General features: G+C 39.4%; 1 protein-coding gene, 1 long non-coding RNA gene and 1 pseudogene across 51 annotated transcripts; 2 read left to right on the top strand and 1 right to left on the bottom strand.

Annotated features, from left to right (window-relative positions):
- The first annotated feature begins 42,521 nt into the window (after positions 1-42,521).
- TCF4 (transcription factor 4) lies at positions 42,522-456,923 on the top strand. 50 transcript variants are annotated; one of them, XM_078384114.1, is made up of 21 exons: positions 43,905-44,086; positions 45,627-45,718; positions 47,419-47,491; positions 49,533-49,654; positions 166,772-166,833; positions 179,796-179,892; positions 250,296-250,360; positions 291,852-291,981; positions 292,149-292,198; positions 390,095-390,200; positions 398,404-398,537; positions 400,564-400,696; positions 402,898-402,965; positions 405,087-405,165; positions 407,993-408,069; positions 410,933-411,136; positions 437,561-437,696; positions 444,102-444,264; positions 447,880-448,109; positions 448,828-448,971; positions 451,190-453,886. In XM_078384114.1, exons 6-20 carry the CDS (start codon positions 179,826-179,828, stop codon positions 448,962-448,964), a joined length of 1,779 nt encoding a protein of 592 aa, XP_078240240.1. In that variant the 5' UTR covers positions 43,905-44,086; positions 45,627-45,718; positions 47,419-47,491; positions 49,533-49,654; positions 166,772-166,833; positions 179,796-179,825; the 3' UTR covers positions 448,965-448,971; positions 451,190-453,886. The 50 variants fall into 50 exon arrangements, 45 of the variants coding, with proteins under 45 accessions (XP_020655968.1, XP_078240236.1, XP_078240234.1 ...); XR_002301165.3 differs by lacking the exons at positions 43,905-44,086; positions 49,533-49,654 and adding exons at positions 44,438-44,697; positions 455,990-456,923 and having other exon boundaries at positions 451,190-451,548; XR_013540958.1 differs by lacking the exons at positions 43,905-44,086; positions 49,533-49,654 and adding exons at positions 44,438-44,697; positions 455,990-456,923 and having other exon boundaries at positions 444,102-444,252; positions 451,190-451,548.
- LOC144586244 (uncharacterized) lies at positions 186,864-187,185 on the top strand. The gene is made up of 2 exons (XR_013540962.1): positions 186,864-186,987; positions 187,132-187,185. It is a non-coding gene; the product is annotated as an uncharacterized LOC144586244 (long non-coding RNA).
- On the bottom strand, positions 209,957-210,107 carry LOC140705104 (U1 spliceosomal RNA; annotated as a pseudogene).
- Positions 456,924-576,716: the final 119,793 nt, after the last annotated feature.

Below are 576,716 nucleotides of genomic sequence, written 5' to 3' on the forward strand. Positions count from 1 at the left end.
CTTTTGTTTTGCTTGCTTTTTATCTGTTCTGGATTTTTGGATTTTGTCTGATACGCTCACATGGACCAACACAGCTACCCCTTCCAAAGCTACTCACTATATTTGTTTTCAATGGTATGCTCGTGTGTCAGCATTTGTTCCCCTTTGTATGCTCAACCTCTGGAGAGAAGAAAGAATAAAATGGAAACATCCCTGAATAGGCACAGAGTTAGTTTTCGAGACCATGGTCTAATTACAGCTCCTATACATCACACTTTTGGGGTGTGGGGAGAGACTTTAATCCACAAGGTTGGCTACCAATGAGACTTTACCCCTGGACTTTCATGTATTTAAATGTATAATGCTCTGGTGAGGCAATGTAATCTCATGCACATTTGCCACCGAAAACAGGTCCCACAGAGTCTAGTAAAACACATTCCCATGCAATTATGAACAGGGCTGCAGCCTTACAAGAAGAGGGAAGCAGCACTGAGGGGGAGAAATAAGGAAATGCTGAAGCAGTAACTTCCTCCCTCTCAAATCTTTAATTAATCAGTTGCTATTCTTTATGCAGTTGTTGGATGCACTACAATAAATAGCCACCAAATTACCAATCGGATCCAAATGATGTACATCCATCTATAATCTTCCTTAGCTGCTCACTTTCTGTGTGCTTCAGGAATGCCAGCGTGTCCTTCAGTGTAATTCTATATCAATGATTTTTCCCAAATACATCTCGTTGCTGGTTTATATTAATGAACTGTCACAGTTCCCATTGTTTTCCCAGGGTCTTGCAGCTGCATTCTTTCGCAGGTGCTTGGCAAATTAAAAAGATGGTGGTTTGGGGTTTCAGTCTGATATAAAATCACTCCTTCAGCAGATTGTGGGGAATTTACTCATACAAGAGAACACATTGTTGCTTTAACATTTTCTTTCCCTGCTTAGCCAATTGCCGTTCTTTAACATAACCTCTCTGGGGGTTTTCTCTCTCTTCTGTGTATGTTTCCCCCTTACCGATGAAGGAAAACACAAGACTGTATTTTGTACTTATTTTGAAAATAATAGTTTAGTGGCTATAAATACTGAAGAGACATGGAACAGAATTTTCTTCTCCTTTGAACACAGAGTGTCAAGTAGGTTGTATTTAGCTGTAGTCAAGATAACATTATGTTTTGAGAAACCTTAAAGGCAAATACGTTTCTTATGCCATAAGCTTTCACGTACTGGAGCCCATTTCATCAGATGCATGAATTTTCATCCTCAGTTGGCCAGCGCAAATGCACCTGGCACTGACGGGAGGAACTGTAAGTGGCAAAGTCAGAGATAAATGAAATTCAGAAAGGAGAAACTGTGATCATTACTTTGCAGCCTAAATGCAAGTAGAATCATTACACTGACCATTCCCAAGGCCACTTTGATGATAACACAGCTATCTGGTGACAAAATAATGAACACATTTTCTCCCACTAGTTTCCAAATATTGTTCTTTCTGACATCATATTTGTCTCCATTCCTTCCTTCTTCCTGGGGATGAGCCTGTTTGCCCTGCGTGGAATGCGAAAGGCCATGACATGAGGACAATGGCTCTAATTCTATTGTTTAGGATACGAAATTCCATAATTTTTAGTCTGTTCCTAAGTAACAAATAAAAAGTCCCCACTGTGATTCAAGAGGCACACATACACACATCAAGCCAGCTGTTTGGCATATCCATTGAGTGTAGAACAAAAAGAACATCAGGGAATACATGTCATGCAACATGGCAAAACGTGCCTGGGACATTTGTAGTGTATAATCTCCCTCTGTGGAGGTTTTCGAGAAAAAGCTAGACAGGCATTAACAAAGGATACTCTGGGTATACAGAAGAGTTTTTTTTTTTTTTAAAAAGGCTCAATGATAAAGCATATGGTTTGCATGTAGAAACTTTAAAATTCAATCCCTTATGTCTTCAGGTAAGGCTGGTATGGGGTGGGTGGAAATCCATCTCCAAAACCCTGTTGTTAGCACGATGGAGATTGACCAATGCTCTGATCTGGTGCGAGGAAGCCTTCCATATTTAACGTATGACAAACAAACAAAAAGGTGCTCATTTGCCTTATGCTAAACAGAAAAATACCTGGTGGAAAAGCAGATCCCATCTAGCTTTGGAAGGGCGATCCGGAGAGTCCAAGAACCAAAGTTTTGACCCCAGCATCAGTCCTGGAAATGGTGATCGAAATGACCCTTTAAAAATGTAAACAGGACATGCCTAGATTAGCACTGGTTGGCTTTTTTTTCAGTTTGGGTGTGTGTATGTCAGGCTATTATTTCTGCATCCAACAATTTTTTTTTCCAAACTGGGCATACTGAAGTAGTTTTCAAGCGCTGGAAAAAAAATGCCCCCAGGGAGATCACAGACAGTCCATGGACCACAGGGGGCCCCACCTTGATATAGTCCAGTCAAGATGGTGGGCTGAGGGCAAAATTCCAGTCACAAAATGTGACTTTGCAGAAAATAGACATAATGCAGTTGTTCTCTCCCAGAACTGTTTGTGCTCCAGTTTGGAGATCTGCCTCAGGCTACCCTTTATTGTAGATCACTTCAGTAGAGTGGCATCTGTAAAAGATGAAAGCACCGTTGTAAATCAGCAACAAACACATGCATTCTTGAAATCAGCATGCTTTGCAAAAGTGTACTCACTATAAACACAAGCGTTAATCAGTTTGCAACCCAGAAGCACTCAAAAATCCGCCGGTGCATTATGACACCACTCAACCACCGTTTATCCCTTTCCCTGCCTTTCCTCCTCTGGACTTGCATCCTTCCACTTCCTTCAGTTTTTGTGTTCCACACTTCGAGCACTTCCCGACACATGCTTTTACAGTATTTTTAGCTTGCCTCATTCACAAAATGTTACAAAGGTTCAGATGACAAGAATAAAAATTGCAGCCATGCTGTCACCAGTCTAGATTGGAATTACAGCAGGGAACAAAGAATTAAAGCTGCCCCCCTCCCATTAGGGTCCCACTCTGAACTGGTTTCCATGAGCTTAAGCTGATGCAAGAAAGTCATAATTAGCAGCTAAAGTATTGTCTAGTGTTGCAGTATTGTCTAGTCTGACCCTTAGCAAAGGCATTTCACCTAGTGAGAAAAAAACACAGTGCTTTTTAAGGTGATGTTTGTCACCTGTAGTCTTACAAGCACCACTACCAGAGATCTTTTTAAATTTTCCATTAAGCCCAGAAGGGAGGTAAGGGAAAACCTGTTATTCCTCTTCTATGGAATATAGGGATTGATTTTTTAAAAAATCTGATTAATCTTCTAAAAGTTTTAATCATTATTTATCATATCAACACCACCTTCCGGTTGTTTCTAATAAAGTCATAGTGTGGTCTCTTGATTCTTCTTACGTTGATTGTTTTGCATCTATTGGTTTCAGCCTATCAAGCCAATTATCAGTCACACTGACCCTTTCTTCTTGTGACGAGGCAAGAGGACAATGTGTTAAATGAATGAAAATACAATGATGAAATGGTTAAACAGCTGGAAGCCTTCTGGAGGCTTTCACAGTATGCTGAAGAGATAAGCCAGATTTCATTTGAAAAGTCCATCATAAGACTGGGAAGCAGCTTGCCTCTTCCATAGTACAACGGCTGGACTGGAAACATCAAGAAATACTCTGGTTGGAGCAAAACAATCTACATTAAGTAGCTGCTGTGTTCTTCCACCATGTCTGTTTGTTCCCCAGTTCTGTATTATACCTAGAGTTCTATTGATTATAACAGTTTAGTGAAAATCAAGAGATGGGGAGTGGAACAGAGAGAAGAAATTACAGCCATATTATCTTCTGTTGCATCAAGGAATTTAAAAGATCCAGGCTTTGGGAGTAAACATCAGAATCAGTCCAAGTATGTTATGTCCTGTCAAGCTCCTTCTGGTTTATGGCCGTCCTCACAGGGTTTTCCCAGTATGCAAAATGTTCAAGGAGTGGTTTATCATATCCCAGTGAATCTCCATGAAGTGAAGAATCTGAACCCAGACCTGCTAGGATAGTCTAATACCTTATGCATTGGACCACATTGGCTCTCAAAATATATCTTGAGTTTTAAAAATAGTCATCTCCATCCTATATCTTCTTCCCCACCCTTGTCACTGTTTTTGAGCAATAAAACCTTCCAGGTCATGGTTGACAGCCAGTCAGAGGAAAATATGCAGCTGCTTCATACTGGGACAGCCTCTGGTCCATTGGGAACTCTAGGGTTTCAGCAGGATTCTTTTCTAGCCCTATAGAAATTGTACTTTCAAAACATGTGCTCTTCCATTTAGCTATGATCCTGTTCCTCAGTACAACACACATATTTTCTAATATTCTCTTATCCAAGAACTAAGCCAGCTTGCTGCTACTTAGCTTTCAGAATAGATGGAAATGGGCTACTTCAGGGTAGTATTATAGTTGCGTTCACAAATCTTTAGCGCCATAGTAAAAAGTGTCAGGAAAGGGAGGAAGAGGAAGAATAAAAACATCTTTAAGCCTCAAAAAGTGCTATATAGCTACTATTTGAGGCTGACTCGAAAGAAGCTGTCTTGTTAAGAAGTGGAGACCCACTGCAATGTTTTGCCATAGGTTTTGTCTGTTTCTTTAAAATAATTTTGTTCTAGTTTGCAATTATAAATACAGTACATGTAAAAGCAAATTCTTTCTCCTGTTTCGGGAGAGGGCAAGATATGTTCTACTAGTCTTGGCTGAAGTCTTTGCATTTGTAAGAATGATTTTTCTATAAAAGATACAAATTCCATAAAACAATGGCACTTGTTGCCTTCTTGCACAGACTTTTAGAGGCATCACGTTAGTTGTTTATGTCTTTTTGCTCAATCAGTCAGTTCTTCTCTGCTTTTTGGATATGTGTGCTTAGCTTTACAAAGTGAAAGGATGCTTGATCTGTGAGGGTGTTGCTCCTGGTGCCCCGGCAGGCCGTCAGAACCCATCACCTGAGCAGGGTTCTCAGACCAAGCTACCACTGGGTCCCAAGGCTGGTGCAGAACAAGGTCAACCACCCTCGGAGAAGGAGGAGGCTGCAGTGGTTGGAAGACACTAGAGAAGAAAGAGTGGGAGGGGTGGTCTATCAGCTGGGAGCCAGAAAGGAGGCCTTGGTGCAGGCTGGTTGGAGATCCAGAGAAGATGAGGTACACCTGGCACTGTTGAGGAGAAAGATGGAGACTTCAGAGGCAGAGAAGGAAGTCACTTGGGGAATGCCCAGAAGGAACTGGAGGGGATATGACCGGCAAAGTGTCTGGGACTACACATACTGGGAGGACCCTGGACCAGCTCTGAGTGCCTCATGCACCAGGTAAGGAGTACCCAGCCCTCAGCCCTAGTGACATGATTGCTGAGGAGGGCCAGTCAGGCCCAATGCCCACCCAAAGGTGATGCTGGAGATGGAAAAGGCAAAAGGGATGGCAGCAGTGGCTCCAAGCCCATCAGCAGCCCAGTAGCAGCCAACCCTGGCAAGACTCAGGCAGTGACTGGGGTATGATCTTACAAGCCTTCTCTGCTTCAAGAGCACACCTTTGCCCCTCTGCATGGAGGCCCTCCCCAACACACACTGAGGACTCACAGGGCCCAGGGGAGTTGACTAGAGCCTGGACGAGACTGAGTTCCCCCAGGGGCAAGTGCTGATAATTCTGCTCCCAGGGAGACTCCCAGGTGTAAGGCGAACTCCTAAATTTGTTGCAACCCTTTGCCCAGTATTAATAAGCCCATCTGTTGCAGAGCAAGACCATTTGCAGTCTATGGATACGGGAAGGCCAGAGGGTTTGGCTGCCAGCCCTAGACTAGATGGGACACAAGATTTTGTGCAAATGGCAGAAACCTGGAGGGGGGAAATGTTCACATTGTTCTTGCGCTCCAGATTAGGAATCTCCAAGGGAAATTCTTTGTCAAACTGTCTCATCGTGCTGACAGTCTAGACAAGTGATTCGCAACCTTGGGCAACCCAGGTGTTGTTGGACTGCAACTTCCAGAAACCCGGACCAGCACAGCTGGTGATGAATGTTTCTGAGAACTGCAGTCCAAGGATAGCTGGGTTGACCAGGGTTGGGAACCACTATCCTAGACTGTTACAAATAAGAAAGTTGGTGGGTAACAGTTATTTATTAATAACAAAATACTAGCACCTATTGAGGTATAAAGTTGTGTTTCTATGAACAACGACTGGTAAATGTCCCACAGAATGCTTCCATATGGCCTTCGTCAGAAGTAATCCCAATGGGTTCAGGGATTCAGAAGTAATCCCAATGGGTTCTATGGCAAGCGTGCCATAGAATTCCAACTTTAGAGGCCAGGCTAATGTTCAAAGGATTACACAGCACATTAAAGCAGGTCTGCATGAGTTCATGCTTCCTCCCTTTCCTGCATCTTGGAATCTGCCACCTCCTTTCATCCTTTTAAGCTCTTTTCCTGGCTTCTCGCAGGACTCAATTAAAGCACCTTCGGTTTCATCCAGAAAGTCTCTGCTGTTCCTCCACTGGGAAGATGGGAATGTCAGCAACGATTTCAAGCCTTACTCTTTCCATGCCAATTGTAAAACCTCTTATGCTTCACCTTTGTAAAGGAAGCAATGAAAATGTGTGTGCATGCACACACATGTGAGATTATGTAGTTTAACACAAAAGCTGTTGAGTTTGCTATATACGATATATATATATATATATATATATATATATATATATATCATATATATTGAGATGGAAGATCTTAAATGACACTGTACATCAGTTGGAGTCTGTACTGCATAGGAGGCTAATTAAAATACCCCTTTTTATATTACTATAGTGGTTTGGAATCTTTAGCCTTCCAGATGTTGTTGAAATTCACTCCTCATCACCCCCAATTAGGTTGGACAGTGGTTACAAATATTGGTATTGCAAGAACATCTGTGGGTGATAGGTTCATAACCTCTATATTATTTATTTTCAATTTTTGTAGGAATTTCCCTCCTAAAATGTCTTATTAAAAATCATTAGGCAATTATCTGGTGAGCAAGCCCTTCCCACACCCCTCAGTTTAAAGATGCAGAAGATCTATATAGAAGAATACACTCCATAGCTGTATTATAGCTTCATTGCAGAGGTGCAGTTTAGAGCGGTGGTTCCCAACTGTGGGTCCTCATATGTTCTTGGACTACAATCCCCAGAAATCCTAGCCAACACAGCTAGTGGCGAAGGCTTCTGAGAGTTTTAGTGCAAGAACATGTGTGGGCCCAAGGTTGGGAACCATACATATCTGTACACAAAACATTATTTTGCAAACCAGGATGGAATAAAATTTCAGCAGCATTAAAGATAGCTATGTTATTCCATTACAGCAAAAACAACGTTTCTTCCACCATCTGAAAGACTAGCAAATTTTTTTGGCATACACTTTTGTGGACTTCAGGTCAGTTCTCACATTTGAAGAATGTAAGAAGCATCAGAAGAAACATGTTGAGAACTATGAAAGCTTATCTCTACTGAAGCTTGCCAGTCTTTATAGGTGCCACCAGACTCCGAGCTGTTTTCAGCAACTGAAAAGGGACTTGTATAGTTACTCCAGTCATTGCTCAAGGGAACTGTTTTGATAGGCGGAATCACTTGGGGATTCTAGTAGTGTCTGCACATTGGGAACTGAGGATGTAGAACCAAGCTTAGTTGGTAAGAGCTTTGCTTGTGTAAGGCTCCAGATTAAGTCAATGACATCTTTGGCTGTGAAGAGTTTAAATAAGCTAGGGTGGGAAAACATGTTCTGGAGTCCCCAGAATTGGAGTAGATCTTAAATGAATTAGAGTAGAGTCATTGGTTTAGATGGACCTGTTGTTTTACTGAGTGCAAGGCATGGTCCTTTGATGGAAATGAATCATGATTGTAATTAGAACACGTGGCGCCGATGCTACAGCCTTTGATGGGCTCCCCATTTCCTTCTGGACTAAATTCGTGAGGTTGTGGAAGACTTCAAATTGATCATAGCCCAGCCCACATGATTCTATTACCATATTCCACTTTGGAAAGAGAACATCAGCTAGGAATGTTCTTTTGAACATGGAGGGGAACATGTGGCCCTCAATGTGCTGTACTGCAATTCCCATAATCCATCATGTTGACATGACTTGGCTAGAGCAGATGTGAGTTGCAGTCCAACAACATCTGAACAACTACATATACATCTCTGTTTCTGAGATCTCAAAGGCAAGCTGAGAGGCATTCTTGTTTGCTTCCCCTTCATTAAAAGCCCCAATTAATAAATAAATTATTGGATAGGTCTAGTCTAGGATGGCAATAAATCCAAAGTAAAGCAAAAGAGGAAGATTGGGTCCAGAATATTGAGACAAAGAATACAAATTTGGGAATTGGAGGAGGAATTCAAAGCAGGCAGCAGACCTGAGAGAAAGAGGCATCAAAAGGCAAAAAAATATGAGTTATAATCAGCTAGGACAGCAAGTTCACAGAAGTCAGTGGGTACCATAGTAAAGCTCCTAGTCTGACCATGCTCAGACTTCATACAGATTCTAATTGTTCATGTGCTAAGAAAGATGCAAGCCACATGAAGCATCTATACAGCTATGTATCATTACGTTTAGAGAAGTCTGCCATTCTGAAGGAATGAAGCACAGCTGAGACCAATCTGGATGCTTTACCAAAAAAAAAAAAAAAAAAAGGAAAAGAAAAAAGCAAAGGAATAGGAGAGCTCTCTCTAAGGCTATTCAGAGTACACTGCTTTTTGAAGGCTTGATAGCATTCTCTTTGCTCATGGGAACATCCATTAATTCCTTTCTCATCTCACCACTACAGTCTTGGTGAAACACAGCAGAAGGGAGGAGGAAAAATAAGACCAGAGTGTACATAGCTCTGCTATTCTGCACCTGTACAACTCTGCTCTTTTTCGCATACGTGGTCTGAACTTAGAGGATTCGTGTTGCTTAGGAGGCAGGCAAAAGTGTGAACTTGTGGCTTTGCACAAGTCACACAAACAGTAGGCATGGGGATGATTTTCTACAAGGGTAATGTGGCTCTGAGGTTGATGCATTGGGGCACATAGAAAAAATCCCACTTCCAACACCCCAAAATAAATCCACAATGCATTTTCCAATTGGTGAGGAAGTAGGACTCCTCATTCTAGATAACTGTCAGCAATCGTGTGAAATAACCAATATTCCAGGGTCTGTCAAACCAATAGTCTTGGGAATCGGCCACCATTTTTTTTCACTTGCAGTACTACAAAGGCAGCTGGTCAAAGGGACAATGTGCCCTTCAAGTGAATAGGTAAGAATACTCTTTTGAGCTCAACATAGTCAATGAAGAATTAGATGATTCAGAAGAACTTATATGTAAATCCTATTTGCTACTATATAAAACTCAAGACCTGTTATTGCTATTCAGTCTAGGAAAACCACTTGGCTATTCTTCAGTGCCCACCCTGCTGCCAGCATAGTCTTCCTTGTTGCTACCTACTGCCTTGCTGAGACCACATATTATCATCTTGACAATTATCTCAATGCACTGGCAGAAAACATTTCCTCAGTAATCTAGAGGTTTTCACACACCCTTTGGTCCCTGAGCTCTGAGAAGGAAATTATGTTGTTAGCAGGCTTCTCATACAGCAGCATATGCCTTGTAAAATCCAAATTAAAACATGAATCAAAAAATTGACTTTTTAATCAACATGATCACAGCAGTGAAATAGTATTTTGCTAAGACATTTAAGACATTTAACTGTCTCATGACAGTTACACACGCACTGGTAACATCTCGTATTGATTATTGCAATGCGCTCTACGTGGGGCTGCCTTTGAAGACGGTCCGGCGACTGCAACTGGTCCAGAATCGAGCTGCGCGGCTGGTGAATGGTGGGGCCGCCAGAGAGCACATCAAGCCGATTCTGTACAATTTACACTGGTTACCAGTTGCTGTCCGGGCCCAATTCAAAGTGCTTGTTTTGACATATAAAGCCCTAAACAGCTTGGGCCCTGGATACTTGAAGGACCGCCTCCTTCCATATGAGCCTACCCGGCTATTAAGATCTAGCCAGGGGGCCCTTTTGAAAGAGCCATCCCTCAAGGAGGTAAGAGGGATGGCTTGTAGGCAAAGGGCCTTCTCGGCAGCTGCCCCCAGACTATGGAACGCCCTCCCAACTGAAATTTGCCTGGCGCCAACACTGATGATATTTCGGCGCCAGGTCAAAACCTTCCTGTTCCAGAAGGCTTTTAATTGAAATAACATTAACTGTGGGTCTTGATGATGGCAATTTAAATTTTAATTTGTATTTTAATCGTATTTTAATCATTTTATATTTTATTGTGTTGAATTTTAATTGTTGTAAGCCGCCCAGAGACCTTTGGGTAGAGTGGGCGGCATATAAATTAAATAAATAAATAAATAAATAAATAAATAAATAAATAAATAAATAAATAAATAAATAAATAAATAAATAAATAAATAAATAAAGATTATATCATGGCAAATATCACAAAGCCAAGAACTATTAAGATCCACTATATTTCATCTAATATATAACCTAGTAGGTTTGTCCACAAACTTCATACAGTATATGAAACCAACTCTATAAAAATGCCAAAAATCAAGTCATAGTTATATGACAGCAAAGTAGGTGGATGTTAAGTCCTGTTTGTGGCAAATGGGAAATGAAAAAATGCTTTTGAAAGAAATGGAATCTCATAATAGACAGTTAGCCCAATAGTCAGACAGCTAGATTGCATCTCGTGACAGTTAATTGCTGCCCAGTCCTTAAGATTATGCCAGAATAATTACTCTCTGGGAGAAAGGAAAGCTTATTTCACATCTCCTCTTCCAAACCTTGTAGTAAAATTTGAAGCTTTTACCTCTCTGATGCTAGAACTCTGACCTTAGACAGACAGACAGACAGACAGACAGACAGACAGACAGACAGACAGACAGACAGACACACACACACACACACACACACACACACACACACACACACACATATATATATATAGAGAGAGATGTGCTGGGAGTACAGTGGAACCTCTACTTAAGAACATCCCTACTTAAGAACGATCCAACTTAAGAACATGGGAACTAATGCCTCTACTTGCGAACGGCGCCTCTAGATAAGAACGGAAAACAGCCAGAACGGATTAAATGGTTTTCAATGCATTCCTATGGGAATTTTTGCTTCAACTTAATAATGTTTCAGTGTAAGAACACCACTCCAATATGGATTAAGTTTGTAAGTAGAGGTTCCACTGTAGTCCAGGAGAGGTTCATAGTAGAGATGGGGGTATTCGTACACCGACCACCCACCTGTCCACCACTGCCATGGGCTCTGTGCTCCTTCCCATCCTTCCAGAGCTCGCGATGGATTAGCCACTCTTCGACCTGGCAGAGAGGCTGGTCATCCCACCTTCTGCCAGGAGTGGCTAATCCACCGCAAGCTCTGGAGTAATGGGCAGGGATCGCGAATCTCCCCGTGGAGGAATATTCATATTCATACACAAATACAAATACCACCCTCCATAGCCTAGCTCTCTTAGACCTGGATATTATTAGTTATAGAACAAACAGGGAGATTAAAAAAAGAAGCCAAGAACTAAAACAAACAACACACCCTTCTTCTTCTCCCTCAGTTCTGTCATGAACCTTAAATGAGTGTTTGATTGCCGGTAACACAATGGCTGAAATTTAGAAGTAAGTTGCAACGAGAGTAAGCCCACTGAATCAATGGAACTTATAGTGGAGTTGACTTAACAAATCCCCACTTATTCAAATCCCCAGTGTGTGGGCATGAAAGAATCGTTAATTCATTTTTATGAGGCTAAAAGTATAAGTATACATATAAAATTTGTAAGCTAATTGAGTTTTAACTGTTATTTTTCCATGGGAATCAAGAGAAATTAATATTGTATTTGTTATTTTTAAAGTAAATTTAAAGAGAAAAATCTGATTTCTCTTATGAATGATCCATTTTTATCCACACCTTTCAAAGCTAGAAATGAAGATTTGTGGATTGTATGCCCAAAAACAGAACCTGGTGTACAAGTGATGAATAATGTTAAGTTCTTTCAATATCTATTACTTGTGTGGAGACAGTTATTGGTTGAAACCCTATTGTACAACTTACACCATGTAAAGTTGAGAATATCAACATCCAAGGTGATTTTTCAGAAATTAAAAATTTCCAGTTCCCACTCACCAGGTCCCAAGGGATCCCTTTTGTCAGAGGGAAGTGCCATAGGAGAGAGGAAATCTGTAATTTCCAAATAATTGCCACTAATGGCACCCAACCACTTCCCTAAGACAAAAGGGATCTCAAAGGGGCCTTGGGAACTCTGTGGGAGAAGTTTTTCATTTCCAACAAAACCATCACAGCTGATGATATGATCAGCCTTATGCAATGTCGGGCAACAGGACTTCTTTATTTTCATGTCTAATAAACAACAACTACAAGACGATCTAGTCCTTTTTTTAAAAAAAAATCCAAGAATACTGTGTGACTAGTCATAACAAAGCATCCCTCAAAACATATTGCTTTCTCTTAAAATCTGCAGCAGTCTGCAACCTTATCAGATAATAATTCTCAAATGTGCAAGCTGCTTCTAATGAAAATTATTGTGAAAGAAGCAATACAAAAGCTCTCTTGACCGCTATTGAAAACTATTGAACATTCACACTAAGGCTGCTCAGTCATGAGTAGCTCAGGATTTCATGTCTGCCCTAACAACTGGCCCCAATTAGCATCTGGCCCCATGCATGTAATCGAGCACACTAGTGATTTCCATTTCTCTTTGGATAGGCCTGACTGAGGAGGAGTTATGTGTGAGCACGTTGTCAAGATCAGCTCACTCTTTATGATTTCCAAAAAAAGGAGGGGGGCTGAATAGGGCGCAGAGGTGTTGTTTATTCATCAGTAGGATCTTAATCAGTTGCTCCACTAGTTGCAGCTTTGGGCTCATCTTTGGGATGCTGGATTTGTGGAGATGGAAGCATCAGAAGCATGGGAAGAACAGATAAGGTGCTTGCCTTTGCCTTCTATCCTGAGGAAGGCAGATGGATGGAGCCTTTAGCAATGATTTTTCCTCTTGATTTGCATGCTTTCCAATTTGTGTATCATGAAGAGGTAAAGAGGGTGCTTAGACAGATGAGGTCTATCATTTGTCTGTTTGACCTCTACCCTTCCAGACTAATTTAATCAGCTAGGAGAAGACAGAATATGTGGCTAAGAGAAGTAGTCAGTGCCATCTTAAGGGAAGAGCATGTCTCCTCTTCCTCGAAGGAGGATGTCATATTATTTTTTAAATTAAAACTACCCTTGTCTCAGCGGATTTCTGGCCATCATAGTCAAGAGGGTAGTGGCCTCAAAAGTGCAGACATATTTGGATGATACTGATCATTTGGATGATGCTGATTATTTGAGACATGGGGTGGACTGCTTTGATCATCTTGGTGAATGATCTACACCACAAAGGGGATTGGGGGGGGTGTTCTTTCAGGCCTCCTAGTGGCTTTCAATACCACCAACCATGACAATCATCTGGACTGCCTGGTGAGATCTAGGCCATGGGGGTCTTTGTTTTGCAGTTCTTCTTGTCCTTCTTCTCAAGTCACATCAAGTTCCACAGGATCCTGCTCTTTCCCTGTCTTATTGAACAACTATTTATCTAAAACTGTTGCAAGGAATCTGGGATTCGGATGTGATCAACTTACAGTTAACACTTAGCATTGTTATTCTTTATTACTGATTTCAGTGAAGCAGGTTATACCCTTGAATGCCTCTTGTGTCTGATAACAGGCTAGACGAGGTGAAATAAGCTGAGGTTAAATTCAGGGAGGAAGGAGATTCTGTTGATCAGTAGAAAGCCTGCTTTAGTGATATGATGGCTTGGGTCCAGGCTATCTGGAGACCATATCTCCCTTTATTAGCCTACTCAGGTATTAAGATTAGAGATGGGGTATTCATATACAAATACCCCCACACAGGTGGACATAACGAGGGTCCAGCTGGACTGTCCACTCACCTTCTGCTGCTGCTGTGGGCTCCACGCTCCCTTCTTACTGCTCCATAGCACGTGGTCAGCTAGTCACTCCTGGCAGGAGGCAGGACAACGAGCCTCGCTGCCAGGTCAAAGAGTGGCTCGCTGACCAGCCACTGTGGAGCAATAGGAAGGGAGCACGGAGCCCACAGCAGCAGAAGAAGTTGAGTGGACAGTCCCTCATTATGTCCACCTGTGCGGGGTTATTTGTATACAAATACCCCCATTTCTAATTAAGATCATAAGGAGAGACATTTCTCTCAGTCCCACTACCCTCATCCGCACATTTGGTGAGGGCACAGGATTGGGATTCCAACTCAGATCAGACATGCAGCTTGGGAGTACACCTTATGTCCTGGATCTTCAGTTGGCAGCAGTAGTGACATACACATTGATACAATTACATTTAGTATGCCAGCTGCAGCTGTTCCTAAATCAGTCTCTTCTGGCAACCGTTTCCCATATTTTGGTTATATAATGTTTAGATTATTGCAACAAATTCTATATGGTGCTGTCCTCAAACAGTTTCCAGAATCTTCAGTGGGTGAAAAGTGATTGTGTTGCGGGTTAAACCGCAGAAGCCTCTGTGCTGCAAGGTCAGAAGACCAGCTGTCGTAAGATTGAATCCATGCAATGGAGTGAGCTCCCATCGTTTGTCCCAGCTCCCGCCAATCTAGCAGTTCGAAAGCATGCAAATACAAGTAGATAAATAGGTACCACCTCGGTGGGAAGGTAATGGCGTTCTGTGTCTAGTTGCGCTGGCCACATGACCACGGAAGATTGTCTTTGGACAAACGCTAGCTCTATGGGTTGGAAATGGAGATGAGCACCACCCCCTAGAGTCGAACACGACTGGACAAAAATTGTCAAGGGGAACCTTTATCTTGACCTTACTTGCTCACCAGGAGACAATAACATGGCCCCATCACTCCAATACTGAAACATCTTCACAGGTTGCCAGTCGTTTTCACTACTTAGTTTAACTGTTTCAGGTTGATCCTCTTGGGTTATTGGGATCAACCAAGACCGGCCCTGTTGGAAATACTGCCTCTCTCTCAGGAGTCTACTTGCAATGCGTGCAGGAATGTGTTTTCTTCCAGATCTCCTGAAACTTTGGAACATACTCCCTCTGGGACTGATTGGTCTCCACATTCTCATCATTCAGGAAGCAGTCCTGGAAACGACTTCTATAATTTGGTATTCTAAGTTAGTTTTATAGTTTTTAATGTTGCTTTTTTTAAATCCTGAGGTTTTTTTTAAAAAAATTGCATTATTATTTTTGCAATTTTGAATTGTATGTGTGCCACCTTAGTGGGTTTCAGAAAAGCAGGACAGAAGTTTCAAAAATATATCAATAGACAGTCTCTAATGGCCCTTTCACACGCAAATAACTGTTTTGAGTCTATAGTCATGGAATGAATAACATGAGCACATGAACAAGACTGGGTCACCAGGCAGGGCAGTTTGGATATGGATATACCCACACAAATACAAGCACACATGCAAAGGCACTATGATCTCAGCATAATCAAGGAAAACTAAGAGACTGACAAAGCAAGGCACCTAGACGAATTTGGGATTTAAATTTGGCCAGCCTGATTAGAATAAATTTTCTCCCCTATTCTAATATTCCTCCAGAAAACACAATAGTGGGAGGGCATCCAAGGTACTCATTAGCCAAAAGTGTGAGTGTTGGCCAGATGGTTAGCCTTGGTCTTTGAATAGTCAAGAGGCTCAGCCTTGTGATTTATTGTGGGTTCAATCAGGTCTGCATTTACAATAGATTAGTCTGTTGTTGTTTGGTCAGCAATGGCTGCACGTTCACGCTGCTCTTATTTTACAAAATCCAGATGCATCCATAAATCTCCAGGTGAAATGGTGGAAGCACCAGAAGTAGAAACAGCAGTGGCCGGAGCCTGAGGAACAGATTGCCTTGCCGTTCTTTGAACTGCCTCATTGGTCATTTAAATACATCCTGCCAAATTTGATATAGCATTTCCCATTATGTCATTAGCAAGAACAGATATTTTGAATCAAGAATCCAGAAAGTAGCCAAAACATACTTCCTGGAGTAAGGAATTAATTTTGCTAGGTAACTCTCCAAGCATCTTTCCACTGTAAAAGAGAATTCCTTGGGGACATCTCTACTTAATGGAAGACTTCCATTAAGTCTGCTTCAGATTCTGAACACTACTATTTGCCATATATGATTTAGCACTTAACTTCCTGTGATACTGTAAACGGCTTCAGTCTGTTTCCATCGGTTCCCATTAGAGTGCATTTTTCTTGCTGTTGTAAAATAGTAATCTCCCAAATTTCTATCTGAAATGTATAATGCATAAATGTACTTTCTTCTTGGTCTAAGACTCATAAACAGCAGGTGATATAATAAACCTGTACCTGAGTGTACCACTACTAACTGTAGACAAGTAGGCTCATGTAACCATTTCTCCATTTTAAAAAGCAACATTGCCTTCTCCTTCAAACATAAAACTGTGTTAGAGGAATAGGTTATATCCTAGCCTTCTGCTTGGAATGACAGTTTTCTCTGTACATAAGTGCAATTCCGTGAGCCTTGCTGTTATATGCATCAAGTTCTTCTCACTTGTGAGAACCTTATGAACTAATGACCTCCAGAAGGTCCACCATTAATAGCAATGCTCAGAATTTGAAAAGTGAAAGCTGTGGCTTCTATTATTAAGTTAATCAATCTCATGTTTCATCTCCCCTTTTTCCTCCTATCTTCAACTTTACCCACCATTATTGTCTTTTCTAGTGAGCCTTGTTTTTCATGACTTGACAAATGTATGATAATCTAGACATTTTAAACTTCTACAGAGAGTACTGGCTTGATTTGATCTCTCTGCTTTCGTCATTGTCCAGCTTTCACATTTCTGCAAAATAATTGGGAATACTTCAGTAAGTATATAGTATTCTACCATAGTAACATCCTTAATCTTAAAATTATTCTCCACTTCCTTCTTAACAGAACTTCTAAGTCTCAAGTCTTCTTCTGATTTCTTGGCTACAGTATCCATTTAGATAGACAATTGAAATAAGATTTGTAAAATCTTGAACAACTTCAGTCTTGCCGCTGTTAGCATTAAAATTAGGTAATTCTTTTGTAGCCATCTTTTCTTCTCCTGCTTAATGTTCAAATGTAATTCTGCTTTTGTTCTTTGCACTTTCACCTTCACCAGTAATTGCTTAAAGTCATTGCTGCTAACTGTCAGTATTTGTTTGTTTGTTTAAAATATTTTACCCTACTCTATGTTGGAATAATCACTTTGGGCTCCAGCAGCTATAGGTGGAGGCACTTCCACTTGAAGAACAGCAATAGGCACCCTCTGCCTCTGCCCTGTAGATCAGCCCTTCCCAACATTGTGTTGTGTAAGAGAAAGACCTCTGCCTCCTTGCAGAAGGACTGCAAAGATGTGGCCAATCTGGCCTCCTGTAGGAGGGAGTTCTAAAGTCTAGAAACAGCAACACACGAGTCCTTCTTGTGCCCCCACCAAAACTGTCCAGGAAGGTAGTGGGGCCAAGAGAAAGGCCTCCCCTGATGGTCTTAATACCTGGGTAGGCTACCCTGTTTCCCTGAAAATAAGCTCTAGTATGATTTTTCAGGATGCTCGTAATATAAACCCTACCCCCAAAGTAAGCCCCAGTTAAGTGAAACAACCAGAAGAAGGTGACATGACTGTATTTGTCTGAAATAATATTAGCTGTGGGTCTGATGGCAATTTTATATATATTTTAATTGTATTTTAATTGTACATATCTTTATTGTATTTTAAATGCTGTAAGCCGCCCAGAGACCTTTGGGTAGTGTGGGCGGCATATAAATTAAATAAATAAATAAATAAATAAATAAATAAATAAATAAATAAATAAATAAATAAATAAATAAATAAATAAATAAATAAATAAATAAATAAATGAATAAATGAATAAATGAATGAATGAATAAATGAATAAATGAATAAATATTTGAATAAAAATTTGAATAAATGTAGATTGTTGTACATGACAAAAATAAAACATCCCCTGAAAATAAGCCCTACTGCTTTTTGGGGGGCAAAAATTAATATAAGACCCTGACATATTTTCAGGGAAACATGGTAATAAAGGGAGATACGGTCTCCAGATAGCCTGGATCCAAGTCATCACATTACTAAAGCAGTGTGAGGAGCAGAATGTTGGACAAATGACAGCTAGTCATCTCCAAACTGAAAATAACAGATAAAACTGCCATGGAAGTTGAAACAAGCATCAAAGAAGTTCAAATTTCTCCAGTCTTCGTCATGAGGAATGCAGCTTGATGCTGAAGGCAGAATGAAATGGCAATATAGAATAAATTCCAGCCAAAAGCAAAAACATTGATAATCAATGGAAAACTCTCTGCTGTACAATATCTGCCATGAATGTTCTTGCATCTAATAAACATGTCCATCAGAACTGGTTTGAAGAGAATGTTGAGGAAATTGCAACACTTCTTGTACTTCTACATAAAAGATATCAGCTCAAGAATTCAACTGCCTATAATGCTGCTTTCAGCAAAATTCATCATGAGTTACAGTCCAAATGGTGAGAGATGCAGAACTCATGGCTCAGCAGGAAAGCAGAGGATATTCAGGACTTTGCTGATCATGGAGAAACTTACAAAGTCTTTGAAGCAATCAAAACCATCTCTGGCCCTCAACCTGATAGCTCAGTACTCATCACAGAGAAATCACAGATATTGCAGAGATAGACTGAGTATTTTCAAAAGGTGCTGAACAGACCATCTTAAATTAGTTAGGAGGCAATTAGCAGACTACCACAATTGCTGATCAACAATTCCATGGATCTCACCCTGTCTCTGGAAGAAACGCAAGAGGCCATTAAATGACTCTCCAATAGGAAAATCCCAGGGCAGGTGGAATTCCTGCAGAGGTGTATATTAAAAAGCTGGAGATAAACTCTTCCAACAAACAACTTATGCATCTATTTCAAGAATTTCTCAGGACTTCAAAGATGCAACAGCTGTCCACCTTTATAAAAGGAATGTCAACTCTGTGAGAGCCACTGAGGCATCTCACTTCAAAATACTGGTGGGGAAATTCCAACAAGAATCCTTCTGAATCACAGGCCACTTGGAGAGAGACCTCTTGCCAGAAACTCAACGTGGCTTCCAGAAGGAACAACTGACTGTTGACACGTTATTTGCTCTTTAACAGTTGCAAGAAAAGTCTCAAGAGCAGCGTGTTGATCTCTACAAAACATTCATGGATTTGACTAAAGCTTTTGATACAATATATAGAAAAGGTCTATGGAAAATCATGAAGAATTTTGGATGTCATGAGAATTTAACACATATTGTTTGAAAATTCCATGATGATATGCAAACCTGTGTCCTCAATAATGGCATCTTCTCTGATCCATTTCCCATTACAAATGGTGCAAAACAGGACTGTGTTCTTGTTCCAACTCTTTCCAGTCTTATCTTTCCTGTGATGTTCTGGGCTACTTAAAAGGAGGAAAACGCTTGTGTTGACCCTTGATATTGCACTGATAAGAAGCTGTTCCATCTGCGGCATCTGCAGGCCATAACTAAAATCTCATTTTGCACAGTGAGCTTTTATTTGCAAGTGACTGAGCTCTTAATGCAACTGTGCTCCTGGATATATAGAGAAGTCCTAATCTGTTGTCTGCCTGCAACAATTTTGGCCTGGGGATCAGTATTGATAAGATAGTGGTGATGTAAACAATCTGCTACAGGATGGTATGCAGAACCAATTCTGAAGGCATACAAACACCTCCTTAATGCAGCGGATAAATTTATGTATCTCTGCAGTGCTATCTCCCACTGCATTGTCATTGATACAGAAGTGTTCTCACGAATCTCAAAAACTAGCATTGCCTTCAGAAGAATTCTATCCCCTGCATGGAGTCAAAGTGGAATCAATCTTTCGATTACACTCAAGATGCACAAAACTGTTGTTCCATCCACTCTACTTTATGGAGTAGAGATATGGACTACCTACCAAAGCCATACAAGAAAGCACAATCATGACTTTCCTGGCTGGCTATGTCATCAGGATGTCAGATGACTGTCTCCCAAAACGTATCTTCAATGGACAGCTTATTGCTGGTGCTCAATTGCATGGTGGAAAAAAGAAATGATTCAAGGATAAACCTAAGACAACATATTAAAATATTTTAATATTGCCCATGTCAACTGAGAAACATCATCAGCCTTATGCAATGCAAGTTGCACTACTGGATTTCAGCCATTGTGTGATGAAATATGTGAGTTCACTGAGGTCTGCTGGACAATAGATGATCTACTTAGTTTGAAGCAAGGAAAGGATCTCCTAGTTGTAGTTATATGACATGCTTAACAGACTAGATCACCAAATGAGGCACTACTAATGATGAGGTTGTACTAAAAGCTAATTATCAACAAACCCTGCTGAGGCTTTGAGGAAATCAGTCCAGGTATTTAAAATGGGAAATTCACAGTATCCATGCAAAATGCTGTTTCTAGCTGTTCCTGTTTCAGAGATTTTGCCAAACTAAAGAGCCAATATACTTTCAAAAATATTTCTAATATTATTTATTTTAATAGTTGTGTATTATTAAATATGCCTTAGGACTTTGTGAGCTACTGTGATTATAATTTAATTAAAATTCACTACTGGCGGGTATGGTATACCCACTTGCTGAGATGACTTTGAAAAGAGTTTAGAGACTTCACTCCATCCCATGGACCCCAATAGCTTGCTCATGATGAAAAGGGTGCCAAGGGATGTTCAGGACCTTTGGAGGTAATCAGAAATGCTTAATCAGGTAAGATATAATAAAATAATTATTTTTCAAAAGAATTAGATTAGTTCATGGGTCATAGTGGTACTGTGTCTCTGCACAGCAGACATCAGGAACAAACCATATGGAAGGCTAACTTTCACAACCTGCTTGGAAACTATCTAGAAACATCTGATGGGGAATTTTTGCAAACAAAACAGACCATGTGGACTTTTTGGTCAGATCCAACACATTGTGTTTTTATGAGAAGAGGCATGTTCTAGATATGTATTCTAACACTGAAAAGAAGTCCTGGGTTAAATGTTGAGTGATATAACCATGACTCATTGAACAGCTGCTACCAAGGCAATACACAAGTGAGTAACAAAAGCTGCAAGAGAGCATTGAGTAACCACTCTGACTATATCATTGGGTGGCAGGATTGTGTGAGAAGCCTAGATATAAACAGAACTTCAGTAGCCTGGAGTTTTAATGTGAAGAAATGATTAAGATCAATGGTATGGAACTGTGAAATGCACTTCCCAAGAACATTTATATCCAGCTATGCATTAAAGTACACGTCATCCCTAGTCATAGAGGCATCTGAGGGTGATGGACCCAAATAGTCTTTGTTGTGTCTTCTATCATATATTATGGCCTATGTCACTACACCGCAATGTGGTACCACATTCACAGACTGACAGTTGCCTTTCTGTCTCACTTATGAGCTTTGGGGAATAGCTGATTAGCTAAAGTACAGAGAAAAGTATCATGTAATAGAGAGACCAGTGGTTGCCAAAATTTAGCAACATCTGCTTTTTTATATATTTCTGAGAAACCATAACACCAACCATCCTCTTTACCACTCAATCACCTTTTGATAACAACAAAAGTTAGTTTAAATTTTAAAATGAAACACAAAAACTCTGTAAAATATTTCAAATTTAAAATTTAAAATACAATGTTTTTATTTGAAAAGTTAATTGAAATATAATTTATCTTAAACAGTAGAAACAAAACTTTTAAATCTTCTAAAAGAATCTTTACAAAAGATGGCATGGGCCAAGAACCACCGTCTATCTTGGTATTTCTAAGCCAGCTTTCAGTAAATTTTCCTCTTGCCCTGGTAGACAGTGGGTATGCTGTGTATGTGATATATATTGACTTCAGCAAAGCTTTTGACAACCCCTATGATGTCCTGATTAGCAAGCTATTTAGGTGTGAGATAGATAGAATAACTATCTGCTGGTGTGTCTCAAACTGGGAGGAGGTAGCAAGTGGTCAGTCCTGGACCCAGCAAAGCCCCCATTTTCGGCCAGCTGATCAGCGGTTCCAAAATGGCCACCGGAAAAACAAAATGGCCACCCGCTGTGTTGCTTCACTTTAGAGGCACGGAAAATGGACACCTCTATGGAGGATCTTCGCATAAGGTTAGTTTTTAAGCCCATAGGAATGCATTAATGGTATTTTAATGCATTTCTATGGGCTTTTTTGTTCCGTTTAGCGATGAAATCGCTTAGCAATGTTTTTCTGGGAACAGATTAACGTCGCTAAGTGAGGCACCACTGTACTTGGATGAGGTGGTACATGAAATGCTTATCAAATTTGCAGATGACATAAAATTGGGTGAAATAGCTAATACCCTGGAAGACATAAACAAAATTCAAAAAGATCCTGACAGGCTCAAGCACTGGGCTGAAAAGAACAGAGATAAATACAAAGTTATACACCTACAAAATGCACAGTTACAAGATGGGGGACATGTGGCTCAGTAAGACTACATAAGCGAAGAATCTTGGAATTGTTACAGCTCACAAGTTGAATATGAGCCAACAGAATGACGTGGCTGCAAAAAAGGCAAATGCTATTCAGCTCGCATTAACAGAAGTATAGTCTTCAAATCTTGTGAAGAGGTAGTTCCCTTCTATTTGGCACTGGTTAGGCCTCAGTCTTGAGTACTATGTCCAGTTCTGGACGCAGCACTTTGAGAAGGAAGAATGAAAGAACTGTGAGAAAAGAAGGTGGAGAGGAGATATAATAGCACGCTTCAAATGATTGAAAGCTTGTCATAGCAAGGAGGATCTGTAGTCATCCCAGAGTGCAGGACACACAACAATGGGCTCAAGTTACAGGAAGCCAGATTTCAGTTGAATATCAAGAAAATCTTCTTAACCATTAGAGCAGTGTGACAATGGAACCAATGACCTCAGGAGGTGGTGAGAGTTCCAACACTGGAGGTGTTCAAGAGAAAATTGGACAACCATCTATCAGATCTACTTTGATTTGGATCCCTGCATTGAGCAAGGGGTTGGATTCAGTGGCCTTCTAGGCTCCTTCCAGTTCCATTATTGCATGAAATGGGGTCATGTTTGCCCAGCCTTGTGCTACAGTGATTATAGCGCTGGACTATGATTCTCCTTTTCCCCACTTGATCTACTCAGCAGCCTTCACAGGTAGATCAAGCAGGGCGGGGGGTGGGGGAATAGAGAGAATGAGAAATTGAACTGGGCATGTTTGGCCTTGAGAAAAGGAGACCGAGAGCAGATATGATAGCACTTTCCAAATGCTTGAAAGGCTTTCCTACAGAGGAGGGGCAAGTTCTGTTCTTGATCATCCCAGAGTGCAGGACATCTAATAATGGGCTCAAACGGCAAGAAGCCAGATTTAGGCTGAATATCAAACCTCTGAACTGTTAAAGCAGTACAACAATGGAACCAGTTACCTCAGAAGGTGGTGAGAGTTCCAACACTGGAGGTGTTCAAGAGAAAATTGGACAACCATCTATCAGATCTACTTTGATTTGGATCCCTGCATTGAGCAAGGGGTGGACCTGATGGCCTTAAAGGGCCCTTCCAAATCCATTCTTCTATAATTCTACGACAGTTTGAAAGTGAAACCACCTGCTTTGTAAAAACTGTGAAGTTAGCCATTATGACAACAGTAATAATGTCTTCTGCCTCACATTTCTCTTTGCTACTGTTGCAGAGGAATAAAGAGGATTCTTGCTTAAAATTGCATGGCCTGTCTCACATAATTACAAACAGTAGCTATTTAACTTTTCAGAAAAAAATATTTGTCTTTCACTGTAACCATATCATCCCCACTTAACTGGCATACAAGGATTTTATGTTATCATTTTTAAACCACTCAGTCATACAACAGCTGTCTGATTTTCTTCAGTCAGAAGCAGCAATGTGTATGCATAGTTTCCTAATTTTTGCAGCCTAACTCACAAATACAGCATGTTAACAGTGGCCAAATTTGGCATACTTTTTTAATCATAAAATTAAAGTGCAATTTAACTATTATCCAGAGGGGTGTGGGTCATATAGTGCAACATCATAGGCCAGGTTTCAGTGTGCAATTCATTCTGTTTAATCCTGAGCAGGGCTTTGTATTTAAGCAGACTCTCCTACACCAAATGTTATATCACTTCTGTAGTGAAAGGTAGCTTCATTACTGTTCACAATTGCTGGTGATACAAGACAGAGGTCAGCTTTTAACTGAAAAAAGTGGAAAATATTTGTTTTCCATTAATTTCTTCTCAAAATACCTACACATGCATTTACAATTTTCAAAAGATCACTTTATCTAATATATATAATAAAACATAATATGTTAGATGTTTGTGATCTTTTTGACTTAAATGTTTCCTTGACTTTACATCTTACACTATTACACTCTTTTAACTAAATTAACATTTTGAAATTTCTACATTTAGAAAAAGATGCTAAGCAAGATATTGAATTAATAGTGAATTTAAAAACCTGTGACAGCAATATGAATTGAGGAAAAAAATCACAGCTGCATTAATCTACAGAAACTTTAAATTTTATTGCCACAGGGGTGACTGTGATAGTCAGCTACAGCAAAAGCCACAAGGAATCTTATGGCACATTTTATTATGCATACGCTTTTGTGAACTCTCATTGACTTCCTCAGACCACACTTTAATGCTAGACAGCTAATGTATCTTCCAAGACTATGAGAAGACAGAAAATGAAATAAGCTTACTTGAACAAAACATTATCATCCAGTTTATGGAATGACAGATCTCAGGACAATGTTTAATTATTACTGATACTGTTGTGATAGAACCTTATAGTAAATGTTAAATATTTGAAAACATTAGAAGTAAAAGGGGAAAAAATCCACTGGGAATATCCAAGCCCATAAAGGGGGTCTCTGGATCCTATCCATGCTTCATAGAATTAAAAGAGATTCAGCATTTTCACTTTATTATTTCTTTCACTTTTATGGTTGTTGTTTTTAAAAAGCAAATTTTGAAAGATAGACTGACAAACAAACAAACAAACAAACAAACAAACAGATTTTGCCTGTTGAAAAGCATGATGGACTCAGACATAAGTGGCTCTCAAGTATTCCTGTCTGACACACAGAGTACAATGCCTATACAATAAGACCGCTCAATGGAGGACATAATGGAACAAATAAAATAAAATTTAAAAACTCTTTAGCTAAAATGTACAGAGGTTCTGTTCACTTCTTCAGATTACTACAACACTTGTGCAACCTGACTAAACACTGGCTACACAGATGGCCAGACTATCATAAAACTTTACCTATGGAAAGAATGGGACTGGTTCCAGTTAATGAACACTAAATTAAAGTGCACTTAGTTTTTAACATGGTGTGCAGTTAAATGTCAAGCAGGGGCCACATTATTGGTCATCCCCCCCCCCCAATTTGTAGTCAGTTTTGCACTCTGACAACAGATGATTTAATTTGGCAATTACACAACCTATCTTTTGGCAGCATCCTCAGATCGCCCACAGGTTTTCAGTTGGCAAATGCAAATAAAATATGGCACAGAAAATGGTCATTTGGCAAATGAAATAAAAAACCAGAGTAGATCATGCTTTTAAGTAAGTGTGAAGCATTTTACTCTGGACTGGGATGAAAACACAAAGTTACATTAAACTTAAGTCTCACCATCATCAACTCACAGTCTGCATTTCCTTTTTTTTTAATTTACCTTCCTCATGTTGGTATGAAAAGTAACCAAGCTGAGCTGTAATGATGAGCCTTGATGGAACCCAGATAACACTACAATTCAAACACATGGTGCCCCCATAGAAAAACCGTATTATTTATACCTGCCTACCTAATTTTGCTTAAATCAAAGGTAGGCAAATTCCAAGTATCTGGGAACCACACATACCCATCCATGGACCTTAGGGGACTGCACACATGCTCATGACTCTCAGTGCAATTTTCCTTACAACTTTTTTGAACTAAAAAAATCCTTTGCATTCTCTAATAGCCAATACATCTTCTCCTTCTTATCTCCCTTCATGCCAACAAACTGGAGCAAGTTCAAAGGAGGGCAACAAGGATGATCAAGGGACTGGAAACCAAGCCGTATGAGGAAAGACTGAAATAACTGGGCATGTTTCGCCTTGAGAAAAAGATTGAGAGGAGATATGATGGTACTTTTCAAATACTTGAAAGATTGTCATACAGAGGAGGTACAGGATATGTTCTCAATCATCCCAGAGTGCAAGACACATAATAATGAGTTCAAGCTACAGGAAGCCAGATTTAAGCTGAATAACCGGAAACACTTCTTAACGGAGATCAGTACGACAATGGAACCAATGACCTCAGGAGGTAGTGAGCACTCCAACACTGGAGACATTCAAAAGAAAATTGGACAACCATCTATCAGATCTACTTTGATTTGGATTCCTGCATTGAGCAAAGAGTTGGATCTGCTGGCCTTATAGGCCCCTTCCAACTCAGCTATTCTATGATTCTTCATCTTTCTCTCTCACAGAAGAACTGAGCTTCTCTTCTTTAAAAAAATAGCCAGATGTGGAAATTGAGGAAGGATAATCTTGTTACATCTTAAGGCAGTTCTTTTTAACCAAGCCCCCTACAGGATTGCAATAGAGCTGCAAACAACGCTTTTCTCCTGTCTATCCATGTGGCTGCTTAAATTGAACAGATCTGAATTCCCAGGTGCAACTTCACAGTGAATGAAGGAACATTTCCCTTGCTTTGTAGTCACACCCACAGTGCTGTCTAACAGATGTTGAAAAAGATAGGGAACAAATCCTGTGGCATCCCTGGGGCAAAAGCTAGAAACCAAAAACATCACATGGTGAGACCTTTCATCCAGGAAGGTCTGGTGCCACAATAACATTGTGATTCTTAAACCGAAGGCAGCTAAAAGATACAGAGTGAAATTTTGGTTGAGATGTTATTAAAAGTCACTGAGATGTCCAAGAGAAGTAACAGAATCCACTTTCCACATCCATTCTTTAGCCATTCTTTGGCACCAGAATAAGCAAGTCTGCTTCTATTCTAAAACCATGCCTGAAACTGGGGTGGATTCAGGGTGGATCTGGAAGTTGAGTCATGGCAACTGGACTTCTTTCTTATTAGGCTGAAACCAATGTGGAGGATCTCCTCCTACCAACTCTCCTCAGACTGAAGAAGCTACTTGGATGAGTAGTGAAACGTTTCAGTCTAATAAGAAAGAAGTCCAGTTGCCATGACTCAACTTCCAGATAACCTCACGTGGATGACTGAGAATCTTCAGAGATATTCAGGGTGGATGTTTCACCTTAAAATGGTGAAGCAAAGAAGTGCCCCTGCTTACATAATGATTCCCAATACTTGTAGCAGCTTGGATCATAATCAGCACCGTCGAACATTGTGGGGAGGTAAGAATCCATAGGATTCAGTACTCTATATTCAGTAATATTTTTAGAATGATAGGTGCTGCCTTTATTAGAACTAATTAAAACAGAAGTAGTGTTAGGGTTTTAAAATAAATCTTCTGCTCTCTGCTTGCTTTTATGTTTTCACTGCTATGCTATAATCTTGGTTAAGCTTACAGTACATCCAGTAGTGAACAAGTTCCATGGAAATCTAAGTAAGCATGCTTAGGATTGTGTTATCCTTTACTTGTGGTTCAGGTATCTAGCTGTAGAGCTAAAGGTTGAGGGTTCAATTCCTCATTGTGCCTCCTTGCCAGGGACTGGACTCAGGGATCCAAAGGGTGCCTTTCCAGCTCTGCAGTTCTAAGATGATGATGATGATGATGATGATTCATTTTTGGCCCAAATTTGATCATTTAGGGCATGGTCACACTATGAAATGAATTAGAAGATGGATCGGGGGTTTTGAAGTTGCTTTAAAGTCATGTGGTAGTCATATCATTTTTTGGTTGATGCATGCATACTCTTGGTAAAACTTTTAATCCATTTTAAAAATGTGTTGTACATTGGTTGAGGGGGCTACATGGGCTTTTATTGTCTCTGAGGCTTTGTTCTGCACCTGCCTATCCTCATGCAGGCTGCCTCTGACATCTATTAGTGGCTGCTGCTTTGCTCTTATTTTTATCTGGCATAGTGCTAGCTCACCATGACAGAGGGGGAGAAATTAAACAGGTTTCCCTGCAGCCAAACATACATGCAGGGAGACAGACAGACAGACAGACAGACAGACAGACAGACAGACAGACAGACAGACAGACAGACAGAGGCACAGGGGATGTAGAGAAGGAGAGAGAGCAAGAGTTGAAACTGACATTGGCTAGACTTATGAAGACAGACACAGAGGACGTGGAGAAAGAGAAGGAGCCCTGAACCACGAGCCAGGGCTGGCGGAAGATAAGGCACACCAGTGAGTGGCAAACCACACATACACAATTTACACTGACAAAGGTGTTCACATATGCCAAAATGATTAAAAATATACTGATTTTATAAGCGATTGAAGATAAATGACCCGCTTGCAGCTGAGAAAAATATCTCTCTTTCTAATCAAAATAAATAAATAAATCTGTGCTTCCATGTACTTTTGGTAGTCACTTTCTTAAGAACTGGTTTCAAACATGTCAACACCAGTTCAAATGTATGTTTTTTTCTTTGTGTAACCGTGATCATAATTCACTGAAGACTGTCTTCCTGTATATTCTGGTTAGAAGCTGGATTGATTCCATCTACCATAGAGAAATGTTGCATGAGAGAGCTGTAAAATAAAATGTGAAAAAAAGTTTAATAATATGTAAAAATCTATTTTAAAAGCAAAAAAGAAAAGAAAACACAATACAGCTTGAGACTTCATTAAACGATGTGCAATAAATGTGGATTCAGACCATTTTGAATCTCAGTTTTCATTAGAAACAAAAATTACTTTCTAGTACTTACTGCGCTAGACTCGGCAAGAGGTGGGAAAATGTGATCAGCTCTCCAAGTGGTTTCTTATATATTAAAGCCGCTGTGGGAGCAATTGGATCAGAACAGTGGAAGGAACACTAGGGAGCAGTGAGGGGAAAGTTAATGTTTTATCTGCGTCATTTTCTGCTCTAACCTCTCTCTGCCCATTTAGTTAACTATATGTTTCCTTCAGCAGCACCGAATTAGCTCTATGTAGTCACACATTTAGATTGTAAAAATGACAGTGGAAAAGATGTTTGGAGCGTTGAGCACCTCCAGTACTTACCATTTGCTACACTGCCTCGGGCAACAAAATGGCTTGAGCTAGCTCTGCTTCCCTTTGAGAACAAATGGAGGGGACCATTAGAAAAACATCTCCAAAAGGCTAAAGAGACCTACATGCAGCATAAGCCAATAGAACAAGGCACAGGAAACCTCCTTCTTGACTTCTGTTTCTCCTTCCTAGGCTATATCTCACTTTATTATTATAAAGATTAAATTACCAAACCACTTTCTTCTTATTTTTCCCCTCTTTCCAGATATTGGTACTTCAGGAAATATTAAAGATGTCTTGATGAAATTTTTAGAAGTGAGTGCTTTGTTGTGCATTTTGCACTCCTAGTCAAGCTGTCATCACCACCTATAGTTTTGGTAATGACCTACACATGTCTATATACCAAGGAGGCAAAAAAAAAAAAAAAAAAAAAAAAAGGGAAGCTGTTATCTTAGTTTCCATTTGATTCAGATGAGAAGGATTTTTGTTCCTGTTCTTTCAGTCTGACAAAATTCAGCAGCCAAAATGCAAAACACATGGAAACACGGTCTTAAAGAAGAAACATGATACAGAAGGCTTCAGAAAGAATTGTAATATTCAGATACTACCACAGCAAAGGGACTTGATCTCAGAAAGTGTGCTGTGCCCATTCATCTCTCCATTGATCTACCATTCCTATTTACCTCTTCATTCAGCACTATAATGACACTACAAACCAAACATCAGTGCACAGAATGGAGCTGACTGGTAAATGTTATACTGCTGGTGAAGAAGATGGAATATATCACATTTTACCTTGAAAACAGGCGACCAGTGGCATCTCTCAATGAACTGATCAATGAGGTGCAATGTGGGAAACAACATTGTGTAATCTAACAAAAGAAGCATTTTTGACAGAATCCCTCCAGAAATGAGTTTCTATTGATGAGGTGAAGCACAACTCTACTCTATACTTACAGGACATTGTCCAAGCATAGTGCTTTCCTCCCTAATCTGCTGGAGGAGCATGTATCCATTAAGACTACACAGTGTGTCAAGAAACCAGAAAAAAATAGGGGATCATGGTTTCAGATGCCCGTTTGAAATACAGGCCCGTTAGATTATGCCTGGGATGAGCAGGCCAGGAGAGTTGGGAGAAAATGCCCATTAATTGGGAGGCCTTATCATCTGTGCCCTATTGCTGTGAGGAGGGAATCTCCATGGTTGTACCTCACTCCTTGGTACAGAGATACCAAAGCATGGTTTCAGTAAATGAAGAGCAAAGAAGATAATCTTGAGAAATTGCTCTCTTCTTGAGTAGTTTCAGGACAATTTGACTCCTGATTGAAGCATTCCCTTAAAGAGTCTTGAAAGTGGAAGGATGGGTATAAAAGTGAGTGAGAAATTACTTAGTTTTAGCCTAGTGTCTCTAAGGAGATTGCTATGCTCAGCTGTTGCCTTGCTGCCTAATTTATACTCTGTGTGTGCTGCAGAACCATGCTGACATACTGTATTAGCTTAGGATAGCTAGCTTTCTCATTGCCTTGTGGGAACTATTCTGGAAGTGTTCTTGTCTCAACCTCCTTTTAAATGTTTACTTGCCCCACAGCGTATGATTGTTTTGTGATCTTTTGAAACTGTTTGGAAACCTTTTAACTTTCAATATCTTTAATAGAACATACTTTTTTTACAGCTGCTTGTAACCCTCAAACTCTCCTTTCAGAAAGAAGGGTTGTTTGTACTGACCTTGCCTTGATCATCTACTGGGTGTTGTTATATTTTATGGTTATTTTGGTATTTCTACCTTGCAGGGGGTGGCATTAAGGTTAAAAGCACTTAATTTTCTGCTTTTAACCTTTACAATTTTGTTGGTGACTCCCTGGAACTCTTGAGTAGTCAGAGTGACTCTAGGTGTTGGGAGAACATAAGAACGTAAGAAGAGAGGGCACATCTAGTCCAGCTTCCTATATTTCACAGTGACCCCGCCAGAGTACATGAGACAACTAGATATTGTCTCCTGATGTCCCTCCCCTGCATCTGGCATTTTGAGGTACTTTCCTTTTAAACCTGGAGATTATACATCCCCATCATGGCTTGTAACCTGCAATGGACTTTTCCTCAGGAATCTGTCCAATCCCCTTTTAAAGGCCTCTAGGCCAGATGCCATCATCACATTCTGTGGCAAGGAGTTCTACAGACTAACAACATGCTGGGGAAAGAAATATTTTCTTTTGTCTGTTCTCACTCTCCCAACACTCAGTTTGAGTAGATGTCCCCTGGTTCTGGTATTGCATAAGAGGAAAAAGAGTTTCCCTCTTTCCTCTTTATCCATCCCCATCTCAATCATGTTCCCCCTCAGGTGCCTTTTCTTTAGACTAAAGAGCCCCAAATGATGTAGCCTTTCCTCAAAGGAAGGTAACAGGAGGGAGGATTTCTCTCAGCCATCAGCACATCTGGCCTTCTTGGAAGTTATCTACACCAGGAAATCATGGGCAGGGGTGTTGAGTGGTTAACAAGGTCCTCTCTGACCCTGCTTAATCTTGACACACTGCATCCTAAAATGCTGGTATTTAATTTTTAATCTGATATCAAACATACAGTTCCATGTGGGAGCAGAACAGTAAGCTAGGTTTTGCTGTGTACTGGATGGTCTCTTTTGGGACCCAGCTCTGGGATGTATCATGTGAAGATCCGTTCTACAAAAGGTAGCATTGCATAATTGTACCAGTGCTATACCAACTACTACAATGATTGTCCTTTCGGATCCCGTCTATTTAGAACAAAGGTTCCCAACACTGGGTCCTCAGATTTTCTTGGACTAAAAAACCTCAAAGCTTTCACCACTAGCTGTGCTGACCAGAATTTCTGGGAGTTTTAGTTCAAGAACATCTGGGGACCCAAGGTTGGAAAGCACTGATTTAGAGGTACACCTTGATACATATGAACCTGCTGAGATGTTAAGAATGTCCTCAGAAACTTTTCTTGTAACCCCACTATTATGACCTATCAGAATGGCAAGAACTAGTGAAAGAACCAGAAACAAGTCTTAATATTCTTGTGACAGACGAAGTTTACCTGGCACACATTTTATTGCCAATCCTAATACTTGCTAATTCAAGGAATTAACAGATCAATACTTCAATTCTTGTTTTAATTAACAACTGACACATTGTTTATCACTACATTAGCTATCTCACCCCTCTGCATCCTCATGTGGCCATAGCATAAGTATAAATGCAGAGGCTATGTATTTGCATTCCCTGTATCTGAAGAAGTGGATTTTGATCCACAAAAGTTAAGAGTAAAATAAATAAGTTAAGTACCAGAATATTGTGCTTATTTCTTACTCTCCTTTTTTCTTTTTTTTCTTTCTTTTTTTTTGCCGTTCTCATTTCTCCTTTAATTTTGCCAACAGGCTGAGACAGATGAAAGTGGCTGCTGCTTTGAATAGTGACCCACAAGAAGTACATATATTCATTTAAAGTAGGCTTAATCCTTAGAACCCTTTTATTTGAAACTTAACCTTTTGCTAAAAATGCTATACAGCTGTTTTTAAGATTTTAATGGGAATCTTTTAAACACCGTTTCATATTTTTTTAAAAAAAACATGTTTGTACATTGAGCAGTAGCACATACTGTATATTTTTAGCAGTTTTCCTATTTCCATCAGGGACCCTGCCTTTTGTAATGTTAAAAGGTCTCTCAGGGCTAGGCCAGGCCAGACCAAAATACTTTGTGCTGCAACAGGGATCACTCCCATCAATACACTACCCTCCCTCCAAATTTTTGTGAAGACTGGAGCAAAGCTCAGGAAGAACAGAAAACTTTGAGGTGGGATGGCAGACTGCATAATCGTTCCTGCTTATCAAAATATGCAGGTGCTTCAATCTGATGGGCCCTGGTTCCATTACACTATTGGTAACAGTGTCTGAAACCCACCTCCACTGCCAAAGCATCCTAGAAGTTCTATTATGTACCATCTGAAATTTCCAAACTACCTTTGGAACCCCAGATAGAAACCACCACATTAGTATAGTCGGAATGGAATCAGAGCAAGTGTAATTCAGGCAAAGTCTGTTTTCTCCAGAAAATATATAACTTATGAACTACTACAGATTAGTGTACCATTTTAAATTTTGTTAACACCTTTAGCTAGGTTTGATGTTTGGTGATTTTGTTCTATTATTTTCATAGAATGGTGGTAAAGAAAGGTAACAAAGACAAATATTACAAGATACAGATGTCTGTTTTTCCACCCCTCAGCAAAGCTATCTCTAAAAGCACCCACAAGCAGTGAAACCGATCTTTAAGGGGGAGTAGAGCTCCATCTATAACACGCCTTGGCAACAAACCGAATAAGTAGACAAAGAAGAGGGAGGAATGAAATATAAAGCCAAGGATTTGTCACCAGGGCGGATGGTGGAGATGTTGATAGTAACGGAGGAAAGTGTGGATTGGGAAGGAAAATATGAGTTCAGTCTTCAGCATATTGAGTCTGAGTTGGCAACAAGACCTTCAAGGAGAAATATGAGACAAGAGACTGAGGGGCAGCACCGCATCAAAGGGGAACTGTTTGAGGTGGAAAGATGAAAAACTGGGAATGAAATCACAAAGGGAGGCACATGGCAAGAGAAAGAACAGAAAGGGGTTATAACTGTCAGAAAAGATGCAGTATGGGAAGGAGCACTTTCTGAGGCCAGCTGGTCATCCATCAGCAGAAACAAGGACAGAAAAGCAAAACAAGAAGTGAAATAAACGGTATAATCTTGTGCATGTTTTCTTAGAGGTAAGCTCTTCCAGCTCAGTGAGATATATGATATGGCAAGTGTACACAGGAATTTTGACCAAAAAGAATAGGAATAGTAAATGAAATATAGAGATATCGGGCAAAACCAAAATAAAAATAAATAGGAATTTTAAAAAAAAACACCTTAAAGACTGTTATATTTTAATGTGTCCTTTTGTGGATAAAATCCACTTCCCCAATCATAAGAGTGAGATGACATGGAATTTTTTAAAAGATGTATACATGGCATCAAAATATAGAGACAGTGGTTGGTTGGCTAGTAAGTTGCAAATTGTTTGAATCAATATGGTAGTTCATAATGAGTGATATTTTTTATTCGATATTCAAATCTCTTCCACTGAAGCCTTGTACTGTAAAAGGGTGACATTGAGATATTGGAGGAGCAGCTAAAACTTATTTCATTCTTCATTTCCTTATGAAATCTGTTCCTTGCCTTTCTACCAAACATTGATATTTCAAAACATTTCTATGACAACTATATAAAACTATTTGCTACACCTGTTTTAGGATTTCAATTATTCTTGTTTACTATCACACTGCAGAGCCTAATGCGAAAACCCCAGTCTTCAGGCCAAAAGAAAATGGAGCCCATGCTAGCTACTTACCTTTTTGCAACTCATGATGACCCAAGACATTGAGGTCCCTGAGACAGAACAGGAGATGGTCTCTTCTTTCCTAAGTTAAAATGGACCAATTGGGGAGGGGTTCATTCCAAATTCCTGGGTTGGAGCTCCTCCCCATCACAAGTTACTTATGCATTGTATCTATATATTGTCAGGATATATATCCTGCTTTGTCCTGAGAGCGAAAGTATTATAATAAATTAGTATTTGTTACTATTTTGTGATGTCCCTAATCAGTTGTTTGAGGTGTCTTGATGTCTAGTAGTAGCACCAACCCTGCTTGACACTGCTGAAAGAAACAGAACTTCCCAGTAACTCTGGGTCATGCTACCGAGTATCAACATAATAATAAATATTAATTAGACTTTGTTTCTGGTTTAGCAATAATGGAACCATTTTAAAAAGACCCTTCCATGTCTGTATAACCTTATGTGTATGTGTTGACCTAAGTGTAACCGTCTGTGGAATGTTACTGATAATGTGTAATTTAGAGATTAATTTAGCAAGCAACCGGCAAGGTGTAATCTGGAGATTAATTTAGGAAGGAAATCGTGGTTTAAAGTTTTGATCTTGCTTATCTACACCTTGGAATGTATGAATAATAGGATAAATCCTGAGGGAGCAGAAACTATTTGTTTTCGTCGATACTGGTTTTAAAATTAAGTGACGAACTGTGTCTACTGATGTGTATTTAAGGAGTGCTTCACCCTTTGTGAAGAATAAAATCTTGAAAAATGTCCCACTTGGTCCTGAATGCTCTGACTCTCTAGTCTTGGGGTGTAATTGGGCCTACCCCCTGGGGCTACATGAGCACCTTTTTGCAACAAACACTATTCAACAGTCTGTAGACAGACTCTCTCTCTCTCTTTCTCTCTCTCTCTCTTTGTGCAGATTCCATCAGTGGGAAATTGCAGTGAAAACATATTGTTGCAAAAATATGCTAGCTGAGTTGCTCCAAATGCTATTTTGGGATGCCCAGAAGTATAGCCTCCAAATCCCATGAGGCAGTCGTTCCTTTCTATTCGGCACTGGTTAGGCCTCATCTAGAGTACTGTGTCCAGTTCTGGACACGGCAATTTAAGAAGGATGCCAACAAACTGGAGCAAGATCAGAGAAGGGCAACAAGGATGATTAGGGGACTGGAAACCAAGCCCTATAAGGAAAACAGGAAGAAATGGGCATGTGTGGCCTTAAGAAACGAAAACTGGGGCGAGATATGATAGCACTGTTCAAATTCTTGAAAGGTAGTCATACAAAGGAGGGGCAGGATCTGTTCTGAATCATCTTAGAGTGCAGGACACATAAGAATAGGCTCAAGCTACAGGAAGATTTAGGCTGAATATAAGGAAAAATTTCCTTAACTGTTAGAGCAGTACGACAATGGAACCAATGACCTTGAGAGGTGGTGACCGCTCCAAAGCTGGAGGTGTTCAAGAGAAAATTGGACAACCCTCTGTCAGATCTGCCCTTGATTTGGATTCCTGCATTAAACAGGGGGTTGGACTTGATGGCCTTATAGACCACTTCCAACTCAATTATTCTACAATTCTATGATTGTAGCTTCCTTCAGGATCAGCAACAGATGGGGACATAATTACAAGGTTACAGGCAGTGGCCATGTTGGCTGGAGGATTCTGAGAGTTGTAGTCCAAAAATAAAATTTTCTAAGCTCTGTTAGAGGTATTTCATTTCTCATTCTAATTCTGCTGGAACATTCTTGTGCTACTTAGCAATGCCATTAGCGACCATCCTTGACAAAACTAATTTAGGGGTAGCACGCACAAAATTAACTGATGTCAAACTGTGTGCGGGAGTGGGGTGTAGATGTAAGCAATATGTGGGTGATACATTATTAATTGATTCACTGATTCTGTGCTGCATAATTAAAAAAAGACTTGATGATCAAAGGCAGGTGTGCAATTGTTCACACTTGTCAGGCCCAGATATTATTCATACTGCAACACAAGTTACAGAAATGGAAACACCTCTCTAAATCTAAGTCTTCCGTATTTATGTGTGATAAGATTGCAGTTGTAAAGTCCATCTTTTATTATTCTCAGGGTGCCAATGCCAGCTAGTAAGAATGTGTAGTATATCTGTATTGTAAGGAGAAGAACCAGCAAAATCTCTGTCACATTGCCACATTATATGACCCCTGTGTAGATTATAATTTTTAGTACTTAAGCATCACTTATAATTCCCATTACAACCTTCTATGTGTAGAGCAGGGACTGCCAACTTTCTTTCTGTTGAGGGCCACATAGTCTTGGGATTGCGAGGGTGAGCACATATCAAGGGTGGGATATATCTGAAGTTGGCAGTAGAGGGGATAAGAATCAGAAAGTAAGTGCATTTATCTGTTTCTGTTTCCACCACCCTCTTTTCTGAGATCCTCTTCCATCTCACCTTATGGGGCTGTGCATGCAGCCATACCGCTACAGGGTTGGCCGACACTGGCCTAGAAACTGTATCTAAAGAGACAGGACAGAAGCAGAACATGGAAAATTTTGTAAACCTTTAGAGAGATAGGTTTAAGCCCCGGCATATTTTAATAATGGCATTTAATAACAGAAATCAATTACCTGAGATTAATTGTGATTTATACATAATAGAGATGGCAAAATACTTTGGAAAGTGAAATCATTATATAAAAACTTGCTTTCACACAGCAGCCCTTATCACAGTCCCCAATACAGTTGTACTGCTTGTAGCTCCTCCATTTTTTCCATTCATTGTTTCCATTGCTACTATTATGATACTTAGAGAAAAAGCTGCTAGTCTAACAAGTTTGGGATAGTCTAATTCATACCACTGTAACCTCTGGGCAAATTCCTCAGCCTCCATTTTGGAACTTTTGCTTGAACCAAGAAATTTGGCTCACACATCTGGCCATTGATTTTGGAACATTTCTAATTTTTCCTGCACCACCCTACCTCTGTAATGTCCACCTTCATGAAAAATAATGAGAGTTCAAATTACAGCCTCTCTCAGTGATATTTGAGTGGTCCAATAAAAGTATCATCCATCCCTGTTTTTAAATTGTGTATGAGGACCACATGGATTCCACACACACCCATTTTTGTTAGATACATGCAGTGAATCACACTGTTGTCTGGATCTAGTTTACACACTTAGATTTTTTGGTATGGTATTTGTTTGATTCATTTTACTATCTGTATAATTACTGGTTTTAGCTTTTAAATATTCTCTTTTAATGGTATATACCACCTTGGGTTCTTTTTAAAGGAGAAAAGTGGGAAAAATAATAAAATACTGTAAATGGGAATAAATAATTAAAAAATTAAGTTCATGTGAATGCAGACTTTGGCAAAAACCTAGCCGAGATACACAACCTATTTGGTGGTTTTTACATGTTCTCTATCTAAGAACACAATTGGCTGAAACTAGTCTGTTTTAACTCATGTGTCTGGAGAGTGATGACAACTGGTTGAGAAATGGACAACAAGCAAGGCCATTTGAAACCTCACTGACCAGCTACTAGCAAGCCTTATTTAGGTCTTGTTACACATGCAGAAAAATGGAATGATAGAAATCCAAAAGTGCCTTCCCATAGAGCCTGGCCCTACCATTAGAGAGAGAGAAGCACAGTGTACAATAACATTTAATGTTATAAGATGCTCGAACAAGTCAAAATATAAGAAAACATGACTTTTAGGAAAACTCAGATGACTTTTATTGTAATATAAGTTCAAATTATTTTTAAAATGAGAAAGAAAAACTTGAATAGCATGATATGAATAATGATCCATGTTTCTTCTGGCAGTTAGTTTTAATCTTTTTGATCTGAATGTATATGTATGTCTAAGTAGATACACATACATGTAAAACTATGATCTAAATGGAATTGGATATACTGTAGATGCAAATGTGTAGACAGTGTGTGCATATGTGTTACTTCCAGTGGAAAAGTTTTTTCTACTTGTTTCAAAAATGCAACTTTAAAAATGATATCCATCTATTTCGTGAATTGGTACTGTCCACAGTACCTTCTCACAATTCTAACTCATCTTTCTAATGCAACAGTAGATGGCCTGGAAAGCTGTGTTCCTATCTGGGAGGGAAGGCTGGATCAATGTGTACCCAGTCTGAAGGGGTGCATATGAAAATAAATGGCCTGACAGCAACAGGAAGAAAATCAGAATAGAAATATAACAAATAAACACATTTAAGTGTGTTTTGGACTCCCTCTCCCTAGATTTCCTGTTTGTGCCCTAATTCATTTAAAAAGTTGAGCACAACTCCTTGAATTCTATATTTACATATCAAAACAGTTTAGGATATCACAGCTACCAAATTATTAATCTATGACCCAGGTACTAATTGCTAATGCTAATAATTAAATTAACACACAGCCCAGAAACATGACATTCTGTCAGCCAAGGGACAGAATTCAACCCCACTGACTAGTCATCAGAGTGACGGTCTATATTTTAAACATTTACACATCACCAAAAAAGAGGAAATAAAGGAACAAAAAAGAGGAGGAAAAAAGTAAAAAAATTGCTTAAAGTTTGCATATGCTAATCTATTGCTATAGATGCAAACTTAGAAATAACTATTGTAATTTAAAGGCAATCCACTCTGTTCAGTGTACTGCAAGATGTTCATGGAAAGTTGGAAAGCCACCATTGTTTCTTCTTGGGCTTATCTTTTTAAGCTGGACCTAGACTGGGAAACTGAATTTGCCCTCTAGATATCAGCACCCATTTATTTATTTTTTAACAACTCTTCCCCACATTAAGCATCCAGAATGGCTCTGAAGTCAACTTATTACTAATGCTAATAAACCATATGGTATGTAAAAACAAGAGACATCCCCTTAAATTATTTTGTTTCATTTCTTTAAAATAATTTTAGCCTGCCTTTTTTCTTTAAAAAAAGGACCCAAGGCAGCTTACATTATTAAAAAGAAACAATATTAAAAATAATACATTGTCAAATATTTTTTTAAAAAATAAACAAACTTCATATTGAAAATATTAGATAAAAGCATTACTAAAACAGATTTTAAAGCAACAAAAATACATTTAAAAAACCCTCTCAGACAGCCAGTCATTCAGGAGAAGGCTGCCTGAAGAGAAAGCTTGAGGAAGGACAGCAAAGATGGGGCCAGCCTGGCCTCCATTGGGAGGGAGTTCCAAAGTCTGGGAGCAGCCACAGAGAAGACCCCCACCAAATGTACCTGTGAAGGTGTGTGTGGGGGACCATGAGAAAGGCTTCTCTTGATGATCTTAACACCTGGGCAGGATCATAAAAGGAGACCCGGTCCTTGAGCTAGGTTGGGACCCAGGCCATTTAGGGTTTCATACATTAAAGCCAGCATTTTGAATTGTACCAAACGCACCAGCCTGTTCACTGAGGGCAATCATTCAGGAGAAGGACTCAACCGGTGAGTATAGTATTTTTGAGGTTCCATTTCCCTCAGTAATATGAAACTTTTCTTGCTGGTTGATTTTATCATTACCTCGGTATCCCTGCCGAATGTGTGCACTGCCTTCAGCCCAGATTCTGTCTTACAATTTCAATGGTGAAACAAAGACAAGTAAAAGCCCTAATACATACTTATGAAATGAAATATGAGTGTCTTTTGCTCTTATTTTGCCAACAGTTATCAATGTTGCCCTTCTTTATTAATGTCTTTGTGGTTTCATCTGCTCCCCGTAAACATTTTGATAGGACTTAGTACCCATCTTGAGAACTTGGTAGCTGAAGGTACAGGACACCCATGCACATATTTCATGTAAGCCAAGTCAACATGGGCAAGAAAGGTCCAATTCCTCCTGAAAATAAGGGGCAGAAAGTGGGATTCCTTAAAGTTTTCCTCAGGCCAATGGAGGAAATCAGCTCTGTTGCAGAATTCCCCTCAGGATCACCAAGAGATAAGGTTATACCTCCCATTCCTATAAATCAGTGGTTCTTAACCTTTGTTACGCGGATGCTTTTGAACTGCAACTCCCAGAAACCCCAGTCAGGACAGATGGCGGTGAAGGCTTCTGGGAGTTGCAGTCCAAAACTCCTGAGTAACCATAGGTTAAGAACCAGTGCTATAAATTGTCATCAGAAAAAAATAATGTTTATTTCGTGAATTTGGATGTTCTCTCCGTGGAGGAGAAAAGATTTAGTCACCCTTCCTTGAAAAGCAACAATTAGCACACATATATTGTAGGAGTTCGGTCTGGCTGAAGAATAACCTCAAAAACAAAAAAAAAGCCATGGATGGGAACGATGGATGCCATTTCAGGAGAACACAGAGGACAAATGGCTCATTTCCTTCATTTTATGTGTGATTTCCACCCCTCTTATAGAAGTGGTGTCTCTGACTATGAATTTTAAAAAAGCAACCAAAACAGATGCTTTCAAAATATGTAGCTTTCCACACAATTTAATATTGAACATATGTACAAGTAGGCCTTTGAACAGTATTGCAAATTCTCCCCAATTCCGAATAATTGCTGAAGTGGCATCCTTGGAAACAAATTTTATTTATTATTTGTTTGTTTCATTTCTAAGCTGCCTTTCTCCCCGTGAGGGGACTCAAGGAGCATCACAATAAATGGTGACGTTAGAAAGCAATTAAACCTAGGATAGTAATTTTAAGTTTAAAAGCTTTTAAAGAATACACTTAAAAGGAACGTATGTCTAGCATCCGCAAGGGACTAATCTTGCTCATTTAGTTATTAAAAAACTAGCCAAAAAGGCAGGCCTTCAACTGTCATGGAAAAGATGAAAGGTTGGGGACAAGTGTGTTACAGGAGGCTTGATATTAATTCTATTACAGTATATCTATTGTAATTGGTGGAAAGGGGTGAGGTGGGTGTCAATATATCCTTTGAGACAGCAAGGGTTGTAGACTTTTGGAGGAAAAGGGCAGAGGAGAGTGTGTGGAAAGAGAGTTATCTGAGGAGGCAGAGCACCCCACGTGTCAAACATTTAACACCAGCTGTCTTTGTGGTATTTCTGTGGCTTTTTGTGTTGAATCCATGCGGTTTGACCTAGGCATTGTTTCCGTCTGACTCAAAGGCACTGAAATGAAGTTGTTTATTGTTGTTGTTTATTATTTTCACATAAAAGAAGTACAAAATACTGCCAATAAATCAACATAAAACCACAATGTTCTACCCTGTGCTACCCAAAATGGCTTATACAGGGGAAACAGTAGTTTGTGGGAGGAAGATTCAGAAAACGGGAGTCTCGTGTCCATCTTAAAACAGCCACACATTCCACAGCGTGGCGTTTGGTTTGACACGTATCTGCGTGTTTTATTTACAGTATTTATGCTTTACTTATTGGACCGCCACACGAGCGAAGAGCATTTTTCCCCACAGGGCTTTTCCTGTGGGGGCAATGTAGTTTTGTCCGGAGAATGACTACCTCCTCCCCCCAACATTTTTGGAGGTCGTTCAGAGCTTCACTAGTGACTTTCCCAACCTATAACTCTTTTAAGAAGTCCCGAGCTAGCGGCGCCCATGCGGAGTGAGGCGCTTGAGGAGTTTATAAAAACGAGCTGCTTAGAATCACAGACAAAAAGAGAGAGAAAAACACACCCTATCCCGGAAGCTTTTTTAAAAAATTGTATTTATTTCTGGTTGCCCCCATCGTTCGTCGTTGCCAACATAGCCTCTTGACTAGCTTCGGTGCCTACGCATGTGCGCCCGCCCGCGCAAAAAGAACGGAGCACCGAATTTCCAACCCTCCCTCAGTTCGCTCCGCTTCCCTCCTCCTCCTCCTCGCCCGGCGTTCGGATTCCTCCATCTTGGTCGACGTTCTAGGCGGACTGTTTACCTCTCTATGCTCCCTGCGCTCCCCTCCTTCCTTTTGTCGTCACGCCTCGTAATCGCCGACGCGGCAGAAGCAAGCAACGCGCGGCGGCAGCAGCGGTGGCGGTGGCAGCAGCAGCAGCTCTTTTTTTTCGCCCCCTCTCTTTATAATCACCACTGCATTGCCCGGATGTGAATGGATTACAATGTATCTTTCAGGGAAACGTATTACTATCAATTTCTCCGTGGGGGAATCAATGGTGATGATGAGGATGATGAGAAGGAGGAGAGCTCTGTAAAGTTGGAACAAGTTTAAGACTTCTTTTGTTGTTGTTAAACAAACAAGCAAACAGGCGAGGGGAGGGGTATCGTGCTGGCACCGAGATTTTTTTTTTTTTGAAAATAGTTTATTTAACAGCCATGTGCTTGTTGTAACGAAAGACACTAGAGAAAGTTACTGGATCTTCTGTTGTGACGTTTTCCTTTTTCCTGGCTTTTAGTTTTGCTCTGTTTGGGTGGGAAGACTTTGATGGCAATTGCCTAATACTGGATAATCAAAAAACAAAGCAAAACCCCTCACCAGGTTATAAAGTTGTTTGAAATTTATGGAATATTTTCTGGATCAAGACTGAGTACGAATTAAAAGTACTTCTGTTTTTGAGAGTCAAACACACGTGAGATAATAAAGCACCTTTGCAGAAGATTTCTCTTTTCTTTCCCTAAAATACCTTTCCTTGGAATATTGTGAAAATATTTGTGGCCACTTAAGGTAAAGTTACAATTTCCTCTTGGAATAATTTTTGAAATACAGTATATATGTGTGTGTGTGTGTGTATATATAGATATATTTAACTGTTGATCCCAGTGTATTTTTAACTTGATACAACTTGGACAGTATGAAATGAACTACGCTGTATGTGTAAGGAAGTATTCGCACACCTAACAATAAGTGAGTGCACAACTAAGACAAATACATGTGCATGAAATGAAGGTTACCGTACAGCTACCAAGTAATGGATTTGTTTCTGCCACGAATTCGGGAGAAGGGGGAAATCAATTCGGTTTTCTTGCTGGGAGGGGACAATAATATGAGGCCTGTAACACCAACATTTTGAAATTAAAGTAGAAGGTCCCTGTAAAGTGGGGGGGGGGGAGAGGGGAGGAGGGGACTGGCGTAGTCGTTAGAAAACTTAGTTGTGCGAAAAGCCAGTTGAACGTTTAGTTTTGGGGAAGTTTGAAGTAAACCTCTCTCTCCAGACAAAATCGGATCTTAAAGCGTACCATGATGGGACATTTTAAAATAAAAGAGACACATCGGGCAAGGAATCTGAATTTTTAGAACTATTCTGAACAATGAAACGGTGGTGCGGGGCGGGGGAAAGAGACGAGAATATTGTTCGTCTTGGCAAAGTCTTTCTATCACGTGCATTTCAACCGGTGTATAAAGTTGGTTTGCTTCCCTGTGCTTTTACGTGTGTGTGTGTGCGCGCGCGTGCGTGTGTGTAGGAATTGCGGAAGAAATATTTTATATAATAAATCTTAAAAGTGCTTGGGGATTGGGGACGTGAAGGGAGGCGGGCGAAAAAGAAAAGGCACAGACAACTAACGTCCAGGTTTGCAGCGACATGATCAGGGGCATGGACGAAAACGAGGTGCCCGTTTACTTTTACTGCATGCAGATCTGTGTATCTATATCGACACACACGCATACATATGCACGCACACACATGTATTTCCTTAAGGGAGCGGCTGTGTGTTTGTGTGTGTGGTGGTGGTGGTGGTGGGGAGATCCTTTGGAAAGCCAAGCCAGCATCAGGGTAGCGTTGCGGCTTGAGCTGCAGCTACTGCTGAGTTGCTTTTTTCTCCCTCTTTTCTTTGCTGAACTTGCAGTCCGGGCTTATTTGGGTTTGTTGGTGTGCGCGTGTTTGGGGGGGGGTGCGCCGTGATTTGTGTCCCCCCCTTTCCCTCCTCCTCTCCGTTTCGCTTCCCCCCCCGGCTGCAAAAAAAAAAAAGAGTTCGGTTTAGGAATCAGGGGCTTCCTCCCACCTCCGCCGCGTCTTCTTCTCCCCTCTTTCCCCCCTTCGAGTTCGGGGAGAGCTTTTCGCGTGGCGCCAGCGGGGTCTCTCTTTTTCCCCCCCTTTCGCGCTCTCGATCTCTCCTGCGTGTTGTATGTGCGGTTGGTGGATGCCGTGATTTCGAGCAATGAAACCGAGAGCTCGGGGCTGTGGTCGGAAAGGGAGCCCCTTCTCTTCTCTTTCGGCCGGTAGGTACCGGAGATGCCCCCCCTCTCTTTAGACTGGAGTTAGATATAGCTGTGGTGTTAAATGGAAGGAGCGAGGACAAGGTCTGGTGATGGGCTTCATTTAAACATGAGAATCCCGCCCCCCCCAATCAACCTGGGTTTGCAAATCGGGGAAAGGGATGCAATGGCCCCCTTTTTTACCCCTCCTTTTCCCTTTTTTCCCCCTCTCTAAAGAAACGGCCGACTTTCTTGCAAACGGGGCCTGAAATGTCCTTTCGTCTCAGTTATACTTTCGAGTCTCAGTTATCTTTCATTAATTAGATATTTAACTGCCAAGGCTTAACTCTCTTTCTCTCCTTTTCTAGTCTTTAAGCAGCGTTCTTAAAATAAATGTGATGGTTAAAGGGCTGATTCTCGTTTCCCCCTTCCCTAGGCTCTCCATCCATCTTCGGATGCCCCCCCCCCCCCTGTACGGACCGAGTGTATTTTATTGTACAGATAGTCTGCTCTGAAGACTTCGTTGATAAAAATATCTGGGAATGTTAACTTTGTATGGAAGAAGGGGAAAAGGTGGAAAATAAATAAAAAGAAAGTTGAGAGCAGATGGCTGTAGTTTCTACTTTGGATTTTTCATTCATTTCTGGTTGAACCTCCTGTTGCATAAACGATGCGCTGCATGGCGCGGTTCCTCTTCTCTCTTTCGCTCACTCTCTTTTCTAGACTTGGGGTTAGAGTGCTTGATAACTGGGTTTCCAACGATTCTTTGGAACTACACCATATCCCCTTTCCTGTCCTCTTCCTCCTCATTATCGTTATCCTTCCACCACCGCCCCCGCTCCCTCCTCAACCTCCCTCTCCCCTTGCTAGTCTCATTTTAAAAAAAATCCGATTGTTGTTTCCTCTAAGGCTCGGGACTGGGTTTCTGATTGCGGTTATTTCCATGTTTCTAGGTTTGTGTGATTTTGCTAAAATGCATCACCAACAGCGAATGGCTGCCTTAGGGACGGACAAAGAACTCAGTGATTTACTGGATTTCAGTGCGGTAAGAAACAACGGTGGAAATTAACAACAGCTGTAAAACAAACAAACAAAAAACCAAAAACCCCAAAAGTCTGTTAAACCAAAGTAAAAACTGTGAGCTTAAATACATTGAGTAAATTCTAATCAGCAGCTAGATCCATGGTAAATATGCACGCTTTATTACTATTACTACTTATCAATTAGCATCTTGCTAAATTAATTGAAAGGAGATTAAATATTGTCTGCAGTTTACTTGGATGTGCTCTTATCATTTGACATTCATCCAAAAAAAAAAAAACCTCATACATCCTATGTAAAAATGTGGAGATTTGTACTACTTATTCAATATTGTGCATTGCATTCTAAAAGTATGGCTCGCACACCAACTGACTGATGGCTAAGCAGTTATTGGTAGTGTGCTTTTAGTTCTTCCCTTGTTTCATGTTTTGGCACATGGAAAGTGAAAGGAAATCCAGAACTACTTCAGTCTCAAGTTTTCACTGAAATCTCAAAATTGCTGTTTATCAATGAATGAGTTGCAACTCTTCTCTAGATCCCCTCCCCTTTCACTGATGGGTAGTGTTCTGTGTGTGTGTGTGTGTGTATGTGTATGTGTGTGTGATTTTTCTTATTAAATAAAAATTGCATATTCTATCTATATGCATTTTATACCTATCTCAGTTACAAGGCCAAATATTATCCAGGTCCTTGGGCAGCTGTCCTAGTACTGTATTCCTCCCCCACCTCCATCCACTCCTGTGTTCCTCTCTTCCACATCCCTGTTTTTCTTTTTCCCTCCTAATCTCCTCACTCCCCTTTCTTCCAATATGTCAGAAGTCTTTATTTATTTATTTATTCATTCATGGGGGGGGGGCAAGATAAGTCAATTTGGTGTAGGATGCATTTGTGTCATTAAAGAATTTCAGTGGTGGGAGGGGGAGATTGAAATTCACCTTGTAAGTGGGGGCTATCTTACTCCGCTGTTGTCCTCAAGACTTTCCTTTCGAGAAATGGCTTTGGGAAGTTTGGCTAGGAACTGTAGCCTGAAGCAGCTCTGTAGCCCCCACTTTCCTAGCTGCGCTTTTTCCATTTGTTCCTTTGCTTTTTGTAGTCTCTGACTCAGAGAAGGTGCGTATTATCCACTAGACACGTAGAAGAAGATGGAAACCAATTAGGGTTGAAATAAACGTGGGAGAGTGAGAGAAAGAGAGAGAGAGTGGTGGGGGGAGAGGGTACGTGTCTTGCTTCAAATTGCTCTCCCATTAAGAGCCGAGATGAAAATTTAGGGCAGGTGGAACTTTGCATTAATATTATTTGGGTTCACATATGACAGACAAATCCTAAAACGGGATGGAAATGGATATAGCTACGTTTATGACCAAGGTTTCAGTCACAAACTTTTTTTCTTCACCTTTGTCAGACTAAGTGCTTCTGGGGTTTTGTTTTGTTTTTTTTCCTTGCCTGATACTGTGGCTAGACTACTTAGGTCCCCCCCCCCCACAAATCTTTATATTTTGGGAATAAGTAAAATGAACATTTTAAAAAATGGAATATAGATTCTGAAAATGATTGTATCTTTATGGAAGCCGAGACAGAAAATATTCTGTATTTAGATTAGTTATTATTATAGTTTTCATATGAAGTTCAGTGAAATGTGAGCTATCAGTGAACACAGAAAAGAATCCTGTGTATGAACAATAATGTCTCTTTGTTTTCTTTTAGATGTTTTCACCTCCTGTGAGCAGTGGGAAAAATGGACCAACTTCTTTGGCAAGTGGACATTTTACTGGCTCAAGTATGTACAGTTTCTGTTTGGCATACAGTGAAGTGCCCTTAGGTATTTTCTCCAGCATCTGCTCTCTCTCTCTCTCTCTCTCTGTGTGTGTGTGTGTGTGTGTGTGTGTGTGTGTGTCTGTGTGTGTGTGTGTATGTATGTATGTATGTATTTTGGTGGTATAACTCTGTCTTGGAGTGAGGGCTTCCATTAAGATCGCAACTGAAAGATTTTGTTTCATTGTATTGTCTCAGGCTTAGTGTAATATATATCTTACAAAAATATATTAGATGACTAGTTATTTTACAGGACTTAATTCTATACACAACCAAGTTTGGAAATGTGAAATTCTCAAACATATTTACCCTTTTGTTACATGAGGAACGATAACCAACTAGTTTCTGGCAGTGGTTGTTTTCTTTGCCAATAAGGAAGAATGCCCTTCTCTTGAGTTTTATTTCAACATTTTTATTTCATTCATTTATTTTCAAAATTACAATCCTATTCTTGGGATTTGCATTTACTGATAGATTCTTTTGGGATCTTCTAGATATTTTAGGCGGTAATTCTAAACCACCAAAGTTAAGGTTGCTGTCAATTCCCAATATTTTTCTAAATTTATGTATGAAATTAAGAGTCTATGGACATTGCCGTAAATGTTTATTTGGTTTTTCAGTGTGACAAACATGCTTTGTGTTTATCAAAAATAGAAATTTCCTCTGTGACTAAAATAAAGGCTCTGGCTATTCGTGTAGGAACCTCTGATTATAATAATTGAAAGCCAAGCACAGAAGATGTTTGTATGTGGAGAATGTTCAGACTAGTGAAAAGAAATCCATATTTGACTCTCCTCTCCCTGATAATTTCATTTCATACTATTTCAAACACCTTTTTAATGTAGTTTAGATGTGAGTCAAATATATCTACAAATAAACTGCTACAATGTTTTCAGCCTTTTGGCAACTGTGTATAACTGTTCCCTGTCCAAAGTTCTATATGAAGAGCATCTCTGAACCAGATGTTAAATTTTGACAAGCCTTTAGAAGTTCACTACCAATGACTGTGCTGCTCGACTTCTATCAGTCTATAACAAAATTCTCCTTGGCAGTAAAATAATATACGAAATTTTGAATATATATTTTCTGCCCATGATATGTTTTTATAATATCACTTTCAGAGGATAACATACTGAAAACTGAACTGAAGTTAATTTGTACCATTTAATGTCGTCTGACCACATTCTGAGTTTTAACAGTGAAGACATATAACATAGAAAATGGTGCTTTCATTACCTTAATAGTTCATTGGAAGGCATCCTGCACTTTGATTCCTAAATACATTTTCTTGAACGTACATGTAGTCTTACCTACAAAGGCTTACTATCTGTGGGTTTATCAGATTTCATAATATTTTGATTATAGTAACTTATTTAAAAGGAAGTATAGCATTAAATGGGTTTTTTTTTGCTATAGAAGCAGTGCAAAATGAGAAGCACATACATTTACGAGTTATATACAATAAGTATTGCTACTAACTGTTATTTCAGTAGATATTAGCATGACGTTTTTGCAAAGGGATATTCCTCAGTTTAATAGGAAAGCTGTTCACCAGCAGTTTTAAAAGAACAAAGAAACAATCCTGAAAATCAAGGGAGGCAACAAACAATTTTTATAGCACGAGCAATGCAAAAATCTTGCATTGGTGTGTAAACCTAACATGCAAATAATTGGAAACGAAATAGAAAACAATACAACCTTTGAGGCAGAGCAGTAAAATTAAGCTGTGGAGATCTTAAAACAATGCATCTTTTTATAAGGCATCCTAAGGTCACAGTCCTGAGTATACCTACTTGTCAGTGAGTTCACTAGAAATTAGTGGACTGGTTTTGTAGTAAATGAGGCATACAAATGAGGCGTTACTCTTACCCTGCAAAAGGGTGAGATAAGGAGAAAGTCTCTGGTAGTCTATCCTACTTGATTAAATAAAAAAGCGTTGTAGAAATAACAATGTGCTGAAGGTGTAGACGTTTCTGTTGCTAAATGGTATGTTTTATATTATGTAGGTAGCAACCTTCTGGTCAATAGGTGATGACCTTTTAAAATGGTACATGCAGTACTTGGAGAAGATGGTAGAATCCAGTATGTTATAAAAATGGTTCTAAATTCGTAAACCTGTGACAAGAAGGTATGCTTATGTACTTGGTTCTTGACTGTAACGTGTTTTCTGGCAAATAAGCTGTGTAGAATACTTGATATTTGGCATTGTTCTGGAGAATAACTGAGAACAGGTGATGAGTTATAAAGTGCTTGGGATCAGTGTAAAGTTAGCAATTTAAGAAAAAGGTTTGCACCTTGAGAAAACGTATCACTACTTCTTGTCCTCGCTTTCTCTGTTGACAGCTATGGTTTTAAATTATGTTCATTAAGGTGAGATTCAGATGTGGCTTGCTGTCTTTGTTGGGACAGATCTACTACCTCAAATGTCTGACTAGAGAAGATTGGCATTTTTTCATATCTCCTTTAAAAACTGGTGCCCATTTAATAGAAGTGTTAGCATTCTCCTGTGTGTTGGAGGTAATTTTTTTCATTAGAAAGCAAAAAAAAAAAAAAAAAAAAAAAGCCAAATAAAAAAAATTGTGTGCATGCCTGTTCGTTTTAATATGCTTGTTTAATACACAATGATCTGGTGTGATTTGTAATGTGTGAATGAAAAGAAAGTGGCCCAGTATTCCCTTTAATCTTTGATTTTACAAACGTGGCCTCTTACTACATCGAGAAATTGTGAGGCTGCAAAGGAGAAAGGAATGTAACCTGAGCCACAGGCCTGACATTCCCAGGGTGCATTTTTTCACATGAAAGGCTTTTGTCAACGCTGTAAAGGACCAGCAGTTTTTGTTTGATGTTTGCAGGTGTTCAGCAGAGAGCACTAAAACAATCCAGCCATGATGGTTCAGAGGCCTTATGACCTTAACTGGGAGAATTGGGGAGAACATAAATTATATTTAAGAAAACTTCTCTGGACTCAATCTGAATGTAGACGATATGGCTTTAATTTTTCTTCCTCAGTGGCATTGGTCTCAGCTTCTACAACATTGACTTTCTAAAAAATTTACTTTTCAGTCCAGAAACGGCAAAAAAGAACAACAATCTTTAAAATTTTCTGGTAAGCTACAAATCATGTAACTTAGGTACAAGTCCATAGCCCCATCTGTAATATTTGGGATTTTTCCATTTTTTTAAAAGAGGGAATATCCTTTCCCCCTCCCCCGTTTTAGATTATTGCACCCACCCTTCTACATATGCATGCTTCCACATAGAATAAGCTAAATATATTTCAGTTGGATACTGTATGAATTTGATAAATGGGTGCTATGTATAGTGGGTTTGGGTGTTCTCTAAGAATGTCTTAACAGTTCTCAGAAAAGGCGTGGATTTTGCCACTTCTCAAATAAGAAATTGCCTCCTGAATTTTGGTCATATCAGTCAGGAAAGAGCAAGTGGGAGTATGTCCAGCTTCTTTTGATTAATATAATCAAAAAATCTTTGTGATAGGACTACACACTGAGCCCAACATTAACTGCACCTTCATTCTTTACAGTTTGTCTTGTCCCTGGATCTGTCATGGTGTGGACTTTGCCAGCTGAATCTTCTGTTTATCACATTTTAGATACACTTTGGGAGGCACAAAATTTCATTTGCTGTTTTAAGGCGGGTAGCTAGGACAGTTATGATACAGGCTGAGAACCTCTGATAAAGGGAAAATCTTAGGCCTAGCACTCACAGATGTCACCTATGAGCATCACATGTGTGGACTGTAGAGCATCAGTTTGCATTCTCACATACAGAATATTCTCCACACATGAAACAAAGGCAAAGATAAAAGATTTCTAGCATAGCCTTTTTCCCAATATATTTTTTTCCATTTAAAAAACAACAAAAAAAATTCAGTCATGTTAGACCTTGATTACAAAACAGATAAGATTTACTCATAAATCCTGTCAGCTGGAAAGGCTTGTTTTTGAGCAGCTTCTGTGTATGAATGTATATTTTTGTGTGCATAATTAGGTGAATTAATTATTTTTATATTTTGCTATAAACACTATGTTTTTCAACCCACTATGGCCTCCTGGAATAAAACATTATTTATTTGCTACTTTATCAACAAGAGTTATTCAATGAAATTAAGTATGTGTCTTCAAACTGACTCCACTGTAGTATTTTGTAGTTTACCTGGATTTTTTTTTCCTGTTCAGTTCCAGATGCTCTGCGTAGGTAACTATAAATTTCAGCATTTAAAACAAGAAAAATAAAATAATCAGCAACTGTAAATAAGATTCGATGCCTTTTCCTGTTCTCTACTTCAGCTCTTTTGCCTAATTTTCAGAGCCATCTCTGATCCAGTGAATATGAAGTGTTTGTGCGTATCTTTTCTGTTCAATTGGGATAGCAACACATACATGTTTATCTGTTGAGATGATCTGTGGAATGACAATATAAAGACAGAAAACTATTGTTTAAATATAAACAATTGGAGACTGTGTCAAAGACGACATTTTATAATACAGTATCTGATAAATTATAAATTATGTTTTGGTGTAAAGATACGTGTGATAGGTTGTTCCGGAAGGAAGGAAGGAATAGAAGATGTTAAAAAACATTCTCAGCATACTCATACATATATATTTGGAAGTGAGTCTCATTAGGGTTCACTGGGGTTTACTCGTAGGTGAGTGGGTATAGAATTGCAGGTTGAATGCTTTAAGTTGAGTTCTAACTAATCCTAGTTAATAAGCGAAAACAGAATTTATGATATTGTATGGAAACATACATTCTACGTGCATGCCAGAACATGCTTATTATCTTGATACATGATATTCAGCTATTAAATGCAGTGTTGCATCAGAAAATGCACTTACTGCCTGCATAAACTAGTTCACAAATCTGTATGGATTAACCATACAAGAATAGTTATTTTTTTATTATTGCCATTGCTTACATTGTAGTTATAATTTAAACATTTTTAATGGTTCTCTTTCACAAGGCTGTTCAGGTACATTTTTGTATTATCACAAAATGGATCATTCTCCTATGTCAATCAATTATAAGCTAGTATGAGAAGGCTAGAACTTCACATTTGGGTAAGACACTGAACTACATGCAACATTCTTCAAAGTCATAAAGTGTTTTAAATGAATGTAGCATATCCGAAGCTATGAATAAACAATTAAAATATTTTGATTTCCCTAAAAATTGTTAAAATGTAACCATTGATAAACATAACATTTTAATGTTTTTTATTTTATGTAATCTGTTTTTCTTGCAAAAGAAAACATAGTTGTATATAGGTAGTAATAAATTAGAGAATGTTTAATGAAAATACCATTGTTTTGGGCATAAATCATGTCAGGAAATGCAATGCAGGTTACATAGGTAAAATTTGTTGTATTTAATATAATGATCAATAGTACTGTAATCCCTGGCTTTATATGGTATTTTAGGGGTGTACACTGGGTTTCTTACAGATTATTTCAGTGGTACTAAGTTGCTGCTTAGAGCTATCAGATTCTTATATGAAACATTTATATTGATTTCAGTAGTATCTATTCTGGATTAAAATGTTTGAGAATTGTGTCTTAAATTGATCATGTGATCTTAACCATAGCTTTATTGTTGCAAACGGATTATTTGGGGATAAGATGGAAGTACTCTAACTTGAATGCCCTCAGGCAGTAGGAGTTAAATCAGAGACATAAAGTAGTTCCTGTAAGATTGGTATAAAATAAATATTTTTGGTCTGATTTTCTTGCAGAAAGAGAGCATTCTGTGTGCTTAGAATTTGTGCACTTGTTACATTTTTATCCTTTACTGGCAACTTCTGTGAGGTTAAAATATTGAGACTGCTGTCAAATATTTGTTATGAAATCAATTTCCTGTGAGGTAAATGCATAAAAAAGCCATATGCAGAATTTCTTAAGGTTGTTTTAACAATATTTAACATGTATGATATGGGCTTATTTTGATTAAATATTTGTATGCGGGACTCCAGACATGGAGTTCAAATCCAGTTTTTTGGGGGGGAAAGGAATTTTTATGACATGTTAAAGACTTTCTAAATTATTTTGGCAAGTGTGTGTTTGGCTTACTTTATCAAATTTAGAAAGAGGAATGGGAAGGTGATGGATTCAAATATTATACTCAAGCCACAAGCAAAAGTATGATACATGAAGAATTCCATGTGCCCACCTTCAATGATATGGAATAACTTGTATTTAAATCCACCTTGTCTGTCATAATTAAATCTTACAGCTTCAATTTAAATGGCTTTGTGTCACTGATATGGAGAAGCACACATTATGTATTAATGGAGGAACAAACAGTCAGTTACATCAGTTTGTAATGTATTAGTTTTGTATATATTCACAACATTGTTCTAGTCTTCCTCCACGCCCACTTGCCTCACATGTCCTGCCTTCAAGAGCAGCAGATAATCCTGGTGAGGCTAACATGTTAAAGGGATGCACCGATGGAAAATTCAGAGTACATCCAGGTGCTGTAGGTTCGTAGATTTTATTTGAAGTATTTCTAAAGCTTCTTAAGCCTATCTGCACTGAATTTTGCATGTTCATTTGTTTTGCTTGCTTCCCTTTTCATTAGATACGTCTTGCTCTTTAGATGTTTGTTCATCTGCCCCTGCACCATTTACAGAAGAAATTGTGGAGCAAAGTTGGATAAACTTAGTTAATCTGCTTGATTCCAAGGTAGATAGATGAATGGATGGGTGGATGGATACCCATACATGAATTCAGTTCTGTGACGGCTGTGATTGAAACTTTTTTAACATTTGACAAAATCAGCAAATTGTCTTTTACCCTAGTAATGAGGTAATCAGTGAGATAACAGAAGAAATATTGTATATGACAGAATGAAGTAATGAAAGTTAGTGCTGTTAATTACTTGATTCTCTCTTACATGCACAAAATCACAAAGAAGTAAAGAGTTGCATAAACAGTTTTGTTGCAGGCTTAATCTTTAATCTGTTATTATAAACACAGTCATTTTGTAAGCATTGCAGATCAAACATTTACTCCTAATGGTAAACTGCATTTTATATCAGGAAGTTTCTGACTTAACAGAGCCTACAAAGAAGAACAGTCCTGGTGGCCCCAGGCCTGTGGTTTTCAGTGTTTGATATTATGATGCTATTTAGATCCATTCCCAGAAGGCAAGATAACAGATCTGCAATTGCTTAATCAGGAACAGTGTGTATGTTTGCAGTGGTCTGAATTTTAAAGATCATTTACTAAACTGTTCTTGAGTAAATATTTATTAGTGAGTGGTGGACATAGTAAGAGGTGTATGAGATAAACTAAAGTTGTGAAGAAATGGAAGCTCTGATGTGTGGAACATTTTTCTGCTTAGATACTTTGAAGACTGTTGGTTGCAGATCTTTCACAAATCAGTTGTTTTATAAACTTCATATACATTTCAATACTACAGTCCACTAGTGATAAATTTCTACACGGTAATCCCTTTTATATATGACAAAATATATTACCTCATTTGATACTGCATGCACATATGAAATTTCCTGCATGGAAATGATGTTCTGTGTAAGAAATCCATCATTTGTGTGAAGCATTTCTTAGAGGGAGGAACTGGAGTAATTTGGAAACACACTGCATGCTTATTCAAAAGAAGGTAAATATGTTCAGAATTGTTTAATAAGGATGTCCTTTGTTGTTTTGAGTTTTTGTGCTTTACAGTAAGTTTTTCTGAACTTCATAGACTTGGTGACACATATCTCATCTTTGTTCCACAATTTCTGTAAATGGTACGGGAGCAGATAAAAATGCTGTACTTGCTGTAGTATAATGTATAGACTGTGAGCTAGATGAAACTATATCACATAAGCAGGTTGCAGTACTGAAAAAAGAATTATTGGTGTAACTTTTGCATGAATAAGCAAATATCTTGGTTCACTATAAAAAAATCTTGGAACGTCTTTAATTTCTGTGTATTCTGATGGAATATTACTTTTTTTTCTTTTTTATTTGCCACTAGTCTGTTGGTTGTTAGAAATGAAGCTTCACATAGTCAATACTGCTCCCCATGAGCTAACAACATATTAGACTTACCTTGCTGTGTGAAAGATGATGTTTAGGGATCGTGACCATTCAATAACATACTTGTGTCATTCTGTTTTCCATGCAAACAGGAAGTGCCAAACAGTGTCAAACACGATCGAGTGTACAATCGCTAGGTGCAACTGCAGCTGTTTGCAGTATCTTTTCTTATATGGTGCTCCACGTGGGATCCAGTATGCCTTATACAGACTAAGGTTGCTCATTCATAGAACATTCTTTGTTTTCCTGAGTTCTGTTGTTCTATTGGATAATAATAGTCATTGTATACTGTCAAGTTGATTCCAAAATATAGTGACCCTTCCAGGGTTTTCTGGATATAAAATACTCAGTCCCTCCTTCTGGTGGCACTCAGGGAATGTGCAGATTGCCCAAAGTCTCACAGGTGGTAGGGAACATAACACCATCAGCTATGGATAATATCAGTAATGTTTGGCTAGCCCCTCTGCTGGAAGGCACTTTGGATTTCTACTCTTGACCCTGCCTTTTCAGCCAGGTGCTGCACACACTGAGCTATTTAGTCAAGCGACCCATATTTGCTTGGTATTGGTAGTTTTCATAGTGATGTAAAGCAGAGACAGGAATTTTCCAAGGCCACACAATGGAAATAATGAGTGGATTATCTTGTGGTTCACATGTTGTTGTTGTTTAGTCATTTAGTCATGTCCGACTCTTGGTGACCCCATGGACCAGAGCACGCTAGGCCCTCCTGTCTTCCACTGCCTCCCGGAGTTGGGTCAAATTCATGTTGATAGCTTCGATGACAGTGTCAATCCATCTCATCCTCTGTCATCCCCTTCTCTTGCCCTCACACTTTCCCAACATCAGAATCTTTTCCAGGGAGTCTTCTCATGAGATGGCCAAAGTATTGGAGCTTCAGCTTCAGGATCTCTCCTTCCAGTGAGCATTCAAGGTTGATTTCCTTTAGAATGGATAGGTTTTGTTCTCCTTGCAGTCCAGGGGACTCTCAAGAGCCTCCTCCAGCAGCACAATTCAAAGGCATCAATTCTTCGGTGTTCAGCTTTCTTTATGGTCCAGCTCTCGCTTCCATACATCGCTACAGGAAAAACCTGACTGCTGACTTTTGTCGGCAAGGTGATGTCTCTGCTTTTTAAGATGCTGTCGAGGTTTGTCATCGCTTTCCTCCCAACAAGCAGGCGTCTTTTAATTTCGTGGCTGCTGCCACCATCTGCAGTGATCATGGAGCCCAAGAAAGTAAAACCACGTTACATTTCACATGTTACATTAGTTCTAATGTTATTTTATTTACCTTTGGAATGAATTTAACTTTTCATTGTTCATTTCTTCAGTAAATTTCTTTCTGTTTCTGATATGTCCATGTTTCGAAGGATTTTGCCTAGCAATTATAAGCAGTCTCACTGAAAATTCTTAAAGTTGTTCCTACCTGGATACAGATATGTTACATCTGATGGGGAAAGCAATATATTAAGACAGCTCTTACTTGTTAAACATATACCTGAAATTCTCTTAGTGTAACCCAAATTGTAACATTATTTCTGCCTGGCAAACAAAGTACCTCTGCTGCAATTCTTGAGGGGTGCATGTGCCCACTGGTTTGGTGTGCATGTACATGCTCCCAAGAATCATGACAAAGGTATTTTGTTTACCAAAGACAAATGGACATATATTTACCGTTCAGTTTATGCTGTGAGTTGATTTTAGCCTATGTACAGTTGTAAAGTCACATAGTTGCACAGTGCATCAGTATGATTAGAGTCCTCAAAATATAGCTACAGTAGTTCATATAGGCTTAATAGTTTTTAAATATGATACACAGGAATAGTATTTTAAAACTGTATTTGTTGTATAGTTTTATCTCTTATAAACTCCCAAATTATTGCAAATAATCTAGTGCATACTATAACCAAGATTTTGGATAATTCTTAGGATCTTCAAAATTTTGCCTACTGTCATTGTAGCCTGCTGCAGTACAAAGTTGACTATAGTCTTTCTATAAAAATACCTACTTTTAAAATATGGTTTTGAATTCTGTGAACAATTTGTGTTTACAGAGCATAAGAATATCCAGTGTGTAAGGCTTTGTTAATTTTCTCCTCTGTCCTATTTGCATTTCCTTCCTTCCTTCCTTCCTTCCTTCCTTCCTTCCTTCCTTCCTTCCTTCCTTCCTTCCTTCCTTCCTTCCTAATTTTGAAAAGGATTGTATTACATTGTGCAGTGACCTGGGGACAAATAAACCTTTTTCCAATGTGGCTTTCACATTGAGGGATCCTATTTCAGAAGAAAGAATATTGCAGAGTAAGTGCTGTATTTTTACCAGCTGTAGTTTTGAAGACTGGTAGGATGAACTGTGCAAAGGTGGGATTTCCATGTAACAAATAACAAACTGGTTGCTGTTGGCTAAAGGTGTGGAGCCCTAATTAATCCAAACACACAATTAAAAAAATTCCTAGTGTTTCAGTCCATCCACTTCAGATTAATCTATACACTTGCTGGACAGTTTTGTTGAACAGTTAAACTCTATTTAACTGAGTGGCAACACTTAATCATGTAACTAAGCTTTTTAAAGGAGCCTCGTGGCACAATGGTTTAACTGCAATATTGCAGCCAAGACTCTGCTCATGACTTGAGTTTAATCCTAGGCTCAGGTAGCCAGCTCAGAGTTGACTCAACTTTCCATCTTTCTGAGTTTGGTAAATTGAGTACCCAGCTTATGGGGGTGGGGAAGGGAACAGCAATGCGTAGCCTGTATAATTAAATTGTGAACCACCCCAAGAGTGCTAAGGGGCAATATATAACCAGCAGGCTTTGCTTTATAAGATTACTCCAAGTATTATAGAATTAGGCAGAAGAATTAAACAGGTCGGGATCAATAGTTATATTGTGACAATAGCCAAAATCTAATTGAAGTTTTCTGCACAAGTAAAGCCATCTATGGAATTATTTTTCACATTTTCTGGGCCATCTCTTAGGCAACTAGTCTCACACTCAGTTGTGCAACCAAAGGAAGACTTGACATAGGAAAGATAGTTGAGAAAATAGCATGCATGACTTGTTCAGTTGCCTTTACACAGTCACATAAACTGACAAGAATCTAGCTAATTTTTTGAAACCTTTTTTTAAAGGTAATAAATCGTTGATCAATCTGTCAGACAGTCTGTACTAAGATCTACCTGTCTGAAGCTATGCACTCATTCTATTTTTTTAGAAACAAAGACTCGCTTCTAGCACCCCTACACAGCAATGAAAGAGAGTGCATTTCTATTTATGCATAGCCCAGCACATAACCTATATTTCCTTACTTATTTTGTTTTAACATATTCATTTGGAAAATTGTGTCATTAAAATTCATAAATTGTTGCATGGCCCTATGTTGATTGTTTACTGTTTAGTGTTTAATTGGTTTCTTTTATTTCCGCAATCCTGAGAGTTATGAGATGTCTTTTAGATAATGGGGTTTGGGTTGGGTTTTGTCTTCTCTTTATTTATTGTTTTTAATTTTGTTTTTGTTTATTCATGTTTATTTCCTCTGTAGCTGCCCAGAATAGTGGCTTGCAACTAGATGGATTGGGTATAAATTCAATCGCTCACTCAGTCAATCAGTCTTCTTATATTTGGAAAAGAGCACTGAAATATTTTACTTGCTATATTCTTTCTTTAAAATTTTGGAGGTAGTCTTGATGGTCATGAACAATAGTTTGTACTAGGGAGATCTGTGCTCAAATTCAGCACAGCTGTAAAGCTTACATATAAATCCTGTAGAGCTATAAAGTCTTGATCAAGATGCTGGCTACATTTAGGTCATTTCCCAATGCTTCATTTTGTGGTCTGTCAAATTATAGCACACCAGAGTGTCCTGATTCTTTCAGAAGGTGGAATACTTTATTATCTATTATTGCAGGCTAAATCTTCATGCTGAAGCTAGTACTGTGGGAGGAGATGAGAGTGGAGCTTGTGGCCACTATACGCAGCCACAGCTTCATTAACCAATATACTGTGCTTGATGGTTCAAATAAAGTCACTATCAACAACGCCTAATGAATGGGTTGGAAATGGAGTCATTGAGATAAATAAAATGGGACAAAATGTGTGTCATCTTTAACTGGAAGAGTTAAATACAAATGTAAAACAAGTAATGTTCCTGACATTTCCTCTTCATTAAAAAAGTACACAGTTTTTGAGTGAACCTTCTAGACATCCAAGGAAGAGTATACAATTGAGAAAGACATTGAATCAAATACAAACAAAACTCTTGATTGAATAAAATACAAACAGAATATCTTAATTTTCACACATTGTTGTACATAAATTATGATGTGTATGGATCGCAATCTGTCACTGAGTTAACTGGGCATAAGCCAAGCTGCTATACCTAGTGGCTATGTATGCCTCAGACTGAGTGTGCTTGAAAAAGGCCTCTGAATAATTAGGAGGAAGAACTGAAGCTTGTCCTTTACCTTTGTGGACAACTGTTTGTCAGACATCTACAGCACTGATGTGACTAGTGTGTCCCTAAAAAGCTATATATGTAAAACTGGAAGTTATCCACTTTTCGTAGCATGTAGCTCAGATTTTTTTTTCTAACAGCACCTTTTAAATTCAGTTGACCTAGAAGATAAATAACTTAAAAATTGTTTTATTAAAAAACACAATGCATGACTCCTGATCAAATAGCAAGGCTGTAATTTAATCTTGGGGGTTCTGGTGCTGTTCATAAACAATTTGAGTCGTTTTGCACTTTACAACATCAGCCAAAAGCTTGATTGAATTATGTCCTTGTATTGTTGAAGCACCTGCTGTTGCTCCTAGAATTCACAATCTGCCATTGACCCCAATGCTAGTTTTTATTTTGAAAAGTTTGTAATTGGCTAGAGCTTTTATGAGACATAATCTTTTGCTTTCATCCTAATAGAAAATTGCCCATATTAAACTATGTCCAGAATATCTCCAGATATGTTTGACTTAATGTTTGTTTTAGGGGTGGCAATAGCTTTTTGCTGAATGCAAAGAAATCTTTCTGATACAAGGGGCAAGCAAAAATAAACTTTCACATTTTATAACATATAATAGTTGCAAAATAGCTTTCCTGCATAATAAGTCTACTTGGGATAATTTGCGACCCCCTGCGCAATGTATATTGATCATGTAAATTAGCATACAAATTCTCTAGAATTATGTTGCTCACATGTTTCCAATGCATAGCTCAGTGCTGATTAACACAGTAGCCTACTGAAAGTGCAATACTCCCCTGGACTGTAGATGTGAGGTCCAAGCAAAGGAGTCTGTACAGTTCTGGATCTACAGATGTTGGTAAAGGGCTGAAATCCACAATTCAGCTGTCTTTTCCCTCATTGTCAGTCTCAAGCAACAAATGTTATGCTCTCAAGTACACTTCACATTTATAATTTTAACCTTTAATGGGTGGAGTTGAGATTATTGCCTGATAGGGTGGCACTCCTACTGCTGCCTCATTCCCATATAATAAGTCATGATCACAATAATGCTACTAATAGTCACAATTCAGCCTCTACTTTGTATTCGCGAAGGCTTTCACGACCGGGATCTAATGGTTGTTGTGGGTTTTTCGGGCTTCTTGGCCGTGTTCTGAAAGTGGTTCTTCCTAACGTTTCGCCAGTCTCTGTGGCCGGCATCTTCAGTTTGCTGTCCTCTGAAGGTGCCGGCCACAGAGACTGGCGAAACGTTAGGAAGAACCACTTTCAGAACACGGCCAAGAAGCCCGAAAAAACCACAAAAACCATTAGCCTCTACTTTGTTAATCTCCTTTTCCCTTTGTGTAAGGTCTACTACAATTAGTTGGACTGAGGATTTGTGCCTTGCTTTTATTTAGAAGGTAACACATTTCTCTGCCTTCAAGGGAATTGCTGCTTTATTCTCAAACATAACAAAATATCCCAGCTCTGACTTTCTGCCTTGGCCTTTTGGCCAAGATACAAGTTGTACTAGGCTCAGCATTCCCTCAAATGACAAATCAGTTCCTTCATGCTTTTTCCCAGCCACTACCCTGGAGCCTCTTTATTTTGCCTCTCCCTAAACCTGCAACCTAGGATCAGCTACCCATTTTTGCTCTTTCCAAATCCAGAACTGGACTAAGTACATCTAAAGTGAAAGCTTATATAAATGATGGTTCTTTTATTATTTAGATTGGCAAAAAGTATAAGTGAAGCATGTCAAGGATAAGTGCCGAATGCATATCTCCATCTCCCAAAGTTCTCCAATTCTAGTGGAACAAAGATTCAGACAACGTAGACTCATCACTAAAGTCTGTTGACAAATAGACAAATAGACAAACCGTCAGCATCCCGGTTTCTGAATAAATGAGCTCTCAGAGCAGTTGAGTTTAGGCTTTCAAACAGAACCTATAAGAATAAGAATTAAAAGTGTGGGGTAAGGCTGCTTGTACACCTCTTAAAAGTGAGGAACCAATTCCATGTCAGAATATTCCTTGGTTTCCTTCAAGTTCAGCACACTTGAAATAAGTTTTTAAATAATCTGTTTATACAATGTACAGCTAAGTACACGTTTTGGGGGGTCAGAAAGGGAGTTTTTTAGAACAGTCACAAGGGAGTTATTTATTTTAACTTGATTGTGAATGCAATTTGTTTTGAATCGCTTTGTGATGTGCAAAAGCCTGTATTAGAGTAAATTGTTTCTGTGGCTTTGCCAAATATTGGATGCTAGGATTGCGTGTTTTGTGTTTCAGGATACCCTGCAGTCTGAACTCTTACTCCCCCCCCCATCTGTTTCTGTTTTATTGCTGTATCGCTTAAGCACTGGAAAATGCTGCCAGCTGCCTTACTGGTGGTTTATCGTCTTGTACCTTGCCAATCTACTGCTATGCCACTTTGAAATACATTTTAAAAAAACGATCAGGCTCTCTCAGCGTCCAGCAGATGAAGGGTGGAGGATGAGGCTGGGAAGCAAGCAAGCAGGCCAGCCAGGGCTGTGAGGTCAGGAAACTTCTCCTTAGCAGCTAGAGGCTGAAGTGGCTGTTGCTATTGTGAGTGGCAGTTCCCTCTCAAGCTGTTCATCTCTCTCTCACACAAACTACCAGCTGAGGGGCTGGCTTAAGGCTGCTGCTGCTCCTTTCCCCACTCTCTGGAGAGGTCATCCAGCAACCTGCCCTGCTCCTTTTTGGAGCAGGGCAGATGTCTTTCTCTTGAAGGGCTGTTGTGTAACATCCTTTTGCTCTCTCTTTTTCTTCACTCCTTCAGTGGTCTGTCCCAATTCTACTCTCCCTGGTTTCTGCCCATGGAGCTGAATGCCTGAGTTTACAAATGCAATGATTTGAAATCTCATGTATTCCCCTGTACCAATATACTACACAGCTTACAACTGGAAAAAGTTCCAAGAGGATACACATGCTGACCCTCAAACCATGTGACTTTAAACTGATTTCAAATACCCTGACCCAGCTCCCATTTCAAGAGTGTAACTGCACACTGAGATTGTAAAAAGAGAGTTGTCTAGAAGAGTATACTCTTGGACCACTACAAAAGATTTTTTTTACAATTGAAATAATCCATTGATATCTTGAATGTGCTGGATTTGAATGCTCCATGAAGAGAACACTGAGCATTCTGCATTTGGTAGTGAATTTCAGGATGTGCTACATTGTTGCAGAAGGATCTAGGATTTATATTAAAATAATTTCAGTTCTGTGCGTGGGGGTACACTTAATCTGATTTTTTTTCCAGAATTTTTTTTACCAAATACTTTTTAAAATTTTTTTTAGCTTTTGACATTGACTATTTCATATGCAAATTGGTTTTCTCACTTCCTTTCAGTTCCAGCTGAAGTAATGACTGAAATCAGTAATAAGTTGTAGGCAAAGTCTGTAGAAATTTTTTAGATTTGAGCTAGATTTAGGGCTGGTTCTAAGCAGAGTGAGGCAGCTGCCTCAGGCATCAGATTTTGGATGTCATGAAAAGATAGTGAATTGTTAGCTATTTATTTCCTTATTGGATATTTTCTGCCATTAATGGAAAGTGGTACTTGTGGGATTTTTTTTTTTTTTTTTTTTTTTTTTTTTTTTTTTTTGCCTAATGGAAAAGTAACATGGTTGGAAATAAATTGGTTGGCATAAGCATCTCATCTTGGTTGGGAGGATGTGGGAGGATCTTTTATTGTTCTGTCTCAAACAGCTAAACGTCTTAAGCCAATCTTTGATTTGTTCTTTCTTAGCAAAGAACAAGGGAAAAGCGGGAAATGGAGGGAAGGGAGTGTAGTCCGCTTCATTGTTCATTGATAGATGAAGGATGGGATGTTAGATTCACTATGACTATTGATGAAGGATGGACTATAAATACTTTGAAAATATTAGACAAATAGATACTATATGTTTTTGAAACATATATAGTACCACAAAACTCTTAAGGAAACTAAAACACAATGGAGCAAGAAAATACAGTAATTCAGTTATTTTTGGATAGTGACTGTGTTTTGTGTTTGGGTATTATTTCCTTCTGTATCTTCTCTTTATAAAAATCTCAGGATAGATGCCAATAGTATTAAAATATTGAGCAATAAATTATGAAGTGAGTGTGTGTGAGGGAGTGTGTATGTAAGAGAGAGGGAGAGCATGCAGGAGAAAAACGTCAGCACTGTGAGGCAAATGTCCATGCAAACAAATACGGTATGTCTTAGTTTGGCATCAACATGATAGTAAAGCTTCTATTTAGAAATAGTAAATACATCTGTGCCTTTTAAGTAAGGGTGTAATCAGACGGATGTTTAGGCCTCTGTTTAGACCGCAGCAGGGACTGGTTAGTTTGCTCCTTTTGGCAGTGATCACACTATGTAACTGTTGGGGTGAACCAAATCATCCACAGAGTGTTCCTATCAGCAATGATCTGGCCCCTGTCAGGGGCTTCTACTTTTTTTGGTTTGGGAAGGATTACTCTGATTTGGTCTGTTTCCATCACTAGTAATCACTGGCAAAAGACCAAAAGTGAACCTTCCTCTTTCAATTTGTTTATTTTATTATTTTATTTATTTGATTTATATACTGCCCATCTGGCAGCCAAGGCCACTCTGGGCGGTTTACAACAAAGAACAAAAACCAGCAGAGTAACAAAATAGCAACATTAATACATAGGGGTGAGAATCAAAAATCATAAAGTGGAGTGAGGATAAAATTATGATACAATAAATACAATTAAAAGTTTAGAAAAAATTCCCAGTATTGTGAAATGGTTTAAGAAGAAAGCCACTTCATGATATTGGCAAATTAACCACTTCTTTGGCTTTGTGGAGGAGCTGAGGAGCTGATTTTTTTTTTTGAACAGTGAATATGCGCTGCATCAATTTAAAGACATAAAAATTAATGGAAATCAAATGTATTTTATCAGCAGGTAAATTGACAGGTAGCTGTCCTGCACTGCCCTAATGTACCTTTGCTTTCCATTAGTCTTTCAGATATTTAAAGTGATGCAGCGCATATATCCTTCCCTTATATGCACTTAACCCCCCCCCCCCGCTTCATCAGCTCTTCCACAGAGCTGAGTAAGTGATTAATTATTAGTATCGTGAAGTGGTTGTCTTCTTAAGCCACTTCACAATGTTGGCAAATTGACAGCAGGCTACTGCAGACCAAATAGAGTTGCTTGAGATCCATATGCCAGTTGGATATGAGGATAATTGCAAATGATATATCAGACCTCCTAGCAACCCTGTTTAACATGCTGCTGCCTGTTCCTAATGCCACATGTAGACAAGCCCTAAATTGATGTTATAATGCCGAATGCCACTAAGACTAAAGATATGATAAAATGAAGCTGCCATATATTGAGTTAGTCAATGGGTCATACAGCCCATCTTTGTCTTAAATGGGAGCAGGTTCTCCTTTGAAAGCAGAGAGCCTTTGTATTGGCTATTACACTTTATTTCTAACTGCCATCATATGTGCTCCAACTCTAACTATGCCTGTTACCCCAACCCACCATGAGTATACTGTATGTTTCTTTAAAAAAAAGGAGTAGTGTGTCTACGGAGGCTGTAGATTTGTTTTCATTCAATGTTTAGCCACCCAAAACAAGAGATACACAGTACTGTGATCAAATAAGAGAAAACCCGCACAATCTTACTAAACCTTACTTTGGGGCCCAGATAGTTTTTTCTTCCATCCTACCAGTGCTCGGAAGAGGAATTGAAAGAGAAAGGAAGATCCTCTGGGTGAATGACTGACTATGAAGGTGGTGTCAACGAAGGAGGGATTTGGTTTTTGGGACCATGGGCTAAGCTTCCTGGAAGAAGGACTGCTAGCAAGAGATGGCTTGCATCTAACAAGGACTGGGAAGAATGTATTTGGCCACAGCATGAAACACTTCAGGAGGGCTTTAAACTGAATTGGAAGGGGGAGGGAGATGCAAGCACAGAGTTAAGGGTAGATGAAGCCTTACACACAATAAGAGAAATGGACCAAACTGATCAAAAGGCCAACAATAATAACATTAACAATAATAATCACAATAATAATCAATGATAATCATAATAATATTTGTAAAAATGTACAAAGACAAACAGGCCACAAATCACACACCCTCTGTATATGAATGCCAGGAGTATGGGAAACAAACAAGAAGAACTGGAATTTTTAATTCAGGACAGTAAGTATGACTTGATAGGAATAACTGAAACTTGGTAGAATGACTCCCATGGCTAGAATACAGCAATTGAGGGATATAAACTGATCAAAAAACCAGAGAGAATAAAAAGGGAGGGGGAGTCAAAAATACGCATTCCTGCACAGAAATACTGTACAGGAGGAGGAGAGTGACTGTCCCATTGATAGCATCTGGATCAATCTAGTTTGGGCAGAAAACAAAAGGAACTTGATAGTTGGAGTCTGCTACTGACCGCCCAATCAAAGAGAGGAGGTGGACTAAACTTTGGAAAAACAAATTGCAGGGATTTCAAAGAGACACAATGTAGTAGTGATGGGAGATTTCAATTATCCAGATATGTTGGGAGGCAAATTCTGCCAAGTATGGTCCTTCCAAGAAATTCTTGGCTTGTGTGGCTGATAATTTTCTCCTACAAAAAGTGGAGAAAGAAACGAGAGGATCTGCTATCCTTGACTTGATTCTGACCAACAGAGATGACTTGGTGGGGGAAGTGGCAGTAAGGGGACCTATAGGTGAGAGTGACCATGTCTTTCTAGAATTCTTGATTTCAAAGGGAACGAAAGCAGAGTGTAGCCGCACACTTCTGCTGGATTTTTAAAAAGCCAGTTTTAATAATCTCAGAAGAAGGATAAGTAAGGTCCCATGGCAGGAGATCATAACAAGAAAAGGAGTCCAAGAAGAGTGGGAGCTTCTTTTTTAAAAAAAGAAATTCTAAAGGCACAACTACAAACAATTCCAACAAGAAAAAAAGAGGGGAGGTGTCTGCATCGCCTTTTTCCACCTTTGGCGGATTGCCTGGCTGCGACCTTACCTCGACACGGGGGCGCTCACCACCTTACATGCGCTCGTAATCTCTAGATTAGATCACTTTAACGCACTCTACGTGGGGCTTCCTTTGAAGCTGATGCGGAAACTTCAGGTGGTGCAGAATGCAGCGGCCAGACTCCTTACTGGAGTGAGAAAGTATCATATTTCTCCTACTCTGGCCATGCTGCACTGGCTGCCCATCCGTTTCCGCATTGACTTCAAAGTGTTAATGCTTACATATAAGGCCCTAAACGGTTTAGGGCCTTGATACTTGGCGGAATGCCTTCTCCCACCTAGTTCTACTCGGATCACCCGCACGAGCCAGGAGGTGAGGCTGAGGAGCCTAACGCCGAGGGAGGCCTGGAAGGAAAAGACACGAAACCGGGCCTTCTCGGCGGTGGCTCCTCGCCTCTGAATAACCTTCCTCTGGCGATTCATGTGGCCCCTACACTGGGCACTTTTAAGAGCCAACTGAAGACATGGTTGTACGTTCAGGCCTTCCCTCCTGTCAATACTTAATTTCTTCTTTCTCTTCTCATTTATTATTTGTTTTATTATTGCATGTGTCACAGTCTGTTTGTTAAATTTTTTATGGTTTATTGTATATTCTTTTATTGGAAGCTGCCCAGAGTGGTCGACCAGACCAGATGGGCCGGATATAAATCAAATAAATAAATAAATAAAATAAATAAAAAAGACCAGTGTGGCTTCACAGAAAGTTCAGAGAGGACCTAAAAACCAAAAAAGACATGTGCAGGAACTGGAAAGAAGGCTAGGCCACCAAGGAGGAGTACAGACAAGTAACAAGGAAATGCAGGGATGGCATTAGGAGGGCAAAAGCTGAGAATGAGCTGAGGTTAGCTAGAGACATTAAAAGCAATAAAAAGCATTCTTCAGTTGTGCGAGTAGCAAAAGACAAACAAAAGACATAGTGGCACTGCTCTGCAGTGGAGATGGAAAAATGATAACAGGACAAAGAAAAGGCAGAGGTGCTCAATTCCTGTTTTAGTTCCGTCTTTTCCCATAAGACAGTCTATGAACTTTCAAACAAATTGGAAATGTAAGGTGGGGGAAAACAGGATTGCAGCTAGAGATAGATAAACAAATAGTCAAGGAATATCTTACCACCTTGAATGATTTCGAATCTCCAGGGCTGGATGAACTGTATCCGAGAGTACTGAAGGAACTGGCTGAAGAACTCTCAGAATCGCTATCCATTATTTTCTTGAAATCATGGGAAACAGGTGAGGTGCCAGAGGACTGGAGGAGGGCCAATGTTGTCCCTATCTTCAAAAAGGGCAAAAAAGAGGAACCTGGGAACTACAGGCCAGTCAGCCTGACATCAATCCTAGGCAAAATTCTGGAACAGGTCATAAAGCGGTCATTGTGCAAGCCCCTAAAAAACAATACAGTAATAACTAGAAGCCAACATGGATTTGTCAAGAACAAATCTTGCCAAACTAATTCGATCTAAATGGTTGTTGTAGGTTTTTCGGGTTGTTTGGCCATGTTCTGGAGGCTTTTTCTAATGTTTTGCCAGTCTCTGTGGCCGGCATCTTCAGAGGACAGGAGTTAGAACTCTGTCTGTGTTCTGGTAATTTGATCTAGTTTTGTTTTGTTTTTTGTTTGTTTGCTTGTTTGTTTGTTTGTTTGAATTAGGTAACCTCCCTGAAAGACAGAGGGAATGCTGTAGACCTAGTATATTTTGACTTAAGCAAAGCTTTTGACAAAATGCCCCATGATATCCTGGGGCAACCTAACTAGGTGTGGGCTGTATAGATCAAGTGTCAGGTGGATACGCAGTTGGCTACAGAATCGTACTCAGAGGGTGATGTTTAATGGTTCCTTCTCTAACTAGGAGGAGGCAATAAGTGGGGTACCCCAAGGCTCAGTCCTGGGCACAGTGCTCCTCAATGTTTTTTTATTAATGACTTGGCTGAGAGAGTTCAGGGAATGCTTGCCAAATTTGCAGAGGATACCAAATTGGGCAGAATAGCTAATACCCTAGAAGACAGAAACAAAATTCAAAATGACCTTGATAGGATGGAGCACTGGGACAAAAGCAACAGAATGAAATTCAACAGGGATAAGTGCAAAGTACTACACCTTGGAAAAATAAACCAACAGCACAGGTACAAGATGGGGGATACCTGGCTCAGCAAAACAATGAGTGAGAAGGATCTTGGAATGGTCATAGATCACAAGCTAAATATGAGCCAACAGTGTGATGTAGCTACAAAAAAGGCTAATGCTATTTTTGGCTGCATTAATAGAAGTATAGTTTTGAAACCCCACAAGGTGCTAGTTGCCTCACCTTGAGTAATGTGTCCAGTTTTGGACACCACACTTCAAGAAGGATGCTAACCAATTGGAACAAGTTCAGAGGAGGGCGGCAAGGATGATCAGGGGGCTGGGAACCAAGCCTTATGAGGAAAAGCTGAAAGAATTGGGCCTGTTTAGCCTTGAGAAAAGAAGACTAAGGGTGGATATGATACCATTTTTCAAATATTTGAAAGGCTGTCATACAGAGGAGGGGCAGGATCTGTTCTTGATCATTCCAGGGCGCAGGACAAACAGCAATGGGCTCAAGTTAAAGGAAGCCAGATTTTGGTTGAATAGCAGGAAAAACTTCCTAATTGTTAGAGCAGTATGAGACCGGAACCAGTTACCTCAGGAGTTCAAGAAAAACTTAGATAATCACCTGGCAGATATGCTTTGATTGTATTCCTGCATTGAGCAGGGGGTTAGACTTGATGGCCTTGTAGGCCTCTTCCAACTTTTCTATGATTCTATGAAATACAAATTTCCTCCAAGTGCCTTATAAATCTAACAATATATTTAGTTGCAAAGTTTCAATTAGTACAGATTCATTCTTTGAAACAAACAAATCACCAAGGAAGCCAAAGATTTTTCAAAGAGGTGCTCAGTTCAAGGAAATTTGTATTTAGTAAGATTGCATGAGTCTTCTCTTGTTCATTCAGTGTTTAGACAGACAATTGTCAGTGTTGCTTTGTGGTCACAATAAAATCAGAAAAATATAAAAATTAGTTAGAACTCTATCTTCTATCATGCATTGGTTCCTGCTTTGCTCACCTCCAGTTGACTTTGACACATACATCTGATCTAGAAGTATTTAACAATGTATTTTTCATTATGCAATTAAGAGATAGTACAGTGGTGCTTCAACTTATGACCATAATCAGTTCCAGAAGATGGACGTAACTCGAAATGGTTGTAAGTCGAAGCACCATTTCCCATAGGAATGGACTGAAATGCAATTAATCCGCTCTGGCCGAAAAAAAAATCACCAAAAAATCACTGCAAGACTCATTGGAAATGCGATTAATCCCTTCCGGTCAAAGGGGGGGGGAGAGAAAAGCAATCGAGCATGGAAGACCCATTGGAAATGCACAGAAAACAAACGGAGCAGATCGGAAATGCACAGAGAACAAAGGGGGCAGGTCGGAAATGCAAAGAAAACAAAGGAAAAAGCAAGGGAAGCATGCAGGACCCATTGGAAATGGGGAGCCCCTCCAAAGCAACCAACCCCCCAAGGCCCATTGGAAATGGAGGGAAAGCCAAAAAGCAACAAACTCCCCAAGACCCATCGGAAATGTTGGGGGGGGGGAGCAGGAAAACAAACAAATTCCCCAAGACTCATCGGAAAGGGGGAAAACACTGCAAAAGGGAACAAAACCCAAGACCCATCGGAAATGGGGGAAAAACCTCAACAAACACAGACCTTCCAAGACCCATCACAGGACAGAAACATAACCCTCCCAGCTGAAAACCATGCTGGAACCCAGAACAGTTTTAAAAAAGCAGAAAACAGTACCTTACCTTACCAGGCAGCCCGGAGCCTCCCTGCAAACACACACACTCACTCAGAAGCAGACAGAGGGAGTCCCAAGCCTCCTTTGACGCACACTCTCTAACTGCTGGGGTGAAAGGACTACAAAGAAGCAACCTCGTCGCCACCTACAGTTAGCAATTTCCCACCTTTCCCCCCGCCTTTTTCCGTTCGTAAGTGGAAGCTCCGGTCGCAAGTAGAAGCAAAATTTTGCGGCCGGAGCTGCTCGTAACTCAAAATGGTCATAAGTAGGGACGTCCGTAAGTCGAAGCGCCGCTGTTATCTCCATGCTGCAAGCATGCAGGATAAGGCTCAATCTTGTTCAGCTTTCCAAGCACCTTTTGCCAATGATAGATTTTCTCCTTTATCAGACTACAAAGATGATGATGATTTCTCTCTTGATTAACAAATATGAAATGAAAGAGGAAACAGGGTAGATTTGGTTGGTTCACTGCTACTATGTGTACAGCTGTGTAGCCAAGCTTTAGTGCTTCTCCCTTTTCCATTCAGTAGCCCAATGTCTTTCAGCTTTCCACATGTGTTCAAGTGCACATCTTCAAAATTGTCTACATTTTCTGTGAACTAAAGCCAAATGTTAGCATGATGGACAATTGACTGGTCAGATATTGTCTATAGATTGCTTATCATATTCAATTAATCCTATAATGTCACTGTTTTAAGTTCTAGCCCAACATTTTAGCTTCACAGTGGCATTTTTGTTAGCCAAAGCAGGAGTGTATACTGCATGTCCCTAAACTCTGCAGTGCAATAGTAAAGTTTTTTAAAGCTTTAAACATTTTAAAAATTTTAAATGTATTAATTACTAAATGGATTTTAGTTATAATTGTAGTTTAATTGGTTTTTAATCTATAATTATGTTCTTAGTATTACTTGTTTTAACATTTGAGTCTCCTTGGGTCACCTCATTGGGAGAAAGGAAGTCAACGAATGATACAAGATAAATAAATAAGCAAATAACTAGTCACCTGTACCATCTCGAAATTTGGAAGCAAGTTTCATCAAAATAAATGATGTTCAGTTTCATGTAAACATATTGTAGATTGGAGGGTACATGTACAGTATAAGCCATATTGTTTTGAAGCCACTGCATCTATTTTATATGGACTGCTATCTTCTGTCACATTGACCTAGTCAAATAGTGTACGTTTTGTCCATGTAATGGCTATGAATAATCTGTTATTAATGAGGCAAAAATGTAAACATTAAATAAAACATTAAATAAAAATAATAAATTAAATTGAAAAATAAGGCCCCACATGTATTTTAAATAAGAAAATGTTTTCCTTAACTTTGTTTTTTCCTTCTCTATTCTTTGGGCAGATTTACTTACTTAGAAAATGGCTTTTTAATGTTAATTAAAGATTTATGTTCCAAAAATAAAATACTTTGTAAACACCATGGAATCAAGGAATTAATTTTACACCACAGCTCATTAGCTAGTAGGCATTGTCTAGGCCCTATCCTAATGTCCTCATTTATATTCCAGTTTATTTCTTTCATCTGTCCTTAAAACTGGATCAGCTAATTGGAGCTAGTGGCAGCTTTGTGGTGACAGTGCTTCAGGTTCATGCTCATGTCAAGATATGATTAAGCAGTTTGGTCAATGCAAGATAGCAGTGCTATCCTTTGTAGCCCCATCTATGACTGAAATGTACAAGATCTTGAAAATGTGCTTGACATCTAATTAGGAAGTTAGCATAGCAGAATCACCAATTACTATTAAGTAAATTCTCAGTTAATATCTTATCTACTGTAGGTACTCCTTACATTTCTAAGGTTTACCCCTTGTGATTTGATGATTATCAAAATATATGAGCAGATGAAATATTTCTGTGCATTTGCATTTCTGTTCATGTAGGAAAGAGATATCAAGGACGAGAAGTTAGAACATGAGTGTGTAGAAAATAAGACTTAGATCCATCAGAAGATCTCAGTTGTTTGTACTAGCTACAGAGTTTCCAACTTCCTGTTATCTGATGAGAATTACAACAGTAAGATTTTCTTCCCACCCAGAGTTAGTGTGCTAAAATGAAGAGAAAAAAACAAAACAGAAACAGATGCTGTGAGCACATTTCTGGTACTGAAAACAAAACAGATTATTCTATGATTATTTATTTAATTTCTATCTTTCTCCTTGTAGATTAGTGCTCCTCTACCATCCACTATTTTGCACCTAGATATGGTTAGGGGATTTGGGGGTTCAAGAAAACAACAGCAAAGTAGACCGTATAAGCCTAAAATGTACAGTATCTGTCTTGAGTTAAGAGAGAATTAGCTAGATTTCAGAGCTGTCATTGTTTCACATGGCAGAATACAACACTGACAGTATTAAAATACCAGGGCTTCCTTAAACAATGGGCCATTTTGTACTTCCTTTTAATTTCTAAATCTTGTCCTCTTGGAGTCACCTGTTTCTGGCTTATTTTCCAAACGAACTATTTAAGATATGGGTAGACATGGTCTAGAGGGGCGGGGTATAAATAAATAAATAAATAAATAAATAAATAAATAAATAAATAAATAAATAAATAAATAAATAAATAAAATAGATCTCTATACCTCATATTATTCTGTTGTCACATGAACAGTTAACAAATCAAGCATAGTTTATTCGGGGAAATACTGTGAGTTTAATTCAATGGCATCATTCCTACATAATTTTCCAATCTCCCAAAGCCTCCCAATGCACTGTCATCTTCTTTGGGGCAATAGAAAGCTCTCCGGAACAGATTTTGGTGTTATGTGGGAGATTTCAAAGGGTACGGGAAGTGACAGGAAAATATTGGTTGACTTCTGCTAACCGGACTTTGGATTTAGCTTTGTTTGAAACTGCAGGGCGTCTTGTAAGATTGTAAAGGCTAACACATTTTATTTTGTGTAATTTTTCATGGGTTTCATGTAGCCCACTTGTTCAAATAACACTCTTTTTGGCAATCACTGATATGTTGTTTCACTTAGCTTTCCAGAACTTTGAAATACAGTACTGCTCAAATTTGTAAAGGAAATCACAACTATAACATAAACACCTACTTTAACTCTTAGTCTTCAAATCCTCTTCTTCTTAGAAAACACAAATTATTAGGTATATCAAAAGAAAGCTTCATCAGAGAATGACAGGAACTTTATCCAGTTTTGGCTGAAGATTAAGATGAGAGCAGGAAAATTCATGCTGAAACTTCCAGTAGATAGCACTAGTTGATGAAGTCCAGGCAATGTGTAAATGTGAAGCAGAAAATGAAGTCCGTTCACATTCACTGCTGCTTTTGCTACCAAAAAATAAAGCCATACTTGCAGAAGATGATAACAAGAAGAACATTCAGATAAATCTTCACTCTGGACAAGGCAGTGTGGAGTATCCTTGGATCCAAGAAGAAGAAGAGCAATTGCTGCTGGTTCTCTCCCCACTTTAAAAAAACAAACACAATTTGCAAATGTGCCACTTGGAGGACATCACCCATTTTATCTCCCATTGTAAAAATTGGAAGTGTGCATTTCAGGGTTGCTCATTTGTTTGAAGCCTCCTTCAAAATCACATTCAGAAATTTGTCTTATTCATTTCCTCATCATGCACATGGTTATGCTACATTCACCTCCGGCGAGGGCACAGTGGCAGAGAGAGGAAGAATGAATATGGATGAATTGTTGAACACTTGGAATTCTGTAAGTGATTTGTACAGGTTCTCATATTCAGCATGACACTCAAATGGGACATGGTTAAGCCACTGTCTGTGTTTCTGAATCAAGTGCACTTTATGTTCTTTTCCTTCATTGTTAGAATCTAATCTGCCTATTAATGAAGTTAGTGGGAATTTTTCCACTAACTTCAGCAGTAAACCGATAAGGCTGTTTGCTTCTTCTTGCCCTCTGAATAACTTTTACAGTTTTGCGAGACTGAAAGAATGAAGAGCAAATGTGGGAAACATAGTGCTTATAAACCCTTGAATATGTGTAGCAGGTTGGCTAATTTTTCTCCAAGATTTTTGCCTTTGCAGTTTTTTTGGATTAACTTTTCATTTTCATTGTTTAGAAATTGACTGAGATCCTAATTATGAAGCAACTTGTTCCACCTATCTAAAAAGTTTGAGCTTGTGTTTCTTAAGCTGTACCCTACCTTCATAACACATGAAGTCAGAGGACTTCAAAGAAATTTTAATGGCATAGTGTTTAGCTATTTAAAATGTTTGTTTGTTTCCCCCCTGCCAAAAGAAAATCTCCTCTTAAGTATTCCCAGTCCTTTAGACACGTCTAAGACAGCTCTTTAGATCATGGTTGTTTACTTGTGGTGTATATGCACAATTCTGTGTACAGAATTTGAATGTAAGTTTCTTTTAATCACATTTTTAAATGAAGTATAGCATTGAAACACACATTTTCTCTTAGTCATATTATAGGTTTTTAAAGATGATTTTTTTCTACTTCCTATTAACTTGTAAAGAAAACCCACTCTTTATTTTATAATTTATGAGCATTTGTATTTCTTTGTCCTCTCTTTGGTTAACAGATTTTTAAAAGAATATATTCCCATACACAGCATTATCATGATTCAGCTTAAGCATCTGTGGTTATAAGTGCACTTCATTTCACATAATTAAGTTATTTAGTCATTTGCACATTAGCTACATACTACATACTCCATTTTTACAGGGACTTATTTTAATTACACCCACAGTTCTGTTCTTCTCCATTATAGCCATAGATCAAGCTGAATAATAACAGTTTTAAAAGCCATATACTAAAAGAGATTATTGGTCATTAACGCCAAATTAAGGTAACATTTCTGATGGTCACAGACAGAAGACTAACTAGTAATTATCTTTATTTCAGCCACGCAGAAATAGCCCTTCTTTTTCTTAGGATTACTTGAGACTTGCTTAGGAGCTGCTGTTCTATCGTTGCAATAGATGGCATCAAAAATCTCTTCAATATAGCCATGCTCTTTATAGATATAGTTGATTTTTGTTAGAGCAGCCATGCTAAGTATGTCATTATTATTTTCATCAGAAAACACAAAATTAAAAAAATGAAGACAGAAATGTTGTGGCACCTTAAAGACTAACTGCTATATTTTAATGTGAGCTTTCATGGACAAGTCCACTTCTTCAGACATAAGAGTGGACCAGTCATTTATAAGAAAGCCTGCCTGAAGAAAAAAGTATCTGTCTACTTATGGAAGGACAGCAAGTATGGGGCCAGCCTGGCATCCCATGGAAGGGAGTTCCAGAGTCTGGGAGCAGCAACAGAGAATGCCGCCTCCTGTGTCCCCACCAAACATGCCTGTGAGGGTGGTGGGATGGAAAAAAATGCCTCTTCTGATTATCTTAATACCCAGGTAGGCTCATAAAGGGAGATATGGTCTTTTGGACAGCTTGGACCCATGCCATTGAGGGCTTTCTAAGTTTAAAAACAGCACTTTGACTTGTGCCCAGAAATGAATCAGCAGCCAGTAGAGCTCCTTTAACAGGGGAGTTATATGTTTCCTATAACAATCTGGCTGTCGCATTTTGGACCATCTGGAGTTTCCAAACACTTTCCAAAGGCAGCCCCGTGTAGAGTGTGTTGCAGTAATCCAACTGAGATGTAAATAAAGCATGTATCACTGTTGCCACATAAGACCTATGAAGGAACAGGCAGCTGGTGCACTAGTTTTAATTGTGCAAAGGCATTCCTGGCCGCTGCCAAACTCTGGGCATCCAGGCTCAGAGACAAATGCAGCAGCATCACCAAGCTTGCACACCTATGTTTTCAGAGGGAGTGTAACCCCATCCAGCACAAGATGCATCCCTGTTCCTTGATCTGCCTTTTGGCTAACTACGAACAACTCTGTCTTGTCTGAATTGCCATATTGTTGTATAATAAATAAAGAAAACTATGGAAATGGTTCCCCTTTAGAGATGATATTTAGAAAAGTGAAAGTAAGTTCCATGGAGCATAGAATTTTTAGCTAAGTGGTGCCATTCTAACCCAATAGCCAAATTATGGGTACATCCCCTTTGTCTGTACATGTTTATTAATCCAAATGTAACGTGCAATACCTGCGCTTTGACTGCCTTTATCACAGTGGCTGTTAGGAAGAAGGACTGTAGAAGTGGATGTTTTCCTGTATGGCTTTAGGAGGAGTCAGATACTGTATATGCTCTGTTTCTTTTTATTGCTGCTTAAAGGTGACTAGCACAGAAGGCGTATGCACAAATGTGCATCAAAAGATCTTTGTGCATTCACTGCTCAAACAGAGGCCTCAGTATCATTTTATTTAATATTTACAAAGCATCCAATGCTGTACCAGACAAGATGGCGGTCTTTCTCTTCAAGCTTGCAGCAGAATAAGCTCACAATCCAATGAAAGGAAAAATGGAACAGAGAAAGAAAAAGGAAATAAATATTGGTGGAGTGTCACTAGCTGAATGGAATTCTTAGCAGCAGATGGCCAAAAAAGGTTGAGAATGGCTGGACTAGATGATGCTAGTGCTAGGTGTATTTGTATGTAAAATTCTAGGTTTAGGTTGGAAAAAGCCAAGATGTACAAATATAAGATGGCTTGGCAGCAGTACTTGTGAAGAGGATCTAGAGGATATTAATAGATCACAGACCAAATGTGAGTCAACAGTGTGACTTGGCAGCCAGAGAAAGGAAATAGAGTACTGTACAGTGGACCCTTGACTTACAGATGGCTTGACTTACAGACTTTTTGAGTTACAGACTTCTCTGGCCGCAAAATTTAGGTTTGACTTGCAGACTGAGATTTGACTTACAGACCAGGAAAAAAACAAAATGGAACAAAAACGGCCTGTTATGGGATTAATCGGTTTTCAATGCACTGTAGGTCAATGGTGACTTGACTTACAGACTTTTTGACTTGAGAACCGCCTTCCAATACGGATTAAGTTCTCAAGTCAAGACCCCACTGTAGTTGTTTACATCAATAGAATTATACTGTCCTGATCAAGGGAAGTAATAGTATTTTTATTTTATTTATTTATTTATTTGATTTTTACCCCGCCCCTCTAGACCATGTCTACTCGGGGCGGCTTACAAAATAAAATAAATAAAATAAAATAAAAAATAGTACCAGTTTATTCTGTTTTGGTCAGACCTCACCTGGGCATCATAGCATAAAAAAGATATTGATAAGGTAGAATGTACCCAGAAGCATATGATCAAGATGGGGAATGTTCTGGAACCCAAGTCAATGAAACGAGGAATGATTGTGGAAGCTGCATATATTCTAAAAAATGAAACAGAAACAGATATATGACAGATATCACCAAATATTTGAAGATCTGCCATGTGGGAAATAGAAAAAACTTTTTAAAGTGGTGCCAGCAGACAGGCCCCAGGGTAAGGAAAGGGGTATATTTGTGAAGATTCTGTTATCCAGGTGCAGTTATCTGGAAGTTGAGTCATGGCAATTGGAGTTCTTGTTAGGTTGAAAAGTTTTGCTATTCATCCCAGTATCTTCTTCAGTCTGAGGAGAGTTGGTAGGAGATTCCTGGTATGTCCTCCATGTTGGTTTCACTTCCTCCTGCTTTTAATAGGTTTGTTAAGAAAGGAGGTTTCATCTAAACATTAGGAAGACATTTTTGACAGTAAGAGCTCTTCAACAGTGCCTTGGAAGGTGGTGATCTCTTGTTCATTGGATATTCTAAAACACAGGTTAGCTGACCACCTGTCGTGAACACTTTTGTTGCTTTGGCAAGTGGTTGTACATGATGTCCTTTGGAGACTCTTGCATCTCTTCAGTTCTGTGTTTCTGTGGCTCATAATTACCGCATTTTTCCGTGTGTAAGGCGACCCAATGTATAAGACGACCCTCACTTTTCTAACACCAAATTAGAAAATGTGTTCCTGCTTTCCCCCTCCACTTCCTAAGCCCCGCGAAAGCAGGATCAAAGGACTGCGGAAGCGGAGGGGGAAAGCAGAGATCTTAGGAAGTGGAGGGGAAAAGCAGAGATGCAGCCCTTTGATCCTGCAGCCTTTTCATGGTTGCTTTCCCCTCCACTTCATAAGATGGCTGCAGGAAAAAGCTGCAGGATCAAAGGGCTGCGATCCTGCAGCCCTTTCATCGCTGCTTTCCCCCTCCACTTCCTAAGCCCTGTGGGCTTACGGAGTGCTGGGGAAAGCAGCCATGAAAAGGCTGTGTAATGAAAGCACTGTGATCCTGCAGCCCTTCCATCACTGGTTTCCCCCTCCACTTCCTAAGCCCCGAGGGGTTTAGGAACTGGCAAGGAAAGCAGCAGTCAAAGGGCTGCAGGATCAAAGGGCTGTGATCCTGCAGTGCTTTGATGCCTTCCCCCTTATTTCCATATAAGACAACCCTCAATTTTTTGTCTAAAGATCATCTTATACACAGTATAATCATCTTATACAATACACAGAAAAATACGGTACTTCACAATACTTGTCTTAATTTTTTTAAAAGAATAGGCAGTTCTTTTAAATTGAATAAAGATTTTTCTGCACTTTTCAGACTTTGTTAAAATTGATCTTTAAAGCCAGAATAATGTTCTTCAAATAATCTTTATTCTAGAAATGGATAATATTGGGTGTTCTGCTCAAAATGCTATTGTGAGTGTCTATATATATGCTGGCATGGAGATGAAAAGACAGAAGATCATTTCTCCAATCAGTAGTGTTTTATGATGAGCTATTAAAAGTTAAGATCAAGATAGACAATTAAATTAAAAACTTTCCCTGCAGATGATTAGAAATTATTTGGAGGATTAAGAGAAATGCAGGTAGTATTAGTGATGGATTTAGTATTTAATATGAACTGAGTGTTTCACCTGGAAGCTTCTCTTGCATTAACTTGTTTTTGAATTAAGAATATAGAGAAGAATAATTTTAACTAAATATTCTTATCACAGGACTTTGCAATCTAAAGAGAAATATAACTGATGGAAAAACCAAAAGCTAAATAGATATATTTGGTCTCATGTGCAGTCCATTAATTTACTCAAATTAAATATTATCTTTAAATATTGAAAGGTTAAGTGTACACCAATAATGGATTTGGACAGTCATTATGCTGTAACTGTTCTGTAATGCAGTTACTGAAAGACATTATTGATATAATGTACTAAAAAGAGACAGAATGCATCATGGATATTTTTTAACCCTGAACCTTTTTTTTAAAAGAGAAAATACTAAATTCCTTTTCCAGTTTATACATTAGAAGATTTCTTATAAGTTCCAAAGGTCGCCATAAATATAACTCAGCAGAATAATGTGTCCAGGATTCTGCTGCAAGTCACCATTACGTACCTTGCAAGTGCTAGTGGGGAACGAGTCCAAAACGTTTTTTAAAAACCAAGAGTTGCAACTAAGGAAGGCAGGCTGTCTGTCTGTCTGTCTGTCTGTCTGTCTGTCTGTCTGTGGCTGTCTGTCTGTCTAAGTTCTTACAGGAATCTTTTTAAAAGTTTTGTTTGAAGAATTTTAAAATGCATATGCAGCATAATTCAGCAGCAGTGCAAAATTTGGAAATAGCACTGTGTTTATTATTTTTTATTCATCTGAAATAGTTACAACCCACCTTTCTCCTGAAGAGGATCCAAGGCAATTTACAATATCAAACCAAACAATATGAAAATTGGAAGGGGAGGAACAAGCAAACAAACAAACCAAAAAACAGCCCTCCTCTTTAGTCAATTGACTATTGAGAAAAAGCCTGCCTGTTCAGCAGGACTGTCTTTCTAGGAAAAGTTTTTATGAATATAGTCTAAGGCAGAGAGGACCATGCTTCACTCAACGATGACAGTTTTAGGTCCCCTTGTTTCGCTTAACGTTTTTTTTACAGCCCCGTTTTTGCTATTTTTAAAATATTCAAAAATGTTTAAAAAATGTTTAAAATGCTTGGAATCGTTAGTGCACCTAATAAAACCTTCGTTAACTTAATTTGGCTTTGTTCTGAGTCTTTTTGAATTTTTTGTGAATTTTTTCCCCCATTGACATAGGCTTCAATGTATTTCAATGGGTTTCGCTTAACATTTTTTCCTATGGGGATTTTCGCTTAAGGATGGTAATCCGTTCCAATTGGAACGGATTATCTGGTTTTCAATGCATCTCTATGGGAAATGGTGTTTCGCTTAACGATGTTTTCACATAGCGATTTTTTGGGGGGAACCAATTAAAATCGTTAAGCGAGGCACCACTGTATTTCCCCTTCAGGTACAAAGAGACATTTTGATTTTACAGTTTGATGGCTTTTAGTATCTTTCAGATTGCATAGTAAGTCATGGATCTAAGGAAGTTCTGCCTTACTGGCATAGCGATTAGAGTGTTGGCCTTCAGCTCAGGAGGCCTTGTTCAAATTTCCACTCAGCCGTGAGTTTCATTGGGTGATCTTTACCTCACAGTACTGTAATGAAGATAAAATAGAGAGATAGTGAACCATGTATACTGAGCTCTCTGGAGAAAAGGCAGGATACAAATGCAACTAATATGTAAAATGAATTGAATTGTAGGATAGCTTGGTGGTTTAGGTGTCTGGCTTCAGAGCCAGAGGTTGGGAGTCCAATCCTGTTCTGTGCCTTGATGATCCATAGGACCCCTTCCAGCTTTGCAGTTCTGACAGCATGTACATTATTGCTCAGGCCTGTATGCAGCAGAAATGCTAAACAAACTGAAACAAGCTGTTCATCAAATATCTGACTTAAAGGGTAAAAAACAAATCAGAGATGCTGATGTGACTAGGTCTGCACATCATGATAAAGGAACTGTGGAACATTTTAGCTGTTCCCACTGCAAGTAAGAATTACTGGGCAGTGTACACAAGCTCTCTTCTCCCATATGACAAATCAGGGTTCCTGCCAATCTTTGTGTGTGTGTGTGTGTTGTGTGAACATCTCTTCTGTGTAATGAGAAAAATTATGTTTTGAGCATAAGGGTTATTGGCAGCTTCCATCAGGCTGCCGTCCTGTACTGTCTCACGTAGAAATAAGTTTCAAGGGGACTTGCAGAAGTCTTATATAGCACTGGTTCCTAACCTTAGGTAATCTAGGTGTTCCTGAACTGCAGTTCCCAGAAGCCTTCACCACCAGCTGTGTTGGCTGGGGTTTCTGGGAATTCCAGTCCAAGAACATCTGGATTATTCAAGTTTTGGTGAACCACTGATGAATAGGATTACACTGTAAAATAATTTTCCACATGGGAGTTAGCCTTTGTGTTATCCATGCTTGGTCTGAAATTCAATAATTATTGATTACTTAAGTCATGCAGTGCAATAGTGGGAAGGTATTTTTTAAATAAAAAATAAAAATAAAATGACTTTTTTTCCCCACATCAAGACAGAGTGCAATCCATAATTATGACCAGACCACGTCCACTTCTGTATGTCAACACTGACATGTAGGAGGAACATATCTGCAACTCCACATAGGAGCAGTCTAGGCAATTGCACAGCAAGAAAATTGCCTTTATGGACTGATCCTAATCCTTCCAAATAAATAGTAGACTCCAACCTTAGACCAATCTGGGACAGACTGGACCCCATTAGGGTTGGGTTATAATGGCCTAACGAGAACGTTTTCTAGTTGAGATTTTTTAGAATAATCCCAGCTGTTCCAGCAGAGGGCTACAGAGTGAGATAAACTTCCATGTAGCTGGTCTCTTAGTCAACTACATGTTGCCTAATTTTCCATTAAATGCATGTCAAATGAGAGTGGAAAGAATATGAAATAGTTCTTCACTTGATGCTTTTCTGCCCAAACAGAATACATGAAAGAAGAAGTCAAATTTGATGTTTGGGGCCTTTCTTTTTTCTTGGGAATACGTACTGCCATTACATGCTCCATTACAAATATTAACCAGAAACAAGAGGAGGATAATAGCCATGAAGTTTTCTCCTCTAGTTTAGGTGTGTGGTGATTGCTTCTCTTGCCTACTGTATGCTGTTCATTTCAGATTTAAATATCTAATGGCTCTCATCAAACAACATTTAAACTTTCTATGAAATCCTGCAAATGTTCCTTTAGATCACATTATGAGTAACAATGGAAGAAATGAGCTTGAATGGGAAGGCTGCATTTCAGACTCGGAGGTTTTGCAGCTGTTTGTGATGACAGTGGAACACTTCAATTGAACTGCAGCCTTGCATTCAGCACCATTGTGCCCATTGAGCTATGTATAAAAACAATCTAAATGGTCCAGCGAATTTCTTTTTCCACAGTATTTTCAACCTAGTCACTGGTGTGTGTCTCGGTAGAAAATAATGTGTGTGCTGGAAGTTAATGAGCAATGTGTTGGACACTGAGAGCACCAGATGTTGGTTTAGGGTTGAAATGTGAACAAACTTAATTCAACAAAGGCCTATTTATCTTCTGAAATACTGATCACATGATAATAACTCCTGCAGCAAGCCAGATAAATGGAGCTAGCATAAGAGAAAGAGAGGAAGGTTCTGTGTGTCCTTGATGGGGAAAAAAAAGAATTTATGTTGTTCAGTTGGAAGTAGCAGACAGGATTGTGTTAGCGATTGTAGAAATTGTTTAATAATAAACCTGAGAATCATATGTTCAGAACAATTATAGTAGAGGGTTGATTTTGTCTATTTGGTCCCCTCGTACGAATGTTGTGGTGTTGGCAATTCGTTGTTATTTTCTTTTTCCTCTTGAAAACAGGGACTCTTGTCCTTGAGGCAGTAGTGAGGTTGTAGCAGTTCTAGACCAAAATGCTGTTGTAAAACAAAATATGTTCCAAAGATAATTGCAGTTTGCATTATTTTGTTATGAGGTAGAACATGCAGAGTATTTGTGATACCGGTATTTGCTGCCGTTGATTCCATTCTAAAGGCTTGTTATTCTAGTCTTACTCTGAAGATGTTGTCTGTGGTTGTGGAAAAAGAGAACAAACAGGAAATGATGTGATATTTCACATTGCCCCTAAAAGAAGCTCATACTGAATAGAAACCTTTAAGTGTTCTTGGATGACTGGTGTAGAATTGGTTTCACTGGCCTGATGCAGTACTCAGTTGAGCCTGTATGCATAAATCAATGAAACCGAAAACCTGAGGCTTTAATCATATCAACCTTTGCCTATTGAAATTAGTGGTCCTTAATAAACTTGCCTAGAATTCTGTTGAATGCTTCCAGACAGAATTTTGGATTTGTATTCAATTCCTTGTAAAATATTTTAAAAGAGAATTGGTTCTGATTTACAAACTCAGCAGCAAAAGCTGGTAGCTTGAACATTTTGAAATAGTTGTTACTTTTTTGTGAGACTATACGTGTGGAAATGTTTCAAATCTGCCCCTTCTCTGGATGAGGATTCTGAACCTTGTAAAAGTGATAGGTCAACTAGAAACTCAAAATTTACTGTAGCAAAAATTCAGCTTGTTGGAATGTGCCAGGGACTCACAGCTGTCTGGAGTCAGCACAGAATTTTTGGTAAATGTTTCTCTTCAGGAGTTGGAACACAATAATCCTCCCTTTAGCCCACGCAAGGGAAGATTTGTAGTTCCTTTTCTATTCTCTTATTCTGCTTCCCCCAACTTCACAAACTGTGATTGATGGAAACACTTGCTAGGAGCATTTTCTTGACATTCTTATTTTTAAAAAAGCTGAAACATGAAATGTTATGATAGTGCTATGTCTATTTTTGAATGTAAGGCTGTTAATGTGGAGCTGAATATCAATGTGAGTTTAAATGGTGAGATTAAAATACTGCAACTTGTTTGCTAATTTATTTTTTTTCTTATGTGATTTTTGGCCTTTTGTGCACAATTATAGGAATACACTTCTAAAACTCATGAGTTGGGATGACATTATTTGCAAGTTGCTAGGTTTTCATGAGGATTTAACATTTTTGAAAGCCCTTGTTCTTAATTCTGTGTGTAATTTTCCATGGGAGAAATAAAAGACTTGACCTGTGGATGGCAAAGAATATCTGTTTAATAGTACTGTTAATTTATTGTTCAAAGATTGTCAATAACAGTAAAAGAATTCTTTGAAGATGGTTGTCCAGGAAGATTATTTATGTGTTGAACCACTGTAAATAGATTTTAATTCTGTTGTTCTTCCTTGGAAAGGTTGTACAGTGGGTATGAATTTATGTGAAACGTATTTCCAGTATACAAAACAATTTAAAATGTAATTTGGTAGTTTAATCCTTGTTGATTATCGTCAGCATCTTCCATCAAAAGAAGAAATATTAATTGTGGCTCAATAACTTGTGGTTTTTCCAAATGTTGTTGAATTGTACCTCTGCTAAGCCCCCTACCCACAGCAGACAACAATAATAGTTAGTGGGGATTGCTGTCCAGCAATGTGGGGAGGGCCATTACTACATGATTTACATAAATCTAAGAATAAGTTAGTGACCTTTATAATTCATTGTGAAAAATTAAAAAAAGGAAAGTCAATTTTTGTATTTGTATGTTAGAGAGTATTGGACTTTATAACTTACTTATAAGTAATCTGACCATTTGTTCTATAAAATTTGCTGCTATATACACCTGAAACAATATTTGTAAAGTCAAAAAGTAAGCACCTGCAGTGCAAAAATATGATCAGCAAATGTAATTGTGTTATTTCCCCTTCATGAATGGGTACTTGAAACGTGTTTTGAATCGGTACTTTTCAGGACTAGAAAATGCTTGTTAATTTGGCCAATAAATTGCATTAAGTTATGGTTAAGTACAAAAATACAATTCCTGTAGTAAAAAGAAAAGAAAAACCTAGATGGATGACAGAAGAAACACTTAAAATGGTAAAGGACTGATGAGAAGAAAAATTAAAGGTGACAAAATAGGGTAACTGCAACCAGTACAAACAAATAGAGAACAGCAAAGGGGAGAGGGAAGAGATATCTTCTAGAAGATCCAAGAAACCAAAGGGAAACTTAACCCTAGATTAGGAATGCTGGATAACCAATGCTGGATAACCAAATGCTGGAGCACACTATCTGATGAGGAAAATAAAGAGAAGGCGGAAGCCATATACTGAAGAAATACAAAGGAGAGAAAAAGATGACAGATTGGTTGTTGTAGGTTTTTTGGGCCGTTTGGCTGTCTTCTGGAGATTTTTCCCCCTAACGTTTTGCCAGTCTCTGTGGCTGGCATCTTCAGACGACAGGAGTTAGAACTCTGTCTGTGTTCTGGTGTAGTGTGTGGGATAGTTGAGTATTTTTAGCTGTGGAATCAGTTTTGTCTTTTCAGGAGATTGGGTGATTATGGTGATCAGGGTGTTTTTTGTTATGGGTGTATTGTGATCAGGGGCAGATGATCTGTCACTGTGATTTATTGGTGTTGTTAGCTAGTCTTTTGTGTGCAGTGATCACCGGTCCTTGTGGTTGGGTACAGTTCGTTGACCTTTTTCCCAGCACTGAAAAATATATCCTGCAAAAAAGGTCAACGAACTCTACCCAGCCACAAGGACCAGTGATCACTGCACACAAAAGACTAACGACACAGTCACAGCGACAGATCATCTTCCCCTTTATCACAACAATGCACCCATAACAAAAAAATACCCTGATCACCATAATCACCCAATCTCCTGAAAAGGACAAAAAGCTGATCGCACAGCTACAAATACTCAATGAGTACAGAACACAGACAGAGTTCTAACTCCTCTGAAGATGCTGGCCACAGAGACTGGTGAAATGTTACGGAGAAAAAAAAACCAGAACATGGTCAAACAGCCTGAAAAACCTACAACAGCTGTTGGATCCCGGCTGTGAAAGCCTTTGAGAATACATAAATGACAAATTCCTTTGAAGAGACAAAGAATCTGCAGTTCTGGAAAATGAAGTGAAAGCTACTTTGAAAACACTAGGAAGAAATAAATCACTGGGGTAGATCGAATACCAGCAATAATTGTTTCAAGCCACAGACACGGAATCTGTCAAAATCCTGACAAGAATGGAATTTATTTATTGGATTTATTGGAAAACAAGACAATGGCCCACCCAGAGAATGGAAACACTCAATATACTTTCCAGTCCTCAAGAATTTATTTATTTATTTACTTATTTATTTGATTGGTTGGTTGGTTGGTTGGTTGGTTGGTTGGTTGATTTATATCCCACCCATCTGGTACATTCTACCACTCTGGGCGGCTGTCCAGAGATGTCAAGGAGTGCAGTAACTATACGACCATTACTTTAATTTCCCATGCAAGCAAAGTCATACTCAAGGTGTTGCAACAAAGGCTTTCACCTTATATGGACCAAGAAATGTCTGATGTTGAATCTAGATTTTGAAAAGGAAGAGGCACTTGAAATCACATTGCAGATATCCACTGGGTACTGGAGTGCGCCAAAGAGTTTCGGAAAATCATTCTATGTTTATGGACTAGAGCAAAGCCTTTGACAATGTAGAGCATTTAAAACTATGAGTTGTTCTGAAAGAAATGGGTGTGCCTCAGCACTTGATTGTACTGATGCGTGACTTTTATTGTGGACAAAAAGTTACCATTAGGATGGAGAGACAGAATGGTTCCCTAAAGGCAAAGGTGTCAGACAAGAGGGCATTTTGTCTCCTTATCTGTTTAATCTCAACACATCAAATGGAAAGCCAGACTAGATTTATATAAGGGAGGAATGAAAATTGGCAGAAGAAACCTCAATAATTTTAGATATGCAGGGACGTGGTGGTGCTGTGGGCTAAACCGCAGAAGCCTGTGCTGCAGGGTCAGAAGACCAGCAGTCGTAAGTTCGAATCCACGCAACGGAATGAGCACCCGTCGCCTGTCCCAGCTCCCACCAACCTAGCGGCTCAAAAGCATGCAAATGCAAGTAGATAAATAGGGACCACCTCAGTGGGAAGGTAAACAGCGTTCCGTGTCTAAATCACACTGGCCATGTGACCACGGAAAGATTGTCTTCTGTTTCCAGCTGCAGGACTATTTCGAAGTTCATACTACTCTACACAGTAGTAGTGATGTGTAAACACTATATTAACACTTACTTTGTGTGGCAGTCAGCTCTGCTCTCACCTGTCTGTCACAGCTGGGCAGGGGAACCTCAGCCAATGAGAGGACGGACGGTGGTGCAGAAGTGGGAGGAGCTGGGTTATATAAGGTGTGTGTGAGGAATTTGGAGGGATCAGTTTGGAAGATGAGTGATTAGAGAGAGTGATAGTGAGTGAGAAAGAGCCTGTCAGTGAGGGAAAAGTCTGTGTGAGCTAGTGTCTGATAAACAGTAATTGACAACTTGATTCTATACCTGTGATTTACTCCTTTTATTTCTTGTAATCAATAAACCTTTTATTTGTTTTGAAAGAAACACTTGTCCTTTTGATTATAAGGATAGGTTGGTGGCAGCAAGTTTTGGTGAAAGGTAGTGAGCACTCTTATAGGCCTGGATTGGTAAAGGCTTGAGAGTGGCCTGCTACACTTTGTTAAATTACCTTCTTATGTTTTTATTGTATATATGGTAAGGGGATGCCTGCTCTTCTAGTTTCATGTATTTTATTTATGTGGACCAGCATCCAAAGGACAGCAAAACCATTTCTGATCTCTAGGGAGTGTTAGATTTGCACCATGCTTACAAATCAGTGTAGAGACTTTGTTAACATTACAGAAATAAGTGACATGGCATGTGGTTTGGGGTTCCAAAAGGAGGAAAAAGGCCAGAATCCTGCTAGATGTATAAAATCCCTTGGTATAACTGAAGTCACTCTTTGGACTCCAGCCATGATGACTATGAATTACTGGGGGAAATGGTTCATTTCAGAGAGACATACTGGTTTTTGTAGGGATGGGTAAACAAGTGTGGCCACTGATAGCCAAGTGTTGGCTCTAATGAAATAATAAGCAAGCCCTCACTTTTTAGAGTTGTGACAAATTAGGCAGCTCACTAGAAAAGAAGAAGCTCCTTGCTATATCTTGTTCAACCCCACCAACATTTAGACTGAGGAGAAAGTCCTGTGTTTGGTGGTAAAGTAGGACTGCAACATCTGCCACAGATTGGTCCAACCCGTCTCCCCGTGGATGCAAGAAAGCAAGGATATGGTAACCCCATATTTAGCACAGTCTCTGATTCTGTCTAGTGGCCAGATCTGGTAATACACCTAAGGAAGCATGTCTCTGAGGTTTTTTATTTAATATTTTCACGCAGCAGATAAGTGAAATGGTGGTCCTACTATACTTGCTCCAGGGAATGGTGCATAGGATGTTAACCCAAGTATTTGTACACGTAAAATGCAGACGTCAGATGTATCAGTTTTGCTGAAGTGTTGTGGCAGCATTCATATTCATTTTGGCACTCATAAAAAGTATTTTTGGAATAGCTGTCTCACCATCTTGGGTATATTGGTTTATGCACCAATATTCATAGACAATATATTTTATTTTTATTTTAATCTAGCTACCCAGTATGAAAAACTGCACTGTTCATTCTTCAGGTGTAACATGACAGTCTTCAGGGTTGTGTTTAAGAGTAGTCACATGCAAGCCAAATATTCTTAAACAAACAATGATTGTTACTGGTTATTTCTTGAAATAAGGCTACACTTACATGGTCAAATACTGCAGGATTTACCTTGCTTACAAAACGGATTAAAGTATTTTTACTTACCACATGCAAAGGCTGATTTAAATTAGTTCAGCTTTTATTGCTCCCAAAGTGGCTTTTTTCTGCCTCTGGGGTGTGTGTGTGTGTGTGTGTGTGTGTGTGTGTGTGTGTGTGTGTGTGTGTGTGTGTGTGTGTGTGTGTGTGTGTGTGTGTGTGTGTGTGTGTGTGTGTGTGTGTGTGTGTGTGTTTCTAATTTTTCAAGCCAGAATAATACAGATGGATATAGTCAGTTGGGACATGATGTTCAGGACTGGGGTGACCTCCTCAGCATTCTTTCCTTCTGCCAGTCATCCTCCAAATTGTAAATACAGTGGTGCCCCGCATAGCGACGTTAATCTGTTGCGGATTAATCGTCGCTATCCGGAAACATCGCTAAACGGAACTAAAAATCCCATAGGAATGCATTAAACATTCCTATGGGGCCAAAACTCACCGTTCAGCGAAGATCCTCCATAGCACTGCCATTTTCGCTGCCTCGGTAAGCGAGAGCAGCGTGCGAAAATGCTTGTGGTGGCCATTTTGGGCACCCGGTGGCCATTTTGGGCACCCGGTGGCCATTTTGGAACCGCCGATCAGCTGTTCTAAAAACATCGCAATGCAAAAATCGGTAAGCGAAACACCGATCATCACAATGCGAGGTTTGCTCATTCAGAACATTGCAATGCGATTGCATTAGCGATCCCAAAAAATAGATCGCTATGTGGATTTGTCGTTAAACGGTGTGCTCGTTATGCGAGGCACCACTGTATCTATTTGTTTAGATTTCTTACAAATATGAGATTAGCGCTAGATCACCCTATCACCTCATTGCTCGGTCATTGTTACAATTTTCTGTATTCATGCTCCATAAAAGGATCAGCAGAGGCAGGACCAGAGGAAGGAAGTATTGGCAGAGGCAGAATCAGCAGAAGGAAAGAAAGAAGAGGAGTCTGTGGGATGGAATGAGAATCGCATGACATCCACTATGAACAGTGAACTCCTGAATCAATTGCAACCCCAGTATCTGTATTGATTGTAATTTCAAATATAACACTGGCTGCAGATCAAATCCAGTGTAGTTGCAACCTAAGAGATACTGCCACTACAGAGAACTTCAGCTTTCTCTCTTATTAGCTGTAGATAGTTAACATTTGGACAAGGGATATTCTTTTTAGATGAGGAGTCTTCTTTTGTTCAGGAAATCCATTTCCTCTTTTGTACAGCCCACAATCTGTTTTCTGTTTCTACTTTTTCTGCCGCAAGGAGAAAAACCTGAGAAATGAGAGGTTTTCAGTGATGGGCTTTACTAAAACAAAAATGCTTCCTAAGATAATCATGCTCTTTTTCCATGGAAAAAATCATGCTCCTTTTCCATGGAAGACAGAGATATCCAGACAGAGAGATGACTAACCTTTCTGTACTCTAGTGATGGCTGTATGCAGAAAAGTTAAATACAAGAGAAACAGTTAAATCTGGAATTAGTCTCTCTCTTTTGCAATTTCTTCTCTGGGTGAGGCTAGGGGATTATTTGTGTTGAGAGTTTGTACTGAAAGGGACTTCGTAAGAAAGCAGGCCAGACATCACACCCTTCTTGCAGGACCCTAAGCCAGGCAGGGCCTGCTGTGCTTGCTTCTCTCCTAATAATGGCAGTTCAGCAGATATCCCTCTTTTTGGTTTTTCAGCAGTTCCTGAAGCCTTCACAGCATCTAAGGGCACTGTGGTAAAAGAAATTTTGCAAAACATTGTCTTGTTACATATGTTTATGTACACAATTCTAAAAACCTCATTCTGTGAATTTAAGTGGGTCCATGATCACTATTTTGAAAGTATTTTGACGATAGATTTAAATTAATGTCATGATTCCCAGTATGTTGTAATGGATAAAGTGAGAGACCAGGACTCTGGAAAACAGGGTTAGAATTCCTGCTTAGCCATGGAAATGGACTCAGGGAGTGGAACGGGTAAAACCACTCCTTAAATATCTTCCTTACTTTGAATACTTTATTAGGATAACTATAAATTGGTTCCAACTTGGCTGCAGAAAACATATATAAACAATGCAAGGGACATTTTATTTCATGATTTTCTTAACATTGTTCTAATTTTTTTGACATGGTTTGTGCAATAGCTCAGATAATACGTGACAGTTCCATGTTAAACTTTTTCCTAGCGGTCATTGGCTAGCAAAGGAAAACAATCTACTTGCAGAAGCTGAAGAATCTTTAAATTCTAGGTAGTGGCTGATTTTAGAAGAAACCAATAAACCAAGCTCCTACTTCAAAACTTCTTAGTTTCTATTTATGCATTGCCACCCTCCTTACATTATTTTGCAGATATTTGTATACCCTTTGCACAAAGAATATTTAATTTGCAGTTCTTGGCAAGTTGGGTTAAGTGATCCTTGTGGATGGCTTTGTACATTACAGCGGTATGTTTATTAATATAAAAGGATTCCTGCTGATTTATAATAAAGTTTTTCTCTTAATCTTGTGGCAGGCACCTTAATTAGTATTTGCTAAATGCTTCAGGAAGTGTACCTAAGAGAAGCATAATATGACGTTATTACTTAGTATTAAAACTTAGTTTCTAATATGTATGCCCTTTGCAACAGAAAACAATGCCAATGTCAGTTGCATCTGAAAAAAAAAATAGGATGGAGCCATATGTTGAGAGGTCTGGAGTTTTGGGGTTCGGTGCCATCAATATGCTGATGACACCCAATGCTCAGATCAGGGGATTGGGATTCAGCGTGCACTGGATGGGGTTATACCCCGCTCCCAGAAAGTCAGGTCTGCAGCTTGGGTGTGCCTCTGGCCTCAACCCTGAGCTTGGATGCACACCTGTGGCTCAGTGGTGGCTAGGAGTGCATTTCTGCAGTTAAAGCTGGTGCACCCAGTCCTTGAGATCTCTGATTGGGCCATGGTGACACATGCTTTAGTTACATCACATTTAGATTACAGCAATCTACTTTATGTGTGGCTGCCTTTGAAAAGTGTTTGGAAATTTTAGTTAATTCTAAATTCTGCAGCCAGGCTCCTGACTGGTCCTGGTTATAGAGAGTGTGTAACTCTATTATTACAAGAGCTTTTCTGCTTGCCAGTCTGTTTCCGGGCCCAGTTCCAAGTGCTGCTTATTATCTATACAGCCCTGTACAGCTTGAGTCCAGGGTGTTTGAAGGCTCATATTACCCCATATGAGCCTTCTTGGCTTTTAAGATATTATGGGGCGGCCTTATCTTGATTCCACCATCTTTCCAGGCTAGTTTGATGAGGACCCAAGAGAGGGTCTTTTCAGTGGCTGCTCCCAGGCTTTGGAATGCCCTGCCCCTGAGAAGGCGGGCTGGCCCCCTCCCTCTTGTCGTTCTGTTGTGAGGCAAAGATTGTTCTCTTCAGGCAGCAAGTGTTTCAGGAATGGTTGTGGTGGGCTTTTCGGGCTCTTTGGTCGTGTTCTGAAGATTGTTCTTCCTGATGTTTCGCCAGTCTCTGTGGCCGGCATCTTCAGAGGACAGCACTCCCAAGCCAACTACACCAGAGCACAGAGTACTGTCCTCTGAAGATGCCGGCCATAGAGACTGGCGAAATGTTAGGAAGAACAACCTTCAGAACACGGTCAAAGAGCCCGAAAAACCCACAACAACCATTAGATCCCGGCCATGAAAGCCTTTGTTGAATACATTGTTTCAGGAATGCTTGTTTATTAACCTAAAGATATATTTTTTAAAGAAATTAAATTGTTTTTAATCTTAATATACGTTTAATTGTTTCTTTCATATGAGAAGTAAGATTCTCTTAAAATCTCAAAACGGAGAATTCCACTTAAAAGCCTGAGAAAGAACAACTAGCTAAAATCACTAATTTGAGAAATACATCTCTGTGCATGCATGTGCTGTTCAGGGAAAACTTTCACATGGCAAAATCTGGTGAACTGTAAATAGCTCTCTGGGATACATATATACAGTAGTATGATATTTGCAGCATGCTTTTTTTCTACCTCCAAACCCACATTTGGGCTTTTCTTGCCACATAGGCTGTGAGGATGGCCTCATATTATTTAATTCCTTTCAACGTAGACATTTTGTATGCCTCTGAATCATGTAAGACTGCCAGTAGTAATGATTCACAGGAAGGAAGCGAGGAACTTTTATACTTTCAGGTAGTTAATGAAAATATACTTAGGGAAGCAGGTAATGGGTTTCATAAATCTTTAACTGATCACCCACAACATTAAAACCACCTGCCTAGTATTGTGTAGGTCCCCCCTCATGCTGCCAAAACAGCTCTGATGTAGGTATGGACTCTGCAAGACCTCTGAATGTACTTTGTGGCATCCAAGACATTAGCCATAAATCCTTTAAGTCCTGCAGGTTGCAAGGTGTAACCTCCATGGATCAGATTTGGTGTTCTAGCACATCTCAAAGATGCTCAATTGGATTGCGATCTGGGCAATTTGTAGGCAAAGGCAACACCTTGAACTCTGTTGTGTTCCTCAAACCATTCCTGAACAATGTTTGCAGTGTGGCAGGGTGCATTATCCTGTTGAAAGAGGCCACTGCCATCAGTGAATGACATTGCCATGAAGGGGTGTATGTGATCTGCAATAATCTCTAGGTAGGTAGTACAAGTCAAAGTAACATGAATGCCAGGACGCAAGGTTTCCAAGCAGAACGTTGCCTAGGTCATAACACTGTCTCTGCTGGCCTGCCTATTTCCTGTACTGCGTCTTTCTGCCATCTCTTCCCCAGGTAAATGACATATACACCTCCCTAACCATCCACCTGATCTCAAAGAAAATGTGATTCATCAGACCAGGCAGTCTTCTTCTATGACTACACAGCCCCATATGTCGCAAACTGCAATGTACTGTGTGTTCTGACACCTTTCTGTCATGGCCAGCATTAAGTTTTTTAGTAATTTGAGTTACAGTAGCTCTTCTGTGTGATTGGACCAGACAGGCTAGCTTTGACTCCCCACGTGCATCAATGGATCATGTGCATCAGTGAGCCTTGGGCACTTGCAACCCTGGTGCCAATTCACCGGCTTTCCTTCCTTGCAGCCCTTTTGGTAGACATTAACCACTGCATACCAGGAAGACCCCACAAGACTTTCCATTTTGGAGACGTTCTGGCCCAGCCGTTTAGCCATCACTACTGTTTTTCACCTGTTTAAATTTCATGCTTTCAACACATGAAATTCGAGAACAGACTGTTCACTTGCTGCCTAATATATTCCACCCCTTGAGAGGTGCCATTGTAATGATATAATCAATGCTATCCATACTTCACCTGTCAGTGGTTTTTGTCCAGTCGTGTTCGACTCTAGGGGGTGGTGCTCATCCCCGTTTCCAAGCCATAGAGCCAGCATTTTGTCCGAAGACAATCTTCCGTGGTCACATGGCCAGTGCAACTTAGACACGGAACGCTGTTACCTTCCCACCGAGGTGGTACCTATTAATCTACTCACATTTGCATGCTTTCGAACCGCTAGGTTGGCAGGAGCTGGGACAAGCGACGGGTGCTCACTCCGTCGCGTGGATTCGATCTTACGACTGCTTGGTCTTCTGACCCTGCAGCACAGGCTTCTGCGGTTTAGCCCACAATGCCACCACGGCCCATTTAATGTTATGACTGATCAGTGTATATTTGGATATGCAGTGTTAAAAAAGTAAGGGAGATCCTTGTCTGTTTCCTTATTCTAATATTTATGTACACACACACACACACACACACACACACACAGAGAGAGAGAGAGAGAGAGAGAGAGAGAGAGACTGTATATTTCACCTGGAAAAGAAGTACACATCTGCCCCAAAATTCTTTTCTGCCTATATCCCACAAATTGCTGCTAAATTTGTGAGCCAAGTTCAAGCCAGGTTCAGAATGGCGCTCATAATTTTATACTGCAGATATTGCTGGAAGCATCCAGCCTTATTGGTTAGTTACTTTTCTATTCCTTCATGCCTCCAGTGAGGGTGGAATATAAGAGATCATCAGCCCTTCTACCTTTACCCTCACAAGAACCCTATTGTGGATAGATATTCATTAAGAGTAATGGGAAACTAAAGCATGTTATCTTTAAATGAAAATAAACTCTAGTTTCTACTTTATATGCCAAATGCTGGCTCCAGCGATATGCAGTGGGAGGAAAAAATTTAAATGGGGAGGGGGAGAGCAAAGGCTGAGTGAGAGAATGAGGATTAGTCGCCTGAGAACTCATGTCTCCAGTGTCCTAGTCCTACACTCTAACCACTACACTAGATTGAGTACATTATACTAGTCAGAGGCATTCACTGATTTTTAAATTGAATGGGGAAAAGAATTAACCAACCCCATTTGCTTTACTTTACTTTTGGTGTAATATAAGCAAACATAAATATATTCATTTTCAACCTTCTCTTTTGCTTATAGTTTGGCATGTATTACATTGTGAGGATATGATGTCTGCAGATTTGATGCAGTTTGGTTACCACAAGATGTACAGTAGTGCCTAGCTAGACAGTTACCCCACATGACAGGTGTTTTTTTTTGCTAGACATTGACTTTTTGTGATTGCTATAGCGATTTGCAAAACAGTGATTCCTATGGGGGAATTTCGCAGGACAATGTTTGGTCCCTGCTTCGCAAACTAATTTTTGCAAGACAGCGATTTTGACAGCTCCCTCCATGCTCGCAAAATGGCTGTTTTTGGGAGCTAAGCTTCGCAAGACAGCTATTTAAACAGCTGATCAGCGGTTCGCAAAGCGGCTTTCCTATGGCCGATCTTCGCTAGACAACAATGATTCTTCCCCATTGGAACACATTAAACAGGTTTCACTGCATTCCAATGGGGAAATGCTTTTTGCTAGACAATGATTTCGCTAAACAGTGATTTCAGTGGAACGGATTATCATCGTCTAGAGAGATACCACTTTTGGGAGGGTTTCAGATAGGGATTAAACAAATTGGTAGAGGACAATACAAACATTGGCTGCTGGTAAGGTAAAGGTAAAGGTTCCCCTTGACATTTAGTCCAGTTGTGTCTGACTCTGGGGACGGTGCTCATCCCCGTTTCCAAGCCGTAGAGCCAGCATTTGTCTGAAGACAGTTTCTGTGGTCACGTGTCCAGTGCGACTAGACACGGAATGCCGTTACCTTCCCACCAAGGTGGTACCTATTTATTCGCATTTACATGCTTTCAAACTGCTAGGTTGGCAGGAGTGGGGACAAGCGACGGGAGCTCACTCTGTTGGGTGGATCCGATCCTACAACTGCTGGTCTTCTAACCTTGCACCACGGAGGCTTCTGCGGTTTAACCCACAGCACCACCGCATCCCTGTTGGCTGCTGGTACTGCTATTTATATGTTACCTTTCATAACAAGAATAGTTTGTTTCTTATCATTTACTCAAGAGCTTTAAGAAAAGCTTCTGCACAGGCCCATGATGCCTCATTGTCCACCATACAGAACGGTGTATTGTATGGGTTTGTGGTCTCATCTGGCATTACTTTTATGCTCTTATAATGCAAGATACCATTGAGGGGAGAAGACAGGATGGGAGTGTTGAAAATAATACAAAGCATTTTGGTTGTCACCCCATAAAACAGAACAAAACAAAAAACGGACACCCATCTTATTTTGTACACTGAAAGTTCATCTATTATCATGGTGAAAGTTTCATTGGGAGTCAGGTAGGAGTAAAACATCATTTGCTTCATTCTACATTTTGTTTCTGTTAGCTTTGTATTTTGTTTTAGCATTAGTTTTATTTTCCTATTTGTTGTTATTTTCTGCCTGCAACTTTAGTGCATTCCACCCAAACATTATGACATTTACAGGTGACTGTGTGTTTCCTGCCTGTTGTATTCAGGCACAGAGTGTTCAAAGCCTTGCTATTTTAGGAGCAATAAAGGAACAAGAGTACAGTATAAACGGAAAAGGTAGCTTCATGCTTTATTTGTGAATTATATTAATTCTACAATAGCGACAGCTGACCTTGAGCACATGGGGGTGGGTGGGCACTGGCAAGAGGATAGACTGGATGACCTAAGTATGCCATTGAGCTACTAATTATTTTCCTTAACTGTAACACAAAACATATATTTTCAGCTTATCTTGCTATTTTTCTTGTTTGCACTCATTTTTCATTGTATCCAGATGTAAAATATTATTCAACCAAAAATGCATGAGACTGTGTTATCTACACCAGGTGTCTGCATTTTTATAACATGGTGGTAGTTTGTTTTGTACGCTGTTTTTTTTAAAAAAACCTTCCTGTTTCTAGTGCTGACACTTGTAGAATGTTCTTAAGTGATCATTTGTTTTAACTTCCCACCTACTAATTGAACCAAGACATAACTCTGTATCTTTATCTCTTTCCGATTCCACATTTTATTTCTGTTTCAATTAGTGTGTATGCCTTTAGCTAGAAACTGTGATTGTTTTTGCTATCTCTCGTAAGATTTGCCTTCAAGAGAAATACATTTTATGGCCTCTCTTTGTCAGATGCTCAAGTAACATTCTTCCCTTTACAAACAGTGAAAAGAAAAGAAAAAAAAAGAAACTTATTTTCCCATGGTTGGGTCTTGCCATGATTTGCTATTTTCCTTGTTATGAGAAACTTGTAAGGAATTTACCTGTGCTAACACTTTGAGTTTAATAACAACAGCACTTAAATTTCCATGTGTCATATTTTTAAATTGAAAAAGAATAAGCATGGAGATATAAGTAACTGAAGATGCAAAAAAAAAGTGTTAGTTAAGGCTACTGTAATGAAAAGCAGTTTGATAGCAATATTCACGCTGTTGTGATAACTTCCCAAATTTGATCCCTTTAATTCTTCTTGGTGATGACTTTCTTTTTCTTTCTGACTTTATATATCCAAGTAGCCAAGGCTTGTATTAAATAATACATATCACAAACTGAAAAAAAGTTCAGTCAGCTAAGGAGGCCAAAAAAAGCCACCATGAGGGAACCAAGCTTTCTTGTTGTGGCCCCTTCTCGTTGGAAAAAGCTTTCTGCAGAGGTTCGCCAGGGACCATATCTCTCTGTTTTTAAGAAGCTAATCAAGACCATATTATATAAATCTGCTTTCTACCAATTGCAAATACTGTCCTGAGCTGTTCAAATGGATTTTAATTTGTGTATTTTTATTTAAAGGTGTTTTTAGCTAGCAGTAGGGTTTATTGTATTTATCATTTTTTTGTACTTACTGTGTAGCATTTTTATAATTTTCTTGTATATTGTGAACAACCTGAAACAGGGAGGATAGGAATGAACTCTGCTGATTCCTGCCAGATTTACCGTATTGTTCCGTGTATAAAGCGACACTTTTCCCTAATATAATTAGAGGAAAAATTGAGTATTGTTTTATACATGGAAGGAAGCAGTCACGCTCAAGTGTCTCTTGCTGCTGCTGCTGCTGCTACCGCCGCTGCCGCCCAGTTGCCTCTTCCAGAGCTCACAGCTTGTCCCCTCTGGTGGCCCCGAGGCAGCAAGAGGAGGAGGTGGAAACGGAGGCGAAGGAGCATTCACACGTGCTCTGGCGCCTCTTACTGCTGCCTTCCCCGCCCACCCAATCACCATCTCCAGTGGGACTGATGGGCTCAGCACATGTCACCGCCTTGTCCCCTCCGGTGGCGGAGGCAAACAAGCACTCACGCATGCTTGGGCGCCTCTTCCTATTGCCACTGCGGGATCACCTCCTCCAGCTATCGGCTCCTTAGGGAAGGGGACAAGGTGAGGCACGTGAGCCCCAGCAGTTGCATTGGAGAAGATGATTGGGCGGGCAGTGGAGACAGCAGCAGTAGGTGGAGGTGGAGGAGCAGTTGCCTATTACAGTGGGGTCTTGACTTAAGAATGGCCCGAGTTAAGAACATTTTGATTTACAAACCACTCTCATAGGAAAATATTGACTTGACTTACATACTTAGATTTGAGTTACAAACTGAAAAAAAACCCACGTGGGAGGCAGGGAAAGTGCAAAATTTGAACTTTCAGTTAACTGTTGGCCAGTGAAAAGGGTGCCTGTCTGCTTCCTCACTCCTCCCAGCGTTTAGAGAGTGGATTGGGAGACAGTCTTCAGACTGCCTGGTACTGTACTGCCTGGACTGTATTTTCCTTGCCTTCCCTAAACCTTTCTTGACCTAAGAAAAAAAGAAACAAAATATCCCCTTCTAGTGGTTGAAGGCGGAACAGCAGCTTCTCATTAGTTTCTATGGACGGAAAAGAGCAGATACGGATCAAATGGTTCTCAATGCATTCCTATGGGAAATGCAGATTTGACCTGAGAACTTTTTGACTTGAGAACCGCCTTCCAATACGGATTAAGTTCTCAAGTCAAGACCCCACTGTAACTGCTTCTCCGCCTCCATCAAGGGGTCGTTTTATACATTGGGGGGTCGTGTACACGGAAAAATACGGTACTCTGGAAGTTTGGGTGACCCTCTTGAGAAGATTTGGGGATGTAGCATTGGGGTGGCAAGGATGAAGAACAGAGAACAAACTCATTGTATGAGCAGAAAAATTGCTTCTATGCTGTTGAATTTCTGGCAATAAAACATATGCATAATTTCATGTTATGTTTTTTCCCTGTACATTTGCAAGGCATAAATTGTGGTTGGAGAACCCTTCCAGACCATATAAGAGGGAGGTTAAGGATTTCTTGTATGAACAGAAGTAAGTTCATGCAACATCTTAAATATTCGTCCTTGTCTATAAAAAGCACATGATCAGGGCTTGAAAAATTTTAAGATGCCTCACCAGTCAGTCAGAAATTTCACCAGTCAACATGATAACCTTGTAATTTCTGTTAACAAATTTAAACTAGGCATTTGTTCACTTTTATTTCTAGTTAACAATGTGTATAAACCCAAAATAAATTGTATTACATACATGGTATTCGCCTATGTCTTCTTATTAGAAAATGCACTGCTCTCAGAGGTGTTGTACTTGTGTCCTTGAACATGCCTGGTAGTTTTAGCACTGAAGTGCCATTTATCAATGGATTTAGTAGGGTTAAACTGTGATAGTGGAGGTCCATTTAGATTCACCATCATAAGGTCATCTAAGCTTTCAGTCTCTAAACACGATCTGAATTTATTTTGATCAGATTCATCTGGCTGAAACCTCTTTCACAGTTAACTGTAGAAAATGGTAGAACAGAGGCAATTTTAAGGAGCTTCAGAAGAACAGGAAACCTACCCTATGGTGGTTCATCTACCCTCACACTTGGATTGCTTTATTATCTGAGTGCCTGTGGGGTCATGAAGCTTGTATTTTGAATGCCTTTCTTTTGAATGTCTCCAGCAAAAATAAAACTGAAAGCAAAAGTGCCTGGCTTCTTAAGGAGCCACAATTCCCTCCCACTCCAGAATGTGTCTATGTTCGGTTGAAATTGGGAGCAGGTAATCTCCATATATTGTCCAGCGTGGGACTACTCTACATTCTCATGCAGAGCTATATCTCTATGTGCTGCTGGAACTCTCTTCTCAGGAGAAGAGGGCAGTTTTCCTTTTGCAACAGGAGGGGAGAGGGGAGGACTGCAGGATTAGAGAGAGAGAGAGGCAGAGGGGAAGGAGGCAGGCAGGCAGGGAGCTTTGACCCGTTGAGCAACATTTTTCACGCATCACAGATGAGTGGACAAGTGCATTTTTCAAGCCATGCACATGATGAAATATACTTTTGATGTCTGCACAGATTCTGTTAAACCTGTGGAAGACTTCACAGGTATCTGTAGTTTCCCATGTTAGTTGTTTTTCATACTTGCTAAATAGAACTTTCCTAGTTAGAAAAAGTATGTTCCTAAGTATGAATACTGTAAGAGAGTTGTGGCTGTCATGTACAGCTTGAGTATAACCCCGAGGGATTTTGGTGCACAATTGTGTAAGCATCATCCTGGACTATATAGATTTTTTGTATGATCTGTGGTTGTGGAAATATTCCATTAGCATGCCATTCTTCATACACTTCAAGATTAGCAGACAATATGAGGTATATGCCGGGTAGGTGGGACTCGTCAGCCATGGAAGGCAGCCCATCTAGGAGAAGGAAAACTCCGATTTCAAACCTCCACTGCCTTGTGGCTATATCCATTCATGGAAAAGGCTTCAGGAGTTAACCTCGAGGCAAAATCCGGAGCTGGAGTCCCGAAGGCAGCATGTGTCGTTCTGCCAACTCCTGCGACATTGCTGGAACCAGTTGTATTGGCTCTTGCCTTTCCATCGGATCATTTCAGCAATGTGGAGAGGGGGGGATCTGCTGCTTGGGTAACAGCCTATCCTCCATATTACCTTACCCGGGCTTCATGCTCTGGAGAGGACACTCCTCGATTCAGAGCATGTTACCATAGTCTCTTGAGACTGAAGGATGCCTATAGATGAGGTATATAAAGATCTTTCAAACTTGCACTCAGTGAGAAATACAGTACATGCTTGTTTACTCTGTGCTTTCACTGGAATCTTCTGATTATAGTGCTTCAACTTTTTAATTTAAAGAACTGTGTGAAGTTTCATACCAGTGATACAAATAGCAAAGTAATTTTTAAAATATACTAAATGAATCAAAGAGAAATGTCTACTTCATTTTTACAGATACAGAGGTGTTGAGGGGATGGAAAGCTCAAGGTATTGTATTTTATACCACAGATAAAAATAAATACAGCTGAGATTGTCCTTATTTATGCAATAAGATTTTTTTTAAAAAAACCTTGCTATATTGGTATTAATGAGGCAGCTTTGTGACTTATTTTTGAAGTCTTTTCTGCATCTCAGTTTCTGAGGTCAGAAACTTTTGAAAAACATTTTCTTTTAAAAAAATTGCCAAAATCACCCCTCCAACCCTTAGAAAATAGTTTCTCAAGACTAACAAGTAAAACATTACTTTCCACAATATTGCACTGAATGTGTAATGATGTCAGCATATTACTTATTGTAACGATGATAGTGTAATTGCCCAAAACATGTCTTACATGTCACTTCTTGTACTACATTAGTTCCAAACAGTTGTATTTTTCTCTACTTAAGTCTTAAGCAGCAAGACTTCACTGCTGAGTACAGTATTTTCAATAATCAAACAGAAAAGAGGAAAAAAAGATGCAAAAAAAGAGGGAGATGGACACTAACCTATTGGTCCATTTACATTCAAATCTTTACATTACTTGATGCTCTCATTGTCTACTTATCCTCAAAATTCCATTCGGTCACATCGTTTTTCTGGTTCATAAATGACTACTTTTCATTTATGTGTATCTGGGAAGGTTATAATGGGTATTTAACTTAATATGTTAATAACGTGTAACCCTGTGTTGGTGTATTGACAGTTTTGAGAAACAAATTACAAATACTGTGTATGCAAACAATCATGTGAATTCAACCAGCCTGTTTATGTGTCCCCATACAAATTGCTATTTCATGTTTTTTTTCGACTGTATTAAGTATATTTCTATATCTGTTAGTGAACTTACAAGATTCTCCCCAATGCAGGAATTTTATTTCATATCAGATTTTCTTTTGGTAACCAGGTTCAAAAACAAAATGGTTTTAAAGCGTGTAATTAAAAAAGGGCTAGTAAATTAAGAACAGAGTGGCCAACAAGTAACAGCACAGTCTTTTATGTGCCCTCTCAGAAATAAGTCATATTGACTTTAATGAAGTTCATTCTGATGTAATTTTAGTTAAAAAATTTAAATACTGTACTTTAGAAATCTGGAGAGAAATCATGGAGTTTACATGTTGTCTGGGGAATTTTTCTGAGCAGGGTGTTTAATAATTTTGAAAGGAGCTACTAAAACTTATAGTAAAACAAAACAAAAAAACCCCACGTGTATAGAAATGCATTATAAGCCTTTCTTCATATTTCTAAACCCAGTTTTATTTAATATAGTTCAAAATCATTTTCATTCTGCTTTCTGCTGCAACTCCTGATGGGGCCAAGAGGTCCATGGTTTTGAATCTTAGCTACGCACTATGTTTCCAGGCATATAGCCTGTAGGAGGTACAAGGCGTCTAGCTGCTAGTTTTACTCAGTGGAATAGGAGGAGATAGAAAAGTGCTGAACCCTTCTTTAGTTGGCTACCTGAGATACTTAGTGCTGAGTCTTATTGAGAATGTGCCACATTGTGAGATGTATCTGAAACAGGTTTTATAGGTGGATGGTGTGCATATAGATTAAGGTTTCCCTCTCTCAAAATGATAACAGAAACAAAAGTACAGCTTCATTTGTTTTGTCTTCAATTGAACATTTTCTATTTTGCTAATTTAAATCATGCTAGTTTTATTGAAACCAGTTTAAACATCCTTCTGTTCACATTGGCAACTTCTTACAAAACTAAGTAAGAATTATTACACAAGGTTTCACAATTCTACTGCTATACTCAAGAGTAACTAGTCAAGAGACCAAAGGTGATTTAAGGGTCTCCCCAGCCCTATCTGTATATCTGCCTGTCTTCTTGTCTGCCTAAGGTACTGATGAGAATGCATTGAAATTTCACTTAACCAAACCTTCTTTACTGTATTTGCCTTCTTATTTTGAATATACTATGCAAAAATCACTTCCCTTGTATTCCTGATGTGCTTGTAGGTCTCATGTCTTCCAAGCTTGTCCTTAAACTGACATTTCTATTGTGACTGATTGTGTTTAGATGTGAGGGGGATAATTTTGGCAGTGGTTTTCGAAAAAGTAGGTACCAGAAAATGTTGTACTAAACATTTTGCTGTGTCACCTTTTAAACCTTGATATGTTAAGTTGCTTTAGTTTCCAAATACGTCTTTTGTGTGTAGCTGTTATTGCCAAACTAGAAACTTTTGACATTTTCAATAGGGATGAACAAATGTGAACAAACAAAACAACTATACCAACATTGGGCTGTTAGGTTTTAACCAAATGTGACTTTGCAAGTTGGAAAATGTTCCAACTATATTTCTCTACTTCCCCCCTCCCCTTTTCACTTGAGCACACGCCTCTGCACTTCCTGGCTCTGGCCAGGACCAGAAGTGCAAAGTGCTGAAATGCCAGGAGACAGTCTGTTCATGTGAGATTTCCCACTCGCTTTTCCAGACCCAAGATTGCCATCTGAACAGTTTGGATAAACATTTGAACTTCTCAGTGATTATTTGAGCCACAGCTCTTGGCTAGGTCCGGTAACTTGTTCAACATTATAGACCGTATCATATAGTGATAGCTAAGTAGTAGAACCCATCTGCATTTAATGATAATATTTTCATAAATATAGGAACAGAGGTGTCACTGTGAGGGTGGACAAAATTTCCAATCACCTGGAATCAGGAGGTGCAGGATATTTCAGTTAAAACAATTGTGTATTTGAATAACTGTTTTTAATTTTGTGATCAATGAGTAAAAATAAAGAGAGAGTGGCGAGAAGGAGAGAGAACATGACCTTCAAACTCAAGATGCAAAACCATCAGGATGCTTGGAAAGAGTTGCTTCTGTTTTGGAAGATAAACTCTATTCAGTATGTATTAAGTACCAGGAAAACTGAAGAGAGAAATGGTTAAATCCAGTATCAGTCCCAATTGGCACAGGCCTACTGAAATTAATTGGATGTGTTATATGAGTCTCATTATTTTCAGTGGGCCTCTTCTACTCAGGACTAGCAGTGAATTTGGCTCAATATGTTCCATAGATTTTAAACCTTTCCCATGAGTTTGCTGGGTTATTTTTGCTTTTGGTTTATAAATTTCTTTATTCATATCAGAGAGTTGCACATGTTAAAATTATGTACATATATGGAAATATAGGTTAACATTGAAAACAAATTAAAATGTTAGAAATTGTTATTTGTGGTCTGAAAAGGACCATTGGGTCATCAACAAGTTTGCAGTGTAACACTCCCGGAAGTGCCCTGGTGTATGCTATTGGCAGCTGAGTGTCCTTACAATAGATTTATAACCAAATATGTTATCAACAAAGTTAGCTTTTCTGGTAAAGGTTTGGCTATCATAAGTTATACAAAGTCAAATTCTCCCCAGATCTGTTGATGTAAAGAACTGTTTGGTTTGCATAAAACTAAATGAGTCTTTGAATCATTCATAATCCTTAAAGGAGGAACATACTTGTAACAGTCCTGTGCCAGAAGGTTTCAGAGTCCACTTTTTTGTATTGATGGCAAATTTTGGGTGAAGCTATATATCTTTTGAATATGAATGTAGTCATTACACTCCCTTGTTTGTATTGCTACCGAATTTTGATACAGTTTATACGTGAAGACTTTATGCTATTTTCGAGTATTTCAGACTTTTATAAGGAGTAATCCATGACATGCAAGTTGTTGATATCCCTTTGATTTCTAAAGAACTGGTCTTTGCAGCCCTAAGCTTTGATTTTAAGCTGTATTTACCTAAGTGTATTAAAGCTTGGTATTTTTAATGTGTAGCACTTGTTAGGAACTGTGCTGGAGATGCATATTATTTATTTAATTAATTTTTGATATGTTCCTGTTTCATAAGAAATGAAAAACAGAATTTAGAGAAGTTTGTGAAAGTGATCAGGCCTGAACTTAAGTTGAAAATATCTCATAAGTCGAAAATGTAATGGTGGCTTTATAGTGAATGTTCCTTTTAACACAGGATTCTCTGTCTGACAACAGCTCTGTAGTGACCAAAGAAAGGGTGTTTCTGCCACACATAGTAAAGCTAGAAATGCACTCCAATGCATTCTCTTTGGCTGAGCTAGCTTCCAAATATCTGATGTTACGTGGACTTCCTAGATAATACGTGCAGGCAAGACTGCTGATTGGTTTCTGAATGCTGTGATATTCCTCAGAATAGGTCAGTAAGGAATTGATCTCACAGTCGTGATGGCATAGGTGCAGATGAAAAAGTGGTTACAGTGACTGGCAGACTCAAATTATTTAGGAGTTCAGAGATCACGTAATGCTTGGCTGAGTTCTCTCTGTAGATACCAAAGAGTTTATGGACAGTATCCAGCTTGGCACTTTGTAAGCAGAAGGAACTTCCATTCACAGAATGAGAATTGCACTCCCTGAAAGGGTCCTTCCATGAACGGACGCTCCTTCTGTTCATGAAGTGACAACATTGGATCCTGTTGGCTGCAAAATTGAATGCAACCCAGAAAAGAACAGAAATTATTTCATATGCTTAAGTGGACTCTTGGACTTGTATTACTTAAACTGTAGTTTATTTTTAGCTCTCAGTGCTGCTTAATTGAACATAATCATAACAAAATGTTCAGAGAATTTTCAGAGACAGTTTTGATAAAGGATGGGAGTCTATTGTTAATACAAACAGTAGTTTGAGAGCATATAGCAGTTGGCATAGCCATATATGTCTGCTGCAGGACATGTGTAAAAAAAGACTGGTGACTTTTTTAAAAAGGCTTTAGAAATAAGGTTTTCTAGAATACAGTCCATAAATTAGATGCGTCAACATAAAATAGTCTCAGTTAGCCTCCATCAAAATAAACATTACTGTGTGATTGTGTCGACTTTTCAGAAAAGATGCTGGTTTTATTTAGCTGGGACTCTAATACAATCGGTGTTGCGTGTCTAAGTCGCGCTGGCCACGTGACCATGGAAACTGTCTATGGACAAATGCTGGCTCTACGGCTTGGAGACAGGGATGAGCACCGCGCCCTAGAGTCGGACATGACTGGACTAAATGTCAAGGGGAACCTTTACTTTTACCTAATACAATCAAACTGGTTGTTGTGGGCTTTTCGGGCTCTTTGGCCGTTTTCTGAAGGTTATAAACTGTTGGTGACTTTCAACTAAGTTTTGTACTTGGAGAAAGTAAAACATGATACACAATTCTAATATGTACAGTGGTGCCTCGACTTACGAACATCCCTACTTATGACTTCGAGTTACGATCAGCTCCGGCTGCAAAATTTTGCTTCTTCTTGCAACTGGAGCTTCCACTTATGAACAGAAAAAGGCAGGGAAAAAAGGCAGGAAAATCAAATTTCTAACTGTAGGTGGTGACAAGACTGCTTCTTTGTAGCTCTTTCTCCCTGGCAGTTAGAGAGTGTGCATCCTCAGAGAAGGCTTGGGACTGCCTTGCTTCTGCTTCTGAATGAGCATGTATGTGTGTGTTTGCAGGGAGGTTTTGGGCTGCCTTTTAAAAGCTATTTTCTGCTTTTAAAAAACTCTTTTGGTTGTTTTTGCAGTGTGGTTTTGGGCTGGGGGTTACGTTTCTGTGCTGTGATGGGTCTTGGGGGATTTGTTTGTTTGTTGGCTTTCTTCCCCCCCCATTTCCGATGGGTCTTGGGGTGTTTGGTTGCTTTTTGGAGTGTTTTCCCCCATTTCCAATGGGTCTTGGGGGGTTGTGTGTTTTTTGGTTTCCCCCTGTTTCTGATGGGTCTTGTGGGGGGTTCCCCCAGTTCTGATGGGTCCTGCATGCTTCCCTTGCCTTTTCCTTTGTTTTTTTGCATTTCTGACCCGCCTCCTTTGTTCTCTGTGCATTTCTGATCTGCTCCTATTGTTTTCTGTGCATTTCCAATGGGTCTTGCATGCCTGATTGCTTCCCACCCCGCTTTCAACCAGAAGGGATTAATGGTGTTTCCAATGAGTCTTGCACTGGTTTTTTTTGGGGGGGGGGTAATTTTTTTCCTTTGGTCAGAACGGATTAATTGCATTTCAATGCATTCCTATGGGAAATGGTGCTTTGACGTACAACTATTTTGAGTTACGTCCATCTTCTGGAATGGATTATGGTTGTAAGTTGAGGCACCACTGTACTTGAATAAGAATCTGATGTTGAAATTGCATCTTAAAACAGATAACTCACATAGCACTTGTTTATTTATGGACAGGTATGTTATGTGGATATTCTGTCTGTGAAGCCAAAATATCAGGAAGAATTCTCAGTGTGCTAGATCTGAGTAATGGAACTGACACTACAGGAATTGCCAATTGGTGCTTTACATGGACCATGTAATTCCTCATATTAATGGAAGATAACATAAAGAACATATCCCCTGGGTACTTTGCAAGAAGATAAACACAAAACAAAACATAAACTGCCAGTTTTAGAAATAATATTAAATAATAAAAACATGTATTTAATTGGAGTCATTGTGGCACCAGCATTTTTTCAATGATTTAAATATATGCATATCAGTATACACTAAAGTACAACATTTTGTATTTTTCCTTAAAAGTTACTGAAATCCTCTTTCTGTATTGTTGCTGCAGCATCTGGACACTGTAGGAATTCCAGAATAGAAGGGAAATGTTTGAAATTTAGCAGGAAATATTTTATTTACAAGACATTAAAATACAGAAATCTATTATTTAGGAACATGAGACGGTACATCGAGACATTATGGTACTCTGAAGTTTTATGACTGCAAATACTGTCTGAAATGGAATTTCTATCAGCTGCTTGTAAGATTTAACAATTAAGTTGTATTGTTCTCCACTCCTGTGCTATGCTATATGTGTATTTTTGTAACATAATACTGAGTTGGCTTAATCTTAGTGAGTTATAGTGTAAAAGAATTCTTTCTACCAATGAATTATACTGAATTTTGATGTTTTCAAGTTTTAAAGTGCTTCTCTCGCTAATGTTTATGTTTAAATACAGAACTCCCTCAACTTTAATAGAGTGTGTCTTTCTATTTATATTCAGGAACAGAAATGAAACTGAAGTATTGGACATGACCTGTATTTAATTCTATTTGTGAATGAAATTTCATTAGCCACATTAATGGCACTTATGCCTATTAGATAAAAGCTTTGCAGGAACATTCGAGGTTTATAATCACACTTTTGTGTTAACTGTTGTCGGTACTTCTTGTTAAAAGTACATTGGAGGTTACTGCCTAAGCCTTAGCATGTAGTTGAGCTTTGTTTTTCAAATTAATTTGCATTATGAACGTGTGAGACTTTGAACATTTATATGCTACAGAGGAAATGTGAAGTAGTTGTTTGGAATTAGCAAGTCATATATTAAAAAGAAAATAATTATTTTGATCACTAGTCATTGCTTACATGCAAGACATTATAAAGATAGTGTCTTAGCACTTATCAAGAAGCAGTCGGTGCTGCCAATTTTTCAGTATCTTTCTCCCCAAGCTGAACTTCCTCCAGCTTTGGTGCACCTCTGCACACATTCAGTTGCTTTCTGAAACACCGATATTAACATCAGTGTTTCCCCACATTAAAAATATAATGTGGGAACATGATGCAAGAGTGTAACTGGGAAAGTTTTTCACAGACATGTACAGTATATCCTTCTGTTTATGAACAAATTCATACATCTATGGCATTGAAGTTAAATGTTGACAGTGGAAACAATAATTTTACAATGTGACAGGGAAATGTATAAACTTTCTATTAAAAATCAGATACTAAATATATACTTGTGCACAGTATTGCATGGTATGTATAAATCGTTTGTCTTGCGTGTTTGCTTGCTTGCAATTCTGATTTCCACATTGCTAGGTTAGCAAAAATACAATTTATCTCAAAAACTGCATCCACAGAACATTGCCAGAACTGGGCTTCTGGTGTAAATCAGTACAATTATCCTGAATGACGTTGTGCTAAACAATGGAACTGATTCATCTCTGGATGACATCACCATTCTATTAACCATGTGTTGTAGAAATATAGTATAAAAGATGCTGATGTTTAGACAGAAAAATGGCAGAGATTAAAAGTTAGCAACAAGATGGGATGTTGTGAGTTGTCCTTATCAGGAAGACCATAGGGAATTATGTTTTGTACCGTTTCCAAAGCGGATTGGCAGCATAGCAAAAAATATAAGAAGGAAATGAAAAGATACTTGTAATGTTGGTAAAGATAAACAATTTCAAGCCTCAGCAACTGCTTGTATGTTAATGAAAGCAGCATATATATTTGACCTCTGGAAATTTATGAATGGTAAGCCTGTCGTACTGCAGCTCATAAACTGTATATAAGATCAAAAGATTGAATATTGCCTATATAATACACTGAAAACAAGTTTCCACATTAGGAAGATCTGGGTCCCTAGATGTTCTTGGACTACAAATACCAGAAATCCTGACCAGCATAATTGATGGTGAAAGCTTCTGGGAGTTTTAGTTTAGGAACATCTGGGGACCTTCTGTAAGCAAGCGAAAACCTTCCTCTTCAGGGAAGCTTCTCAGGGTGACTGACTTCCTGAGTGGGTTTTTAGGATGGATTGTTGTACCTTGCTTCATTGAATGTGTTTTGGTGTTGCAAATGTTTTTTTTTTAAGAAATGTATTCATTTGTATTGTTTACTCACTGTTGTTGGCTTAAAGACTCTCTTTTAATTGTTGTAAGGTGCCTTTTTTTAAGGAGAAAGGTGGAATTGCAAAATATTTTTAAATAATAATGAAGAAATAAATTATGCTATGACTACACAGGCTGGCTATTCTCTAAGGAAGCAAACTGGGGAATTAAACTCACAACCTCTGGCTCTGTAGCCAGATACCTAAACCACTAAATTGTCCAGCCAACTAGACTTGCATGACTTTGTTGGTTAATTGCATGGAAATAGGAAGTAGGTGTAGTTTGTTTTTTTTTTGGGGGGGGCTGTTTGGCCATGTTCTGGAGGTTTTACTTCCTAATGTTTTGTCAGTCTCTGTGGCTGGCATCTTCAGAGGATAGGAGTTAGAACCCTGTCTGTGTTCTGGTGTAATGTGTGGGATAGTTGAGTATTTTTAGCTGTGGGATCAGCTTTTTGTCCTTTTCAGGAGATTGGGTGATTATGGTTATCAGGGTGCTTTTTGTTATGGGTATATTGTTGTGATAAGAGGGGAGATGATCTGTCACTGTGATTGATGGGTGTCATTAGCTAGTCTTTTGTGTGCAGTGTGCAGATTTTGGGATATTGAAAGTGTTTGATTTTATTGCCAGGCCATTTTTAGAAGATCAACATGACATAGTTAACAAAGCCTACTAAACAGAAACACTGCTCCTCTCTCCTAGCAGTTCATTTAAAATGGTATTTTGCTTTTGACTTAAGAGTTTTTGATTACAAACAATTGGAAGGGGGCAAGGTTTTTGGAGGAGTGAATCTGCTGTTGTGGATCAAAACGCAGATCATAAACTGGTCCATTTGGAAAATGTGACCTTCTACAGATTTATTTTTGCTTCAGTCAATTGAAAGTGAAGTAGTTCACATCCAAAAATTCAGTCGTTTTTGCACTTGCCTGCCAGAGCATCCAAAAGTGTTAAACTTAACATTATTCAAAACCCACCTGTTTTCTCTTGCTTTTGCTTGATGAAGTAAAGAAAGATAAGTTCTTCGTAGCCTCTGTGAATCATATGTTGGGTAATCCAAAGGTACAACTACTCTGATCCACATTCCCTTGTTGCTGTCCCTACTTAGCACCGCTCAACATTCCTGGACAAAATGTGTCCACTTTCATTGAGGCACTTCCCGAGGACAAAAAGGTTTTGGCTCAAACATTCCAAAAAGAAGGACTTTCAGTTGCCGGACAACAAATGCTGTCAGCCAGACATACTGTTGATGCCACAGCCAAATCCATGGCTACCTCTGTCGTCCTTAGGCATTTTTCCTGGTTGAGAACAGCTGGCCTCGCTAAAGATGTGAGACCATACATTGAAGACCTCCCTTTTGATGGGACAGGTCTTTTTAATGTAGAGACAGATGGCATTTTGGAAAATGTCCAGAAAAACAGATCAGCCGCTAGACATTGGGGAGTCTACCAGCAATGTCCCCAACGTACTCAATGGCGGTGCCCCTACAACTCCTACCAGAAGTTCCATCACAAACCTCAGAGGCAAACCTCTTTTACACCCTACTTCAATCAACAATCTTACCAGGCCAAACCACGTCAACAAACAACTAGGCTCAGTGATTGCATAGTTAAGCATCATGTTTGACGCTGAGATTGCAATGCACCACATTTCTCCTCCTGCCCTGGAAACACTTGCATGGGAAACTATCACCACGGATGCTTGGGTCATCTCCATTGTCTGAAGTGGGTACCACATTCAGTTTCATCAGCTCTCTCTGCCAGTGCACACTGTCACACCTCCATCGCAAACCCTGCAGGATGAAATACAGACCCTGCTTCTCAAGGACGCTATAGAATCAGTATATCAAACTGACAGCGTTTTTCTCTCTCGCTATTTCACTGTCCCCAAAAGGGACGAAGGCCTCCATCCCATCCTTGACATCAGAAAGCTAAATCACTACATTATTACCACCAAATTTCGCATGGTGACCCTCGAGTCTGTTCTTTCCCTTCTTTGGACAAACGACTGGTTCGCAGTCATAGATTTAACAGACACTTATTTCCATATATCTGTCCATCCCTCTTACAGGCCTTACCTGGAACTCAAGCCTACCAATTCAGAAGACTCTATTTCAGACTTGCAGCAGCTCCCAGAATTTTCATCAAATGAATGGCACCTGTGGCAGCTTACCTCAGACTTCACAAGATCCACATCTTTCCGTACATCGATGACTGGCTCCTTGTAGCTCGCTCCCGTTACAGGGCACAGCAAGACATCCACTTTACGTTTTCTCTTTGTCACAATCTTGGCCTTACTGTAAATATACAAAAGTCCAAGCTACAGCCCACAAAGGTTGTTCAATACAGAGGGGCACTCATAGACTCTACTCATGCTCGAGCATTCCTTCCAATGGACAAGCGATGCAACTTGATGTCCTTGCTTTGCGTCTTCACCCCTCACGCACTTATACCTGCACTAACAGTTCAGCATGTCCTAGGCCCTATGGCATCCATGACATCTGTTGTGCAAAATGAGATCGCTCCAGGCATGGTTCCTTGCCCTCTTCAACCCACTAACAGATCCTCCTCGCACCTTATTAAGAGTCACGCCGGAATTCACTACTCAACTTTCTTGGTGGCACTCTACCCAAAACCTTACAATGGAATGACTTTTCCAACAACCACATCCTCAAATACAAGTCACTACCAACGCCAGTCTCACAGGCTGGGACGCTCAGTGCAAATCCCTAAAGATTCATGCCCAATGGTCAGAAAGGGAGAAGTTGCTTCACATCAGCCAACTAGAGCTGTTAGCAGTGATAAAGGTATTCAAGGCTTTCAGAGACCATCTTGCAGGCAAGATGGTGCAAAAAACTACCGATAATGCGACAACAATGTATTATATTCTCAAGCAAGGAGGCTCCCACTCTACAAGCTGTCTGTATTTCACAGTCGACCTCTGGGAATGGTGTCTGTCACATCACATCTGCCCCACAGCATTACACATAGCCAGTCAAGACAACAATCTGGCAGATCTCCTCAGTCGCAAGGAATTCCAAGCTCACAAATGGGAATCAGACCAGACTGCTTTTCTCCTTCTCTGCAAACACTGGGGCATGCCCACCATCAACCTCTTTTCTCCTGGACAAATCGGAAGTGCGAACGTTACTGCTCCCATTCAGGAGTCGATAAGCACTCATGCGGCGATGCATTTGTAGTTTGTTGGCCCAGGACCCTTACTTACCTGTTCCTACCATCTCTGCTCCTCCACAAAGTAGTAGTCTGGCTCCAACAAGACACACCCAACGCTATTTTGATAGCTCCATGGTGGCCGTGACAGCCCTGGTTCACGGTTGTACACAATCTGTCATCAGACATCTATCACCAGCCCTGCCTACCTCGCCTGCTCATGCAAAACAACACTCATATTCTCCACCCGGACCTCCCTTACTCTGCATCTGGTAGCGTGGAGGATTCTGCCTCCCTGATGAACGTCCTTCACTAGGCAAAGAAACCCTCAACTAGGAGACCTTATATGTACAAGTGGAAGAAATTCCAGTCCTTTACTGAAGCCTCTACATCAGTGGTCCCCAACCTTGGGCCTCCAGATGTTCTTGGACTTCAACTCCCAGAAATCCTGGCCAGGAGAGGTGGTGGTGAAGTCTTCTGGGAGTCATAGTCCAAGAACATCTGGAGGCCCAAGGTTGAGGACCACTGCTCTACATTACCTTCAGTTAATCCCTCTCTCCCCACCATCCTTCATTTTCTGCTTCATCTTAAAGCCAAGGGTCTCCCCTTTCTTCCTTGAGGGTTTGCCTTTCTGCAACCATTTCCTGTCAACTTTTCGTCAGCTATCAACTCCCTACAAAGGGTCTACAGGTGACATCACAGAGAATCTCCAAGTGGGTTGCTTCTACCATCCACTTATGGAAGACTTATGGTTTGGAAAGTGATTTATAAAATCTCAAAAGAAAAGAAGACAAGCATGGGAAGACAAGGCAACCCACCTTTTTGTGAGTTGCCTGTATTCTGTTGATACTTTTATATTGTTTTCATGTTATTTTTACGTTGTTTATTTTATTTATATCTTGCTTTCTTGATTCCAGGCTGTTCAAACTAATGCTTAATTTAAAAAATGCAGTTCAAATCAAGATAAGATAGTAAGACAAAATTAGATTAAAAGGCACAATTTAAAGATGTATAAAACAATTTAACACTGATCACTATGGAAGATGCTGCACCCAGCTAGTAACAAACCACTTTCCCAGCCAGCAGTCTAGTTGCTAAAGGCCTGTCTGAATTAAAACAGTATGTGCCTTCCAATTGAATGATAACACCATAGCAGCGTGGCATCTTTTGGTGGGGAGTTCCACAGCATGGGAGCAGCCACAGAAAGACTCTTTTTATGTCTACCAGAAAGGTCCTTGAAGGTGATGGAACTAGACCAGAACCTGCTCTGAAGATCTCAATGCTTGAGCAGATTTGGATAGGAAAATATAATCCTTGAGACCATATTTTAAACTGTCCATGTAACTTTCCTTTTATAAAATACAAATAATGTTTGACATACGTTTCTTGTATGAAGTACAGTAGTATGATAAGCAGACTGCAGAGAGTAGACAAAGTCCTGCTTCTGGATTGGACTTCCCTTGGGCAAAACAGTCTTGATAGCCTTAGTTTTAAGCTGTGTACATGGGGATAGTTGCAAAAACAAAATGAGTAATGTAGTAATGGTTTTGTGCAAGTGCAAAGATGCTTGAAATACTAAGGACCGTGGTTTGCTGTCATTAATGATTGTGAATCTTGGACAAAGAGTGGCCCAAAACATGCTAAATAAATATAATGACTTAGAAAGAAATTGTGGTAGAAATGACTTTCTTAAACTTAGTAGCCTCTCTTCTATTGTTAACTCATATCTTGAGAATTCATAGGCTATATTTTTTTAACCTTGCATGATCTAATTGTGCTGATAAGAGGTTTGTGAGGCTGACTACCAGAAATATATAGGAAGGAGGGAACATGGGAACAAGGAACCTATAGAATTGCGTTTTCAAAACTTTGCCATGAAGGTCGGGGATGTTATGGTTGAAGCTCTTGAATCCTCTTTTATCTATTGGATCTCCTGTCAAATGCACACATGCCTTTAGCATGTATTTCATATCTTCCAACAAGAGTGTTCTATAAATTGAGCGTTTGTTTGGTAAAGCGAGCATATTTTACAATTACAGTAGGCAAAACCTGGCCAAACGTGACCATCTAAGGCGCATTTATTTCACTATAAATACTAAGCAAATACACAGATCACTGCCATTGAAGCCAACAGGGCTTAAAAGTGCTTCCCGTTGACTAGGTTCTGCCCATTGTTGATGGGGGGGGGGAACAACTGTGGAAGACTGTTGTCTCAGTGTGTTGCTGATGGGTTTCCTGGAAGCTTCTGTTGAACCACAGAGGAAACAAAAAGCTAGGGTAGGAGGATTGTATGTGAGAAAGGCTTATGTGATGTGTACAGTATTATCCGTTCTGTTACATTTAGCCAAAACTATTTTTAAAGTTCAGAATTATCTGAGGTAGAAATGTTATTAGTGTTCCTGTTTATAGGTTGGGGGATTGAATTTCAGTGATTAACCTGAGGCATGTCCATAGCACTAATGGGATTTGAATCCTCCACTGCAATATTTTGTATGTTCACTTTGGAGGAGGAACCATTGAAATAAAACATGTAAGAGCACTATCAGACATGTTTTTCCCCTTGTCGTGGGATGATTTTCTGCCATAATTGCTGTGACAGATATCTGTGAAAATGCTTTGAGGGAGTATTGCTGATGGAACATCATGCCAGCAATCTAAGTTTCTATTTCTGGGATCAGTGCCATGTAGTTCCATTGCTGGCATTTCACAATGTTTTGATATATGAATTCATACTGGGAATCAGGGCAGAAATCATCCTATAACGGGGGGAAAGAACCCATAAATGGACCCCACGTTTCTTTTTCATGGCTGCAGTCAGTTTTTCTGTCAAAGGTATTTTTATCTATATGCCATCTCATACCATTCATGATCTTATGCAGTTTACATATAAAATTAAAAACAAACAATGGGAGACAGAAAGAATATATTTTGCTACTATCCAGTTTGTTCACATTGCTTGCACAGGAGTGATAGTGTGAACAGCGTTTAACAATAAGCTGCCTATTCAGAATGGAGGTCTCTGCTCATGTAATGCAAATGTGGTACTGTGGTTTAACTGCAGTCAAGCCTCTGCTCATGACTTGAGTTCGATCTTGATAGGTTCAGCCCACCTCAAGGTTGATTCAGACTTTCATCCTTCTGATGTTGGTAAAATTATTACCCAGCTTGATGGGGGGACCAAGTGTTCCTTGTATAATTAATTTGTATACTGCCCAGAGAGTGCTTCAAGCACTGTGGGACAGTATATACACTGAAACATTAAAATAAAGTTTCTACAAACAAGAGATGCCATGTTGCTGCAGTGACAAGGCTTTATGTTCTGCTGACATCCAGCAGGATTCTGGCTCATGGTTCAGCTGAAAAACAGAAACATATACAGTATACAGGTAATAAACATAATAAAGCCTAAGCCTATGGCAAAGTAGGTCCATCTTCAAACAGGTAAAAGGCTATAATAAAGAGAGTAATAGACATGGAGAGGCATAAAAAAGGAGCAGTCTGGTAACTGAAAGATCTTAATCCTTTCCCTAACAAACTATGCTGGAGTTCTTAGTGTGCTCATAGGCCAAATTAGACATTCTTTAATAGTTGGCTAGAGGGGTGGGTGTCCTTACAGGAAATGCAGTATGTTAGAAAGGCTTTCTGTCTGCCTTGGCACAATCAGAGTGAATACTCTCCTGTGCTCCACCTATGGGAAAAGTCCCAGGAGAGAAAGCCTTTTAGCCATGTGGCTGTTACATGGGAGAAGAGAGACAAGACCATTTCAGATTGTATGGGAGATGGAAAACATGCATTTTCTTCCATGTATCCTGTGTTTTCTATAAAATTTCTCTGTATATAAAAAATTAGTATAATTTATTTAAATCTTCCTTATTAAGACAACATCTATTCAGACTCTTACTGTAGTTTGAAAGTGTACTGACACTAGAGGTTTAAAGGCAACTTGTATCCTACTTGATAAACAGGACAAGCATGTTAAAGGAAGTTCTAAGGACACTGCAGTGAAAGCATGCATGTTTAGGATACCACTCCACACCTTGGTTTCAGAATCCATGCTGATTAGCACATCTCTTTCTAGCAGAGACAGGGAAGCTGTAAACCTGACTGTAAAATAGTATCTGTTGAGCACTAACAGTGGAGTGAAATTTGGTATGAATGTTTATGGCATAATTCTCTTAGTTCCCTTAGTTCATGGAAGGTAGAGTAGATATAGGAAACATAGGCTGAAATCCTGTTGCTTGATTGTGTACACGGAAGGCAAAAAGTATGCAATTTACTCACTTCTGGCTGGCAGTGAAGGAGTCACTGCTGTGTTCCTTTGGGGAAGGTCATGTGCATTTTCATGTTATATGCTGGCTAGAAGCAAGTAAATGTTAACCTTTTGCTTCCCACCTGCATAACAAAGCAACAGAATTTTAGCCAGAGAATAATACTTGAAGAAAATATTCCTGAATATAGGGCTATGTTACTTTTTAAAACTGGTGTAATAGAATAACGAAGCTGCAGAAGAGCTAACACTTTTTGTTTTATTTTTTAAAAGAGCACTTAGAATTTTATGAATTCCCACCACATGTGAAAATAAGTACCGTGTTTTTTTGGTTTGTTTTGGTTTGCATCCTCTCTAATACAGCTTAGAATAATATGTATTTAATTTCACCGGAGTTAGATATGATCTCCACACTAATTTATAAAATTTTTCCTTAATCCTTAAAGATAGTTTTCAATATTCTTATATTCCATATTTGCTCTCACCTCTGAGTACTTATTTCTTCCCTCAGATCATAAAGATTTAAGTGAATCCTGTTGAGTGTCCACTTCAAGTAATACTTTATAATATATTCGCGAAGGCTTTCACGGCTGGGATCTAATGGTTGTTGTGGGTTTTTCGTGCCTCCCATAGCCAACTGCACCAGAGCACAGAGTGCTGTCCTCTGAAGATGCCAGCCATAGATACTGGTGAAACGTCAGGAAGAACAACCTTCAGAACACGGCCAAAGAGCCCGAAAAACCCACAACAACCAATACTTTATAAATTTTTCTTACTATACTTTTCATTATTTTATTTTCATCTACACTTTCCCTTTGTCAGTTTCCTCAAACTTTGTAAATTCCCTATATTTACCATTTTTTCTCATCCAATCTTTTCTCCACTTCTCTTATTGTTTTGAATTGTCAAGATACTTTCCCCATTCCTAATGCATCTTATTTGTTCTCTATTCCCCATCTTTTATACCCCATCTTTTAATCTAATACTGTAAACTTATTTTCCTCTTAATAAACTCTCCAAATTTCTCAAATGTAAAGGAATGTTTCCCAGTTCAACCACTGGACATATAATGTAACCGAGAAATTGATGGACTAAGTATGTTTCTATATTTGTTTCAAAGTAATAATATGTTTTTAAAGAAAGGGTTTCCAATTTCTTTGCCTCTACTCTTATTAAATGGTCTGAAAAGAATATTCTCAAAATATGAATATGAATCTAATTCTAATGATTCCATATCCTACCATATTAGTTTATTTGAGTACAAAATAATATCCCCTGTATTTCTTAATTGATTCGCAATATAACGTTTCCTCAATTGTAAGAATGTATTGAAATTTTAGCAAATGGTTTTTATGGAAATAAAGGAAATATTTAATAAAATTTAGAGATATGTCCTAAAATAGCACTTTAATCAATATTTGACAAGGAGTGATGAAACTGGTCAACTAGATAATTAATTTGAATTTTATTAAGAACAGCAAGATTAATGACAGTGAAGTATTAGAACATAAAGTATAATTATCAATTAAATTAATGATATAAAAGTATGGAATACAGTGGTGCCTCGCTTAACGACGATAATCCATTCCAGGAAAATTGCTGTTAAGCGAAAACATCGTAAAGCGAAATAAAAAACCCATTGAAACACATTGAAACCCGTTTAATGCATTCCAATGGGGTAAAAACTCACCGTCCAGTGAAGATCCTCCATACGGTGGCCATTTTCGCTGCCTGTATAGCGAGGAATCCATCCCTAAACACAGCGGGGAGCCATTTTAATTACCCGGTGGCCATTTTGAAACCACCAACCAGGTGTTCTAAAAGCATCATTTTGCGAAGAATTGGTTCCCGAAGCAGGGAACCGATCATCGCAAAGCAAAATTCCCCCATTTAGACTATCGTTTTGCGATCGCAATTGTGATTGCAAAACGATGGTCGTAAAGCGGATTTGTCATAATGCAGGGCAATCGTTAAGCGAGGCACCACTGTATAGCTATTAATGATAGGCTCATGTGTAATATTAAAGTAAAGAAGGGATTGTTAAAAAGGTATACTTTAACAGATGTTTGGGGAGAATTTGTTGATTTTGTGTTAATAAAGGGAATGGAAGCTCATCGACTCAAGAGTTGCTACAGTTTTGGAAGGGGATGGTGACTCCATGAAGGGAAGAGAACTGGCTATATCCCCAGTGGTTCCAGTTGCGGGGGATGGGAGAACTTTTGTTCCAATTATTTTGAAGACAGATGCTTTTTCCCCCTCTGGTGTTACAGGTCTTGTCAAAGAAGTAGCTCATTCAAACTGTGATAATTACTATATTCCAAAATGAATACTGACTTTTGGTTGTTGTGGGTTTTTCGGGCTCTTTGGCCGTGTTCTGAAGGTTGTTCTTCCTGACGTTTTGCCAGTCTCTGTGGCCAGCATCTTCAGAGGACTGGAGTAGGAACTCTGTCCATGCTCTGTTACTGCTTGTTGGATAGTTGAGTATTTATAGCTGTGGGAACAGCTTTTGTCTGAAAAACCCACAACAACCATCAGATCCCAGGCGTGAAAGCCTTCGAGAATACAGTACTGCCTTTTTTTCTAATATGTACATTTTTCTTTCTTTCTATTTAAAATCATTTTATTTGTTATACTTTCTGAGTAATGAGTACACCAAGACCAGATTATTCTTTATATTCTTTTCATTGCTAACATGGTGAATAAATTAATCTAGGATGTCGATGTTTATTCTTGCCATCTCCTGTTTGACCACCTCCAGCTTCCCAAGGTTCATAGATCTTACATTCCAGGTTCCTATGCAGTATTTTTCTTTGCAGCATTGGATTTTCCTTTCACTTCCAGGCACGTCCACAGCTGAGCGTCCTTTCGGCTTTGGCCCAACCACTTCATTAGCTCTGGAGCTACTTGTACTTGTCCTCCGCTCTTCCTCAGTAGCATGTTGGACGCCTTCCGACCTGAGGGGCCCATCTTCCAGCGTCATATCTTTTAGCCTTTTGTTTCTGATCATGGGGCGTTCTTGGCAAAGATACTGGAGTGGCTTGCCATTTCCTACTCCAGGTGGATTGCGTTTAGTCGGAACTCTCCACTATGTCCTGTCCGTCTTGGGTGTCCCTGCACGGCATAGCCCATAGTTTCTCTGAGTTACTCAAGCCCCTTCGCCACGACAAGGCAGCAATCCATGAAGAAGAATCTAGTGCTAGTTGCATTACTTATAACATTTCTAAACCACTCTGTACTGAGTAACTCTATACTGAATTATTAAGATATTAGTACAGAAAAATAATGTGGAAAGTATCATATCCTTTATTGACTTTGGACACATGGTGCCCTACTTATAAAGGTCTTACAGTTTTTTTCCCCCAGTGTTTCATAGTTTCATCATAACTTGTACCATTACAAGGGTGGAAGAATGTAGTTTCCAAATGTTGGATTGGAAATCCAAGAATTCCTTACGATTCGTTGTGTTTACTAGCATATAGGTACATTTGTTTTTGTTTGGGCTTTAAATCTCAGAATTCTGCATTCGGGAGTTCCATCTGGCAGACAGACACCTGAATTCTGCTCACCTGGAGGAAGGCTGGGCTAGAATGCCTCATGGCTGAGGGTAGGCCTAGCTTAGTGCCTAGTTTTCTGTTGGACAAGGAAGCTGCCCTGGTGTTTGCTGGGAGCTTCCAACATATGAGAGACGTTTTGCATATGGGCACAACCCCTTTTGTTCCTTACTTTGGAGTCGGAGCAGCCAAACTACAGTTTCCAAAATTCATCACACTGGAAGGCAATGGTTCCCTTTCGGACAAAACTGAAAATTGTGCTTAATTAGAGCAGAATTCCTGATTTGACTGTGTTGTGAGTAGGCTGTTGTGAACAACATTATTGTCCATATTTGGGTTTATTTTATAAAGACGAGTACTTGAAACCACATTAGTGTTCTTTTGTCCACATATGACTTAATGTTACTGTGAACTTGCTTGTAAGCCTGCTTTTCTGTTATGTGCTGTCAAGTCAGCTATGACTTATGGTGACCTTATAAATGAGTGATCTCCATAATCTCCTGTACACGGTAGTCCTAATCAGCACTTGTAGACTCAAGCCTGTGGCTTCCTTTAGGGAGTCAGCCCATCATATATTTGATCTTACTCTTTTTCTGCTGCCTTCCACCTTTCCCAGCATCATTGTCTTTTCCAGAGAATCCTGACTTATCATCATGTGCCCAAAGTAGGACAGCTTGAGCGTCACCTTTTTTTTTGCCACTATAGATACAGTGAACCCTCTACATACGGAATTAATCCATATTGGAACGGTGGCTGCAGGTCGAAAAGTCTGTAGGTCGAGTCTCCATTGACCTACAATGCATTGAAAACTGATTAATGCCGTAAACGGCCATTTTTTGTTCCATTTTTTTTTCCTGGTCTCTAGGTTGATTCTCAGGCTGCAAGTCGAACCTAAATTTTGCAGCCAGAGAAGTCTGTAACTCGAAAAGTCTGTAAGTCGAGCCATCTGTAAGTCGAGCCGTCTGTAAGTCGAGGGTCCAGTGTAGTTCAGGCTTGATTTGCTCTAGCACCGACTTGTTTGTCTTTCTGGCAGTCCAGGGTATCGGCAAAGCTCTCCTTCAGTACCACGTTTCAAAGAAATCATTTTTTCCCCTGTCAGATTTCTTTGCTATCTGGCTTTCACACCCATACATGGTGACTGGAAATACAAAAAGTGTGGAGTCTTGGTCTCCAGTGGCACATCCTTCCACCTGGCAATCTTTTCTAATTCGTTCATTGCTGCTGTTCTGAGTCTTAGTTGCCTTCTGTGTCTTGGCTGCACTCTCCATTTGGATTAATGATTGAACCAAATTCTGATTGATAATTGGATCAACGTAAGTCTAATAATCTAATAAAGTCTGGAGAGGTATTTTTGTTTTTTTATATATAGAACATTCATGGTTCAAGTGACAGCAAATTCCACGTGTAGAGAATTGTTTTAAAATTTGGTAAATTCCTGTTGGACGTAAACATCAGTACCTTAAATCTCATCTGTTGAAATGAGCTGCCATCTAAAATACTTTCACCAAAACCCCCAACAAACATTTATTAGTCTTTAGTGCTCCAATTTTCTGCAGCTAAATACCGGATACAGAAATTTATTATTGTTGTTTTGTTATGTATTTTAGAAGCAGAAATCAATACAGTCCCTGCCTTAATTTATTAATATATTTTTCAGACATTTGTTCATATATTTCTTTTATTTTGAGTAACATAATTTTTGGTTAAATATTAAAAAAGTAACCTGCATTTCTATAGAATTTCATTTTTGAGCAGTTAATAACCTGGCACTGTTGTTTACCTGGACCTTAACTCACTTAAAATACAAGTTTGAAATAGATTGAAAGCTAGTGATCTGTTCCAGCTGGTAGTGTGATAATATTGTGGAGTAGAGGAGAGTTCTGCCTGCTGTTAATGCCCTGATTACAGTTAGTGCCAAGGTTAAGAAAGTTCATACCGTAATTCCACTCTATTATGCCTTCATTATTGCGTATTTTACTCTCAAATCAGGTAGTTAACATGATCCTGCTGATCCCAAGATATGGCTGGCAAAGGGGTTATAGATGAATTTGCCTTGAATGTATGTTAAATTTATATTAATTCATGGAAAGGTAGTGTTGCTTGAAAACATAGCATCAACTCTACATGCTTTCATGTTGCTCATTCAGCAGTTTTCAACTGACAAACGGGTATAAAAAAATATCTGTGAAAAAGGTAAAAAAAGAAAAAAAGAATTGGCTTGTTCAAACATCAACAGGATATTATTAGTCCCAGGGACTGACGACAGTTTGTGAGCCTGATGCGTAAAGGAAGGAAGTTTACAAACATCGCACAGAGAGCCATGTTGAGTAGTTGAAGGAAATGAGGCACATCCTGCTGCTATTGTGCTTGAAGCAGCAGGGCTCCCAAGGGACCACCCCAGCCCATCTTGAGACCTCAGTCTGGCAATGAGTTACTTGATTCATATTTTATTTTGGTTGTTTTTGCTACTAGCCATGTATTGTTCCAATTGAGCTGTAGCTTATAAATAAACTGCTTCTGTTATACACACCCCTCCAGTAAATGATTGATGGATAGATGACAAACATATGAGGGAAATATCTACTGTTTGTATTGTTGCCTTTCTAAAATGAATTATACTGGCATTACAAATAGCAGATTACTTACTCCAGAGACGTTCCATAGAGTCTAAATTAGGACTTCTTAGATACCAAAACACAAAGAACACTTAAATATGAAATGGATGGGATATTGGAAAGCTAACGAATAGAAGCCACAATATAAAAGTAGAGGTGGAAGGTAGGGCGACATAAGAAGATGCTGACTGGTTGGGCTGCAGACTGTAGAGGTGGATTTCTCTCCTTAGCGAAGAGGTAGCCTGGAGTTCTAAATTGTATTGTTGGAGTTATGAAGTATTATCTTCAAGTTAGGGAGCAGGTGGCAACACATGGTCAAATGCGGCACCTGTAAGTTTGAAGGTGAAAATATTTAAATTGTTCAATATATTGCATTTTATTTTTTACAAGTCTACATTAGGTAATAATATATATCAAGTATTTAAAGAAATCATGGTATATAGTCTCTGGATATCAGTAGAAATTTCAGATATATCACAAAAAGAGGTGACAATCCATTCTGTTTTCTTAAAGAACATCAGGTTTTCATGCTTTTCTTGCATTTGAAGGAATTTTAAGGAAAAAAATTTCATGTGAGCACTTCATATCTTCTTTTTTAAAGTAGGAAAAAACACAGGCAGGAAATTGCTAAAATGATTTAAACCCATTCTTTTCCATGCATTTTTATAAAGTTGCAAATGAATAAGACCTACTGTGTTTGGTGAGGTTCACTACTCATATGGCTGTGTCTGTGTCTTTACATTGTACCTGCTCTGATAGAATAGGCTAAATCCAGTTGTTAGTCACAACAAAAAAAATAGTTTTAGTGAATAAATTGGACCTGTTAAGACCATGTTTAAGTAATTACGGTAGGTCTTCTATAAGTTTTCCTAACAACTGGCTTAAATCCCAGTGTAGCTACTATTGTGCTAATCGGATATATGGATGTACGAGTTTTTGTTTCAGTTTAATTTTCAGCTTAGCTTCAGCTTTACTCATTGGCCATGATGAATATCAACATGTTTAAATTGCTGTTTATGAAAGTTCTTCAAAAATTGAACACTTAATTTTGATTTTATTTGGACACATGCATGACACTTCTGCACCCCCCCCCTTTTCAGCATCCTTCATCAGTAAGCCCTTGTGACACATCTCTAGTACTCTTGAGCCTTGATGAGACAAATATGTGTAATCCTCTGCAGTGTAACCTCTCCTTGGATGCCTATAGGGCAGTCCTGTTCGACCCTCATACTGTGGGTAAATGAGAAATTCTTTACTGATGAGCAAGGCAGAAGAGGAGACAGATTGAGTTGATGACTCAGAGGGAATAAGTAAAAGAGAACTGTCCTACAAATATATTCAAGGAGCCACCTCTTGGTTTTTCTTCTCTGTTCTGTTGTATTGTATTAAGTTGCACATTAGCTGTGTCTCATGCCTTCTTTCAGCAAAACATTTGACAAGATTTCCCATTATATCTTTGTTGACAGGATGGTAAAATGGGAACTGAATAATGCTTCAGGTAGATGGATCCATAGTTGATTTTGCCTTCATAACCTCCATGCACCAAGGAACAGTTTTGCAGCATAGAGGGTATGCTTTTCTTGTTTTCAGATGTCTGAAAGCTAGAGACATAGCCAGTGTAGCAGAAGATAGGATCAAGATTCAGAAGGCTCTAACTTGAGGACACTAGCCTGAATCCAAGATGATTGCTGTCTGGTTGCTGCTTTGTATTCTAGTCCTCATGATGCACCTCTTGATGTTTCCATCCTGAAGAAATTAGAAGAGAACACTTTTCCCTTTACACCTTTCTTAACAGTACTGACACTTAGTGGCTTAATGTTAATGTTAGCCTTGGTTCTGAAGTGAGGATTGTATTCAGCAGTTTATAGATAGTGATCAAGCTCACTTATTGGGGAAGGGCTATAACCCAAGTTATTCTTAAAAATAGAATTGCCTTTTCATTACACATAGTTCTTTCTGAGCATTGTCAGATTAAGGGACCACTGGACAATTCATAGATTAAATCAAATATAACATTAATATGTGCTTTGGTACTATGGGAATAAGTCCTGTTCTTGACTCTCGTCCTCTTTCCACTAGCACATTGTTACCGACACATGGGTTTTGTGCTTGAAACTAGTTTCAGACCTGCTTTGGAGGGCGAGCAAAAGCCATGATTTAATAATCTAAACTGTGCTTTGTTACAAACCAGGAAATAACTGATTAAAGATAGGACATGTGGCATGGATATAGCAAAATGCAGCACAGGGCTCCTTGCCATAGTACCAGTGTGTGGGAATTTACCAACATCATGAGTGAGACAGACACCAGCTAAGAGAACTGATTTGAAATAAAGAGTGCTGCTTAGCTGTGATATTCTGGGAAAACAGGCTGCCTTCAAATAAGTAGCACACCTTAAAATAAGAGACAGCTGTTAAGCTTTGGCTAGAAGTGTTTTCCCTTTCTCATCCTATACTCAATATTGTTTTTATTCTTCTATTTTCTCTTTTCATTTTATGTAACAGATGGCTGTTTGGCTGCTTCCTCTTTCTTTAGCATAATGTAAACTAAGAGTAGATTCTTTAGACCATAACATCATGTATCATGTCAATCCCTACTTATGCAAGAATAAAATATGTATAAACCTTACTGGTGGTTTTAAAACATATATCTATTTTGATGGGGAAAATGGGGGCACAGCATGATGAATTGTTTGTGTCAAGTTATGGCTTCCAGAGAGGATTTCTCTCTTTCTATAAAGAATCATAATGAATGGGCATTAATTTTTAGGTGGAACATCTCCAGTTCCCTTTTACATTGCTTAAAAGAGCATTTGCACAAAACCTTATAATTTATTGTGGAGACCAGCTGGCTTGTATTGACACAAAGGGTGGGGAACTTTCAGATGATGAATCAAATATGGATCTTTGGGTCTCTCGGCTTAGATCTTCCCTAGGCCATGCCCATTTCTGCAGGTCATATCACTCACCAAGTTAATTCCAGATTATCAATTTCCAGCACTACCTTTGTTATATTTTTAGTTTAGCTGCATATGATTTTTATCATCTCCAAATGTCTTGATTGAATGTCAAAGGCTTTTGTGTAGTCAATGAAGTAGAAGTAGATGTTTTTCTAGAACTCTCTGGCTTTCTCCATAATCCAGCGCATGTTAGCAATGACCTGGATGTTTACCAGGGGTAATTCTGTCAACAAGGGATATAATGAAAAGTAGCAGGGACACTACTATAGGGGCAGTTTTCCAGAATCTGTACTTGGTTCGAGATTTAGTCATACAACAACATGGTGGTTTTTATGTGCTGTCGAGTAATCTCCAATTTATGGCAGTCTTGTGAATGAGCTTCAGAATGACCTGTCCCCAACACCCCTGCTCTGTTCTTGTAAGCTCTAGCATGTAGTTTTCTCTAGGGAAACTCCATCTCATATTTAGTCTTCTCTCTTTTCTGCTGCTTTCAACCTTTAGAAACATGATTGTCTTTTCTAGTGAACCTTGCCTTCTCCTGATGTGTATGAAAACCTCAATTTTAACAGTTTTACCTCCAGAGATATTTCAGACTTGATTTGCTCTAAGACCCAGTTGTTTGTCTTTCTGGCAGTCCAGTGTATCTTCAAAACTCCCGTCCAGTGCCATATTATAAATGTTTATGAATATTATCATTCCCATGCACAGTGACTAGAAATACAAGAGTGTGAATGATCTTGGTCTTGCTCTCCAGTGGCGCATCCTTACATTTGATCTCTAATTCCTTCATTGCTGCCCTTTTAAGTCGTAGCCTTTCTCTGATATTTTGGCTACAGTCTCCATTTAGGTTGATGTTTGAACCAATATTTTTAGCAATTTCAGTTTCTTCATTGTCAAATTTAAAGTTGCCCAGTTTTTTGTAGTTATGATTTTTATCCTCTTAATGTTCAGCTGCAATCCTGCTTTGCCATTTTCTTCTTTCACTTTCACCAGAAGTCATTTGAAGTCATTGCTGCATTCTGCCGGTAACATGGTGTCATCTGCGTATCTTATTGATGTTTCTTTCACCAATTTTCCATACATCTTTAGTCAGACCAATTGAAATTAATGCAATTTAAGTTAGTCAGGCCTAATCTGTTTAAGACTAAACCTGGAATGAATTCTTTATTGGTTCAATCAAGTCAAAAACAAAAGAAAAAATATATAAAGAAGATAAAGACGTTGTGGCACCTGCTATATTTACATGTGAGCATTTGTGGACAAGTCCACCTCCTCATACTTGTCCATGAAAGCTCACATTAAAATATAGCAATTAGTCTTTAAGATACCACATTTTTGTCATCTAAATTTTTTTCTTTTGTTTTTAACCTGGTATGGCAGCACAGGTTGACATGGTAATTTCTTCTAAAACTACAATTATGACAGGCAATGATGAATCAACTATTTATTCAAATATTAGGAAGCAAGTATGATAGTCATAGTTTCTAATTATTGTTCAACTGCAGATGTCTTATTGGATAAAGGGGTCCGAACATTTAGTTATTAAAATGTATTAAATATGCACACACTCCAAGACAGAGCTTTGAAGGAAGTTAGTAAATGTCCACCTGCATCTCTCCCTACACACAAAATACCTATTTTATAAAAATGAATAAATAACTATATTTGAACGTTAAATTACACTTTTTAGTTTTCTGAAAGAGATAGCAGATCTACTGCAGATTTCCTTCACTACTTAATCGATTTGACTGTGCAGCAGATCTCTTTCTAAGCTGCAGTGGTCTTGCTAACTATCCACAAAGCCTGTTTCTTCCTCCTCTCTTGAAATAAGATGCAGCTGACATCAGTCTCTTTGGCTTTTTATGATATGGGGATGTGGTGGTATCAAAGCAGTCAGGATGAAAGTACAAAAGCTTCCTGTTTCCAGCTGTTTTCATCTGCAAATATTTTTTTCTTCCAAAGATGATGCTTCCTTTCAAGGGTTTTTAATCTGTAACTGTTTCCTCAGTTTATTTTACTACAGTAAAATATTTTCCCTTTAGGTCATATCTATCTCTTTTAAAAACCAACCTGCCCTTTTCAAAGTGTTTTTTTTTTAAAGATTTGCCACCCAGAAGAGCAAACTTGCATTTCTAAAGAAGCTTTATTGAAGAACTAATACCAATTAATGTTTTGCCAGTGATATCAACATATAGTTGATGTGGGGCATAATATAGGATTGTCATATGAAGATTCCATTGTATTTTGTGTTTCTGTTTATAAGCTGCATTGAGAGTAGTAGCCAAAGATCAGTCTAATATATTAGTATTATGTATACAGATAAATATAATAGTTAAGAAGAACCTATACTCTGTCAAAATTGGCAAATCTTTAATTTTTGAAATATGCATAGTGCATTTTAAACAATCTCTGTCATGAACAAACACCTAGTGACTGTTGTTATTATAACAGTGTAGTGTAATTATTGCAATACAGTTATTTGTATTGACTCTTTACATCAGTGGTCCCCAACCTTTGGCCTCCAGATGTTCTTGGACTATAACTCCCAGAAGCCTTCTCCACCACCTCTGTTGGCCAGGATTTATGGGAGTTGAAGTCCAAGAACATTTGGAGGCCCAAGGTTGGGGACCACTGCTCTACATAATTATCTGAGATTATTGATTTAGATGCAGTAGTATGATAGGAGCTATATACTGTACAGCTATGTATATATTTTGTTAAGGATATGCAGTGGTTAACAAATCATAATGGTTTCCCTGTTGTTTCTTGATATTATATTAATTGCACACATCAGTTGACCTATGTCAAATTCAAAGCACATTTAAAGGGATAGTTGAGAAAACATGGTTGAAGTATAGTTGCTCAACTTTGATGTCATCAGTCTGATGACATCAAAGAGCTGATGATGTCATCAGTCGTGGCAGTTTTTCAGGAATTAAAAATTCCTGATCTTCCTGCCAAAATTCTAAAGCTCCAGTAGGATCCCTTTTATCCTGGAGAAGTCATGTAGGACTGTGGGATGGGGTGAACTTCCAGTGGGCCCCAGTGACTTCCTCCGAATGAAGATGTTCCCAAGAAGCAACAGAGCAAATCAGCATTCCAAAAGGCAATTGTAAAAATAGGGGGACCTCAAATGAAAAGTTATAACTTTTAAATAGCCCCAGATCAGCACCAAATTTAGCACAGATATAACAGAGAGAGTCTGTTCTTGTTCTGTACCAAATGTGGGCACATTTAAATAAAACTGATTTGCCACCATCACCCTGCAGACACTAGTTACCTTTTCTGCATGCAGATTTAAAACTTTCTTATCTTGAAAAATAGTGGTTTGTCCTAGTTGCTTGGGGGGGGGGTCCATGCTTCAGGGGGCTTTGAACTGACTTTGAAATAAGCTGTTTCAAAGGGGAAAACCTCTGACTTTCTGGCTTTTTTTATAAGCACAAACATTCTAAACATAAAACTTTTGCAAGACTGAGCACTTCACATTTGTTGAAAAATGGCTCAATAATTGCTTTGGGTTTGAGTGAGAAGTGGATAACTGATGAAAAAAGGAGTCTGCTTCTGGGATTTTCCCTTGTGTAGTGCCGCTTTGTGAATGTTAGTGAACATAAGAAGGTATCTTGTAGCCCATCTTGACTGGTTGCCATTGGTGTTGTCAACATTCAGGCTGCCCTTTGCTATGTAGTTTGTCATCTTTTTTTCTGGCTGGCAGTGTTGGCATGAGAGCATGCAGCAATTGTGGAGATAGAAGCACAATATTCCACGTTAATAACCTGGAGGTTATTCGAAGAATTGAATTGATTTCTATGCACCCTTGTAGGTTGACCAACTATTTCTCGCCTATGTATCTCATGAAAAGCCTATTATAATTTAACTTTAGTTGGCCCATAAACTGACACCCACCTACCCCGGCAATTTGAATGGTTTCAAATAATGGCAGGTTTTAGTACGTTTAATCTAGTGTGGTTGTTAATCTCACAATTATTTGAAATGTTTGTAGGATATTTTTGTCTTAACAACTATTGTAAAGAAGCGGGTTCCAGTACTGTACTGGGTGTAGCCAACTGTGATATAATACTAAATGTACAATAATGTGTTTGAATGATGATGAAATAAGTAGCATATGGCTTAGTGTCAGCTCATTGTTTTTGTGTTTTAAAGCAGATTTTTTTAAAAACGCTTTGGTAAAAAATGTCCAATATTTTAGGGTACAGAGAAGGATTTATGGATGTTACTGAATAACTTTTTTGTGTTCATTGGTTACATTCAAAGGTCTATATAAATATATTCCTTGAGATATTAAAAAATACCACAGTTGCCCTGTTCAGAGAAGCAGCAATTGTCATAGCTGAATAGGACAGTAAATAACCAGAGAACAACAAACAGGATATACTGCAATGAACTTGTGAAGGGTTCCATTTCCAGGGGCTCTTCATTAAGAATCTGCCTCTTGTCAGCACTTGTGGAAATAATATTTAAATATAAATATGTACTGCTTTAAACTAAAGAATTTTGCCAGGTCTGATAAACAAAGATGCCCAGAGTTTAGACTAAAGAAATTTGAATTGCTGCTGTGCTGACGTAGGCCGTTAGTCTCTGAAAAATCATGGTTGCGAGTCAGCTAAACTAGAAATTAAGAAAAAATTGCCACTTAAAAGCAATTCTTGGATTAGATTGAGAAAAATATTTGCTTCTTATCTTCATATTATGGCATTACATCCTAAGCTTAAGGGTTACTTCCTGTTGCAGTTTAATGTGAATATTAAAGAGCATGATGAAGGAGAAAATTATGTCCCTTAAGTCAAAGGGCATGAAATAGAAAAAAGTCCATAACATTGCCTTCTGGTATCAGCTGATTTGGAAGAATTGGAATGGCTGTAAAAAGTATTGCTTATCTGGTCAAGTTTTTGCAACGTGTATTATGATCAAAGATGCTCATAATTCAAAGGTTTAACAGAAGCAGTAAGATGAGCAGTAAGAGTTAATTGTAATTCTTTTATCATTTTTTATTTTGTATTGTATCCTGCTCCCAGAGTAGTGCCTTGGCACAATGGAAGCAGGATGTAAATTCAATAAAAAAAATGAGATCCTCCTCCTGTATCTATTTTCAAGTGTAAAACATCTACCAGGGCAACCAAGTACAGTACATTTCCATTCCCAGGCAATGCCAGATTCTACTTGTGGTGGATCCAAATAATTACTGTCCTCCAAAACTAGTTGAGGTACCATCCTTTTCCCCAGCACTGAATATCTATCCCCTGTTCACTTTGTGGAGATTTAATTTCATTAATAAAATGTCACTACTACTTTTCTGAAGGCAGTATGGAGTGTGTGCTCTCTCAGGGAGAGATTTACTACCTTGGCAGTCTATCCTCAAATCTCTGCAGACAAGCTTCTAATATCCATAATGTAGAGGAACCCAGAGTTAGTAACATGATATTAGTAACATGATATTAATATTGATGCTCACGTGAGTTACCGGTAATTTTAGCTGCAAAATGTATAGCAAATTGGTCACAGTGGACTTAAGGCATTCACTGCCTGATATGCTGGACTCTTATAGAGAAATTGCTTTGCTTGCAGATAGTCTGTTCCCAAAAGGCCTAGACCTATTTCTTTAGAAAATCAAGACCCTGGGGCTGTCACCAGACTTACTGGGCTCAATACAGGGTGTTTCCAACAATCAAAAAAAGGGTTTTGGATACAGAGGGGCAAACTCTGCACAGCGCTGCCCAAAGAGTGTGTTCTCCACTTCATTTTCAGTTGCCCCTCAGCTATGGCTATAGACCAAGCTATCTTCATCACTTAGAACAGCCACAAGAACGATGGGCATTTACCCTTGCCAGATGCAATATAGTACCATCAAGCATAGTGCAGGGCAGGTATAAGGGCTTACCAATAGAACTGAGAGTCTGCCCGTGTGGTCAGGGAGAGGTTGAATCCCTGCAGCATATGCTATTTTATTGTTCTCTGTACAAGGATATTCGCCTGTCCCACCTGAGCGCTTTTCTCTCCTCCCATTCCGGATGGGATGATCTGAGGAAAATGCAGCATCTTCTAAGTGGCAATATTAAGGAACTTACCCTGTCAACTGACAGATACATATATGCCAGCATGCAGAGACATTGTAGCACGGTCTCGCAGAATGAAGAGCCCTACTCTTTGTAGCTTTGCTAGCCTGTCCAACATTGTCCAGATGTAGATCATGACAACAGAAGTTGAAAAATATATATTTTAGCAGTGTTTGCATATGCTCACAACAATGTTTCACAATCCATGTTCTGTTCATGAGCTCAATTGTTGCTTTGCCTTCAGTTCTCAAAGTAGGAAGGAAATCACTTGGTTGGGAGATAGATGAGATATTTGGGATTGATAGTATAGCACAAAAAGTTCTTAACTTTTTCTTTACCATGAACCCCCTTTAAATATCTTTTGTTGCCGCAAACCACCAAGACTTGACTCAAGATTTGAAAACCTAAAGTGCATCAAATATTTCTCATGAAGGATCTTCAGATTTGGAGAGAAGGGAGAAGTAAATTAATCTGTTAATGCACACACTCCTGTTATAATATTTTTGTTGGAATTGTTCCGTACAAATTAATAACCTCTTCCACCACCTCCATAGACACAGGCCTTATTGAGGTGGAGGGGCTTGCTTGCTTCAGTGAGGTTGAGAGCTATTCTGGTGGTAGTGTTGCTACGTGAAGGGTTTCCCAAACCAGACAGGTCTCAGCCCAACTGGATGTAAAAAAAATAAAATCTCATAGATTAAAGAGATTTGCAACAAAACTCAAAGAAAGCTTATCTATGATATTATAATAACAACTGAAATGATTAAGAGGTAAGTAAAGGCTGTGAAAAACTGGAGTACACCTGGCCGAGATGAGCTGCACAAATTTTGGTAAAATATTTATCAAGACTCCATCAACATATAGCAGTGCAATTTAATCACTTCAACATTCTATAACTGAAGATTGGATGACAACAGACCGCACAGTTCTGCTGATAAAATATAATCAAAATAGCAAAGAACCCAATAATTATTGACCAATTACATGCCTTCCAACAATGTTCAAGCTCCTCACAGGAGTACTTGTAAGATCAATAATAATTATTTAATTGAAAGCTTCCTATACCAAACTGAGCAGAAAGGGAATTTTAAAAAGCCAAGAGGCATGAAAGATCAGCTGCTTACTGGTAAAATGATATTAAAGAATAAAAAAAGACAAAAAACAAATCCTAACATGGCCTGGATAGACTATAATAGGGCATTTAACAGCAGCCTAAAAATATTTGGGATTAGTAAAAATATTCAGAAGTTCCTCAAGAAAAACATGGAAAAATGGAAAACGATCTTAATGGCCTATGGCAAAGAAATTGGGGAGGTTAGCATCAGAAGAGGAATATTTGAAGGGGACTCTTTGTCACCACGGCAGTTTCACATTTCACTTTTTGAAAATAAACACTTGGAAAAATAAACCACAACATGGACAACACCTGAGAAATATTGATGGAAAGCATGATCAGAATTCAACATGGGCATGGCTAAAACTGGGGACCTTTAAGAAAGAAACCGAAGGCTTGATTTTTCCTACACAAGAACAAGCACTCCAAACCAACGAGATGAAAGCTAAGAAAATGTCAACTCTGCCAAGAAAAAGATGAAACTGTGTCACATATCATCTGTTTTTTCCAGTAGCGATTTATGGAAGGGAGAGCTGGACCATGAAGAAGGCTGACCACTGAAGAATTGATACTTCTGAACTGTGGTGCTGGAGGAGACTCTTGAGAGTCCCTTGGACTGCAAAGAGAACAAACCTATCCATTTTGAAGGAAATCAACCCTACATTTCCTTTACTTTCTTGCATTCTTTCTTTCTTGCATTCTTTCTTTCTTGCATTCTTTCTTGCATTCTTTCTTGCTTGCTTGCATTCTTTCTTTCTATTTTAACTGCAAAAGATCATAATATTTCTTCAAGCCTTCACAGATCCCCTGTGAGGACATTGCAGCCCCCCAGGGATCCGCGGACCACAGGTTAAGAATCTAGAGAATAGCATGCCTCTGAAGACGAAGGCTGGGGTCTTGACATGTCAATTAGCAAAAACTGCAGAGAGGTTTCCCAAATACTGGTGGAAATGGACTGGATTCATCACGTTCTGAAGCTGACCCATAGAAATTGGTCCACCCTCTTTGTAGGTCCTCCAGTTCTGCAGGCCCTGTCTCTTCCCCGAACCTTCTGTTTCTTTGCTTAAAAACAAATGATTGTCTATTCAAGCTTGCCCAGCTTTGTCATGAAACTTGAAATGGTGGGAACTGTCTAGGTTTACTGAAGAAGAATCATCATCTTACTAGTTTTGTTAGGATGTAAAAGAATAAAGCTTATATATTTCAGTGTGATGCTGTAATATGGTGATTACTGTAGTAACAGTTACCGTTAGGGATTTATGCTGCTGCTGCTGCTGATATCAACTACTGTGAGATAGCAATGATGCCACTGCATTTTTGTTATTGTTGCTGTTTTTACATGTAGTATAGTATAATCTGCCTCAGTCAGGCATCTTGTGAAACTTTCTTGCATTGTTGCATCACAAATCTATTGAATAATTTTTTTAGAATATGTACTGAAAATTATCTTCCAGCTATGATTATAAAATCATTATATTCTAAGCTAAGCAAAGTATCCCATTTTCTTAACAAACAACTGTAATGTAGCCCTGTAGTTTATAGCTTGGACAAAATGTATGGCATCTATTTTTCTTGTCTAATGCCCACAACTGTATCGAACTGCATTGCAAGTAATTTGTAGCATCGTTGAAGACCAATATTACTTTATCTTGTGCAAATATTAAATGATGGAAACTGCAAAGAACATATAATACTCTAGTTTTTATTACATCTACTTTATTCTCCCACATAGATGCTCTGTTGATAAATGTATATGCATATATTATTTATCTGTTCTTGTAAAGAGGACATATAATTGCCTATTAAATATGCTAATTGCATAAATATATCTTGCTCAATCTCATTTTCTTTTCTGTTTATAAAATAAATGTTTTAGTTAAATTGGGCGGCATGCTGGTAAGTGAAAATACTACTAGTTGCTTTAAGCTTTGTAAACACCTTAGAATGATGGAACAGACATTTGCTTAAAATTATGATGACTTTCACAACAGGGAAGAATTAAAAGAGTTTCCTGCAGATTAGAAATACTCAATCAATCTATGTAAATTTTATGTTGAAATAAAAAGCTCCTGTTCTTACCTTCTGAACCTGTAGCTTATAGGACATTGAAAATAGTGGCCAATTCTGTGGTTAAAAGCTTCTTAATTTAAGGATAAGAACAACTGCAAACATACAACAAAAATCAAATATATTTTATTTGCTTTCTAGAATATAGTTTCTCTGGAAAATTCTGGAAAGCAAGTGGATTATCAAGAAAGGAAGGAGAGAATGGTTTGTAGTTGGTTTCCCCCAAATATAGTGGTGGGAAGTAGAAATGTTCCCTCCTTGTAAGTGTTCTAAGCTTTGCTGAGTGGCATTTGAATAGAAAAAGCAGCCTCAAATTTTTATTTCCTGAAACTAATTTTTTGCATCTGTGAAGGCTGAAAAGCTACTTGTGAAACTAATTGAAAATGGAGAACCTCAAAACACTGCAATGGTTTGGGTTTCTGGTTCAGTGTTTGCTCTGTTTAAAATGGATGGATGAGTCAGACACAAAACTGCAGATGATCTATTGGGTAATATCACCATAATTTGAAAAATAAAGAGACTTCAGAGTTGTTCAGTAGTTAGGATGTTAAGTGGATTTATCATTTGTAAAAGTTTTTTTTTAAGTTACAAAGAATTTTGGCATAACGTTTGTAAGATTTGTCCAACACTTGAGCTTCCTGGGTCTGCAGGTTTAAACAGAGCTGGTTCCATCAAATGCCAAGCATATATTTTCATTTACATTTTGTGTATTTCAGGGCTCAAGCAGGAATTTAAAAGAACTGCAATTAAATTTTTCATTTTTTTCTGTACTTTATTTGTGTTAAAGGAGGACATAATGGCATACAGTTTGCACATATATACACAAAACGGAGTAAAAAAATCTTAGTAGTAATGGAGCTACTACTCTTCCAAGTACAGGAAACTACTTTTCTTTTGGTTGTTGTGGGTTTTCTGGGCTCTTTGGCCGTTGTTCTTCCTAATGTTTCACCAGTCTTTGTGGCCGGCCAGAAGATGCCGGCCACAGAGACTGGTGAAATGTTAGGAAGAACAACCTTCAGAACACGGCCAAAGAGCCCGAAAAACCCACAATAACCATTAGATCCCGGCCATGAAAGCCTTCGCGAATACTTTTCTTTTCTTTTCTTTTCTTTTTTCTTTTCTTTTCTTTTCTTTTCTTCCTTTCTTCCTTTCTTCCTTTCTTCCTTTCTTCCTTCCTTTCTTTCTTTCTTAGTATTGTTTTGGCTGTTTCCTAACTGCATTCCTTCTGTCACAAGGCATGTTTGTGATGGTATGTCTTATTCTTGCTTTTTACTTGTAGCAGTGCTTCCTTAACTTTTTTATAACCCTTCCCACACACCAAATTTATTCTGCAGGACCTTCCAGTCCAGCACCAACCATCTGCTACACAGTTGAGCATGCAGAGATTCATGCTCATCTGCTACAGAGTGCAGGACTCTATGGGTTGAGACAATAATCCAATAAAGGCATCAGAATACATTGCAAGCTCTCTGACCTATTCTAAAATCACATTCAGGGAGTTGGAATTAAAGCAAAGCAAGATTCTCCTCATGTGAAATTGGGATGATAGGTGAAGTGAAAATATTCCTTCCCCACAAATCAAGTGGGAATCAGTGAGAATCCTTTGCTTATGAGGACTTGCATCTCAACTGCTGACGCTAAGTAGGCTCATTTGCCTCAGGATCCCATTTGTCCCTATAACTGGCTACTTTCCCAGATGTGATATGCCCATATTGATTTTCAGGCCAAGCCATACATAAGAAGTCACCATTACATATGTACAGAATCCTTCCGTGGTATTCTTCAGAACTTTTTTTTTTAAAAAATTGTGATTATTACTTCTGAGTGCACCCAATGCAGCCACCTTGACACCTTGATGGAACTTTCTAGGACTATTCAGTATCTAGTTGGGAAACTGTATATGAACCTTCTTATGTACTCCAGCTTGAGTTGCATGATAAAAAAGATGGAATATGAATGTATAATGAACAAAATGAAATACTATGCGTCCTTCCTTTATCGTATTGATTAGCACAGAAGAACAAGAGACCCTCTATTTTCCTTCTTCCAGTACTACTTCTCTGAGTGATGTAGGCTTCAACCCCATACTGTCCTGCTGCCACACATTCTTCTTTTTCTTTTTAATCAAATTTGACTTAAATTTAGGTTTTCCAAGAATGCTAGTAAATACTCATCAGTGGTAAGAAAGAGTTCTGAGAGAATTTGAAGGCCTTCTGTAAACTGGAGGAAGATTTTCCTTTTTTCCCCATAGTATTGAAGAGTCATATCACACTGGTGAGCTTGTGTGGGTACAAAAGCTGATACTTGGAACATGTGTGAATTTATTTGCAAGGCTTCTTTAAGTGGGAATATTTATATGCACATGCCTAAATAACATGCCAGTTTCATGGGTGAGACATTAATCTAAGTGAAAGAATTATCAAAGCAATTTTTCTTGCATGATTAATGCAAGATGATACTAAAGTACATTAATAAATAGTATCTTCATCAGCCCTTTTTCTTACATCTTGAGGACTTTCTACAGGATTTGGTGTACTATCTAATTCTAAATACACAATTGGCTTTGAAAATTTTTCCCTGAATTAATTACTCAAAGCTGAATATCTTTTGTGAAAAAAACTTTGTTTCTCAAGTACATGAAATGCAGAATTTTGTAAACATTTGATTCTGATTCTTCTTCGTGGACAATGTGAATTCATACATGTGGGTTCTTTCTGTGCCTCCACAAAACTCCCTTGGAACATTCCAGAACCTAAAAATCTATTAGATTGACTCCCTGCAATATGCATGCCCCCCGCCCTGCAGTGAGTCCTTTGTGTCCTTTAAGCTGCCCTGAGGAAATACGTATTGAAACAGTCTTTGAGACATCTCTTTGGGAAAGAAGCGAAGTTTATAATATTCTTACATCTGTCTTCTTCCTGCTCTTTGTTATCTTGTTGTCATGAATTTTTCCCTAAAAAAGTTCATTATTATTTTTTGTGTGGCCTTCCTGCCTTTTATTTATTTATTGAGCTTCTAGACTGCCCGACTTAGTGAGACATTACTCAGGGCAGTTTATATAATTAAGCAGGACATACAGGCCCCTTTAAGAAGAGTGACACTTGCAGTAACCCTCCTCCCAATGGAAGCTTGAAGTGTGTTTACTGTTTGGGTGAGGGACATTAAACACAAAACTGTCAGTTTTGCCACAAACTTACTAAAGTGGCTGTTTAAAATTATCAAACTCAAATTAAATTTTATTTGTGGGTGTAAAGCAAAGCATGCTGCTTATATACTGCCCCATAGCACTTCAAGCACTCTCTGAACGGTTTACAAGTTAATTACGCAGGCTACACATTGCCTCCCCAGTAAGCTGGGTACTCATTTTACCGACCTCGGAAGGATAGAAGGCTGAGTCAACCTTGAGCTGGCTACCTAGGATTGGACCCCAGGCCATGATTGTTGTAAGCTGTTGATACCATCTCCAAAGAAATGGTTTCTACCCATACTATCTGCAATACCACTTTTAAATGGAAGCGACCCAACCTGAGGCCACCTTGGCTAGATCTCAGGATAATCCAGGTTCTCAAGAAATACAGTCTACACAGCAAACACCTTCCCTTAGTGTCGCGGAGAGGCCTTTGACTTCAAAGTCAAATCATATCAGTTCCAGAGTTGACTTCTTCTGCTATAGCAAAAAAGGCGAAGAAACTCACAACGTCCAACAGCAAGAAAGCCAGGAAGGCAAATCAAAAGTTTATCCCAATCAGATTCAAGGTCTCCAATTCTAGTTCCTAGAGAATCGAAGGAACCAGCGTTTACACAAGAGAAAATCAGTGAGCCAAACTGACATCAAACCTATCAATAGGACCACAAGACATCTGTTTGGCTTAACATTGCCCTCATCAGAATCACCAACATTGGGTCAAGACTAACACTGAAGGGCTCACAAAGACAATTGCCCTTCTGTAGATGCTTTGTTTTCTAGAAACAAGGTGGTACACCATGCCCACAGTATCAAGAAACTGTTGAAACTGATGTTAACTTTGAAATCAGGATCTAAACACACCAAAGACTCTACCGAGCACATTATTGCAGAATACTCAATTAAAGAAACACTTCCCAAGACCACTCCATCTTCTTTGGGTGTCAAGAAAAATACAGTAATTAGTTTCTGTATGTTCTTATGGAGAAAGAACAACAGGGAACCAGTGACACTTCTCACTCTCAGACTTCTGAATCTGATAACAAATAGTCAGTCCTGGCCCCCACCCCGGCATCAGATGTTGGAGACACATACTCACCCTCCACATCCAAAAACTTTCAATCATACTTAGATCTGATACAGCGGATGACCAAGTGTCTTCAGATGGAGGTTCAGACATCACTGTCACCATGTCAGATCTGGTGTATGACTAACTAAATTAAACCACAGCTCAGTGGTCAGGGAACAGGGGTAAATTACCCCAAATGGGGTAAAAATGAAAATCCTGGGGGTAATGAGGATGAGCAAAGCCCCAATATTGATGCTCTCATATCCAAGATGAAGCAACATCATTTCTCCAAATTCTGAAGTTTTCAAGTAAGTTGAAGCTTTCAAAGTAATTTTGAATAGATTCAATAAGATTTTGAATTCAAATAATGTATGATTTCCTTCCTTTCAAATCAAGGGGGTAATTTCAGCATATATAAATTTTGAGGGGTAAAAGGTAAAAAAGTTCCCTGATCCCTGCCATAGCTGAACTAATACATATTGGTATTTTACCATACCTGCTTGATTCAGTCATTTCTTAAACCATCTTCTCTCTTACCAACTTCTAGACGTATGGAGAACCTCTATAAGATACATGACAAAGAGGCCACCTTTCTGTTAAAACACCCACAACTGAACTCAGTCATTGTGGAGGCCTCCCAAACAAGTTCAAGAGGATGTCACAACATGACTCCCAGTAAAAGGGATGGCTGTAAGATGAATATGATTGGGAGGAGAATATGTTCAACCATGGCATTAGGGAAATAAGTGGCAAACTATCAAGCAGCAATGGAAGCATAGTACAGCTTTCTGTGGGACAAGATTCATCTCCATTTGAATAGCCTGCCTGAAGATAAACAGACTTTAGCCACCACCTTTCATCAACAAGTCACAGCCCTCACCATGCAAGAGAGGCACACTGCAAGACGCACTACAGTGGCACTACAAATATATGCTTGGCTTCGCTCCACCAGTTGTTCAAAGGATTCCAGATCATGAATAAAGAGCTTACCTTTTGAAGGGGAGGGCCACTTCAATGAAAAAAAGAAAACACCTAATGACATAATGGTCGAAAAGAGAAAAACAACAAAATGCATGGGTTTTTATCCACAGTACCAGCAGTGTTAGTTTCGCTCTTACTGGACGTGTCCATACTCCTATCAGTTTTCCCAGACCTCCCTCTGAAAGACAAAAACCACTTCCTATATTATTGCCTTACCTACAGTCTGGCCAAAACCAAAGATCCACCAACACATCAAAGAGAAGAATCGTCTTAAAAAGATCTCTGACTTCTCTCCTCCTGAGATTTTCATGCCTCTGACTTTTCATCTCACAATGACATTCCAACTTCAGTGCTGCATTTGACCCCCTAGTGGACTATCACCAATGACAGTTGGGTCCTAACCATAGTCAAGCATGGCTGTGCAATAGAGTTTCTTTTCTTCCTGCCTACAGTTCTTTTCAGATGGACATCACCATCTCAAGTTCCAAAGGATGAAAGGCCTTCAAAAGCTTCATTACCATGATCAGGAGCAAAGTATTACATGTGGCTACAGACAAACACAATTACTGGACCTAGCAATGTCACACACAATATCAAAGGTACTTTTTCCCTGTTCTCCTACCAATGCTGTTTATGTCATCCTTTGCCAGCAATGCTCATATGCACTTTACATAGGACAAATGGAGAATCTCTGTGCAAAAGGATTAATGGACACAAATCAGGCATCAGGAATGGCAACACAGAGAAACCCATTTCACATCATTTTAATTTAACAGAACATTGTACACATGATTTAAAAGTGGCCATTTTGGGGGAAAAAATTACAGGACAAGAATCCAGAGAGAGACAGCTGAGATAGAATATATACACATGCTAGATACCCATCACTTCTCTGCATAATTAACATTCATGTTATTGTACCATTGTTATTCATGTCATAGGTTCTTGCATTTTTTACCACACAAGCTTCATTGGAATACACCTGTAAATCAAAGAGGCTATCACCTCACTGTTTAATACCCACTGACTTCATTGCCAACTAACCAGCTTCAATGTCTGTGTTTTGATGCTGTGTATAAATATTTGCCATGTTATATCTCTCTTATTATGTTTGAGGAAATGGAACTGTCCATGAAAGCTCACATGAAAATATAACAGGTAGTCTTTAAGGTGTCACCATGTTTTTGTCTTTTTTTAACTTGTCTTTTTAATTTGCTCTCTTTTTTAAATTTTGTTTTTACCTATAATGTTTGCATGAACTAACATGGCTACCTCTTCTACAACATTGTTTTGGCATATCATTTGGCAAAAAGACTAATCCAAAGTCTTTAAGAGGACAATCTATGAGGGCGGTTACTGTGAAATTTCAAAACAGCAGCATGGTTGCAGCCCTTGACATTTGTCAAACATTATAGACTGAATGTCAAAGTCAAACTTGATGCAGCTTTCAGCAAAGCGGTAATCTCTTCTGTGCTGCCATAACCTCCCACCGGCTAGGAAGTGACCTTGTCAGTCACCTACATGTATGATTCAGAGACTCCATGAAGAAGGAGGACAGGTTGCTTACCTGTAGTTCTTCAGGTTGTCACCTATGAAGTCACACAATCCAGTCATCCTCCCCTCGGTCTGTCTTGTCAGTCTGTGTTTTTTGGTCAGTGGCAGACTGGGGGAACTGAGGATTGAGCACAGAGTATGGTAGCATACACAGAGCAGTAAGTCAATCTAATGGATTTTTAGGCTCTGGAATATTCAAAGGGAATTATGCACAGGTAGAGGAAAGAACCCTTGTGTGAATTCACAAATGACCACTCGAAGCACTACAGTTACAGGTAAGCAAACTCCATCTCCCCACCTCTTGGTGTAGGTACTGAATCCTGTCAGAGCTTTGCTGTCTTGGAAGCAAAAGTACAGGCTAATTAAGCCAGTGGTCAGGATTTGACAGAGATTCAAAGTGCCAGAAGCAAATGATGTGGTTTAAGATTGGAAAGTGCTCAGGTTCTGCAAACAGATTAAATATACTAATGTTTTTATAGTATCTTCCTTTTCAGGCAACTTTCACAGACTGAAGTACTAGCCTTGGCCAAGTGTTATATAGGGCCAGCCACATTGCTATGGTAGCTAAAGTCAGCTTGTTTGGCCAGACTTTGAAAAGAATATAGGGCAATCTCTGGCACAATAACAGAGACAGTGCATGGAATGTGCTGAAGGTTTAGTCGGACTGCATGAGATGTTCTCTGTTGCTTAGAGGTTAAGAAACCTGGATTCAATTGTCAGCGCTCTCAACCTTGTCTGTTATGATTGGTGTAGAAAGTATGGATGCAGAACTGTTAAAAATATTTTCTAGAATAAAAAAAAATGTATTTTTACTAGTATTTTTACTGGCCCACTAAAATATCATAAGCAAATAAGCTTTCAAGGCTTTTAAATTCTGTTGGACTCTTCATTAGACTAAAAGTTGCAGAGCTCAAACAAAGAGGTGAGGGGGAAAAACGTGCTTTTTAAAAAGTTGTTTTAGTTCTAGTTCTGATGTCTAGCTTCCAGTGTTCCTGTACCATTTTGGAAGCTATTATCTCTTAAAAATGCTCTTTGAGTAGGATGGGTATGTTAGCTTTTTAAAACAGAAAAAAAGCTGCTAAATGCTAAATCAGACTGTTTCTCCATCAAGCCTAGTATTGTCTTCTTTGACTGCTAGTAGCTTTTCTACCTTATCATTTGATGAGAGATACCAAGGAATCTGAGATGTCATGTGTATAAAGCAAGTTCTCCTTAACTATTGCTATTGACTAGGAGGGGGTTGTATGGTCTGACATACAACTGCTTATTTAGTCTTTATCACCTTCTTTTTCATATATGCTCTGCTAGTCTTTATTTGTCTTTATTATCTCTGCTATCTCTGTATTGGAAAAAACTAGGGTAATTTTTGACAAAGACTGTAAACCTCTGGTTGAGCTTTTGCTAGACAGTCCTGTGCTAAAAAAACTTGTTTGCCCACCAGGTTTACTGGGCTAGGCATAAAGTCTTAGCTTAAATCAAAATGAGGAACATGTGGCTCTCCAGATGTTGTTGTGAGTATGTTTGGCTGTCCTGGCTGGAGTGACATAAATAGCAATCCAGCAACATTTTGAGGGCACAGTTTCCCCAGTCCATTCAGATACAACCATGAATTGAAGAGGAATGAATCTTGAACGTATACGTTCTCACTTTATATGTATTAGTTCTCTCCCAAATGCACTCTCAGCAAACCATAGTTTTGCACTATAATTACATGATTACATCTAAACAGAGAACACTATTGTTTATGTACACTGTAGTTTGTATATAAAAAAATGGAAATCACAAAAGCATATACTACAACACTGGGATGGCCAAGGTCTTTAGCAAGGTAAGAGACTGGTGATTAATTATAAACTGTTCAGAGCCTTGGTCATGAAACAAACAAACACAATGCGTATTAATGCCAAATGTTACCCTTTATCAGATTCAATCCGCATATCAGTGATGATGGAGGTGGTTGTCCAGTAACGTCTGAGAGTGTCAAGTTAGGCAAGACTTTGCTGTGTGATTAGAGATCATACTGGCTGAAAATTGCATCACCAGTATGCTATAGTTACTTCCATACAGAAATCTTGTCTATGTACAGCCGTAGTCTTTGCTCAGTGATGCTTATAATTGTAAATAAATTAGAGAAGTGTGCTTACACTTAGGAATTGGTCAGTGAAAATACTGTATGATAGTTCTTAATAGGAGAACCTCTGAGAAGAAAGTGGCTTTACCATATGTGGTGGGGATTAGCAAATGAAGAGCTGAATTTTTCCAGATATAAGAATAAACTTCAAGAGGGCATGTGGAGAAAGGACACATTCCTTTATAAATCTTGTTTTCTGGGTCTGAACTTGGCAGTCTTATTCCTCCACTTAAATCTAGTTACTAAACTATATAAGATATATATGCTATCAGAGAATGATCTAGTCCATTTTTCCAAATCTTCAGTACCTTAGATGTGCTTAGAGGTGTTAATATGCTATAAATGGTACCCAGTCTCAAAGTTTGCTATGAGTACAAGGTATCTAGGTTTTCTTCACTTGGTTGAATGATTCTGGTAGAATCTTAGAACTGCAGAGCTAAAAGGGACCCTATGAATCATAGAGTCCAGCTCCTGTCTAGAAGGCACAGTCAAGAATTGAATCCCCAACCTCTGGCTCTGCATCCAGATACTGAAACCACTTAGCTATCCCTCAGGAGAGGCATCATTTCACTGAAGCTTACTCACACCAAAAAATGAGAATAAAAAACTCACATTGCATAAAGGATTATAAAAGTTCAAAGTTTATTATATATAAAATTGAGTCCTCTGTCCTTAGAATAAGTACATTGGCTCTCCAATCATGCAGTTTACAAGAGAGCTATCGATATTAATTAAACATTGTTGCTATCCTATCTTTTAAGACCAGTCTGAATGGAACATAAATTTGATTACTGGAGCCGGCACTACAGTTAGAGAGAAAAAGATGTAAAGCAGCAAATTCCCAGGGAGGGCAGGGGTGTATCCCATAGCTGTTCCCTCTGCTTCTTCTCCCACTCTAGCATCCCTCCCTGTCCTCTTAAGCTATTGCCTAGTGGGGCTATGTTTCCTTATTGCTGACCAGAGCTGTCTGTTTCATCTGCTCACCTTCTATGAACACATCAAAGCCATAGCCATCAGGAAAGGTGCCAAGGGTGAACATTTCAAAAGGATGCCGGTCTAGGTCATCCAGCAGCAAACGATGTTGGGTGACTCCAGTTCACTTCATATTACTCTTCACTTCATATTATATAGACAGTTCTACACAGACGTTACCACATTTGTTTGAGCAGGAACTAGATAGAGTGTTAAGTGAATGACAGCTGGGCTTTAGAATATAGTACTATATGTTCAGTTTTACTCATGTTAGTGGCCTCTGCATAGGTATCTGACTGGTCAATGTGTGAATAAAATGTTGAATGCTGGTCTGATCCATTGTGGCTTTTCTTATGTGTGCCATGTTCTCTGTGCCTCCTAAGCTAGACTGCTATGCTTAGGTGCTGTTCTATTATCAATGTTCAAGTTGTATTCAGGGGTTAGATCAGGTGAGGGAGCATTGCATTTTATTTCATTTCAAACAGCAAAATCTTTTAGATTTGTCCAGAACTTATAATTGATGTAAATCGTACATGTTAAGTTTAGCTTTAAAATGATGTTGTTTTTCTTATTAGTTACTTCCAAATTGTTTATAGTTAAATCATCCTTTTGTCAGATTTCTCCAGGTTTAGTCTATATAATTCTTTAGTGTGCTGTTTGTTCTTCTGAAGAACGGGGGCATGGTGTGTTTCTAACTCAAGTTCTATTTTGCACTGTTTACATTTGTATGTTTGTGTCTAATCTTCCAGTTTCTGAGAAATGTAAATGTTTAGAATTAACCAGTAATGTTCTAACCAAAAAAGAGGAAAACTCAGATATTAGTGTGGTCTATAAAAGAATGTTCTTAATAAAGCAGGATACAGTACTATCATTTTTTCTAAAGCAACATATCTGGAGTTTGTACATGATAGTAAACATTGCAAAACTAAGTATTCAGCTGAAGGGGCTGTTCTCCTCAAACTTTGCTTCTGAGAGTTGTTTGAGGAAAGTGAAGGTAAATCTAAACACATTTTTCTACAAATACAGATCTCCTGTAGACCCTATGCATTTTTCAGGTATGAACTCTTTTGTAATTCACACCACTGTTTGCACTGAAGCCTTAATTACTGTGTTCTTTATATAGGTTTTTGGACCCGATTCTGAAAAATTTGTTGAAGTAAGATTAAGATACAGTACTTGTGTGTCTAATTTCTTTGTATTTACCACTCTTACACCCTGGACAGTTCATATATATTTAAGACTGGCAGGGGAGACACACATTTCTGTTCAGATACTGTCATGGGTTACTGACAGGTGAACTTCAGTGTCAAGTATTTTATCAAATTTTTAAAAGGCTCAGTGTTTAGCCCAAAGCTAACAGTTTCTATCTTAAATTATTTTCAGATGTTCTCAGCAATCCTGTTTTCAGCTTTACGTTGCTGAGAATGATATATGCTCTGAGTTCTTTAAATCTTCAAATGATTATTTGGTTTGTTGAATACAGATTTAAGAAATTACTTAGCATATTAAATTTAGGTGCCAGACATTTCAGTTCTTTAAATGGCCTTTTTGTGATCTGTGCTGGCATCAAATATGATGTTGTAATTCATTATGGTGACTTATTCTATAAAATAAGCTACGAAATGTATGTGAATGGTAGTATTAACCTGGTTATTTATTCCACATCTTAGGAGAATCCTGCACTCTCCTTGTTTTGCAGTGATGTATTGAGGTTGTGTTGCCAACTTTTAATAAGATTACTAATGTGGCATAACTGTGTAACAAATTATTAAGTGGTATTCCATATGATTATTCAGTTTACTTTAGTAATTTGAGATTTTCCTTCACTGTGAATCAGACTGTGCTGAGATTACTATTATCTCAAAAGCAAATGAATTCCAGCATGTAAACGCGCAGTCATATTAGAGAAGATGGAGTAGTAAAAAGCAAAAACGATGGGAGAAAACGTGATATTTTGTACCGAAGAACTGTGAAGAATGACAACTCAACAAGTCTCTTACTGTGTTCATTATAAATAATGTTTTGTATTTTTCTGAATGCGTTTTATTGGTTCCATTTTCTGAATGTATACTGTTTAGGTCCTTGTGTCTGTTCAGTTGTGCTGGTAACTAATTTTGAGAAAATTAAAAATACCAACTTTAGGAATTCATTATCTAGCTTTAATTACTTGAGCACAGTTCTTCCTTATATTCCATGCCCTGCTAAGCCAAATTTTGTAGCATTTTGCTATGCTGGTAAGAAGTTGGCATGCTCAGCTAAAATAATGATCAGGACCACCTGCTCAGAGTGTTCTGATTGAATCAGTTGATAAAGGTTTTGCTTAACTTTGTTTCAACAAGAACAGTTCAGAAACTTTTCGTTCTGTCTTCTACAGGAAATATCTGTGTAGCTTTCATGATTAAATATTTATGTTACATCTGAGAACTGAGTTCCCACAGGAAGAACATCATGAGGACATCCTCATCCTCTCTCATTTATCTGCTTGAAAAATGCATGTCTTGGATTATTGTTGTGCTTAGCGTTTGCCATTATACAGCTACTGCTCATAAACAGTGTTAACTGAGAATGGATGCTGGGATATGTCTCCTCCCTCCAGCAGCATATACTCAGTCCTAATCCTAATCTTACAGGAAAGTATGGATAGCTCATTCTGAGTTTGGCATATTTGGTTGTTTTCTGCTGTCAAGTCAACTCTGACTTATAGAAACTATAAATGAACCATTTCCAGAATGTTCTATCAATGGGCCTGATCAGCTCTTGCAAACCCAAACCTTGTAAGATGACTCCCTGGTTCCTGTAGGGAGTCATCTCTCCATCATGAATGTTTAATAACCACTAAGGAGATTCTGGGGGATTTTCCATAGCTTCTTTTATGCCAAATTGGAGAAGACTCACATACTGCAGCATAGTTGTTTTCAAAAGTTATGCAAGCTCTTCATCTTATCCATATTGCTTAAGTGTACATTGGGTTAGGACTCTTTGGGAAAACTTCCAACTTTCATATCTGATTTTATTTCCAGCAATTTCTGGGTGAGAGATCTGTGATAAAAATTGGAGTGAAATACTTCTATTTAAATTCATTTCTCTTAATGTTCAGTTTATAATGTTATTTTGTAGAAGCACAGCAAAAAAGATTCTACTAGCAAAAGCAAAATATAGGGGTGCCACAAACAAAAAATTATAGTTATGAAACTGAAACTCAGATCAGTACCAATTTTCATATGGGTGTAGCAGAATGTCTGCTCTTGCTCTGTGCCAGATTTGGGGACTTTGGGGCAAATGGTTTTCGAGTTGTGATTTTTTTTAAAAAATAACACTGTTATTCAAATACAGTCATGTCATCTTTTCCTGGTTGGTGCATGATGAGTCCCTGGTGGAGGGACTCATCATGCAGCAACCAGGTTAGGTCATATTTTCAGGGAAACAGGGTAGCATGGGGAATTATGGAACCCGGAAACACTCCACTCCACTCCACTAATGGTCAAGGTGTTGAATAGGAGCCCCCCAGCACCACTATCATTCACAAAGTGAAACCACACAAGGGAAAATCCCAGAACTTAACTCCCTTTTTCATCATTTAGCCACTTCTCACCCAAGCACAAAGCAGGTGTCAGGGTTGTTTTCAATAAGTGTGAATGGTAGGGAGCAGAAGAGGGTATCCTGTAGACCAGGGGTTCCCCAACCCTGGTCCGTGGCCCGGTGCTGGTCCGTGGGCTTTCGAACTGAGCCACAGACACAGATCTCTGCCCACCCCGCAAGCATGGTGGGCATGTCGCTCTCACAGAGGGGCGTGTTGCGCATGTGCGTGGGCATGGCACGCCCCTTCCACAAGTGCAACATGCCCACCCGCGAGCATGACACGCCCACCCACGATCAGGGATATGCCCTGGCACATGGAGCCTGCAGCTCCCAACTGGTCCACGGTCCCAAAAAGGTTGGGGACTGCTGCTGTAGACCATCTTGACTGCTGCCATTGGTGTTGTCAACATTCAGGTTGCCCTTTGCTGTGTAAATCTTGGCATCCTTTTTCCTGCTGGCAATGCGAGCATGATATTTTACAGCAATATTGGGCCATTCCCTGGCTTTTTGAGTCATGGGTATGGAAACAGAATATCACGCATTAATAATTCAGAGGGGTTTTTTTGAAAAATTTAATTATAAACTTTCTATTATAAGCAAAACCAAATCCCTCTCTTACTTCCAATTTCAGAGCTGGATTCATGATCTCTTTTCCATAAATGGAGATGTTACTCATGGAAGGGGCTTCTTTCCAGCTGAGGGTAATTCTCCTTTCCCCAACACACCATACCTTAATTTATTCTACAGGGTAATCTTGGCCCTCAATATAATGTTTTCAGGGGAGCTGGAGTTGCTGACGGGGAGGAGGGAGTAAGAAAATCTGTCAGCTGACTTGTGTTTGCCTAGAGCTGGATCTCACCTATATGTTTTCACTTAATATAGTTCACTTGTGACAATTTCATTTTTGTAGGAGGTGGTGGGGACATAGAAATACAAAGCAGGGAGAAAAGTAGAAAGGTGGAATAAAGTTGTCATTGTGTTGCCTGGCAGCCACTGCTTGATGTAAAGATCACTAATCTTTCTTTGTAAGTCTAGCCGTTGTCTAACAATATTTAAATTCAGAAGCACTGCATCAGTGCTATATTACAAAATGTAACATTTACAGAATTAAATGTTGGGACACTTGTTGGGTTTCTTTTTCTGCTGAAATTACTTATGTCTGTATCATTGTGTGTGACAGTGTTTATTTTGCTGTGGATAAATCAGTCTGGTAATGCTAGTAATCAGTCTTGTATTCTCCAGGGAAGAGGATTACTTACAGGAGGGTAGAATTTGTGCAGCACACAGTAGAAAGAGAAGGAAGCCTAATGAGGCAGTTACGTTAGGACATCAGCAGTCCACATTACCAGAACTTGGAAATATTTTGTTGTTAGAATTGTGACTCCAAAAGTATCCAGCATTCTGGAACCCCCAGGCTGTGGTATGAAGCATCATATTTAGCTATACTTCAGTCAGAAAGTTTTCCAGGCTTCTGAAGGTCCTTTCACTCATGTAACGGATTGTTTGGTGATCTTACCATTTGTGTCATTTGTGTGCACTTAGGCTGTACATGAATCGTTGCCAAAGACAGAACTGTTATATCATCTGATGATACTTCATTTGTTGTTGTTTAGTCATTTAGTCATGTCTGACTCTTCGTGACGCCATGGACCAGAGCACGCCAGGCCGCCCTGTCTTCCACTGCCTCCCGGAGTTGGGTCAAATTCATGTTGATAGTTTCGATGACATTGTCCAGCCATCTGATCGTCTGTCGTCCCCTTCTCCTCTTGCCTTCACACTTTCCCAACATCAGGGTCTTTTCCAGGGAGTCTTCTCTTCTCATGAGATGGCCAAAGTATTGGAGCCTCAGCTTCAGGATCTGTCCTTCCAGTGAGCACTCGGGGTTGATTTCCTTCAAAATGGTTAGGTTTGTTCTCTTTGCAGTCTAGGGGACTCTCAAGAGTCTCCTCCAGCACCACAATTCAAAAGCACTTCAATTGTAGGCCTTTTCAAACAAGTCAGTCTTGGCTGAGAATTGCCAAGTGCAAGGTTGCAGCTTTAAACTTTCGCTCTTGTAAGTAAGGATGCAAGTACTTGCTGGTCTTGTTTTTGTAAAGATGAGGAGGTACCATATTCTTCTCACTAATGAGGATGGTGAATAATTTCAATGCTGGTTTTGCAGCGTTAGTAACGTTCAAAGTGCTCAATTTTTTGCACAAAATTCCATAAGTTGTACAAAACTAGGAAGACTGCTGTTTTCTTTCATGGTCCTTAAATATTTTGAGGATTAAATAAATCATTTGTATCTTTATTCATCTGCCCTTCTGTGCTCATTGTGTGGATGGGGAGGGGAGAAGACACTAGTTTTGAATGGATATAATTTGTGCAAATTAAAGGGACCTTAACAGCAGTGAGATAGTTTTGTCTTGTTCTTGGTTGAAGGCAAGGGCTTTTAAGAGTCATGCTGAAGGTTCCTTGTTGAAGAGTGTGGGATTGGTGGGGATCCTTCCAGCCATGAGGGCGGGTTCCCCACCTTGGAGAGGCAGGCATCAACCTTTCTCACATGCAGTACCACATTGGATTGGGGCAGCAATTAGGAGCAGGCGGGAAATGCCCTTGAGGCCATAGGTGCAGCCATGGCAGGGCTCCTAAGTAGGAGCAGGATACTGTAGAAGAAAACCAATGGGTGGATGTCATGGCTTGAGGGGCATGTGAGGCACAGGACGTGAGTTCCCGCAAAGCATTATCCACTGAAGTCTGGGAGGTGGTCCGCCAGCACAACCCTGACATGGGTAAGTGGGTGGACTTGCTAGTGCCCCCCAAGGAGGTTGCCCACATGGGATGGGACACACATATGGGCAGGGAAAAATCATTGGAAGGAGAAACAATGATGGGCCCAGTGCCACCACTGTAAGCAACAGAAGCATCCATCACCAAAGGAGCCACTTCATGCTGCTCCCTTGCCCGGTAAGGGAGATGTCCTTGGAGTGACTCCATCCTTCTGTCCACCATATGCTCCCAAAGGGACCAATCAGGTCCACCTGGAGTTTAGTCAAGCCACAGCTGAAACGTATCAGACTTGTGCATCAGGAGGAGCTGCCAGTGGACCCTACAGTTTGGGCAATGAAGGAACCTATTCCACCCAATTGGATGGAGAACTGACTGTGTGTATTCAGCACCTATGTTGCGGCACCCCTTGTGTGCCCCGTCTGCAGGGAGTCCAGCAGCTGATTGAAAAGGGGCTATGGTCCGCGCCTTTGAGTTATTTGCCCACAAAAGAGTCTGAGAGTGAAATTAGCTCTGATGCCCTGTTGGCACTTGGTTATGCCAGGTCCATTGACCCTTCAAGTTGAATTCCTTTTAAATAAAGAGTTCAGTTCTTCAGCAGCTTACCTTATTGTTATGGGGGGGGGGCAGGGGACTGCTCATAGAAGTCTTGTTAAATTGAAGAGAGATTGGTTAGTAGAGAAAATTTTCTTTTGCATCCTTAATCCCAAATACTGTACAAATGTTCAAGACAGTGTTGTACCAGTCATATATTCATGAATGGAGCAATCCTTAAACTATTCTGTTGTTATCATTACTATATACAAGCCACATTATATTTGTTATTCCTTTTCAGGATCTTTTGTCAGGCATACTGAGCTATCTCTGTAAATAGTCTGTAACCGTTTTGTTTTTTAAAATAAAATAATGTAACATGTTAATGTCAAATAAGAATTTGACATTCATGATTTTTAGTGGGTGGGGAGTGTTTGGGGATTTTTTTGTGTGTGTGCATGTGGGTCTGGTCTCTGGGTGTCTGTGTGAATTTCGTTGTATCAGTATGCTATGTATATACTTACAATGAAAATAAATTTATTTGATTTGATTGATTTGATTGATTTGAAAACTTTATGTTAAGAATGTGGTTCCCCCCCCCATTAACTGTAGTTCTTTCACTCATAGAAGATTTTAAAGATCTCCCCCCCCCAACAGGGAGCCTCTATCTGAAAGCTTTTGACTATTTTTCAAACTCAAAATTAGTAACCTCTTTGTCAATAGTTAGCTGTATACTGGCAGCTTTCAAGGTTGTGAGCTTCCAACTGTTTGAAATCCTGCACAACATGCAGCACACAGCTATACCCTCATACACTGATGCTGATCCAGATTTTTCCTACCTATATTTCACAGCAGGTCAAACATATTTCCAGTCCACTTCATTCACCCTTTGTGCTGGCAGGTTCCCCAGTGCTGCTCATATGATAGTAACAACAGAGCAGCATCTTCTACAAAGGAGGTATCTTGGTAGCGTTCCAAATGGAAGACTGTGTTCCTCAATGAGCAAGGGAACCGCTCACAGGATGTGTACTCTTCTGGAATCTTTCAAATGGAAAGAAGCTTACTCATTCACAGATGATTAGTCAGCTGGGAGTCTTGATGAACATAGGGATAGAAAGTGTATTTCCCTTTGGTGGAAGGAATGATCATAATTAACAACATGGTCCAGTTGATTCAAACAATTTGAGCCTCTTGAGTATTTAATTTCATAGTATACACTGATTTTGTGGATAAACTGTTGACAGTAGGATTTAAGCAGATTCCCTTGCAAACCACGGCCCTCCCATCAATGGGAGCTGAGAGAAAGATCTGGATGTTCATCCACTGGATGTTTTTTCAATAAGCTTTTTTAAAAAAATGAGCAACAGCTGAAGAATCAGCAATGTTGGTTTCACATAGTAACACAACCCCTTGTAAACCAAGGTACCATAGGCAATGAAATCTATGAACTCTCACTTTATAGTATGAATAGTAACAGAGACTTTTGGCACATTTTCATTCTTTATGTCTCATCTGGTGTCTCCCAGTTCCCTTTGTGTCGGCTTTTGACAGGAATGAGCAGCTGTGGTAAATAAAAGAGATTTCTGGGTGCATATAGGAAATCAACATACCACATAGGAAATGTGGCAAAGTTTGCCTATTTTTAAATTGTGTAATAAAGTGCACAGCATAGATGACTGTGTTAATCTTGTTCAAAATTGGAGAAAATAAGCATTTTAAATAACATAGTACCAAGGTCATGATTAAGCTCATGATTCCAAATGCTAAATGTGACTTGGAGATGGACACTTTCCCTCAGATACAACTCACTCCGAAATAAATGTAAAGTAGGAAACCTATCATGATAATTTTTTTACTAAAAGAAAAGATTTATATAAAAGGTGATCTTTAGTAAAGTTATATTTGTCTGGTATTCATATAATTACTATGCAAAATGATTTCATCAATTAAAAAATGAATACTTCCATTTTGGAATAGTTCATCATGCAGCTTTTGGAATCATTCCAGTAGGAGTGTTTCTATCATCATATCTACTTGTACTGATTTCTTATTTTTGGAGTATAGATGAGATAAAGAATCAACAGTTTTAAAACAATAAGAATGACATGTTCCACTGTGATGAAAGCATTAGATAATCTTGCATATTTGCTTAAGGGAGCCTGTATCTTGAGACTTTTATAGTGTAATATTAAAGCCCTGAGATGTCTTATTATGCCAATACCCAGAAGATTGCTTTAATGAGAAGTAAAGGGCCTTTTTCCAATTACAAGGGAATAACTGTATTAAGTTTCTGTGTTATGTCAACCTGCTTTGATTTGATTACTGTAAAAGAAATGGATTTATCTGTCAGTGTTACTTAATTAAGCCTTCTCATTGATGCTTTGCAGACTAATATACTATGGTTTGCACATTTAAGTCTAAATACAAAGAAAATTGGCTAAAAGCTTAGGCACGACCTATGAAGATAACATATAGGAGTGATTGCTTGCCATTTTTCAGATCACTGGGTAAAACCTTAATATGCTGGAAGACCAGAAAATTATAAAATTAAAATTAAAATAGTTTGATGGCAGAGCGCTTTTGGTTATGTCATGTTAAGCGCCATAGTTCTCTGGTTTTCCTTGCAAGGATATAATGGAGCTATTGGTTGCTGATGCTACTGCACATGTTCTTAGGACGATTGTTTGTTTCCATTTCATTCTGAACAGTACCTAGCCCAACCACATATTTAGGGGGACAGAAATTCTAAATGGCCAACTAAAGATCTGCTAAAAACTTTGATTTAAACAAACCTGTTCTCTAAAATATGTTTCATTTTTATCAGATTTCAAAGGTAGAAATTTGATGTCCCAGACTTTTCATACAGGATTCTTGATATTCCTAACTTTGAATGCAAACAACTCAACACACAAGTCAGGCCATATTCCTTGTATCAGATTCTGTTACATGAGGGCCAGATAACTATTTTCTGGGGCTTTGCCAGTGCATTTTGCTTGTGGTCTGTGTCTTTGGAATTCACATGGTCCTTTTTCACAGATATCTTTAAGAAGTTGAGATATCTAGAACAGCCGCACATAATGGTCCTAGCCCTTACCCTGCGGTTGCTACTTTTATCTCTCACTCCTTTTCCCTTTTAGGAGTGACTGCTTGTATTCTTTCCACCACTCTGTGGAGTTTTTCTCTTCAGGAGTACATGGCCACCAGGACCTTACTTTATATACACATTCTTACTGCCTATATATGTATAAGAACTATTTGAAATAGTTTAATGGCCTCTTTAAGATATATATTTTCCTCAGTAATGGATAATTAGTAGTGTGAATTGATAAACAGTATTTTTATAGAGACTGAAGATGTTAATATAAGATGGCAATTCTGAGAACTTCAGTTCTAGATATTTATGGGTAGTTATGTTATTAAATAATGTGGGGAATTTCTGAGACTGTCAGATGCATATTGTTTTCCATTGACTATACAATGTATAAGTCAGTGCAAATCAGCCAGGAGTTACTCCTCTCAATCTGTACTTTTTCCACTGCCATTGAGGCTTCTCCTTTTTTAGAAAACTGTATGGATTTGTATTGATTCAGATCATATATTTGCTTAAGGCAATGACCGGGCAATCAAAAGCTGGCTCTGTGGCTTCTTAGTTGAAGGTGGGGAAAAAGGAAGCAAAAAGGCACTCAAATCCATGTCAGCTCCTTTCAGCTGAACACCCCCTGTCCCTAAATGTCTTGTTTTTTAAAAGGCTTCATGACAGCTTTATTTATTTATTTATTTATTTATTTATTTATTTATTTATTTATTTATTTATTTATTTATTTATTTATTTATTTATTTATTTATTTATTTATTTATACAAACAAATCAATCAATCAGTTTTTAACCCCTCTTTTATCCTTGAAAATGACCCAGGTCAGTTTACAGCATTGAAAGACAACAAATTCAAAACAACGAGTATACAATGGTGGTTAACGTCATTCAGAGCGATATATATATACTACTTTGACTGGATTTTTAGTACTACTTCTGTTTTATATATATAAATGGAAAACAGAAGTAGTACTAAAAATCCAGTCAAAGCAGTAATGCATAACAATCCATCTTTGAAGAAAACACCCACACAGGTAGATATATTACTGAAGGAAGGCTTACCCGAAGAGAAAGGTGTCTCTCTGCCTGCTTGTGGAAGGACTGCAAATATATATGGTCATTCTGCTGGAGGGAGTTCTAAAGTCTAGGAGCAGCAACAGAGAAGGCCTTCTCCTGTGTCCCCATCAGATGCGGCTATGAAGGTAGCAGGACCGAGGGAAAGGCTTCTCCTGATGATCTTAACACCCAGGCAGGCTCACAAAGGGAGATGTGGTCTTTGAGATAGCTTGGACCCAGGCCCTTTAGGGCTTTATAGGTTAAAACCAGCACTTTGAATGTGATCCCTGTAAGCAGCCCCAGTAAGTAATCTGGTTGCTGCATTTTGGATCCGCGGAAGTTTCATGACACTTTCCATCGTCAGCCCCACATAGAGTGTGTTACAGTAATCTAGCCGGGAAGTAACTAGAGCATGTGTCACAATGGCCAGACCAGATATCTCAGGAAACGGATATAGCTGGTGCACTAGTTTTAATTCCGCCATTGCACTCCTGTCCACTGCTGAGACCTGGGCATCCAGGCTCAGAAATTAATTTAGGAACACCCACACACCCCATCTGGTAGTGGCTGCATCTGTATTCCTTGATCTGCTTTTCGACTGACTAGAGGCACTTCTGTCTTGTCTGGATTTTCAGTTTATTCACCCTCATCCAGCCCGTTACTGATACCAAACACTGATCTAGAGCCAAAGCAACTTCCTCAGGTTTAAATGGCAAAGAAAAGTAGAGGTGGGTGTCATCCGCATATTGGTGACGCCAAACCCCAAAGCTTTGGATAATCTCTCCCAGAGGTTTCACGTAGATATTAAATAACATAGAAGACAAAACAGAACGCTGAGGGACCTCACAGGTCAGCTACCAGAGGTTCAGAACAGTTTGGAACACACACACCCCGAAAGAGAGAGGGGGGGGATAAAATTGGCAGCCAAGTCCTTGTTTGCAGCTTGCAAATGTTTCTGTGTCTCTTGCAAATCTGGACAGCTGCCTTAACTAGGTGCTAACAAGTGCTGATTGCCAATTTCCTCCTGTCTCTTGATTGACTCCTGCGTAGTTGGCTGAAGTGAATTAACCTGGGAAAACCTGATTTCCCAGGTGCAACTTCACAGCAGATTCATCCACATTTTCTCACTGTGCAACCACTCCCTAGTTGCAGTCCTAACCATATTTGCCTTTTTTTTGCACAGCATATTCTTAACCAAATCTCCGACTACTCCACAGATTCATTTTCTTTCTTCATTCAAATTAAATCTCTAGGAAGATATTACAGCTGAAAGTCTTATTATCAGGAGCCCTTAAAAGGCAGACCTCCCGAACACAGGAGATCTGTAAGAATGTTCAGGTATATGCTTGTCTCCTTCACAGACTTTTGCATTAAACATTCAAAAGTCTTACTGATTTCCTTGGGGTGGAGGTGGGAAGGTGGAGAGGGAGATGGAAATTCTGGATATTTTTTGTCACCCCTTTAGAAGTGTAAGGGCTTCAGATCACACTATTCACACCTCCTTTTTTCAAGCAATTTACTGTTGCATGGCAATAGCTGCCAGTCCCTCCACAATGTCCAGGATCCCATATTCCTACTTTTCATATTAACAGAAATCACTGCTCTACAATTCCATCTTGCATCACACCTCAGAATTCATTTCTACAATAAGTTCAAATATTTAGCTTTCTTTAAGATAGTTATCTACAATAGTGTAAGACAATTGGTTAAATTTTTGGTGGCATATTTCCATATTTTATGCCATGTCTTGGACAGCAGTACTAAACCTTTTAGCTTGAGGCTATTGATCACCAAAGATTATGCTGATTCCCTTAGGCTGGTGTAAAGTGCAATAATGAAGAATGAAATTTTGGAAATGTTTAAAATATGACCTGTAGCTTTTATAGTAATCAGGAAGAGGGAATATCTGTACAGTTATTAAAGGTGCAGGTGCTCGGTATAGTATAGTTGATGGAGTGATAGACCAGGAGACCTAGGGCTGAGTCCTTGCTTAGTCATGAAAACTCAATGGGGGTAGTGACACTGCCAAAGGTAAAGGTAAAGGTTCCCCTTGACAACTTGTCCAGTCGTGTCCGACTCTAGGGGGTGGTGCTCATCTCCGTTTCCAACCTGTAGAGCTAGCGTTTGACCGAAGACTATCTTCCATGGTCACATGGCCAGAACGACTAGACATGGAGTTCCGTTACCTTCCCACCATTGTGGCACCTATTTATCTGCTTGCATTTTTGTATTTTGCATGCTTTTGAACCGCTAGGTTGGCAGGAGCTGGGACAAGTGATGGGGGCTCACTCTGTCACGTGGATTCGATCTTACAACTGCAGGTCTTCTGACTTTTCAGCACAGAGGCTTCTGTAGTTTAACTCACAGTGCCACCACGTCTCCAAAATCATTCCTTAAATATCTCACTGACCTTGAAAACCTCATAAGGATGTGATTTGATGGCACATAGTGCATTAGATTATGAACTGCATTCTCATATCTGGCCAGCCTAGATCTTTTCATATCTACATGAGTTTCACTGAATTATTATTATTATTCAAAAACAGCAGGCATAGTCAAATTTATAAAAACATTGACTGATATTATATAACAGATACACGTTTTAACCAGAAACCTAAGTTTTTTTTAAATATAGGCACAGTATGTGGTTCCTAATATTGCGGTTTTTGTGTAGCTCTGATTGTGTGATTTCTGAAATCTGCAACTGCTTATAGCACTGTGTAAAATTTCTTGATATTGTTCCCGAAGCCCCAATGACTAGGTCTCTGTACTTTGTTAGTTTTTCCAATTCTTAATTTCAACTCTGGCATCCCCTGGAATTGCAATGTCAATGATCCAGACATTTCTTTCATTACTACTATGTCCGGTGTGCTATGTTCAAGGTGTCTCTGTTTGGATCCAGAAATCCCCCGAGATCTTGACTTTGTAATTTTCTGACACCTTCTCTACCTGATGTTCCCACAGGCTTTTGAAGGCTGACAAGTTATCTTTTTTTGCATGTGCACTAACTTTACCATTTTATCATGTCTAACTTTGTAATCTCTTTGTGCAATCTTTGGACTTTCACAGATGAGGTGTGGCACAGTTTCATCTTTTTCTTGGCAGAGTCAACATTTGCTGTTAGCACTAATTCCTTGGATCTTAGCTTTCATCACGTAGGTTTGGAGTGCTTGTTCTTGTGCAGCAAAAATCAAGCCTTTGGTTTCTTTCATAAGGGTCCCCAATTTTAGCCATGCCCATGTTGAATTATTATCATGCTTTCTATCAGTATTTCTCAGGTGTTGTCCATGTTGTGGTTTATTTTTCCCAGCTGTTTAATTTATTTTGAAATTGTTGTTTCTTATATTGAGCCTTTTTTGTTGTTGTTTTCAAAATATTCTCTATTTTCATCACCTTAAGTAGTTTTTCTCTCCTCCCGTCCCGAAAGAGTATAACTTTCATAATGTTTTATAATGTTATATCATGAAACTAAACATACTATAACATCTATTTGAAAATCCATTCAGAGTTACATCTGTGATTTCAGTGTGCCTTGAATCAGATTCAAAAAGAGTTAATAATTAGTTACGTAACACCCATGATTTTAAAAGCTCTGCCTAATTAACTAGCAGCAGTGGTTGATCTGATCTGTCATTTTTAAATGGTACACATTGTAAAAAAGAATGTAATTAAATATTTACCTGGAATATCTGTGTTATTAGTGCTTCTGTGTTTCATTGACATATTAATAATGGTGATGCAGAGGAACACAGCATTAGAAACATGTTAACATAGCAAATAGGGAAAAAACAAATATTAAGGTAAAATAAACCATAGCTTTACCCATATGCCCAAATTGCAGATATACAATAGAAATAACTAAGGTCTGTAATTGCACTTGTAGACCCAAATCAAATCTACATATAATTTAAGTGCTTTGTTTTGTTAATCTTTTAGACTTTTTTGGTAGAGATTAAATTGTTGTTCGGGGTAATAGAATTAATAATAATCCATAATTTCTGTGATGGGAGATAATACTCCAGTATTACTTTGTAATAATTTAATGGAATGCTCTTGGAATTTTGCTACAATATAGTGTATAAAGAGAAATAAACCAAAAAGAGAGAGAGAGACACTGCATGTTTATGGCCTGATAAATAGCAAAGGTCCATGGTTTGCTTAGGTGATTCTGTTTGTGACACTATAAATTAATGAACTCCAAAATGTCCTGTCCTCAGGAGCGCTGCTCAGCAATCATAAACATAAAGCGGTGTCTTCCTTTATGCAGTCAATCTACCTCATATTTGGCCTTCCTCTTTTTCTGCTGTCTTCAGCTTTTCACTGCATTATTGTCTTTTCTAGTGAATCTTGCTTTCTCATGTTGTGGTCAAAATTTGATATATGAGTCACTTGTTCTTCTTTCTTTCAGTCCAAGTATCCATAAAGTTCTCTCCCAGTACCATATTTCAAATGAATCTTTTTTTTTTTCCTGTCGGCTTTCTTCACTGTCCAGGTTTCACATCCAGACATAGTAACTAGCAATACAATAGTGTGAATGATCTTGGTCTTGGTCTCCAGCGACACATCATTACACTTGCTGATCTTTGCTTCATTGCTACTGTTTTGAGTCTCAGTTTTCTTCTGATTTCTTGGCTACAGTCTCCATTTGGATTGATGATTGTGCCAAGCTATAGATAATCTTTATTATTTCAATTTCCTCATTTTTAGCATTGACGTTGTATAGTTATTTCTTCTACAGTTGTGATTTCTATTTTCTTCATGTCCTTTGGTGCTTTTCTTTCATTTTCACTGCTTTCTTCTAGGAAGATGGTGCCATCTGCATATTTTAAATTATTGTTTCTTCCTCTTCCTTGATTTAAATCTAATCAAACTTTCTGTATGATTTGTTCTGCATGCAGATTGAAAAGAAAGATAAAATGCATACTTGTCCATTTTTTGCCTATAGAAAACTGTTTTATCTCTCCGTTCTGTCCTGATGATATAGCCCGTTACTTGTGGAAGGTACATGTATCGTGAAGAGGTTATATGTATCTTAATGTGGTTCCTCAGCTGTGAACATTCTGCCTTGGGTGACGCTGGTAGGAATCCAGGCTTGTAATGGAGTTTGGCCTCCAGACAGCATTGCTCTGAGTTTTTCTAACACACTCAAACTCCCTCTCCACATTAAGGCAAACATTCAAGAAGGGGTGGTTGTATATTATAGCCAGAAAGATTAAGAAGTGACTAGAGGGTTTCAGCACCTTTGTTAATATCAGCAGGACACCAGCTCTAGTGACAGTAAGATACAACTGTGTGTTCATGACAGAGAAAGAAAAACACTCTATTAAGATTATCACTTCATTTCTTTTCTTCTAGAAATGAACTATGTTTTGAAAAAAGCCCTAAAGTAAGGAAGAACATGACCATTTTTCTAAAACTGATTATTCTCTTCATGATAATCATAATGCTATCCTTATAGTTAAGACATTCCCCTCGCCTTACTATATAATATCTGAAGTGCTTTGAACAAAAGCTAATTGTAAAACAGGAGGCTTGTTCCAGCTCCTGGTCTTTACATGCCGTGTAAAAGATTTATAATGTTTTCTACCCGATCACACTCCAGGCAGACAATAAATGCTGCAATGATGAAATAGCTGAGAGACATCAGCCCACCGAAGGCACGTAACTCCAAAACGTTGGGTAATCAGTATTATGATTCAGATCAATATAGGAGAAATGGACAGATGGACGAACAGACAGTTAGACAGAGATGTTGACAGAGGGAGAGGTAGAACTTAATGGGGATTTAAGGACAAGATATTGGAGAGTTTGGTTATGTTGCTTTAATGTTAGCAAATGTCAGCCATGGAAGACCCCTGATTCAGACTCAATCTGTTTTCCATATGAAATGATAAAAGGGGAAAGAGTTACAATTCATCCACCACTTCTCCCTCTAGCTGTCATTTGCTAACATTTAAAGAAACAAAATTTGACCGTAATATTACAGTGGTGCCTCACACAACGAGTGCCTCACACAACGATAAATTCACACAACGATGGCTTTTTCTGAAAAATTTGCCGCCTCACACAACGATGTTTCCTATGGGGAATTTTCGCACGATTTTGGGACCATGCTTCACAGAACAATTGCATTTTGGGTCCCCTGTTTCACTTAACGATGTTTTCAAAAAAGAGCGGGAAAGGTGGCTGTTTGGCAATGCTAATTTGTTCTTCTAACTGCCTGTACCCAGGATGCATTGCGCCTGTGCAGGGAAGGGATAAAAAACCTTCCCCATGCATCCTGGGTTTACTTTCCCACATGCAGTTCAAAGGTTGGCTTTGCCTCTTTGCTCTGTCTTGTGGGTGCTTTCTGTGCTGGAGAACTTTCAAAGGTAAGCTTGCATTTCTTCTCCTGGGTGGGTGGTGGGTTTTACAGTGTATCTGTACTGTACTGTATTGCAAAACTCTGATGATTTTTGCAAGGGGGAATTTGGGTCTGTCTGGCTTTGGTTATGGGTTTTTTTTTCATTGGCGAAATTGCAGGAGGGTTTTTGGCTGGGGGTTTCTGTGGATTTGTGTGGGATTTGAATGCCCAAGTTCAAACTTGATTTTAAATTTTTTCCCTGCATACTGCTTCTTGGTTGAGGGGACGTTATGCTTTGTGTGTGTGGAATTCTGCAAGGAAATGGTTGCTGTTCTCTTGTGGCCATGCCTGCCTCTGGGATTTGGATGCCCAAGTTCAAATCTGATTAAAAAACAATTTAACTGCTGCCATGCTGCTTTTGGTGGGGGGGTTATGCTTTGTGTGTGTGGAATTCTGCAAGGAAATGGTTGCTGTTCTCTTGTGGCCATGTCTGCCTCTGGGATTTGGATGCCCAAGTTCAAATCTGATTTTAAAATTTTTGTAACTGCTGCCATGCTGCTTCTTGGTTGGGGGGATCTATGCATCTCAATGGGGCAGAAATTTTTTTACCAAAAATTAACGAAGACTCAGAAACTGTTTTAAATGCTTGGACTCGTTAGTGCAGCTTGTGAAACCTTTGCAAACTTAATCTGGCTTTGTTCTGAGTCTTCGTTAATTTTTGGTGAATTTTTTCTCCCCCATTGAGATGCCTTGAAGCCTACTCAATGCATTTGAATGGTGGATACATTGTTTCACACAACGATGTTTCCTGTGGGGATTTTCGCTTAAGGACGGCAATCTGTTCCAATTGGAACGGATTATCCGGTTTTCAATGCATCTCTATGGGAAATGGTGTTTCACAGAACGTTGGTTTTTTTTTTAACCAATTAACATCGTTGTGCGAGGCACCACTGTATTTGAAATAGATTGACAGTATGTAGTCACTATCAGCTGTTAACTGTGTATGTTAGATGAAATTACTGTACTTCAATACAAATTTGTAAACCTTTACCTTTGCATACTTTGGTATGATATTATTTGTGGATTATGATTAGACCATAGACATCACTAAAGAAATCATTCACTCAAACTTCAAAGTTATTTTTAAAATTAAGCTTTCTCTTGATTGTTTTGCTGGACTGCTGCCTAACTAGAATGTTCACAGAGGATTTTTCCACATTTTCTCACATTTTTTTTGTGAACAGTGAGACAAGCTTACTTCATTGTGCTTCAGTATATCATGAAGCACATAATGAAATGTGTGTTAAATAACTGAGTTGAGGGAATTTTGTTTCTTCTCTTGTGCCTTGACACACCTTAAGAGTTTCCATGATCTAGCTTAGGCATGTGATACACCATCCTTGACTGTCCATTAGGAACACCAAGGAGCATTAGGGGCAGTATTGGAAGCATCCACTCTTGTTTCTTTTCTCAGATGACCAATGTCAGTAAAGTTAGATAATACAATTTCTGATGACAAGTATTTTCTTCCACTTCTGCCATATTTTCCTTTTGTCTCTTTGTATTTTAGGAGAATGTGAAACAAAAGAAATGCATTCTGTTATACTACCTTCTCCAGATAAAATAATCCTGTCAGGTTCATTTTTCTGGTAAAACAACATTTCTGCACCCACTTCCATTTTTGTCAAGGAGAAACATACGGAACAATAATTAAAAATTCATATAACTCTTCTGAGCAAAAAGGTCTTAATAGCAATTTAGCATGTGTAATCAGTTAAGCCTTGCAGCACCTTTGTGAAGTGGTTGTTAACCCCTTCTGCTCCCAAAAAAAGGTGATTTGCTAAGCGTCATAAATCTGGAGCCAAACAGGAAAAGGGAAAGAACACCAGATTGTGAACTTCTTGTTTCATATGGGACTGGGAAGCAGATAAGCGGAGTAGACTTTGTCTAAAAGGGCGGGATAGAAATCTAATAAATAATAATAATAATAATAATCCCCACAAGCAAAGCATAAGTTTTCCTTGATCATGCTATGCTATTCTTCTTTTCCAAACTGGATGGTATATCAAGATTGAGTGAGAGGCGCAAACAGTAGACTCGGTAGGAAAAACATAGTGTACTGAGCTATTTCAGCATCACAGAAGTCAGGATTGATGTGCAGAGGAGCAATGCAGAGAAATTGATGAGGAGGAAGGAGAATCAGAGAGAAAAGCCCCAAAGGGATGGAACAAAAGATCAGATGTGTGAATGTGAGAAAAGGAGGGTCTATAGAATGGCAGACTAGAGAAGAGAGGTATGCCAAGGTTCTGCAGGATTCTTTGCTTGCTATTTGTTTATTTTTTTAATTTCACAACATGGTGACTACATGGCAGGTTCGTGACTGAGCTGAAATTCAAGTTCTTTGAACTTTCATCCAATGTGTCTATTGAGACACCAAAGTAACTCCCACCTGTATTTTTTAAGCTATTCAAGAAATTGAAAATTCACTATTCAAACTTGAAAAGTACATATGTATGATGCCTGATCACCATGTTATCCTACAAAACACCTAATCTGATCTGATTTTTCAAGATAAACAGGATTGGGCCTGATTAGTACTTTAAAAGGGAGACTTGCCAGACAATACCATAGATCTCTAAGAAGGGCTAGGAAGGAATCTGGCTGAAACCCTGTTACAGATGCAACCAGTCAGATTTAACAAGCTAGATGGACCAATAGTCTTTTTCAATCTCAAAACATGTTCGTATGTTCTTAGCAGTTTTCTCTGTTTGCTTTTCTGTTCTTTAAGTTTAATCCTTGAGTTAATGTGTTTTGTGCCAGGATTTGGATTCAACTTTACTCAGTGACTTCCAGACACTTCTTAAAGTCTCCTGAAAGACTGAGTGACTGGAATAATTTTTATGTGCAAACCTCCGGTTCCTGAGGGTCCAGTTCACTTCTGCTGTGAATTTAAATGAGTTAATTTAAGTCGTTGGGTCAGAAGCCACTATCATTGTAGTAGTCTTGTGCCTGGTTCTTAATTAAAGGCAACAGGAGATTAATTTGAAACATTAATTTAAAAGTGCCTTTACAAAAGGAAAGAATTATTGCAATAAAGCCTAAAGAACTTTTTTGTCCCTAGATGTAGAAGACAGAACTAGCTCAGGGTCCTGGGGGAATGGAGGACATCCCAGTCCATCCAGGGTAAGTATATCTAATCTTTTTTTCCTCTCACCAGACTTCCTATATATGCAAATTTAAAATATAAATGTGAGTTTTATAGCTGATTGCATAGGAAAATATATATGTAAATTTGGATACAGAGCAACCTCTTCGCAGAATCCTGATTTTAGATTTGTATGTGATCCCATGGTTGAATTTAACACTTGCTCTATTTTTGATAACAGGTGGCAGCAAAAGGTTGCCTTGCTTGTTTCTATCAGCCTTTGATCCATTACCCCAAATTATCTCTGGCCTAGAAGCTGAGCTTATGGTTTCTGTTGACTTTTCATTTGTTGTAAATGACTTTCCAGATGTTTTTACTTACAGGGGCAAAATACATACTATAGAGTTTGGGCACCATGCATACAAGAGATATGTGAGCTCTATACTTGGCTAAGTTTAGCCAGTATTTTTCTCATTAAGTGTATCTTTAAAAATTGCTAGTAAGCATGAACAGAAGAATATTTACAAGAAGGTATTTTACATTGCAAATAATTTTTAAGTGAAATATATATGTGATTTTTAGACGTCTGTCACAACATCAAGCCAAAATATTTCTATACTTATATCCAAAGGTATTAGTGGAAAAAACAATTTGTGTATTCTGCTGCTTTATGTTCTTATAATATGTAACTCATCCCATATGACAGTTTTTGCTGTAAGCCCTCAATTAATAAACTTCATTTAGTAGCATTTCCTGCTTCTGCTGGAACGAGAAAGGTTGGAGCAGGTTTTAATCTTGTATTAAGATGTTGCGTCTATAGCTAGGAGATACAACTAATTTTTATGAGTTTTACACAATGTGCGTTTTAATTAAAATGTAAGAAGAGCACTGCAGAATTAGCCACCAAGGTCCATCTAGTCTAGTTTTTTGACCAAATAGATGCATTTGGAAAGTCCACAAAGACAAAATATGTAGTATGAAGTTTAGCTATCTTACATACAGAAGGCTTATGAACTCTGTACCTTGGCCAAGTTTAGCTAGCATTTTTTCTCCTTAAGTAAGATAAAAACATGATTGCACACTCACATTAATGTCACTTACCAAAAGATACTGAAAGGCCTACTGTCTCTGATACCATAGGTAATATTGCCTATGACTAGTAGCCAGTGATTATATAATCTTTAATGAATTTATCCATTCCTCTTTTAAGGCCATCCATCCCAGTTGGTTGCTGTCAGTAAATTTTGTGATCATCAAATGACATAAATAGTCAGTCCCACTGTACATCATTTAATATCTTCCATCATTGAAATGCATTTGCCATTTCATTTCTTTTTGCTATTCTTTTGTTTGTTTGGTTGATTGGCTTTAATTTTGCTAAATTTATTTGTTTATTTATTTATTTGATTAATATCCCGCCCATCTGGTCTGGACGACCACTCTGGGCGGCTTCCAATAAAATATTTAAGATAGAACATAAGAATATTGCAAACAGAGTAAGCACATCCCACAATAAAACAAATAAAAAGGAAAGAAAAGAAAAAATTAAATATTGAACGGAGGGAAGGCCTGAACATATAACCATGTTTTTAATTGACTCTTGGAAGTGCCCAGCATAGGGGCCTCATAATCGCCGGAGGAAGGTTACTCCAGAGGCAAGGAGCCACCGCCGAGAAGGCCCAATTTCGAGTCCTTTCCTTCCAGGCCTCCCTCAGTGTTAGGCTCCTCAGCCTCACCTCCTGGCTCGTGCAGGTGATCCAAGTAGATCTAGGTGGGAGTAGGCGTTCCGCCAAGTATCGAGGTCCTAAACTGTTTAGGGCCTTATATGTAAGCATTAACACCTTAAAGTCAACACAAAAATGGATGGACAGCCAATGCAGCCTGGCCAGAGTAGGAGAGATATGTTGGTATTTCCTCACTCCAGTGAGGAATCTGGCCGCTGCATTCTGCACCACCTGAAGTTTCCGCGTCAGCTTCAGAGGCAGCCCCACATAGAGCGCGTTACAGTGGTCTAATCTAGAGATTACGAGCGCATGTACTAAAGTAGTGAGCGCCCCTGTGTCTAAGTAAGGTCGCAGCTGGGCAATCCGCCAAAGATGGAAAAAGGCAGTATGGACTACCGACGCCACCTGTGTTTCCATGGTGAGCATCGGGTCCAGGTGTACCCCCAGGCTGCGGACCCCACTCTTCGCGGCCAGGGCCACCCCCCCAAACATGAGGGAGTTTCCCAAGCCACCATCCACAGGTCCACCCACCCTCAGAACTTCCGTCTTGTCCGGGTTCAGCCTCAGCCCGTTCTCCTGCATCCACTGCTGTACGGCCCCCAGACAGTGCTGGAGGGACAGGACGGCATCACCTGCAGTTGGTGAAAAGGAGATGTAGAGCTGGGTGTCATCAGCATATTGATGACACGATGCTCCACACCCCCTGATGACCCCACCCAACGGCCTCATATAGATGTTAAACAACATTGGGGAGATAGTCGACCCCTGTGGAACCCCACATTTGAGGCTCCACAGGGCCGAGACACTCTCCCCAAGCTGGACTCTCTGAGGACGGTCCTCCAAGAAGGAGCGGAACCAGGCCAGAGCCAGGCTGCCGATACCCAACTCGGAGAGCCTCCCCAGGAGGCTACCGTGGTCAACAGTATCGAAGGCCACCGAGATGTTGAGGAGGACCAACGCAGATATTTTACCTCTGTCAGCCTCCCTCAACAAGTCATCATACAGGGCGACCAATGCCATCTCTGTACCGTGGCGCGGCCTGAAGCCCGACTGAAATGGATCCAGGGCATCCGTTTCATCCAGATGTGCTTGCAGCTGATCATCCACCACCCTCTCAACCACTTTGTTCATGAAAGAAACGTTGGCGACGGGCCTATAATTGCCAATTTCGTCCGCCGCCAAACTAGGTTTCTTTCTTATGGGCCTAATGAGTGTCTCCTTGAGGGCAGAGGGAAACCTGCCCTCAAGGAAAGACCCATTTATTATAGCGGTGGCCCATTCAGTTGTTATCGGCCTGGCTGCTTTGATTAGCCAGGCCGGGCAAGGGTCCAAGGAGGAGGTGGTGGCTCGACAGCGATCAAGCACCCTGGCAATAGAATCGGGTGTGACAGGCTGAAAGGAGTCAAAAATTACTGGGCAAGACGGAGCGCTGGACATCTCTGCTCGACTCACTGTGTTCAAAAAAGCAGAGAGATCCCGACGGATGGCCTCCACTTTAGATTTAAAAAAGGCTGCAAACTGGTCAGGTGAAAAACTAGGGGGAGGCCTGTCACCCAGACCAGTTCTGGATAGGTCGCACACTATGCGGAATAACTCCGCCTGCTGGTTAGACGCTTCGCTTATCCGGTTAGCGAAGTAAGTTCGACAAGCAGCCCTTACCCTAGATAGGTAAAGGTTAGTTGCGACCCTGACAGCTATCCAGTTATAATCCGTCGGGCTCTTCCTCCACCTATGCTCTAGCCTTCTCCTATGTCGCTTCAGCTCTCGAAGCTCCCGGTTGAACCAGGGAACTGGGCGAGCTCAACGACGGAGAGGGCGTTTAGGCGCGATTGTGTTTATAGCCCTGGTTGCAAAGGTGGACCAGTTATCAACCAGAGCATCGACAGGAGCACCAGCCAGGTCAGCCATAACCCCTTTCATGACATCCTGGAATCCAACAGGATCCAGTAGCCTTCGAGGGCGGACCATGGAAATAGGTCCTTGCTCCCCGCGAGGGGGGAGAGCCACTGTGAGGTTACATTTTATCAGGTGGTGATCTGACCATGACAAGGGGACTGACACAAGGTCAGTCACCATCAGACCACACTCGTTCCAACTGGTAGAAAAAACCAGGTCCAGTGTGTGGCCACCCACGTGGGTGGGGCCGTTGACATGTTGAGACATGTTCAAGGAAGCCATGGTTTCCAAACAATAAACACAGCAGCTTCTCTCTCAGAACCTGGAAATAATATGTTAAAATTAACACATTTTTGTTATTTTACTGCTTTTCCCATCAAACAGAGGAAAAGCTATGATTTTAAAATAATGGTTGAAAAGCCGCATTACCACATTTTCTATGTGTTAAAATCGTGATTTAGGCTTTCTCTCTGTGTTCACATTCCTGTTCTCTAGAAAGAAGGCACCGATATATCTCCCAATAAGGACTAACTCTATACAAGCAACTCTTAATCCTGGCACATTGAACATTTCTGGGCTAGAACTTCCAGATGCTCTAGCTGAATTCTGAAGGCTATTGCCCAAGACTATTGGGGGTCTCTTATCTGGGAACCACTCACTTACATCGGTCCAAAGGTTCATCACATCCAAATGCACTTGTTAAGCATAACTCTGTAGAAATTTTGTCTCAAACTACAATCTTAACAAAAGCTAGTTATCTGCCTCCAACCCTACTCTCCTGTATGTTAACAATTACCACTTTGTTCCTTCCACTAACTAAAAACGATTGGTTTCTTATTTTCCATGGTTGATGTAGTTTGAAAAATGCTCTTCCAGGCTGCATTTGTAACAAAACCATCAAGTGGAAGGAAAAGTTGAGATGATTTGATTGCTCAACTTTCTGTGAAAGTGAGGGATATGATAGGAATTGTAACCTGTGTAGCTTGCAGAAGAGTAAGGCCTGGAGAATAATAATAACATTATAATACTATGTTTTCTAGCAAAGCATCTATAATGTTGCGTTAAACAAGTAGGTTGAAAATGGTCAGAGAAATTGATTCTATATACAGATAGTGAGGTTGGATGTGCATGAGTATCTCTTTGTGAATGGTGAGATGAGATTTTGTGTTACAAAACATATCCTATCCCACTATTATAGTTTTCCACAGATGTTGGAATCACCATGCATGGTAGATTAACATAATTCCAAAGTGACAAAAAGAGCATGGTGAAAAAAGCCAATAGCCAACACAGTACTCGAACTGAATGGTGACATGTCATTCTCTGTACCCCCCCCCCCCCCGTTTATTAGGAGTGTGCCATTTTGGTCTCCAACTACCAGGTTGCTCCAGGAATTCCGTGCGCCCCCAGAGAATTCCAGCCCACAGAACCGCATCTGTCATGGTACTTTCTGGAAGTTGTAATCTCACTGCCCTTTACGGGGTTAATAAGGGCCACCTCCCAAAGAACTACAGTTACCAGGAGGCACAGCAGCAGTTTCCATTTTGTATGTTAACAATAGCCATGAAGCCTCCAAGGAAGGATTTGGTCCTGAGAAATGAAATGTAGATGCCCGTAGATGTGATTTTGTGGGCTGGGAATCTGAGAATTCTCCTTGAGAAATTCTTGGTGGATTCGGGAGTTGGAGTCCCAGAAACATGGCACATTCCTACTGGTTATTTTAAAACTGTCAATACAATGTTAATTCAAAAACTTGAAGATGCTCAGATTTAGATGTTTACAACAAATTACTCTCCCCATTTGTAACGTTTAACGTTAATTTTCAGACCTAATATTCCAAGCTGTGCTACTTCCAGATGATTCATGTACATGGTAAAAAAGATTGGTCCTAATACTGATACTTAGGGCTTCACTATTTAAATCTCTGTTGTCTGTTACAGTGGACCCTTGACATACAGACGGCTTGACTTACAGACTTTTTGAGTTACAGACTTCTCTGGCCGCAAAATTTAGGTTTGACTTGCAGACTGAGATTTGACTTACAGACCAGAGAAAAACCAAAATGGAACAAAAACGGCCTGTTACGGGATTAATCGGTTTTCAATGCACTGTAGGTCAATTGAGACTTGATTTACAGACTTTTTGACTTGAGAACCGCCTTCCAATACGGATTAAGTTCTCAAGTCAAGACCCCACTGAAATTCTTACCAATGAGCAGTCAGTAAGAGGACCTCTCTTCTTTTCTGAGGACTGCTAAATTTACTTAGAAGTCTCCGATGAGGGACTTTGATGAGCCATTTGAAAATACAGTGGTGCCTCGCTTAGCGAGGTTAATCCATTCTGGAATAACCCTCGCTCAGCGAATCCATCGTTAAGTGAAACAAAAAAGTCCATAGGAACGTATTAAAACTGATTTAATACATTCCTATGGACTTAAAACTCATCGTTCTGCGAGTTTTCTCCATTGCGGTGGCCATTTTGGATGCCTCATTAGCGAGGCAAAACAGCGGTCGCCATTTTGTTTTAGCGGCGGCCATTTTGGAACCGCCGATCAGCTGTTCGCTATGCTTTGATCGCGTCCGCGCGATCATCGCATAGCGAAAAAAGCCCATAGGGGCCATCGCTGAGCGAACGCTACAGCGATGGCCCGGGACCCATCGTTGTGTGGTTTCATCGCATAGCGAAGCGTTCGCTATGCGAGGCACCACTGTAATATAATCTGTCCTGCGTGAAAATTGACAATTGTGTTTGAAGGGACAGGAGTACTCAAGAACTAGTAGGTCTGTTTATCCCCTATATCCTGGCCCTGACCTACTTGAGTTAGGAAGAGGTTGGTTTGCTTGCCAGACCTTCTTTGGGCTTCTGAAATACCTTTTAAAGATGTATATGTGTGTATATTCTAATCATTCTTCATTTAGTTATGTTGATTGCAAGTGCCTACACCTATTTTTTATTTAGTACATAGTTGAGAACTGTGTTGTCATTGTAACTAAATTTATTGTATCTATTTTAGTCAAAAACCAAATTTAAGTTTTATTTATGCATGCGAGTACTTTTTAAAAATCCTTGATGCACACGATTTTAATCAGAATAACTGGTTGTGGTTATGGAAGAATTTTTTAAAAAAAGATATCCAAGTCTTCAAATTAAGGGTATTTTAAAGATTTAGAGATATCTGTGTTTGCTTAAGAATATGCACCTAAATGTAATCTGGAAAAGCATAGTAAGAAATTCTATTTGCCAGTGGCAAGCCAAATTTGACATTCAAGTGTGTTATATAGATCAGAGGTCCACAGCCTCCGGTCCACAGCCCGGTGCCGGTCCATGGCCTTAGCCAGACTGGGCTGCAGAGACAGATCTCCCCCCTGTATGCACCCCCCTGCACAGCCCCTTTGCACATGCGTGTGCACGCACCCACAAGTGCACTCCCCACCCCCTTTGTACATTCACACAAGTGCCCCAGAGCCCCGCACCACCCTTCATGCACCCGAGCGCCTGCACAAACACCCGGCCGCTCCTTCACGCATGCACACGAGCACATGCCTGCCCCTCATGAGTGAGCACCTGCTCCTTCATGCATGTGCTTGAGAGCACATCCACTCCTTCATGCATGCACACAAGCACGGGGTGTGCCCTGCCTTCCCCAACCAGTCCATGGAGGTTAAAAATGTTGGGGACCACTGATATAGATTACCTGAAGCTACCTATCCTGCATATCATTCAGCGGTGCCTCAACTTATAAACTTAATTGGTTCCAGAACTCCGGTTGTAACTCGAAATGGTCGTAAGTCAAAGCACCATTTCCCATAGGGGGGAGAAAAGCAAGCAAAAAAAAAAAGAAGGGAAAAAAAGGAAAGCAGAAAGTAAACTGCAAGACCCATCAGAAATGCAAATCAAGCAAAACAGAAAGCAAAGAAACCATGTAAGATCCATTGGAAATGCAAAAAAAGCAAAGCAGAAAGCAAAGAAACCGTGCAAGACCTATCGGAAATGCAAAATAATCAAAGCGAAAAGCAAACAAACTGTGCAATACCCTTCGGAAATGCAAAACAAAGAGCAAACAAACCCTGCAAATCCATCGGAAATGGGGGGGAAAACACCAAAAAACAAACCCTGCAAGACCCATCACAGCATAGAAACATAATGCCACCACCCAGCCCAAAACCGCACTGCAAGGCCCACCTAGAACAGTTTTTAAAAAGCAGAAAGCAGTACCTTACCTTGCCAGGCAGTCCAAAGCCTCCTCTGATCGCACTCACTCTAACCGTTGGGTCGAAAGAATTACAAAGAAGCAGCCTTTTCGCCACCAACTGTTAGCAATTTGAATTCCCTGCCTTTTTCCCCTGCCCTTTTTTGTAACTGGAAGCTCCGGCTGCAAGTCGAAGCAAAATTTTGTGGCTGGAGCTGGTCGTAACTCAAAATGGCCGTATGCTGGGATGTTCATAAGTTGAGGCACCACTGTATTACTATGCTCACACATTCATCCCTGTTGCAATAGACTCAAAAAATTTATCTAATTTGCATCAACGTTTCTAGTTGTGGCAGTTGGAGGAAATTAGGACTCCATCTATCCCTGACAACAAAAATCTATCACCTTCATTTAATTTGATATAATTACTTCTGCCTTTTAATAATTTTGTTTTGCAATATACAGTGGGGTCTTGACTTAGGAACAGTTCTACATATGAACTTTTCGACTTACGAACCCGCCTGATAGGAAATTACATACTCAACATACGAACTTCCCTCGAGTTATGAACAGGAAAAAAGTGCCCCCCCTCCCCTTAGAGGCTTCTGGAGGGAAAAAAAAGGTCAGAAACTTAAACATAAATAAAAGAAAGTCACTTGCCAGGCCTTGGTAGCCCCCAAACTGCAGGAAAAAGAGCAGCAAACAGATAAAAGCTGACACCCAGAAGGGAGCCTGGCAGCCATTTTGTGCTTTTCTCTGCTCCTTCCCCCTCCTCTCCCCGCCTAACAGCTGATCGGCTGGCTCTGAAGAGGCTTGGGGAGGCTTGCTCAGCACCTAAAAAGCCTGCGTATGTGTCTTTGTGCTGATAAAATCAGCACAACATGCTTTAAAACATGCTTTAAAATTGGCTTTGTTGAAAAAAAAGATTTCAAAAGTGCTTTTAAAACTGTTCCCTGCCTCCCCCCTCCTTTCCTGAACTTTTCTTGACCTAAGAAAAAAGGAAAAAATATCCCCCTCTAGTGGCAGAAGGCGGAATAGTAGCTTCCCATTAGTTTCCCATTAGTTTCTTTGGACAGAAAAGAGCAGATACGGATTAAATGGTTTTCAATGCATTCCTATGGGAAATGCAGATTGGACATACAAACTTTTCGACCTACGGACCACCTTCTAATACGGATTAAGTTCGTAAGTCGAGATCCCACTGTATGCAAAGCTTGTACAAAGCAAAAGAACGCCCTGAAGTCTTTAAGATCTAAACCAGTGTCATAGTATACAGTCTGACCTTCATTCACTGTGCAGCATTTGGCCTGTAGCCAGTGTTATTACAGTCAGCTTCATTTCCATTAGGCCTATAGTAAGACCAAATGGCCCACCAGCTCAGCATAGTCTGTGTGACAGATTCAAATTCAAAGCTATGGAATGCAGATCTTTCTCATTAGTATTATCTGAGACATCAGGGCCAACTTGAGGTCTCATATATTAGAAGGTGCAATAAGAGACACTGCATGCCCATTTTTATTTCATAATTTGAATCTTTGTGATTTTCAGAGATTTGAATGAATGTAAAATTCACATGGTACATGGTAACTTTACATTATTTTTGTTCAACATAGTTTCATAGTCGTAGTTGTAGAAGTAGTAATATCATATTCTGCATTTTTCAGAAAAACAAAAGCAGCATTCCAGGTGGTTAAAAATAGTAACACTGAAATAAAAGCAAATACAGTTACAAAGTAAAACGGGGGGGGGGGGGGGACACAGTTAAAATATGTCCGTGAAAAGGGAAAACATACCAACCCCTTCCAGCAGCTGTCCAGCTTAAATGCCTTTGCCTGTCTGAATAAAAAAGGTCTGTGCCTACAAGTGGAAGGACATAAAAGGCACCTCTTTGGAGAGTGGAAAGCATTGCAGGTGCATTTGAGCACCCCCTGGGCAACAATGTACAGCCAGCCAATCCAGAATCATGGCACTGCAGACTTGTTGATGATCAAAATGATCCAATGGTCCATTTAGAACTACAAATTACATTTTGTGGTTCCTGAAATACCCACAACAACCAACATTTTAATTTGTTTTCAGTTTTTGCCTATACTTCATGGGTGTCCATAATTTTAAATTGTGCGATGCTATGAAAGAAAAGACAGACAGACAGACAGACAGACAGACAGACAGACAGACAGACAGACAGAAAGAAAGAAAGAAAGAAAGAAAGAAAGAAAGAAAGAAAGAAAGAAAGAAAGAAAGAAAGAAAGAAAGAAAGAAAGAAAGAAAGAAAGAAAGAAAAGAAAATGAAAGGGTCTCTATAGGAGCTATAGGATCTCTGTAAGGGTGTTCCACAAAGTATGAGTGACTTGCAAACTGGGAAAAATCTAGGTAGTGTTTTTTACATAGAAGGTTTCAAAACATTTTTCAAAGTCAACCTCTGATAGAATACATCAGAGTAATCTGGGTGAGATGGGATATAAGGCACGTGTCGCTAATGCCAATTTGAAACAATGTGTTGGTGAGACATTTTAGTGCCTATATTTTGAGCTCCTGAAAGAGTATCAAAAGTGGCCCCCAACTTATTTGGATAGTTTTTTTCACCATGTTCCTGAGGCCTCGAAGTAGTTTTGTGAACTTGCCCTGTCTTTTCTGCGGTAAAATGTTTTGCAAGAAAGAGGATGAAGTCTGAGATGGACTTCCTCACATGCCAGATATCACAGTGGTTTAAGTATCTGGCTGCAGAGCCATAGGACAGAAGTTTTATTTCCCACTGTGCCTTCTTGGCAGGGGTTGGACTCAGTGATCCCATAGGGTCTCTTCCAGCTCTGCAGTTCTAAGATTATTATTATTATTATTATACATCATTGGACCTTAAGATGACATTGAGGAGGAAACACATGCCTTTTTCTGAGATTTGAGATGAGTGTTTACTTGAGTTGGACATAGGAAAGTAAGTTCTCTGGCAGCAGCAATATCAGCTTGCAATTGTGTCTTTTAGGGGAAAAATGTCCAGGATGGGACATGATGTATCCAGGTGATGGTATCTTTCAAACATTTTTAAAAAGTATAAAGCTAGGATTAGAAGCCTATGTGACCCATAATGCTGAAGCCAAACTCCAATAAAATAATAAATACAAATGCTGTGTTTCTCTCTCTAACAAATTCAGATTAAAGGACTGGCTTTTACTGTAGTGACATGCTATTAAAATATGTGTAATAAATTTATTCTAACTAAAATTGATCAGAATGAGACAGTAACAGACAAAACAACAAAGAAAAGTTAAGCGTACCTGGAGCATGCTTTGCTTACTGTAATAATCTTGATGCAACATTTCTCATTACAATAATTGCAACAGAATAAAATTTCATCTCTTTGACCACGGGAAAAAGCACTGAGTTTTTATTTATGTTGTATGGTTAATGTTTTCAGTAACCTTTTGAGTGTAGCAGAATAGTCCAGAAGCCCGGATTTCCTGCTCTGTACTGAGCCTAACACATTTGTGGCTCTATTGTTATAGCTGCTATAGAAAAAGAGACTTTGGGATAAACTATGACAGGGTGGAGAAGAAGTTGCTTTTGTTTTGATGGGACAAGGGGGTCAACAAAAATGATTGACAGAAATCATAAGCAACCAATGTTAGAAGTCTGTTGGAGACAAGTGGATATAATTGGAAAATGTTAGAGAGAATAAGGGATAAACAGTTCGGAGATGAGGCAACAAAAGGGGGGAGACTTCAGCCCAATTGTTTCCAAGCTTGGGGCCCCACATATTTTTGGAAAACAACTCTCAGAAATACTATGATTTCTACAACTTGTGAGAGTTTTTGTTCTTCGTTAAAACAAGTCTTCCATTGAAATTAAGTAGAGAATCTACATGGACATGTTTTATTAATGCAGCTTCTCTATTTGTGCTAGAAGCCCTTTTTTTCACATTGTGGCTTGTGTGGGGAGGCTAGAGAAACAGAACAACCTCCTAGTCTTCAAACCATGACTTTTGCATTATAAAAGCAGCAATGGGAAGTGAGGGGAGAAAGCTCGGTCTTGTCATGTGTCTTGTCTTTTATAAAGACTGGATAGGACTTTTGGGTTAGCATGGAAGATATAAGAGAAAAAAAATGTTGGTTAAGACAGATTAGAGTGCAGACTGTTCAGCTGAGGTTAAGCTTTCAAAAGAGATCCTGGCTTGTCATCCAAAGCCCAGAAGATTTATGGCACAGCTCTGAAAAGAGGGAACTTTTACAAGTGGTTGCTGAAACAGAACTATCCTATGAGCCAACTGAAGAGATAGAGACTTAGGAAGACTGCTGTTCCTAGTTGCAAGGGACTGGCTGGAATAGAATTAAGGAAAATCTGGACTACGGAAAAGCTATAAGGAGCTTATTTGATTATAGGAGATCCTTCCTTTTTAGGACCCGTAACCAAGGAGACTTAATCTATGTGCATTTAATCAGTCTTTACCTATATTTCACAAATAATACAATTCTTGCCTAAATAAATAGTTTTGTCTGCCTTGCATCTAGCAGTATCAAGTCCCAAAGCCTGTCATGGGAACCAGGCTACTTGATTTCTAAAAAGTAGAAAACGTTGATTTTTGGTGGCAGAAATTAATATTGTTATAGCATGGACTGCTTTGTAGCAGAGAGTTCTGTAGACTCACATCTTAGTATTTTAAGAAAAGAATAAAAATGGAATAAGCCATGGTGTATATTCTCGACATTTGGTTGAATAATCCAATCCACTTCACAAGCTGATTTGAAAATGAAAAATATTTTACTGTCTAGTGCTCCACTTATTTAATGGGGTACTAGAATTAACAACATATTAATTTATGGCTGAAACAATGCCCAAATCTTGGTGGGTATTTTTGTGTTCCCAAGCGGAATCACAGAATTTGCTGCAGCTGATGGCAGCTGATTCTGAAATAGCTGAGTTTATAATGATGCATGAGACTGGCTGCACCTTGGCAATCAGCAGTGACAACATTCTCTTGCACAAATATGTATCGAGTCTATTCTGGCCAATAAGCATCTGCAAATACTATCAATTTCACTTGGAAAGTGCCTTTTTAGTCCATATTGTGACTAAAAAGGCACTTTCCAAGCGAAATTGATAGTATTTGCAGATGCTTATCATCATATTGTGTGAAATATCTGTAAATGACTGGGGTAGGTTTTATATTTAAACAATGTTTCTAATTTATTAACAGAACTATGGAGATGGGACTCCTTATGAACATATGACAAACAGGGACCTTGGATCACACGACAATCTATCTCCTCCTTTTGTGAATTCCAGAATACAAAGTAAGCAGTATTAACATTTCTACTCTGGCTGTGTGTCATTACAAATGGCTGTATTGTCTCACTTTAAATGGAAAGAAAACATTACCATCCTTCCCCCTTGGGCTTTTAAAGTCTCTTCTGAAAATCTATATTTTATTGTGAAAGTTACTGAATGCCTATTCTAGAGCATCAATTTTAAAATAAACCTTAAGCAAGTGACTCTGGGACACTGAAAAATGAATCAATCACAAAATCAATTGTTTCAGTTGATAGGAGGTTAACTACCTGTGATCTGCAATTGATGTTGTTGTTTTTTAACGTGTGACTTTTCCTGTAGGAAATTGTTCTGCATTAAGGCTGACCATATCTTCAATATGCTCCATTTCTGACAGTCTGCAGTATTTTTGGCAACTCTGTGCCCTCACAGCTGGCTAATGCTTAATCACTATCATTCTGACTTGCTGTGATGTTTCTGCAGCAACAGTATTGTCTGTGGGAAGAAAGTTTTTAATTGTTTGAAAGTGCAGATAGGAACTTTTCTTTAATCACATTTGATAAATGAGTTTGGTTAAGATAAATATGTGATGTTAAAATATTAGTAATCGTCTTTGCTGGCCAAGATCATACCCTTCTCCTTGCACTTGTTGATGAACTGCCTGAGATGTCTTGATTTCAAACATCTGAAACTGAGCCAAAAAACCCCCCAAAGAATTGTAACTGTGATATATCACTGTGGGACCAATGTATTCTCCCCAAATATTCCTTGTCTTTTACTATTAGGAAATAGTTGTGAGTCAGATAACATATGGGACAGTGTTGAAGCTTGCAGTAATCTGTGTAGAGTCACATACATGCAACATAGTTACACCATTTTCATGGTACTAGCTTGAGCCAACAAAAGCACGAAAATTTTGAACCTCCTTTCTTAACTCACTATTAACCTTGGCTGAATGCAGGGCAAATGCAATCTTTTTATGTATCCATCGCCTTCTGTGAAACCCACTGTGCTAAGTGATGCTTTCAGCTTTGACCTTTTCATTTGAGTTTTTGCAACTTAAAAGTTTATTTTTTTATCCTTATTTTATTTTGGCTCCTCTTAACAAAGAACACTTTCACCTGAAAATAATTTTGCCATGAAAATTGTGCTTTCTTTGTAAGACAACATGTTTGCTTTCCAAGAGGTGGGGAGACATTTACAAGCACATTTTGAAGCATCAAGCACACACATTCTGATTTTAAAAAATTGGAAAACAGTATGCTCATTTATTAAATGGTTCATATGAGTTTGATTTTGAAACAAATAATTGACTTTTGTTGAAAGGGACTATTTTTATTGCTTGTCTGCATTATCAGGATTTAATGGTTTAAAATGAACAGTGCATTTTGCATCTCTCTGTTCCAAATATTTCTACTTATTTTCAAAACTGAGAATACTGGTCTTCTGTGTGTTTGGGTGTGTGAGAGAGGCTAACAGCTTTTGACAAGTTTGCTAATTTGTAATAAGGCATGCCTGTGATAGGAACCAATGATCTTGATTGTTGAATCTGGAGCGTTTAGTTACCTTCATTTAAAACTGTGATTTGGTAATTACAGAAAATTTAGAATCAAAATTAATTTTGGTCTTGGCTAAGCAGTTCACCCTCTTCATTCAGTTCTGCCATTTCCATTGAACTGTACAAGTTTACACTGTGCTCAATCTGCAAAACAGAATAAGGAATAGAATTAGAGAGGATTATCAGTTCCTATTATACCCTTAAAATAAAAATCTATTTAAAAATGCATCTATTTTTGGTTGAGAAACAGAAGATTAGGTTATTCTGCTGCATCCATTGCCATCACACAGGCTTCTGAGGTTGCAGCAAATTCTACTTCATTTTGCAGGTGCAAATGTTGAAATTTGAGAGGCAAGGCCATCTATTGCTCTGTAACAGGGAACATTTCTTTGCACACCTGGTGCTGATCAAAGTATTGACTGTGTGATAAGCTCTCTGCTCTGAGACATGGCCTTTCATTGTTTATGGAATGCTACATATTCCACCTCAAACGGTTTTGAAAAATGATTGTGAGTATGCTGCAGGCTAGACAATTGGTTTATATAAATGTAAGAAAACAGTCAATGATATTAGGTCAGTGATTGGTAGGGCACAGAGCTTCCAAAGCTGGCTTGTAGTAAGATGGTCTGAAGACATATCAGAATGACAAGCCTTTGATAAGGCAAAGCTCTTTTGCACTTTCCAGTGCATTGTAATGTTAGGTCTGTTTAATGTCCTACACATCGGCAATATTTTATTTTGTTAAAAAGAAGAGAAATAAAATTATAATAATATTCTTTTGCAAACCATCTAGAGTAGTGGTTTGCCACTAGATGAGGAAGATGTAAGTTAAACAAACACATACACACAGAGTCTCCAACTCAAATATATCACATATATGGCTGTAAAAGGCTGGTTTACATTTTATGGTTTTTTTCCTCCAAATTTTTATTTTTTGGTATCTCATTTTATAACAACAATAATCAGGTGTCGTCAAGTCAGTTCTGACTTATGACAACCCTTTCTAGGATTTTCTAGGTAGACAGCACTCATAGATACTTTATTGTTGCCTTCTTCTGTGTTGGAATCCAAGACTGTGCAGTTTGCCCAAGGCCACATAAGTTGTTTCTTCTCCCTGGCGGCATAGTAGGGAATCAGAGTCAGACACCTAACTCACTGAGTTCATTTCATACTCACATATTAATCAAAACACAGAAGCCAGTGGCTGAAATCCTGTTGTTTGGCATAGTTAAAAATAGAATAGGGCCATTTGAATCAAAGAAACTTGTGGAGAACGTGACTCAGTAAATCTCCAGTGGTTCAGTGGGGCTACTCTAGTGCACCTTGAAAGGTATCTTTTAGTAGATGGACAGTGCATAAATGTGAAAAATACATAAATGTATAAAATATTAAAAAGTACACAATGTAGAATTAGGTACTAACCCTGAAGGGGCTTCTAAAATATTACAGACTCACTCTCATGAACACATTGCCCTTGAAGAGAAATAAGATTTTGATATCTGTTCGATACCATCCCAGCAATCACGCTCTGAATTTTTGCCATGTCTTACAAGCTGTATTCAGTTTTCAGGCCAAACACACCCACAGACCTCTGAGAAGGAATGGTGTTCCTCTGCACCTCCACCTCCCTCTGCATAGCTTTCCTCTTCCTCCATGCAGTGATTGTTTTCAGCCCTTTGAGTTTCAGTCATGATGGAACCCACATATGGGGAGTGGAGTCATGTGCATACACAGGGGTGAAGTCATGCAAGAGATAAAATTTATTTCAAGAAACCTGCACAGAAAAATGTTGGAAAGGGAATACATAGTTAGCAAGCTTATGCTCATCCAAAACATTATATACCCCTTACCTACAAGTGTAAAGTGCTTACAATTAGGCAGAATATCACAACATTACATACAATTCTGCTATAGCATATCAAAGAGAGTGAGCTACTATAACTCATTTCCTTAGTTTCAATCCTGTCTCTGCCATAAATGAACCAAACAGCCTAAGCAAGCCACACTCTATCTCAGCAGCATTCTCTGGCTACCTACCAGTGGACTGGACTGTGTTGACATGATTCCCCTTTCCTCCTGTGTTCTCTTTAGTTAAAATCATTTAAGAAGGTGGGGGAAGTGGGTAAGGAAGGAAATAATAAGTTTTGTTACATAACCGAAGTCAAGTCTTCTGATAATGGCTGGGATTCAGTTTAAATACAAAGTCTGAACACTCTAAAGTACAGTACTGTATAAGTGCTAAATATTACTATTGCCCTAGAGGCTTAAAAATAGAAGCAACTATGGATGCCTAAATGTTCCTACAATGTTCACAAGGTGAGATATAATTTGCAAGAAGGTATGCTATTTATTGATTTAATTTTTCAATGTCACTGAGGATGGATATTAATCCTTAAATATAAGCTGAAAGTCACTAAAGAGGAATATGAGGCACTAGACCTAGTATAAAACATTTCCTTTTTCTCAGGATTGGGAATTTCTCTGCCTTTTTTTCTTGTTGTGGTCTTGATGGCTCATGGTTAAGGACCTTGTCCACCTCTGCGGACGTCACAGGATGAAACTGAGTAATTCTCAACAGACAAAGCACTGCGCTGGAGGTTTCAGCTCGATCCAGTGTTTTTAACTAGGTGCAAGATCCTGGCGGATGGCCTCCACTTTTGATTTAAAAATGCTGCAAATTGGTTACAAGAGATGCTAGATGGAGGCCAATCATTGTGGCCAATTCCTGATAGATATACTAAACAGAAAAGTTCCGCCTGGTGATTGGATGCTTCCCTTATCTGGACAGTGAAGTAAGCTTTTCTAGCAGCTGTTACCTTGGCAAGGTAGAGTTTAGATGCAACCTTGACAGCTTTTAAGTTGTTTTCCTTCTGGTTCTGCCTCCAAACGCTCTCTAGCCTTCCTCTGTTCTGCTTCATAGCCCACAACTGCTGGTTAAACCAAGGCGCTGGTCGGGCTCTGTGGTGGAGAGGGTGTTTAGGAGTGATCGTGTCTATAGCCCTGGCAGTGGCAGCATACCAGCCATCCACCAGGGCCTCGACAGGAGCACCAGCCAGGTCAGTCGGAATCCCACACATGGCATCCTGGAATCCAATAGGATCCAATAGCCTGTGAGGGCGGACCATGAAAATAGGTCTCTCCTCCCCACGTGGGAGTCGTAAGTGTAATCAGAAGACTGGATTATTTTAATATACATTATGTAAATCAGAATCAAAATAACCTAAGAACCTAGCAGAATTCTACAACCAGAATCCTTTTCATTTCAGGCAATTTATCTCTGAAAGTTACACTGTTAACATTACAGCAGCATAACTATGCAAAAGGATTTTGGCCTATATTATCTAAGAGAAATTATTGTGGACAACATCTGCACAAAGTAGCTATCATTTTAATTGTATGTGAACAAAGTGTGGGGTTGGGGTGGAATTGTGAAATAAACGGAAGACACAGGAATGTTTGTTGAAATTTGTGGCAGTTATGGATCTACAGTATATTTAGACATCCAGTTTCAAAGTATATAGAAACCATGCAAGAAGTATTTAAATTATTTCTTTCACACTTTGCAATAATTAGCTGTGGGGAAACAACAAAGATCAATTTACTATGCCTAAAAAGAAAGAAGGAAGGAATACTTTTCCAGATTCTTAATATATAACTTTTTGAGTCTGCCTATCAATTGTCTAACCTCTTTCTTAAGGAATAAATCAATGCTGCACTTTTGAGCTGGTGGGAATCTGTCCATGAATTTTAGTGCTATACAGGAGACAGAAAATATTGCTATAGATGTGTGTCATTCCAGATTTGCTGTTCAATTTTCAGATGCCTTTTTTGTGAGCTCCTCTTATCCTACCTAGGTTGTCTTGCTAGTACATTAAATCATTTATCTATATACCGTAACTTGTTTTGGTCCTCTCTGTAGCTTAATGGAACATTTCACTGCTGGGATTAGATGGAGGTTTGGGGTGATCTTGAGGAAAGCTGCTGGCTTTTTACACATTGACCTTTTGAATCTCATCTGGTTAGTGGCTGATATTTTGATTTGGTTACTATGGTCATATTGTGACAGCTGCTGGTTCATTATAATTCAGTTCTTCTCAGTTTGCCTAGCAGGAATATTTAAGTTTGGGTTGCTTCAAAGGGTTTCCAGCTCTCCCAAGTATGTCCTAGCACTATGTAAAGGTGAAATATTGCAAAGGCTTTTATTTGAGATGGCACTCGCTTAAATGGAGTGCATATGTAGTCTTTTTTATTAGTATATGAACATGAAAGGAAGAAGCAAAGAAAATATATTAAATAAGAAATAATTGTACTACGACATCAGAATATATGTCATTCTAAACTGGAGCACACTTTAGAGGTTTACAGCTCGAATAAAATTAAATATGTAAATATACAAGGAAGAAAAATTGAGCACAAATTATTAGTTCCTTTTCTTTTTTGAAGAAAACAGAAAACATTGTACAATAGCACCTGTTTTCTCATATTGTCACACTTTCAGAAAATCTGTCCTTGGATTTTCTGAGTCCAAAATTCGGGTCTTGTTTATTGTGAGAAAGGTAAAGTACAGGTCTAATAAGTACGTGTTTATTTGTCTAAATTGCTAGTAGTTGTATAAACAGGACCTGCATATACTGTACATAACAGTACAGAATGCTAGCATTGTTTAGTGCCACATTTCTGTTTTCAGTGGTTACATTCCAGTATATTTGTGTCACAATAAACCTGAACATGTTAATTTGTTTATTTTCAGATGCATTCTTTGAAATAAAAACAAAGAGTAATGTTTTAAAATCCTTTTTCATCTGTCTTCAGATGAATGCAAGCCTAGTGGATGAATTTTCTTGAACCATTATGGGCTGAGCAAATTCCTATGAACTTTTAAATAATGTAATTCATCACTGTACTGTGTTTCTGCTCTCAGCTCTAGACTATGTTTGATCAAGTACAGTGGTGCCTCGCATTACGAGCGCTCTGTTTGATGACGAAATCGCTTTACGTCGATGTTTTTGCGATCACAAAAGTGATAGCAAAACAATGTTCCCTATGGGGGAATTTCGCTTTGCGATGATTGCCCCCCTGTTTCAAGTGATGATTTTTGCACAGCTGATCGGCAGTTTCAAAATTGCCGCCGGGTAAAAAAAATGGCCACCTGATGTTTTCTGGCACGGATTCCTTGCTGCACGGGCAGTGAAAATGGCCACGCTATGGAGGATCTTCGCTGGATGGTGAGTTTGAAGCCCCTAGGAATGCATTAATCAGATTTTATTGTGTTTCTATGGGCTTTTTAAAATCGCATGACGACGTTTTCGTTTTACATCGATTTTCGCGAAACGAATTAATGTCGTCATGCAAGGCACCTCTGTACTGATTTCTAAACAGTTTTTAGTCTTGCCTCTTGCAAAGATTTTGTGGAGGGTGGAAAAGAAAAGCAGAAAAGTGCTGAGCAGTATCTTGAATCAAAAAGATGTGTTAAAATACTAGTAAAAGGTTTAACAAATGTAATCCATTCTTTTCTTAGAATAATTTAAGTAACGAACACTTAAGGAACAGCTTTAGACCACTGGTTCTTAACCTTGGGTTACTCAGGAGTTTTGGACTGCAACTCCCAGAAGCCTTCACCACCAGCTGTCCTGACTGGGGTTTCTGGGAGTTGCAGTTCAAAAGCATCCGAGTAACAAAGGTTAAGAACCACTGCTTTAGACCACAGCCCTTGGCACAGGCTTTTGTACAGGAGTCATAGAACAAAAATACACTTTCCATGGGAAAACCCCTAAATGCATGCATAATGGTTGAATTAGGGTTGCAATGTCTGTTTCTAGCCAAATTGCAAAAGTAGAGCTTTTATTTTCTAATGCTGCTATGCAGTCTGAAAGGTTTGCATCACAAAATCATTTTGATTTACTTTGACTTTAAGCAGGCGCTTCTTTGCTGTGCAGACACTTTATTTTCATGTGCCTCTTTCTGTTTATTTTTCTGCATTCCAAATTCCCATAAAGTCTAACCAAAAAAAGAGAAATTGCATTCAAATAGCATTTATATGGCATTTTAATGGTTAATGAGTTTCCAGCTTTTATCAAGATGAACTTAGTTTAGCTTTCAAATAAGAATTTACTGCTGTTCTCTCAGCTGAGCTGATATTAGCTGCAGAGGGAATTTGAGCTCACACCTGTTCTAGCATTAAAAGTCGCCTATAAGTGACTTCTTTAAAATATTCATAGACGGGGAAAATCCAATTTCTAGAAAATCTTAGCCAACCAGGAAATCATTCACAGACTTGCCTTTTGAAAAAAAAGTAGAGCTTATGAATTGGTTTCCAGTAGTAATACTTTCTAGCAGTATTTTTGGTCACGTAATTAGAACTCATATTATGTAAATGAAGATATGCACTTTTAATGCCTTTGGACATGCCATGTGGCTGCAGTGAAAGAGTTTTGCATGTGAATTCGTAAAACAAAACTCCTTTCCTGAATGACTAGGTCATCTAGGTAGGTGCTCTAGCTATGGCCCCTTGAACAATAATCACACATACACACACACAGTGTTATATATTCCTGTGGTTTAATACATGGGGTATGTGATAACAATATGAACCTAGCTAGATTACTAATAATCAGCTTAATTAGCTCTCCAGGCAATACTCTTTATGTGGGACTGCCTCTGGAAAGGGTATGAAACCCTGCAGCCAGATTACTAACTGATCACAGAGATCACACGACAAGCCAACTACCATTTAAAAAAATTCATTAATTAAAAAAAATTATCCAGCCTGGGCAGGGGGACTTTCTGTGCATGTTCCCATCTCTCAGCTGACACCTCTCCGCCCAGGCCAAATTTAATTAATTAAAAATGTTGTTAGTTGGCGTGTCAGCCCACCTGGCAGCCTCTGCGCTTGTCCGCACCTCTCACCTGGACTAGGTTTCTGTATACTGACCTCTAGCTCAGAGGCCACCAAATTTGGGACCCCAGTATTTGTTGTATGAATTACACCTGCTGGGAATTGCAGCTTTTTAACATCTAGGAAATCAACCCTGAGTGTTCACTGGAAGGACTCAGTGAGGCTCCAATATTTTGGCCATCTGATGAGAAGAGAAGACTCCTTGGAAAAGACCCTGATGTTGGGAGATTGTGAAGGCAAGAGAAAAAGGGGACGACAGAGGACGAGATGGTTGGACGGTGCCACCAAAGCTACCAGCATGAGTTTGACCCAACTCCGGGAGGCAGTGGAAGACAGGAGAGCCTGGAGTACTGTGGTCCATGGGGTCATGAAGAGTCGGACACGACTTAAGAACAACAACAGTGTTGTTTTTCGGCACTTCTTGGAGTTACACTTTAATCTGTTCAAAATGCACCCAAAGCTGAAACATACTGATCTGTAAAGGGCAAACTAATCACTCAGTTTAAATTGTGTAGCATAGCTACACAAGATTACCTGATTGTAAATACAGTCCTAAGGAAGTCTGGCTTCAGAGATCTCACACCAGCCAAGTATAAAAAATGGTGACCAATTCCTGTTACATCCAAATGAATTCAAAAATACTGTTAACAGCTGAAAAGAAAACTAACTTCACTCTTCCATGGTCAGATATTATTATTTGAAAGTAAACCACAATCAAAGAGCATCTGTGCAAGATGAATCTGCAATAATTTGCTTGTCCCCAAGGCCTCTGTAGACTGGAAAAGAAGGCCCATCTTAATGCCAGTTGCCCAGTTGAGTTGGTCATGACATGGGTGACTGCAAGATTGTCTGATTGAATAAAACAAGTACAAAATGAAATGGTTAATGATTGTGGCAAACAAACAAACATAACTTCTCTGCATGTAAGATCTCTTTCTGAGTTGGAAGGGACTTACAAGGCCATCAAGTCCACCCCCCCCCCGCTCAATAGTTATCAGTTTTTCTCTTGGATGCTTCCAGTGCTGGAATACTTACTACCTCCCGAGATAACTAGTTCCATTGTCGTACTGCTCTTAACAGTTAAGAAGGATTTCCTGATATTTAGCCTAAATCTGGCTTCCTGAAAGTTGATCCCATTATAATGTGTCTTGCACTCTGGGATGATCAAAAACCGATCTTACCCCTCCTCTGTATGACTCCCCTTCAAATATTTGAAAAGTACTAGCATATCTCCCCTCATTCTTCTTTTCTCAAGGCTAAACATGCCCAGTTATTTCAATCAATCCTCATAGGAATTGGTTTCCATTCCTTCCTTGTTGTGCTCCTCTGAACTTGCTCCAGTTTGTTGGATCCCAACCTGTCTTTGAGAATGATTACTCCTCACACGACAGCTTCTGTGTTCTCATGTACCCTTTGCTCCTCTCACCAGATAATGGTAGTTCTGTGATTACATTACTTAATTTGACCTGCATTCTGGAACGGGATGCCCAAATTAATGTTTTGAATAAGTTAAACTCTTGTCATCAGTATTTTTTTTTTATGTACCCAGTGTGGTGTAGTGGACAGAGTCTTGAACTAGGAATCAGGAGGCCTGGGTTTGAATCCCTGCTGGGCCATGGAAACTCACACCTTCACTATCTCACTTGAAAATGCCTTTTCCTGGCATTAGTCCAAAAAAGTAACGAATATAAAATAAATGAGTTAATTATTGTGGCATGCGCCCAGGTCCTGAATATTAATGTGCTATCTTCATGGACCAATGAGAGTGCTGGAGAGGTGGAGTCACGAGATCTGAGAGTCTCTGCAGGGGGAGGAGAGATTTAGATTGAGAGTTTTAGATTTGAGGATGGTGGCTTTGGAATTTGGTTTGAGAGAGAGAGGGTTGGCAGTTGAGAGTGGATGAAGTAGGATGTTTTGTTAAGAGTTCATCATGTGCCTTCATCACCTGTAATAATAAAAAAAACTTCTATTTGGTACTTTAAACTTGACACATTGCCTGGACCTCTATTATTAATAATACATAATGTTGACGCAATCTACTGTTGACAGTGACACAACACATAGCTTATGCCCTCTGCTTGGCGAAACAACCAAGGGACAGGCAGGAATGTGACAATTATAACATGGTAATTCCAAGCACTAGCATTATGTAACTATTCAACTAACTTGTTCTGAGGTACGATTGCACTATTATTTACAAAATGATTTATTTTGAAATGAAACAAGGGGGAATGAAGAGCTTCCAATTCTTTATCAAGATTCTGATTTATTTTAATCATAAATTAAGTCTTTAAATGAATGAACAAAAAGTGACAGATAAGTAATAAGACTGGAGTTGTGTGTTATACGCCGCCAAGTTCCTTCTGACGTGTGGGGACCTAATAGGTTTGTGAAATATTTAAGGAGTAGATTGACTATTGCTACCCCTACGTGAGTTTACATGGTCTGTTATGTAATTGAACTCAGGCTTCCTAAGCCCAAGGCCAGTGCCCAATCCACTACACCGTGCTGGGTCTCAAGGTATGGGTTATTCCTTTACATTACTTGACTCTAGTTGAATGCCTCTGGGTTAACATACGTCTGTAACCCATTACCACTGGTTTTGTTTCCTGTGACCATCTCTTTTTCTTACCACACAATAGATTTCACTTTATGTCTTCCAGATGACATGCTAGGAATTGTATAACAGCACAGCCTATTACAGGCAGATCAAGCAGTGTTTTTAAATACTGTGAAAGAATGTAACTGATTCTTGCTTCAATTAACAACACATTTGGTGTAGTATGCAGTATGACAGATCTCAGTGAGTTTCCCCAGGTTTTAAGATCTTCAGGGGAGAGGACCGTCTCTTGATTACCATTTTTTAAGTGGCTGCTCCCAGGCTATGGAGTTTCCTTCTGTGGGAGGCCTGCCTGACCTTGTCTATGACTACTGGCAAGCAAAACTTCCCTTTGGTCTAGATGGGCGGGGTAGAAATCCAATAATATCGATCTATCGATCTATTGATAGCAAAAAAATCACTGCCAGATTGCTACTGGTTGGGACCCAACAGTGGCAATCTGGCGGTTTTCTGTTATTAAAGGCCCTCCCTTACCTGTCCCAAGGATCCTAGAGGCTTCTCCAGAGCAAAAGGAAGTCATAGGGAACCTCAGAATCTAAAAAGTGGGAAATAAGGAGCTTTAAATTATATTTCTGGCATGCAGTCTGAGTTACCCTAGCGCAAAATTACAGAACAGGATTTTGCCCAATATGTTTGAATTGATTTTCTAATACAATACTGTAATTGATTTTCTTTTAATAATCTTTCAGCATTTGTCTTTCAAATATAAGCTGCCTGGGATCCCTTTATTGCAGGGGTGGGCAATTAATTTCTATAGGGGGGCCTCAGGAAAACTCTGAACTATGTTCAGGGACCGAATCAACTTTACTTAAAAAATACAGTACTTAAAAATAAAATGAAACAGTGATGTTATGATTGTTTTTATTTTAAACTTGTTAGTTTTCACAAACACTAAAGAGGTTTTTTGTGGTATGTTAAAGATAAGGAACTGATCAACTTTTGGACAAAAAGCTATACATGATTTTGATGTTCAAAACTGTCTGCGGGCCGGACAGGAGCGGCTTGCGGGCCATATGTGGCCCTTGGGCCGCACTTTGCTCAGGTCTGCTTTATTGGGGGGGGGGGGGGAAGCAGGGTATAAATAAAATGAATGACAGAATCAGTCCTGAACAGAGCTTTTTTAAAAAAAAACAACTTTTCAAATAGTTCCCCTGTTTAAAGTATTTGTTCATGTACTTTCTCTTGTGATATATAAAGTACTTTTTGACTAGCTTGTCTCGCCCTGAATGAAATGTCTTTGATCATTTTATATAAAGCTGTCATCTCAGCTGAAGTTTTATTGCTGGCTCATGTAGTGCACACCTGTAAAATGCTAGAGAGTAGACTTGGTTTCGAAACTGTCCTCACTTTTTTGTAAGAATTAGTATATTTCTTCCATAATCTAATGCTATTTAAAGAAATGTTGGAGACTTAGTATGCTTAATTAAATCATCATTTAATATACCCCAACAGCGTATGATAAAGCTTTTCTTTTCTTTATTCATGTCAGAGCATTTGACAGTTTAAAATTATGGATATATCTGAAATCATCTGGTCCTTAGCAGGTCTGAAAATTAGGGAAATACAACCACAGATGAACAACAACACATGACGTACTGTGTTTCCCCAAATATAAGATCGGGTCTTATATTAATGTTTGCTCCAAAAAACACATTAGGGCTTATTTTCAGAGTATTTTTATTGTTTTCATGTACAACAATCTACATTTATTCAAATACAGTCACATCATCTTCTGGTTGCTGCACAGTGGTGGAGAGAGGGGTTTCAGTTAACTGGGACTTATTTTTGGGGTAGGGCTTATATTATACTAGGGCTTATTTTCAGGTTAGGCCTTATTTTAAAGGAAACAGGGTATTACACAATGTTGTTATTTATTTAACAAAAATAAAGCCAAAATGGAGAAGCCATGTGTGAAGAAGTACACCCTTACTGCTTCCATAGGAGTTAAGCAGCTAAGTGGCAGCCAGGTACTGCTAACCAAATGCCCTTGAGTAATCATCAGCAAGTGTGACCACTTCTATCAAAGGCAAAGTTTTACCAGTTTGCTGGTCTGGAGCATTCAGGTATGTGTTAACAGAGACCCAAGAAAGAAACACATCAGCAATGATAGCAGAGAAGCAGTTGTTACTGCCCATCAATCTGCGAAGGGTTATAAGGCAATTTCCAAACAATGTAAAGTCTATCATTCTGTGAACAGGAATATTATTCACAAGTGGAAAACATTCAAGACAGTTGCTAATCTTCCCAGGAATGGATGTCCAAGGAAATTCACCCCAAGTTGTGCAGTGCTCAGAGAAATTGCAAAAAAGCCAAGAGTTACATATCAGATTCTACAGGCCTCACTTGGCATGTTAAGTGTTAAAGTTCATGACAGTACAATGTGATAAAAACTGAACCAGTATGGTTGGTTTGGAAGGGTTGCCAGGAAAAGGCCTCTTCTCTCTAAAAAAAAACCCATTTATTTATTTATTTATTTACAGTGGTGCCTCGCTTAGCGATTGCCTCGTTTAACGATGTATTCGCTTAGCAATGAGGTTTTAGGAGCGATCTTGCACTCCGTTTAGTGATGTTTCCAATGGGGGAATTTTGCATAGCGATGTTCGGGACCTTGCTTCGCTTAGCGATGACAGTTTAGGTCCCCCTGTTTCGCTTAGCGATGTTTTTGACAGCTCCGTTTTCGCTATTTTTAAAAGGTGTTAAATTGTTTTAAAAGGGTTTAGAGTGCTTGAAATTGTTAGTGCACTTAAAAAACCCTTTGTTAACCAAATTTGGCTTCGTTCTGACTCTTTTTGAATTTTTGGTGATTTTTTTCCTCCCCCATTAAAATGCATTGAAAAGGTTTCAATGCATTCCAATGGGGGGAACCGCGTTTCGCTTAGCGATGTTTCCTATGGCGATTTTCGCTTAAGGACGGCAATCTGTTCCCATTGGAATGGATTATCTGGTTTTCAATGCATCTCTATGGGAAAACGCATTTCGCTTAGCGATGTTTTCCCATAGCAATGAATTTTTTGGCACCAATTAAAATTGTTAAGTGAGGCACCACTCTATCTATCTAGCTATCTATCTATCTAGCTAGCTAGCTATCTAGCTATCTAGCTATCTATCTTTATTTATTTATTTATTTATTTATTTATTTATTTATTTATTTATTTAATATCCCGCCTATCTGGTCAATTACAAAAACATGGCAGCATGGCATAGGTTTGCAAACCAGAAGACTTCTGGAACAGTGTCCTTTGGACAGACAAGACCAAAGTGGAGATGTTTGGCCATAATGCACAGTGCTATGTCTGGCAAAAACCAAACATAGCATATCAGCACAAACAGCTAATACTGTCAAGCATGGTGGTGGAGGGGTGCTGATTGGGGCATGTTTTGCAGCCACAGGATCTGGGCATCTTGCAGTTGACCATGAACTCCTCTGCATACCAAAGTATTCTAGAATCAAATGTGAGGTCATCTATACGACAGCTAGAGCTTGGCTGAAATTAGGTCATGCAACAGAACAATGATCCCAAGCATATCAGCAAATCTACAACAAAATGGCTGAAAAAGAAAATAACCAAGGTGTAGCAATGGCTCAGTTAAAGTCAAGACCTCACTCCAATTGAAATCCTGTGGTAGAACCTTTCTAGAACTGTGCATAAACAAATGCCTCCAAACGTCAATGAACCAAAACAACATTATAAAGAAGAATGGGCCAAAATTCCTCCACAAGAATGTTATTGGTGCTAAAGGTGGTTCTACTGTTCAAGTTGTTAAATCATAATGTGTACTTAGTTTTTCACACATGGCTTCTCCATGTTGGCTTTATTTTTGTAAAATACATAATAACATATCATGCGTTGTTGTTCATCTGATGTGGGATTTGCCTAATTTTCAGACCCGCTAAGGATCAGATGATTTTTATTATGTCCTCATAAATAAAACCATAGAATTCAAGGAGAGTGTACTTTCTTTTTCACATGACTATAGGTAAAATTAAAAATAAATTATCCTGTATCCAAGTAGCCCCATTTTACTTGATTATTCCTTGGTCTTCCTACTTTGCTTCAAAATCCATTAAGTCAGTGGTCCCCAACCTTGGGCCTCCAGATGTTCTTGGACTGCAACTCCCAGAAGCCTTCACCACCACCTCTGCTGGCCAGGATTTCTGGGAGCTGAAGTCCAAGAACACCTGGAGGCCCAATGTTGAGGACCACTGCATTAAATGACTTCCAGATGATCCGGCTTAAGTTCTGACCTGGTTGGAGACTCTCTTTAGCATTCATTCATTCAGAAAGGTGTGTTGTTGTTGTTCTCAATAGGTTTAGCCTAGCCTTTTCTAGTTCAATATTTAGAACTTGAGATGTATACAGAAACCTTTTCCTCAGTTTTAACCATCATCTAGGGCTTGGTGTCCATGAAGAGGATGGGTTTGGTGATGTTCTACCTTGTTTTGTTTTGTTTTGTTCATTTCTTTCTAGCACCTCTCAACATACATCTGGAGGGGTAATGTTAGCCAAATAATAAGAGTTTTTCAGTGGTGGTAGGTTTCAGGAAGCCAGCAATAATCTTACATGATTCATGTTATTTCTAGCCGCAACTTTCTGTTTGGTGTTTAAACCATGTTTTTTTGTAGATCAGGGTTCAATCCAGAGTGATGCTCAAATCCTGTGGAGTAGAGCTTTGTTCCAAGATCTTGTCGTCCCAGCTAATTCCCCCGCAATAATATTTTCTGCATCTATATTCTTTAAGTGGAAGACACAGATCTGTGTTATTAAAGGGTTTGGTTTTGGCTGGTTGTTTTTGTAATACAGGTATAAGGGAATATCTAATGTGGAGGTTAGCTGGTGCTCAGTGGTCTCAAAGGTTTTCCCCTAAACTATAAAGGCAAGATCATCAGCATAGATGAAACCCCTGGAGTATGGGAATGCTAGTTGATCATTTGAGTCAATGTTAAAAAAAATAATGGTGCCAGGACATTACCCTGTGTGAGACTATTCCGTTGTTTCTCCAGTGATTGTGCCTCCCTTGAAATTCAACAGTCTTCTGTTTTGGAGTAGAACAGCAACCATTTCTATTAGTCCATGATCTTTGGTAAGGAAGTGGAGTTTTTTGGGAAGCAGTTGATGGCGGACAGTATCATATACCACTGTAATGTTGACAAATGCTACTCCAATTATTTTATGTGTTTCAAAACTGTTTTCTATGTGCTGGGTTAGATTTAAGATTGGAGCCATACAGCTCTTGCCAGGTCTAAGGCCTACTTGTTTTGGAATTGGAAGAGGAACTATTTTAGGGGCTAGATGGTTTAGTATCATTCATTTAAACACTTTATATAAGTGGTGTAGTAGGGAGATTGGTTGGGCGTCTGATGGTTCTTTGCCTGTCTTCTACCATAATTTTGGAATTTCTTTGCTCATCCAGCAGTTATTAAAGAGCTGAAGGAGCCATTCCTTTGTGTTTTGCCCAAAATGTTTAATTTGCTCGAATCAGATATAGAGTCCCACTGTTTTGCCATCCAGAGGAAGTAATAATAATATGCTTTGCCATCCCTACATATTATTATTACTTCCTCTGGATCTGCCAATATGAAGGTATTAGAACATTTTTTCATTCACTCTGAATATCCCCTTGATGTTGTATTTGTATTGTGCATTGGTTGGTCTTCCCTGCCAGGAGCAGTTGGTGTGCTATTTGGTTTGGGGTTGTATTTATATACAGTGTCCTTTTGTTTTGAGCATTGTTCAGTGATTTCAGTAGTCTCCAAGCTTTCAGACTGCTTCTTTTGCCATGTCAGGCTCTGTTATAGTGTCTATCCAGTTACTTCTTTTTGTTTCTACAAGAGTCCAGATAAAATTTCTCCGAGCTTTTATTGTATGTCCACTAAAAATATTTTCTTCAAAGTGTGAAATGTAATCTAAGCATTGGGCACATGTTTTCAGAATGAGACCTGGAATGTAGTTGATCCAGCACCCTTTTGGAATTGAGGCACAAGAATATTCCAAAATGGAAGTTACAAATTGATGATAGTTATGTTGTTGAAGGGCAATCTGAAGTACAACTGCGTCTAGTATTGTTGTAACTTTTCCCTGTTGACTTTTTATAATTATAGCTCCTATGGAAAGGTATAGATTGAGGTCAGATGGCTGAGTATATCTGGCATAGAATATTTCTGTGCTGAGTGTTTGGGTTTAGATCATCTAAGTTCTTAATGCACTTTTGAGTGATGGGCTCGCTTAACAAATATTAGATCTGAATTATAGCCTCTCATCCACCTGCCACTATTAAATGAACAGAGTAGTTTAGGATAATATATAAAGCACGGTGAGTGGCCTACCTGTTTTATAACAACTTTGCCGTTTTCGTCATCATGTTCATAGCCCCAAATGTTGCTATGACAGTTGAAATCTCCAACTAGAAAATGAGTATTTTGGTTTTAAATGGCTTCTTAAAGCAGAATGGTATATTAGCTAGTTTATAAATCAATATTAATATGCACACAGCCACTTTGACTATCAAGCTTTCTATGGTGTCCAGTAAAACCCATCTGTCTTTCTGTGTTGTAGGCTGCCTTTTTTCCTGATGAGACTCAAGGCAGCTGACAATATTTAGAGAAATAAAAAACATACGTTAAACATTAAAAGAGCAAACTTTATGCTAATTAAAATATAATTGAATAATTAAAAGCAAGTAAACATGAAAAACCGTCTTAACCTTTAAAACACATTCAGGGACTTAATCATGATTGTTAAAAGCCTCCCTGAAAAGATGGGTCTTTAACTGTCATCAGAAAGATAAAAGGAAGTGGGCCAGACTGATCTCTCAAGGGAGAGCATTCCATAACTTGGGAGCTGCCACAGAGAAGGCCCTCTCTTGTGTCCCCATCAGCCATGCCTGTGTTGGAAATGGGACGAGAGAAGAGCCTCCTCTAATGATCTCATGCACCAAGAAGACTCATATGGGGAGAGACAGTACTTTGAGTAGACTGTAATACCTGGTCTTACAAAAATGGCACTTCCATATTGTTTGTGGGGTCTCTCAGCATGACAAAGAAAAGGTAGAGGTGCTCAATTCTTATTTTAGCTCAGTCTTTTCCCATAGGACAGAGTATGAACCTCCAGACAAATGTGAAATGCAAGTGGAGGGGACTGAATTGCAGCTGCAAACTGATGAACAAATAGCCAAAGAATACTTTACCACCTTGAATGAGTTCAGATCTCCAGCACTGGATGAACTGCATCCATGAGTACTGAAGGAATTGGCTGAAGAAGTTCCAGAACTGCTGTCCATTATTTTCTTGAAATCACGGGAAACACGTGAGGTCCCAGATGATTGGAGTAGGGCTAATGTTGTCCCTATCTTCAAAAAGGGTGAAAAAGAGGAACCTGGGAACTACAGGCCAGTCAGCCTGATGTCAATGCCAGGGAGAATTCTGGAACAAATTATAAAACAGTCACTATGCAAGCACCTAGAAAATAATACAGTAATAACTAGAAGCCAACATGGATTTTCCAAGAACAAATCTTGCCAGACTAATCTGATCTCATTTTTTATCGGGTCATCTCCCTGATAGACAGAGGGAATTCTGTAGAGTTGACATGATATATCTTGACTTTAGCAAAGCTTTTGACAAAGTGCCCCATGATATCCTGATTCGCAAGCTAACTAGGTGTGGGCTGGATAGAACAACAGGCAGGTGGACATACAATTGGCTACAGAATCATACTCAGAAGGTGATGATTAATGGGTCTTTTTCGAACTGGAAGGAGGTAACAAGTGGGGTACCCCAAGGTTCAGTCCTGGGTCCAGTGCTCTTCAAAGTTTTTATTAATGACTTGGATGGGGGAGTGCAGGGAATGCTTGTCAAATTTGCAGATGACACAAATTTGTGTAAAATAACTAAAACACGGGAAGACAGAAACAAAATTCAAAATAATCTTGATAGGCTGGAATACTGGGCTGAAAAAAAAACCAGAATGAAATTCAGTAGGGATAAGTGCAAAGTACTGTACCTTGGAAAAAGAAACCAAGTGCACAGCTACAAGATGGGGGATACCTGGCTTAGCAAAATTATGAGTGAGAAGAATTTTGGAATTGTCATAGTAGATCACAAGCTGAATGTGAGCCAACAGCATGATGTGGCTACAAAAAAGTAAGTTATTTTAGTCTGCATTGACAGAGGTATAGTTTACAAATCCTGCAAGGTGTTAGCTCCCCTCTATTCAGCATTGGTTCCAATATGCTGACATATTGGAACAAATTAAGGAGAGGGCAATAAGGATGATCAGGGAGCTGGAAACCAAGCCCAATGCAGAAGAATGAAAGAACTGGGCATGTTTAGCTTTGGGAAAAGAATACAGAGGGGTGATATGATAACACTTCTCAAATACTGGAAAGGCTGTCATACAGAGGAGAGGCAGGATCTGTTCTCAATCATCCCAGAGTGCAGGACATGCAAAAATGTGCTGAAGTTACAGGAAACCAGATTTCTGTTGAATATTAGGAAAAAAAACCTAACTGTTAGAGCAGTGAGATGGTGGAATCAATTACCTTGAGAGGTGGGGAGTGCTCCAACCATGGAAGCATTTAAGTGAAACTTAGATGCATCGAGCAGGAGGCTGGACTTGATGGCCTTATAGGCCCCTTCCAGCTTCACTATTCTATGATTTTGAAGGCATTCCACAATTAGTAATCTAATTGGATTTTCCTCAAAAGAAACATGCGTAGGATCTACATTTGTGAAAACTTTTGCAGTTGCAGTTTTTGTTCTGTCTTGGGTTTACATGAGGGAGGAGAGCAGGAATTGTGTATCATTAATTATTTACCGTGAGATGTAATCACAGATTACTAGAGCAGTGCCTTAAACTGAGCAGCCTTTTCACACTGAAAAGTAAGCCACAGATGCATGAACACAATTCCATACTGTTGAAAGCTGACTGCCAAAGATAGCTAGTTTTTACTGGCAAAGTGTAAATAAATCCTTGTTGTTGTTGATTTTTTTTTTTTTTAGAAAACTTCAATTAGATTTAAAATGTAATATAATTAATGATTATATTTCTTTGCTGCCGTCGGTATCATATTCTTGCTTCCCCCCCCCCATAATGATCAGATCTTTATATGTAAATGTCAAGTCAGACTATCCAATTTTAGTCCTGAACTAGAATATGTCCATTTAATCAGTTGAATTTATGTAACGCTAATCTAAGTTCCCATTGAATCAGTGGCTCTACCCTGTTTGAGCCTAATTAGATTCAGGTCCAGGGATCCATTTGAGCTTTTATTAAATAGGACTGTATGCTTGCAATACAGACATATATATCTCACTTGATTTTTATATCTCCAATAAGCATTTTTCAGTTAGGGATTTTAGGTAACTTTTGAAAAGGAAGACTCTCCCCATCAAAATACATTCCCCATCAAGAGTTTGTGGATTACTTTGTAGTGTTAGGTATTCAAATCTGATCCTTTCTCATCCGTCTTTTCCTTTTTTTGCTGAGGGTTTTTAAAACCGCTGTACTGCAGCCAAAACTGTGCTCACGACCTGGGGTTCAATCCCAGGTAGCCGGCTCAAGGTTCACTCAGCCTTCTATCCTTCCAAGGTCGGTAAGATGAGTACCCAGCTTGCTGGGGGGGGGGGAGAATGTGTAACCTGCATAATTAATTTGTAAACTGCCCAGAGAGTGCTTGAAGCACTATGGGGCGGTATATAAGCAGCACGCTTTGCTTTTTGCTTTTAAAATGAACTTTGGGATTAAATAATGTCAGATGCTGTGCAAACTGGAGAAGCCAAGTAATGCTGTATGTTTTGTTCATTTTACAACTAGGAAATTCAGAGGGCGTGGTGAAGTTCTAGGTAACAGTAACATCTGTAGGAGTTCTCATGCAATGTGTATAATGGGAAAATTCTTATATACCTACATATACCTTTACATATACAATCATATCTGAATGTACATAATCGTAAAATATATATAAACCAAATTTCTCAATTTTAATTTCCTGATTTACTCCTGTAGGGGTAGATGAACTTTCGCAACACTGATGTGTAAATGTGTGTTGTACTACATCAGAAGCCAATAGGGGCCAAACTAGATAGATCTTTCTTAATTCATAGCCACAACTACATATCCCCCCCTTTTTTTCCTGCTTAATTACCATCAAGCACAAGTAGGGAGTGGTGCTTAATAGAAAAGCATTGTGTCAGAAGGCTTCTCTTCACTATGAGCAGAACAAAAATCAGCTGGCTGACATGGTCCAGGTAAACTGGTTAAGAATGCATTTTACTCATACCACCAAATACTTGTCACCTGAGGGACCTTCCCTGCACACCAGTCTAACTACACTGGAAATGGGATTTTCATCAGATGAATTTTTAAAAAGAGAAGAGAAAAGCTTCCACTGCCTTTGCATTGTATTTGCTTTAAGGATCATGTAACAAGCACACACAAACACTCCTCTAGGTGTGAAAAAGGGAGAGATAGTTGCACTTCAGCATCAAATATAATTAGTAGTTCAGCCGGTCATAGCATTAGTGATTGCAATTTGAACCGCTGTGTTGAGGGCATTGATCCATAAGTTGCCATCTGACTTATGGTGACCTTGCATATTGGGTCACCATGAGTCAGAATTGACTCAATGACACACTATTATTATTATTATTATTATTATTATTATTATTATTATTATTATTATTAGTAGTAGTAGTAGTAGTAGTAGTAGTAGTAGTAGTAGTAGTAGTAGTAGTAGTAGTAGTAGTATATTGAGTACATGTATTGGAGTTGAAATACTCTGCAATAGTTTGTAGAGTACATAAATCAAATCACTGATAACTGAAATCTGTTGACTTCTCTTTTTAAAGAATCAGTCATAATGATATGTATTGCTATTATGTGTAGAGATTGAATGATTATCACCTGTCATGGAAAGAGGATATCAAAATCCACTTTGTCTGTTTCTTGCTTTCTAATAAAAGGCATCTCAGTATCCTGATGATGTGTTCCCTCCAGTTGCCTCCAGATAGTATCAGGTACAAGTCCTGGACCTTGATAAGTTCTTGTATTGGACTGGATGAGGCCTAATACACTGAACTTGAATGTTGGAAAGATGGTAGCTTTGTTGGTGCACAGTTCCTGTAAGTTCCAAGAAGTCAGGAAAACAAGCTTATTGCATGTGTTGCGGGAGGTTGCACTTCTGGAAAATCAGGCTCAGAGTTTGGGACTACTTATAAATTCATCTCTATTGCTTGAGGCCCAGAAAACCTCAATGGCTCAGGGTATCTTTTCTATTTTCATACAGCCACTCCTATATAGAGATAGCTGGCCACAGAATTGCATCCACTGGTAACTTGAAGAGCGCAGTGCAATCTATGTCGGGATTCCCTTGAGAGTAATGCAGGAGCTGCAGCTTGTGCAGGAGGTAGCTGCTACCAGGTGTTGTTTTATATTAGTAGATTTGCCAAATATCATATTTGGCTTTACTGTACTGCAACTGATACAAAAATTTTCAGGCATTAAAATTTTTCCTTCCCATTCCACAACTCCTAGAGGCTTTTGTTGTTGTTTAGTCATTAAGTCATGTCCGACTCTTTTTGACTCCATGGACCAGAGCACGCCAGGCCCTCCTTCTTCCACTGTCTCCCAGAGTTTGGTGAAATTCATGTTGGTAGCTTTGATGACACTGTCTAACCATCTCATCCTCTGTCGTCCCCTTCTCCGCTTGCCTTCACTGTTTCCCAACATCAGGGGCTTTTCCTGGGAGTCTTCTCTTCTCATCAGATGGCCAAAGTATTGGAGCCTCAGCTTCAGGATCTGTCCTTCCAGTGAGCACTCAAGCTTGAATTCCTTCAAAATAACTAGGTTTGTTCTCTTTGCAGTCCTGGGGACTCTCAAAAGTCTCACCCAGCACCACAATTCAAAAGCATCAATTCTTTGGTGGCCAGCCTTCTTTATGGTCCAGCTCTCACTTCGCTACTAGAAAAACCATAACTTGGACTATGCAGACCTTTGTGGGCAAGGTGATGTCCCTGCTTTTTAAGATGCTGTCTAGGTTTGTCATCACTTTCCTCCCAAGAAGCATGCATCTTTTAATTTCGTGGCTGCTGTCACCATCTGCAGTGGTCATGGAGTCCAAGAAAGTAAAATCTGGCACTGCCTCCATATCTTCCCCTTTTATTTGCCAGGAGATGATGGGACCAGTGGCCATGATCTTAGTTTTTTTGATGTTGAGCTTCAGACCATTTTTTGCGCTATCCTCTTTCACCCTCATTAAGAGGTTCTTTAATTCCACCTCACTTTCTGCCATCAGAGTGGTATCATTTGCATATCTGAGGTTGTTGATATTTCTTCCAGCAATCTTAATTCTGGTTTGGGATTCATCCAGTCCAGCCTTTTGCATGATGTATTCTGCATATAAGTTAAATAAGCAGGGAGACAATATACAGCCTTGTCGTACTCCTTTTCCATTTTTTAAACAATCAGTTGCTCCATATCCAGTTCTAACTGTTGCTTCCTGTCCCACATATAGATTTCTCAGGAGATAGATAAGGTGATCAGGCATTCCCATTTTTTTAAGGACTTGCCATAGTTTGTTGTGGTCGACACAGTCAAAGGCTTTTGCATTGTCAGTGAAGCAGAAGTAGATGTTTTTCTGAAACTCTCTAACTTTCTGCATAATCCAGCACATGTTAGCAATTTGGTCTCTAGTTCCTCTGCCCCTTCGAAATCCATCTTGTACTTCTGGGAATTCTCAGTCCACATACTGCTGAAGCCTACTTTTGAGCATAACCTTGCTAACGTGTGAAATGAGTGCAATTGTACAGTAGTTGGAGCATTTTTTTGGCACTGCCCTTCTTTGGGATTGAGATGTAGACTGACCTTTTCCAATTCTCTGGCCGCTGCTGAGTTTTCCATACTTGCTGGCATATTGAGTGTAGCACCTTACAAGCAGCATCTTTAAATATTTTAAATTTTTCAGCTGGAATGCCATCGCCTACACTGGGCTTGTTGTTAGCCATGCTGTCTAAGGTCCACTTGACTTCACTCTCCAGGATGTCTGGCTCAGGGTCAGCAACCATGCTATCTGGGTTGTCCGGGACATCCAGATCTTTCTGGTATAATTCCTCTGTGTATTCTTGCCACCTATTCTTGATGTCTTCTGCTTTTGTGAGGTCCCTACCATTTTTGTCCTGTATCATGTCCATCTTTGCACAAAAGGTTCCTGTAAGATCTCCAATTTTCTTGAACAGATCTCTGGTTTTTCCCTTTCTATTATTTTCTTCTATATCTTTGCACTGTTCATTTAAGAAGGCCCTCTTATATCTCCTTGTTATTCTTTGGAAGTCTGCATTCAATTTTCTGTAACTTTCCGTATCTCCTTTGCATTTTGTTTCCTTTCTCTTCTCTGCTATTTCTAAGGCCTCGTTGGACAGCCACTTTGCTTTCTTGCATTTCCTTTTCTTTGGGATGGTTTTTGTTGCTGCCTCCTATACAATGTTACAAACCTCCATCCATAGTTCTTCAGGCACTCTTTAGGCACCAAATCTAGTTCCATAAATCTGTTCTTCACTTCCGCTGTGTATTCATAAGAGATTTGGTTTCGATTATACCTGACTAGTCCAGTGGTTTTTCCTACTTTCTTCAGTTTAAGCTTGAATTTTGCTATAAGAAGCTGATGATCAGAGCCACAATCAGCTCCAGGTCTTGTTTTTGCTGACTGTATAGAGCTTCTCCATCTTTGGCTGCAGAGAACATAATCAACCTGATTTTGGTATTGCCCATCTGGTGATGCCCATGTGTAGAGTTGCCTCTAGAGGTTAGGGATCCTCAAATCTCATAGGGACAAGAATAAGCCATTTTTAATTCCCCAAAATGGTTGCCACTGATGATGGCATTACAGTTGTTGTGCAGTGTAAAGTTGAGAAACAGTATTCTGTGCAACAATGTGTTTTAAGACAGAAGGGCTTCCTGAAGAGCCCTAAGAGGCTTCATACAAAGGTTACCAGAAGTGTCCCAAATGGCTGTGCATCTGATTTTCCAGTGGAAATAAGAATGGAGAAAAGATACTGTGCAAATGTGCATCAAAATGCCAGCCCCAGCCCCACCATTAGCTACACTGGCTAATGCTTGTAGTGTTACTGAGCCAGGTATCCCCCATCTTGTAAGTATGCATTTGTTTTTTTCTACCACGTGTACAACATTGCACTTAAACCTATTAAGTTTCATTCTGTTGTTTTCAGCCCAGTACTCAGGCCTATCTTTTTATATTTTGTTCCTGTCTTCCAAGGTGTTAGCTATTCCACCCAATTTTGTATCTTCTCCAAATTTGATAAGTATTCCCTCCATTCCCTCACCCAAATCATAAAAATGTTGAAGAGCACTGGGCCCAGTATTTTTGGGGTACCCCACTTCTTACCTTTTCCCAATTTGAGAAGGAGCCATTGATAAGCACTCTTTGAGTACAGTTCTGTAAACTTGTTCTATCCAGGCCACACCTTGTTAGCTAGCTAATTAGAATATCATGGGGCACTTCGTCAGATGTTTTGCTGAAGGCAAGATATATTACATCTACATCATTCCTTATGCCTACCAGGGAGGTTACCTAATCAAAGAATGAGATCAGATTAGTATGGCAGAATTTGTTCTTGAGACATGTTGGCTTCTAGTCATTTGCTCCATTGTTTTCAAGGTGCTTGCAGAGTGACTGCTTTATCATCTGCTGCAGAATTCTCCTTTTGGATTGATGTCAGGCTGGCCGATGTGTAGTTCCCTGGTTTCTCCTTTTTCACCTTTTTGGAGATTGGGATGTTAGCTCTCCTACATGTATATAGTACTTCACTACTGGTAAATGTTTCTTAATGGGCCTTAAGAACCTAGGTTCAATGTTTTGACCTCCCACACCTCCTTGGTCTCTGCCTCTTGTACTTTCTAGATTCATGAGAATTTCTAGATTTCAACTGCTGGCATGTTGCACCTTTCCTGGAAGTCCGCTTTCCTGGTAGATGTCCTTCTGCCTGCAGGGCTTCTAAACTCTGTGTCTTGCGTTCAGATACATCTTGGTTAACATTTCATGCTAACAAAATTGTGCTCTGTCTGGATGTCTCCTTTCTCCCAAAAGTAATGTCTTCTTTCTACCTCAACTAAGATGTGGCCTTACTAGTCTTCTTCCACAAGCCTACCTCGCCTTAAGACACTTCACATATTGGATGTTCATTAGACAGTAGCCGTTTACCTTTCACACACTCAGCCCTTTCGAAAATCTCCTCATGGCTTCCTTTGTTACAGAGGCCACAAGAAGCCACTCCCTGTCTCCCCTCAGAGACTTAGCAACTGAGTGTATTCACATCACCTACAAACTAGACAGAGCCCCCCCCCCCCAGTGATCTTTGGCCACGTCCATAGATCTGAATGGTGTCCTGCTACCTAACCTCTGTAAAGCTAGTGCCTGGTCCCAGATGTAGAACTTTGCACTTATCCCTGTTAAGTTTCACTCTTTTGTTTTCACTTCAGTGCTCAAGCCTATCAAGATCTTTTTTAATGTTGTTTCTGTCTTGCAGAGTACTGTATTAGCTGTTCCACTCAATTTTGTGTTATCTGCACATTTCTTAAGCATTCTTTGTGCTTCTCATTTAAGTCATTAGTAAAAATGTTGAAGAGTGCCAAACCTAGGATTGAATATTGTGGTACCCCACAAGTTCCCTCTTCATAGTTTTCAAAGGAGCAATTGATAATCATTCTCTGAGTGAGTACATTTCTGTAACCAACTGTGTATCCACCTGATAGTTTTTCTATTCAACCCTGAACTAGTTAGATTGCTAATCAGGATATCATGGCACACTTCATCAAAACTTCGCTGAAGTCAATATAGATTACGTATAATCTGCTCCAGAATTTTCCCTGGAATTGACATCAGACTTACTGGTCTGTAGTTCCTAGGTTCCTTCTTTTTCCCTTTGGACGATATGGACAATGTTAGCCCTCCTCCAATCATTTAACACTTCCATGATTTCAAGAGAATAATAGACTGTGGTTCTGAGAGTTCTTCAGCCTTCAGTACTCTTGGATGCAATATAAATTGGACACGATCCAGTTAAGGTAAATGCTTTCTAAATAATTGGGTGTAATGGTGGAGTTGAGTTTTTCATGGGAAAGAAATCCAAATCACTTCTTGGTTGCTCTGTTTTATGGCAAGTTAAATATAGTATTACTTAACTGTGAAAAAAAGGTGAGATAATGTTCACCTATATTTCAAGCCAAAGACTCAGAAAGATTAGGTGCCAGAGTGCAGCGTAATAAGATGCATATTCAGTGTTTTATAACTTTTGCTAATGTTCGTTTACCGGGCATTAGATTGATCTAGATTTCCAACCCACCTCTTTTTTAGTTTTCATCTGCAATGTATATCCACAACATCCTCAATATTTTTATAGTATTACTTTTTAAACCTAATTCTTTTGCACTCATGGTATTTAGTGCTGTTGGCATTAACCGAGATGAGCCTGTGTTTGTATATGTCCCTTCAAATGGTAAAGCTGATTATTTGTGGAGTGTCCACACTTTCAAACGCTGCTTCTCAAAGATAGGAGTTGCTTTTTTTTAGACTACAGTTCCCCGAATACCACAGCAAATATTGGTACTAGAGGTGGGCTATTCGTATTCATACCCCTGGGGTACACGAAGGTCCATTCCTTCCCCTCAGAACCATCTGGTCCACCTAATGTACAGCACTGAACTCCATCATCATCATTATCATCATCATCATCATGCCAGTCGTGAAAGGAGCCTGATCAGCTCTCCCCATCTCCTCACAGAGCCAACCACTCATTGGTTGAGCAGGGAGATTCCTCATCCCGCCTCGGTGTCAGAGTGGTTGGCTCTGCGGGGAGGCAAGGAAGAGCTGTTTGCTCTCCTTCTGTGATTGATGCAATGACAACAGAGCTACGTGCCATGTGCCAAATGGTAAATGGACAATCCGGTTCTGGGCAGGGGAAAAATGGACCTCCATGGCACCTGTGGTGCCACTACTGATATTCGTATCCCCAGGGATACGAATAGCCCATCTCTAATTGGTACCCACTGACTGTGGGGTTCTGAGAGCTGTAGTCCAAAAAACCCTAAACATTTCCCACCTCTGTTTCCTCTGCTTGCCTCACTGCCCCAACAGCATATCTTTGCATGCAGGGTTGCAGATGTGTAATGGTTTGCGTGTAGACTGATTCCTCACTGATCCATTGGCTAAATAAGCATAGGAGTGGTTATATCTGGAATGATTTTTTTCTTAGCCCAAAATTAAAATAAAAAACAAACATTTTTCAAACACTTCTGAATTTTTTTCTTGATGTCTCTTTAGACTATTCACGCCCCACAGTACTGTACTATTGATATTCATAATTAGAGGGTAAATTTACTTCTTAAAAGAGTTGTGGAATATTGTACTTCTGTACTCATCACTTTAAAAGCCAGGAAATGACCTGCTATTCCTGCACAATATTGTGCCCAATTTGTCAGCAAGAAAAAAGGATGCCAAACTTTACATAGCAGAGGGCAGCCTGAGTGCTGACAACAGCAATGGCAGCAGTCAAGATGTTCTACAGAATACCCTCTTGTACTCACTATCACTCACACCTGTCAAAAAATAGCCCTGACAATTGAGTTTTGTTAGATAGTTTTTAACATCTTCTATTAGTGTGGTCATACTGATACTGTTTTGTTTTGTTTTTGTTTTGTTAGCACCAGCTTTGCCTTTGTCAGGTATTTTGAAAGTTTTGTTTGCAGAAGATAACAACTTTACTTTTTTAAAATATTAATTTATTGTTTCTTTGTTTTTTTGCCATCCTTGAGATTTTTAATATCTGTTCCTTAGATATTGAATTGCTGATCCACCAGACGGGGGAACACTGATCCAGAAAAGTCTGTTGCTCTTAGAAGGGGGAGTTCACCCACCCACCCCAATACAGTTTGCAGTTCTCAGCTTCACTTCTCATGCTGCTTTCGAGTGCCCTGCAACTTTCCTAGAAGATATTTTTGAAGGGTGCAGGGAATTCCCAGAGGAATCAATGAAAATCATTTTCTTCCTTTCACCAGTGAGCAGAGTTCTGCTTGTGGATATTAGGATCAATACCATCATGATTGTGTCACTACTTGTGTTTCTGTCACTGAGAAGTGACCATTTATACCCAAGAGGGTGGTATCCATAGGAGTGGGTGAACCACAATATTTGCAGAAGTATAAAAAGATTTGGGGAGGAATCCTATGGGAAAGAACTTCCCTCTCAAAGGAGATTAAGTAAGGACTAAGCATGGTTAATTGCTTTAAAATCATTTTTTGTCTGTTGGTGGAAGAAGGAACCAGTGACGGCATGGTTAACTGATCAGAACATTAGACAGGAGCACTCTGAATTGTAGCTTCTTGTTGCTAGTCCCATATATCCCACTTTGTCCAAGGAGATGAAGGCAATGCAGCATATCATCTCTTTCCCTTTCCTAAAAAATAAAAAAGTATGCAATTTTACATAATGGTGATGGGCCCAAGCAAGCTTCATACCAGAACAGAGATGAGACCTAATTCTGTCTACTCCTACTCCAACATGAACCTAAACCACTTAGCTCTTTTCCTTGCCGTTTCCATTAGCTTGAGTCCATATATGTGATTTTAAAGAAAATTGTGAGGAAATAAATTATTTTTAAAGTGAGTTGTACTTATGTTAATATACATGCAATTAAAATTGAAATGTACCGTATTTTTTGCTCCATAAGACGCACTTCCCCCCCAAAAAAGTGGGGGGGGAAAGTATGTGCATCTTATGGAGCAAATATAGTAAAAAAAAAGGGTTCAGCCACCACCACTCAGAAGCCTCCCACTGCCATGCTGGGAGACCTCTGAACTGGCACTAAAGACTGCTTGTTCTTTGGACCTCACCGTTCTGCATTTCTGGCTTTCCAGGATCTGCTTCTTGCAGCCCACCTGGAAAACCAGCAAGGCTAACAGGCCTATGGCAGCAGGCAATGAAAGCAGCTAAGGACCAAAGGGGAAAGACCAGGGGAAACCACACAGTCCCCCACTTAGGCAGTTGATTTCCCCACATTTGGGGAAATCACAGGGATCAGCACATCCAGAGTGCAATAGATGAGCTTTACCCTGGGAAAACCACTTTTACAATAATGGTATCTCCCCTGCCAGGTATGAGTTGGAATGGCCCCTGAAAATTCTTCCCCTTTCTGTGCCCTATCCCCCAAAGGCAAGGTGACCCTCCAGCTGCACCTCCTGATCAGAATAGGGCTGCACAGCCCTAGTCCCAAAAGAGACCAAGAGAGCTCCTCAGTGTTTTGGGGTGCCCCACAGGACCCCTATCAGGGGCTGGAATGTTCCTCCCACAATCCTCCAGTGCACAGATATTAGCATACCTAATATGCGGGGAAGGCAGGGAAAGCGGGGAAATTCAAACTTTCAGTTAGTGAAGAGGCTGCTTGTCTGCTTCCTTGCTAGACCAAGCAGTTAGATTGCTGGGAGAGAGACCTGGGACTGCCTGGTATTGTCATTTTGAAATGTAAAATGTAGTTTAAAAGCTGCTTGTTTTGGGTTAAACTGTGCTTGGGTGAAAAGGTGCTCCGTTTGAGCTGAAACTTGCTTGTGTAGAAACGAGCATAGGGGTACTTGCTTTAAAAGCTGCCTGCAAAGCCTTTCAGACCAGCACCGATCAGCTGTTAGGTGGGGAGAGGGGAGGGGGAAGGAGCAGGAGCAGGAGCGGAGAAGAGCACAAAATGGCTGCCATCTGCCGGGTGCCTGCTGGCTTTTAGCTGTTTGGAGCTCTTTTTTGGCTGTTCTGGGGTCTACCAAGGCACTGTGAAGAGCAAGGCTCAGTCTACAGTACCTGGTAAGTGACTTTCTTTTAAGTTTTTAAAAGTTTCTGACCTTCCCGCCCCCCATAAAAATGCATTAATTAATTTTCAATGCATTTCTATGGGAAATTTGGATTCAACTTGCAAACTTTTCAACTAGTTCTGGGCATCTAATAGAGAATGTATTCCCAAAGGGTGTTGCAGCAAGGAAACTAACTGTGCCTCGTGACTTCTAACTGGATTACAGTACCTGCTTCCTGATTTCAGCTACTATAGTTTGTATTCAGTTTTTTTGGCTCATCAAGAACATTCTTCCTGGCTTTGTGTGGCCTAACCTGTTGTGCCTTGCATGCTATAAACGTTCAATTATGTCAGAAAATGGAGATTTGGTCTTATGCTGAGCATGTGCTACTGCTCGTGAATGGGATCAGGTTAAGCTTTGTGTTGCTGTTCTTTTGCATAACCTAAAGTAAATAAGGAAAACCAGCTGTTAAATAGTTTAATTCTACTATTTATCCTCCACACAACTAAAAGGGACCTCTCAATGCAGTGCCAAATCAGACAAACCATTTCTAACATAATATAGGCTTGCACTGTAGATGGGCAGAGTTGCACAACAATCTCATCTGTCATTGAGACATTTCTATAAGCATGGGGAGGAGGTGAATGAAAGGAAATGTAAAATATAGGTAGAGTGGTATAGGTCTTATCACTGGCTGATAATGGTCTATATTAATGCCACTGTTGACTGCTGTTCACTTTACATGGTTCTAATGTTATTCTGTTATAGTTTATTAAATATTTTATTACACTATTTGGTTCAGAACATATTTTCTCTGTGTTCCTCCTCTAAAAATTAAGTGTGTCTTAATGTCCGGTGCGTCTTATGGAGGAAAAAATACGGTAAGCATTGCAAGAGCATAAATGTGGATAGTTACTGAGATTAGACGGAAATGCTGGTATATCTGAATGTGTGTGTTTCAATATATCGTACTACTGTCTGTTTCAAATATTTGCCTTTTAAAAAGGAGCTTATGGTTGGGTGTGCTGTTCGAAGAACACATTTACACATCCAGTAGATTTACTGCAGCCAGTGCTTTTATGGTTTTTGACCACAGAAATGTTAAGAAAATAAAGAGTCCCCCCCCCCACACACTTTTTTTTAGCTATTTGTGGAACAAGTTATAAGGTAGGGGAAAGAAGTAAGAATTATTTATATGTGAAAATGATGGAAGTCCTTCTCTATATTATCCATTCTTCCTTCTCTGTCTCTTAGCCAGAGTTAAAGTAGATAGAGAGACAGGGCGATTATGAAGACGTCATTTGGAGCTTAGGCAGGCGAAAGGGGAGAAGCGCTCCAGATGAGGTCCTGGGGGAGCTGAGGAGGGTCATTCATGTACGACCATGTGTATGTGTCTGACAGACTGTGAAATGGTGCGTTGTTGCGCGGCTGCGCTGCACCTGGGCCCTTCATCTGTGATTGATTGGTTTGGTCATGTGTAATGGTCCCATCTGCTCTGTGTTGTTTTTCCTTTTTTACTTATAAACACCGTTCCCAGCGGCTGAGAGAGGATGAGCTATGTTTTGTCATCTTCACTTACACTTTAGCTCAAAAAAGTGGTCAAGTAGGTAAAGGCTGAAAGTGTATCCAAGGAGTATACTTGAGCAACACCCCCCCTGAACACACACATGCACGCACACACACACAAAGAGAGAGAGAGAGAGAGCTCCTTTTCTACCCCTCTCTTCCATTACGCAGAATGTAATGCTTGTTGATGTTTGAAATGGCTCTGAAACCAGTAAATGCCCCTCCCCTCCCCCTCTAAAATTGAGAGTTAAAAGATTTGCACAAATGTGTGGATAGTGACTCTTACTACAGCAAGGAGTTTTTTTTTTTGTAACTGAGCCAATACTTAATTAAAACCGCTGACATCATGGTGTTATAATTAAGCATGGCATTAATTAAGCTGGAATAATGATTTTTTTTATTAAACCCTCTTCCAATTGTATAGGACTGAGATCAGCAAAAACAAAATAATTTGGTCATAAAATTAAGGAAAATCTTTTTCTTTGACATACTATAACTTTCCCAAAAATATAAAGATGGCAGAACCATCATCATTTGTGAAAAACTTTAGCCTCCCCCCCACACCCCATAATAAGAAGAGAGAAATGGAAGACGTTGAAGTGAAATTTGTTGTTGTTGTTGTGTGAGAGTTTTTGGCGGTTTTTTTACCCAAAAATGCTGATCGGCTCCTGGCATTCTGATAGCTAATTATGCATCGGAGAGCTTCGACAGCTGCATTCATCATCATAAAATGTAATAATTAATGACATTCCAACAAAGAAAAATATGCAAATGAGAACTCATTAGCATTTTCATATTCAGCTTTGATAATGCTTTTGCTGACAAGGTTGTAATTAATGAAAATTCATGTCGCAGTCAGGAGATTGGATCGGTTTCATTCCGCTCACAATTCCCAAATGCTTGCATTATGGAAAATCGGTGGCTCTGCCAACTTTTCGGGGAAGAAAACACACACACACACACAAACACACACACTAAAAGCATCAGATGCAAATTAATGGTAGGGAGCTTTTAACTCTTTCTACTCCTCTCCCCCACCCTACTTAAAAAAGACGCCTGATTAGTTAAAAGCATAGAATAAAAACAAGATACTGAGTCACAGTTGTTTTAAGCCATTTCCTCCCAAATTGCTATAAGTACAGACACTGCTATTAAATCTTCACTTTTTTAGTGTCTGCTTTGTTTCAGTATTTGTTCATTTTATACTACATACTCAGACTTCAGAATAGCTATAGAATACTGAGGATAGAGAATCCTGAAAAACTTGGTTGATGATCACTTCCTCTAACTTAGTTTACTGTGCTATTAATTTATTTCTCTGAGGGCTATGGTTTCTTCCTATTTCAAGCCAGATTAAAGAAAAAACAAAAAGAACAACAAAAAAGTGTAAATTTCGGGGATAGTGTAGGTTTTTAAATGCATTGTAATCTCTTCAATGATTGCTTTTGCACCAGTCTGATGTTATAAAATGGTAGATTGTTATGCATATGAATTGATCAGATTGACGGTCTGTATGTATGTATCTATGCAAGTGTCCATAAGTATATATTCCTTAGATATTCTGATCTTTCTTCCTCCCAAATTTGCTGAAATCATACAGTTACACCTGGTTTGGTAACAGCCTCTGGTTCTCTGTGTTGTTTTGAGACATAGAAATGTTATAAAACTCTGATTCTACATCAAACGTCTTGCTACCTTGCCAAAGAAATGTTAACAGATATTTTCTGCAGATTTACTCTGGAAGAAATCTCCATGTTTTGCCATCCAAACATGAAATTTAGAAATATCTGTGCAATCGTTTAGGACCCGTCACTGCTGCCCGTTAGGCCATATCAACTGAAAGTATAAAGAAAGTAAATCCAAACAACAAAACCAAGGAAAGCAATCTTTAGGCCTTCAATGTTTTGAAGATAAAGTGACAGCAATATTTTTTAAGAAATACCACAAAAGATTATTTCAAATAAGAAACAGAACCAGCTGTGTGAAGACCTGTCTGGGTGGTATGGGTAAACAGATTAAAAGCATTTCTGTTTTCTGGCAAATTATTGCACATGCAGTTAAAAGGATAACACTGCAATACTATTTGTGTTTATTCAGAAGTTGTTTTGTGTTGACCTTCCTTCAGAGTAATGATTGTAGCATAAATATATTTTGCTATTCAGTTGAATGGTCATTGAGAACCAAAATCTGCTGCTTTCCCAGAAATTCAAAATTGGAAATGTTTTTTTTCTTTGAAAGAGACTAGAATTTGGAAGTAAAGTGGTTTATTTCTTCCTAAGCCAGGACTGCAATAATTATTCTTTTTTCTGGTTCAGATGAATCTCCAATCTTTAGCAATCATTGACTGATTTCTTTCTTGAAGTAATATTTATTATTTGGACAATGATAAGTATATGATTATTTGTGTCCTTTTTATTTTTTTCTTTCCTTAAATGTAATGTAAAAAAATCATTTCAGGTTATATTTCCTTTTATTACATTAGTTGTTCATTTTAATGAAGTCATGGTTATTGGTTTCTCTTGAAGAAACAAGATTTCCTCATTTTAATAGTTAATATTTGTTTATTCCATTGACTACTATGATTGTTATTAGTATTATATAATAATATTTTAAATAATTTTTTTTTTAAAAAATTCATCTCACTAGCTCATACATTATTTGCAAAAGCTGTATCTTGGACTGTCAAAACTAGTAGCTTGAAGATTTTTTCTAATTTTTGTTTCCAAATAGAATTATTAAACTCATACCTACTACCTTCTTTCTGTTAATTGTAATTGCAGTTTCTATATAAATGTTTTGTTCTGGGATTATAATTGCTCCACCATATAAAAATTTACAGTTTTGTAGCTTCAAAATTTTACTTAGCTAACATAACAATTACGGTTGATGAAATGTGTACAGAGATAACCTTCAGAACACGGTCAAAGAGCCCGAAAAACCCACAACAACCATGTACAGAGATACTTTATTCTGTGTAATGCTATCAAGATGGTGGTGTTTTTTCCAAATGCTATGTAAACTGTATTTTTTTCTACCATTCATATTTCTGTCTTAGCATGTGCTGAAATCAGCATGAGTTTCTCTTTCAGTTTACTGCCCAATAATGAACTTTATAGGAAGATCTCCCGCAAATACTCATAATATGTTTACTGAACTTCATGTGTACTTGTTTGCAAAGGAGCGCGGGGCAGATCTGCTGGGTTTTCTATTCCTTGTGAACGGGGCAGCCACAAAATAATAACTATTTCAGAAGGGTGATTGAGGAGACTTAGTTCTCTTTCCTTTGCATATCCTACTGAAAAATATTTGTCCTCATCTTGGGAGACAGACACTGTCCTTTTAATACAGCTTTTTATATACTATGCTCATGTAAGGAATATTCTCTCCTTCACCCATCTACCCACATGCTCTCTCCTATGTGCCACAGTCTTCATGGTGTCTCTTTTGGCCTTACTTATGGGCTTGCAGTGTTTACTGCTCTTCTAATTATACTCTACCAGTCTAAATATCCTGTTAATATGCATTCAACATCCTCAAGGTTCTGGTGTATTTCAAGCCTAAAATATGTTCTAAGCCATTTTATCCCAGAGTGGAAGATCAAGATAGGCCATGGACCTGTGTTTCCTGTTGGGGGTGATATGGTGGCAGCTGATCCATGGCATGTTCTGTTTGCCAATCAGAACATGCCTTGGAATCACTCCATTCACTCCATTCTGGCTTATTTGCCAAGACTAAGCTGATTTCTGATGGCCAAGTGCCTTTGTGCTCCTGGGGCCAATAGAAGGTAAAATGACCACAGATCAATGTGTGCTTTGAGAAGACATTGAACCTACACCTGGATGGATATAAAAAATAATAAATATGGAGCTGAGAATTCTTAACACAAAATGCAGCAGTGACATATCACCCAAATTGGTTGAATGTGATTCTCTAATGCATTATTTTCAGATGTTTGATTGCAGTCTCTCAGTCTACTTTGTTTTAGAAATCCCTAATTTTTGTTGAATTTGCTTTCTTTTAATTAAAGGTGCATAGATTTTAGAGGAATGCATACCAGTGAATACTCACCAAACCCTATGTAGTAAAAGGACATTTTCATGGTGTACTCATTTAACTTTATGTTCCATTCTCATAGCATAGTGGTCAAGACCTCCAAATAAGGTGTAAGGTCAGTACCTGTGAAATTCATACTGCATTATTTATGGTCCATTTGGAACTAAAAGAGCTGAACCGACATGTCACAGTCACTCTTAGTCTGTACTTTTGTGGTACAATGTAAATTCTGACATTCAGCTTAGAAGAAGCCAGAAGTATCTTCTCAATGAGTTTGTTTCCTATCAACAATAAGAAGCTCCAGTACAGTGATATACTGTACCGATCATCGCTAAGTGAAATTCCCCCATTTAGACCATTGTTTTGCGATCACAAAAAGATCGTAGTAAAGCGGATTCATCATAATGCGGGCCAATCGTTAAGCGGGGCACAACTGTAGTTAGCTACCTGAGTAGAGTGCATCTTGTTTCACATAGGTTGTTTTCTGCAATGTTATAGATTAGCATTGTGCTTGAGATACAATAAATCATATCTTTAGATATGACATGGTTGAAGCATAGGACTAGATTGTAACTATCTGAGTGAGTAGAAGGAATGATGAATGCTTCTCTATAATAAGGTTGGGTTCCAATCTGTGAAACAGTCAATGCTAAGATGGCTACTCTAAAGGCTCTCTGCCGTGGCTTCACCAAATGAGTCTTCCACAGACTATGAGGCAGAGCCACAGAATTATAATAAGCTAGAGTCTACAGTGTAAACTGCAGATGCAAGTCACTGTTTTCTCTGCAGAGAATAGAACTCTTTATCTTGTTCCCTTCCCAATGGGTTTTAGCCAGAGATTCTGTGATCCTTGCACAGCTATTCAATCCATCAAGCCTCACTTTCTAATGTGGACTTTTACCTAACTGCAGTTCTCTGTGGCTTGAAATGGACTTCCATGGTTTCCCAGATCCAAAGTTTTTACCATTTAACTTGATGTGGAGTTTTGAAAACTTGAAAGCTTGACAATCTGGGCATTTACCATCAATCATAATAAAATAGTTGCTAGCTGTGGATTTTTTTTATTATTATTTGCTTTGTTCCTGTGCATAAATGTGGTCTCATCCTTGTTTGGCTCATTGACAGAAAGAATGTCTGAACACATTCATCTATTTATTTGTGACTTGCTTTGACTTGTGTCCAATGATAGTAACCCCCTTGTCCACATTATGGGTGTCAGTTGGTCTCTCCTTAGACATGATTGTGTGCAACACAAACATCTGTAAGAAGAAGAACTATGCTCATCTCTCTGTACACATGAGGCTTTTCACACAACTCTGACCTATGAACATACTGTTTCACATGAAAGTTTTTGTATGGCCAGCTGCATGTACAAATGCATCCTCCCTGAAGACATTCACACTGTTTATGCAAATATCATGGAGAGAGTGACATAAGCAATGTTGGGATATGGTTCTCAATGGTGCCTTTTTCCTGCTCTTGTGTGAAATAAGTTTCTTTTAGGATGTAGAATCCCCCTCACCCACCCGCCCCAAAATAACTACAATTGCTGTTTTCATGAGGGAATGAATGGTCTAACAACCAGTGTTGGAGCGATTTGGTCCAGCTGTATTTCATGCATCATAGCTTAACAGGTCAAATTGTTGCCATACAGTACCTTAAGTGGTACTATAATGTGCTTACGACATCTCCTTGATAGGTGTAAATCCAGATACATAATCAGCACCTTACTAATGAGTGGCAGTTTGCCACCCTAACTTAAATGATTTTCCTTACTGATGTATTTATTGGCAATATTGTTTTGGCCACCATTCATATACTTGCTGTTGCTTTGTTTGTGGGCTTTAAATATCTTGTGTTGTTGGTGCATGTTGAAATAGCTTGTGTGCCATTGGGAGTGTTTTATGCTCAAGCAGAAAATGGGATTAAAAGTGATCTGAATGAAAACCCAGAAAGTGGGGTGGCAATGATTTGAGGAACCACATTTGTTCCATAGTAAGATATCACCTTGTTGCCACCTTGTGGTCAGTTTTGAAAATAAACATGATGCAGACCATTTGTATTTGGACTGACGCCAATATTGGACTGTCCTGCTGTTTACTGGCACAGTTGTGATGTCATTGACTACTGTAGGAGTGTTCCATTAGATCATTTTTCTCACACTGGCATATATCAAATGGAAATTTTGGCTGTAATATGTACTTGTGTTATTATTACCTAAAGTACATAAACAGAAGAATTAAGATGTAAATTTAAAGCATAGTCATTTCTGGCCCGGAGGAGGCAAATATCAGGCTGCCCACTTTGGCCCTTGGGCCAGATGTAAAGTTAAAGCGTTGTTGTTGTTGTTGTTGTTGTTGTTGTTGTTGTTGTTGTTGTTGTTTAGTCGTTTAGTCATGTCTGACTCTTCGTGACCCCATGGATCAGGGCACGCCAAGTTAAAGGATAGTGGCATAATGTTAAAAAGCAACATTAAATTAATAATTTATTCTCTTGGTTTTCCAATGTAGATAAAAATATATGCTTGATCTTCGTCTTCCTTGACTTAGATAACAGGGATATTCACAGGAGGCCATGAAATGATGCTGCTATTCTCTTGTGCCTCACACCACCCACTTAAAAGTAAATGGTATATATATATATATAAAACAAATAAACAACAAACTTCTGGACATGCTACGATGCTTAAGTTTTTATTTTAAGAGCTCCCTGTATTGGGTGTAATAAGAATCTGTTCTAAAAGAAACAAAGATTGAAGTGATGAATTCGTTACATGAAGAAAGAGTTGAGTGAGGACCCTGTGGTCCTTATACATTTATATGGTTCTGAAGGCTAGAAGGCATGTTCTAAATGGACCATTTTTCAGTGAGCATGACTATCATAGCCACATCGCAAATTATCTACTATTTAAACCTGGCTGTTTTGTTGCTATTAGCATCCATGCCAGTCACTTTATGATTTTCACCAGCTGAATTAGAGAATTCAGAGGACTCTTGCTTCCATCCCAAACAATTGGATCAAGAGAATTGCCAGTGTATTGGACATATCCAAGTATAACAGCCACTAATCATAGAATCACAGAATAATAGGGTTGGAAGGGGGCAATAAGGCCATCGGGTCCAATCCCCTGCTCAATGCAGGAATCTAAATCAAAGTGTATCTGTCGGATGGTTGTCTAATTTTTTTCTTGAATGCCTCCAGCATTGGAACTCCCACCACTTTCTAAGGAAATTGGTTCCATTGTCATACTAGTCAGTTAACAAGTTTTTAAATGCTATTCAACCAAAATCTGGCTTTCTGTAACTTGAGCTCCGTTATGTGACCTGTCAGGTGTTCTCCAACAGAAGAATGGCATATAAAACAAACAAAAAATTAAATGAATAATTGAAATCACATGAGTCCTGAATATTTTACTGTTTGGACACAATTTGCTCTTCAGAATTTAATGTCTTTAATGAGGCTTTGGAGTTGTGAATGGTGGATGAGTTAGATTTTTTTATATATGTAACAACATATATATATATATATTCATCGTATTTTTTAAAAATAAACAGCTCATCCTCTAAACTCCCATCTTTTATTTCAACAGAACACATAAAACCCCAGCATCACTTTGTATCGTCACTTCAGTTTTAAAATTGTTATTGTAATGTTGCAAAATGCATGACTATGTTTTTAGTTTTTAAAGAATATAAATATTTCTGACTGTTTTTTATTTTTTTTTTTAAAAAGAGCAAACCATGCACAGATGTTTCATTTGCTTCAGCAGCACTTAAGCAAGCATAACCCCTCTGAGGTTAATGGAAACGTTTCCCACACATAGACAGCAGGATCAAACCCCATTTGATTAAATTCACAGCTCTTGCACATACCCACATAAATAGACATTGTGTAGATGAAGCTGAAGGATAGCTGGGGAAGTTGGAATACCTTACTCTATACTCTTATCCATCCATATGAAAAAATAATCATCAAGTACCTGTTGAGATCAGGACAAACCAACAGTATTCATCCTAGCACACAGATGATACTGTATTTTTATTTTTAATACATTGTGGCTTCCATTAAATAAATTAAATAAAAGTAACTTTTGCAGTTTCACAGAGTTCAAAAATGGCTACATTAAACCCCTAAAACTAATGTTGGCCACAGAGAGGTGCTTCTGTGATAGCCCCCAACCCCTGCTCCCCTTGGTTTTTTTTTTTTTTTTGGTGAGCCATAGTGTGAATGTGTTTTGCAAACAAAAATTACCAGTCAATGTTAACATAAATTTCATAGCATATTTTAATTCATTGAACAAGGTACAGATAAAGAGTGTTTGAAACTATTCTCAATGTGTTGCAATTACAGTGGTAGGACATGAGGTCATAAATAATCTGTTAAACATCTACACTTCTCCCTTCAACAATGCTGAGGTAAGGGCACAAGACCTCTGTGTAATTCAAAATCCATGTGTATAACTCTTATGCCCCAAACAAAAACAACAACACATAACTACAAAGTATAAATGATTCTTTCTATCTCACACACACTCACAAACACCCACAGACACACACACCAGTCCTCTCTATTAGGACTGTCTTCCATAGTGCTGACAATTTTTTCCATACATTACTGTGTGCAATAAGCCTTAAAGGTCCCTTATGACCCCTGATCTAAAGGCTGATTTAGAGATGTTGTGTTTGGAGACACGCTTCATATTCACCACTTTGAATTTGAAGTGCTAAATTTATGGTCTTCTTGGTATCCAAGGGCACAGTACTTATTTATTGGAATATTTATTTATTGGAATATTTATTTATGCATTTATTTAAAAATCCATATACAACCAAACGGTGCTGTTTGGACCCTTGCATTTCAAGGGAGAAGTATGTAGACTTGAGGCATTAGTTATTATAATCATGTACTGTATAACAGTGTTCTCTACAATGACAAGTCTGCGTGTCTTTTCCTGAACTTTGTTGGTGTGGAGAGTAGGTGTTGTTGGAAAGGTGAGAGAGGGAGCATGTTAATAGCTCTGTGGGGTGTTATCCTTCATGTTCCCCTCTTGCCTTAAAATATTATGAGCCATCAGACTAATCACCATCTTATATCAAATTCCCCCATCCTTTCCCTATATGAAATATATACGGCACTAAGTTCTCAACCTTCTCCCACCTAGTAGACGTCTTGTGACACCAGCAGCTATTATACAATAGCACTGTAAATTAATTTCTATCCCAGCAGTCTTAGAAAATATTGCTGGTTGCTTAGGATGGGGCAATGCTTTCTATGGTCAGTATACCTGGATGCAAAGGGACAACAATTAGCGGAGGTTTACACAGGCAAACAGCAACTAGCAGAGCGATTGTCTCGAAACACAACTGAAATACACTGCAGGAGCTTGGATGAATGAAGGTCACACAGTTCAAAGAAAGCCGATTGTAAAATAGACATTTGGGCTGTTCTGTTTTGTTTTGTTTTGTTTTTTGGTTGCTAATGTGTGAAATATTACCAAACTCTGCTGTAAACTTTCAGCACCAGAATTGCTGCTGTTTCTGGAATTCAGTAGATTTGTCACACAGTTCCCATATCTCATTGAGCCCTTCTCTGCTCTGGTAGGTCACTACTGGATTTCAACCCTCTCTACCAGTTTCTAGCCTCTGAAATGCCTCCTTAGCTCTCACTTTCCATAGAAATGGCATGAAGTAAAATACAGAGGCTTTTTTCTTCTTGCAATTGTTACTGCAGTTTGGCCATTTTACATCACAGTTTATCTGTGGCTCCTGATACAAACTGGTCTCCCCGCCCCCAAATTCTCTACCATATATACTTTGATAATAGTATTAATTATGGGACTTTTGGGGGGTCCATAGGGGTTGATGGACCTCGGCTGTGGAACACACTTCCCACTGAAATTCGGCTGGCACCCTCACTGGGTGTGTTCAAAAACCAACTAAAAACATGGTTATTCAGACAGGCCTTCCCCCCAGTCATTTAAGTTATCCCCCCCTTTTTTTCTGGTTCTTAATGTTGCCATCTTGGATAGTATTAATTATAATAATTGCATTATGCTAGTTATTTTCTACATTGTTTTAATGTGTTTTAATTTTTGTAAGCCACCCCGAGTAGACGTTGTCTAGAGGGGCGGGGTAAAAATTGAATAAATAAAATAAATAAATAAATAAATTGATTGAGGGATTCTCTTGTAGAGATGGGAAATATTAAAGGAGCAATCCTAAATAACTGAATACTTGGTGAATCAATGTAGAACATGGCTAGCACCTCAGTTGTTTCTAATTTTACAGATGTGTTGTATTTACTGTGATATTAAAGACATAGTAGTGGAAGTATGTGTTATCTACTCTAGTTAGTGTAGTTAGGGTTCCTTTGTCTTCTCCTCAGGTAAATTATGGAACTCTGCAGTGTGCAAAAAAAGAGAATGTGTGGATCAAATTCAGCAATTGACAGTGTGATAGATTTTCTTTCTCAACACTATATTCTTGCTAAATGTAAGTGTGATTTTCATAGTCAGGTCGCTAGTAAAATACATACTTAGCCTAAAGTGTTAATTGTGTTCCATGATAGTTGGGAAACATTGCTTTTCAAATTTATACCATGTCAGCATTTCAGATAACAATGTTAACATTGTAAGAGTTCAGTGCTGACAATTAGAAGCTCCATGAGTAAGGTGTTATTTTACTATATATACCATAATTAGTATTAAAATGTTGATCTTTACACAGTAGTTGGGTTTATAAGCACAAAGACCTGCCTCATAATATGAACACACATTTTGTGTAAAGCTGTAAAGATTCTCAGTTATCCAGGTGAGGTTATCTGGAAGTTGAGTCATGGCAACTGGACTTTTTCTGGTAGGCTGAAAAGTTTTGGCATGACTCAGCTTCTAGATTTTGTGTAAAGGTGTCTTTTTCGTTTTACGTCTTCCACTCTCCCATTACATTCTATGTGCACATTTTCTTTTTGGTGATTCAAAATAGGGACTGATATGGCTTGGGCTGATTTAGAGGCTGCCTCATTTGACCCAGGTCCATTTGACTATATGTGGAAATAAATGACCACAATATTTTGTAATTTTCAGAACTGAATGGTTTCAGGCATGGTAGAACTCCACTCCATGAAGAGCTTATACTTACCCAATTGTAGAGAAATGGGTATAGAGATTTGGTTTTGTTTACTATGCACCTACATACTGAATTTTTAAAAAATGAATTGCCAGTAGTTTTTCAAATTCTTTTTCAAATTTGATGACTTTTACTTTTATTTGATAATCATTTGATATAATTAGTTCTGCCAAAGTTCAGATGGATAGCAGCAGATAGATTTCTAGAAGAGCTGTCTTGACAGCGTGTAGGTGTTGAAAGAAGAATACTGTCTCTGTGTTTTCCATGAACAGTTGTAATGAAAATGACATACCACGTACAGTCATGGCCAAAAATATTGGCACCCTTGCAATTCTGTCAGAAAATGCAACCCTTCTCTCAGAAAATTGTTGCAATTGCAAATGTTTTGGTACTCACATGTTCATTTCTTTGTTTTGTGTTGGAACAACACAAAAACACAGAGAAGAAAAGTCAAATCTGATACAATCTCACAGAGAAACCCCAAAATCCACTGGCCAAAATTATTGGCACCCTGTCTAAATTGTAAGAAATAATTGTTTGTCAAGCATGTGATGCTCCTTTCATTTGTATTTAGACACACCTGTCGCAAGTAAGAGGTGTGGGCAATATAGTAATCACATTTGCAACCAGTTAAGATGGAGAAACGTTGACACAACCTTTGTGTTGTGTGTCACACTGAGCATGGACAAAAGAATGAAGCGTAAAGAGTTGGCTATGGATTTGAGAAAAAAATGTGGAAAAACATTGACAATCTCAAGGCTACAAGTCCATCTCCAGAGATCTTAATGTTCCTGTGTCCACTGTGCGGAATATCATCAAGAGGTTTACAGCCCATGGCACTGTAGCTAACCTCCCTGGATGTGGACAGAAGAGCAAAATTATTGAAAAATTACAACTAAAGTTTGTTCAAATGGTGGATATAGAACCCAGTTTAACTTCCCAACAAATTCAAGCTGATGTGCAGACACAGGGTACAACAATGTCAGCTCACACTATCCGCCATCTGAATGAAAAGAGACACTATGGTAGGAGATCCAGGAGGACACCACTGCTGACACAAAGGAATAAAAAAGCAAGACTGGACTATGCCAGAACTTATGTGATAAAACCACAATCCTTCTGGGAGAATGTAATGTGGACAGATGAGCAAAAAGTAGAGCTTTTTGGTCAAGGACATCATGGCGCTGTTGACAGAAAAAGAAATGTTCGTCCCTATAGTCAAACATGGCAGAGGTTCAAATATGTATTGGGGTTGCTTTGCTGCTTCTGGCACTGAATGCCTTGACTGGGTGAACGGCATCATGAAATCTGATGATTACCAAATAATTTTGAGGCACAACGTAGTGGCCAGTGTCAGAAAGCTGCCTCTCCACCAGAGGTCATGTGTCTTCCAGCAGGACAATGACCCGAAACACACTTCAAAAAGCACTCAGAAATGGTTACAAACAAAGTACTGGAGACTTCTGAAATGGCTAGCAGTGAGTCCAGATCTGGATCCCATAGAAGACCTGTGGAGAGATCTCAAAACAGCAGTTGGGAGAAGGCATCCTTCAAATCTGAAGGCCCTGGAGCAGTTTGCAAAAGAAGAGTGGTCCAAAATTCCAGTAGAGAGATGTAAGAAACTCCTTCATGGTTACAGGAAACAATTGATTTCAGATTTTTTTTTCCAAAGGGGGTGCTACCAAATATTAAGTTAAGGGTGCCAATAATTTTGGCCAGTGCATTTTTGGATTTCTGTCTGGGATTGTATCAGATTTGACTTTTCTTCTCTGTGTGTTGTTCCAACGCAAGCCAAAGAAATGAACATGTGAGTACCAAAACATTTGCAACTGAACAGTTTTCTGAGAGAAGGGTTGCATTTTCTGACAGAATTGCAAGAGTGCTAATATTTTTGGCCATGACTATAGATGTTGGCCATCTTCAGCCTGAAAAAGTTTAAAATCATGGGTTACAGTGTTTTTGTGAAAAGAAAACTTTAAAATTGGGAAAAGCTGTTTCCCTGTGCTCTACTTACAGTGTGGCTTTTTTTTTTTTAAGTATTTTCTCTTATTTTTTTCTGGCAGTTGGTATGAAAGCAGTGTCACAAGAAAAGAGTAATATTCAGAACCCTTCCAGGTGCCACAGATCACACAAACTCTTTTAATAATTTTTCTACTGGACAAGAGAACTAACAACACTCAACTCAGATTGCAATGTATTAGTTCAAAAAACCTTGCCTCAAGGCATTGGGTTTGCAGATACCTGAGAAAGACATCTACTGTAAGTAGAAGATACAGCTCTCAGTAAGAGAACTACACTGCTCTCTTCCCCATGTCTCCTCTGTTTTTCTTACATGGAATGCTTGGGGAGATATCTGTTCAATTCTGCAGATGTACTACCTGTATCTCTACCCTTCCAAACTGCTAACTTGGGTTAGATTCACTTTCAAGTCTGCATCAGAGGAAACCTGTTTCAGTTCATGATCTCTCCTTTGAGGTTCACTAGGTTTAGCACTTAGACAAATCCAAAACATTCCAATGATTTCAGCCCCCAGAGCTTTTATAGCCATCTCTTTTTCTAGGCCAGCTTCTTTGGAGTTGGAGACCAAATACTTGCCTATTATCACTCAGTTTCTCCTCTCCCCCAACCCCAATTTTGGCAGATTGATTCAGTACAGTACTTGCTGCTTCTAGAGTCCCTTAATTTGAGGAGGTTGCTTGGTGTCATAGAGACCTGGGTGGCCTCAAAACCTTGAGGGGCGGCATGCAGTCCAAAGGGTACTCTTCTACACTTTACCCACCTCTTCTCTATTCCTTCTTGAATGATTCTTACTTATTTATTGCCCCAGTGCTTCTTTCTATCCTTTTTCTCTCGTTTTGAACTATGGTTGCAGGGGACAAAACTAGCAGTAAGAAAATAGTTGGGGCCTGTATCCGATAATGTAGTTGTGATAGTGGCTGTGCATTTTCAGAGGTGTGCATTACTATTTTTGTTGACCAAACATTTGCACAAAACTTTGCATAGCCACTTGCACAGTTGTGTAACCCAGCACAATTGCAGTAGCAAGGATTCTTAGTCTGCTAGCATCATCTTGGTTTTAAGCCTTCGAATTAGCATACCTACCAAACAATATTACAAATAATGGCCAAATCTACATATTTTTTTTGGCGGAGGGATGGATTTTTTTGTATAAAGTTTGAGGGCACAGAGGATCCCATTTGGCAATGTCTTCAAAGATGAGGCATGTTCTCCTAGTTCTGTCAAAATTCTTCAACAAAGCTAAGTGTTAACTAGTTGATTCTAGTCATTAAGTCAAGTTCAAAGTTCTGCACATAGTAAACAATCACTGGAGAGATGTAATCAGCAAGACTTGGGGAATGAAAGTTTTCAAATGGCAGAATGGACTGATGGGAAGATTAGACAAGGTTGTCTTGTATACCTTATGCATGCAGTGCACCATTATATGGTAGTTTATTTCAATACTTCACATCAGTGCCATTAAAAACAAAATTAGGCATGACCTTCTTATAAAATCATAGTCAATTTGCAAGCTGTTGGAAATTGTTGTCTGGTAATGTCAAAAACCATGCTAGAATGAAGGCTGGAAACTAATTGGCTATATGGTATCTCTGCCAGAGTAAAAGCTGAATAGGCAGAATTGATCTGGTTTTAGCCAGTCATTTCTCATTAGATGATCAAGCAAGTGTATGCAGGATGAGACACTGAACTGTTTGAAGTTGTTGTACATAATGTTGCAGCTCCACATGCACAAAGGTGGTCATGTCATAACTGGCATACTGCCACTGCTTAAAAGCTTCCTTTGAGGATTTCAGGGTGTATATTGGATTTTTTTTAAAACACACACACTACAACTACCACAATTCACAAAGAATCCCCCCAGCCAGAATTTTGATGCATGTAACAAAAGCAATCCAAGTTCACAGAGAAGTTTGAGTATATACACCTGAAGCCCAGTGTGTTCTTCTCTCCAGCCATTGCAAAGTTGTAGTCTCTCTACTCATTAGGCTCTGTACATGGCATCTCTTTAAAAAAGCTACCAATCCCTCAACCTCTTGTAGTCCCCATGGAGTTTAGTATGTCCCAGCTACTCCTGGGCCTGGGTTGTGTGTACTGACACTCCTCTGAGAACTTTCACAATCTGTTGCTCCCAGATATATTTGCCTACAGCTCCTATCATACGTAACCACCATGATGAAAATAAGTTCTTTGTGGTCTCTGTGAACACGTACCAATGGGCTATTATGTGCATATGCAGAAGATCTTGAATCCTTCTTAAACTGAGATGAAGCATTTTGGTGGTCCCCCCGCTCCTTTATGGAATAGGATCCATCCTGTCCATCCATTTCTCTTTCTCCTCTGTTGACTTAAGACATTTTGGATTGTCTATCTCCACACTGCTAAGCTTTCCTTGAATCAATTAATCATTGTAAATATTTTTGTTTTGTTCTTCTATTCTACCTAAAATGAAACAAAATAGTTTATTGTACACCCAATAAACCCGCAGCCTATAACTGGCTACTTCTGCGTATTGTATGGAACTGTAACCATTTAAGAAATTTGTCTCCTGCCTTGCCAAAATACCACTCTCAAATTGTCACTCTAAGTACCTTGTCTGTTTGGGGAGACACATAACACTCAGACTTGCAATTTTTGCAGAACCTTCACCCTGAAGGAGAGAAAAGAAAACAGGTTTCAAAAGATACTTTGGAACAAGGCAGTATTGGATTCTTTAATCTGACACTTGCTTCAATCCATCCCAATTACCACAAATTCCAGAATGGGATATGGCTTCAACATGCTGCCCATGGCTACCTTGGTACCAGCCTTGGTTACTCCATCTCCATCCTCTCCGCCTCCACCACCAAAGCACAGATCTTCCACATTGGCTTCTGATTCCAATCAAAAGAGGAAAAAGAGGCTCAAGGACAAGAAGGTTAAGAACTTCCTGGCTTACTAGGGACATCCCCATTGGAATCTTTGCCTTCAGCATTTGTACCAAGGGATCTTGTTACTGTGCTATCTCTCTCCCCCTCTCCCATACTCATTCCAGATGTCGTGCTGCAAGCATCCACAGGCCAGCACCCCGAATCTCCAGCCTTTCCCATGTTCCCACCAATCACATCTGGTGAGTGTGGTGGGACCGAAAGAAAGGTCTCTCCTTATGATCTTAACACCCAGGCAGGCTCACAAAGGGAGATGTGGTCTTTGAGATAGCTTGGGCCCAGGCCATTTAGAGCTTTATAGGTTAAAACCATAACTTGGAATTGTGTCTGGAAATGGATCAGCAGCCAGCGGAGCTCCTGTAATGGGGAACTTATGTGATCCTTGTAACCAGCCCCAGTTAGCAATCTGACTGCAGTGTTTTGGACCTGCTGAGGTTTCCGAACACTGTGCAAGGACAGCGTGTATTACAGTAATCCAGCTGGGATATAACTAAGGCATGTGTCACTGTGACCAGATCAGATCTCTCCAGGTACAGATGGTACTCTAATTTTAAATACAAAGTTACTCCTGGCCACTGCCAAAACTTGGGCGTCCAGGCGCAGAGATAAATCCAGGAAGCCTCTGCAGGCTGCATGCCCGTGTTTTCAGAGGGAGTGTAACCCCATCCAGCACAGGCTGAATCCTTATTCCTTGATCTGACTTCTGACTGACAGATGTAGTGATGGCTGCCAACCTGAATGGCTGTAAAAGGGTGTTGGGCAAATTCGTAAAGGACAAGGCTACCAATAGTTACCAGTTACAAAAGGCATGCAATATCTCTAATATCTGTGGCAGTGTGGCTCTCTGTATTAGGTGCTGAGAAACATGACAAAGGGATTGCTTTTGCTCCAGTGTGCTGCATGCTGCGTCTCTCTCTGGCTGACCCCTGTGAAAACAGCATGGTGACTACATAGGATTTTGTCCTCATCTAGCAAAGCTCTTGTTCTTCAACGTGGACTCTAATAATTATTATAAATCTTTTCCATGGCGTATAAATTGTATACAAATTGAGTAATAACAGTGTTATGTGCCACCAAATTGAATGTGACTCACAACTACTCTAAAAGAGCTTTCAAAGTAAGTGAGATATTTAAAGAGTGGTTTTCCCAGTTCCTCACCCAGTGAGCATCCATAGTCATGGATTGAGCAGGGATTTGAATGCAGACCTCCTGAGTTCTAGTCTGTCACTATTCATTATACCACATTGGATATCCAGCAATAGTATAGTTCGTGTTTATTGATTTTTTTAAAAAAATGGCATTATTATACTTTTTTCAAGAATTATTCAGACCTAGAAGCACTACACCCATCTCTCTTCCATTCAGATAAATGAAGGGTCCTATCATGAGCAAAGAAAACTAGATGAAACCACCGTGAAGCTTACATAAGTCACTGAGCTATTGTGGCTAAGCATGGTGCACCCAACATACAACACAACAGTCTTTTCCCTGTCTAGGGCCTGAAGCAGAAAACCTTGCCTTGCACATATGGAGGTGGATACAGGCCATATACTCAATTCAGTGAGAGAAGATGAGGGTTATTTCCAAGAAGTTGCAGCTGTGATTAAGCCTACTTAGTCCACAAACTGGATTTTACATTATTTTGGAAATGTATTAAAGACTACAAGAACATAAGAGCTATGTTTAGGGATGTGAAGAAGTCTGTCCAGTACATACAGGTTGTGTGGACATGGAGATACATAGCAAGATAGCAAACTGAGGATTTTCCAATGTCCATAACTGAGTATTCTCAGCTTTAGCATGATAGTATAATTCTCATTGTGATTTGTGCAGTTTGTGCAAAATGTCTCATATTTTCCTAAAGTAGGCACAACATGACAAACCAATTAATCACAAAGATGCAAATAACCCATCTAATGCCTTTATTTTTTAAGTGTATGCAACAAAATGTAGCAGTAATTTGTTGTTAGTTTTTGCATAGTTGGGCAAAAATTGGTCTGATAAATTTTCAAATTATTTCACCACCACTCCAGAAAGACCAAAGATCTTACCCTAATATTGTTAGGATAACCTTCTTCTTAATGCATGGCGATGAACCTTGTAGCACATTACATATGCCATCAATATGAGGATGAGGCTCAGTTCTCTTTATCCCCTCCATTCCTTTCAAATTCAAACGTCTTGGCTCTAAACTAGTTTCTGGCATTAGTAATGGACTACATGAGGGCCAACAAATTGAAACTTAATCCAAGGAAGACAAAAGTGCTCCTGGTCAATGAAAAAGCAGATGTAGGAATAGGGATTCAACCTGTGTTGGATTGATGCTCTCTATGAAAATATAGATCTACATCTGTATTTAGCCCTGATGTTTAAGTCTCGCCAGTGGCGAGGATCATTTATACTGTTAAAATGAGTATACCAGCTACAAGTATACCAGCTACACCTATTCCTGGAGAAGTCTGATAATGCCATACTGATACAGTTTTTGGATTGCCAGGTTTACATTCTACTTGTATTACTGTAACACACTTGATGTGGTTACACATTTGGAAAGTGTTTGCAATCTCCAGCAGTTCCAAAATACTTCAACCAAGTGCCAGGTATAGTGAGAATACAAATTCTGCATTACAGTGTCTTCACTAGTTACCGATCTAGATTGATGGTGATCAAGTCCTTGTAATGACAGGTGTTGTTTTGTTGCTTTTACTGTTTTTAAGTAGTTTGAAGATGAATTTGTTGCATACCTGTTTTAATCTAATGATTAAAAGTGGGCTATTTCAATAGCATTATCCTGGGCATTTGCTATATCTTATTTTGTACACATGGTGGGACATAAATTACATGCCTATAAGTGCTACATTGGTTGAATTTCTCCAGAGTCACAGAAAATTTGTGCTGTATCCAAGTAGCTCCATTTTACTTGATTATTCTTAGACCCTACTTTGCTTCAAAATCTATTAAGTGACTTCCAGATGATACAAATAGTCTTGCCCTGCTGGAAGACACTCTCCAGCATTCATCCATTCACAAAGGTGTGTCATTTTTGTTCTCCATATGTTTGTTGTTGTTTAGTCGTTTAGTCATGTCCGACTCTTCGTGACCCCTTGGACCAGAGCATGCCAGGCCCTCCTGTCTTCCACTGCCTCCCGGAGTTGGGTCAAATTCATGTTGGTAGCTTCAGTGACACTCTCCAACCACCTCATCCTCTGTCGTCCCCTTCTCCTCTTGCCTTCACACATTCCCAACATCAGAGTCTTTTCCAGGGTGTCTTCTTTTCTCATGAGATAGCCAACGTATTGGAGCCTTTGGCAGTCAGCCTTCTTTGTGGTTCAACTCTTACTTCTATAGATTGCTGCTGGAAAAACCATAGCTTTGACTATGCGGACCTTTGGCAAGGTGATGTCTCTGCTTTTTAAGATGGTGTCCAGGTTTGTCGTTGCTTTCCTGCCAAGAAGCAGGGGCCTTTTAATTTCGTGGCTGCTGTCACCATCTGCAGTGATCATGGAGCCCAAGAAAGTAAAATCTGTCACTGCCTCCATATCTTCCCCTTCTATTTGCCAGGAGGTGATGCGACCAGTGGCCATGATCTTAGTTTTTTGATGTTGAACTTCAGATCATTTTTTGCGCTCTCCTCTTTCACCCTTATTAATTCCTCCTCACTTTCTGCCATCAGAGTGGTATTATCTGCATATCTGAGGTTGCCGGAAGAAATCTCAACCATCTTATTTCTGGCTTGGGATTCCTCCAGTCCAGCCTTTCGCATGAAGTATTCTGCATATAAATAAGCAGGGGGACAATATACAGTTTTGTTGTACTCCTTTCCCAATTTTGAACCAATCAGTCCAACCATCCAATCCTCTGTCGTACCCTTCTCCTCCTGCCTTCACACTTTCCTAACATCAGAATCATTTCCAGGGAATCTTTAGCCAACCCATTTCTGGTTTAATATTTAGATCTTGAGATATGTACAGAAAACTTTTCCTCGACTTTAGCCATTGTTTGGGGGGTAGGTGTCCCAGAAGTGGATAGGTTCAGTGTAGTATTACCTTATTCCATTCATTTTTTGTTGACATATCTCAATGTACTTTTGGAGGACCAATGCCAGCCAAATAATTGACTTTTTCAATGTGGGTAGGATTCAGGCAGTCAATAATTATCCTGCATGATTCATTAAGATAAACAAAATTCACTTGTTTAGCATGCACTGATTTATATCATACGGTTTTGAAGCACTGTTTTCTGCTTCATAACCTGCTGTGGCTACTCAGGGCACGTAGAAGAAAAAGTTCATGGTTGCTCTCCTGTTGCGACTACTTGCTGGCCAAAAAATGGGGGATTGATTCCTCTGTTAGGGTGGGCAGTGAGCTTTGACTTACAGTATCTTGTATTTATTTTTCTTTGGTTTTGTTGCTGTGCATGGTTTGTTATTTTACATCTAAATTTCCCCCTTTGAGCTCTCCTATTTTTAATTTTTTTTGTAAATTTGACCTTGGAGACCAGCCTACATCAAGGTGCCTTGGCAGGGGCCTTTGAAAATTTATGGTTTGGGATGGAGCTGACTGTAGTTTTTAGGACCAGTCTTTGGGGCAGGAATAGTATCTTGTTATTTGTTGTTTTTTATTCCTTTATGAGCTGTCTGAATTTGGATTGGCTGTGGCTGTTCACACCTGTAATACTTTTGCAAGTCTTTGCCAGTGGCCTTGGGTATTTTGCATTTCTTGATTCTCTTTTTTTCTATGTGCAATATGTTTTTAAGATGTCAAGAATAAGGTAATCATGTGAAAAACAGGTTCCTGTATCTTTAATAAATGCTTAGAAGAAGAAATTTAATGAGGTGCAGCTATCAATGCAAACTATACCTACCTCCTTTACACAATTATTAAAGGTATAAAAACCCTGTGCTCTTATTCATTTGGTCACCCTAAAGAAGTTACTCCAAAACAGGGCTCCTGGCGATGTTAAATATTTAACACAGTTCACTTATGTGGTCAACTTCTTAAACTTTTATTGTTGGCATAGAGAGGAAAAATGACCTGGTATTTGTAGCAGATCTATCATTAGAGTACTATTTGAATTGAGATATGTGTTCTAAAGGTAAAAACTGTAGGGTTAAAGAAAATATTTTTGTGAGCAAGCAAAACACATAGAGAGGCCTGTTTAGATCTACTGCTGAATATACATGGCATCCTAAACTTTAAAAAGAAAGGAACTCAACATATAGTCTATAGTCAAATTCCTTAATTGTGATGCATTTGCTGAGTTCCCCTCTTCCATCGTCAGCCCTGCTCTGATGCCATATGGTCTACCATGGAACATTTAACTTGTCAGATATAATGGATTGTCCTGGAAGCAGATTTTTGCTTTGAGCGCTAGACTCCTTTCTTGCATTTCACTCTCAGCTCCAGGCTGCAGGATGAAGGATTGTGGTGGAAAAGCAAAGAAGAGACACACAGTTGATTCCCCTTAAGAGAGTGACCTATATGCCACAAATTTTTACCCACGAACAGAGGCATTATCCTTGTCACTGACCCTAGCAGGCTGCATGTCAGAACCATTTAAATTTGTCTGGACTTAACAGATTGTGCAAATGTTTCAGAAATCAAGTGCTTAGGAATAATAAAAGCTTGTCATTTCAACTTATGCAGCAACATTGCAACTCACACTGGCCAAACAATGAGTATTATTTGTTCTGACCTATGTGTAACCTAAGCTGCCTGCTTTTTAGATCTTGGTTGCAATCACAATTCACTGCTGTTGTGCAGTCTCTGTTCATTTCAGTGGGGCCTGCATGCATTACCACATAAATTCCCATATATATTTGGAAGTTGCATTATACTGATCAATTGTGTTTCGTAAGGTTTAAGAGTGTGTGTGTGTGTGTGTGTGTGTGTGTGTGTGTGTGAGAGAGAGAGAGAGAGAGAGAGAGAGAGAGAGAGAGAGTTTATTGTTTCTATACGAAACTATAAAGTTTCTTGTCCAATGACTAAACATCTTCACCTTATTTTAAAAAGCTTTTGGAGATGAAGGTTGATATGGAATTCCAACTATTGCAGAACATGAGTTTGATCTGAAGTCTGTGTGCATAAATGAAGGACTGGAATTTCTAAGGGATCCCTCTGTTTTCTATTCCTAGTTCTGCTCAGATAGAATCTACCCACTTGTTGGGCTGCACCTTCATAGAACCCTTGGGCACTGCAATGAATTGATTATGCTTTTTGCTCATCATGGCCTCCAGAAGTGCATAAGAACAGAATTAATCTAACTTGTACCATGGGGCTCTCTGCCTCCTCCCCAGGTATTGCCACTATATCAGTTACCAGGAATAACCCAAGCAGTAGCAGTAACATTCATTCTTAATTTAGCAATATTTTTGACAAGTTTTAATAATAGACTGCTGCAGTATAAACTTTTATTTTGATCCTATGAGGCACTGAATGTTAGATAAGATATAAAATCTAAAATTTAGAATTATCTTCTATATGTCTTAGGTAAAACTTTAGCCCAGATTTCACTATCATATCGTGCAGAAGAAGAAACAGAAAAATATTTTTAATATATAGGGAGAGGAAAATCTTTATTCAGAAAATGTTTCCTTTGTCAAAAGTACAGTGTAGGGATGCTTGAAGGTAATAAGGACCATTGAATTTGTTCTATATTAAGAAAAACTCGAGATTTGTGTGTGATTTTGATATCCTACTCACTTGTGACAATATGATTCTTTGGTGAAGTAGCAAGTTTATTTTTATTTGTATAATAATTTTATATTTATGTGAACATAAGAAGAACCAAGTCTCTAATTATCTTATAAGGTTATGGATGCCCTCTGCTGGATAATACTAATTGAGCCTTCTGGATGAATTGTAAAATGTTTCATTGGCCTCCCTCCACCTTGAAAGTTCTTAACTGCCAGGAAGAGTTCTTATTCCTTCAAGTATGTTACCTGAATTACTTTTCCAGACCATCATTAATAGTTGTATTTTTGCCAGCCAGAAGTTAAAATAGAATTTTTTTCTAAATTCTCTGTCTGCTTTAGAGAAGAATAAATTCTGTAAGAGGTACTGTTTTGTAAACTCAGGATTTGTTATGTGCTGTCATATTGCCTTTATGGCATCCCTATGAATGGGTGACCTTCAAAATGTGCTGTCATTAGAGCCCTTCTCAACTATTACAAACTCAAGGCTATGATTTCTTTCATAGGGTCAATAAATCTCATATTTGGTCTTTCTCTTTTTCTGCTGCCTTCCCCTTTCTCTAGAATTATTGTCTTTTCCAGCAAGTAGTGTCTTCTCATGCTGTTCCCAATGTATGACAGCCTCAGTTTTTACATTTTATGACAGCCTCAGTTTTTACATTTTTGCTGTTAGAGCAAGTTCAGTCTTGATGTACCTTAGAACCCACTTGTTCATCTTTCTGGTAGTAGAATTTTAGAGACAAGAGTCTATCCAGAATCACAGTGTGGATTTTGAGCTAATAGATCCACCGTCGACATGGTATTTTCCCTCAAACAGGTGCAGGACAAATGTAGGGAACAACAACAGCCACTCTTTGTGGACTTCGTAGATCTTACAAAGGCCTTTGATTTGGTTAGCAGGGATGGCCTTTTTAAAATACTTCCCAAGATTGGATGTCCACCTTGGTAACATCATTAGGTCCTTTCATGAGGAAATGAAGGGTACTGTAGTTTTTGATGGCTCAACATCAGATCCCTTTGTCATTCGAAGCAGAGTGAAACAGGGCTGTGTCCTCACACCAACTCTGTTTGGGACTTTTTTTGCTGTCGTGCTGAAACACGCCTTTGGAACTGCAACAGAATCCGTGTATCTCCGGACTAGATCAGATGGAAAGCTGTTTAATCTCTTTAGATTGAGAGTGAAGACCAAAGTACAGCTGAAATGCATGCGGGACTTCCTGTTCGCCAATTATACAGCTGTTGTTGCCCATTCTGCTGAAGACCAACAAGAACTTATGAATTGTTTTAGCAAGGCCTGCCAAGATTTTGGATTAACAATCAGCCTAAAGAAAACACAAGTTATGGGCCAGGGCGTGGACTCACTCCCTCTATTATTATCTCTACACAAGAATTGGAGGTTGTTCATGATTTTGTGTACCTTGGCTCAGCGATCTCTGGCACACTGTCTCTCTAGATCAGGCTTGTCCAACCTTGGCTCTCCAGATGTTCTTGGACTTCAGCTCCCAGAAGCCTTCAGCACCACCTCTGCTAGCCAGGATTTCTGGGAGTTGAAGTCCAAGAACATCTGGAGGGCCAAGGTTGGACAAGCCTGCTCTAGATGTTGATCTGGATAAATGCATTAGCAAAGCAGCTACCATGTTCTCTAGACTCACAAAGAGAGTATGGCTTAAGAAAAAGCTAACTGCATATACCAAGATTCAGATCTATAGAGCTTGTGTCCTAAATACACTCCTGTACTGCAGTGAGTCCTGGACCCTGGAATTCCATATTCATTACTGAAACAGCGACGTCTACAATGGCTTGAGCATGTCATCAGAATGGCTGACGTTTGGATTCCAAAAGATCTTCTATATGGAGAATTAATGCAGGGAAAGCACCCCAGAGAGATACCACAGCTGTGATACAAGGATATCTGAAGGCCTTAGGAATGGACCTCAACAGATGGGAAACCTTGACATCTGAGCGTTCAGCCTGGAAGCAGGCGGTGCAGCATGACCTCTCCCAATTTGAAGAGACACAAGTTCAGCAGGCCGAGGCAAAGAAACAGTCCTGAAACCAGCAAAATCAGGGAGCTGGATAGGGGACAGATTGTATTTGTCTTCATTGTGGAAGGGATTGTCACTCTCGAATTGGCCTTCTCAGCCACACTAGACGCTGTTCCAAGACCTTTATTCAGAGCACGTTAGCATAGTCTCTTGAGATTAAAGGAATCCTACTAGATGAAGTAATATAAACACTGCTGTAAAAGTGATTTTTGAGCAGCACAATTAATGAACTTTTTAAAAATATCTTGTTTCCCCAAAAATAAGACAAGGCCTTATATTAATTTTTGCTCCAAAAACGCATTAGGGCTTATTTTCAGGGGATGGTTTATTTTTTTCATGTACAACACTCTACATTTATTCAAATACAGTCATGTCATCTTCTGATTGATGCACAATGGTGGAGGGTGGGGTTTCACTAAACTAGGGCATATTTTTGGGAAACAGGATAACTAATTTGTTTTCAGAGAGGAAGAGAGAGAGAGAAAGGACATGGGAGACCCATATTTTTCATAGTGATGGACCAATGTTTGACTATCAGCATGAAAGCTTAAAAAGTGATTACTTGAGAATTCAGAGCATTGTGAGTGAGAGTAGTTGAACTGCGCACAGATTATGCACAGTTTCAAACTCACAGAATTCCTAAGACAGCATGACCATGAGGAGTTCTGAAAGTTAGTCTGCACAGCTATACAAGTCAAAATAACAGCCACATATATATAGTTCAGTGATGTTTGTTTATTTCTGTCTCCTTCCCACTAGCAAGATGGACAGACACACTCAAAATTTTATATATTGATCTGTTATAATATCTAATTACATCCAGAAGAGATTCTTCTGGTTTCAGAAGATTTGGCCTAGGACACAGTTGTTCATAGAATCATGAGGTTGGAAGGGGCCTAGATAAGGCCACCTAGTCCAAACTTGTTGTTGTTGTTGTTTGAGTATTTATTTATTTTTTGCATTTGTATACCACCCCATTCCAAAGCGTGGGGGGCATCACCAAGAAGGCCTGCGTTCTAGTTGAGGCCTTCTTCATCTCTCTCAGTACGGTCACCCACAACAGCGAAGCCTAGGTAGATGAGGTAAAACAGGCAGCGTTTCTGTGGAAGAGACACTCCGAAACCTCAATTGGCTAAACCTAAGGAGTTTAATAAATTGTCACCCCGATTCTTTCAGATGGAAGACTCAGGTTTTCTGTGTCATTCCCCCTCTCCCTCAGACAATCAGAAATATATCTGTTTCAAACAAAAGCCATATGGGGAGATGTGTGTACACACATGCCTGTGTTTTTTTGTTTGTAGAACTGGCTGCCTATGTTGTAACCATAAAGCACCAAACCAAACTCCTCACCTCCATCTAAGAGAGAAAGGCCTGGCAAATTGCCAAGAACTGCTGGACTTAACATCTAAGAGCAACTTTACTGGCAATAATAATAATAATAATAATAATAATAATAATAATAATAATAATAATAATAATAATAATAATAATAATAATAATAATAATGATGATGATGATGATGATGATGATGATGATGATGATGATGATGTCATTTATTTGTGGACTTTAGTTTTGGACTTTAAGTTCTACACTCTGCTACAATCCTGATGAAGTGGTGTTTAATCCACACAAACTTGTTTATTGTATGATGATTTTTTTTTTAGTGATCTATAAAGGTATCTATCGTCTGTTTTTGCATTCCAAGAGAGAATAAAGTTATAAACCGTTAAGGACCTTGTATGTTAAAACTAACACCGTGAACCTTACATGAAATGCAACAGACAACCAGTGCAGGCAAACTAGGACTAGGAATATGTGGTTGAAAAGGCCCTACATTTTAAAAGGCCCTAAAGTTAGTGTTACTATCGGGACGTGGTGGCGCTGTGGGCTAAACTGCAGAAGCCTTTGTGTGCTGCAGGGTCAGAAGGCCAGCAGTCGTAAGATCGAATCCACACGATGGAGTGAGCTCCTGTTGCTTGTCCCGGCTCCTGCCAGCCTAGCAGTTCGAAAGCATGTAAATGCGAGTAGATAAATAGGTACCACCTTGGTGGGAAGGTAACGGCATTCCATGTCTAGTCATGCTGGCCACGTGACCACGGAAACTGTCTCCGGACAAATACTGACTCTACGGCTTGGAAACGGGGATGAGCACCGCCCCCTAGAGTTGAACACGACTGACTAAAATGTCAAGGGGAACCTTTACCTTAAAGTTACTGTTGCTTATCTATAGTTGAAGTATATGCCCTAAATATTGCTGCATACTGTTGGGTGCCCATCACCAAAATGATTTTTTTCTGTGTTTTGAGGAGGCTCTTAGTTTTTGGCTGGTTTTTTTTAAGGAGGTACTATCTTCCAGAGGTTTCTCAATGCAAATGAATTTCCATTGACACAAAAGTTAAGAATTTTACACCACACATGAATCCTTTGTATTTTGTGCAGGCAATTTCTTTCCCAAGTTACTGTATAGGAATCCTTAAAGGCAGAGGGACTCTTTTCAATATAAGAAAGCTGCTATGGATCATAAAAAGGATAACTTTTTGGACTACAGCTTCCAGAATTATGCTGCCAGCATAACATTTCCAAATTCTGCGCTATGTTGTGCAGCATAGTAATCAGGAATATGAGCAGTGAGGTACAAAGTCCCCAAGTCAGATCTTGGCAGTTAACTCCTGAGTGACTTTAGGTAAGATGTCAGTCTTTAGTGCTGCTGTCTGTAACATGGAAATAATGAATAATGAGTGTTGCATGTGTTGATTACTTAGAAAGAACATTTTGCAAATATATCATTCTTAACAGTGGTAGCAATGGTAATTATTTGTTATGTTGTACAATTTTAACTAAGAACTCACCACAGATAGTGCAGGTAGTACTACCTTTCTTTGTTCTTGCTTGTTTTGGCAGAACACATTTTATTCATTTGTTCAGTTAGATCTGGCTACATGTTCACAATAAGGGCAACACTTTCTGCTTTTAGATTCTTGACATGGGGAGGGGGGGGAGATTAAAGACAACAGTCAGGAGTGATTAAGAGCCTCCACGAAGACCTTTGGTAAAGGTTTTGGCAGTAGTCCTGTGAGATTGACTGACAAACACTCGCTCAACTTCATGAGAATCTGTACACATTTCTCCAAATTGTTTCCTAACTGTATTTTTATAAACATTTCTGCCAAATATACACATTTTTGCAACCAGTTTTTACTAACATACACTTGTTTATATGTACGCTTGTCTAAGACATAAATAAATCTGTATGTGCTTTTTTTAATAGATGAGCTGCACTTCTTTTCATTGAAGTGTGAAAATCAAAGGATAATTATGTTTCAGATTAGTTTGGAAAGTGCAAATTAGATAGATTATTATTAAAATGTGAACCAAATAAGCTCGTCCCCATCCTTATTTTCAGCTTAGTGGTAATAATTGCATAAACCTATTACACCCTTTTAGACATTTTTAAAAATGACAATCTAGTCTGTTTGTATGCTTTTCTCATTGAGTTGTTTCAACAACTTGTGCTATTTTGAATTCCTCATTCTTATAGTATTCTTCTAAGGTAAGATGCCCTAAATAATGCAAAAAAGCAGTGAGAAATAAATTTGTATAGCAGCATTTTAATACTGTCCAGTTTATGAATGTTATAATTGCTGAAGTCTAGTTATGGCTTGATCTGTTGATCAACCTATGCTAGTATTTTCTGTTCTGACTGGCAGGAGCCTTCTGAAACATCAGACAGTTCTGTGTTGTGGAAAAATAATAAGACAAAATCTGTTTTAATTTTAGGGCAAAAGACAGCTCTGATAAAATGAGGATTTCGCATTCTTATGATCCACAGTAGACATACTTATCAAAGTGAAGATAAGATCTGCCAGTCAATCTTGTGAGAATTTTCCTGTCCCCACCCTCATGCTTTTATAAACACTTAGAGCAGTGGGTCACAACCTTGGGTCCCCAGATGTTCTTTGACTACAGCTCCCAGAAATCCTTGTCAGCACAATTAGTGTTAAAGCCTTCTGGGAGTTTTAGTCCAAGAATATCTGCGAACCCAAGGTTAGGGTCCACTGACTTAGAAAGAGGAAGGCAAAAGAGTTTCAACTGGTCTTCACCAATTTGATGTCCTCCAATTGTGCTGGACTAGGAGCTCAGTTCAGCCCCAACCAACATAACCACTGGCTAAAAATGATGTGGGTTGTAGAGCAACACATCTGGAGGGCTCCAGAGTAAAAAAGACTAGTTTAAACCCTATGCTACCAAGCTTTAAGGCTGAAAATCTAAGAATAGCCTGCGGAATCAAACAAGAAATTCATCTAATCCAGCAGTGGCCAGCCAAATATTTTTGGAAAGCCATCAAGCAGGGCATGAATTGGAGGAATCAGAGGTATTTCTGACCTTGGCTTATTTCTGACCTTGGCTTACCTATTGCAGAGACTAGTCCATCTGCCATGAATTTGTCTTTTCCTTTTAAAAAAAGTCTATGCCTTTGACCATCAGAGTTTACTATTTTTAGTTTCGCTCCTTTCAGAGATACATCTGACTTGTTTTAGTTTGGTTTCTGTGTTGACTGAAAATCCAGGACCTAAGAGAGAGAGATTTAAAAAGTTTAATAGATAAAACTTTTTGTATATAAAAACATTGTAGCAACAGTGATTTTTTGTTTAAACACTGATTGAATCATAGATACATTTGTGTTGTTCTCAGTTCCTGCATCAACTAAATGCATAATGTCCTGTTTTCTGTATTAAGAGCTGTTTGCTGAAAATGTTTTTTTTAATTGTGTTTTTTATCAGAAGGTCTTAATCCTCCAAAATACTCTTCAGCTTAGATGATGCATGCTCCTTTGTAGCTACTAAGAGTCTTGGTTTATTAGTTATCAAGGCTGTAACAAATGCTTGGTCCCCATAGTTGAAAACAATCCCTTTAGAATGCATGACAAATGTATAGCATCTCATATATTAAAAAGATTATGAGACATATGAAAGTCAAGCCTTTTACTGTTCTACCTTATCATTGTTTTGAATATATGACCATAGCATCCAGACAGTAGGCGCTTGAGTAACCTGTCCACAAGTACACATATGTAGTTCCATGTCAATTAAACCCACACAAGTAGTTTATAGCAGACAAAATTCTGTAAATTTTATGTAAGTGTTGCATTTTCTTGAATAACATTTCAACAAGCCTTTAATTATGCTATTGAAACAAGCAAGCTTTATTTGTACAAGAATCTAAATCAAAGCATCAATCATTATGACAAGAATCCTCTTTGTCTGTACTATAGTGATCATGAACAACTAGATTTTCTAAGCTTGTGTAAGGAGCTATCCTATATTTCCTTGCTCAAGAATATACTCTTTTTTTTCTGGGTGTGTGTGTCAGGCTTCTGCAACAGCAAGCTGGAGATCATGCAGGGTGCTATAAGCATAATGTTAAATGGAACATTTGCATTTATGACTACATGAAATGCTGGCATTACATAGAACTACATAGACTGAGTTTCTTATTAGTATCATCTACCAGACCCAAGTGGTTCTTTATCATCTTTTCCACATTTTGTGATCCCAGGTGCATTAATTTGTGAAACAGCCTTCTGGACATGTCTTGCAAACTGAGACTTCGTCACACTGCTAGTATACTTTGTCTAAACAAAAAAGCAAGCAAACGGATTGTCAACATTTGAAGAATATTTGTTTCAATTTCATTGCAGGAGTTGGTTGATCAATGGCTCTTCCTTTAGTTGATTTTGTATAGAAACAGCAAAGGGGAAGCTGAAGAAAATCTAACTGAAGGAAAGAGCAACAACTTGTGTTGAGTTGTTGCAAAACACCACGTTATGCCACATGTATATAGCAAACCTGCTATGCTCCCGCTTATTTTGTTTAAACCAGCAGTGAATTGGCACAGTCCCTGGGTGATTCACAGGTATCAGATTCATTGAATCAGTCTGGTACTCAAAAAATTGCCCATCTGGAAGCACCTTTACATTAAATGCAGCTTTAAGGTTTTTACTTCCTTTGGTTCCTTATAGCTCTGTTAAACTGTACAATCTTCAGTTGTAATAGCACATTGTATTCGTACTGTAATGTCTCTTTAGGAACAATCAATCTTCACAGAATGTCAGTGTATACATTAAAGCCTTTCTTATTATGAAAAAAGCAAACTTCAGTGTTTTGTGTCATCCCTAGAGCATCTGAGCTACTTTTAGTGTCTCTAAAGCAGTTCTACTGGCCTAATGATTTGGGTTGCTAAAGCAGTCATTCTTTTCAGATATCACAAAACCTGATCTCTGAGCTTTGGTTTGAAGATTGTGATTGGACCAGTTTTCTCCCTTCTTTCTTCTCCCTCCCTCCCTCCTTTCTTCTCCCTCCTCTCTCTCTTGCATACTGATTCTTGTGTCTACTTCTATTTAGTATTAACAATAGTTTTCTGTGATTTCTGAATTTGGTAAATGTATGGTTACAGGGAGTTTAGTGAATTGAAGTTCAAATCACAATGCCAAAGTATGTTTTTAAGGCAGTTCATAGTAAATATTAAACATAACGTGTCTGACACAGATGTAATGCCATTCTTTGGTCAGAACTCATGAGGAAGCTGAGGATGAGATGTACATATGAGGAGGAAGGATGGAGTATGTGAGGCTACTAGACATTCTGTGCCCTCCAAACCAGATGGTTTATTTTTCATTTTATTTCTTTGTGATGTCTACATTGAACTGGTTTTGAGGATTAAAAATTTGTTGCATTAGCACTTCTTGCACCTGTGCTGCATTTCTTGAAATCAAACTGCATTTGCGATCAGTAGCATACCATACAGAGGCTTTTGACAGCTTCTGTATTAGTACTGTTTAATATACAAGGACAATTATTTGAGATATTCAGATATTTCTCCAATTACATTTCAGCTCTCATGCTGGACACATCACATAGTAATGATTCAGGACTGAAAAACCTAGCAGTTCAAAATCATGTAAATACGAGTAGATAAATAGTACCACCACAGTGGGAAGGTAATGGCGTTCCGTGTCCGTGACCACAGAAACTGTCTTCGGACGAATGCTGGCTCTACGGCTTGGAAACGGGGATGAGCACCGCGCCCTAGAGTTGGACATGACTGGACTAAATGTCAAGGAGAACCTTTACCTTTACCTTACTGAACAAATAAACTAAAAAGCTACACTAGCATAGGGGTTCTCCAATTTATGATTCATTTTCAAACCAAAGGATCTCTATGTGCCCTTATGAAAAAAAGGATGTATTGATTATCTTGTTGTCATATATGTATGCCAGAATGATTAAATTAAAATAAAGCTGTATTAGTAACAATAATGTTTTATAGTGTTGTGTTGCCTTTCTGCAGTTGCAGAACCAATCTCTGCTAGATATATACGAGTTGTGTCACACTGAGATGCTTTCTGGCCATTTCTGGGCAGAACTGGGAGTGCAATTTTGTGTTGGGTACAGAAGATATGTATGTGAATGGAAAATAGGATGTATTTGAAGTACTTTGAATCACCATGAGGGTAATACATGCATTGTAAAGAGCCAGCCAACACTGTCATATCAACTAAGAAAGGAAGAAAAGCAATGCTCCATTTTCTTCTAAAGGACTGTGGTGATAACAGAGATGGTATAGCACAGCATGCTGCTTCCTAAAGTCATTTCAATCATTATCTAGGCAGGTTCATACTATATGTATATCCTTAATTTTATCTGAATCTTCTAAACAAGGTTTTTTTAAAATTGTCAGATGGGCAGTGTATGAGGGCACTTTTGAACAAATCGCCCAGATACATATCAGCTCTCAAATCTTCAAGGGGTCCTGATGTTGAACAGAAATGTCACATTGTTCCCCTTTCATTTCTACAGCAAGTGATTTTCTTTTCTTTTTTTATGGTGTGGAACTAAATAGAAGAAACACAGTTATTATTTACAACAAGCAGCTTGCTTTAAAATAAGAATTGTAGCCCAGATATGAACAGTGCCCAACTGAGAGGTTCGGAATCCACTCATACAAAATGTTGTGGACCCTCATGGTATCATTTAAAGCCAAACTAAAATTACAAAATCTACATTTGGCATAATTTCCAATTATATCTGGATTTTGCAGCTTGAGTCCAATTCTCAGAGAATTTAAGATGTAAGATCAATATAAGCACTAAGGCCAAATCCCTCACAATAATAGCTATTCTTCTATTTAGCTCAACCGACAGAAAAGAGGTCCCCTGTGCCTGTTATTTTCCATGGCAAAGTAAAAACAAGGTGCCCTATCTTTGAGAGCAAAAGGAAAACATTGTGTGAGAGTTAGATGACTTGCATTTATCCTTCGCAAGTTGCTTAAATTTTCTACTTAATTCAATTATTCTTTCAAAGCACACCATGGAAAGGCAACTGGCTTCCTCATTGACTGATTGGAAATCCTATACTGCTTTCTTTTTTTCCCCCTTTCTCCTTTTTTATTACAGTAAATCACGAACGCTTGCAAATGCGTAGTAAGCAATGAATTGAGTTCAGTTTGGAGAGGCTTCCTTTTTATTTCTTGGGTGTTTATTGGATGTACGGATGTGGATTATTCTTTGGTAAAGAGCCTTGGCTGTTCAGTCTCATATTCTTTGTATGTATCTTGGCTGGTGTGTATTCTATCTACTTGTTTATTTTTTTTAAAAAAGTTCTCTTAATAATAAATACTTATGAATAATTCTGAAGGACACTGCTTGTGTAATGCTGTATCATTGCTGTGGGTCAGCTATCTTGTGAAACTCAGATTTGATTATCAGACTGTTGTCATACAAAAACAGAAATGTTTTATTAGCTATTGGTAGGATATTGGTTCTCCTGGTGGAGAAAACAGTGAGATTTTTGACAAGATTTGTTATTGTCTAGTATTTCATTATTCCTCTCCCCAAACCGAACAAAATTATTAGTGAGTGCATTTAGTTTGTAAAAATATGGACAGCAATACTCCCATGCAGTAAAAGACTTGAGCGATTAATGCTACCCTTATGCCTCTTTTGAGTAGTTGTAGCCATGGGGCTTGGCACTGCCACCATTGTCTTTGTGCCAAAAAATATCCGCAGCGGCTGCCGCATTCTAGTACTGGAGGGTTGTCTCGAAAATTCCGCAGTGAATGCATCGCATTTCTACACTGCTATAGACTCTTTCTTTTTAAAAAACAGAGTTCCCTCACACAACCTATTTAAAAATAAGCAATCTTTCATGACACCCCAAATAATAAATATACATTCCAGATTGCTCCATTTGAGCAGCACCTGAGAATGATGTGTATAGTAGAATAAGTGTAGAAATTTTAGGTGAACATTTTTTAAAAAAAGATATATATCATGCACAAATAGTTACTTCAAGAGCCTACTCTAGCATATTATCAACACTCTTTCAAATTTTATTATCTGAAACAAATGTGCCCGTGAATTTTAAACAGAAAATCAACATAAAGAGTGTAGCTAATTTTAAATGGGCAGTTTTTTCCCCAAAGGATTTTTTTTCTTGCACAAATGAAATGTTACCAAAAAAGTCTGTTAGTTTCATAACAACAGTTGTAAGTGAATATATACAAACACACACATACACTTATATTTAAAGAGATCCCTGTAAATTTCAGTTATTTTGTTCTTACATGGAAGAAGAGTCACATTGGTTGTATTTAGGAACAAAAATAAAGATGTAATAAAAGTTTAAGGCTTACACTATCAGGATGAAATGTGTTCACTCATGATCTCCAAAGCTATCTATTTGGTGGTAAAAGTGGATGCTACAGATGAAATCTTTACAAGGAGCATAATCCTTTAAAAAAAAAAAAGTCAATCTCCTGCTGGTTGCTGTGTCTCTTTGGTACCTCACAGGCTTCGACAGAGTCCTGGACGAGTGCCCATTGATGTCATGGAAACACTCAAATTACTGAGAATGATTCATGTCTGTGCTGTTCTGTTATCCTCCCCCACACAAATAGAGGTAGATTTTTAACCCTGACAACTTGTAATTTGCAGTGCACTTTATTTTTGTATCTGGATAAATATTTTTTAACAAATGAAATTAAAATAAGACAGTCTGTATCTGATATGATAGTAAGAGAGGAGGATTAAGGACAGGTATTCGCATAAACCGAGTAGCAAGCATTTGCTGGGGTCTTTGTGCAAGAGATTGGATTTGATGGTTTTATTTTTCCCACCCTTACCCACTAAAATGCATTGTTTCCATTCACCCAATAGTTTTTTAAAGAAGTTGGCCTTATAGGTATGACTTCCAAAACAAACAAACCCCAAACCGTTGTGCTGTCCACATTCTGTGCAGGATTTTCCCCCTGCTTCATATTTATTCTCTGGGCACATATTTAAGATTATGAAGCTTTATATATTGGTTTTGTTCTCTGGATTAAGTGTTCTGAATATCGGTTAACTCACATACTTCCATTCAGGGTGGATTTGATTTAAATCATGATTTAAATTTAAAAATCCATTTTTAAAAATTTAAATTGTGATTTAAATCATAACAGAAATTAATTCCATTTTTAACAATCATTGATTTTTATCCACTGTGCTTCCATTCATTATCTTTGTTCTTTGTTAGTCCTACTACCATTTAAAATTCTTTTGTGAGTGAGTAGAAAATTATGTACAGGGTGTTACTTCTTCCTTGGGTGCACAGACAAATCCATAGTTGTGTTTCTATTTTCTGCCATGACACTGACTGTTGTAATCACACCGTTGAAAGATCTTAACTTGTTCTGGCCATGGCTTAACAATAAGTCCAATCCACTGAGAGCTTCCTCTAAGAAAGTTGAATTGAAAGTTTCAAGTTGAATGGAAGATTAGCATTGCAAATGTGTGTTTATATAACTTAAATTCCTTTTCAGCAGCTAGAATATGAGAATTCCACCATCAGTATAATCCCAATTCTGAAGAATAAGATGAAATTGAAAACAAATAGTTTAAATGTTAACATTTATGTATCCCATTTTAAGAGCTTGTAGTATAAGCACAACCATAATTTTAACAAAGAAAGTAATATATGTGTTTTTTTAAAATAGAGACTTAATTATACAGTATTGGGGAAAATATGAAATGGTGTCTTGGCATTTATATAAATGAATGTGAAATATTCAACTTTAGTTTGCTAGCATCTCTAGAAATGGAACTCAGTTTCATAAACTGCTTCATTAAATTACTTCAGTGTTTCAAGTGTAAAAAAGTAAGGATTGTCTTTTGTATCTGATACTCGGATTCCCCATGATATAATAATTCTTAATGGCAGTTTTGTAAAGTTCAAGTCTTTAATTGTCCTAGTAATTAAATGATTCATTTGCAAGGGTAATGTACTGTACTGTATATGACCTGTTATTTTGATTTATTATAAGATTGATTGGGAAGCCATGCATTATATTATATCTGTGCAACCAAGTGAACTCACTGTTGGCCACCAGTTGGTATATCTTATACAGATCAAGTGGCAGGTTTTGGATTGTAACAACACCCTGTTTGCATGTTTCTTTCTGTAGTAAGCAATTTCAGCTTATCTCTGGTGATGTAGTACAAATGATTACAGATAGCCATTTGCTTATTTAAATCTGTTGGTTACTCAGCATAGGCTTGATCCCCTGTGTAGTATTCATATCTCATTTCTGAAAATTTCCTCTCATTTTGCTTATAGAATAAGTCTACCAGATTTTAATATTTTTCACCAAATTTCTTTCCCTTTCGTTTCCTGATGACCGCCATTACTTACATACTTACATACATACATACATACATACGTACGTACGTACGTACATACATACGGAATTGTATATATTGAGCCAGATGTTCTTTCCTGAGTGTAACTGTGGAGATCAGGTAGTAGGCTAGGGAGTTAGACTAGAATTAAACTTAGAAAATATTTCTGTACTAGATTCAGCATCTGGAGAACTTCTGATTGATGACCTCTGACCTCACTAGTGACTTTAGTGTAATCAGTGAGCATTTTTATGGTCAGGTCATGATGTGGTTACCTTCCTGCTGTGCGCATAAAAATAATATTTTTTTTGCTTTTAGAGATAGGGAAAAAATGAAAAAGATGCCTCTCTCCATGTGTATACCCATATGTGCATAGGATTCTGTTGACTTGTAAAAAAAACTTGATCCTATTTTAGTAAAGAGTTTTGGGAACAGCAGAAAATAGAAATTATATTTCCTTTTTTATCATAACAAAATTAAGGATATAATGGTTACAGTCTCAGTATGTGGTGTGTGTATGTAGCCTGAGCCCTATTGGAATGAATAGTAGTTGTACAAGAATGTATACAATTTGGCCTCCTATTAAGAGTACTAAACTAGGTGGGAGATTTGTGACAGATTCTCCCTTTTTTTAAAAAAAGTTTAAAAGCAGATGTGAAGTACCTTCCCCACCCCACCCCCAGTTGGATTGGCTCATGTTCCAATCATGCTATATTTTATTAATCTAAATCCTTTTCTTTCTTTCTCACTCCATCTATTGGTGTGCTATATGCTTCATGGGATGAAGGCATACAAATTAACTTGATGTCAAAATTTGAACATGTTTTGGAATCTCACAAAACATAACAATGAAGACTTTGTTCTTATGAGAGCTCTTCTGCATTTAAGAACCCACTGGTATGGATTTATTAGATTTCTTCCGTAGTAAGAGGATAGCTGGTGTGGTAATGTGGATAGAACATAGAGTGATGGACTAGGGTGGATGAGATTCAGGTTCAAATTTGCACTCAGCCATGGAGACTAGCTAGTGGTTGGCAATGGTGAAACCACTTCTTAACTATATCATATACCATTTAAAAAAAACCTATTTAAAGTCACTGTAAGTCGAATGGGACTTAATAGCACATAACACAAGAATACTATGGTACTTCATTAAAGAGCATGAATTATGTTTGGTTGGTTGGTTTTTGATGTTTCAAGGTATATACAGTATTCCTTTCCTAGAAGTGCAAGCTCTGAAAATATGAAAATTATTTCAAATATGAAAATTATATGAAAACCAGAATAAATCCCAGTCTAATAATCAATGAAATAACAAATTGCTTGGAAAATTATACAACTAGTAACAGACATCTTTGTTTTCTTTCTTTTTTTAACCAGGCAAAGCTGAAAGGGGATCCTATTCATCATACGGGAGAGACACAAACCTTCAGGGTTGCCACCAGGTGAGAGCAAGTCTATAGTTTGGATAGAATACAATCTCATGATTTTTTTCTGAAACATGATTTATCAATGAATGGCTTATACAGTTTCACTCCTGTTTTCTGAGATATACCAGATGGTTTGAAGAAAGGTCTTTAGTGATAATGAAATGGTATCTTGAAATGTATGTAGTTAAACATTTTTCTAGATTGCTCTGGTAATATATGTAGCTTTTTCTGCGTAACTAGTACAATCCCCCACATCGTCTTGAAAACTATGGACCAGTCTCATTCAGAACAAGGTACTGTAGATGTTTTGTAACAAGACAGTTTCTTCATAGTGGTTCATCTTCAGGAGCAGTGGCTGGGGGGCATCAACAGAGCATGTATAAGTTCCTGGGTTTGGATAGCTATGACAATAAATTATAGTTTTTCATAAAGTCTGTATGATATTGTATGAAAACAGGGTTGTATTGAGGGATAAAAATGCCTGAGAAAATATGATTTGTTGTCCCTTTTTGTTTCTGAATTGTTTTTGGCTGGAAGTCAAGGCCAGCAGGCTAACAGCAAAACCGTCTCAAGGGAAGCATGTGTGAGCTAGAAAAATAAGAGTGTTTTAATTAAATAATAAAATGCCAATGTAATACAAAGGTATAGCATGTGCATTTGTGCCTCTGTACACTTTGCATTTGCATACTTTTGACTCTCCAGAGAACGTCTTAGCTTCAAATTGTTATCAATAGCCAAACGTTCAAGCTTCTTTCAAATGAACTGATAAAAAGATGCTGCAATTTACTTTCAAAAGATGCTGCAATTTACAATTCATTTCTCCCAATCTAAACAAAATTCCTTTTTCCTTCCGTCCTAGAGCAGTAGTTGTTCACTTCTCAAATTGTTGAGAGGAATTAATATTCATTTTTAATATTTAAACTTTACTCAGCTATTAAAAAGGGGCAAGTTATTTTTCTTGTTGAAAGGGGATTTCCTCCCCTTCTTTTTATCCTTTGCATATGACTCTGAGTTCTGTAGTAGCATGGGAAAACAATGTGGAATATTGAGGGAGGGATCCACTTTGTTTAATTAGGCACAGAAAAATATAAACAGTCCAAGTTATTAAATAGACACTCGCCTTGAAAAGTACACACGCTTTGTATTAATGTATCCTTAGAGCTGGCATTCCACTGCCTTTCTGCATCTGTTCGCTTTTTCAAGTTTTGTCTCTCCAGCCTCCTTAGATATGCCATCAATTCTAAGCATATCTGCAGCCAGAAATTTGTGGAAATGAGACACAAGAATGGCTGGGTCAGGAACTAAGGATTGCCTGTGTTATCAAGCACAATTCACCCCACTTTGCTGGAAGGAATTCCACAGGAAAGCAAATTTACAGCCATTCCAGGACAATGGAAACATCTTTGGAATGTGACTGCAAATGTTTGGAGCAGATAGCTTAGGCAATGAACAGCTTAGTGTTGCCTCTCTAGTGTACAGCTTTCAGTACCTTTGGAAAGTCTGCTCCTGTATATCTGGTTTCTGAGGGTCAAGGCAGAGGTTGCTGAAACAGAGAGAAAAAGGTTGATGACATGCTTCCTTTTTTGCAGGTGGTGGTGGAACAAACTGAAGTTTTCAATGGGGCCTTTTTGTTCTTGTCTGGAAGATTAGTTCTGTGTGCTACTGGCCTGGGTTTTGTGTGTGTGCGCGCACACACACATGTTTGGCTAATGATAATTTATATATCCTTATTATAAGTAATAAGATTTTTGTGCTGATTTTAGTTGTAGCAAAGCTCTCTTAAATTGTAGAATTGCTGCTCAAGCTGCTTGAGTATGTGGACATCTAGTATAAGAAGAAAATAGTTTTTCCTTATGTTTAAAGCAAACATTAGAAGGAAAACTGCAGTGGGTGCAGCATTCTTCAAGATGTTTATTTATCGTATTTGACCTATTACAATTATTTTGTAGTTCAGATATGCTCTATTAGGGGCATGGCATTTGAAAGGCTTTAGAGTAAGTTTTCTTTAATTTGCTTAATGGTTATGACTGTAACAATTTTTATATTAAATGCAAGGTTTTGACTAATACTTTATTTAAGGTTATTCCATTATCATTAAACATTAAAGTATGCTGGAATCATTATGACAAATTCTAACTCACTATAATGAACTTGGAGTGAAGCTAGAAGCTTCAATTGTGCAGTACCACAACACCGAAGTGTCACTGATCTTGTGTCCAGAGATTTAATATTGTTATAAATCTACCCATATTTCTGAGTAAAAATGAGTCATCCTGTGAATAAGTACATCTTCCTTGATGAATTAGATATTTCTCAATAAAGATATATCTAACAATAAGATCAAGAGACAATAAACTTAAAAGAAAAGCAAATGATGATTTCCCAGAACCCCATAGCCATTGGTTTCTAACAGTCGAAATGGCCATTTCCTGTCTCTTTTGGCTATTTGGATTCCAAAGCAGTCTTTCTACAATGGAATCCACGTCCTTATCTTTGTAAAACAACTTTGCTTTGTTCTGCAAAATATATTTTCCCCATGTACTTCTTCGCAACCATGTCCTTTTTGTTGTTGTTATTTTAGTCGTTAAGTCGTGGCCGACTCCATGTGACCCCATGGACCAGAGCATGCCAGGCCCTCCTGTCTTCCACTGCCTCCCGGAGTTGGGTCAAATTCATGTTGCCATCACAAATTCCCAACATCAGGGTCTTTTCCAGGGTGTCTTCTTTTCTCATGAGATGGCCAAAGTATTGGAGCCTTTGGCAGTCAGCCTTCTTTGTGGTCCATCTCTTACTTCCATAGATCGCTACTGGAAAAACCATAGCTTTGACTATGCGGACCTTTGGCAAGGTGATGTCTCTGCTTTTTAAGATGGTGTCCGGGTTTATCATTGCTTTCCTGCCAAGAAGCAAGGGCCTTTTAATTTCGTGGCTGCTGTCACCATCTGCAGTGATCATGGAGCCCAAGAAAGTAAAATCTGTCAGTGCCTCTTCGTTTTTTGATGTTGAACTTCAGATCATTTTTTTGCGCTCTCCTCTTTCACCCTTATTAATTCCTCCTCACTTTTTGCCATCAGAGTGGTATTATCTGCATATCTGAGGTTGCTGGAAGAAATCTCAACAATCTTATTTCTGGCTTGGGATTCCTCCAGTCCAGCCTTTCGCATGATGTATTCTGCATATAAATAAACAGGGGGACAATATACAGTTTTGTCGTACTCCTTTCCCAATTTTGAACCAATCAGTTCTATATCCATTTCTGACTGTTTCTTCCTGCCCCACATATAGATTTTTCAGGAGATAGATAAGGTGGTCAGGCAGTCCCATTTCTTTAATGCCATAGTTTGCTGTGGTCCACACAGTAAAAGGCTTTTGTGTAGTCAATAAAGCAGAGCAGATGTTTTTCTGGAACTTTCTGGCTTTCTCCTTTGGTCTCTAGTTCCTCTGCCCCTTCGAAGTCAAGGCCCACTTGAATTCGCTCTCCAGGATGTCTGGCTCAAGGTCAGCAACCACCCTATCTGGGTGGTCCGGGACATCCAGATCTTTCTGGTATAATTCCTCTGTATATTCTTGCTACCTCTTCTTGATGTCTTCTGCTTCTGTGAGGTGCCTACCATTTTTGTCCTTTATCATGTCTATCTTTGCACAAAAGGTTCCTTTAATATCTCCAGTTTTCTTGAACAGATCTCTGGTTTTTCCCTTTCTTTAGTTTTCCTCTATTTCTTTGCACTATTCATTTAAGAAGGCCCTCTTGTCTCTCATTGCTATTCTTTGGAAGTCTGCATTCCATTTTCTGTAACTTTCCCTATCTCCCTTGCATTTTGTTTCCCTTCTCTTCTCTGCTTTTTCTAAGGCCTCATTGGACAACCACTTTGCTTTCTTGCATTTCCTTTTCTTCGGGATGTTTTTTGTTGCTGCCTCCTGTACAATGTTACGTGCCTCCATCCATAGTTCTTCAGGCACTCTCTCCACCAAATCTAGTTCCTTAAATCTGTTCTTCACTTCCACTGTGTATTCATAAGGGATTTGGTTTAGATTACACCTGACTAGCCCAGTGGTTTTTCCTACTTTCTTCAGTTTAAGCTTGAGTTTTGCTATAAGAAGCTGATGAGCAGAGCCACAATCAGCTCTAGGTCTTGTTTTTTGCTGACTGTATAGAGCTTCTCCATCTTTGGCTGCAGAGAACATAATCAATCTTATTTTGGTGTTGCCCATCTGGTGATGTCCATGTGTAGTCACCTCTTGTGTTGGAAAAGAGTGTTTGTGATGACCAGCTTGTTTTCTTGACAAAACTCTATTAGCCTTTGCCCTGCTTCGTATTGAACTCCAAGGCCAAACTTCCCTGCTGTTCTTTTTATCTCTTGACTCTGTGCTTTAGCATTCCAGTCCCCTATTTGTTTGTCAGTTCTAGAAGGTGTTGTAAGTCTTCATAGAATTGGTCAATTTCAGCCTCTTCACTATCGGTGGTTGGTGCATAAACTTGGATTACTGTCATGTTGAAAGGTCTGCCTTGAATTCGTATTTAAACCATTCTATCATTTTTGAGATTGTATCCAGTACAGCTTTTCCCACACGTTTGTTGACTATGAGGGCTACTCTATTTCTTCTATGAGATTCTTGCCCACAATAGTGGATATTATAATTGTCTGAATTGAATTTGCCCATTCCTGTCCATTTTAGTTCACTAACGCCCAGGATGTCAGTGTTTATTCTTGCCATCTCCTGTTTGACCACATCCATCTTACCAAGGTTTATAGATCTTACATTCCAGGTTCCTATGCAGTATTTTTCTTTGCAGCATTGGACTTTCCTTTCGCTTCCAGGCGCATCTGCAGCTGAGCGTCCTTTTGGCTTTGGCCCTACCACTTCATTAGCTCTGGAGCTACTTGTCCTTGTCCTCCTCTCTTCCTCAGTAGCATGTTGGATGCCTTCTGACCTGAGGGGCTCATCTTCCAGCACCATATCTTTTAGCCTTTTGTTTCTGTCCATGGAGTTTTCTTGGCAAAGATACTGGAGTAGATTGCTAGTTCCTGCTCCAGGTGGATTGCATTTAGTCCGAACTCTCCACTATGACCTGTCCGTCTTGGGTGTCCCTGCACGGCATAGCCCATAGCTTCTCTGAATTACTCAATCCCCTTCGCCAGGACAAGGCAGCAATCTGTGAAGGGGTCATGTCCTTTTATCATCCACTAGATCTTTGTTTTTCCAGACATATTCACATCTAATGTTCATCCATCTCTGTTTTGTTTACTCTCTGCCTCCAGTCGCTTTAACTTTTTAGGCAGTCATGGTTGTGCCATTTCTGATTGCCTGAGACACTGGTTCTTGTTCTAAAAACATTCAGCTAAATAATCTTTTTCACATCAAAAGCAATTAATTTATATATTGGGGAAATATATGTATAATAGCCATAATAGCCACAAACTGTAATTTTTCACAATGAAATTATAGTGTCACTTAATATACCCAAGTAAAAGTTCAGCCAGACAGAGCCCTAGTCCTTGAAACAGATGTTTGGAGAAAAACATATTTTCTGGGGCACAAATTTAGTTCTTATTGTCCTCGTACCAAGGAAGTGTTGGGGCATTTTTTTGACAATGTAGATTTACTTTTGAAAGCAACTCAAATTCAAACATTCCTGGAAATGAACCAAGGGTGTGAAAACAATAACCTAAGAATAGTGATCACCTACCATGAAATATAGAAAACAAGCTGTTTAACCAAGTAACAAGGTCAAACTTGCTCTATAGTCACTGAAATAAATTACTTATTCCAACAGATATATAAGATTGAAGAGAGCTATGAATTAAAGCTTTCTTTTCCAGAACAGATTTGAAGGTTGTTATCATAATGTAAGTTCACCCATCTAATAGCATACAGATCAAGTTCTAGAACTGAAAATCATTTACTTCATTTCTGAAGGTCCTGTCACATTTTACTCAAAATGTAGTGAAAGGTCAAGTATCTCAAACAAAAATAAAATAAGAGATACTAGATATTCTTAGAACACAAGGAAATCCCTGATGAATTAGACTAAAGATCCATCTAGTCTAGAATTTTCTTTCCACTAGAATCTAGTGAGGTGTTTTTGAAAGGTCAAAAGTATAGCAAGAAGAAAATATATCTTGCAACAAACAACCTGAAAACACCAGAAACTGATTAATAATAAGAGATGCTGTAACTATTTAAAAAATGTGTTTGTCAATCAAAATAAATAGAGAACTCTGTCTCTGAACATGGAGATTTCATTCAGGTATCATAATACACCTGTTCTCCACTAATGTCTAGTCTCCATCTGGGCCATGATTATAATCACATAATTGCAAATGTCGTGTTTGTTTAGGCCTTTATATGCTGCTTTTCACTTTCGGGATGAAACATACAGAGTAAAACAATAGGAGTCAATAAATGCTTTGGATTTAGAATTGTCAAATTGAGGGTGACGGTGGGTAGTTCTTTTACTGGTTGTGCACCATCCAGAGTACTGGCTATTCACTAGATGGACAGGAAACAAATGAAATGAAACAGACAGACAGACAAGTGAATAAATTAAAAATATGTATAATGAAAATAGCAGCATAATGAAAAAATCAATTTAATAAATATTTCTAAACTCATTTGTATTTGTGAGATCTTTATTGAGATCTTACAGGACATACAATTGGGTGACAGGCAGTCCTGCCAGAGCAGATGTGTCTTCACTTCTCATTGCAACTTGAAAATGCTATTTTGAATTACCATCCATTTTAACCTCTGAAGGTGGAAGTGCATAAGTAAGGACTTCAGAAGCTGACCACTATGTAAAGGCTGGCTCATGTTAGTGTAGGGGGTCTTTCAGATATTCCTATCCCAAGTAGATTAGGTTCTTAAAGATCATCACTTGGCAGTTTGATTTGTGCCTGAAAAAGGATTGGCAATTAATAAAGCCATCTAAGAACTTTCAATGTTTCAATGAGTCCTGATCAGAAATGTAGGACCAGTAATTTAGACTACATGGAATTTCTGTCTTCAGCTCATTACAGTAAGATGTTTCTAGAGCCAGAGTCCTGTGGCACATTCAAAACTAACCAGTCTTATATGAAATATGAAGTCAGTTGCTGTCCATTAATGCTTATGCCACATATCATTTATTAGTCTTTACAAATAAAAAAGATTATTTGTGGTTTGTTTGTTTGTTTGTTTTTAACTATAGTGTGGTAACAGCAGCAAAGCTGTCACTGTTTAGGAAGGACCCTCCCCCCCCCCAAAAAAAAAAAAAGAAAATTATCTTCCTGGACTATCAGAATATTCATCAACAGTATTGCCATTTAGTCTATACTAAACTTGAGATTCTTGGCATTCATCCATTTTTTTTGCTCCCAGACACTAATTCATTGTGTCTAGTATTTTATCAATAATTTCTAGTAGAAAGGCAGAACAGAGCTATATGTCATCACCAGCATATCAATTGCATTTTGCTTTGAATTTCTAGGTGAGATTTTTGATGTAGATGTTGAATAGCACGAGTAAAAAAGAACCATATAGAACACCATGGCACAAGTGTATGTGGCAGACACTAACCTCAGAGGTCCACCTGCTAGAAAAGGCAATTGAGACAGAAGCAAAACCGCTGTAACACAGTGCCTCTATTTCCTATCCTAGACAGTCCACCTAGCCTAGACAGACACTATGGCTAGTGATACAGAAGGCTGCTAAGATCCAAGGGAATTATCTAACATAATTAGTAGTGTTGATTCATTCTTCTTCTGGCATAATAATCCATTAAGGTGATTAAGACATCTTCTTTGTCCAAATCAAGTAGTAGATCAGATTGCAATGGATCCTGATAATTGGTACCATTGAAAAATGCCTGCAATTGCATGACATCCATATGTACAAGCACTTTTGGGCTCATCATTTTGGAATATGGAAATTGGTTATCTCTGCTCTAAGAAACCTTTTGATTCACCTTACGTATTTGTCCAAAGATTCAGACAGAGGATGCATCAAATAGTAGATATTAGTTTTGCAAATGGCATACTTGTAACTTATAGTATGTTTACACTTAATGAATTAATGAATAAAGTTAATGAATTTCGATTTGTAGACATCTCTTCTAGCAAATGCACAGTACTCAAATATTTACTTTCATCAGAGCACTTAAACAGCTATAATCAAATTTACAGGGACCATGGTCCTAAAATATTTCATGTTTCTGAACCATTTTGAAATTCATGGCCCTGTCTACAGACTGAAGTGTTAAGGGAAGAATGCTTGAAGAATGGAGGAACTAGCAACATATTTCTTGTAACATCCTACTATTAAACTATGGTAAAATTCATTATACTACAATATCAAAAAGGAAAGGGGGTTTCTTTTGCAGAATGGGAGGATCTCTGCTACCTTCAGGTGATTGCAAAATATTCAAGGTGGGATTAAAGGCTGTTTATAAAGGGACAATCAAAAGGACCTGAAAGGAGAATGGAAATTACTTCAGTTAGAGCTAAACAGGGTGACCTTTTATTTGCTGAGTGCTCAAACAAACATTACAAGGTATTTTCAGCAAAAAAATAAAAATCTTCTTACATTCCTTTGAAGGGGGTGTAGATTGCAAGGACCCATGCAAGCATATAAATGTTTCATGCTTAGAGGTCTTTTCCATAAATAAACACAAGGAAAAAGCATAGTGTCTTCTATATTCCTTGGGATGGTACATGAGGGGGGGGAACAATTCACTCCACCTCAATCCACAATTCAATCAACTCATGTTGATACAGTCAACCCATGAGGAGATACACTAGAAGAGTAGTGATGAGTGTCACGCTGAGATGCATAAATCTTTCAAACATATTTTTCCCAGAATAGCTTACAAAGATCAGCAGTAAGACACCAGTCACAGTTTCTGGTAATAAGTCTTGGTGGTGAACAATGTTCCCTCTACGTTTCTCTCCCATTGCATGGGAGCCTCTCTCTGTCTGCACAGGAGTGGGTGGGACTTCATCTGAAAGGGGAAATAAACAAGCCAGTTGCCAGCTGCCCATGCAGAACCCAATAGAGCTCTGGACAAGCACACACATGCAGCTTAGAGGGAACGTTGGTGGTGAATGTTGATGAAAAGATCGGTAGTGATGGGGGAAAAGAGAGAAGGAAAGCTTGTGGAATGGTGAAGAAAGAACTAGAATGCTTCTTGGGAAATTCCTATCTTTAATGAGAGGAATACTAGGACTCCAGCAGGAAACAACTATCAGAAAATATTCATGTGTTACTTGAAATATGTTGATGAAGAACTAGTTCCATCTGTATAACTGAAAGGAACTTGAAGTATATTCTCTTAATGAAATGTATGGACAGGGTGGACAGATGACTACAGATGGATATACATGCTCATGGAAATACCAACAGAAGTCCCATAGATTACCCTGAAGCTGACCCCCAGGGTAAATAAGTATAGGTTTATAGCCAAAGTGCTATAATGTTGAGAATGAAGTGTTCTTCGGCCTCCTTTTGGAAATATCTGAATTTGTCACTGGTTTGTTATGGCAGGTTCTGGTTTGGGAGGGATTGGTGCAAGGACAGAGAACAAATGGCATCCAGATTTTGTTAGGCTACATCTCACATCATATTGCTGCTTGCTCATTGAATCAGTAGAGAAATTGTTGAGTCAACTCCTCCAGATATTTCATTGATTCAACGGGCCTACTGTTGTTTTGACTTACAAAAGGATTTCAGCTTTGGAGTTGTAATCCAAAAAGGTAACATCACCAAATTGTGAACACTACTACTTTGTGTCAAATAATGAACAACAAAGTCATACCTGTGTATGTTAGTGATCATATGTGAGAAGGACCATGAGCTGAATGTGAGCCAACAGTGTGATGCAGCTGCAAAAAAGGAAGGTGTTATTTTAGTCTGCAATAACAGTAGTATATAGTCTCCAAATCGCATGGAATACTGGTCTCCTTCTTATTCAGTATAATTAGGCTTTGTCTTGAGTAGTGTGTCCAGTTCTGGACAGTGCACTTTAAGAAAGATGTGGGCAAACTGGAGTTCAGAGGAGTGCAACAAAGAAGATCAGGGAACTGGAAACCAAGCCGTATTAGAAGACTGAAAGAACTGGGCAAGTTTATCCTTGAGAAAAGAAGACTGAGGGGAGATACAATTGTTGTTGTTGTTTAGTTGTTAAGTCACGTCCCCATGGACCAGAGCAGTCCAGGCCGTCTTGTCTTCTACTGCCTCTCAGAGTTGGGTCAAATTCATGTTGGTAGCTTCGATGACACTGTCCAACCATCTTGTCTTCTGTTGTCCCCTTCTCCTCTTGCCCTCACACTTCCCCAACATCAGGGTGTTATCCAGGGAGTCTTCTCTTCTCATGAGATGGCCAAAGTATTGGCGCCTCAGCTTCAGGATCTGTCCTTCCAGTTAGCACTCAGGGTGGATTTCCTTCAAAATAGCTAGGTTTGTTCTCTTTGCAGTCCAGGGGTCTCTCAAGAGTCTCCTCCAGCACTACAATTCAAAAGCATCAATTCTTTGGCATTCAGCCTTCTTTATGGTCCAGCTCTCACTTCCATACATTGCTACTGGAAAAACCATAGCTTTGACTATGCAGACCTTTGTCGGCAAGGTGATGTCTCTGCTTTTTAAGATGGTGTCTGGGTTTTTCATTGCTTTCCTGCCAGGAAGCAGGGGTCTTTTAATTTCGTGGCTGCTGCCACCATCTTCAGTGATCATGGAGCCCAAGAAAGTAAAATTTGTCACTGCCTCTGTATCTTCCCCTTCTATTTGCCAAGAGGTAATGGGACCAGTGGCCATGATATTAGTTTTTTTTCTATGTTGAGCTTCAGACCATTTTTGTGCTCTCCTCTTTCATCTTCATTAAGAGGTTCTTTAATTCCTCCTCACTTTCTGTCATCAGAGTGGTATCATCTGCATATCTGAGGTTACCGGAAGAAATATTAACAGTCTTAATTCTGGCTTGGAATTCCTCGAGTCCAGCCTTTTGTATGATGTATTCTGCATATAAGTTAAATAAGCAAGGGGACAATATACAGCCTTGTTGTACTCCTTTCCCAATTTTGAACCAAGCCTTTTGTATGATGTATTCTGCATATAAGTTTCATAAGCAGGGGGACAATATGCAGCCTTGTTGTACTCCTTTTCCAGTTTTGAACCAATCAGTTGTTCCATATCCAGTTCTAATTGTTGCTTCCTGTCCCACATATAGATTTCTCAGTAGACAGATAAGGTGGTCAGGCACTCCCATTTCTTTAAACACTTGCCATAGTTTGCTGTGGTCCACACAAAGGCTTTTGCGTAGTCAATGAAGCAGATTTTTTTTTTCTGGAACTCACTGGCTTTCTCCTTAATCCAGCACATGTTAGCAATTTGGTCTCTAGTTCCTCTGCCCCTTCGAAATCCAGCTTGTACTTCTGGGATTTCCCGCTCCACGTAGTGCTGAAGCCTGCCTTGTAGGATTTTCAGCATAATCTTGCTAGCGTGTGAAATAAGTGCAATTGTACAGTTGTTGGAGCATTCTTTGGCACTGCCCTTCTTTGGGATTGGGATGTAGACTGATATTTTCCAATCCTCTGACCGTTGCTGAGTTTTCCAAACTTGCTGGCATATTGAGTGTAGCACCTTAACAGAGTCATCTTTTAAGATTTTAAATAGTTCCACTGGAATGCCGTCACCTCCACTGGCCTTATTCTTAGCCATGCTTTCTAAGGCCCCCTTGACTTCGCTCTCCAGGATGTCTGGCTCAAGGTCAGCAACCACACTATCTGGATTGTCTGGGACATCCAGATCTTTCTGGTATAATTCCTCTGTGTATTCTTGCCACCTCTTCTTGATGTCTTCTGCTTCTGTGAGGTCCCTACCATTTTTGTCCTTTATCATGTCTATCTTTGCACAAAAGGTTCCTTTAATATCTCCAATTTCCTTGAACAGATCTCTGTTCTGGAGATACGATAGTATTCTTCAAATACTTGATAAGTTGTACAGTGGAAGGACAGAATCTGTTCTCAATTTTTCCAGAGTGAAGGACATGTAAGAATGAGTGCAAGTTACTGGAGGCCAGATTTTGGCTGAATTTCAGGAGAAATCAAAGTGTTAGAGTAGGATAACAATGGAACCAATTGACTTGGGAGATGGTGAAGTCTCCCATACTGAAGGCATTCAAGAGAAACTTAGACAACCATCTGCCAGATATACTTTGTGGTTAAAGTGCCAGACAAATACCATAGCAAGTTCCATGATGTAGAGACATGAACATTAGAGTTGTTCAGTATTTTTCTGGCACTTTAACCACTATATAACACTTCTGAATTAGATTAGGATGAATGTATTGACACTTTTTACCGGTATCCTTCCCTTTTTTATCTAGTACAGGTCCTCATAGTGTTGGTTTTGAGTAGTGTCTGCTGTATTCATTAATATGTCTTTTTGTGCCACGTATTATTAAAATTAAATAGTGTACCGCATGTGCTATGCCTATGTATGTGTGTCTCCATGAACATCAGGTCATGGAATCTTTTCTGTTTTATTGGTATTGTATACAATAAGTTATTAAATTTCATCTGTGTAATACACCTGCTGTAAAATAACAAAACATTACTACACTTAAGGAACATGTGTGTCTGTGTGTTACAATGTTTCACTCCTTTTCCAAACAGCTGCTTACAGATTTCAAGATCTATTGTATATATTCCCTAGAGCTCACCTCTAATAATCGAGACACATCTGCCATTGCAGTATTATAGGCATATGTGGTTTTATTGAAAGCTATACCTATCTATAAAAAATTAAATAACTACTACCTCGATTAAATTGGCAAGCTATCTTTTGTGAAGATCATATTGCAAATCTCCTGAGATGCAATAGTTCATCTTAGTCTTCTATCACAAATCACAAAGTATGTTTTTTGATTAGTCAAATAGATTTCTTCTTGCTCTCATGACAAGTTATCTCCACCTGTTATTAAATCTCCTTCCTGCTCTCTGCGCATAAATACACATAAAAGGTTGGCATTAAATCAAATGAAATGAAGAAATTCAAAGAGGAATTCATTTTTCTTAAATCTCTTTGATCTCCCCTAACTCATTGTTACAGAACAGAATATATTTTAAGTAAATATATTTACTAGCCATTGCAGCTGACCCAGGAAATAAGTAGTGAGTGCAACAGTGATGTTCACAGTTAGGTCCTACTCAGAGATGTACCCCCTCTGCATCACTGGCTGCTTAAAAATAAAACTACTGGTGATAAGGGATACACCCATTACTGTATCCATTTGATAGTCAGTTCCCCTTGGTGGCAAGTAAATGTTTGGATATTTGCCATTTGATATTTGATATGTGTTTTGATATTTGCCTTGGTAGTATCAAATACCACGTGTTTTGATATTTGTACTAGGAAGACCTTGGACATAGTTCTGACATAGTAACTCAGGGTTGCATCATGTTGATCCAATAAAGTTAGGCCATTTTGATTGCACATGTTTCAGATTTTCTGGGCACTGCATAAATATTTTTATTTTGCTGACCAATAAAAGATAGGTGCCCTGGATAACCATTTAAACTGATGGCCAGATCACCATTTATGCAGCAAGTTTACTATCAGATCTCCTCACTTTTCTTAAAATCATTAGCAAGGAGGTTAGGAAGATATTTCACTTAGGAAGACTTTGAAGGAAGTATTTAAGACTTACTCCCTAATATTTCTGTTAATGCCAGGGTGCTGATGTCAAACAAGTGGAGAAGGAAAGCCTTAACTTCTCTGGAGAATGTTAAAATGGCCCAAATCCTATTCATTTCTCCACCTTCTAATAGCAGCTTTTGGGAAATTCAATCACAAACAATAGGTTTGCAGTACAATCTGAACAGGAGAGGAGGAGCCTATTCAGGCTGGTGTGCTACAGATACCCCTTACTTCAGCTGTCACATGTCCTGGAGTTCTAACCCTGCAACGCCATCAGCTCCTTCATCCCACTCACTCTATTTGGAAAGCAGCTCCAGTAATATAGGGACTAAGGATGTGCAACCATTCCAAAGTCAACTGAAAAGAATACTTTTCCAAGGTGTTGCTTCAGCTATTCATAAAAGTCCAGAGCTTTTTATGATTTTGCTGTTCAGGAGCTCACAAAAGATGGAAAGTGTGTGTGGAGTTCCTACTTCTGCTATTATCTCTGTCACTGCTGCAAATTGTGCCAATTTAGAAGTAACAAATTTATTTCAGAATAAACTTTCAGGGATTACAATTTAGTGTTTCAGGCATTTGGAGTATATTAGCCGCCTAGAGTGGACGAGTAGTCCAGATAGGTGGGGTATAAATCAAATAAATAAATACTGTAAACAAACAAACAAACAAACAAACAAATATTGCCTGTGCCACATATTCATACTTTGTACACAGTCTGATAGCATATATGGATAGATAGCCATAGCCATAGATATAGCTATACAGTAGATGTAGACATAGATATAGGTATAGATTGTACATAATCTGATAGCATATAAGTATAGATATAGACCTGTTCGTTAGTCATTTCCACATATGTGTGTGTGCGTGTGTGTGTGTGTGTGTGTGTGATTTTTAATGGCACCCCATTTCATAATTAATGGCCCAAGGCAGTATACACGTAGATTAAATCACAATACACAAATACATTTATTGTAATAGAAGATTACCACTGCCTCAGTACTCAAAAGGTATTTCCTGTGCAAAGTTTGAAATCTTCAACAGAGGCTCTGTTGCTTTTCTCACCACTCTGAGAAGCTAGGTTGGTGGGTACATGAAACAGGTTTTTATATAACAGTTTCTCAGTTTAAGGAATTCACTTCCAAGCAACATTAGGCTGGCTGCATCTCTGATGAGTGTATGGTAGGCAACCAGAAGCATATTATAGATTAATAATATAATAGATTTATAGTGTTTATCTGTTGTAAATTGTTTTGTGTCCTGCTGGGGGGAGTATACAGGAGAGAGAGAGAGATACAAATGTGACATGAAATGTGAAGTTATACCTACTGCAATATCGTAACACCATCATTTTCACAGTGTTAACAATTATCATAAAAGGTACACATAATGTTTTTGGCAATGTCACAAAAACTTTTCAGTATCGGGCAAGGTTGTGTATATAGCAGGACAGTCTGATTATAAGTTGCATGTGTATTTCTCAAAAACTACTTCAGTATACTTTTTTTTTTTTTGGACTTATATACCGCCCCATAGTGCTACAAGCACTCTCCGGGCGGTTTACAATTTAATTATACAGGCTACACATTGCCCCCCCCAGCAAGCTGGGTACTCATTTTACCGACCTCGGAAGGATGGAAGGCTGAGTCAACCTTGAGCCGGCTACCTGGGATTTGAACCCCAGGTCATGAGCACAGTTTTAGCTGCAGTACAGCGTTTTAACCACTGCGCCACGAGGCTCTTTTGAGGCATTATTAATGTTGTTAAGGACTATTTTATTCATACTCGGGACAATACACCATGCAATGTAATACAAATTGTCATGTTTTAGATACATAGTGGTTAATTCAGTTTGTAGATTCAGATTATAAATTATGATTGCGCAAAAACATAGATAAACATTTGAAAGCATTTTGATCACTGCTGATGACAGCTGCTTTTGAGTGCCTTCATGTGAAGCTAAACGTATAATCTGCTTTATTTAAATTTTTGGTTAATTGGATTAACCTATGCAGTTTAATACTACACTCCAAATAGTTTGAAAATATTTTTGATTTATATACTTACCAAGGCAGCTAAGATGCCTAAGATATCCCAAATTTTTAATAGATCAAAATCATAACATATAAATAGAACAAGCTGAACATAACTTGTTGAAAGGCTAAAGCATGGAGAGTTGTATTCCATTACTCTCAAGTTCCTTTGGCCATTTTGAGTTGTGGATGTCTCTAGGTTCATAGACCAACTCCTGTTGGAATACTATGACTGTTTTGTTTTCCTAGTTTCAGTGGTGCATTTCATGATATTGATTTTATTTGTGTGAAAGGCTCAGTATTATTGTGCAAATTTTGGACTTGAAAAGGCTTTATTTTTATAGCATACAGCTGTAGTTGACATTGAACAGGCCACATTCCTGCATAAGTATGCTAGTTTAATGTTTATTTCTCCTGTTTCCTGATTAATGCCTGAAATGTGGTAAAGCTAGTAATTTATAAATGCCCTATTCCAGTTTTTTTCTCTCTCTCTGGATATTACTAACTCTAGAAAATAGATAGTAACTACACAAAAGTTCAGATTCAGATTGATTTAGATAATGGTCCCATACAAATACAACTTGGATGTATAAGCCATTCTGAACTCAGTGAGATTTGTTTCTAAGTAAGCAAGTACTAAGTAAGCTCATGATCCAGCTTATATATCTTGATTTGAGAAATATTAATCAGCCTGACACTCACTGAATTGAGAAAAATTAGTGTAGTTTTTCTATATAATTAAGGTTAGCTGATGTGAGCCTGTTCACCTGAATGCACGTCCAACACTGTCTTGTTTCCTTTGTCATTGCTGGAGATATCTAACAGTGAAATTGAATGCTAAACGGAAGATGGGTATTCTGGAAATAATGTGACCCTCTGAATCAAAAAGAAGCACTACCTTAGTAATATCCTGGTCACTGAAAATAAACACAGCTGCTTCCAGTGTCCAAGAATAGCATGCACCCCTGCTGAGCTACATTTGCCAGTTGTTCAGTAGCTTAACCTGCAATTCTCTTTGAGGCATCCTGAGTAGAACATGAAATTTGAAAAGAGAGGATAATGGCAGAATTGTGGAGTTCACAATGTGACTGTGCATCAACAGCTGTTTGCCTCATTGCAGGCTGGATTTGATTCTACTGTCTACTTATTTATTTTAAATTATAATAAATAAACTTGTAGAATTGATTTCTTTCTTTCTTTCTTTCTTTCTTTCTTTCTTTCTTTCTTTCTTTCTTTCTTTCTTTCTTTCTTTCTGCAAAATTACCATATAATGGAAAATTAGCTGGTAAGATGTGTTGTAGTACAAGTGTTGGGTACAAGTGTTGTAGTGGATAGAGTGCTGGTCTAGGACTCTGGAGACTAAGGTTCAAATCCCCACTTGGCCATGGCAACTCACTGGGGCAGTGGAACTGGTAAAACCACTCCTTAAATTGCTTCACTTACCTTGAAAGCCCTATTGGGGTCACCATAAGCAAGTTCAACTTGACAGTACAGTGGTGCCTCGCTTAACGAGTGCACCGTTTAACGAAAAATCCGTATAGCGATCCCTTTTTGGGGATCGCTATACGGATCAGCCCCAATCGCCGCACTCGCTTTGCGACGATTGGGGCTCCGGCGGCCATTTTGGAGCCGCCGAACAGCTAATCGGCGGCTCCAAAATGGCCGCCGCATGACCCGAAATGGCCCCTATCAGCGTTTTCGCGCCCTCCCCTTGCTTAGGGAGGTCGCGAAAACGCTGCGGGGAGGGCATTTCGGGCCATCCGCGGCCATTAAAATGGCCGCGGATGGCCCGAAATGCCCCCCCGCAGCGTTTTCGCGACCTCCCTAAGCAAGGGGAGGGCGCAAAAACGCTGATAGGGGCCATTTCGGGTCATCCGGCGGCCATTTTGGAGCCGCCGATCAGCTGATCGGCGGCTCCAAAATGGCCGCCGGAGCGAAAACATCGCTGGAGGGGGTAAGTTTACACACTTATTGGAACGCATTAAACTAAGTTTAATGCGTTCCAATAGGTTTTCCTGCCCTGCACAGCGATGTTTTCGTATAGCGAAGGTTAATCCGGAACGGATTAACCTCGCTATACGGGGCACCACTGTACATAACTAACTAAAGTTAATAAGAGCTTATAAACTGAGGCCATCAAATATTCTGACATGACTCCAATTCAACATGGAATGAATTATCTGCCAGTAGAATTACAGAATCCAAACCAGAATCAGTTTTGGTTCATGGTATGTATCTAGAATATATTAACTTCAAAATAACATAACTACATATTGGGCTATAGCTAGTTAGCCAGCCTCATGTCTTGTGTGGTGGAATAGTTAAGGATCAGTGGGGGAAGGAAGGATAATATTTTTACTGTTTCACCCTGCAGTGTTATATCATTTTGCTATAACAGTTCTGGTTGTTATACAACTCTGGTTGCTTCTACTTTCTCTGTTCTGAAACAGAGAAACTGAAACTTTCCAAAATACTCTTCTCGTCTTCTTCCTGTTTAGGAAGCACTTTGACACAGATTCAAATTGCCATTTCCTTATGTTCCTTTATGATGTGAAATAAGGATGTCTAAAGAGTTCTAATGGACCACTAAGGTCATTATTCATTAATCAAGCTACAGTTTTTTGGCATGTCCAATGTGTGCTGTGAAGGGAGTTATTCAAAATTCGAATTTCCGTACATAGCCTAGATAACACTTGTAGCTATTTCTCTTCTGCCCTGCAAAACTACATATCCTACTTTCATCCTCACCAGGTTATTGCATGTGAACTGGATGTCTTCCTCTAGCCTTTGAGTCAGGATTTAAGCCAAAGCTTACATATGGAAGGGGTACATTTTGAACTTATTACTGAGATAAAGTTTAAATGTACTGAAGGAACTCAATATTACATACTATGTATTTTTGGTTACTACCAATCTGCTCTACATGTTCTTGGCTTGGAATAAGCCAGTTGCCATGTTTGCTTGCGTTATTTTTGTAGTACAGCTGTGTTGATATGTTTCTTTTTTGACATAATTTTCTTAAAAGAAGTCCTCTCTCCAGGAAAAGGCGGGGACAGGAAATAATAATTGCCATTGTTGTTGCTGTTGAATATTATTGTTGTTGTTTGTTGCTCCTGAAATGGTTTTCCTACTCTTAGCAAAAGTGTCAAAGTGGATTTTTGGCAACAGTAAATGGCTTCAGTTATAATATATCTCTGTGTCCCACTTCTTCTCCTTGTTTTATAGTCCTTTTTGTCTATAATACTTCCAAGCACATTCTTCCTATTAATAATAATAGTAACTAATAACAAAGGGCAGAGATACATTATAATGTATTTTTAGCAGATGACATGTCTCTCTACAGACCAAACATTTGCCTTAGTATGTTTCGTAGCAGTGGAAAAGTTAATATTTTTTGTTTTGTTTTGAAGTTAATGATGGAATGTAGCCATCTGTCTGCATTTTTCCTGCAGATTTTTTTTAACTGTTCTCCTTCTGTAAAATGAGGAGTAGCTTTACTCTGGACTGTTTGTATTATCTTATTAGATCTTGTCTAATACAATGGTTTAGGTGGAAATGTGGGTGGCTTTCATCTACTTGCTTTTTAAATCCATCTTGGGAGAAAATAACCCACATAATGTCTAATAAAATCAATGGGTTCTGAGAATATAAGGCATGAGGATATTAATTGCTTTAAAAAATGCTAAAATCTATTGAATTGGGCTTACTGTTTCTGCATTAATTAACCTGATATGTTGAAAAAGACTGATTGAGTTTTTCAAAACAAAATTCACAGACACCAAGCAAGGGAAAATCCCAGAACCTGATTCCTTTTTTCATCAGTTAACCACTTCTCACCCAAACACAAAGCATAGCTGTTTTTTAAACAAGTGTGAATGGTAATGAGCACAAGGGGGGTATTTTGTAGATTATTTTGACTACTGCCATTAGTGTTGCCAACATTCAGACTTCCATTGACTGTCTAAAGCTTGACATCCTTTTTCTTGCTGGCAGCATGGGCATAATGTTATGCAGCAGTATCTGGCCATTTCCTGGCATTTTGAATTGTGGATAGAGAAATACAATATCCCACATTCATAAACCAGAGTTGTTGTTTTTTTTAAAAAAAGAATTCAAGTTCCTGGCTTTTAAAAACAGAACTTTAAGTATACATACACTATACAAAAATCCAAACAGAAATTTTCCTCATGTTCCAGAAGATCCCAGAAGATGAGCACATAATCTGTAGTAAGGTTGCTAAGGAAGGACAGAAGCAAGAACAGCTGGGATGTCGCTGTAGTCCCTCTGTACCAAAATATTTTGAAGCGCTTAATGAAATGCTGAAGCAAAGGTTTGAGTAAGTTTAACACATACACCAGAGAAATGTACACAACCTTTAAGCTTTCTGGTAAACTAATGTTGCCATGCCCCTTCCTCAGAATGCAGACTAGAAAGCTATGTCCCAGTTTCCAAACCTTTTCTGCGGGTAGATGTCCTGAGGAAGAAAAGTTATAGCAGACCAAGGGGTCTACAAACACGTTGTGTGCATGTTTTGTTTTTTGTTTTTAGGTGTGTGTGTGTGGGGAGACTCTGATTTAGTAAAGATTGTCATTGGAAACCAAGGTAAACATTATGCTTGGGAGCTCCTAGGGGAAACGAATAAGAAGCCCGTCAGCACAGGTGTTCCAGTGGTCCTTCCCCATGCCCCAGAACCAGTCTGGTCTATTACCAGGTTCCTTGACAGCAGCAACATCTCCCGTTGGCACTTCCCTGCCTCTTTCCACAATAGGAGGCAGGGTATACAAATATGAAGCTCCCATGTCTAGTAAAAGCAAAGCATAGTGTGTAAAAATCATCCATATTATGAAAAAGAAAGATGGAACAATAATCATCTCATTTGAAGTGTGACGTTGGAGAAGAGCCTTACAAATACCACAGAGAGCCAGAAAGGCAGAAAAGTCTACGCTCAATCAAGTCAGGCCTGAATTTTCAATAGAGCAAAAATGAGTAAACTGAGGCTATCTTCCATGCTTGTATAAGGAAAATACAGAACTGCCCATGAAGGACAATATTGCTTGTGAAAGTGGGGGTAGCTTTTTAAAAGCAGCTTTTTAATATTTTTACAACCAGACATAGAATGCCATTTCAAGCACAAATCCCAGTTTGGCCAAGAAAATGAAATTGGGTTCAAACTGACATTCAAAAGTTCATGGCCCAGAGATGATTTCTCCTTTAAAAACTAACGGTAAGTGCCTGGTCTCAGAAATATGAGACAGTATTTACTGAGTCTGAAGGCCTTAGGAATGGATCTGAAGGCCTTAGGAATGGACCTCAACAGATGGGAAACCTTGACATCTGAGCATTCAGCCTGGAGGCAGATAGTGCATCATGACCTTTTAAAATCTGAGGATGTTTAGGTCCACCTATTCCAAAAAAGGGGGGGTAGAACAATTCCAGTTTTTAAAAATCGTAACTCAAAATACCTTTGCCCAAACTTCCCCATATTTGTCACAGAGCAAGAGCAGACAGTCTGCCACACCTAGGCCAAATCTAGTGCTGATCTGAAGTCCAATTTCAAAGTTATAATATTTTGTTTGGGATGCCCCCATTTTTAGAATTATCCTGAATATTGATTGGTCTGCTGTACATTAATAGAAAGTATAGTTAGCATAATTGCACAAAGATGGTGAGTTTGTTTCAGTTAAAGAAAAACCTGAAAGAGTAGGGATTTTAGAATCCGTTTGATGAATTTAAAACTTATTGGTTATTAATAATAAACTAAAAGCTCTAGATGCTATATGCAGTCTTGCAAATAATTATTTGGTAGGGCAATAATTATGTACACATTTGGTTCTGTTGCACTCATTCATCTCCTTGCAACTGTTACTCATTGCTTTGCTTCCATGCTTTCCCTTTGTCCTGCTTTTCATCTTTTGTAACAAGAGTACTTTAAAAATCAAGAGAAAGAGGACACAGAGGCTTTAATTCTCAGATGCTGCTTACTTTTTCAGGAGAGCACAGTGGGGCCATGCTATATAAAAGGGCTGAGACAAGAACCAGTAATGGTGTTTCAGTTTCAGTGAGAGAAACAAGAAGTCAGTGATACATCAAAACAAGATTTTGGATCAGAAATCCAGAGCCAACCTCTGGATAGGTTACTTCCTTTTGAAGTAGTGAAGTTATGTTGTTGTTATGTGTCATGAAGATGCCCCCGACCCATGGCGAATGAGCTTTCTCCAAAATGTCTTGTACTGTAGTGAAATAATATGCTTTAGTACCTAACCAGGGGCCCACTGGTAAAACATTAAGCCCAGAGTGCAGCATTGCAAGAAAACCAGTAATTTTACGTTAATGTTACTGATTCAAATTGATTAAAGCTTCAGATACCGTATTTTTTGCTCCATAAGACACATGTGACGATAAGACACAGCTAATTATGGGGCGAAAAATATGGTACATCAAAAGCAAAAAGGCAGGGGGAAAGGATGGGAGATTTGAATTTCCCACCCTTTCCCCCTGCCTTTTTGCCTTTGCAGTAGTGGCGGACCCCCAGGAGGTCTCCAAGGGCTTCCTCCAAGCAATCAGGGACCTCCTGGGGGTCCCCCACCACCACGATCTGCCCCCCAGGATGTCTCCAAGGGCTTTCCCCTAACATCAGAGGGAGCCCTTGCAGAAGTGTATTTGCTCCATAAGATGCACACACTTTTCACTCCACTTTTTTTTGGGGGGGGGGAGAGTGCGTCTTATGGAAATACAGTATTTCCTCCAAATGTAAATTTCAGGTTTGATTTCATTATTATAAACTGTCTAGTAAGGCCATGTGCATGATACCAACTTTCTCCCTATAGGGAACCCAAGGCAGCTTACAACAGGTAAAATAAGAAATGTAAAAGCACTATACAGTGGTGCCTCGCTTAACGATTACCTCATTAAACGATGAATCCGCTTGACTATGAGGTTTTTGCGATCACAAACGATGTTTTAATGGGCAAAATTCACTTCCCGACGATTTGTTCCCTGCTTTGGGAACTGATTCTTTGCATTATGATGATCAAAACAGCTGATCGTCTGGTTTCAGAATGGCCACTCGCTGTCTAAAATGGCTCCCCGCTGTGCTTTAGGATGGATTTTTCGCTGCACAGGCATCGGAAAATGGCCGCCCTATGGAGGATCTTCGCTGGACGCTGAGGTATTTCACCAATTGGAACGCATTGAACCAGTTTTCAATGCATTTCAGTGGGCTTTTTTATTTTGCTTGACAAGGATTTCATTCTACAGCGATTTCGCTGGAACAGATTATCCTCCTCAAGCGAGGCACCACTGTTGTGATGAAATATCCTCTCTATATAACATGAATTGAGAAAACTGCCATATTTATTTGATTAGCTCATGAATCAGTTAATGGCAAAGTTTAATCAATTAAAAACACATCTAGTAACTCCCAACCCCAGTCATTTTGAATTAAAGGGAGCTTGCAGTTAATTGCACTTCAAAATGTTGATATCTTTAGAAGCCTAAGAGGACAATAATAGTTTTTAGATTGTTGATGACTGTGTCCCTGTCCAGTGCCACTTGCCTAACCTTTTGCAAAAATATAGTAATGTACAGAAAACCAAGTCTCGAAAGAAAGAAGATTCTTATGTTTTCCTGGTTACATCCTCCAGAATCATAATGTCATACAATCTAGACTAGAGGTGGTGGTTCACCTCAGTTCAGCATGGTGCCTGCACAGATGTTCCATGGGCTCCATGCACTTCTGGCTCACCTCTTCTGGGTGATTGTCCACTCACCAGGAGAAGCATACTTCCCTCCTCCTCCTCCTTGGGCAAGCCTCTAATATTATGGAAGCTTATCACCTCACAATACATCTATTTTCTAAAATAGCTATTTCTATTTAAAATTTAGAAAAGATAGCCATGAAAATCTGTGCCAAGCAAAAACAAAAGAAAAATGAAAAATGAAGACAACAAACGAAGAAGTCAAAAATGTTTAATGCGAGCTTTCATGGACAAGTCTGCTTCTTCAGACATAAGACCCTCATGGACTTGTCCATGAAAGTTCACATTAAATTATAGCAGTTCAGGTTTAAGATGCCACAACATTTTTGCCATCCTTATTTTTTATTTTTATTTTGTTTTTGCTTGTATTTTAGAGTTCCTCACAGAAGTTCAGCCTAAGGAGAGCACCTCTCCTTTCTGGGACCCCATTGCCGTAATTATGGGTGTCAGTACACTGTTTTGTTGAACTGATCTGGACCTTTCTGAGCCACGCATTCATTCCATGTCCATTCCTTATAGTCTGATTATGTTGGAATTTGTAATAAATCTTGGAATAGGCTTTGCTTGCTTTCAGCAGCACCACAAATGTAGTACAAGATCAAATAACTTTTCTAGAAGGAAGGCACCTGACAGTCACATGGTCAGTATCTCCTGACTGCAGTTACTGTCCTGGATCTCCTGTTTCTGGATATGTGCCAGGTCTTCTACATGCAGGACCATTACAGACATTTTCTGTTACCTGTCCAGCATCCGTTCTGAAGCAAAACACACACAATGGTAACCATCATAATTAATTGGCTGCCCATTCATTTCAAAGTTGATTTTAAAGTTCTTACGATTACATATAAAGCCCTAAGCAGTTTAGGACCTCAATATCTGGCAGAGCACCTTCTCCCACCCAGTTCTGCCAGAGTCACTCGTTCCAGCCAGGCCGGGCAGCTAAGGGGCCTATCGCTGAGGGAGGTCCAGAGGGAAAGGACGAGGAATAGGGCCTTCTCGGCATTGGCCCCTCGCCTTTGGAACAACTTGCCAGTGGTGATCCGCCTGTCTCTCTCTCTGGGTGTTTTCAAGAACAGACTTAAAACCTGGCTATTTGGGCAGGCCTTCCCTCCTGCCATGTCTCAATTTCTTATACTTCGCCATCTTGGATCTCTAATATATATTTTTGGTTTTATTGTTTTTAAATTTGTAAACTGCCCAGAGTAGACCTTTGGTCTAGATGGGTGGGACAGAAATCTAATAAATAAATGAATAAAATTAACAGTATTACATGCCTCCTTTCTTCCCATAGGGGACCTGATCTATTAAAAATAGCATGAGAAACTACTATATATTAAAAACAATTAAACATCTCAGAGTATGAAAACACTACTCTTTAGAACTATTTTAAAACATTTTAAACCCTGGGAAGGGTTACCATAAGTAGGAATCTACAGTATTTGATGGCACACAGATATTATTAGGCAGAGCCTTACAAGGATTGTTTCCTTCATTCTTTTGCCTCTCTTGTACTTTTTTAATTGTCTCTTTCAGGTTTGATTTTGAGTCCCCACATCAGGAGAAAGATGGACTGTAAATGAGATAGACAGACAAATCAACAAACCAACAGTATTTCTGAGATTTTTGTTCTGAAGTTTAGTTGATGAGGTTTAGGAGATTCCACTTTTATTTCTGATCCGGGAAGCCTTGGAGTCCCTCTTCTGGATGTAGTCATACATCCCACCCAGCCATTCATACAGAAGGTAGAGGTATTCTCAAATGTGAAGACTACCTTCTTGAGAAAGTGGAGTGTGGGCATTTATGATTCGGGGGGGGGGGGAATCTTCTTCTACAAGTTCTGTATATTAAAACCAGAAGTCATTATTTGGAAATAAATGGTACAATTTTTAGCTTTGCATAAAAACTATATATTTTGTTGCCTTTTGCCATACTGCTTCTTTAGACAAGAACACATGCCAGCTTTCTAGCCCCAGAGCCTCTAAATCTCCAATACCTGATCCATTCTGTGCTATGCTTTTTGGCAGATAGATCAGTAAGGTAAGAGGAGGAGATGAGGACTATGTCCATGACAGTCTTGTGTATCCTTCATGCAAAGGAAACTCCTTTGATATATAATATGCCTGTAACATGGGAGATTTCTTTCCTGTCAACTTAGGAATGGGATAAAGCATTGGTTAGTGAAAATTGGCTGCTTCACAGTTGCAGTAGGCCTTTGAAGTGGTAGATCTGCATCTCAGCCTTAGGGTAGGATGAATTACAGGGCTAATCAAATAAACAAATAAGCCAGCAATTCTGTAACCATTTACTGAGGAATAAGGCTGTTGAATTTAGTGCAACTTACTTTGGAGTATTCATGTATAGATTTTTGCTGTAAATGAACTGCTTGTAGTGAGTCCTGAGGACAGACATCATTTTTTAAATACAATGCAATAGCACCTTGGAACAAAAGACAATTGTACAGTGGCATTAAAGATAATATAAAGCCATATCTATTTCATATCTATAAGCAGCTGTGGAACTGTCCCTCTTACCCTTCCATTTCAGAAAGCTAACAATGTCCTCATTTTCATTTAAAACGTATTTGCATATTTTCCTCACTCTCACAGCTTTTGTATGCATTTATATATAGGAAGCTGCTGGCTCAGCTAGAGATGCCACCTGGTAATCTTGATGAACCCAGGTAACAGAATTCTTGTGTCTCACTAGCAGAATCTGCACCTGCTAGATGTGTGATAGATGCAGTCCACAGACTCCGTGATTCTGGAACAGCTGACAATAACAATCTTTCTTCTTTGGCTTTTATTTCAAAGTTCATTGGCTTCATTCTTCATATTATAGTTTTCAGTAGTGCTGTTTTAATTACAAGGTTACAGTATTCATAGGAATGCTTAGTGTATACACTTCATTTAAAATAAATTTGAAGTTATATTTTTATATATGCTAACCAGGGACAGCTGGTGTAGTTACTATAGGTCATCAGGTGGAGGCAAAGATCTAGTAGAGCCATCTGGAGGTAATCTTCTCCCAGTTCCATTCTCTTACAAAGACCCTAAGTACACTTATGAATGCTTTGCAACTAAAGAGAAAGGAAGAATAATATCTTCCCTTACAGTGCAATCTATACTCAGAAATATGTTGGTTGTAAGAGGCTTTGAAAGAATGCAATCCTCTTGTGACAGCACAACCCTCTGTACTGGCTGATCTCAGATCTGCTGGCAAAACCGGATTTACTGGCACAGCTGCTGGGGTCCTACAACCTGCTGGCAGAAAAGTCAGAAAGGGAGTGGAGGATAAATGGGGATGGGGGAGCTGAGTCATGCCACATCCAGACCTCTCACTATGTCAGAGTAGTCTTAAGCAATTTCCAGCATCCCTAAGCAGGGAGAGGTTAGATTCAGCACATCCTCTCTGCGGGCTTAGCGTCACCTCAGCCAGCTCTCAGCCATTTTATCTAGTTAGAATTTTATCATTAACTGGGCTGTGTCAATCTTGGCTTCATACTGCAAATAAAAGTTCTATGAGTTCTGCCTCCCTTTACAGTCACTCTGAAACTCCAGCTATTCATCCACTCTTTGCTTGAGAAATAATGCTGTTGTAAAGCTTGAAATAGTTATCTCCTTCCATCATTCTATACAACCTCCACAATACCTACAGTTCCCAGGGCTAGTGTCCCTACCTTGAAAAAGGGCAAGAGGAAGAATGTGGGAAATAGAAATCATCTTGATGTTAATCTCTGGGAAAATTCTGGAGCAGATAGTAAAGCAGTCACTCTCTAAGATTTTGAAAACAATGCAGTAATAATGAGAAGCCAACATGGATTTGTCAGGAACAAATCCTGCAAGACTAATCTTAGCTCTCTCGTTTTTTTTAAAATTGGGTAACCTCCCTGGTAGACAATAGGAATGCTGTAGCTGTAATGTATCTTGACTTCACCAAAACTTTTCACAAAGTCACTGAGTATAATTTTGTAACCAACTGTGTATCCATCTGATAACTGTTCTATCTAGCCCACACCTAGTTAGCTTGCTAAGCAAAATGTATTATTTCTCCTAATTTTAGAGGCCTCATCTAAGATACGTATTTCAGTGGGTGCAGGGTGGCCTTCAGTGAATGGGATGGGGGGGGGCAAATGAAATTGATTAATGGATTCAGTGTGTACAGAATAACCTTTTTTTCAGTTTTTTATCCCATTGATATTTGTTTTTATATTTTCTACCAAAGATCTATCTGTGTTATCACAACAAGAAAGAAGGAAGTTTTGCCGCCATGAAAAGGAATGTCATCAGAGAAACAGGGCTTTCTTTAATAACTTTTGAAATCACTAGGATTTAATTGTGTGGTTAGATCCCATTGATTATATAAGCACTTAATTTTAAAATTGAAAGAGTTTGAAGATGTTTGGGAGGAAAGTATTAAAATAGACATTCTCTGTATCTTTAAATGTTATATTTGGCCTAACTTGCTGTTTTCCTGAGGGCTTTTGAAATTTTTGAGTGCTTATCCTGTTTCCCCCAAAATAAACCTACCCTGAAAATAAGTCCTAGTATGATTTTTCAGGATGCTCATAATATAAGCCCTACCCCCAAAATAAGAAATGAAACCTCGCCCTCCACCATTGTGCAGCAACCAGAAGATGACATGACTTTATTTGAATAAATGTAGATTGTTGTCCATGAAAAAAATAAAACATCTCCCGAAAATAAGCCCTAATGCATTTTTGGAGCAAAAATTAATATAAGAACCATCTTATTTTCAGGGAAACAAGGTAGAATTTCATAAAATGAGGCCACCATGTTTAAGAAAATTCAAGGCTGATTAGTGCAAGGCTGAGGTCTGTACAACATTATGTGATATTTCCAGTTATTCCCATTCACCGAATAAAGACCCAGCATATATAGATACCACACATCACAACATACCCACCTGTTTTTACCTAGGGACTAACATTATCTTGCTTGATGCTTAAAGTGTTGAAGTCAGAGACTTCTTTACCTGCCCCCTCTCATCTGTTCTTAGTATTTGATTAGTAATGCTAAGGAGACAGAAGACCAAACTTTTTAAAGGTGTTTCTTGCCATTTAGAGTTATGTTTTTGCACAATTTTGTTAATGTTCCCTATATAAAGTTCAATAGCTAATTTCCTTTTATTGTTTCAGGATAGGGATGTTTAATAAAGGGTGCATTTCTGACAGAGACAAAATCTGTTTGTCATGTTTGATTTGCATGTACTGTACTTGGCAAGCTGGATGTTGATTAATGTTTAAACCTTATACATGTTATGCTAGCAGTATGTTCTATGTACCATATTATATAAGGAACATCATAAGATTCTAAATAGGAAAAAACATGTTAGAGTACATTGCATGGCAGAATAAACACTTTACATTATACTTAACAATGGAATGGTTAAGCATAAATTTTGGTAGGGAACAAAATTTTTGAAGTACTTGTATTTTTCCATAAATGAAACTTAGTGTAAAATTTTGTTTTTTCCCCTAGGAATCATACTTGAAACTGAAAGTCATTCTCTGTTCTTCCTTGGAATTAAAATGTTTCTGTTACTTGCCATCAAGTGTCTTCTTGATGGCAGATAACATAACAGTGACCTTATAAGACTTTCAGAGTATGTGAGATATGGAGAAACTGGTTTGCTACTACCAAACTCCAAATGGCTTTTTGTGGCTGAGCAGAGATTTGAACCCAGATCTCATGAGTTGAATACTCTGCCCACTACAGCACAATTGTATTCCATGGTTTATTAGTTCACCAGTGATCAATAAGCAGAGTTGTTATGGGGTCTTGCCTAATAACTAAATGAAGTGAAAACAGTACAGTGGGGTCTCGACTTACGAACTTAATCCGTATTGGAAGGCAGTTCTCAGGTCGAAAAGTTCTTAAGTCGAATCTGCATTTCCCATAGGTATGCATTGAAAACCATTTAATCCGTATCTGCTCTTTTCGTCCATAGAAACCAATGGGAAGCTGCTATTCCGCCTTCTGCCACTAGAGGGGGATATTTTTTTCTTTTTTCTTTTAACCTAAGATGACTTAGCTTTAAAAAAAAGGGAAAAAAGAGTTCGTAACTCAAATCTAAGTTTGTAAGTCGAGTCCATATATTCCTATGTAAGTCGAAACGTTTGTATGTCGAGCCGTTCGTAAGTCGAGACCCCACTGTATAAGAACTAAAGCAGATACCGATTATTGACTTCCCTAGGGACAGTGATAAGAAGCCATAAGAACTAGGGAATTAATAATATATTGAAAATAATATATTGTTGGATTAATCCATATTTCCCCCTAGAGTCAGTTTTCACGCCTAGTTTAAAAGGTTAAGTTTTTACAGATCAGGAATTATTCTGTTAAGTTGGACACCTAAAGGAAGGGGATAAATTGTACAACATTCATTTGTTCCTATCTAAACATGGTTTGGTAGATTGAAGGACATGACATACATGCAACAGTTGCATTGGAAACAGACTTTGCATTCTATGAAGAGATGTACAGTACTACAGTATTCCATCCATAGAACGTGTTTGAGCTATAGAGGAATAGTTGGTAGAGGAAGGAGACAACTTTTGTCTATTCTGTCTCCCCTGCTACCTCAAATAAATATATTCTGAAGGAAAAGCCCGCTTCTGAGAAAGGAGAAAATTACCAAAGTTTACTTACTCCACAATTCAGTTGAATCCTTTAAATGAAACTCCACTCAAGGGAGTGGCATGTGAATCCCAATCAGTAGCTCCAAGTCATTTCTTTACAAGAGCCCATATATTTAAAACACAGGTAGAATCGTGATTCCTTTCAATCATTATACTGTACGTATAACTAAGCTTCCCCAGAAAGAAGGCTAGAAATTCTAGGAAGGTTCTGTTTGCTTTTATAGAAGAATCTGAAGGAACAAAGATTTGCAAGAAAGAAGTGGTAGTGCAAATCTGATAAGAACGAGCTCCTATAGATTATGTAGGAAAACCTTCTTCCAACATTTATTAAAGTATTTTTCTACGCCAAACCTTACAGCAACTTAGGTCTGAGGAAGCAAGATGCTGATTAACTTAAAACTAGAAGCCTGCCCACATTATTAAGGACCCAAGCTAGGTCTTGGATACTAATATGTCTCTTAAAACTGTTGCTCTGAATATAAAAATACATTTAATAAGGAGATTTTCTCCCAGGTACTTTGGGAATTTTTCTGATGCATAACTAGGATCTTACCTAGGTCTGCTAGATGTACTCTTTCCAAATATAACTTATGTGCAACTATTGGAAGGATATAATTTTAGTTTACTATTTTTTGCAATGGCAAAGTGCAGCAGTCCTTCTTTCTTTGTGTTGTTGTAGTAGCGAACATATGTAAAAAATGGGAATTCATCCACAACTTACCTTTTTAATGTAGAAAAATGATAGGATATTTCATCCCACATAAAATAGCCAGAAGTAATATAAAAAGCTCTTTATCACTTAAATTTAAAGGAAGATCTGTCACTGGAAAAACTAAACAAAATTGTCCTGTTAGGTTAGTGAGTCTCTTGAAATTTTATGTTTTGAAGCATTTTTGCTTCTGAATTATGCAGTAAAGAACTCGTTCAAAGAGGCATAAGGTGACTGGGCATTTTTGGCTACAGTCTTGTATATCTTACACTACAAATAGAGAAATTAGGGATCTGATTTCTATTAAATTGTGTACGTTTGGGGGACTAATTATTTCTTATCTTAAAGCCTTCTTAAGGACTTTTAAAGTCAAAAGGTAAAACATAAACCTCTTAAATAAAAAAAAATAAACTTACCCTTTAAATAACATAATACATTCATTATTAAGCTGCTACCTGTTTAATACTGGATGACAAAGTTACATACATTGTAAAATCAGTAGACACTAGAGCTTTTAGTAAGCATTCAACTATTCTATTTCATCAATTAATATACATTAATTTTACTGTGTGATAGTAGTTACTGTACTGACTTTTCTCATGTGACTTTTCTTTCATATAGCATTTTTAATAAACAGTTAAAATACCTGGACTTCAGTGTATTTTGCTGTATTGTATTAATGAGAAGATGGGAGAAAGTATATAAATACAGCTGGACAATTGTAAATATAGTATTGTTTATAATAATATCATTCGGAAAGAGAAACATGCAGACCTCATCAAATAAATCTTCATAGTGAAAAGAAACGGGTTGTGGCCGGGCAGCTCCAGGCGCTGCTGGATGAAATGGATATTCTGGATCCATTTCAATCGGGTTTCAGGCCGGGTTTTGGCAGGGAGACTGCCTTGGTTGCCCTGTACAATGACCTTTGCCGGGAGGGGGGTGAGTGTGACCCTGTTGATACTCCTGGACCTCTCAGCGGCTTTTGACACCATTGACCATGGTGTCCTTCTGGATAGGCTGGCTGGGTTGGGAGTTGGGAGCACTGCTTTACGGTGGTTCTGCTTCTTCCTGGCTGACCGTGTCCAGAGGGTGGTGCTGGGGGACAGTTGCTCTGGCACATGGCATTCATGTCATGGGGTTCCTTAGGGCTCGATGCTGTCCCCCATGCTGTTTAAAATCTACATAGCACTGCTGGGAAAGGTCATCAGGAGGTTTGGGCTGAGGAGTCAGCAATATGCTGACGACACTCTGCTCTACCTCTCGTTTTCCACCAATCCAAGCGGTTTCTGTGCTGAACTTGTGTTTGGACCTGGTAATGGACTGGATGAGGGTTAATAAATTGAAACAATCCAGACAAGACGGAAGTGTTGTTAGTGGGTGCTTCACCGGACAGGCTGGAGGGCCATTTCCCTGCCCTGAGTGGGCCTACACCCCCAAAGGACAGGGTCTGCAGCCTGGGGGTGCTCCTGGACCCCAATCTAACTCTGGAAGCCCAGGTGGACTCGGTGGCCAGGGGTGCCTTCCTTCAGCTGCGGAAATTGTACCAGCTACGGCCCTATCTGGACAAGTGGACTCTCATGACAGTTACACACGCACTGGTAACATCTCATATAGATTACTGCAATGCGCTCTACGTGGGGCTGCCTTTGAAGATGGTCCAGTGACTGCAACTTGTCCAGAATCGAGCTGCGCGGCTAGTGAGTGATGGGGCTGCTAGTGGGTGGCATATAAGTTAAAGAAAGAAAGAAAGAAAGAAAGAAAGAAAGAAAGAAAAAGAAAGAATCTCCACTTGCTTCAGTGGGAGACTATTCTTAATGCAAATGAAAGGCAGAAATTTGGATTGAGACTGCAGTGGGAACAAGGAACTAACACCTCCACTTCCATGAGATCTGGTGCCCCATACATATTTTTGATGCATTTAAAGAAAAGAAAACATTATTATGAGGTAGTGAAGAATAAAAGAGATGGTACCTGTTAAAGGTAGCGAGTCCTTTGGCATGTTAATACAGTGCTGATTATGTAGAAGTAAATAGTAATTATTATTTGCTATCAGGTTGATTCCAACTTACAGCGTTTCTTTCCAGATATTTCTGAATAGTATTTACAAAATTCAGAAATGGTTTACTGTTCCCTTCTTCTGGAGGCCCCCTGGGGTTATCCAGCTGCTAAGTGGAAACTATTGCCATTCATTGTAGCTCTCTCAAGGACTGAGTTGAGTGCAGTCACTCTGAACATGGGGGTTCTGGTAAACTGTCACGGCTAAGTTCAGTGATAGACTTCACTGCAGCTTGATAAATTATTTGAACAAGTGTTCCAAGGTATGTTTAAAATTAGATTTCATAGTTTCATAAAAAGCAGATCTTGGGTCCTTTGTATAAGAGAAAGACTGGCCGAACAAGGTAATTAATTATATATACATTACCAAAAATCCAATAACATTATACACACCTTGATACATTAGTGAAAGACATTGATGACATTCATGAACTGGCTGTTATTCAGTCATGGTGTATTTTTTGTCTGTATCTGGCTTGAAATGTAGAAAAAGATGACTGAAAAATTGTTGCATTGTGCATTTATTCGCATTCTGTAAAATATTGTTATTACTAGAAATTACAGTAAGGCAATTCAGTATACTTTTCATAGGCAGGTTTATGTAGAAATGTAAAAGCCTCTGACTAAAAAGATCAGTGTGGGCACTAGAAACTGTTGTGTGTGTGTGTGTGTTATGTGCTGTAAAGTAATAGCAGCCCTAATAAGGCAGTCATGAAAAGATATTTAAGGAATAGTTTTAACAGTCCACCTCTCCTCTATTATGAGTTTCTATGTTTGAGTGGAGATTTGACCCCAGATCTCTTGAATCCTACTTCATGATTCTATTCACTACATACAGGTATCTTCTTAAAACCTAATTTTAAAACCACTTTTGTCAGTTTTTGTTCTGTTTTGAATTCTCAGTATCAGAATTTGAAGATGAGACTCAAACTTTCTCTGACTGTAAGGAAAGGAAGGTTCTGCAGCATGGAATGTATTTAATTCTGTGACATCACCAGCAAAACACGACACCTGCTGTCATTTACACTCTTGCGCTGGACCATCTACTTTTTAAAATAGCAGCAAAATCAGAATTGATCTGTGATTATATCCTAAAAATCAGCTAGCAGGCAAATAATGCTACTCGTTATCGTTTATGTTCAATGTTCAGAGAATGCAATTAAGTAAAATTCATTCATTGTTGATTTTTAAGAAATAGATTTAATCTTGTATTTCTACCATGAAGAAGAGCAATTGAAGAGGAGTGAAGGAAAGAATTGAAATAATTACCATTGATATTAATAAACGAGAGCATGTTCCAACATGATACATTTAAAACAATGTCAAAGAGGTGAAAAGATCATCTGGAATAATATGTACACATTTAATAAAATGTTGCTGAAGTACTTGGACATTTCATGCTGTACTTCCAAGCCGTGTAAATAAAACTAAACAGAGCTTTTTAGATCTTGAAATGTCATATTCTGCAGAGACTTTATCTGCTTTCTCCAGCACCATTCATTTGATTGCTTTAGGGCAGTAGGAGATCCTCAATGAATTCAGGATCAACTAGATAACACAGAGAGAAAGACATCCTTTGTATTGTATTGTTTTTGTTTTTCTTCTGTCCTGCTGTACCAAGACAATTTTTACATACAAAAGGCAGTGCAGATGATGGACAATAACCCTCTACTGTACTCCCTTTGCTACCTATGCTTTGCTGTGCCGCATCAGCTACTTTCTCTCAACTTAGTTTTCTTGGAAATGAGTAGAATTAAGGCAAGGAAGATTTCACCCATTCTAGTGGAAAATTAGATATACATATCTTCTGCTTTATATATGATTGAGGTAGTTCACAGGAAAAAAATGTAGTTATCATTGTCATGCCAGTTGTGATGCTGGTGCTATTCCAGCAAATATAACTGAGGGTCAAGCTACATATTACTCTAATACGAATGTAGCTATGACTCTGTTTTTATTTCTTATTCAGAAATAAAGTTGATATAAATTGGGACTCTTGCATGAAAGTAAGGGTGTATTAACCATTTCAGAGTTGAAAGAAGCCTTCTAATTACTTTGGGAGGGGGGGAAACTGCCTTCAGTGGGATCCTCCACACACCTCCATGAAACTTGCAGATATTGTACTGTATAGCGTAAATTATCCAGCTTGTTTTATCCAAGATATCCAGAAGGTGCATAAGTATAGCAAATTGTTTTTAAAAACCCTAGCCACCACACTTACCTGGATTGGGACCCATGTGCTTACCTTGACTAAGAAAACAGAACCAGTGTGCTTGCATGCTTCCTAGTAAAGGAAACATGGAGTTTGTCTCTAAGAGACTGTGTTGTTCTGTAAATGTCACCTTGTCTCATTTCAACAACATTGAAAACTTGCTGTGGATTCCAAGTTAAGTGAGACCTGGTGGACATTTGTCAGGAATAAGACCTTCTTGGTTATGATACCATCTCTGTGAAACCCTAGGAAGGCCTACCATGTTCAGATACTATATAAGTTCTGACACAAACTGAATCCTGACTTTGCATTTTGTCCCAAATGAAACTGATTTTGTATTCAGATTCTCTGCTTTCTGTCATTGGAATAAGTGATCTGGATTTTTATGGGTTATACAGATTTATTTGCACTTGTTGATTCCTGTTTATTTGCATTTTGTTTTAATGGATGCATGGATTGTATTATTTTAATTATGGCTGTTAGATATCTGAGTTACTTTACAAGGGTGGTCGTTTTTTAAAAAACTAAAAATATTGTGTTTAATATATGTTTGTCAGACTTTCCCTTTGCAAGCTGCCCTGTGTAAATGTATGTGTTGTGTAGGAAAAACAGTAGCAAATAGATATCACATGGCCTTATGACAGAAACATGACACAGATATAACCTTCTAGGCATCCATCTTTCATTCACACGTATACTGAAAGACAAACACACACATCTACACACAGAGATAAATCTTTTCTTTGAGCCTTTAGGCCATTCTGCTTTCTTTGCAGCATAGGAAAAGCAGAACATATGGCCCAAAGTCACTATAGATCGGATTGTACTGTAGAACTGCAGCTGTTTCAGTGCAAGAATGCCCAAACATGTATTCAACTTACAAACATTTGGCAAGTGTTCAGAAAAGGAGTGTAATCTGATTTCTTCTAAGACTTTCTTTTTTCTGTTCTCCATCCCCATGAAGTACTGTTTGATATCTGATCACAATTTAATAAAAATGATAGAAAAAGAGGAGGAATATCTCTAAGAAGTCCAGTCAGTGGACCTTTCTTGAAAAATGTTTCCCTGCTGGTGTTTCTGCTTTTTTATATAAAGTAGTTTCTTTTAACAGATAGCATAATTCAGTGACATTTTAAAGTGAATTGTTTATTTAGAAAGTTACTTCCCATACTATTTTAATTTTAACCAATATCTGTAATTAATATTTATATACAATAGGTTAAGGGGAGAATCACATGCACTTGCATATGTGTGTGTTTAGATGATTGAATGAAAATAAAATTAAAGTATAACAGTTATCTACCACAAAATAAGGTGCTCCAGATTGAGGGAGGGTTTGTGTGCAAAATTTCACATGAGTTACTCATAAGAGTTACTGCCCTTGTTATTGCATAAAAGCATCCTGATATTAATCCTTTTTAAAGGATTATATAATATATATTAATATTATATAAAATATAGATATTTTATAATTTCTCTCTTAAAATTCAGCTTTAATTCATGGTTTCATTTTCCTGACCATTTACAAAAAAAAAAAAAAAAAAAAGCTCACTAGGACTTTTTTATTATTATTGAAATGAATCATGTGCTGGGGGGTAAGAAAAAAAGAAAAGAAAAAGAAAGTACTAGGCTGAAGCTGAAAAAGAATAAATGTGAATTTTAGAAACAAATTTGTATTCTATATACTGTAACACTTTAGTTTAGTGTGGGGAATCTGTGGTTTGCCAGGTATGTTGGATTCCAATTAAGATTGTAGTTAGTTGTGTATGCTCCATCTTATTTGTTTTGCTTTTAAAAGAATCTGGAAGTTCAGTCATGTTCTAATTTGCATTCTTCTAAAGTGACTTTTATCCTCAGGAGAGAATTGCCTTGTTGCACAAAGTGCCACATATACTAATAAATAAATATATGCATTCCAGCATTTATGACAACTGGTGACAGTGGTTTAAAAATATCAGTGTATTGGAACCATGAATCTCATGAACATAACTCTTCTATTCAGTTGTTCAGCCTGAAAGCATATAGGGCACAAAAGGTCATGGGGACTGGTATGTACCTATCTGCCATGTCCCCACTCCAACTGGAAGTCCTGCAAACCTTTGCATGTTCAACAGAGTTCCTTATCAGAGTTGCCAACCATGCTGTAAACAGATTCAGTGGAATGTGAACACATTGAGGTCTGCTTATCTGCATCCCCATATCACCCTCACAAGTTTGAGCCCTAGATGCATTCAGGCTGAACACCTGAATGGTTTTGTTTTTGTTTGTTTGTTGTTGTTGTTGTTTTGGTGATACCGGATGGTTGTAAGGCAGGGAACTGTTATTTTTTATGATTCCATCATTACCTTACTCTAAAATGTTCCTTCCTCACAAACAGCATAGGGGTTGGGGTGTACATTGCAGCACAGAAGTTTTCTTGGCTTTCTCTTTAGGGATCTAAGGTGGATTGCGATCTCTTATGAAAATAGAATGATCCAAGTTTCCTCTATTTATTTGTGTTTTTTTTCCATTGAAACATTTTATATCTTGCCATTTTAAAAGCCCTCAGGGCAGCTTGAGAAAGATTTAAAAAGTGATTAGATGCTAGATATAGAAATAAAGCAGCAGCCAATTGCTATTAAAATAAAACAGCAATATAATAATAGATGGCAATTAATAACAATATATCAGACAAAATAAAATTATGCTGTTGTTACATGCAGTCAAGCCATATGTGATAAACAGTAACCCTAATAGAGTTTTTTAAGCTTTGCAAGGTATTCAAAGAGTAGTTTACTACTGCTGCTCCCAATGCGTTTCTCTATCCATTCCACGATACTAGTTCTAACAAACTTAAAGTAAAACAAATGGTAACTGATTGCAGTTAAAAAATCTAAGTGAACATGATCTGGCATCTAAAACATAACAAAGATGTGATTAGGTGAATATATCTATATAGAGAATTCCACAGTTTGGACACCTGTGCAAATAAGGCTGCTCTCTAGTAACCATCTTCTAGAAGGCAAAGTCACACTCAGAAAGACTTCTGAAGATTGTCCCACTTGTTCAACAGGTTCACTTGGATGAAGTAAGTCTGTCAGGTATATAAACCCAAGGCTGTTTAGGATATTTATGGGTCAGAATCAACATTGAATTGTCCCATGGTATGTCCTCTATTGGCAAGTTTTGCAGTACAATATTAAAAATTAGGCCTGGACTCGAGGGACGGCAGAAGTTTTGAAAGCCAAGAAGTTTTGGATATCTTTTTATATGAACCACATGACAAATTTCTTCTTTGAATCCGAGAAGAGTTTCAAAAGCAATTTACTAAAATTAGGGTCAAAGAGGAAAAGATAATTCAGAACACCTTAGATGCTCTAAAAGTAGTTCTTTGGATTCCAGCCTGTGTCTTTTAGGATTCCCCGTGATTACTGTTAAAAGAAATCTTAACAGTCTCTCTTTCTCTCCCTCTCTTATGCTCTGCTGTATGAAATGATGACAGTAGATGGAATGCAAAAAGGTGTAAGATTATTACAGCCTTATCAGAGAAACTTGGCACCTCTAAGTGTTAGAGCTTCCAAGTCATTGTATTTTACAAATGTTAAATCTGCACTATTTCATTCATAAGGTTAGAAAGCCCAAATGTTACATGGTGGCATTATGATTTTGCAGTCTTCCCTTCCTTCAGTTAAAAAAATGTCAACAATGACTAAACAGTAGTAAATGCCTGTTGTTCTATTTACAAGTATCTCAGATTGGATAGATATATATTTATTTTCGTTCTCCCCAGTGGAGTACTTAGAGAAGTCCCCAAAAGAGCACGTAAATGCATGTTTTGTTCCCTCAGAAGAATGGCTTAGCTGTTCCAATGAAAAACAAAGGCTTAAATAAAGACAAAATTAGAGGCACTTATGTGACAAGCTTGAAGGAGAGCAAGTAGCATCTTTGCTCTATACTCGTATACATATCCTTTATATACTTTTGCAAGCAAGCCTGATGATTATGTAAAATAATAAATATTAGTATGCAGCTATAGCAAAGTATACATTTGCTGCTTGAATGAAAACAAAAGATTTTGGTAAGTGTGATTTTTTTTTTTTTAGTAGCTGCTCTTCTGCTCACAAAGTTTCCTTCCTCTTTTCTATAGCTTTTGGAATAATTATTTCTAATAGTACCATGTTGTCTTGTCTGAAATCTCAGGGTAGAATTCAAACCACTGCTATTTAGAAATGCATCGCATTGACAACAGTTGATCTTATTTTTGAGTAAAGTCAAGAGATTGCTATATATTTTATTTTGTGGGTATATTTTATTTCAGATCATTGTAGGTCCATGGTTTATGGTAGGTTTCATTATTTCAGACTTCATTGTTCCAAAATCTTTTGTAATTATGAAAATGGAATTGTTTTGCAGCTGAAGTTGCTGTGTGCCAAAGGTTAAAGAAAGGCACATTGAAACTGAAGTTAATGAGGCTTTTTGAACTTTTTTATATTTAAGTTATATTTTGTTCTATTTGCCAGCAGGTTTCTGTTGTCGCTTCCTTAGAATTTGATCCTAATGTATTTTAGAACAAGGAACATAATGAGGAATATGGTTCTGTAAATCTTTTGGATAGTCTAAATTCTGGAAATCAGTTTAGTTGACAAGGTGGATGAATTGCATACTATGCTTGATAACATATATATTGTTCTGTATTTAGCATACCAAATTGCAATGTTTGGTTTTAAGTTTGAACTCTGAAACTTTTACAAAATTTCTGACTTGAATAAGTTTCTACTATCTATATTTAACATACTATGATTCCATCGGATTATCTGAAAGTGTGGAGGGTAGTTGGAAGTAAGGACACTACTTAGCAGTTGAAAAAAAATAACTATTTAAAAAAATACTTTCCCCCTTTATAAAGCAGAATGTGTTAAAAAACAACACCTCTGCGTTTGTACAAAGGTTGGACAGTAGATGGGACACCACATAAAATCACAGTTTACTAGCTATCAACCAGCTGCACATTTAGGAAAATCACTGATACGCATCTGCAGGATGAAAGTTATATTTGGATTTTATTTTTATTTTATTTTATTTTATTGCAAAGGATTTTCCAGCTCATGGGTCATATTTGACCAACTGCTTTCAGAGAGAGACATGGCACTTTGTTGAGCTATTTAAGAATCAAAAAGACTGTCTTAATTTAAAACAAGGAGCCTTTGTTTTAGTTGGTGACTGTCTTGTGAAATTTTTCAGTTCTCAGCGGGTTAACCAGGGAACAGGGGCAGAGTCATAATTGGCCTATTTAGAGTGTTTTGCATGTGAATAGTGTGTTAGTGAAGCATTACTAAGTCTGTTGTGAGTGACATGGTGATTAGAATTTAGATTAGGGAAAACACATTCTGTACTTTATCAAGTACAGTAATTAGTTCAGTCAGTAAAAGTTGATTACAAGTAACGATAAAGTTAGATTTTTGGTACTTAATTTTAAAATTTCTTTATTAAATGGAAAATTTCTTCATCATATAAATGGTAGTATCTGCACCTGTTTTATTGCATATCAGAAAAATTAAAAGAACAATGTGTTCAATGCAGAGTATAATCAGGGGATTTATATATTATGGGTAAGTTTCAATGTAGTTATAGCAGTAGCATTTCTGGGAAATGTGAGTCTTTGTTTTTTCCTTGTGCTCAGATACCATTTCTTCTAACTATTGTCAATTCATTTTGTGGATGTTCACTTTCTTTCTTATTAATAGAGAGAATGGTCTTGATGTATTTTGATGCATCTTCTCTTCATCGTAATAGTTCTCTCAACCCTCCTCTCTAAATAATTTAGCAAAATAGTAGCTTATTTTGCTGTGTCTAATTTTATTTGCACATCTTAATCATGGATCGTCTCTCTGATTTAACAGATTTTATATTGTACGTAACCACTTTCTACTTTTTCTACATGGATATGTTTACACTTTTCCATTGTGAAGTTAATAAATTTATCTGTATGACTAAATTGTGTTGTAAATTATGTCTGCTAATAATAGCAGCCACGTAAAATTTGACATAGACAAACACAGTACATTTCTTTAATTCTGAATAAGTAGATGAAGGGAGGGGGGGTTGAATCTTTCCTTAATGTAATTCCGAAAAAGTTCATGTAGTCCACTGTTGGGTTTTTTTGAGCAGAGAGATTAGAAAGCTTTTAAAACAGTAACACATTAATTCAACAATAAGGTTAATTTTAAGTACGCAGAGCATACCAAAAGGAAACTTTTATCCAAACTATTTTGTAATATCTGAATGTAAAGTTTGCAAATGTATTTTTGATAGACAATCAACTGAGAGTTAAATAACATTTATTTTAAAAACTTATTCTATTTGAATCCATTTAGAAAGACTAGCAGGGAGAAAGTTGGATGTAACAATGCTTATTTTTCAAAAATCTTTTAGCAAAGTCTCCTTGGAGGTGACATGGAAATGGGCAACCCAGGCGCACTCTCACCCACCAAACCTGGCTCTCAGTACTATCAGTATTCTAGCAATAACCCACGGAGGAGGCCTCTGCACAGTACCTCTGTGGGTGAGTTACTTCATACTCCTTTTTTTCTCCACATTTCTGAAAGGAATTGAATTTCCATCTCATAGTGATTAATAAGAAATGTTAATCTCATTGCTAACTCAACGTAATTGTGAGGTTATGAGCCTGCTACAAACATACGTCTTAACAGCCTCACTGTCTTCTTTCAGAAGTACAAACAAAGAAGGTTCGAAAGGTCCCTCCAGGTTTACCATCTTCAGTAAGTACTTCTTGCCCCACATAGTATTTACACTTGCGTTAGTTCTTTTGACTAAAAGGAATGGTTGTTGGACTTGTTTTATGAATGATACTGATTCCTATTCTAAGCATTAATTATATATCCAGAGGTAACATGACAAGTGTACGAAATGTTTTCTTGTGACTAAAAGAATAAGAAATCAGTGATGAGTATTGTCTTCCACACCTCCGTTAAGGCAGCTCTGGAAAAGTGCCCCGAGTTTGGATAGTTTTGCCAGTATCCAGCTCCAGATAGAATACGCATTAGTTTCACGTGCTGGTTCACTTCTTTGTCAGTATTATGATGATTTCTGGATTTGCATGTTAAAAGAGATTTGTGGAGAGGATTTATGAAACATTTACATGGGCCTGAGCCCAGAATAGAAAGAGGACATCTTCATTTCCCACTGAAGTTTTTGAATTAGAGCTGTAAATGTATGTGCACCAATAGCTGTCTCTGTATATGTGATGCCAGGTGTCAACCAGTTGATTCCAGGTGTTATCAGAGGAATTATGGGCTATGGTAATAAATTAAGGTGTAGTTAATGCTCTCCTTATCTTGTTTCCCTGCTTTTAGGAAATGTGTGTATGTGCATCTCTAGAATTCTGTTAAATATATTAAAATTAATTACTAGTATGTATTCAAATTGTTTTTGCAAGCAAAACTAGATGTTCATTCTCAAACTATGTGGTCTTTGCTTCATTCAGCAAATAACAGTAACCTATGATTTGTGAAGGGAAGTTGGCTACTCATTACTCTAAAAAGTAAAAGATAAAAGATGTGAAAATTGTAGTGATGAAGTGTGACTGATTTTTACAATGGTACTTTATTGATTTATGTCTAAGTTAACCATAATATTAAATTATAACTTAGGGCCATGACTAGTTTCATGTTGGTGCTATTAGAATTCGTATCATGGAGTTGGGTGTGGCAGTGGCAGTGCAACCTCTCCTACATCAGAGCAATGATATATAAGTTTTCAGAATTATTTTGCAATTCCATATATAGATGCAGTTATAAATTAAATAGGATATTATATAAATACAAACAAAACTGTGTATTGCAAAATAACTATTTTTACTTCTATTTCTACTATTCATTTGTAAAGTGGAAAAATGACTCAGGAAACCTAGCTAATAATTACGAGAAGGAATATTTAGCCACTTTTTCTGTTTTTCTGCTATTAATGCTTTCAGTGCAAAAACATTTTAGTCCTCCTAAGTTTGTTATTACTGACTATGTACCATTCATCAGTTTATTTATTTATTTATTATTCAGTTTATATTCCACCTTACTTCTATGGATGGGATTCAAGAAAGCTAGAATGAATGAAAAAAAAAATGAATAAAATCAATTTTAAAATCATACCACAGTTTAAAAACATACCAATAAATAAAAATAGAAGGCACACTCATTCTGTAACAAGAGATGACAGTTGCCAAAGGCACAGTTAAATAGATGAAATCAATGTATTTAAGTGAATAAACAATTATGTATATATAAACCTTTATGCATTCTGTTGCTGAACAATTCAGGAGTAAAAATTGAAAGTTGACTGCAACGTATAACACAAAAATCTGAGTTAATATGTGGGGTGTTTTCTTCAAATTGTTTTGACCTTAAAGAAATAATTAATTATACTGCAAGCATTAGTACAGGGATTGGGTAAAGGATGTTTGAAATAACCATTGGATTTAATTTACTTTAAACTCCAGCTTCACATAACTTTTATAACAACTGCAAATGCTGTGCATTTTACAGCTGTTTATATTTTGAATCCAGCTAAGCAATGAATCATTGATAATGTTGAATATAGTAGTCTTTAGAATATGGTAAATCTTTATAATTGTCTAATATGACAAAATTGCTTTATCTACAAAAATCCTCCTAACTACGTACATCTTGAGTAATCAAAAGATACATGGCCATATAGTTTTTTAAGAAAAAGAAACCCTCAAGTATTTGACTTCAAGAATAGATAGCATATATTCTTCAGTATCATTAACACCTATTTCTTCCCATATTCATTCACTTTATAGAACTTGTTTTGATTCGAAAATATTTTTGCATAGAAAGCTAATTACTTGCTAATCAATTAAATGGCTATAACTAAAAGAAAATGATGCTATAACGATGAAAGAGGCTGATGTTCCATTAACAAATATTGAACACTTAGTGTGATCATCAGTAAAGTATTGGAGAATTTTAGGAAGAGCCAGTAAGAAAATGGTTACATGTTCTTCATTAAGTTTTGTTTTGTTTTGTTTTCCTTATAGGACATGTGAGGTATATGGTTGTTTCCTTGAGCTGAAAACTGTACAAAGAAAAGAAAATAGAATTTCTTCGATTTCTAGCAATCATTATTCTTTGATCTTTAAATCTCATAGTCTGTTTAGTTTTTTTTTAATGTACTGAAAAATTGTTTTAAAACTGTAGTTTACTTTAAATACATAGCGTCTTATAATATATTGCGGATTAACTGTGTTAGTCTATTGCAACAGATATGGCAATTTTTACACTAACAGATTTAGTAGACCTTGACTTTTTATAGACATAACAGCCTTCTTTCTCAGTTGGAGGAATTGCAATTTGAGGATTGTATGTCCATGAAAACAGGTGTCATTATATACCTGCTAGTCTTAAAGATACCTCATGTGTCTTTTTTTATTGTGGGATACAATCTCAAGCATACATTAGGACCTAGAGATCCCAGTGTTATCCTCCATAATCGTAGCTGAGCCAACAATTATTCACCTTCATATGATATATCAAAATAAGCCATGGCAAATATTTTAGAATAATAAAATTAATGTAAACAGGTAAGCAGCAGAGGTTTTCGGAAAGAATACTCTATTCTATGAAAGAGCAAAATATAGTTAAATAATACATCTTGTCACATTATGGTAGATTATGCTATTATTTTGGATAAACAGTATTCATTTATAAATTGGCTAAACAGATTATACTGTATTTAGCTGATAGAATGGAAATATTCTCTTTCTATTAAAACCGGGTATTAAACTGTCACTGAATATTCATACAATTGTCTATAAAGGACTGTTAATGCACAGATGTCTATAACAAATGTCCATAAACATATAAGAAATGAGAGCAACAAATGAGACAGACAAACATAGCAATATTTCCCCAAAATATAGGTTATTTATTTGCTTAAAAAATATACTAAGAATTAAACCTATTGCTCTGTCTTAGTATTAAGCAGATCCAGTGTTAGGCAGATAGCTCCCTCCTTCCTATGTAAGTAAAAGCACTTTAGTTCTTTGACACAGTGACAGAAATCCATTAATACGTAACAAGAATAGGTCCATTAAAAGTGTGGCTTTAGTGACTCATCTCCTCCCTAAGTTCCACTGATTTTATTCAATGGGCAGTAGCTGCAGTTGTGGTTACTACTGGATTTCAGCCACTAACACCATGGACAAAACTTTTATTTGGGTGTTTGGGGTTTCATGGAGAAAAGATTTAGATCGACCTATCTATCGATCGATCGATCGATAGATCTATCTATCGATCTGTTATTCTAAAATACTTGCCATGGCTTATTTAATCTATCTAAATCAGTATAAATAAAATAGTATGCCCATGCAATGTTGCAAAGGTTAGATCTGAGTCTTGAGACACATATCCGTTAGACCATAGTCCATAACACCATAGTCAATGGTGTTACGTATTATGTGCCATCAAGTTGGTTCTTCCGTATGGCAGCCCTATTAGGGTTTCCAAGATATGCGAGCTGTTTTGGCGGTGATTTTACTAGTGCCACCTCCAGTGAGTTTCCATGACTGAGTGGGGATTTAAAGCCATGTCTCTTGAGTGCCAGTATTACACTCTGTTCATTACACTGTCTCTCATTCAAAGGTCTGCATTTATTTCCCCATTGATTCACTACATGCAACATTACCAAAGTACAATAACATCAGAAGCACTCTAATTTTTTTTCAGGACTGTCCTCCTCTGTATAGACAATAAATTGTTTTATTGCCAGTCAGACTTTCTAGACTGGGGTTCTTAGATGTTGGTCTAATTCTCATCACCAGCAACAATTCTCATATCCAGCAACCTACCAATGTTCGGATCTGTAATCCCACAACATCTGGGAAAGTCAAAATGGGAAAGGCTGTGCTTGTTGGCTACTGAGCACAGTTTTAGAAATAATATTCATTGGTAAAAAAAACCACAGCTTTCAAAAATCCTTGATATTTCTATACACTGAAATTAATCACTGACTTCCTTCACACATAGCAGCTTAAGTGTGTGATGTACTGTTTCAGTGGTGTTATCTCGTGTATAACATATAAACGCAGAAACTAAAATGATTATTTTGCATGTTATTTTTCGTGCGTCTTTGCTAGACAGATTCTCTCATAACACTGCACCATGAGATGAAACATGTTCAGAAGGAGTTAACCTTTCCTGCCTTGTGCATTTCATGAACTTGACCTAAAATCGTATCAGTCTGAGGATACCAGCCCTATTAATTTTAGTGGTCAACATTTTGTGGATTGTTTACTAGATGTTTCAGAGAGCTGCTTGTAATGTAGTAACTCTGAGTATACAGTATAAGCTAATTGTATTGAAAAATACTAATTTGCCAACATTAAGTGACATGGAAATTCCAGCTCTGACAGTTTATATTGTGAGTCAATTTGTTATTTCCATTAAAATGCTATCAGAGCAATGTAAGAAACCGCCATCTTGCATGGCCCTTCTACCACTTAATGTACACATCAGAGGACATGTGAATTTGTCTCTGAATAACCAGCAGGTACATAGTTAACTGAGCTGTTTAAACATACTGGCAGTGGGGATGGGCGTAAAGATAAGGCTAGGGAGTCCTAGTTTATCTTGCTTGAGTATGGTGCTGCTTGGCTGTTTATGCAAGCAGGGGCAACAAAACAACTGCAGATCTTCCATCCATGGTTTGTTTATTGTGGCTTATGAGGTGAGAATTCTGGCTTGTCTCTCCTAGCTGAGCTAAAGTCAACTGTAAATGATAGCCTGTGACTCCATTTTGTCAGGAAGGAGACAAGATAGCATTTCTGGTTTGTGCATTAGGCTATGTAGTTGTTTAGTGATTCCTGCTTGCACAAATAAATAAGACGTAGTAGTTCAGTAGTATGCACCAGCGCATTGGCATATTCACCATATAAACCGGAATTATTTACTTTGATGTATAAGTATGGCCAATGACTGTGACTAGAAAAATCCATTGTGCATCAGTCCTGGAAGCCTTGTTTCAGAACCCTTTGAAGCACGTTTCAGCCTCCAAACTGAAACTCAAGTAGTTTGGCAATACAGTGACAATGCCTTTAAAATGTGCATGCATTTCTTGTATACACATTTTCATGTGTACTAGATCACAGCTGGTGCTTTTACATTTACTAACTATAAATCCTAAATACCATATTTGCCGGTGTATAAGGAGACTGGGTGAATAAGACGACCCCCCAACATTTCCACTCACAATATAGAGTTTGTTATATACTTGCTGTATAAGACTACCCCCTCTTCCGCATGTGTGATTCTGGTTCCTTTTGCTGGGAGAGAGCGAGGGTTTCCTGGAAGAAGGACAGCATCAGCGCTGAACAGCAGACTGTCAGGAACAGCAGAGAGGCGGCAGCCATTTTGGAGAGGCGGCAGCCATTTTGAGAGGCGGCAGCCATGTGGTCCCATCTCAAAATGGCTGCCTCCTCTCTGCTGTTCCCGACAGTCAGCTGTTCGGCGCTAGAGTCAGGCTGTTCCCAGGCTAGGAGCGGGACTCTACTCGGTCTTACTACCAGGTAAGTGACTTCGCTGGGAGAGAGGGAGGGTTTGCTGGACATGCACCCGGCATATAAGACGACCCCCCCCACTTGGAGGCATGTTTTCCAGGGCCAAAAAGTCATCTTGTACGCCCGCAAATACGGTATGTTTTTGCTCTCAACTCATATGCCACACATATCCATTTACTGTAAGGAATGGGTACCGTATTTCTGTTCTGAGGATGCCCCTATTGCTGAGTTCGTTATACAGAATAAGGCTTCTTTTGAACTAAGGGAAAAAACCAAAATGATGAGAACTTTGGCACAATATAAAGGCAGGGTGTCTCATGATAGCTTGTTGTTATGTTTATATGTGCCTAAACAGGCTACACTTAGAAGGGAAGGTATGTTTTTTTGACTCCTTCAAAGCACTGAGTTTGTATGTTTTCGCCCCCTCCCCTTTCACATTTCAGAGAGCAGATCTGGAACAGTTAACAGCCTACAGAAATTTCCCACACACTCTCCACACCAACTATCTTTTTCATTTTCTGCCCCAGAAAATCTAATAAAGGTCTTTGTGATTTGGTTGCATTGTATTTATATGAGAAGATTGTCCAGGTGCAGAGATAAGATCTCTGAACTTAAAGAGCACAAAAGACCATAACTGTGTTTTAATTAAGAAAGCCCTTAATGTTATGGGATTTGGAACATAAAGTCATGGAATTTCAATTGTGGAATAATGGAAACAAACAAAATAAGACCCTAACATGAGGAATTTGTATGTGGTTCATTTAGAACTAAACTGTCTGCAGTTACTGCAACTGGATTTTATGAAATACCAAATCCTCAGGTGGAAGATACATGTGTTTAAAGTAATACTTTGGCAAAAAGAGATGGATTGTAAGGATCTTTAAAAAAATCCTTCCAGAAATAGTTTATTACCAAGAGCTCCTTCTATTTTTATTTGACTGAAATATAAGAAAGGCCTTTACATTTAAAAAAAAAAACAAAACGGAACTTGAATGCAAATTGAACTTGAACTCTTAATTATTTTTGTTTGCAGTGTCTTTAAAAGCAAGATTCTAGCCCTTGTTCTGAGAAAGTCTGAAATAGGGTGTGGCTTTTTCATGTCCCTGTGTATGTAGGTGATGGTTTTCCTACACTGCTTTAGTGCTGAATTGTCATTTTGCAAAGGATAGGGGACCTTTTCCCTGCACTTGTTCTTCACCTAGTGCTATTATGGTTGTAGCCACAGACTTATGGGAGTTCATGTATTCTAACATCTGCAGGATCCTTTCCTGCTTCTTTTCAAGCTGGTTTGCAAATCACCATTTATACTAATTATGGTTTGCTGTTAATATTTGAATGAGCAAGTTCTGGCCATGGCTCCACCCGAAGAACTGCTTCACCCAGAACTGGAGATTTCTTTTCCTCAAGGGTCTACTGAACCAAAGAAATATAAGCATATTTAGGAATCAACAAGATTCAGTCTGAGCAAGTGGAAAACAAAAACAGACAAGTGCCTCCAAACCTTGGTTGCCTGTTGCACTCTTTGCAATTCAAACCATGGTGTGGCTTAGTTGGGCTTAGCACATTATACTGAACACAAGCAGTGATTTGGCATGATGACTGAACTGAACCCTTATTTGCATTAAAAGTGAATGCTTTGATAGTGTTCTAACTTAATCTCCCAGTGTCATTATCATGAAAAGACTTCCAAACTATTGATCGCAGCCTAGTAATGTGTGGCTAACATGTACTCTTCAAGGGACACATCTGTGCTATCCATGGATTAATAGCAAACTCTTAAAATATATACTTTTAATATTCATAGAGATAAGCTTCAAAATAGGCATGTGACAAATACTTGCAAAGTTTTGTATTCTCAGCAGTTTTCTGAGTCTTGTTGTGCTGAGACTCTTCACCAAGACTTCCATCTCCATCTGCACCAGATTCCTGCAAAAATTATCTCCCATTGTTGTTTCTTCTCCCCAGTCCTCTTTTTTCCTCGCTGTTCTGTGTTGGAAAATGCCCAGTTCTGCGTTGCTTAATGTCCTTTCTGGTGAATCCTTCACGGGAATTATGCCATTCTGAACAAGAATTGTAATAATCCCATGCTGCTTGGAATTTCCTCCATAAAAAAATAACCATGAAGCTGCTGCAGAATCCTACACATTTTCTCAAGGGAAAATGAGATGAGATGAGATGAGAAAGCTCAGAGAAGAAGAGTGATTTCTTTTCTGTTTCCCTCCAAGTTGCAAGATTCATATCTCTACTTCACAATGTATTTCATAAACCCTATATTTTTTTCCAAATGATATAACTTCTAATTGCATGTTATTATTCTGGCCCCAAACATCTGTTGATGTTTTGCTTTTCTTTTGGATATTTGCAATGGAAGTGCTGACCTTTCTAGGTACCCCTTCTGAAAAATTTGATGATCTTTTTTCAGTCCCTATCTGATAGGCCTTTAAATCTTCCTTCCTTTGTCTACGCCATTAGTGACTGATGTAGAAGGGGAGAAGTCTTCAACTCTCTAAAAGTTCCTTTGCTATTTTCCTGAATGCTGGCTTGTGGTATTACATGCATATATTCCCTTGTTCAAAGCATGATACCTGACATATGGTTACTCCCTGCAATGCAGTGTGACATTGGTAGTAAGGCTTCTTTAAAAAAAAATTCTAGTCCATAGGTTCTTAACCTGGGGTCTGCAGACCCATGAGGTCTGCAGACCACAGGTTAAGACCCCCATGGGTCTCACAGGGGTCTGCAAAGTCTTGAAGAAATGTTTGACTTTTTTGCAGTTAAAATTGATTGAATGAAGGAACGAAACCAAGAAAGAAAAGGAAACATATAACAAAACCCGAATTTCCCTTGTTTGTGTAAAACTTGTTTTTTCTAACCTACTGCCTCCCATCAAAAAGAAACAAAATTAAAAATCACTTATGAAAATAACTCTTTGCTAGCAAATAACTGTTTGATATTTCTGCACACGGTGAGAACATGCAAGTGAATGATGCTGAGTGGCTGAAGACAGCACATGACATTTCTTGCAGACAGTCATAAGCTGCAGGAAGAAACAGTTTATGACTGTCTTCGATTTCTGCTAATAAAACCGTTTGGTTGTTGTCAGCTAAAGTGACTTTTCAATATTATCAGTGAATTTCATAACAATACATTTTGGCTGAGCCTTAGAATGGCTGAATCTGACTCATGAAAGAGCTGATGCTGTTGGTGAAGGTGCATCTTGTATTCTCAAAGGCTGTCACGGACGGCATCTGATGGCTTTTGTAGGTTTTTTGGGCTGTTTGGCTGTGTTCTGGAGGTTTTTCTTCCTAACGTTTTGTCAGTCTCTATGGCTGGCATCTTCAGAGGACATGAGCTAGAACTCAGCTAGAACACAGAAGCTAGAACACAGACAGAGTTTCTACTCCAGTCCTCTGAAGATGCCGGCCACAGAGTCTGGCGAAACTTTAGGAAGAAAAACCTCCAGAACACAGCCAAACAGCCCAAAAAACCTACAACAACTGAAGGTGCATCTTGTTCAAAGCAAAATGAAGCTTCTTCCAATCATCTTAAAAATTGTCACCATTGTAGCAAGGAATATCTGTCAACAAGGCCCTTTATGAGAAACTTTAAATAAATATTTGATGCACTTTAGGGTTTTAAATCCTGAGTTCAGTCTTGGTGGACCACAGCAACAAAAGATATTTAAAGGGAGTCCATTGGAGGAAAAAAGGTTAAGAACTGTTCCTGTAGCTCTTACAACATTAATAGATTAAAACAATTTATGGGGAATTTGAGGGATCACAAACAAACAAAACTAAAAATTAAATATATATATATATATAAAATTCAAACTTGGGCCAAGCCCTAGTTAATTCATACATTTTGAAACTTCTACTTTTAAGGACTTTAATGAGTACTCCTCAGAATTTTAAACAGGTCTTGAAGACCTTTTGGTTTTGCTAAGACTTTCAATGACACCAATTTTTTAAACTTGATTTATGTCCTATGTTCTGTTGTGTTTATTATTTTTTTATAGCTTGGATTTCTGTTAGTGTTGTGGAGGGGGCACGCAGGGCATGTCAAGAAAACTAAGGGTCAAGAAAATGCTATCTTGCCATACAGAGCTGTTAGCTACTGCAGTCATGGAGCTGACATAGTTTAATGTTCTCCCATTAGACCATAGTGGGGGGGGGGGGAGGAAAAGCTACCTCAACTTTATTCTTAAGATTATTGTTGTTGTTGTTATTATTGCTGCTTGGCTTCATAGTCATAAGCAGCAACACGCTTTAAAGTCTGCTGAACCAAAAGGGGTGAGACTAAGAATATGTAACTGTTCCAGAATAGAACAGAATATGTGAATCACATGATATCTATGACTAACTTTTGACTTACAGATGGGTAACCTAAAACTAACTTTATAATGGTAATATCCAGATATGACATCTTCTTGCAGAATTGTGGCAATTGTTTTGATCTGCTGATCTGTTGTAGTTTAGTGGTTTAGGTATCTGGCTTCAGAGGCAGAGGTTGGGAGTTTGATTCCCCACTGTGCCTCCAAATACAGCCAGCTTGTGTGTGCTTGGACAAGCTGCACAGTGCCAGAGTGCCCCAGGAAAAGGCAGTGTTAAACCACTTCTGAGTATTATCGACCTGGGAAATCCTGAAAAGGATCACCATGAGTCTCATGACATCTTACCACAAGGAATGGGCATGAACGGAGCATGCTTGAAATGTCTTTGCTGGGGGCATAGCTCCACAGGATCCAAAGCCTTCCCATTCCCCCAAAACCAAAAGAGTGTGCTAATCCTGGAATTGATTTACTTATTTCCTTCCCACTGCACTTAAATGCTTATGCCATCTTATCTTAGTGAGATACAAATTACAGGTGGAGCTGCTTGTCACCATTTTCTTGATGCTACTTTACTTTAAACCACTGGAATATTTCAAACAGGGCAGAAACAGAAGTCATAGATAACCCTAGGTCAGGAGAGGGGAATTCTTAACTGATGAAAGTGTCTGAGTGTCACAATAGGAACTCTTAATTCAATTACTCCTCTCCAAACAGTAACAGGAACATGCTTTCACCTCTAATTATGGCCTCTCACCTCTAGTTTCATATAGATGTTCAGTAGCTGAAGGACAAGATCTAAGCCTGTAGACTCTTGTAGCATAAATATTGGTGGAACAATCTGTCATTTTTACTTCTTCCAACATCAACGTCTTTTTCTGTCAGAAATGAACTGAAACAAAATTCTCCCCTACTTACACTAGTGAAATTTCATAGGTACATCAGCGCCCAGCACTGAGAGGATGCTTGTTATACTTGCCAACCAAGTGGATGTTAAATATGAGAAGTCTCTCCGAAGAAAAGATTTCCTGATCCAGCACTAATAAGTTTGAATTCTCAGAGATTCAATACCAGGTTATAAAGAATACACATTCATAACTTTGTATGGGCATATTTGTTTGTTATGGGTTCTCTCACATTAGATTATTTAAAATTTTAAATTTCATTCCATATGAATATGAAGACATTTCTAATTAAAAATTGACACAATTTTCTCACCCAGCCTTAAGATTAAATGCTACAAATTTGAGCAGAATGTCATCACTACTACTTTTTTGAATCAGAAGTACAGTGGTGCCTCGCATAGCGAACGCTTCGCTATGCGATGAAACAACACAACGATGGGTCCCGGGCCATCGCTGGAGCGTTCGCTCAGCGATGGCCCCTATGGGCTTTTTTCGCTATGCGATGATCGCGCGGACGCGATCAAAGCATAGCGAACAGCTGATCGGCGGTTCCAAAGTGGCCGCCGCTAAAACAAAATGGCGACCGCTGTTTTGCCTCGCTAACGAGGCATCCAAAATGGCCGCCGCAATGGAGAAAACTCACAGAACGGTGAGTTTTAAGTCCATAGGAACGTATTAAATCAGTTTTAATACGTTCCTATGGGCTTTTTTGTTTCACTTAACGATGGATTCGCTGAGCGAGGGTTAATCCGGAACGGATTAACCTCGCTAAGCGAGGCACCACTGTAGTCAGAAATCTGATTGGTGCAGAGAGACCAGAGCACTGTGCCTTCAACACCCAATCCCAGAAGCCTGCCTTGAAGGATACCTTTGTAGATGAAGAACTGAGAGATTCAGAAGAATCAACAAAGTTGTATTCATCTCCAAAAGAATTCAAGATTTCAGAATGCCCCCCCCCCCGAACTATATGCACAGAGTTATTGCTTATCCTTGTCTCTGTTCTCCACAGTCCAAGAAGATGTGTTTTCCACTGATCAAATGGCCCCTGGAAAATCCATCTCACGAAACCGACACTGCAAGTGAGGTCTCCACATCCTTATTCCTGGCAGGATACTCTGGCAGATACATTATCGTCAATTGCCATAAACCATGGGGTTTCCCTAGAGTTAGAAATGGACAGTGTGCACCAATTTGCTACTGAACATCTCAGGCCCCAGGGTAATCTGAGTTGAAAATGACAGCTGTCCTGTTAGTGTATGCCACTCCTGCCGAGATCCCATTATTTATTTGGTGGTATTTCAGAAAAGGTTGTAGCTGCTGAGGACATAACTTACCTATAGTTGAATCAGAATTAAGTCTGAAAAGCAGAGGGAAGGAAGTGTAGGTACAATGTTATTTAAAATATATATTTATTTAAAACATTTATATTCCACCCTCTATTTTACAGTCCCAGTATTAAGAAAAGAAAACCAAGGAAAAATAAACTTATTTGGTTCTTCTCAGAACAATTACATTATTAAGTGGGAATATAGGATTTGGTAATGAAATAATGAAACTAAGAACAAAGAAAATGAAACTAGTTCTATGACAGAGGATGGCTAAGTTCTCATAATAAACGTTATTGGAGTGATAGTTAGCTTTTGCTAGATGAGTACACAAGTACAACTGTAGTTTAATGATTAACAATTTATTTTCATGTAGCTAAAAACAGTATATAGCAAGTTCAGTAATGTCAGTGTAATTCTAACTTGCGAATTTATAGTCATTTTCGAGGTGAAAGTTGTAAGACCTTGTACTTCCCCCAATACAAACATACTCTTTTTCATTTAAATGAGAACAGATCCCAAGGGACTTTTTAACAAGAGTGTACAAACTATAAGCCAAAGAAGGAATTAATGTACAGGTAAAGGGATCATGCACAGTAAGAGCTTCTTTAAACACTTGCTTAAATAGAAATTTTCTATTCCTTCATGGTTTCTTTGCCACAGAGGGAACTTCCATGATGCACAGTATTTGTGCTTGTATAACTATGACTTTGTTGAGACTGGGTCACATGTTGAAGTCTCAGCCTGCACAGAATGGCAGCCTTCTGCAAGATGACTTGTAGGCCACAATTTGATCACAACTTTCTTTAGACAACACAGCCCATGTTACACACTCTGGTTCTTTACCATGGTAAAACTAGGTGTCGAACTATTTGCTGTCAGTCCAGAAACTTTCCAATACCTACCATCCTCATGTTTGCTGAGATTGGATATACATTGCCCTTTCCCCACCCAGTAAGCGGGGGAGAGGTGTGCACGTGCGCGCATGTAATGATATCAGTAAGAGATACATACCTCTTGGAAATGGGAACTGCACCCAGTGAAGGTTATGTCAATAATGAATATATAGCTTCCTCTCTTTCTGCTTCTGCAGGCATTAAAGGATGTCCTGCTGCTGAAACCAAAATAGGCATTAAAAATTATTTTGAATAAAGTTCTTCTACACTTACAAGAGACTGCTGCTATATATTTGTGTGGTTAAAAATGGGGAAAGGGAATTTTCTCCTTTAAAACAAAATAATTCAAACAAAAAGGATTTGCATTAGATTGTGCAAAATATTGTTTGATGAATTAACAAGTGTAGAGCAGTATAAAGGTGGTTCAAAAACATGTGGACCTAGAAGCAGCAGTTGTGATAATTTTAGCATGTTTTTTAAGGACTAACATTGGTATATTAGTGTTAAGGCTCTGAGTTTTGCTTAAACATAGACTCCCTCTTCAGAGGAATAGAGGTAATGCAAGGAACAGTTTTGTGGACAAAAACTGTGGCAATCATATATATACTGTATATATAGGGCTTTTTCATGTTCCGCATGTTCAAATAGTATATTTCCCAGTCATCTAAATTTCTTTAAGGCTATTTCCTGCCTATAAGAGGTTTAAGATATATAGTTTTAAATATGTATCTTACTTATTTAGTGGATTCTTAAGATATGATGACAATTTAACCTCATTTTTTCTCTCTTTTAGAGTTTAGAGAACTCATACTTGGAAGATTCCATTAAAGTAAACCAGAAGTGAGGCCAAATTGTACTTCTTGCTGTGCTTCATCTCAGTTTAGATTTTAAAAACTGTATTCTAGTTGTCACTGTGGGGCCCAATCCTGCATAATGTATGCCGAACATCTGTTAAGATATTTCTCGGATGTTGTGCAAGAGACTGTATATAGCAAGTGTTTAACCCATCAGGGAACCAGATCATGTAAAAATACTGGATTGACATTTTTTAAAAAATTGAAATAAAACTATTACTCTTTACAGTGCTTTTTATTTTACTTTTCTTTTTTCTTTCCTTTTCTATTGCCCTCAAACTAACATGGCTACTTCTTCGGAAATTTTAAAAATGTGTATACTCTAGTCAGAATGAGTTACACAATGTTATTTTCTGATGAAGAAAAGAAATGAGTGCAAAAAAAAGTGTGTTAATATAATGAAGATGAATTTGTTTTCTTAACCAGTGTACTTAAGTATAAAGGAGCAAATGAGAAATACGCAATAGTCATTACCATCATTTTCCTCCTGTATCAGTGTCATCTATGTAATTATAGGTTCAGTGTGGTTGCATAAGGGTAAATGAATTTGGCACTTAATCCTCACTTTGAACTTATACCCTCAGGCACTGGTTCTTAATACAAGAGATTTAGAGATATAAAAATAACTACTATTTGTAAGCATTAACATTGGATCCTTTCCCTGGATTTTAAATGTTCTTCCTGGACTTCTAGTGCCTCATCTTGCTGATTGGCACAGGGCATCTTACCTATAGTGAGAAAGCATTTAAGATCCGTTGTTTTATACTTGTTTGTCATTAGTTATGCTTTCTGGAACCTTTTGCATCTTCAACATTTCTTTAAGCTAAAGTTTATTGTGACTGTTTGTCCATCTCATGGTATACGATTAATAGTCAGTCTCCAAAATACAAAGCATATCTTAAAACAAGTCTGATGTTCAAGAATGAGAGAATGCATTTCATAATAATAAGATATAGAACAATGATCAGAAACTCGAAGGTTTTTTTTTGTCACCTTTTACAGTCTGATCGCATTGTACAGTGGTACCTTGGTTTCCAGACGCCTCAGTTTACGTAGCTTTTGTTTTATGAACCAAAATCCATAGAAAATAACGCCTTGGTTTATCTTTTTTTCCTTTTTCCCACGCAGTACGAAACGGTTTTCTCAGGGTGCATTGCGAATATAGCACCACTCCTTTCCTAGCGCAATTGGCATTTCGGTTTACAAAATTTCGGCATTATGCAACATTGCGTAGAATGGATTAATTTCATAAATTGAGGTACACCTGTACCTATAAAGAAATTTTGTTTCTTTATCTTTGCCCTGAGATGTTTTCAGAAGTATATTCATTCCCTAGTCAGAAGTTTTTATCACTGCAGAAAATGAATGCTGCATTTGGGGGCACATCATCACTATCCCATTACTTAATTCACAGCCATGAATCTGAGCACATTCATCAGGTCCCAAATTGGGGGTCTGATTTGTTGCTTGTAACGTGCTCAAGCCACACAACATTGAACACACAGCTCATCAGCTCCATGGTAATCCTCAAAATAAACCAGAGTGGTCATGGACTTGTACTGCTCACACGAAGAAGATATTTAAAATAAAAAAAAAACAACACCCTGGCATGTGCAAAATTAACATGTTTTCTTTCCATTACTTTTTTCCATAAAAAGTGTTGTAATTGGGAACACAGAAGGTCCCCATGGGATCATGCCATGATAACTGGGCAGGATGGTGCCACGAGGACTCAGCCACTAGTGTTGAGCTTTAATTGAGTGGCTGATATTTCTTGAGTGCCGTGGGACACTCTGCTTGTCAGGGCCTTGATGGAGGAGTGACTTTTGTACCCATTTCTTTGCTCCACTAACAAATGGCATCAAAGAACCAGCTTTAGGGAAGCTGGATATTTGGGAATTAGGGAATTAACATCATTATCTTTGTCAAAGTTCTCTTTCTCCCCAAATTCAAAGCGTTTTTTGGTTTTGCATTTATAAATGCCTAATAAATAATAGGAATACTTACACAAATGTTTTAAGTGTATTAAATGATGTTCCTGTTTCCCCTCAGTTTCATGCCTGTGTTTTTATTTTGTTTTACACTCTCCTGACAATATATAGTGGTACCTCGCTTAACGGGCGCTCCATTTAGCAACAAAATCGCTTAGCGACAACTTTTTCTGAGCGTTTTTGCACTTCGTTTAGTGAATGTCCCTATGGGCGATTTTCGCTTAGCAATGGTTGGGACCATGCTTCGCATAGTGATTAAATTTTGGGTCCCCTGTTTCACTTAATGATGGTTTAAACAGCCTCATGTTTGCTGTTTTTTAGATGTTTTTCTGTTATTTATAAAGTTAAAGTTTACTGTTTAAAAAGTTTGAAATCATAAAGTGCACTTAATAAACCCTTTGTTAACCAAATTTGACTTTGTTCTGACTAATTTGTTGTTGTATTTTTCCCCCCATTGAGATACATTGAATTGGGGAACCGCGTTTTGCTTAGCGATGTTTCCTATGGCGATTTTCGCTTAAGGATGGCAATTTGTTCCTTTTGGAATGGATTATCCAGTTTTCAATGCATTTCAATGGGAAACCACGTTTTGCTTAGTGATGAAATCGCTTAGCAGCGATTTTTTCGGAATGAATTAACATCGCTAAGCGAGGCACCACTGTATAGTGGTTGTATTTTAAAAGGGAAAAATGTCTCTTCCAGCAGTTTTGCACACAATACATTTTCATTGTTTCTCTAGAAGAAGCTGTCATAAAGTTAAGTGATAATGTAATGTTAAAAGTACGTACATGGTTAATGTCCAGTTTGACTGAGTTATTGTCATTCTTTCCGTCCCGTACTGTTAAGCTCCTTAGGTTTTTGCTTAAGTTCTCAGAGATCTGATTTCTTTTCAAAGGAAGTTCAGTAATCCCAGAGTAACAGCCCTCATTTGTTTCCAATGCCACCTTGTGGATTACAAAGGATATTGATTTGTTAAACAAAGTTCCATAGAAATATGGCTCTTATTGCAAGCCACACTTTGGCAAAGCTGTGTTAGACTTCTCAACTGGATCCTTTTGTTTGCTGCATGACACTTCATTTCTCCACTCACAGTTCATTTATGATTCTGATGAGAATGTTATTTCCCTTTTCCAGGAAACACACATTTCACTTTTTGACCTAGGAGCATCTGTTAGATTTTTTAAAAAAATACTACTTTGGCATTCTGGAAGTGTTAATGTCTTTCATATCTGTTTAATGCTATTTAGGGATATTTACGATCACCTCTTGGTTACTTGGGGTAAAGTGTGTTGCAATTTTTTTTTCAAAGAGACAGGAAAGCATTCATATGAGGAAACAGATTGCTTTAAACATGTGCTTCCTGTTACAGTAAAGAGAACAAATTAGATTTAGCACTGCCTAATGAATGCACAAATGTGTACGTTTAAGCTCTTAAAAGCCTTACATTCATTTTAGGTCTTAACAGAAATGGAGTCTTGCATATCAAGTTGCAGCATAGTAAACCTTGAAGAAAGCTAGTACCTATCCTGTGTCAAAGCAGTTTATTTACAATTTCTTTCTCTAAGAGAGAAAGTTGTATCCAAGGAGAGAAAAATCTGTCGGACTTTATCACAATGGCAACATAAAAGGGGAGATAATTTAAGAGTCTTAAATAGCAGTGCGACTGGTCCCTTATTGGTATTACAAGGGCTATAAACAGGCATGCCTTTTAAAACTGGGTTTATATTACAGCTTTTATGTCTGTTCTCATAGTTTCTCAATTTCCTCTTTATCCTTTCTCTTTCAGCACATCACATTATTATTCCCCCTGTTTAACACACTCAGTTTTTCTTTTCTATTAATTTATTCTTCTTTCTTATTTTTTAAGCTACAATATCCACAGAGTTCTATTCAAAGGGGAGACCCTCCTTTTATTATTTGGGCATTAGTTTGTTTTGTTTGTTTGTTGATCTCAAAGCAGGCTGGTTATTGACCCAGTAGAGCCAAGGATTTTCCCCCCCACCCCTTATTGAACTGGCAAGGATGACCTAGAGTGGGCATTCTGTTACCCACTTAGCATAAGAACAAGTTTTTTAAAAACAGGAGGAATGAACTGGGAATATAGTATAGTGGTCGCAGTGAGCTTTGCATGGCTTTTTTGTGGTATTTGGTCTATAATGAACTTTGTGTGTCTGTGTTTGTACCTGTATATCTATTTCTGTGTGCCTATGCATGTGTGCACATCTATAATGTTCAGGGGAAACTGCAAGTCAAAACGCACCTCATGAAACAGCTTGGAGGTGCCGACTGTAATTATGACTCTAGTGATCAAAACCTTTGCTTCTTTTAGGTTCTCTTGTCTGACACAAGCTAGTGTAAATGAGCACTCATAAACAAAAAGAGGGATATATGATTTTAGTAGTATGTTCTTAACACGCTGATGTCCTTACAAGGTAGACTGTATTAGAGTAGTATATAGCCCATGTTGTGAACATTCAGTATTTACGTATCTATAAGAAAGTATCATCTTGTGAATTAGAAGGGCTTTGGAAGAATATCGTCTTTTGTGTAGGAGAGGATTCTGACACTTCCATTTTGTATTCTGTTATTGTCTCTTTTTTCAAGATGCATCTGGAATACAGTTCAAAACCAATAGTTATGGCCTTATCTTTTTCCGCACTTTTAAAAAAACTCCTCTCCTCAATTTGTTTTAAGGTAATTTAGATGAAGAAAGCTAGGGTGTCCATTCACTATCAAACCCTTAGTAAGCCTGGACTGAAAATACCAGTATCTTCTTTCAAATGAACAGCGACAACTGAATTCAGCATTAACAAGCAAGCTGTTCCTATTTTTTTAAAAAAAGAAAACATTAGTTGGATAAAAAATAGTCTATTCCAAAATCTGTGGGAGCTGTATGAACTGGCTTTAGAATATGGGTTGTTTGATAATTAGAGTGCATCTCGTAAGACTTTGATAGCGTTATGTTTAACCTTTCTTTTACCACGTTCTCACATGAGATTAGCACTCTATTATCCTTTTCTCATATTAAAGCAAATATTTTAACCTTCTCTATTCAACAGGTTTCTAAAAGGCTAAAAGTATGCTGCAGTTTTTTTAAAAAAACTTCATTTTTCTTACATTTTAAATGTTCTGTTTGTGCAAAAAAAATTTGAGAATCACCATAAGGGCTTCTTTGCATTTTTAATTTAGTAACTAACATATGAATAAATTTGCATATTAATTAGTTGCAGATTAAATCATGCATACATAATTGCCTCCTTACTGTGTTTAATGTTTGTCAAAATCTCCAGCCTGGCTTGATGGATGTCGTATGAAAGATTACAATTTGATGTACCCTTGGAAGTATTTACACCAATAATGCAGGATTCTTAAAAGCAGAAATCTCAAGTTATATACAATTGCTAACAAACATGTAAGATAGGTGCATGTCCCTTTTCAGTAGGTTTTTTTCCTTGCACCACATCATTTACTATTCATAATCATTAATGCATCTCCTAATTATACAGCATATGTCTGTTAACTATTTCGCTGCCATTTTCTAAGCGGCAGTATTTGATGGCTTTGAATGGTATACCATAATGTGAATCATTTCAACGTATTGTTGAACTATCTATCTCAAATGCTTGTTCCTATAGTTTCCTATGACTGAAGCTCAGGCAGTAATTAAACTCAGATAATAGCTGTCCACCTAATAATAATAATAATAATAATAATAATAATAATAATAATAATAATAATAATAATAATAATAATAATAATAATAATAATAATAATAATAATAATAATAATAATAATAATGGGCAAACCAAGTACAAAAAGTCTTAGATACTGGAAGCATCTCCAAAGTGATGCTAAATGCCATTTAATTTAATAAAAGCCAGGATGGTACTAAAAATGAGGAGCCAAATCAAAACTCTTTGTAGCCACTTGGCCACTTGATTTGCTTTTATAAAAGTCAGTTGTATCTGATTAAAAAGCTGCATGTGTATTTGGCTGTTCAGAGACTGGTTTATATGCCATATGAACTCTCCTTCTTTCTCCTTCTAGTGTGTGTGTCCTGTGCTGTCAAGACAGAACTGACCTTATCGACCCTAATAGGGCTTTCAAGTTAAGTGAGTTATTTAAGGAGTGGTTTTACCAATTCCACACCCCTTCGGTAGGTTTTCATGGCCAAGTGAGGATTCAAACCCAGTTCTTCAAAGTTCTAGTCCATTACTCTGTCTACTACACAACACTGGGAATCCTAGTACATTCCATTTAATTGCAGCTCAACAGCATTTGGAGGGTCACACTTCCCCAGTGTTGGCTTACATTTGTAAATTATTTTAGCAGAATGAAGTGAAAAATGCTATTTTATGTGATAATGCATATTGATCTGTTGAGCTTAAAGCAATATTTTATGTACACTTTACTATGAGTTTCACCACAGGCTGTCTTCTTCTTCTTTTAGATTTGTAGTGGATGAGTTGAAATGCATTAACGTTGGCTGTGCTATATACATATATACTAAGAACTTAGTTTCACTTAAATCAGTCAGACTTATTCTCAGGTAACTGTGTTCAGGATTGCAACTTCAACTTCTAAATAAGAAACCAGAGAGTGGCTCTTTTTAATTGTTTCCTTTAGAAGAGCATATTATTTTATGATGGTGCTTGTATTAGACTTCTAAATATCACATCTCAATATGTTCAGTGGCATATGGCTGTGAAAAATAGATGAACTGCAAGTGTATATTTCTGTTGTGTATACCTTGTGATACCAAGATGGTCATTCTTAACTTTTCCCCATCAGATTCAACATGGGTGCTAAGCAAGTGAGGAACAAGAGCTGCTAGATAAATCTGTTTTGATTCAACTCTTTTAATTTTAATATGTTTTATTGGTCTGAACAAGGAAAGGGAGACTCACTTCCAAATTTGGGAGTTAAGTACCCCTCCCTTGCTCAGTTCAAGACTGGCACCTAATATCCCAAGAATTCCAATTGAGGCTTTAAAAAAAAATTAGTTTCAAGACACTGTAACATGTCAAAACAGGATAGTTTCTTAGACAGGTGGAATATCATAACCACAAAAACTTTCAAGAGCTGCAGGATTCTAGATCAGGCAGAGTATTACAGAGTTTAGAGTATAGTTTTAGGGTGAAATAGAAAAGTCTAAAATCAGTCATCCTGGATAGAGCAGCTGTAAGATCTGTAGCTCTCAAGTTGCAAGATACGTAGGCACAGCAAAGGTCAGCCTCAAGCCAAGGTATGGTTCTAATATCAGGTTTTATCTTACAAGGCTGGGCAATACCTTTATTTCATTACTAAAAAGTGGCAAATAAAACGAGTGTCCAAGTTATCCAGAACTCTTCATCGGGTAAAGGTGATATAGAATTTGGGATGAAGGCAGATAGGTTAAAAATTATACCAGATGTTCTGCCCATGACTCTTGAAGTCAGACTCCAACAAGGCAGAAAGATTTCGCCTCAGGGAATGTAGAGTCCATTGACTTTTTCCATTACTATAGACAAAGGAGTGCTAGTCATTCAGTGGATCTCCCATTGCCCTCTATCAACATTCATGGGCTCCTGTTTTTGTCTCAAAGTAGAAAGGTGTTGCTGCTGTCAACTCTGCAGTGCTCAGCCTGATGAAGAGTCCTGCAGGACTTCGAATCTCACCTGTTTATGATATTTCCGTGGCTCTCCCATGTCTTGTTCATCACCCTGATCGTCAACAAGATGTAATGCTTTATTGGACTGCACCTGTTTTGAGATTCGACATGAGGACTACAATGCTGTGTTAATCTTTTATTTTCTTTTTGTCTAAATAGTCCAGTAATTTCAAGTTCAGGCTTCTATCATATTCTTCACGCTATTTAATATTTAAATCAAGCAGCTAGAAAAGGTTATCCAGAGATTTGGAGTATGGCCATCACTATGCTGACAATAGCCAACGTTGTTATTCATGATTAGGATGATGAACAAGACACAGAAGATCTTGAACAGACATGTGGAGCTATTGATGAACTGGATGTGATCTATCATTTTGATACTTAATACAGAAAAAACAGAAATATGTTCAGTCAGCAGGAATTGCAATCTAGGATCATTTATGGGACTTGGGACGCATTTTCTTTGAAGGACAATATTCACAGATGGGAAGTGCTCTTGGATCTGCCCTTACCTTTTTACTCCATCCCATCCGATTTTGATATGAAGTCCTATCCTGTTTTTGGCTGGATTATTGCTTTAACCTTTTTTTAAACTACAGTTTGGAGTTTGTTTATTTTATGTAATATTGTAGTTTCAGATATAATTTGCTAGCTTCCTTTAACCAGCTCACTTTATAGGACAGAATGATAGGATACAAATTCTGAGATCCATAACATCACATAAAATCATAATTCATGGCTAAATTAGTCATATCAGGATGTTGTTGCTATACAATTCAGAATCAGCTCTCAGTACACTTGAAGCCTTTTTGTGTCCTCACAAGGAATTCCAGATTTCATTTATATGTGCATCTAACGAACCCAGTGTGGTGTAATGGACAGAATGATGGACTAGAAGTCAGGAGACCAGGGGTTCAAATCCCCATTCAGTCATGGAAACCCACTGGGGAGGTGGAACTAGTAAAACTACTCCTTAAATATCTCACCTACCTTGAAAACTCTGTTAGAGTTGCTATAGGTTGCAACTTGACAGCACATAACAGCAGCAACAACAACAACTAAGGACGAACAAGGTATTTGAACTACCTAATTATAGGTATGCCTATAATTACGCTTTTTCAGCTAGCACAATCCTAATAATTTCTGTTAATCATAGCTATGATTATCTAATTCAAGTAGTAGTTCAATTTTGTTTTCCAAACAACAGTAATAATAATATTTCTGTACTGTCAGGTTGTTTCCAATCTATGGGAACTCTTCTTTTGGTTTTCTAAGTATAAAGTATTGAAAGATGCTTTACTGTTTTCTTCTTCTTTGGGTGTTCTGGGACTTTATAGCTTGCTATAGCTCAGTAATAAAGTACATGCTTTGTATGGCCTGAGATTTCTTTAGTTACATGCATGTGTCTCAATGGATGGTGGGATTTCTTGGGTACAGAATGAGAAAAACATTGTTAAACTCACAAAAGTGCACAGGCACCCTAGAGTCTTGAATTTAAAGTCACACATTCACACACATACACCATGTCCTTAGTATTTACGTAACATATTCCAAGTGATCAGGAAATCATATGTAGAGAGCTTCACCAACTTTAAAAAAAGGTATAATAATGAGCACCTAGGAGTCATACTCATAGGATTTTTTTAGATTTCTCCTCCACATATGAAATGACATTATAAAGAAAAGAATAGTTGTGTGCGCCTCTCATAGCCCTCGCTGTCACTTTTTCCATGTGCCTTGGAGGTATTTCATGCTTTTTATGCCAGATAAAGAGCTGGAAATGAACATGGGAGGTACACTTAGACCTCTCATTCCATACAGAAACCCTTTACTGTGCTTTTTCAGGTATATTGATGAGTAGGTAATTAAACCAGATATCTATTGATACCTTTGTGACTCTTTTGCACACATGCTTTACTAGATTTATTCTATGGATTAAATATACAAGACGTTTTACAAGTACAGTATTATCTCAATGATCCTTGCAACAACCTTGTAAAACAGACTGATTTTGAATATCTACATATTATAAAGGGAAAGCAAAGGCTGGGGCCATTATAGCTTGCTCATAACCATTTTTTAAAAAAGTCTGTTGACTTACAATTTGAACTGGGAATTTTCAGCTCATATTCCCAGCTGTTACACTGCATTTCTAATGTCATGTCACAGACCCCCACTGAAGAAAACCACACTAGGGCAAAAGAGTGGTGCAGTGAGTTTCAGTGTAATACTAACTCAAAGATATGCTGGCCATAGTAGGTTTGGAATGAGCAGAAGCCTTTTGTGCCAGTGCAACTGCCCTTGTCCTGGCTTTTTTTTTTTTTTGGCAGAAATATCTTGTTATGGCTGATTTCAGAGATGTGCTGGCAGAAGGATCTGTTCATACAAATGCTTTGCTGGCTAAGATCAGCCAACAGAAGAGCCAGAAAGGGAGTGAGTACGGGGTGGGGCAAGGAAAGAACTCAGTTATGTTAGATCCAAGCCTCTCCAGCTCAGAGATGCAGTTGCTATGCCAGCACAAAGTTAGGTGAAGATAAAGGTAGTCCTAAGTAATTTCTAGCATTCCTAGGTTGGGAGCAGGGTTTGGTTTCAGTTGGCCGGGCACCAGCTGAGGTGGCCCCTCAGCCATCTTGGCTAGTTAGGTTTGTGCCCTCACTGTGACGACAACAACAGTAGTATACAGTTTTATCACTTCTCTCCACAAGTATAAAGTTTGAGCAATGGTTTGGATCAAGACGAAGTCACATTTGGAGCAGAGCCCCACTGGAAAAAACAGGACTTTATATAGCCATTTTGAGCTTGTATTCCATTGCTTTTTAAATAGGTCCACACTTAAGTATGATTCGTTTTGGATCAAACCCAAGATAAATGGAGACATGACCATAGTAAGGGTGGAATTTCATGGACTTAGATTTGACCATGGCTTCAAATCAATAACTTACCACAATTTATTTTTCCAGTATCCCTGTGTATATCAGAATATAGGGCTGACCTGATCACGACAGAGTTGTAAGAGTGAATAGGGATATTCAGTGTAGCATAGTAGTGGATCGAGTGACAGATCAGGAATCAGGAGACCTGGATTCAAATCATCACTCAGCCATGGAAACCCACTGGGAGTTGGAAGTGGTAGAACCACTTCTTAATTATCTTACTTACATTGAAAGCCCTATTGGGGTGACTTTTAGGTGGTGGCTCTGCAGGTTAAACTGCAGAAGCCTCTGTGCTGCAGGGTCAGAAGACCAGCAGTCGTAAGATTGAATCCGTGTCAGCCTAGCAGCTTGAAAGCATGTAAATGCAAGTAGATAAATAGGTATCACCTCAGTGGGAAGGTAACGGCGTTCCATGTCTAGTCACGTTAGCCACATGACCACGGAAACTGTCTTCGGAAAATGCTGGCTCTATGGCTTTGAAACAGGCATGAGCACTGTGCCCTAGAGTCGGACACGACTGGACTAAATGTCAAGGGGAACCTTTAACTAGTTTCTTTTGACCTGATGGCGTATAACAACAAGTGAATAAAGGTAAATAAGCAGGACACAAATTATTCTTTATAAAACATGCATGATAAAACTATTGATAAAACTGGATCAAAGGTGGGGCAATATTATTTTTCTAAAAGTTAGAGCTATTCAAAACATATTTGAGAATTTCTGTCATAAAAGGAAAAAAAACTGCTTATTTTTCTTTTTAAACTTGGTGTTTGGTTGTTAAAAAAATAAAGAGGGCTCCTGCTCAATATCCCTATAGACAGATTCCCCTAATCAGGGAACAACATAGACTATTTAATGCTCACCACTAATTATCCTCTGCACAGTGCAACTTAGAGTTAAGCTACAAAAGAATGCTTAAATACTGTTTAGGGACAGATCTACAAAACCAAGGCAAATGTTAACTCTAGGCCAACAAAATTGCACCCCTCTTGAATACCTTACACAAGATTCCACTGTCAAATAACAGCCAGTTTTATCTTGTCAAGTTATATTGGCCATAATTCTGGTCTGCAGAGAAAATGCAAGTGGCAAACTATTTCAACAACTAGAAGAATAATGTTCTTATTTTTTTCACTAAGTGTATTTATTGACTATGTGCACAGTCTGTATTAAGTCACATCCATTGTTTTTTACTAATTTATACCTCAAACTGCAGTAATTTTTAGATGGTTTTTGTTATGTCTGTAGCATAGAGCAGGGCAGGTTCTTGGCTGTAAATCAATCTTTTTTTGTCAGATTACTTTTAGATAATAGTCACTTGGTTTTCTAACCAACCCAGTCCCAAAATCCCAAGGTGGATCATTAGCGTTGCAGGTAGCACTGCAGTCCCATGTATGTTTATGTAGCCATTGTAGTAAATGAAAAATTATCTTTGGCTAGATATGTACAGGATTGTGTTGTAACTGATGTATGAAAATTAAATTCAGGTAACATCTGAAAAAAGTAACAATCCATGTTAGAATTACGTATACATACAACATCTGGAACCCATCTTATCCCTCTCCACATTCTGTTCTGATACATTGTTCCTCACCTGTCATGCAAGTCTGTCTTTGTAGCATCGTATTAATGGCACCAGACAGCCCTCAACACATTTCTTAATACTGCATACTAAAGTAATGTGTATGATCCAGCTCTTCTTGTATAAGGAACATGGCATTTTTAGAAGATAGTTGTAGCAGTAGTGTTCAGTTATTATTGCATTTCCTTGCATACATTGAGGCTTTAATAAAATCTATATCATCACAATTTGGCCAGAGTTGCAGTGAAGAAAGTGAGGCCTTGGTTTTGTGTAGCAAAATTAATGCAAGTTAATAAAATATCTTCATGTCACAGGGGTTAAACTGCAGTATTGCAGTGAAGACTCTGCTCATGTTCTGAGTTTGATCCCGGGGTCAGGTAGCTCAGTCTGCATCCTTCTGAAGCCAGTAAATTGAGTACCAGTTCACGGTGAGGAGGCAATGTATAACCTGTGTAATTAAATTGTAACCAACCCAGAAAATGTTTTAAGCACTATGGGGCAGTATATAAGCATATTTTATTCCATTGTTTTCTTGTCCTTTTTTCCACTCATTTTCTTCTCTGTTAGGGAGGGACTAACATGAGCTATACATGAATAAAAAACAAGAAGCTGCAGCCAAAATGAAGTAAGTTATGTACTGATTTATCCTCAAATATAGTTAATGATAGGCTGTACCTGATACTTATTCCATTGGGCGGTATCTATTGCCATGTTATTATTTTCACAGAGGATGTTGAAATCCTGTTCTTTCTACTTCATAGCACCAGTTTTCCTCAATAGTTGGTTAAATTGGTTGACCTATGAGATCCATTCCCACCCTGATTGCATGGCATATTGTAAGCAGTCTGGTGAGCAGATGGACCAAGCTCCATTATAGAGTGGAAGGCCTTTCTCACCCTGTTCACCAGTCAGCAGATAACTAGGAAATGGCTTTATATTCTGTGTCAGCACCTAGTTTGAAGTTGCTTGCACTCTTGGAATATTAGGAAGAATGCAGGCTTCCATGATTTAACTTCCTTTTGGCTTTTACCAGTAACATGGTGAAAGGGAGACAATGACAAATGAATATTTTAGAAACAGAATTTGTTAAAAATAGATTAACTGTAAATTATATTTTAAAGTAGTTTGCATATGCATTTGGTTAAAAGACAACAAGATGATGTTGAGGAATGAAGTACAGAAAAAGGGAAAAGACCAAGAACAACACAAAGAAATAAATTTTTTAGTTTAACAGGTTCTGCAAACACCTATATTTTGAGTGGCTCACAGACCAATCAGTTCTTAGTATTTTGCTTAGCATGCTTATATTTTCATGGTTCCTTTACTCAAACTCACTAAATATTGAAAAAATTCATTTCACTGAACCAAGCCTACACAACATGTAACTCATTGTTGTCTTCCATGTTTGACATATTGAGACACTATGCATTTTTATTATATTAAAAATGTAACTTTTAGAATCAAAACTGCCATAATCTGTTATGCAACTTGTCATGTAACCAATATCTACAGACATTGCTTACTATATGGCAGTTTGCTTCCAACAGTTACCTCTTTTGCATAATTGAGCAATAGGTTTTCACCAATGGTGCTCAAAACACTGGAAATATGTTATTAACAGAACCTTCTAAAGATATATTCACAGGACAGTTAAAACATGGTGGCTGAAATCCTGTTGCTTAACATTCTAAGTTATATCGGATTTGTAAGGTTCATTGTTTCAAATGCAACTATTCCAGTTGTGACTTACTAGACTAAAGTTGCAACTAGAATGGGCCATTTAAATCAATAGCACAGAAGAGCTGACTCACTAAATCCCAACTAATTCAATGGGCCTACTCTAGTGTGACCTACAATGCTAAGCAGCATGATTTCGGCCAATATGTGATGTACAACCTAACCTTCAGCCAATATATAATGTAAAACCTACAACCTTCATATAACAAAGTACGGTGCTTTCTCATTTACTAGCCAGCAGTGGAGTGCTCTGGTGGAGGGATCTGTGGAAGCACTTAAAATACCTTAAGCACATTAGAAGCTGCCTAATACTGAGTCAAACTGTTGGTTCATCTAACTCACTCCTGTCAACTATGACTGGCAGCAACACTTTCCAGGTTTCAAACCATATTGTTTCCTAGTCCTGCCTGGATATCCCTCAAGTTTTCTCATAGTCTTGTATCCAAATACTAACCAGGCCTAACACTGCTTAGCTTCCAAAATCTGATGAGATTGGGTGTGTTCTGTGTAGCATGATGGAATGCAGCGTAAGTGTTGAGGGATAACCTGTAAGAGTTTCTTCCCATGTGCTGAACCAGGAAGGCTGGATGACAGACACTGCTTCAGTGGGAGTAGGCCAACAGTCTGCACTGAAGGGAAGTTTTATTGTGGCATTGCTTAAGGCTGTATTCCTGATCGTAACCTGTTTCCCCAAAAATAAGCCTGTGAGGAAGAGACAGAGGAAACATCAAAGAGTTTGCCATCCCCTCTAAAAGCTAGCGTAGATATACAAATGTGGGAGAGAGCAGAGGCAGGAACACCAACGGAAGAGAAAGAAGAATGCCGCGCACCAGAAGCAGTAAGGGCTCAAGATGGAGGAGTTCACGAGGAAGAAGGACAGTTAAGGCAGTTAGTTAGAACCGGGGCTAGAAAAAGGAAAGAGGAGAACCGCGAAAGGGAAAGGGTAGCCGTGTTCCTGATTACGGAGGAGGGAATAACGTCCAAAGAGACAAAAAAGATAACCGTGTTCAGAGAGACAGCAACGGATAGAGTTGATAGAGGTGTTCAGGTTTTTGCTGTGCCTGTGAAAAGACCCGCGGCCGACACTGTCAATGTGGAGACAGAGAGTCCAACCGTCAGTAAAGTAAGACCCATCATTCCTGGCCTCAGTCCAGAAGAATGGACGGTGTTGGTATATCCCAGGAATCAAGGTCCTGCCCGGTTGGTACATCATGTGGACCCAATGTAAGAGAGAGAGAAGCAATGAGAGAGGGAGAATGGGCCCGTCACCCGTGTTGTGGGACCTTGTGTGTGGTCCGCAACAATTTCATGAGACAACCAACCGAGGAAGAGAAAAAAGCAAAAACTTACTACTAAGAGATTTAAACAATGAAAAGTCGTTATTATGGTTTTGGGAGAGTTCTCCTCCCCAGTGGACAGTTCAAAGTTCAGCTGAATGTAACAAAGGAGATGCAACTACTTTTGTTACTAAAGATTCTTTTATTATTAACTCTGAATCATCATTTGTGTTGCCTGAGGAAGAAATGCCCAAGGTTAACCCCGAACCCTCTTACAAAGCCCTAGTAGGATTTTTCAGGATGCTTGTAATATAAGCCATACCCCAAAAATAAGTCCCAGTTTAATGAAACCCCACCCTCCACCATTGTGCAGCAACCAGAATATGGCATGACTGTATTTGAATAAATGTAGATTGTTGTACATGGGAAAAAAAACCCACCCCCTGAAAATGAGACCTGATGCATTTTTGGGGCAAAAATTAATATAAGACCCTGTCTTATTTTCAGGGAAACAGGGTAGTTCTGGTGGCATCTAGTTTAAAAATGCCATATAGAATGCCATAGATCCATGGTGTCTTAAATGTAAGCACTTCAGTTTAACTGACTATGGATTTTCATTAAGATAATAAGTTGAATGTTATACAGTGGGGTCTCTACTTAAGAACTTAATCCGTATTGGAAGGTGGTTCTCAAGTTGAAAAGTTCTTATGTTGAATCTGCATTTCCCATAGGAATGCACTGAAAACCATTTAATCCGTATCTGCTCTTTTCCGTCCATAGAAACTACAGTGGAACCTCTACTTAAGAACTTAATCCGTTTTGGAATGGTGTTCTTAAGTTGAAACGTTCTTAAGTTGAAGCAAAATTTCCCATAGGAATGGACTGAAAACCAATTAATCCGTTCTGGCTGTTTTTTTGTTATGTAGAGGTGCGTTTGTACATTGAAGCATTAGTTCCCATAGGAACTAATGCAAAGCTGGTTAATACGTACTCTACCACTAGGGGAAGAATTTTTTTTAACCTAAGATGACCTAAGGTTAAAAAAAGAGCAGGAAAGGTTTTTTTCCTGTTCTTATCTTGGATTTCTGTTCTCAAGTAGAAGCAAAATTTAGCAAATGGAGCTGTTCTTAAGTTGGATTGTTCTTAAGTAGAGACGTTCTTAAGTAGATACCCCACTGTAGAATGGTTTTATCCGCTGTGTTCCTGCTTACTTATGTTTACTGATTTTATGCTACACTATTTGCCCAATTTTCCTACCACAGGTTAAAATAGGCAAATGCTTGGTTGATAAAAGGGCTCATAGGATAGTACCTGTAGTCATATGAGAAATCCTATATATAGAATGATAGTTGTTCCTGTGCTCATGCTGTACCTGAAACTAAGCCATAGTGTTCATGAAGGAACAAATTGCAGAGCTGTTCAGTTCTAGACTAGGGGTGTCCAACCTTTCACCTTCCCTGGGCCACATTAGAAGATGAAAATTTGGTTTGGGTCGCACATAAAATAAAATAACAGTAATGATACCTGATCATCCAAAAAAACCCCATAGAAAACATAGTTAACATATTAAACTGACTTGCTACTGTTCTAGACAATATTCATGGTTCACCGGTAACAGATTTCCTCCTTGCTCTCAGTGATCCTTGCTGGTGAGAGAAGTGGACCCTGTATTTTTCTGTCTGTAAGATGCCCCCATGTGTATGGTTGCATTTCACACCTGCACTTTTCAAATCCAAAATTAAGAAATCAATATTTTAAACTTAAAACATAATACATTTCTATTTAGTAATTAAAAAGGTGTGTTCCAACTGGTTTGTTCAGCATCAGCTGATGTCAGTTACGTAAGACTTGTGATTGGAGGAAGCTAAGCCTCCTGACTGTAGGAAGCCTGTTTGCAGAGGCAAGGTATGGGCTGTTTTGTTTTCTCCTCAACTTACTTCCGTGTATAAGATGACCCTCTGTTTTTGGTCTAAAGCAGCGGTTCCCAACTTTCTTAACCCTGCGGACTGGTTGGGGAAGGCAGGGCACTCCCTGCACTTGTGCGCATGCGCAAAGGAGTGTGCTCCCTCTCATGAAGTGTGCTCTCTCTTGGGCGCGGGCATGCACGTGTGCATGCATGAAGGGTGGTGTGCTTATGCGGACAGGCGTGCTCTCATGTGCATGCACAAAGGGTGGCGTGGCACTCAGGGGCACTCATGCACATGTGCAAAGGGGTGGGGAACATTCACGCAGGCGCACACGCAGGCAGATAGGGGCTGTGCAGGGGAGGTCTGTCTCTATGGCTTGGTCCAGCTCAGGCCACGGACTGGCACCGGGCCATGGACCAGGGGTTGGGGACCTCTGGTCTAAAGATTTTAGACAATGGTATCATCTTATATACAGAAAAATACGGTATATTCTTGTGAATAAAGAGAAGGCCATGATATTTCAAGATCATGTATGATAACATGAAGAAGATTGTAATATATTTTTGCATGTTATGTGTAAATAACGGATGTCCAGCATGGGTCCTCCCTGCTATCTGACTGTTCTGTACCTGGTAAGCATGCAATATAAGGCCTTCTCTGCAGTCACTCCCAGGTGTGGAACTCTTTGCTGCGGGAGGCTGGCTTGGCAAAGCAATGACTCTTTGATACAGAAAGGGCTTCAACAACTGGGAGTCGGCCAAGGTCATATGTTGTGACCAGGGGTGGTGGTACTTCATTCTTTTTAAAGGTAAATTACTATTAGTGTTCTAACTGCAACATTTTGATTATTTTAATAACAATTGTGTTTTATTATTACAATGAATTTATTTATTTATTTATTTATTTATTTATTTATTTATTTATTTATTTATTTATTTATTTATTTATTTATTTATTTATTTATTTGATTTATACCCCGCCTATCTGGCTCATCGGGCCACTCTAGGCGGCTTCCAATATAAAATCAGATAATATAGTTATATATATTTTTATAGCTTTGTATGTTCTATTGATACTTTCTTTTAGCCCATATTATAAGTTATAGTTAGAAGAAGAAGAGGGCTCCTGCCAGATAAATTTTGGATTAAAAAGAAACTTGCTGGTGCTTCCTTCTGCATTGTCATATATTGTTGAAGAATCTCAGCACCCAGATATGGCCTAATGCTGAAAGCTTAGTGCCTCCAACTTTCTGATCTGATATTCCAAGTCGTATTAGATTACAAATGCCAGTAACGCTTTCAAGTCCCCATAATGCCCTGGCCTTACAGCACATGAACATTGTGGAAATGGGAAGAGTGGATAGATCCAGCCAATCAGTGCTACTTGGAGTGCTGCTACAACATCCAAGTGCTGCTTGGAATGCTGTTACCTCACCATGACCTACTGTGAAGGGTGATCCAGATTCCAATTCACATCTGAGCTAAGCCTGCTACTGGGGTATCCTTCGCATTTTAGGAAGACAATTCCATTGGATGTAGTTTCAAATGCATTTGCCCCACACTGTTGGAAGAAACGAGATTCACTCTAAGTGCCTACCCAAAGTAACGAAAGTCTTTGTGCCAGAAATCAGACCTCCTTTTTGTAACAAGCTACTATTTATTTGTGTGCAAGTATATATAATAGATTAATTAATAATGTATCAGAGTACTTTAACTATGATTTGGATGAGAGTAGTCACCCCCACATACACTCACATGCACACCTCTATATATTATATAAAGAAATGTCTTAAAATACAAGTATTTGATAATAGCGACTCCTATTGGGGTAGTTAGGTTCAGAATAACTAGGACTCGGCTTTGTAGCAATCTGCATTAATACCGGCTTTTTGGATCAACAAAATATAGCTTAACAACTGCCTTTGCCTGGCTCAGTGAAAATCCCTAAAGTAGTTATGTTGTGTCCAGATGCAAATTTCACAGTACTGCATTAGAAGATTAAAACACCAACACACATTTATAATTTTAAAAAGCTGTTTCTTGTCAGATAGCTGCACTTTATCCTTAGCAGTTTTCTCATTTTAAACAATAGAATCCTAGTACAGTACTTGGTTGCCTAATTTAGGATGGGCAAGGCTGTATTTTTCATTGGTGAGTTCACTATATAAGATATGTTGATTCACCCATTTCTACAACATGCCCTGGTGTGTGGGAAGGTAAATAACATTTCAATCCATTTGCTTTTTTCTATTAGTTAAAATGTTTTCAATATGTGGTTATTCTGATTTGTAATTATTAATATTTGAGTATTTAGCTGCTATTATAAATGCTCAGCTGCCTGATGAAGTTTGGAGAAGGAATGAGGAGCAACAGGACATAGACTCACAATTGTAGGGTTTTCCATCTCTCCTTTGTGAATAAAGAAAAATATAGTTTAAAAGTTGCTCATATTTATTGACCTTCAGGATTCTGGGCCACTCCCAGCTAGTATTTGCATCGACACAGCTTCTACTATTTATTTATATTTATTTATTTATTTATTGGATTTATATACCGCCCCATAGCGCTACAAGCACTCTCCGGGCGGTTTACAATTTTAATTATAAAGGCTACACATTGCCCCCCCAGCAAGCTGGGTACTCATTTTACCGACCTCGGAAGGATGGAAGGCTGAGTCAACCTTGAGCCGGCTACCTGGGATTTGAACCCCAGGTCGTGAGCACAGTTTTAGCTGCAGTACAGCGTTTTAACCACTACTACCTGTCTGACCTAAGTATTTGTGGTGATCCTAGCTTACTGAACTGCTGCTGTTGTTGTCTTTGTGAAGTTTTCTTCATGTTGCTGCAGTTCTGCCAGATTGTACTTAAAGAGAGAGAAGCAGGTTAAGAGCTGGAACTTGCACTGTAGGTATGACTGTAATTCAAAGAGATATGTACTACACCCTAGTGACTTCTAAAGAACATTACAGTTTTATTCCCTGGACGATTGGGGACTTTGCATGAGAAGCAATACTTGGCCTTTTGAATGTGGATAGTATTGCATGCCAGATTTCTTGGAGGAGCAATTCTAATGCAAACTGCTAGTGACTATAATACCTAAGAAAGTGTTTGTGGAACTTTCCCTAAACCAAATGCTCATTGTCTGTGCAATTACAGGATGTCACCTATATAGCTAAATCTTTTCACTAATATGTTACCTTTGCAGCAATACTGACAACAAGCACTTCCAGAAACTATAAAATTCTCCTTAGCCATTCCAGCAGAGCTTGAATAGTTCTCATTTTTAAGCAACATGTTAGGCGTTATTCATTAATTCCTGAAACTATTGGTTGGCTTTTAATAATTATTCTGCAAGTGGCACATTAATAACACATTATTGACACAGATCTTTATACATTTTTGCTATTTTAGAAAAATACACTGAAACATTTTAAATGGACAAAACCCCACAAACAAACAAAAAATGACTCCTGTTGGTTTAAAACAAATGAATGAGCACACTCCATAAAACAATGTTACCAGTAGTTATTTTATTTTAAAAAACTATTCACTTGTTACCCTCAGAGGTAACATGCTACAGGTAACAGTGTTACATGTAACATTTTTGTCTCCAAGCTCTGCTGCTGAAGTTGTGCAGTCCTACCGGACATGGCTCTTTATATTTGAATCTACAGTAGGTTGTGAATTTTGGTTCAGGTATGATGGTGAGCTAAGGCAGGTGGTCCCAGTGGGCCTGAAATTCAAATGTATTGATTGAGAATTTGTTAAAGGCTTGGAATTTGAGTGTTTTAGCATTCATTCACAGAACTTGCCAGATGTGTATTTGGTTATTTCAGAATTCAGTGCCAATATGGTCTTCCAGATAGCAGAAACACTCTTTTCTTTGCCAGCAAAAGAAACAAATGTGCATTTCATCTCATGCAAAGAGCCCTTTTTATCAGGAGGAAGCTCTTCACTCTTTGTGTGTGGTTGTGAGGAAGGGCTTGCATAAGTGCTGCCTCTTTCCTGACATTCACATGTTTGTATAGGATCTATATGCAAAGAATCCAATATTCATAGGCCATATATGCACAATGTGGGCATCTCGGTTTTGTGGCATACAAATTGTACAGCTTGGGCTGCCAGTATGTGTGGGGATCTATCTGTGCAGTCCACCTATATAAACTTCAAATCTAGTGTGTGGACCCCAGCAACTGTGTTACAGAAAGTCAGCAGAGCTAGTGGAATCCGTCATGGATATTCTGATGCACAAGGTAAGGTTCCCCACCAGTTGTTCTTCAGATGGGTGAACTACATTGACTGTGCTGCCTGCAGCTTATGAGACTCGGTGTTCAAAACATCTGGAAAGCACTAGGTTGCATAAGGTGGACTTGAAGGGCTATTAAGCTTTGTGTGAGTGGAATCTTATATTTAAAAATATGTTGGAAGTGGCTTGCAAGGTTAACTCAGCGCTTTTACTATGTGTAAAGGTTTCACTCTTGAGGCCCTAAGTAAAACTCATTTCCAATTCTTTTACCTGAAAATATGAAGAGCCTTGAACACTTAAGGGAATGCCTCAAAAATCAGTCCATGTCTCTCCTGTTTTAATATATTATAGAAGTAATATCAGAATGCAGGTGGATTGCATTTCTGCCACAAAAAGTTTCAGCTCTAGAAGAAGAAAAAGAATAGCGAGCAGGAGTAGGAGTATAGAAGCGTCAGGCATTCTAAATCTAAATGCATGTATGTACGGATGCCCAGAAGAAGTGGTACTCCAACTTGCCAAAAGCAACTGCATTTTCAGCTGCAGTGACTTTGGTTGTAAAGGTCATTATTTCAGGGCTTTTCTTTAGCGTGACCTAACTCCATTAATTTATATTTTGCTGTAGACAACAGAATATGAAATTTCATAATTATCTGGTGCCAATAATTAAAGCTTATAGTGTTAGTCCGATTTTAGAGGGTTGTTTCAGTGGCTATGAACTGATTAGAGTGAATTTAGTAGCTTAGAAGTCAATCAAATCTAGTTTTGAGGTAACATTTTATTAGAATCAAATGTTAATTGCGTATTATACTAATCCACAACATTGTGGGATTTTTCACACACAAACATCACCGTGTGAAGGTATATGCTTATAATAAGTGGACCACATTCCTAAATTTTGAAAGCATGATAATATGAAATCTGCATTGCTGCTGAAACAAATAATGCTTTGCTTGGGTTTTTGCTATATTTCAAACGGCTATGGAAATTTTCAACGTATAAATCAAGTATCAGAATTAACTCTGTAGTCTGAATTTGTTCATAACTGAAGTCACCAGTTCTCAACTTATGATGTCGTGAGATCTCTCCTGTCTCCTCCTTCCCCTTCATGTGAACATTTTAATTTCTCTTGCATGCAGACCTATTTTACCTGGATTTTGTGGCCTTATGTATTATACACAGAGGATGGCTTATAGGTTACAATTGTGATGCTGTCAGATTGACAACTAATTGTTCTAATGAGGAAAAAATCCTCAAAGCATGAAATTTGAATGAAATGTGTGATTATAATTCAAGAACTGTTTACTCAAATCTCTGGGGACCTCCCAAATAAATGCAGAGCAAGGAAGTTAGATAAACCTCTCTGCCTTCCCCCCTCCATGATACACAAGGACCCATACTCTTATGTAGATTTGTACAGAGGGTATAAAATAAAACTTTACCATTAGCAAAAGATGGCTACCCAGAACTGACACTGCCATATCTTGCTGTTTATTAATACTGTATGTGTTTTGTTACCATGTTGAGTAGTAAGGAAATAGGTGCTTTGAATTATTAAAGTTGATTCTGGAGAATAGCTGTATGCTCAGATGGCATTTGCTTCAGCATATGCAAATTATTTAGTTTCATTTGGGATCAATTCCCAGGGGCCTTCCTTTCCTGTGATGCTCTGAATTTGGCAAGACGAAGCTAGTCCCAATCTCTGCCCTCCCTCCCTCCGTCTCTTAACCCCTCTTCCCATTTTTGGCTTAGCTTGTACAATGTAAAAGAAAATTAAGGGCCAGGATCCACCCACTATCATCTTTCTGTGCACCAAACGTCCCTCATTTTCTTTAACGCTGTGAATTCCGATTCGTAGTTTGTTGGGTTTATGCTACTATACTGGATGTATTAGGATGGATGGTGCAAGGTTTCTCCTCGCCTTCATAATGATTTTTTATAAGGATGAAATTACAGATCCTCCTCCCGGCTCGGGACCTTGAAACATTAGCCATAAAGCCCATTTCATTTCAAATATCCCGTGTGCCAACCTCCTAAAGCAACAGCAGCAACCAATTGTCAAATTCGGCGTTCAGAAATTGCAGGGTGAGGTTGGAGTCCACACCTCTAAAGACTCCTTCCTTCACTCTTAAGCCAAAAGGGAAAAAAAAGGCGGGGGAAATGAAAAGAGCAAGTGCTCCCTCAGAGTCTCTGTCAGTAGCCCATCGATGGATTTCCCTCTAAGCAAATGCCAGCTCTCTAACTGAATTAAGTTGTACGGCTTCTAACCTATTTCCTGCTTCCAAAAGAAAGCCAGTGACTTGGAAGGAAATTTTTTAAAAGGCTAGGCTGGAAGCAATGTTTCTGTTTCATTCTCAGCTCTTATTTTGTAGGTTGTTGACCAGGCAGTCAGAAAACAGTGCTTCTTTTTTTCCCCCCTTTTGAGTGAGGTCAGAGATGTGTGTGTGTGTGTGTGTGTGTGTGTGTGTGTGTGTGTGTGTGTGTTTATCTATCTCCCCCCCCTTCTCTCCGAGTCGAGTTCTCAGGCAGCTGCGTACAATGCTGGGAGCTAGCCAGCAGCAGAGACAGATGGTAGAGTTATTAGATGTGCATCATACGATTCCCTTCCTGCCACTCGCTTTTTAATCAAATTAAAACAAAAAAGAAAGAGAGGGAGAGAAAGAGAGAGAGAGGGGGAGTCAATTAACTGCATTTGTATTCTCTGCAATAATGGACCCTATTCCACTTTTACCCTAAGGCAGTTGAGTGGAAATTTTAGGAAAGAAAAGGGTGCTTGGAACTTTTTGTGTTGTTTTTTTTTCAGGGGTGGGGGGAGGAAAGAATTTTTGAAATTTTTTTTTTAAAGAATCGAAGTTATTCCCAGCCACTAGAGAAAAATTCCGGGCGAAAAAAGTTGGAACCTATCTCTTCGGTGCATTAGGAATTGCAGCTAAATCGGGACTGGGAAGGATTCCAGCTTTGCTGTGGAAAGTTAAACTCTCTGACAGAAGAGTCCTAGCCACCTCCTCCTCCTCCTCTTCTCCCCCCCCCCACGTCAGGAATGGTTTCTCCCTGCTTTGCATATTCACCATGCTTGGCCTGGCCATATGGGAAAATGCGACTGAAGGAATTGTTGTGAAAAAAGGGACAGCGAGTTTGAAATAAAAGTTGTGAGAGTGGTACTGAAGAGGAAAAAAAAAGAATACGAGACACCATGTATTGCGCATACACAATTCCTGGCATGGGCGGAAACTCTTTGATGTACTACTATAATGGGAAAGCGGTAAGCTAGCTCTGTAATTAAAGGTGTAATTTTGACAAGTTTTATTGTCGTAGAAATGAGAGTCATTTGCTGCATTTATTGCTTTGAAAGTTGTTCTGGGCTCCTTCAGCCTTCCATATTCCTTAAGCTATTTAATTCCTGGTAATGTTATGGTATTAAGCACAGGGATTTGTTTAAAACAGGAGAGGAGGCTGAATTTTTTTTTTAATGAATACAGAGAGGTTGTAATGCATTTTACAGGCTAAAACTTTTTGATTAAGTCAGAGTTGGTCAATTCTAAGCCAGTGTTCAGTCATTATCTGTAAGAACAAGGACATGATGAAAGGAGGCAGAGAGAGAGAGCGAGCTCAGTTTTCTTTTCAGATTTCTGCATTTCTTTTTCTGAAATGAGCATCCGCAGCTTTCCCATGTCAGGCTTTGCAGCTGAATGTATTTAATTGAGAAACTGGTGCATGGAGAAAAAGTAGAGGCAAAACTCGAGATTGAGGAATTTGGTGGGGAAAAAAATAGCCATAAAGTAATTGCCTTCCTTTTTTTTTCCTCTTGTGAACTTCATCTTGTTATTTAGAATTTATGACACACATTCCTTTTCTACTTCTTCCTCATCTTTTTCTTCTTTTCTTTTCTGCTTGCAAAACACTTCCTTTAAATGTGTCTGCTTTTTGCGTGTAGCCTTACCAGAAGGTTTATAGTACTGTACTTGCTATCTGCAAGGTTATTGATTTTTTAAAAAAATAAAAAAAAAAACATTATCTTTAAGGCTGGATCCTGGGAAGGATTTTTTTTTAAGAGTCTTTTATAGGCTGGTGAGGTCAAGAGATGTGTTGGTGAAAAACAGGAAAATAAAATATGGAAGTTTTCCGGGCAGCAGGCAGGCTGCTGGCTGAGTTGTTTCAACTTCCCAACATTTCATCTGATATCAATCAGTGTAAACCAGTTAGGCCAAAAGGGAACTATTAGAGCTTTAACCAAGGCCCGTTTCAGAGATGGGGATGGCACAAACTAATTATACCAGACGTATGGGTTTGTCTTATACAAGCACACGCAAAGAGTATGTGTGTTTGTGTATGTGCATATGCATAAAATTATTTTGGATGAGAAATCCATCCTTATGAATGAACATCTGTTGAAATAGCTGGGTTCTCCCTCCCCCGTTCCTTACTCACAAGAGCTGTGAACTTAATTCATTCTCTATAATGTTTTAAAATGATGTCTTGGATTAGTGTAATTTGTTAAGAAAAAGGTCAGTTAAAATAAATACAGAGAAGTATGAACATTCAGTTAGTAATTTGAAAGATGGCTTGGAATACGTACTTTTTTCCCTGCATGACTTTCCAAGCATTGAATAATAAACAAACATTTTCTGCATTTTGAATAGGATAGAATTTATAATTATCTCTGCAGCAGTAGTAATATTTTTAAAGCATATACTAGTAGTAATAAATAGCAATACCCAATGTTGGAAAAGTAGAACTGTGTTTTTCTATAAAAAGTGTTTTCCGTAGGAAAAAAACTACACTCTTCATAAAATTGCACAAAATTGCAGTCTGTTTTGTCTCTCTATTTTGCTTTTTGCATTTGTTTGTAGGGGTTAGCCTAATAAATATATTACTGTAATATGGAGTTTGGATTTTACACGTTTCAGAAGAATAATTTTGATGGGGCTGATGGGGACAGCTTGTCAGTGAAATGATGGTGTTGCTCTTTTGTTTTTGTGAGTTTAAAGTTGAAAAACACTCAGAAGTAAAATCTCTAAAATGCACAAACACATCTAATACAGTCCAATTTCATCTGTCTGGTTCTAGATATATTGAAGGAGAATGGTGAATGTGACATCATGCTGCTAGTAAACCTCTCTCCCCCCCACTCCCCAGTTAATAGATACCTTCAGTTGGGGTTGATTTTAGAGAAGGGAGGGGGAACCAGAAAGGGAGGATGGTACTCATAAAAATCAAGATCACTGTCAGAGGAAATGTATTTATAGGAACTGTTAAATGACATTTATTAAAAACAAATCTGTTGGTGTGTGTTCAACAAGAAAAAGCAGCAAACTTCACACTCAAATGTGCATATGAAAGTGTGGGGGTGGAAAGTGGGAAAGTAAATACTGGTGGCATCAGCAGAGGGCAGTTTTAGAATCCCCAGCACTGGAACATCCTTTTCATTTTGCTTAGTGAAGAGTCATCAGTCATATTGGTAAAGTTATAGGACCTTTGTAGATGAGACCAGAATTTTAGCAGTTGATGGGAAAGGCAAGGGGGGGGGGTATAATTCTCTCTTGTGGGAGACGGGTAGCTTTTATATGGCCAGTATTGTTCTAGTTTGGATTATACATTGTGTGGCTTTTGGTTTCGTGCCAGGCATCTTGCAGAGATCGTATATGCCCTGAATCAGTATTTAGAATGCCTAAAGAAAAAAATGTTAGTGTGTTTTGAATGGTATATGTCTTCTAGATTGCTAGACAGAAATTTAAACCATAGTATACCACACATGCTTTTGTCTTTAAAGAAGAGAAAGTTTGGAATTTTTCATCATCATCTTCATCCCTTTGACAAGTCAATTACTGGTTTAAATTCAGTTTGAACTCTCTGAACTGAGAGCAGCCAGCGGAAGCTGGTCTTCCCTGGGAATAAACAAAAAGAGAAGAAAGTGAGATTGCTCCATAACCCTCAGTTCAGAAAAGGGAAATGGTGGGGAATGAAGTTTCTTACTCTCATTCTTTTTAAAAAGGTACTTTTAAAGAATACAAAATCTAGCCAATGAGTTCTTGGAATTGCTCTTTTTGTAGTAAAGACATTACAGCATTTGAAGAAAAAATGTCTTTTTTCTATTCACCTGTTGTTCAGATTAGCTACCTTCTCCAGACAATATTCCCTTCATTCCAGTAATATTAGGCTTTTTATTTATTTCAACAATGCACACTTTAAATTCTTGAACACTGTCAGTATGTCAAAACCGTGATATGTCAAAACCTCTTATATTTTAAAGCTTTGCTTCTTGAAACTCTAAAGTATTGAAACATTTCTGGTCTAAAGCTATTTCTAAAATATGATATTGAGCATTTTTAATTTGACATGACTGAAATGATAGTAAGTAGTTTTTTTTATCAAATGTCATAGTTGAAAGAACGTAGAGATAGAAAACAATAGTGACAAAACTTTAACATAATAGTATTTTAAGATCTCATAATTAGCTCTCACCCTCTTGTGCATGTATTAAATCATAAAGAGAACCCTATAATTATCATAATTGCTCTTTTTTGTACATTATACCAACAAGCATCAACCCATCTCACCAACTAGTTGTTTTGAAATAGTTAATTGTCAAGTCATCAAATAACAAAAAGTAAATGTTAATGAGTTTCCATGTTTGTACTCTGTCTGCTATTCTTGTTATGGACCTTTTTGGTTACATAAAGTTCTCAGATGGAGATAAATAGGCCAAAGTATTGTTCCTGTTAATAGCCTAGTCCAAATAGTATAATTCCTTCTAGCAGTTGTAATAAATGAAAACTAGAAGCATGCATATGATAGAGGGTGATAATAGTACTGTCCATTTTTCTGTAGCATTTTCTTCGTTAAAAAAAGTTAGGTGTATTTGTATTTAATCCAGCCCTCCACCCCAAATAATCTGCATTCCATATTTCTAACTCATTTTGTACGTATATGGAAGATATAAATCCATAGTGTCTAACGTTTAGAAATATTAAAGGTCAGAAATGTAGATGCATGCTTAAACTATGTTAAGCCGTAACACACCAGATGATATCTCTTAACAGAAGAAAATCCCACTGAAACCAGCACTACTTAAGCCTGCATGTATCATAGATTTTGCGTTATACATATGAAAGTAGTTCTCTCATTCTCCCAAACAATATTAGTTAGATTTTTAGAAGTAACATTCTAGATAGATATTTAATTTTACATATGTCAAAATGTGTGTGTTTATGTTTTCTACATTATGGCAAAGCAAGACAGCTGGCTTTGGTTTTATGTAGTTTTTTTCGGTGCTATTACTTTACATTGCTAGAGCGTTCTAATTCCCTGCTTAATTTGGACCTATAATATAGTTTTTAAAAAATAATATGGCTCTCACAAAAAGAGAAAAGAATAAAAGACAAGTGTTATTGTTAAAATGGTTTTTTGTTTGTATTCTCTGTGCGCATTGTATGTGTTATTTTTAAAATCTAAACATGAAATGTTCCATGTTAAATGGTTTGTTGGAGGAAAATGCAATTCATCCTTCTCAAATAAATCACTGCTTTTAAACACTGACTCAAACATTTCCAATTTATAGTGGTAAATTATAATTATTTTATTTATTGGCTGACTTAGCTTGGTAGATAATTTTTTATATATATTTAGAGGAGTGAGCCTGATTAAATAATCATTCCTGAATGCATCTTTCTATGGACTCAGAACTCTCACATGCATTGTCACATGTTGTGTGTTGCTTACAACATTATATGTGTGCATAAGAATGTTGCCTACAGTCCAAAATTATAAATAGTGGTTTTATTAGCAGAGCAATAAATTGATGAGGTAGATCTGGAAAATTTGCCTTTAAGAAAAATATAGTATTCTTAAATTGTGGGTATGTATATTGTTCTGGGGAAGGAAGGGGCATAAATTTAAAAGGCTTACTGACCATACAGTCTTTAAATACCTTTCCAAGTGATCTACAGGAAATTGTGCAGAAGAGCTGTTTGTTTCCTGTTCGGGAATATGTCTGGTTCACGTTATACTCAGTTTACTGTAAAATTGCTGTCGTATGTCAAGGACCTAAGATTTAGAGATATTATACCAAGCTGTGTTTAGAAAGAGTGAAAGATAGAAAAGGGTTGTCTGGATCCATAGGAAAAGCACTGTGTTCATTTACAAATAGGGATGTGTTCCAATTTTGTGGGCAGGGAAGTTTTTTAAAAAAAGCAACTGCTGTCCATTTTATGCAGCTACCGCACTATCTACAGGAATCCTTTGTGTACTGCAAAACAGTGTGGAATACTGCCAGCCTGATCTATAACCTGACAAAGTTGCCATTCCATGGTTAAAACAATTCAATCCAGCTGCAGTCAGTGGGATTAAATTGGTTTAGTTTGTGTGAATTCACCTTAACTTGATTCTGGATCGACTACAGTTTTATTTTGTCTGGACAGTTGTCTGTCAGTCCAGCTTTGCTTCTGACAAGCTCTGCATTCACAGTGAGAATGTTTGTCTTGAAGCACATGTTGGGGGGGGGGAGCTTGTTCTGAAGAAAACAGATGAAGTTGACTGACATGGGTGTAGAACTACGGAAAATTTTAAGAAATCAGACTTTATGTTAATTAACATATTTTAATATTTTGATTCCAATAACTCAGGCATATTAATTATAATGAGGTTGTCAAGAATCAGACTTGCATTACATATATGTTCATGTGCACTTTCTAGATTCTTGCAAAAATATGCAGTATTCTTCTGTTGCTAAATTTACATCTCGCAGAAGTTGCTCAATTTTCCCCCCTATGTTTTGTTATTGGTTTAATGTTGAAACTTTCATGTGTAGGCATTACTTGAATTATCTAAAGTGTTTATGCTTTCTAGAATAAGTGGTTGCAACAAGCACAGTAGAAGTGCACAGTAAAAAGTAATGTTGATATATCTTTTACTTAACCATGGCTAGAAAAGAATTGTACATGCCTGTAAATGTAAGCATCTCTTGCCTTAAAGTTGCATTGTTTGCTGCTGCTACTGTTGCTCCTGTTGACAGTATTAGTACAGTATTGTTATGCTACTGGTTTCTGTAAATTCTTTTAGGTATGATCTACTTACATACCTAATATGTACATACCTAATAGTACCATAATAACAGTATATTTTTAAAAATAGATGCATTAGTACATATTGTACGACTATAATTACTCCTCTACTAATATAATATATAAAATATTATCGTACTGTGATGTATATAGTAACATTATCTGTCTCTCTGCCCATCCATCCGTCTGTCCATCCATCTTGTATGCATGCATTTTTAAAAGACTGATGCATGTGTGGTATCTCTCCTCTTTCCCAGCTTTTATTTTATTTATGTGGTGGCCCAAAAGATTAATAAAAATGTAAAAAGAGGAAATGTTGTACTGTACACCTGCACCATTTTCATGGGTGTCTAAGCAGAAGTGAAACTCAGTAAATATCCAAGCGTATAAAATTTAGTTGTACTATGAGATGCTGTACTTGGACGTTTAACCAAACACAAGAAAACTAAAGCGGAGAGATAACAAATGAGGAGCCGTGTTGTGATGCGTCTCTGCTCAGATACACCAGAAATATGTAGCCTTTGCCTACCATTCTCAGGGGACCCAAAGCTCTGCTTTCATAGAGACCAAATTACACTTGTCCTGAGAAAAGGCAGTGTTGAAGTAATTGGTGGGGCAGCATACAGAATGTTAGATTCCAGCTGTTTCCATTGTAGCTGACCTCCAATTGCGAAGAGGATGTTAACAATCTGGCCTAACATTTGACTTGGCTTTTTCACCTCTCTCGACGTTTTATTGAGAATTAAAGACTGTCAAACCGTCAATACTAGTAACATTGCCAATATGTTGGGAAGGTCTCTAATATTAGGGATTCTTATTTCCTCCCTCCTTCCTTTTTAAAATATATATATATAAATATATGATTTTCACCTGTTAGTTAACTTCCTATAATTACATTGAAAGTAGTTCTTTGTAGCTGGTCCTTATTATTACAAAGTTATTATATTTGACTGCTGTGGTTTGGATTCTTTTACAACCAGTTATGGTGTCATTTTTCTTTAATATGAGATGTGTTTCCTTGTCCTTAAGAATAATCAAATGTAGAATACGTGATGATTGTTTTTTTTAAATAATCTCTGTTATAAAATGCACAAGGCAGAAATGCTCAGTAGCTCTTCTAATGAAGGAGAAAAAATCCACACCAATCTAGCCCACATATTTAAAACCACCCAGTTAAGGATGACATGATTAAAATAATCAAATGTATTACTTTAAAAATTAAAAAGGATAAGTAGTGCACGCCATTATTTTATTGACTTTTAAATATAAATTGCAGAAATGTTTACATTCTTAATAGCATTATTAAGCTAAAGTGACAGATCAGCGGGAAAAAGTTGATTGCCCAGCATATTATTACTACTGCACCTGTTACAACAATTCCAGTAGATGAGGAATAACATGCACTGTTACTATGATTCTTTAGGTTGTTTTTCATGACAGATGCAAGGGTGGGGGAGGACAGTGAACATGGTAGAAACAGTTACAAAATATACTTATTCCTGTAAATATTTACTTGGGAATAGATTTTACTGAATTTGGTATATACATAGAACTACAGAGTTGGCTCAATTTTCTTTGAAGTTAGCGCAAAAGCTCTTAGTCTGTTTTATATATAGCATGAATTAATAGTTGAAATAATAGCATATATGTTGCACACTACCAATTTCATATAGATTTTTTCTTTAACTGCATTCATATATATTCATATGTAATCTGAACACTTCTGAACATTCATATATACTGTATACACAGGTAAATAGACTAACATGGATGCAGTTTCCTTTGTTTTGAATAAAGCAATGTTGCCTTAATTTAAATTAAAAACATAGTTATTTATTTCAAAAATAAAACTAAGATGCTAGGAAAGTGTGAGGGCAAGAGGAGAAGGGGACGACAGAGGATGAGATGGGTGGACAGTGTCATCAAAGCTACCAACATGAATTTGATCCAACTCCGGGAGGCAGTGGAAGACAGGAGGGCCTGGCGTGCTCTGGTCCATGGGGTCACGAAGAGTCGGAGATGACTAAACGACTAAACGACAATGTGTCTCCCAAAAGATTGCGATCTTGCAGATGCAGATGTATGAGCCACAAACCAGTACACAGCTGTGTGGTCTTAAATTACAGTGAAATGTAAATTCTGAGCTTTAGTGTGGCCTTTGTTTAGTTTTTGTATATTTTTTCCAACAAGCATTATAGATTTTGGTGGCTTTTTCAGAAAACACCTAGATCAGTGACAATGACTTCTCTTGATTTCTTTTACATTTCCCTTTGATCTGGCTGTAGACCAGAGGACTGCGATTATGTTATTGCTAAGTAATGTCTTTGTGAAGTTTTAAAATTCCTTTCAATTCAAGATTCTGATCTTACCGTCATAATAGCAAGATTATCTTTATGGAACATAATGTAATCTTTTCTGATGTTTTGTTTCTTAGTTAACTTAGGTAACTTAGTTAATTTAGCAGCATTGTATGTGCCCACTGACAGCTAGAGAGTTTACACATAAAATACCTACAGTTAGATCTTTCCTGCTCACATCCTTCCTCTTTATGACTTAAATAAAGATAGATAATTGTGTGCCATCAAGTCAGTTCTGATGGCAACCCTGTTCAGGGTTTTTAGGTAGTGAGTACTCAGAAGTGATTTATAATTCCCTTCTTCTGCGGGGTGCCCCGGAACTGTGCAGCTTGCTCAAGGCCACACAGGCTGGCTCTTATGGGATGCACAGTGGGGAACTGACCTCCCAATCACTGACTCTGTAGCCAGGTAATTAACTCACCAAGCTATCCAGCCAGCAAAGATAGGTGGATAGAAATAAATGTATTTTGAATAGCCATTTTCTGTTGCAGTAGCTTTACAAATAGCAGTATGTTTAAAGCACATTCAAAGCATGCCACATGCATTATCTCAGAAATCCTTACAGCAGCCCTATAAGGTAGGCTAGTATCTTTGTCCCCCACCGTGCAGTTTCCCAATGTAACTTAATTAATTTTGTACTCAGTTTATGCCAGCCCATGGTTCGCCAAACTGTTTTTTGTTTTTATATGTTACGTTTTTAAAAATTATTGTATAGTATATTTTTCTTATTTCCTGGAAGCCACCCAGAGTAGTGGCTTGGATGGGGTACAAGTTTAAACAAACAAACAAACAACATTTTATAGGCCAAGTAATATCTGACCCAGGGACTTCCAGATAATACTACTAGTTCTTATGCTATATACACATTTACTGATACAACATAGATCCTGCTTTTAGTACGAAAGCACAATACTAGAACACGTGGAATAATAACAAAGAAAGTGCTTTTGAGCACATACAGGATGTCATGAGTGCAGTAAGTGACACATCCACCTTCTATCTGTGAGATTTTTGACATGGATTTTGACTTCAAGTCCAGCACCTGTCGGCTGAGAAGTTAAGAACTTCACATTAATGTTATAAGTTCCAAATTAAGTCTTTTTATCGTACCTCTTCAATCTTTAAATTAATGCCATTAGATTATGATTGAGGAAAATTCCATTAGTACGTCTATCCAGAAGTGATTTATAGCTGCCCCAAATAGTTACAGATTTTGATAGTCTGGAATAACATTGTTAATTTTGGGGGGTTTTGTATGGTCTTTTCTATGGACTGCAAACAATTATAGAGTTTTGTCTTAATGCAGCCTCTCCATGTCTAGAAGTACAAACACTATATTTATAATATCAATTATTTAACAACTATAATTGGCTTTCAGATATTTGCATAAACAAATTAGCTGGTCTTTAAATGAAATTTCAGAGTTGACATTATTTTGGTAATTAAAATTATCTCAACTGACCAGTAAGTGCACATAGAAATATTGTTGTTGGTACTACAATGAGCCTTTCCAGTACCTTGTATGGGAAATAAATTCCATGCATTCTCCATTGGTATTGCATGACTAAAAGCTGCAACCTGTTATTAGATATCTGTGCAGTGATATTGCCAGTCATACCGGAAGTTTGGCTGTCAGCAAAGATAATATATACAAAACAGTTGTGTTTTCATTTTCCTATGTTTTCAAGACAGCAGCCATGTTCAAATCAGTTATTTTCAAGTTCTGGCAGCTGTGATATTTAAAGCGATCCCAGCTGCTGTGATATAAAATTGATTTTTCTATTAACACCTGGAAAAAGATCTTGTGTAGTATTAAGCATGTGAACACTAGAGCAGTAAGGTGATCTGTACCAATTTGCCTGTGGTAATCCTATTTCCTAGTACTTGCATATAAAACAAACCTATTTGTTGACTGGAACGGCCAGAAGTACACATATAGTTTCAAAATAACTTCCAACAGGAAGGAACTACATAATAAATTAAGCCTTTTTAAAACACTGGGTATTATCCCGTGCACACTTACTAGGAATTAAGTTCCATTCCTTTTAGTGGAATTTACTTCTGGGTTAGCATGCTTAGCATTGCACTGGTAATATGGCCCAACTCAAATTAACGGGTGAAATATATTTAACTGAAAAATCAAAGTCTTACATTTGACACAGATGTTTTTAAGTTGCCAGTAATTCACATGTGCTATTTTTATTTCTGTAGATGAATAAATCTGTACAGTCCTAAAAGTATTTGCATGAAAAAAAAAACTTTTTCAAAACCAGTGAGCAACTTTGCATCAATTTATCTGTTTTAAAATTAGTTGTCAATATAGCATATTTTAATAATGCAACCCACTGCATGTTTACTCAGAAATAGGTCCTGCTATTTTGAATGGAGTTGACACATAGGTAAGGGCACATAGGATTGCATCCTAATGGGACAGTGCTTTTCGAACCACTCACAAATAGGGATAATCGTCTTTAAGCTTTCAGGAGAACCTGCTTTAATTTTTACTGTATTTTTCTCCAATATCCACAATCTCATACAAAACATAGAACACTTTGAATTCAGGCCCCAATAATTTATTCTAAGTGCCAGAACAAATGGAGCCCATAATCTTTCCTTACAAAAATCTACACCTAGCTCATCATAATAGGCATCCTTCAGTCTCGAGAGACTATGGTGACATGCTCTGAATCGAGGAGTGTCCTCTCCAGAGCATGAAGCCCGGGTAAGGTAATATGGAGGATAGGCTGTTACCCAAGCATCAGATCCCCCCTCTCCACATTGCTGAAATGGTCCAATGGAAAGGCAAGAGCCGATACAACTGGTTCCAGCAATGTCGCAGGAGTTGGCAGAACGACACATGCTGCCTTCGGGACTCCAGCTCCGGATTTTGCCTCGAGGTTAACTCCTGAAGCCTTTTCCATGAGTGGATATAGCCACAAGGCAGTGGAGGTTTGAAATCGGAGTTTTCCTTCTCCTAGATGGGCTGCCTTCCATGGCTGATGTGCCCCACCTACACCTAGCTACTGTAATATTAATTGTGTGTCATCAAGTTAATTCTGACTGATAGTGACCCTTTCCAGGGTTTTTTAGGTAGGAAGTACTCAGAAGTGGTTTACAATTCCTTTCTTCTGGGGGCACCCTGGGGTTGTGCAGCTTGCCCAAAATTTATAGTTCCCAACCTCTGGTTCTGCAGCCTGATACCTAACTCAGTGAGTTATCCAGCAAGCTACTTGTTCCTATATGCATTCTGTATTTCTTTAATATGGTTTGTCAGGGGGAGGACAGTTATTTTGTTGCTGCCATTGTTAGCAATGTCTTACTATTCTACTGTAAATTTATACAGAGTTTTGTATGTCAATTTAGTTTAGAACATATTCCGCTGGAAATGCCAAAATATATTTATTATTTATTGGACTTATATACCGCCCCATAGCGCTACAAGCACTCTCCGGGCGGTTTACAATTTAATTATACAGGCTACACATTGCCCCCCCCCCAGCAAGCTGGGTACTCATTTTACCAACCTCGGAAGGATGGAAGGCTGAGTCAACCTTGAGCCGGCTACCTGGGATTTGAACCCCAGGTCGTGAGCACAGTTTTAGCTGCAGTACAGCGTTTTAACCACTGCGCCACGAGGCATATAGTTACTGTTCTTTCAGTGTTTTGTTTTTATTTAGTATTGTCAGCATACATGGAACTCTATGGAGTAATGGAAATATCTTAAAGTCTAAACTGGTTAACACAGGTATATTGGCTGAAATAAGTAGCAACTATGAACCTACAGAGGAGTTGACTCACCTAATCCTAATTGATTCAGTGGGCCTATTGTAGTTGCAACTCACTACTAGTATTCGGCCACTGAGTAGCAAATATTTTCTAATCAAAAGAGCTTGTCATTTTTTTTAAAGCAGAATATCCTCCACTCTGGAAACTTTCCCTTTTCATGCAAGACTGCTGCTGGTTCCTGCCATAGCTAGCTGCTTGTTTGGCAGCTCTCTCTCTTCTCTCCAGAATAGTGCTATCAACACATAGCCAATTAGATTTGGCTATATTGAGAGTGTCAGTGAGCGAATTAAGCCTCAGTGAAGGGCCTCAATGATGGTTGAATAAGTTCAAAAAAAAAGAGGAAGGGGGATGCATCAAGACTGACTGAACAGGGCTGTGAAGAAACTGATTCTAGACCAGGGGTGGGCAATTAATTTCTATAGGGGGGCCACATGAAAAATCTGAACTGTGTTCAGGGGCTGAATCAACTTTACTTAAAAATAAAATGAAACAATGATGTTATGATTGTTTTTATTTTAAATTTGTTAATCTTCACAAATACTAAAGAGGTTTTTTGCGGTATGTTAAAGATAAGCAACTGATCAACTTTAGACAAAAAGCTATAAATGGTTTTGATGTTCAAAACTGTCCGCGGGTCGGACAGGAGTGGCTCGCGGGCCGTATGTGGCCCTCGGGCTGCACTTTGCCCAGGTCTGTTCTAGACCCTTTCTGCTACCTGGAAAATAAGCGAGGGCTGCATTGTATTCACGAAGGCTTTCACGGCCGAGATCCAATGGTTGTTGTGGGTTTTTCAGGCTGTTTGGCAGTGTTGTGCAGGTTTTTCTTCCTAACGTTTCATCAGTCTGTCTGGCCAGCATCTTCAAATCTAAACCAATCAAACAAGGCATATGGATCTGAACTGAAACAGCTACTTTAAATTTACCAGTCCAGTCTTTATATTTTATATGCACCTTAGCCATGGGTAACTTAATTCTGTCCCAGTTCCTTTAACTGAAATTTTCTCATTTGGAATGATATTTTCATGTGGAATAATATCAGTATGGCACACTGTTATTTGAGAACATGAATCTCTCAAAGTTAGATGTTTGATATTATTAATGTAAATATTTTCTCCAGATGAGTTTATCAATTCCCTGTTAGTCTTAATGTAATAACAGTGGACAATTTCTGCTAGAGGTGGCAGTTGCTTAAATCACCACCATTTTGGCTTACTTTAGAATCCTCATCCTGCTTTTTATGTACAACTCTCCCTGTTTTCTGTTGTCCCATTTCTTTATTTTTAATAAATTCACAATTTGAAATATAATGACCTGCTTTTTCACAACCAAAACAAGATTTTAAATTTCTTTGTTCATTATAAGGGATTCTGTCTCCCTTTCCTTCAAAGCTTTTATTCTTCTGTTGGTACTGCTCTGAGGGTCTCTCTTTAAAATGGCTTCCAACTGCCAGTTGATCTTTGAGGCACTCTCTGGGTTCTGTCTTTCTCTCATCCCAAGCTTTCCCTCCATTTTTTTTCTCAGAATAATTTGAGTTTCTTACTTCTTTTATATTTTCAGCTGTTTTTGATAGATTCCCCTCAGGATTTGAATCATTATTATTATAGTTTTGGATTTTTAATTCTAATTGTTTCATTTTTAATTGGTGTTGCCTCTCTTTTTCCCTCATTTCCTTTTGCTTGGCCTCAATCTCAGCCCTAAATTTCCTTTCTAATTGTTTTAACTGGAATTCATATTCTTTCTCTATTTTCATTTTTTGAAACTCCAGGGAGTTTAAATCAGTTCCTCTCCCTGAGCTATCCTCCTGTTCCCTTGGGCCCTCATATTCCTGGCCCTCTTGATCTGACATTTCCCTGAGGTAAAGTCTGACTCTCAGCAAGTTCCATAACTGCCTTCTTCCCTCTCTCGGAAGGCATACCCAACCGTTTTTTTTTTATTATTATTTTTATTAAATTGGTAGGCTGCTTTCTCATCAACTCCAATACACAAGCCTCAATTTAAAAGGACCCCCTTTTTTCTGTGTTATAGAGATTTCAACTATGTAGCTTTCTTTTGGCAGCTCAAGATCACTATGTTGTATCTTTGGACTTCAAGCCTTGCTGTGCCTTGTACCTGTTACTTTGTATCTCTTTTGGCCTCTAGCCACCCAGCTATTTCAGCTTAATTTTATTTTCCTTTTTAAGCCTCAGTTATATTTACCTCAGCTGTTTCTTTTAGACCTTGGCTTCCACTTTTGGTCTCCTCAGTGCTCCCTTTCTCAGAGCTTTGGGATCTAAAGCTAGCCCTCTTGGTCCTTACACTCTCAGCTTGAGGTAAACTTTTAACTATAGAAATCTCCTCAGAGTCCTTTTCCTGCCTTTGTCTTTCAACAATCAGGAGTCCCTACTAAGCTATTCACACAGAGCTTTAGGGTTCCCTACTTCTTCACTTGGGCTATTGACGACCAGGTCTCTTAGACTCAGAGATTTTCTTTAGGCTTTCTGGTATTCCTTCCCTTTGAATCCCAGATTCAGAAAACTTCCCTTTATTTTTTGTCTCATTGAATTTCTTTTTCATTCGTAGCCAGCCTAATAAATTTCACTTTATTATGGCTCACTGGATTTTCATAAATATCGCACCGCTGCCACCACTTTATGTCACACGCCCCCAATTCTCCTGTTTGTTCTTCCACACAACTCAGGTTCACTTTCGGGTATGACATTTCCTTTTCAACCCTTTCCGCTGCCACCAGAGGATTTATTCCTCACTCTATTAAATATGACTCCTAAATCACAGTTATCCAATATAGTAATGTTTATTTATGTGTTTATAAGTAAATAACGTAAAGTGAATCATGGATGGTCTTATTTTATTCATTCAATACATTGTGCTTTGATAACATTTATATTTGCTTATGAAGAATCATTTTCATCAAGTTATTTATTTATTTCTTATCTTATTCCCTATCCCTTTTTTTACTCTTCTCTAACATAAGGCTGCCTAAACTGCTTCTCTCTAACTGATATCCTTAACTACGTCCCTAACTCTTAACTCATATCCCTAACTCATCCCTAACTGATCTTTAACTGTCTTCCATTCTTATATTTTCTTAGTTCCGCCTCTTCTGTTCAACCATTGGTTGTTAAATCAGGGTTCTATTGTGATGGACAGGAGTGGTTACTGACCTGTCCATCACTGTCCCCCTCTCACCCTTCCTTCTCTCTTTTTACCTTTCTATGCCTCTTTGCCAAGTGAGGTTGCCAGGAAGTCTGAACTAATAGTTAGCAACAGGCTTTTGAAAGTAGTGCAAGGACTAATGGGGAGATGCATGGAGCTGTTCGCCTTCAGGAAGCACAGTCCAGTGTTAGGAGAGCAAGGTTGCAGCATCAGTGATAGTCACTTTTATCCCCTTTGGGCATTTCCTGAAAAATCATCCAAAGGGAAGGATTTTTTTTTTTTTGCAAGATGTCAGATGGTTGAGAAAAGTCTTTTGCCTTAATTCTGAAATATATATATATATATATATATATATATTACCTTGAATTTTCAGTAAGAATTAAGAAGGCCCACACTGGGTCAGATGAGAGATCTATCTGGTCCAGGATTCTGTGCCAGTGAGAATCCAACAAGCACACCATGAGTGCAAAGGCTCCAGTAGATGATACTTAGATGTATATTAGTGATGGTGGTGTTGGAAGTGTTATTTAGTTACCAGTGGCCCTATGCTGCACTTCTGTGACTGTGTGCACCTGTTTCAGTTTTAAACATCAATTCGTATTCTTTCATGTCTTGTTACGGGTTTAAATTTGTTTGTGGTTGTTGCCATTTATCGAAGTGCATTACTGCTAAGTTTAATATTCAGCCTATAAAAACTCCTTTTTTTAAAGGTGCCTGGTCTGACTAGAGGTGTCAGCTAATAAAATTGGTGGGTGTGTGTGTGTGTGTGTGTGTGTGTGTGTGTGTGTGTGTGTGTGTGTGTGTGTGTGTGTGTGTGTGTGTCCCCTGGAACACACCCTTGGACCCTTTAGAGACTCATCCTGCCCCCCCCCGGGGGTCAGAGGGAGCGAAATCACCACCTCTGGGACTCTTTTGAGGCTTGGGAAGCTTCAGAAGAGTCCCAGAAGGTGGTGATTTTGCCCCCTCTGGCCTCCGGGGGGGGGGACTGGGTGAGCCTCCAAAGGGTCCTAGGATGTGTTCCATAAGATGGACCTCTCCATAAGGTTCACCAATTTTTAGGAGAAGGAAACAGATTATTTTTTCCCTATTTTCTTCTCCCAAAAATTTGGTATGTCTTATGGAGAGATGCGTTTTATGGAGCGAAAAATACGGTATCATTCCTATGAACAATATAGAAAAATGTCCAAGAGTAGTCATTAAGAGGAGCCCTTTGTTCAGGGATTTGAAAACACAGCTGAAAGATTTTCTTGAAACTCTTTCCCAGTCACCTAGCAGGTGCTGGCAACACTTATTTGCCTGTGTCTGACTATTTGTCAAGTTCGAAGCTAGCCTTTGCTTTTTTCCCTCAAAGCTGCTTGGGACATGAGTTGTTTTATCCTTACAACATCCCATGAGAAGGTTGTGCATAGAAAGGCTGATATTCCCCAAATAACCCAATGGAAATGGAGCTTGACGCATAGGAGTCTTAATTATATTAATAATGACAATGATTTTTAAATATCAAAGTTGTAATTCTAGGTAGTTTACAAAATACTTCAAAAATTCTCTTCAGACTGTCTTTGAAACAAAGCCAAAATCAAAATAAAATGGGAAAAAAGTCCATTGTATGACAAAAGCATGTGGAGACTGACATGTAATGCCATTGAAAAATAAATAGGTCACACTCCAACATGAGCTTAACTGTATTGATTAGTGCAGTCATTTATATCAGCTCTTCAGCGTATAAGAGCTTGAGCCAGTTCATAGAATCAGTGTGTGTGTGTTTCATTTTAATGTAGGACAATAATAATTGCCTGCCAGGATTCACAGTAAACTTTCAGTCAGCAAGCAGGATGTGCAACGTGACTTTTTGAAAAGAAGACTTTGAATACAGTCTTTCCCCCCCTCTCTTCTCCTTCTCGTCTTCTTAACTTGTACTAAATTGTCAATTATTTTAAATTGGCAATTGATTTTAAACATACAGAGAATGACTGTATGTTATAAATCACTGGCAACCCTCTAGTGGCCTATAGTGGACCAAGAATTAGGAAGAAAAAAATGTGTGTGTTATACTGTACGCCATCAAGTCAGAACTGACTTACACCAGCCTTAATAGGGCTTTCAAGGTAAGTAAGATACTTGAGTGGTTTTACCATTTTTGCTCAGTTTTTTATGGCCAACCAGGGATTTGAGCCCATGTTTCCTATTCATCACTCTATCCACTATACCATATTGGATAACAAGGAAAAAATAGAAGATTTTGATTAACTTAAATAGACATTATTAAAGAACAGAATCAGGATGTTTCAAGACTTAAGTAATGAATTCTTCTCATTGAACTTAGAAGAAAGAAACAGGCATGTTATGTGTGTGATATTAATTTAGGTCAAACCAAAGCAAACTTTAGTATGGTAAATCTATAGTAGGAAAGCAAGCCCCCCATACCCAAAGGGTCTGTATCGACAGTTTCACTTACCCATGGTCTGAAAATATTAAAAATATGAAATTAAAAACCCAGAAATACATACTTACGTGAAGTAATTATCAGAACTGGCCACTAGAGGGAACCAGAGACTATGCTGGATATAGGGGACACTATAATCCTATGTTTTTGGATACATTTTTGTAAAACGTATGGTAGGGGCTTGATGCTGATCTCCTTTGGATATTGCAGTGCTACTGTGCATTATTTTCAATAGAAGTGTCCAGTCCACTAACCGGAATCAAAATACATGAGTTTGAATTAAATTACAGAACTATAAATTTGTTTGGTTTGCCAGAACTGAAGTGCTTATACACCAGAAATGTACTTTTAATTTTCTAAAGCTTTGTATTCACGAAGGCTTTCATGGCCAGGATCTAATGGTTGTTGTGGGCTTTTTGGGCTCTTTGGCTGTGTTCTGAAGGTTGTTCTTCCTGATGTTTCGCCAGTCTCTGTGGCCGGCATCTTCAGAGGACAGCGCTTTGTGCTCTGGTGTAATTTCCTTGGGAGTGTAGTTTGCTTGGGACTCCCAAGCAAACTACACCAGAGCACAGAGTGCTGTCCTCTGAAGATGCCAGCCACAGAGACTGGCGAAATGTTAGGAAGAACAACCTTCAGAACACGGCCAAAGAGCCTGAAAAACCCACAACAACCATTCTAAAGCTTTCTTACTTTGACTGGAATTCAAGGTGGATGAGGAGTCATGTTCTTGCTTCCACTTTCAAACAGCTGGGAGTCAGTAATCATTTCTTCTCTGTGACATATAATTTACAGTTTGCCGCTAGATCCAAATCTACTTTCCACCTATCCCTGCTTTAGCTTATTCTGCCAAGAAACCCTCAGCCAGAAGAGCCTCAAATGTATATATTCTTCCTACATTATCATGTATTGGTGGAAATCCTACATACTCCAGTACACCTGGGCACAGACTGAAAGTGGTTTTGAGTTAGACAGATTAGGCAAGGCTGGTGATCCATTTTATTCTGTATGCAAGATTTGAAATGTTTGTTTCCACAGCACACAGATTAACCGAATTAGAGTAAGGTGACTGAACATGAACACTGCCACTATGATCTGGAAACCACTTTCAGCTGCAGGTCACTTTTTGCTGTTATGTACCTTCAAGCCACTTTGCTGTTTTTTTAAAAGTGACTTGAAGGTATATAGAGAGAGTTTTTTTAGGAGAAAGGTGGGGTAAACATAAACCTCTCTCTCTCTCTCTCTCTATTTATTTAGCCATTGGTTCATTATAGGTTTACCCCATCTTTCTCCTAAAAAAGACCCAAGCCAGCTGTAATCATTAAAAAGATAACATTAAAACCTAAAAACAGTAAATTATTCAAATACTAGAGAATTAATAATATTGTATTTTAATGTTAGGTAAAGTATTACAAAAAGATTTAGAAGCAACAAAACACAAACTCTCCTGTTTATTGTCTCCTAGACAGGCAGTCACTAAGGAAAAGCCTTCCTGTAGAGAAAGGTCTTCACCTGCTTATGGAAGGACAGCAAGGATTTTTGAAGTATAGAAGATGTTCAAAAAGTGGTTTTCTATTTCCAGCCCCTCCCCAAATGATTTTCCATGTCCAAGTGGGACATTTGAACCTAGATTTCCTGAGTCCAGCACAATCCACTACACCACACCAGCTCTCGGTAACTTTCTACAATTATATTAAAGGTTATCCATTATATTTTGTCATTCTCCTTGTTCCCATTTGTTTATGAGCCTGATGATTCAGCATAATATTGTTGCAGACTGATTTGAGTGGAGTTAATTATGAGAGCTCATAATTGAAAGCATATTCAACATTAAATAGAAGAAGAAGAAGAAGAGTCTTAGAACTGCAGAGCTGGAAGGGACCCTATAGGCAAGGTTCCTTCTCAGATTTGCGTCTTCACATATGTGATTCTGCCCCCCTCCACACAGGACTCCTCCTCTTCCGTGCACCCACAGTGATCGTTTTCAGCCCTGTCGGTTTTTCTGGTCACAACGGAACCCCACACTGGAGGGAACGGACAGACTTCCACCCAACAGGGTGGAAAATTAGAGGGAATGTTGCCTGTAGATCATCTTCAGCCTCTGTCAGGGAGGCATAGTGGGAAACTGAGCTCCTGACCTCTGGCTCCACAGACAGATATCTAAATCACTGAGCTATCTAGCAGTTGTGTGGACTACTAATAACTCTCAAATGCCAGCTTTGCAAATTCACAAGTGAAAACAATATGTGTTTTCTACTACTGCCCTCAAGTGATATGCAGTATAACAAGCAGAAGCAAAATATGAACATATTTAACTTTTCTGTTCACAGGTAAAGAAACATGGGGTTCAGTGGTTGTTTGCTAGATATCCATGGAAGGGCCTTGCTCCTTCAAATGAAGGAGAGGCATCTGCTGTGTAGCTCACACTCCAGAGAACTAGTGTGTGGATATACTTCATGGAGTAACTTGCAACCCCACCCCTTACCATGTTTGCATGAAAAGGTTTTTTTTTAATGGGCTAAAGTCATCCCTTCTCAGAACGTAGAGGCTTCTTTCTCCCCCAAAGGGAGAAAGAATATACTGCATATAGACATATGCAGTAACTTTACTTTCCTGCTCCAAAAGGCCAAAGAAGAAATTATTTAACAAGGGCTACAATTCATACAGGGCAACCCATAACCCCTGCCCCCTCCAAAAAATACTTTGTGACCCTCCGGGAGGGGGGGGTGTAACCTCGAAGTTGGGAAGCACTGCACTAGAACTTCATTTGAATCCCACATCTATCACCAAGTAAGTTATTTTGTGTCCACTACCTTCTTGCTTCCCTTCACCTGTTATTTTAAGGGCAGGGATGGGGGACATCTTGCCTGACAAAGAAGCCTGCATATCTCAAAAACGCAAGGGTGTGCTATAGGAATTATTCTAGCACACATTTTGTGGCAAATATGGGTATTTGGTGTTGGTTTGGTTGATTGTTGTGGTTTCTATATTGCTGTCAAATAATCAGAAAAGGGAGGTGGTGGTAAGTTGGTTTCTCATAAGTTGTATGTGGAATTCTGATTGTAAGCATGTTTACTTAATTAGTGCTGGTGATTTAACTTTGTAATTGACAGGTCATGAGGAAGCCGGTTTTAATGAGTTTGTACTGTGTTTATTCATTGATGTGCTTTTAATTTTTTTTAGTTTCAGTTGTGTTTTATTGTTATGATATGTTCAATTTAGTTTTAATATTATAACTTCTTGCATTTTAGAATATCAAATAAATAAACCATTGTGTTCCTAGGACTGTAAGCTTTGTAAGATAGAACATCTACCGTATTTTTCTGTGTATAAGACTATACTTTTGTCTAAAATCTTTAGACTAAAAATTGAGGGTTGTCTTATACACGGAAGTAAGCTGAGGAGAGAACAAAACAAGTGGAGGGGAAAGCAGGGATCAAAGCTATCCTGCAGCGCTTTGATCTCTTCCCTCCCCTTGCTAAGCTCCACTTAGATTTCTTAATTTTGGATTAGAAAAGTGGGGGGTGTTTTATACACAGAAAATAAGTTACTTTAACCAGATATTTAAATAAAGTTAAAAAAAGCGAGCACTCTTCTTTTTGAAATATAAATTTCTCAGTACCAGGATAAAAGATATCTAATGATCATTGTTACTAATGGAGCTTTAATAATACACCACAGTATAGTCGTGTGTATATTGAGGACATGTTGAAAGAGGCACTAGACTCTATAATGCTAGAGTGTTAATAAAAGTGTTTTGAATAGGTAAAATCGGGTTTATATATATTTTAGTAATGGTTTGTGTCCAGGCCTCAATTTGTTTCAAAAATAAAAGAGTGTTTTGGTGAGGAGCACTGTCAGTTGTATACCAAGTTACAATGATACTTGCCAGAAACATTTGCCCAGCTTAGAAATCACGTTGCTCGGTATAGTTGGTCATAGTTGAATCAGTGGGGATTTCATGAATCAATTTCTCTGTAAATTCCATTGAATCAAATGGAGCTACCCTACTTATGACTTTTATTGTTTAGTCGTTGTGTCCGACTCTTCGTGACCCCATGGACCAGAGCATGCCAGGCCCTCCTGTCTTCCACTGCTTCCCAGAGTTTGGTCAAATTCATGTTGGTCGCTTCGATGACACTGTCCAACCATCTCATTCTCTGTTGTCTCCTTCTCCTCTTGCCCTCACACTTTCCCAACATCAGGGTCTTTTCCAGGGAGTCTTCTCTTCTCATGAGATGGCCAAAGTATTGGAGCCTCAGCTTCAGGATCTGTCCTTCCAGTGAACACTCAGGGTTGATTTCCTTCAGAATGGATAGGTTTGTTCTCCTTGCAGTCCAGGGGACTCTCAAGAGTCTCCTCCAGCATCACAATTCAAAAGCATCAATTCTTCGGCGGTCAGCCTTCTTTATGGTCCAGCTCTCACTTCCATACATTGCTACTGGAAAAACTGTAGCTTTGACTATGCGGACCTTTGTTGGCAAGGTGATGTCTGTGCTTCTTAAGATGCCATCCAGGTTTGTCATCACTTTCCTCCCAAGAAACAGGCGAGTTATGACTTACTATTCTCTAAACAACAGAATTTCAGCCTTTGTTTCCCAACCTGTTAAACCCACTTGAAAAATCGTGTAGGTTTTTGACCTTTTCTCTCATAGTTCTTGCATGAATTCCTCCTCCTTCCTTCGTTTTCCATATGAACTATCTAATTTTTGTTGTTGTTATTTAGTCATTAAGTCGTGTCCAACTCTTCATGACCCCATGGACCACAGCATTCCAGGCCCTCCTATCTTCCACTTCCCCCCGGAGTTGGGTCAAATTCATGTTGGTAGCTTCAGTGACACTGTCCAACCATCTCATTCTCTGTTGTCTCCTTCTCCTCTTGCCTTCACAAGGGTCTTTTCTATGGAGTCTTCTCCTCTCATGAGATGGTGTGAGGAGGAGGATAAAGAAACAGCAAGGAGTGAGCCGTCTCCTCACGTAATTGTTATAGAATCAGAGGTATCGGTGAAACCCGAGGCAAAGAAACAAGCAGAAGAGATAGAGGAAGGTCGCTCAGGGAGAGTAGAGAGAGCTTGAGAGGAATGAGCGCGCGCGAAAGAGAGGCAGTTGAGACCGTTAGAAGGAGCTGAGGGAGGAGCACGAAGGAAGGTCTACTGAGAGAGAGAGCAATTAGATATATTCTTGACAACCGAAGAGGGAGCAATCTCTAAAGAAACCAAGAAAGTGACAGTATTCAGAGACAGCGCATCAGGTGAAACAGTTAGAGATGCCCATGTCTTTTCGGTTCCTGTGAAGAGATCAGCTCTCGACCCAATAGAAGGAGAAGCTGAAAGCTGTGGGGCCAGCAAAGTGAGACCTATCATCCCCGGGTTAAGTCCTGAAGAATGGACCGTGCTGGTCTATCCGAGGAGTCAAGGTCCTGCTTGATTGGTACACCATGTGCTCCCAGAGGGAGAGAAAAAATATTGAGAGAGGGAGAATGGGCCCGCCACCCGTGTTGCGGGACCTTGTGTGCGGTCCGCAACAACTTACTGAGACAACCGACGGAAGAAGAGGAAAACAACAACAACTTACTATTAAAAGATTTAAATGAAGAAAAATCATTATAGTGGTTTTGGGAGAGTTCCCCTCCCCAGTTATCTATTCATAGTTCTATCGTTCATAACAAAGAAGATGTAAACGGTTCTGTTAATAAAAATTCTTTATTTAATACTTCTGAATCCTCATTTGTATCTCCGGATAAAGAAATGCCCAAAGGTAACAGTGAACCAACTCACAGATGGCCAAAGTATTGGAGACTCAGCTTCGTATAATAGCTAATCCATATTAGCACTTTAACTGGGTTTGCAAACTGGTTTAAATGTAACCATAGTTAGCATTTTCAGTTATGTACTTAATGCTGAAAAGTAAAGGAAAGTATTTATGTGCCAGTCAGAGAGGGGAAGGAGGCATGTGGCACTGTACTGTATTTTTCCATGTATAAGACTATACTTTTGTCTAAAAATTTTAGGCTAAAATTGAGGGTCATCTTACACACGGAAGTAAGCTGAGGAGAGTACAAAAACAAGTGGAGGGGAAAGCAGGGATCAAATTGCTCCTGCAGGGCTTTGATCCCTGCTTTCCCCTCCACTTGCTAATCCTTAGCAAAAGGTAAGCAGGGATCAAAGCGCTGCAGGATCACTTTGATCCCTGCTTTCTGCTCTGCTTGCTAAGTCCCATGGGGCTTAACAAAAAGGGGGAAAGAATCAAAGCAATCCCGTGGCTGTATAAGGAGGAAAGTCTCAAAATGATTGTGCAGTTGCGGGATTGCTTTGATCCCTTTACCCCTCCTTTTGCTAAGCCCTGCAGGGCTTAGCATGAAGGGAGAAAGCAGGGATCAAAACAATCTTGAAGTGCTTTGATCCCTTTCCCCCTACACTTGCTAAGCCCCACTTAGATTTCTTAATTTTGAGTTAGAAAAGTGGGGGCGTCTTATACATGGGGGTGTCTTATACTTGGAAAAATACGGTACAAGCCTTCTCTTGTGGTCTTTTTATAATGATTGAGAGTCTGGCAATTCATTCATTTTGGCCAGTGTACCAAGTACTAAGCTGTTATAGTGTGTAATGGAAAATAAAAATGTAGGTTGCTGTTCTAAAGATAGAAACCTTGAAATACTGTACAACATATTATGCGTTGAAAATTTTGCAAGCAATCCAAAGATAGTTCTACTGGTTCATGGTGCCTTTTTAGTCTAATCCAAAGAGTGGGCTTTGCCTTTAAGTCCCTAACTGATTGAAGGTTAGGCTGTCAAAAGGACCAGCTGTACCCATGCTTTAGAATTAATGTTGGAGCTTCTACTAGTTAGCCCCTCCTTTAAGATTTATTAGATTGGTAGCCAATGGAGATGGGGCCTTTCTTAGTCGCCCTTGTAGAGCTTCCTCCCAAGAGATTTGTGGTTGGTCGTGTTATTTCCAAAGTTTTGAAAAGCTTTGAAAACCCACCTTGATTCAGTGGCTTTTAATGCATGTGTTTTATTTGTCATTCTGCTCTAGAACCAGCTTCTCTTTAAAATGGAGTGGGTGCCAGTTGATGTGCATTAAGAATGTCTGTATAGAAGACGTTGCATGGAGAGGGGATGAAGGTGTTTCTTGTGCCCTAGCTCTCTGCTCATGAAATGCTACTTTATTTGTGGTATAATATTTACCATCTACATAGGTTTGCTTTATTTATTTTATTTAAAATATTTCTATCTCCCCCTTTCTCCTTCAGAAGGACCCAAGGCAGTTTTTCTAGTCCAATTCAAAGGTATTCCACATGCAGAGTCATAAAGATGACCTGTTTGCTAATAATCATAACAATCACTCTCCATGTGGCAACAAACTACTAGCTGCTTCCAGTACCCTAGTAGGGAATTACCCCTTTCATACAAACCACTTACCAAGGCAGTTGCACTGTAGAGCCCAGGGGTTCGGAAATACAGTGGTGTCTCGCTTAACGAGGATAATCCGTTCCAGCAAAATCGCTATAGAATGAAATCCTCATTAAGCGAAATAAAAAAGCCCATTGAGACGCATTGAAAACCCTTCAGTGCATTCCAATGGGCTGAAAACTCACCGTCCAGCGAAGATCCTCCATAGGGGCGGCCATTTTTGCTGCCTGTAAAGCGAGGAATCCATCCTAGAAAACAGCGGGGGGCATTTTGTACACCCAGTGGCCATTTTGAAACCTGACGATCAGCTGTTTTTAGATAATCGTAATGCGAAAATCGGTTCCCGAGGCAGGGAATCGATCATCGTGAAGCAGATTTTTCCCATTTAAACCATCGTTTTGCGATCGCAAAAACCTAATTGTCAAGCGATTTCCTCGTTAAGCGAGGCAATCGTTAAGCAAGGCACTACTGTAGTCTAGTTTGGGACAGCACACAGTAGGCATGTGAATCCAGAATACACTCAGAAGCACTCTAACAGCCCTCCCTCAGTTTCTTCCAGGTTCTTGGGACACTGCTAAGATATATGACTATCACCTGCTATAGACTGTTGATGTCCCACAGACCGTCCTCTCCTATTTGCATGTGGTCACTCTAGGGCAACATCCACCTCTCAATGAGATCTTTCTTACTGTGTGGTTTCCCAGCCACAGTTTGAGTTTTGGGACAGTAATGCTAAAGCTCCTTACATCTGAGCTGGATTCCTGGCTCAAGGGATGCATTATGAGGTTTGCCTCCCTGTGACATTTTTCTAGGAATAAGTGTAGTGAGGTTCTGTACATGAGGGAGAAATTCATGTGTGGATTAGGTGTCTGACATGTCATCGCATCAAGGTTTTCTTAAATATGCATGCTTGGCTTTGGACAAGCTATGTTCAGTGTTCAAGTTATTCTTCAGGTTTACTTGACGTCTGTGTAGGAAAGCCACATTTAGACTGCAGTCCTAAATGCATTTATAATAGAGTGAGCCACACTAAAACCAGGGGAATTTACCTTCGTAAAATACACTTTTGTAAATATACTCTGTTAAAAAGTAACACACATGACACACACAACCTATATAGCATGAAGCCCCATTCATAATTTCATATATATACTAATTAACACATCTACATAATGGAACTAGTTACAACCTTACTACATCCTGGATGTTATTTGCTTCCACAGATAACATTTCAGTGTGGGTGTCAAGAATATTAAAATTTGTCTTACACCTCTTCAGTAAAGTCAGTAATATTTGCACAAACCATTCCATTTTGAAACCATGAACTTCCCTTTTAGAATGCCCGCCCACAGCTTCACTCTCATTTAATCATTTCAAATGAGTGCTGAGTAATTTTCAGACAACCTCTTTATAATAAGATACGAACACTGCATATCAAGATATAACAGTGTCACAAACTGGCAGATGCTTTATCCTGGATCTCATGAAACCATCATTTCTCCGTATAATAAGTGTGGTGTTAAGAGTCATTTGTGTTATGTATGCTCTTTAAGCTTTCCTGATGTTTGGTTCCTATTATACAAAATATCACTTTAAACTTGGAAATGCCAATTTGCATTAATATTTTGGTTTCACATAGCTAGTTGATCAATCACAAAATTCTAAAATGTATATTATAATGAGCATTGGCAGGAAGGTAAAAATAACGTCTTCATTAAACGCAATTGTATGAAATGCAGTAGTTTGTTGCCAAACACCATTAGGATAAAATAGAGTGCATGTTGAGGCCACTAGTGTAGTCCTCAACAAGGAATATGCTACAAACGTATGGAATTGTAAAGCATATATAATGTGGGCATTTTTGTGTGTTTAAATACATTAATGCACACTCCTGTTTCTCTAATATTTTAATATTGTCCTGATGAAGTTGTTACTTATTCACAAGTGGGATTTAGTCCAGGAAGGGGGAATCATTGTGAAATGGTGGGAAGAAGTGCTCCCGTGCAGCATGCATTTTAGAGTTTGGTGCTAAGCATGCCTACTAGACATTTAAAATGTAAATATTGTATGGGGTTGCAAATATTGTATCAGTGATTCATTCTCTTGTGCCTAGATGGGCCTTTTCCACCTGGTACATTCCAGGTGTTTTGGATTACAGCTCTCACCATTCCTGACTTTTGGCCATACAAGATGGCGCTTGACTGGAGTTGGGGTTCAAAATATCTGGAGAGTACCAGTTTTGGAGAAGCAGGCCTAGATCTATTGCTAGCTGCTACTTGGCGCAGCATCTGGTGCTGAGCTTGACAGTGATTCACATTGAAGTTTTGGTTCATCAGTAGTTAATTGGACATCTTAACTATTTTCTTTGCAGAGTTGTTTCTAGAGAGGTCTGGGCTGGCCAAAGTGGCACATGCCTTAGCTACATCCCATTTGGATTACAGTGACATGTTGTAAATGTGCCTGTCTTTGGAAAGCACTCAGAAACTTCAGCAGGTCCAAAACACTACAGCCAGATTGTTAACTGGGGCTGTTTACAGAGACCACATAGCTCCCCCATTACAGCAGCTATTCTGGTTGCCGATCCATTTCCAGCCTCAATTCAACCTATAAATCTCTGAACAGCTTTGCTCCAATCTCAAAAACAGTATAGTGGTGCCTCGCTAGACAGTTATCCCGCCTGACAGTTTTTTCGGTAGACATTGGCTTTCTCCGATCGCTACAGCGATTCGCAAAACAGTGATTCCTATGGGGGAATTTTACTGGACAATGTTTGGTCCCTGCTTCGCAAACCGATTTTCGCTAGACGACGATTTTGACAGCTGCCTCTGCGCTGTTAAGATGTTTTCAGGACCTAAGCTTCGCAAGACAGCTATTTAAACAGCTGATTGGCAGTTTACAAAGCAGCTTTCCTATGGCCGATCTTCGCTATACAACGACGATTCTTCCCCATTGGAATGCATTAAACAGGTTTCAGTGCATTCCAATGGGGAAATGCTTTTCGCTAGACAATGATTTCGCTAAACAGCGATTTCAGTGGAACAGATTATCCTTGTCTAGTGAGGCACCACTGTATCTTCATTTATGAGATTTCCCAGGTGTTAAGATAATAAGAGGACACCTTTCTGTTGGACCCACCACCCTCACAGGTACACTTCCTGGTGACATAGCAGAGGTCCTCCTGGGTCGCTGCTCCCAAATTTGTCAACACCCTCCCTTGGGAGGCCAGACTGGCCCCATCTTTGCTGTTCTTCCTCAAGTAGGCAAAGAGCTTTCTTTTAAGGCAGGCTTCCCTTAGTGACCAATTGTTTAGGAAAGAATAAATGGAATATGTTGTTCCTTCTAAATTTGTTTTTCATAATGCTGCTATCTAATAATGTTAACATAATGTTATTAATTCTTTAATATTTGAATAGTTTACTATTTTTAGCTTTTAATACGGTGTTTTTAATTACGTAAGCTGGCTGGGGTCCTTTTTTAGGAGAAAGGTGAGATAAAAATATTTTTAAATAAATAAAGTGGAGGTGGAGACTAAATAAGTGTAGATACTACATGTGGTGTAATAATTGTATTACTGATCAGACTCTTAATTAATTTTTCAATGTTTTCAGTCTATTTATTTATTTTGGGTTCAAAACTCATGCTTTCAAACTCTGTCAAGAAAGCCTGCATTTTTTTAATGCAGAAAAGTTATGTGTAGGGGTGTTATACCAATAAATTTGAAATCAAGTTGCATCTTTATTCCCAACACTGTTTCTGCCGTGTTGTATACAGACAGATTTAATATATTTAACAATTGCTAAATTATTATTATTATTATCAAAACTGTTTCCCATGCCTTTATTAAATGTATAATAGTGCATGTTTCAGTGGATTCTTTACAGCTTTGCTTCCAACAGATACAGACCTACAGTATTTAGGAAGTAAAATTTATTTATTAGTGGTCAATTAAAGCTGAACATTGCTGAATATAAGTTATTTGATTTAAAAAATCTCCACTATGGTCTTTAACTATACACCATCTTGAATTGATTTGGAATCTGTAGTGTAAACGGTTTTAAACTTAGCCCTTCTATAAGCGGCTCATGTAGGTGCAGTTACCCATTCTCTCCTTTTTCCTGAAGACTCTATAGCTGGCAATCAAAAATTGTATTAAATTAAAAATGTGCTATACCCTGGAAAGCATTAATTATTAAAAGAAATGTTGGATTAATTAATCAGAATACAGTCTCTATCTTTGCTTCATTTATTAAAAAAAACACATAACCAAATATTTGAACTTTATACATCTGCCTAATACATCTGAAAAAATGGCAGCTATATTCTTAAGGTAATGGCAGTAGTTGTACAGAAATTATGCCACTGTCGTCAAAGGGAGTTTTAACATCATTCCAAATGTGTCTTTATTTTACTTGGCAGATAAAATACATTTCAGTAGTCAAGGCATGATGCAACTGAGGGTGAGTCAGGAAAGGTTGTAGCTGGCACTCTGAGAAGACCTTTACAAAAGCACTCTTCATCACTGCTGCCACCTGGAAATCCAGGGACAGTGCAAAATCAAGGAGCATTTCCAGATGTGAATTTTGGGGGGAGTGCAATCCCTTTCAGAACAGGATGGATCTGATTTTCTACTGACCAGCTCCACCATGGTCTTAGTAGATAGTCTGAGTTTGTTCACTATCATTCAGCTTATCATCAAGCCCAATCAGCATATGAGAAATCTTACTGGTTCTGTAATATCAAATGATAAGGAGCAATAGAGTTGGATGACAACAGCTTATAAGTGTCAGCTCACTCCAAAGCTTTGAATGAACTCTCCCAGGGGCTACATGTAGATGTTGAATAATATAGGCAATAAAGTGGAGCACTGACAGACACTACATGCCAAAGTCCATGATAGCAATCACAACACTGCCTTTTGAAGGTGTCCTGACAGGAAGGATCAGAACCATTGCAGTACAATGTCCCCAGTACCCAATGTATCCAGGCAATGCTACAGAATACTATGATCAGTGGTACTGAATTAGAAGTCCAAGAGGACTAATAGGATTGGCCTCCCTTTATTCAGTTCCCAGCATAGGTCATTTGCCAAAGTGACCAGAGCAGTTCTGGACCCAAAGTTTAACCAAAAGCCCATTTGAAATGGGTCCAGGTAATCAGTATAATTCAGAAGTAATTGGACTTAGCAGAGTCAACTCCTTCTCAACCACCTTCACCAAAAATGATGAATTTCAGACTGGCCTATAATTATTGAGAACTTTGGAATCAGGGGCAGATTTCTTTAAGAAGGGTTTTATAACAACTAAAGTTAGACATGAAGGGACAAATTCTTTCTGCAAGGAAGCATTTGTCATCTCCCTTAACCATGGCATTGGTCTTACCTTGGTAGATTTGGTTAGCCAAAAAGAGCAAGGATTCAGTGGGCAGATGGTAGCTCCCACCATCTTAAGCACTCTGTCTACATCCTCATGGTCTATTAGTGGAAAAGAATCTCAGCTAGTAGGAAAGTGGATTTCCAGTTAGATCGGCATGACTTGCCCAATACCAGAGTCCAAGTACCTGAAGGACCGCCTCCTTCCATATGAGCCTACCCGGCAGTTAAGATCTAGCCAGGGGGCCCTTTAGAAAGAGCCGTTCCCTCAAGGAGGTACTAGGGACAGCTTGTAGACAAAGGGCCTTTTTGGCAGTTGCCCCCAGACTATGGAATGCCCTCCCGACTGCGATTCGTCTGGCGCCGACGCTGATGACATTTAGGCGCCAGGTCAAAACCTTCCTGTTCCAGAAGGCTTTTAATTGAAATAACATCAACTGTGGGTCCTGATGGCAACTTTTAGAGTATCTATTTTAATTTTATTTTAATCGTTCTATCTTTTGTTGTATTTTAATTGTATTTTAATTGTTGTAAGCAGACCAGAGACCTTTGGGTAGAGTGGGCAGCATATAAGTTAAATAAACAAAATAAATAAGTAAAGACAAATGGTCTTGTCTGCAAAACACATTGGAAATTACTCACAGCAAACATCTATTCATAGTACCCCTCCTCAGTCCCTCAAGGGAGGAGGCCTTGGACAATTTGGAAAAGTATAGCTGATTCAGTATGTGCAAACACCAACAGTCTCAGAGACTGGGTTTTCTTTGCTGTTGCTGCTGATACAGTGCACTTTTCCGGCCAGATTATACTCTGATTTCTCTTGACATGTCCTCCAATAATGTCCTTGCTGCTTGCTTTGCTGTTTTATTCATGTCAGCTCCCTGTTTAACCAGGGACCTAACCCAGTTCAACAAATGGGAGGAAATTCTTAGGCAGCAGGACAAATCGTCTTAATCAGAGGGTCACATCCCTTTTCATTTATCTGTGGTAGTGGTATCATATGTAACTCCTCTACCTTCAGATCACCAATTCCACCCGTGGAAACTGCCAGCTCCAAAGTATGCTGCATCATGTACACGGGGCCAGTTATTAGTTGGGACAAGTCCATGGTTGTCATTGGCAAACATGAAATTCTAAGACACTTCTGACTAAGTAAATTCAGCATGAATGTTGATGTCCCCCAGAACAAGAAGCCTGGAGTAGTCCAATGTCACATGTGAGGTTCCCACGGATAGCTCAGGATTGAGAACTGTTGGGCAGTGGGGTACAGGGATGGGGCTTTCAGGAAAAACAAACTCCCAGTCTCAAGTTGTTGGGAAACAAAATCTACTGAAGAAGCAAGTATCAGGATCTAGAACAACTACGTATATATGTGAGTTTAAGTAGGTTGATAGTATATCCCCGGGCTTTGTAAATTTTATGCTTATCTTTTGCTGACATTCTTCTCATTACTGTAGCTTGGAATTTTTTCACAAATGCTTTTCAACCTGCTCTTCTGGAGAAGACTTACGAAAGTCTTCCTAGATAATTTTTTAAACTGGTCCTCTAAGCTCTAGATTTCAGCATTTATGATGTCTTCTGCATTGGGATGTATGCTACACTGGCACGTTGCACTAACATCAAATTCATTTGTTGATCAGCTGAATGTCTCATCTTACTAGACATCCAACAAATCACTGCAATAAAGCAAGTACCTGGAAAGATAATTCAGTTGTCCAAAAAACCCCCTCAATTTTATGAATGTTAGATATCATGCTTCTGTATCCACTATTCAAAATGCCACTGCCTTTCACAGGATCAGGGATCTCCAAACTTTTCAGCATCAGGGCCACATCATATATTTTACACATTTTTTGAGGGCTGAAGGAACACACACACACATGCATGGGCTGAACGGAAGATACCTGAGCCTGCAGTGGTCGCCGGGCCAGATAAAAAGGCAAGGTAGGCCAGATGTGGCCCACAGGCCATAGTTTGGAGCCCCCAGCACAAGATAGACCATTTTGACTCCTGATATGGGTGTTGTCAACATTCCAGCTGCCCTTTGCTATGTAAAGTTGTTGTTAGTTTTATTTATATGCTGCATTTCTCCCAACAAGGGACCCAAAGCGGCTCACAACATTAAAATTCACATAATTTAAAAACACAATAAGTTAAATATTAAAAAAATAAATTAAACAATATATGATTTAAAATTAATTTAAAAGATTAAAACTTGAGAACATAAAAAAAGGTTTAAATTATCTGCTGAAACGGGGTTCAGGGATTCAGTTGTAATTGTTAAAAACGTGCCTGAAGAGATGGGTCTTTAGCTTTTTTCAAAAGGATAGCAGGGAAGGAGCCATCCTGATCTCCTAAGGGAGAGCGTTCCATAGCCTGGGAGCTGCCACTGAGAAGGCCCTCTCCTGTGTCCCCATCAGCTGTGCTTTTGATGGCAATGGGACCAAGAGGAGGGTCTCCTCTGCTGATCTTAATTGCCAAGAAGGCACATATAGGGAGACCCAACCTTTTGGGCAACCTTTTTTCTTTTGGCACTATAAGCATGATATTGTGCACCATTTTCTGATATTTAGAATTGTGGATACAGAAGCATAATATCTCATGTTCATAAACAGGAAGGTGGTTGGTTTGGTTTGGGTTGGGTTTTATTATTTGTTTTTTGTTTTTTTGTAGAAATGAATTTCCTGGCTTTTTAAAACAGAACTTTAGGTATACATACACTAAACACAAATTCCGACAGCAGAAACTTCCCTCATGTAGAATTACCTAGTGCTAAAGGATCCCAGAAGATGATCACATGATCGTAATGTGGTTGCTGGCGGAGGACAGAAGCAAGAGCAGTTGGGATGTACCTGCAATGCCTCTGTGCCAAAATATTTTGAGGGATTGTTTGGATTTAACAAAATTGAGAGTGGGTTGAACAAGAGCAAGAGGGAAACATAGACACCCTTTAACCTCTCAGGTAAACTAATGTTGCTATGCCTGCTTCACAGAATGCAGACTAGAAAGCTATCTTCCAATTTCCAAACTTGCTCTACAAACATGTTGTCTGAATGTTTTCCAAAAGATGCCCTCTTGTCTTTTGAAATAAAAAAGTGCAGATTGGGGGGGGGGGGCGCTGGGAGCTGTTAAAGATTACCACTTGAAACCAATGTCAAAATCATTCATACTATGTAAAAGATGAACAGTGAAGAAAGATGGGCAGGATAATTAACTCATTTGAAATGCAGTGTTGGAGGTGAGCTTTATAGATACCATGGACCACTGGAAAGGCAAATAAGTGGGTACTTAAGTCAAGCCTGAAGTCTCACTAGAAGGAAAATGAGCAAATTGAGCTTATCCTGTCTTGCACAGATAATGTGATTACAGTACTGACCACAAAAGACAATAGTGCTGTGGAAAGAGAGGGCAGTAGGAAAAGAGAAAGACTTAACATGAGATGGGTTGACTCAATAGAGGATAGTTAGTTTGCAAGACCTGAACAGAACTTGCTGGAAAAGACACTGTTGCTGGGAAGGAGGCACTAGGAAGAGAGAACAATCTAACATGAAATGCTGTTGGCTTGCAAGATCTGAGCAGAGCAGTTAATGATGGGATATTTGAGAGGTCATTAACTCACCACACATGAGAAGTGACTTGACGGCTCCTGATCTTTCATTTTTTTAAAATTATCATGTAATTCTAAACTGACAAGATGGGCAGAATGGAGATTTTGACAGGAGACCGTGACACCAAAACTCTGCTAACATCAAGTAAGACTATTCCCATTCACAAACAACAACAAAAACAGTAGTTTCACAGCTTAAACAAGTGAGCTTCTAAATATTTGCTCTGTATTCTTTTTAATACATATTTAAAATATTAACAATATTTGATATATTTTTAATTAACATTCTTTGTATTTATCCATTTTCACAATGTTTTTTTGAGTACAGTGGTGCCTCACAAGATGAATGCCTCACAAGACAAAAAACTCGCAAGACGAACGGGTCTTGAGAGATTTTTGGTGCCTCACAGGACAGGCTGTCTTGCGATATTTTTCGTCTTGCAAGGCGCGTTTCCCATAGGAATGCATTGAAATTTAATTAATGAGTCCTATGGGGGGGGAGTCAGAAACCAAAAAAAAAAAAAACCTCAGCAAAAAGTCACTTACCAGGTACAGTAGACTGAGTCCAGCTCCTCACAGTGCCTTTGTAGCTCCAGAAGAGCCGGAAAAAGAGCACCAAACAGCTCAGAGTCGGCAACCAGTAGGGAGGGAGCAGCCATTTTGTGGTCGTCTCCACTTCTGCCCCCCCCTCCCTGCCTCTCAGCTGATCTGCGCTGGGTCTAAGAGGCTTCCCAAGGCTTCCCTAGCACGGAAAAAGCCTCTTAGACCCAGCGCCAATCAGCTGAGGTGGGGCAGGAGTGGAGACGACCACAAAATGGCTGCTGGCTCCCTGCTGATTGCTGACTCTCCACTGTTTGGCGCTCTTTTTCCAGCTGTACTGGGGCTACAAAGGCACTGTGAGGAGTGGGGCTCAGTCTAGTGTACCTGGTAAGTGACTTTTTGCTGACTTTTTGTTTCTGACTTTTTTCCCCATAGGAACACATTAATTTTTTCAATATTCGGCGTTGTCTTTTTATCGTTTAGTCGTGTCCGACTCTTCATGGCCCCATGGACCAGAGCACGCTTGGCCCTCCTGTATTCCACTGCCTCCCGTAGTTGTGTCATGTTGGTTGCTTCGATGACACTGTCCAACCACCTCATCCTCTGTCATCCCCTTCTCCTCTTGCCGTTACACCTTCCGAACATCAAGGTTTTTTCCAAGGACTCTTTTCTTCTCATGAGATGGCCAAAGTACTGGAGCCTCAGCTTCAGGATCTGTCCTTCCAGTGAGCACTCAGGGCTGATTTCCTTTAGAATTGATAGGTTTGTTCTCCTTGCAGTCCAGGGGACTCTCAAGAGCCCCTACTATTTTCATTAGTAGAAGGAGCCAAATATGAGTGAGGATGCAGCTTGTGGGAAGCAAGTTAAGGTTCTCCAGAAATCTGGTGGTGCATGCAAAAACAGATAGTGTATGTGTGTTTATTATTGTACGTGTTGTTATTATCTGTTGTAAGAGAACTGAGGATTATTAGATTGGAAGACAGGTTTTAAGTAAATGAATCCACGCTTTAAAAAAATGTCAAACATCAATAATTTAATTCTTATAACATTAGCTATTAGAACAGGTTGCCTGCATTTTGATTGTCAAAGAAATTTCAGTTGTTTCCTTCATATTTCCTGGCTCTCCTTTTTAATTTCATTTTGCATGCCAACTTTTAAAGAATTCACACGTTAAACACAGCTGAAACATTCTGATTGACTTTATGTGAAAACAGTTAAAGATTGGAAAGGAATTACAGGTATTTTATTTATGTATTATAAAGCAAAATTCTTACCTTGAGATAGAAAAATATGGGAATGTTTGTAGCACTCTCAAGTTTCTGTGCCCTGTTGTAAAGTACAGTGGTGCCCCGCTAGACGCTTATTTATTTATTTATTTATTTATTTATTTATTTATTTATTTATTTATTTATTTATTTATTTAGTTAGTTAGTTAGTTAGTTAGTTAGTTAGTTAGTTAGTTAGTTAGTTAGTTAGTTAGTTAGTTAGTTAGTTAGTTAGTTTTATTTTATTTAGATCCCGCCTATCTGGTTGGTTAAGACCACTCTAGGCGGATAACAACATAAAATAAAACAGTGAATATATATAAAACAGTTTTACATAAAATAAACATAATAAAATAGACAAATAGAAGGGAGAAATAGGGCATCAGGGATTGACTGGAGGGAAGGCCTGCTGAAACATCCATGTTTTAAGTTGATTTTTAAAGGTACCCAGTGAGGGGGCCACACGAATCTCAGGAGGTAGGTTGTTCCAGAGGCAAGGAGCCACCACCGAGAAGGCCCGATTTCTTGTCTTTTCCTTCCGGGCCTCCCTCGGCGTTAGGCTCCTCAGCCTCACCTCCTGGCTCGCACGAGTGACACAGGTAGATCTAGGTGGGAGTAGGCATTCCGCCAGGTATCGAAGCCCTAAACCGTTTAGGGCTTTGTACGTAAGCATCAACACTTTGAAGTCGATGCGGAAGCGGATGGGCAGCCAATGCAATGCGGCCAGAGTGGGGGAAATATGCTGGTATTTTTTCACTCCACTGAGTAGTCTAGCCGCCGCATTCTGCACACCTGAAGTTTCCGCAGCAGCCTCAAAGGCAGCCCCACGTAGAGTGCATTACAGTGGTCTAATCTTGAGATTACAAGCGCATGCACCAAGGTAGTGAGCACCCCAACATCGAGATAGAACCGCAGCTGGGCTATCTGCCTAAGATGAAAAAAGGCGGTACGGCATACCCCGTTAAACGATGAAATCGCTTGATGATGCCTTTTTGTAATCACTATAGCAATCGCAAAATGATGTTTCCTATGGGGTTTTTTCGTTTAATGACGATTAGGTCCCTGCTTCGCGAACCGATTGTTCGCAAGACAATGATTTAAAACAGCTGATCGGCAGTTCGCAAAATGGCTCCCCGCTTTTTTCCGGACCTATTTCCGCAAGACAGGGATTGCAAAATGGCTACCCTATGGAGGATCTTCGCTGCACGAGCAGGTATTTCCCCCATTGGAACACATTAACTGGTTTTCAATGCATTCCAATGGGGTTTTTATTTTCGCATGACAACGATTTCGCTGTACAGCGATTTTAACGGAATGCATTATCGTCATCATGCGGGACACCACTGTATAGTTTAATTCCCTAGTGCCCTGAACTCATCACTATGCTGTGATTCAACCAATAGCAGCTAGGGCTGTGCAGCAGATACAGTGAAACACTGTGTGCAATCATTCCAGGACATGAGATAAGTTGGACAATATATCATGCAAAGGGTAGAATAGAAATTGACATGAGGTCTTCCTTCCTTCCTTCCTTTTTGTGGAGGAGGGTAGCAGCCTCATTTTTATTTTTATTTTTGTAACATACAATTTCACCTTGGAGAAGTACTGAAAAGACAATAGAGAGCTTGGGCCCTTGTCATGAAGGACCCATACACTTTATTTATTGTATAAACCCTGCCCTGTCCGATTGGTTCACAGTAACTTGCAGCATATTCATATTTATTTCATGAGGAATAAATGTGGTTCTATTAACTATGAAGAAATATTGAAGGAGGTAGTATTGCTTGAAGAAAAGAATATCCTAAAAGCTGCGCTTATGCTTTTATGCAGGAATCAACCTTAAAGAGAAAGAATAACTTCATATAGGGGAAGGAGTGCAATATAAAAAGCAGTCAGCTCGAACTTACTGAAACAGAAGAGAAAAGAAAATTATATTGAATGTCAGGAAATGCTTCCTCACTGTAAGAATACAGTAGTTGGACAATTGAACAGGTTGCCCCAAAGGCACTGTGGAATTTCCTTTCCATCATACATCAAATGAGCATCACATTTGGCTTCCGATATAGGGAATTTGTCTTTTGCAAGGAACGGAGGTAGATGACCCATGAACCCTTTAGGATTTAATGAAGATGGATGCCTTTCTGCAAGGAATCAGCATATACTACAAAGAAGCCATTTGTGTCATATCTGTTCTGTATGCTTAGATAATGTCCCAGTTTAGCATATATCTTTCGTAGATGGCAAGGTTGAGTGAGCTGAGGCTTATTGAGTGAGCTGAGGCTTCACTCCTAATTTCCTTCTGTGTTCTGGTCAAAGGGCCACATTCCCTCTTTCTTTATCTTGTCTTTCAGGTCAAAATTAAATCCTTCACCTATCATTAAAACGACTTGCATGTCCTTAATAGACTTTTAGTTGTAGAGATTGCCTAAAAGGCAAAGGTGATGGTACAGAAAATTCCTTTTTCTGTTTGGATTTTATACATTTGATTCCATTTAGGAAGAAGTGGGTGAAACTCATGGTTCCACATAATTAAAATATCTCTTGATGCAGAGACAAATTGTTTATAGTTGGTGCCTCTCAGCCTTCTCTCATGCCTTTTCCCAAAAGGACTGATTAGGATGTAATAATTGGCGATGATAGCAGGAGGAAGACGACAATTCTATTTAATTAAAGATAATTTATTTTCCTTTAACTTGGTGATGTCCCTCATGAATAAGAGTAGACTTAGCAGAGAGATTTATTAATGGGTAGTGACATACTCTGTGACATAAAAAGCAAACATTTTCTTTCTTCATTGTGTCTTAACACCTGAAACTGCTGTCACCTAATCTCTCCTCTGCTTCACTGTTTATGTGAAAGACCTCAGTATCACAGATATGGAAGGGAGGTTAAAGTCCATTTTCCTTCTGCTGGCAGGAAATTACTGAATTTTCTAAGTGATCATATGTAGCCTCTACTTTAAAAAACTTATGTGGAGGAACATCCATCACCTTCTGAGGCTGTCTGTTCCACTGTCAAGCAGCTTAGAATGATCTTCCTGGTTATTAGTCCAAATCTACTTTCTTATACATTTGGGTTCTACTTTTTGGAGTGACATAAAGCAAGTTTGTTCCATCATCTGTGTGACAGCCTATCATATTTTGCAAATGACTGTCATGTTGCCTCTTATAAAGCCTAAACATACTGAACATTTTCCATCTTCCCACATAGAATTTTGCTCCAACACATCTATCTCTTCTGGATACATTTCAGTCTGTTATCCCTATACAGCTGAAGTTTGGCTAAAGCAGATTATGGACACTATCTTTGGTTTTCCAAAGTGGAGGTGTAGCAAATAGTGATGTAATGAATCAGCAAATGCTAGCCACCACTAGAAAGAACATTGTGGTTGGATATATGACTTTGTTCCATAGTAGCATTCGCTGAGCAGAATTTCTCAGGAGTCTCCCATAGGCAGAAACTGGGGGAAATCTGATTTCCACCAGTTTGCATTTCCTACTGCAGTCTTTACTACTTTAAATGTTGATTTGAGCAGATGGTAGTTGTGTAGGAACTGCAGAGAGAATCAACAAAAAATAATGTACAGCATTTCATTCAGCTGGCATAAGCAATGTACTGGATCATTCTGAAGCCTGTGGCTCTTCTTTTTTCCACAGGAATCAAATGCTGGATGCAACCAACAATTCCATGTGTTTTGTCTTATATCTTGGTTGCTTTATTCAATAAAACATATCCTATTTTAGCTACTCTCTTGTTTTTCACATAGAGATGGGAGCATGATGTGCTAATATGACATGATTCTTGAATTATTTTCCTAGACTCCTTCAAACAGTTTCCTCCCATCAGAAGTTGATTTTCCCCCCTGCTCACTTCATGGTGCAATCCATATGGGTGTAGATTTAGTAACCTATTTAATAGTCACACAGTTCTCTTCCCATATTGCAAGTGGAAGGGTAGACCCCCACTCTTTTTTTAACTGATCATGCCACTGATGGTTAAGGAATCAAATATATGTATGTTAGACATTTAAAAAGGTCCATAATCTACATTCCTTGCATTGTGCCTAGAGTGGCCTTTTAGGCCAGATGGGTGGGGTATAAATCAAATAAATAAACTGAAATGTATAAATGAAATAATGAAGACTGCTGTTGGTAGATGGGATGGGACAGTTTAAAATCTACATACTGTAGATACAATCTCAGATCAGTTCATAATTGTGTGTGAAGCAGATCTGATGAAAGCTGTTTTGATATGTGTTGCTAGGGGAAAACGTTAATATGTGCATTATTGTAATTAAATATCAGAGTAGCATAACATTGTAATCTACAAAGAGCTTTGTGGTACCTTAAAGACTTAATAAGCTATATTGATATAAGCCACCTCTTCAGGTACAAAGAAATGCAGTATTGTGCCAAAATAAATTTGTTACTCTTTAAAGTGCCTGGTGACTTTACTGTTTTTGTTGCAGTAGAGTAACCACCACTGAAATTTTAATAACTTTCGTAGTGAATAGAGTGATGCGCTAGGACTCAGGAAGCCTGGGTTCAAATACCGACTCAGCCATTGAAACTCATTGGGGTGTGTGGAACTGGTGAAACTATTCCCTTAGTATCCCACTTACCTTGAAATCCCTATTAGGTTTTCTATCAGTTGGCTCTGACGGAACAGAACATTTATCTTTCTCATTAACATCCCTGTCTTGTTGTCCACATACTCAGTGCTTCTTTTCTATATTTTGCTGTGAATTCTATCGAACTGTGAGATTAAATTCCATTTTTATAAATAAAATGTGCAGTACAAATAAGTATGTCAAATTAAGCTTACTGAGCAGCTGGCAATAATTGGTCCCACACCTTATGCATGTAGAGTGTTGTTTTGTTTTTGTGGAAAGTAACTATTATTTTAATAGCATTTCACAACACTGTATCGGGTGATGAATCCACTATTTTATATGAGTGTTCTTAGGTTCTCCTACCAACTCTCCTCAGACTGAAGAAGCTACTTGGATGAGTAGTGAAACATTTCAACCTAAGAAGAAAGCAGTCCAGTTGCTGTGACTCAAGTTCCAGATAACCTCACCTGGATGACTGAGAATCTTCACAGATTATATAGAGACATAATAAATGATACTGTTTTATTGACCAGTGGTTCCAAACTTTGGGTCTTCAGATATTATTGGACTACCACCTCCAGAAATTCTGCTGAGCACAGTTAGTAGTGAATGTTCCCGGGAGTTTTAATCCAAAGAACGTCTATGGACCCAAAATTGGGAACCACTGTACTAGACAGAACAATATTGGCAGGAAATTGATGGGAATGTTTTACAGAAATGAGTAAAATCTAATTAATGAAATGCATGTTCTTTGAAGGTTCACTTGATCATATTGTATTAAATATGCAATAATCAGAATCTGTGATATATTCCATTGCAAAAAAAGGGAATATTTTGGATTAATAGAGGAATAGAGAAAAAATTGGCAGATGTGTGATGACTTCTTTGTATCCATGTCTATTTGTAAACAGAATATGGAAAATGGAAAACATGAAATGGTTCTCGGGGAAATTTGGCAAAGAGAAGTCCCATATAGGCAGTGGGAGATCAAAGGAAAACACACAAATTGTGTTTTCTGTTTCCCCCTCTTTCCCCCTCTACTGGGAGCCCTTTAAAAATGCTTGGAGACATACTATCTTAAATTAAATGTGATTCTGAATTTACATATGGCAAGCAACCCTGAATTTCTGCCAAATGGCACCTTTGTTCTTTTTGTTTTCACTTTTATTTCTACCTCGTATCATTTCTTCCTTTGCACTCTTTTTTTAATTCCCTCATGCAGAAGAATCCAGTATTGAGTTTCTGAGACAGGCCCAACTGCTGCTGAAATTATGGGATTGTTGAATCAACCCTCATTGCTTCGCCTTTTTTCTTCATTTCCTGCACATCATTTTCATCTAAAAGTTTCTTTCTGAATTAGCCCCTTTTTAATTATATTCCTGCCATATGTCACTTTCCTAGCTAGATTGTATCTTTGACAAAACTTAGAAGAGTTTTTTTTACTGAGAATCATCATCCTTGTACTCTTCAGGTTGAAGACCTATATGGACCTAAATGTTTGATATCGGTTGTTCTACTGAAGCCAGTGAATTCCTCCACCCTCCAACTCCCATACAATTTGCTGATTTGCAAATAATGCACCTGTCTTCTCCCACACCCTTGTTTTGATGCAGTGCCAGAAGTAAATTTACAGAAAACAGTAATAAGGTGATATCATGACTTTTGTTATAGACATATATGCTTAACATTTACAGTTCAAGTTACAACTTCTAAACTAACTATAATCCCCCCTTATGCCTGAACTTTGGGAGTGCTTGTCAGTTTAAGATACTGTTTATTTTCGAAGTGAATATTGTAAGCCACAATTTAATCTAGTTAGTTTGAGTAGAACACAATTTAAACCAGCCTGGGTCCCACCAGATGGCTTGAACTGTCACCTCCCATCAGCGCCAGCCAGCATAGTCAGTGTCTGGGATAGTGGGAGTTATAATTCAAAGCATTTTATAAGGTGTTGTAAATTTCTTCAATTTTTCCCTTCAAGTATGTTTCACCTTGGTACATAGCCAGCTCCCTGATCAAAAAGACACTCCTCTATTAACTTCATATTTTATAATGACACTGATAGTCATTTATCATGAAGCACCTAAATCTTTTGTTAACGAAAAATAAATCTTCTGTTGGACATCATTTATTTTCCATATACTGTTGGGAAAGCTTGGAGGTGGAATGAAATAGCACATTAACAGAAGAAAGTTGCAAGGTGGGAGTGGGGAAATATGAATATGAATACACTAGAATGAACATTGCTGCACAGAAATGACATCATGCTTTTTAAAAAAGCTGACCTTTTTTTAACTTTGGGCGTTCACAAGATGTAGAATTTAGCTGCTCCATCTGGAAAATATTTTAAATTGATTTGATCTGTGCAGTTAGGATATAATATACAGTGGGATAAAGAAAAAAATAGAGACTACTAATAGTTAGAATATGTTTAGAATTAGACTATTTTTATAGAAGGAATCAGTGGTAGAACTGGAACAAATAGTGAAGAGCAGATGTATGGTGTGGGCTGTATTTCAATATTTCACCTCAAAATCAGTTGTGTGTTTGTTTTTTTAGAACTTGCTTTTGAACAGAATTTAAATGTACAGAGGTCTGCACATTTCTGCAGGTATAGATAATAGATGGGGATGTAGTGGCATGTTGTACTTTTTAGCAAAGCAAGAGAAAACTGAGATCTTCCACCTACTTTGGGTTAGGGCTTTATTCTCTCTGCAAAGCAAACCTGTTTGTTTTAGAATGCCATTTATCCAGCTGCCCTGTCTCGAGACATTTCCTTTTTTTAAAAGGTCATTAGTAAGGTTTTAGAGCAAGTGTTTCCGCCATTCTTTTCTTAATGAATTCATTCTGTTATCTTTGAAGTGTTTTTGTTGTTGTTGTTGTTGTTGTTGTAACATAACATGATAGACTGGGGATGGCAATTGAGAAAATACATATTAAAAAGTTTTCCTCCTGTAGCATAAGGTGCTTGAAGGAGCATATTGCAATTAAAGAACAGAGAGCATCACAGCCATTGTGATCATTCTCACACCTGCATTCATTTTCTGTGGTGCTAAATAACCCTTTTCATTAACCCTAGATGATCTTTAACCTCTTGTTATCCTCCAGGGTTTTGTCTTTGCCAATGAGTCCTCTTTTTTTGTCTGACTGACTTACAGGTGGTTACTGTAGCTATGTACACTTGTTTTTCATGGTGCACCGTGCACTTAGCAGCTCTGCGGGACCTGCAACTTCATACCTCTCACGGGGCAGAGGGTGGTTTGCATGTGCTTTTCTGTTCTGTGGCTCATATGGCATCAATTACTATTTGATGGCAACGCCAGGCCCTGGGCCTTTTGCATGTTTGTCCTGTGAGAAAGATCTGGAAGAGCCGACATCTGGCTTTGATTGTTGCAATTGCAGGTTGATAGAATAAACGCTGGGTGAGGTGGGTGGGTTTTCCTTCCGGCCCTTTCCACTCTGGGCTGGTAATGTTCTTCACTTGTGGTGCTGGTCTTTTCATCATCTTCCTCCCTCCCCTCCCATACCTCCCCCCCAGCTTCAAATCACCACCAGCAACATGTGGCCCAAATTAGGGATCTGCATTTTTTTAAAAAAACAACAACCATCCTTTTGCTGGAAACCTGGAATGGATCAGTCCAGGAAATGGTGAATCTGCTCCTAACACATAGCAAAGTACAAACTGATTTTTCACTGCAAGTCAGGGAAATGTCTTCCTAAAATAGTAAAATAGTGCTTTCACAACAAAGGAGGACAGAACAAATGAAGACATTAAGCAAAGCTTTTTTTCACTCCCTTTTAGAAAGTTTGCACCGGAGCTTGAACTGCATGGTCATTTGTTTGGAAGAAATATTTCCAAACTAGTAGGGGACACATAATGGAAATATGCTTTGCAATCTGGCAGAAAAGTATGAGATCCTATACTGTACATGTATTTTGAAAACTGCTAAGGGGAAGCTTTGGCTTTCCAGCCTGTATGCATGCTTATTAATCAATACTTTCAGCATTTACACGTGTATTTTGCTGTCAGCAGGGGCTCATTCCAAAATTTCTGGAGGGTTTACAAGCTACCTGTAGCTGTCAGCCTATCTTTGCATTAATAAAAACAATCAGAGGATACAGTAGCCATTGTGCAACTTGCTCTGTTGTTTAAACTGTCTCTACAGAACATAGGCATCCAATTTACAAAAAAAAGGTAGGCAGTATTCTGGTCGACATTCGTTTGTGGATGTCTGCTGTTGACTTCAATAAACACTACCCCCATGTGGGTGCAACTGTAGCATTTAGGAGGGAGTGTGAAGCAGTGTGGATTCCAGTTCAAACCAAGTAGAGGCACTAAATCTTCTAATAAAAAAACAGGACATCATAATGAAAGCAAAGATATAAAAGTGAACATTGTACAAGTGCTCAGTTTAATAGAAAAACAAAGTTGCTTATCCAGTTTTCATTTTGGGGCTCTTATGGTGTCCAGATTCCAACAGGTGCCTGAGAAAGTATCATATATATAAAAAAATGTTATTGTAAAATGTAATTTGAAGGATTTCACAGTATGAAGTCTACAATGTGTCCAGCAAAATCCAAAAATTTTGAAGGTTACTTTATGAAACATGTTAACGAGAAAAATAATGCAAATTTGTGCCAATTAGGAAAAAAAAACAGATCTTGGTTTGACAGAATTTCAGTAAAATAAACAAATTGCCTCTTTTGTAGAACAGTGAACCGTTGAATGCCTGGAGTTTTGAAGTTTTGTAAAATTATATTCAATGATGACATTGCATAAAACAAAACAAATTAGAAACCTGTGCAATGAAAGAGAATATTCAGCCGTCATCGTTGTTTAGTCGTGCCCAACTCTTTGTGACCCCATGGACCAGAGCATGCTAGGCTCTCCTATCTTCCACCGCCTCCCAGAGTTGTGACAAATTCATTCTGGTAGCTTCCATGACACTGTCCAGCCATCTCATCCTCGGTCGTCCCCTTCTCCTCTTGCCTTCACACTTTCCCGACATCAAGGTCTTTTCCAAGGAGTCTTCTCTTCTCATGAAATGGCCAAAGTATTGGAGCCTCAGCTTCAGGATTTGTCCTTCCAGTGAGCACCCAGGGTGGATAACCTTTAGAATTGATAGGTTTGTTCTCCTTGCAGTCCAGGGGACTCTCAAGAGCCTCCTCCAGCACCACAGTTCAAAAGCATCAATTCTTCGGCAGTCAGCTCTCTTTATGGTCCAGCTCTCACTTCCATACGTCACTACAGGAAAAACCATAGCTTTAGCTATGCGGACTTTTGTTGGCAAGGTGATGTCTCTGCTTTTTAAGTTGCTGTTGAGGTTTGCCATCGCTTTCCTCCCAAGAAGCAGGCGTCTTTTAATTTCGTGGCTGCTGTCTCCATCTGTAGTGATCATGGAGCCCAATAAAGTAAAATCTGTCACTGCCTCCATATCTTCCCCTTCTATTTGCCAGGAGGTGATGGGACCAGTGGCCATGATCTTAGTTTTTTTTTATGTTGAGCTTTCAGGCGTTTTTTTGCACCCTCCTCTTTCACCCTCACTACAAGGTTCCTTAAAACAAAACAAATCAGAAACCTGTGCAATGAAAGAGAATATTCAGCCAAGGAGTGCTAAATAAATAGAATACTTGAAATGTACCCTTTGAGTTCTGATAACTTTTTCTGATTTTATGTAACATACTTTACATGTTAATCTATGGGAACTTTTTTGTAAAATGTGTTTGACCTGCCCACTTGCCTGCAAACCAGGGCTAAATATAGGACCATCATTTTTTTAAAAAGAAAGATTGTATGCTGTTTTTTAGTTACTTCATTACATCTGCTGTATATGTATACATTTATTTTTATTAATTTATTTCATTTTAAATATATATAAGCCAATTTCCAAATAAACTACAATCTTTCTTGGTATTCTAGTGATGCACTTGTGTCTTAGCAGGCCCTATCCCATTTTTAAAAGTAAAAAAAAACCTTCCAGTTTATGAATGGTGGGATATTGTACTTTGGTACCTACAATTCAAAAAACCCAGGAAATGGCCTGCTAGTGCTTCACAATATCATGCCCATATTGCCAGCAGGAAAAAGGATGCCAAAGTTTTCATAGTGAAGGGCAGCCAAAATGTTGACAACATCAGTGGCAGGGGTCAAAGTGATCACAGGATATCTTCTGCTCACTATCATTCACACTTGTTAAAAATCAGCCCTGCCAATTGCTTTATGTTTGGGTTAGAAGTGGTTAACTGATGAAAAAAAAGGAGTTCACTGCTAGGATTTTCCCTTGTGTGGTCTCTCTCGTGAATGGTAATGAGTCCAAGAGGATGCCCCTCCATTATTGTTTATTTATTCATTCAACCTTGGGGTTCCCCCTGAACATGCTGATACCTGTTTTTTCTCAATGGGCATGTTTTGATTTTATTCCTGTTTGCACATACAACTTGAGTTCACCATAAGAGGGAGTTACGTTTGACTCATATTGAATTCTAAACAATAGCAATAAAAAACATTGTTCCTTGAAGCTATAATCCATAGCATATTTTGTGCATATAGTTCCAACAAAATTCTGTGTTGAAAGACTAGGCTGCAGGAATTATTTTTTCCTTTCTCTGTGCTCCTGATGTTTGGTAATAAAGACCAGAATTCTTCACTGGGCAATTTAAAAATAGTGATAGATCTGAAAAGCATTATATTTGGTATTTATAATATACTGTAATTTCACAAGTGTTTTATTTTTGTGATCATCCTACTAAGGGGACATACACTGTGTATTAGGCTGGGATGAAACTCCCTATATGACAGATCCTGTTCTCTTCACAAATGTTTCTTAGATTAGAAATTTAACAAAGTACATTTCTTTGAATCTGACCACCTGCAGCTGTAAATTTTAACAACTGGTGTTTTAACTTTTCAGCCAGGCAATACACTGACACATGAATACTTGGAGGTGTCATTAGTAGTTCACAATGCCACTTGATGTAGCCAGTGAACTTGAAATCTGTTTACCTGATTTGGTTTGATTAGAGTCTGATTTCCTCACATACCCACCTACTAGTTCTTGTGTGCTGAACACCTCAATAAGGTGTCCTGTTAAGATCTTAGACCCAACAAAAAATATTACCAGTCTTCTTACGACACGCCTTCCCCAGACACTCTGTTCCGACACTTTGAACCTGGTGTTTCAGCCTCCCAATTACTATCCTACTGGTTATCACAATGTTTTACTTCTCACATTGGTAACAGTGGAGCCCGTTGTGTACATATAGGGATATCCTAAATTATCAGTCTAGAGAGAATTTTCAAACTATCATGGCATTCATAATCTATAGTTCACATGAACTGAAGGTCTTTATGTAGTTAAAATTACCAAAGTTATTTGGTTACTGTGCATTCAAATTTTGTTGCTGCTGTTTTATTGTTTGTTATGGCAAGCATTCCCAGGCTTATATTCGCGAAGGCTTTCACGGCTGGGTTCTAATGGTTGTTGTGGGTTTTTCGGGCTCTTTGGCCGTGTTCTGAAGGTTGTTCTTCCTAACGTTTCGCCGGTCTCTGTGGCCGGCATCTTCAGAGAACATCACCAGAGAACAGGGTGCTGTCCTCTGAAGATGCCAGCCACAGAGAAACGTTAGGAAGAACAACCTTCAGAACATGGCCAAAGAGCCCGAAAAACCCACAACAACCATTCCCAGGCTTATTTAACAGGAAAAGAATGGGTATTGTTTCAGGTCCTATGAATGATTGATGTTGAATGCTTTACCTTTCGTGATTTAAATTGTGATAAATGCAGTAATCCTAGACACATCTGGGAGTAAGTCCTCTGAATTCAGTGAGATGTCTGAATATAGGATTCATGAATTTCGTTATTGTTCTCCTTTGGTGTAGGTTAATAGCTTACTCTCCTAAAGCATTGCTATTTCTGGGATGATAGAAAATAGAAATATATTGGTGTGCTTTTTTTCAAGGGAAGGAGGTTCCTGAAAGATCAGCATGTTCCCTAAGTAAGATGTTCCTTCTGAAGCTCCTGATCAAGTACTTAAATACTAGTACAAAGATTACTAGATGCCTAATGACAGGAAAACAAAGCACTTTCCTCTAGCCGACTTGCCCTTGGGACAGAAGATTTTACAAAAGGGTAAGGAAATCCCTAAGGGCCACTCGGCTGATTCTTAGCTCCCCAGGAATGAGAGACATCAGAGCTTCTTCAGGAAGAAAGTTATCTTCTGCCTTGCCTTTACAGTGGACCCTCGACTTACAGACGGATTGACTTACAGACTTTTCAAGTTACAGACTTCTCTGGCTGCAAAATTTAGGTTCGACTTGCAGCCAGAGAATCGACCTACAGACCAGAAAAAAAAAACAAAATGGAACAAAAATGGAACAAAAACGGCCGGTTACCGATTAATCGGTTTTCAATGCATTGTAGGTCAATGGAGACTCAACCTACAGACTTTTTGACCTACAGCCACCGTTCCAGTACGGATGAATTCCGTAAGTAGAGGGTCCACTGTACTCTACCATGCTGGGCTCAGTCACCAAATACAGTGTCTGGCAGTTTGGCAGTGGCCAGACAGTGTTAGAGCCAGCACAGAAGTCCACAGTTTTCCATGATGCTATCCAGAAACCCCAGGAGAATATCTTCACATGCTACCAGGGCCTGTTTGCACCATCATGTTGCACAGCTTTTTCTAGCCATAAATAAGGCAGGGACAAGGAGTCAAAGATGTGAGAGGTTGTGTTCTGTAGACAGCTATAGATCTTTGCCACTCCGTTGAACAAATACTTACAGTATGGTAACATTTCTTCCTTCAGAAGTTGTTAGATAAAAGTCTGTGCCAAAGGTATAACAGTTGATTGATATACCACAACTTAACCCAGGAATATTAAAAGTGTCTTACTAATTCTGATAGTTGATGCCTCAGTATCAGAAGAATTATCTCAGTATGTTCTTGAGTTGGCTAGCAAGGAGACTTGTAAGGACCCAAAGGCAGATTGAGTCATAAGGATGATCTTTAAGAAAAAAAAACTCACCACTGATACAGGTGGTTCACAAACTTCCACAGGCAGTTCTGGTTTTCACTAAGCATGTCAGTCGACTAAGATCAGGCTTTACAGGAAGGACCTTGTAAGCACTCATATACACAGTAATTTTGGTTCTTGTTCTGCCCAATATTCAGTCCAATGCATTGGCAAGGATTGCTCTAATCTAATGTATTGGCAAGAGAGTCTATTGTTATAGGACCCTGATGATTGAAGCCAAATCAAAAAGTTAATTACCATTTCCTTTGAGCAGAGATCTTCCTTGCAGGATGCAAGATAACATACAACATATATTTTTTTTAAAACAGATGTAGCTAAAAATGTGATAAAACAGTATTAAATAAATAAATGATTGCATTGAAACAAAGATGAAATTACTGTAACACAGTTTTAGAATTATTTTAAAATAACAGCAATAGCCATCATTAAAATGTCCTTTCTTATCAACCTGTGAGGGGCCATAGATAGATAGATAGATAGATAGATAGATAGATAGATAGATAGATAGATAGATAGATAGATAGATAGATAGATAGATAGATAGATAGATAGATAGATAGATAGATAGATAGATAGATAGATAGATAGATAGATAGATAGACAGATAGACAGACAGACAGACAGATAGATTAGATAGATTAGATAGATAGATAGATAGATAGATAGATAGATAGATAGATAGATAGATAGATAGATAGATAGATAGATAGATAGATATTTGCTTACCAGAGGAAGAATAGCAGTCGGGGGTGGCAGCCAGTCTCCCTTCAAAGGGAGTTCCATAAACTAGGAGTAGTCACCAGGAGAGCCCTCTCTCATGTCCTCACAAAATGGGCCTAGGAGGGTCAGATGAGAACCTGATGAGAAAGTTTTGTTTGAAGAATGGTGAGGAGTCAGCTAAGGGTTTTATTATCCCTCTGTTTTTCAGTCTGAATCAACATAGCAGGATACCCCTTGCCTTTATTCCAGGGTGGGGTAAAGAATCATTTGCTCATATTTGACACACCATGGATCTACAGGTTAAGAAATCTCAAGGTCCCTCCTAAAGGATGATTGTATGAGACAATTACATTGGCTGTCTAAGATTTCATTCAAGTGAGACCCTGTCTCTGAACACTTTTCAAAGCCAGCCCCATATGGAGCAATCCAAGTGGGATGTAACTAAGGCATGTGCTACCATGACCAGATCAGACATCTCAGGTAACAGGCATAGCTGGCACACTGGTGTTATTTCTGCAGATGCACTCCCGGCAACTTCCAAGACCCAGAGACAACCCCAGGTATACACTCAAGCTGCAAATCTCTGTTTTCAGGGGGAATGTAAGCTCTCCAGCATTCACGGAATCTCTTTTCCCTGATCTGCTTTAAAATTGACCAGGAACACTTTTGTCTTTTCAGGGTTAAGCTTCAGTCACCCTCACTCTTTCCTTACTGACATCAGACACTAATTTAGAACTGAAACAGCTTTTTTTTTGGGTTCCGATGGAAAGGAGAGAGAGTTTTCACTGACCCCAAAACTCAGGAAAACCTCTTCCAGCATCCAGGGTGGATTTGATTTAAATCACAATTTAAATTGATTTTTTCCCCCAAAAAACTCACGATTCACATCAATTTGATTTTTAAAAGCATTGATTTTTATCTAGCCTGATTTTCACGTAAATCTAAAATAGCATGGGGGCAAAACAGAAGCCTGAGAGACATCACAGACCAAAGGCGAGAACTGAGCAGATGTTCTCCAACATCACTCTCTGAGCTCTCCTCTGCAGGAAGTACTGCAGGCAATATAGAACTATAGTGCCTCCAAGTCCTATTTGGTTTCAAAAGCTATTGGGACGTCCAGCAGTACCAACTGAAACATGTTCCCCTGTCCAGATTATGGCTTAGGTCATCCAGCATGGTGACCAAACTAGTCTCTGTCCTGTAATCAGGCCTGAAGTCAGATTGAAATGGATCTAGACCAGTGGGTCCTGACGTTGTCTAATCCAGTGTTCTTGGACTGCAAGTCCCAGATACCCTGTGCAGCACAGCTACTGATAAAGACTTCTGAGAAGTGCCGTCCAAAAACCACCTGGGTTACCCAAGATTAGGAACCACACATCGCTATAATACATCTAATATTCTGATACTGTTTTGTTCAAAGATGATTTTTTTCAGTCGTGGTCTTTCTGTTGCCTCCTTTAAGCGTGCTGGAACCCTGGCTTGCTCTAAGGAGGAGATAGAAAGTTGTCTTTTCACCAGTTACAGATGTACCTCGGTTTACGTAATTTTCAGTTTACGAACCAAAATCTGTAAGGAATAATACCTCGGATCACGTTTTTTACCAGGGGGCAGGGTTGTTGTACAAAAAGGATGCATCGTGCCTGAAGGTTTCTAGCACCGCCCCCATTGCTACGGCAATCCGTGTTCCGATCTACGTAATTTCTGCATTACATAACATCCCGGATGATGAGTTAATTTCATAAACCAAGGTACTACTGTAGAATATTTGTACACCTAATCCAGAATTACGAAATCTTGACTGACTCTGCAGGATCATGGCGGTCTTTCTCAGCACCTGTTGTTTGTCAGCTCAAGATGCCAGTGTGCATACTACCACTAAGCTGCCCCCTCCAAAACTCTCTATCCTGAGAGTCAGAAAAATGGGCTACATAGTATTCAATGAGGCCAATTAATTTGCCGGATCTGGATTTAAAAATAATAATAGCTCTTTATTACATGTTCTTATGTCGGAGATGGACAACATTTCATTGTTTTCCTTGTTTTTGTTGACAAAACCTGACTTCATACCCAGGATATCTATTGCTGAGGTGATGGGGGTGGGGCAGCTGTCTTTTTTTTTTGTAATCAGGCCCCAGACAATTTTCTTACTGCTTGCGTTTCAGATTGACTGCTATATTGATAAATTGTTGGCTGTAGAAACATTGTGTGCTAGTTTCACAAAAGGATGAAGAAGCAAGTGCATGTGTTTTATTTTACCTTCTGTGTTTTATAGTTGAAGCCAGATCTTATGTATGTTTGCTGGAAAGAAAATTCCACGGAATTCTGTGAGACTTGTTTCTGAGTAGATGGTTATTAGACTAGAGACTTAAAACTGAGCAGCATGGATGTTTCCCAAGTAGCTTAGCTCTGTTTGTCTAGAACACTGAATGGCTTATTTACAAGACAAACTGTATGTCCTGGTAGGCAAGGAATGAATAACGAATCTTGAAGCAGTAGCTTCCTCTTTTTCATCCTGCACTCCTGAAAATAAGGAGGCCATATTAGATTCTTCATTGGCTATGTAACTTCACATAAGCAGCTCATTTTCCATAACAGTATGGAGAAAGGATAAGAGAGGTGCTAGATGAGATGTGAGAAACCTGGCAGTATAACACTTTTCTCCTTCTCGGGAACACTAAGAAGGCATTGGGAAAGTGCCACTTCAGGTCTTTCTAGCTGTTCCGATCTTGGGGTTAAGATGTAGGGGGTCCTTTTATTTCAAGCAGAACTACTTGAACCTGCATAATATAATGAATTGCAATGAACTGGGGGGAAAGGCATAAGAACAGTCAAATGGTCCATTCACGTATCATTCTATCTCATATCGCTGACTTGGACACTCAGTCTGAGTTGACTTCATTTGTAATCGTTCTACCCCTTCTCCTTTCTGTATGCTGTCCTACCAGCACCATCATCTGGTGTGCTGTACAGTTGGAGTATCTAAAAATATTCCGTATGGCCTCAGTAATTCAGCCAGTGAAAGGGAAATCTCATTTGAATATGTTGTAGCCAGCTTTCTTACAGCACAACAGCTACAGTAGTTCTGGAACCTAAAGTTACGTAACAGACAAGAGTCTTGTAACACTTCTGAGACTAACAGTTTTATTTAGCATGATATTTTGTGAATTATGGTCAAATATTTTCTACCTAAGAATTCTTGCTTTTGTTCAGTTTAATTGAGGATGGAATAGTAAATTTTTGCTAAATTTTTGTCTGGCAAATTTTGGTTTGTTGTTTTATTTGATAACTTTTTGTCTTATGTCCTTATTGTCCCTATTAACAAACAAAACCGGGAGGAGATCTGAGCTCACATTTTTAATTAAACACAGTTTAGCATGTCATTTGAGCCATAATCTTAACTATGGTTAGTGAAGACTTTGGGTTTGAATTTGGCTTTTTTCACTAACTGTAGTTAACTCTCATTAACTGGATTAAAAAAAAAACAAAGCATTGTAATATTTTTTGAGCCAATAAGAATCCCAATGTACTAAGTGTAAGCTATAGGATTAGGGATAGGGTTAGCAGAAGGGTAAAACTTGTATGTCTTTTACACTGAAAATTACAGTGTGTCATCCCATCCACCCAAAATAGCACTAGTTTACTGATGGGTCAGTTTGGCTTCTTGGCATCATAGTTTGCAGGAAATTGGCAGGGGATGTTTTTGTACAATTATGTTACCTTGGCTGGGACAAAAAATATATTCCAGTGGTAAAAAAGCAACATTCAAAAGCCTATTCTTGTTTCTCATCTGTTTAGATACCTGTAGTTAATTTTCCAATGCTGAATTTCAATAAAACACTTGTATATATTTTCACCACAGTTTTTGGGGTCCTACCATTTTTAAAAAATCCTAATGAAAATGTGGAGGGGAAGCTGCTTGGCAAATGCCCAACACATGGTTTAAAACTCTCCAGACGATAATACAAAGAATACTAAAGTTGTAGCTCTAGTTCTGTGTGAATTCTGCAACAAAAAGACATATGTGGTGCTAGAAAGTTCTATCCTCGTAAATGAGAATTAAGGTTAAGCCACATTTTTATGGGTTGATGCTACAAGAAAACTGTAAATATTAATCAGAAGCCAAAGCTTCTCATATTTTCAGCCATCCTTGTACAAATGGAGATAAGAGGCAAGGACCCCAACTTGTTAAAAGGGAAGGTTTCTCCTTGTAACTCATGCAGGCATTCCCTTTCATTTGTTCATTCATCAGTGAATCAATCAGTTAGTCAATCAGTCTTTTAGATATTCTGACATAATTCATCACAAGATCTTTAAGTTTCCTTGACAGTCCTGGCCTAGGCCTAACTTCAGACAAGACTCCATTGAATTACCACAGTCTAGAAGGTAAAGGTAAAGGTTCCCCTTGACAATTTGTCCAGTCATGTCCGACTCTAGGCGGCGGTGCTCATCTCCGTTTCCAACCCATAGAGCTAGTGTTTTGTCCTCAGACAATCCTCCGTGGTCACGTGGCCAGCGTGACTAGACACGGAATGCCGTTTACCTTCCCACTGAGGTGGTACCTACTTATCTACTCGCATTATTGCATTTTGCATGCTTTCGAATCGTTAGGTTGGCGGGAGCTGGGGCAAGTGATTCGATCTTATGACTGCAGGTCTTCTGACCTTGCAGCACAGAGGCTTCAGCGGTTTAACCCACAGCGCCACTACAGTCCAGAAGAGAGTGCAGTAAATCAGCAGATATGCTAATGCTCAATTAAGTTTGGATTCTGACTTACTATCTAATGTTGGGACTTTTAGGATAGAGGTTGATTATTCGTTTGAGCCATTTGGACATTGGTTATATGTTTGGCTCTTAGTATTATTTCAGCCATGTGCTGTGCTCCAAGCGGGAGAGGCTACAGCTGAGAGCACGTTAGTACGGAAAGCAAGTGAACCATTGACTTATTTGAGGGAGACACTTGCAGCTGCCAGCCTTATAGTTGCCCTCAGAGTTCCTGTGAGCTCAAGAGCAGGAGCTTGTGAGAGGGTGAGCAAGCGAGTATTCGGCTTGAGCTTGGTGGAAGAGGCAAGAGAGGCTGTGCGGTATCATTGTCCTGTTTGTTTTCCTTCCTCAAGATCTGGTAACTGGCTCTGTTTTGTTTTCACAAAGAGATTTTATTACATTAAATTTAGATCATAGAGATATTAAACAAATAAACAGCTTAAACATGAGGTTAACTGTTAGAATATAGAAACAAAGAGGAACATTTTTATGCCAGATTCCACTTAACACTCTTTCAAAAAGCCCAGAGCATTTGTACCTGTTCTCCAAACTAAGGTAATAGAGCTCAAGTTTGCAGGAAAGGGGAATGTAAAAACAACCTTATACAAATTAAACTTCGATATAAGAGAAAATTTGCTTTTCCTGTGTAAGAAAATAATATGTCTATGTCAAGTGCTACATTACTATGTACTGAGAACTTTTATGTAGAGGAGTATTATTTTAGAAATTCACCCCCTTCTTGCAGGCTGAGGTAGGGCTTTTTGGAGTAGGAAACTTTGGCAGAGCTTGGCCTGGCCTCAAAGCCTTCTAATTTAAGCCTTTCTCCCATGTGCATCACATTCTGATATTTGTAAGGTACCTGTAAGTAGGCAGAACTCCAAGAATGGCAAATTCGTAGTACAGAAAATCCAAATCTCCAGTTATAGAAAGCTAAGACACTGGAGAATTGTTTTAAGATTATTCTGGTATTTTTTTGGGAGGCCTGCTTGTGTGTAATATTTTACGTTGATACTGTAATTCAAATATTGAATTCCTCATCCATTTTGAACTTGACATGGTGACTGCCACTTCCACATGGGTCCAAGGAGAGCTATTAACATACACTGGAACTTCTCTTTGTTATTACAATGATGATGACGATGATTAGTCAGGAATAGAGATGGGCGTTAACTTCTGGTTCAGCCATCGACGCAACAGATGTTACACGTTTCTGACACCGTTCAGAGCCCTGCCTCCTTCAGCGACCACTCACTTGGGGGCAGCACCCAGAGGTGGCAGAGTAGGAAAGCTGGGGGCACTACCTCCAAGTGGGCACCCACCAAAGGCGGTGGGACTTGGAAATGCGGAACACCTGTTGAGACGATGGCTGAGCCAGCATGAACTGGAGGTTCATGCCATCCTCTAGTCAGGGCTATATTGAAAGGGAAAGGGAACATCCTAAATTTGGATGGCATTGCCTCCATTCAAACGGGCCAGCTCCTGGCCTGAGCCCTTATTCCCCATGCCCAAAGCTCTTCCTCTTTCCCCAAGGATTACACAGTATAAACATAATTTTAAAAGCTAAGTCTAGAATCAGAAAAACCTGAATTGGCTGACCTAGCTCACAACCAAATGCCCCTTTTGTGACTCCTAGGTCATTTGTAGCTGAACCAGAGCCATGACTACTCAAAAGTAATCTCCACTAGTTTCTGTCAAATTTACCGTATTTTTCATTGTATAAGACTACACTTTTGTCTAAAATCTTTAGAATAAAAATTGAGGGTCGCCTTATACACGGAAGTAAGCTGAGGAGAGAACAAAAACAAGTGGAGGGAAAAGCCAGGATCAAAGTGATCCTGCAGTGCTTTGATCCCTTTCCCCCTACACTTGCTAAGCCCCACTTAGATTTCTTAATTTTGGATTAGAAAAGTGGGGACATCTTATACATGGGGGTGTCTTATAAATGGAAGAACATGGTACTTCCATATAAGTATGGGTTGGATTTCAGCTTTTGGCTGTCTGAGTAAAACAAAAACAAAACAAAACCTGAAGTAAGACTTGCTGCCCAACACAACTCAAATAAAAATGTTTCAAATTGGATGAGGATTGCTATCTATCTTGTGTTCAAGGATATGCATTGGTACTAAGGAGGCTCTGCACTTGGCATATGTTGCTGCCTAGTTCTAAGGCCAAAAAAGAATATATTGGTCTCTGGGCTCTTGTACATAATAAGATTGCTTAATAAATAATTAACAAAAGCTTAATGGATAAAACATTAAAAATGACATCATACACTTTTACCAGCTTCCCTTCCCACTTCTATGTGGTGGGTTTTTTCTTTTTTTCTTTTTTTCTTTTTTTTCTTTTTTTCTTTCTTTCTTTTTTTTTTTTGAGGATATGATTCTTTCATATATATAAACACCAGGTTCTCAAGCATGTTTCTCTATTATGACTATGCATACAGTGATATATTAAAATGTATTTTCCTTCATGTGAAAATCTCCTTATAAAATAATTTACATTAAGGTATAAGTCATTCATTAGAATTCCATGAAACAAATCATTATTTCTGTTATTGTCTGGATTAGCCCCTTTACTTACATTATTTATTTCAGGGAGGAAGGGATTGTAATATTTTAAAGATATTTGCTTGGGGGTTCTATTCCACTTTTTCTGGTTGCTATTCACTTGTATTATTATTTTTTCTCCCTTTGCTGTGACCTGTGAATGTCAAAATAGGCTCACTGCCAATTTTGTGATCTGCTGCCTGCTTCAAAATGGAGGCAGGAAGGTATCCATTTTCATCAAGATGATGGGGATGTTTTGGTCTTCCTGACCATCTGGTATAGGGAGGTCTTTGAAAAACAGAAATATATAGTTTAAACATATACATGTCTGCTTATACATTAAAGTCAACCAAAGAGAAAAAGAAACTCTCTCTCCATTAAATTGCAATTTAAAAATGTCTAGGCATTAAAAAAAATGATTTTGAGATGAAATAAATGCATGAGACAGAGAATGTTTTTCATGTCTTGTGAAAAAAAAGGTTAGAAAAATCTCTGTTGTATTAGTAAACAACTGTTAAGTAAATTAGTTTTCTGGCATACTTGCTAAGTTTATTGCACATACAAATATGCAAACTGCTAAAAAGAACTTTCTTCCTCCTAAAGTGCACACATACTGTCTTGGTGGTCTTGTGTCGATCCTGATTTTTAATGGTTCTTTCAAACTTCTCTGCAAAGACCAAAGATCGTAGGAAATTCATATCCCGGGATATGTTTAGAATTTTCAGCACTTTTGAGTGCTGCTTTCTAAATTCGTTTTTCAGTTGTGAGAACAAAGGGCTGATTTCCTGCTTGCTTCCATGGCTCTTCTTTTAATGTATGAAATCTGCATATTTTCATACAGTATGATAGTTTGAGGTCTTTAAGAAGTATCTTAAATTCCATAATAGTACAGAGCCATAACGCCTACATCATCAAGAATGTTTACAGCTAGACATGGCTGATGTAATAATTCATTACAGCAATGGGTGCCTGATTGTTCTGTTCTTCCAAGCTTCACAGGCACATCCTCTTTTGACTGCCCCGATATTGAACGTACTCCATATTTAGTAGTACACTGCCTGTACAAATCAGGACATACCGATACTCTGCTTTCTGTTCCTATTTTACACCTTTATAGCCTGGCCCTGTTGCATGTTCTGCCAGGTTTTGTAAGAGATTGAGGTTGCTTGTCAGCAAGATAACCTCACAGGTTTTTCTCCCTCCAAAATGACTTATGCTGTAGAAGTTGGCATAGTTCTCAATGAGTTGGTAAATTTGTGAATTAGATTCAGGCAAGAAGAGAAGTTTTATTCAAGTTGTTGGATTTCCTTCTCATTGCAGTCCTCTACTTAAAATGCTTTCCTGAGTATCAGGGGAATGGCATAGTATGACAACATGGAGATCTGCAGTTACGTAGAAAACAGAGAAGGCACTAGCTTGCCATAGAGCATCACCAGGGGACTTACAGAAAGAGACAGGGTGGAGGAGCTGCCCTTGAAGTGACTTCCTCCTGCTTCAGAGGGCCTGCCTGCACTGGCTGGTCAGCACATGCATTGAGAGAGGCAGTGGCCTGGCTCCCAAACAGAGGTGGCGGCATCAGGTAGGCTGATAGCAGTGGCGGTGGGTAATGGGAGGCCCAAGTCTTTGGTACCGAGTCCTGAGTCCCAAGCCTCAGAGGATGGGGCAAGTCACTTACAACTCAGACTTGGGACTTGATACCAAATACTTTGACCTCGAGATGTGGACTTCGACTGAAGACTCAGGTCCCAAGACTTACCAACATCCCTGATATACGCTAAACATACTTCCTTTCTTTTTCTGTAGGTTTATGCTCCTTCTGCAAGCACTGCCGACTACAATCGGGATTCACCAGGATACCCATCCTCAAAACCAGCAGCCAGCACTTTTCCTAGTTCTTTCTTCATGCAAGGTATGAAAATGCCATTGAAAGAAATTTGATGGGCTTGTATTTTTCAGTGGGTGGTAGCATATTGAATTTAGATATAGAGAACCTGTTTCATTTGTTCAGGCATTCTGACATAGAGACAGTACTTGGCAGTCTTGATTCCCCATTTGTTTGTTTGTTATTTACCACACATAAGGAAATATGTAACAAGGTAAATAAAAACAAAGGAGCAGACATTGCACTTTAAAATATCAGTGAAATCTTTTTATGCATTCAGTTCTGCTGGTCAAATACGAATTCACAAATCATTAGTTTCCTTCCTTTATGGTGCTACTCAAGTTTTTCTGTGAGTAGGATTGTATGTAGTGATAAACTCATAATATTAATATCACTCAATTTTTGTACTTCTCTCATTATAGCATATGTGTCTCTCTCTCTTTCTCTCTCTCTCTGTATATATATATACATACATATATGTATGGACACACAAAGTAAACATGCACAGGCGCCTCTCTAGAACTGATTGCTACTGCAAGCATAGAGCTCTTCCTTGCCCAAGTCGTTGCCCCTTTTCCCTCCATCAGCAAGCCACTTAGTGCTCCTTAATGTAGTGATGAGACAAGTGTGCCATTTTAGATTTGAGTGAATGCAACAGGCAGGGTGGGACACATCTTCAGCAAGATGGGCCGAGCAATCCAGAACATGAAGTAAGTTCTTAGGTGAGGCTTTCTTATACACATGTTTAATATTGTGCCCTTGAAGGCCCATTCTTGGCAGTATTTAAGACTAAATAGCAAAAATGCAGATAATTTTAAGAGCATGTTTTGCAAGTACTTGCATAAATTTCAGAATAACTAATACTATAATCTTAGATCATTTTGTTGTTCTCTATATGTACAGTCAAGCCCATTGACTAGAAATGAATATGCTCTTAAGGAACACAGCACTTGTGATCTGAAGCATAGAAGGAAGGAATGTATCCTCTCACGCTAAATGGCGCATGAGAAATGAGGGTGCAGGGTAAATCCAGTGTCACACATGTGGAGAGTAAATAGTACTGAGGCAGTGGGAAGTTGGATTGGGAGAGCATTGAAATTTACTGCAGCATGTAGTAATAACAGCTCTGTAAACACCTCATGACATTACTTTGATTTGGGCCCACTGTCTGTTTCTCTTCCCTCCTCAGGGTTGGATCCAGCTGTTAGGCAGAATAAGATTGCTATGTGAGGTGACAGATTCTATGATATAGAGAATAGGCAGCAGGTTGCTAGAGATTGCAGTTCTATGTGCAATGTATTTGTTTGTTTGTTTGTTCAATTTATATAATGCCTGATTAATGAATACACACTACTGTAACTTGCAGGTTTTAAAATGTTTTTCAATTGTTTTTATACTTTTTCTTTTTTAAAAAACCTTAATGTATGTTTAATTGTTTTTGTAAATGTGATACTTACATAGTGTTTTTAAATTCTTTATTTTGTCTGTTCTGTGCTTATTTGGGGAGAAAGGTGGTATTTGTTGTTGTTGTTGTTTAGTCATTAAGTCGTGTCCGACTCTTCGTGACCTCATGGACCAGAGCACGCCAGGCCCTCCTGTATTCCATTGCCTCCCAGAGTTTGGTCAAAATCATGTTGGTAGCTTCGATGACACTGTCCAACCATCTCGTCCCCTGTCCTCCCCTTCTCCTCTTGCCTTCACATTTTCCCAACATCAGGGTCTTTTCCAGGGAGTCTTCTCTTCTCATGAGATAGTCAAAGTATTGGAGCCTCAGCTTCAAGATCTGTCCTTCCAGTGAGCACTCAAGCTTGATTTCCTTCAAAATGACTAGGTTTGTTCTCTTTGCAGTCCAGGGGACTCTCAAGAGTCTCCTCCAGCATCACAATTCAAGCATCAATTCTTTAGCAGTCAGCCTTCTTTATGGTCCAGCTCTCACTTCCATACATTGCTATGAAAGGCGGTATATAAACAAATTAAATAAATAACATACTTTGGACGGTATACATGGTAAAACATGAATCCCCCCCCCAAAAAAAAACCCAGCTCCACTCCCATAACAACACAATCAGTATGATGAAATAACCTGCTTGAATAAAGTAAAAATACAAAGGGAACCTAATTTTACAATGTAAAAATTAATAGCAATTGAAGATACATTCTTCAAGGCTGCCTATATAATTCTATCTTCTGTAATTTCCTAAATATCGGGAGGGACAGAGTACTCTACACTTGGTTCCACATAATAAGGGCCACCACTGAAAAATCCCAGTTCCTCATGGTCAGCTTTCTAGGGAGCTTTCTAGCCTTCCTTGGCATGGCTACCTTCAATGCTGTGGATTGGGAGGAGTGTGTGAAACAGGTAGCTGTTTTCTGGGAAAGACATTCCAATAAGTATCAAGGTCCTAACCCATTAAGGGCTTTATAGATCATAAGTAACACCTTGAATTGAGTGTGGAAATTGACAGGGAGCCAATGAAGGTGGGCTAAAACTGGGGATATATGATCAAATTTACTGGTCCCTGAGATCAGTCTGTCTACCGCATTTTGCACCTGCTGAAGTTCACATACTGCTTTCAAGGGTAACCCTATGTAGAGAGCATTATAGACTCTTTTTTTGAGATTACCAATGCGTGCACCACTGTATTATTAGGCATTTCTTATCCAGGTAACCTGCCATACATCCTCTAATGTAGCCTGCTATAAACTGGAAGACAATGTCTTATTATATTTGTGTTCTGCTTTCCTTTAGTAAACTCAGGCAAAGTACAACCTCTCCAACTCAGCAGTTATTTACACAACAAATCTGTGAAATAGCAATTTCTCAATAGCCTGAGAAACAGCAATTTTTCTAAAGTCACTCAGTGAGTTTTTTGGTCAGGTGGAAATTTGAACCTAGAATGCCAGTGCAGTGTAGTAGATAGAGTATTGGACGAGGACCCAATAGACCAGGATTCAAAATTCTATATGTTGATAGAAACTCTCCAAAAGCTGGCACTGCTAAGCTATTATGAACATTTCACAAAACCTTGTTAGGAGTGCTGTAAGTCTGAAGCAACTTCATGGCATATACAGTAACAATCCCTGAGTAGAGATGGGCATGAATTAAATAACTTAATGTGGCTGGCTGAGGGAGAAGGTGGAAGACAGAAGAGCAGACTGCAAAAGGTGAGTCATGCTGGGGCCTAGAGGAAAGCATGTGTTGCCTGAGGAACAGGCGAGCATGCAGGGAAGGCAGGCGCTGTGCCCGCACAGCACCTGTGCAGGCATGATGATGACTCGCCTGGGATGGGGACAACTTAATTTGTGTCCATCTCTATTCCTCAGTCCTAACCTAGCACCCCTAATTCTACTGCATCACACTGATTCTCTTTTGTGTTTTTCTTTTTGACTTAATCTCTTAATCTTCATCATCATCTGTGACCAAACATTAAGCATATATAAAAGTGTTTAAATGCATTTTTCTCTTTCCATGCTTTCATCTCTCCCCATGACAGCTACATCTGCCTATGTAATATATACAGTGCTGCTTTTGTGGCCTTTGTATTCATATTAGAATTTATTTATTTATTTATTTTGTTACACTTGGGACCAGAAGGAGAACAGCTGAGTGAAATACAAGAAGATAAATGGAACTGAATAAAAAAGTAAAATAAAATGTAAAACCTATTGTGTAGCTACGCAAATAGTGTAATATTTGGAGGCAAATTGTCCCAAGTTGAGAAATCACTGTGATATTATCAGTTGTATGCTGAGTCGCAGAACTCAGTATGCAACAGATAATGTCTTCAGTGACTTCTTAAGGCATTTGGATTCCAAAAGTTAATTGTGTTTGTGTTACACTACTGCAGGTTGGCAAGAGGATTTGAAACAAAATAATATAAAATAACGGACAAAAAAAGAATAAAATAACAACCAAAATAGCAAGATGGTGAAACCAACTTTCTTTAATCTTCAGCAGAAATAAAGCTAGAAGGGATCAGGGCTATCTCAAGAGATACAGGAGCTATTTGTCTCCATAGAGAAAAGGTACTATCCTTCACGCCCACCAGCCAGGCTTCTGCCTCCTTCCATATGAACCTACCCGGCAGTTAAGATCTAACCAAGGGGCCCTTTTGAAAGAGCCATCCCTTAAGGAGATAAGAGGGAGGGCTTGTAGAGAAAGGGCCTTTTCGGCAGCTGCCCCTAGACTATGGAATGCCCTCCCGACTGAGATTCCTCTGGCGCCGACGCTGATGACATTTCGGCGCCAGGTCAAAATCTTCCTGTTCCAAATGGCTTTTAACTGAAATAATATCAGCTGTAGGTCTGATGGCAATTTTTAGAATATATATTTTAATTGCATTTTAATTATTTTGCCCTTTTATTTTGCCTTTTTATTGTATTTTAAATGCTGTAAGCCACCCAGAGACCTTCGGGTAGTGTGGGTGGCATATAAGTTAAATAAATAAATAAATAAATAAATAAATAGATAGATAGATAGATAGATAGATAGATAGATAGATAGATAGATAGATAGATAGATAGATAGATAGATAGATAGATAGATAGATAGATAGATAGATAGATAGATAGATAGATAGATAGATAGATAGATAAATAAAATAAAGCTGGAATTCAGAACAAAATGAACTCCCCTCATTTACTTCATAGATATACTCACATGGGAATAGGTGGTCCCTCATGTATCCTGGACAGAGGACTTTAAAGGCCAGAGACCAAATTCCATGTTAGCCCTCCCTAAAAAATAATACTTGAGATCAGTGGGATTTTATTTGTGGTTTCTGTGAGTATGATTGAACTTAGAATCAGCCTCGGCTTGCACTGGACTAAAAAAATTAATTGGAAGCAAATGTCGATAGAAAAGAAGTGATTTCAGTATCACTCACCCAATGAAGAGTGTAGTAGAATAATCATTTAGCAAAAATAAGTAGTATACTGTATCTGTTTTTGATAGAGCTACAGGTTTGGTAGATGAGGGGAATACTGTGAAAATCTTGATTGTAGCAGATGTCCTTCATGACATTCTTGATTATAAAAAGTAGGATACACTGTTCAGTGGAGCTGTAGCTTCCTGGCCATACCCAAAGAATGTTCACCATAACCCCGGAGAGAAGATGACAAGATAGATGCTGTGCCACTGGGTTCCATCTTCGGCCCAGTATTATTTAGCATCTTTATAAGTTATTTCCACAAAGGCATGATCAAACTGTGGGAGGGGTAGCTAATACTTTGGAAGACAGAATCGGGATTCGAGACAAGCTAAAAGAGGTGGTCAGAAAAACAAAAACAAAATATGTTTCAGTTGGTTTCAGCAAGTAGTACATGTGAAAATGATCTAAAGGGGCTTAGTTGACCATAAACTAAGTGTGTCAACAGTGTGATGCGACAGGAAAGAATGCAAGTGCAGCATCAGGCTGCATCAGCAGGAGTATATTGTCAAGATCAAGAGAAGCAGTAATACCATGAGATACAGTTAAGAGAGCTAAGTATACTTAGTCTGGAAAGAGAAGGCTAAGAGGCAGCTGGTAGCTATCTTAAAATATATGAGGACCTTTCATGTGGAAGAGGCAGCAAACATCTTTTCTATAGCTGCAGAAGGTAGGACCCAAAGAAATGGGTATTTAAGTTACAAGAAAGGTTGCCTCTTTGGGTCAGGAGAATTAAAATAAAAGAATATTGTATATACCATATTTAATGTAATAAATATAAAAATAATTGCAACAAAAGATAACCATAGTGACCCCACAGAAAACACTCTGTGACCCCTTGGAGGTCATAATCCCCAGGTTCGGAAACCTTGTTGAACTATAACAATAACAATTGTTCAATAGTAGAATGGACTGCCTTGGACAGTGGTAAATTCTGTTTCTAAACAGAGATTAGCTGGTCACTTTCAGGCATGCTTTAGCTATGGATTTCCTGTTTGGTCAGGAGGGCTGAACTGAAAGACTCATGGGGTCCTTTGAATTCTATATTTTTAATGATTCTGTGATATACAACAAGTAAGCATTGACCTTGAGAACATGTATTGTACAGTGCTGTATGTTTTTGATTCTGTTGAATCATGGACGTCTAGCACAACCTACTATTTTAAAAAAATGCAAGCATTAAAAATGTGGGTTTGTCAGGAATGCAACAGTTTTACTGGATTAAACAGGTGACCAGTGGAGAAGTATTGAGACAAATGAAAAAGACTAAAACATCATAAAGCTAATGAAGTTCAGAAAGTGATGCTACTTCAACCACATAATGAGAAATTAATAGTATAGATTGTTGTACTCAATAATTCAAGATAAAATATATAGGAAAAGCATGGGAAGAAGAAACTTGGAGGCTGGATTGGAGTACAGCACCACACCATTGTGTAAAGCTGCCACATTGATAGTATAGTTATGACTGTCCAACCTATGGGGCAGAGTGTGTGGGAAATTGCTGGTTTTTAAAAAAATTAAAAAACAAACTTCCAGCAACAGAGTGGAGAAAAAAATCCAGACACTCACAGAGCAAATTAGTGCATTAATCAATATATTACAAGTCTCCCTCAATCTCACCACACCTTATAATGTAGTTAGTTTTAGTCAGATTTTACCTCAATTCACTCCAACTGACATGCAGTCTCTAAACAAAAGACTCTGGTTTAGAAAGAATAAAACATGTTTCTGTTCTACTTACAAAATATTAATGCCAGAATAGAAGCAAAAACATATTCACTGATTACATATTATGGTATCTTAATTTTCTGGCTTCATTAGTTTCTTCACTAACTAAATGGTTACATAAACACTCATTACTTAACCTGTCTCTAACACAGATATTGTTAAACACTAACAGACTCTTAACTCATTCATTACTAAACAGATACAAAATTTTGACAGATCCTGACTGAGGTAAAAAGGTGGAAAGTAGAAACTGAGGTACATAGGGAAACAGCTGGTTACTCTAAGTGATAGACATTCACCCAAAGTCCCTCCCATCTTAACTTCAAATGGCGTAATATGTTGGTTGCTATGCCAACACTACCTTCAATAGGAGAAGAACAAGAAGAATAGGTAGTTGCAGTCATTACTTGGATATCAAGAGCAAAAATTGCTTCAGTATAGGCGAAAGTCTATACAGTGTATCTTGAGACGAAGTGCTTCTTGAAAAGGTATATTCTACCCCAGATTAGGTTTCTTTGTATGCATCAGATCCATTAATAAAATAATTGTGGATGATTTGTTCTAAATGTTTTGAATTCCTATATGTAGTGACACCAAGATCTCTAGGAAGATGGTCCCTGAGCAAGGGAAAATAATATGATCATAGTGTTTTGTCTGTGTATATATGGTGAGCAAACACTGAATGGTAGCTTTCGCCCTCTGTAAACATCACTGAAAATTACAAGCTCCAGTTTTGCCCTAGGAACCCAAATATACCATTTTGTTTTTTGGTCGTTACGTCGTGTCCGACTCTTCATGACCCCATGGACCAGAACCTGCCAGGCCCTCCTGTCTTCCACTGCCTCCCGGAGTCTGGTCAAATTCATGTTGGTCACTTCAATGACACTGTCCAACCATCTCTGTCGTCCCCTTCTCCTCTTGCCTTTACACTTTCTCAACATCAGGGTCTTTTCCAGGGAGATGGCCAAAGTATTGGAGCCTCAGCTTCAGGATCTGTCCTTCCAGTAAGCACTCAGGGTTGATTTCCTTCAGAATGGCTAGGTTTGTTCTCTTTGCAGTCCAGCAGACTCTCAAGAGTCTCCTCCAGCACCACAATTCAAAAGCATCAATTCTTCGACCGTCAACCTTCTTTATGGTCGAGCTCTCACTTCCATATATTGCTGCTGAAAAACCCATAGCTTTGACTACGCGGACCTTTGTCAGCAAGGTGATGTCTCTGCTTTTTAGGTTGTAGATATTCTCATTTAACATGAAAATAGCAACAGTTGTAATAAAAAGCTTTGCGGGTAGGAGATGACTAATTCGTGGTGTTAAATAGCATTTGTTCTTCTGAGTTATAATGAGCATGTACTTATATAAAATTAAGTAGTCCTTAGGAGGCAAAAGGGTGATAACATAGCTTCCTACTTGTGATTGCTGTCTTTTATTGTAAATCATTATCCAGTACAGTGACACCTCAGGTGTTCATCAAACCCTATTAGAATGCTAATTTTCACATTTACCGGAAATACATTAGAACTTAGGTAACCCAGCCTTCAAAGAAGCTGTTTTTTTTTCTTTCTCTTTTTTAGATGGTCATCACAGCAGTGATCCGTGGAGCTCCTCCAGTGGGATGAACCAGCCTGGTTATTCTGGGATGTTGGGCAATTCTTCTCATATTCCACAGTCCAGTAGCTATTGTAGTCTTCATCCTCATGACCGCTTGGTAAGACTATATTTCACTCTGAAAAGAGAGTGTCTGTGTGTATGACCCAAAAACCTAGTAGGCACACTTTTACAGAATTTAGTATACACATGTTCATACTGAAGTTTCACTTCCATCCAATATCAAAAGCGTTATTTTGCCAATTTTGCTATTTTATTTCTGACATAGGGAAATGCTATAAGTTTGGCACCCCTGTAGCATGTTTTGTAGAGATAACATAATTGAAGAGATGTAAGCAACCCCTCCTTTTGCTGTGATTACTTCCAGGTAAACATATTTACTAGAAAAGTGACATTTATTTCCAAGTAAACATAGCTACGATTGTAATGCATGAGAATTCAGTCCACACAATTTCCTTCCATTGAGTTCAGTAGAATTAGAGGGTCCTTTACAATAATTTTTAACTTTGGGTAGCTTGCATGCAATATTTACAATTTGTCCTAAAGTATGTGGATCATCTGCATTTCAGTCTTTGTGGATGCTTTTAGAGTTTATGTTTATATTGTGGCTTTAAAAATGTAGTGTACTTTGGACAGGGCAGAATAGAGACAAATATTTATAAACAAATCTTGTATCTTTAAAATGTAATATGACAAGCATTTTTTTCTGTTTATGCTATCAGTCTATTGGCATGGAGCATATTCTCCAACTGAAAATTTACACACACACAATCAGCAACTTAATATATTTGTCTATGTATAACAAAATCCTATTCCCCTACTTAGTATACCCCAAATGGACCTAAACCTAATATATTTCCTTGTTGATTTCTAACATATTCATCTATGAATCTACCAATTTTAAATCTTATTCCTAACTTTACTAAATAAATAATATACAGTGAGATGTAGACACTGAAAATGTAAGTTGAGGGTTCAGAAAAGGACACAAAGAAAACTGCTGCAGTCCAGGCTTGCATCAGTTCATACCCTAACAGCAAATGCTATAGGGATTTATAAGCAGCTATGCTCACCCTTCAATTGGAAAGAACCAATGTGGGGAAAATGCCTTCTAATGTCTCTGCAGGCTTCTAGATTTCATTGATGTAGAGCCAGACCTGGGCAAAGTGCAGCCCTCCAGATGTTCCTGAACTGCAAATCTCAACATTCCTCACTGTGTGGGCTAGGCCCAAATCTCCTCACTATTGGCTGTGTGGGCTAGGAATTATGGGAGTTGCAGTTCAGCAACATCTGGAGGGGCGCATTTTGCTCACCCCTGGTGTAGACAGACATCATTTACAGATTTTACTCTTACTCCGCTCTCCACCCTAAGGAAAACTATGGCAACCCTGTTCCTGAGACACTGAGTTCTCTGCTCCCCACTACTCTTGGTTCCACAGTGTTAAGTTTCATTTATCAATAAATCACTCCAGGATGCATGAGAAACAGGTTTCACTTTACTTCTTCAGCAAGTAGAAACCTAGTCTTCTGCTTTGGAATCTATCAGAATAAATGGGACTTACTAGAATTTTAGGAATTATTGGAGATATTTGGAAACATCATATTCAGTTTTGGATATATTGAGAACTATCCACATATGGCATTATTCAGTGAATTCCAAATATTTCCAAATCCGAATGCACATCTCTACTCCAGAGACTTGAGGAGGTGCACTTTGTCATTTACATCCCAATTTTGCTTTTCTGGGAGCCTGCAGAGCTCCATTAGGAGCCTGTGGAAACTTTGCCACCCAGATTTTATGGATATGGTATATATCTGTAAGAAGTAAGGAAAATACCTGGTATAAATTGGATATGCTTTAACATTACTTTATTGAAATGAATTAAGAATAGTTGCCTGGAGTAAGCTTCAAGTCTCATGCAGGCAAGCTTTGTGACTTGTGCCAAGTCTTTCACCTGTGGCATGTACCACTGTAAGTTATGTGGAGGTTATTGTACCACAAAATCCTCATGAAGCTGTCAGGTGTGTCTGAGTATTTAACATGTGGAAAGAAATTTGGCGAGCCAGCCATACTGGAACATTATTTAGCTAACTGAAATGTTTTCTTGTCATGCTTTCTGTCTCAGAGTTACCCATCACACTCCTCAGCAGACATCAATTCCAGTCTTCCTCCAATGTCAACTTTCCATCGCAGTGGCACAACCCATTATAGCGCATCTTCCTGTACACCACCCGCAAATGGAACAGATAGCATAATGGGTGAGTTGAAGACTTGCCTTCTTGTTAATGAATGCAAGACCTCTTTGTTCCCCCAATACCGAAAAGAGGCTGTGGGTTTCATCAGAGGCTGTGGAAGGGGAAAAAATCACTTTTCATGTCTTCATAAGTATGACTAATACAGTATGGCTGGATGGAGCCCTTGGTGCATTGATTTCATAAGAAAACTCTACACAGTGCAGAACTAGAATCTCATCTGGGCATTGTGTTATACCTCCTACTTGCACTTGTATTTTCTCCCTCTCTCTGAAAAGAATGTGTTATCAAGTTGTTGATCTGGCTGCTGTTTTAAATTGGGATTTCCCTCTTGAGTGGGAAAGAAACCTGTTCAGCCCTTGAATATTAACTCACAATATCTGAAACAGATATTTCCAAGCAAAAAAAACCATTTTATAAGTCGATCATGTGAGATTATTAACTTCAAGTGATGCTTAAATCTGTGCAGAATATTACCCATGTGTTTTGAAAGGTTCAAAACTATGTGGCATTTAAGCAGCCACTTACCGGTAGATATTTAATGCAGCATATGCTAAAGATTACTCTAGAATATCTGCCTCATTCATGTATTAGCCCTATTTTCTACTCTCACTTGAAATGACATGTTTGAATGACATGACGCATGGCAGTATGTAGCTTTTTTAGTGGAAACATTATGCGTGCCTTTCCTTGAGGTCTTAGTTTTACTGTGATTTTATTATTAGAACAGTCACATAATACTGCATTTAATTTTTTTACAGGCGTGTTAAGCTTCCAATGCAGTGGGGTGATAAACTGTCATATGGCACAGGGGGAACATGATTTTCAATCTGCTGTGTCAGTGCACCATCTTAGGAAGAGTAAAATTATCAAATTGACCCTCGTTTTCTCCATGTTTTTTAAAAGTTAACCATAGCTTATATTCAAGTCAGAGATTTTGCCCCGTTGTACCTAGTAACTCTTGTATCAGAATACTTCTCCTGGGACCAATACATTTGTAATCAGTTTTAGATAGCATTGTCACTTGCTGATAGATCAACATTTCCTAAGCCTGCTGGAAATTGTGCCCTAAGGCCAATTCTTTTTATTTGTATGGACCAGTTGTTACATAACTCTGACACGTACACATTAGTTATTTTGTAAACAGAACTCTGGCAGACTGAGAAACAACTGTGTATGCCACATGTACACAACAAAGAGGCAGACAAGAAGTCCTCACTCTATATTTTTGAAAGCAGTTAGATGTATAAGCATATAAGGAAATACTGAGGTGGGGAAACAATTCTTCTAGGCATTGGCCCAGGATTTTGAGTTACTAAACACAACATCGCATATCAGAGTGTCATCCTCATGAACAATAGTTGTGTTTACACAATAAGCAGGGATTACCCTGACTTTTTGATTTTATTCTGTTTACCAAATGAGGATTAGGCACTTGAGCTCAACTTCCAGCATAGTCAAAACTAGACCCAAAGCATAATAATGGAAATCTTAACAGTATTTTGCTAATAATGCTATTATAAGAGACATAACCGTATAGATGATAGAGTGTTGGAGCACAACTAAAGACAACTGGATTCAAATTACTACTTGTCTGTTGCAAATTAAATACTGCATGTGTATTGGAAACTGTATGCGAGTCACCATCAGTCAGAATCAACAACTGATCAAATGCGGTAATGTTGTCAGGAGGGAGATATTATCTTTTTCAAAATAGGTGTGTATTACAATATATTTATTCAGTTATCACAATCCTTCCCGTATACACTTGTTCAGGATCATGTCAACAAACTTTGGCTTAAATTTCCAGATACCTCTATTGGCATAGTAAACTATATTGGGTAGGAGATGCTTTTCTGTATAGTATGAGGTCAGGCTGGATTGCTTGCAGACCCATAACCACAGATTTTCAAATAGGTGTCATGCCTGTAATAAGTACCCAGCACTCAATAAGTACGCAGTGTGAGACTGGATATTTAGAACAGCCAGAAACTGTACATACTGTACATGTAATTTGCAATGTGAATCCTGCAGAAGGAACTCCAGTGGTTGAAATATGTTTGAAATGTTCTTTAAAAAAGAAAAACAGAACTGATGCAAATTAAAGATTCATGGAATACAATCAAAATTATAAATACCCGAATCATAAATAAAACACTGAATTATTTTTGTATCATTTTTTAAATGTTCCTCCTTTTGTTTTTCAGCAAACAGAGGAAGTGGAGCAGCAGGAAGTTCACAGACAGGCGATGCACTGGGAAAAGCACTTGCATCTGTAAGGAAATATTGCTTTGAAATCACTTGGGTGGCATCCACCTGAGTTGCAGCAGTTATCAAATATTTAGGGATCTGAGCACCAAGCAGGATGGACTGCCTTTTAAAATAATGTAATGTAAAAGTAGTATCATACTGAATACAAAGGTTTCTGGTAATGGGAACAGTTCAGAATAAATTGTTCATTACAGATTGCGCTTGAGAATTTTTGCACAATATTACTCAGCAAAACGGTTCGATCTACAGGATAGACATTCTGAGCATTACTCCTTTTGTTACATTTGAAAGACACCATGGGTTTTTGCATGTCTGCATCTGTGAGAACCTAGGGCGCACTTCCACTTCAAATTTGAGGAATTTTAAATAGTTTCAAGGATACGTGTTTTTTGTTTGGGGTTGTTGTTTTTTTTGGTATGAAAAATGTTGGGAACTTTAGTTCTTTTAAGAGTGCTGAACATTTTGCTCAAAATCCCTATTCCACCTCTCAGAATTAGTTCCCAGAGTACTTTTGGAGGAAGCCATGTCAATAATATTTATAGACTAGACATACCCTTGACACTGAAGCCCTGATATATATTCATTTAACCAGAAGATTGGATGGGCTGTGTGCAACACAAATTGTCTCCAAAGAATCATTGTGGTTGTGACTTCCAAATGTAATTTGAGAATTGTTTCGGAGAAAAGATGCATTGAGAAGGGGTTTTCCTTTCCATTTTTTTTTGTTTTGTTTTGTTTTGTTTTCATTTCTGGCCTCAGGGGCCTTTCAACCCTACCCTAGCTTTAGGAACTGCTTTTCTGTGGGGAGCTGCTGCATGGCTGAGGTGCATTTTTAATGACCCATCCACATGGCCAGGGGCCAGTCACATAACCCTTTCCACAGAATTGGCCACTGCTGGTGGGATTCTGATTCTGTGGTCAGGAGTGTGGCATCAGCCCAATTCATGTGTTGGAGAAATTTAACTCTTATGCTGCCTGCACAGAACCCACTGATAGGAAAGCAGCTTCCTTACAGCTGAATTAGTGTTTAATGCCCCCTCCTTCCGTGATGGGTATTTAAAAGTCACTGTTAACCTCAAATTGCCATCTGCTAATTTTGTGTTATTATTTATTTACCTTGTTTTAAGTCTGGATGTCATTTTCTTTTATTTAAAATACTGCTGCAGACCATACTGTAGTTTGCTTAGTATATGATATATGCTGGCTTCTAAAAAAAAACCAAAATAAAACAAATCACTGTAGTTTATTTTCTGGGCAGAGTGGGTTCCACTGAGTTCTCATGAGAATTGACATTTTCCGAAACCAGTTAATGCATGTTGCAAGGACAAAACTAGTACAATCCTGATATAAAGGATACAGTACAAAATCTGCTTTAACTGGTACCCTAAGACATTAATTAACAGGGGACAAGATTGGGAGTTAATCAGTTTAATTGGCTACACAGGACTCAGAGAAAGAGTTAATATGTTCGGCTTAAACAGTAGCCGATAAATATTCCCAGCATGCTGCCCATTACTTGGTAATTGATGTAGTAAGAATCAGTGATCTGTGGCCTCTAATCACGTCCTTAGTGATAACAGAAGTTTCACCTGTTCAGAGGAGTTGATATCATGTTAGTCTCACCTGAATAACATAGTACATGAACTCAACGTAAATAGGTACAGCTATGTTCTCATTGCAGCAGGTATACTTTTAGAGCTTGCTGTCGTAACATTACCCACAGAACTATATGTCAGTGCTTCCTTCCCTAAGTCATAATTCTCTTGTAACTATTAAAGACATTTAGCCTAAAGCAGACTAAGTCTCTGAAAACTTCTATTCTGTATTTATGTAGGTAATATCAAATAGCATACATTTCCACCATAAGATGAACTGTATGAGCTATCAAGATTATTTTAAATAAGGAGAAAATCCTGTTACAATTAGTTCTGTCCATTCATCATGACTGTTGTTTTTTTAAAATGTTTTGTCATGTTGTTCTGACTCCTCATAGCATATTTTTCTCAAAAGTTAATAATTATGAGGAAAGATAATTGTTTACCTTTCCTAATTAATAGAAGTGCCATACCTCTGTCTGCATCCACTCATTAATGGCTTTAGATTAATTCTTTATCATTTTTTAAAGATCTACTCTCCAGATCACACCAACAACAGCTTTTCATCAAATCCTTCAACTCCTGTTGGTTCTCCCCCTTCTCTCTCAGGTATTGTGGTTAAAATTATATTTTACTGAACATTTCAATTTTATAAAATGGTAGGAAATTCTTACATTTGCCCCTTATGTAACCAAGAAATATTATGAAATTCCCACCATATTAATCTTTTGAGAAGTGCCAGAAGTCAAAGATAAAGCGCAGGTGTTTTCCTATGAAAGATTCAAAGTGAACTTTCATACCATCAAGTAAAACTAGGGAGGCTTAACCATATCAGAGGTCCTGGGCAGCCGCTGATACTTAGATTCTAAAATGTTGAGAGAAAAGTAATTGTCTAATTCAGTATAAAACAGTTTTGTATCTTCCTAATAATTCATAGAGCCTGGATTGGATACTTGTAGAAATGGGTAAGTATAAACTTGAGGGCTACTGGACGAATCCTGGTTTTCTAGCATCCTTCTGTAATCATCAATCATCTATTTTATTGTTGAGTTTCAAGGATTACTGAGAAAGAGATAAAGGATCCATCTTACAATGGTCGTATGAATTGGTTCTAACTATTCTCATAAGAGAGTTGGTCTCCTTTGGAGGATGCAGTAGTCACCTCTGCATCTGTACAATGTAAGCATGAAAGGAAGAAAAGCATTCTACCAGAGAAATTCGCCCAAGAGTGCCAGAACTTGCTAAATCTATCCAGTGCAGTCTGGCCTGCTCACTATATCAGCTAATTTCTCTACCTACCAAGTTGTCCCTTCCCATGACGTACCTAATTATGCTCTCTGGTATGTGTGAATAGATACATGGGACAATATTTGGTTATTCACAGGTTTCCTCTTCAGTTATTTCTTCCTGTGATGAGGCTAAAGATATGAAGGCCTGGAAATGAAAAACAGAAAGAAACTGGAGGAAATTCAGAAAAAAATGTTTTTTTCCTTGCATTCCCCCCACCCCCCACCGGGGGAAAAACGGGAAGGGAGTTTCTAGGGTTTTCCCCCCCTAGACTTTCACCTCTGTAGGTGCGGGTCATGGAACTGCAAGGGAGGTACATATGGGCACATGGGAGGTACATATGGGCACATGATACTAGAGTTGTCCTTGTGTAAATGGTAGAAAGTCTGTGTATGGGAAATGTTTCCCCAGCCTAGAGCCCTGCAGCTATTTTGGACTACAGTAGCCATCATCTTTGAACATGGATTATACTGGCTATGCCTGTGGGATCCCAAAATATCTGAAGGTCATCAGGCTGAGGGAAGATAATTTAAGGAGCCATCTAAATACCGTATTTGCTGGCATATAAGATGACTTTTTTGGCCCAAAAAATGCCTCCAAGTGGGGAGGGTCATCTTATAAGCCGGGTGCACTTCAGTTGGGCCAGGAAGGACCCGCCGCTGTTGAGTGAGTGACGCAGGGCCGTGCCGATCGGGGAGGAAGGCAGGCAGGCGGGCAGTCCAGATGGAGGGAGGGAAGCAGAGCCGGCCATGCCTGAGCGGCCAGAGCCGGCCATGCCTGAGCAGCCAGAGCCTGCCGCCGGGCTGCCCACCCCGCCACTGAGTCAGCTGCCTGCTCGCCCGCCCACCGCCAGATAGCCGCTTCCCCTCCTCCTCCACCGCCGCCGCCTGCCCAGCCGCTTCCCCTCCTCCTCACCCTCCTTGGGCCTCGTCACCGGCCATGAACTTCCAGGGTGGGCCGGGGCAGAGCCCTGGGCAGCCGCCACCAGCACCGCAGCAGAGCCGTCCACTCTATATTTTGAGTGGAAATGTTGGGGGGTCGTCTTATATGCCCAGTCGTCTTGTACGCCGGCAAATACGATACTGTAACATGCAGTTCTGAGAGTTGAGGACTTAAATTTCAGTCCCTATTTGATATATCAAATGGAGTCAAAGGCAGATCTAAAATGTAATTTCATCCCGTAGTTCATCCACCATTTTCCTTGGTGGATTTAAAAAACATCAAAATTCTGAGAATTGAACAGTATAAATAAATGTAAAGGAGAGAGAAAGAAGAATGTCCTGAGTTCCTAGTAAGGCAAGCGCTTCTAGCATAAAGCAGGTGTACAGTTTTAGTAAAGTTCTAGGATACATTTCTGAGGATCAGTTGTCCAAGGGAAAGTGACTCCACAGGTAATCCAGATTATGATGCTTCATAAACACATTCTCAAGGGGAGTGCTTCCAAAGCAACATTTGATCCCATGTCATTCAGTGTGACTTTGTTGGAAAAACGACATATTACACTTTTGACCCTTTGGTATTTGAAGAACAGTTTAAGAAAAAATAGAGCGTTGGCTAACTAATCAGAGTTTAGCAGTGTCAAAGCAATTTCTTTCAGTAGTATTAAGGATAGATGCTTTTATTTAGTGAGACAATGGCTTCAACTGTAAATATACAAATGCATGTCAGCATATTTTACAGGAACTTTTCCTTCAGTTGTTGGTTTAAAAAGAGTGGAATTTACAGAACAGCAAAATTTATTTTATAATCTATATACAAAGAAATACTTTATTAAAATATACATAACCTGCCATAGATTTTATGATTTGAGTTTAAAAAAATTACTATCATTGCTAGCAGAGTTATTTCCCTTATTATTTTATAAAACTGCTTTTATAGGAACACCAGGAACACCTCCCATTCTGGTGCAACATTTGTTAGGAAAAACTCCCAATAATTAACTCTTGTTAGCAAGTAAATTTGAAGGAATGTTTTTAGTTATTTCTTATCAATGTGTTGCTGTAAAGTTACCCCACCATCACCACATTAAACATTTATTTTGAAAGTACTGTACATATATGTTCTGTATGTCTTTTTGGAAAATAGTATTTACATATGTACAGGCATTTTATTTGCATAGTTCCAGTAGTAACTCCCATTTTACTATTAGCAGGCACAGCTGTTTGGTCTAGAAATGGAGGGCAAGCATCATCATCTCCCAATTATGAAGGTCCCTTACACTCTTTGGTATGTCTTTGACTGGTGACCTAGGTGTTAGTATTTTATTGCTGTCTGTTAATTTCTTTTTCCTGTCCATGTTTCTAATGCAGGCTTTGCTTTTGCTGGTGGTTACACTGTTGTAGGCTTTTTGCACTCTTTCTGACATTTCCAGACTTGCTAGTATGAAGAGCTCCCAATAAGTTAGGAAATATTTTAAGCTACATTTTTTCTTTATACTAACTGATCGCCAGTGGTACAGTCAAACATGCAGAGATGTAGCAGACAGTGGAGAATTGGGCATAGAAGAAGACAGGGTTAGATATATGGAACAGTGGCTTGTTTTGGAAGAACAACAGGAATATAAAGAACAAGCAATCATTATGTGAAACAGACTGCACTGTGTGTTATGATTACACTTAAGACAGGAATCTTCCATGAGTGTTCTAGCTAGGGAATTTAAAGAAATAATGAGTACAGTAGTGTTTTTTTAGTGGAAGGATAAGGAAAGAAGCTAGCCAAAGCATGAAGAAAGAGACAGAAAACTTTCATAAGCTTTTTCTAGTATTTAATTTGTGAAATAGGACCAGTTCAAAAGCACACTTATAGGCCGTAAGAACTGGTCCACTGGTGACAGTAAGCAATAATGTATATCAAAAGAAAGAAGCAGATTTGCAAAACTTTCAGGAATGATTCCATTGTAATAAGTCATGTAAAATTTAACATTAACAAGCTAACTCCATGTTAGCAGCTAGCATGACAGCAGCTATACATATCAAAATATAGCCTGTTAAAAATACCATGCCCTTCTTTTATGAGGAGAGTTTTGATATTATTTATTACTAAATGGTGTTGCTGTAATCCTACAAAGACCAAATTGTTGGTCTTACAGAAGATACATTCACATAAAACAGTTTATGTCAGAGGGTCATTTTTGCAAATCATTGATGTGATAGTGATATGCCAATGGCAGGTACTTTCATAAGAAATCAACTTTCAATGCTATCCTTCACTTATATATACCCATGAAGCCTATTAAGTCTGACTTTCAGGGCATATAGTATTTTAATCTCAACACAAGGTGATGACTGATAGATTACACAATTGTAAGAAGGCAGTGGCATCATCTGTAAGGTTTTCACACACACACACACACACACACACAGAGAGAGAGAGAGACACAGACACACACACACACACACACACACAAACATACCACACACACACACACACACACAAGTTAGTAATAGTGCTGGAGTTGGTATCTTCCCCTTGTAATTATGCACAGACAACAGGCAATGAAAATGTTTTATTTGGTTTTGTCTTTATTGGGCCAGGATGCAAAGAGCCATCCATGGAGCATGGATTTGCAGTTCTTAAACAATCATCACAGTGTTTAGAGAGTTACTTATTAAAACATTACAAACGTTCATACCCCATTAATTCATTAATATAAAGATAGCCCTCCAGAATTATATTTGTCTTATTTTATTGTTTAATCATTGAAAAATAAATCCATCTAGAAACTTTAAAAAATAGCCTCAAATTTAAACCCCCAATAATAAAAATGTAGTGAGTAAGCATTGCATATTACATTGGAAGAATTATCAACATTATTAAACATTACTAGTCATTGTGTAATTTTGCTAAAGGAATATTCTTGTGAGCGTATTACTTTGAAAGGTAACACAGTACAGGTATTGTCATTTCAAACTTTGAAAATCTGGCTTATGTTATAAGAGGAGGGGGAAGGAAGGGGGGTGCTCTGTTCAAAAGGATCAGAAACTCAGAATCCTCATTCAGGCCAAGTAAAGATGAAAAACAGCTTACGTTAAGTTCTCCACGCCTCAACATATAATATTTTAAACAAATTTATTATTATCAGGCTGTTGCCATTCCCCTTTTACCACAATAAGAATAATGCCCTCTTTGAAAGTATTTTTTGATACCGTAGTGTAAAAATGCTTGGCAGAGTGCTATCAACCTATATATTGCAGTACTTTGATTTGTCATGTAGTTTCTTTGAAAAAGAAAAAACCTATTAAAGCACATGTTAAATTTACCCCAAAGCAACACCACTATTCTTTTTTTACTTCAGACAAGAGGAAGGTACTGTCTAGGGACAATAACTAGGGGAGCTTCTCCAAAGAGTACACAAGGTTTTGTTTGTGGACAAGATTGCATTATATGGTTTATTGCATGGTTTTGTTTTGTGTGCATTTAATTTAATACTGGTTGCATTACTTTAAGGTTTATTAATGTGAAGCAAACCTGTTCAACTAGTGCTAATGTTCTAAAGGTTGTTTGGGTGTGTGTACTCTGCGGAACAGTGGAATTGAATGGGAGGCTAGGATTTTCCTTCTTACTCTGATTCCATTGGTATAAAAAGCCCTTTAAAAATTTGGTATGGGTCACAGTGCACAGCCTACTAACTTTCACCTCACTTCAGCCTGGGAATAAACACGTTTGATTTGCAACTCACTATATTTAAACATTTTTAGATGAAATACAATTTGGTATTTCTAAGAGATACAAAAATGTTTTCCAAAATCAGAGGGCAACATATGTGCTGTAGAGGTTATGTTCATGAGGAATCAATGAACCTGTTTTGCCCATGAAAATGAAAGTCTTTTTTTAGTTGCCTAGAAGGCTGGTTTGGTTCCATTGTTTCATGAAAGGAATTTTAGTTTTCTGTGGGGGTGAGAAATTCATAACACAAATGCTGATTCAGAGTCAGCCCACCTGTGAACACGTTTCTTGCTATTCCCCTGCCCAACAAAAGCAACAGAAGTCGAAAATGTGCAGTTCTTAATCTCAGAGTTTTGTCTCTTAAATTGAACGGCCCTTCACGTTTGCTGATGTTTCTCTTGATTTGTTTTTCATAAACAAACAGCAAAGCCGGATTGAAGACCGCTTGGAAAGACTGGATGATGCTATTCATGTTCTCCGGAATCATGCAGTGGGGCCTTCAACTGCCATGCCTGGTAGTCATAGCGACATGCATGGCTTAATAGGGTCCTCTCATAATGGAGCAATGGGAGGTCTTGGGTCAGGATATGGGACAGGCCTTCTTTCAGCCAATAGACATTCGCTAATGGTAAGCTATAAAAATTAAACATTGCATTTAAAAAATAATGAAAACAATGACGTATGCAGCAATTTTAACATATTTTTTCCAGGCTTTTAAGGGGGAGAGTACAATTCAGTCACCCAGAAACTATTATCATTTTTGTTTCTATGGCAGTGGCATTTTCTGAACATTATTAATGCAATGTGTTACTGTTGAAAACATGCTTCTACTTCATTGCCAGAAATTGCCTCTCCTTTATATTATTATAAAAGCAACTATTGTTTTTATATTTCATATTGTTTATATTTGGAGTTAGAACTTACATTCATTTAACGTTTTCTGTTCCTCCTCTTACAGTCTGAATGAAGCTACTAGTCTTACCATCTTTCCCTACAAAAAAAACTGTTTTTATTAAGATATTTTTGTGTCCCCCCCCCAAAAAAAAATATATAACAGGATTCAAAAACTATGAAAGAGTATAGGGATGTTTATAAAATTTATATACAATGAAAACCCAATAACCATTTGTGGATAGATGGTGGGCCTTTCTACTCTTTCATAGAGCTTATCCTTTCAGGCTGTGCTTGTTCTCGTTACTAAGAGAATGGGAGGGAACCTAGATAGATGCTAGCTGCTTTTTTGTATGTGCTGCACATGTGTCTTGCAGACTCCAAATCACCAAGGGTTTAAAAGCCTTCAGATATAAGGAGAAAATGCAACAAGATTTGAGCTTAGCCTCCCTGTGCTTGTTCCTGCACACCAGAAAAGACAGGTAAAGGAGCTGGAACCAACATCCAGTCTTACAAATCTCCAGTAGAATGCACTCTCTCCTCTTTGTTCCTAGGTTCTTCAACTGAACATTAGCAGTGAATGCACTATATACAGACATTCTGCATGTTTTGCACTAAAGCCAATTTAACTGTGGCTTAAGTAAATTATGAACAAAACCTTTTTCCAAAGTTCTGGAGCAATTGTATTTTAAAGCATTTCTTCCCCCCCCCCAACAGTACAGTGGTACCTTGACTTACAAACGTCTCCACTTGCGAACGTTTCGAGTTACAAAAGGCTCTGTTCGTTAAACGTTGCTTCGACCTGCGAACAGAGCCTCGACTTGCAAACTAAAAAAAAACCTTTCCTGCCCATTTTTTGACCTAAGTTCATCTTAGGTCAAAAGAAGAAGAAAAAAATTCTCCCCCCTAGTGGTAGAGTACGGATTAACCAGCTTCGACTTAAAAACGGCGCCTCGACATAAGAAAGAAAAACAGCAGGTACAGATTAAATGGTTTTCAGTGCAATCCTATGGAAAAATTTTCCTCGACTTGCAAACTTTTCAACGTACGAATGCTGTTCCAATATGGATTAAGTTCGTAAGTCGAGGTACCACTGTAGTTCGTGCCTTTTAGGAACTAAAACACATTTTATCCTCATTAATTATTGGAAGCCTTTACACCTGCTGAGAGATATATGGCAGCCACTCTTCCATGAGCTGCTCCTGCTTGGCTATTGCTCAAAGAAGGAGTGGGAATCTTCAAGGATCTAGAATCCATTTTCCCCCTCACCCTTAGCAGAGCACAATCACCCAATAGTTTTCATGCCAAAGAGAGAGAGAGAGAGAAAAAGAAAGGTGTCAGAAATCCTCTTCCCAGGAGCCTCTAGAATGCACAAGAGGGCATTTAAAGTCTATTTCACTTCTCCAGTTTTTAAAGGCCTAATTTGTGCCTAAAACAGATTGATAAGTGAAACAGCCTTTGAGTGACTGGTTTCAGCTCTGGAGGATATGGGATGCATAATTCGCCTATTTTACACTGGCATTTTTTCTCAGAATGGGGCTGCTTTATGGGCCACAGTAGGTCATATGTGATCCACATGCCATATTTTCTGCATCCCTAGTTTAAATCAACCATCATTCTGATTCTATAGTTAATCTCCAGTTAAACCTTACCCCATCCACCAGAAGCCATTCAGAGAAAAGCAGCTTCTATGTGACTGTAGTAGCTTATGAAGGGTTCCTATGTGGAGCAGAGTGGGCTCGGATAAGAATTGCAGAATCATTGCCCTCCTCCCCCCCACCCGTATTTTCACTCAGCATGCTAACACAAAACTAATTTCACTGGATCTGAGGTAATGCGAATAAAATGCCTTAAAATCTTCATGTTTGTGATCATTAAGAAGATGGTGAACTCTCCTTCACTAGAGGTTTTAAACAAAAGTTGGATACCCTTGTATCAGTGATATTTTATCTGTGGATTTCCTGCTACAGAGTGGGGGGCAGGTTAGACTCTGTCATCCTTGGAGTTCCTGCCAGCTCTACAGTTGTCTGGTCTTATAAGAGATGGGCTCGGTTGTAGGTTAAGCTACATTAAACATATGCTCAGATGATGTATTTTGATTGCAGTGACTTTAACGTTGATCATGTGCTTAACTTTTTCATCTACTTTTTTCACACTAATATAAAATATGCTTTGTACTGAAGTAAAACACTTTACTGCAAGAATTACTCACACTATTGTGAAAGAAAACAGATCACTAGTATTAAAACATAACGTCTTTGAGATAATCTCAAAACAGGATGCCTAATGTATGTGTGAAACAGCTTAAGCTTTCCACTCTTGCAGTTTAGATTTCCACATTTTTTTCTGCCAAGCCCAGGTGCTCAACTTGTTTTAATAATAAAAACCTAGCAAGCATCAGGTGGAAATATCTTCTCACAGCTTTCATTCCACTAAGGAATACTGTGTCTTTTTATTAGAATATTTTCAAAGTTTAATAAGCACATTTTTTAAAATGGTCAAAATATTTCACATCACCCTTAAAATTGTTCTCTGTAGAGTATCATCATCATCATCATTACTACTGCAGTAACAGCTACTGTATAAAGGAGATTCTGAGGGTAAAAGATTATGGCTTGCCTTAAACAATCCTGTATTTTTGATTATTAAACAGAGAATTGGACAATCTTATAATTCAATCTATTACTAGCACTGCTGGTAGAAAGGATTACCATTCTGTGAACAACTTAGGGTGCAGTCCTATAGAGTAGTAGCTTGGTTTAAGAAATTAATGTGTTCTACGGGACGTTACGTAAAGTGAAAAATTGTAAACCGAAACGCAAATTGCCATAGGAATGAAGATGGCGCTACAAACCTCCAGGCACAATGCATCCTGGGAAAACTTTCTTTGTACTAAAAAAAAAAACCCCAGAGAAAAACGTAAACCAAGGCACTATTTTCCATGGATTTTGCTTCGTAAACTGAAAATGACGTTAACCGAGGCGTTCATAAACCGAGGTACGAGTGTACAACATTACTTTAGAATATGGTATATCTAGGCATCACCTTGCTGATCTAGACAATGAGGATCTGGTTCACTAGACATTGAAGTGAACAGATTTTTGTTCAATGTTAACTTCCCTTTTTGTTGTTTTGAATATCAAAGCATACAAACTGCATTGTGTAAGTCTTCAGCTCAAAGATAACAAAATGTCTCCTGAGTAGTTTACATTTGTTTCTGCTTCTAGACTTGTGTTTAGTCACTGAGGAGTTGAATGCATTCCATTTCACTTGACATGTGTGCTGAGAGATTTCTGTATTAGTATTGTCAAAGGGAGAAGACAACCTAAAAAAAAATCCTATGCAAGGGTCAAGGTGGATCTCTCTCTCCAGCTAGTAATTTAGTTCCAGAGCGTATGCAGCAAAAAGAAAAGGATGGAGAGAAGTCTTAGTAGTATCTTAGCATTTAACACAGCTAAGGGAAATTACTGGAAAAGCTCAAGATTAACTCATTCCATAAGCAGTTGTAGCATGCAAAGATTAAAGCAATACACTACGTTTAGCATTAGTTATTCCAGCATGAAGTGAGTCCATTTAAAATCATGGGATGTTGGCCAGTTGTCTTTAGCCCAATGTGTGCTGCTTGCCCCAGTTTAATACACAAATCAGCGTTGCCGTATTTAGCCAGCCTCCTAATTCATATCAAGATGAAAGGCACTGGAGGTATGGCAGTTATTACCATTGAGCTTTATTTGTTATTAAAAATGGGGAGAGGAGGATTGTTTAAATGGAGAACCTCTGCAGATCACCTCTTAAAATGAAAGTTAAAAACAGTTGTGTTTTGAGCATTATAGTATTAAAGGCTAGAAACAGACCATTGGCATTGATAGATAACAACCTAAACCCTCACTAGAAATAGTCTGCCCACTACACTGAGAAAGTTGAGCGATGTGTTTTCAGAATGGTTGTTGTGGGTTTTTCGGGTTCTTTGGCCATGTTCTGAAAGTTGTTCTTCCTGACGTTTCGCCAGTCTTTGTGGCCGGAATCTTCAGAGGACTGGAGTAGGAACTCTGTCCATTCTCTTTTCAGAATTCATGTTCTGTCTTCCCAATAAAATTAGCCTAAACCAAGCACAACTTTTTTCTTCTTCCTTAAAGCAGTTTATGAGAATTCATAAAGATACTTGCGATTGTAGTTTAGCTTGTCAAGTGATATATATGTGTAGAATCTTAAGATTTTGGATGTGTTAAACACACACAAAAAACACACATCATATTTAAGCATTGCTGCTTTCAGTGGAGAAATTTGATCAGGCCTGTTAAAAGTCAAATCTGTGAGTTGTAAGTCTTTCTATATATCTGCTCTCAATCTAGAAGGGGGATGTCCCTCCCCTTTGGTATATTTTTAAAGTATAACCTTCTCTCCCCCCCCCCCCTTTTGCATATGTTAAACTGATGCAACATGCACCCAAGGCACCACTTCAGAGAGAATTGTTCCATAAATATATACTTCCTTCTTACATGCCAGATGTAGCTGAGAAAAGACTTGGGGTGGGGGGAGGGCGCACCCTAGAAATGTCAGCTCTGCATATAGTACTTCATGGAAATATCTGACCCTTGCAATTTGGCTTTCTGCAATGAGAGAGCAGGTATTTGTCCTTTGCTTTATAGACATTTGTTTGCTTTGATTATCAGATTGTTGTTACATATCATATAAAGCATGAAACTTTGTTGCTTTTGCCAGCGATCTCGAGTTCTTGTTTGCTTATGTGAAATTCATAAAATAACAAATAAGCCTCAGGCACGAAGTACATTACACACAAAAACTCCAGTGACAAGGCAGGCAGTTTTGGAAACATACTCTCGCCACCAGCAGAAGAAGAATCTCTCTCTCTCTGTCTCTCTCTCTCTCTCTCTTTCTTGCAAGAGCAAGAGCAAAAAAATCATCATAGTTCATAGCAACATTATTCACTGTCTGAAACTGTAACTTGTGAGAAAGCATCAACGCTGCTATTTTCTTTCTGGAAAACTGGTCTGAATTTTGAAGTAAAAACACAAGAACAAAGGAAATAGTTTTTGAGTAGAGTCAGTCTTAAGTTAGCCTTTGACCATTTGATACATTCCACACTGAAAAGGAAGTTGGGGGGGGGAGAGAAAAAATGGAGGAGGACACTGGTAATGTTTTCCACATTTGAATTTTAATACATGAAACAGGCTATAAAACTTTGGCCAGCTGCAGTAAATAAAGTAGCAGTGGGAGGTATGGACCGGAAACTTGTTCAGAATGTACTGGTGGGAGTTTCTGTATCCAATGTACACCTTCTTTTGTCAGCTTTGTACCTTTTTTGGGGGCAGGTTGGAGAATAAGAGGGGAGGTATGCTAAAAGTAATTTGAGATTTTGTCCGTAGTGTTAGTTTCCAGAAGGCTTTTCTTATCAAATAGCCAATAGCCCGCATAAGCCAAGTGAAGAATGTTACTACTCAGTAGCAAGAATCGCTAGATACATAATAAAAAGTTTAATAATGTATTTATAATAATAAAAAGGAGATGGTTATATAGTGTCCCTTCTCTCTCCTTCAGAATGATCTTCAAAAGATAACGTCGACTAACTCATTAAGGCAGTCTTCCTCAACCTCTCATCCTCCAACTGCTTTGGAATCCAACCCCTATCCTTCTACCAACATGACCGTGTAGGCTGAGGGTGATGGTTGATACTTCTCAATGCTACTGAAGGGCAGCATGCTGGGGAGGGCTCTCTTTGGCTGATAACCAGCTTTGCAGGAGTGAAGGGCAGCTCACACAACATATTTTTCTCTTACCCACTATATATATATATTTTTAGAAAACCCCAAAAACATCTCCAAAGGAACCTACTGAACACTGTGGTCTGCAATACGAGAATCTCTAAAACATACAGCTTTGTATGAATGTTAGACGTTTAGCCTATTTCAGCAGTTCTCCCTTTTTTGATGCATCCTCAAATTACATAGGTTACAATGTTCCATAGATCCCTGCAGTCCTCTGTTGAACCTTTTTGTGAGATAACTGGGAAAAGGGAGATGGAAAGATCCATTCCTCTTACGTGATAGTGGATTTTACTCTTAACCTTTATCTTAAACGTTACCTCCAGCTGCAATCAAGTACTGATCTCCAATAACTTCATTTCCTGACATTTATCCCTTTATATTCTATTTTTTCCCCACCTCTATTGTGTCTTTCTTTCTAAAGCAGGATTAGGTATCCTTATGCTGTCCAGACCTTTTTTGAGTTCAGTTCCCATATTAATGACCATACTGCCTAGAGTTGATGGATACTGAATTCCGCAACGTTAAAGGGGACATGAGACTGTCAATCCCTAGTCAAAAAAATATTTCACAAGATCTTCAAGGCAAAAACCTGCTGCTTTTCACTTAGGAAACCCTTAAAATGTGTCATGTGCATTGGTGGTTATATATACAAAATAAAAATATATTACAGTAGCCCCCAACTTGCCATACATAGTAAATTCTTTTCACCTCAGCAATATAGCCGCTTCTGGGATTTCAGAGAGGTCATTAAATTATACCTTATTTTTGTTGTAGCAAACCTATAACTCACATTTACCTATATTGCAATTCAGTCAAGTGCAGAACTAATTACCAGCCAAGGGCTCATTCCTATAACAGTCCTTGATCTGATAGCAGTTTCTCTGAAAGCAGGTAGCTCACTGGTTCTCAGAAACACAGATCTCTTTTAGCTTCTTGCTTCTGCCCTGTAACTGCTAGGCTTCCAGGAATGTGGATTCTATCTTTCCTACTGCACTGCAGAAAATGGAATGGCTGAGTGAAAACCGCAGCAGAACATAACTATTACTTTGCTCCATCAGACCAGAATCTTTCTGCCTCTAGCCATATGCCACTATAGTAAATTCAAAAGCAAGGCATAATTGTGATACGTAGCTTCTTTCCTATTCCCTTGATACCCTTTGATGTACTACTTCTGAGCATGAAAGTTTTATTTCACGTCCATAACAAATATGTCTTCTCTCTTTTAGTCAGGTATGCCAGGGTTGAAATACCAGTGTGTCCTGAAGTCATTTAATATCTCTCCATCCATGTTTTGTGCGATACTGATAAGTGCCATTGATTAAATTAATTAGTTTGCTTTTCAGTAGTAACTCTGAAGATGAACTGTAAGAACAACATACAATCTGAAACCAGAATGATACTATAAACAGTATTAAAGACTGCCAGAATATTGTCATAAACCTCATATAAAAATCCATTACAACAAATACAGCAGCAAAAGTCAATTAAAGTCCATTAAACTACTACAGGTAACTCTAGCAATGAACTGACCAGATGTTTTGAACTGTAGCCCCCTCAGCATGACTATTGATAGAGGTTTATCGGAGTTGGAGTATAAAGGCAGCAGGTTAGAGTAAATTACTTTCTAAATGTCTGGGGAACTAGATTGTTTTTTATCCAGGAACCGAAAAGCCATGGACAAGGACACCAGCTACATTGGACTTGGTTTCTGAAAGCCATGAAAATATGTCCACGAACAGGAAGCGATCGCAAAAAAGGTCTACTCCTACTACTGTTTGTAGGAGGCTTTCAGGGATGAGAAACCGATATTAAAACTGGCACAGGGTTCTTTTTGCCATTAACAAAACTAAGAATCACTGCATGTATATACTGTATGAAGAGCTTATCAAGATTCTGACTCAACACATGTTGAAGAACTCAGCATTTTCAAATATAGAAATCTGTCTTTGGGGGGAGGGGGCAGTATCCATCATCCTGGTAGCCAGGTCAATGGGTTGCGTTATCAGGGGCTTCCTAAGGTCTTTTGCAGCACAATTCCTGTGCACAGATGTAAACCCAACCAGACCTTCCTCCACTGCTAAAGAGTTTCGTCTTTTGCACATACAGTGGTGCCTCGCTTAATGATTGCCCCGCATTACGACGAATCCACTTTACGATGATCTTTTTGCGATCGCAAAACAATGGTCTAAATGGGGGAATTTTGCTTAGCGAAGATCGGTTCCCTGCTTCGGGAACCAATTTTCGCTTTATGACAATCAAAAACAGCTGATCGTCGGGTTTTCAAAATGGCCACCAGGTGCTTAAAATGGCTCCCCACTGTGTTTAGGGATGGATTCCTCACTATACAGGCAGCGAAAATGGCCACCCCTATGGAGGATCTTCACTGGACGGTGCATTTTTACCCCATTGGAACGCACTGAACGGGGTTCACTGCGTTTCAATGGGGTTTTAAATTTCACTTTACGATGTTTTCGCTTAACGGCGATTTTCCTGGAATGGATTATCGTCATTAAGCGAGGCACCACTGTATTCCACTGATGGAATGAAGCTCCAGCAGGAGTGTAAAGGAGGTAGAAGCTGAGTATTGGACAGACCTGAGAGACGAGGAAGTGTGTGCCTCATCATTGAAAGTATTGTGTCATTTTTGGAACCTGTGATTCTGCCCAGGATGTGGGAATCTGGTCTGACAAAGGAATATCCAATACAGGCAGGCGTTGCTTCCACTCCAGTGAAAAAAACATATCACTAAACATGTGTCAAGGATCTGGATCTGTCAGGCATATGTGTACCAACGCAGCACCTATGTCTAATAAGGGCATGCTGGGGATCTGGCAGTGCTCTCTCTCACACCGTATCTGGCATTTCTGGTGTTAGCTGCTTTTTTTTTTTCTCCAGGCACATGGGGGGTTCTGATGCTTGGGTTGAAGGCAAGAGAAGTAAATGCTCAGCCATGTTGCTGGACTTCATATTCATTCACAGTTCTAATGTGGCACACTCTTCCTCTCTTCAATTAATCTCAGGCCTTTAGAAAAGGAGAGAAGCCATGCAGTAGTTCAGTGATAAAGGACGTGCTTTCCAGGCAGCAGATCCCAGGGCCAACATGCCAGTAGTTTTTAAAAAGACCAGCTAGCATACAGTGTAATAGATTTCTTCTTGTGACCCTGCTAGCTGGGGTAGACTGAACTGGGCTAGATGCACAAAGACTGTGACCTAGGGTAAATAAGCTTTTTAAAAGATCCTCTTTGCTCAGTGAGCAGATCCTGTAATGGATATCTGTCTGGTCTCCTGTACTATGGTATGGGAGTGTGATTTTAAATGAGACCTGCAGATAACCACTCTGAAGGGAATTAGTGTTTAAACTAATTTGGGAGCTTCTCTACTTGTCCAATCCACCTGGACATTGTTTTGTAGTATACATATCATAGTATCTGAATTTAGTCTGTGAAATGTACCATCGTTTTCGGTATCCCAGGAAACATTTGGTGTGAAATTTGGCATAAGATAAACCCAGATATGAGCCACATAATGAACCATAATTTATTTATTTATTTATTTATTTATTTGTTTGTTTGTTTATTTATTTATTTATTTATTTATTTATTTATTTATTTATTTAATTTATATGCCGCCCACACTACCCAAAGTTCTCTGGGCGGCTTACAGCATTTAAAATACAATAAAGATATGTACAATTAAAATATAATTAAAATACAATTAAAATTGCCATCAGACCCACAGCTAATATTATTTCAGTTAAAAAGCCTTCTGGAACAGGAAGGTTTTGACCTGGCGCCGAAATGTCATCAGTGTCAGCGCCAGACGAATCTCAGTCGGGAGGGCATTCCATAGTCTGGGGGCAGCTGCCGAAAAGGCCCTTTGTCTGCAAGCCGTCCCTCTTACCTCCTTGAGGTAATATTGCAGATCCACCAAAATAAAATTGTAAGGATATTATTACAATGCATACAAATTGGCCTGCGCCGATGGGGCTTTTTTTTTTTTTTTTTTCATGATCAGCACTCACTTAACTTAGATTCTGGCAGTTCCTGTAATTACACAATAATTTGAAGATATTTGTGTATGGGGCATTTGCCCAATAATTTCTGCTGTGGCGTTAAAGGTACTTCTCTTTCATGTTCATTCACAAATGACGTTGCATCAATTATTGAATGCCCAAATATTATTTGGGTGGCTTCAGACTCCTATGCACTCACAGAAATGGAGAGACTTGGATTTTGCCTCACCTATCCCCTAATGTGGAAATAATATGGGAGGCTGCAAGAGAAGAGAAGATTAGCAAATATATCATTACTTGCTCACTTCCATTTGAAGAAGCCTTTGGTGGATTCAAACTCCCTCTGTAAACAAAACTTATTCCTCTTATGGAAGGGCACTTGTGGATCCAAGCTGTTACGTTATAGTAGGATAGTGTTTTAAATTGCTGCCAGTTTGCCTGCTTGCTTCATATCACAGAACAGAGGATTTGTGTGTGTGTGTGTGTTTTAAATATTCAGATCTCATTACTTCATGGGATTTTCCCCTCACCCCTAGGAAAGAAAGAAGCAGTTTGTGAAGCAATTGCATTATGACATTTGTATCAAGCTCATAAAACGGAAACACTTTAAAATCATTATAAATGCTATGTCTTTTAAATAAATAAACAGGTCTCTTGACTGTGTCCCATTCAGTATTATCATAATAATACAAGCAGTTGCCACCATCACATTGCTTTAAAAATGTTTCTTTCACCAAGGACAAAGCATGCTTTCTTGGATGAAACATTTGTGATTTATTTATTTATTCCACTTTTATACTGCTGATTAGTGTGAGGCAGTATTCTGGGAAGTTAGCAACGATAAAGCAAATGCAGTCATAAAACAGTAAGAGAATTAGTAGTAGTAGTAGTAGTAGTAGTAGTAGTAGTAGTAGTAGTAGTAGTAGTAATAATAATAATAATAATAATAATAAAAACTACAGAATCAATAAAACAGCATAAACAGCACACCAAAGGCAGCAGGAATGGTCAAACAGTAGGGCAGATTTGATAGAATCATTAAAGGTTGGTAGTGAAAGCTTCTTTACAAAGCATCATTTTAAGCATCCTCTTGAAGAAAGGGAGGGAGAGGGCCAGGGACAGCAAAACTGGGAAACCCATTCCAGAGGGCTAGTACCACCACTGAAAATACATGATTTCTGGTGGATGTCTTTCTGGCCTCCCTTGACGTGGGGACCCTTAGGAGCATTGCCTGCGAAGATCTGTTGATGTGGGTAGATGTGCTTGGGGACAGGTACTCCGAGAAGTAACTATAGCTCTTTTGACTCTGGGTGCGTTAAACAATGATGATCCAAACCAGTTATCCAGATTATTCAATTAATAAATTGTTCTCTTTCCTTCACTCATCTTCCCATTTATTAAGGATCCATGGCAGCTCATTTCATACGATTTTTGAGGTTATCTAACATTTTTGGCATTGCTCATTACTAATGAGGCTGATAGGTTGTTTCTGGGTTTGTTTGGGTTTTGTTTGTTTTTGTTTTGTTTTGCAGATGTGGTGGGGGGGTAGTTCAACCATTTCATGAAATGACATTTTTTAAAAAAAATCCATACAATGGCTTCATTCATTTAAAATAGCTAATTAGGTGCATTGTTAAAGTAGTAGTATTTGGTTTCCCAATTTTGATTTAGCACCAGACCATGTGCCTTGCTTTCCTACATATGGGTGGCTCTATTGTGCAGCTGGGTATGTGAAAGTTACTGGAGAATGGAAGTCTCTTGGTAACATTTCTTTAACACTGCCCTGATTTCTGTTTCCCCTCTCGCGTAAATTGGAAACACCTGGCTTTTGCTTAGAAAGCTGTTTCGCAAAATGTCTGAATCTCGAGGTGTAGAATTGAGGTCATCATTCAACAGGTGGTTAGAAACAAGTGGGAAAGAAAGAAAGATGGCAAACCTAGCTCGAAGAGTTTCTTGAAAGATATTGCCTCTTGTTTGGGAATAAAACATCCAAAACCATTTCATCATTCATTTTTACTCTATGGGTTTCACTAGCAGGCCATTACTTATAGCTAAATGCTAAGATTTCTAATCCTGTAGCTTTTGGATCTTGAACATCTCCAAATTCAGCCAGGATTTAAAATGAATAATCATCTACATAGGATGGAAATTATTGCTGATTTTATTTCATTGGCAGTGGCAATCCTCTGTTCCCCGTGGTAGCTAGCTTCACTTTTTGAATGCTGCAGTTGTTTTACCTTGTGTGTGAAAATAAAGCATGCCAAAACAGCCAATTAAAGTACTTTTGGAAAAGAGGAAATGTGTGGTAACAGTAAGACAGAGGAAACACTACCCATAAGATCACATCCCAAAGGGCAAAACCTCTCCTCAAATGTATTGAAATATTACAAACTTGTACGCTCTAGTTGTCTGTAGGCACACAGGAAATGCATCTCCTCCCATGGATTATTAACATCTGTTTGTCCAGTAGGGAACGGAGCTTAACATTGTTATTTTTGCATCTCCAGAAGAAAATTAGTTTTGGAAGTTGGCTCTTCCAGTTGAGTTGATTTGTAATGCCAAATAAAACATCCTTTTACGTGGAGCTCATGGACTTGAGTTGAGCATTGTGATTCCTTCAAAAAAATAATAATAATAATACTGGATCACCCAAGATCACCTTCCTCCTCAATTTAAAAGAGAAAAGAAAGCATGGAGAATTATGTAGACTATAACCATACAGCCTTCTCTTGCAGGGGGCATATATGCAAACATTCCCCCCCCCCACGCACACTCCCCTTGTTATGTTTATACTGGTTTCTGCTTTTAGTTAAGACGTGGCATTTACCTCTTTTTTTAAAAAAAAAGCGAAACTTCTGCTGTGCCACTTTTGGTTATGTTTAAATGGATTTTGCATATGACTACCACTTGCAGAATGCCTTTTCATAAGCTGTATGGAAAGCTGCTTATTACTCTGTGGTACTTTTCTGTATTAAAAGAAAACTGTTAAACTTTGCTATTTTTCTTGATTTAATGCTGCTCATACTGACTCAACTCCACACACACACACCCGCCTTTACTATGAAATCCTTTCTTTTGATCTTATTTATAGCAAAGCCACCAGTCATATGGAAGCTATTATTGTGTAGCATGGAGATGAAAGACTTTCAGTGTAGTTAAATAAGAGTGAATAATTTGGACCAATAACATGCATACACAGTGTGAGACTCTGACTTACTTGAAGTGTCCTTCGTCATTGGGGTTTTTTACTTAATACTGTAGGTTCTCACAAACCTGGTTTCCATCCAGTTTATATATTTTGACAATCTTGAGCTTATATTAACAAACAGCACCTTTTAGCAAGTTTGTGACTATCTTTTTCCTGTCCATTAACAACTCCAGTTGTTCTTATTTAATAGTTGTTTCGGGAAAAAAATCTGAAATAAGTTATGCATAGTGATTGTTATATTACCTAACTATCAGTATTCTTTGGAGCATTTATTAGTCAATATCTGCTATTACATTCAGTTTGTTTGACAATACAAATATCTCTTAAACCTTAGTAAATCTAAAATTTAGATAATCAAACTTCCTCTTTCAGAGGTTAGATTGCAGCCACACCTTTATATAAGACTATCTGGATTGGTTTATAAAAGCATTAAATAAACTGAGTAGATACATTTTGTATAGCACATTCTATAGTACAGATACATTCATTCAACTTGAATGTAGGATGGCCCATAAAAATTGAATAAAACTATTGATTCAGCTTGCCCAGTATTTTTTATTCACCAGAACAGTAGTTGTCCAAGATTCCAGCCATGGAATAGACTTGATCATTTCCTAGACTGTTTAACTGAAGATACCAGCATTTTATCCCAGGAATTTCTGCACATCAAAATACGTTTTGCGACTGTGTGATGATCCTCCATTAGTTATATTAGATTGGTATATACAAGATGGACGTAAGAAACTTTTCTTGAGTGGATAAATTAAATGATCCTTTAGATTTTAAAATCTGTATTACATTTGCTTCACCCATCTTACATATCAACTTCCACCCAATGGTTGAAGTTGGGGTAACAATGTTGGTTCATCAGAATAATCATCTCAGTGAAGACATACAATGAGGAGCAACTAGAATTCAGACTGTAATAGTAAATATCTCAATTGAGACATTGAAGGGGGGGGGGAAAGATATAGGAAATAAATGTTGTTTTCTACTAGTACAGTGGTTCCCAACCCTGGGTAACCCAGGTGTTCTTGGACTGCAACTCCTATCCTGGCCAGGGTTTCTGCGAGTTGCAATCCAAGAACATCAGGTTTACCCAAGGCTGGGAACCAATGTACTAAGATAAACTGAAATAATCAAAATAATCTCAAGTTCCTAGACTTCAGATAGTTTCTTTCTTAAAATAAAAGAAAGAAAGATGTGATTAAGAGATGCAGTTAATTTAAGGCTTGGTCACATGCTGCCAGTGTAAGTTAATGCAAAGGCCTCGTAAGAGAGGCCAATAATAGAAAAATCATCCTTTTAATAACCTACCGAAATAAGTCATGCCATCCTTTTTAAAGCTGATACAAAAGGTCAATTTTGTCTTACAACAGCCCTTTCTCTCCTTTTGTTTACCCTTCGTTCTCTTATTTCTGTATATCTCGCTATCAGAGAGTTAGTATGGATTAGAATGAATAACTCAGATTGTTTCTGTTCCATGTACCTTTCTTTGTGCTCCCTCTAAGTTCTACCATTTCTAGGTAAATCTGTAATTTACAAAAGTTTGCATTTATATACAATTTAAATTACATTTTAAACACATGTTTTCTCAAAATACACATTTCTAAGTATATATTTTTTCAAAGTTTGCATTTTAATATATATGTTGTTGAATGAAGAGCTGCACTGAAAGAGTGGCTGAAATTCAGTGGTAAGACAACTAGAGTAGGCCCATTAAATAAAACTTACTCCAGATGGAACTTACCACTGGATCTCAACCATTGGCTAAATCCTGTTGTACAGCTCTTTGATAATACATTCCTATGGGAAATGGTGCTTCGACCTATGAACGTTTCATCCTATGAATGCTCTTCCGGAATGGATTAAGTTCGTAGGTTGAGGTTTGACTGTAGTAGCTTTTGATTAAAGTAAAATAGCTGCTGATAAAATGTGATTTCAGGTTTTATGACTTGTATCTAACGCGACAAGGTGACATGTACCCCAAAATCATCAAAAGAAACTTTTAATCAGCAGTGATTTGATGATGATATCATCCTCATTGTGGCCGTGGAGGTGTGCAATAGCATTTCAGCCAATGGGGAATTATGACAGCTGGTAACTAATTTCTAACACAAATGAAAACCCATTTAAGAAGTGAAATCCATTAAGACTAAACATCAAACTAGTATGTTTATCATAAACTTTTCTATATAGAAAAACAACATTGAAATATCCTTAAGAGTACAGAACATCAAAACTTTGAACAGTAATTTTGCAAAATGCATCATAATTCACACATCAGAATGATTCTGTAACAATGACTACATTGCGCCTCTTATCTGATACTCTTTTCCCTTACTTTCAAGTAATGCACGTAGGTGTCACGACATCTCTGGGCACATATGGTGTTATACTATTAGCATGATAAACATTTGGCTTAGGTCCAGTTCCAGATCTTTCAATTAAATAATTCATATCATTACGTTATTTTCTTCACCACAAAGGGATTTTGCTACATTGTTTGGATCTTGCTATTCATTCATCGGACTGAGGACCAACACTTGATCTTCCACATTGAAATCACAATGGCTTGCTTTTATATCATGGTTAGGAACCACAATTGTTGAGCATTTTATACCTATTTATCTTTATGGATAATTTTCCAATGCATTTCAGGTTCCTTCTAGCATAACTCTCCATCACTGGTCTGGTGGTTGCCTGCTGAAGAAGGGTGGGTTTTGCCTGTCTCTCTTCACCAGAACTCAGACTCTTCATGAATTGCACCCCTCTCTACTCCACTCCCCCAGCATTAAACAAAACATCCTTCTCTCTTGTAAAATTAGAATGATAAACAAGATACATTATGTGTACAATGCTAGGTAGATGCATTGTTGCTTCGCCATGTTACTTTATTTACCAAAATGGAAAGAAAAGTTGCTGTGGCCCACTGAATGAGAGCCACAGGAAAATCATTAATTGAAAGGGGGACAAATTGGAGCAATCCAAAGACCTGTCTGAAGCCTTCTCATGGGAGAAAAAAAATCAATCGGTTTGAATGGAATGATTGCTCAAGCGAGATATAAAATAGATAACACCAAAGATAAGAACCTTTTAAATGAGAACCAGACTGCTCCATTGGGTTGTGCTCTAAGTGAAGAAGTGCTCTATGTGCTTTCTTTGGTGTAGCTACAGCATAAACCAAGGCAGATCGACATCAGTTTGTTGTAGTCTGCTTTTCTTTCTTTCTTTCTTTCTTTCTTTCTTTCTTTCTTTCTTTCTTTCTTTCTTTCTTTCTTTCTTTCTTTCTTTCTTTCTTTCTTTCTTTCTTTCTTTCTTTCTTTCTTTCTTTCTTTCTTCTATAATCCAAGGAACTCACTAGTTTCTGTAAAGAATGAATACTTCCAGTATCTTAACAGTTAAGCCATAACAAATCTGTTTTGATTATTCTAATTTTGTATTATTTGATATATAAGAAATGTCTTACTGGGCAAGATCAGTGCCCATCCAAATTAGCATTCATTGTTAGAACCCCAGTAGCTAGAGGGAACTGGATAGTGTGCCAAAAATTGGTCAGTGAGCTTCTTGTGGTTCGGTCCACATCATCATGGAGAGTTTTGCTAAAGTTTGTATGGCTCACAATGAGGAGCAAAATTGAGACAGTGTTCTAGGAGGGAAATCAGATAGGAAGTAGGACAGTTAACAGATATGATTTGCGTTTTCTTCTTCAAACTCTAGCTTGGTTATATACATTTGTCTAAGAGCAAAATGTTAGCCACTCTAATTGAGAAGCGTGTTAATTTAAAATATAATTTAATTGTCCACTTTGAACGCCTTAGATTGTAGTGTAAATCAAATAAATATCAATAATCTGTTGGCATGAATGTGAATGTTAGAAACCGACACTGAATTCTGGATTACTAAGGCTGTCGTTGTAAGCGTGTTTTCCCCATGATCTTACTTCATATATATGCGTAGGATTGGCATGTCTAGACATACATGGGTTTCACAGGAGTGTGATTTGGATAGTGGTATAAAGTATTTAGTAGTGAGATACTTAGTTTTCCCATTGACCTCCTCTCTTTTTTTTTTGTCTGAAGTTTGTGATTGAGAACACCAAAGCTGTGAAGATATGCCAATTTCTTCTATGTCTTTAACTGAGAACTAGTTTCAATTCTCTTTAAAGTAATTATACCTCAAAAGTAAGCATACTTTTGAAGTTTTCTCCCTCAGTATGAGAAGAGTTAACTGTAAGCAGCAGCAGGGTACACTTCTCATAACTTCATAAGAAACCTTCTTTCATTGTTTTAATTTTTTGCAGCTTTTATCTGCTGCCCACAATTCACAAACTTCAGAGTGCCCATCTGTGTGTAATAAAAGTTAACATTTGGATGAATGTTTCTTACCACTTTTAAAGATGCACTTTTAGAACTAAATGGTGTGTGTTTTTTCTACTTTCTTAGAAAAAAAATGCTTAGAGCAAATAAGTTTTCCTTTCCTTTGATATGACAGATACTGGCAGGGTAATTGAAACTGGAATCTAGCACTCTGAGCCTGTCAGGTATTATTGATATTTCACGGAGAGATTACAATTCAAAGACACCAAACAGTTTTCTGTGTTGATGGGTGTCTAATTACAATGGAAATACATAAACCTTTCTTTCTGTGTTTACTGGGGGGGGGGGAATGATCTAATCTATCAGATACGTATATGAAAAAGTTAATTTGAATGAGGTTTTTCTGACTGCTTGTAGTGATATAGCTATGTGCAGAACTATGTATACTCTATGCAAGAAAGATCAAGGCAGTGGTTGATGTCATTGTCAGGAAAGTAAAAAAAAACTAGGCCTGTCTACATTGCACTAGACTCAGTGGGCCTGGAATTTAATTGTTTGCTTAAATCTTAATAATTTCAGAGAAGCATTAAAGAGATGCATTAAAGAGCAGACAGAGTGACAGGTAGCATCTCTTCTCATAGTGTAATTAAGATACCAATCTCCAGAAAGCAGAATTTGGAAATAACGTGTTACTGTTTGGGTAACAAAATTACCAATATCATTATTTTTATAACATAGTATTACTGAGAGCATCATCAGGTTTTTAGTCGTATAACATATACTCACTGTGCCTAAATATTAGTCCTTCTGAAGGATTTTTAATGATTTTTGAATTCTTTAGTGTATTTTTTAAAAGGAGTAAATTAAAGTAACTAAATGTTATGAACTATAACCGCAAGCAAAATAATTGTTCTAAACAAGGACAGAACATAACAAGCCAGTCTTTCAATAGTCAGGAACAACTGTCAGTCATGAGGCACTTTTCAAAACAAAGCAGAAAATTGAGTTTCTGTCACAATGTGATCTAGCTTCAATGATATTGAATTGGATTATTGGCCCAGCAAATTTAATGTCTTCTACTGACACAACAGGAAATTTTGTTTCTGTTTATTCAGAGTCTCCTCTGTTTTCACACAGAATCTGAATGCAGACTGGTTTAGTTTATTTATTTATTTATTTATTGGACTTGTATACAAGTGCTACAAGCACTCTCCGGGCGGTTTACAATTTTTAATTATACAGGCTACACATTGCCCCCCCAGCAAGCTGGGTACTCATTTTACCGACCTCGGAAGGATGGAAGGCTGAGTCAACCTTGAGCCGGCTACCTGGGATTTGAACCCCAGGTCGTGAGCACAGTTTTAGCTGCAGTACAGCGTTTTAACCACTGCGCCACGAGGCTCATATCCAAAGTATGATAGACCTAACAGAATTTATCAACAGCACTACTCTGTATAAATAAAATACCGAGAAAAGGAAAATGTTTCAGGAAGTAATGTCACACAACATGCCTGTATTTTAGAATATGTGTTAAATACGTTGTGCAAGTGAAGCAGCCCTGGAAATAAAGTCAGCCAGTAATATTGCAGACTTGGCGAACTAAGATGGTATTGCTGCAGCATTCTCAAACTTCATATCCCTCAGATATGTTGAACTACAGCTTCTATCACCCCAGCTAGTACAAAAGCCACAACTATAATGGTCAGGTTGATGGGAGTTAAAACTTATCTGTCAGATGCCTTCAGCCATCTTCATCTTTCAAAATTAAATCATGGGAGCATATTGAATTATTCAGTGATATAGTGTGAGTTTTGAACAAAGAATGAATCATAAACCAGTTTCCAAGATTAAGCACAGCCTAGCTATGAAAAAGTGAGGGATATAGATAAGACTTTTTACTTCTAACTTTAAAAAGGGCCTGCACTTCTGTTCTAAGGAAATTTGTCTCTGCTAGTGATGGGAAATAGCCTCTCCTACAGACCCTAAAATCTAAACAGGCTCATATGAAAAAGGCTGCCTTTCAAATTACATAGTCTAGTGATGTAAATGTTTACTTATATCCTTCTCAAAGGAGAAAATGAAAAATTTGAAAACTGTTGTTCCTGTTAGATAAGATTGCAAGAGTTTTTTGTGTGTGATTTATACTTTGGGATTGTATTTTTGTCAAATTCAGAGAAATATTTTGCATAAGTACCCTGTATTTGGTTTAAATGCATTCAATACAAGGATTTTACAGAAAACACAAGGACTTCTTAAAAATTCAAGGTTTTCTGTTGATGCTTGTCGCTGATTGTGCTTTTGCTGTACTGTACCTAAAAATCTCGCAGCAGCTTACAATCATTTTAAGTGGCATTGCTTCATATACCCTTTTTCACTAAAGAGAAGGAAAATGGCAAGTAAATGCCACATCATTAGCCTAGTCCCAGATACCTGTCACCTTGAATTGCACCTGGAGACTGTGGTAGCTAGTGAAGTATATGTAGCAGAAGGACCACACCATTCCATACTGCCAGATCTGGTCGGTCATGATTTCAGTATTTTGAGCCAACTGAAGCATAGCGCCATGTAAAGAATGTTACAGTAGTCCTAATATATGCCATTTGTCCAAACACAACATCTCTAAAAATAGTGCATTTGGTGTTACAGTCTTAGTTGCTCAGTTATACTCTAGGCCATTATCCAAACCTATAGCAGACACAATGATAGTTGTGAAACTTAATTTATTTGCACTTTGTCCATCACAGGGTCATCTAATGGATTCTAGTTTATGTTTGTTTAGACATTCTAGGGTTTCTACCAGTGTTTCTTTAGTTGTGAGTAGGAGGTGGTCTTTCAGATGGTACTGGACTTCAGGGTCCATGATCCATAAGAAACATACTCAACAGCGGGACATTTATTGGAATTGCAACATCTGGACAGCAACGTTTCCTGTTTTAGGTCTAGCTATTCTATTTGTTTTATCACCTCCAGCTCCCTTGAGAGATCATTTTGATTCAACCCTGAAAATCCTTCTTGTTCAGCCAGTCTGGTTGCAAACAGCTGAAGTAGTATCTGGATCCTCTCCGTTTATTGTGTCTTCTGACAGTAATTTTATTTGTCTTCAGCCATGCTTCCTTTTCATTAGAATCATTTCACTATCATTATTTGCATTGTTTGAAAGACAGGGTGAAACATACTGCTACTAGTTGCAGACCTCGAATCTGATGTGTCACCAAGAGAAATACTTGAACAATCTTCTGCATGTACAGTCAGAAGTGAGCCCCACTATCTTCAGTGGAATTTTTCCCGTGTTTAGAATTCTAACCGAAGACTGTTACTCGTAGTAGTCCTTTCTATGTCATTTTTTCAAAGTGGTAACAATTCTTGATTGTGTATGTGTGTGTGTTATTTACAGCCTGTGATGTATATTGAGAATTATTCCAACTAACTACATATGTAGCTCTATATCTCTTCTTATTTCTTACTCAAAAAGAAGTGCTGGAAACAGTCTCATTGGCACCCAAATATGGAGAGGGTTGGACTTTAACCCTTTTCTTCTGTTGTGTTAGCAAAACCAAATCTAACACCACACAGCTGCAATTTATGTATAATAAGCTGTCATTGCAACACACAGGGACCTCTCCTCATGTAAAAGCTGCAGACATGATATAGATCTGAACTGAGACCATGGAGGGGGGAGAAGAATTAATTTCTCCCAACACTTCCTCCTGTGCTAGGGTACCAGTTCATAGTTAGTGCCACTATACACACAAATGTCCCTGATCAATACAATTACTACATTATTGGCCGGTGTGTGTGTGTGTGTGTGTGTGTGTGTGTGTGTGTGTGTGTGTGTGTGTAACAAAAGAAGCTTGCTATACCTCTCCTAAATGGTAGCTTATTGAGCAACATTAGTATGTGAACATGGATCTTAACCTTCACTCATTTTGTTCACAGTGGTGAGAATGAAACATTTGAACATTTTTGCCACACTGGATAAATATTACAATTTTTATGAATTTTTATTTTTCTACTTTAATTCTTTATATTTTTTTTTCATTTTTAAAAATGTTATTTTGCATTTTGGAATGTGTTTATTTGTTTGTTTGTTTTTTCCCAAATGTTTCATTGAAGTATTTCCTTTGGGGAAAAATCTTACATTTTGTATTTTAAAAAACCTTATATTTTCCACAAAATACAATGGAGTTTTTGCACAATGCAAGTTTCCTGTGCAAAATTTAAGATTTCTAGGTTCTGCTGCAGATGCAAAAGTTGTGTATTTTCACTCTTATGCAGGAACAACAACAACAAAACATTCACAGCAGTTCACAGGGGTTTTTTGCCAGGAAGTTGTGCTGTGTCAAGATACCTTTTCTCATTGAGAACGAGAAAATTATTCAATTATGCAAATATCATTACATCCTTACTACTAAATATATTGCTGAGTAACTCTTTATGCAAGAAGCTAATTCACAATTTAAAGTTGCTGCTGATATCCATTAGTTCATTTTGTTCTTTTAGGGATAAGCAAACAAAAAGAGAGAATGTTTTATTTTATTTTCTGGCAAGAAAACAGAAAGATTTTACTTACTAGTTTAAATCTTTTGAAATAAATGAATACAAGTAAACCCAGAAGGTTTTCATTGGAGATTTTTTTAAATAAATGTGTACAGGTGTATCATCTATTTGAGAAGGTCATGTGAGTGTAATACAGTGGACCCTCGACTTACAGATGGCTCGACTTACAGACTTTTTGAGTTACAGACTTCTATGGCCGCAAAATTTAGGTTCGACTTGCAGCCGGAGAATCGACCTACAGACCAGAAAAAAACCAAAATGGAACAAAGTGGAACAAAAATGGCTGGTTACGGATTAATCGGTTTTCAATGCATTGTAAGTCAATGGAGACTTGACCTACAGATTTTTCGACCTGCAGCCACTGTTCCAATACGGATTAATTCCGTAAGTAGAGGGTCCACTGTATGTGAAATGAAAGAAGACAGAGAGTTTAACACCAATAGAAGTCATATAATAACAGAAGAGGAGTTTAGTTATAGAGCATGCGCCATGGCAGACAGAGCAGCCTTGAAGCTGGAGAAATGGCTGCCGGTCTGAGTTGGTAATTCTGGACTGGATGAACCTCTGGTCCAACTTAGGAAAAAGCAGCTTCTTGTATTTGTATATAGACAGACAGTGTTTGCAAAAGCAAAGTGGAATTGAATGAATCCTTTACGCACCAGCTGGCCTTGACATAATTCTGTTGCCATCGTTGGAAGTTCACCAGGAATAAATTGGGCTCTTTACGTCTGGAAGCCTTTAAGGCTGGCTGCAAGCAGCTTGACAGTGCCCAGCCTGACCTTCTGGACTGTACTCAAATTACACGGAAACAGAGCAATCCATGCTTTACAGAACATTGGTGCTTTGAACCAATAGCTGAATCTAGTCTTCCTCTCCTCCTGTGGGTTCATGGCTCAATTTTGTTACTAAGTGGGTGAGAAATGTACCATTTGAAACAAGCTCATTGAGTTTTCCACCTTTCTCTACTGTTGTGAAAAATATTTTTTCCACTTCTACCTCTTTTGCTAGGAATAGATATAGGACATATCCTCAAAACTGCATATATGCTGAGAAATAGCAAATGTTTAATATTTTCCCTCTTTCTGTTCAGTCAGGCATGCTTCTTTTCAGTTCTCTGCCATGAGCAGACAAATCTGACTTTCCTCATATTCAAAAAGTTGGTTGGGACTGGACTCCAGAAACAAAAAAATAAATAAATAATATGTACCAGCTACAATAGACCGAAACCATCAGAGAGTGAAACTCAGCCAGGATATTCAGAAATCTTTGTTGCTGAACATACATACAGGTCTAGGAGTTTTTTCACTATTTAAACAGATAGTTGTCTAGTCTACTTCATACTACCATCAGTTTAGTAATTATTAAAGTACTAAAAGATTCTTTTCAACAATTTATTCATCACTCTACTTCAGTTCTTTTTTTCCTTGTGTAGTTAAAAATAAAACTAAAAAAATTCATGGGTGTAGTCTGCTGGAAAATGTTCTTCCCTGCGCCTGATGGAAAATGGTTGGTGTGATCCTGTTCGTTTCCTTTCATGTTAATGAGGCTCGTCTTAGTAGTTTATAGTGTCTTGTCAATGGTTTTGGCTTCAGTTTGGTAGAGTCTTCAAATGTGTTGAGAGGCCTTTCAAAATAGAGGACATTTTTATGTTAGTTGGGAGTGATCTGCTCCATTGTCATGGTAATATGTTCCTTTTTTAAAGTTATTTTTTAAATCAGAAGGCAAATCCAGATGTCATTGTTATCACTCTTACATTAGCTCTGCCCAAGAATGAAAACAAATGTTTGGAGCTTTAAATGCCCAAACTATGTTTTTTCACAGAAATAAAAGAAGTAGCTACATTTTTATTTCTCACCCCAATCCAAGTCATATGTCTTTGTTAAATCTTTGCTATTTATTAACTTTGCCCTGTTCCTCTCATTTATTTCAAAAGCTCATTATGCCACTGCCAAATCCTAGTCATCATCCAGTTTTCCAGAAATAAAGATGGTGATGATGATGATGAAAAAACAATAAAGAAGAATGATTCATTCATGTTTGCTTTTTGTTCAGTGCATTCTGCCTACTTAAAATTTTTTGCCCATTTCTTTGTTTGTTTGTTTGTTTGTTTGTTTTTACCCCACCTTTCTCCTTTAAAAGAACCACTTTTGAGATGGAGCTTAATTCTTCTTTGATAGTATTCTCTTGAATCAATGTTCCAGTCTTGCCTTCCCGGTAACAGTTACAGGATACTGTCATAGATGTCTGATTAGAAAATTTCCTCACTCTTTTTTATATTTAAAATAATAATGCCACTAGACTTCATTCTAGACACCTCTAGACATCTCTGTGATTAGAGAATCTAAATACCGTATTGTGTGGACGCTCAGAAACTATGAAGCCGTGTTCATAGTAAAAAAGGATATCTCAGATAAATGTCATTGGCTAAATCTAGTAAGGTAAAAGTTACACTATATAAGTGTTACATCATATACATGACACCATATAAACTTGATGACATCATCAGCCATGGCCATATTTTGTTAATAATATGTTCCAGGGCAACCTTAGGGTATCTTTGTTCCTGGAGAAGCCTTTGAGAACAGGGAGAGGGTTTTAAATTCTGAAAATCATGGCTGCTTCATTATCTCACCCTGATAATTGTATTCCTGAACTTTCATGGTTACAATGTGTTCATCCACAGCGTTGTTCAGATGAATGTGTGAGAGAGAACAGCAGAAATGTGCTCAGTGGCAAAGCCCTCTCATGCTACTGTACTGTCTGGCCATGCCCTTGGCAGCCACTCCAGAGGGGTGGTGGTTGGTGCTGTTCATATTCTGACTATCTGCACACATTGACTGATTGCCCGAGGGTTTTGAATTCTGTTTATATCTTTATCTTCTTTTATGTGGTTCTTACTGTTCTTACTGGTACCAATATCTTAAATAAGCTCAAGGATGCTAGTTTCATTTCCCACCTGCTTGACTTACCCCCTGCAGCCCTGTGCCGTAGGAATGCTCTTTCACCTGACATCTGCTATTCTTTTTCATCAAGGAATAGCAACATGCATCTCATCACCCTATCTTCCCTTAAATGACCCTGTTTTCCTGCCTGTCTTCCTTCCTTTATATGCTCACTTACCAAAGCCCCACAGGCAGATTCTTATTTCATTGTTTAATCTTAGTTCAGCACCTAACTGCAGTGCCTTAAGCACTCAGTTATTAGTAGTAGTAGCAGCTGTAGCAGTAGAAGTCTAAAAATAGCCTTTCTGTTCAATCAAATTCCTGATCAGACAGACATAGAGTGTGTTTCTCGTAGCCATTTCAAATAAAGAGATTGTATTGTGTTTTTTTAAAAAATGCAAAAAGCTCTTGTATCCTTCTCTTTATTCGGCAACAGATTGAACTTCCAGTTGCACAGAACAGTGTGACATACAAAATAAGTGGGAGACTTTATTAAGCTGGCCCATCAATTATGCCAGTACCATTATGATGACACCATCATGCCTACAATGATGGCTTTACTGGTGTGGTTAATAAAACCTTTATTGATATATTATCCAGAGTCACAGTGTTGGCAAGAACAGTACTCCTTTGGATCTGAAATTCTGTGGCTAATGACATACCACTGAAGATTAATTTACAATGGGTCTCGGCTTCTAGTTTTTGGAAAGCCAGGTGGTATTCTTTTAATATATTTGCTCCAAATCAGGGTAGGTGGAGGATGTCATATACTTCAGTAGCTTCTACTCTCAGAGGCTTAGCAAGCATTATGCAGGAGGTAGGAGAGGGAGGGGGGAAATGGCAGGCCCAGGAATCTTATCCCCTAAAATGAAAGTCGGATGCCAAATTGAAATTCCTGCAGGATTTCTGATAGCAATGAGGGAATTGAGAAGCCCACAATTAAGCATATGGGCATTAAGATAATTGTCAGATCTGTTGGCGGACATGATAGAAGACAGATGGGTACGAATCAGTGCTCTCTACTGCAGCACCCTGGGAGAGACAATTTGATGTTTTACCTGCCTGAGCTCCTATTCCATATTTGTCACTAAATGTGCTGCACAGCATCTTACTGAGTGTTAAATGTTTTTGCATATACATATTGTATGTACCTATAGTAGTGCCTCGGCGCCCTCTAGTGAAAACCTACAGGGAACCTTACTGGTATTTAAACTTGCCTGCCTTTTATTTCCATCATTTTCCCCATACTGTCTCCAACAATTGTTGTTCCTTTTTTATTTGTTTGTTTGTTTTTTTCCTGTTTCTAAAATGGTTGCACCTTTGCTCTCCTGTTACAGGTTGGGGCTCATCGTGAAGATGCAGTTGGCCTCCGTGGCAGCCATTCGCTTGTGCCAAACCAGGTTCCCGTTCCGCAGCTGCCAGTACAGTCTGCCACATCTCCTGACTTAAACCAGCCTCAAGATCCATACCGAGGTAAGTGCACTAGCATTGCCTGTGTCTGTGCACATTTCTAATGAAGTATATCTATGACAGCAACAAAACTTTCAGCATTGCTGCTGGGGGAAAATACACTTTCATTTGCTGATATACCAGTTAATTAGAATAGACTGTTAGTTCAGAAATGCAGGTTTCTCAATCACAGTGTAATGCTAGGTTGATTATGGATTCACAAAAGTGCTGCAACAAGGTTATGTGAATAGATGAAGAAAATCAGAAGTTAATCAGCACGGAAGAGACTGAAAGGTTACATATTCTTCTTATGGACTGCTTAACTGCCACATTTCTAATCCAAGTAGTTGTCATCATTGCCCAAATGTTTGCTATACTTGGAAAAAAAATCCTGTGATGTTGTTAAATACTGTATTTTTCTATGTATAAGACTATACTTTTGTCTAAAATCTTTAGACTAAAAAATGAGGCCCCTTCATGGATTGCTGCCTTGTCGTGGCGAAGGGGCTTGAGTAACTCAGAGAAGCTATGGGCTATGCCGTGCAGGGACACCCAAGACGGACAGGACATAGTGGAGAGTTCCGACTAAACGCAATCCACCTGGAGTAGGAAATGGCAAGCCACTCCAGTATCTTTGCCAAGAACACCCCATGATCAGAAACAAAAGGCTAAAAGATATGACGCTGGAAGATGGGCCCCTCAGGTCGGAAGGCGTCCAACATGCTACTGAGGAAGAGTGGAGGACAAGTACAAGTAGCTCCAGAGCTAATGAAGTGGTTGGGCCAAAGCCGAAAGGACGCTCAGCTGTGGACGTGCCTGGAAGTGAAAGGAAAGTCCAATGCTGTAAAGAAAAATACTGCATAGGAACCTGGAATGTAAGATCTATGAACGTTGGGAAGCTGGAGGTGGTCAAACAGGAGATGGCAAGAATAAACATCGACATCCTGGGCATCAGTGAACTAAAATGGACAGGAATGGGCGAATTCAGCTCAGATGATTATCATATCTACTACTGTGGGCAAGAATCCCGTAGAAGGAATGGAGTAGCCCTCATAGTCAACAAAAGAGTGGGAAAAGCTGTAATGGGATACAATCTCAAAAATGAAAGAATGATGTCAATACGAATCCAAGGCAGACCATTCAACATCACAATAATCCAAGTTTATGCACCAACCAGCATTGCTGAGGAGACTGAAATTGAACAATTCTATGAAGATTTACAACACCTTCTAGAACTGACACCAAAGAAAGATGTTCTTCTCATTCTAGGGGACTGGAATGCTAAAGTAGGGAGCCAAGAGATAAAAGGAACAACAGGGAAGTTTGGCCTTGGAGTTCAGAACGAAGCAGGACAAAGGCTAATAGAGTTTTGTCAAGAGAATAAGCTGGTCATCACAAACACTCTTTTCCAACAACACAAGAGGCGACTCTATACATGGAAATCACCAGATGGGCAATATCGAAATCAGATTGATTATATTCTCTGCAGCCAAAGATGGAGAAACTCTATACAGTCAGCAAAAACAAGACCTGGAGCTGACTGCGGTTCTGATCATCAGCTTCTCATAGCAAAATTCAAGCTTAGACTGAAGAGAGTAGGAAAAACCACTGGGCCACTCAGGTATAATCTAAACCAAATCCCTTATGAATACACAGTGGAAGTAAAGAACAGATTTAAGGAGCTAGATTTGGTGGACAGAGTGCCTGAAGAACTTTGGATAGAGGCTCGTAACATTGTCCAGGAGGCAGCAACGAAAACCATCCCAAAGAAAAGGAAATGCAAGAAAGCAAAGTGGCTGTCCAACGAGGCCTTAGAAATAGCAGAGAGGAGAAGGGAAACAAAATGCAAGGGAGATAGGGAAAGTTACAGAAAATTGAATGCAGACTTCCAAAGAATAGCAAGGAGAGACAAGAGGGCCTTTTTAAATGAACAATGCAAAGAAATAGAGGAAGATAACAGAAAAGGAAAGACCAGAGAGCTGTTCAGGAAAATTGGAGATATTAGAGGAACATTTTGCGCAAAGATGAACATGATAAAAGACAAAAATGGGAGGGACCTAACAGAAGCAGAAGACGTCAAGAAGAGGTGGCAAGAATACACAGAGGAATTATATCAGAAAGATTTGGATATCCCGGACAACCCAGACAATGTAGTTGCTGACCTTGAGCCAGACATCCTGGAGAGTGAAGTCAAGTGGGCCTTAGAAAGCCTGGCTAACAACAAGGCCGGTGGAGGTGATGGCATCCCAGTTGAACTATTTAAAATCTTGAACGATGATGCTGTTAAGGTACTACATTCAATATGCCAGCAAGTTTGGAAAACCCAACAGTGGCCAGAGGATTGGAAAAGATCAGTCTACATCCCAATCCCAAAGAAAGGCAGTGCCAAAGAATGCTCCAACTACCGAACAATTGCACTCATTTCGCACGCTAGCAAGGTTATGCTCAAAATCCTGCAAGGTAGGCTTCAGCAGTATGTGGACCGAGAACTCCCAGAAGTACAAGCTGGATTCCGAAGAGGCAGAGGAACTCGAGACCAAATTGCTAACTTGCGCTGGATTATGGAGAAAGCCAGAGAGTTCCAGAAAAATATCTACTTCTGCTTCATTGACTATGCGAAAGCCTTTGACTGTGTGGACCACAACAAACTATGGCAAGTTCTTAAAGAAATGGGAGTGCCTGACCACTTTATCTGTCTCCTGAGAAACCTATATGTGGGATAGGAAGCAACAGTTAGAACTGGTCATGGAACAACTGAGTGGTTCAAAATTGGGAAAGGAGTACGGCAAGGCTGTATATTGTCCCCCAGCTTATTTAACTTATATGCAGAATACATCATGCGGAAGGCTGGACTGGAAGAAACCCAAGCCGGAATTAAGATTGCCGGAAGAAATATCAACAACCTCCGATATGCAGATGATACCACTCTGATGGCAGAAAGTGAGGAGGAATTAAAGAACCTTGTAATGAGAGTGAAAGAGGAGAGTGCAAAAAATGGTCTGAAACTCAACATCAAAAAAACTAAGATCATGGCCACTGGTCCCATCACCTCCTGGGAAATAGAAGGGGAAGATATGGAGGCAGTGTCAAATTTTATCTTCCTGGGCTCCATGATCACTGCAGATGGAGACAGCAGCCCTGAAATTAAAAGACGCCTTCTTCTTGGGAGGAAAGTGATGACAAATCTTGACAGCATCTTGAAAAGCAGAGACATCACCTTGCCAACAAAAGTCCGAATAGTCAAAGCTATGGTTTTCCCTGTCGTGATGTATGGAAGTGAGAGCTGGACCATAAAGAAAGCAGACCGCCGAAGAATTGATGCCTTTGAATTGTGGTGCTGGAGGAGGCTCTTGAGAATCCCCTGGACTGCAAAGAGAACAAACCTATCAATTCTAAAGGAAATCAACCCTGAGTGCTCACTGGAAGGACAGATCCTGAAGCTGAGGCTCCAGTACTTTGGCCATCTCATGAGAAGAAAAGAGTCCTTGGAAAAAACCTTGATGTTAGGAAGGTGTGATGGCAAGAGGAGAAGGGGACGACCGAGGATGAGATGGCTGGACAGTGTCTGCGAAGCAACCAACATGAACCTGACACAACTCCGGGAGGCAGTAGAAGACAGGAGGGCCTGGCGTGCTCTGGTCCATGGGGTCACGTAGAGTCAGACACGACTAAACGACTAAACACACACATAAAAAATGAGGGTCATCGTATACACGGAAGTAAGCTGAGAAGAGAACAAAACCAAGTGGAGGGGAAAGCAGGGATCAAAATGATCCTGCAGGGCTTTGATCCCTGCTTTCCCCTCCACTTGCTAAGTCCACTTAGATTTCTTAATTTTGGGTTAGAAAAGTGGGGGCGTCTTATACACAGAAAAATATGGTAAATCATATGTGGCATCATTGGAGCTCAGCTGAAAAACAGGATGTAGTTCTGTAAACATGAGAATCCCTAAGAGAAAATGCCTGTAGACCAGGAAGCCTAAGAAAAAAATACTATAGCCCTGTTTCAAAGTCCTTGTCTTGCCTGCACAAAGTTCCAGGTTAATGTCTTCCTAGATAGAGATAAGAAGACACTTCTGTGAAATTCAGAACTGCTCTCAGTCCATGCACATAGTAGTGAAATAGATGGACTGAAGTCCTGATCTGGTTTAATTGGTCAGGAGGACTCATAGATGTTTTGAGAAGGGTATGTATAGAATTGATTGATGTTGGGTTAGTTTAGTTAATTATTTCTCTGTAAAATTACTTCTCTTTGTATATCCCCTGATAGATACCTTTAAATACACTTTCTGTTTTGCTTTACCTACATGTTTACTCTCCCTCACTCATCTGTATCGTGTTTTCATACCTCATTGCTGGATTTGAATGTTTCATCATTTCTCATTTATTCTTTGACTATTCTTGTCTAGTAACTAGCCCTGTAGAGCAGGCTCAATACAGCAAAATAGAATCTATTCTCAACATACTATTAGTAACTATATTTCCATCTCACTGGAGATGTGCTTTAATTCATCTCCAGCTTCCAGTGAAGCTACTTTCCTCCTTTCTATGCAAACTAGCAAATGTTTCTATTCAATTCTTTTTTTAAAAAAACCCTCTGTTTGATTAATGTTGGATATTGTGATTCTGCATCCATGATTCAAAATGGCAGGAAGAAAATGAGAGGCCAGTGGCACAATATTGTGCCTGAATTGCCAACAGGGAATTTATTTAAAATATGTTTACCCTGCCTTTTTCGTTAAAATGGTCCCAAAGCAACTTACATCATTAAAAAGATAGTATTTAAATGGTAAAAACTGTAAGTATACAAATATTTAAAATAATTAAATGTCATATTAAAAAGTGGAAATAAAATCAATACTGAAAACACATTTAAAAGCAACAATTGAAAAAATTCCCTCTCATCCAGCCAGTCACTAAGGGAAAATCTGCTCATAGAGAAATATCTTCATCAACAGTAAAAAATGTGAATTTCGTTGTATGGTATACTGTGTATATACTTACAATGACAATAAATTATATTATTATAAAAAAAACACAACCTAATATGATATGGTGTTGGTTTGCAAATTCTGAGCACAGTTGTGAATGATATGATATTTTGGAGGTCATTGACTCATATAGTCACCACGCATCAGAAGTGACTTGATGGCACATAACATCTTTGGGTGGTTTTTTAAATTATTATTGCCAAGCACTTATATAGTGACAAGACAAGTGGAATGTTTGAGACTGTGACAGGATATAGACACCAGAGCTCTGCTAACATCGAGTAAGATGTGTAAGGTTGCCTGTTTCTGAACAGGGATAGCAGTTTTACTTTTTTTAAAAAATCTAAAACTCTTTGCCCCAGATTTGGCACAGAGCATGAGCAGACTGTGTGTTACAACTGTGCTGCATTTGGTCCTGATCCAAAGCCCTGTTTAAATATCACAAGATTTTGTTTGGGCTGCTCCCATTTTTAGAATTGTCTTATACGTGTAGAACATTGATTTGCTTTGCCAGCAGAAGATCATTGCTGCACTCTCATGCAGCAGTAGTAACAACCCTATGTCCCGGTGGTTAAAGTATGATGTGTATAATAAAAAATAGTATAATCCAATATATTTGAATAAATATGCAAATATTTAGCCACATCAAATGTTACCATTGGGTAACATTATAGAAATCTGAGAGCAAATGTGTTTTGTAACAGACTTGCTGGAAGAGCATCAGTTGATTTTCCCATGATTTGTTTTTCTATATCGTGTTTGACAGACTGGGTTTCTATTTTCCCCAGAGTAAATATATATATATTTACTCTGATGGTCACGCCAAGTGTGTGTGTGTGTATATATATATATATATATATACTATCCGGAAGCCTCCAGGGCAAGAACTGCATGTGACAGCTGCACCACCTCATGGTTTCATCCTACTAGAGCAGGAACAGTGGCAGGGTGTTCCTGGAGCTTGGTGAAGTTTAGTTACAAAGGACAACTGTAGATCATTTTCTCAAAGCAAGCACCGTTGAAGATATTTCCTGGTGTATTATTGCTTGGTATTTTGCTTGCCCTTCATCATCTTCACACATGTAAACCTCAGACCAGTGCAAAGTTAGGTGTGCTCTAAGTCCACTGGATTCAGTGGACTTAAGCTTGCCTAATTGCATGCTGGCTTTAGGCATAGCTCCTGGCGCAGCTGATCTGTTGATTTGTGGGCAATGACACTATTATTCCTTTCAAAGCAGTGCAAAATAGACCAGAGGCACAATTTTAGAGCTGGAAAGGGGGCTTTAAACTTCCTATTGCAAAAGAATTCTACTATTAATGAAAGGAAAAACCCGTGTGTAGTAGCTTCATTTCTGAGGAACATGCTGACAAATTCCTTTACAGTTTTGCTTAAGTGCTGTTACTGGGAAATTTATATCATTTTATTTCTCCCCACATAGGCATGCCAACAGGACTTCAAGGACAAAGTGTCTCTTCAGGGAGTTCGGAAATCAAATCTGATGATGAGGGAGACGAAAACCTCCAGGACGCAAAGTCTTCTGATGACAAGAAGTTAGACGATGACAAGAAGGATATCAAATCAATTACTAGGTCAAGATCTAGGTAACAGTATATAATAGTGTCGCTTCATTTAATTCCTTTATTGGACTTTGATGAAGTGAACAGAACAGGAAAAAACTTTTATGGTTTTTTTCCTGCCAAACAAAAGCTAACAAGAAGCTCATGGCCCTTTCTGGAAGTTTTAAGATATATGTTCAGATTAATGTACTCTAGAAGGGCTCAAATTGGCTAAACCAAGCAAATTTTATATAGAAATTGATACATATATACACACACTATTGTACATAATAACATTCAGGGATAATTTGCTTAAAATATATATGTTTGTATAACAGTTGATGCCCAGCAGAACACTTGTATTTCCACCTGCCTTTCAATGTATACGACTATAAATGTATAAATCCATGGAGCATCATTGGGTTAAACAGCAATATTCCTGTTTGTACCGTCTGAAGTGCTTTGTTATGCTTTTGGAAAGAGCTGAGTGATTTCCTCAAATCTTGATCCCAGGAATGGCTTGAAACCATGCAGACCAACATTTTTTGCTCACAGGCATCAGTGGCCGAACTGTGCATGAATTTACTTGAACTGCCACTGGCCTGCATTATGTTGTTTGTGTTCTGCATTAAAATATTGCAAAATAGTACTGAAAACCTGTTGTTGGGATGTGCCATTAAAAAAAAGTGTTCAGTTTTATCACTTGACTTGTAGAAAGGCACTTATACACTGGTCTTTCATTGCACTTTGACCTTACAGATATGGAAAACTATTTATTTATTAAAATGCATACCTCATTTTTCTGCCAAAAAAAGCACTCACAGCTCAGGATTATGGAAGAGTCAGAAAAAAGTGGCATTTGAACATTTAGTTTGAAAAAGAATCACCTTATCTAAAAATGTACCAGGATACCCTCTTGGTAGACAAGAAGGAAGGAGTTCAGTCGCTGGCATTGGACAAGATACGAAATGGCATTTCATAAAAGACTGAAAATAAGGAAATTAAGGGGTTAGAGAAATCCCTTTATCTAGTCAGAAAACCCTGTGCCTCTTTGAAATACTCTATAATTTCTCTGTCCCTTGCATTCCTTGATATAATGGTAGGAGGAAGAGCTTTTGGTACAACAACTTCATTGGCCCATTTCCAGGCCAGGTTCAAAGTACAGTGGTGCCCCGCTGAACGATTACCCTGCTTGACGATGAATCTGCTTAATGTTGAAGTTTTTGATCGCAAAATGATGTTTAGATAGGGGAATTTCTCTTAACGTTGATCGGTTCCCGTTTTGGGAACCGATTTTTCGCTTTACGACAATCAGCAAACAGCTGATCGTTGGGTTTCAAAATGGCCGCTGGCTGTAGAAAATGGCTCCTTGCTGTGTTAGGGACGGATTCCTCACATTGCAGGCACCAGAAAATGGCCGCCATATGGAGGATCTTCACTGGACGAGCAGGTATTTCACCCATTGGAACACACTGAATGCTTTTCAGTGTGTTTCAATGGGGTTTTTAATTTCGCTTGACGACGTTTTTGCTCTACAGCGATTTTGCTGGAATGAATTAACGTCATCAAGCAAGGCACCATTGTACTCATTATGACACATGAAGCCCTATATGACTGAAGTATCTTCCTATGTAATTCTCTACAGCTTTTGAAATCTTTAGACGAGGCCTTTTGTCATCCCCACTGCTCTCACAGAGATGTTTGGTGGAGATGTGAGAGAGTGTGTTTTTGGTGGCTATTCCCACACTATAGGAGTTCCTATATTCCTTCCCAAGCCCTCTCCCTGTTGTCCTGCTAAAAGACAAAAAACTTCCTTTTTAAGCAAATCTTTCGGAACTCAGTGCTTTGGTATGGTGACTTTTTAGTGAAACATGTAGGGCACTTTAATTTTTTTCTGAGTTTTTAACTCTTTAATTGGTGGCTTTTAAATCATATTTTAATGATGCCATTTATAATTACTTTAATTGTGTGTCTGGTTTTAGCATTTCTAAGCCACCTTGAGTCCCTTTTGAGGAGAGAGGTGGGATAGAAATACAGTAAATAAATAATTAAACCTAAAGAAAGCCTGGCCAACTAGAATCAATGATGCAGATGTGAAATATGAAATGACCTTGTCAGATGCTCTCCAGCCTTATTCAGGCTGGCGCAGTTCAGTATTTCTACTGTGCAATAGACATCTCAGCTAGAGAAAGGCGTAGAGCAACAACATTAAGCAAATTCTCCCCTCTGGTTTTTGAAAACTGCCTATCTTGCTATAGACTGTCCTTCTTAAAATTATTTCCAATATTTCTGATTATTCTTATAGACAAATACACAACAACACTTCTTCCCTTAGTAAACAGTGTAGTTATACAACTTACACTGCAGGTTTTTTTGGGGGGGCAACTGATCATCATTATTCTGACTTACAGTAATCCTTTCCAGGGTTTTCTAGGTAGAGAAGGGGTTTACCATCCCCTTCTTTAGGGCATTCCCTGGGACTGTGCAGCTTGCCCAAAGCCACACAAGCTGGCTCTGTTCACAGGACACACAGTGGGAAATCAAACTCCCAATCTCTGGTGGCCCTGCAGCGAGATACCTAAATAACTGAGCTTTGCAGCCAGCATTAATTGCAACTAGAAAGCAGAAAATTCATCCCAGATATATTCTTGCTGTTTAATGACTGGCATTTTTATTGTCAGCAAAATGGAACATGTGGTAGGAGAAGGGGAAGAGTAGAATAGAAAGGGGGAAAAAAGAATCACCATTGCCACCATCATTATTACCTACTTCTAATGTGAAGGATTTCAACTTCAGCCTTTTTTTCATCTTGAATTTTTGTAGAAACATCCATCCTCTTCAAAGTTGCACATTTTAAATAATACATTAATTCCTGAAAGGGGTACCAAAACAAATTCCAGAGTCTTTTCATTTTAGGCAGGGCAGATAAGCTACAGGTTAAATCAGATCTTCAGTAGCGATCAGCTGGAAACCTGCAATATTATGCATATTGAAAGCCCAGTCACCAAAAAAATTTTTACTGTAATATGTAGAATACCATTGTAGTAGAAACATTTGTACACTCAAATGTGGTTTTAACAAAACATAATTTGAATGACACCCAATAAGAGAAACAAGAGCCAGATCTAATGTCTTTGCTATACGTGCACTACTGAGATTTAAACACTGTGGCCAATATTCCCTTACTAGTTTCTGCTAAGACTAGACCCACTGAATCAATTGCTGGTCTGAATTAAGAGTAGACTCAGTGGTTGAAATCCAGTAGAAAGACACAGATAGAGTAGCTCCATTGAATCAGTGAAACTCATGGAAAAGTTGAATCACCAAGTTGCCAGTGATTACGTGAGCCTACTCTAGCTGTGACTTACTACTGGATTTCAGCCATTGAACCAATTGCTGAAAGGAAGGTTGATGCATATGTAAATCGAACTGAGTCAATTAGTCTACTTTAGTTGCAACTAACAATAGAATACTGGTTATTATGAAATATACTGCCCATTGTGATACTGTAATGTGAAAAGCAGTGATCCTCTTCAAACTTCTAAAAAAATGTGTTCTAATGTCCTTGCTAGCAAAGCTCATTCTGTAAAATGCATTTTTTGGAAGAATACCTGTTTTTGTTACACCATTAGAAAATGCCATGTTCTGTTTGCCTCTCAGCAATAATGATGATGAAGATCTTACACCGGAGCAAAAAGCAGAGCGTGAAAAAGAAAGAAGAATGGCCAACAATGCTCGTGAGCGCCTCCGTGTCCGTGACATCAATGAGGCTTTCAAAGAGCTGGGCCGAATGGTACAGCTCCACCTGAAAAGTGACAAGCCCCAGACCAAACTTTTGATCTTGCATCAAGCTGTGGCTGTTATCCTCAGCTTAGAGCAGCAAGTCAGAGGTCAGTTATTCTCCATTCTATTTACTAAGGTATACAGTACTGGGTTGTGGGGAAGTGCAGAATAACATTAATTAAAATAGAAGAGCTTCTTAGGAAGATGTCCTAAGGTCTGGATTAGATATCTAATTCTGAAAATACCCATGAATCTCTGAACATTTGCCATCAGTGTTCACAAAACAATACAAGCAGGGATGTGATACAGAGTAGAAAAAGGATGACTGTGAATATAAAATAGATAAAGGTAAAGGTTTCCCTTGACATTTAGTCCAGTTGTGACTGACTCTAGGGCGCGGTGCCCATCCCTATTTCCAAGCCATAGAGCCAGAGTTTGTCCATAGACAGTTTCTGTGGTCACATGGCCAGCGCGACTAGACACGGAACGCCGTTACCTTCCCACCGAGGTGGTACCTATTTATCTACTTGCATTTTTACATGCTTTCGAACTGCTAGGTTGGCAAGAGCTCACTCCGTCACGTGGATTCGATCTTATGACTGCTTGGTCTTCTGACCTTGCAGCACAGAGGCTTCTGCGATTTAGCCCACAGCGCCACCACATCCTTCTATAAAATAGATAGAAAGGTAGAATTCAGAGATCCAGAATGCTTGCACTTCTATTTTAATAAGCATTTCTGAGATAGTAGGAAAACTGATGAAGATACTACACTGCGATTGTTAAATGCTAACATGTTTTAAATACCCTTTTAATTTGTTCTCACAGAAAGGAATCTGAATCCTAAAGCAGCATGTCTGAAAAGGAGGGAAGAAGAGAAAGTATCTTCAGATCCTCCTCCACTTTCTTTGGCAGGACCCCACCCAGGAATGGGAGACACATCAAATCATATGGGACAGATGTAAAAAGAAGGCAAGTCTCTTTCCTGCAGTCTCCCTAACAGCTATAATAACCACAGTATTGCTTCCTCAGAAGTAAAAGGGCATATAGTACACTGCTAGCCTAGCTCAGTTTGAACTTCATTTAAGGGTTTGATGCATATCTATCATGTTCCCCCTTCACAAAGTCCAACCCAGTCCTTGTCCAGGTGTGTGATAGAATTTGTGTGTTTCTGAGTCAACATGAAACACCCTACTCCAATGTACAGTGGTGCCCCGCTTGACGATTACCTCGTTATATGACGAAATCACTTCATGATGATGTTTTTGCGATCACTATTGCAATTGCAAAATGATGTTTCAAAGGCCTTTTTTTGCTTGACGATGATTGGTTCCCTGCTTCGGGAACTGATTTTTCGCTTAATGACGATCAGATAACAGCTGATTGTCGGGTTTCAAAATGGCCGCCCGCTGTGCAAAATGGCTCCCTACTGTGTTTAGGAGGGCTTTTTCGCTTTACAGGCACCAGAAAATGGCCGCCCTATGGAGTATCTTTGCTGGACGATTAGGTATTTCGCCCATTAGAACGCATTAACCGTTTTTAATGCATTCTAATGGGTTTTTTACTTTCATTTGACAACGATTTCATTGTACAGCGATTTTGCTGGGTTCTCATCATCAAGCAAGGCACCACTTTATGCAGAAGCACAGTCGGCTCGGACGTGGGATGGAGGTGAGGCTACACAGCACAATCAGTTTTGCAGACACAATAAATATAAAAAAACCCAGAATTTACCAACCAAATGTCTGGTGGAAATTAAAGGGTCCAGGAGGGGATTGCTCAACCCCATGAACCACAACCAGCTTTTTGCTGCAACTGCTAGTTGCCCCCAAATCGCACAAATATCCCTGATTTGGTCTGTTGTCTATATCCAAAAATGGCATGTCTCCCCATTTATAACTTTTGAGAGATTGGGGTAAATTATAGTGGAAGTATAAACATTCAGAGCGAGAAGAAGACATATCTTTTATGCGACCATACTTAAAGAACCTGGGGATTGCTCGTATAAAAAAGGCCCTGCATCAAAGCATCTATCACCCTGTAATGTTTAAATCCTAAGGAAAGCTTTCTCATTGACGTATAAAAATCTGTATGCAGGGAATTTTGAGATGGGAGTGTGCTCATGCAGGCAGTCTCCTTTGTTTATTTTGGTACACAGTGGCCAAAACTGTTGCTTAGTAGAGTAAATTGCACTAGGAAGGCCCATTGAATCAATAGGGGGTTAGTGAATCAAGTCCTCCATAATTTCCCTTGATTCAAGTGGGCCTATTCTAGCTGTAGCTTATTTAAGCATAATTCGTCACAGTTGAAGTAAACCCATTTGAGTCAATGTAATTTATTTAGGACTTGATTAACCAAATCACCATTGATTCAGTAGGCCTATTCTATTATGATTTAGTATGTGAAGGCCAATCCAGACTCAATGGCAGCACATCTGCATCTCAGCACTATCAAACCAAGGTCCACAAAATGGTTTAATGTACATCTAAAGTGCAACTTTAAAAAGAAAAAAAGGAGCCAACTATTCTGCACCAAAAAAAGTTTCTTATTTAGTCATTTTTTCCCAGGCAGGGGACCCCCAACCACCCCAAGTAATGATGGAAGAAGAACATCTTTTGTCAGTTATTGGGAGATGGAGAGCACAGACAGGGGAAAGGGGCACCGATCCTCCTGCTGCACTTTGCAGGTTACATCCCAGGAAGAGAAGAATGTAGCCCTACAGTATTCTTCTGTTGGAGTGCAATTCTCAGAATTCCTTACCATTGTCTATGTTTGCTAAGATTGATGGAATCCAATAGCAACTGGAGGACACACTTTGCCCACCTCCAAGCGAAATCCAACATTAATCGTCCCTAAAGTAGATCTGTTGAAATAATTCGGCCTTACCTTACCTGTGGTTAACAAATTCTACTAATGTTAGTGGGTCAGCTCTAACAAGGTTTAGCTCTGCATCTCTTCACTGCCTGTAGGAATTCAGCAGAATTTGGGTTCCTTCTGCATCGCATCTAGTTTCAGCTTAAGACTTAGTGTCTCTGAATTGATCTTGGCCTTCAGAAGACTGAGATATGAAAATGCATCATTTGTGTCTGTGTAGTATTGCAAGTAAATTTTGTACAGAATAAGTATTGTGTGGAAAATTATGAATGTAGGCTCTTCTTGGCTAGCCTAAATGTTTTTCATTTCTCTGCAGGTCCAAGTTGCCACATTTTCTTCATGTAAAACCAGAGACCACTTCCTTAACAGCTGTATTATCTTAAAACCACATAAACACTTAATCCCCCTTTTTGTAATATAATAAGACAAGTCTGAGTAGCTACAAATCACAGACGCAAGAGATTCCAGCATTCCCAATACGAAACAGGAAAAGACAAGAGAAAGAAAAAGTGCAACTTGAGGGACATCTCTCTTCAACATATCATTCAGAATGTTTCAAGAGTATGTTAGGAGCTGTAAATGCACAGCCAAGAGACTGAATGGCAATCTTCTCCACACTGTGGGACAATGCATTTGTGCCTAAACTTCTTTTGGAAAAAAAAATATAATTAATTTGTAAGTCTGAAAAAAAATATTTAATTTAAAAATTGTAAACTTGCAATAATGAAAAGTGTACTTCTGAAGAAAAAAAACTGAACGTTTTCGTTGGTGTACTAGTCATCTAGTGTTTATACTTACTGGATTTTAAAAAGGGAAGCATTGCTACCCACGTACTTACAAAACCAGCAAACGTCCTAATGAAAACTGAAGTGATGACATTAGCCATTCCTTAGTGTAGGAGGAACAGATGGATCTTATAGACCTATGACACACACACACATATACACACACATATAAATATATATATATATATAAATATATATATAAATAAATATATATATATTAAAATTAGTGAATATGGTAAGCTTTTGTTCATTTGAATCAGACTTTTTTGCTCCTGTAAAAAAAAGTACCGATTAACTTTTTTAAAAAAGATTTTACTGTAAATAAGGACTTTTTTTGGTCTTTTTTTCCTCTCCCCCTCGCCTGTTGGTTCTTTATTGTAATCTGTAGTGCCAGCTCTGTTGCTGGGCAGGCAGTTCAGGACGAAACACTGGCCCCAATGTTGTTTATCATTCATAAATAAGTAGAAAGTTGTTTCTTCAATCTTTTGAGAGAACACAAGACTTGATATGTCACATCATGTGCAAACAAACTGCCAGCAAGGTTGCTGAGATTTGGTCCAAACAGTCATGGGGGGTTGGGATCCGAATCATAAATGTTGTTCTCATAGACCCTATTTCTGGGATTTTCAGAGGTACAAGGTTAGAATGCTACAATGTTACCACTGTGCCTTCCAATGTTTATATCATCAGAAACATAACATAATCAGAGGTGGCTGTGATTTGACAAACTCGTAGAAGTGTTAACTTAATGTGTGTAGCCTAAATACAGTATGCAGAGAGGCATTTCAGAATACATGGTCAGACTAGGGGATGGGGTGGGAGAGTGGATTTTAAATGGGAAAAATGATAGTTAAATAATAGATTTCAATTTTTGAAAATGTTTTTTAAAGGGGATTACTGAAAGACAGACCATTTGCTGCCCTCCTCCTTCATTCATTAAAAATGCCAATATCCTGTTGTTCATGCAGCGTTAGAACAAGCCTTACACGTTCTAAAGCATTAAGTTGCACTTTTTTGAGGAGGGGGGAGTACAACAGTATTTCTCTGGCCAGTACGAAACAAGTTTTTACTTAACATATATATGAAACTGTAAGCATAGATCAAAACTATGGCACAGCAACTCATCTGATAACTAGCTTTGGGTGTGACTGAAATAGTATCCATAGCAAATCTTCTAAAGATCGCTATACATATATATATATAGAACAATTAACGCATAGTGCTCCCAGTTAAGTCTTTGTCAGCATCCTTTTGTCACCAGTTCCCTCTTTTGGGTTGGGTTGGTTTGTTGGTTGGTTGCTTTCTTTTAGGGTTGTTTTTTTGTTTTGTTTTGTTTTTTAATAGCCACAGAAACTTGGCATGTATTTTTAAATGCAAACTCCCTGTTCAACTAGATTTTCCACCTATCAGCACTGGGTAAACGCCATAAGTCCATTGAAAACGGTCTAGACGTTCCATCTGTTCTCCTGTTTTGCCAGTTACATAGTAATGAAAAAATACATTTGTAAATTTTATGCAACAAAATGGCAAGCGTATCATTATTTTGAAAGTGTGTATGTAAAAGTTATATTTTTACATGTAGACTCTTGTTATTATGTGTTTTAATACATTGTATCAGTTTTTTTGTTTTTTTAATGTGGTTGAAACAAAATCTCATTTAAATTGTGAGATAAGAGAATCTGAATTTTATGTTTATGAAAAACATAAAGAACAAATATGATAGTTTACCATGTGAACCACCTTCTACATATCCATAAATTTTTTGATTATCTTTGTGTGCGTGTTGAAAATTGTAAATATGTTCAGTAGCAGTAAAACTTTAAAATGCTTTTATTTGTTAATAAGTTTCTCAAATGTGGAGGTGGATTAAAACCATTATAATTAAATGTATAATACAGCAGAATCCATGGTAAAGTAAGTCTGAACAAAAAAATGCATTTTCATTATAAATTCAGTACTCCTAATAGACTTTATTCAGATTTAAAATGGGTGTGGTAATCCAATTTTTAAGGTACTCTGAATAGAAGGCATTCTCTTTTAATGGTCAATCATATTAATATTGCTCAGGATTAAAAGTAAAAATGCAAATGGTTTTGAGGGGGATTTACTTCAGGAGGCAAAGCTTTGCTAAATATTGGAATAAATCAAGTTGGTTATCAGATTTCATCTCCACTGTCATCAGTGTGAGGTTCTTCCATTTACTCATGTCAGAATCTCAACTGCCCCATTCCGTCTATAAGAGTATTGAGTGCTGCCCACATAGATTTTTAAGAGAGGTTATTCTGATAGGAGAAAACAGATTAAATATTTTTAGTAATCAGGAACATTAAACAATAAGGTATAAAACTTATTTGTTCGGTAGCGAACAAATCAAAATAACCATGATGCTTTTTGTTACATTAATTGCCCAACTTGATGTAATTGTGTCAGTCTTTAACCATGCATAGGCAAGATCACTCACAATCAGTAATTAAATGGATGAGTATTTAAATTACTATTCTTTCACTCTGCACTTGTGAGCACAGCATGTATCTGAAAAAGGTGATGGTGGTGTACATAGAAGCAGAACACTTGTTAGGTATAAAATGGTAATCTTGTCTGTTTGGCTTTTGAGGTGGTTTCTTGTTCCATAATGGAATTTAAACTTGAAAACTAACAGACACACTGTTTTTTGGTGGGTATTTTTTTTTCTGCACTCAGACTTCAAGAACTGCTTAGCTTTTGCTGCTGCTGTTGTTTTTAAAAGAGGGGGCTCTCTCTCCCTTGTCTCTCTGGGGCTGGTTTGACTTAAATGACCAGGGAGGGCTGTGTGTTCCATGGTAAACCAAGCTGATGCTATTCTGTGGAAAACTATCAGACATTTAGTGAGCAATCCACCTCCACATTCAAGTAATTTATGAATATGCTGATTAGAGAAATCTGCTCATCTAGAACTTTCTTTTCTACATTTGTCTTATGTGTAGCTGCAAGGAACACTAATGTTTATACAACTTGTCAGTTCAACCAGTGATGCAACTTGTACCGATGCAGTCTTCCGATTTGTTTTATTTGTTACTTTCATTTGGAGGGGTGGTGGTGGGTGGGAACGGGCGGGAGGAATGGGGTGGAATTTGCAGGTTTCATCATTTTGTCTGAAAGGCACAATGCAAATCTGTGCCGAAAAGTGAACAATACAGTACATTTGCCAGGAGTGAAGAGAATTCATCGGGGAGAAAAAGCACAAATAAATTAAACTTAAGTCCAGAGACTGACTTGAGAAGGGGAAAAAAAAGGTATCCTAAAGATGGAATGTGATGGATTCCCACACAATGGGGCACCAAGACCCTTTCAGCTTCTTGCTTTATTTTCCTTTTTCTTTCTTTTTTAAAATAACATATTTTTTTTCTCATGGGACTTGAAGTTGATTCACCTTTGTGCAGTGCTGGTTTGACCATACTCATTTCAAGTATTATAGACTTATGTAATGGTGAAAATATATGAACTGTGGCCTTTTTCATTCTTGTTACTTGTGATGCAACTAAGTGAAGATAAGAGAAAAAAAAAGCAGAGATTTACCATGTATCAGTGCCTGGCTTTTTGTTACAAAGCTTCGTTTGTCTAGTGACCTTTTTGCTATAAAATAGACTGTAGTACACCCTCGTAGGATAAAAGAAAACCCTAAATTTAAAAATAAAAAAATATATTTGGCTTATTTTTCACAGGAGCAATCCTTTTATACCATGAATATTGCAAGGGGGGGAGGGAATTGTTGGATTCTGAGCATTTCTTTGTAGATTTTTGAAATCATTCTGAGTAAAAGTTTGTTACTTTATTTTACTATTTAAAAGCTGTTATTTTACCATGTGTTACCAAGATAAAACTGTATGGTAGCTATTTCTCTTCTTCTTCCTCTTCCTTTTCTTTTTCTTTTCTTTTTTTTTTAGTTGTAGGTCGCAGTGGGGACAATTTTTTTTTGCGACTATACACATAGCTGCAACAGTTAAAAGAAAAAAAAGAAAAGAAACCATAAAAAAGGGAAAAATTATAAAAGGGACAAAAAGAAAAAAAAGATAAAAAACAGTTACACTTTGTTTTCAATGTGTGGCTGAGTGCCTCAATTTTTTTCATGTTTTTGGTGTATTTCTGATTTGTAGAAGTGTCCAAACAGGTTGTGTGCTGGAGTTCCTTCAAGAAGAAAAACACAGCTTGGTGTAGGCCATTACCTGTTTCCCATCTGTAGTTATTCGATGCCGTCATGTACATGACCGTTCTGTAGCAATAAATGTGCCATTTTTATAAACTGTTTCTGACACCTTTGTTTCATTTCATTTTGCCTTGTCCTATTTCTGTAGGTGTCACAGGAAGTACTGCTTTTGACCGAACTAATAGGTGGCGTTGTCATCAGAGACAGAACTTCACATGCAATGGGTTTAAACGTGCCATTGGTGTTCTCAGAAGTACTACATTCCAGATGCTGTATAAAACTGAAGTTCTGGCCATCTTGAGGTCTTCTCAAAAAAAGAGTGTTCTAGTGGTCTCTTCACACTCATCCTTTCAGTATCTGATAAAAATCTGTTTTCTGGACACAACTTGTAGTAGAAGCATCTGTCCTTTACTTATGGCCCAAACCATTGTGTATTTTGGCTATGCAGTGTAATATAGTTGTTGAAAATCTGGCCCACATTTGGCCTTGAATTACAGTTGGTTGAGAAAGTGTTAAGTTTGAATTCCTCTGTAAAGTCATATCCTTTGGAATGGAAGGTGCTATAGAAATGTAAAATGGCGTTCATGATCATCAGTATGTAGCTTTTCTGTAAATATAGCACCTGTATTTCACTTGAAAACTGTCATGTACATATATAATGCACCTATGGACAATGGGTGAAGGTCATGAAGGTGCTAACATGTATGCAAAAAATAAATTGAACTATGTAAAGAATTATTCCACCTGAAAAAAAAGCAAGATACAATCTATCCAATTCAACTTTTAAGGACTGGAAAAAAATGTAAATTGACATAGCATTGCTGGTAGTGAACACCTTCAGAAAGTTTTATGTGGTAATGAGATTATTTTCATGTCTGTAGGCAGAATGACCTCTGCCTTGCTATTGCAATTTGACCTGTACTAAAGAGCCAAGCAAAGTGGTCATTTATCTCTCTGCCCCCTTCCCTTCCCCATGGAACATTTGTTGAAATTGTACATTATAAATGCTAACTGATTGTATTTAGATCTTTGTTAAAAGGGGGGAAAGAAGTACGGTAATAAATGCTGGTTCACCTACTGCATCCTATCAGTCCGGAAGGTTTTCTCATACCTGTTTATCAATGCAATTCTTTTTTTTCAAAAATAGTTAAATAACATTCAAAGAATTCTGTTACATAAAACACGTGTGACATATTTTAAAGGGCACTGATCACAACAGAGAAAGGAAATCAGATCATGCATAAAAGTTACAAAATATACTTGAACAGCGTGTGAGCATTGGACTATCACACCTGTAAAGATGGTAACACTGTCATCGTGTGTTTTCAAGCTATCTAAATAAATGCATGGTTATTCATGGCCACCCTATTATGTTCAGGCAAGATGACAGCTTCAGAGTATATTTAGAGTTGCAGGTTGGGCCCTTGGATCTCAGGCAGGAGGAAAAAACTCTTTTAAGTTTGGTTTTGACAAGCAGCTCGTAATCTAAGCAAAGGGTACCAAAAGGAGAATGGCCTGCATAAGGAATCATGGAAGATACAAGAACCTCAGAAAACAGGCCAAAGAAGGGTAGTAGGAAGAAAAAGGTGGGTGGAGCTGAAAGAAAATGGAGAGAGAGAAGGGGGGGTGCATGACAAGAAAGTACATTGCTAATGTGGATATACAAAGGAGAACTCAGTGCAATGCCTGGCTACTCAGATTATGCTATGGAAATGCAATAGAGTAGGGAGTGGGGGTGAAAATAAGAGTTTCAAAACAAAAAACTTAAATTTTTACTTTTTTCTAAAATAATTTGCTCTTTAAATCCTTTTAAAATATAATGGCAGAACCTGATTAAAGGCCGAAGGCCATTACGTTGATTTTATCTCCAGTCAGTGATCTGAAATTGGAAGGATTTTTTTTTCTAATCAGTGCTTGGAACTGTTATCCCACAGTAACCCACTGTGGCTACATCGCTGCTCCAGAGTTTTCCTATTGCTCAGCTGATCAGCCTGGATGCTAGGGAAAGTGGGCGAGGGTCCCAAATCAAGCAGCTGGGGCCCACGTGCATGTCACGGGGTTAAGAATCTTTGTCGTGCACAGCAGGAGTAGGCACTGTGTGGATCCGCTAGGAGCACCCAGCCGGCCAAGAGGAGTGACCTAGAAATGGCCATTCATGGCCATAGAGGCCTTTAGACTATGGCATTGGCTATTTCAGGCCTCTAATAGTGCTTTTCCCCATCTGAAAACCAAAAATGAACTCCTAGTCACTTCTAGTTTTCAGATGGGTGTGGCCTTGGCGACTAACCATCCTAGTCTACATTTGTGATTCTTCCTTTTGATAAGAGACCAAAAGTAGCTATTTAAAAATCACAGAAAGTCCAGCCAGCAAAGCTAGTGGGTGAAGACCTCTGGGAGTTGCAGTCCAAGATCACCTGGGTTACTCAAGATTGGGAAGCACCTCTCTAGGAGATGGCAGAGACGCATATGGAATCACAGCACATGTGGTAAAAGGAGTTCAGGGCCAGCTTGGGCATCCTGCGAATGTATCAGAGGGAAGACACAGTGCACTTCTGTACTACTGACGTTCCACTTGCCCTATAATGCCGATGCACTGCTGCAAAAGGGATTTACAAAAGCAGATTGTTTGAAGCAAGAATGGCTGTCAGTTTATTTCTCATTCTTGATGAACACCGCAATCAATTTACTTGGAAGAGACCCGATTATATGATCAGATGGGATCTGTGACCATGAGCTGAGTTTGGGTGGCTGTTGTTATTGTTAAAGCTCTTTAAAAAGCACTATATTGTAATCTGGTGTTAATCAGATTGTAGTCAGAGCTCCCTTGCATAACTCATTATAGATGGATGCAAAGCTAGAAAGACTGCAAAATTGAAAGATTTCTCGAAATCCCTGTAACATTTCTGCATTGTAAGTGATTTGGCTGTGAAACTCAACTACTGAATGCAAAGTCTTTGCTTTCTTGTTGGATATTAAAGTCTGCCTCCCTCGCACCAAAGTAAATGAGAATTTTCCTCTCCATTTTATATCAAGCAAGCCTGGTTTTTAAGCCCTTCAGCAGATGGAGGGAAACAGGGCTTTGCACAAATTGGTCACATCAGTTGTGCGTGTGTGTGTGTGTTTCTGTATGTGAGAAAGACAAGTTTTTCTGCTGATGGGTTGTTTTTGTGTTTTGCCTTGTTAATCACTGAGAGCTGCCATCGCGGCAGAAATGCTAAGCACCTTTTCTGGATCATTAGGGGGAAATGATTTATCAGCTCTAGTTGGCCAAACTAAGAAATATTGCCAGTCTCTGGGAAATCTTCATCATTCTAGGCTAAATTAAAGCTGCCCACTCTTCACTTAGCACATGCCCTCCCTGAACTGTACCATTTTGCACTTTGTTTGCAAGGTGTGTAGGTCAGGAACTGGTGAGCTACAACAGTGAATGTGTGCATGTGCATACATGTGCAAGGCTGTACACATGCACACATGCTTTATGCCACCACAGATACCTGCAGTTTAATTCTCCCTACCAGATACCAATATCCCTTTTCCATTGTGCTGTTTCTTAACCAAGGGGCGTCTTGCGATGTTCAGGAAGAGCTCATAAGAAGGAAAGGAATTTCTCCCATAATACCGTTGCGTGTCATGACCCAGCACTGTCACTACTCTACAGCACCTCATAGTACAACCTGGGTCTTTGTTGTACTGGATGTTATCCCCTGCTTTGTGGTAGCCTTTTTATAAGATATAATTTGGCCCCCTCAACTCTGCCTGGGGTGGGGTGGGGATTGGCTCCTGTGCTCCCACATGGCTAAACCCCTTCTTTCTCTGAGGCCATGTGCCTGGCTGAAGAGCTCCACCTTGTTTCCATCCATGTTAGTTAGGGCTTCTAGGTCTCAGGGAGCTGGCTGGAATTCCAGAAAATCCCCATGCTTCTTCAGCTGGGGAGACCAATCTTGAGGCACGTAGTGCTACAGGGGGAGAAAGATGCATTTTTAGGGTGAGGTGGCTTGAAACTCTGGGTTTCCATCTCCAGCCATTCCCGGATGGCATCAGGTTCTGACAGATGTCAGGGCAACCAAAAACCAGGAGGGAGGGCAGGGAACTTGGAGAAGGGGGCAGGAAGAGGCATGCATTTGGGTTTGCTGTGGCATTTGGAGCAAGGCAGGGAGTGGAGCACCAGCGCCAGAACATGCGAGTCTTCTTCTTCCACATACACTAGCAGCAGTGGCACAGGGCCGGGTGGCGTGGGAGCTCCCAATGGGCTGGTAGTTGAAAGTTAGGTCCTTTATTTGCTCCAGTGGGTGAAAGGTGTAAGCACAGATGATCTGAGTCTATCCACAGATGCAATGAATTTGAAGATTTATTTAAATCATAGTAGATAAAGCATAGGGACATGGTGGCATTGTAGGCTAAACCGCAGAAGCCTCTGTGCTGCAAGGTCAGAAGACTTGCAGTCATAAGATCGAATCCACGCAACGGAGTGAGCTCCTGTCGCTTCTCCCAGCTCCTGCCAACCTAGCAGTTCGAAAGCATGTAAAATGTGAGTAGGTAAATAGGTACCACCTTGGTGGGAAGGTAATGGCGTTCCGTGTCTAGTCACGCTGGCCACGTGACCACAGAAACTGTCAGCAGACAAAACACTGGCTCTATGTCTTGGAGACGGGGATGAGCACCACGCCCTAGAGTCGGACACAACTGGACTAAATGTCAAGGGGAACATTTACCTTAGGTAAAGCATGGAATAAGATGCACAAAATGAAGACACATTATAAAAGAAATCAATCAATTTCTAGCACAATACAATGAATGCAACGATGAAATGGAAAGTGCAAAGCAAGAGACAACCTGTATTAAAGTATCAGATATAAGTACTGTATCACGATGTAGTCATGCAAAATTATCCACAGGTAGCTCTTTAAAAACAGTATATTCCCACACACGCACACCCGATCTTCCACCTGTCCTCTAGCTGAAGCTCACTGTATTTCAGCTGTTTGGTCTAAGGATTGAGAAAGAAAGACATACACCTACCTACTCCAAGGAACAGGTTCCTGAAGATTCAGAAGAAAGTCAGGAGAAGTGATACAGGAGAATCCAGATTGGAAAATCAGAAGGAAAAAGTGCATTGCACCAGCCTTCTTTATTCTAAGTAATCCCTTTGTCCTGCGGTACAAAATGTGACCATAACATCTTATCTGAGTACACTCTGGGCCTGGAGCCACTAGAAACATCAAACCTTGTAGCATGTCTATACAGTTCCATTGTCTTCCAGCTCAGCCAAAGCAATCATGTACCTGTCTTTTTTTGCTCATCCCATCATTCAAAAGTCCAGGAGAGAAGGAATCTTCTTTTTACCAACTAGAAACAGTCTGTTGTGCTGTGTTTGAAGCCCTTGATGCTGAAGGGTGGAAGCCGTAGCAGGAATGGTGGCAACTGCTGAAGATGCTTGTGTTGTTTTTTTGTGCCTGCTTGACAGTTGGCATTTCCCCTTTTTTGACTTGGTGTTGCCACATTGTACATCAGACACATTTTATTCATATTCTGGCCCTATTGACCAAGACTCTTTTATGCCAATTAGTATAATTAGCAAGCCAAGAAACAGGACCCCCCGCAACCCTTGACATCGCATTTACCTACTTTTGCAAAACACTTGGATACATTTTGTATCAGCAGTGAATTCTTGATGCTGAAAATGTGCTGACAAATCTATGTAGAACCTAGTGGACCACTCTCTCTTCTCCAGAACAGCCAGGTCAAACCGGCCTTGGAGCTAAGAAGAACAAAAACAAAACAAAACATACCTCTTGATTTCCTTTACTACTATGATGTCTGGCGTGTTATTAGCCGCCCAGAGTGGTAGAAAATATCAGATGGGCAGGATATAAATCAAATCAAATCAATCAATCAATCAATCAATCAATCAATCAATCAATCAATCAATCAATCAATCAATCAATCAATCAATCAATCAATCAATCAATAAAATAAACGCTGCCAACGCTATCAGTGCTTCATAAATAAAATGGCAATAGCAGGGTCATTTCCCACCATTCTCAGGAAATCCAACTGCCTTTTAGCTCGATTGATCCTTGAACAGAGTTCCAAGTAAGTCTTTAGTTCAAGCTGCCAGATATGTGATTAATTCAGTATTGATATAAATTGAGCATGCTGGCGCAGAGCCAGAAGTTGGGAGTTCTAATCCTCATGGGACCTCCTTGACAGGGGCTGGACTCGATGATCCATGGGGCCCCTTCCAGCTATGAAGTTCTAAGATGATTATTAGTAAATACTATAAAGCAGATACTATACTTTAGTAGTATAGTAAATACTGTTTACCAGAGACATCACCTTGCCAACAAAAGTCCGCATTGTCAAAGCTATGGTTATTCCAGTCGCAATGTACGGAAGTGAGAGCTGGACCATAAAGAAGGCTGCCCGCCAAAGAATTGATGCTTTTGAATTGTGGTGCTGGAGGAGACTCTTGAGAGTCCTCTGGATTGCAAGGAGATCAAACCTATCCATTCTGAAGGAAATCAACCCTGGGCGCTCGCTGGAAGGACAGATCCTGTAGCTGAGGCTCCAATACTTTGGCCATCTCATGAAAAGAGAAGACTCCCTGGAAAAGACCCTGATGTTGGGAAAGTGTGAGGGCAAGAGGAGAAGGGGACGACAGAGGATGAGATGGCTGGGCAGTGTCATCAAAGCAACCAACATGAATTTGACCCAACTCTGGATGGCAGTGGAAGACAAGGAGGGCCTGGCATGCTCTGGTCCATGGGGTCACAAAGAGTCGGACACAACTAAACAACTAAACAATAACAATAAAGTCACCAATCTGCTGTTTTATGGTGCATATCTGATTTAAACTGTGTGGGTTAATGTATTAAGCTGAGGAAAGGCTTTATTTGTTTTTATTTTAAAAGTAAGTATTTTATAATTTAACAAAATGACCAGTCACTGTTTTCACCAATTCACTCATCTACCAATTGAGTTAAGAGAAAATCCTTTCACACAGTGAACTGACTTCTTCGGCCACAAGTCAAAAACGTAGCAAAATGAACTTCACTTCCAACCAGTTTACAGCACCAGACCTGAGAAACTAAACACGGTCCTGCATCAGCACAGATGAGCTAGCCATCCTTTCTGACTGTCAGAGAAATAACGAAGGCGCACAGGCGAGATCATAAAACAAACTTCGGTACAGATGTGTTCCTGAACGGGCTTGGATACTTATTGAAATGCACTAAATAACTTGTAAGTCTGAGGTTCAAAGACGACTAAAGAGGATTAAATAATCTGAAATAGGCCAGAACTACTTTTGTTCCTGTTGTTTTAACTTCATTAAAAGGAAAATCCGTTTGGAGGATGGTTGTTTGATGAAAAGTGCATAAATGAAAATAAGATGCTGGTAAAACACTTTGGGGGGGGGGAGGGAGAGGAGATGCCACCTGAAACCAAACATGTATTTTAAATGAAAACTTAGAAAACTGCTAGCAGACTGGGCTGAGTACTTGCAATCTAGGGCATGCTAGCCAGAGAGAACGGCTTAACAGACTGACTAATCCACTGGCTATTAACTTACTTATTTACTTATTTATTTATTGCAAATGTGACCCTCTTCCTACATCCCACTCCGTGAAAAGCATCCGAGCCAGCAAAATGTTAGAGGGATATGCTGAAGTTCAGAATAATATGCATTTGTTCAAAATGCAAAAGCTACAGCTAGAAAAAAAAATGGCCACTTGACATTTCAGGGAGCAAAGCATAGGAGCTACATGTGCGTATTGATGGTGTTGTGGACAGGAAGGGACATTAAGAGATGGGCACAAAATGCCAGTTCAACGGTTTGTTCTAGTTTGTTCACCAGCCAAACAGGTGTTTGTCACTTCAAAGCCCTGCCTCCTCTGGAGGGTGCCCACTCAGGGGCAGCGGCTGGGGGAGGCAGGGCAGGGAAGCTTCCATGATTCTATGTCTTTCTTTTAAAAAATTTTTCATCTCCTTCCCCCCCACCCATGACCTATTCTATATTGGTACATTTATACAGAGACTATTAAACATTAGATGTTTGTTTATTAATAACAATAATCCGTAAAACAGCAGAATTAATCATCAAGCTAAACAAGTTGGAGAACTATAATATGTTAAATGAGTTAAACAGGTTTCAGAAAGCACTCCTTGAATTTATTCAAATAGAGTTGGTATCTTGTTTGCTTGATTTTTCTTGTTGTATGTGTCCTATGTGACTAGCCCAAGAGCATGTTGGAGTTTTGTTTGCAACCTTGCATACTATCTGTAGTGACTGAGAGGAACTTCTCTGGGCTAGGATTATTGTCTACCCAGAACTAGCCAATCTTTCATTCCAGCCTTTGAATTCAAAGAGAACCCTACCTCTCTGCTGAGTGTTCTCCCCCCCTCTCTTTTGTTGGTTGAAAGCAGTTGTTTGTTTGCTGTTGTTCTGTTCAGCTGGTTGCTAAGTATGAGTGCAGTGAAGAAAGCACCATAACAAGTCTGTAATTTCAGGCAACTGTTGAGTAAAAAAAAAGGTTTTTATTCTTTCTCCTACAAATGTCTCAGAGTGAATTATTGAGATTTAAGTGCCCGTTAATGAGAAAGGGGCGGATCTAGGAACTTGTAGCTATTCTCCTCTGGGGATCTCTGTACTTCTATTTCATAGCAAAAGGAATTTTACCAGAAATTGAAAACTCCACAACAGAGCACAGTGGTCTGCCATTCTCAGTGGCCAAAATCACACACAGCTAAGCCCACTTAATCAACAAGGATTTGGTGAGTCAACTCCTCCATAGGTTCCAGTGATCTGAATGGGCCGACTCTAACTGTGACTTACTTTAACACAGTAAGTTGCAGTTAGATTAGGCCCATTTGAATGAATGGAACCTATGAAGGACTTGACTCAACAACTATCCCTGCTGATTCAATGGGACTACTCTAGTGTGATCTACTATGCTAAGCTAAAGGATTCTGGCTGTGGAAAAGTACTGGAGCTGTACTTTTCCATACCCCCATTCATTCCAGCAGGGCAAGGCAAACACAGAAGGACTTTACTGCTGCTTGTGCCCCAAGCCTTCTCCTTGTTATAGAGATGCTGATCACAGCAACTGGAAAAGAAGGATTTTGCTGTAGGAAAATGCTTGTGTTAGCAAAAGACTTTTTGCAACTCAAGGACTTCCTCTGCAGTGAAGGTGGGCACACCTTATGCTTGCAGGTCTCCTTCATGGTTTTAATTGACCTCATTTAGGGAGAGAAGCTTTCTCACCATTGCTATTGTGAGACAACTGGAAGTCAGACCCTTTTGGTGGTCTACCACTTTGCTCATACAGCAAAAGTGATGTGGCTCAGCTCCATGCACAAGTAATACTCCAAATGGGTTATGAACCTTCAATATTTTTCATCCAGCCACAGAACTACAACTCTCTTTCCACGGAAGACCCAGATAAACTAGCCACAAACCAGTTTGTGCTTCCTGTGGCTTACCTAAGTCCATAAAGCTTAGTTCTACCAGTCAGTTTGCACTGCTGTGATATTGTTGCAAATTTACTTTAAAATGGTGGAAAAAACCTTTTGCATAGTGTAGAAAGTCACAACTAGAGTAGACCCACTGAATCAGTGGGGATTTGGTGAGCCACGTCCTCCATAAATTCCACTGGTTCAATGGGCCTACTCTAGTTGTGACTTACTATACTAAGCAACAGAATTTCAACCAGTGTGATTGAGCTAAACCTGGAATTACACATAATTTGGGTTTCCAGAGGGCAAGTAGAGTATGCTAGATGTATTAAATTACACTGAAAATGTGGACAAAGGAAGATATGGACTTGTGTAAAATTGCATATGCCAATGCATATGTACAGATGCAAGAACAGAAAATACTTTTTTAAAAATTCTAGCTGAAAATTACATCCTGTGATCCAAACACTCCAAACCAACAGGTTGAAGCAGAACAGGGTTTATTGAACATGGGACAGAGTTAACAACTCATTCTGTGAATAGTACTGTATTAGTTCTATATTCCTATTCCTGGCAGTGGCCCAGAGTCTCCATTGATTTGTCGGCAGGCTCAGCGAGAGACCAGAAGGGGTGTGGGGGCCCTGGGTTGGACTGCAACAGCTTGATGACAGGAGCATCCACATTCCTGTCCTCCTCAACCTCATTCAAACAGGAAAGAGAGTGACCAAGTGATGTGTATGTCCACAGAGTCTCCTGCCCGTCTGCTGCTAACAGAATGAGCAACATCAAGGCCCCTGATTTCCCTGTGTTATGTCTATCTTTAAATTAGACTTAGACTGGATAGTAGAAATTGGCATGAACCAGGAAACTGGAGGTATGTAATGGTTGGTGGCAAACCATAAACATAGAACCCCCCCCATGAACCCCCAGAACAACAAACCAGTCTGTGGTTTAGTTTTTCTGGTTCATGCCTGGATGGGACTACCTGGTCCTGAGGCCTCCGCCTCCACTGCCACTGTGGGAAGCTGAGGTGGCATCCTCTGAGGGCGGCACCTGCGATGGCGGTCACAGAGGTGGCAGTGGCGGCAGGAGCAGTAGGGAGAGGCGAAGGGGGCAGTGGCAAGGGGGCAGGCAGGCTTTCCCTTTTTGCCAAAGCAAACAAAATGCCAAAGGGAAAAAGGTTTGGTGTTTCCTTTTGCTTTAGCGAAACGAATCCCTGAACTGGGGTGTGAAATTAACCACAAGCCAGCCCAGTTCGGTTTTGGGGTTCAGGGTTCGTTTTGTGACCGTCTCTACCGGACAGCCCTTCAAACGGAGGACCTCTTTGCAAGGAGAATGGTCCTCTGGCAGCAGGTCACACGGAATACTGCCCTCGGTGTCAGGATACTTATGGCCATCCAAGAATGGGAGGAACCATGACATTGGGTTGGTGTAGATGCAAAAACCCTCATCCCGAAGCTCCGCTGTGAGTCCCACAGTTGTGTTCAGCAGCAACAACCGTTGTGTGCCAGAACATGTGCATTGCCTGTGGGAAGCCTCAAACTCAGTTCCCGGCATCTCCAGCTGAAATATTCCAGGTGGCAGGAATGGGACAGGCTTCTGGCTTTGGGAGTAGATGAAACCAAAGTAGACAATCCACTAGTCTGAACGCTTTGGGCATTGATTGGTCAAGCAGCTCAGGACACTGGGAGCGGCCCTGATGTACATTGCACGAGGCTTCCCAAGTGAGCCCCTCACGTCCCTGCAACTCTCTAATCACTATGTCCCAACTAACCTCCCTGGGTCTTAAAGAATCCAAGTTCCTGTGGATTGCAGCTAGACCCAGAAAGAATGGGGAAGCCTGAAAGAATGATAGTGGCAGGAGATAAAATGGCCATCTCTCCAAATAAAAATAATGGCGATGATAATTTTGAAATCCTCTTCTGCATCACAGCACAGGAAGGCAGGGTACGGGAGAACAAAGGTTGGGCTGACAGCATCCAGGAGGGGGAGGAGAAAGCATGTGACAATGGAAACAATGGAAATGACTCTTTTCCTGGATGCTTTGCTGTTCTCCTGGCCTGGAAGCCAGAGATGGAAAAGGAAGCCAACTCTAACCTTCAGTCTCCCCCTCCCCACGGCAGATACCACGTTGCTGCTGCCACTGCGGCCGCCGCCGCCGTTCCTGCAGGAGAAAGGCTTGCCAGCTCTTGGCATCTGGGTTCCGCAGCTGTCAACCAAACCCCATGAGTAACCACAGCAGTTGGACGGAAACTAGAAGCAGATAAAGGCTGAGCAGCAGCAAGAGGATGGACGGGATCACACACGACACCATAATCAAGAAAAATGGGAAGGTGCCAAATTAGAATTTAACTGGCTCTGTGATGATGGGGCTTTGAAGGGGGGGGGAGTGGGAGGTTGTTGGGTGGTTGTTGTTGTTGGGTTTTTGGTTTTTTTTTGCTATTTTTAAACGGTTTTATGAAACAGCCAGACAAATAAATAAACCCACAGTGCAGGCACAGCCAAGCAGCTCTTCACTGCCTCGTTTCAAATGGAAACAGGGGTCCTTTGTTTTTATTTAGTGCTTGTTTTTCCTGGTGTTGCTCTTTAATGGAAATGCTTAAAGGATGGCTGCGAGGCCGTCACAGTAATGTTTTGATCATTTGTGTGTTTCATTTTTCTGTCTCTGGCCCTGATCTATGCCTGTACTAGAACAGGCATTCAGAAAAGGGTTAGAAGTTGAAAGCCAGAGCAGAGAAAGAGAGTTCTAGAACCCCCTTTTTAATTTCTCAATGGGGAGAGGGAGTGACTGAACATGAAAAGACTCTGGTACATGTGGAGTCTCTCCTCATGCCTGGAGATCCCAAAAATTCAGGAGTGTTCATTGTGTGGAAAACCTCCAAACGCAGCCTATGGGGGCAACTGCACTGGCAAATAATACAGGAAATGCTATAGGACTGCGATGATCAGATTCATATTATTTTCTGTTGATTATTCTCAAATGTAGCAAATGTATTCATTCACATAACCTCAGGCATTGTGATCGCTTGTACTGATGCATACAGTTTGATCCATCCATGGAGGGGCCATCAGCCACCATCCAGTGCTTCCACATTTGAGCTCAAATCACAATCTACCACACAAGTTACCATTAAAATAGTAACCACCATACATACCTGAAATTTATTACATGTTGTATTATTTATCATTGCTTTTTGTGTGTGTCCAATGCCCAGTTGGTAATGGGTGTGGATGGGGCAGCCATGCAGAAGATTGCCACCTTGGCTGTAAAATGGGTAAGCATGAGTGGAAGAAGGGGTGTCAAGTATATGAAACTTGAAAAGACCTTGTGGCAGGATGTAGACATAGAGACTTTTAGGCAGATGACATTTAGTTCACTTTTAAAGGCTTGGTGCTGTTGCATTATGACTCAACAACTGTCCCCTGGAGGTAGAAAGAAAGAGCAAGGAGTCAGTAGAGAGTGAGGAGGAAATTGCCAATGAGCTTTTGTTCACAGCTTATTAAGGTAGCTCCAGATTTGGAGGAGACACATCTACAGCAGAGCTACCTTAACAAGCTGCAAAAAAGGGCTCATTGACAATTTCCTCCTCACTCTCTGCTGACTTTATCAGTGTGGGCAGATAAAACAAATTCACTTGGGAAAACCCAACTTTCTGGGTGTGATTTCATAATGGATCTATTTGCATTTTTCATACTGCATAGTCACACTGTGTCTCTCCTTCAGATTGTCCTTCATATGGAGATAGCGGCAGGCAAGGCACTCTCGCTGCTCACGCTTTCATATTAACCCTTTCCTGCTTAGGTCTGAGGAGGTGGTACAATCACAAATAGAATGGACCAGTTCAGCCTTGATCATTGGGATAAGGTATCAACTTACAATTTTGATACCATATTCAGCCAATATCCCCAGATTGTAACAAGCAATTAGAACATATTATAATTTTTCCAAGCTCTGATTGAACATTTTCATATGTTCTATCAGAGCTTGGGGAAATCACTTTAAAAAAGAAACTTGTTTCTCTTGGTTATTACTGGGTTCAAAAGCAAATGTGTTGTCCTTATTCATTATAATATTACAAAAGGAGCTCATGCATTTGTTGTTCCTTTTCATTCCTTTTCTAGAACACATTTAGAAGGCAACTTTAAAATGAGCCAGAAGTGATTACTGTGCAACAAGCTTGGACTGATACCTACCCATTGCTGAATTTTTCCTCAATAAGTGGAGGGTGAAAAAGATGGTAGCAGGAGAGCGCAGCCCTGCCTTGGCCTTACTTTGCTGCCCCTCTCATGTGTCAACCAAACACATCTGCACACCTCATGCTCCAAACAAATAGGATTTACAGTATATGTGATGGCAGATGTTTAGGAACAAACTGGTAATCCTAAATCACGAGATTATTTCCACCAGTCCACTGCATCATATCCTTACTCCATACCATGAGCAGGTTTGAATGCAAAGGAAACATTCTTGAAAGCAAGAGAGCAGCTACGATTTTCCTGCAGGAGCCTGCAAACCAGTGTAGCTTCTCTCCTCGGAATTTCGATACTTGTATTACTTCCCACTGGTGTTGACCTAATGGTGCTATTTTCTTTTGTGCTTTCCTCTCGGCTGATTTTTGTTCAGCTTATGAAACTAGGGCCAGACATCCTTTTACACCATCAATTAGCTTTAAAAGGGGTGATTTGAAACCATCACCGTGGAGAGAACCCAGGTTCTCTCAGTAGGAAACCGTTTTAAAGCCCTTCTCTCCACCTGTGTAGAATTCAGTCACCCCAGGAAGACCCTACCCAGCTGCCTGGCTTCCATTAGAAATACACTGTACGGAGACGACACATGCAAGCGATATGGGTTGGGTAAGAACGCTGCATTTATTGGCCAGACTCCTCGTGGGGCCCTTTGATGTTTCCTCTCTTGATGATTTAAACATTGGGAAAGTTGGGTAAGGGCAATTAAGTTTGCATTTCAATATTTCAAGTAATTATGGCAAAAATAATAGAATAATAATGAGAAAAGTGTGCAGTCTGTGGCTGGTTTCGCAGCTGGGGAATGCGTCTATGGTCAGGTCAGCTGTGCCTCCTGGGAGCGTGTTTTGAAAGAGCCACTTAGCTGACTGACTCTTGTTGCTTAAGGATGCTTTGGGAAAACATGAATCACATTAGAGTCAGGTGGTGAAGGCAGCCTTCTGAGAGATTCCTGAGGCTGAAGTGAAGAGCGAGGTAGAAAGAGAAATAAGTTGGAAGAGGGGGAGAATGTAAAGTGGAACTATGTGTGACTTAACAGTGAGGTGGTGTCCTTAGCTGAGTATGCCCCTCTGTGCTCATTCAACTGCAGTGTGCAATTTTGACAGCGCACTTTTGCTTTCCTGCTGGTCCGTTTTGGGTCTTATAAGGGTGGCAAATGACAACAGGAGCGGTGAGGAACAACAGTGCCTGGGCAAGCCAGAGCCATATAAGTTCTGTACGGAGTTTTCCTGTTATGTGTTTTCCCAAGGAGGAGCATCTACGTGCAGCACACCTACCTGGATATATCAACAGATAGGTTCACTCCCTTCAAGGACGCCCACTAAATTTCAGTGCCCTGGGTCAAAGCCCCAGATGCCTCACCCTACTTATCGCTCTGCCCGCTCCCATGGGTTCTCTTGAATAGCATTAACTGGCAGCTTTCAGAGAACATGTTTTGTGTGTGTGTGTGTGTTTGGGGGGTGCTCATCCTCAACAACTTGCCCTGAGCATCTTTTTCTAGAGCTGCTGCAGCAGCACCAAAATGTTGAGAAACAATAAAGCAGAGCTGATTCTTCGACATGGGGACAAAGGAAGGAGAATAAAAGAAGTGGATGTGCCAGCAGTGTTGCTGGTACAGGTAGGGAGCAAGGGGGGGGGGAAACGGTAGGGCAAGCAGGAGAACTTGTGTTTACTTGCAAGAAGAAAGAAAGATCATACTATATTATTGTTTACATTTTCATGATTATGATTGTCTTTAACTATGATTGTAATATTTTTATTGTCATTTAATGATATTTTATGATTTTGTAAGCCGCCCTGAGGGGGGGCGGGGTATAAATAAATAAATAAATAAATAAATAAATAAATAAATAAATAAATAAATAAATAAATAAATAAATAAATAAATAAATAAGGAGGGAAGGAAGGAAGGAGTTGATGATTGAAGGACGGAAGGAAGGAAGGAAGGAAGGAAGGAAGGAAGGAAGGAAGGAAGGAAGGAAGGAAGGAAGGAAGGAAGGAAGGAAGGAAGGAAGGAAGGAAGGAAGGAAGGAAGGAAGGAAGGAAGGAAGGAAGGAAGGAAGGAAGTTTACAGTTCTCACAATCACAGCAGGAAATCAGGCTTCAGAGAATGCTCAAAGGTATTATTTCAATGTCAGCAGATAGACAAGTTAAGATGAGATTCCACGAGGAACAACAAGATCTGTCCTGCTCAAAAGCTTTAGGTATCTGGCTGTAGAACCAGAGGTTAGGAGGTTCAAGGAATCTATCCGTTTGGATCTGGAAATCTCACAAGATCGTGACTTCCTCATTTTCTGACACCTTCTCTACCTGATGTCCTCATGAGCTAATATTCCCTCTCTTCTGTACCTCCTAAAAATCTTGATATGTAAAACAGGAAATGTGCAAGAGTCAGTGTTCCAGTTTATCAACACACAAAACCAAGGAAGCACCGACAATGTGTGTATATGGGAGGAGGGGTTGGGTGACGGAGGGGGGAGGGAATGTGGAGAGCAGAGGGAAAGGGATTCAGGAAGAAAATCCTTCAATGAAATGTGGATGAAAGCCAGCGGAGGACAAAAATACCCTGGTGGATTAAATTCTCTCTAGCCACACTTAGATGGAAAGATTATGTGAAATTCCTGAATAATGTGGAATAAAAGGGAACGGAAAGATCATTAACGATAATCAGAGATTAACATACACAAAATGCAAGACGGCTGAGGTGGTGTTAGCTGCTATCAATTGAACTTATTTTAGCAGCAAAATAAGACAGATTTGCAGCATAATAATGATGATAATGCAGATAAATAAGATAACTCTTAAATCTTTAAAGCAATATTTTAAAGTATTTGCGAGGCCTTCGTAATATATCTGCAAAGGGATGCCGTAGCAGCATTACGGACTGAATGCCCCAGATGTGAGAGGAATATAAGTAGGATGGGTGGAGAAGATTCAGCATCAGTATATCAATTTCAAAGAATCTTTGTCTACTGATGTTTCACCTCTTAAGGAGATGTCAGGCGTTCCTTCCTTTTTTGGAAACATGGGTTACTTGCAGCCTTCCTGTAGAGGTTTCACTGTCTTTTATTCTGGAAATATTCAGATTGCAGCATACTGACAGATGGATGGGGGTGGTGGTAAACGACACATCTGTGCACACAAAAATGGAGGAAACTAAATTCTTTAGACAACAATAGAACCTTGAAGGCGTCTGCTATGAAACCTCAGGAAGAAAGGAGTATTTCTCTTGCACATCCACAAGATTAGTATGCTAAGCATTCTAGCATTATCTGCTTTTTTCTAACAGATAAATGCATCAAGAGTACTTCAGGAGATTCAAGGTGATCCTCCTTGGCTTAAATTGGGACAGAGGTGTTTTTTTAAAAAAATCTTGCGACATATATTAATGTCTGTGTACATTTGTATGACAAGTGCTGTATGTTTTATGACAACTACGCTGTTTCCTCGAAAATAAGATAGGGTCTTATATTAATTTTTGCTCCAAAAAACGCATTAGGGCTTATTTTCAGGGGATGTTTAATTTTTTTCATGGACAACAATCTACATTTATTCAAATGCAGTCATGTCATCTTCTGGTTGTTGCACAAGGGTGGAGGGCAGGGTTTCACTTAACTAGGGCTTATTTTTTGGAACAGGAGTTATATGACGAGCATCCTGAAAAATCATACTCGAGCTTATTTTCAGATTAGGTCTTATTTTAGGGGAAACAGGGTATTTGGAAAATTGTACTTAATTGTAATTTCTTTTCACTTCCATTCTGTCTTCCTCCTTTAATTCCAGTGTTGAATGGCTTATATTTCTAGGCCATACTATTGAGTCCTTTTAAGGAGAAAGGTGGGGTAAAAATATTTTAAATAAAATAAATGAATAAATATTCTATGTTTGGATGGCTTTGTCATTTTCCTATGACATTGGAACGACTCTTAATGAGCACCATTAAGTTCTATGCCCGGACACACGCCTAACAGCTGTTAACAACACTTCAGGAACACTGTTAAGACCATCATCATCTTGGATCTCTGGGGTTACCTTAACGTATCACATTCCCTTCTTTTCTGTGTTTGTGCAAACAGCTGTCTACCAGAGCTGTAGCTCATACATTTATGGAAGTCGGTACTACAGAAGCTGAGGTATAATATTTATACTGACTAAAATGCTGTGGCTTAGTGTAGAAATTTGCACTAGGACAGGATAGAATCAGTGGGGATTCAGCAAGAAAACTCCTCCAAAAGTTCAATTGATTTAAATGAGACTACTCTAGCTGTTACTTACTTTAGAACAGGCCCCTTTGAATCAATGGAATCTATGGCGGAGTTGAGTCACCAAATCTCCATTGATTCAATAGGCCTACTCTAATGTGATTTAGTGCGTTCAACAACTGGATTTCAGCCTAAAAGTAGAAATAGCTAGCTGGATAGTTCAGCAGTTTAGGTATATGGCTGCAGAGCCAGAAGTTGGGAGTTTGATTTCCCGTTGTGCCCCTGTGAGTAGAGCCAACTTTTGTGGCCTTGGGAAAACTGTGCAGCCCCAGATGCCCCCAGAAGAAAGGAATATTAAACTACGAGTATTCTCTACCTGGAAAACCCTGAAAAGGGTCACCATAAATTAGAACTGACTTGATGGCGTGTGATTATTATTATTATTATTAAACATAGGACTGGATCTAGTTTGAGTAGTTGAGAAATTTAATTCACACAAATACTGTGTTACATTAGCTGCTAAAAATGTGATGGATGAAGAACAAGGAAGGTTGTGTGTTGCAAGAGGACATGGGTCAAGAATGTAAAAATAAGAGAAGGCAAGAAGCAGGAGCCTTAGAAGAGGGTGGAAATTCAGGAGAGGAGAGAAATACAGATGTTAGAATGTCCAAACTCCCCTATATTGAACTAACAGGCAGGCTATTTAATTGTGAATGTGTAGATATTTTGCAATGCAAGTTGTTTGTTTTGAGCTCAAAAACTGAGACATTTAGAAATAGAGATAAATTTCAGATTTAGAAGAATCTCAAGTATTCCCTAACAGTGGCAATATAACAAACAATCTCACTTATGGGTTTACATTGCTTAACAATATAAGATGTGTTGCTGGATCAGATAAAAATCTGTTTAATCCAGATATCTTTCCAAGAAATTCAATACCAGGCAACTATCTGGGGCGCCTAGCTTGCTGGTCACCAGTTTGTGGAAGGAAGCTCCTGCTGGAGAGTAGCTATTTAATTACCCATTCAATATCTGGAATGAACAGTACAATCAGCTGTCTGCATTTGTGCAACTGGCAATACCACTTTCAACGAACTAAGGCCTCACTAGAGAAGGTGATCTGTATCCCAGACAGTGCTCCCTCAAGTGTTGAAAAGGTGTGATTGTGAAAGCACATTTAAATCAGAAGGGTGATGATGATCGGAAAGTATACAACAGCTTCCTCTTCTTGTCTGATTCCAAATATGTTATTTCCAAAAGAGAGCACACTGCTGGGAAGAAAATGGAAAAGCAGGAAGGATGGGATGAACGTCTCATCTAATGAGTGTGAGTATGATCAGAACCACAGTTGATTTTTACAGCAGGATAAATCAAGCACACAGACGGTGCATGAAAGTGATTAAACAGGTTGCAATTGCAACAGAAAATATTATGTAGTTGATGGAATGGACAGGGGAACATCCCTTGTTTGGGATACCATTTGATTTAGGGCCACCCCGGGATGGTGAAATGGTAGCAAGATGATTCCCCCACCTGCACAAAGCTGGCTAGTGCTCCATCTTCTTCTTATTCCTCTCCTATTGGAGGTCAGCCACTGCCAGGGCTGCTTTGAGTTCGGATTTGGCATCTCTAGACAATGACGTCACGTTGCAACAAAGCCAGGCTCCTCGCTTCTTCAGCCAACAAGTTCTTGTCCTTCTTGCATCCCCTTCCCCCTTACCTTACCTTTCATGGTCAGGTGTAACAATCTGTACTATATATTTCTCATTTTGTGTTCAAAATCTTCTAGCTTCAATCAATGGGCCACAACCTACTTTTTCCTGTCCCAGAAGACAACAGGGAACTGGAACACCAGTGAATGCCACTGGCAGAGCCCTCAGCACTGCTGGCATAGATACGCCTATTGCTTTCTCACCATGGCAGTATCTATCACCCGGACAATTGTCCCTAGGCCGTAGTTATAACTTTGGAATTCCAGGACAAAGGAAGACTTGGATCCTGATGAGGTGGAAAATGTCTAGTGTTTTTTTGGGGGGGAAAGATCTCTTGAATATTAGAAGACTTCCAAGGAAATTAGAAGTTGGAGTGGGTTAATTCCTCTGCGACGACTCTAGCATCTGTATACAGGCTGGAAGAGATGGCATATGTTTTAAGAAAGAAATGTGTTAAGCCTTGAAATCCAGCCACCCAAAGACTGTAGTTAAACTCTGAGCAGTTCAATGAGACCCCTTGAAAATGGGCTGGTATTGATTTCAGCCTCGTATTCGGAAATTGCACAGGTGCAAATTCTTAACGCAGCCTCAGGAAATGAAAGAAGAGGGACCTTAATAGCGAGCCTTGACGAGCGGCGATTTCCTTCGAAATTTGCACCACAGAATTTGCACGAGACTCAATGGAATCCTGATGGAAAGGACAGCAGAAAAAGAGTCCCTGGGTTGGCTACTGAGTCTTTTGGAGGAGAAAGGAAATAACAGATGGTTTAATCTTCAGATGTATTGAGCAGTAGCAGCAGTTCCTAGTATAATGGCATTGTTGGTAATCAGCTGATCAGAATGTTGACCTGCTAAAAGGGGCACCTCAGTTTTTCCTTAGATATTTAGAAGGAAGATAAGGGCGTGGTATCAAGACCATTTCCCCATCTTCGACACAAGATCTGCCAGAGAGGGGAAGGAAAGGCAACAGAGTGGTGAGATTCAAAGAAAGCCATGCGAACACAGGTTGCTATGGAGGTATATTTTTATACGTACAAGGGACAGAAAAGCTGCAAGGCATCTGACGGGAGCAGATATATTTTGCAGGACACATAATAATGAGCTCAAGTTACAGGAAACCAGATTTAGGCTGAATATCAGGAAAAATGAATTAACTGTTAGAGCAGTATGACAATGGAACCAATTCTATCGAGAGGGGGTAAGCGCCCCACACTGGAGGCATTCAAGAGAAAATTAGACAACCATCCGCCAGATTTGCTTTGATTTGGATTCCTGCCTTGAGCAGAGGGTTGGATTTGATGGCCTTATAAGCCCCTTCCAACTCAATTATTCTGTGATCCTATGATTCCAAGGCCTCGCACAAAACGTTTTTGTAAGACTATGCCCTGATTTATTTTTAAATTCAAAAAGGTATGAAGGGTGCAATCTCACTATGATGCTTTTATCTTTCTCAACCTGTTTTAAGTTCAAGGGGGCCCTCTTTTTTTTTTTTTTTTTCAAAACTAGCAATTATTTTAGGTCACCTTTCATTTTGGAAAAAGCCCATAACGGTCTTAAACTAGGTAATGAGGGGGGAAAAATTGGCAACTCTGTCCTTCACTCTACTTCAGAGGGCATGAGGGGGTGTTTTTGTCAGGGAAAGAAATCACATTCAGTGAGTGTCTGAAAATGACATACTTTGTCCACCCTTGGCCTAAAAGCTAAAGCTTTGCCTCATGACTGAAGGTACAGAAGCTTTGCTGCCCCATTAGAATGGTTATCAAGAGAAGTGTAAATAAATTGCAGATTGGCTATAGTAAAGTGGGAGCTAGGATTACATAAAAGGATGGGGCCCATGGCTTTGAACAGTTGTTGTTGTTGTTGTTTGGATTACTACTTGCTGAATTCCCCTGGCCAAAAAATAAATATAAAAATGACTGAAATTAATGTTTCCAAGCTGTGGTCGGAACGTGAGCCGCAGAAAACTATGCTTCTCTACTTGAAGCGATTTCAAATCACCACATGGATTCAATGTTCTCCCAATGCCTCTAAAGCTGTAACCTACGTTTTATCATGCTTAGTCGTCTCTTCATAGGAAGAATGGGTCTGGTTAGACTCCCCCCCCCCAGATATCTTAGGCAAGCGTGCAAACAGCTTAAAGGGATATGGCGGGGGTTGGGGGGGAGGATTGTGAGAATCATTCACAACTTAGTAGCACACAAATCTGTGAAGGCAGAAGGCTCCTCCTCCCGTCATCCCGTGCCTGCCGAAATGGAATTCGTCTCCCCAAACGCCATCTGAACCAAGAGCATGGCTAAAAAAAAGGAAAGGAAAGGAAACGCTGTTCCTTCCCTCCACAGATCTAAATTTCCTTAAAGCCTATGGGAAATAACATCGGATGACTTTGGCAGCCATGATGAGGTTTGACTGAAAGCAGAGATACCCCGAGCTGTGAAGGTTGGAACTGTTAAAGCTCTTCCCAGCAAGTTCAGCTCTGTTATTCCAATCGAGGTTCGCTTCTAATTGGATGTGACACGTCAGCCTCCAAAGGTCAACGGATGTACAGTTCACAAGACGCCCCCCCCCCTTACACATGTTCACATGCACACACTTCACAGAAACAAAATTACCAAATGGTGCTAAGTGTTTCTGAATGCAATAGTCCGGCGTGTTGAACTGGAATTTCTCTGTGCTAACTTTTTTGGATGGTTCCAGTTATTCTGTTTTTAGTCCCTGGGTTAAAAAAAAATTAAAGGCACTGCTTCTCATCTTTTAGCAAGGAAGACCTACATGCATAGTATACAGAGAAGGACAGCCAGGCATGGAGGTGGGCATTCAACGAAAGGCTGATCTACATTCCATTTAATTTTGTGGGTGCATCTGATGTCGCTATCTCCCCTCCAGACAAGGTAGTATTGGGACAAGGCTAAAGCTAGTGGAAAATAAAATGCCCAACTGAAATCAATTCAAAGTGCACAAAAAGAAGTATGTACTTTGTCTAATGTACACTTGTCTAAAATGCCCCAAACTGGCATAACCTGAATGTTTCTGCACCTTTGAAATGATACCAGAGTGTGATCTGAATCCACATGATGCAAGAGTCCTGTAGAAACTAATTAAAGATTTAGACGAAGTTTGTTACTCGATGGGAGAATCTCCAGGAAGCCACTTTCTATACATCAAGTTGAGCTCAGTGGAAGAACAATGGGATAGAAAGATAACAAAAATGATAATAGCAAACTAAAAGTATCAAACAATGAAACAAAAATGAATAAATAAAGGCCAGAATCCTAACAAGCTGGGTACAGACTTTACTGACCTTGGGAGGATGGAAAGCTGAGTGAACCTTGAGTCAGCTACCTGGGATTGAACCCCAGGTTGGGAGTTTTCAGAGTTACAGGAGCTAGGTGGGGGGCAATGTGTAGCCTGCATCATTAAATTGTAAACTGCCCAGAGAGTGCTTTAAGTGCTATGGGGTGATATATAAGCAGCACACTTTGCTTTTTTTAAACTTTTCATTAACTACTGGAAATTTATAATTTGGCAAAAATAAGAAATTGTTATTGCTTGATTCAGTATAAGACGCTCATAAAGCTGCCTTCCATTCTGCTCAGACATTAAGGTGAAGCCAAGTAAGCCCACGTCTCTCTGTCTAGGAACTAGGTGAAGCAGGAAGAAATGAACCTAAGAGTAGCAACGTAGATCTAGAAAGGACAAGAGAAGGAAGCAAATGTGGGCAATCTGTCTGACTACAGCCTCCCCTAACAGGTCAGGATCATTTGTTACATGCATTGGCACTCCATGTTCAGGAGGCTGAAATGATATTTTTCTGGGCAGGAAGCACTGTTGCTTTTGCAGCAAAATCAAAAGTGTTGTCACTTGATTCTTTTTGATGTCACTTTCCAAGTAGTGCCTTTTCCTTGTGCATGGCATCTGAACATGCTCAAAGAGATCAACAAGACCATGACAGAGCAAAGAAGAACCAGCCAAACATGAGCTACCTTGAGCTCCAGGTAGCTTGTAAAGGAGAGACTTTAAAAAAAAACCAATCACTAGATATCCTGAGCCAAAAACAGACCAGTGAGGACAGCCTAACTCAACAGACTTCATGTAGCTCAGTGCATACAGTTGTTCTGCTTAATTAGACAATATTTCATTCTCTTGTGCAATGTATTGGTAAAGCCAGCCATGATAAATCAAAGCAAGTTTTTCATTTGGGTTTTAGGCACTAACTGGTCCCAGACTTGCAGGCATTATCTACGGATGTGGAGAACTGTAATTTATGACTGTTTATTTGTAAGGTGTAGCCACTGTAAATAAACCAATGAATGGCGGGCAGATTTGCACCAAGAAAATAGCTTGAGGATGGCCAAGAGAATCTTGGGTGGATTCCACAGAAGATGAGAAGCAGGTGAGCTTTGACTGAGGTCAGCAAAGATGGAGGATGCATGACCGGCCCGTTTCCTTTTGAGTTGCATTGTTTCAAGTGTTAAAAGGGGCCTTCCTAGGGAAACATGGAGAAATGTTAGGAAAGTCACAAGCTTCTTTCCAAAATCTTCCCTACACACATTCCATGTATCTTGTTTGGCACGGCAACTTGGCCAATTCTGTTGGTTGCCACAATAATGTAATCCCTTTCAAAACTGTGGTTTCAAGAACAGTCTGGTGATAACCGGATTGTCTGGCTGGGGCAAGCTTTCCAAGATGCGGACGTTCAAGACTGTATCTTTTAATTGATAAACAATGAAAAGACAAAATGCCCACACCAACGGTTCAGTGCAAGAGTTTCCACATTTCAAATCCTGAGCCTAAAATCTGGTCTAGACAACCAGCTCATTTTGTGGTAAACTGGAATTTGCTACTTCAGACAACAGCTTAAGGGGTGGGGGAGAAGCACGCTTTGAATGTCCCTCCCCACGCCCAACACACAGAAGGCTAGCATAAGAAAACTAACACAGAGACAAAACTAACCTAGGATAATTTCTTCCTAGCTTTCAGGGTGCAAGACAGATGTTTATAATGAGGAACATTCAATTAAGCAATCCGAGTTCCTGTAACTCTGAAGCAGGGATCTGGACATTTATAAAATCTGTGTCTGCATTTTTTTTTAACAGAAAAGAGTTTGGGGTTGCTGTTTTTTTTCCCTTCAAACAAAATACTGCTTACATAAGGAAATACTGAATAACAAGTGCGTACATTTGTGCATCTTCACGAGAGCACATGTTTATTTACATATTTTAGATTGAATTCGCCCCCTCAGTTGTATGTATCCCCACAATTGCTGAAGGCGTGTTTAAGCTGTGTCTTCCATGCATTTGAAATGCATGCATTTTTCTATGTGCACTTTTCAAATGCTCATTTTTCCCCCCAGACATGTCTGCAGTCCTGCCCCTCAGCTTTGTCTGTAAGGTTAGCACAGGAAACAGCAACAGCGAGCACTCTTGAGTCAGCCCTTGAAAATCTGAACAGTTAGCAAAGCACGCTCCTTCCTTTGGAAAGAAATCACAGTCACGCGCCTTATTCAAAGAAAACAAGAAAGCTAGGATGTTAGAGAAATACATTGGGAAAAGAAAGACTATCAGGAATCTTGGTTCTAAGCTAACTAAGGTGGAAAGGCAGGAAGCTGTAGCTCCCCAACATCTTTCCAGAACGAAGGCAAGATGTGCCCTCTGTCTTCTTCCAGAGAAGGTCAAGAAGGAAATGTGAGAAAGGAAGTGACATCAACAGCCCAAAAAATATCAGTTGCAGGAAGGTCAGAGCAGGTAAGTGACAGTCCAGGAAACCCAAGGAGAGGTTTCTCCCTCTCTGTTTCCTCCTACCCATGCAAAGACAGGGGTCTTCTTCAGTGTGAGCCAAGTTCCATCCCATCTCTTCCAACATGGAGCAATCAAAAAGTACCTCTATCTGTCAGTCACTGAGTCAGCACAAGTGTGAATTGCATTAACAGACATGCAGCTTCATTAAAAAAAAAGCAGAGGGTGCCTTCTTATCGAGCCGTGTCTGATGGGTTTCCCACGGCATATGTGTTCTTGCCTTGTCATGTAATTTTTTTTTTTTTTACAATATATCCTTGATCTTCAGTTGTGGGTACCACCAGGGTCTGCCCTGTGCAATAAAGCTGGCTTCCTTAGAAGATCGCTCCATGCACAGCCACATAAAAGACGAGGCACTGGTTTCCAGACTCCTGAAGCCAGCTGGAAAACTGCCGATGGAATTGCTGAGATCAGCATCATATAAACATTTTCTCTTTTTTTTTGTACAATCGGGCTTTTTTGCTTTGGCTCTGTGGATACTGTCTGCACTCTTGGAGTATGGATTCATTATTTGTGAAAAACAGCATGTGATCCGCAGTTTACTGGATGTGCTCGGCATCTGCAGATGGCTTATTTTTTTTATTTACAAAATGTGTGTCACCCCTTATGGAACTTTGCTTAGTAGCAGCCTTAATGCGTTCTATGGGCATTGTATGCTTTCGACAGGCCTTGTAGTCCAAGATCTCATTTGGGTGGATAAACGTCAAGCCATCCCAAGCATTCTTCGTCAACATTCTGGTCATCAGAGTTGTTGGACTACGTTTCTGATATCTGCCAGCCTGGGGAATCGTAGGGCGTCTAGTCTTCTTATTATATCTGGCTGGGTTCAGGAAAGCTGCTCTAAAAACACTTTCCTACAAATATGAAATGATTTTTCTTCCAAAGTACCCTCCATCCCCAAATATACTTACCCATGCACTTGGGGACCCCTCTCATGCTCAATTAAATTTCTTGTGGGCAGAAGTGCCTAGAAAGAATAAGCATGTTATTATTTAATTTTGCCACAAGGATGGGAAACAGGCCTGCTTCAGCAATAAATCACACAACAACCCCCTCCTCATCTGTAGTGGTAGAGAACAATGCACAAGCTAGCTAGGTCTGTTTAGTACCCTTTAATTAAAAGCAATAATATGAGTAATATACTCCCATACACATGTGTCACAATACAAACCATTGGTGGTGAATCGTTTTTAAAAAATCCTATTTTAAGAACCCACAAATTCCAGTGGAAACAGGAATTGCTTTGAAATATCTGCTGCATTGTCACGGTCACTATCCTTTTTTAAAGAACTGGTTGAATGTATGGACATATTTTGGATATTGCTTAGTTACCATAATGCAATAGATAGGATAGAGATGAGACTATTTGTTTAAATAAAAGCAAGATCTATCTCAATAATCTATAATGAGTCATAAGAGGGTACACAAAGGTTTCATGTTCTTTTCTCCTTCCTTCTTTCATTGAACCTTCCTTGCACCCCCCTGTCTGTCAAATTGCCCAGGAAACTTTTCATCCAATAGGGTTTCAAGGGCTGCTGTTAGCATGTTGGCTAATCCTTCCACTCTAAAAGCTCCACTGAATTTCTTCCAATATAAACAAAGAAGCAGTCAATCGCATTGTCTAGGGGAGGAAGTGGGAATTTTTTTAATCTTTAAAAGGATTGGGATTGATTTGAACCCAATGAAAAATGGTCTTCGCTTCATAGTCCTTCCATGAGGGTGTCAAAGAGAGCCAGGCCTCTCTACTGAATGTTCCCTTTCACTCTCTTTTGTCTGTTGAAGTCAGTTGGGTTTTTTTTGTTTGTTGGTTGTTGTTCCCAACTGTGAGTAGTGAAATGTTTTTATTCTTTCTATTACTAATGTTTCACAGTGGGTTATTGAGACTGTAATTGTCAGTTAATGGGAAAGAGGTGGACTATCTGAGGAACTTGAAGCCATTCTCCTCTGTGAGTCTCTGTAATTCTGCAGTGTAGCAAAGAGAATTTTAAGCAGAAATTCAAAACTCTGCAGAAGTTGAAACTAATAGGATAATTTAGCCTACAGTCTTTAAATCAGTATGAACTATTCAAAATACTTAAATGAACTATGGGAGTGCATCTGGAGAAGAGATACAAACCTTTCTTGGGTTGATTAGAGAATATGCTCTTGACACAAGGATTCTTTTTTAAAAAAAATTAAAATAAAGCAAAAGAGAACCAACTTGAACTGTTGTGGTCAAAGTGTGACATCTGGCAAGTCTAATTATCCTCCAGGTGTTTTGGTCACAGTTAATTAAGTCCTAGACTGGTGAATATATGTCCATACACTAACAGATCTTGCTGTGGAGGGTCATTTGCAAACTGCATGCACAATCCAGCCCTTCTCTCAGTAAGTTATTAGTAAATTCTGGAGGGGGTGAGGGGAATGGGAAAAGGATATCTCCCCACTAGAACTGATAAGTGTACAAGCAGCAAAAATAAAAAGTTACAAAAATGCTTACAAAAATTATTGGAGAATTTGATTAATTCCTTTGTACCAGGTACAAATGACAACTGCACAGAGAAAGCACGAGAGAATAACTTAAATCGTAGTAGTCCACCCCCTCTTTCACAGTGACTTTCAATGTTAAAAAATCATTCTGGAAACATTGTAAGTACGGAAAAGGTGTCTTTACTTACAGTTGCTGTCTACAGTTACAGTCATTAGCAAAACAGGAAGAATGGAGTCTCCACACATAGGAGAGATCCCTTCATGCTTCCTGCATGCTCTTTTGTCAAGAAAGGTGAGAGACTAACAACAAACAAAAGAAGTGAAGCAAACAAACAGGAAGATGAAAGTGGCAAGCCAGAGGCAGAAAAAAGAACTTTACAGATTATTGAGAAAGGAGAATTTGTTAGGTCCTAAAAGCCCCCTTCCCACTGATACCTGATAACTTGTGTTAGAAAGCATACAAGATTGTTATTGCAATAAAAATGAGAACAGGAAGATATATTTTGTTACAGGTGCCCAGAGATGTAGTGGATAGAATGATGGACTAGAACTCGGGACATTGAGGCCCGAATCCATGTTAGTTCAAAGAAACTCACTTGGCAGAGGAGTGACTGGTATATACGCATGTCACTATATGTTGGCTCCAACTTGACAAATTGTAACATGTTTTATTGGACACTTTAGAAACTCTCACATGCATGCATGAAGTGTTTATAGCAGAAAGAATTGGGGAGAGACTATGATAACATGCTCTGTATCGAGAAGTGTCCTCTCCAGAGCATGAAGCTTGGGTAAAGTAGTGTGGAGGATAGGCTGTTACCCAAGCAGCAAATCCCCCCTCTCCACATTGCTGAAATGGTTCAATGGAAAGGCAAAAGCCAATACAGCTTGTTCCTGCAACGTCGCAGGAGTTGCCAGAACGACATGAACTGCCTCCGGGACTCCGGCTCCAGATTTTGCCTCAAGGTGGGGCAGGGAAGCACTGTTTGGCCAAAAGATGAATAACCACAAACTGCCAAACTGGAGTTTCCTACCCATCTCTAAGTAGGGATGGTAAGCAAGGATGTCCAAACAAGCCAGCCATCATGTCAAAAAGAGTAAAGGTCCCCATCCTTGACTGATAAGGTGCCTCAGATCAAGGGCCTGGGTTAGACCTTTCATCTTCTTTCATGTTCTCTGAAAGAACATTCATCTGAACAGGCATTAGAATACCTGGTTTCCTGACCTGGAAGGCTTGGAGGGGAGCACACAGCCTCCCCCCTCCACCATTGCTACATTCATTATATGAAGACAGAGGCATCCAAAGAGGACTTTCTAATTATTTGTGGGCACTAAAACTGTGGCCTCTGGGGCTCTAAATGCAGCACCCAGCACTCCCAAGCCCTTTGCAAAAAACGGAAAGGAAGACTTTGCAGGAACATATGGGAGTGAGGGATAGTTAGACAAAGCCAGCAGGTTCAGGAGCTGAAATATCTGGTGTTGGTTATTGGGGAGCAGATGTAAGCTGCTTGTGAAATGTGCCAGAGGGGGCATGTGATTCTAATATTCCAATTAAACTGCCAAATGTCTGAACATTTCCTTGATGCCTGTACCAACTTTTCCTGAAAATGTGGTCTAGTGAAACTGGGTGTAGCCTCTGTTTTACCCATTGAGTGAAATTCCAGACCAGTTGGCTTCTCAGGTTGCTCAACTGGACCAGCCTACGTTTTCTTATGTTCCCTGCCCTCCAGAAGTCCTGTATTCTTTCACTACCACCAGCAAGGAGTAACAAAATAGCAAAGTAGGTTATATATTTAATCATCTTCCATTGACCTGAGCCAGACGAGTACATGACCCCAATTCACTAAGTCAAGTTGGCTAATACATAAGGCAGGGGAGTTTATCTTGGCACCTTAGACAGGAGGTGGCTCACTTCAGATTTTGGGGACTGTGGTTCTTCTGGAGGACACCAGACTGGAGAATGCTACACTTGAACAACACCAAGCCTTGAATAAGTGGAAACTACAAATTAAGGCAATGTTTTACACAGAATGTTGGGACGTTACTCTGATATTGTCTCCTTATAGCCCAAGCCCTCCATGCTTGACCATGGCACGTCCAATAATAAGTTGTGAACTGAGATCACTTACTCTTCTTTGAAATCCAAAACATTCTCTTTCTTTTGCAGGAAAGCCAGTACCTTAAGACACAGAAGGGGTAAGATGGGGCTGCTGTTCCTGGGTGCCAAAACGGCTAGCTTAAACTCCAGTTCTGGCAGTCATATTTGAAAAAAGAGCCTTCTCCAAACTTTGAATGTAAATTTACTGTATAGAAAGCTCATTTTCCTGGAGCTATCTTTGTTGTATAACACAAGCATCAGGACTCGGAAAGATTTCCTGCCCTTCATAATAATGTTTGCTTGTGAGATGAAGACTGATCGATCATACGCAGAATCTGGATCTGCCTTTGCCAGGTCAGGCTAGTTATGTTTCTAACGCTGCAGTATTCAGCTTGATCTTATTTAGACCTTTTAATTCATAATTTCGTAAGAGCAATTGTCATCCGACTCCTAAGGCTGCTTCGCCAAGGTAGTGTTAAATTAAAACGTTATAAAGCAATTCAGATGCATTAGTGCCATGTCCTTAATTTTATTGGTAACATGCTCTTCTGCCTTTGATCATGCATGCTTGTTTGAAACACACCGTAAATCACAGCATGCTAATCTGCGCTTGTTATAATTAAATTCTTCCATTCACATTTCTCTTGGAAGAATTGTTGGGAACAGAAATAATAATAATAATAAAAATCTATAAGTGCCAGCAAGGCTCATGTGGCTGATTTTATTTTCCTACCCATTTTGCATCGTTATGAAATTAGGTGTGCTCATGTTGTATCTCTGTGATAGGCATGACTTTGAAGAGTGGTATGCTCAGCTAAAGGAACTGTCATTTGGGAAGAGATCCAGCACAAAGATTTCCTAAGCCAAACAAAGAAACAAACAAAAATATATCTGTGAATTTCCAAAAGGATGTGTAGATTTGCCACAGCAATGTCTTTTTTTTAATTCTTATTAAATCTGGAAATCTCTTGCCATTCCCACACTTTTTCGATCTGATGTAAAATCAGTTTCAGTCTGACTGACAGCTGCTCGTAAGACATTTTCCCCCATCCGAATGAGGGCAGACTGGGAAAGCATGAGTGAGTGAGAGATTTTAAAATAAAATGAAGACTTCATTTGTGGGTTTTGTAAAGCCGTGAGTCAGGGAAGTTCTCATGTCAACACAGGATCTGGCCTAGGACCTCATAGCAAAGAATGCCATCTGGTTCTCAAATGGTATGGGTGGGGCTTGGAGAGATGGTCCTGTTATTTCTACTGAAGATACTCTTTCTCTGGGGTCGGAATTGTGTTCAGGATCCAGTCAAAATACCCAATGAGATGAGAAAATTGTGGCAATTTGCCTAGCTTTAATTGCCTAAAGGGTAACAGAGAAGGAGCCAAAAAATTATTTGTATGAAAGCCACTCCAAAAACTTGGTGCTGCTACTAAGAAGGCTCTCTCAACCATCTGTGGCTCTGAAGTTGTTTATTTGTTTAGTCCAACTCTTCGTGACCCCATGGACCAGAGCACGCCAGGCCCTCCTGTCTTCCACTGCCTTCTGGAGTTGGGTCAAATTCATGTTGATCGCGTCGATGACACTGTCCAACTATCTCGTCCTCTGTCGTCCCCTTCTCCTCTTGCCCTCACACTTTTCCAACATCAGGGTCTTTTCTAGGGAGTCTTCTCTTCTCATGAGATGGCCAAAGGATTGGAACCTCAGCTGCAGGATCTGTCCTTCCAGTGAGCACTCACGGTTGATCTTCTTAGACAAAGAGAATAAGGTTACAGTTGTAAAGGCTGGGGACCTCCTCTGCAGTAAGATGTTTATATCTTGTGTTGGTGCCCCTGGTGGTGAGTTATGGGGCTACAAGTCAGAGTGTGCTTAGGACTGTTCCTGGACTAAACAGGCACTGTGGTCGTGCTTAGAATGTTAGACTAGAATCAGAGATCTCCAGGTTCAATGCCCACTCAGTCATGAGACAACTCCTTTCTACTTTTCCTTTCTAGATTGCCCTGTGAAGCAAGTTAGACAGAGAGTGTGAGATCTCCTGATCTGCCTAACTTACCTCACAAGGTAAGTAAGTTGCGAAGGTAAAAGGAGAAGAACTGTGGATGAAGCCTTGAGCTCATTGGAGGAAAGGCAGGAGGCAAACAACAAAAGAGATGGGCACGAATCTTGGTTCGTAGGTTCGTGCCAGTTCATACACAGGGGATCTCCTCCCGTCTCCCCAGCCAATGCCCCACTCACCAGCCAGTGTGTCCTCCTCTCCTCCTCCACTTTGGCTGTTCAGCCAGCCCCGGCAGGTGCACAAGCTTGCTCTTCTGCCTCCTTGTCTGAGTGGGTGATCATTCATGGAGGCTGGGCAGGGAAGCCCATGTTCCTGCTGGGGACTGGCTGAACAGCCAAAGAGGAGGAGGAGGAAAGGAGCACACAGTGAGTGGGGGACCCAGTCGGGGACATGGGGGGGGAAGAGAACGGGCTTATGAACCAGTGTTAACCTCCGAACCAAGGTTTGAGAATCCAGACCATCTAGAATCCAGACCATCTCTAGAAATAATCCAAAGTGATTCTGCCCATCCAGTCTGGTTAGGGAGGGAGAGAAAACATGTCTCAGTTAGGGTAGATTTTAAACTAATCATACAAGAAAATTGTATCTGGGGGCCAGCTTGAGAAGACCTGGTCTCCAGCTTTGAGCTGTTACTTCTTGGTTGCCTGAGGCTTGGCCCTAGCAAAATGTACTCAGGACTAAATTGAGCCAAAATCAATGGTTCTTACATGCGCATGAATGGAATACGGCTACAGGAGTGCATCAGAAATCTGCATGGATGCTGAGTTGCAACAGATACCACAAGGGCAGCTTCCCCAAGATGTGCTGTATTTCTATTTAAATGCTAATCCTTATTTCTAAATATGTGTCTATACACGTACATTAATATATGCACATTCTTTGTATTCTCATTTACCCCTTCTTTTTAGCTATTTCTGGTTCTTTCTTTTCATCCCATCATCATCTAGCTTCTTGGACAATCATTACCAGATTCATGCCCTCTTGCTAGTTTTTTTTTTTTATTTTAATTTCTTTTTGCCTTGCTTCTCCTATAATCAAACCCTCTTTTAACGTGAATAAAAGAAAAGAAAATAATAAAAATTAATTTGAAAATAAAAATAGTTTTAAAAATAAGTTTTTTTTCTTGAGAAATTCTGAGACCTAGTGATTTCATTTCTTGTTTAAAATTTCACCCTCTCACCCAAATCCAAAATTTCTTCATGCATTCCCAAAGTATGTGCCTCTCTCCAACTCCCTCATATGGAATCCAGTGGTCTAGACCAATAGTTCCCAACCATGGGTCTCCAGATGTTCTTGGACTACAACTCCCAGAAATCCTGGCCAGCAAAGGTGGTGGTGAAGGCTTCTGGGAATTGTAGTCCAAGAACACCTGGGGATCCAAACTTAGGGACCACTGGTCTAGAGGCACATAGGGTAAATATGTAAGGAAGGGTCTTCTCAGAACCTGCTTCCAGATTATGAAACTCTTTTCAAAAGAAGAATAAGTTAATCCCCTCCCCTTCTCCTACTTGAGCCACACAAAGACTTTTTTTATTCAGCCATATTGTTGGCAATTGATTGATTGCTGAGTAAGGGACTCTTAACAGATGGGTGCTCTGCTCTTTTTATGACATGTTTTTAAAACAGTTTCTAATTCCAGTGGCCCAGATCCTTGCGCCTTATTATGCTGACCTAACACCAATGGTGTAACTTTTGGAGGCAAATAGCCTGAATCACGGCAGACACCATCCGTTGCATACTGAGTTGCGTGATTCAGCATGAAGCCCATGAGGTCTGCGATGATTTCTTAACTTGAGGCAATTTGCCTCTGAACATTACATCAGATGCATAGCTGTGCAACAGGATTTGGGCAAATATGTTTTAATCTTATAATTTGTGTGCTAATATGGTTTATAGCATGGTGTTCTGTGTATGTTTTTTTAAACAGACTTTTGAAAATCATGTAGTCAGCTGGCTTAAGTCTCATTTCTGGGAGAAAGATGGGCTCTGAATGAGATTAAATAAATAAATAAATAAATAAATAAATAAATAAATAAATAAATAAATAAATAAATAAATAAATAAATAAATAAATAAATAAATAAAATGTGCAATAGAGAGAGGGTAAAGCTGTAAGTGGGGTAAGGTGGCTGAGGCTTTGATCCTTGGCTCTGCGATTTACACAGCACAGACATTATTACTAGAAGGATGTGAACCCCATAAACCATCAGCATGTATACCACTTCCAGCTGCTCCTCCCTGGACAGAAGTTGAAATCAAAAACAGGTGGGCTCAGTGCAGAATCCATATGGCCGGGGCACACTCTCCATATCTCCACCCCTTCCTCAAGTATGCCATTCTAACATGAGTCAAGTTTAACAAGTAGAGCAGAAAAGCACTAGGTCCCAAAATGGCTAGTTATGGTTCTGAGGGAATATGGTCTCTAGGTAGCCATCCCATTCTTTATGTGAAGAGAGACCTTCCATCAAAGTGAATGGTGAAACTTTTGACAATTGAGCAGTGGTTCTGAACCTTGGGTAACCCGGGTGTTCTTGGACTGCGACTCCCAGAAACCCCCACCAGCATAGCTCATGATGAAGGCTTTTGGGAGTTGCAGTCCAAGAACACCTAGGTTACCCAAGGTTGGGAACCACTGTAATAGAGGAAAGCTCTGTTTGTGCACTGGAATTCCCATACCTATGACAATGTTACCGGAGCAAGCAGATCCCTCTTCCAGTCTAAAATTCCTTGGCTGCTTATTCCATGTTCACCTCCTTCATTTATGGATGTCATCAGCAGCACAGCATCTGACTATATTTGTCATGTGTGTTATTGTGATCTCCTTTCTTTGTTCTCCCTTGAACAATGTATGCAGGCAAATCCATTTGAGAACGCTGTTCTGAGTTGTTGGGTTCTGAGCCTGCGTTGTTTGCTGTTTGCTTTTGGTCTTTCCAGCCTGTTTATCTGGCCGAGGATTTTGGGTACACTTTTTGTCACGAGTGCCAGCAAATGCAAGTGGCACCTGTGCCATGTCTCCATAGCGACAACTCCAAAAAGCCCGGGTTGCAAAACAGCTGAAAGAGGCTTAACTGTTGTGGCAGCTCTTTGAAGATTCTGAGCAGATAATAACGCTCTGAATCGTTTGCCGCTGTTCCCTGGAACGTGGCTTGTTTGGATGAGGAAGCGCCAACATCCTTGGCAGCTCAGAGAGGGCCAACAATGGCAAGTGGAGGTACCCACGGCAGGGGGCAACCAGGCACCGCCGGGTAATGCATGCTGATGTAATTTCGGAGCCGAAGAGAGACAGAAGCATAGCTATAGCTGATCCAAATTGCTCACCCAGGCTTGAGCATTACACCACTGTCTCTTGCAATGGATGATATAAACATTGGTAAATGAGCTGATGGAGGGAGGCCCCAGGCTGGAGAAGAAGATCCAAAATCAAAGAGGCCCTTTGCTGTTTTCTAGTACATTTTGAAACCACTCCCTGTCTCCTTCCAAGCAATGAGAAGGTGCCGGGTAGCATTACAAGAGGCAGCTTTCTTTTGGAAGAAAGAAGACTAGAGATGTACCATAGTGAGATCTCTCTCCCGCTCCCTCTCGCTTTCTGTCTGCATGCGTCTTTTCTGTTTATTTACAAATATGCACACTGAGCATGAATGAGTGAACAGGCACACTCTGTTCTGTGCTGTTCTGTAAAGCAACGCCCCTCCCAGCTCCTTCCATCCCAAACAAGCAGGATCCACTTGGAGTCTTTTGCCCACCCCCCACCCCTTTTCAACCAGCTGCAAAACTAAAACACGTCTCTTCTGGACTGGATCCAATGAAATCTTCCAATTGCTTCTGAGAATTCAAGGCAGGCCAAGTCTCCATAGGCTTCTGGGGAAAGATGAACAAGCATCAAACTAGCACTCTTCAGATGTGTTGAACTATAAATCCCACCATCCCCAGCCAACATGGCCATGCTGGGTAGCATGTACAGCTTGTGTCCTGTGAACAGAAGATCCCACCGACAATTCACAAGGCATAAGAACATATAACTTGTGGGTGATCACGGAACAAAGGAAGACTAATTGCCTTAGAGAGAGAACAAAGGTGTCAACAGTGAAAGTCCGAGCCAGCAGAGCCAACTGGCAGCGCCCTGAGGGCTCTTTTATTGACTTAGCATGATTCCATAGTATGAGAGAAAAAGATAGCTACCTAATCATAACTAGGATTGGCTAAAATAACCCTTTGATCTTATGCTTTACCTGTAAGCGAAAGGGCAGAATAAGGGACTCCCCCGCCTGCTGGCAGCTGCCACATCCTGCCAGGAGTGTTTGCACATCACTGGAACAGAATGCATCTACAACCTTTAAGCAGAAGTTTCCCACAATAACTGTCTTTCAGAGCTTGGGAAAAATTACCTTTTGAAAAATGGCAACATGTAGACTTCTTCATGTTGTCTACAAATTCTGGGAGTTTTATTCTAAAAAGGTAACTTTTCCAAGATAAGTTGTATTTGTGCTCCTCCAAATCCTGTCCCGGTTTCCTTCCAAATTCATATCTACCTCTCAAGTTAATATTCCCTGCTGCTCCCTTCTCTCTCCTTCCTCCTGCAGTCTTCTACCTGACTGAAGCACTTAAACAGTATGTTCTTGAGGCAGGGGTCTGGTATGAGCCAAAATAAAATAAATTGAATGTAGGATGTTGTGCTTCTGTTCCCACAATTCAAAACCCCAGGAAATGGCCTAATTTTCCTGCACGATATTGTCCCTGTGCTACCAGCAGGAAAAAGGACACCAAGCTTTACATAGTTAAGGACAGTCCAAATGTTGGCAACATCAATGGCAGAAGATGGTCTACATCAGTGGTCCCCAACCTTGGGCCTCCAGATGTTCTTGAAATCCTGGCCAGCAGAGGTGGTGATGAAAGCTTCTGGGAGTTGTAGTCCAAGAACATCTGGAGACCCAAGGTTGGGGACACTGGTCTACAGGATATCTTCTTGTGCTCAGTACCATTCACAAAGAGACAACAAGCAAAGGAAAATCCCAGAGGCGGAGTCCTTTTTTCATCAGTTAACCACTTCTCACCCAAACGTAAAGCAATCGTTATTGCTGTTTTTCAGCAGTCTATAGTAGTGACCAGAAAGGGTAGCCCGTAGACCATCTTGACTGCTGCTATTGGTATTGTCAACATTCAGGCTGTTAGTTTGCAAGATGTAAGCACAATTTATGGAAAAGAGTATATTGTTAGGAATGGGAGCAGTAGGAAGAGAGAGTAACCTAACCCCAAATTCTGTTGGTTTGCAAGATCTGAGCAGAGCTGTTAATGACAGGATATTTGGGAGGTCATTAACTCATATTGTCACCACACTTCAGAAGCAGCTTGATGGTGCATAATTTCTTTGGAGATTTTTTCCTTAATTACCAGACAATTGTATACTGACAAGACAGGTGGGATGGTTGAAACCATGGCAGAATATAAGCACCAAAGGTCTCCTATAATCAAATAAAACCATCCCCAGCCACAGAGCAAAAAAACAGTAATGTCACAGTTTATTGTGAGCTTCTGAATATTGTTTCACCATTTTCTAAAATATATTTTCAAATATATTCACAACCAGACACAGAAACCCTTTGCCAGTACCTGTTTGGTCAAGGACGAGTTAAAAAGTTCTCCTCCTGAGAATTAGCTAACCTGGGTTCTGACTGACAGAGTCAAAGTTCAGATATCCCATATTGCCCCAGACTTGGAGCTGATTTTCCCTTTGAAGTCTTGTATCAGGAGCTTGATCTAAGAAATTCTGAGAGAATGTTTACAGAAAGCACTCAACGCTGAGGCAAACACAACTGCTCTGTGTTTTTTTAAATGCATAAATATTTTGAATATGTCTTACAAATTGTATACTAATTCCCTGGAGACACATGGCAAAATGTCCCTTTCTGTAGCATTGTCATTCTATTGCCTTTTTAAAAATCAAATCTGTTTTTTTTTTACTCTTCAAAGAAAACCTGTCTTTTAATGTTTCTGTGATGTCTCATTCCCCTCTAAACATCTCCCTTCCTGGCTCACAAAGTTGCAACAATGTATCTGCTTTGGGACATTCTTACTGGTAAGCCTCTTCCACACATGCTCAGTTAAAATAATTGTTTCTCACTTTTGAAAGGCTTTTTTTGAAGATCATTATTTCAGTCCCTGCAGCCTGGATTCTTTCCAAATAAAAAAAGTGAGTGGGACCAGCCTTTTTCTACTCCTCCATGGAGTCAAAAAAGGTCTCTTCAGTTTGTAGGAGCTATTTTAAATCTGAGGATCTTTAGGGTTTCTTGTTTCTGCACTGGGAACAAAAACTGTTTTACTTTTAAAAACTCATAAATTAAAAACCCTTAGCCCAACTATCCTCAAATTCGGCACAGAGCAAGAACAGTTCACTTGATATATCTGTGACATATTTGGCACTGTTTTGAGGACTAGGTTCAAAGTTGCAAATATTTTTGTTTGGGTTGCCCTCATTTTTGAAATTGCCTTATAGAATGTTGATTTGCTCTGCTGCATAATAACATATAGCTACACTACCGTGCAGCTATAGACACTGTAGAATCACTCCTACTACCTTTATACCCACTAGCATTCAAATGACAGGCAAAGTATTCACTGCCAAAAAATACACATGCAGGAAAAGGCAAGCCAGTGATTTACTGCTGCAGGTGTTTTGATCCTAGTTAGAGTTGGGCTGGTAATTTGCTAAATCTATTTTTGTCACCGTTTCCTTTCTCTCCCCCCCCCCCAAATTGGCTGAGTTTGGTAGGAGGCACATCATAGGCAGAATGCAATCCTTGCTTTATTTCCATATTCAGGTTGCTTTAAGACAAAGGCTTAGGAAGCTGCAGCTATGACAGGCAGATAGGAAAACAGGCTGAAAAACATGGCTATATACACAAGGAGAATAGACAAACTATAGCCATAAGCAAGTAACTTCCTTGGAGCATCAGTTCCTTCTTGGCTATTAGACTGTGCTATACAGGATAGTGCTGTATTAAATACGGACCACAGCTTGGAAATCAAGACGTAAGTAGTCACAAATAACAAGTTACTTGGACTTCAATCTCTTTTGGGTTTAAAGACATAGCTAATTTGCACTGCAATAAGAGGTGGCTCATAATTTGAGCTGGAGGCACCTCATCATGGCACAAAGAATACCAGAAAGGGCAGGATGAACGTGCCCTCCCATGCTCATTGAACCACAAACCAGCTGTTATTATGATTGTAATATGATAATGATAGTTCTGCTCCTATTACTGTGTGAGGACACAATATTAACTAGCCAGGATGGCTGAATGCCATCTGACATTACAGAGTTGGTGCTGTGTTGAATCTAAACCAGTCCCAGTCTAGGCATGTTAGAAATTACTTAGGACTACCCTGACCCTGGTCTAACTCTGTGCTAACACAGTGGCTGTGTCCCTTGTTTGGAGGACATTTGGATCTCATGTTACATCAGCCCCTCTCTGACCTTTTCTGGTTCTTTCACCAGCTGATCTTAGCCAGAACTGTATTTTTGCAGCCAGATCTTTCTGCTGATATATCCCTGAAATCAACCAGAACAAGGGGATACTGCCAGAAGAAAGCATTTCTGCAAGCATGAGGGCAGTTGTGCTAGCACAAGAGGCTCCAGATTCTTTGAAACCCCCTGCAGCTGCTGCATCTTTGAGTTGAGACTACATGTTAACCATACATGTTTCTAGTTACTTTTATGATTACAGAATGTGTGCAGTGGACTGGCTGCTTTGTTGTCTTTTTGTACTTCTGCCCAGTGATTTATAGTAGCTATTGTACTTGCTGTTTTTTTAGCTAGGTATAACTCATGAAAAAGTCCACAATTACTTTAAATAGTACTGTAATTGTGATCATAACAAATTACTTTTGGGTTTGGAATGGCAACTACTTACTATCAGAAGTCGTTTGCCAAGCCCTGACAGACTAATTTCACCTGAACTTCTATCCTGACTCAGTAAGTAAGTTACACTTTTCTCTGATCTCATCTTCCCTCAAACAATTGTTGACAACATAACGCCAATGTCTTAGAAGAAGACTGAGATGTTGCCAATGACTATGACACACATTTGACTCTATAATGGACAATTTACATTCCATTTATTTCCCGTGCAAGCGAACTACAGTGAACATTTTACAACAACGATTTTTACCAAATATGGAATGAGAAATGCAGATGTTCAAGGTGGATTTAGAACAAGAAGAAGCACTAGGAGTCATATTGGAAATATTCATTGACTAGTTGAGCTTACAAAGGATTTCAGAAGAAAATCAGTCTATATATTGCAGACTAAAGCAATACCTTTGACTACATGGAACATGAAAAGCAAAAGGAAACGGGTGTGCCCCAACATCTGATTGTTCATGATTGATAGCCTATACTCCAGACAAAAGGCTACTGTTAGGACAGAATATAGAGAAACAGAGTAGTTTCCAATTGGCACATATGTCAGGCAAATGTGTATTTTATCTCCCTTTCTTTTCAATCTATGTGTAGAACATATCATGCAGAAAACTGGATTAGATGGAGATCAAGAAAAACAGGAATTTGGTCAAAGAAACACAATGATTTAAGATATGCAGACGACACCACAACGTTATGGTAAAACAGCAATAATTTGAAACGACAAGTGTTGAAGCTGAAAGAAGGAAGTTCAAAAGGAGGATTACAGTTGGATATTTGAGAGATAAAAAAAAATAACTGTAGAAGAATTATGCCACTTCATTGTGAATACTGAAGAAGAAGAAAAAAATTTAAAGATATTCTGCTTTTGATTCAGTCATCAACAAAACTGGAAACCACAACTAGGAAATCAGAAAGAGATTAGGAATTGGAAGAGCAGCCATACAGGAAGCAGAAGCAATCCTTAAGAGTAAGGTTGTCCTACCGACTAAGCTTTGTGGTGCTTGAGGCCACTTCCTACACCCAGATAACAGGTGGCCTGGCTCTACTTATGACCAAAAGTATCCTTTGATTTGGATTCCTGCCTTGAGCAGTAGGGACGTGGTGGCGCTGTGGGCTAAACTACAGAAGCCTGTGATGCAGGGTCAGAAGACCAGCAGTCGTAAGATCGAAGCCACGCGACGGAGTGAGCGCCCGTTGCTTGTCCCAGCTCCCGCCAACCTAGCGGTTCGAAAGCATGCAAATGCGAGTAGATAAATAGGTACCATCTCAGTGGGAAGGTAAAACAGCGTTCCCTAGTCACGGTGGCCACGTGGCAATGGAAACTGTCTTCGAACAAGCGCTGGCTCTATGGCTTGAAAACAGGATGAGCACCGCCCCCCTAGAGTAGGACACGATTGGACTAAAAATGTCAAGGGGAACCTTTACCTTTTTTACCTTGAGCAGTGGGTTGGATTTGATGGCCTATAAAGTCCCTTCCAACTTCACTATTGTGATTCTATGAAAAAGAAATTGTGTTCTGTAAATGAGTTAAAAATACTGGAGAGATTTGGAATTTGGTTTTTTTTTTTTTTTTTTTTTTTTTTTTTTTTTTGGTGTGGAGAAAAAAGTGGAGAGGGCTGCCCTGTCCCACCCCCTCCCTTGGAAAAGGGGAAATGATCGGTCTCCATGCTTCTCAGTTAAAGAAGAAAAATAGCTTTGCTTATAACTTCCATATAACTTGAGAGCCGAAGAGGGAACGAGGAGAAAAGACGGGTGACAAATAAAACCAGGAATGAAGAGTTGGTCTCGGTGACTCAAGGCATGGGGGAAACAACCTTCTGTAATTAAGTTAGAAGAACAAAATATGCTCCCAGTGACACCCAGTGTTAAAGGAAAAGGATGCAAGGCTGTGCTTTTTATTTATTTATTTTTTTTATTTAATTTATATGCCGCCCACTCTACCCAAAGGTCTCAGAAAAAAGTGAATGCCTTCTTTATGAGGCAACAAAACTTGGGGGCCAATTTTGCCACAAGACCAAGTCCACCTCCTTCCTGGACTCTGATGCAACATGACCTTCCTCATAACCTTCTGCAGGCCCTATGAAGACAGTCACGGGGTTGAATTTATACAGACACAGTGTACTTTCAGTGACTCTTGGCTTCCAAAATTGAAGACCCTGGACAAGATGAATGGCTACTAATATGAACCAAGGTTTATCAGAAAACATTTTTCTTTTTCTTAATTGCTTAAAAAGCTACAGGAAGGCAGATTTTGGTTGGATATCAGGAAAACCATCCTAGCAGTTAGAGAAGTATGACAATGGAATCAATGACCTCAGGTGGTGGCGAATGCTCCCATACTGGAGACATTCAGAATTAGACCGCCATCCGTCAGATATACTTTGATTTGTATTCCTGTAATAAGCAGGAAGTTGGACTTTATGGTCTTATAGGTTCCTTCTGTGTTTCTATGCTTCCATAGAAAGACCACCTTTTAAAATGTGCTACTCATTCTCTTCACCGTTTTTTGATGGCTGCTTTCCCGCCACCTCATGAGTGATGCAGAAGGAGGCCAAGCAGACAGCAAAATGGTAATCAACATAGTGATTCTTATTGCTTCTTGCAGGGGGCATGCAAAATTTAAAAATCCTCATGAACAAAGCAAGCAAGCAAGCTGTGCAATAGTTATTATTATAGGTGAGTCCCAACTCTGAAAGCATATCTGTGCACAACTACAGTATAAGATGCAATATGAGAACTGCTGGATAGCTCAGTGGTTCACGTATCTGGCTGGATGGGAGTTCAATTCCCCACTGTACCTTCTTGACAGGGGTTAGACTCAATGATCCATAAGGTCCCTTTCAACTCTGCAGACAATTATTCCACCACAGGGTTATATGTGGGATAGAATGTAGAGCCGTTTTTAGGGAAGGCTATTTATTGCATCTACTTGCAGGTGTTTTCTGTCCTCTCCCTAAGGTGAAGAACACTCTAGCTGTACATCCCGCTGAAGACTCTTGCTAACCCGCGAAGAGAAGCAAGTTAACTTGCAATGGATGATGGTATCGACAAAGGACTTACGAACTCAATCCGTATTGGTACTGCGTTTGTACGTCGAAAAATTCATAAGTTGAGGCAAAATTTCCCATAGGAATGCATTGAAAACCATTTAATCTGTTATGGCTGTTTTTCGTTCGTATGTCGAGGCGCTGTTTGCAAATAGAGGCATTAATTCCCATAGGAACTAATGCAAAGCTGTTTAATCCATACTGTACCACTAGGGGGAGAATTTTTTGTAATTTTTTCTTCTTTTGTCCTAAGATGAACTTAGGTTAAAAAAAAGGGCAGGAAGGTTTTTTTCATTTGTAAGTCGAGCCTCCGTTCGCAAGTCAAAGCAACATTTTGCAAACGGAGCCATTCATAACTTGAAACATTCGCAAGTGGAGACGTTCGTAAGTCAAGGTACCACTGTACTTGTTAGTGAAGAATACATAGCATTGTCTCTAGTTGTCAGTTCTGGTAATGTATGTGAATTTTTTCTGATTTTTTTAATCATATATATTATCTACAGTTTTCAGTATCTGTGAAGGGTTTGGAACCAATATCCAGTGGATATGGGGGGGGGGGGGCTACTGTATCATACTGGGGGATCTGCGGCCAGTGGCCAGCAAATCAAAGGTGCAGTGAGTCAAAAGAGTTTGGGAACCACTGAGTCACAGAAAGATGGGAAAAAGAGGGGAATAAAGGCCACATGAGGATAAACAGCTCTGCTTATGTAGCCCTTTCCACCCAAGGAAAGCATCATAGCCTGTATATGAATGGATGAGAGTAAGGATTCCTGCCAGATCACAACCAATGCTTTCTCAAACTCCCCCCCCCCCCCATCTACATTGCTGCACACCCATCAAACCATTCTGGGCAAAATCTAGAAATGGGATTTAAAAAGCCCAGCATCTTCAAAGAGAACAAACCTATCAATTCTAAAGGAAATCAACCCTGAGTGCTCACTGGAAGGACAGATCCTGAAGCTGAGGCTCCAGTACTTTGGCCATCTCATGAGAAGAAAAGAGTCCTTGGAAAAAACCTTGATGTTAGGAAGGTGTGATGGCAAGAGGAGAAGGGGACGACCGAGGATGAGATGGCTGGACAGTGTCTGCGAAGCAACCAACATGAACCTGACACAACTCCGGGAGGCAGTAGAAGACAGGAGGGCCTGGCGTGCTCTGGTCCATGGGGTCACGAAGAGTCGGACACGACTAAACGACTAAACACACACAGCATCTTCACAGGCTATAGGCACACTGCATGTCAAAAGGATATAGAAATGCTTGTTTCACTATCATAATCCATACTGTCAACTCACCCAGGCAGATCTGCTCCCCTTTAATCCAATGAATTAGACTCTGATCGGAAATCCTATATTTCTTAGTCAAATTCTTTTGCTTAAAAATACTTCCCACCTTTAAGGGCTCAGTACAGGAACAGACGTGTAAGATGCAACAAGTTGGAAGTGACATTCAGGATTGCCATTAAGTATGCTTGTCTGCAAACGTCTCCTGAGCAAAGTCTATAGCCTTCGCAGAGTTCATATGAAGGCTCTAGACCAGGCAAGAGGAAACAGTTCAAATCTTCATTTATCCTTGAAACTCCCTGGGTGACCTCAGGCCAATCACACTCTGCCAACCTGGACTGTCTCTCAGGGTGATTGTAAAGATGATGGTGGAGAGCAGGAAGGGGTGACATGGGCAGCCTTGAGCTCATCCATGGAAGAAAGGTGGGATATAAATGTAAGAGAGAAATAAAGGGGCCCTCTAAATATTGTTGGACTTGGTCTCCAGGCTGTCGTGGCCAGCATAATCAATGATCTGGGATAATAGGAGTTGTAATCCAACCGCAACAGAAGACCTATAGGTTCCCTGTCTGTACTCTAGAAATGCAGTTGTCTTTGCTAAACCATTACAGTATTTTCCCCGTTCCCTTTGGACACCTGCTTGTTTTCCTCTGGTTGTTGACTTTACACACCCTGTTATATCTCACACTCTTTGTGTATGGAGATATGTACCAAGTGGGTACCAATCTGGTAAATAGCTTGAAATCCACAGGAGGAGGAATGGAAAGTGCAGAATGATCAACACTTACTCCGAGAAAAGCTAGAAAGAAGTAATCTAAATAACATACTTGAATAGGCTGTCGTTCTTGTTGTTGTTGTTGTTGTTGTTGTTTTTGCTGCTGCTGCTGCTGCTGCCCGGGGTGGCATTTGAACACACCCTGATTCATTCCCTTGTAGATCATTAAAACAATGTGACTTTAGCGAAGAGATTATTTTTGTTATTAGAATGACCACTGTCCTGATTTAAGACAGCTGACTAATTAAAGCCCATGGAGGAGTTCAAGAGAGCCCAGTGGAAAGCTAAAGGTAGCTTTTGGCTTTGATTTTCAGACAGTACATTTTCATTGAGTAGATCAGAGTTTAAAAAGATACTGCCCCTCCCCTAAAGCTAAAATATTAGCACTGCTCTTTTTTTGGGGGGGGGAGGAATCCTTGTGGCTCCTAACTTGTAAGTAATGAGTTCCATCTTTCACTGCTAACAAATCACATGAAAATGGCCAAAAGGGATGACACCCTAATATTATGAAGTGCTGAACTGATGGGTAGATAGCTCAGTGGCTTAGGTTGGGAGCTCGATTCCCCACTGTGATTCCCAGACAACAGCTGGACTCGATGATCCATAGGATCCCTTCCAGCTCTGTAGTTCAAAGGTGGTGGTTGTTGCTGTTGTTGCTGTTGCTCTTCTTCTTCTTCTTCTTCTTCTTCTTCTTCTTCTTCTTCTTCTTCTTCTTCTTCTTCTTCTTCTTCTTATTATTCTTATTATTCTTATTCTTATTATTCTTATTATTCTTATTCTTATTCTTATTCTTATTCTTATTCTTATTCTTATTATTATTATTATTATTATTATTATTATTATTATTATTATTATTATTATTATTATTATTATTATTATTATTATTATCTCTCATTACACCAGAAATATAACCATGTTAGCAATTGTGCTGGATTGTTTTTCAAAGTAATTTCTTTGCCCTTTTGTTACCTCCAGGAGAGCTGTTTGAGCTTACAGATATTGCAGTTACTGTGCTACTTCTATCTCTGAGGTGCAATCTATCTATCTATCTATCTATCTATCTATCTATCTATCTATCTATCTATCTATCTATCTATCTATCTATCTATCTATCTATCTATCTATCTATCTATCTATCTATCTATCTATCTATCTATCTATCTATCTATCTATCTATCTATCTATCTATCTATCTCAGTGATGTTTTAAGTTTATATAAACAGGACACTTGAATCTCCAGTCAGCCTTTAGCTTTGCAATGGAAGGCGTCTCTGGCCCATGTCCCATGTAACTGTGGAGTGGGGGGGGCAGGGCAGCTTGGTCCAAAATGGGGTGGAGGCAGTGTAGGCCACCTGTACTTTCTCAGGTGAAGAGCTCTCAGTGGGTAGAATGAAGAATTAGCTATGCTTTTCAGAAGTTAAGGTCTCCCAGCCAGCTAGCCTTGCAACCACATATTTGCAAATAAATTGAAGAACAGCTGTCCCTTCTGAATTCTCTTTTTAAAATGTAGGCTGATTGGGTGAAGCTGGGAATCAGGACATTCAGGAGTAGAGTATAGTTTATGTGGAAGTCTGTGTTAGTCTATGGAACTCCTTGCCACAGGATGTGACGGCGGCATCTGGCCTAGATGCCTTTAAAGGGGGATTGGACAGATTCTGGAACAAAAGTCCATCACAGTGAAAAGCCACGATGGGGATGTACAATCTCCAGGCTTCAAAGGAAGGTACCTCTAAATGCCAGATGCAGGGGAAAGGGTATCAAGAGACAGGGATCTAGTTGTCTTGTGTGCTCCCAGATGCATCTGGTAGGGCCACTGTGAGATACAGGAAAGTGACTAAATGGGCCCTTGGCCTGATCCAGCAGGCCTCTACTTATGTTCTTATGTTTTTATGTTTCAGAAGCTGTTCCCATGTTTTTCTGCTATCTGGAACTTTGGGGATTTGAAGTCCAAAACATCCATTGGCCATCCTAGATCTAAAAATCCCTGGAAAAGCAAAATTGATCCAAAGATATTTGTGCACCTGTTTTGCTGACAAAGAGCACTGAGCATGACCAGTTACTATGAATCCAACTGTGCCAACTATTGCTTTTCTGTGCATTTTTAGTTCATCTTGGCAGACTCTTGAAGATCCACTCCAAATCACTCAGAGATTTACTAGCAGATCACAAACTTCTTTCTGCCTGTTCTAGTGCAGGGAAGCTTCCTGCGTGGATGAGGGGTTTGATGAAGCTTGCTGACTGACTCATTCCAACCTTGACAAGCCAGGAATCAAAATCTGCATGCAAAGAAATCTGCATTGAGGAACTATGGACTCAGAGAGGAGTCAATATCACTGGTGGAGAGGCCAATGTTATTTACTGGGTTGTCATTTAATCCTGGAAAAACTCAGAAGATCCTGTCACAAGGGAAAGTCTGAGGACCTTTGGCTTTCATATTCAATCTAATACAGCAAGAATGTCGGATTAAGGGTGGAATGCCTGGCATTTCACTGCCCCTTTTAAAAGGGACAACATGACCGTGGAGCCTATAAAACCTGCTTTTGTTTGGGTTTTTCTCTCTTTCTCATCATATCCAGTACTGCAGCTCTTTATCAATCATATTATAAATAGCTCTGAAATACCCACCAACTATAAACCAGTGGAACACATTTTAATATGAGCTGGGCATGTTTCGTCTTGAGAAAAGAAGACAGAGGGGGAGATAGGATAGCACTTTTCAAATACTTGAAAGGCAGTCTTACAAAGGAGGGGCAGGATCTGTTCTCAGTCATCCCAGAGGGCAGGACACATAATAATGGGCTCAAGCTACAGGAAGCCAGATTTTGCCTGAATATCAGGAAATACGTCTTAACTATTAGGGCAGAACAACAATAGAACCGATGACCCCGGTAGGCGGTGAGCACTGCAATGCAGCAGGCATTCAAGAAAAAATGGACAACTATTTGTCAGGTCTGCTTTGATATGGATTCCTGAATTGAGCAAGGGTTGGATTTGATGGCCTTCTAAGCCCCTTCCAACTCAGTTATTCCATGAGTCTATATATTGCAAAACTTTAATTTCGTTTTCCAAAAATTTGGTGTTGAACATTCTGGCCAGAATCCTGTTGGAGTCATCAAGGATGCAAAGGCATTCGCACAAGTAGTGTGTGCTGCTTTACAGCTTGTGTTGTGGCCTGAGTGCACAATCAGATGATAGCACAATTCTGGTCAAAGAGCCTGCAACACTGCTTGAGTGACTGCCCTTGCACACACAGTAAAATTCAAAATGATTCTGATTTTGCTATTTTTAGTTATTAATAAATCTCCAAGAGCCAAGGTTTTGTAATGGATAGAGTGTTGGAGCATTCAACTTAGGAGAACTAGGTTCCAATCCTCACTCAGCTGTGGAGAATCATTCAGGGGTGGTGTGGTAATAAAAGCCACTCCTTGAATACTGAACACCGTATTAAGATCCCCATAAGCCAGAAACAACTTAGCAGAACATAACAACAATAACTATCCATCAAATTGGACAACCCTCTGTCAGATCTGCTTTGACTTGGATTCCTGCACTGAGCAGGGGGTTGGACTCAATGGCCTTATAGGGCCCTACCAACTCAGTTATTCTATGATTCCATGATTCTTTCAAAGAGAACTAAGTAATTGTTCTAAAGCCAGAACTCCTCATAGATTTCTATCCAACCTGTGCATGAAATCTTCCAAAGAAGGATAGTCCAGCATCGTTTAAGGTAGTCCTTAAGGTAGATCTTATCATTAGAATGTTCTTCACAGTATTTAGTCTGAATCTCTTTTCTTGTACGTAGAATGCATTTGGTTCGGGTCTTGCTCTCAAATTTAGACTTTCTTAGCACCAACCTGGCATATAATGGCAATGGTGCCTTTAGTCACAAAATATGTGCAGCTCGTCTACATTCTCAATATTAAGGACTTTGTTCACCCACTGGAAGGAAGATAGCAGACAGCAAAATCGAGTCAGAAAAGATTATTGAAGGACAAATGTGATTTGCAAATGAGGCAGAAGCTTCATGGAACGTGTGGCCAGTCCTGGATTGAGCAGAGACTTTTAAATACAGGGAGAGGTCCCTTTGGGGTAATCACTGGAAGCCCATGTGTGCCATGAACTGCCTAGGCCTGCTGTTGCCAAGGCAAACAGAGGAGAGGACAACTGGTCCCAGCCCTTGGTGTTGGTCAGTACTTGCCAAGCAAACTCCTGAACTGGCTCAGGTTCCTCCCACTTTCCAGTCTCACAATCCAGGCAGCAAGAAGAGGGAGGTCAAATAGCATGAATTCACTCCCAGATGCCACTAGGACAATTCCTTCTTGAGTGCCTGAAACCGTGCCAGTAGTGACAAGCAGTAGACCATCCATATAAAGGATAAGAACCTCTTCAGTACAGTGTGGACTAGACAATGTGCACATGCAGAAGCTGAGAGTATATGTGCACGTGTGTGTGTGCGTGCGCGCGCGTGCACACACACACACATCTTGCAGAGGGCAACCAGTAAACTGAAACTGCATCTCATCTCAACTATTTCCAGGGAAAAGGCTGTCTCAGAGGCTGGCTGGCTTTAAACAGGCTGGCCATGCCCAACATCCCAAAGATTCTACCTGTAAACAACCCAGCATTTTACCTCCCCGCCTTCTGAAGTCGGTGGGGGGGGGGAGTGGGGCATTCGCCCTAAGCATAAGCTTCAGTGGCAGCATTTCCGTGGCCTTACGCTTATCTAAAAGGTCAATTTCAGCAAAGTGGTATTAGATTTTTTTTTTAAAATGCATCCTATTGAGATTGCAGTCATAACCACCCTGGATGCACTGATCCTGTTTGATTTAGCAAGCTAAGCAGAATCAGGCGTGGTTAGTGCTTGGGTGGGGGACTACCAGGAAACACCAAAGGTCTCCAGACAGAGTTAGAGGTGGGGAAATCCTGTCTGTACTGAGCTAGCTAGATCACTGATGTGAGTCAGTGTAAGGCAGCTTCCTCTCTTCCTCTGGACCCACTGATCCGGATGTAAACCCTATTGAAGCCAGCATGACTAAATGTCTGAACAGACTTGTATAGAAGTGCACAGTCAATGTCTTAAACACTGACTGCTCCATACTGAGCATATCATTCCTTATTTGTACACAGCAAATATGATTACATTCATTCATGGGTGTTATTTTTCCATATGTCTCAAAAAGAAATGTTTCTTCTAAAGGTGCATGACAAAAGACCACAAACTGCTGATTTGATTAATTTATCTATTTCTTTGCATCAATACCCTGCTTTCCATGTCGACGTTAAGTGTGCATTAATGCACAAACCTACAGCCAGCCCGTGAAATTATTTCGGTATTCGTGGGGTCTGACATCTACTCTCCCTATTAGGAAGGACCTTTTAATACAGGGATTTTAATTCAAAACAATGAGAGCTTTATAGTTGTCTCGGGGAGGCAAAACTCTGCCGTGCTTCCTGAGCCCACACTGGGAAAGATTACTAATGTCTAAAAAATTAAATTTCCTGGCAAGATCTGAGCCACCCACAGTCACACCACAAGAATCATCAGACGAGAGATGTATATCTCTGCCATAGAACATTCCTGAGCAGTAATATGGAAGTAGACAATAACAGATGTGTGTTCAGAAGCAAACTTCCTTACACATCTTCCACATTGCTGCAAGAGAGAAAAACAGGTTCTCAGGCTCTCGTGATCACATACCATACTGCCATCTAGTGTGTATGAGACGTTAAGGGTGTCTTGCTGTTTCAGTAGCATGGGCGATCCCCGCTTTGACACCAATAAGGATTCCCACCACTCCCATGAGCCAGAGGCCAGGAAGTTGATTTCCCACAAAGTACTTTGCAGGAGAAGAACTAGATTGTGTAACACTGGACAAGCTGCACAGCCCTAGGGCACCACCAGAAGAAGAGACTGGTCAGTCCCTTCTGAATACTTTTATACGTAGGAAACCATCAGAATCATCTTAGAACTGCAGAGCTGGAAGGGGACCCTATGAACCATCCAGTCCAGCCCCTGTCAAGGAGGCACAGGAGTGAACGGAACTCTCAACCGCTGGCTCCGCACCCAGATACTTGAGCCAAGGGAAGAGTCTTCCTAAATCAGAATCAACTTGACAGCACATTACCATCATCCATCTCCATCTCAATTTCCATCATCTACATCATCTACCAGCTTAAGAGGAAGGATCTTCTTCAGGATGGCAGGTGGCTTATATGACCCTTGTAGTCCCTACTGTAAACCCTCATAATTCTCTCTCTCTCTCTCTCCCCCGGTACTCCTTTTTTGTATAAAATGTCTGTCTACCTTAATTGTGTTCTAGCATCAGCATTTCATTTTTGCAGTTCAGGATTAGCACCTTATGCCATGGACTCTTTCAAAAAGGCATCAGGGATGATAAGAAAAGGCTCAGTTGGCGGCCTTAAAAATTCCTCCAGGTCAGCCTTACCCAATCCCGGCATCCTCCAGATGTTTTTGATTAAACCCTCCACTCTATCATCCTTAAGATACAACTGGCAATACAAATGGCTGGACGTGATGAGACTCATAGATTGGGGGAGGGTGCTGTGCACCAATGGATCAAAAACCCAAAAAGCATTCTCAGGGTGTGAGCATACATCATCTAAAAATCTGATCAGCCTACACAGAGCGTATTGCCAGAAAACATTGCTGGCTGGCTTGAACTCTGATCATTTTTACGTCTAGAACTTCAGCCCGCCCACCCACCCCTTCTTTCTGTTTTTGTTTTGTTTTGTTTTATATTGCTGTTATTATTGTTGTGGTTATTAGTCTTCTTCTTCTTCTTCTTCTTCTTCTTCTTCTAATAATAATAATAATAACAACAACAACAACAACAACAACAACAACAACAACAACAACTATTATTATACATTATTATTATAATCATCATCATCATTATTTATTAGACACCTTTTTCTATAAAAGATTCAAGGTATTTTACAACAAATAAGTATGGATTTTCTAGATGTAAGCTGTTGTTTGCAATTTTTTAATTGCCAAATTCATTTAACACACCCTGCACTTTAAATGCAAAGATCCTCAAAATTATCCTCTGACTTCTTGCAGGAGACCTAGGTCTCGAGAACATTTCACACTGTCATGGAGATGATGCCCCCAGAAGGCTCCTTCCAGAAGTATTCTCCATCCTCACTAAAACATTTGCAAGTAAGTAACAGAAGTGATTGATGCCATGATCCTTGGCATATGGACTCTACTCTCTTGTTCTCCAGATGGCACAAATGATATAACCATTGCCCTGCATCATGGGAACTGTAGTCCCAATGCATGCTGCAGTTCAGTTAAATGAGCATGCACGGGAACATTGACACCTCAAAGAAGTTGTGGCCTTTCTGGAAAGGATCAGATAACCCCACATCAGCGCAGAAGCAGCTCTGCACAGTGACTCCAGCAAAATGAACCCCAAATAATTCCAGGTCGCCGGAGAGCCGTCAAGAGTTTGAGGAGACACAACTTACTTGTTGCCTTTGTTTTTACATGCAATTTATTTATTCCATTTTCTCTCACACTTCCTCTAACGATTTCAGAGCAATACATACCAGGGCTGATCTCAAGGGAAGGGCAGTTTTCAGGCTTACAGGATCCACCTCACTTTTGGTGAGATCTCTTAAGATCCATCAACAATATCATAGCATTCAGCATTGGCCAATTTTAATCCGCATCTGTTTTTTTTTACCCCATGCCTGCTTTGTCCGCCAAGTAACAGTGCTTGGAAATTTTGCTTTTTTTGGACTACAATTCCCAGAACCCAACAACTTCCAGAAACAAAAGAGCCTTCAGCTATAACAGACAGCATTTCTTGAGAAAGAGTTTTGGTGAGCTGGCAAACATGCATGTTGCTGTGTGACATTTTGTTTAGGTGTTTCATTTTGGGATGGAAGCATTTCCTGGAATGCTTGTTCCGCCTCACGGCTACCTCCTTTCTCAAGACTTTGGCAGCACATACCTCCAAATGCTTCTTTAAAGGCTTACCCTTTGCCTACAGAGTACCATTGAGGGACCATATGTTTGACAAGGCATGTCACGACTGAATCAACGGCATGCTAATCTTCGGAAAGACCTTGGAGGGTGAGGATTTTAATGGCTCCTTGCAATGAAGAAGAGCCTGTTTTAAAGTTCTAAATGGCCCCATAAATGTAGTCAGGCATATATTTCCTCACTGATACCAGATAATAAAAACAGTAGGTCTCTCAAGTACCTTGCGGGACACCCTACTGTGCTTATTGCCCTGTGCTTCTCCACAAGCTACTAGAGCTTAAATTTTAATACTTGTGTGTTGTTTACCTTACTCCTTATCAGCTGTAGCACTTGGGTTTCTGAGATCTCTTCCTTCCCCCCCCCTTCTCCCTTGTTCAGTGTGTTACTTCTCTTTACTCACACTGGGGTTATACTTTGACTGAGCTGAAGTCAAAGTTAAATGTTGCTGACATAAACCTGGGACATTTATTTATTTATTTATTTATTTATTTATTTATTTATTTATTTATTTATTTATTTATTTTATTTGATTTGATTTGATTTGATTTGATTTGATTTGATTTGATTTGATTTGTATCCCGCCCATCTGGTCTATGCGACCACTCTAGGCGACCACTCTTTCTGTACAACAGCCTCCTTCAACCTCGTCTTCTCCAGGTGCGTTGGACTACAACTCCCATCATTTCTGCCATCCTGTTCACTGTGTGGACATCAAAGGGGTGTAATGCGAGACACCTGGGAGGCTGCTGGGTTGTTTGTGTGGTGGTGGGGTAGCTATCGCCAAGCATGGGGATGAAGGCAACTGTTTCCTCTTTCTCCTCCTCCCTGGGTGCATTAGGGAAGGAGTGTGCTTCAACATCTTGGGTTACGTCAGAGCTTGTAGGAGCACTCAGGGTATCGGCTCCTGGTGAGTCCTGTTTTGTACCAGAGCCTTCTTTTCAGTAGCTGCTGTTCCCGATGGCCATATGGTATCTCCATTAGCAGAGCCAGTCTGCATTCTCTGCATACATGGTTGCATTGGGTCTTACCTTGAAGGCTTCACATTCGGCCCATTTGACAGGCCACAGGAGCCAACAAGGTACTAGATTCGCTAGCCATTTGCTCTAAGCCAGCAGGGTCTGCTCTGCAATTCTTACGGGTTTATCAAAGATGGGAAGGCCCCCTTTAGCTGGCACTAGGCAGCTGGCATTTAAAATTCCCACTGGTGGTGATTAGTCCTATTCAGGTGTTCTACATTCCCAACACAACACGCATCAAGCATCCCTCCCCAGTTGGGGGGGGGGAGGTCTTTAAAAAAATTAATAACAAGCATAAAACACAGCATCACATGGCACTGTACATATAACAATACATTACATGACCAAACACGCACACCTAAACATACAAAAAAATTGAAACAAATATAATACAAGTAACTCCCCCCCCAGGAACCATTGGAGATACTGCATAGCCAATTCTCTTCCATTTGTGGACTGCCCATCTCCTTTAAAACTTGTAGTGACTCTTCCCTCCCTCTTTATTAAATACATAAACCATACATTATCCCCAAATATCTGTAAACAGTCCTTTTTTAACTTTAATACTATATGTTAGCTTATTGTTAGTAGCTACATTCCATACTTCTTTATGCCATTCTTTTAATTGAAAATCATACTTTATTTTCCAATACTATCATTATTCTTTTGTTGTTGTGGTTTAGTTGTTAAGTCATGTCCGACTCTTTGTGACCCCATGGACTGCAGCACGCCAGGCCCTCTTGTCTTCCACTGCCTCCCGGAGTTTGGTCAAAATCATGTTGGTCGCTTTGATGACACCGTCCAACCATTTCGTCTTCTGTCCTCCCCTTCTCCCCTTGCCCTCACACTTTCCCAACACCAGGGTCTTTTCCAGGGAGTCTTCTCTTCTCATGAGATGGCCAAAGTATTGGACCCTCAGCTTCAGGATCTGTCCTTCCAGTGAGCACTCAGGGCTGATTTCCTTCGGAATGGATAGGTTTGTTCTCCTTGCAGTCCAGGAGACTCTCAAGAGTCTCCTCCAGCACCACAATTCAAATCATTAATCTTACTGCTGTTAATAAATTCAATATTAGTTCTGTAGTTGACCAATTACATTGCTCCATATCAATTATTGAGAAAAGTACTATTTTAGGACATACCTCTAAATTTTGCTTAGTTATTTCTATTTCCTTAAAAACCATCTGCCAAAATTCTAATGCCTTCTCACATTCCCATCAGCTATGAAAATAAGTACCAGTTTCCTGACATTCCTCCCCCTCCCCGTGTAAGTACAAACCAAAGCAATGATATTTGTGTGTTTCCAGTGTGACCATGTGGCCAAGGGACTTATATCACTCTTCTGGATCCCTTGTGTTAAATTCAGAATTCAGGTGTCATGACTGGAAGTTGAGCCTGGGAAAGAAAAACTGAGGAAGAAAAAAAAGGAGAGTATGGTGTTTATCTTAGCAATGAACCTTAATTGCCTTTCCCCGCTGCAAAGTCATTGATTAAATCTTGTGGCTGCAGCATCACCAATTTCAGATCTAAGGATCAGGAAAGGCAGAGGCTAAGAGAACAGATGGGAAGTGTAGAGAAGTGAACTCCTTGCATTGCCTTTTAAGAAGGAATCAAAGATTGTGCCCCTTGTCCTGTCAAAGTTCCTCACTCTCTTCTCTTCTTCAGAAGCCAACAAAGACTTTCTCCTGGCAGCTGTTAAAAGTGCAGTGGTGCCTCGCTAGACAGTTACCCCGCATGACAGTTTTTTTCACTAGACATTGACTTTTTGCGATTGCTATAGCGATTCGCAAAACAGTGATTCCTATGGGGGAATTTCACTGGACAATGTTTGGTCCCTGCTTCGCAATCCGATTTTCGCTAGATGACAATTTTGACAGCTTCCTCCGCGCTCGCAAAACAGGTGTTTTTGGGACCTAAGCTTCGCAAGACAGCGATTTAAACAGCTGACTGGCAGTTCGCAAAGCGGCTTTCCTATGGCCGATCTTCGCTAGACAACGATGATTCTTCCCCATTGGAACGCATTAAACAGGTTTCAGTGCATTCCAATGGGGAAATGCTTTTCGCTAGACAATGATTTCGCTAAACAGCGATTTCAGTGGAATGGATTATCATCGTCTAGCGAGGCACCACTGTATAGGAATCTAAAGTAGAGAAAAAAAGAAACCAGACAGACCAGCTCTGCAGGCTGCTCCTGACATCTTTCCTCCTTGCCTGCACCATTTAATCTACAACCTGGTTTTGTCATTTCTCCTTTCTCGGGAATGGTGGCTTCACAGTGTCACTGCTGTGAACAAGGATTGCAGCAGAACAGTGCCCAAAGGGCATAATGCAGACCAGCCATCATCTATGTGCCCTTTATTTGGGCACAGAACAGGTCAGGAGTGGGCCAGGCACCTCCTTAATCCCTATTAAACATACACAAACCTACAGCCAGCCCGTGCTAAATGCATGTTCACATGCATTGAATGGGCCAAGGAGAGTCCAAAGTCTTTCAATGGCTAAGCAGATATTCTAAGGCATGAACATACTTGGGATGCATCCCATGGTATTTCAGAGAGCATGCCATCTGCATCCTACCATGCTTCAGATGTCTCTCTGCCTTCACCCAAAAGTGCCGATAAGCTTCATTTTGCCCCCTTCTGTTATGGGTGAAAAAGAATGTTTGTAAAAATAGTACGGAAATTTATAAAATGTTTCTGAGTGTATAAAGCCTTTCTCCTTTTTCTTGTTGCGCCCATTTTAGAAGATGCAGGGATTTTCTGAAGAAATATCCCTGATATTTCATTGCTTTCCATTGGTGAATTTCTAAAACACTGTTGCATCCACTGACATCTGGTGAAACCAGCAATCTGGAGTGCGTTACATAGACCTTGCTGGACAAGATAGCTCAGCTGGCACAAAAACCAAAAAGCCGAATGAGGATAGACATAAAGGGTGATCATCTTTAAAGATAAGAGGTGAGAAAAGTTGCATTTTGAGACTACAGCTCCGAGAAGACCTTAGCTAGCAGGACCAGCCAGACTGCTGGGTGGGGCATTCTGGGAGATGTAGTCAAGAAAAGTAACTTTACCCAACATTGGTAAAGAATTCCTCATGGACTGTAGATTAAAATATCCAGAACTTAACATTTTCACTATTCAGTGCAGTTGAATGCTAGTCAACCTAGTCCAGCAAGCCTAGCAAGATGGGTTCAGATGTACTGTTAAATCATTGTTTACTGTTACATGAACAAGTAGCTGAGCAGGTTTGGTGCACTCTTACCTCCACCCAGTGTTCCATGCATGGCATTTCCCAATTCTCTCCAGACCTTCTCCTCCCTGAGCCTGTGAGGACTGGATTGACGCCACCAATACTAATTCATTCCCACCTATAGAGCTTCCAAGTCTCAGGGTACTAGTGGGGGTTTTGACAAGTCGCAACACCTCTCCAGGTAAGGAGATCAATCTCAGAGGGTGCTGGCAGAGGAAGAAGCTAGGTTTTTGTGAGATATGTGTGTGTGTGTGTGTGTGTGTGTGTGTGTGTGTGTGTGTGTGTGTGTGTGTGTGTGTGTGTGTGTGTGTGTGTGTGTGTGTGTGTGTGTGCGCGCGCGCACCCATCATTACCCTTTCCCAGCTTGCACTAGAGATCACAGGGTCAGTGCAAATATGTTTTTCCATGTGTTGTGCTTGCACACCGAAAATTAGGAGCTAGGATAGCGAGCCATGATGACATGCCCTTGGGACCTTTATGCTACTTGCAGTAAGGCAGGCAGTGGAGCGCCAGCACTGCAACTCATGTGCCTTCTTCTTGCACACTTCCTGGCAGAACCCAATGGGGTGGGCCAGAAAAAACTCCCTATTTGTTTGTGTGTGCTAGGTAAGACACCATGGGATTCATATCATAGCTGTAGTGACTGGAGGCATTCAGCACATCTTGCTCTCCAGGTGAGCTGCCAAAATAGCTTTCCCTAGGCTTTTGGGTAGCTGATTCTGCACCCATTTCCTTCTCATGCCAGTTTTCACAATTAACTATTCAGGAGCAGTCCCTCCCCCCAATTGTATGACATAACCAGAGGCCACCTCATGATGTCACAGCATCCTGCTCATGCAACCTCTGAAGTGCCCCTGTCTCCAGCCTCAGGTTCTGGCTCTAAAATTTCACAGAATGGGCTACTGTTGACTTAGCAATCCCAGTTCCCAGAAACCTTGTGTAGCTCTTGTAATAATTGTCTTTTAATGATGCAAACCTCAATTGTATACTCATTGTTTTCAGCTTTAAAATCTTGTATTTCAAGGATGTAAGTTGCGTTGGGTCCTTTTTAAGGAGAAAGGCAGGGTAAAAATATTGTAATAAATAAAATAAATAGCTTGTTATCAACTCTCAAGGTGCCAGATAAAGTCTCATGGAATTGCTGTTATTTCTCCAAGTATCCAGACAGGGAGACAAACCTCAGTGTGAGCAGTGCTGGTGACAGAGAGGGGTTTAATATCTGTAGGTGACACTTCACATATTTAAGGTCAGGGCACCCATGCCCAACCATTGTACATGACTTAGCAGCAGCAGGAGCAGCTAGGAAAAAACTCCCTGTGGGCTGACAGGAAGGCATAAGACTATTCCTAGCAGCCTGGAAATGATCTTAGATTAGATTAGATTAGGCATCCTTCAGTCTCAAGAGACTATGGTAACGTGCTCTACATGGAGGACTTGGAACAGCGTCTAGTGTGGCTGAGAAGGCCAATTCGAGACAATCCCTTCCACACTGAAGACAAATCCAATCTGTCCCCGTCCAGCTCCCTGATTTTGCTGCTTTCGGGACTGCCTCTGTGCCTCAGCCTGCTGGACAAGTGTCTCTTCAAAATGGGAGATGCCATGATGCACTGCCTGCCTCCAGGCTGAATGCTCAGATGTCAAGGTCTCCCATCTGTTGATGTCCATTCCTGAGGCCTTCAGATCCCACTTGCAGATGTCCTTGTATCGCATCTGTGGTCTCCTTCTGGGGCGATTTCCCTGCACTAATTCTCCATACAGGAGATCTTTTGGAATCTGACCATTGACCATCCTCACGACATGCCCAAGCCAAAGTAGACGTCACTGTTTTAGTAATGTACACATGCTAAAAATTCCAGCTCGATCTAGGACTACTCTGTTTGGAACTTCGTCCTGCCAGGTGATACCAAAAATGCATTGGAGACAACGCACATGGAACATGTTCAGCTTCCTCTCCTGCCATGCATGAAGGGTCCTGGATTCACTGCAGTACAGGAGTGTGCTCAGAACACAGGCTCTATAGACCTGGATCTTGGTATATGCCTTCAGCTTCTTATTAAGCCATATTCTCTTTGTGAGTCTAGAGAACATGGTAGCTGTTTTGCCAATGTGTTTATCCAGCTTGACATCTAGGGAGAGAGTGTCAGAGATTGTTGAGCCAAGGTACACAAAGTCATGAAAAACCTCCAATTCTTGTGTGGAGATAGTAACAGAGGGAGGTGAGTCCACACAATGGCCCATGACTTGTGTTTTCTTCAGGCTGATTGTTAATCCAATGATCTATGTGATGGCATACTATCTACTGTAATTAATCAGGTTTTACTTGCAACTGAGCCCATTTACACAGATTGTCCTCAGCCGGTCCAAATGCAGTTCTAGCGTCCTCACCTCACAAGGACCAACCTCTCTGACATCACAAGAGTCCATTTCTACAATATCAAAATGGCTCACTCTAGATCTTTTGTCTCAGAATCTCAGGGAATAAGATGCTGGTGGCCTGGCAATGCCATGCTGCTGTTAAAAGTGGCTAGAAAGACATCTGCTGGTAGCTCTTGAAGTATTAGTCAATCACTTATAGTAACAAACAAATAAGTACTGTATACAAAAGGTAGTTCTCTCTTCACTTCTTACAATCCAGTGCTGGTTGTATTATAATAGGAAAAGAGAGGGAAGGAGGGAAGAAGTGAAGAAAGAAAAGAAAAGAAAAATACAATTCTAAGGATTAGCCATTTTTGACTGGTGCTTATAACTCATTGTTCTGTAGCCGGCAGGCTATATTCCTAAGTACCTATAATGTCAATTTAACCGACAAAATTCAAAGTATTCAAGTCCAATAAATTGGATTATCACTCCTTGGTTGGATTAAGATTAATGACTTTCCAAATTCCTGGCCCGTTTACTTTTGCTGTACATGAATCTTGTGAACTCCACTTCTGATAATCAAGGGTTATTGGTTTTTTTGTTTTTGTTTTTTTTAAAAGTGGGATCTGTGGCAAAGAGGCTGAAAATAGATCAACAACATTACTTTCTGGCTGGTTTTATTTAGCCTCAGAAGTTAGAATCCCTCAGTAATTGCCTTCATTAGCCTTGACCCAAGAACCTGATTCAAAAGAAATTTTTGGAAAGAGTAAAAAAGAGATTAATAAAGAGATTTGGAAGGAAAAGAAGGTATTATAAGAACAACATTCATATCTGCTCTCCAAAAATTCAATAATTTTTTTCTGCAAAGTAGATTGGGTCACAGTATAGCAGAGGCCACCTCTTGTCTAAATGAAACTGCACACTTATTTAGTTGCCTTAATAAGTAGAAAGATTAGAACTAGGTGTTTTGCTTTAGCAGGCAGTCACAAAGCATATTAAGAGAGCCCTACCCAGTCAACACCACTGAAAACTGGAAGCAGTGGTGGCTGAAAGACAAACTTTTGGACTGGGAGGTCCTGCCCGAGGCATAACCGCAGATTGAAAGGTTCCAACGTGCTAAACTCAATCCCTTGCACAAAGCGATACAAAAAATAAACTCTTGGTTTTGAGAAGAACAAAAAGGTTTAGTAACTCTTCATTGCTCTCTGTGCCTGGAATTACTTCTCTGTGAATACAGACATCATGCGCCCTCTCTCTTTCCCTTCCTGCCATTCTTCAAAAGTCTGCCTCTTCCACAGAGCTTTGGGCTTAACATAATCATCCTTCTTAACCAGAACACGGAACATTTTAAAAAAGGAACCAGCTGCATGATTCATGGTATTGTGACTTTAATCATCATCATCATCATCATCATCATCATCATCATCATCATCATCATCATCATCATCATCATCATCATCATCGTGTGCCATTGAGTTAATTCAGACTTACGGCAATGCTTTTCATGATTTCCTGGACAAAGAATACTCATAAGTGGTTTACATTCCTTTTTTCTGGGGACATCCTTGGGACTGTGCAGCTTGCCCAAGGCCACACAGGCTGGCTTTACTCAGAGGAGGCATATATATATATATATATAATTAAACAATAGTGCCCTTGCCACCTAGGAGTGATGAAAGAATAACACAGAATGTTTTTAAAAGTCTGTCCATTTGCAGTTTCAGGCCTTTCAAAACAAACTTTCTAAAGTAATCAGAAAATGTTACTAATTATATCAAAAAGTAGCATTGTAAGTGTTTCTAATAAGACATTTGAAATGTCACCCATTTTAATATTCATTTAATACTTAATATCCATCCAACTTATATGGCCTCATTTCCTCAAGAAGCAACAAAACTCAAGCAACTATGTTATTTTTTAACTTGCTATTTCCAAGCAACCTTCTTGCTCTGTGACCATGTCCAGCCTCCTCAATGTAAGGGCTGTGGAAAGGATGTGGGCCTCCCAGTCCTGCCTCCCATATTCCCCGACCCTCTCTCCCTCATTCAGTCCCTGAGGGAGATCTGAAGGCAGTTTCTCCTTGTGGTCACGACATGCGACCCTAGATAGAATTAGAGAAAAAAAATTGTTAGTCCTGATCATGTGGGTGGTGTCTACTTATGCTCCGTTGAACATATGCAGATGTCTTTTGCACAATCTCCAGCTTGATATGGGGAGGTGGGTGAGAGATGCTGAGGGCAGTATGGAGGTGCCCGTTTCTTCTCCCCAGATTTAACCCTTACGTGGACAGGCAGGTGGAGCCTGTCCAACCTCACCTGAAATGAAACCTAAAACCACAGTCTCAGGCTGCTACTGTAGTTTTCCCTCTTTCAATCCTTCCCTTGTTTTCCCTCACTCTGTTGCCAACTGTTCAATGCAAGTGTAGATGGTGAAATCTTTGGAGGGCTGTTTATTTATTTGCTGTTGTGTGATACACTTGTTGACAGTCCATTAGTTGCACTTCATTAATAGGATTCCTTCCTACCGATGTGTTAGGAATGTGTGCTGTCTATGAACAAATGTGCAAAAAAATAATAATAATAATAACAAATGAGGGGGATTTGATGACAGGATGGAACAGACTCCAGAGGCATTTATGGGACAGAGCAGCCCACCCACAAACCCTTGTATAAAACTTGTCATTCACACACCACAATTAGAAATGGGGAAAGAGAAAGAAAAACTCAGGATGATGAAGGAGAGCAGGCTGTTTATCTCAGAGATAAACCTTCCTTGCCCTTCCTGTTGCAGCGTCATTGACCAAATCCTCAAAAGTCTTGTGGCTACGGCACCAATAATTTCAGAATCAGAGAACAGGAAAGATAAACAAAAAAAGATGGAAAGTGTAGAATATCAAGTTCTTTCAATGGCCGTTTTAAGAAGTAATCAAAAGGCAGCTAAGTGCATTGCCCTTTTAAAGTCCGTCCATTACTCCCTTCCTGGTGACTACATTCCAAAGCCAATTGGGATCTTTTCCTGGTATATGGTAAAAGAGTGGAAAATAAAATCAAAATATAACACCCAGTTCTGCAGACTCCCACTTTCCACCCTACCAGCACCATTCCGTTTATGACATGACCATGCCATTTACATTTCCCCACTTGCAGAATGGGTCTTCATGGAGCCTCAAAAATGCACGAATACCATTAGGGACCAAGACAAGGGTCAGGTTGAGTGTCATCAAAAAGACACAGTAAATGAAGAGCACAGCCTGCAAAGTACAAGTGGTGCCTCGCTTAACGATTGCCTCGTTTAGCGATGAATTTGCATAACGATGTTTTTTTAGAAAATAATATGCACCGCATAACGATGTTTCCTATGGGCGATTTTCGCTTAGCGAAGTTTGGGACCATGCTTCGCATAACGAATGCGATTTTAGGTCCCCTGCTTCACTTAACGATGTTTTTTTTTCAATTAAAAAAGTGTCTTAGAAGGGTCAAAAACGGTTCTAAATGCTTGGATTCGTTAGAGGACCCCCTAAGTCATGTGCAAACCTGATTTGGCTTTGATCTGACTTTTCGTTAATTTATGGTTAATTTTTTTTTCGGCCCATAGGAACCAATGGACCTGTCAAAATCTGACAGCTTCATGCCTTCCTATGGGGGAGAAAACAATTCGCCATAAATTAACGAAAGTTCAGATCAAAGCCAAATCAGGTTTGCACACGACTTAGGGGGTCCTCTAACAAACCCAAGCATTTAGAACAGTTGCTGAGTCTTCGCTAATTTTTTGTGAATTTTTTCTTCCCCCATAGGAAATAATGGAGCTCTCAGATTTTGACAGCTGTCAAAAGTTGGGGGGAATAAATTCACCCTAAATTAACGAAAAGTCAGATCTAAGCCAAATTACATTTGCACCCGTTTTAGAAGGTGCAGAAGCTATTCCAAGCATTTAAAACCATTTTTGCCCCTTGTATGACACATTTAAAATTGCAAAAATTGACTTCGCAAAGCCATTGAAATGTATTGAGTCAGCTACAATACATTCCAATGGAGGAAACATTGTTTCGCTTAGCGATGTTTCCTATGGGTTTTTTCGCTTAACGAAGGCAATCCGTTCCAATTGGAACGGATTAACCAGTTTCCAATGCATTCCTATGGAAAATGGTGTTTCGCATAGCGATGGTTTCACATAGCGATGTTTTTTTTGGAACGAATTAACATCGCTATGCGAGGCACCACTGTAATTTCAAATAATGAACATAACGAGAGATCAAAACCAAGTATAGCTCTGGCTCCCAGACCATCTTCCTCTGACTGCTTCAACATCTCATGGTTTTCCTTCATCTTAAAAGTTACTTTTCAAGCACTGGGATAGAAAAAGGAGTCGAGGCCTCCAAAGGACACATTTATGTAGTGATCCTGTAGATCTATCCCTGGGAGTACACTATTCTTTGGGAATCATCTACCCAGTTTTGCCTAGGTGAATTTTTGCTGTTGTGATATAAGCAAATACCGTTCCTATTGTTAGTGCTTACAATAGCAGAAGCATCTCCTGCCTGTGTCATTTCCCTCTCACTCAGCATAATTTTAGAAAGTATCTCTCTGGGAGCCGACGGTATAAAACCCAGTACTCTATCTTTACATACACTTTCATCTCTTGCAACCTTTCCTCTCTGCCGCTGGAATTCCTGATGCAGCCAGCAGAAGTGCGTCTGAGATGCACTTCGGAGATTTAAAATCAGATCAATTTCTTTGCCAATTTGTTTTGTTTGCAAAATTTGCACCTAGCCATGTATATACCATTCCTTTACCCTGGTGTTCCTACAAAGAACAGGCCAGATCTCCTATGCATGGAATGGATAACGTGGATGACAGGCTACATCTCTTGAAATTCCCTCTCTTGCACAGCTATTAAAGGAGTAGGAGTCTTGTCCTCTCTCATGGGGCCACCCCAGCAGATACTCCTTCTCACATTCCAGCGGCCCTGGGCTTTATAGGTTAGCCTGCTGCCTTTGGATATGGTGGAAGATATTTCTCTTATTGTAACTATTAAAGAAATATTCAAATGTGAGTCCTGTCCACTTTTGTATATGGAATGGGAAGAACATGATCCTAGCTTTTGCTTCAGACAACAGAATGCCTTGAGAGAGCCCAGTTAGGATTGGGCCCCATATGGCTGTGTTTTGGTAGCACTCCCGTGCTACCCAATGCAGTTTGTTCTCTAAGTTAGCAAGGCTGTCCTCATTTTCTTGGAGGTAAGATTGACTGAATTTTGAAAGGCAAATTCAGAAGAAACATATGGAAAAAGCATATCTAGGACTCAAGCTGAAAGAAGTCTACATATGGCTCACCTCAGGCTAGAAGCAACACTTTCTCAGACTGCTGGAGTGATGACGACAGGCATCTCATTGCTCATGCAATTGACTGTCTTCCGCTGTCATCCATGGTGGAACAGCTTTGCAATGATTTCACAGCCTCAAAAACCTGCAGAGGTTGTTAAGTCAAGGATATGACAGGTGTGTGTGTGTGTGTGTGTGTGAGGAGGCCTATGGCTAGAACAAGTCGACAGGTTGGAACCCTGTGACTTACCAGCCGCAGCCTGGTGCGAAACAGATACACATTGAATTGGCAGAATCCTGGCCCTATAATCCATCCCCACAATCAAACTATACAAACTATACAGCACATTGTTCGAAGTGGGAGTTCCAAAAGAGATAAAAGAGGTCTGACTGTCCTAGCATGAACTTTAGGTAAAAGTAAAGGTTCCCCTTGACAATTTCTGTCCAGTTGTGTTTGACTCTAGGGGGCGGTGCTCATCCCCGCTTCCAAGCCATAGAGCCAGCGTTTGTCCAAAGACAATCTTCCGTGGTCACATGGCCAGTGCGACTTAGACACAGAACGCTGTTTACCTTCCCATCGAGGTGGTCCCTATTGATCTACTTGCATTTGCATGCTTTCGAACCGCTAGGTTGGCGGGAGCTGGGACAAGCAATGGGCGCTCACTCCATCACGTGGATTCGATCTTATGACTGTTGTTCTTCTAACCTTGCAGCACAGAGGCTTCTGCTGTTTAGCCCGCAGCGCCACCACGTCCCTCTGCACCACCACGTCCCTCTAGCATGAGCTTTCTCACACCCCTATCTTGCAAATTAGCTAGCTGTGTTTTCAGGAGATAACACAGACATCTAGTGAGATGCTACCTTTCCTGTCTGATTTGCCCCCTCATCAATCTGAAATTTCTCCACTTCAGCAGCACAATTCATCTGGCTAGTTTATTATCGGTGTTGCTGCTTGAACTATAAGGAGCAGAAATCCTTGCCTTTCTACTGCTCACCATCAGAGGTGGACCGGTAGATCCAGATTTACCTACTTTGCCATACCTCTCCAGCTCCCTTAAAAGCCATTTCCTACCTCCAGAGTTCTGAAACAAACTGGACCCGCTGCTGGCTTCAAACAAAGCAGGAGTTGTCTGCCTGAAAAACAGACTCAGGTTTGACTTTTGGAAACATCACTTTGCCCTCACTAGTTTTACCACTTTGCTCTCAGAAAAAAAAGAGAGAGAGAGAACTAATTACAAACAATTTAATTAAGATCTCTCACTCATTAATGCTCTAGTCACTTAGCAAGTTTGGGTTAAGCGCTGCCTGCCGTGAAGATTTTATTCTATCGGTTACCATCCCATTAAGGCATCCAGCATCAGTACCATGCTTGCTTACCCTTTCCAGCCCCAGGTAGCTAAAACATTTGAGATTTCATTAAGGAGGAGGTTCCAAAGATGACTATTTTTGAAAGGCCACCTGTGTTGCTCAGCATGATAGAGTAGCATGATATCAGTACACTTTGACTTCACTGGCTCCTGGGTGTTGGGAGGTCATGATGAGGGATGCATGCTCCTTCTGTTCTTTCCATTGACATTGCTTACAGATCAGGATAGGTGCGCAGCCCGTACATGGAAGAACTGGAATCACAAGCTGAATTGGCGTACAAGCCAGTCAAATGCAAAGCGTACAAAAGTTACTATTTGGACTGCAGCTCCCAGAATCCACCAGCCTGCATAGCAACCCTGCTGGCTAGGAGATTCAAGGAGCTTTGGTTAAAAAAAAAATCACTTCTCCAGCGCCTGGTTCTATTTAAGTACTTCCAAGTCTCAGAGGTTGGTGTTGAGATGCTATACAAACCTATCTCTCTACTTAAGAGTGTTTTTCCTGCTTTTTTTGAGTCAGTAGTCAGTCTTCAGTAGTGGAGTCATGTAGTCAGTATTCAGTTAGAGCCAGTCATGTAGCTGTGAGACCGTTAGGATCTGTTTGTGCAATTTTCTTACAATATCCTACTTTTGAGCTATTCAAAGTTGTAAGGAATTTTTATTTTTTTTTCTCTTGCTGATGTCTCAGAGTAAGTCACTTAGACCAGTGGTCTTCAACCTTGGTCCTCCAGATGTTCTTGGACTTCAACTCCCAGAAATCCTTGCCAGCAGAGGTAGTGGTGAAGGCTTCTGTGAGTTGTAATCCAAGAACATCTGGAGGCCCAAGGTTGGGGACCACTGACTTAGACATTAAGTGCCAGTTGATGAGACGAGCAAAAAAAGGGGTGGCCCACTCTGGGGAAGACTTGAAGCTAAATCTGCTCTATACACCCCTGCTGCAAAGCTAGAGGTTTTTCTAGCTATAAATTCACACTCTTCCAAGACAAAGTCATTTAGACGCATCCTGAGGCTTCCCCCCCCCCCAACCATGTTGAAAATCCAGTGTGTTTTAAAGACAGGGATGGCTTAATACATAGACAATCCAAGCATAATATATTGAGTTCTTTGGAGTCACACTGCATACTGATTTGTTATTTATTCCATGGGTTTCAGCAACTGCCACATATCCTTCCCTTTTCAAATGAAATTGCTTGCTTTCCCAGCTGCTATCCAAGGTGGGGAGGCCGTATACTATATCCATAAATCACTAATATCAGTCCCATAGCAAATATTTGTCCAAAGATATTCTGCTGTGATTTAATGAAAAACTAAGCTGCTCTAATATATGGCACCATTTTCTTCTTCATAACAATCACTTATAGGTTTTTAAACTCAGTAATCTTGTTCTGCATTGGCTCCAAAGCCACAATAGAATCAAATACGTTGGAGAAATACATGAGCAGATATTCAGTACTGTCATCAATAATTATTGCCTGGGGGAATTTCCAAACTCCTGTAACAGTATCCTCTTTAGTTGCAGCTCACAAAAACTTATTTGCTATGGCCTCTAAATCATTCAGGAAAGAAGCTCACCCAAATTATTTTTGTTCAGGCCTTGATTCCCAGAAACAATTCCATCCTGTGAAAAATAAAGACTCGTTAACCACATGTTACATTGCAGAATTTTTGTCTAGTTTTGCACCAACAGTAGAGAGGGCAGGAAAGCATGTCTGAATGATGTGAACTCACTGGAGGGGCTGACTGTATAGGTTTCCTAAATCCTAAAATCCTGGAGTCATACATTCAAATGTTGTACATTACAAGAAAGGCAATTCTGCTTGGACAGCTGGAGGAATTTCCTGAGGGTGGAATGGATTACCTTGGAAAATTGTGGACTTTCCTTTGTTGGAGGTCGGAAAAACCATAGCTTTAGATGTGAACTTCCCACATGGACAGGGATTCAACAAAATGGCCTTTGGAATCTGTTTCAACTAAACACATTCTTTGATTTTATACATCTAGCTTTCCTGAGGTGGCTGCTTCTCTGTCTTATGGCGGGGCTGACCCTGCTTTTAGAGACTATGTAGTTTCAGCTGATATTTGAAAACAGAGCTGGCTTCATGTGGGCCTTGGGACAAAATTTTCTCAGGATGCTAGTAATTTCCAGTGAGAAAGAGAGAAAAAAATGTGCTGTTGAAAACTGATTGTTGGAGAAAATAGACAGGTTACACATTTGTGTTTATTAAGAACAAACAAAAACAGCTTTATATAAAAGGGTGTAGAAAGTGCTTGCTCTTCATACTTAAATCAAATTGCACAAACCGCATTAAAGTGTTTTACTTGTTTACTCTTAGCAGCCCATTTCCATAAATTGCATTCTTCATATTAGGGGGGGCAGGGTTAGGGGGACACACCACCCTCTTGACTTCAGGCCACTTCCTCATCACATCTGGTAGCGAGCATGAGCGTACCAGGAAAAGGTTAATATCCTTATGGGATTTTATCCCATAGAAACTGCTGCCGATAGCCGAGGAGCAGGTGTCACAATACTCCTGGCCTTGTGGTTGAACAACAATGGTGAAATCATTGAGCAACTCTGAATATTAGTTTCTTGCTGAAAAGTTCTCTCAAAAGAATGTGAATTATTCATATTCAGTTTAATAGAAGAGAAATTCATTTCAAAAAGGTTATCAAACAAAGAGAAATTTCAGAAAGGGTTCTTGAAGTGTGTAAGGTGTTCAAGTAATGGTTCACTCTTGTCATTCCTCCAGTAAATTTCCATGTTCACACTGGGAGTTGAACCCAGGTCTCCTGATTCCTTATCCAGTATTCTGTTCACTACCCAACAATGGATCTAAATGGCTCTCCCATGACATTAACCTGAAGAAAAAAAACTGTGCTGAACTCAATGAGCCTTTTCTTCAAGTCAGCATCCAAAAGGTTGGCCACCACGGGTGTGAAACACAACAGATTTGTTGATAACCTCAAATGTTTGTCTCATATTCATTTTCTCTGTATGGCAAAGCCTTATTGTCAAGAATGTTGTCACATCAACACTATTGCAAAAGGTTAATTTAATCTGCCCTCATATTTAGAGAGCAAAATGTTCCAAGTATTTTGACTTTGAGGCCTGCAGGAACTTCAGTCGTTTAACATAATGGTGTTTTTCTGTGAAGATGACATTGTGAATCATAAACTTTGTGCCATTTGAAGACTTTCAGCTTTTAGTAATGGCGGCAAAAGCTATACTTAATTTTTTTTTTCAAGAGTAGCTGTATTTTGAGAGAATTCTACTTTGCCCTTTCCTGCTGTTAGCATTATAGCTTTGATCAGTAGGGTGGGTCATGTTGTGGATTCACCATTGTGGATGTCTGGCTTGGACTTCCTTTTAAAGAAGCTGCTGGGTCTAGGGTCAACCATTTTGATTTCCCACAATGCCCTAAATAAATACTGACTCAGAAAGCACTGAAGGAAAACAAAACTTATTTTTCTTTCCTTTAATCATACCAGAGTGTTCCACAATTCAAAATTATGGATGTATATGAAATATAGGTTAAATGAAAAACAAATTAACCTGTTGATAGTTAAGCTAATTTTGACCAGAAGCGGGCTATTTCAACAATGTTATCCTGGCCATTTGTTAGATTCTTCTTGTGTCCATTCTTTTGGGCATAAATTGCATGCACTTAAGTGCTGCATTGACCAAATTTCTCCACAGTCACAGAAAATTTGTCCTGTATCCAAGTAGCTCCATTTTACTTGATTATTCTTTGACCTTCCTACCTCTCTTCAAAGTTTATTAAGTGACTCCCAGAGGGTCCAGCTAGAATATTGTCCTGATGTGAGATAATCCTTAGCATCCATCCATTTGGCAAGGTGTGCTATTTTTGTTTTCTGTAGGTTTAGCCTAGCCTCTTCTGGAAAACTAACTGTTTTAGATAAAATCTTTGAAGCTCTCAGGTGGCAATACAATTTCCGGTATTGCCTATGCCTTTTTTAAGTTGTACCATCTGAGATGTCTGTCACACTTCCTTTATGGCCACTGGCATCCCTCTTCTCTTCACCTCAGCCTTTCACAGCCTGGGTAATGCTGTGAAGCAGAGAGGATGGAGGCCAGTAGAGAAAGGAAGAGTCAGAGGGATGGTGAGAGGTGAGATGGAAGACTAAAGTTGCTTAATTTTTAAAGGGGAGAGAGTGTGGCATGGTGAAACGTAAATGAAACACAATATAAAGCTCAGGGGAAAATGAAAGAAGATATATGTGTAAGGCAAGAATTGAATCCTGCTAGTCAAATATCTTAGTACATTTTTCTATTGTGTTTCACTCTTGTAAATAAAATGTTCATGTTCTGTTTAACTACTACCTGAGTCTTTTCAGCTAGGGAAAGCTGGTGGAATTCAGTCCTACATCTAAAAAGGGAACACACACAACCCTGGCTTTTGGTGGCTTTCTTTCATTCTTTCTGGAAGCCCATGATGGTTCCAAGGATGGGGAACATGGGACTCATTGTAGAGTTAGGTCTATAACATGGGACTCATTGTAGAGTTGGACTTAGGTCAACAACGTTAGACTCATTGTAGAGTTAGACTTAGGTCTACAATGTGGGACTCACTGTAGAATTGGACTTAGGCCTACAACGTGGGACTCATTGTAGAGTTGGACTTAGGCCTACAATGTGGGACTCACTGTAGAGTTGGACTTAGGCCTACAATGTGGGACTCATTGTAGAGTTGGACTTAGGTCTACAATGTGGGACTCGTAGAGTTGGACTTAGGCCTACAATGTGGGACTCGTAGAGTTGGACTTAGGCCTACAATGTGGGACTCGTAGAGTTGGACTTAGGCCTACAACGTGGAACTCATTGTAGAGTTGGACTTAGGTCTACAATGTGGGACTCGTAGAGTTGGACTTAGGCCTACAATGTGGGACTCGTAGAGTTGGACTTAGGTCTACAATGTGGGACTTGTAGAGTTGGACTTAGGCCTACAATGTGGGACTCGTAGAGTTGGACTTAGGCCTACAATGTGGGACTCGTAGAGTTGGACTTAGGCCTACAACGTGGGACTCATTGTAGAGTTGGACTTAGGTCTACAATGTGGGACTCGTAGAGTTGGACTTAGGCCTACAATGTGGGACTCGTAGAGTTGGACTTAGGCCTACAACGCGGGGCTCATTGTAGAGTTGGACTTAGGTTGCAATGGCAACTGGACTCGGTTTTTTTTTCTCCAGTGACTCAGACTTGACTTGCAGAGGGTGGGATTGGAGAGGTGAGGAAAAGCAAGGCAGGTTCAGCTTTTGTGTGTGTCTGTTGGCCATGACTCTGAGCACAAGGGTGGGCTGGTTTACCAGCCTCAGAGCTCCCCACACATGGGTTTTGGTACCAAAGACCCAGACCCAGCCTGGGGACTTGACGTCAAAGATTCAGACTTGAACTTGGGACCTGATACCAAAAAAATTGACTTGGGACTTGAATCCAAAGCTTTGCCAACATCCCTGGATGTTTCTGAGAGAGGAAAAAAACTAAGTGGGGGCCTAGGAGCCTAGGGGAATTAAAGGTGGCTGCCAATGACACATGGGGTTACAATGGTTGAAACATCTTGTAGCATGCAAACACTAGACCCACACAGACATGCTTTTCAGTAGAAAGTTGTATCAGTTTTACTAGGAGATCAGATCCATTTCTCCCTCCCTGCCATTTTGGCAGTTTAGGTCTGAAACGTTTGCAAGGAAAGATCAGCAGAACCACTTGATGGAGTTGCAAATGTTTTCAGGGGTAGATTTCAAGAAGAGTTAATTTGATTCTACAGAAATGTTGAATGTATTACAGGCAAAATGAATGCAAGTTACTACCCAACTTGATTATCCTCGTATCTGTCTATATATAATAAAGGAGAACAATATGTTGTGAAAACATGCCTGGGGATTTACCAAATGCAATCACGGTGCAGAAGGCAAAATAGATATTCAGAGAATCACCTGCAGCCTTGCTTGAAAAATCAGAGCTAACGTTATATTTTCCCCCTATTTAATTATCCCTTCCATAACATCACTTAGATTTAGTCTCCTATCTCTGCAAATTAGTAGCACCATTATTATTAAAACCTACTTAGGAATCTCAATCAGGGAAAAATACCACTTTCATGCAGAATACATATGGGCATATGCAATTGGCAATGTGTGTGCGTGTGGAGGGGGGAATGACTCCCCAAATATGGTATAAATGGACCATGTGAGTCCACAAAAAAAACAACAACCGACAGTTCAACACAGTGTTTCTCAAACTACATTTGAAGAATGCAAGTTGTACAAAGTTTTAAACTATCAGTCAGGTTCACAGCTCGGACATGTTCTGCCCCCGGCTGCCACATCTTCAGAATCTTCAAATCAGCAAGACCAGAAGCATGCTGACTGGGGGACTCTGGGAGGTGTAGTGAGCATGGGTTACTGTGCTTACCATACTGTTATCAAGCACTGGTTGGGTCCCATAGCTATAAATGAGAACCATCAATTTGCCTGCACTTGGTTGGGTGAAAGCTAGCGTGGGTCTCAGAGCACCTTTCTGAGAGGGCACGTGTCCCAAAATAGGGATAGGAGCCACAGAATGAAGAACATCAGTGTAGCTTGGGCTTTACCATGTGCCTCGTTTGTGGCACACTCCTGTGGGTGCCTGCAATATGTTTTGTGTTGTGATTGGTTGCCACAGGCTTGTGGTTGCAAGACTGATTGCTCAGGCATGGTGTTCTGAAGGAATTGCATTAGCAGGAGCTTCAGGCTAACTCGCATTGACTCCAAGCTGATACATGGTGGTTTGCTTGGACTTGGGATCAAATCACATCATCATCATCATCATCATCATCATCATCATCATCATCATCATCATCATCATCATCATCATCATCTAGCATCAAAAGAGGAATATTTCAGGGCGATTCTTTGTTACCACTTCTGTTTAACATCTCACTAATTCCTCTGTCAATAATTTTAAATAAAACTGGATTGGGCTGCCATGTTTCAGAACAAGCTGGAAAAAAAATCAATCACCTCTTATACATGGATGACCTAAAACTATATTCAAAAAGCTCGATGGAGATATAATCACTGCAAGATCCAAAAAGTAGATGGAATCAATTTTAAAAATGGCAATATTATAAAATCACTATCAAGCGGTGAAAATTAAAAATACCTTGGAATACTAGAAGCAGATAACATCGTGCACACAAAAGTTAAAGAACTGACAGAAAGGCAATATATCAAAAGGCTGCAGAAAATCTTAAAATCAAAATTAAATGGTGGAAATGCAATCAAAGCCATAATCACATGGGTTGTTCCAGTAATTAGATACCCAACTAGAATAACAGATTGGACTCAAAAGAAATTAGAAGAATTGGATTGAAAAACACAGAAACTAACAAACATGCATCATGCACTACATCCAAAAAGTGATGTGGACAGATTATATTTACCAGGAAAAATCAGAGGCCATGGATTACTGCAAATACAGCAGGTAGTAGAGGAGGAAAAAAGAAGCCTAAATGATTATATGAGTACAAGCAGAGAAAAATTACTGAAAGCAGTGAAAATGGAGCATACTTTAAAGACAACAGAAGCAAAGGCTCAATATAAGAAACAATAATTTGAAAATAAATTAAACAGCTGGAAAAATGAACCACTAAATGGAAAACACCTGAGAAATATTGCATGATCATAATTCAACACAGGCATGGATAAAACTGGGGACCCTTAAAAAAAGAAACTGAAGGCTTAATTTTTGCTGCACAAAAACAAACACTCCAAACCAATGTAATGAAAGTGAAGATCCAAGGAATTAGTGCTAACAGCAAATTTCTACTCTGCCAAGAAAAAGATGAAACTGTGTCACAACTCATCTGTGAATATCTAAAGACTGCACAAACAGATTACAGAGTTAGACGTGATAGAGTGGCAAAGTTAGTGGTCATTATGCAAAAAATATAACTTGCCAGCCTCCAAAAACTTGTGGGAACATCAGATACAGAAGGTGTCAGAAAATGAGGAAGTCAAGATCTTGGGGGATTTCCGGATCAAAATGGATAGATACCTTGAACATAACACACCGGACATAGTAGTAATAGAACAAAAAAATATGCCTGGATCATTGACATTGCAATCCATTGTAGTTTTGCAGCAACCTGTCCTGGTTCCTCAACAGCTTCTGCTGAGCCCTGTAGACCATTTGTCACTAGATGCCCTTGTTGACCCGGAAAATGACTGATCTGGTATGGGCTTCTGTTTATTTCCTCTCATCATAATTGATGGTTGGTGGACACAGTTTGTCTGGCTTCTCAGCTGAGACCTGTCTGGCTTGGGACACCCTTCAGGATAGCCCTCAACCTCACAGAAGCACACAAGTCCCACCACCTCAACAAGGCCTAACCTGGCTGATGAAAGTGAGTAGGTATGTTTAGGAAGAATGGATGATATTGTCTAGAAAAGCTGAAAAATGACATGCCTCCCTATCTTGGAATCACTTGGGAGAGGAATAATAGACCCCCTAGTTTGTGTAAACTATCTGCAGATATGTTCTTGAACACTTTCATTGCCAGGATCCAATGGTTGTTATAGGGTTTTTTGGGCTGTTTGGCCATATTCTGGAGGTTTTTCTTCCTAATGTTTCGCCAGTCTCTGTGGCTGGCATCTTCAGAGGACAGGAGTTAGAATGTCTGTGTTCTGGTTTAGTGTGTGGGACTGTTTTGTATTTATAGCTGTGGGATCAGGTTTTTTGTTCTTTTCAGACTGGGTGGTTCCTGTGATCAGGGTGTTCTTTATTATGGGTGTTTTGTTGTGATAAGGAGGGAGATGATCTGTCACTGTGATTGATAGGTGTCATTACCTAGTCTTTTTGCAATGATCACTGGTCATTGTGGCTGGGTAGAGTTCATTGACAGGCTGTATTTTTGCAGGCTGTATTTTTCAGCAGTGGGAGCCAGTCTTTGTTGATTTTTTTAGACTTTCTTCTTTTTTGTTGAAGCTGCACTGGTGTTTGTGGATTATGGCTTCCCTGTGTCGTCTAACATAATGATTGCTGGTGTTGTCCAGTACTTCTGTGTTTTGAAATAGGATTTCATGTCCAGCTTGTTTCAGGGCGTGTTCAGCTACTGTCAATTTTTCCGGTTGTTGACGATGCCGGCCACAGAGACTGGTGAAACGTTAGGAAGAAAAACCTCCAGGACATGGCCACAGCCCGAAAAACCCACAACAACTATCTGCAGATATTTTAATAAATCTTTAATAAATAATGGCAAGGGTTTCATGTGGGTTCTTTTCTCTACTGTGCATGGATATGTCATCTAGAAGGACAACATGCCCTTCACCATGGAGACTTGATTCTAACCACATTAGGATAAGCTTTTTCAGGGAATGCTACTTCCCTAACTGTAGCCTCAGGTTTGAACATTGGTTTCTCTATGCTACAACAGGAGTCCTTGGAAATGGTGACATAGAATGGAATGAATGTGGTCTCAGCTTCCATGTCTTGCCCAGCACCCACTTGTAAAAATATTCAAGGTCTTTTGTCAACGTACTTGCAATGTTGCCCTCCATAACACAATTATTTCCACCAGTGCAGCAGGAAACAGGAAATACAGATGGCCAGTGGGGCTCCTGTCCCTTTTAAGAAGCCCAGCGGCAAGGATTAAAACAAACAAACCTGAAATGACAACTGGACACCTGGATTTTTGCACTCTGGGTTTATATTTCAAAGAAATTCAGTATTAGCTTTTTCAAAAAATGACACAAGGTGACATAGTTTCAAAATATTGGAGATGATCTGAGCAAGAACTCATCTCTCCACATCCTCCATTCTTCTGAGAAACAAGAGGTATTTACTGGGACCCTTCTCTATATAATTACACAATTATTAAGAAAATACAGTTGTAAAGTAAGGGCTTTTATCAAGTCGTTCAAATTGGAACCATTTCATTTTAATCACTATCTACATGAATATGTATTCCTTGGCTGTAACTGTAAAAAAAAAAAAGCTCATTAAATAATTTCTTTAAAATTTAATTACTGGGAACTTCTTCTGAGAATAATCGTTGTGGGTATAATTAGGATCTTTGTTTTTAGACGAAAAGGTATAAAGACTGGCAGAAAAAGAGAGAGAAATTGCAGACCCATTGCTTGGAAAAAGAAACTGCCACAAGTGGGGCAGAATATTAACAAGCCAGTATCTGAAATTACAAAGCAAAATGGTGACGCTTAACAGGCAGGTGTCCAGTCAGTCTGAAGGATGGCTCTCTGTTTTTAGCAACAGATCAGTTCACAGGCACTGCGCAAACGAAGCTTTTCTCTCTGCTTACTGCCCTGCTTGAAAAGTGTTGACTCCTTGCCCTGAGACCTTCCACCTGGCTAAGCGGTCTTCTTTCAGAACCGAACCACGCAATCAGCAGTTCCATTTCACCTTCGCCCAAATGACAGCATTGCAAGTCGTTTGATTCCATGGCCATGGCTCCCTCTGGTGGAATCCTGGCATTCACGGCTTGTGAAGCACTTGGCAAACCCCTGTGTGAAGAATTCACCTGTCCCCAACCTACAGACCCCAGCTTTCCACAGGGTGGAGACATAGCAGGTAAAATGGAATCAAATAGCTGTAAGAGTGTGGTGCAGATAACACGCAACAATATATCTGTTGCCGACTATACCTTGTCAGGGTTCAAGCAGAGGAAGTAAATGTTTCAAGAGCGTCAGAGAAAACTCCTTTCCCCACTAAAAAAAAAAAAATCTGTGAGATGGGGTGAGCAAGATAGGGATAAGCAGGTAGATTTGGGCTCAGTTCAGAATTATATGGAGCCCACTGAATATTTTATTCATGAAATTGAAAACTCAGAGTCACTTTTGGAAAACTCTGCCACTGGCAACCTTGTCCCATTTCCCAAGGGATGGGCAGAATTCGCCTTGCAAGCCAGTGAAATCTCAATGGGAAATGTTAAATCATGGAGATCGCCGTTCTACTCCATCCCTTCTTGACAGAAAAGGATGCTGCCAGTGTCACCAAGCCAGCAGTGTTTTCTTCACATTACAGTCAGGCGAAAGAAGAAAGGAACCACTCCCCACTATCAGGTGATAGTTCTCATAGTGAAGGTTTTCACCTGGGAATGGGAGAAAAAGCAGAAGAAGGATGGAGGGGAAGCACATTCAGAAGGCCAAGGGATGTAAGCACCTCAGAGACAAAGGAGTCTGTTATTATGTGCCATCAAGTTGCCACCAAAGTATGGCGACCCTATGAATAAGTTTCATCCAAAATATCCTGTTCTGAATAGCCCTGCTCAGTTCTTAAAAATTCAAGGCTCTGGCTTTCTTTAGGGATGATTCTTGTCTTTTTAATGTTCAACTGCAGTCATGCTTTGGTGTTTTCTTCTTTTGCTTGCATCAGTAGTCATGTCAAGTCATTGCTGCTTTCTGCCAGTAAGATTGTGCCATCTGCATATTTTATTGATATTTCTTATGCCAAGGGATGTGGTGGCGCTGCAGGTTAAACTGCTGAAGCCTCTCTGCTGCAAGGTTAGAAGACCTGCAGTCATAAGATCAAATCCACGTGACGGAGTGAGCCCCCATCACTTGTCCCAGCTCCTGACAACCTAGTGGTTCAAAAGCATGCAAAATGCAAAAATGCGAGTAGATAAATAGATACCACCACGGTGGGAAGGTAATGGTGTTCCGTGTCTAGTTGCGCTGGCCACATGACTACGGAGGATTGTCTGCAGACAAACGCTAGCTCTATGGGTTGGAAACAGAGATGAGCACCTCCACCGAGAGTCGGACACGGCTGGAGAAAATTGTCAAGGGGAACATTTACCTTTTTATGCCAATTTTCACTCCTCCTTCATCTGAATCTAATCTTCCCATATGCATTGGCTGCCCATTTGGTCCCGCGTTGACTTCAAAGTTCTGATGCTTACGTTTAAAGCCCTAAACGGTTTAGGGCCTCGATACTTGGCGGAACGCTTACTCCCACCTAGTTCTATCCGTGTCACCCGCGCGAGCCAGGAGGTGAGGCTGAGGAGCCTGACGCCGAGGGAGGCCCGGAAGGAAAAAACAAGAAACCAGGCCTTCTCGGCGGTGGCTCCTCGCCTCTGGAACAACTTACCTCCTGACATTCGCGCAGCTCCCTCGCTGGGTATTTTTAAGAAACAACTGAAAACATGGATGTTCAGGCAGGCCTTCCCCCTTTCCACCTAATACCTAATTATTCTTTTTTCTGTTATAATATATCCTGTTTCTCGCCATCTTTGGGGAAAAAAATTATTCTATCTTTTAATTTATGTAAATTATTTTTTGTGATGTGGTAATGTTATATGTTTATTTTCTAAGTGTATGTTGTAAGCCGCCTAGAGTGGTCACAATTGACTAGATAGGCGGGGTATAAATGAAATAAATAAATAAATAAATATGTTCAGCATACAGATTGAAAAAATACGGAGATAAAATGCACCCTTGTCTGACAACTTTGGTCTAGGAAACCACTCTTTCCCCATAGCCTGTCCTAACAGTAGCTTCTTCTCCACAATACATGACACATTTCAGAGGAATCTATGCTAACCTTGATTCTGGTTGGAAGAATTTGAGAATTCTCAGTCTCACATTATACTAGTAGTTCCCAAGCATGTATCCTCAGGTATCACTGGACTTCCAACTCTCATTGGCTATATTGCCTGAATTTTCTGGGGAATGGATGTCCATGGCTAAGAGTGATGGATGAAAGACGTAGAGAGGCCAAATTAAACAATGTAGCTAGCACCTCATTAGAAGTGAAGCTAGCTTGAGAGGGAAAGGATAGCACAGCTGAGAGGCACTCTGGCATGGAGTTGTGAATACACTGAGTGATGGAGGGAAAGGATTGAAACAGGAAATTCTTAAGATTATAAATTGACTCCTGAAGTATCCCTCTCAAATAAAATATGATTTTTTAAAAAGAATTTGGGGGTAAAACTGAGTAGAAATGAGCACAAAGAAGTTTAACCCAGCAAGCTACTTAGTGCTGCTCAAACTTTTAGTGATTTTTCCCCTCAGCTTTTTTCATACCATCAACTATTTCTATTAAATTTTACTGATATTCAAGGAAGGTTGCTGCATGGAAAGGATAGGTGCTCTTAGAGAAACAGAAGGGCAGTATATCCTTGGATGGGTGGAGCAAATAGTGCTATTCTTTGGTTCCAGTATACATGTTCAGTGTCTTGCAAAGTGCTTGTTGGGGGTTTTTTTTTGGGGGGGAGGCTTTTTTTTTGGGGGGGGAGACTTCCCGGTCCTCTTGGGTGAACTTTGAACAAGCACGTGATGTTTAGATTGCAACTCCAAGCTACAAACTTTTGTAATGTAAATACGAATGTGCAATAAAAATAAAAGCTGAGAATATTTTTTTAATCTTTCTTTAAAAAATCCAAGAATGAGGATAAATGGAGTACTTGTATTTCTTGATGCAGCTTTTGAATCACCAACAAGCAAAATCAGCCTTGATTGTGCTTCGTTTCTGTCAAATTTTGTCAATCAACAAGATTATAAAGAGGAGATTTTTTTTAAAAAAAATCTTTTAGGAAGTCAGAATATGACTCTGGCAGTCACTTGTAAATAGTCTACTGGACTGTATGAAACTTCTATTTCTCCTAAATCTATCATTCTAAAAATTTACTTTTCAGTGTTACATGATGAAAGACAACTGATTGCTAAATTTGTAGAAGAAGCAGATAACATAGCAATATCTTTTTTCTTAAATAATTACTGATTTTTCTCCATCAAAATCTATTATCCTATAATTCACTCCACTTATCTTCATTAAAATAGAGGACCATTCTTTTTTTCAAACCTTCTAGATATCCTGCACTCGCCATAGTGAAGGGAACTAATATATAAAATCCACCAAAGTCATCAATTAGTAGGAAATATGCTAACAGATAGGGTTATAGGTAAATGCAAAATAGAAATAAAAACTAAAAAAATGTAGCACCTTAAAGACCAACTTCTATATTTTTAAATGTGAACTTTTGTGGACAAATCCAGTTCATGAGACATAAGCGTTAACATAGGAAATATTTGTACATGGCATCAAAATATAGATATCAAATGCAGAGATCATTTCTGGTTGGTAAGAAGGTCAGTGAGTGTGTAATGCTGTGATGATAGCATCTTTGATATGTAGGTCTCATTGAAGCTTGTGCTGTAAAGAATGTGAGAACCTCTGTCACAGAATAACAGTGTCAGAATAACATGAATATTAATTAAATTGGCTATTTACAGTAATTGATGAACTCCCACCACAAGCTTTCCTTTGTAATCAGTTGCAATAGTGTGTGAATTACCCCAGGCAACGGATGACAAAAAGAGCAGAGGCAAGAATCTGTTTTACCTATGAAGTTTCTAAGGTGGATCTGTTAAGGGGAGAAAAATACCTGGGATATGCAGTACATTCTGCCTTAGAGCATTAGAAATGCTTACAAGGTTGGGCATTTGTTTGTATATCAGTGTTTCTTCTGTTACTGGTTATAGTAGGATCTCTGTATCCCAAGGGGATCCGTTCCAAGCCCCTCCACGGATGCTGAAAAACACAGACTACAGTGGTACCTCAGTTTACAAATGCACTTGGTTAACATAATATTCGGTTTACGAAGGAAAATCCATTGAAAATAATGCCTTGGTTTATGCATTTTTTTCCCGCAGTAGGGGGAAGGAAGTTTCCCTAGGATGCATTTTGACTAGAGGTTTATAGTGTGACCCCCATTTCTATAGCAATCCGCATTTCGGTTTATGAATTTTTCGCATTACACAACATCCTGGAGAACACATCAAATTCGTAAACCGAGGTACTACTGTATAGGTAAAAGTAAAGGTTCCCCTTCACATTTTTAGTCCAGTCGTGTCCGACTCTAGGGGGCGGTGCTCATCCCGCTTTTCAAGCCGTAGAGCCAGCACTTGTCCAAAGACAGTTTCCATTGTCATCTGGCCAGCGTGCCTAGGGAACGACGTTTTACCTTCCCACTGAGGTGGTACCTATTTATCTACTCGCATTTACATGCTTTTGAAATGCTAGGCTGGCGAGGAGCTGGGACAAAGCGATGGGAGCTCACTCCGTCACGTGGATTCGATCTTACAACTGCTGGTCTTCTGACCCTGGAGCACAGGCTTCTGCGGTTTAGCCCGCAGCGCCACCATGTCTCTGTATAGCGAATGCTATTTTAATATTGAACACTATGTATAGCATAATTGATGCCTTTGAATTGTGGTGCTGGAGGAGGCTCTTGAGAGTCCCCTGGACTGCAAGGAGAACAAACCTATCAGTTCTAAAGGAAATCAACCCTGAGTGCTCACTGGAAGGATAGATCCTGAAGCTGAGGCTCCAGTACTTTGGCCATCTCATGAGAAGAGAAGACTCCCTGGAAAAGACCTTGATGTTAGGGAAGTGTGACGGCAAGAGGAGAAGGGGACGACAGAGGATGAGATGGCTGGACAGTGTCTGTGAAGCAACCAACATGAATTTGGCACAACTGTGGGAGGCAGTGGAAGATAGGAGGGCCTGGCGTGCTCTGGTCCATGGGGTCACGAAGAGTTGGACAAGACTGAACGACTGAATGACGACGATGTATAGCATGGTCTCTGATTCCCTCTAGTGGCCAGTTCTGCTAACCTCAACTGTAGAAATATATATTTTTAGGATTTTTCTTTTAATATGCTTAATATTTTCAGACAATGGATAAATGAATCACTGGATACTGATCCTATAGATAAGGGAGTCCTACTATACTTCCTTTCTTACGTGCCTATGGGACTTCTTATGTGTTCTCTCTTACCATACCTCTCCATATCTGCCTACATGACTGGCTTGTTTGAATGAAATGGCTCTTGTTTCCTTCCACAGTATCGAAACATTCTAGCACTTCTAATGTTCCTGTCAGTACTTACATGATATGGAAGAAAACCTTGCTGATCATCCTTCACCATTGGCCAGGCTGATGGTAACTGGAATCTGCACTGTAGGCCCTGCAGCAGTGATATCAACTAACAACAAGACTTATTGTGATAGTTGTTGTGCGAGCTCTCTCTCTCTCTCTCTCTCTCTGTGTGTGTGTGTGTGTGTGAGTGAGTGAGAAAAAGAATGATGTAGCTCTCCATAACCCTTCAAATATATAAAGCAAATCAAGTACCTAGGTGTAAATTTTGTATCGTCAATTGGCTTTAAAATATTCTCAGTCACTATTTGAAAACAAACCATGTAACTGTGGAAAAAAAAATACACAAAAGACTTAAAGCAGGGAAACCAAAAAGCCCCTCAGAAAGCTGAATAATCTCTCATCACCATCAAGAATGTTCTGTTAGCAACAATGGATGTTAAATTTAGCCATGAAATAGCTAGTTAATCAACCTGCTAATACACACTTATTTCTGACACATCTAGTTGAACCCGACATTTGTCAGCCAAGTAGTGTCAAGCTGCATTCAAAGATTATGTGTTATAAACAACGTCTGGTTTTGCTACAGTAAAGCCTATTCTTTGCACAGGTGCTCTGCTCAGGAGAAGTATGAGGAGGGGTGGGTATTAATTAAGAGACCGGAGAACGTGGAAACAGCCAAATATCCTCTTTATGGCACTTCTCTCCACTCTGCAAACCCTTTCTCTAGGTTTGGAAACAGTATAAATGTACAGTATAGGAATATGTGAGGAGCAGAGAGGCTTATGGGAAAGCATTTAGGTGAATGTCCAAAACTAGTATTTAGAATGTGTCTGATGGCTCCGTTCTGTCGTCCATCTTAGCAAGGAGACCAATTACTTCTAGAAAGCAGCCAAGTGTTGGCCATAAACAAAGGTGCAGGGCAGATCCGGGGGATTTTTACTACCTGTTGTAAAGGAGGTGATACAGACACCACCCCTCAAGTCAAGGTGCACAAGAGAGCCTGGGAAAGTTCCTCTCTTTTCGGATGACAAATCTGAGAATCCCTTAGCCTGTTTAGCCATGGTAGCTGGGGGATTCTGGGAGCTGTAGTCCAGAACAGGGACTTTTCCAAATTCTGCTCTGTAGTACTCAAAGCCAGCTAAATCATTCTTGCATGGGAGGAACGAAATCCCAAAAGAACCTCTAGTTATAACAAATTTAATTGAGACTGCAGCCAAGAGATCAGAAGACTCGGAAAGGCAGCAAGGAAGGAACCAGGAAAGGTTCTCAAGTGTTATGGATGAAGTCACTGGAGACCAAGATCATCCACACTATTGTACTTCCAGTCACCCTGTATGGGTGTAAATGCTGGACAGGCAAAAGAGCTGATGGGGAAAAAAAGGTTCATTTGAAAGGTGGGGCTGGAGGAGAGCTTTGTGGATACGCTGGACTGTCAGAAAGGCAAACAAGTGGGTGCCAGATCAAATCAAGCCTGACCTATCTATGGAGGAAAAAATGTTGAAATTGAGGATGTCCAACTCTAGGCACATCATAAGAATACAGGATTCTCTGAAAAAGGCAATAATGCTAAGAAAGGTGAGAGGCAGCAGGAAAAGAGGAAGACCAAATATGAGATGGACCTTAAATGAAGCCAAAGGCTTGAGTATACAAAAGCTGAGCAGGGCTGTTGACAATGCATTGTGGATAGTGCTCAGTTGAGAATCAAACTCCTGACCTCTGGGTCCATAGCCAGACACCCAACTCACTGAGGTATCCACCCAGTTAGTGGCAGTACAATTCCTCATCACATGGCATAGAAAGATCAGTGCAATGCCTTGAGCTCCTATGTAATGCTCATGCAGTTGTTTTTCCTCCATGAGATGGGTGAATGTATTATTACAGCATGCAATGAGTTAAAGAGAGAGAGCAGACACTGGCTTAAGGTCAGAGGTAAGGAAAAAAAAGGAACATGCTGCAAGAGGATGCTTATTGTTAACTCCTTCCATTGTATTTTATTTTATTAAAAAAATTGTATGCTGCCTTTCTCCCAAAGGATCCGAAGTGGCTTACAGTATAAAAAGAAATGAAGTTAAAAGTGAAATAATAAATTATTACAAACATTTTAAAAGCATCAAACAGATATATTAAAAAGAATATTAAAAACACAAGCAAATAAAATGCTCTCATTAAAAAGCTCCCTTGTTCAACCAGTCATTTAAAGGAAAGCCTGCCAGAAGAAAAAAAAATCTTCATCTGCTTGCAGAGTTGCAAAGTCTGTGGGCAGCCACAGAGAAGGCGTTCTCCTATGTCACCACCTAACACACCTGTGAGGGTGGTGGAACCCACAGAAAGGCCTCCCCTGATTATCTTAATCCCCTTACCTCTTGTTTTCCATTGTAACACCATGCCATCCAACTTGTTTGACCGCCAACAAGCATCTCAAGTTCCAAAGCTAATGCAGATGGGCCTTACAGTGGGGAGAGGGGAGAAGAAGCCCTCTTGCAGATAGCAGACAAATATCTCTCTCTCTTACTCCCAAGCCCTTTTATCCCAGCCAGTATCTCAGGTTCCAAAGGAACTGCAGATCATCTAGCTGAGTGTCTCTTGGTGGAAATGTCATGAAATCTTTGTGGTATCACAATGGCTGTGTGTCTTTGTGAGGTTAAGGTGAAAGATCCTGGAACACCAACTGCAAAATGGCAGGCACTTGGCAGCCAGAAAATGCAGAGACACCATAATGCATTTGTTGTTGTTGTTTAGTCATTAAGTTGTGTCTGATTCTTCGTGACCTCATGGACCAGAGCACGCCAGGCCCTCCTGTTTTCCCCTGCCTCCAGGAGTTGGGCCAAATTCATGTTGGTAGCTTCGATGACATTGTCCAACCATCTCGTCCTCTGTCGTCCCCTTCTCCTCTTGCCTTCACACTTTCCCAACATCAAGGTCTTTTCCAGGGAGTCTTCTCTTCTCATGAGATAGATGGCCACAGTATTGGAGCCTCAGCTTCAGGATCTGTCCTTCCAGTGAGCACTCAGGGTGAATTTCCTTCAAAATGACTAGGTTTGTTCTCTTTGCAGTGCAGGGGACTCTCAAGAGTTTCCTCCAGCATCACAATTCAAAGCATCAATTCTTTGGCAGTCAACCTTCTTTATGGTCCAGCTCTCACTTCCATACATCTCACTTCCATACCATAATGCATTTAATGCCGCCAAAGCAGTGTTGACCCTTTAGAGTGTGTTCAGAGTGATTTGCAGGCTGCAACAAATGCAACTAGGAAGCAGGTGCTTTTCTTAAAGGAAAAGGAACAGCATTTTCTAAACTGGATGTGGGATAAAGATAAATCTGGATCTACAGAGAGAACAAGGAAGAGTCTGTGTGGTCCTGAAGATTACACAAATGCCAGAGAGGATCTCTCTCTCTCTCTCTCTCTCTCTCTCTCTCACACACACACACACACACACACACACACACACACACACACGCACACACGCACACACGCACACACGCACACACGCACACACGCACACACAAATACAAATAGCAAGCTTTTGTGGATGAAATGGACTTCCTCAGGCTGGATCTACAGTAGATCCTCTGTTGTAAATTAAGAAGAAGCCCCAACCAGCTCAAGATTGCCAGATCAATAGTATCACACATTCCCTTAGGTTCCAGTGCCAAATCACAAAATTCTGTGATTTGAGAAATCACAAAATTATGTTACTGTACTTAGCATGGTAAATAGCACTAGAGTAGGCCCATTGAATCAATAGGGCTTTGGTGAGTCAGGTCCTTCACAAATTCCATTGATTCAAATGGATCTACTCTAACAATGATTTACTTTAGCACAGTAAGTTGCCCCTTTTGAATCAATGGAATTTAACAGAGGAGTTGATACACTAAATGCCCATAGATTAAGTGGGGTTACTCTGGTGCAATTTACCATGCTAAGCAACAGGATTTTGGCCTATGTCTCAAAGCCAAAACTTACTACTCAATGTAATTAGATGACTGAGATATACGGGGGGGAAAAGGAGAGGATACAGAAGCCATCACATTCATAGCTACTAAATGGCCAATGCCACATATGTACTGAGCAACACTTCCAAATTGTGTCTGGGTGTGTGTACTTTTTTGGCGGGGGGGTTGATATACATATGACAAGAACCCTCAAGAGGCAGACACCTCCTCCAAAAAAGTTCTGCTACATTTTTTTAAAAGCTGGAGATGAATCACAGGCGATTAACAGGAACAATTCTAATTAACTGACATAATTAAAAAACTAATAATGTTTAACATTATTGCTTTATGCCACAGCATTAAGCTCTAACAGCCTAGCAACACATCAATGGTTCATTTGTAGACCCTCCAAGTACATTATTTATATTTGATTTCTTTGGTAACCAAATTGACCAAGAAAGAGAGAAAGAAAATACAGCAATGAGGGATCCTAAATGGTGGCACCATATAGCTTCATCACTTATGCCACTGGCAGTAATGTCTGTATAATTTCCTTTTAATTATCAGCAAATGAAACATACATTCATCAGGGTAAAGCTGAAGTATTCTCATTTCGCTTCCAGTCACCTGTCCAGATTCTCATTCTGTTTCCTACTGTTGGGAAAATCCTCCCTCCCAATTTATTTTCCCCCTTTATTTCATATAAAATGTCAGTCTGAGAAAGATAGCACTGAAATCTCCTCGATTATTAATAGACTGATGAATATTGATTTCTCTCTATGCTTTCCCATAACCTATTTTGTATGTTTAATAAAACAACAACAGCAAAGTCCAAACAGACTTCCTGAAAACACTCTGCTTCTGGCTTTTCATTCCATTTTTATTTTGATTTTCTTTGACATTAAGCTCGAAGGCTTTCAAATGGAATCAATTTTGTAAACTTTAATTGCAGAATAATCTCTGCTGTTCCCTTATCTCTTGATTTATTAGAGGCATTTCCTTCCAGTTTGAAAAATTCTCATCAGTTTCCTAGGGAATTAATTTAGATTTCCAAAAAATAAAGAAGAAGGGGGAAAGGGGGAGGGGAGGAGAAAAGGAAATTGCTCCTAGATTCAAATTAAGAGGCTAATTGCAATAATTATCCCATAATGCGATAGAGAAAGTTTGTGTGTATGGATTTAATCGTTTTGTGGAGGAAAAGGAAAAGCCATCTTTCTCACTGAACTTCAAAGGAGAGCAATACTTTTGCTAAGTTTGTCTTAAGTCAGTGTTTTAGAAAATTGGCCATCAGCATGCTTAAGTTAGTCTACAGCTCCTGAAAACCACTCACCAACGTGGCTGGAGGATTAGGGTAATTGTAGTCAAAAGATTTTTCCAAGTTCTGCCCAGAACTCACTTCTTAATTTTTTTTCTGCTTAGCATTAGTGATCCCTCCAAACCCATTTGGGGTGTGGCCCATAAGCTAAAAAAACAGCACGTCATGGATTATAGCCATCCTTTGTGTCTTCTTTCTACCTATCATTCTCCCACCTCAGCCACTCAGTGGGTCCAAAGATAGATAATATCTCAGTGAATAACGCAGCTTTAGTGACTGCTGCAGAATGTTGGCAAAACTAGGCTAATTATATGACAATGGTTGATACCACAGTGAATGTAGACCAATATCTGCATTCTACATGTGGCAGCAGGGGGGTGATGGGGGAAGAGTAGGGGATGAGATGGTAGCAGCTAATGTATCTCATCACAACCGTTCCCAAAATCAATCTTAGTTTACTGCTATTTTGAAGTGGATGTCAACATCCAACGAATTATAAGCATTTTCTGCCACATAATGTATAAAATCTCTCAGCAGGTGAGATAATCCTCTTGGACTTCTTTTTTTCAGGTTCCAAACCAGAACTTTGGTCCAAATGTTATTCCAGCTATTGTAACTTTGGCTGTTGTTCTTAGATACTAAGCACTTATAAAATGTGTTTTGGCTATCCAAGACACTTCATTATCTTGGTCCTCTTTACACCAAAATGTAAGGGAGACCATTAAAAGTTTTTTTTTAAAAAAGTATGAAATACACACACCTACATGACTGGCAGAGGGCAGAGGTTCCCTGGTAATACCAACTGGCTACGATTTGGCATCCTTCAGTCTCAAAAGACTATGGTGTCGTGCTCTATATGGAGGACTTGGAACAGCGTCTAGTGTGGCTGAGGAGGCCAATTCAAGAGTGACAATCTCTTCCACACTGAAGACAAATCCAATCTGTCCCCTGTCCAGCTCCCTGGTTTTGCTGCTTTTGTGACTTCCTCTTTGCCCTGGCCTGCTGGACAAGGGTCTCTTCAAATTGGGAGAGGCCGTGATGCACTGCCTGCCTCCAGGCTGAACGGTCATATGTCAGGGTTTCCCATCTGTTGAGGTCCATTCCTAAGGCCTTCAGATCCCGCTTGCAGATATCCTTGTATCACAGCTGTGGTCTCCCTCTGGGGCGATTTCCCTGCACTAATTCTCCATACAGGAGATCCTTTGGAATCCGACCATCAGCCATTCTCACGACGTGCCCAAGCCAACGTAGACGTCGCTGTTTCTGTAATGTATACATGCTGAATATTCCAGCTCGTTCTAGGACTACTCTGTTTGGAAATTTGTCCTGCCAGGTGATGCCAAAAATCCGTCGGAGACAATGCATATGGAAGGTGTTCAGCTTCCTCTTCTGCCGTGCACAAAGGGTCCAGGACTCACTGCAGTACAGGAGTGTGCTCAGGACACAGGCTCTATAGACCTGGACCTTGGTATGTGTTGTCAGCTTCTTATTGAGCCATACTCTCTTTGTGAGTCTAGAGAACATGGTAGCTGCTTTGCCAATGCGTTTATCCAGCTCGACATCCAGGGAGAGGGTGTCAGAGATGGTTGAGCCAAGGTACACAAACTGGTTACAGTGATTAGAGAATCTGATTAGATTAGATAGTTCTGGATTCTAATCTCTACCCAGCCATGAAGGATTCAACCAAGATTTGAGTGTTCATCACTGCCCTCCTGCTTCTATCCACAGGAAGAGAGACTATCGGAAGTGCAAAGCTTCTGCTACACATGGAGTGTCTCCATGCAATTGGGGAATGATTTGTCTCCTCTACAGATGGTTCTTCTTCATATAGAGACATTGGGCAAAACCCTGTTCATGCAGGCAAAGTGTGAAGTTATGCCTGTGTAGCTATGCCAGGTGTTAAGATCGGCAACAGAGAATTGTGTGATTTGATTGCACAGTTGGCCATTCCCATGCCAACGTTGCACAATGCATTGACAGGAGTGCTTTATGGAGAGCACGTCCACCTTGGCATTTTTGTAACTACCATGGATGTAACATCATGTTGCTCTGATAAAGCTGAGCAACAGAATTTTCCCCAAGGGCATGCAGGGGTTGGTGCTACAACTTTTCCTGCTCAGTCTTTAAATATCTACTCCCCCTCTTTTTTCGCTTCCTAAATAAGGGTTAACTCTCAATAGCTCAGTGGTTTAGATATCTGACTGGGGAGCCAGAGGATGGGAGTTCCATTCCCTTCTGTGCCTCCTGGGAGAAGAGCCAGCCTGTATAGTCTTGGGCCAACTGCACAGTCCTAGGGTGCCCCTAGAGGAAGGAAATGGTAAATCACTTCTGCGTATTCTTTACTTAGAAAACTCTAAAAAGGGTTACCATAAGTCAGAATTAACTTGCCAAGATGTTTTGTTGTTGTTGTTCATACAGAGGATTGCCCACCTTTTTTTAAAAAAAAGATGACTGTTTCATTTAAGGAAGCCATTCAATCTCTGTAATGAATTCTGCAATTCAGCAGTGGCTCTTCCTATAGTGAGCAGGACCTTTATCAACACCTCGTCTTGGATTCTTGTTGCTTTCTGTATTTCCCGCAACATATTAATTTTCCTCATTTATGGCCTTTGATTTTCTTCCCCTCTGTTATACCTTGGTTGATTTTGTTGGGAACATATTTATATCTGTGTTATTTGCACAATCGCTTTGGTCCTCTAAGAAATACAGAAGCTCATTTTAGGTCTCACTTGGCAGGAAGACAGCCTAGAAATGTAAATGTAATCTATACAGACATACATTTTTAAGCATAGACCTTCACATGCTAGCATCAGGAACCTAATTAAATAAATAAAGGAAGGGGAGATGGAGATGAAAAAAGGGACGATCTTGTAAAGTGTTGAAAAAGAATAGTGATGAGAAAGGAAAATTGTCTCAAGACAAATGTGTCTTTTCATAATTCAAGCATGGAGATCCCTTCACTTGAGTTGACTTAGAAAGTCCATGTGGAAGTTATGTTGCCTGGAGGTGGGAGGGAGAGGAGCCAAACGAATTGTTAGCCATTGCTTTATTTGCTCACAGCAGTTACTATCAAAATAAGTCAATCCAGAGTGCTTAGCATGTATACGTTTGTTTTTACTTGCTATCAAGACACTTCCAAATTACAGTCATCCTAACAGGACTACCAAGGTATGTGAGGGGGTCAAGGTGTGGTTTATCTTGCCACACCTGAGTGAGTTTTTGCGGTTCAGCAGGATTTGAATCCCAATCTCTTGGGTCCCAGTGTGACATTCTAACCACTGAACACACTGGTTCTCGGCATTTGTACCTCACTTTCTGTTGTCTGACTGTCACAATAGAAGATAATCTGGAAGTTGAGTCATGGCAACCGGACTTCTTTCTTATTAGGTTGAAACGTTTCACTACTCATCCAAGCAGCTTTTCCCAAGAAGCTACTTGAATGAGTAGTGAAATGTTTCATCCTAGTAAGAAAGAAGTCCATTTGCCATGACTCAACTTCTAGATAACCTCACCTGGATGGCTGAGAATCTAAATAGAAGAGAATGTTAGTGGATTGTTATTCCCTATATTTCCACCTTCCAGCAATTCCAGCAGTAACACTTTTTGCTAAAGTTTGCCCATTTGTTTTGCCCCCTTGTGCACTAATATTTTGGATTAGGCCCTCCTAGAAATGTCTTGTATTTGCTTAGGGAGACAGGCATATATTCCCCATGCTTTGGGAAAGTTCACTTTAAAGGAATGAACATCTGTGCTGATTTTTTTTAATTTTCTTTTTAAAAAAAATGCAGAGTGCAGCATTGGCTGTTCATGTTCGGGTCCACTAAGCAGAATTTCTATTGCAACTCGAATTTCATTTCATTTCATTATCTGAGCTACTTAACCACCCCAGTCTGGATCAGGAAAACTTTAAGCCTGCAGAGAAAATGCATTTATTCCTGCTGAGGTGCTGGCTTCCATTAGTGAATGAAGGCAAGCGCTTGTCTTCCTTATACGCTTTCAGTAGGGTATGTGTGGGAGACACACCTCGGATCAGATCTGTACCTGTAGCATATCTTCATGTAATGATACCGGGCAAAATCTGAAGAAACAAAACAAAGCCAAAACATGGAGCACCTTAAAGACTAACTATTATATTTTAATGTAAGCTTTCATGGACACGTCCACTTCATCAGACATATGGAAACAGAATGAAATGTTGAATGAAATGCCAACGTTCATACAATGAGTTTCCTCAGCCCATTTTCTTTTGGCTTCCGACATGGCTCTCCCCTTTTCATACAAATGGAATTGTGGGCACTCTAGAAAAGAAATCAAAGGCTTGAAAGTGGTGTAATGGGCTGTCATTCTTCCCTAGATATCCAGGCTGAGAGGTGCAGGACAAGGAAAAACATTGATTTTGTTGAATGCGGGCTTCAGCACCCTGGTGCCCTTTTCTTCCTCTTCTCAACCTGCATCCGTGCTCACTGGCTCAGGGTGTGCTCAGATGTGCCTTCGTTCTGCAGTTTGGTCCAGGATGGGGATGGGTTGGTTCGCTCCTTTATCCAGCAACCTCATGATATACATGCCATTGCGAACCACCTTGGATCAATGCCTACCCACATCTTTCTTTTTAGTTACCTGTTAGGGTTACTATTTTTGTGTGTGCAGGTAGGGTTGCTCTGTTTTGGTTCAGTTCCAGCATGTATGAGGTTGCTGGGATCGAATCAAGGCAGTTGGCTGCTCTTCCTTTGCTGAAGCCACCTAAACCATCTTGAGAAGCTTCTTGGCTGCTTGCCTGCAGAGGGGAAGGGAGAGGAAGTTTTGCATTTCTTTCAAAGGGTTGCAGCTGCTTCACCTGGACAGGGAGATCTAATTATGTGCACACAGAACATCTTTGTTCACATGGGCAGCTCCATTCATTCCAAAGGACGAAGCTAATCTTTGAATTCATCTGCTTGGTTGCACATCTTAACCCATTTTCTTCACAGAAAAGGGCGGTGTGCTAAAGGAAGCATTCTAAGCATGTCTTGGAGTTCATGTTGGATACTACACCCAAAAATGATCCATTTCCCCTTTTGCCGTCTGAAAGACTTGTTCATGATGTTTGGCAGTCTGGGGCATTGGGACAAAGTACCTCCTTCCATTCCAATGTATAGGAGCAAAATGGCAACTGAAACTCCAGCAAATCAAGCAGTAGCTTGGTGTACTTCTTCATTCTTGAGGATAGCAAGCTCATTTTGGAGTCGAAGGGCAGCCTGTGTGACATTACGTGCCTCCAACATTAGAGATTAGACATGGATGCTGCTGCTGCCCGCCTCCTCTTATCTTTGGCCAAGGAGGATCAGAAGACAATCACAAGAATTAGCCCTCCACACACTTCGTGCATACTTTCAGGTCCTCCAGCGAAGGAGTAGAACAACGGCAGCATTTAGATCCAACGTTATCTAACAAGCTTTGCAGCTAGGCAAGAAGTTGAACCCAGATGTTCCTAGTCTGACACCTTACCTGCTATAGGACACTGGCTCAAAAATGGTGTGCGGTGGCAGCAAAGGACTTTGTCCTGCCTGAGATGTCAAAGGTGTTCCACTTTGTTTGCTGCAAGTAGTTCAGAGTTGGTGCCCTCCTTGTTTCTGTTCCAGAACTATTGATTTATTCACTCACAAATTATTGCATGTTTCATTGATTCACTGAGTGACGAAAACACTTATTGACTAAAACTGGATACATCGTATTCTAGCATAGTAGTTCCCAACCTTTTCCGAGCTGTGATCTCTTGATATAGCCAAGTAATCTGTGACCCACTGCCACATTGGCATAAAAAGGCATTCTGAATGGGGTAAAAATATCCCTTCTCAATAAGCAGAGGCTTCTTTCTTCCCCAAAGGGTCTGTTTCATGAATATACACACATACATACTAATTTTAATATCCCGCTCTGAAAGGTCAAGGAAGAAATTTTTAACAAGGGCTATCCCTGGAAATAGGGGACGTGGTGGCACTGTGGGCTAAACCGCAGAAGCCTATGCTGCAGGGTCAGAAGACCAAGCAGTCGTAAGATCGAATCCACACAACAGAGTGAGCGCCCGTCGCTTGTCCCAGCTCCCGGCAACCTAGCATTTCGAAAGCATGCAAATGCAAGTAGATGAATAGGGACCACCTCTGTGGATAGGTAACAGCGTTCCGTGTCTAAGTCGCACTGGCCATGTGACCACAGAAGATTGTCTTCAGACAAACGCTGGCTCTATGGCTTGGAAACGGGGATGAGCACTGCCCCCTAGAGTCGAACACAACTGGACAACAATTGTCAAGGGGAACCTTTACCTTTACCTTTATCCCTGGAAAAGACCCTGATGTTGGGAAAGTGTGAAGGCAAAAGGAGAAGGGCACGACTTCATGCCATCAAAGCAACCAACATGAATTTGACCCAACTCCAGGGAGGCAGTGGAAGACAGGAGTGCCTGGCGTGCTCTGGTCCATGGGGTCATGAAGAGTTGGACATGACTAAATGACTAAACAAAAAAAATGACACTTGGAAGGTCACAAACCCCAGATTGGGACACAGCTTGATCATTCTGAGTAAAGCAGAGACAGTACAGCTATTTTTGTATAGTCGGCGCCTGTACCAGAAACAGTCTTCCCATTAGGCAGAGTTAACCATGGTTTGGGAAAGTAGTTGCTTTGGACTACAACTCCCAGAATCTTGACTGGCAATGGCTGGGGATTCTCTGAGTTATAGTTGCAGAAGTAACCTTTCCAAACTGTGGTATGGATTTCCTCAGATGTGAGATTCCAGTGGGCATCGGTGGCCATTTTCTAGCCCTTCCTCCCATGGCCTTCAGCCATGCCCCTCTTTCAGAGGAAAAAAAAAAGGTGTATGTCACACCACCTGTTCTGTCCTCTCTCCTGCCAACCAGCTGACCATCTGGAAGATTCAGAGGCTAAGTTAGTCGGTTCCTCTACATGTGGAACAAAGAGAGAAATCACAAACTGCCAAATGTCTTGCACAAAATTCTGTTCAACGTGGGAAACCTTGCTTGTTCCTAAAGAGTTGCCAACTCTTTTTGTCAACCCGGTTCATCTTGTAAACACTGAAGGAAATTGGGACATTAAAAGGGTTGTTCTCTGCTAATAACTGAATGGGTTGTCCTCCTATAATAATGGGTGGCCCAAATGGCCAGGTCTGTCTCCAGTGCACTAATAAAAACAGTTCCACACCTTCTTTATTTTGATTTCCCCTGAATTTCAGGCAATCCACCGTTAGGTGGCAGCATGCTGTCACATTTAGTGGCTGAGCAAGAACAGTTTCGGCAGGTGCAGTTCTGAACAAAAAGTGGAGCTTTTCAAAAAAATTGTTTAGGTTTAGGTTTGAGTCTCATGAGAAAGAAATGGGGAATAGGATGGGAGATAAAAGTAAGCTATAACCACAGTACCAGTTACCAGCCTGGTACAACTGTGGAGATAATCACTTACCCTTCTTTGTCAAGTATATAATTAGCATCTGTACAGTAGATTAATTTTCATAGCAAATCCCTGCAAAATTTCAGTTGCAGTCATGGAGGCTGACTGCCAGCAGGCTGCTGCAAAAATACATAATAGAGATACTATGTTTCTATGAGTTTATCTAGTTTTCCCCACCACCACCTTCCAATCCCATTTACTAATTTGATGCTGTGGGTTAATCATCTCATTCATGCCACATCCCATGTTCCGTTAGGCCAAGACTTTATTGTGAGGTTCTCTACCTTTCCCCAGTTTTTTGCCACTTCTAATCTGGCAGCAACACATTGTAATATCAATTCTAAAGGAAATCAACCCTGAGTGCTCACTGGAAGGACAGATCCTGAAGCTGAGGCTCCAATACTTTGGCCATCTCATGAGAAGAGAGGACTCCCTGGAAAAGACCTTAATGTTGGGAAAGTGTGAAGGCAAGAGGAGAAGGGGACGACAGAGGACGAGATGGTTGGACAGGGTCATCGAAGCAACCAACATGAATTTGACCCAACTCCGGGAGGCAGAGGAAGATAGGAGGGCCTGGCATGCTCTGGTCCATGGGGTCACGAAGAGTCGGACACGACTAAACGACTAAATGAACAAACGAGCACCTTCATGGAGAAACCTCTCATTTCTTCCTGTGCATTAGAGCTGGAAAGAAACCACTGGTGCTGAACTCAAGTTTTGTCTCTGAACTCTCAGGGAATGAGATGCCATTGACCCACTTCCTTTTGTTTACAAGGGCACAGGGCTGCTCAGACATAAGACAATGCTTTTGATTCAACAGGGTTTGCCCAGTAGGTTTGGTACTGATGGGGGAGAAACATCACCTACCAACTAGTGTCACATCCAGCCCATGAGCATGGCTGATTTGCCTGATTGTGGTCAGCGGTACCTGTCCACACGTGCTCGCAGGCACTCTTGCATATTTTTTTACCTCACCTACTCCAGAAATAGGCTCATTCAAAATATTTTCTGGACATTATTCATAGGTCAAATTAGTTCTGCCTGTGGGTGGTCTTTGGATTACTTTGGATGGATGTTTCCAGTGCTGATTTCTTTATTTCTTTTGTGGAATGATGTACTCCTGATTTCGTGCAAAGCACTACTCAGAGCAGCTTACAACAACATGGAGGAACAATAACACCAACCAACCAACCAACCAACCAACCAAACCAACCAAACCAACCAAACCAACCAACCAACCAACCAACCAACCAACCAACCAACCAACCAACCAACCAACCAACCAACCAACCAACCAACCAACCAACCAACCAACCAACCAACCAACCAACCAACCAACATCCCCAGTGAACACATATAATGGATTATGCAATGTTCTAAATGATGGCAGACTCTGAGAACAAATGAAAATACACTTAAAAGAGGATGCCCTTCAATGCTTCATGAAACATGTCTTCATTGGTCTCTTAAAGGATGGGAAGGAAGAGGCCTATTAAACTTCCACCAGGAGACCATTCCACAAAGCATGGGCCACAACCGAGAAGGCCCAAAAATCTGCTTTGCCTCTCTTACTTCTCCTCTCTGGAGAAGCACGATCTGTGATGAATGGTTGGCATGAGCATAGCCAGCAGGTTCACCACTGGTGCTTTGAGTGAAACACATTTCTATGTAACCCACCAACACCCCTGAAACAAAGCTTGCAAGTGGAACCAAACTGTACAGATCTTAAAAAATCCTTTGCTTTCTTCCATCACTGTGCACAGAGCTACTTTGTCATTTTCCTCTGCTGGCACTTATATCTAGGCAGCAGGCCAGAGCTGTGGGGACTGGTCCAGGATATTAAAGTGAATCTCAAGAACCAAAACATCAATTTGCCTTCTTTCCCTTAAAGAATAGTCCCTGAAGCATGGGAAAGAAAAAGGCCCACCTGTGTTATGGCATCGGTATGCCTTGCCCTGTCGTTGACATTGAATTTGCCGCAGAAAGATAGTCATGTCTGGTCCCCCAGGATGATTGCTTTCTAACTGCATCAAGCTGTCCTCCTTCCCATGTACATATGGCTGCCGAGCAAGTGCAGAAACAAATAAAACACTCCATACAACACTTTTCTAAGCCGGGCACTGTTATCCTGTGCTCACTGGAGTCATGTTTCTATGGTGTGATTTGGGATAGATAGATAGATAGATAGATAGATAGATAGATAGATAGATAGATAGATAGATAGATAGATAGATAGATAGATAGATAGATAGATAGATAGATAGATAGATAGATAGATAGATAGATAGATAGATAGACAGACGGACGGACGGACGGACGGACGGACGGACGGACGGACGGACGGATGCTTCCTGAAGTACTGTTCTCAGAATCTCTCCCCATTCCAGCTTTGCTACTGGGTATAGCACTGAACTCTCATGTCTGCACCAAAGTGTTATAGAATCATAGAATCATGGAGTTGGAAGTCTCTCTACCCACCACAGTTTTACTCATGTTCATTCAATGTGTGAAGGTAGATATTAAGAGAAACGTGTATTTCCTTCCCTTTAACCCACCTGCCCGGCAACAATGGAATTTCTTGAGAGATATGTACCTCAGCTGTGCTTGTCTTTCAAGGGCCAATCACGAAACAGACCAAGTGAAAAGCAAGATACTGTATATAAGTGAAGAAATCCATGTAGCTTGATAGACAGCTGTTACCACTTGAGGTCTAGTTGTCTGGCTTGACCTGCAGAAATCTGTGGCATTGAGTGCAATGTGGTTTGTCCCCCAGTACATATACCTGTAGAAGAAACCTTTGTTTTTAGAATTTAGTGACCAAGCAATATTTGATGCAACTAGCATAAAAAACTGTGTGTCAAATCAGAAATACTAGATGAAGTTTTGATTAGGAAGTAAAATATATCATTTCAGAGGGTGGGGAGATTAGATGCAAAATTGTAGGCAATGGTCAAAGGCACACATTCAGTCAAGATTCCTTCCTTCCTTCTATACTACATCAACAGACTTTTTGTTCATTCATTTGCCAATGAATCCAAAGATACAAGGGCTTTGCAATCATGTGGGCATTAAAGAAATTAAAGTAGTGTATAAGACGCTGGATGAAACCTGCACTTGCTGTACGCAGCACCAAATACGGAAGATCTCAGCGATCAAAAGTTTCAGTATTGAGCTTCTGCCTGATTGAAATCTAGTAGAAGGAAATGATTCATGCTAGCTTTGTGCTGCTCCATCAGGAAGAAGCAGCATAATCTGTTTCAATAAATGGAATCAATAGAAACCTCTCAGAAACACTTTGAGGCAAACCAGTTCTAAGAGTTGTGCTATTCCGATTTATAGAAATTGGTGGCTGCTGCTGCTGCAAGCTGGTAATTATCAAGGTCTTTGCTATGATTTTATGATTTCAGGAAAAAAAAACAGGGTGTTTTAACAGCTTGCATTTTCAAATCTAGATTCTAAAAGAGCAGCTGTAGGAAAGGGAGAACAAAATTGATGGGAGTAGCTGACTGGCCCAATGGGGAGTAGATTGAATTGAACAGACGGGAATCTAATGACTATTTCCACACAAAAGTCATTGATTCGTGAAGCCATTCAAGGAAGTCATTGCCAAATGATTGGCTTGGGGAATTTGTTATTCACATATAGTTAAAGTTTTCTGAAGTATAGCCACAGCTTGTGTCTAAAGATGGCAGATTATATGGATATTGAGTAAATAATACCTATGAAAGCTTACCTAAAGGAGGCAGGATATATTTCTGAGATGGCTTCGTTTTGCAGGACAGGTAGACACATTACCAACAGGTGAGAAATCTCTGTTTCTTCTAAAAGCTGCTAAACTTTCCCCATACCCATCCTCACCCCCACCCCCACCCCATAATATGCAGAGATTAAGGCTATTTATTAATGTCTTTGTGGCTATATTTTCTATGATATTTTTGTCATATTGTATCTGACATGGTTAATGAATAACACTGTCAAAGTTTTCTATGTAGTTGTATGTTTAATTCTTGAGACAAATAGTAAGTATTTCATGCTTTCCTCAAGGACTGTTACAATGTAATTTAAATACTTATCCTGAGTACTTAAAAGGCCCCGGTCCAATTAAACTGGTTAAATGAGACTGCTTAGTCTTTAGTCAATAGAATTTTGCAAGTTGTTCTCCTGATTAGTTTCTGACCCCTCAGCTAAATTTTCCAACAACATTTGGTTCTGCTTTGTTTCCTACTTTTCCATTCCAGTCACCTATGATTATAAGCATGTCTTATTTTGGTGTGTGATTAACTTCCTGCTGGATGTTTGCATAAAAGCTTTCAATTATCTGGATCCATTTCAATTAGGTTTCAGGCCGGGTTTTGGCACAGAGACTGCCTTGGTTGCCCTGTACGATGACCTTTGCTGGGAGAGAGACAGGGGGCGTGTGACCCTGTTGATACTCCTGGACCTCTCAGCGGCTTTCTACTCATCGACCATGGTGTCCTTCTGGATAGGCTGGCTGGGTTGGTTGCTTCCAGAGTTTGAATCTCAGCAGCTGCCCCCAGACTATGGAATGCCCTCCCGACCGAAATTCGTCTGGCGCAGACACTGATGACATTTCGGTGCCAGGTCGAAACCTTCCTGTTCCAGAAGGCTTTTAATTGAAATAATATTAGCTGTGGGTCCGATGGCAATTTTATATATATATTAATTGCAATTTTATATATATTTAAATGTTGAATTTTTATTGTATTTTAAATATTGTAAGCCGCCCAGAGACCTTTGGGTAGTGTGGACGGCATATAAATTAAATAAATAAATAAATAATAATAAAAATTCCTGTCCAGCAACTGTAGTTGGAATATAGACTTGAATGATGGTTATGTCAATAGGTTTCCCACTGAGTATGATTATTTGGTAAAAACTTACATTATAGTGCCTAACTGTTTGTGCTACATATTGCCTCAATTTAGAACTACTCCATTTCTTTTGAGTTTGTCATTTCTGAAGCACATTGTAATTGTCTGGCTGAAAATGTCTAGTTCCAGTCTACTTTAGTTCACTGACACCAAGCATTACAATGTTTAAACATTGCAATTATTGGTTTATGGTTTCCAGTTTACCTTGATTCATGCTTCTCACATTCCATGTTTCAATTATATGTGTTGTGCAGCATTTGACTTTTCTTTCACATCCGTGCATGTGAACCACTAGACATCGTTTTGGCTTTAATCTAGCTGCATTATTAGCAACAGCACTATTCATACTTGTCCTTTGCCCTTTCCCAGTAGCTGACTGAGTGATTTCCAACCTGGGAGATTCAGTGCTTTGTCTTGTTTCATTCTGGACTGTCTCATCATGTAGTTTTCTAGCTCTTTCTTAAAGTATGTATAGGATATTTTAAGGGGGGGGGGAAATATTTCACAAACCATCACAGCTTTTGTTCAGATTTACTTCCTTTCCACCAAGAAAGTATATTCTAACATATGGAATGCTTTCAGAATACTGTGGGCATGTATCCTGCTTAACAGAAGACAAACCTCTGTACTGGGGGAGAAAAAGAAATATATTGGAAACACATTTTAGCATTGACCCTTTCCTCTTTTGGAAGCAGGCAACTACAATCTCTCTCTCTCTCTCTCTCTCTCTCTCTCTCTCTGTCTCAGGAAGCAACAAAACAAGCTTTGGACCACAAAAAGTCATCAAATTTCATACCGGAACAAAAAAGGGCAAAAAATAAACTAGAGGTTTGGGAAGGGATAAAAATATCCAGGAAATCAAGAAAATTAAATGTAATAAAATAAGATCAGGAAAGTGTCATCTAGATGTCAGCAGAATTTGCATTACACCTGGCACTTGGTGAGGAACTTAGAGTTACTAATTCTCCATCTGAAAAAGGCCTCAGATTTTTTTTTAAAGCACGTGGCAAGGAACACTAAAGAAAAGTCAGTCCTTGAGGCTATTTTCTGAGACAGGCATGTACTTAATTAAAGGTTCCTTTGGATGACCTGACAGACAAGTTTCATTCACACTCATCATCTGACTTATTTTGGTGTCAAGAAGGCATTTCCTTTTAACATATTAGCAGTGATCATGGGGTATTGTTATCTTCTACAACATGTGCCTTAGCTTCTCTGATTTCAAGGTTCATCTTGAGCTTGTAAACAGGTTTTTGTAGTGTGTCTCCTCCCACATTATCTTCTGCATTACACACACTACTTGATGGTTTCTTCCAGTGTTGTGGGTACACCTGCTCTGTATGTATAAACCAATAGTTTAATAGTAATTCCACCTTTCCAGGGTATCCTGGAGATTCTGTTTCTTGCAAAGCATTCATATTTTTAATATTCAGTCCTGCACCAAATTGTAGTTTCCTGGATTTATTTGGGAGAAATCTATGACAATGACAATAGTATGAAACATTTGAAGTGTCCTCATGTTGGGGTCAAATGTATGACACGTACAATGGCCTCAAAGCACTATAAATTTATAAAACCACTTCATAGTTTGAGTCTCTGGTGGTCTGGCACAGCTAACATTTATTCCTGAAAGAGTTAATCCCAATGTGACACCAGGTAACCATGCCCAATCATATCAAAGGATATCATCTGTGTATCAAGGAATAAATAGTTTCTATGTTTCATTTATGCTGAAGTAAGTCTTCTCTTAGTGAGGAGGAATTAAAGAACCTCTTAATGAGGGTGAAAGAGGAGAGTGCAAAAAATGGTCTGAAACTCAACATCAAAAAAGCTAAGATCACGGCCACTGGTCGCATCACCTCCTGGCAAATAGAAGGGGAAGATATGGAGGCAGTGACAGATTTTACTTTCTTGGGCTCCATGATCACTGCAGATGGTGACGGCAGCCACAAAATTAAAAGACCCCTGCTTCTTGGGAGGAAAGATGGGAAAAAGATGATGCTGTTAAAGTGCTACATTCAATATGCCAGCAAGTTTGGAAAACACAACAGTGGCCAGAGGACTGGAAATGATCAGTCTATATCCCAGTCCCAAAGAAGGGCAGTGCCAAAAAATGCTCCAACTACCATACAATTGCACTCATTTCCCATGCTAGCAAGGTTATGCTCAAAATCCTCCAAGGCAGGCTTCAGCAGTATGTGGACCGAGAACTCCCAGAAGTACAAGCTGGATTTTGAAGGGGCAGAGGAACTAGGGACCAAATTGCTAATATGCGCTGGATTATGGAGAAAGCCAGAGAGTTCCAGAAAAACATCTACTTCTGCTTCAATGATTATGCAAAAGCCATTGACTGTGTGGACCACAGCAAACTATGGCAAGTCCTTAAAGAAATGGGAGTGCCTGATCACCTTATCTACCTCCTGAGAAACCTATATGTGGGACAGGAAGCAACAGTTAGAACTGGATATGGAAACACTGATTGGTTCAAAATTGGGAAAGGAGTACGACAAGGCTGTATATTGTCCCCCTGCTTATTTAACTTACATGCAGAATACATCATGAGAAAGGCCGGACTAGAGAAATGCCAAGCTGGAAGAAATATCAACAGCCTCCGATATGCAGATGATACCACTCTGGTGGCAGAAAGTGAGGAGGAATTAAGGAATCTTGTAATAAGGGTGAAAGAGGAGAGTGCAAAAAACTGTCTGAAGCTCAACATCAAAAAAACTAAGATCATGGCCACTCGTCCCATCACCTTTCTTGGGCTCCATGATCACTGCAGATGGAGACAGCAGCCCCGAAATTAAAACACGCCTGCTTCTTTGGAGGAAAGTGATGTCAAACCTCGACAGCATCTTAAAAAGCAGAGAGATCACCTTGCCAACAAAAGTCCGAATAGTCAAAGCTATGGTTTTCCCTGTAGTGATGTATGGAAGTGAGAGCTGGACCGTAAAGAAAGCTGACCGCCGAAGAATTGATGCTTTTGAATTGTGGTGCTGGAGGAGGCTCTTGAGAGTCCCCTGGACTGCAAGGAGAACAAACCTATCAATTCTAAAGGAAATCAACCCTGAGTGCTCACTGGAAGGACAGATCCTGAAGCTGAGGCTCCAATACTTTGGCCATCTCATGAGAAGAGAAGACTTCTCAAAAGACCATACTAGGAAAGTGTGAAGACAGGAGGAGAAGGGGACGACAGAGGACGAGATGGTTGGACAGTGTCATTGAAGCTACCAACATGAATTTTACCCATGTTAACCCAGACAAGAGGGCGTGGCGTGCTCTGGTCCATGGGGTCACGAAGAGTTGGACACGACTAAACAACAAATGTTAGTTTTAACAGAGATCCAGAAATAAACAGATAATATTACAGACCTGGTGACAGGGCCAGTCAGAATGTATTGTGAATGATACTAGCTGGGTCAGCTCCGATATGTATGCCCTTTATTCAGCTGCAGAGTGGTTTGGGGGTTTCTACACACCCTTAGTAATAATAATGTAATTCATATCTGCATATCTATCATATCTCTATCTATACAATACCATAAAGGAACAGTATTTCCTTTTCAAATGAGCAGAACAATACAGAATCAATGTGGCTTAACAATTAGCATGCTGGCCCAGATTTCTAGGAGATCCAGGTTTACTCCTAACCCAACTCAGAGATTTCCTGTGAGGATACAATGGGGCAAAGAGCAGAAAGCAAATATGCCGCACTGATCTTTTGGCCAACATATTTTTGTCTTGACAGCTGATTTAGCAGATACTTGGTTTCCCCTTTTCTGCTATATTTCTGTAGCACCGAAAGGAGAATGTTCACATCTGTTCCCTGAGGAGAAGGATGCTTTAGTTCCCTTGTCTGAAGCTTCCCACTTGCAGTACCTGTTCCCTTAGCTTAATGCCACTGCAGGATAAAGCTCTTCTTAAATCTGCCAAATGTGGTCAGTCAGATGACAGGTTATCATCCACAGGAAGTAACAGAATTTATAATAGTGCTGAAAGAGGGACAGGAGCTCAAAAAACATTCATTAAATCAGTAGACACTGGAAAGGCAACACAGCAATTACAGTGAGGGTGTACATTGTGACCTCACTGGCAGAGCAAAAATACTAGATCAATGCATACTGGAGAATAAATGAATGGGAAGAAGTAATTTAGAGACTACTTCCACTGCTATATTCTGGATAAAAGTAATTCAATATTCAGAGTTTCTCTTTTCTGCAAGTGCCCTTGAAAAATGGGCCTACAGTGGTGCCCCGCATACCGACATTAATCCGTTCCAGGATTAACGTCACTATCCGGATTGATCGCTATGCGGGGGGGAAACCCCATAGGAACGCATTAAACTCCATTTAATGCATTCCTATTGGGGAAGACCTCACCGCTATACGGGGAATCCTCCATCCGGCTGCCATTTTCGCCACCCAGTAAGCGAGGGCAGGGCGCGAAAACGCTGCGGCCAGCCATTTTGTTGACCCGGCAGCCATTTTGGAACCACCGATCAGCTGTTCCCAAAACATCGCAATGCGAAGATTGGTAAGCGAAACGCTTACTGATCATCGCAATGCGATGTTTTGCCTATTAAAACATCACAATGCGATCGCATTAGCGATCGCAAAAAAATGCATTGCTATGCGGATTAGTCATTAAACGGTGCGTTCATTAAGCGAGGCACCACTGTAGATCCAATTGCTAGTTCCAGCTGGGGTAGATCATTGAATCAAGTGCTGAATAGTGAGTTGTTGTTTAGTTGTTAAGTTGTGTCCGACTCTTCGTGACCCCATGGACCAGAGCATGCCAGGCCCTCCTGTCTTCCACTGCCTCCCGGAGTGTGGTCAAATGAATATTGAGTTACACTTATGTAAATGTCACTAAGGAAAACAAGCAAATACAGCAAAAAAAACCTTACTCCAAAATAAATATATACAATGAATTCAATGTTAACTGGCGCTGACTAAGGATACCAAGTTGGGTTATGACAATGGTGCAATATCATAGATGGTCATATCAAGCCTTTTATGAACCATATTGATACGAGTCAGTGGAGAAGTATTATGTTCTGTACTGAAAAATGATCTCCCCTTGAAAATTCCACCTAAAGCATAGCATTGCATTTTTTTTAAGCATAGTATTTTGGCTAGCTTTTAGGACAGAGTAGGTGAATTTCAAACATCCAAGGCCACCAGTGTCCACCTCTGAGTGTTGCACCCATTCCTACATGCCTATGTTAAAAAATAAAATAAAATTGTTTGCACATTTTAAAATAGAAACATCCATTTTTTTAATAAAACTTTTTTTTTTTTTTAAACACATTTTTAAAAATAGATGTTGGGGGAGACACGATACTGTGAGCACTCAAACCATGGCAAAATTGTTCCTGCTCTTATTGAGTACCCTACTGAACAAGTTTTTTCGTGCAATTAAAAAAACAACATTTTTAATTTGGGGGCAGGCCAAATCTGTTGACCTGTGCTCTAGGGAGTAATGTCTCTTCATCATGCAACTAGCCTCCCACTAGGAGCGCAGAGGAATACTGTGGGGCTCAACTGACCTATCCAATTTATCAGAAGCAAAGCAGATGACATGATGGTGCAATCATTCCATGGCTGGTAGGGAGCTAAAAGTGAAAGATGATGGATTAGCATATATATTTAATTGCATGTAAATAATTAATATCAGAGTTGCATAGTGGATTCACAGATAAAGGTAAAGGTTCCCCTTGACATTTAGTCCAGTCGTGTCCAACTCTAGGGTGCGGTGCTCATCCCTGTTTCCAAGCCGTAGAGCCAGCATTTGTCCGAAGACTGTTTCCGTGGTCACGTGGCCAGCGTGACTAAACATGGAATGCTGTTACCTTCCCACCCAGGTGGTACCTATTTATCTACTCGCATTTACATGCTTTTGAACTGCTAGGTTGGCAGGATTCATACAAATCCTGAATTCTCAACCAAATTGCCCAGATATAGGGTGATTGGTATGAAGTTTGGATTGAAGAAAAATGGTATTTTAGTTCTAGGATGAAACAAATTGACTCAAATATATGCACTGCAAATCAAATCACAAATCACTTTGCCTATTTTTTTTTAAAGCAAGATTTAAAGGTGTCCAATATGCAGACTCCTAAAGCTAGCATCTGGACTTTGCTATGTTTACCCTCTCTTTCACTTCTACCATGCCTTCAGATTTCATGTACTTAATTCCAAAAAACCAAAAAGTTGTGGCTATCTTGGTTTTTCAGTGCAAGGTAATGCACTGTCTTTGCAAGTTTACAAACTAATTAAAATTTGTGACACAAACTGAATTAGACAGGGAGCACAAATCAATTTGGACTGAGTAGACTGAATTAATCTCCAAACCAAATTTGAGGATCTGTGTACCACTCTAGTTTGTATCATGATTTGAGGAGTGGGGGTTGGAAATAATCAAGGGGCAATTGTATGTTGTAACAGGAAATGATGGGTTCACAATACTGAACAAGGAGTTAATCCGCAATGATGTTGCTGAGATACTTCAGGGATATATTTAAGGCCTCCAAACTTAGATGTAATAGAGAGCTGAGAAAGCTGGTTATAGCTTGAACCTGACTCCAGAGGTTATATCCAAAATGTAGTTCTCTAATATCTCAAGTAACTGCTGAAAATGCTGAAGGATGTGTGAGCAGAGGAAGAAATATGAATCAGCCAAACCAGATATTCCAGAAGGAGTCTTATCTGATTAATGCAAAAACTTCCTACACAGGAAATTACTGTCTTTATATAGACAACAGTGTGATGCTAAGACATGATATATTACCTGCCAGATACATAACACATATGTGTACAGGTTGGTATGCTTTGCCTCTCTATAGGACTAACGTCATGGGCAGAAAATGTTCGATCATCATGTGCACACTAATAAGGATCTATGTCCTTTGAGCAGTAGCCATTTTGGCAACCTACTTGGAGAATTGCAATTGATTAAGAGGGTGGGGGAATGGAATTGATGGGTAGACAGAATCCTGATCCAGAATGTGGGATATTGTGTTTCTGTATCAATGATTCAAAATGCCAGGAAATTGCCTGAGATTGCTGCATGATCCCATGCCAATGTTGCCAGCCAGAAAAAGGATGCCAAGCTTTACCTAGTAAAGGGCAGTCTGAATGTTGACAAACATTCAACATGCTCCTGTGTGAGCATGACACTCCCCATATGAGCGCAACACGCCCACCATGCATGCGGGCAGGTGGGAAGATCCGTCACCACAGCCCAGTTCCGGCAAGCCCACGGACCATCACTGGGCCGCAGACCAGAGGTTGGGGACCCCTGGTCTACAAGATACCTTCACTACCATTCACAAAGTGACACCATGCAAGGGAAAATCCCAGAAGCTGACTCCTGTTTTCCATCCATTAACTATATCTCATCCAAGCACGAAGCAACTCTCAGGGTTGTTTTTGAACAAGTGTGAAAAATAATAGAAGACTAAGGAGAGGAAAAACGCATGGAAGAAGACGTGGCTGGTTGGCTCACCCAAATATCATCTTGAGTGCTGTTATTCTTGCTAGGAATTAAAACAGCATTTTCAGCAACACTTGGATAAGATTATGACAGAGACGTAAATTAAGTGCTGCCACCTGACCATGTAGCAATAGAGTAGTTTTAGAAGAGGTAGCCATCATAGTCTGTGCTAGCATATCAAGCCCAAAACAAAATAATAGACAAAAACATTGTGGCACCCTTAAAGACTAACTGTTATATTTTAATGAGAGCTTTGTGGACAAGTCCACTTCCTCAGACGTGATAGTGAGACTACATGGCAAGTATTTATACATTTCTACTCAGTCCCCAAACAATGATACTGTTTCCTGGGCACAAGTTCTTGACAGTGTAGTATTTCATACCTGTCAATGACTTTTAAGACCCCTGTTGATATTCAGTTCCCCTCTCAGAAAGTATTGTTCTATAAACCAGTGGTTTCCAAAATTGGATAACCCAGGTGTTCCTGCACTGCAACTCCCAGAAATCCCAGCCAACACAGTGGTGTGAAGGCTTCTGGGAACTGCCAACCTTACCTAAGGTTGGCAACCGCTGCTATAAACAATAACAATTAGTGGGTGGCTAAATTAATCCCAGGCTACAGATAACAAGCAGCAACAATGTCATAATGAGTATCTCTAATTTCTATCTAATACGTAAGACTAGCTCAACAGTCATTATTTCTTCCTAAAGTGCTGGGAATCCTGGATATGATAATTATGTGAGCGAAGAGACTATAGGTCTAAGAGAATTCTTACCATTCCCACCAAACTGCTGCCCAGGCTACTTTGGAGGAAACCTTGATAATTCAACTGGTATAAAACTGATCCAGATTCATAGTATCCATTCCTACGTAGTTTCTTAGGGTTAGAAATACATCTCCTTTGCTTTGTATATACACTATTTTCATTTGGAATGCCCCCCCTACACCCAAATTATTCAAGAGATCTCCAAAGCACAGAGAAAGCTCAACTCGAGCAAGCATTCAAGCAGAGCTTCGAAAGTACTTTTAAAAGTACCTCTACTCACATTCAGCAAGCCTGGGAAGTTAGTTTTTCAAGTAACCCAAATGAAGTTGAGCAAGCATTTAATAGAGTACGGGAAATTATTTCTTGACGTAATTGTTTTAGAAGTAGCAATGTTAGTCTGTGCTAGCATATCAGGCAAAGCAAAAAAAAATTAAAAATAAAATAAAAAACCCCCAAAGATGACAAAAATGTTGTGGCGTCTGTAGCGTTCAGCCCTGCCCTCACCTGTCCGTCACAGCTGAGCCGTGGAAAAGGAGCCAATGAGTGAACGGAAGGTGGTGCTAAAGAGGGAGGGGCTGGGATATAAAGGGGGGTGTATGGAGTAGGACAGAGGAATGTGAGTCAGTGAGTCAGTAAGTCAGTGAGAGTAGGGTTCTGTGTGTCAGTGAGTTCAGTGAGTGAGAGAGATTGATTAGCAACTTGTGATTTACCTATTATACATTGCTGATCAAATAAACAAGTTTAACTTTCAAAGTAACACATGTCTCGTTGAATAACTGGTATTGAAACAGCAATACCTGGTGGCAGCAACTAGGGAAGAAGAGTGAGCACCTCCTGGAGGCCTGAGATAATAGAGGCTTCAGCGCGCTCGCTACAGCGTCTTAAAAAGTAACTGTTATATTTTAATACGAGTTTTTGTGGATAAGCCCATTTCATGTCTGCTTCCAAGCTGGAAGAACAAGTTTACATTATACCTACTTTTTAATTTTTGTTTGATTGCGAGGTCCAGATATGATAACCAAGCCTTCATATTTAACTCTCTCTCTCTCTCTCTTTCTCTCTCCTGTATTCAAAAGTGCATCCCTTGGATTTCTGATTTCCCTTAGAGCACATAACTTGACTTCTCTGTGTGATCTAGAGCTCTGTGCTGTCTAGATCCTCGGGGGGGGGGGAATACAAGACATTCCCCCATGACTAAGACTCCCCCTGTTGTTAGACAGAGTGAACCAGCTGCCTTAGCAGGCGAGTTTTGGTGTAATCTGGGCCACTTTCCCAGACTTCATGCACATCAATATCAAAAAACAAACAAACAAACCATCGTACCAATAATCACTCCCCACCCCACATTACTGTTTGTAGAAGTAGTTGTCAGACCTGGTTAATCTCTAACGTATGCACTATTCCATGGTTAGCTCATTGCTTCCAGAAGATTTTTGGGAAGTTCAGCCTGGTCCAGGAAAGAGACTACAGTCCAGAAGAAGCAGGAGACTTGCAGAATTTGCGAACATATAGAGCTGCTTTTAATCATTTGCAGGACAAGTGTGAAGTGAGAAGACCCAGCTTCTTCCAAATAGTGTAAGCATCCTTCAGTCTCAAGAGACTATGGAAATGTGATCTGAATAGGATCTTCTAAACAAAGAACTGAATTTTTATGACAGAAGGATTGTGCACTGTACCATTGTTCAAGGACGTTGGTTGCTTGCTTAATTTCATGTTCTTCACAAATGAAAATGAAACAACACAGCAAAATAGTTCTAACTGTTGTCATGATGAAGATGGACGTGCCACTGAAAAATAACCAACCAAATTCTATATGAGCCAGATTGTAAAAGCCCTGTAATTCATTATTGTCTCTTGCATGCCTCCATTATGTAGGCCTAAAAATGACTGAATCTACTGATAAGCTTTTATTTGTATAATTTTATGTCTCTTGTCTTTTATTGCCTTTGTAATTAGGGTGAACTTTGTGCAACCACAGGTAGATTATTCATTGTCAACATAGACTGTATCTACTCACTCTTCCTGCTGTAAATATTGGGGTATTGGCTACACAACTCCGTGAGTTAGATGTCTGATGGCAGAGCTAGAGGTTGGGAGTTCAGTTCCCCATATGTCACACAGGCTGTTCTGTTCTCTCAAAAACAGGCGAGCTTGCTTTCAGATGTGGTAGATGCCATGGAGGCTGGTGGTGACTCACTTTTTGTGGGGCAGTGAATGTGCTTTAGATATTACAGCCACCAGTTGTTTAGTTGTTTAGTTGTGTCCGACTCTTTGTGACCCCATGGACTGCAGCACGCCAGGCCCTCCTGTCTTCCACTGCCTCAGTGGGTCAAATTCATGTTGGTTGCTTCGATGACACTGTCCATCCATCTCATCCTCTGTCGTCCCCTTCTCCTCTTGCCTTCACACTTTCACCACATCAGGGTCTTTTCTAGGGAGTCTTCTCTTCTCACGAGGTGGCCAAAGTATTGGAGCCTCAGCTTCAGGATCTGTCCTTCCAGTGAGCACTCAGGGTTGATTTCCTTCAAAATGGACAGGTTTGTTTTCCTTGCAGTCCTGGATACTCTCAAGAGCCTCCTCCAGCACCACAATTAAAAAGCATCAATTCTTTGGGGGTCAGTCTTCTTTATGGTCCAGCTCTCACTTCCATACATCACTACAGGAAAAACCATAGCTTTGACTATTCATACTTTTGTTGGCAAGGTAATGTCTCTGCTTTTTAAGATGCTGTCTAGGTTTGTCATCGCTTTCCTCCCAAGAAGAAGGAATATAACATTGAGTAGAGCCCTTAAAGTGTCGAGTAAGATTCCTCAGCAACCTGCAAGCAGAGTCGCAAGTGTGTGGTGTCCCTGTAGGAACTTGGGCTAATTACATAAGCACAGTGTAGCAGGCTAGTAAAGTGAGCTAACCGCTATGAATTATTAGCAATTACCTGGGATATTTATGATAAGGTAACATTTTTTAAAAGTCTATTGTTCCAAGTAATACATTCTAGATTTTATTCAAGGATTAAAATCTTGACATGATTAGTGGGACTCTTCAAGCTAGCTTCCATGTGTGCAGCTACCATGTGTGGCCATCATAGACAACCTCATGGTTGGCCACCCACTGTGGACAAAAGGCAACAATGAACTATTTCCGATGAAGAAGGAGGAAGTGACTTAATGAGGAAGTGAACAAGCAGTAGTGACTTTTACTTTCCTCATGGGAAAATTAGTTGTTCTTTCTCCTTTGCCTGCAATGGATGACTGATCGTTATCTCATATTAAAGGCCAAGAATGGATGAAACTTCCAAGCCCACTTAGCTACCCATCAATTCCATTTTAAATGCAGGGTTGCTATACAGTAGGACCTCCATCAGTATTGTCAGTTTCACTTATCTGCAGTTTGCTACTGTGAACAACATATGAGGCTATTCCCTTCTGGCCTTTGTCCTGCTCCCTAAAATGGTGTATATAAGGGTTCCCTCATATCCACTGTTTCAGGCATCCATGGTAGATTGTGGAACCAGTCCTCCATGGATACGGTGGGTCTTTCTGTACTTATTTAACAGCCCTGGCACTTGCGTTTAAGCATGATTTAGTCATGAGGTCAGCCAGCTATTGTGGATGGAATGGAACACCACCTCCTTCTCTGCTTGTGTCAGCAACATGTCCTGGGTTGGCCCTGAGTCTATCAAATAGAGTGGCCTGATTATTGCATGGCGCCTACCTGCTCTAATATTCTGGATAGCTTTCAGGTGCTATCCGTGTGGTGTTATGTTCAGATAGCATTTGGAATAAAGCCTGCACCTTGACCAGTTTTATGCAAAATGTGACCTCTTCCATGCAGGTTTCCAGAGAACAAAGCTCAGCTTTTCCTTGCGTGGGCTTTGTTATTCTTCGTGCAAAATTTGAATGGAGGGCGTGGTGCAGAATGTGCATTGTTGTGCTTATCATCTCTCGGTGTTGTAGCAGCAGCCAGACAGACTTCGACACTGAGCCCCGCCTTTCCTGTGTTGGCAGATCAAACGTGGAGGCATGTAAGGACTGACTTTGCTTTTCCGAGGCATAAAACCTCTGCTGGGAGAAGGGAATTGCGTGACCCAGAAACAAATGCTTTTTTCAAAGGCATCCGACAAGGCACAACTTCTAAGTAGCCAGCAGCTGACTGGTTATAATCAGCACCTAAAGTCTGGTATTATAACTCCAGAAATGTCAGGGCTAACACGAATTGGGAATGTGAGCCTTTGTATTCCCATCGTAGGGTGGGGTTGGGGCAATGCATGTTAACTCTGATTGCACTGTGGAACAAAGACCAACGATGCCAGTTTCTCACACAAGGTCTGTTTATGTGTTGCGTGTCCCGCACGAGCACTTCAATTAACTTGCAAAACACCGTATGGGCGACATACCTTAGAGCTTGTGCTTCAGTCTTCTTTGTGGGTCAAATAAGGAAATGTCTTCAGGATCTACAGACTGGCTTTCCTTTGTCAGTGAAGGTAAGGTTCTCTTCCCTTCCAAGAGGATTGAGTGGCGGGGAGTGTCAGAGTGTATCTTGCCCTGGTAAAACATTGACACTCAGGCACTCATTGTGGCAGCCACACATCCCAGACGAATCCTCAAATCCTGGCAGCTGTGGCAATCTATACCAACAAATCAATTCTAGCAGTTTTCATCTCCACAGCGAGCAGGTCTTTTGTGAAGCTAATGGGTTTTAGTTGCCTATTCCAGACTGAGACGCCCATGAATATTTTGTATTAAAATGGGGGTAGGAGGATCGCAGCATTGCTATTGCTGGACAACCCCCCCCCCCAATTTATTGTGAGAACTTCAGTTGAACAGTAGCTGGATTGCAGTTTAGAACATGGCAATTAAACTCTAGGAAATGAGGGTGTTTGTGAGACACAGGTTCTGTAATCACTCTGGAGAATCACAACACTATGGATACCCTGGCTCCACTTGGCTACTGTTCTCCCAGGAAGGTTGATTTTGGAAATTAAGTCTGTCTTGTTTAAGAAATTACACAGAATTAGCATCTGTGGCAAATGGAGCAGGGGGAAAAAGCCTTTTCTGAACCACAAACTGCATTGGCAGCTCCTGTCCCTTGGTTAGGCCACTGTCATCCACTTCTCTCAGCTGGCCTCACGCTGCAACCTCTGACTGGGTAAGCAACGTCCCCCTTTATCATAGACAGCAATGACTCCTTTTGCTCTCCAGAAAGGTAACAAATGGAGCCATGTATAGGATTCTGGATAGTATAGCTATAATAGATGAGTGACTCAGAATAAGAATCTTCTCTGATTCGTCTGCCCTTAGAGCAGAAAAACAGGAATGCTTCTCCATTTAAAGAGCAGTCAGAATTATACCAGGTTTGTGCAGCATATACTCAAAATAGTGTATCTGGTGTGTTCCTTCTGGTTGCCTATCATGGACTGGGATGTATCTGGGTTACACACTCAGTTACACACTTAGTTGAACATCCAAACATACAACAGATGGAAATTGTGAAAATGGTGCCATTCCTTTTATGCACCTGATATTTGACAGTAGAATTCTGGACATAATCTGGGAAACCTGGCAGAAATTCACTGTTATTTTCACCAGCGAGTTGTAGAAAGGCTTTGTTTATTAGGTGGCAGGAATCCTTTCTGAATCCTTTCTGAAATCAACATCATTTAGGTGCACATGTCACAAAAAGCTCAAGGAATGATCAAATGAACTTGTATCAAAGGGTGTTATAGCGGGATGAAGGAGAAAGCAAGGGAGCACAGCTGTCTATCGTAACTAGCAAAAGAGGACTGCATTCCGATACCTTTAATAATCATGGAGGAGGAAATTTTAGTGGTGTGATTTACATGAAAAAGTCCACCTGCTGACATTTCCTCTTCGAGGAAGCTGTTACGGTACAGGAACCCCATCCTCTTTTCATATACTTCCCCTAATTAAGATACTTCCAAAGGGGTAGCAAAGAAAATCCCTGAGAGTGGGAATTTTAGCCTAGAGGTTACAAAGGTAGCAATAAGAACATAAGCATATATTTAATTAAATTCTTCAAACAAAAAACGAACAATCAATCAAACAGAAGCACATCCCGGTTATGAATGTGGGCTATTGTGCTTCTGTATCCACCATTCAATATGCCAGGAAATCCAGCCCGATACTGCTGGATAATATCATGCCCACGTTGCCAGGAGGAAAAAGGAGGCCAACCTTTATCTAGCAAAGAGCAGCCTGGGTGTGGATCACACCAACAATGGCAGCTGTCAAGATGGTCTACAGCAGTGGTTCTTAACCTTTGTTACTCGGATGTTTTTGAACTGCAACTCCCAGAAACCCGAGCCAGCACAGTTGGTGGTGAAGGCTTCTGGGAGTTGCAGTCCAAAACTCCTGAGTAACCTAAGGTTAAGAACCAGTGGTCTACAGCAGTGGTTCTCAAACTGGGGTCCCCAGATGTTCTTGGACTGCAATTCCCAGAAGCCTTCAGGACTTGCTGTGTTGGCTAGGATTTCTGGGAGTTGCAGTCCAAGAACATCTGGAGACCCAAGATTGAGAGCCGCACTGGTCTATAGCAGACCTGGGCAAAGTGCAGCCCTCCAGATGTTGCTGAACTGCAAATCCCAATACTTCTCACTATTGGCCGTGTGGGCTAGGATTGCTGGAAGTTGCAGTTTGGCAACATCTGGAAGGCCACATTTTGCCCTGGTCTGGTCTATAGCAGTGGTCCCCAACCTTGGGCCTCCAGATGCTCTTGGACTTCAACTCCCAGAAATCCTGGCCAGCAGAGGTGGTGGTGAAGGCTTCTGGGAGTGGTCGTCCAAGAACATCTGGAGGCCCAAAGTTGAGGACCACTGCTCTAGACCAGTGATCCCCAACCTTGGGTAACCCAGGAGTTCTTGGACTGCAGTTCCCAGAAAAACCGGCCAGCACAACTGGTGATGAAGGCTTCTGGGTACTACAGTCCAAGAACACCTGGGTTACCCAAGGTTAGGAACCACGACTGTAGACCATCTTGACTGCTGCCATTGGTGCTGTCAACCTTCAAGCTTCTCTTTGCTATCTAAAGTTTGGCATCCGGTTTTCCTGCTGGCGAGATAGCTGATCTGGCTGCAGAGCCAGAGGTTCGGTTCCTCACTGTGCCTCCCAGCCAGCCCCTGTAACCCTGGGCAATCTACCCAGCTTCAGAATGCCCCTAGAAGAAGGGAACAGTAAGCCACTTCTAGGAACCTTGCACCTAAAAACGCATGAAGACGGTCACCACCAGTCAATTCTCACGTCATTCTAGTGGTTCTTCTGCGAACTATAGGTTCACAGAAGTGTAGATAGCACAACATGAAACGCCGTAGTCTTCAAGGCGCCACAAGCCTCTTTGCCTGTTTTGCAAACAGACAGACACCGCCCTCTCCTTGGCCATGCGTTCGGTTGGTGGTTGTCCAGCACCGCCTTGGACGCTCGGAGCGGGCGTTTGCCTCTTCCCTCGAGGGACGCGTGGGGGAGGACAGGCTCCCACGATCCCGCTTGGGTCGGAGGTGGAAAGCCCAGGCTGCTTCGCCCGTCTGAGCAAGCCTCCGGCTGACACCGCGGCCCGCGCCGGTGACCGTGAGAGATGTCCTCCAGATAGATCGGCGGCGAGGGAGCCGGGCGCCTTCCCACCTGGCCAGTCGGGCTCCATCCGAGGGGGCGGGCGGGCAGGCGGGCGGGCGGGAGGAGCCAGCCCGGACGGCCTCTGGAAATTACCGATCAGGAACTCTGCGTGGGCAGCAGGAGTCACACCGATCGCTCGCGAACGGAGAGGGAGAGGCTGCGCGGCAGGCGAGCCCCGGGAGAGATCCGCGCACCCAAGAGGCGCTCGGGTAAGATCCGGCGAGAGATTATCTGAATCTAGCCCTCGCCCCAGCCCCAAGGTTGATCCGCCGGGAGGAGATCTTGTGGATCAGGCGCCGCGCTTCCCGGTGTTCTGTAAGCCACCCACTCGGGGGAAAAACGCTCCCTCCCTAGAGAGGAGTCCCCCGAAGGGTCACTGGATGATTCCCCCCCCCGGCTGTTTCTGAACCGTCCCCTCCCGGCGCCGTTTAGGGACACGAATTTTGAAACTTTGTGTTTTTTTACCTGGGAAAGGCGGAGAGCGAAAAACGCTCCCGGAGAAGGTTCAGAAGAAGGGACTTGAAACGACACGCTTGGTGGAAGGTTGTTGTGGATCTCAGAAGCCTGTCGATTTCTAAACCAGTGCTTTCAAGAAAACGTCCTCGGTTTCATGGAATCTATTCAAAGCCAGGGCAGGTACTGTAGATCAATGTAAGGCACTGGGTGATGCTGATGTAATTATGTACAGTATTTAATAGTTATACTCCTCCTTACTCTATCCTCGCAACAGCCCAGTGCGGTAAGACGGGTGACTAGCTGCCTGAAGTTTACCCAATGAGGCTTTGTGAGGATTAGAATCTTGTACTCAAGCCACTATAACTTTCTTTGAATGGAGGGTGGCATTCAAACTTTCTACAGGTGAGCTAAAAATCACCTGCACAGGTGAGCTAAAATCTGTATAGAGACAACAGGTTTTGATCTGGAAGACCATCTCCCAGATTTCATATATTTTAATCATTCTGCCGCTTGTCAAGAGAACTCAAAGGATACACAACCAATCAGTAAAAAAATTATTGTGTTTATTTCAATGCAATAGTCTCAGTTTATATGTATGATTATTGGGCATATACAGAGAGTCTATAATTTATCAAGGATTATCGTCTTTTCTGTTCATGGGGTTTTCTTGGCAAAGATACTGGAGTATCTCTGCCAAGAAAAGATACTCGCTTATCAATTCCTGCTCACTGGAAGGACAGATCCTGAAGCTGAGGGTCCAATACTTTGGCCATCTCATGAGAAGAGAAGACTCCTTGGAAAAGACCCTTGATGTTGGGAAAGTGTGAGGGTAAGAGGAGAAGGGGACGACAGAGGACGAGATGGCTGGACAGTGTCATCGAAGCGACCAACATGACTTTGACCCAACTCCGGGAGGCAGTGGAAGACAGGCGGGCCTGGCGTGCTCTGGTCCATGGGGTCACGAAGAGTCGGACACAACTAAATGACTAAACAACTAAACAACAACATTGTCTTTTCATATAAAAGATCCCATGTTCTATTTCTAGGATATCCAGCTTAAAGGAACTTAGTTTGCAGTTCTGGGAATAAGGATATCAAGTGGTACAACTCATTTCGAATTAAACGAGTGGGTCCTAGATAAAATCAAGCCTGAGCTCTTTCTAGGAAAAGGAAATATGAAATCACACCTGTTGTATTTTGGGCGCATAATGAGATGAAAAGACTCACTGGAGATGACAATAATGCTAGGAAAGGTTGAAGGTAGCAGGAAAAGAGGAAGACCAATTATGAGATGGATCGACTCCCTAAAGGAACTCACAGGCTTGAGTTTGCAAGAGCTGAGCAGGGGTCTTGAGGGCAGGACATGTTGGAGGTCCTCAGCACTAGCTGTTTCCTGCTTATTGGCTGGCCAGTGTGCCATCATCCCTCTTCACATTGCCTGCAATGTGTGCATTTGGGTCTGATGATAGTCCCCATCCTTACCTTTCATTCCATTCTAGGGGAATCATAAACTGTTGAATCATCTTTTGGTTGGTCAGACAAAGCAGCAGAAGTTGCTGCTGTTCTTGTTGTTTGGAATTCCAGTCTGGTATTCCAGATGTAAAATTGCAAAAGAATTCCAATCTTTTAACTATATTCTTCAATGCAAATGTGACTTGCATTCTGTGCGTGGTCTGTTGCTGTTTCCTGTCTGCAGCCTGAACATTTGTAATATTTTCCCGACAGAAGCTGCTCTTTGCATTCTACTATGGAGAGGCTATTGGTAGTGGTGGTGGGAAGACTTCATCTATCTATCTATCTATCTATCTATCTATCTATCTATCTATCTATCTATCTATCTATCTGTCTGTCTGTCTGTCTGTCTGTCTGTCTGTCTGTCTGTCTGTCTGTCTGTCTGTCTGTCTGTCTGTCTGTCTGATTGATTGATTGATTGATTGATTGATTGATTGATTGATTGATTGATTGATTGATTGATTGATTGATTGATTGATTTATATCCCGCCCATTTGGTATATTCTACCACTCTGGGCGGCTTACAACATATCATAAAGAATTAAAAAACATAAAACATTGGCATACAACAGTAACAAATAGTGCAGGAATATAATAAATAATAAATAGCAAAGCAAAAGAAATCAGAAATTGACAGGAGGGAAGGCCTGGGTGTACATCCATGTTTTCAGCTGGCGTTTGAAAGTACCCAGCATAGGGGCCTCGTGAATCTCCGGAGGGAGGTTGTTCCAAAGGCGAGGAGCCACCGCCGAGAAGGCCCAGCTTCGTGTATTTTCCCTCCGGGCCTCCCTCGGCATCAGGCTCCTCAGCCTGACCTCCTGACTCGCGCGGGTGATCCGAGTAGATCTTGGTGGGAGCAGGCACTCCGCCAAGTATCGAGGTCCTAAACCGTTTACATGCAGTACAGTGTGTGTGTGTGTGTGTGTGTGTGTGTGTGTGTGTGTGTGTGTGTGTGTGTTTTCTATTGGGGAGACGGCTACTGCTCAGGTACATATTCTTGTATAGAGAAAGCTCCAGATTCGGTCCCTGGCATCTTCAAATAGAAATGGAGAAGAACAGACCGAAATGCTGATGATGGTGTGTTAGTTATTATATACAGTATGAGGGTTCTTGTAGACAAAACTGGATTTCCAACAGTTTTTCCCTTGTCTGGTTGCAAAGGAATGTTGCATTCACCCAGATGTTCACCCAGATGTTCCCTTTTAAAAGTCACTGCTCCTGTCTTTTACAAAACACTTCTCTTTAGGAAATCTTTAAGAAATCTTTTTAAAATAGTTAAGAAATAGAGCTTCTTTTCTGTAGTTTGCTTTGCTTGTTTGAGCACTGATTGAAAACTTCTGACTAGGATGTTGCTTATACGAGACATCAACTTCAGATGGGAAGCACCTCAGTGCTAAACCCTGTCCCTCAGAACAAAGCAATATTAAAAATAAATGATATTTCAGGATAGGCAAAAAGGTACAGGAAGTCATGGAGAAAGTCACTGCCCTAAGTGAGACAAGAAGAATGTCATGCGGATGGTGGAAAATATACTGATAATATCTGTGCTGAGCCTGCTGCATTAAGGAGAACAAGTGCTCCACCTAGAAGAGCCCTGATTCAGAGGTACCAATTCTGCAGAAGGCGGCTCTTTTTGTAGTAAATGTGTGCAGAATGATGCTCAGATCTGCAAGGCATACCCCAACAAGTACTTCTGTTGCAGGGTTAAAAACCTGAGTTATCCTTAACTTAGACTATGGAATCATGCTGCAGGGAAATGGCATAGTGTCTAAGACTGAAAGCTTACACCAATTTATTAGGTTAAGCATCCACTGAATTCTTTGGGAGTTATTTCTGAATAAACATGCCCAGGAATGTGTTGCATAACCAAGACCCAGAAAGTGGTTAGTTCCAAATTTGTCCATCTGCTATCGACTCACTTGGTAATTCACTAGTCCTTGTAAAACATGCAGGGGCCTTCCTGTCAGGGTTGTTGTTCGAAGCTCTTTGAACATTTAAATGGTCTAATAGATATATTATATGTTCCAACGGACAGTATGCGTGCATATGTGAGTGTGTGGATACATGCTCATTGTATATGTGGCTGAAATCCTGTTGCTTAGTGTAGTAAGTTCCAGTAGAGCAGACACATTTGAATCAATGGAACTTATGGAGGAGATGACACACCAAATCCCCATTCATTCAGTGGGCGTACTCCAGTGCAGTTTACTACCTTAAGCAACAGTAAGGTAAAAAAGGTAAAGGTTCCCCTTGACAATTTTTGTCCAGTCGTGTTCGACTCTAGGGAGCGGTGCTCATCCCCGTTTCCAAGCCATAGAGCCAGCATTTGTCCAAAGACAATCTTTCCGTGGTCACATGGCCAGTGTGATTTAGACACGGAACGCTGTTTACCTTCCCACCGAGATGGTACCTATTTATCTACTCGCATTTGCATGCTTTCGAACGGCTAGGTTGGCGGAAGCTGGGACAAGCAACGGGCGCTCACTCCGTCGCGTGGATTCGATCTTACGACTGCTTGGTCTTCTGACCCTGCAGCACAGGCTTCTGCGGTTTAGCCTACAGCGCCACTACGTCCCTGCAACAGTAAGATGTCTTAATGATTGTGCTTGTGTAAGTATCATAAGTTCCTTTTGGGTAGTGCACAAAATGTCATTATAGTCTCATCTACAACTCTTCCTGTTTAGTGGCATGTTTGTACACTTTATTGGGATAATTTTTTTAAAGTTGTTTCCCAAAATCTTGAGAACACACTTCAACCCTTGAGCCCACCTCCCAAATGTAATTTATTGCAATCTGGCCTGCAGTTAACAGCAACAAATAGTGCTGACTGTGTTAATATAATGTCTTCCAGAATCATGTTCTTCTGTTTTCTGAAGAGAATGACTCTGTATCATTTTGGAAAACAGCCATGATCATTTTTTCACATTTGAAGTTCTTGTGATCCCGCCCTGGGCTCTGCTGGGATCAAAGTCCATTGGCTACCACTTATACAGTAAGTATGTTGTATATTTGCTGAGACACTCCTATAAATAGGGGAGGTGACTACATACTGGGTGGGATACAGACATGCTGACTGGATCACCTGGTTTGATCCTGACACAGAAGCTAATTGAACAATGCAAAGGCCTTTGCACGATTGGGGTGGCATATTTTCCAGACTATGTTTTAGCTTAATCTGAGGTGCACAGACTCTTA

This window comes from Pogona vitticeps, chromosome 2 (assembly GCF_051106095.1).
Source record: "Pogona vitticeps strain Pit_001003342236 chromosome 2, PviZW2.1, whole genome shotgun sequence".
Taxonomy (NCBI): Eukaryota; Metazoa; Chordata; class Lepidosauria; order Squamata; family Agamidae; genus Pogona; species Pogona vitticeps.

Excerpts from the sequence above, each read along its gene's own strand:
- TCF4 (XM_020800303.3), top strand. The coding sequence starts at position 44,637 with ATGAAACCGAGAGCTCGGGGCTGTGGTCGGAAAGGGAGCCCCTTCTCT. Across the intron at positions 45,719-47,418 it reads ATTTACTGGATTTCAGTGCG|ATGTTTTCACCTCCTGTGAG; the intron begins GTAAGAAACAAC and ends GTTTTCTTTTAG. Across the intron at positions 400,697-402,897 it reads TGGAACAGATAGCATAATGG|CAAACAGAGGAAGTGGAGCA; the intron begins GTGAGTTGAAGA and ends TTTGTTTTTCAG.